The 575540-nt window shown below is 36.7% G+C and overlaps 6 protein-coding genes and 1 long non-coding RNA gene across 20 annotated transcripts; 5 read left to right on the top strand and 2 right to left on the bottom strand.

The window, feature by feature from the left end:
• Positions 1-2288: 2288 nt before the first annotated feature.
• On the bottom strand, positions 2289-5158 carry mc3r (melanocortin 3 receptor). The gene has a single exon (XM_058784715.1). It carries the CDS (start codon positions 5156-5158, stop codon positions 4181-4183), a length of 978 nt encoding a protein of 325 aa, XP_058640698.1. The 3' UTR covers positions 2289-4180.
• A 10233-nt stretch (positions 5159-15391) lies between these two features.
• slc13a3 (solute carrier family 13 member 3) lies at positions 15392-34176 on the top strand. Its single transcript, XM_058784714.1, has 13 exons — positions 15392-15849; positions 16714-16979; positions 17374-17537; positions 18088-18151; positions 18466-18645; positions 25034-25159; positions 26965-27057; positions 27147-27251; positions 30381-30478; positions 32295-32407; positions 32626-32787; positions 33460-33597; positions 33685-34176. The coding sequence occupies exons 1-13, from the start codon at positions 15742-15744 to the stop codon at positions 33859-33861; spliced, it is 1794 nt and encodes a 597-aa protein (XP_058640697.1). The 5' UTR covers positions 15392-15741; the 3' UTR covers positions 33862-34176.
• A 751-nt stretch (positions 34177-34927) lies between these two features.
• Positions 34928-38232, top strand: ocstamp (osteoclast stimulatory transmembrane protein). Its single transcript, XM_058785426.1, has 3 exons — positions 34928-34968; positions 35855-36854; positions 37401-38232. The coding sequence occupies exons 1-3, from the start codon at positions 34928-34930 to the stop codon at positions 37779-37781; spliced, it is 1422 nt and encodes a 473-aa protein (XP_058641409.1). The 3' UTR covers positions 37782-38232.
• Positions 38233-41547: 3315 nt separating this feature from the next.
• Positions 41548-42217, bottom strand: LOC131546298 (uncharacterized). Its single transcript, XR_009272641.1, has 3 exons — positions 42151-42217; positions 41882-41982; positions 41548-41692 (listed from the first exon to the last, which is right to left on the bottom strand). It is a non-coding gene; the product is annotated as an uncharacterized LOC131546298 (long non-coding RNA).
• A 7015-nt stretch (positions 42218-49232) lies between these two features.
• ccser1 (coiled-coil serine-rich protein 1) lies at positions 49233-132872 on the top strand. 8 transcript variants are annotated; one of them, XR_009272527.1, is made up of 13 exons: positions 49233-49424; positions 51496-52650; positions 57620-57804; positions 66983-67073; positions 67587-67655; positions 67784-67898; positions 80246-80387; positions 85590-85667; positions 90584-90667; positions 93181-93258; positions 96469-96652; positions 97886-98032; positions 98128-98146. XR_009272527.1 is itself a non-coding variant. In XM_058785149.1 (13 exons), exons 2-13 carry the CDS (start codon positions 51522-51524, stop codon positions 128136-128138), a joined length of 2160 nt encoding a protein of 719 aa, XP_058641132.1. In that variant the 5' UTR covers positions 49233-49424; positions 51496-51521; the 3' UTR covers positions 128139-128279. The 8 variants fall into 8 exon arrangements, 7 of the variants coding, with proteins under 7 accessions (XP_058641132.1, XP_058641133.1, XP_058641134.1 ...); XM_058785149.1 differs by lacking the exons at positions 96469-96652; positions 97886-98032; positions 98128-98146 and adding exons at positions 98304-98340; positions 103923-103958; positions 128023-128279; XM_058785150.1 differs by lacking the exons at positions 96469-96652; positions 97886-98032; positions 98128-98146 and adding exons at positions 98304-98340; positions 128023-128279.
• Positions 132873-143146: 10274 nt separating this feature from the next.
• grid2 (glutamate receptor, ionotropic, delta 2) lies at positions 143147-562458 on the top strand. Of its 7 annotated transcripts, none has more exons than XR_009272479.1 (17): positions 143151-143907; positions 196791-196946; positions 390464-390748; positions 402102-402307; positions 422092-422145; positions 430501-430674; positions 434305-434466; positions 439093-439212; positions 463161-463262; positions 476483-476680; positions 481024-481336; positions 511023-511161; positions 517624-517819; positions 539556-539722; positions 552836-553076; positions 557393-557472; positions 557665-557780. XR_009272479.1 is itself a non-coding variant. In XM_058784733.1 (17 exons), exons 1-16 carry the CDS (start codon positions 143820-143822, stop codon positions 557845-557847), a joined length of 2784 nt encoding a protein of 927 aa, XP_058640716.1. In that variant the 5' UTR covers positions 143151-143819; the 3' UTR covers positions 557848-557886; positions 560104-560243. The 7 variants fall into 7 exon arrangements, 6 of the variants coding, with proteins under 6 accessions (XP_058640719.1, XP_058640716.1, XP_058640718.1 ...); XM_058784733.1 differs by lacking the exon at positions 557393-557472 and adding an exon at positions 560104-560243 and having other exon boundaries at positions 557665-557886; XM_058784735.1 differs by lacking the exon at positions 557665-557780 and having other exon boundaries at positions 557393-557658.
• A 2906-nt stretch (positions 562459-565364) lies between these two features.
• Positions 565365-566964, top strand: atoh1a (atonal bHLH transcription factor 1a). The gene has a single exon (XM_058785366.1). The coding sequence runs from the start codon at positions 565543-565545 to the stop codon at positions 566434-566436; it is 894 nt and encodes a 297-aa protein (XP_058641349.1). The 5' UTR covers positions 565365-565542; the 3' UTR covers positions 566437-566964.
• The last annotated feature ends 8576 nt before the right edge of the window (positions 566965-575540 follow it).

Below are 575540 nucleotides of genomic sequence, written 5' to 3'. Positions count from 1 at the left end.
ATCTCCGCTGAAACAGTGGTGTTGCCTAACGCACTTCACCTCAGTATTTCACGTTAGTTCGCTGTTAAGGTTAAGTAACGACTCGCTAGATTAGTTAACTTGCATTAAAGGGCAGCAGAATGTACAAACGTGTTTCTCAGTTTAACTAAGGTTTGTTTCGACTAGTATAGGTGACCTTAACTTACTCACCAGTCGACGTTATCACCGTTACGACGTCGTTAATCCGGCCATCAGTCAGAAAAAAAGGCTCCAACTCCAGACATGAAAAAACGACACAATGAATAATGTTAGTTAACTGTTAACAAGTGAAAACATCTTAAAATATCTCAGTTTTGCATAAAACAGAAATAATATACTAACCTTTTCATCCAGTTAATGGAACAACATTTCTCTTATGTCCTTTTACGGTCATGTCCATGCACCAAACAGTGAAGAAAACAGTGGTTCTTCCTTGCCATTGGTCAGTTTTTCGCGGGCAAGGTCACTACTGTAAATTTACAGCAGTTTACTGTAAATGGATTTAGAAATACAGTAGTGACCGTATATTTCCCATAATCCTTTGCAGTTCAGTAAAATACTGTATACATATTTTACAGTAACTTACTGTACATATTACAGTAAAATACTGTTCAAATTACAAAAATCGTTTACAGTGTAGCTTTGTAAAATTGCTATTGAACCACTAATGGCAGATGGACTATTTTGACGATGTCTTTCATACTTTTCTGTCTGTGCCTTGACAGTGTTAATTGTTTGGCAGTCAATGGGACAGTCACAAGCCTCCCAGTTCTCATCCAAAATATCTTAAATTGCATTCCGAAGACGAATGAAGCTTTTAAAGGTTTGGAAAGGGTAAGTGATTAATGACAACATTTTCATGTTGGGGTGGAGTAACCCTTTAACAAACTCACATTCAAGGAATAGTTTAGCCTACCTAAAAATGTAAATTCTCATCAGTTACTCACCTTTAAGTTCTAAATATATGACTTTCTTCTGCAGAGCACAAAATAATGTATTTAACCAAACCACTTTGAGTGACACATTGTGGACGTTGGACTGATGTTTTTCCAGGTACTTTGTAAATGACTGATCACATAATGAGATTTTCTCCTTAACGCGATTCTTTCATTAAGCAGCAGAGGGCCCCAAAGCACACAACAATGAGTCATTCATATGCGTTCTCCGATATTTCTTTCCTGGTGAGAAGCTTTCAGATCACTGCCATAGGATTTCTGCCAACTCTCATGTACTCTGTAACATAGCTGATGTGTGTATAGGTACCCAGTGACCTTCCCCCTGCAATGCAATGGAGGTGTTGCTGTTGTGCGTTAAAGGCAAGAATATGCAGAACAAAAAGTCCAGCATTTTGTGTCATTATTGACCCCTGTGGTTATCAGTCATACATTTGCTTTGGGGTTTGCATCAGCATAAAGGATGCCAATTACACATACTAAACTCCAAGACATCATGTGAGTGAATCACTGGATGCAGCCCGCTCTGGCTTCAGGTCTACAACAATTAAGGTCTCGAAAGTGTGAAGGCAAGATCATTAACGTCATTAGCTACTGACCTCATTGATAAGTGATAAACATTACTTACTTGTTTTCCCCTCCAGCTTTGTTATTGATGGATTGTCTCTTTCTGTTGGTACTGTATGTACAGTAGCAGCCTTGAGGCTCGTTCTACTCTCTAGTGTTTCTGTAGCTCGACTGGTAGAGCTCAGCACAAGGGTTTGACTGATGAAAGCCAAATGTAAGTTCACAGCCAGTTCATTCTATTTATTTGCTATATTTTAAAAACATATGCTTCAATGGATCCATAACAGGCTGAATTATGGTATGTATCATTCATAAATTTCACATGATTTCATAGTTTACTTGTTTCTATACGCTAGAGAAGGACAGATTTGTGCTCATTGCACAGTTTATCATAAGATCCAATGTTTTATGAATTCTACTGTATGCTGCATACAGGTAACCATTAACGGATCATTATGGAAGGATTTGAGCAACATTTTTGAGCAACACAGAAGTGTTTATTCAGGACAATAGAGTTTATCTGACATTTACTAAGACAACAAACAAGTAACTCCACTGGGAGAATAATAAACAAATATTGACATTTAAAGCTTATGTAGGCAGATACACATATAAAGATTGCTTGCAATGACTGAGGATGGTCTTGGATTTCTTTTATCTTTGTTCATCGCACTGTTAACCTTACAGTTCAAGTTAAATGTCAATATGATAACAGAACAGCACTTTGCATTAAAAGCATTTGTGGTGAGAATGAGAAGGAAACATCCACGCATGCACACACACAAACTTTTTTAGAGACACAAACTGGCATTCATGTATCCCACATGAAGGAACAGAGAACACATGGCGTGATAAAACTAAACCCTTTTATTTTACATGTTTTTTGGCAGACATTTGCTGGAGTTTGTGGCCACAGATACAAGTCAAGTGCTAAAGCTCATGCGCTAAAATAGTTCATAGAGTGGCAAGCACAGTCCCAATAACATTGCAGTGAGATTCAATACAAGTCAGCTAAGCAGAATATCAAACTTAAACCACTAGACACCCATAAAAAGTTAAACTGTGTTGCTGTCTAATGGAATAAGAGGGATAATTAGTCAGAGCCAACATGTGGTTAGTGCTCTGACACACAGTGAAGTTGTGCTTTGGGTGTCCTGAGTTTGAATCCTGGTTTGTGGTCTTTTCCACTTCTGAATAAAAGGCAAAACCCCCCAAATGAGATCTATTTGGTGTTGGAACTGACATGTTTAGTTGCGTACTGCTGTCTTAAGTCTCTGACTAAAAATAAATGGTGAGACCTCAGTTACATTCCACCACTGAAAGGCAAAATTAGAAACATTTGTGACTTTGACATGCAGCAAAATGATCCACACATGCGGACTCAATGCTGCAGCAGTTGGATTGAGTTTGACAGCATATTGTTGATAATCGGAGACAGTCCAAGCTGAATCTGATTCTAACAACTATGAGAAGCAACAAAGTTAGTGACACCTCAAAAAGACAGACAGACACCTAGGAAGTGCCCTGATGTTTTTGATGTCAGCAAGCACGTTTCACCGCAGACTGTTTCTACTTCAGCAGCTTTGAACAGAGGCATTTACACACCAAAAATGCTTGAACGCGGTCACAGTCACAGATACCTAAAATATACTATATACACATTTTGAACATAAGGTACCTGTGGGGTCCAAAAGTGTGACACCACTAGTGAAAATGTTTTTCTATTTTTGCATTTTAAATTAGCGGCTTGATCATTTGAGTGGAAAAGATCAAATGGAAAATCAACATGATTTTCAAAATCTCTTATTATATGGTTTGTTCTCTATTTGATTTAATGACATCAACATTTGAGCTTGCATGAACTCCACAATTGAACTCCAATTGTGGAGAACTCTATATCATATGATCCAGCATAAATTGAGATGATCCAAATATCTAGATTTTTTTTTACAATTTGTTGGTACGAAAACGTATGATTTTTTAGAAAAATAGTAAGCATAAAGATCCATACTTGAACTTAACCATCAGTGGGGCGTAAGCAGATCATACGAAAATGCACAAATGAGATCATACAAATTCACCACCAATTCACCAAAGTGTAAAGCAGTTACAAAGTGCTATGAGATTGTCTAGGCTTCACCGAAAAAACACAGTCAAATGATCAATGTCACAATCATTTGAATCGTTACCTAGAAACAATACAGAATTTAAAATATTTCATATTAATGTCAATCATAGTGTCTTTTAAAAATTTTGTTAAATCCTAAAACTGTTTTTCAGGGTTTTAATAGGAATTTAAATTCTAGATTTTCAGTGTAGTTTCAGACTGTCAGACCCCACTGCATAATGAATACACATAATAGACACAACTAACACATAATTGATCTGCCCTTTAAGCAAGCGATAGGTCACATTCGATCTACCCCCCAGTTCTCTGATTTTCTTGCAGCTCCTGAGCTTTCCAAATCCTTGATAGTGCTTGACAAATTTCCAGTCCTTTTTTCTGAATTTTTATGTCTGCTTTTGTCCATATACTTATCTCTCAATAACATCATTATGCCACCACACTTTGGCATCTTATCAAGGTAAGCTTTTTCTTTGTACATTCAGTCTCCTTTCAAATCAGACTAAAGTCAAATCATCTAAAGTGGGGGCTGACAGCCAAAACAGCACAGTATCTCCTTAAAGGTCTTCCTCATTTCCAGGCTGCGGCAGGCGTAGATGAGGGGGTCAATCACAGAGTTGCACATAATAAGGACCAGGTACGTGGTGAAGTGTGACATGTAGCAGAGGCAGAGTGGATGGTGTGGACAGGACACCAGCAGAATGAGGTGGAGGAAAAACGGTGCCCAGCAGCACACAAACACGCCGAGGAGGATGGAGATGGTCACGGCTCCCTTCATACAGCTGCGTTGACGTGGGGCCTGGTTGCCAGTGGCTGCTGGGGGTAATGCTGCAATTCTCTGGACGTGAAGTCTGGCGAGAAGAAACATGTGTACATAGAGAGTGGCCATGAGCACCAGCATGGCAAAGAACATTGTGATCAGACAAACAATCACAGTCTTGCTCTCCGAGTACACTATGAAGACGATCCCACAAACCACGCACACCAACCAGATTGCAGCGATGGCCACCAGCGCTCTGCGTACGGTCACTATGCTGTGGTAGCGTAAGGCGTAGAAAATCGTGACGTAGCGGTCGATGGCAATCGCCAAGAGGTTGCAGATTGATGCCACGAGAGAAATGCAGATCATTGAATCAAACACATTGTCCATCAAACGCACAAAATGGTCACTGGCCACCAAAAGGCGACTGCTTAGTACGGCAATGACAATGGTCTCCAAAGAGTTCGAAACACTCACCAACATGTCCGCAGCAGCCAGGCTGCATAGGAAAAAATACATCGGAGAGTGAAGGTTCTTGTTTTTGACCACGGCCAAGATGACAAGGATGTTCTCCAGAAGACTCACAATACCCAAGGTGAGAAAAACCTCCGCCTGGATCTGAACTTGCTCGCACAGCGCACCTGCCGGAGGATCAACGGTGCTGCCATTAGGAGGCAAAGACGTGCTGTTTGCAGGTTTCTGCCCTTTAAGAAACTGTAGGTATGAGTCGTTCATCAGGATTTTTTAAGATAAATAGATGGGGAAGAACAGATAGCAGATTAGGGATGGAAATTACAGAGGAAACAAAAAAATTAAAGCAGACAAAATTATAAAGAGTAAAAAAACAGATTCAGATAATGGAATAAATAAGAATAAACTGCAGGTGTAGTTAACAAATGTTGCAGTTCTACAGATGTTGGCTTCAAAAATCCCCTGCTGCTCTTCCGTTTGTTGGAGATGCTTCTGTAGAGATGCTGTGTGATTCAGAGGCTCGGAGCAAACGGACTCTCTCTCACAGCCACTGGCTGTACGTCAGCAGATGCAGCCTCCGCCTGCTCTTTGTGTGTTTGCTCAAGATTTTAAATGAAAGATGTGGGTACGTACACACACATTCATAGTGCATGGCAACAGGCAGGTGTGTATATTTTTGATCCAAATTAATAAGTAATTTATTTAATATATTTTTCCAAAGCTATAGTTTTATTATTGTTATTAATTTATATTAACCTTCTAATGCCATATACACTATGGTGCATATAGATGAGTCATGTTTATACGTCATTGTGTTGGTTGGCATAATAAAAATATGGTGTTCATGTGCAAAACATCTCGCAAGGGTCAAATACATAGGCTATGTCTAAAGCATGTTTAAGTATTAAAACATGCTACATTTAAAAATGCTGCGCTGATGAATGGAAAAGGAAAGCAGAGTCTCAAAAAGCGATTTTAAAGACTGAAATTCTTTTGACATGCAATTTAAAAACTCAAACACACCAGTTTAGCATGTTTACACAGAAAAAAGCTTCGCAGTTAACCGTGAAAACATGTTAGGTGCAAACCGCACTTAATTCATATTCTGCAAATCGGAATAGTTCAAAATGAAAAGTTTCAATTTGTTGAATACTCACCCTCAGGCCATCCACTTTGTTTTTTTAGTCATCAGAACAACACCAATGGATCCTCTGCAGTGAATGGGTGCCGTCAGAATGAAAGTTCAAATAGCAGATAAAAACATGACAATAATCCACAAGTAATCCACACAACTCCAGTCTATCTATTAACATCATGTGATCTGAAAAGCTGCATGTTTGTAATAACCATTTTTTATTAGAACGGCTTCATCTGTGGCTATTTTTAAGTCTAAATTAAAAACCTATCTGGTCGATAAGGCTTTTAATTCTGGTTGAAGCACTCTTTATCTTTGTCCTATGTTTTTGTTGCAAGTTATGATGTATTTTTTTTCTCCTTCCTCTTGGTTTTACAGTTTTTATTTTTCATTGTGTTGTTGCTGTTTTTAGTTATTCTATTGTAAAGCATATTGGTCAACTCTGGTTGTAGTAAATAGTGCTATATTAATAAAATTGCCATTGCCATTGCCATGTTTGTAATAAATAAATCTATCATTGAAATGTTCTTAACTTCAAACTGCTGCTTCGATCTGGCTAATACGAGTTTATCATATTGCCTTCTCCATTGAAAAGTCATCTAGTCTAAATCAGGAGAGAAATCAAGCACGGTTTAAAGATAAAATGCCTTAATGATGGACTTGTTTATAACAAACATACAGCTTTTGCTTCAGAAGATGTAAATTTATGAACTGAAGTTGTGTCGATTATGGATTACTGTGATCTTTTTATCAGCTGTTTGGACTCTAATTCTGGTGGCACCCATTCACCGCAGAGGATCCATTGGTGAGCAAGTAATGTAATGCTAAATTTCTCTAAATCTGTTCCAAATCGGGGGGGGGTTTAATAATTTATACACCAGATGGTTTTGTGTTAATAACAAAGTAAATAATTTTGTTTGAGCTCTTTCACGGAAGTGATTTTACACAGGCTTGCAGTGATAAAGACATGTCCTTGCAGAACTGTAGTCATTTTCTGATCTTGAGATAGAAAAATATCTGTTCTCTCATTCCATTCAGTATCCAGGGTAACTTGTATATATATTTTTTTGACACAAATCTTTAATTGTGAAAGCTTGAGGAGAGAAACGTGTTACAATGCATGAAACGCCACAAGAAAAAAACTGAAATTTATATGAAGTGAATAATTGAGTTTGAGGGTATATTCCTGTGGGTGTGCGTATGTGTGAATGTGAGAAGGATTTTAGTGTGGGTCCGTGTGATGAGTGTATTCCCACAGGATATTAATTGATTTTTTTCACACCTCATCACCTGCTTCAGTGACTTCATGAAAAGTTCTAGACCAGACTGTTTCACATCGTGCTTGGTTCACACTCCAGCAGACAATCATTTATCAATACATCTGACTCCATTTGGTGCCTTCTCAGGAAACCCAGGGAAAAAACAAGAGCTAAATTTATCAGTTAACCTAACAGTACTGTATTGCTGATAAGAGAGATGAAGCATGTTAAATTGAAGTGAGTAAATGAACCTGACCATCAAACCAATACACATTGATTCAGTCAGAATGAATGGAGCTTTGGCATAAGAAATTAATTAGTTTTTTGGACATTTTGATTATCTGCATCTTTCCACTGGATAAATCAAGGACATAGCCTACCAGCCTCAGGAACACTTGAATATGTAAACGGATTATGTAACTAACTGGAGGTCCAAGAGTACGGCAGGGTCATGGTTAAAGAATACTGATGGTGTTTAAACAGTTTTTATAAAACGGTTAGTTCCATTCCTCGATTCTGATTGGTCGGCAGCTGCGTTTTATTCAGGACACAGCACGGCTATGACCGATTCACCAAACCGTTCTGTGTATCACTGAGCAACACCCTTAGCAACATAAACAATCAATAGCATCAAAACTGTTTAATGTATTATGCATTTCGGCAGAATTAACTGTCTGTTATTTATTTAATGAAGCATGAGTGACCCCTGCTGGCCTTATGTTGCATCTTTCATCTTTAATTTTGAGAACCCGCCCGTCTAAATAAACGCTTCTCATGCGGAGATGTGTGTGCGGCGCGCGTCTGAGTGAAAGACTGCAGTTTCCGAAGTGAGGAGGGAATATTACTTAATTTATTAGTTTTCTGTTTCAGGTATGATTCTGTGTGTCCATCAGTTTACACTGTAATGACGCTTGCAAACTCGCGCTGTGCCGCGAATCGGTCTGTTTTAAAATTAAAAGACGGAAAACAGAAGTTTTCTCAAGATGAGAGATAAGCAGATGTATGTGTGTGAGAAAATATCATATATGGTGTTTAAAAAAATAAATGACAGCAGATGATAAGAGCTCTGTTTTTATTTAAGCTCCATTAGAGGAGAGGCAGGTTCGGAACATTCTCTTGCTGTTTACTGTTGCTGTCAGGAACTATTTTTTAGCGGAAGGACAGCATTTAACGAACTTACTTCAAAAAAAGTAACATTTCAATACATACATTTTGGGTTTTAATATTTTTTATTGTGTGGTAACCATTTTATAAAAGCAATAAGGTACGAGAGGCCGTGCTGTATTGGCTGAAGGGGTTGCAGGCACGGCCTCTGGTATTATTGCTTACATATTTCACAGGCAATGTACTTCAACATAGTGCACATTGGAGTAAGTTCACTACATTGCCTGCGGAATACAAATTTAGATTCAAACTACAATTAATCTCAGTGCTCGCCCCCTTGGATGCAACCCAACAAATGGGGTGGCGAATCTCATAAGGTGTCCAGGTCACATTTTACCCCAAAAATAGAGGGGGGGGGGGATAAAATAATAACTTTTATTAAAAGCAATAAAATAATAACTTTTATTGCTTTCAGGACAATTAAGCTAATTTACACCCAAATTCTCATGTAATGCAAAATACAGTCATTACTGAAACAAGATTTTTATTTATTTATTTATTAAATCAATGCAATACACTAAATATGTGACGAAAATCAATTAAAAAGACCAAAGTACTTTCTCGCAACACCGAAAACACCATCTTTACATCAAGAATGCCTAGACGCTCTTTGTTTCTTTCAGTTCCCATCACACCCAGAGTTTCCATGTGTTTCCTTTAATAATAATGCTGTTTTGAAACCTCAGACTTCAGAGTTCACAGAAAACCAGTTTTCAGTTTCTTATGTTTCACTATTGAATGGTGGAAGAGTGACAGGAGACAGGGGTGTCAAAAATCACCTTGACATTAAACGCAAAAAAGGCATATACTGTAATTCTCAGCCATGTAAATTCCTGGGGAGGAATCTAACCTTTGCTCAGGAGTCCGTTCGTGTCTTAATCAAACCCCCCTGACTTGCACCTCTCTCTGACTCATAGAGTGTACAGTACTGCTTTTGTCTCCTGGGGACATGGAATAGTTCATGGACAGGACTCCTTTGGGGATTTACTTATGCACACAGTGCCATACTGTAAAACAATATAGCCTATTCACTCTCTATGCTTGATTTTGTAACTGCTGTACTTTGGATGTACAACTAAGTTTTAGAGTTAAAGGGACAGTTTACCCAAAAATTTTAATTTGCTGAAAATTTCCTCAACCTCAGGAGTTCCAAAATATAGATGAGTTTGTTTCTTTATCGGACCACATTTGGAGAAATTTAGCATTACATCACTTGCTCACCAATGGTTTGTCTGCAGTGAATGGGTGCCATCAGAAGGAGAGTTTCAAAAGCTGATAAAAACATGATAATTATCCATAAGTAATCCACACCTAGTCCAGCAGTTAACATTTAGAAGTGAAAAACAAGTGTTTGTAATAAACAAATCCATCATTAAGATGTTTTTAACTTTAAACAGTTGCTTTCGGCCAAAATACTAGCCCTCTATACTGCTTTCTTCAATGAAAAAAGTCATCTTGTCTGAATCAGGAGAGAAATATGCACAGATTAAGCACCATTTACAAGTGAAAACAGGCCAAAACAGTTCTACACAAATATTGCAATGTTTTTATCAGCCGTTTGATCTCTCATTCTGGCACCCATTCACTGCAGAGGATCCATTTGTGAGCAAGAGTGTAATGCTAAATTTTTCCAAATCTGTTCAGAAGAAGAAACAAACTCATCTACATTTCGAATGGCCAGAGGAAGAGTATACATTTGAAATAAATTTTCATTTTTGTGTGAACTATTCCTGTGGCTTATTTTTGTTCTATCATTGAGTGTTTTTGTTTTCATACACTCTTGCACTGTGTAAGCTAATGAGAATTACTGCACCATTTCATAGAGGATGGATTTCACTAAGATTCTTCTGACATTACCCATATTACACAATTTCACAATATTAATGCGCTCTGACAGCTGTCACATCATTTCATAAGAGGATTAGCTGTGGCTGTTTACCTGCAATGTCTGCATCATTTTAATCATATTTACTTTGTGTAATAAAACAGCAAATATTTAATATTAAAAGTATTAAAAATGCTTCCTTAAATAAAAAATTGTTTGGCAAAATGAACACTTGTATGTTTGTAAGTGTCAATAAATAAAACGATGTAAGGTGTTGCTGTGTGTTAAAACAGTGCCACAGTTTTCAAACCCGGTAACACTGACTTTACAAAGCTTTTTGCATAAAGTCTCAAATACATGTGGGTGTATTTAACAGTCTCTACGCATTATTAGTTAGTTCCATGACCCTTGCCCTGCTGTGCCCACACACAAACCTGCAAAAATACAGATCCAGAAAGACTTTGCTAAATGTTCTTTGTGAATTAAAGCCGCTTGAGACATTGTTCTCAAACAAATCGCCTTTTCTTTAAAAGACATTTAAGTAGTTTAAGCTGCAGTGCATGTGCTTTATTTCAATTATTGTTATGAACTATCCAACAATGAAATATGCAATAATTTTCATGTTGTACTCATCCTAACACAACCTTACATTTTAGCCATTTGGGTCAAATTTCTCAAGCGGTTTTATTTTAATGAGTACGTAACACTGATGGGAGATCAGACAGTGTTGATCATTTGTCCACTAGAGGGTGTAAGTGCAGTACATGGGGCAAATGAGCATTTGTCATTGTCATTGGTTCACTCTAACCATTCATTTTAAAGACCAGTGTTATTTTATTATCATTGATATACAATAATAGTTTTTTTGTTCATATTTTGAATGAGATTTTATTTTCATTTTCATTTCAATTGTAGTTAAAGTTTTGTCATTTTCCCCTGTTTTTTAATGTCTAAATATCTAGTTGTCATTACTTTTTTTAATTAATTTTTTTTTAGTTTTAGTTATTTTACTAATTCAACAACAAACTAAAAATAACAAATGTTACCTTGGCAACTGGCTGAAATAAAAGTTGATTTTAGTTCATGCGTATTTTCTATCAAGTAACGATTTTTGTGGTTTTAGTGTAACGATAATAACAGACCACAAATGTAATGGCAAACAAGTTGCAGACCACATACATTTTCCAGGTACTATCATAATAACACTTGAGGATGCATAACCTGATATGACCTATTTTTATATAGTCATTGTCATATGTGTCCTTGAGAGCAAAATAGATGTTGATCTGTGTAAATATGAAGAGAGCCGTGACAGTGACATTTAAAGAAAAGGGAATGGAATTATATTACTCCTCTTCTCATCTGTTTTTCTTCAGCAATCAGTAGAACATTTTTTATTCTTAATCAAACAAATGACACTGGCTAGAAGGGTCTTTGTAGTCTAATAAGAGAAGATTATGATGGTAAAATGGGGGTCTATAATCAAAAATTCAGCACATCCTTTCCACCAAGGTCTTTCTTGGAGCACATGTGCTTATAAGAGCTACTAATGTTTCTTTTTTTCTTTCGCACTCAATATCAATTTACTGTCAGCTTCAGTTCATTCAGGTCTAAACACAGGACACTCACTAGTTGTGTAAGCAATGAATGTACTCATATGTGCACCTTATATGATGTTTTGCACTGTCTGTCATTTAGCTGTGTGTTTGTTGTTGCTTCTGTTTTGCTACCAAAGGATGAGATGCGCAATATTAGATTAAAGCAATAAGATTTTGCTATCTGGAAAAAAACATTTCTCGTAATTCCAAACAACATTTATTATTAATTTAGTAATCATATACCAAGAGACTATTCAATACAATTAAAAAGAAATAGTCAGACAAAGCCTTGAGGCTCAGCAGATATCAAAATGCTTGAGAACTCACTCTGCAATTGTTGGGCAGTTTGAGAAATTGATATTGGGTTAAGAACATGGGAGGGCAAGGTTTGTGTAAAAGCCTTAAAGCTGATTATTTTCCCATGTAAAATAATGAATTCAGCTTATTACACTGTTAGACATTTCTGTAATTTCTGCAGTTATTTACTGTATATCACCCAGTATAATACTGCAAATCCCCTTTACAGTAAATAAATGTAATACCCTTTGCATCATGGGGATTTTCTGTGACGTTAGACCCGACATACAGAGACTTACTGTATTTTTTCCCGGGGATGAACCCGCGAGAGTGGAAGAGCTCCGGAGAACATCTGCGCTGTGTATCGATGCACCTTACGAGAGAATAAGACCAGCAAGCAAGGTAAAAATATATGTACGTTTGTCTGTGTGTTTGTGTCAGATTTTTGCACACCAGTTTAACCTAACGTTAGTAACATTTACCCGTCAACATGGCGGTAACAAACTTTACTATGGTAAACTGCACTGTCATTTCAAACGACATTTGTCAGCTTATTGAATTAAGTTACCGAATTACAACATTAGGTTAACTAATGTGAAATTTTGTTCAGGTGTTAGTAGTTAATGTTGGCCAGTAGCCTGAGAAAATAAAATCCTATGTTAGCTGCCTTTTCTATTTTTGGAATTAGTTTGTTATAGTTTTTAATGGAATTTAAGATTTACTGCATTTTTTTGTATTTGTGTTTTAAAGGCAACTGCAATGAAACATCAAGAAAGACATGAGCAGGCCAGCCAACCTGAGACCGACAATTCATGGTAAGAGAACAACTATGGTTTTGAGAGATTTGTGTATTCTATATGGGGTTTGCCTTTTAAAAGTGTGTCATTTCTACTTCTTGTTTTTTAGAGAAGACATTTCTGTCACTAACAAAGTGGAGGGTGAGCAAAGGTGGTGGCCACGTTTTGGAGCAGCACCTGGGTTTGCAGATCGCTATGTATTCTTTGGCTGTTTGTCTTTTTCCCCATTATATTTCTGTTGACTTAAGATTCTTTGTGAGGATGAATCCAGAAGACACAACATAATGCACTGCAAAACGTCCTAAGACAGGAGAAATGGTTAAGTTGCACTGTTCCAGCATTGGAAGACTGTATTTTTAAGTTTTATACATGCAATGTTTTAAATAAAGCATTTTATATTTTGTAATTATTGTGTCTGTTTTAATTGAATGCCAGTAGTACCCATGTAGAGTAAAAATAAAATGAATTCTATATAAAAATGAATGAATTACAGTAGTATACTGACTAAATTGGATTTTTTTCCAGTAATTTACTGTAAAACAGTACAATTTGCAACTGTAAATCAAATACAGTTTGCTACTGTAAATCTTAATTACAGTACCTTACTGGCAACAGTGTTGTCAAACCCTGTAAAAACCCTTTGAAATGTCTAACAGTGTATGCACAGATCAACTATCTGTAGGTTGATTCCTTAAAAAGAGCAAAGCACTGTATTATAATATATTCTAAAATATTTTGAAATGTAATCATTCCCATGGCAAAGCGAATTTTCAGCAGCCATTATTTAGTCGTCAGTGTTACATGATCTACCAGAAATCATTCTAATATGCTGATTTGATGCTCAAGAAACAATTCTATCAATGTTAAAAGCAGTTGGGCAGCTTACTATTTTTGAGAAAATTGTGATAGATTATTTTCAGGATTCTCTGATGAATAGAAAGTACTACTTTTATTGGCAACACTACAAAAATAACTACACAAAAAGCTGAGGCATTAAGAGGATTTTCCCATCAGTTAATCACTGAGGGTTTAAAGCATACTCCACCAGACGGTTACTGATATATTCCCAGGGAAGGACAACCTTTTTAGCTAATAAATACTTCTATAGTCAATAATCTATGTAGCAACAGAGAAAATCAGTAATCAATTATGTATTTAGTTAATTGTAACCCATCTGAGCTTGAAACACCTGCCACAGCCCTTTAAGCAGCATTAAGCAGAGAATATCTGTGCTGCACAGGAGTAGACATGACACAAAAAGACTGAATCTTCTTTATGCAAAACTGCTGCTAACAGGAGCTGCGTCAGCCGAAATAAGCATTTTGATCAATTATAGGGTCAGACAGTTTATTTGTTCATGTACTGCTGGGGGCAGGATGCAGTGGGCACACAGCTACAGCCATTTTACCATGCAAAGTAAACTAAATAAAAAAATGTGTGTATTCTGGTACCCATTATCAGAATGTGAGAGCCCAGAGGTTTGGGTCAGCGTGTTTCCAGGGAACGAGTATTAAATTAAGATTTGTACATTCACTGATAAAAATGAATGAGGTATGGTGATATTTGTCTAAACTTCTTCCTCTCTGCAGGCTTGGACAGCATCGTGGCTTTTATCATTAATAAGAAGTCGTCACAAAAATTAAAGCCTTAAGTAATCAAAAAAAATGTTTTTGCTAGCAAAAAGAACAATAAATTACTAAATTCCAGCTGCACTTAATGTGCTCCAAAACGAAGAAAACAAAATAGACATAGTTCACAGAAGTCCTTGTGCATTTTATCATGCTCTATTTAAATAGTTATATCGTTTTATATAGGACTTTATGTTGTTCAGTTAACGTTTACTGAATTCTTTTAGCTTTGTGTGCTTTTTTGTAATTGCACTGCTTATACAATATACAAATGTAATTCAGTTTAGGTTTAGATTACTTATGATGAACTTTGATTCATCGTGTGGCAGTTTTAAAGCACCTGCATTGTTATGAGAGTTATTATCAGTATATTTTAAGGTCCAAAACAGATTAAGTAGGTTAGTGTACTCATTTTATTGTTGCATAGCCTGTATAGTATAAAGTTTAATGAAATACATCCACTAAAATGCCATCTCATAGTGTCTGAAAAGCTGTGAGCATTTATTTAAAATTCATGGCAACTACAGCTGGCAACCTTACCTTTTATCTTAAAATGTTTTTTTTTTTTTTCTCTCTTCTCCTCAGTGTTGAAAAAGCAAAGCAAACTAGATGAAAATATCAGAGGCCAGTTAGGGATTGAGTATAACAAACCTTCTAAATCCAAAACTAATAGTAAACTAAATGTAGTCAAGTTAAAACTATGAGCCTAATATTATAACTAAGTGGAAACCAAATACACAATTATACTGATATCACTATAATAATGACTCTGCACTCAAGAAAATTGAAGTCAATATCATCAGCAGCACGAGGGACCTACTAACCGTTGAACTGTCACACATTATTTTCGCTTTGCTAACACTTCTTTGATTAACAGAGTATACTTTTAATGCTTACTCGTTCTGTGTAGTCTGTGTGAAGCAGAACACTTTGCTCTTCATCTTTGCTGGCGCTGTAGACCGACTCACGTTGAAGGCTAAAGTCGAGGGGTCTTTAAAGGAGTTAACGAGTAAGCCAACAGTTAATCTTCTCCCGCTGTGCTAAAAAATAATAAAGCAAAAGTAAGAAAGTTGGAGACCAAGCGCCAGAGCCGCAGCCTGTCCCGGTGCAAAGACAAAGGGAAGGAAACTGGTTTTATGTCGCTATGGACCCTGCAAAGTTTTCCAGGAAGCTCTGGAGCGCGCGCAAACAGCTCATCCTGATTCTCGCTCCATTACTGCTGCTCCCGCTGCTCTTCGTTGTGCCACCAAAGGTAAAACGTTGTTGTTAAACTTAGCCACCTGCTGCTTTGGCCTTTTGAATCCAGAGGATGGATAAATATGCGTTAAAGCAGTCTAATTGTGCCACCCAGTTGATTAAAATAATGTAAACGTATGCAGATATTGACCTATTCCAGAATACAATTGTTTTTTTTGTTTTTTGTTTTTAGTAAGAGCATTAGCACGTGTTTCTTAAAGCGACAGTTCACCCTAAAATTACATTTCTGTCATCATTTACTTAACTTTATGTCGTTCCAAAACTGTACTACTCACTTTAAGGAATAAAGAATAAGATATAACCAAATAGTTTTGGTATTGACTTAAAACAATACTGAGATCAATCAAAATCCAGAGGCCCCCCAAAAACATTTTTTCAAACACAGGCATACATGTTCACATGTTTAAATGGCTTTGCTTTTGGCAAAATGTGACATTTATTTGTAAGAAAGACAGCACAGAGGCACCTTTGAAGCAGAAAATTTGCTTACGAGGTTAAACAGATATTGTCCAAAAAGAAGAAAAAACTTTCTTTCTGTCATACTTTTTTGAATATGTTCATAGTTAAAATGATTATTAATACTGCACTCTCATACATCCACTAAGGACGATCTGGTTAATAATGAAGATAGAATGAGTTAGTTAAAAGTAACTGGAAAATGGCTCAGAAAATTTGTGAAAAAAGGCCAGCTTCATTTATTTACAAATGCAATATTTTATGGTGCCTTCCATAGATTTCTGAAAATTTATGTGACATGTCATTAAAACAATGGAGGACTTGTAAAATGAAATAATTATACTTGATTTGTCATATTTTATATTCTTCCCTGCATCTACACATCCACCCGTTTCTTTTTCAGGAGGGCAAATGTTTGTATGTGGTGCTGCTGATGGCGGTGTACTGGTGTACCGAAGCGCTCCCGCTGGCGGTGACTGCCATGCTTCCCGTGTGCCTCTTCCCCACCATGGGAATCCTGCCTTCTAAGAAGGTCTGTCCGCAGTACTTCCTTGAGACTAACTTCCTGTTCCTGAGTGGTTTAGTGATGGCATCTGCTATAGAGGAGTGGGGTCTCCATCGCCGAATAGCCCTTAAGGTGCTGAAGATTGTCGGAGTGAAACCTGCCTGGTAAGAAAGAATCTGCGTTGAAATTAGGAGATCTCTAGTACTAAGTTTTAGCAATTGTAGAAGGTAAACACAAGGACAATTTTTGCTGAGATGTGCACACCTGACCTATTGTAAACACTATACAAGGTGTCTGAAGGTATGTGCTGGTGCAAAAAGTGCAACGAAAGTATAGTTATTTACTCAAATAATTTGTAAATTTTTTTACTGAATGTGTTTCTAAACGTTTAAACTTCAACATTTGACACAGATTTAGCACTGATTTTCATTGTTCTCTGCTTTACGATGTACAATACAGTGTGTGTACTATATATATGGTCACATTTTATTGGACTAGTTATTGTAGGAATGTTGCGTAATAGTTTATTGGCTCTACTTGTCTTTCTTTCCTCTCCAGGCTGATTTTAGGCATGATGATCACTTCCTCTTTCCTGTCAATGTGGTTGAGTAATACAGCCACAACAGCCATGATGCTGCCCATTGCTAATGCCATACTGGAAAGCCTTTTTGGGAATCTGGAGACTCTAAAAGAGAACTGCAAGGACAAGAGTGATCCAGAGGGTGGGTGGGGAAAAATTCATATTGTGTGTGTTACAAGCTAATTAGGAAATTTTTAACGTTTTTATTGAATGTGTGGGTGTTCGTGCAATTACATGAGTGGAGACGACATGCGAGCTGGATGCTGAAGCCGTGAACTGGCTAACTTTATTTTCCCAACAACCCACTAGACAAAAACTGTGTTCTCTTAAAGGGGAAAACACGCACTGCTGCCAACTAACATTCTTAAAGGGGAAATCCTTACAAACACTGTATGTGAATTCTGTCAAATCTTTAAACATAAGTCGCCACACATGCAATCATGACATCAGCATACTATCAATGATTTATTTGGTTTGAGGATTTGTTTGTGTGTGAAATCGACCTGCACACATGGAAATATAATATACAACGTGTACGGAGAACTTTGAGCTGAATTTTTGTTGTCTGTTAAGAATTCTTTAATGTACAAAGAGAGTGAGAATGCTTCTTTTTATTTTTTATGTTTTTATTCTGAAATTCATTTCATATTAGAGAGGTATTTGTAATTAAAAAAGTAAACATTCCATTGCAGGTGATTCTCAGGTGAAGATGCATGTGCTTCCTTGTGAAAAACAGGTGCTGACCACAGAGAACACGTAAGTGAGAATAATTCATCTGTGACTTTCTTTGAACAAGCAAAGATCAAACACAATGAGCTTGAAGATTTGATATAAATTTTTACTATTAAAAGTCAAACATCATCTCTAGAATTTGCAGTTATTGCAGCGACAAATATAGCGTAATAATATTAGTAATTATCTGGACTCCATTGTGGGATAGCTGTATTTTCTGAGCCAAATGCCACGTGGACAACCTTATGAATGTTCTTATGAAAAGATCATCTTTTCATATTCTTAAACAATAAAGTCTGAATTATTAATAGATTCTATCCCTCTCTGTAACCTCACAGACCGGATTGGACAGACAGATCAGAGCAAAAGAATCTGAAAGAAGTCAGAAGAGAGGCTGAATACCAAATTAAGGTGTGGAAAGGTTTTCTGATTTGTATACCTTATGCTGCAAGCATCGGAGGAACTGCAACCCTCACTGGCACCGCCCCTAATCTGATCCTGGTGGGTCAGCTCAAGAGGTATACTATTTTTCCATGGTTGCCATTGTAAATCACCATACCAGTGTTTTTTTTGCATTCATTCTTTTATTCAACTACAGGTGCTGGTCATATAATTAGAATATCATCAAAAAGTTGATTTATTTCACTAATTCCATTCAAAAAGTGAAACTTGTATATTATATTCATTCATTACACACAGACTGATATATTTCAAATGTTTATTTCTTTTCATTTTGATGATTACAGCTTACAGCTCATGAAAGTCAAAAATCGGTATGTCAAAATATTAGAATATTTACATTTGAGTTTGAATAAATGACCATCCCTACAGTATAAATTCTGGATATCTCTTGTTCTTTGAAACCACAATAATGGGGAAGACTGCTGACTTGGCAATGATCCAGAAGACGAACATTGACACCCTCCACAAAGAGGGTAAGTCACAGAAGATCATTACTGAAAGGTGTGGCTGTTTACAGAGTGCTGTATCAAAGCATATTAAATACCAGTACCAGAGTCTGGAGGAAGAGTGGAGAGGCACAGAATCCATGTTGCTTGAAGTCCAGTGTGAAGTTTCCACAGTCAGTGATGATTTGGGCTGCCATGTCATCTGCTGGTGTTGGTCCACTGTGTTTTCTGATGTCCACAGTCAACGCAGCCATCTACCAGGAAATTTTAGAGCACTTCATGCTTCCTTCTGTTGACAAGCTTTATGGAGATGCTGATTTCATTTTCCAGCAGGACTTGGCACCTGCCCACACTGCCAAAGGTACCAAAAGCTGGTTCAATGACCATAGTGTTACTGTGCTTGATTGGCCAGCAAACTCGCCTGACCTGAACCCCATAGAGAATCTATGGGGTATTGTCAAGAGGAAGATGAGAGACACCAGACCCAACAATGCAGATGAGCTGAAGGCCACTATCAGAGCAACCTGGGCTCTCATAACACCTGAGCAGTGCCACAGACTGATCGACTCCATGCCACGCCGCATTGCTGCAGTAATTCAGGCAAAAGGAGCCCCAACTAAGTATCTAGTGTTGTACATGCTCATACTTTTCATTTTCATACTTTTCAGTTGGCCAAGATTTCTAAAAATCCTTTCTTTGTATTGGTCTTAAGTAATATTCTAATATTTTGAGATATTGATTTTTGACTTTCATGAGCTGTAAGCTCTAATCATCAAAATGAAAAGAAATAAACATTTGAAATATATCAGTCTGTGTGTAATGAATGAATATAATATACAAGTTTCACTTTTTGAATGGAATTAGTGAAATAAATCAACTTTTTGATGATATTCTAATTATATGACCAGCACCTGTACATTCATTTACAAAATGCTTTTATCTAAAGTAACTTCCTTCTCAGAAATACAATGTAAGTGACTTATCTTAAGGAGACAATAACATGAAAAGTGCTGCAATACAAAGTTCCAAATTGCTCTGAAGAGTACAGGCTAGACATTTAAGTAAGGCACAGTGAATTACGGAAGAGATGTTATCTGTAATAAATATACCATTTTCCACTTATGCTTACCTCTAAAATATTTAATTGGCAAGATTGACAGTGAAATGTCTATTATATTATTAAAAAAATTATCATTCAGTAATAAAGCATAAATAGAAAAGTAATGGAAATTCATGTATTTTAAAAGAGAGTGTACTACTGTACAGGCAGCGTTAGCATTATATCATGTCAAAATCAGTGCTGGATGACACCATGTTGCTGTCATCTGCAGTCTGCAGTCAAGAGGAGAGTTTGTATTCAGATCAGGCTTCAATTGACACATTTAAAGCTAATGCAATCTTAATGAGTGCATTAGCTTTAATTAACATGAATAACATTTCATTTCTCGTTACCACTGGATGGATTTAATTAGTCTTTGTGCTACTGAAAGGTGTAGTATAAAGGTCTATTCATTGCTCATTTTTACTCTAATGTATGTATTGTTGTAGTCTACCTTTATACATGAGCTTTACTATGTGCAGACAGTCCTGCTCTTAGGTAAAAACAGTGTTGAACAATCATCTGGCAGTTGAACTGATTGTGCTTGTAACATATACTCCCCTGTTTCATCTAATGCATGCTAACAAGAATTTTGGATGGCACAGGCTTTTGAAAAAGCCGTTTAGTAATTAGGTCACCAAGAACAAGCCAAAATATAACCTAGTTTGATTTCCTAGTTTGCGTGCCACAGATGCCCCAAATCCCATCTACATTAAAACAGGTTTCCCAGGCAAGGCAAATGTTTTAAACGTCCAAAATTATCGACTTTTAGTAATTAATAATAAACATGAAGCAAAGACATTGCATGAGATTTGACATTATCAGCTTTGTAGAACAAATTGAGAATTTTAATGCACAAGTTTATGGTCTTTTCACAAAATTCTAAACATTAAATTACATTAAATTAATAATGAAAAATCATTTTAAGATCAAGTCTACAATGATCAAGGAAGAATCTATAGGCCCTGTCCCAAATCGCACCCTAAACCCTTGCAGACGTAATGCCGTAATGCAAAGGGGGCATTCGTAAGCACCCTTCTGAAAGCTAAAATGACAAATGGGACACCCTACAGTCACGTGGACTTAACAGACACAGGTATGCCGCGGCCATTGTAAGACTGCAACACATGAAGTGTGCCATTTGGGACCGGGCCCTAGTTGGGTCAAGTGAAAGTGCTTATATTTAGCAATTTTCTAATTAGATACAAAATGCTGGCATGGTCTTCAAAAGTTCATGCAAACCCTAATGATCCATGTTACTTATTATGATTTTAGAATGGTCCAAAGAACATCTTTTGTGCTTTAGTTTTGACCTTTTGTTCAAAGGAGTTCACATGATCAGTGTAACAAGTTTACTTATTTGATTAGTAACTTGAGAAAGAATACAGCATTTTCTTGTTCTTCCTCATTATGCCATAACATTTCTTTTAAAATAATTATATCTATTCAAATAGGTTTTAAGGAATAAAATCCAGATTTTGGGCCCCCTGTATCTGCATAAAATGTAGCTGAGTGTCTAACTGTGCTGGCATCGGGAAAAAGATTGAGCACATATGGGTCTGAATAGCATCTGCTGTGTGAAAAGCTTGAAGAACACATTTAATGGATGTAGTTTATTGCAGCTTGAGCTTGTTTGTTCATGACTTGCATGTAAATGATGTTTTGTAAGTCAAAAATGTCTTGAATTAAATTATACAAATAAAGACAGAGATAAACACAAAAGCAATTAACCTTATTATATTATAGATATTTATCTTGCTTTAACTCATTGGCTGGATAAGCCAACACAATCTCATGGCAGCAACTATTTTGAGTTTTGGCGAATTGGTAGCTAATTCGTTTAAATTTGTACACTCTCATTCATACATTTTCATACGATCTGCTTATGCCCCTGTGACGTTATGTTTAGGGGTGGGGTTGAACATGAACCCTCCAGAAGACGTCAGAATGAACTGATTGTCCTTAAGTTTAGCTTACACATGTAATTCATAAATGCCATAAAGTGAGAGATCAAAGGTGTGTATTGGTTTGTTGAAATCAACACAATGCAGTGTTGTGGTTCAACCTTTAACATTTTAGAGGTTGATTCTCTGTGAAAAAGCCAGGTGAGCTGCACATCTCAAATGGAAACTTACTCACTGAGATATTCATGCAGTCTACTGTACATTTGTTTTAGTTTCTTGCATACTTCAGATGCAATGAAATTAAGCTTTGTGAATGTAATCTGAATGTGTTTCCACCATCAGTTTGGGAAACATTTCCTTCAGTAACTCATTCAGATACAGGCTCCAATCATTTACCATAATTCATCACTGATGTTTAATCGGCTTAGAACATCTTGTCTCATAATGACTAGACAAAAAAGGAGAGACAAAAGCAGAGCTGAAGTTAAACAAAATATGCATTACAGCTGATATGATCACCAGTAAAGTTTTTAATTAGGCTATGTCTTGGCCTTTAAATTAAAAATATATTACAGTAGAATGAATTAAAAAGTGTAATTTAAATAAAAATGTAAATAATAATTAATCTGGTTCTTTGAGAAAAGATAGATCAAGGCAGCCTCACTCAGCTGACACTCAATTATTACTCATTAGTTTCTGAAGAGGAAATATGAATATCTAATTAAAACTCTTATGTTTTCATGTTCTCTGGACAGCCTTATCTTAAAGTTGTGACAATAAGGATATAAGCAAAGCAAAATTATATATATATATATACATGTTTGTATATGTATGTATGTATGTATGTATGTATTAGTGATGCGCGGATGAGCTAAAAGGTCACCCGAATCCGCAGCTTCAAATAAATTATACACCCGCCAACACCTATATTTTTGTCTGATTAGATGAGTAAATAAATCCACACAAACCATCAGATCAAATCAGTCCCTTGAAAACAGCGTGAGTGATTCAGCTGTAATGCGTCCTCTCTCTTTGACCTTCTCATCGGCGCATCTAGAGCTGCACGCTGTGATAAAAGACTTTAGCTCACGTTTCGGTACAGTTGACAGAATTGTCAATTTCCTAATCAGTCATCAAAAATGGATTATTTTCACGTCTTTTTAAGCCATTTGGCACTCGCACTCTCCAGAGGCGCTTTTCTGTGCTCTCACAGTCGCATCCAAAGCGCACTGTGAGTACCAAATTGAGTTTGCACTTTGCAAGCAAATCTTGTTGCCAAATACACAAATACACAGAAAATGACATCAAAATGGTCATCCTGGCGAGTATCCTCATAAGCACTGTCGGTTTTGTCTTAAGTTAATGTAAACAGTTGCGAAAGAAAACGCATGTGTATAAGTATTGGATCCGTGAAATAGGTCTTGTGACAGCAGCCTAATAAAGCTTATTACCGTATTAATGTTAATGTGTGTGTGTGTGTGTAGGCCTACAGTATACAGTCATGGCCAAAGGTATTGGCACCCTTGGTAAATATGATCAAAGAAGGCTCTGAAAATAAACCTGCATTATTAATCCTTTTATTTAAAAAAAAAAAAAATCACAAAAATCTAACCTTTCATTGAACTAAAACAATTGAAAATAGGGGAAAATCTCGTTATGAAATTAATGTTTTTCTCAAATACAGGTTGGACACAATTATTTGTACCTCTAGAAATTCTTATAAGTAAAATATCTCTGAAGTATATTCCCATTCATATTTACAATTTTGAGCAATCCAGTGTAATTATGAACATGAAATTATCCAGCCATGGCTACCTGTTTCACAGCAACATAAATAGGAGGAAAAACAAAGGCCAAATTCCCTTATTCATCCATCACAATGAGCTAAACCAAAGAATGTAGTTTTGGTGTGCAGCAAAAGATAATTCAGCTTCACAAATTAGTGAAGTGGCTTCAAGAAAAGAGCTAGAGCAGTGAAAATTCCCATTTCCACCATCAGGGCAATAATTAAGAATTTCCAATCAACATAAAATGTTACGAAACTGCCTGGAAGAGGACATGTGTCTGTATTGTCCTAATGCACGGTGAGAAGGAGAGTTTGAGTGGCTAAAGAATCTCCAAGGACCACAGTTGGAGAATTGCAGAAAATAGTTGAGTCTCGGGGTCAGAAAACCTTAAAAAAAAAGAAAAAAAAGAAAGTCAAACAGCCCCTTCATCACCACATGTTGTCCTGGAGGGTTTCAAGAAAAATTCTCCTCACTCATCCAAAAACAAACTCTATGGCCATTCCAGTCCTCGGACCTGAACCCTGCAGAAAATGAGTGGGGTGAACTGAAAAGGAGAAGCACCGTCATGGAGCTGGGAATCTAAAGGGTCTGGAGTGATTCTGGATGAAAAATCCTGATCTCTTGTCAGGTGTTTTCTAACCTCATCAGGCATTATAGGAGAAAATTTAGAGCCGTTAAACTTGCAATTGGGGGTTTCAAAAAGTATTGAATAAAAGGGTACCGTTAATTGTTGCCAATGTGTATTAGAGAAAAACATTTCATAATGATATTTCCCCCATTTAAAATTCTTATTCTCCAATGAAAGGTTAGATTTTTGTGAATTTTTTAAATAAAAGATTAAAAGGATTAACAATGCAGATTAATTTTCACAGCCTTCTTTGATCATATTTACCAAGGGTGCCAATACCTTTGGCCATGACTGTGTATATATATATATATATATATATATATATATATATATATATATATATATATAAAATCAGTAACAGTTTCTGCTGGTTACATTGGTATGCCAGTAGGTGGCAACAAGTTAGAGCCTTTATGAGTGAGTTATTTACTAAAATTAGTTTGAATTCAGTTTGATTAGTTTTTATTTAGGAACAAAACACCTGCATGTCTCTTGAATACTTGCGATATTTAACTGTTTTTGTTGGTGGAGCAAAAACAATAAAAACTACTTTCAATGTCTTGCATGTTTGTGTCTGTAGCTACTTCCCTGAATGTGACCTCATAAACTTCGGCTCATGGTTTGTCTTTGCCTTCCCGCTGATGCTTCTTTTCCTTATTCTGGGCTGGATCTGGATTGCTTTTCTCTATGGTGGACTCAATACACGGTAAATATGCAGTCTAAATGCATATGCAGAAAATGAGGTGTGCTATATCAGGGGTTTTCTATCTTTTCTATCCCATAGAACCAAAAGTATGATCAACCTCTTGGGTCTCTACTTCTAAAAATTTAAAAGGCAGCTATATACAGTTATGTCTATATATATATTTGGATGCTGACACAATTTTCATAATTTTGGCTCTTTATGCCACCAGAATAGAATATAAAATGAAACAATCAAGATGAAATTGAAGTGCAGATTTTAAGCTTTAATTCAAGGGGTTGAACAAAAATATAACATAAAACGCTTAGGAATTACAACCATTTTTATACATAGTCCCCCCATTTTCAGGGGCTCAAATGTAATTGGACAAATATAATCATAAATAAAATGTTATTTTTTTATATTTTGTTGAGAATCCTTTGCAATGACTGCCTTAAGTCTGGAACTCATGGACATCACCAAAGACTGGGTTTCCTCCTTTGTGATGCTTTGCCAGGCCTTTACTGCAGCTGACTTCAGTTGTTGTTTGTTGTGGGTCTGCCTTTAGTTTTGTCTTTAGCAAGTAAAGTGCAAGCTCAATCAGGTTGAGATCAGGAGATTGATTTGGCCATTGCAGAATATTCCACTTTCTTACCTTCAAAAACTCCTGGGTGGCTTTTGCTGTATGTTTTGGGTCATTGTCCACTTGTACTATGAAGTGCCATCCAATCAACTTTGCTGCATTTGGCTGAATCTGAGCAGAGAGTATATCCCTATACACTTCAGAATTCTTCCGGCAGCTTCTGTCTTCTGTCACGTCATCAATAAACACCAGTAACCCATTGCTACTGGAAGCCATGCATGTTCATGCCATCAAACTACTCCACCTTGTTTCACAGATGATGTTGCATGCTTTGGATCATGAGCTGTTCCAAGCCTTCTCCATACTTTTTTCTTCCTGTCATTCTGATACAGGTTGATCTTAATTTCAGCTATCCACTTTTCCAGAAGTGGTCTGGCTTTTTTAGATGTTTTTTGGCAAAGTCTAAATCCGGCCTTGTTTACACCTTGTGGTGAACACACTGTATGTGCTCTTGTGAAGTCTTCTCTTGATTGTAGACTTTCACAGTGACACATCTACCTCCTGGAGAGTGTTCTTCTCTTGGGTGGATGTTGTGAAAGGGTTTTTCTTTACCATGGAGAGGATACTATGATCATCCACCACTGTTGTCTTCTGTGGACATCCAGGCCTTTTTATGTTGCTGAGCTCACCAGTGCATTCTTTTTTTTCTCAGAATGTACCAAACTGTTGATTTGGCAACTCTGAATGTTCCTGCTATCTCTCTGATGGATTTGTTTTGATTTTGAAGCATAACAATTGTCTGTTTCACCTGCATGGAGAGCTCCTTTGACCACATGATGTGGGTTCATATGAAAGAACTGTAATTCCTTTCCTCCAATTCTGATGTGAATACCCTCAAATTAAAGATCAGAGTGTGCACTTTAAACCCATATTCATTATATAACTGTAACTTGAATATGTTTTGGTCAGCAACTAAAATAATAAAAATTGTGCCTGTGTCCAAATATATTTGGACCTGTATGCATATGTATAATATATAATCCCAGTTTCAGTATTAACTTTCTATTATTCTACTTAGTTTATACTTTTTTATTATTTAATTATTTAATTATAAATTCATTTTTAGTAATTTTAATAAATGCATAATTCAATTTATTAAAATTTTTGCAGTTTTCACAACTTTTTTCTTAGACCCCAGTTTGAAAACCCCTGTACTATATCACAAATGTGTAACTGTTTTACACAGGCTTTGTATTAGCAAACATGATGAACGGGCAGCTGCAGAAGCAAAAGCAAATGCTGTTATTGATGAAGACTACAAGAAACTTGGTCCAATAAAGTAAGTCACGGAGCATTTCGACATATCTTAAACACTTTCTGCTTCCCTCTGTTTCAGACATGAGTTAAAATATATTTTTTTGCTCCTAGATTTGCAGAAGGATCTATCACTTTCTTCTTCATTATTTTTGCTATCCTTCTGTTTACACGAGATCCGAAATTTGTAACAGGATGGTCGGTTTTCTTCACCAAAGGGTAAGACGCACAGTGACAAGCAGGTATTGAAAAATCATGTAGGTGTTTCAAGTGACATATTTTCACACGAATATTCATGTAAGATGAATAAAATATCAAAAGTGTCATATTCTGACAGAGCGTTTTGTTAGTCTAATCTTTATGTTTAGGTTTTTAGAATAGCAGATTATAGGGTGTTGATTCGTTAAGATTAGGTTGACCATTAAATATACACAATTTTTGTGAATCTCTAAAAGGTAAATGTAAAATTTTATTTTTAAACAAACAACTTTATAAAACATTCTTTTAACAACTTCATTATTCACCTAACTAATAATCAGTATAATTTGTCTTCTGTCACAACAATGAAGACAATGTTTGAATGCTGGCTGTCATAATTTAATATCTAAAACATTTCAGACAAACACATTGGCACTATATTTATACATTTAAGTAAAAGTCAAACACTTTTCATATGTGCTACAATAAACCTGCCATCAGGATTTGATTTATTCTTCATATTGAAAAATGTATGCAATTAGGATTTACTTTAATTAGTTACTTAATTAGTACTTAGAAAATTAGATTGAAAGTAAAATTAGTTTTTTTAATAATAATTATATATATATATATATATATATAATATATTATGTTTAAGTTTAAACAGGTTCCACTTAGAAGGAAGGAAATTAGTAATTAGAAATTAGTGCATTTGTAAATAATTGCATCCAGAAATAAAGTCTTTCTCCTCTCCTTTGTTTTTTCGTGGTCCATCACACTAATGCACTTAGACAGAGAGGTTCAAAAATATGGACTAGTTGATCTGCTCCCTCCACAGAGCTGACCTTTCTCTATCTGCAGGATTTCAGTTCACCTCGAGTCACCCAAGATACCAAGATAAACCCACAACTTAAAGACAAATAGAAACAGAGAGAGAACAGAATAATGTGTGCATTGGGTAGACGCACATGGTGATTCAATACCTGTAGATGAGAGGCCTATGTTTGAAAGCACATTGTTTCTGAACATGACATGATGAATAGGTTAGCACTTAGCAGGGTTATGGCAAGTACATTGATTCAGTGGTTCATAGTATCGTGCTGAGATGAGAAATCAGGATTACTGCTTGCATTAATGCCTTGTCTGCACAATTGTTTTGACATTTTCTTTCACACAACATATCTTATTTGCAGTTGTATAGGCTATTATTTAATGGCTGAGTAAATGAGTTTTCTATTTTAAAGTACTTACAGCTACTTACAGCTTACAGCTATAAGACATTTGTTGGTGATCATCCTCATTATGTTTGTCCATCATGAATTTTCAGTAAACATTTTGTTTGATTGCTTTTTCCAAAAATGTTTCACAAAATCATCTTTCTTTCAGACTGCTAATTCTCGCTCATTCTTTGGCCCCTAAAATATTTAGATTGTCCGACCAATGGAAGACTGAGACAGGAGTTCTCAATTAACTTTTTTGGAAAACAGCCTTTTTTGTAATTTGGTGATTTCACTTAAAGCTGCAGTCCGTAAATTTTGCCTCTTTGTTGCCATCTCTCTTTGAAAACCTGGAATTGCAGCTGTGTGCGGAATTATCTTCCTTGCGTGGGTTGTGAGTCGGCACAGCTCCAGCGGCGGATGAATCTAATGTTTTGAGGAGTATGTGTGGCAGTCAGTCACCGCACCGGTGTGGATATTTACTGTACTTCACAATCACAGATTCTAGCCTACGTCTTGGAATATATGACCAAAATAAGAATTTTCCCCGGATATTGTCATCTGAACAAGTAACAAGTCTGCCACGTTTGTTCAGACCAACTGAAGAAAAAAGCATTACAAGAAATCGCGCTACCAATGGTGATTTAATCTAAAGATTGGTTAGCTCATATCAAACCATGCAAATTATTATTATTGTTATACTTTATTCTCAAATTATAAATTTTTAACAACATCAGCATTGCGTGCCTATAAGTATAGTGTGTATTAGCGTGTACTGTAGATTTAAATTTCTGCACAGTCTAATATCTAATTGTCATACCATTCGAATTTCATATTAAGAAATTCTTTTAACCCAAAAAGCAAAGTATGCTCCCTTCGAACTGGTTTTCTTTAAAATACAAATCTTGTGTAATCCCAGGCTATCTGTAATCAGAAGCACATTTAAAACTGGAATATAATTTCATTTCATTCACATGTGTTTCATAAACACATAATCCTTTCTGGATTACAATCCGCCATCAAAATGATAAATGTAATTATTCCAGCTGCTGTGAGAAAAGGCTATAAACGATCCGCCACCTGCAGGATCCTCACATGCGATATAGCCTAGTAGCTGGGATAACTTCTTTATGTTTACAGACGTGACGTTATGACACGGCAGCATTTCCCACGAAAACCTACCCGTACCACTCAAATTAGAAAACATTATTATAAGCTAACCGTTGTGAATCGGGCTAAAGTAGTAAGGCGATAGTTTTGAACACTGGCTGGTGATGTACTTGCTCAAATATTGATTTTGGATTATTTTTAACCAAAAAAGATATGGACTGCAGCTTTAATTAAACAATTAAACAATTCAGAAATGAAGTGACAATTATTTCAACTGTAAATTCATTAAAAGGATCTGATAACTAGTCAACCAAATAACAACCATCTCCCAGCAATTCAACCATGGCTGTGTCCAAAATAACATTGTGGCTGTTAAAAGAAAAGTTCTGTTCACAAATCCTCTCACATGGTCTTATGGGATGGTAAAGTGTCCATTAAATGCACACCTCAGAATCGCAAAGAAAGTATCAAATCCGGGTATGTTTTATGAACACTATGAATTCGGACATAGCATACTGTTTCTTGCCTACTAAATACAGTAGTAGCAAGGTCCAGGAAGTATGCATATTTGGATGCAGCCAATAGAAAGCTATGGTTCATACAGTAAGTATTCATCCTTATAGCATCAGTGGTCTTGGACTCTATACTTATGAATTCTCAGCTCAACAATTTAAAACAGCAGAACAGCTTTTCTATCCACCATGTGAAGGTCGCACTGAATAACTTCACTTTGCCCCCAATGTTGCTAATTGGAGCCTGAAAAAGCAACACTGAAGATAACACTAGCAGCACTTCACATGTTTCTGTGTTTATCTCCTTTCAGCTACGTTTCTGATGCAGTAACTGGAGTCATCATCATCTCCATCCTCTTTTTCTTTCCATCCCAGCGTCCATCTCTCCGCTGGTGGTTTGATTCAAGAGGTCAGTGGGTGGTTTATTGATTTTCTGTCTGGCATTACAACAGCTGAGAGCTATGAAATTATAAATTTTAATTTGGAGAAAACCAACAATCATTCAATATTATTAATTTTATATAATAAATCAGGGCCCTAAGACATAATAGGCTTATATTAGGCTTGATTTAGGTAAATTGGGACACTGAATGCATTGTGAGTTTTTGGCAGGGCAAATGTTGTCGCTGCATTGGTTACCACAGTAATTTTCCAGTAGCGCAGTTCATTCTGGCATTCAAAGAGGTTTCCAGAGTACATGTGAGTGTGGTTCATATTGAATAAGACGAGGAATGTTAATGATTCAGATTAGTGTGTCTAAGAGAGATCCAGCAGAGAACTGTGTGCAGAGAGATTATAATAATCTCTAACAAATCTCTCCACCTATCACAGTTTCTTTTAAATCTGTCTGCTAATTTTTAATAATCTACTCTGCAAAAGTCTCTTTGATTAAAAATATTTAGTCACTGGTTGTAAACTTCTGTTTGAGTTCTGTAAAATAGTGATAATACTACACTCTTAATAATGGTTCTTTATTGGCATCTAAAGTTCCATGAAGAACCTTACACATCTATAGAACCTTTTCTTTTCACTAAAGGTACTTTATAGTGGAAAAAGGTTCTTCATGGCATTGTTTAGACCAGTTGAGCATCAGAAAAAAACTGTAACACTATTATTGTCACCAACTTTGCTGAGATGTCTTCTACGTGGCTTTCTGTTCATTTGGCATCAGAAGAATGAATTGGTAAAATGATTTGTAGCATTGTATTTTTGGCTCAGTACATTTATGTTTGGCAAATATAGATTTTTGTGCTGAACTTTAGAGGTTGATTCATCGTAGGTATAATAATGAAGGGAATATTGATTGATAAATCCCATTTTGTGAAACCATTTTGTTTTTCAGTGTTATGTTGTGAATACTTTCTTCATATTTGTTTGATATTTTTAACGGTGCACAACAAGTTATTAATTCTATATCACATGTAAAACATGAATGTTGTGAAAATAGTATTTTCTGTGTGTTAATGGCTAAATTACATTTACATTTTACATTTAGCAGACGCTTTTATCCAAAGCGACTTACATTGCATTCAAGTTACAGTTTTTACATTTTATCAGCTCTTGCTTTCCCTGGGAACCAAACCAATGATCTTGGCGTTGCTAGCGCCATGCTCTACTATTTGAGCTACAGGAAAGATGTTAAATATGCTGACTAATTTGTACTTGTAAAATATAAATCCTTCTGTTCATCACGGATGGTATTTTATAGCGAAGGCTGTGAAAAGTGGCAGCATCAGACATTGCGGAGTCCACATTTAGCATCTTTAGTAGCAATCAAATGAAGTAAAGATATACATTTCATCTCCTGTCAGATGCATTTTGTTCTCTATCAGTTCCAAATCAATTTTTTTTCCTTGTGCAGTTCAAAAGATGTAATCAAATTCAGATGTCAAATACACAGTATTTCCTGTAGATGTTTTGTGCAACAACATGAATGTTGAGTGAGCTGTAGATTAGAACTGCCTTAAACTTGGTGTGGTTTTATATATGTTTATGAATCTTTTATATATTTGTGTATTTACACAGGATCATTCAGGTTAATGGTTAATCAATATGCGCCTTTCAATAATCTTTATTTTATTTTATAAATAAACCTTGACCCCCTCCAAACTGAATATCTGTTTACATCCTACTATTAAATCTTTCTTTAACATATAATTTGTACTTGAGATGGTCAGTCAGCTTGAGGTCATAATTATTTTTTATTTCTATCTTTATCTCTCCAGCCTCAAATACACCATATGTGCCCCTGTTGTCATGGAGAAAAGCTCAAGAGTGCGTCCCATGGAATATTATTTTGCTACTGGGTGGTGGATTTGCAATGGCCAAAGGCTGTGAGGTACCTCAGTATCTGCTTTTCACTTTTTGGACTGAAGTACAAGCTGGAACTTGCCATTACATGGCTGAAAATTCAAATTGTAATTAATACATAAAAGGTTCTGATTCAGTCACCCTGTTGATAATTCACTGGAAGGCATTGTGTAAACCTTATGACCCTCACGTTTTTTGTAAAACCTATGACCCATGAAGATTTTTTAAAACATTTTTTGCCAATAGGAGTCAGGGTTAGCAGTATGGATAGGAAATCACCTGCAACCTCTAGCCCAGGTCCCTCCTGCTGTTGCAGTCATGCTCATCACTGCCTTCATTGCTTGCTTCACTGAATTCGCCAGTAACACAGCCACCATCATCATCTTCCTCCCTGTCATTGCTGAACTGGTATGGACAAATGTACCGCATACAATTTGTGTGTTAGTGTGTGTGTGTGTGTGTGTGTACAGTATGTATGCATGTATATGTGTGTGTGTGTGTGTGTGTGTGTGTGTGTGTATAGATAGATAGAATTTACATGATACAGTGAATAGTTATATTGCTAGTTGTAAATATTAAAATATTATTACAATTTGAAATAAGTGCTTTCTAGTCTAATATATTTCAAAATGTTTTTTTTTTCCTGTGATATTTTGATAAATAGAATGTTTATACTGTCACTTTTAATCAATGAATCCTTACTAAATAACACACCATACCATCAAATAAAGTGACATTTATTTTAAATACTTTTTTATTTAAGAATTTTATATTTAGAATTTTTTTTTTAATTAATCTTTACTAAGAAATAACCATCGGGCAAGTTAAAAAAAAAAATAAAATAAAATAAAAAATTGCTTAAAATGGCAAAAATTGCTTTAAAAGCTTTTATCATCATTTATTTAAAGATGGCCCCTAATTTGATGTTTTATCTAATGTGATTATATTCATACAAGTGTGCCTTAATTTTCCCAATATTAAGCATATATGATTTTATGTTTGCATAGTTTATAAAATGAAAACAAAATCATATGTAGCATTGCATTGTGACATTATATCCACCAAATACTTTATTTTTAGGCCATCCGTGTGAACGTCAACCCACTGTACTTCATGATCCCAGCAACAACTGGTTGCTCTTACGCTTTCATGCTTCCTGTGTCCACACCTCCCAACTCAATCGCTTTTGCCTCCGGACACCTGATGGTCAAAGATATGGTGAGAAAACAACTCCAAAAACACATTACATCACAGGACACACGTTGTTTTCAGTTTCCGAATAAGATGCTTGTGTGATGTTCACAGGTGAAAACGGGGTTCGTGATGAACATCCTGGGAATTCTTTGTGTGTCTCTGGCCATGAACACATGGGGTCTTCATATGTTCAATCTACACATATACCCTGATTGGGCGAGGCCTTTAAATGCATCCTCAGTAACTGTGGCTACACATACCATAGCAGCTATGAATATGACAGGTTAGAGAACAACTATAGAGACGAATACGAACGCACATTCAGGCCAGATTCTGTATATACTGTAGATATAAGACTAGAAATGGAAGAATTGCTTAACTGAGGGATTCCCACTGTTGATGGATCAAGACTATCATGACCTCACTTCCTGCTTAGCACTGCCCTCTTGTGCCTTGATGGCACTTCACCAATTTGGGGCAGGAAATTTAAAAATGTTGCATAAAAACATGTAATGTTTATACATGTAGATTTAAACTGTTAAATTCAAGATGTTCAAAATCTTTTATGCAAATCTCAACATTTTTAATAAAGTATCATCTGCATCTGTTTTTTTTTTTTTAGATGGTAAATTTGTTGTTTTAATGTCATTTTTATTAATGTTGTAAATTTGTTGTATTTATGCAGTGATTATTAATTATGTAACATTTCTATTTTCTGTTGTTGTGATCTTGTGTTCATTATACACATGTCCCAATTAAAGCATTGATTCATCAAAATTATGTAGCGTTATTGGCGAACCACTAAACGGGCACAGTGACCGATTTAACACTTAAATCCATATTAATAAATCCATAGAAAGAAAATATGACCACTACAGGTACAGAACAGAAGAAAATACAGTGTGGGATTATGTGAAATGCTAACATAAGAGCACAGAAGACCAAAACAGTACATGTTTTATGAAAACCACTTGAAACCAGCAAGCAGAATATTTGACTTCCCTTTTAAACTGTTTTTGTATACTGTATCTTCCTTTTAAGGTTCAAGAAAATAGCAGTTTTGTTTTTTCTGCCATGTCATGTGGTGTTGTGTAAGTCACCCGGTTAGAGGATGTGCAGTGTGTGACCAGTGTTTGGGTTTCATGTGAATCTGAGCAACTGAATGAGTCAGTGTGCATGTGTGTTCAGCAACCAGCTCAGAGTCATAGGATTTAGTGTACGCTATATATGTATGTGTGTATTCAGTGCCCAGCTCAATATGAAGCTGGCCAGTTCTGCTATGATGATGACCGACCTTTTAATATTGAGATAAATCCATGATCTTATTCAAGCCTTCATTTAACAAACAGCAACTATGCCTTTAAGAAACTACCATCTCTCTATTTTGTCCCTCAGGTATGTCAATAATTCTGCAATTATAAAAGACGTATGCCTCCTAATAGAGACATTTATTGATTAGCACCATAATTGAGAAAGAAGCAAATGGAAGTGGACAAATTGGAAATAGGCTGTATTGCTTAGTTTAGCGGTAACATTGTGTTCTCATGTAAATACTGAGAAATATTATTGCATTATATTTATGAAATGTGTAGTTGTTGATTTTGCTATTGCTGTTACTATAGCAATTCATTACAATACCATGTAATATAACACGCTGTGAAATAAAGTTCAATGGGTTTAGTAATCAAATCTTTTTTGTCAGCTGATATTTCAGATGAACATCTTCAATAGGATATTCCCCCACAAAATTATGCTTACACATCCTCATGTCTTTTGAAATCTGTTTGACTTTCTTTCTTCTGTGGAAAACAAAAGATGTTTTCTAGAATGTCAAAGCTATTCTGTTATACAGTGAAAACTGATGGGGACCAGTGGCTGTCAAGCTCCAAAAAGACAAACAATGTAACCATAAACCATTAATGTATTATAATTGTTCATGTACTTGGCAGGCTATGTTATTCATAGAAAATTTTGAATGTCAATCATTTGGTTTCATTGAAAAAGCAGACTGGAATTTTAATAGTAAATACTTCCTTTCTGTTCCACTAAAGAAATAAAGTTAAATGGGTTTCGAAAGACATGCAGGTGAGTAAATGATGTGATTATTTCCCTTTAGTGATTTAAATGGTTTATTTTCTATTAAAACTGCTGTAAGCGATATAAGCCAATAAAGATTCATTCGGTTATCCTATAGAGATAAACATTTTCCTTTCATCTGATTTCTAACTCTTTATATACTAATTGATCATGTCTTCTCTATTTATGTGTTTGTGTGTGTTAGAGCCTCAGTGAGGAGCAGTGTGGAGGCGCTGTGGTTGTGTTACTCTTCTCCGACTCCTCAGAGTGCAAGTCACCTGCTTGCCCTATTTGTTGTCTGTCTCTCATTGGCTGCTGTAACTGCTTCACTACTTTTCCACTGGCTCATAGACCTTCTAAAATATGACATCCAGACAGCATTGGTTGCAGTTGGTATCTATGCCACAGCTGTGTTTATCCTGTCATCTCTCATCCATCCATTCCGATGTGCCTTCACGCTAATCTTCCCGACGTTGTTCACCCGACAGGGCCGTAAACTGCTCTTGTCCGTATCCGTGATGATCGTAGTGCTGTATGTCCTACCCAACATGGCCGCCAACATCGCAACTCTCACACACGTGGTGAAATGTGCATCAGAAAAACTCTCTCAAAGCCTCCTAAGCAGCTCAGACCTCATCAACACCATTAAAGACAATATCGTCAGAAGAGCCGAGGAGAGCGTGGAAGGGAGTTTAGTCCAAACACTGCGTGATTTTGATCACACCACACATATTAATGTCTCAGAAGTGAAGGGACGGTTGCATGTGTTGAGTCAGCGAGTGCAGGAGGATTTCTCTGAAGTTAAAAGTCATGTACAGGACCTAAAACTGCTATTCAGTAGAATTTTTGCTGCTGTTTTTGTTTTGTATTTGTTCAGTGAATCTGTCATGTATCTGCGGTCTTATCTGACGTCTGTAAGATTTGACAACACGTATATCACAGGTGGGCTCAGGAGGAAAGGAGCTGAAAAAGGGATTGTGGTTGAAGCAAAGGATGTGAAAAATGGAGTAAACTCCACCAGTTTCAGAATAACTAAAAAGGAACTTTTCAAATGTCTGGCTCCAGCAATGGTGATCACTCTGTATCTGCTAATGACAGTCTTTTTGATAGTGCTGGACCATTTCTTGTATTGCTTGGTGAAAACAGGTGGGCCTTGGATTTTAAACATGCCGTCAACCAACATCAGCATCGGTGTCAACTTCAAGGTAATTCGCTCTTTTACAGATAACAGATATTGATGAAATATAACTCCAAGAAATTAGTCTTTGAGCAGTTGTTATTGTTCCTCATTTGTAATTTGCTTTAGATAAAAGCCTCTTCTAAATGCATAAATGTAAATGTAGAGTAAGCATTGCTTTTAAATTTATCTAATGTACAAAAGTAATTAAGTAAATGATAAAAAGTCAAAGTAAACTGGAAGTCAAAGTCAAACAGACTTCATTGACTTCCATGTAATTTTTTTCTTTCCATACTATGGAAGTCAATGGCTACTGTCAACTATTTGGTTACCAACATTCTTCAAAATATCATCTTTTGTGTTAAACAGAAGAAAGTAATTCTTACAGGTTTGAAACAACTTGACAAGTAAATGATGACAGAATTTTCATGTTTGGGTGAACTATCCCTTTAAGTTAAAATATAAGTTTCCAAAATGAAAACACTCAGATAAAGTAAATAGGCCAGTTACTGTTCACCATTGTGAAAATAATAATTCTCTCTTCTCTTCCCCTCTATCTTTCTAATCATCTTAGGTTGGAACAGAAGTGGCCATTTGTCAGATCTTTAGGTCAGACTGTCAGATGGAATTGTTCAACTTCAACAGAACTTACACAGCCCTCATTCACTCTGATCCAAATGTGTGTGAGGCCCAATCCAGTAAGCTGAACCCAAGTGTTGTGACAGCGCTGGTGTTCCTCTATCTGTTCAGCTACACCCTACTGCCGCTGGAGGTCTACGCTCGACGCCTTCGGAGGAAAGTAGCAGCTTCTTTCTTCCAGCAGCAGGAGGACAGAAGAGTTGAGTTCCTTATTAAAAAAATTCAAACTAAACAAAAAGAAAGACAAAATGAAGTTTTCTTTATAGAAACCAAGCATCAAGATAAAGAAGTCTCTGGGATGATAGATCAGCTATAACTAGGCTGTATGTTATACATGTTTACGGAATTGTAAATACTGTACTCAGTTAGTGTACATATTCAAATTTAAATGTTTTTAATCCATATATACGTATTCCTTGTTTATTTATAGTGCAGTGAAGTGGCATGTGTCTGACCTATGACGCTATGAAAGGAAAAAATACAGCAGTGTTTAACAGAGTGAAAACAGCTTTCTGCTTTTACCTTACAGTTCACGATCCATTAAGGGACCGTGTTAGTGATATACTGTACACAGCATAGTGCCTGATCTGCAGGGACTGGATGATGGAAACATGACACTAATGGACAGGAAATCAAAGGGTCTTACATCACAGCAAGAAGGAACTGTAATGTTTATGGGGCTGCAGTGGTTATTATATATGTGTATATTATACTGTATGTGCATATTACACAAACTGAATTCAGAAAGAAGAGTTAGATACTATGCATCATTATTAATGGTTTATTATATGACTAACTGGTTGAGGAATTATATAAAAGCAATCTATTTTTCCTTCTCTTTTGTGAGAATGATCTCATGTCTTACTGACGTCAAAGTGAACAGGTAGATCTGAATATGTGAACCCACAATGAGGTTTATTTTTAATAAGGTCTCTGATGATGTTTTCATGTGTTTTTGGCACATAAATCATGTGTTGGCATTAGTTTCATAATTCACATCAAATGACTCATATTACATAACAATTCCTACCTGCATCTGTTTTGTAGGGTTCACATACACAGCTTAAAGGGATAGTTGAATATATTTGAAAGTATTTTGAAAAATGTCTCCAATGTCCATCCAATGAAAGGTTTCAAGTATTGTTTTCGAATCAACTGACTTTCAATGTGTGAGCAAAAAGGATAAATAAGGGCCAGTCGTGGTCTAATGGATAGAGAGTTGGACTTGTAACCTGAAGGTTGCGGGTTTGAGTCTTAGGTCCAGCAGGAATTGTCGCCGCTGCAAACTGCTCAGGGTGTGTGTTCATGGTGTGTGTGTGCACTTGGGTTAAATGCAGAGCACAAATTCTGAGTATGGGTTGCCACACGTTACTTCACTTTCACCAAATAAAAAAAGTTTAGTAAGGATAAATAATTGATGACAGAATTGAAAACAATGACACCTATGAAATTTTGTCATCACACATTTAAGCAACGTCAGATCCTTTTCTGTGACTCACAGCAACTCTGCGTACTGTCTGACTCGAATGACATTTTTAAATTACTTTCATGAATGCATGCAAAGACTTAAACAAGCTCAGAAATAGAGAGCAAGTGTCAAGGTGTCCAAAGAATGATGCTTTGCTTGACATCACAAATCTGTCAGATGACTGATTTTTTTATTTTATTTTCTCATTCAATGTTTCTTTTGGAGCCTGATAACAATCGATATTACTCTTATGTCTGACGGAAACTTGATAGCCTCAGAGGTGAAATATTCTTTTTCTTGTGTGTCTGAGGAGGTGGAATAGTTGCCATAAAGAGTTATGGCTACACTGGCTGACGCTTTATCTAGACTTTTTTCAAGTCCATCAAAGAGTGCATATGGGAGAGGAATAAAGACACCTTACTTTGTAGCTTTGACCAACTCCGTCAGGGGTAAGATCGTGCTCACTTTCATGAGCGCCACATTATTCTTGCCTCTGTCACAGCACACTTACCAAGCTCTGCTGCAGTGCTGCTATGGCCTGTCTCATAGCAACTGCCTCTTTAAGCTGTCCGCATCGCCATGACATTTTAAAGCTAATACACTGATAAAACCATTTCTAGGGAAAGAAACGGCAAGCATTAGTCAGAGAAACAACAGAAAGACATTCAAAGACACATCTTGAAAAGGTAATCATTAGCATTAAAATGTTTTAGAGAAAAGCCAGCGAAAGCCCTTCAATAATGGATGATAATGGAAATATGAAGAGTCTCAGACCCAAAACAAGAAATGAAAGGCAGAAAATGAAGACTCCCACAGAAGATGGTGATTATGAGGATGAGGTCATGAAGAAAAGTTGAATGAAGCTGATTCTGAAAATAATACTTTCAGGGCAAAATACTAGAGCAGTGATTTTCAATCCTGTTCCTCGGGACCCACTACTCTGCACATTTTGCATGTCTCCCTTCATGGAGCTCTTTCCTAATGAGCTGATGATCTGAATCATGCAAAATGTGCAGAGCTGTGGGTTTCCAGCAACAAGTTTGAAATCCACTGTACTAGAGAGTGTTACCCAATAATGAAAATCCAAAAATATAAAACTACCATTATGATACCAAATTATGATAAGTGTTGTTACTGTAAGTTACAGAACAACTTTGAAATTTAAGTTATTAACTTAAAATCTTCTCATGTGCTCTTGTATTCATGAGAAAAGTAGATTCGGAGATTCAAATGGTAAGTTTCAGTCTGTTCCTGCCGTAGTGCTTCTGGAGACTTGAAGCAAAGCATATATTGGAGCACTATTATGCTAATTTTATCATGCTTTTGCATGTTTTAGAAAGCTTGAAAGCTCCAGTTCCCATTCAGTGAAACCGAATAAAAAAACAGTACATTCTAATTATTTTTTTCTTATGTTCATTAGAAAGAAATTTGACATCAAGTAGCCTACATAATTTCATTTTTGAGTGAACTGTTCCTAATATTTTAACATATTTCAGCTTAACTATGTAAATCTAAGTAAAATCTCTAAATGTTATAGTATATATTTTTCTGATAATGTAAAATAAACTATACGCACATCAATCCTGCACTTTACTTTTTTGTCATTTTTGTTTTTTATTGTTTCTGAGAGCCAGCCTTTTCTGGGTAATATAGATGATAAATTCATTTCCTTGAACAATACACCCCAACATGCTTACCTTCAAATAGCATATAATTCTGTCAGAAATGCATTAAATATATACAAAACAAAAACATTATTAGATTTCTTTGATATGATGACAAAATGGAATTAGTTATAATGCACTTTTGGAGTGCAATTGAATGAATCAGCCCTCGGACACACACAAGCTGAGTTGATTCAGAATGGGTTTATTAGTGCTGCTATGAGTGACACAGGTAGTGACGCAGTTTGATGATACTTTTTAGATAACATTCAGAAATACTCACTATTCAGGACACTTTAATATGAACTTCATAAAAAAATCTGAGCAGATTTTTAATGGCATTTCTTGAATCTAGATGTTTATAACATCTAGACACTTTATTTATTAGAGTCTGTATTTATCAATAGCTGTCTCAGTTTTGTACCCAGCAAGCAATTTTGCATTTAAAAGACATCTATTATAGCCGTTCAAACACAGCCCAGATGTCTAGGCTAAAACAAGGCAAAATTTGGGCTGTCAGTGAAAATTTAATAGACGTCTAATCGTAGCTCAAGAATAGACTAGTCATCAAATAGACAGCTAATGAATGGCTACATATATACATCTAATAGACAACAAAATGACAATCCATCCAAACAAATTAAATATACAGCTTTTATTAAGAAAAATAACATTTTTAACAACTTAGACAACTTAAGACAATATAAAAAAAAGATTAAAATACTAAAGAATTAATGACAAAATAAAATATTATAAATACAATACAACTAAATATAAATATTATGATAAAATATGGAATTTTTAACAACTTAAGATAATAAAAATAAAAAATAAAATATTTTAAATAACTTAAAAGACAAAAGAGCATGTTATCACACTTAACATTAAAACATTATGGATAAATGACAACATAAAAAAAAAATAATAAAAAAGATTAACCCTTTTGTTGGTTTACTTATTTGAACAAATAAAACAACCAACAGTGAACTTAAAGGAAATTATTCATTATTGGTTTTATTTCTTGCTTAAAATGCTTCCCACCTGCATTCCTCAAGTCCAACTCTGTTGCTGCCGGGAAGTTGGTCATCACAGCATCTGGCAAATAAGAAAAAAAAAATTAGCATAAGAAAAGCTTTTTTGGCATAATTATTACTTAATTACACTAGTTGTGACAGGGAGTCATTCTCTTTTGCTTGGATGCCTACTAAAAACAAAAACAAGATATATATTGTGCATCACCTGAAGCTCTCTGATAAATGTGTTTTGTGTGTTGTATATACATACCTCTAATGACCGAAAACAGTGCAGTCTTTTCAAATGCCTCTTTCTGCAGCGGTCCACCCCCCTTCATGTTGAATATGGACATGAGGGAATTTATTAAAACCCTAAAATACGGTATTATAGATTGAGGTGGTTAACAATTGCGGACAAAGTTTGACATTTCAAAATGACCAGTAAAGGAATTATTTTTTTAAATTTCTGATTTGCGTTGTAACTTACTGAGTATTGACACCACAATGTTTGATTAATGTGGCATGTTTTGAAGGCTTTACCTGTTCAGCATCCTTCTGGCACTGTCTTTGAGGTTCCTTCCTTCAATCCTGCTCAACTTTGACACCTGAATAACACATGCAAATGTCAGACGGGTAGTATTATATGCATCAGTGTACAAGTGTTTACCAACCTTAAACACTGATGCCATTGACCTGCAAGTTTTCCGTCACTAACCCTTTAAAACTCTTTATGCCAGCAGTTTAAGTTTTGTCCACAGACAAATTTCAATTCAGATTAATAGTCCACTACCCCAGGGTGTCACTCAACCACATTCAAGACGATCTGATGTTCAATTACATAATAAAAGCCCTTGAAAATGGTTGAGTGACACCCTGGGGTAGTGGACTATTAATCTGAATTGAAACTGGTCTGTGGAAACAAGTTATCCAAAATCACAGGCAGAATATGAGTTTTCGGAGGGCTCTTATTATGTAATGCAACATCAGACCGTCCTGAAACTGGTTGAGTGATACACTGGGGTAGAGGACTGTCAATCTGAATTGAAACTGGTGTGTGGAAACAGGGAGTTTTCTTTTTATAACTATGTGAATTTACAGATAAATGTGGTTATATGCAAGTTTATGAAAGGCTTTTATTTTGTTATTTCTCATCAGACACTTATTTCCGACTAGTAAACTCGCATTTACGATCATTCATATAGCACGTGAATGCAGCATTAGTGCTCTCGTGTAAAAACAAAATTCAAAATAACAGTGATCTCTACTAACTTTCACGTCTCGCGTTGCCTCATGTCTCTGTAGGGCCATCTAGCGGCTGGGAATTGTAATTGCATTTTTATTTATAAAATGAAAGACAGTCGAATAATATCAATAGTATCGTGTAATGTGTATGAATGTTACATTTAACAGCTTGTGGGATGACATCATATTATCAAACACAAGTAAACTTTTGAAACATTTAAATTATTTTTTGCATAATAAATAATGCTATATTTAATAACGCAGTAAAATAATTAAAAAATGTATGCTAATTTAAATGTTTCAAAAGTTCACTTGCATTTGATAAGAAGCTGCTTGGGCGAAAATTACATGTAAACAATTTTAAGGCTATTTTGGCTATGCTCATTGTTGGTCTGATATAGGCAAACCGTTCAAATTAGACCACTGATTGTCACGATTTCACCGGGTGGGCTAAAAGCAGACTACAGTAACACTTTACAATAACAGTAAATGAATTATCATGTACTAATACCTTAATTAATAATTACTTGACTATGAACTAATGAAGAGTTAAGACATGTATTAATCAAGAACTAATGAAGAACTAACTTAACTATGACATGAGTCATATGAATTACCGCATGAATAACACCACCTTAATTACATGTTAATGTATTAATTAACACTTTGGGGTAAACTAAATCAAACATGCTCTAGAAGAAAGATTCATGAAAATGGCACACTGCAAAATTGTTTATAAATTTTCCACCTGCAGCTATGTCACAAACATCAGTGAATGACAGTGGATTTCTTGCAATATTTACGTTTAACCTAACTCATCCAACGCACAATGATGCTGTAATATATTATTTTATAAGATATACACAATCGTAAATCTACCCCTAGAGTCATCCTTGTGTCTTCCCTCTGTACTTGAAAATGTGGTTGATCTAGTGACTGAAAAGACTATACCATGATTCCTTGTTTATTTTACATGAGTTACTATATTATGCTACTTAGACCCAATGATTACTCAATATTCCTAGGAACCAGGTTTAATTGCAATAAAGAAAGTAGTATTTGGGTGTAATACAACTTTTAAAAACTCTAAAATTCTAATGTAGTTAAAACTGGGTGGAAATACTGCTTTAGTGCCTTTTTTCAGTCCTCCAAAACTAGGGTCCTGGAAATGCGTTCCTGGGACTGCGGTTCTCCGGCTCGGTAGGTGGCGCTGTCACAAAAAAAACTAGGGTCCTAGAAGTGCGGTCCTACAACTGCGGTCCTGAAAGTGCGGCCTCCGGTATTGCAGACGGATAATATTGACCATAAACAGCAAAGCCCGCGCTGACTGACGGGTTCGTTACAAATTCAAATGTTGCAGCTTCAAACCACAGGTTTTACGGCAGGATAATCGAACGCTCATTGGCTCTCGCCTGCCTTCGTCACAGATTGCGACATGCCGTGTTTCTGGTGAGGTGTTTATTTGAATCATAGACATAATAAAAACTAATTTGTTCATGACCTGAACCACATAGAAAGAACTTCATGGACAACGTCTTCACTGACTCCTAAGAGAGAGAAAGAGAGAGAAGTGAATGAAATAAGGAACATTTAGTTGAACATGTTCTACTCTCTAATTTTAAATGTCATATTTAAAATATCTTAGTTACCACAGAGCGCACACACATATACGATCCAAAAATAATTATATCAATCTTCATACCATTTAATGTTCATAATACTATTATTGCATAGCTACTGTTCAAAGATTTGGAAATTTTTTATTTTGATGTTGTGGGAACAAAGGTTCTTGAAACATTCATGTCAATAAAGCCCATCTTAACTGAGAAAAAAAATAATAGAGAGAGATGCAAGAAATCTGAATAGAAATAACATATTATTGACATGACTTTAAATATTTAAAGCACACGTTGTGATGTATGCAGCAGCACTACCTACCACCTGGATGCTCTCCCCTCTTTTCTTGTTTCTCTAGCACCCTATTCAATTCTTCCACTTCACTGAAATAGTAAATGGAGAACATAATCACTGCTAGGTTAACAGAAATACTGTTAACGCTTAAAAAAAGGATACATTGGACATTGTGTAGAAACAGTTCCAATACTTGACCAATTTATTTATTTATCTTTTGTCATACTATTGCCTGCCCTGAGCTGTGTCCTTGAAAGCACTTCATATAGAGTACAGTACACAGTAAATGACACAATTTAGCACGTGGTATTTTAACAGTCAATTATTATGATGGCCTCTCTGTTATGTCTGACTATTAAAATGTCATATGTCTCAACCAACATTATAAAACCATGTCAAAATGAAGAGATGTACTCATAACATGTATTGTGGGGTAATGTTAAACATGCTGAATGAGCACATGACAGTTAAAACATTAAGATTATTTTAACTTAATTAAAATGGAAAAACAATGAGTAATTAACAAGCTTTCACAACGAACGTGCTACAGTTTATTCAACACAGGCTTATCATGCTAACAATTCATTTTACAGCATTAGAGGCTAATATATGATGGCTATGCATTCAAGACTATTTAGCAAATCACGATCACTTCGGATACGTTAACTTTCCAATTAAATGCATCACAATTGTTTTTAATGTTAAACAAATAAAAATGTATTCACATTTGATACTCACACTCTGATTGTCATCCATCTTCGCTGGTCCTCTAATTCGGTAGGTGGCGCTGTCACTAAAAACCTAGGGTCCTAGAAATGCGGTCCTAGAAATGCGGTCCTAGGACTGCGGTCCTGAAAATGCAGCCTCCGGTTTTGCAGGCAGATGCTACTCTTTATGGTCGCTGCTCGAGATGGAGATGAAGATCGTCGAATAAAGGCTTGGATTTGGGTCTGTTCCTCGCAGTCGTGTGGATTCTGAAGATCTGGATTACAGCGCACGAATAAAATAGTTTCATTTCGTAATTATGTTGCGGTTTTGGTGTTTTTTTTTTTTTTATAGTTCTATTGTCAGTCACAGCATGTTGGAGAAAACGCCTTTTGTGGCCCATGGCAAACAAAGTAAACATTTCATGACAAGTAAAGGTTAAACGATTTCAAATGTTATTTATTTTAAGGTTTAAAGTTAAGTCTTGTTTAACTTGTAGGCCTATTATTGGAAACGAGCCGGCAGCAGAAATCACACAATAAAACGAAATGTTATCATTTCATATAAAGTAAACGAGTAAACAATTTAATGATGCAATTGGAAACAAGGTAATTGATATGACAACTAATAATAAAATTAATTCCGCGATTTCAATGTTCATAAGGATTCATTTTTGTCAATACGCAAGTATTTGTACATTTAGATGCTGAAAATACGTTAGTATTGTACGTTTAGTGCCTGTAAAACGTAAGTAAATGTCGTTTTATAGAACCACAATTTACGTAAAATACATATGAATTATCATGAGATCACGCTGGACTTTACTTGACTGTACACATTATTAATAAATCATTAACAACTCAGACTAACTAACATGAACTCATGCCTTGTTAATGTATCATAATGTCATGACTTTACTTGGGGGGGGGGGCACAATATTACTAACTCATCATTAACTTAACATTAATTCATGACTTGTTAATGTATCATAATGTCATGACTTTACTTGGGGGGGGGGGGGCACAATATCATTAACTCATCATTAATTACTTATCACTTAACATGAATTCATGAGTTGTCAATGTATCATGTCATGACTTGTCTTGGAGTAGCACATCTTTAAAAAGTTATAAATTACACATGTTTTATACATATTCAGCTCATCTAAATCAGATATTTGGTGTTTTTTGGTGGTTTGTAAAAAAGTGGAAGAGCAGAGGTCACGTGACTGCATTTGGATGGAGAAGGAACTGAACGGTAGGAGGAAGGTTAACATTTTGAAGGGGCAATAGTGGCCCAAAAGAAGAGCAAGAACTCAAGACAAACGTCTGATTTCAGTGCATTATTATTATATAAAGACAGTAAACCAATCCATAACATAACCATCATCTCTATGCTAACACTGATTTTAATTTGGAAAATTGCATCTGCGTAATGAATACATTATTGTAGGAGGGCAGCAGTGGAATCACTCAAAACAGGATGAGATGAAGTTGTTTTTAATTATGAATGCATCATTGTGCGTTGGATGAGTTGGTTAAACGTAAATATTGCAAGAAATCCACTGTCATTCACTGATGTTTGTGACATAGCTGCAGGTGGAAAATTTATAAACAATTTTGCAGTGTGCCATTTTCATGAATCTTTCTTCTAGAGCATGTTTGATTTAGTTTACCCCAAAGTGTTAATTAATACATTAACTAACATGCAGGAACTAACATGTAATTAAGGTGGTGTTATTCATGCGGTAATTCATATGACTCATGTCGTAGTTAAGTTAGTTCTTCATTAGTTCTTGATTAATACATGTCTTAACTCTTCAAACACCTTGCAAACGCTGTTGACTTTGCTTACATGATGGAATATCATACATCTCAAGCTATTTTGCCAAAAAACGACATGTAACCAAATTCAAGGTTATTTGGGCTAGAAGTGGGTTACACATAGCCGGACTATGTAGGGTCTGTAGTCAACCGAGACGGTGAAATGACGGCTATTGCTTGCTGGGTACACTGCCTACGCTGTTTATGACAAACATATTCATGCAAAAGAAAAAAAAGAAAAAGAAAAGATATATCACTTTTCTGAGCACAAGCCTTTGCACTCATTAGCTACGTCACGCTTACGCGCGTATTACACGGCTTACACAGAACAAACAATGATTAACCTAGTTGCTTATGCAAGAATTGAGATTCAGATTAATTGCATTTTATTTCTATACAATGACACCGAATGGTAACTGGGCATGTCATTCTGCCTAAAAACGATGAAATAACTTTCATTTCTGGCTGAACTATTACTTTTAGACTCAACGTTATCATAAATTAATAGGCTTATAACCAGCGATGTCTCAAATGCCATGAACAATAGCTGCTTCTCAAATGTAACTTGTTTACTGATCCAGAAACATGCATTGTAAGAAGCATAATTTTGTAGCAACAGGGACACCACGTGGAATTCAAAAGAATTGCAGGAGGCTATGGAGGAATTTTGGCTCAGCGATGTTATGGGATTGGGAACGATGTAAAGCGTAACATTTTACAGGAGTGATTTAACTCATGCACTTTTGTATTTCCTGGCTCGATCAGCTAATGAGTTAGATATTAGGCCTACAGTAGGTATTAGTAGGACCATTTTAATTTTATTTAAAAATACTTAACTAGGCTATATTTTACTGCTTTCTTACAGAAAGAAATCACGTGACAGAAAAATAAACTAACACGAGTAATTAACGAAGCAAATAAAATCATCGGCCAGAGACAGAGTACAATGCAAGATCTGTTTTCACAATTTATATAGAGAAAGGCAATTGCAGTGTACTCTGACCAGACTCATCCCCTCCATTCCTGCTTTGAGGCCTTCTCTTCGGGTCGCAGGCTGCGTACACCACTGGCTAAAAAGACCATAAAAGGTCATTTATTCCATTGGTGGTGACCAAAATCTTAATTGAGGCATATTTTGTGGGTGCATAGGCATATGCATACCATATTGTGCCTTGTTTCACATGCTTTTTATTAGGGTGTGTTTTATGTGTTTTAGAGATATGTAACTGTAGGCTATGTATAGCCTATTGTTTATTGTACTTTTTATGCCAATGTCAAATATGAATTTCTGTCCAGAACATCTGTACAGACAATAAAGTAAAGTAAAGTAAATCGACAATGAAAACAGGAGACTGTAATATAATTAAAAGTCTAGATTTCTATATAATTAGAAATAAAATTTAGTAGCCTAATTTAATTTAAGTCTAGATTTGTTCAAAGTGCCCATTTTCCTTCCAAACAACTGATCGACATTTACTATGCGTTAATGTTACATATCAACATCATAAATACATCAGTAAACAACGACCGCCTCACTTGCACCTGAAAAATGTTTCTGTGGTGTCCTTAAAAATAAAATAAAAATGAAATAAACTGATTATACATGCATATTAACATAAACAACACCAAAATGCATGTTTTTTTTTCATAATAAACATTAACAAATCTCAATAAACAGCATGTTACAGCCTACTTTATGCAAAAAATAAAAGTACAATTAAATGGTACCAGAGTATAATAACAAAGAGAAAAGGCTTATTTTACAAAAAATCTGCAACAATGCGAAAAGCTATCTTTGAAAGTATTGTTTCAATAATGACTACTGATAACTGTATAATTACACTCTTTTCTTTTACTACCCCAACCCAGGGCCACTGCACCTGTGTGCCGTCTTTAAATGACGCTCACGCAGGTGCTCGCGTCATGCGCAGAGGCGGAACGCGGAAGCAAAGCGCGAGCATATTCCACGTCACTTGAGGTGGATTTAGCGCGAGCTATCAGGGGTTGTGACATGAGAATTTAGCGCTTTGACGTGAAACTCGCCGGATGTGATGCCACGAGCATTGCGGCTTCACGCTCAAACTGACAGCGAAGGGAATCTCAGCGGGTTGTAAACACAGGTTTCATCTCAAGGTAATGTTTGTGTGCGGAGCTGTACTGCGGGGCAGAGCGCTTGCAGCAGGCGGCTGCTGTTTCTCGCTGTTTTATTGCTTATTCCGTGTTTCCTGACGCTGTGTGTCCATCACTGCAGATGATATGATGGATATATATATATATATATATATATATATATAAATAATAATAGGTCTGTATTGCGCAATTGCGTTGTCTCAAATCATAGCGACATACATATAATTTTTGGGCTCTGTAGCAGTGCTACGATTCCTAAATATAATGTACGCTCTTATGATGCCCAAACATGCTGTTTAGACAGGCAGATCCCACCAGCTTCTAGGTTATGGGCCTTTTTGCTTTGATTCGTCGGTTATCATAACACTTAATGGATATTCTTGCTTGTTGTAGTTTCTCCTTAGATTTTATGCCAGTTAAATTATTTATAACATTATTTTTGCTGGCGTATAATGCCACTGAATGTTCGTTATGTCAAATCTAATGTTTCCCACAAAACCCTTATTATTATAGCTTGTGTGCCATCATTTTTGACTTGGCATAAAAGTTTCATGAGTTGGTCTGTTGTTTATTACATTGGCATTGTTATTATCAATAGCCTATTTTGAAATGTGTACTGTAGTTTGCCATTACCTATTAAAACATGTCAGGCAAGTTAAGTAATGCAGTCAAGGGTGTATCTTCAACCGTCACAACAATGTTATGGGGTGTGTACATGTTTTGTAAATTTGTCAGGGAACACCTTCATATCACCTTTACTGTTTTGCTTTGATTTTAGTGCAGTATGTATTGGCTGAAGGTCAGCACAGTATGCTTAATGTGCTGTAATTAATTGTGCTCAGCAAACAGTAATGCAGCTCTCCTGGATTTTTTCCCTTGTGAATCTGTATTGTCTATGGTGGGTAATTAAATTTTAGACATTAGTATTAGACATGAGAATGTGGAATTTTTCCAGCCTTTTACATTTTTTACCAGACAATTCATTAGTAAATTCATACAGTATTTTAATTCACATTTTCCCCACACTTGAGGACCCCTGAGGACACTGTGGCTGACAAGTGGAATCTGAACTCTTTAAAATAATAGGTCTGTGTCTGCTGTTTTTTTTTGGGAACCCATTTTAGACTACCTCTAAAGGTGTTGTACTATTTTCTTTTCTTTTCCCACTAAAATACTAAGAATAGTGCAAGAACAGTGATTAGTGAGAATATAACAAATTAAAATTGTAAAAGCGACAACCAAATTAAACTTTCTTTCTTTCTTATCTATTTTTGACAAATATTTAAAAATATTTGGAATTGTGCAAATGTCAAAATCAAGTGAACATGCTGTGTTTTTATATTTGTAGGTTTTTTTTGCTTACCTCGGATGCTACTTGGGATCACATTTTATATATATATATGTATATATGTGTGTATGTGTGTGCGTGTGTGCATGAAAATTGTAAGAAAAGTTTAATATTTGTTTTAATTATAAAAATGCATAATTTGTTAAATAAACAGATTTACACTTTAGATATAAACTTCTTGATTCTGTTATCAATCATAGTATTTTTTTGCAGATTTATTTTAAATAAATTATGTAGTGTTCTTAAAGAAATTGTTAACAAGTATAAAAAGGAAGGAAACACTGTAACCAACTGTAATCTATTAATCCTGTGCTCACTGGGAATCATATTTTCTTCAATAAAGACCCGGTAGTGCTCATTTTACATACAGTATACAGTGTATCTGACATCAATATTTTGTAGTGGCAAACTGGATATAGAGCAGCATAGTTTGGAAGATGAAAATTATTATAGCATTTGTCTTTTTGTTATTAGACAGAACTGTTAAACAAAGACAGTAAACTAATGAAGGCTCCTATGCGTCTTGCCAACTTTACCCTCGCCTGTTTATCAAACTATTAACAAATTGGTTTGTTTTTGTTTCTGAACAACAGAATTTCTTGTCAGATGTGAGACGTTGCCTAAATTACCACAACTATTTGCCTGGTGGTCATTTCCAATCTTGATTGTGTCTCTTTGTTTAGGCCGTCATGCTAATTCTGAGTTTGTCTTTTTACCTGTTTGCAGAGCATCTGATCTGGTGCTCGATTTAAATGGGCGAATCAGGGACACGCCGCTCCACCCTGGTCTCCAGGCTTCCCATCTTTAGACGTAGCGTGCGAAAGAGGCAGGACTCGCTCCCCTCCTCGCCCTCCTCCGGTGGTGTCGGCAATGGCGTCCACACTTCCTCTCCCTCCAGCACCAATTCCAGCTCCAGCAGCACGAGCAAACGCCGCAGCCTCTTCCGCACACCGTCCCTCAGCTTCCACAGTAAAAGAAACAGCGACCCGATCCAGCTCAGCCTGGACAATCGCAGCCAGGGATCTGAAGCCACTTTTCGAGACTGTTCCATCTCAAAGACGCGGCATTCATTCGGATTTGGCGGACACAAGAAGAAGATCACCCGATCTCACACGGAAGACCTCGAGAAAGCGCCCACAAGTCGCAATGTGTTTATTAACTGCATCAGCTCAGGGACCAATGAGGGAGATGATTCAGGGTTCCTCGATGATGTGAGCAGCAAGAGGTCTTCCAAACACAAGAAGCAGCTGCTGCCCAAGTCCTTATCAGCTCACCAACGGTTTTCTAAGAACTTGTCCAATGTCCCAGACCAGGGTAAAGGGCAGGATGGTGTGGAAGATCCTCCTAAAACTGGTACCCCAGGTTCCTGGCCTGGAGAACTGGCTGAGAGTTCTCTACAGTCACCCATGATCTCAGAAGACCGCACCACGGCAATAACACCATCTGATTTTGTTCATGTTACCGAAGATTCTGTTTCGGAAGTGGACGCTTTGCCAGCCCCTAGTCCAGTTGCTCCAACCGAAAACTTCAGCCAAGCTGTTTCTACCTCGCCGGTGTCTTTCACCCCAGCCCAGGCCAGCACGGAAAAGCACTTACTGCCAGATACCAGCCACACAGCTAACACGCAGTGTGACAGCACCACTGCCCATACCGAACCTGTAACGCTGCAAACAGTGAAAGAGCTGAACCCTAACACTAACCCTGACCAGCCAGAGGCCAGTGAGAATGAGCAAGCTCCAGAACTGAGCGAGGACAGCAGCTCCAATCCAAACGCCTGTGAGAGGCGGTCCAGGAACACTGTGCTCATCCAGCAGGCAGCAAGATCATCAGGCCTGAGCAAACTGGAGACCAGGCCAAGTCACCTGAGAAAGCCGCACACAGGTAATGAACTCAGTTGCTGTTTTGTTTGTTTATATAGAGGCTGTTCTGTTTCTGTTTTTTAGATGAGCAAGTTTTGAAGGAAATTATTCACATATTTGCTCCATGACAGAAACATGTTAATCTTTGATCTTTAAACCAGTTTCACTAATCTTTCACTGAGATTTCATTTCTAGCTCTCATGACTTCAGAGCTTCCTAGATAACTTTCTGCTTCCACCAAGATAATGAACTGCTGTTTTGATGGACTCTTTAATATTACATGAGGCCACAGGTGCTGAAGTTTCAAAATTTGGGGGGGAAAACTGTATGGGTACTACCGTACTACAGTTATTCATGAAGTAATTTTTTTTTCTGGTTAAACTGATTGTAAAAGCGACAACCAAATTAATTGTCTTCATGATTGTTTTTAGTACATCATAAAGCAAAATGATGTGACTAGCTATCTGCACGTGTTCCTGCTTATTAATATTTCAGGCCAATTTTATTTAATATGACTTGAAATGTAGTAGCACAGCACAGCTATATGAAGAAACTTTTTGTGGCAACAACAGTCAGTTATACTGTGTAGTGAGTCAGAATACAAAATATTAAAATGCAGAATGCTGTGATTGACTAATCAGCATGTAGTATTCTAGTGAGACATGTAATATGCTAATTGAGAAGCCGGTTACCGCTGGAGGGATTGTCAGACATCAGATACTATTAATGCCACATCATTTATTATTTGTGTTGAATTAATCTATCACATAGTTAATTATGATATTTGTGGTTTTAAAAATGGCATTGAAGCCCTCATTTAATAATAACCTATAAAAGCTCTTCATAACTTGTAGCCTTAAACTGAATGTGAAACTGATCTTCACAGCTCTGGAGCTGCTGAAAGCTGAAACTAGTATTTTTGTACACACAAACAAAAACTGGGAACTTTATTTAAAAAAAAACATCCCCACCTCCCTCTGGAAACAATGCTTTGTGCTCCAGTTTGGCTGTAGTTTTCTTATAACATGTGATTTCCCTTCTGTAAATTATACTTTTGCCTTATAAGTGCTTTCACTCCAGAATGCCTGTGGCTTAGAGGTTTATGGGAAACTAACCAGCTCTGCTGTATTGAATTTCGTTTAGTTGTGACCTGATATTGGCTTTACTACGGATCCTGTTGCAGGAGAGAGTGAACTCTACACTCCCTGGTTTCATTTACAATTATAGGCTTGGGGTCATTCATTAGTATTCATGTAAATGATTAAACTCTTTTTAAGGATATTAAGATGTTTTTAGTCATACTCTATTATCTTTAGATAGGAGGAAATATGTCTGGATGCAGTCAAGTCTGTTTTTTACCATGTTGGCAGCAGATTATTTTGGCAAAACAAGTTTTCCAGAAATCCTTTTTGTTTAATTTAATTTAGATATGCTGGAAATTTGAGCCAGTTTATGTTTTGCATGTTTTTATTTTCTTGTGAATTTTAATAATTTTCTGCAGTTTTTCTTGTGTATGTGTAGGTTTTGGGCTGTCACTGAATATCAGTAGCCTATATTTTCTTTGCAGTGCTTGTGTGTATTTGTGTCAGTAGGATTTAGGATTAAATCATTTATGATGATAGTACTGTACTGAAACAATTAATTTGTTAGGCTGTTATTCATGTTGTTTAGATTTTAATATCTAGTTTAAGAGAGAAACTAAATTTAGTTTATGCAGATCTGATGCAGTGAGTGAGTTGTAGTTTGTGCCCTAGGCTTAACACTTCTTCTTTGTGTATTTAATGTCTTTCCTACGTGTCTTACATTTGCTTCAGATTGTGACCTACAGCCTAATTTAGAGTCCAGTGAGATCTGACTCTGTACATACAGCAAGATACTGTAGAAATGTTAATCATTCAGTTAAAGGGAGGAAACATTTGATAACAAGGTGGTTTCCATATTTATTTTTTCCTCTGCATTTGAATATTGTTTTCCATAGAAGTGCAATTCACAGTTGCAGTTTAAAGGCATTCATGTGTATTTTCCATAACCTTTTATATATAAAGTGTATGTCTTGGATATATATGTTCATATGTCTTATGTACACTACCATTCAGATGTCATGTTTGTACATACGAATATTTATTAATTACTAATATTTTAGTAAATATTTTACAGATATTTTTTTTTTTAAATACTGATGCTAAATATGTATTTATGATCATATTTGTAAATATATAAAAATATTTTATATACAGTGCAGTTCAAAAGTTTGGGATAAGTAACATTTTTAACGTTAACACATTAATTGATTAACGCCGATTAATGATTATTTTATCGTACAATAACACAGTTTTTTTTTTTTTATTGTTATGAAAGTCCGTTGCTCACTGGCTCTGAATACACTTACAGACAAACCATGGGTCACAGGAGGGGTGGGATGTTGATCAGTACTGGCTTGGGATGGGCGTCATCACGTGTCTTGTAGAAGATTTTCATGAATCTTCAATTAATATAATACATAGAATTATGCCTATTTGTATCTACCATTATCTAGTTTGATTGTGTGAAGCAACTGTGTGTAAAGGGCTGCAGTGAACCTAGAATAGAGTGAACGATTTGGGGCTGGAGAGTCACTCATATATGGAAAGAATCTGATCAGGACCTAGAAATGCATATATGACAGTGATTGATCATACTTCAAGAAGTCATATATGGTAAAAGATACCTGTCCAAAAATACAGCGGTGCATATATGGAATGCTGTGAAAACTTTAGGATGTATATATGCGAGTTTGAGACAAGATTCAGGAGTGCTGTTCGAACATCTACTCGGCCTTTTGTCAACTTGTTAATAAAGCTCTATCTGAATTCAAAACCTCCTTAGTGCGATTTATTTTGAACAAGAAAATCCACAACAGTCTCAACCAATGAGAGCATTTGGGGTGGGCCTAAAGACTGCAGCAGTGCTCACATGAAGAGCTCATGACTTCACAAGTGGTAAATAGAAGAGAAGCACTCTCGCTCAGCACAGTGGAGTGCATCGTTTTGTTAACTTTGTGGTTTATTATTTTGAGTCGTTTGGGACACGTTAACACACAGCTCTGTCACAATATATTGCTTTACAGATCTATCACTTTAGCCTCTCATAAATGTTCACGCAATCATGCTGCACGAATCAGAAGTTAAGCGCTCCGACACTAAATGCGTACCGTGCTCTGGTCCACTTCTTCAAACCAAGCCAGGAATGGCTAAATGAACACTAGTTAGTTAACAAACTAATAAAGTGCTGGACAACGATTAAATTTTTTTTTATCACGATTAATCACATGATTTCCTGCGATTAATCTCATTGTGTGTGTATGTGTATATATATATATAGAATCCGAATTCCGGAAATGTTGGGACGTTTTTTAAATTTTAATAAAATGAAAACTAAAAGAATTTCAAATCACATGAGCCAATATTTTATTCACAATAGAGCACAGATGACATAAATGTTTAAACTGAGAATTTTATGCACAAAATGAGCTCATTTCAAATTTGATGTCTGCTACAGGTCTCAAAATAGTTGGGACGGGGGCATGTTTACCATGGTGTAGCATCTCCTCTTCTTTTCAAAACTGTTTGAAGACGTCTGGGCATTGAGGTTATGAGTTTTGGTGTTCGAATTTGGTCCCATTCTTGCCAGAGTTTGTGGTCGTCTTTGATGTATTTTTCGTTTAATGATGCGCCAAATGTTCTCTATAGGTGAAAGATCTGCAACAGTCAATTTTAAATGAGCCTTGGCCCAAAGGACACGACAGCGCTTCTGGACCATGTTCACATATGGCTTCCTTTTTACATGATAGAGCTTTAGTTGGCATCTGCAGATGGCACGGCGGATTGTGTTTACTTGGAGTGATTTCTGGAAGTATTCCTGGGCCCATTTAGTAATGTCAATGATATAATCATGCTGATGTTTGATGCAGTGTCGTCTGAGGGCCTGAAGACCATGGACATCCAACAAAGGTCTTTAGCCTTGTCCCTTTACGCACAGTTTCTCTGAATCTTTTGATGATGTTATGCACTGTAGATGATGAGATTTGCAAAGCCTTTGCTATTTGACCTTGAGGAATGTTGTTTTTAAAGTATTCCACAATCTTTTTACACACTCTTTCACAGATTGGAGAACCTTTGCCCATCTTTACTTCTGAGAGTAAACCTTCTTTACTTTCTTTTATAGCTAATCATGTTACAGACCTGATGTCAGTTAACTTAATTAGTTGCTAGATGTTCTCCCAGCAGAATCTTTTCAAAATTTCTTGCTTTTTCAGTCCTTTGTTGCCCCCGTGTCAACTTTTTTTGAGACCTGTAGCAGGCATCAAATTTGAAATGAGCACATTTAGTGGATAAGTGTAAAATTTCTCAGTTTAAACATTTATGTTCTCTATGTTCTATTGTGAATAAAATATTGGCTCATCTGATTTGAAAGTCTTTTCGTTTTCATTTTATTCAAATTTAAAATACGTCCCAACATTTCCGGAATTGAGGTCCCCATGGGTACAAAAGTTTATAAATCATACAGAATGAGTTTTTTTTTTTTTTTGAGAAAGTAGAAATGCACAAAGTTTCCTGTAAGGGGTAGATTTAGGGGTTGGGTGATAGAAAATACGGTTTGTACAGTATAAAAACCATTACGCCTATGGAGAGTCCCTTCAAGGATAGCTGGCCAGACGTGTTTGTGTGTGTGTCTGTGTGTGTGTGTATGTATGTCCAACTGTGTCCAACATTGATAATAATAAAGCATATTAGCCTAATTTCTGCTGCATTACAGAAATAAATTAGATTTTAAAGTGTATTAAAATGTTTCACAATATTATTGCTTTTGTGATTGAGAGCAAATGAATGCAGCCTTGATGAACATAAGACACTTCTTAAAAACCATAAAACATTTTTACTGATCCCAAACTTTTGAACGGTTCTTTGCTTCGAGGGATATGATTCTCTTATCTATGTTTGTATGCTTCACAGTGTCCATGTGCAGCAGCGTGAGCCCATACCATGAGGTGATGCGCATGGAGAGACGTCTGCGGTCGGCCTCTGAGGGTGCAGGAGGACCTATACTTCACCTCAACCTCAGGGATCCTCACTGCATGGAGGGCAACAATTTATCCAAGCAGAGAACCAGTTCCTCATCTTCCAAACTAGGCAGCCTGGTAAGTATAATACAATTCCACTGCTCAAGCTCACATTTTGACAAAAATCAGTCATAGATGAATTGGTCTATTTGGTTTAAATGCATGACTGTCTTGTAAAACCATTGATGTAGGCTCTCAATGCTTCTTTCCGAGGGATTAAATTCCCACCCAGGGATATTATCGCAGTGCTTAATTAAATAGACAAATCCTCTCACACTATTTTACCCAGCAGGTCCAGTATCCATGGATCACTTTCCCTCTGTAGAAAATTCCAGTGCCTGAATATGTAGAGTGCCTATTATTTTTTTATTAAACCCAAATGCTGTTTTGCAAAATTTAATCTTTAAAGGGATGGTTGAAATTTCGTTATTAGTCGTTATTTGCTCATCCTCATTTCACTCCAAACCTGTATGACTTTTTATTTCTATGGAACACAAGCCAGAGTTATTATAGAGGAAACTATTTGAAATATGAATAAAAACTGTAATAGTGTCTAAATTATAATACAATAACTGACACAAACAAAATATTTTTTGAATCATGTACTGGTTGCTTGTTTTGATACAATTACAGTGAAAGGGGACTGAAGCTTTCAAGCTTCATAAAGACACAAAAGGATATGAACACAAATAACTATTGTATAACTTCAGAATTCTTGTAATATATTGTAAATATACTGTTAAATGCATGTATATGTGTATTGTAATGAGCCCAAGTTAGCCCTGAAGAAAAAAGGACTATCGAATCAACTCTGAAATGTAATTGAAAAGCCCAAAGCAGGTGAAAGATATAAGAACATTTCCAAGTCATTGAATATGCTGTGGAGTGCAGTTAAATCAATAATTACGAAATGGAAAAGTGTGGCACTGCTGTGAATCTATCCAGAGCAGACTGTCCTGAGCTACTTTGCGAGAAGCAGTCTTTTGTGATGCTTCATTGTATCCTAATCACTGGGTCTCATGGATTCTCATTCACAAGTTCAGTTTTGTTAGAAATACTGTGATTTGTGAAATATCTACTTCACAACAAAAAACAGCCTTTTTGTACTGCAAGTATTTATTAAAGCCACCATCTGTTTATTAAAAGCAGACTCCAGAAAAATATTGTCCTTTAATCTTTTCACAAGACCTCACAATAAACCTGTGGATTATGGGTAATAACAGGAGCACTGTTCACAGCAGGCCATTTGAAGTCCAACAGTGATTGTGTTGAAGTTTGTTCAAGGTGGTGGAGCACAAGCAGTTCTTTAATTCCTGTAGTGGTGTTTTCAGTAAGAACAAATATATGTACAGTGCTAACTGTTAGCATGCTAAAGTACTACCAAAGACTTTAGATATACAAAGGCGGTGCACTTAAATTATTTAAATTATTATTAATAATGAAACTTGCATTATTATGGTGGATTAAGTCCCGCCTTCTAAATAAGAGAGCCAGTTAAAGTCATCGCATCTCTCCAGCTGCCATTAGAAACTAGGGTTGCTAACTTCGTCTTCTTGTCAACTACACCCCTCACATTTTTGTAAATATTTTATGTCTTTTCATGTGACAACACTGAGGAAATGACACTTTGCTACAATGTAAAGTAGTGAGTGTACAGCTTGTATAACAGTGTAAATTTGCTGTCCCCTCAAAATAACTCAACACACAGCCATTAATGTCTAAACTGCTGGCCACAAAAGTGAGTACACCCCTAAGTGAAAATGTCCAAATTGGGCCCAATTAGCCATTTTCTCTCCCCGGTGTCATGTGACTCGTTAGTGTTACAAGGTCTCAGGTGTGAATGGGGAGCAGGTGTGTTAAATTTGGTGTTATCGCTCTCTCTCATACTGGTCACTGGAAGTTCAACATGGCACCTCATGGCAAAGAACTCTCTGAGGATCTGAAAAAAATAATTGTTGCTCTACATAAACATGGCGTAGGCTATAAGAAGATTGCCAAGACCCTGAAACTGAGCTGCAGCACGGTGGCCAAGACCATACAGCGGTTTAACAGGACAGGTTCCACTCAGAACAGGCCTCGCCATGGTCGACCAAAGAAGTTGAGTGCACATGCTCAACGTCATATCCAGAGGTTGTGTTTGGGAAATAGACGTATGAGTGCTGCCAGCATTGCTGCAGAGGTTGAAGGGGTGGGGGGTCAGCCTGTCAGTGCTCAGACCATACGCCGCACACTGCATCACATTGGTCTGCATGGCTGTCGTCCCAGAAGGAAGCCTCTTCTAAAGATGATGCACAAGAAAGCCCTCAAACAGTTTGCTGAAGACAAGCAGACTGAGGACATGGATCCAACATGATAACGACCCCAAACACTTGCTAAAGAAGCTGAGGGTACAAAATATTAACACTTTGGGCCCAATTTGGACATTTTCATACTCCCTTTTGTGACCAGTGGTTTAGACATCAATGGCTGTGTGTTGAGTTATTTTGAGGGGACAGCAAATTTACAGTTATACAAGCTGTACACTCACTACTTCACATTGTAGCAAAGTATATATACACACGCACACACACACGCGTTCGTTTTTGTGAAAAGTGGGGACATCCCATAGGCGTAATGGTTTTTATACTGTACTTACTGTATGTGCTATTGCCCTACACCAACCCTACACCTAAACCTACCCCTTACAGGAAACTGTGCATTTCAACTTTCCCCAAAAAAACCTCACTCTGTATGATTTAGAAGCGTTTTGAAAAGTGGGGACATCTATGTCCTGACTTTTCACAAAAACACACACACACACGCACACATAAAACTTGACACTTTTTTTAGTGGTCATTTTGTGTTTCAAGAACAAGGTCTAAGGTTAAGAATATGCTAGTTACTTAAAGCTGCAGTCGTAAGTTTTGCCTCTTTGTCTCCATCTCTGTTTGAAAACCTGGAATTGCAGCTGTGTGCGGAATTATTTTGCTTGCGTGGGCTGTGCTCCGGCACGGCTTCAGCGCAGATGAATCTAATGTTTTGAGGTGAATGTGTAGCTGTCAGTCACGTGTGGATGTTTACTGTACTTCACAATCACAGATTCTAGCCTATGTCTTGGAATACATGACCCAAATAAGAATTTTCACCATATATTGCCATCTGAACAAGTAAGTAACAAGTCTGTCATGTTTGTTCTGCCCAATTGAGGATAAAAAGCATTACCATAAATCGCGCTTCCAATGGTGATTTAATCTAAAAATCGGTTAGCTCATATCACGTCAAACCATGCAAAGTATTATTATTGTTATACTTTCTTCTCAAATTATTAATGTTAACAACATCAGCATTGCGTGACTGAGTATAGTGTATATTAGCATGTAGATTTCAATTTCTGTACAGTCTAATATCTAATTGTCATACCATTCGAATTTCAAATTAAGAAATTCTTTTAACCCAAAAAGCAAATTATGCTCCCTTCGAACTGGTTTTCTTTTAAAATACAAATCTTGTGTTATCCCAGGCTATCTGTAATCAGAAGCACATTTAAAACTGGAATATAATTTAATTTTATTCACGTGTTTCATAAACACACAATCCTTTCTGGATCACAATCCGCCATTAAAATTATACATTTAATTATTCTAGTTGCTGTGAGAAAAGGCTAAACGATCCGCCACCTAAAGGATCCTCACATGCCATAGCCTAGTAGCCGGGACAACTTCTTTATGTTTGCAGACGTGATGTAATGACGCAGTGCCATGCTCGAATTTTCCGCGGAAACCTACCTGTACCACTCAAATTAGAAAGCATTATTATAAGCTTACCATTGTGAATTGGGCTAAAGTAAGGCGATAGTTTTGAACACTGGCTGGTTATGTACTTGCTCAAATATTGATTTTGGATAATTTTTAACCAAAAAAAAAGTTACGGACTGCAGCTTTAAATGTAAAATATTTTTTCTCTATTTTACAACATTACAATAGTGAAAGACGGCTTCCCTTATTGATCACGTCTCATGTAGATTGCATGTTTTCTTGTGCGGCTGGATGTTGGACTCATGAAAAATAATCACGTTGTTTGTATTTGCCAAAACTGATTTACTGAAGTCAAACCATGGACGGAATTGTGCGTTAGCACGAGCACTGCTTGCTGTAAGGCGGGAGCGACCAGCCATCAGAGGATTACGCAGCCTTTCTCGAACAGTTATGTTCTCGACTTCTGATTTACTTAACTTGTACTGTGTGAGGGTGGCTACTGGATGATGATAGGTGTCGGTGATCATTCTCAAGTGATCAGCATTCAGCACTGCTGCTGTTCAGTTAGTGGTTAGCAGTGGTCAAATGGTCATTGTCCTGAGAACCGTGCTTAGGACTGATGGCACGTGCGCATTGGATGGGCCAGCTTGAAATATGAGCTTTTTCTCATGTTATTTGAACAAAAAAAAAAGTTTTCCATCAGATTTTGTTGATTTTGAAATATGTGATGTGGCAAGCAGTGTTTGAGATTTCCAGATTTCCCCATTCAAGTAGTTACGACTTGGCCTTGGACACCCGAAATAGCTGCCTGAAGGAGTTGCAAATATCGTTGCTAAGTGAACAGACTTTCCTTGAAAGGGACATTGTTACTGCACACTTTCAACATGCTAAAACTCAAATACTTAAAAATTGTGTCTCTATTTAAATGCACCAGTGCTGAAAATATTAATAAGTAGTTATTAGATGCATAACAGGAGAGTCAACCATACTAACACATCTCTATTGACTAGGAGCTTGCTGCTTGAAAATTTACACTATTGCTTCTTGAAAATAAATGTACACTATTACTCAAATATTTGGGGTTGGTAAGATTTTGTAATGGTTTTGAAAGAAGTCTCTTATGCACACCAAAACTGCATTTATTTGATTAAAAATACAGAAAAACAACAATATTGTGAAATATTATTGCAATATTTAAATAGAACAGTTATTTTAAATATTTTAAAGTGCAATTTATTCCTGTGATGGCAAAGCTGAATTTTCAATAGCCATTATTCCAGACTTCAGCATCACTTGCGTTCTAATATTTGAATTTGGAGATGAAGAAATGTTCCTTATATTACCAAAGCAGTTGTGCTGCTTTATATTTTGTGGAAACGGTAATACAAGATTCTTTGATGAATGGAAATTTCAAAAGAACAGCTTTTATTTGAAATAGAATTCTTTTGGAACATTATAAATAAATGTCACTTTTGTATCATTTAATGCGCTCTTGCTGAATAAAACTAATTTCCTTCAAGAAAACAAAAAAACAAACAAAACACAAAAACCTTACTGACCCCAAACTTTTGAATGGTTAAAAAATGTTAGTGGTGACTATTTTTAGCTGGTGCCGGTCATTGGTGATAGATAAAGAATTAAGCTTGAGTGAGATTTTAGACAAACCCCTTATAGGAAAACATTTTTTTTAATTAGTAATGTAAAACAATGGCTCATACTTTTGGCTAGTTCCTACAAAGTTATAAAGGCTTTGTTTTGTTTGTGAATAATGTAGCCCGCACCTGCACAGCTTGAGGCCAAAGTAATTGCTCTTGTTTTCCAGCGTAGCGGAGGAAAACGCCACATCCTGTGCTATTGTTCTTTAATGCTTGCTAAAGTGCCAGTGCTAATTTGTCATCAAGTCATGTGCCGTGCAAAATTTGTGAGTGAGGGTTACCTTTACTCTGGCTGGGCTGACCTGGCCTTTCCATTTACATTATCCTGTTTGGCAGTTGTTCTTGGATGAGGCTACATCCTGAAGGCAGCGTGTCTGATCAGGTTTGTCAACAGAAATCGGAAATCTTAGGAAACCTATGCATGTTTTGGGTGACTTTGAGGATCCAGATTCTTGTATTATCGAAGCTGTGCCAGATAAAGATAAATGGCTATGTGAGCCTACGTTTTAATTGACGGATGAAACGGATTTGTTGAAGGAAAATCCTCGTCCACGGTGCTGTCAAGTTCAGAGAAAGGGCAGCTTTTTGCGTTGTGCAAGCTGCACGGAACAATGAACATTGTTATCTGTGATGTCCGATTTGCGAATGAAAGAGTCGGCTCTTAATGAATCAGTCTCAAACATGTCCCAAACTCACAAGTTGTTTGTTTGAATTGGTCTAATAACTGACTCGCCCACTGAAGCGTGAGTCATTTTCAAAATGAACTTAAGCATGAATAACAGTGATATTTATTTATATAAAAAAAACATCATTTGTTTTCTGAATGTTCCATTATGAAAGCCAGTTGCTACCTACACAGTTTTATTTTAAGCCCTCTTAAAAAAAGAAAGAATTTTTGTGTTTGTGTTCTGTTTTAAAGTCTTTTTTGTAGATTTTTCTAAGCTGACGCTGTAATCGCCAAAGAATGTAAATGCTCATTAACATACTTTTTATGGGACTGACTCGCATAACTTTTTATGTGAACACAAAGACAGGCAGGAAAAGGGAAGTATTCCATTGTCATAGCGAGAAATTGTGGTTATGCTCACTGCTCTCAAGGGAAGCATGCCAGTTACTGCTCTCTGTGTTCTTCAAACATTAACATTTGAGGAACTACAGTAGGTTCCCATTTCTGTAATCTTTGGCCAACACGCTTGTAAATCACATAAGTGTTGCTCGGTAATTTGGCTTTGCCTTTTGCAGCTTCATTTGCATCAAGATGGTTCTTGTTTGATACAGCCTAATTGTTTTTAGCTTGCAATCAACCTTTATATTGTAGAGCTGGAGACTTTGGTCTTGCTGATGAATGAAACGTTTGTCAGCAGCCAGTGCTGGTTTGCTGAATGTGCCTGAAGGGCCTTAGTTTCACTTGTGAGAAAACTGCCTAATTGAATCAAGCCTTATTTTGCTCAATACGTTGTGGCCTAGACTTGAAATTCGATGATATTTGTTTAATTGAGGTGGTCTCTGCAATGTTATAGATATAACACCAACTAAAAATAATCACTACTGACTAAAAGGGTTAGTTCACCCAAAAATAAAAATTGTCATTAATTACTCACCTTCATGTTGTTACAAACCCGTAAGATATTTTTGATGAAATCCAAGAGCTTTCTGACCCTCCATGGACTGCAAGGCCCAGAAAGGTAGTAGGGACATCATTAAAATAGTCCGTGGTTCAACCTTAATTTTATGAAGCTATGAAAATACTTCTTGTGTGCAAAGAAAATAAAAATATTGACTTTTATTTAACAATTTCTTCTCTTCCGTGTCGGTCTTCGACACGCGTTCTTGACAGTACCACGACCGTTTGAATCATGTCTCATTCTCCCTACAATTACTTCAATATCTCACTACTGTACCAAGAGGCACGTGTTTTTAACACGTCTTGTAGTGGATCATAAGTGCGGGCACCCCGAGTTCAGCTCGGGTCATTTCCAAATCCCTAGGATATATTTGTGCAAATGTTTTCTGACTCCTTAAGAATTTCTGGTAGCAGCACAGATTTCTGGTTCTGAATGTGTCTTAGGGTGTATCCTTACATAACCTGCTAAAGTGAAATCTGTGAGATTACCTCTTAAAATAGTGTTTCAGTGTTTATTTTCTCACAGGGATATTTTTTTAAAGCGATTTCTGAAATGCGAAGGGAGGAAAAGCTGTTTACATTGCCATTGAACTGTTTTGGCCTTTTTGTCAAGGGCCGCAGGATATTTCGTTAATAAGTAAAGCATGTTTTCTACTGACACTGACATGAAAAGATCAGAAAAATCAATCTGAACATCGGGAGATGGAGAGTGAGTCACACCAAATGTCAGCTCTCTGTCACCACCTCAATCCCTCAGAAATAAACGCTTGAGAAAAAAAAAAGACTATCTTTTCATCACCTCTTTTTCTTTCACGCAGACATTTTTATCGAGCACTGGCAGTTTTTGTCCTTTGTGCTTCTGTTGTCAATATCTTTGATTAGTGACCTTGTTAATTGAGACAGTTTGTATGCATATGCACATAAACAACCTGTGTTCGGCCGTTTATGTTCACAAGGACATTTATGAACCATGACACTGTTCCTCTTTAATATATCTAAATAAGCTGTCTGAATAGGTCACTGAATAAGGCCATTCACTTCATCAATATTACGTTCTTACAGAGATTACAACAGTAGTGATGCATTATGTTCATTTTGTCATTTGGCATCGTAATATTTCACAGAGGTAAAGGCCAGGCCTTTTCATATCCTGAGAGTCTTAATTAGGTGCCCAGCGACCCTTTAATTTCTAGCAAAGTCAAAGTTAAGGCACTTTTCTGTTCTGATGCACTATCCAGTACTTTGCTCTGTCCTGCTTAATTAGCCACAGAGCTGCTCTTTTCCACTTTAATAAGACATAATAGCTGCTCTTTTGCCTTTTTGTCTCTTACATGCACTTTTAAATAAGATTAGCTTGAAATACTCCATACAGAGCTTCGCTGAGTCCGGCTTGTGTGTTCGAATAAACAACCCTGTTTTAGTGTTATTTTTCTTGCCTTTAGCTTTCAATCCTAAGGTGTTTTTTACATGTGGGGCACAAGATGGCAGTGTGACACTTTGAAAAGCATTACCCAGATGCCCGCTTTGGTTTGAGCTATATACAGGTTTTCTGCTTCTTGAGTGCACAGTGGAATTTTTTGCGCTGTTTATTCAGATGTGTGGAAAGGTTGCTGTGGAGGCGTCTTTAAATCAAATTAAATCCTCTTTTGTCATCTTGCTTTAACAAAGAGTCCATGACACGCAGCTGGAGGTTTGAGCTTAATTTAAGAAAGTCATTAGTCACTCTAACTGCAAAGTAGAGACATTAAAATGTATTCTAAATATGTCATTACTACTAAAATATTAATCTTGTATGGATACAAGGTCTCAACAGTAAGAACCTTTTTTTTTCCTATTGGCCTTGTCATATAATTTTACTATTTTTACAGTGAGTATGTATTTAAAAAAATAATAATTATATATGCACGCACGCATATACATATGTCATTAAAAACATTTATATTTTTTTTACTAAATTATGTACTTTAAAAATATTAAAATATATAATGTCTTCATATCATTTTAAGTTTTGATTTGTAAATCTAAATTTATAAAAAATATGTAGTTTTTTTGCAGTAAGAGCTGGAGATAATACATACCAATAATGTATATTTACTATATTATTTTAAGTATAAATTCATTAATTATGTGCAACTACGTAACACCATTTGTTGGTGAATTATGGCATTCAATGTAAAAATGAACCATACTCACGGAGCTCTCCCTAGCAAAAATGTTTTATTTTGACCTTTGCTCTTTTCCAGGATGTTTTGAATAACCTTGGCTCATCTGAGTTGGATGAGGATGACCTGATGCTGGATCTTGACCTCTCTGATGACCAGCGAAATCACCATGGTATGTTTTTAACAGACTCCAGTTTGCTCTCTCCTTTTTGCTTCAGACTCTCAAACATGCATTATGGCGTTTATCTCTCATTCATATTCATGCTGTTAAATCTCTGAATATCTTGTTATAGTAATTACACATTCTTATAATAGCTGCATCGCTTGAAGAAATGATTTTTCCCATAGATAAAAAGATGAGACCTTATCCCCCCCTAGCTTTAGCTGAAGAAGACTTCCGATTTTAATACCTTGTAAAATATTACACCATAAAGTTATGCACTCATACAGTTATGAATTAGTCATGTCGTCATCTTAATTTTCCAAATGTTCTGATATTTCGGGAGGAGTTACATCAGCACATGTGACGCTACACGTTAACATGCACCACAGGCGAAGCCTCTACACAGATAAACACTGCAAATGTCATTGCTGATATTTACTAAAGCAGTTTTTTTTTTTTTGCAAGAGAAGTAAATATCGCAGTGCCTATGCATGAAATCATTTTGGCATGAACTTCCCCTAGATCAGTGGTTCTCTGCTGGTTTTGCTTCAGGACCCAGATTACACATTGGACAAGTGGCGACCCAACAAAGTACAAAATTTTGTTTGTTGTACAAAAATGTCTTAAAAATATAAATAAATCCCTTATTTCAGGCAAATAAAGTTGAAGCTTATTTTCACCCAGAAGCTTTTTTTTTCTTTTTTAATTTGCTATTACAGCCTCACGGGAGGATTCCAGCCATTCCCTTGCATCATGCCTCAACCTGCTGCCTTCACCCCTGGAGGCCTCCACCGACCGGACCCCTGGAAGAGATCCTAAGGAGCCCCCCCTCAGGTACCTTTTCCTCACTGCAGCTTCTACTCTTAATTTCACAGATGCACTGTGAACATGAATGGTTTGACAGGGGGGATAATGTTACATGCCCACTTTAATGATTCTGTAATGGTTTTTACCTCGTTCCAAACCACAAAAAGATCATCCAATTGTTTCATGAACATGAACTGATTTGCAAAGCTCAACAATAAGGATTTTTCTTCTGCTGGTCCAATCAGATTTGTAGTTCAGATTGTTACTTGCCTGCCAATATTTTCACCGGCACTACAAGAAAATGCATATTAGAAATAGATTTTGTTTTTGTTTTTTTTAAAGAAATTAGTACTTTTATTCAGTAAGGATGCAGTACATTCATCAAAAGTGACCGTAAAGGAATTTACAATGTTACAAAATATATTTCAAATAAATGCTGTGTTTTTTTTTTTTTTTTTTTACTTTGTATTCATCAAAAAAGTATCACTGCTTCCACAAAAATATTAAGCAGCATAATTGATTTCATTATTGATAATAATAAGACATTTTTCTTGAGCACAAGATCAGCATATTAGAATGATTTATGAAGGATCATGTGACACTGAAGACTAAAATAAAGGCTACTGAAAATTCAGCTTTGCTATTAAAGGAATAAATTACATTTTAAAAATATTTCAAATAGGAAACAATTATTTAAAATTGTAATAACATTTCACAATACTAGTATTTTTATTGTATTTTTGATCAAATAAATGCAGTCTTTGTGGGCATATGAGAATTCTTTCAAAAACAATTCAAAACAATTGAAAATCTTCAAAAATGAGTCACCCCTGCAGCGCAGAAATATTATTAAATTCATATTTGTTCTAAGTCAGCTCTTTTATAAAAATATTTCAGTGCTTACTGTTTATAGTTCCTTAGAGGGAAAGTTCAACCACAAATGAACATTCTTTCATCCTTTACTCCCTCTCATGTTGTCTCAACCATCAATGACTTGTTCTTTTGTGAAACAAAAAAGATAATAATTTCTAAATCACCTTCTCATTTGTTTTGGTCCATACACCAAATATCATCTTTTGTGTTCTACATAAGAATGTCATTCAAGTCATCTGTGCTTAATTTGAATAAACTCATAAACATTTTAATAACATTTAAAATAGCATTTAATGTATAAAACTGGAACTTTTGGCTGAAAGTTTTAAAAGAAACGAACATTTAGTAACAGAATCTTTGCTGCATACAAAAAAGCAGCAAGCATGTCAAATGATCCATCATCATAAATCATGTAAATAAAGATGGATGATATACTGATGGAAAGAAGCCATTGCTTACAGAGGTTTGCACCCTTTCTGTATGTGTGGTATAATATATTGTGCTATTCTGAGAATTTTCATTTTGGCGCATCAGTACTCATTTGGGGATTGTCCTGCTATGTGAAACAGAAGCACAGCTTTAGCCAGATTTTGATGAAGTGAATTTGCAGAGTACTAAGTAAACTACAGCGATCGCTAACTAGCATGCCAAGAAATACAGTCATGACAATGTTGACGTGAGAATAAAATAATTTATAGAGTTGTGTTCTCAGTGGAAGCGAGTCCTACTTCATCCACTGCTTTGCATCTTGTTCCCTAAACTATCAAACTTTCTCTGATGTATTGACATGGGCATTGACTGCGTCGACAGTTTGTGTGATTTGATAATGTTCTCTCAAACTCTGTCTACTCTGACTGGCAGTTTCATCCTCATGCGTAATGACATGAGTCATTTCAGAGCCGGATGAATCCCATGTGGACACAGAGCAAATTATATTAGCATGGAAATTAGCCTAGAAAATTGAATACATTTCCTGACCTTATAATTATAATTATTTGTACAGTTTTTAGAGCATGCCCTTAAAATAGAAGGGGTTTATTTTGAAATTATTACAGAACGTACCCGAACTACTACATGTCAACTACTTGTAATAAGTCCTGTATTTGTTTTTTGTATACGTAGAAGGTTTAATATTTAAATGCAACACCGCTGTTCCAGATATTACCTTATATTGCTGAAAGGTTATGAGAAGTACTTTTCCAAACCTACACTGTTATATGACATTTTATAGTATATTTGAGCTAGCGAATGCCTCATAAAAGCCTTGCTGCTTCTAGAAAGCGTATTTTCGCCTTGTCAGCAGGTGGTGATTGAATGACCTTGTCTTGATATCTTTGACACGGTTTTGAATGAGATTTCTTATCGAGTAGCCCTGCAAGCTACTTTTTTGGGTTATTGTTACATTTGAGGTAGTTCTGTATTTATTTTATAAATTTATGGTTCCCCAGGACTGTTCTGTTCTTATCATGTTAAAGATCTTACAATTTGTGCTATGATTGTCTGACCCTGTTATTGACAACGTTTAAGCTTTTTCATCGTCAGCCAAGCTATTGCTATTCATGCTGGGCTAGCTAATTTTATTAGTAATTATTTGCGGCATGTTATAATCTATTAACAGTGTTTAAAGAGCATTTAAAGGATAGCTCACAAAAAAATAAAATAAATTGAAAATATCTTTATTTACTTAGGCCTATGCAATTTTAAGCATGCTGTTACTTTTTTTTAAGAAAAACAAAAGCAATATCTTATGTTCAGTATCTTGTAGTTTTTTTTTTTTTTTTTTTCTTTTGGTAATATACAACAGTTCATAGTGTTCTTAAAGGGGTCATCGGATGCAAAATGCACTTTTACATGTTGTTTGAACATAAATATTTGTTGACACTGTGTGTATACACAACCACCTTATAATGATAAAAATCCACCCAGTGTTTTTTTTTTTTAAATCTACAAAAATCATTACCCCTTTCTAAAATCAAGCCGTTCTCAGCTTCTTGCCTGTGTGACATCACAGAGACCCAGGCCCTCCCACGATTGTTTGATTGACTGTAACGTTTCAGCACAGACTGAACTGGTGTCTTGCCTTAGACCTGCCCTGATTGAGCCGTCATCAGTCTGCTATTGTTTCGAGGCCGGATCAGATGTAGACAAGAATGACTCCTAAGCGATTGAAGTGTTTTGTTGTTGGATGTAATAATGAACATAGCAGTCGTCATTTACTCCCGACATCTGAGCCACTGAAGACACAGTGGATTACGTTTGTTTTTGAAGGGAATGCCCCCACGATCTACCTACATACGTCTTTGTTCGTTCAAATCATTCGTGATCCAGCTTCACCTCAAGGAGTATACGTTTTTTTTTTTTTTTTTTTATGAATCTTTGCAAATCGGCTTTCCTAATAACGTGCTAGTTAGCAAATTTCACGATGAATGCGGCTAATGTTTACCATCAGAGAGCGGCTTGGAAGTGAGGGGCGGGGTAAACGGAGCTCATTTGCATTTAAAGCAGCATGCAAGAAAACCGCTTGCTCTGAAAAGAGCTGTTTTTGACAGGGTAAAAAGGGTGTTGTTTTACACTACCATTGAGAAATTTTAACCAAAGTATGTTATAGACTTTTCATTAAGACCCTAAAGAATCATATCAACTTGTGTAAAATGGGCATCCGATGACCCCTTTAAACCAAAAGGACAGAAAAACACCATAAAACAATGACAGAAGTAGTCTATATGACTTCTACAAAATTCTTTGAGTCTTCTGAAGCTGAATGATATCTTTGTGTAAGAAAAATACAAAAATGTAGGTTGTGTTTTACTGAGGAATGTTCCCTCCACTGCGTCTCTTAAATATCATTCCACATACAGTACATACAGAGTCGGTAAGACACATCTTTATTTATTTATTTGATATATTACATTCATCAAAAGTTACATCTTTTGTGAATTTATAGATTGTCTTTACTTCACGATTTCCACAAATTTATTTAGCAACAAAACTGTTTTCAAAATTGATGATAATAATAATTGTTTCTTGACTACCATCTCAGAATATTAGAATAATTTCTGAAGGATCATGTGACACTAATGACTGGAGTAAATGTAATGGTAAATTACATTTGAAAAATATTTTGCTATAGAAAACTGTTCTTTTTAAATTGCAATAATATTTAAAAGTATTACAATGTTTTTTATTCAATAATTGCAGGGAGCATATAAGGTTTCTTTTTTGAAAACATAAAATCTTCCCAGCTTTTTCAACAGTAGTGTATTTAGATGCATCACATTGGGATATGACACACATCTGAACGTGTGAATAATGAGGTAAATTTCAATCGGTTTCTTACACAAAGCTTCTGAAGAATATAGCTCACCAGTCATGGATTTTTCATTTATTTACTGGAGCTCTGCCTGCCATAATCACTGTGAACTATTGTTGTATGGAAAAAGAATGCGTTCCATAAAGGCTGCATGCTACTTTGGAACAACACAAGGATGAGTAAATAAACTTTCGTTTTTGGGTGAACTATCCTTTTTGTTGCTTTTAGTGTCTTATAATTCACCCAGCATTGAAAACAGTGAAACTCAAAAAGAAGTAAAGTAGTTGGCTTTTTCTCATGTTTGTCAAATTCATCATTTGGAAGACTGGAGAGAAATGGCTTGAAAGATGCTTGAGATTGCGGTATAGTGTCATTATGGTGGTGAGGTGTCAGCTAGTATAGATGTCTTTAATGGACAGTGGCTGGGAGGCCTGTTTTCTGCTGTGAGTCAGCTCAGCTAGAGTTGAGGATGCACTGTTTGATGGGCTATAATCCTACACCCTGACTAAGTGACAAGATATATTATCCCAAGGCGAAATCTGGGCTGTTGGTGTGGAAAACGCATCAGCCGTCAGCGAGACTGATGCACAGCAGCTCGTGTTATGTTTTTCTCGCTCAGCGACGCAGCGCTAGCCCATTTTACAGCTCTGAAGAGAGGCAGAAGGAAGTGTTTTGCTCTGTGAAGGGAGGCAGAAAGATGAAGCTATAGGAAGAGATGGCAAAAAGAGTTCAGTCCATCTTAGCAGTACTGCCAAAGACAGTGTAAAGGTTTATGATTGGTTTTCTCTTATACAGCTTTCATACAGAGAGAGTCACAGTTTAAATGAAAGGAAACTGAAATCCTCAACCGTATCATTTTTCTCTCCCCCCCCCCATTTTGTGAGGAACAAAATGACCAAGTCTTTATTGCGGTTTGATCTGATTTAGTTATACTATCAGCAAGGTCGTCTAGGAGGAAAAAAATCTAATTGTTCATAAGATCCATTCAGTTTCCTTGTATGCTTTCTCTAAATCATATTTTGTTCGTCTTTTCTTTAGAGGTGCACTCAGTCATTTTTTCCTCATTAAAAGTTTCACGTAAAGAAATGAATAACTTTTATTTTTTTATTTATTTTTTTTTATATATAAATATGACTTGACTTCAGTAAGACTTAGAAATTTTGTTGTAACCTACAAGTAGACCCTTCCTGGTGACTTCCATGAACAGCCATGTTTGCTATACTGTAACGCTGGACTGCCATGAAGTTGATCTGTAGGTCAAACCTGAAAGTGCATTAGTTTTAAGTTCCCAACAGAATTCATAATGAGTTAGAATAGCTATTTTTGATTAATATGTAAAATAAGGATTACTTACCATAAGGATGCAAGTTTGATTCACTGAACATATAAACAACCGTGTGTAATTCATGTTGTAGAACTAATCCCATAAGGACGCAAGTTTGATTCACTGAACATATAAACAACCGTTTGTAATGTGTAATTCATGTTGTAGAACTAAATCCGAGCATCTCTTCAAGTCACGTATATCACAGATATTACTCGTAAATTAAAACCGTATTTCTTAAAACCCATTAACAATCCCTGAGGGAACTCAGGAATTAGAGAACATCATCCTAATTGTCTACCGGGTTTAAGACTAAACTGAACAGCTCTTTATTAACACACTTCCACTGCTACCATTTCAATTTATCTTATGATTTGTCATTATAAATAAATAATTTATTTATATGGTTAAATATAATTATAATTAAATTCTAATCAGAGTGTTAAATTATAATGAAAATTACATCAACTTATTATTATTATTATTATTATTATTATTATTATTGTTATTATTATTACATGTTATTTGTAAAGCACAATCTCTGGAATCTCTGGAGCTCTGGAAAACCTCTAAATAATGTAATCGGGATTGTCATTAATAGTGATATTAATATTTAACAGTAACAAAAAACAACTACTACTAAAATAATATTAATAATAATATTTCATGTCAATAATGATGACAATAAATAATAATTCAAACAACAGCAAAAATGTTTTGTTATATGTTAGTAGTAGTGTTGGTGTTGATGTTAAAATAAATATTGATAATCATGTTTACATTATATAGAGGTCTTACAGAGCACAAGGTGTTTCATAATGCGCAAACATAAAAGTACGCCGAGATGAAGAGCCTGCAAAATGTAAACAACTTACTGAGTGCACCTTTAGCCCAGAGACAGAGAAAGCAGTGAAATGCTGAGACGCAAAGCTCACGACCAGCTGGGTTCTCTCTCTCTCTTCCTCGTGTCCTTCAGGAGCAGGTTTGCTTCAGCAGGGGGCAGACTCCTCAGCTCTCCGCAAGCTGTGGTCCTCCACAACAGAAGGCAGCATGTCTGGCCTTGTGCTACTTTCCCCAGTCTCCTTACCTAAGTCTGTCAAGGTGATTCAAAGAAAGAGAGCGAGAGGGGACTTTCAAGGAAACTCAGGTGTGACTAAAGGAGCGCTAGACTTTTAGTTTGAGCATAACTAATTACTGAGATCCAGTCAGTTGTGTGTTTTTTTTTCTGAAGCATGGAGTTGGGGGTGTGATTATTCCTAACCTTTGATCATGCTCTCAGTTGTGGCGTCATGTTGATTTCTCCACAGTCTGTGTGTGTGAGCGCGAGCTGGCTTGTAGGAAAGTCTCCTGGGGGTCTAGCTGAGTTACAGCGGCAGAATCCATTGTTGTCACATGTAGCAAGGAAGCTTGTGACATCACTGATTGGACACACAGTCTTTGTGAGGCGGACGCCTTCTCGCCTGATGTGCATACACAAACCATGAAATGTTGAAACACAAGTGGTTCTTAGTCATAAATGGCAGAAGGATTTTTTGAGACCTTTATGACATATTGACTGTACAGTAATTTTCCTCTACAGTAAGAATCATTACCTTCTAGAAAGCGAAAATCTCTTAAAGCTTGAGCTGTTAATATTTTTGAGGGGAGAAACAAAGATTTTACGTTAAATTTCCATTGAATTTGTCAATTTTAAATGAAGCTCATTCATGTAAGACTTTCAACAAATGAATCTTCTAAAGGCATAAATATTTGATCAACCAGAAACATTGCTTTAATGTCAACAAACCGCCTGCAACCACTACCGCGTCCGCTCTGACATCATCACTTAATTCCCTGCTAGAAATAAATAAACCACAATTAAGCCACAAGGGACGTCACGTAATGAGCAGAATCAACACATTTAAGCTTTTCAGATGTTTGGGGTTGAAAAGTTCAGAATAAACAAACAAACAGAGATGATGTCATCGCCAAGGTTGCTGATCCCGGCCTGAAGCTAGTCGTCGTAATGAAAATGAGTCAAAGCTCAAAAATTTGAGTTTGAGGGAGATGGTTGATGGCAGTGTGAAAACTGTTGACTTCTAGTATTGCTGCCAGAAATCCTTGCATTCATAGGACTTGACCAATTTGTTGCAGTCTGTTGTGTTTGTCAAAATGTCTTGCTTGGATAAACTAAATGGCCAGTAGCATGAAGAAATGAGTGGTCTGTGAACGTTAGTTGTCAAACAATGTGTTTTTTTTTTTTTTTTTTAAGGGCTTATACCCTTATATTTTTTTAAAATACTTTTATTCAACAAGGATGCTTAAATTGATCAAAAGTGACTGAAAAAATCTGTAAAAAAATAAATAAATGCTGTTCTTTTCAAATTATCCAGAAAAAGTATGGTTTTCACAGAAATATTTGCACAAATAAATGTAGCTGTTCAAATGTTTTTAAGCATTAATAATAATAATAATAATAATAATAATGTTTCCATAAATTACATAAAAAATAATAACTTGTAAAATAAAATAAAACAGAAAACTGTTAGTTTAAATTGTAATACTATTTTACAATATTATTTTTACTGTATTTTTTTTTTAATCTAAGAAATATAGCCTTGGTGCAAGACTTCTTTCAAAAACATAAGAAAAAAAATCTTACTGGCCCGCAAATCAAAGGTAGTATATGAGAATTTTGGGTTATTTCTAGTAAAAAATAACTATATTGTGAAGGATACTGTTACCATGATATAAAATTACTCATACTGTGATAAAAGATTTTGGTCATACCGCCCACACCTAGTGTGAAAATTTGTCTCTGGCTGGTAGGGAAGATCATTTAAATTCATTTTAATACCACTTTTCACTCTTTTTTTTCCTTCTTTTTTTTTTTTTTCTTTTCTTTAATTTTTTTCTTTTTTTTTTTTTTTATCTCTCTCTCATGCTCACAATCAAAGATGACTGCATCTTGTGGGCGCTCTCGATGTTTACAGCAGTCCATCTCCATATCTTGTTTGCCAGCAGAAAAAGGGCACAAGTTTTTGGATCTCTCCCCTTACAATAATTACATTACTAGCATTGGACTGTGAGCATTTCTCTGATCTGAACACTGCTTCTGGAAGCCATCATTCAGATTACTGGTTTCCAAACACATTTATTTGCATCTATGAACATAGGCGGGACTTTGCTCCTGTAGTGCAATGTTAAAATGTGATTAAAAGAACCAGGCTTGCCTAATGTTAATGAGGATGCTAATGGCCTGATGAGAAAATGGTGCAAATAGGTGTAACACAGAACACCGACTCACCTGAGGGAGTCTTTTACATCTGACAGATGCCAGTACAGAACTCCAGTGCTCTGTCCCTCAACTACTTTCAATAACAAACAGCCTCTAAATGAGAGCTCACGCAGAGGGGGGTTGTCAACCTGCTAAGCAGAGGTCATATGCATAAAAGATCAGACTTGGTTGACACTGTTTGCATTGGCATAATCAGATTATGGCCAGAAGTGAGGTGATAATGGATATTATGTAGTGGGGTGATGCAGGTGACTGAATAATTAAAGTGAAATATGTAGGTGTTACTGTTGGTGTAAACGTTGAGACAAAGCTGCAACTGAAGCATAATGAAAACACCCTGAGGTCAGCAGCTTTTAGGTGCGTCTCGGAGCAAAGTGTATCCCAAGACCTGATTAATAGCAGCATCGCCTCAACTAAATGTAAATGGATCATTTTATAGCATAAATAATATACAGGCTTTGTTCCAAAACTTAGTGAGCTGCCTACGTAGGCAGCATTTTAGAGGCTACATAGGCTTTATTATTATAAATTAACATGATGGACCACTCATAAATAGATGAATGGAAGAAATCATAACACTAAGGCCCAATCCCAGTTCTATTTTATACCCCTCCCCTTCCCCTTCTCCTTCCCCTTCCCCTACCCCTCTGCCTACCCCTTCCCCTTGTCCCTTGAAGTGTCAAGGGGTAGGGGTGAAAATATTCCCCTAAGAATTGGGACGCCGCTACTATGCCGCTACACGTCATCATACATCATCTAGCTCCTACAATACACACACCTATACTGGTGTGCATTAAAGCCTTACCGTTAGAGCCTTAGCGCTGCTTACTGACACACATATATCTGAGATCGCACAGCTCTCACATCCAGGAGCAAAGAAACTTGTCAGCGCTGCCCCACGACTTTTATTAATAAAATTTTAAATACTGAATTGCTACATTTATATTTTCCAGCAAATATTTTCTCTCTCTCTCTCTCTCTCTCTCGAGATTTGGCAATATTTGATGAGGATTTGTAATTATTATTGGGGGACTAGCCCCCCTCATTGTCTAATGGTGGTTATCGCCCTGATCAGACACGAAAATATTTTGTGGCACTATTTGCAATGATATGACGTTAGCAACTTTAGCGAATTTATTAATTTTTTTTTGCAGACATTTCTTTGAATAATATGACCGTAAATATGAACTCACGATTGAATGTAACATAAAACAAATGATTACTTTTCATTAAAATCTTTACTAATTTTTGTTCGCTTGGGCAGCCATGTTGGCGCTGTAGCCTGTTTACGCTGAGATAATTAATACCCCTTTCGTTTGAAGTGTGGTCCTGACAAATCTTCGTTTGAAGGGCTATCTGGCCCTTCCCCTTACCCCTACCCCTCCAACCAAAAGAGAATCGAGGGGAAAGGGGAAGGGCTAAGGGGTAGAAATGGGATTGGGCCTAAGTATGGCAGCTAAACTCCTGCCTTGCATATTCATATAGGATTGGAAGGCTTCATTTTTGTTAGCATGTTTATAGGCAAAGTGTTGTCGCAGTGAGATTTACCTCACAACTTTAAATTACTCTAGTTATTGTAGGAATCACATTGCTTGTTAAGCCGAATCATAGAGGCCTTGACATCTAAGATTGTAATTAATGATTGAATCAAAATAATTACCTGATGCACAGAGCTTCTTTCAAGTAAATAACGTCCTCTTGCAGACAGAATAATAACTCTGACAGTTGTGTTTAGGAGGTGCCATTTAACACCAGGTCTATGCTTTTAATGTGTTTGGAAATTGCTTGAAAGTGGCAAAATTGAGAGTCCTGTTTTTTTCTGAAAACATTTCAGAATGGTGTTAAACGCCTCAGGCGTCAGAACTAAAGGAAATCGAGAATTGTTAAGGCACAATATACAATCACTTCTGCAGTGCTCACTCTGATTTCCTTTTTAAGTAATAAACATTGTGGTTCCATACTTTTGCTTTTATAATTCATGTGTGCAGTGATCGATTTTCCATGCCATGCTTTGACAAATACATCAGTTGACTCTGTGTCACAGTAAAATACAATATTAGAGGAATCTGTTAGGTGCTGTAGTCAGTTCTCACAGGAAAAAACAAAGAATGAACCGTGCTTTTGCTGCTGGCTTTCTGTGCAGACACTGAGTTATACAGGCTCTAATATTTTAATGAGTATGTTGAATAAGAACGCCTTCTCCTATGCCGTGTCTCAGCGCGAGGATCATGAATAAGTCAGTATTCTGTCTATGCTTTCTCAGGCATTTAGCAACCAAAGCCGTTTATGAAATCTTTTGTAAATTCGCAAAAACAGAAACAATTGATATATCCTTCAGGATGGATAGTATGTTTTTACCGGTCGATGCTGCGGATTGAGAAACAAGAAAACATATTCCCATTTTTCAGAGAGGATGTTTCAGAAGGTGATATTAATTGACAAGTGTGAGATGGAAAGCTTGTAACCTGCCATGGAGTAGCAAAGTGAAATTTCGCTTTCTTCTTGCAGCTCCAAGGACACTCACCACAAAAGCCTTGAAATAAAAACGACAACAAAAGTGTCAGACGTTTGTTTGGAAGACTGACTGTGTTTACAGACTCTGCGACTCTCTCGTTGGAGGGGTTCCCAGGAATCGATGCTTGATTCTAATCAAAATCTCCGAGGTTCCTTTTGATCTTCTGTTATCGGTGTACTTTTAAAAAGCATAAATACTTAATTATATCTGAAGCACCTTCGATCTGAAACCCAGAAACGTATAAAGACAAGTCTGGAGCTGCAGTGTGATCCTTCTGTTGAGCAGAATCAGATTCGTAATTAGCAAGAGGTCTCTTTCTTCGTGTTTTTTGTGGAACTCTCAAATAAGAGATTTCTATCAGTCCACATACCCTGTGCTTCCTTTGAAGATATCTTTGATATACGCCATTGATATACGTTGGGCTTTTGTTCTTTCAAAAATGAAGAACGAAAGAGATTTTGTCTCGAAAAAGATATTGCCTTACTTTTGGGTGTTAAGTCTTTTGATTTTGTGTACATCATCCTTGGAATACACAATTTTTTCCCCCTTCATATAATTCCCCTGATATTGATGCTGTGTCATTCAGTCAAGATCTCAGTAGACTGGAGAAAGTAATGTTTTGTAACCTCTTAATGGTCTAATTGTCTGAGTTTATATATAGATTAGACCCAATGAAAGGCCTGATGAAGAGGGTATGACTGTTCCTCTCGAGTGTCTCTCGAGGGTCTTTTCTGCACTCTGAACCTTTGTCTTTGTCGTTTTCAAGAAGCGCTTCTAATCAAGTTTAATTTGATCCCATTCTCTGCATGAATGATTGGTCTGTTCATTTGCGCAGAAATCTGCACAATGCAAACAATGAGGCAAAAATGAGGTTATTTACATTTCATTCTAGTTTAAATCACAATCAGTGGAGAACAGGATTGAAATTGATATGGTTATTGCATAAAATACTGTTACATTGCATTCATTTGCAAATATATGTTGGAAATCCACTTTCTGTGAAATTTCTGGTATCGTGCCCTAAATCTCTGACTGTTTCTTGCTCACAGAAATTGTTTTCTTTTGCTCCTTCCAGGGAGCAGCGGCCGATGTCCCTCTGTCTGTCTCGTGATGATGAACCTTTGCCCGGGCTGGAAGCACTACCGTTCAGGCTGATGCAGCAGGACTGCACAGCGGTAAAGACTCTTCTGCTGCGGCTACGCAGGACCCTGCAGGAGGTAATGTTCCACCCTGACAGTTGATTCATGAAGCTGCTATGGCCTTCATCACGGGTGCATTAGAACAGGTAGAAGAGCTCTCCGTGCCCTGCCAGTTTCATGCCTCATCATTCAGGGCGAACACCAGGAGAATCTCACACTCAGAAGAGACGTATTCAGTCAGAATGTAGACCTTGGTTAGGGTAGAAACTACACGAATGAAAAGGCTGTGAGAGGAAGAAAAGCATGTCAGAGTGTTGATTTGATCAGCCAGTAAAATCTTACAGCAAGACTACTACAGTACAGGTACATTATTTGTTAGCAGACTTTTTTTGACTAAAGTATCCGATACTTTTTGGATGCACTTTATATTTTTGTATATATTGTACGCTTTTCGTAGAGATTTATTTATGCCGTATTTGTTACAGATGTGTATTATATTTATATTTGATGACGTTCGTTGATATTTTATAATTAATTGTGCATTTTCCTTTTTTTACATTTAGATTACCTATGCAGTTCACTCCTATTTAATTTTTACATTTTTAATATTTTTTTAAATTATAAAAACACTAATAATATGACACTTCAGTGTAATTTTTTAGCAAATCTCAAAATTAATATTAATTTTACATGTTGTGATGCCTGAATTAACTCATAGAATTTAATTTGAACTTATTGAGACGAAATTGTATAGAACTTTAATATTGCATTCCTAATTTTTCTGAACATTAATGGAATGTCTGTTGTGTTAGTAATGTGGGATTTTATTTGAATGCTCTTTGAAGTCACTACAGTATTAAAAAAATCTTGGTTTTATCCCTTACAGCTAATAATGCTAACCCAAATTGATTTATTGACCAGAACACACTTATTTCCATTCCACATTTCTCAGAGCAGTAGCTGCATGAACTCTGTTTTACATTCCTTCACAATAACAATCACTTTCCTCAGTGAAGGTCCAAAGAACAGCGCACAACAGAGGAACATGAATATTGAAGAGGAAGTTATTTGGCCTCTTTACTGACTCTTCTCATTAACATGTAAATTAGCCATCTTCCTTCAGCATTTGTAAACTACAGTGTAAGAAGAATCACAATGACTTGTGCAGTTCTGCTGTGGGTTTTATTTGCTTGACCAGTGATTTTACGCACAGCCTGTTCTTTAATTCTTCGTGTGTCTTTTGTGCTTTCGGTCTTTTGATACCTTGTTCCAGATTAATTTAGGGCAGCGCAGTGAGAATGTCGGTTCAAAATGTTCAGAGAGGTTTTGATTTAGCCAAATGTTAAGTAGTAAATATGTGAAAGGGGCATAGATTGTCTGCTCACACTTAGTTACTATAATAGGAAAGCAATAGACTGGTTTCAGAGCCTGAATCAAGAGCGTTTAACCTCTCAGACATTCGGTTTGTTTTTTGTTTGAATGTTACATAGGCTTGAATTGAATAGCTCTTATATCTTTGAACATTATGTACTGTAGTGCCTGTTGGCATTCAGAACCTGGCACAGCATCCTTCGTGGATTAAACTGGCTTTTTTTTTTATTTTTTGTGTGTGCGTCCTGCCTGTTTCATTTACATAACTATTGCATTTCCCACCTGCTAAAACAGTTCAGATGTAGCCATGTGCACATATAACCATTCTGATAATTACTTCGTATTTTGAGCAGAGATTTAAGTTTTAATATTGAACAGGGTAAATTCTTAAATGACTGTTTTGCATTTTTCAGCAAATAATTTTGACTCTACTCTGTTTTGTCATTTGGCGGTTTTTGTTTGAAAGCATTGGGAAGAATCTGCATTAGTGAAACGTTTGACTGCTTTTGCTTTCATACCTTCTTTGATTACCTCAATATGTTTGCACTTTTCATTACAGTTTTCTTGTCCTCTCCTTGTACTTAAAATGCAGGCATAGAAAACACATTAATCAAAGCAGCACATGCTGGATCAGTCTTGAATCCTTTAATAATTATGCAGTCTGAAATGCTGCTTAAAATTCATTCACGTTTGCTGTGAAACATTTACCAAAATGACATTGTAATGGTTGTGATATTGTACCTTGTTTGAAATTTATAGACCCATTGAAACTACTTGATTATAGTCACCTCATTTTCCTGGTATTTATTTTATTTCTCTTGCCTTGCTGCCGGTGGAATAACTGAATGGCATGGTGGGCCCCTCCACACACACCCACAAATAGTGGGTAGCTTTAAAAAAAGAAAGCATTACCTCAGAGACTTTATCTTATTTTTTATTTTATTGCTTTAAGTTATATTTTTGTTTTATGTTTAATGCTGCTTTAAAAAAGAAAGATTTGATATGCAGATGCACGTCATAGAGAACTGGTACAGACCTGGTTGAAATACGTTAGTAGTGTATTGTCGCCATGTCCAAGAGACACCGTTTCACAATTCTCATATACTCATACACAGGGCCTAAAATTACCACTCGCCAAGCGCCAAATTTGAGTAAAAAGCAGCGTTGGCGAGTATATGTATCAGTTTCAGTCGCCAGTTGGCAGGTAAAACGTTTACGAAATATAACAATACAATGTAGTGAGAACAACAGCCAGTTTTTAAAGAGATTCGCTGTTTCTGACGTAAGCGAATAAAATAATATTTTCCAAAGACAAGGTCATCGTGATTAACTGTTCTGTCATAAGCGACAAGAGCGAATCAAATAATAGGATACAAACGGGCTAATAAGGTCAGAGCAGTGTGATGGCCAGCTTGTCCTTAGACACAGTTCTAATAACTTTTACCTGAGAAGATATTGCTGCTTCATTTCGGAAGATTAACTAACTTTTCCCTTCTTTATTCTTCATAACCCGAGAATGTGGCTACACATACCTGCGGTTACGCTGCAGAAATGGTGCAGTGAAGTAGGCTAAGTTCGGCTGTACAATATGCTGAGCTGCTAAGACGGCGCACCAGTAGCACTTCAACGGACGAAAACGCACACAATTATGTCAAAATATGCGGTTTTGGCGAGTTACCTTGTAAACGTAGTCTTAAATGACTGTAAATAGTTTGGAGAAAATAGGGTATGTGTCATGTGCATCAGGTTTTAAAGTAAAACCTGCTGAAGTCTATCATTGATGTAAATCAAAGAACAAACGAAAAAGAGAAATCACTCGACTGCTCTAGTCGCTGATTAACTTTTGTAGCTTGAATAAAGATTAATCTGCATAGTTTATGCATATATAGTTTATGTGAAGATTGTTTTAAAATCACTTAATATTTCAGAGCCTATTAAATGTCAAAAATAATGGCTTTCAATTATACTGTAAATGTTTAATGGCTATAATCACTAGGTAAAATTGAGGGAAAATGCATTTAATAGAGACACCAGTAGCAGTATTGGTTATCAATACTTCATTAATAATAAGCTACTTAGTAAATGGATGCCATTTAAAAGCACATTTTAAAATATGCTGTCTTTGCTGTTTCTACATTAATTTGGAGGTTCAATGTGAAATTATGACAATATAAATATGCAATTAATCATGATTAATTACAGAAAAATGTGTGATTAATTATTTTTTAATCGATTGACAGACAGCACTAATGTTAACCATTTTAGATTTCAATTTAATGTCTAATTTTATGGGTCCCCCCAGAAAGAGATCGGGACGGGGACGGCCCTGATCCCTTTGGTCCCCTACAAATTTTCTGTTCAATAATCTGGCCCTCAAATGAAGCTAACTGAATAGCCCTGGTCTAATCCGTTAACATGGGTGCGGGGGGGAAAAATACGCACCACATACGGAGTTTGTTAAAAAAAAAGATAAATCAATAAATCTGTTTGTTGTTTTTTAGTAAAGTAAAGGACAAATTAAAAACATTGTAAATATGTTTAGTCATTGTAATGGTAATAACTGCCTGTTTTTGTAAAAAGAGTTTCATGGCCAGTAAAAAAAAATGTTTTGGCTGGTAAATTTCATCACGTCACCGGCCATTGGCAGGTGTGGCAAAAAGTTAGTTTTAGTCCCTGCATGCATCGGTTTATGTTTGCAGACATAGCCGACTGTGTGTGAACTTTGTGTGTTTTTGATACAACCTTGACATGAAAGAGCCAGCTTTCTGCGAGTGCGCTTTTTGTGCGTGCAGTCAAAAAAAAAAATCATATATCAAAAGTTCAAACTGACAAAACTTTTTAAATTCATATAAAGAATAAACTTTTCGTGCTGACGAAGAACTACAACGTCATGTGAGCACGAGTGCAACAGAGATGATAATCAAAACCAAACCAATGTTTTGTTTATTGTTGCTGTAGTAACCGAGGCACAAGCTGTGAAAGCACAGACCTTTTCTGAAAGGGTCATTTGCATTAAAAGAGACTCACGAAAACAAGGTATTTTTGCTTCTGTTGTGTATTTTAAACTGAAGCTTCGGACACATTCTGGGCACACCTGAAACTTACATCTTGTAAATAGGGCATAATAGGAGCCATTTAAGTTAATTTTGTTTTCTTTTGGTTATGTTTTGTTTTTTTATTTTGCTCAAAATTTGAAGTAAATACTTATTTATTTTATTTTTTTATCGTTCTCTTTAGCAGTGCAGCATTTTTTCTTTTCTTTTTTCTTTCCTTTTTTTTTTTTTTTTTTTACAAAAGTGTCTGACATTAATATTATCGCTCAATATTTTGTCTGTTTGCCGCTCTACTCAGACTAAAGTGTTCTGCATCTCTGACAGTGTCACTGCGTCTGTAGCTCTCTTCCTCACATTAATATGGGGGAGAGGCAGCAGTAGCGTGATGAAGGAGAGAAGCGTTTGAGGCTACAGCCCAGAGAGGACAGGGCTGTCTGCTCCCCTGTTTGGATGGTATAATTACATAATATGTACAACATGAGCTAATTTCCCAGTGTGTTTCGTTATTGAGTTTTAGAGTAATAACAGTGTTGCTTAATTTATGCCTTTCTTTTGAAGCATTTATTGAGCTTGATTTAAAATGAATTTCTACATGTTTTTAAGTTGGTGAAACAATAGTAAGTGCAAATTATATTTTGAAGGCTTATTAGAATGTTCTTAAGATGTTCTTGTTGTCTTTGACTGTGTGTGGGTCAGATAGTTAAAAACAAACTTTATAATATTGCCAAGCATAGTAACCTCAGAGGCAACTAGTTCAGAGTGAGATGAGCAGAATATTATTTACAGTCTTTTTTAAATAGTTATTTTCTTTTCATGTGCTCATTAAATATTAAGATGTCTGATCTTTGCCTTTCAGAGCGCTGAGATCAGTCCTGCTAGCAGCCTTCACTCTCTACCCATAAGCCCCTGCAGTGAGAAATCACTCCCATTTAAGGTAATTGTCCACATTCAGTGTTGTCAAAATGTGTTTCTTTTCTATTAGTATCGTGGATGAACACTTTCTTTGCTGCTAAGGTATCATTGTCGGGTCACACTTTGATTTAAAAAGCTCGCTTTCATTTTTTTTCCTCCCTGAAGATTTCAAAGCCTGTAGATCAAACATAACGATGGCGCTAAATGACTGCATTGAGACAGAGGTCTCTCTATTTTTATGTAGTTAATTTTCTAACTCCATTGTGCCTCTCCTAAACTCACTCTGCTCTTTTCATTCAGGCTTCTCTCTCTGATAGGGTTTGAGTAACATTTTTCTCCACCGTCCACTATCTTGATGAGATTATTTGGTTCTGTGCCCTAATCTTGCTTGGACTGTCATCGGGAAAGGTTTATGATTTTTGTATGGGGGGTTTTGCTTGGTAGAAGAGGATTTCGTTTTTCATCAGGACTTTTTTTTTTTTCCGGCTCAAAAATACTGCGAAGTGGAAACGAGGTCTGCGTCTTTCTCTGTCCTCCTTACTGACCTACATGGAGTGCTAACAGAAGCGACGGTTGCGGCAGCGAATCACGTGACATTCCGGCTCATCCGTAGCCTAGCGCCACGCAGCGGGAGAGGGAGATGCTTAGAATAGGACCCCATGCATTCTGACATTGTGTTCAACTGACAGGAGAGGGGTGGGACTTGTCCTGATTCATTCTGTTAAAAAAAAAGGAAAATATTCCCGATTTTAAAAATAAAGCCCTAGAACCCACCTGAGACGGAACCGTGTCACTTCACGTCCTACTTTTAACAGAAAACTTCTCTCACCAAACATTTGTTATCTCCACCTTCTTAATAATTAGAGCCTGCGGAAAGCGTTTTCCTGCGGCGAGAGCGTGGCGTCGGTTAGGGGAATAATGGAGCCTCTTGCTCTGTACCCTGGGAATGAGCTTGGACTGGGGTTCCAAAGTCAATCGTCCAGGTGTCCCTGTCAACTGTGCATTAATAACTTCTTGTTAAGTGGGTGTAGTTGCGCCTGCCATTCTGAGGGTGTCCTGTTTGAAGTTTATAACATCACAAACCTCCTTATACAGGAATAACTGAGGACATTTATCACGTTTACTCCCTTTTATGCCTACCTTCAAAGTACATCAGTGAAATACTCTGCACTTCTCTAATCTTGTACCATTCTTGGTAATGAAACTGCCAGGTAGGGCTGAGCGATATGGCAAAAAAAATATCCCTTGTATTTTTTTATTTTTTTATTTTTTATTTTTCTCTTTTTATTCAGCTTTTTGATGACATAAATATATAATGACATACACTACCATTCAAAAGTTTGGGGCCAGTAAGATATTTTTTTTTTTTTTTTTTTTTTTTTTAATTTTGAAAGAAACCTCACTAAGGCTCCATTTAGTTGAACTTATACAGTACAAATGGTAATATTGTGAAAAATTATTACAATTTAAGATAAGTCTTATCTATTTTAATAGATTTTAAAATATAATTTATTGCTGTGATGGCAAAGCTGAATTTTGGAAAATGGATTGTCAGATAGACAACAATATTTTTTTTACTAAAGCATTTAATTTGAATTGAATTAAATTGATTCACAGTAATGATTTGAACATAGAGTAGGAGCTCTAACATAGTTCTGCCACTGAAGTTTAAGTTAGACGCTATTGAAATATCTCTGTCTCTGGAAAGGATTGCAAAACTAACCTTTATGATGTGGTCTTTAGGAGAGCGAATATTCAATATATATCACCCAGACTCACCACTAGGATATTTGTGGCATTAAAGGAGACTGATAAACAGAATGCTCACCGCATTCTTGGTGACAAAGCATTATTTCTTTGACTGCATCGATTTCTGCAATGTTAAGTGTTGCCTTTTATGATCAGGGCTCTGTGATAGTAGGACATTCTCATTTATTAGGTCCTTCGTCCTCTTCTTGCCTCAAGTATTTAATCTAGGACAGACAGATGGAGGAGCCACTCAAATGCAGCTTTACAGCACGGGGTAGAGACCCAGCTCTCTGTCCTGTGTGTTGTGTATCCGTGTGTGCGTATGCAACTGTGACCAAACGCCTCTCTAGAGGTCCTTCATTGCACTGCACAGATAAAGTGCCTCTTGTTAAACCTCTATAATTAAGATATAATTAAATATTCCCCACAGGCAGGGATTTGTAGGAGGTTACATTCTGCCTGTTTGCTGCATACATTGCTCAGGACATGACCTTTTTTTTTTAAATTATGAATAATTAATTTTTAAATACTTTATTGTTTTATGTACGCTACAACGTTTGATGTCAGTAATTTTTTAAAATTTATTAATTAATTTTTTTAATAAATAATATGAATTTAATCATGTATTTTAATATTTAAAAAAGAAAAGAAAACGTATTTAAATATTTCACAATATTTGCTGTATTTTTGATAAACCTAGGCTGGGTGAGCATAAGAACTTTCAAAAACAAAACATAAAAAAATCTTATCGACCCTAAACTTTTGATTGGAAGTGTATATTCATAGAGTACAGTTCAAATGTTTGGCATCATAAAGACATTTTTGTGTTGCTGAAAGAAACTAATGCTTCTGTTCAGCCAATGAAGCATTTAATCATCATAAATGCAGTCTAAAGAACATTTTTGTATTTGAGACACAGTTGCAAATGTTTGTGCTGCTTAATGAAGTGTGGAAATTGCACAGTATCTTTCCTGCAAGTGTACAATATCTCAAAAGTATACTCTTGCAAGTCAAATGTTGGTTTTAAAATGCCTAAACAAAACTATCGGTAGATTTCATGCACTGCTGTCTCAACAGAAGAAAACGGACTGTATCTAACCAGAACAAAGATAGAAGGGAATGGCCCTTTTCACAACAAGACAAGTAGATCTGAGTCTCTAGTTTGGAAAACAAACCCCTCCCTGGTGCTCAGCTGGATGCTTCATTGAACAGTGCACACCAAACACCAGCTTCAATAGTAACAGCGAATACAAGACTTTTAGATGCTACTGGCCTTTAGGCAGAGTTTCAAAGAAAAAAATCTGAAACTGGCAAATAAGAAGAAGAAAGTAGATTGGGCAACAGATAAAAATATAATAGTAAACAGTTAGAAAAGTTCTGCTGGGAGAAAGAATGTTATGAAACCTCACCTGAATCTCCGACTGTTAGAAGACTGAAGTTCTGTTTTTGCAGCAAGTGGAAGATCCTTTGAAGACCAGAGGCTAGATTCACGAAACATTCCTGAAGTGATAGTTCACCCAAAAATGAAAACTGAATGAAAGGACAGAAGGGTTGCTGAGTACAGAAAAAACATATTTTGAGGAATGTTGGTAATGAAGCAGTTGACAGTAGCCATTAACTTACATAGAATGAAAAAAAAACAAGAAAAAAAACTGTGAAAGTCAATGGCTACTGTCAGCTGTTTAGCTTCTTCAAAATATCTTCTGTGCTCAGCAGAAGAAAAAAAAAAAACTTATACAGGTTTGGAACAACTTGAGGGTGAGCAAATGATGACAGAATTGTCATTTTTGGGTGAACTATCTCTAAGAATAAATTTAATTTCAATTTCATTAACTGTTATTTTCTTCCTATTTTTTTAACTTGGGAATAAAGTTAAGGAAATTTGTATTCCCAAAACACTTAAGAATGTTCTTATCTTTTTTTTCTTAAGATTTTAATTTGGAAATGTTTGACACATTAAAAAAGTGCTGAACTCCGGTCAAGTCAGTTGCAATGAAAAGTATGTGTTTATTATAGTTATTACGATCATCTGCAGGCAGCGCAAAAAGACAGCCTTTGAGTCGTTTTCATTGAATTTATTAGAGAAACTTCAGCAAGTTCAGCCATGTTTTTAAGAAAATATTTGAGAAGTGCAATTCTTGAAAAATTCTTTAGTAACTTCTTAAGAAGACATTCATGAAATTATAAGTGTCTTTAATTTTTAATCAATTTAATGCATCCTTGACAAATAAAAGCATAAATTACAAAAAGATTTTCATAGCGATTTGAAACCTTTGAATGGTAGCAAACTTGGTGAGTGTGTTTTTCACCCACGATAATGATTGTTTTTAGTTCAAAAGTGACTCATTGTAATAATGGCCATTTTAATGGTATTGTAATCATATTAATGATAATTAATGGCCATTATTATACAGCTAAGTGAAATCTAGTATTTGAGTTCAAAGGAACACATTTCGGTTTGGTAACGATGAAGAGCTACTTGAGCATTGCTGATGGGTTTGTAGCGGTTCATAAAAAATAACAAAAGTGTAGGTACTGTCTGATTCTAGTTTAGTCGCTGTGTATTTCATCATCATCTCCAGGCAGAAATTAGCTTCCTTTAGAGTGAAGCAAAGATTGACAACAGCTCCCTTGAGATGTTTATGTAATGTCAACAAAAGGAGCGCATTCAAGCCAAAGCCAGAGAGCTTTGAACAACGATGTCTCCAAGTACGTGACATTGAAGCTCATAATCCCCTTCCCTGATCTCTCATGAAGGGCTCCCGACTCATGCATATTGTGTCCGGCTACCTCATGCCAGCGCTGTCTAATCTCTACTGGGCGCTTCTTTTAGAGGAGAAATGTCGTTTTTGGGGGCGGCGGTTCTTTTCGGCCGTTCGTGGAGGCCGTATTCTGCTTCTGGGCCTTTCGGTCCTCCTCTGCTGCCCTTGAAGCTTCAGTCCCGCCCTCCCCTCCCCCAGTCTCACATAATGGATGCTGACAGCACAAGGTCGTGGGAAAGTGCCTGATAGTTCAGGTGAAGTTTATGGAGGAGAGTGAAACCACGGCACAGAAAGCACACCTCCACCTCTCAACCGCGGCAGTTTTACGCCCACACACGAGTCTGCAGATTCAAACTGGGGGCGATGGCTTGAATAACGCAGACTGACTTTTTTTTTCAATCCGTGTTTGTGTGTGCTTTGTGTGCAGGATCCTGGGAGAGAAGAGAACCAGATCCTGCAGCAGCAGCTGAAGGAGAAAGACGAGCTCATTTTACGACTTCAGACTGAGTTGGTGAGAAAACTCGACGAGTTCAATGTAACATTTCATAACCGCAAGTTTCATAACCACCTTCAGAAAGCCTTACGATTGCAAAAACTGGTTCCTTTGCTCCATTGTCATTGGGATACCCTAATTTCATGCATTTATTTGACAGTTCGAGTTAACATCCTGTTGGTTTCTTGTCCTTTCCAAGGCTCGCATTATGAAGTTATGGAGATGCCGCTCGGCAGTTTCCTTTGAACTGGGGCGATATTTGATAGACTCACTTAACGTGCAGTAAACAGCTCGTCGTGTGCTTTACATGCACTGTGAGACACATAATGTTCCCAGTCCTGGCAGCTAGGGCAGAGACGAGTGAAGGAGAAATATGACAGGTCCATCTCAGATTTATAGAGTAGTGGTCTTGAAAAGAGGGATGGGATGAGATGGCGTGAGGAGGGGGTGGGACAAATAAAAACAATAGAGGGCAGTAAAGAGGCTGTAAAAGCAAAAGGACAAACAAAGCACATGATATTTCAAACAATTCATGACTAATTTTTATGTCTCGTCTAGCATTTAGTGACTTCTTATTGGACGAGAGGAATGAGTGGTTAAGATTCACCCAAAAATGTAAATTGTGTAATTTTATTTTCCCGTATGACATTTTAAATGTCTTCCTGCTTGCTTTTTTTCAGTGGTCACTGATGCTTTTTAAAAAGTTTGCAAAAGCATCATAAATGTATCATAAGACTCATTTATAAGCGTCATATGCCATATTCCGTGTTCCAAATGCCACACTTTTGATGACTCCCATTTGTAGTCATGCATCTCAAAGTCGAACTTTGGTAAATCGCCAACTCACATTTGAAAATGAATGACTTCTGGAAACCTTGGTGCTGCAAATCTTTAACATTTAGTGTCTTCTGATTGGAAAAGAGGAATTAGTGGAAGAGATTCACCCAGAAATGCACTTTACTGTATGAGATATTGAATGTCGTCCTGCTTGCTCTTTTTCATGTATTTACATGCTTTTTTACATTTTTGAAAGCACCACTCACCATTAAAAGCATCATAACAGCATTTCATAAGACCTGTACATTATACTCCATGTCCCAAAGTCTTTCCTAAAACCTATCAATGCTTACGATGACTCCCATTTGTAGTCAACATTCAAGCTCTAGAAATCGCCAACTCTCAATGAAAACTAATGACTTCAGGACGCTGTGGTGCAGCATGAGATTGTGTGAATGAATGCACTTTTATTCTTCAGCAGCAGCACTGCATTACTAGTTTAAACGCTCTCCATACTTGCTGATCGCTGTCTAGGTGTTCAATGAAAAGATTGCAAGTTTGACTTTCGCTCAGTCTGTAGAGGTTTGAATTGATGTTGCCCTTATCTGTCTTCTCTTCGAGAACTGAATTCAGAAATGTGCTCCCAATAGCGTTAAGCACGTCTCTGAAGGTCACAGTCTTTTTCTCTGAGAAAACGGTCTGTTGGTAAATACCACAGTGCTTACTGCAGTTTCTCTGCTCCATAAGAGCCCAATGACTCAAACTCTGTGTGGTGTGTGGGTTTCGACCCGAGATCTGCAGTGGCTTTTTGTCTCTAGTAAAGCATGCATACTGAACACATGTAAACACGTATGCATAATGTGGCATCCTGCTGACGACATTGGAATCAACAGAAGAGTCGGTCATTGACATCATCGCTTTGCAGATTCTTTCGCCCAGAGACCTCCGCTCTATTTTTAGTGGGAAAAGAACCTGCGGCCACAATGGCTTAATAAATCATGGCAAAAGCTCGTAAAATAATACTCACTGGTGAAACTGGCAGCCTGCTGGCTAGGCTCGTCTTTGTCAATTTTTACTGTCTTTATTGAATGTCATTAATGAAGTATGGCTGCCCTAAATTTTGCTGCACCATATTTCTTGTTTTATTAGTCTGCCGTTCTGCTGCTTTCGAGAGAGGTATTAAGGCTGCTTGATATTCCAAGTCAAGACTCAACATTTTTTTCTGATCATAGCCGATATGAATGTACAATCAGAGGGTCATTATCAAGACCCTATATATATATATATATGTGTGTATGTATGCGTGTGTGTGTGTGTGTATATTTCATCCACACATACAGTTTTATGGAGGTCTAGGAGTGCCTTTTAAAAATAAAATCAATTGTCAATATGTTAATTCAAAAATCTAAAATAAATATTTGCTTTTCAAATTGACTGATAAACACACCTTTTTAGAATGTAATAATTATCACATTTAGAAATAAATTATCGGTGTATTCTCTTGTTACGGTTTTAAATGTTAAAAGTTGTTTAAACATTTTGTCCCCTCATTTTTATTTTTAAGTGGCACTTGTAGTCCATACAATTTAGCCAATATGTCAATATACGCCATTATATGGCTATATGATGATTATATGACCACAAGATGTTGAGGTTGACAAGTCAGAATCAAGTATTCCAGAGAACTGTTTTATGTCATAAAACTTGTGTTAATGCTATGCCACCCTTTTCTGATACATATGTCTTTTTAACAGGAATCCACCCGTGCTGCTCTGAAATCTCTTTGCCAAAAAGCTGACAAAAGCACTCAGACAGATTTCTTACTCTCAGAGGTGAGTACCCATTAAAGCACCGTACGAAGGCTCCTGACGATGCTGCTAATGTTCCGAGGTCATTGAGCTGTGTCTGGTTTTTCTAATTGAATACAGGTCCCCACATCTGTCTTTTTCATTTCACTGACTTTTAATGGTAAAGGGCACTGAAAGTTGATTTTCAATTTGAGAAGGAATCTATATAGCGAAATTGTGGTTTCTGATTTCAACAACACTTTTGTTAACCCTCTTGTCCGCTGGCCTTTCGATAGTTTGACTGCCCTCCTTTCCTCCCACCTGTTCAATAATTCCCATCCTCCTTTTTATTTGTTTTTGTTATGAATTTTGGCCGAAATCTAGGTGCTTTCTCGTTCCCACAGGCGGCTTTTTAATGGCTCACACACAACAAATGATGATGTTATATTGCAGTGAGTCAGCAAACTGTGTTCAAGTGCTTCAAACTTTAAATGACTCATTAACAGAGATTAATGCAACAGATATTAAAGCATCAGAGACAAACCCAGCCTTTAAATCGTCTTCTCTCTTTCGTTTGCAACACTTACTCAAATGAAGACCAAATGATGTTTGATAGTTTGATTAAAAGCTATTTGCACATTTTTGAGAGATGTCCTTCTAGTTATAAATCTGTTTGTGGATTTTCAGCATTTGTGATGAGCATATTATCTCTCACTGATGGTTAAGAAGAACGATCGAGATTTTCTTTAAAGATTTCTGTCGTATATTCCATGCCCTCGCAGTGCCCGCATCAGTATGCCTTTAGTCCCTTTACACTGAAATAGCTTTCAGTTGGACTCCCGTGGAGACATGGTCCATTTTCCCTCTGGCATTTAACATCTCTGCAGACTTTGTGCTTTGTATTACTGCTAATATGCGTATGTGATGTGAATTCGGATGGCTTTTTCAAATTGCTTGACAATCCATTCCACGGCTATCGCGGAGCTAATGCGTCGCCGCTCCATCAGACCTCGGCGTTGATGAAAAGTGCTGTAAAAAGCTGAAATATTAGAAAGAGTGCTCATTATGGAGCTGTGGCATTAGATAAGCGACATTTTCGCAGTAAGCCGGCGTCTTTTTTGCTGCGGTGCCAAAAAACAGCCAGCGTGGAAATGGTCGCGTGGGAGGATGTGGGAGAATCTTCTTCCTGTCTACCTCAGATGTGCCGGCAATGGATGAGAGCGGAGAGGAACTGCACATGCACGAGCACGAGACCCTCAGGCTTTCTGAACGCAATGCACACCATCATTCTTTCCCCTCCGCTCAGCCAGAGATGAGTTCTGCATTTCCACCCTACCCTATGTAGACTACACCACTATATGGGTTACTGCATTGAGGACACGCAAATATCCGAAAGTGTGTCTACAAGTGGGTCAGCTATTTCGAAGGCTGCTTCAACTGGAGGAGGTCATCTGTTTCCTTTTTTTACCCTCGTTCTTTCTCTCTTTTTTTTTTCTGGAGCACCCTGCTTCTCTCTCCAGCTGAGCTAATTAGTTGAAAGGGAGAGGAAGAGAGGCTTTGGTGCCCTCTGTTGAGTCACAGTGCACCGGGGGCCAGACTGGCCTCTTTCGGAAGCACCGGACAACAATCCTACACGGTTCTCACAGCCACCGACTTCTCAAAGTCTTCTCCGTCTCTGTCGGCCAGATGCGCAGCAGGAAGGGGCAGGTTCGTGCTGAGGGGCTCCTGTCAGGACAAAGAGATATGGCTAGATGGACAGGGGCCAACCTGCTCACCTGTCCAAAGAGAATGAGAAATTATGTGTAGTATGGCAGAGTGATGTATAATACTCAGATGAAGCACATCTTCCATGTGCCATGGCTGGGAATCATGTATATATGGAGCACTGTCGGCCACACATGACTCTAAAATCGTGACACTAAAATATGCACATTTTAAATAAAATAAAATATACATTTAATTTAAATAACATTTTAAAGAAAAAATTACTTTTTCCTCTAGATGTACTTTTTCTCAGAAACTTGAACTGTTACTGTTGTCTTTTTTTATTCCCATACTTTTTATTTTAATTCCAAACTCTTATGACTTTCTTCTGTAATTCTCTGCTGTATGGAGGCCCTAAAGGGACATGGTGGTGAAATAAATTTGGGGGGTGGGGTGGAAGGAAAAATTATTTTTCAAACTTTTTGTTCTCTCACAAAAATTGTGTCCCTCAAGTATCCTTTGCAAAGATATTTGCGTTCCCTCTAAAAAAGTATATTTTAGAATATCCCAAAACCGTGCCTTGAACTACAAGCACTGACTGTATTTCTTTATAGTTGAGTCCAAGTTTAAAATAAAACTCTATGAACTGCTACATTGTGAACATACGGAGCTGTATGAACCACTGCAAGCTGTAAAGTAAACAGGAAGTGCTTGTCCGAACTCAACAGGTTTTACGCGAGAGTGCAAAAGTGTCTTGAGGAAACAAAAAATTTGTAAAATAATTTTTCCACCCACCGAAAAATTTTTCCACCACAATGTCCCTTTACAGGCTCCGTACTGCTACCCATCACCATTAATGTCACATTTTCCATGTATAATTTTCCATATTTCCATATTTATATATATATTTATATAAGGTTTGAAGGCAACACTTTTTTTGTAGTTTATAAGCGAGTGTCGTTGTCGCATCTAAACCTGATGAAAGGCCTGTTCTTTTCCCTTCTGTACGAAGCCTGACTGCCGTTGTCTGTTTATTTTGCTTTATTATGCCAGTCTAAGCCTGTTAATATTAAGCTCTGCCCTCCACACTGCCGTTCAGCCATTTAAATGAAAAAGCACTTAAGAGCTCATTTACTCTGGCATTCCTCCCTTCCGTAGCCGAGATATGAAGTTTTATGGATTAGCTTCTGTTTTGTGTTATTTCCCTTCCAGTCATAAATCTTTTTTATAGAAGTGACAGTTCTTATTAAAATGCTTGAATATTTAGCCAAATGGAAACCCCTTCCAGCCAGAATAAGTCGTTTTTGATGCTTGCCCAAACAGTTGGATCTATACCAGTGAGGGAGATTGATCAGTGGTCAGGTCCGGATAGCTGGAGGACACCTGTTAATGGAACATACTGGACATCTCCCACTGCTCTGTTTTTCAGCTCTCCAGCCAACCCTGCTGAGAGGCTTTTTGCATTTCAAGCCTGTTTCACAAGCACCAAAAATCATTTCAGGCATCTCTTTATTTTTTCCAATTCATTTTGGTGCTTATTTATTTATTTAGATTCATTTGCACATGAGGGGGTCGCCCAGTCTCATAGAGTCGTGCTGTGGCCCATCTGATCACTCCGTGTGGGGGACCTGTTATGCTAAACTCCCAACTTCATTGCGCAAGCCTGCTTGCTTTTCTCTCTGCATGGGTCAGAGTGTGAGCAGTGAGCCTCTCAGAATGACACGCCTGCTGAGCGGTAATCATTTCCCTTCTTTTGTATGTGAACAAGGAGTTCAATGAGATTTTGTTTGCCATTTTGTAGTTCTTGTTTTTTTTTTTTTTTTTGGTTTAAATTAGGGCTGTCAATTTTAACATTTTAATTTAGTGTGATTGATTATAGAAAAAAAATAAGGCACTAAAACAATTAACACAATTAATCATGTCGCCTGACTGCTGTGTAAATTAAATTAAAAGGAAATTGTCCGATAATTGGAGCAACACTTACTCTTCTGAGCCAGTCTGTTTAATGAATCATTAAAAAATGCTCAATTATTGAAATATTATTACAAATACTGAATTATTATAACAAATAAAGAACAACTTAACTGCATAATTTGGGTCCTGACCTGTTGTTAATTTGCAAAATAATATTTGAAATTATTATTGTGTATAATTTTATTACTGTGAAAAAGTCAATAATGTATATAATAATATTTTACAGTATAGTATTTTATATTTTACATTTTTAAATAACATTTTACAGCAATAGATGCGAAGGAATTTCTTTATGCAAGCAATATGGACAATGTAGTTTAAATATACCATGTTTTTATCCAGTTGCCGTGTTTTTAACCAGTAAACTGCTCTGTATGCTTTCATCTCGCTTGTGACTTTTTTGATGTTTGAGAGTGTGCAGACTTTCATCAAGCTCTTTAATTTAAATATACCCAAATGAATAAAATCAAATCGATTTGGATCAAAACATCAGCTTGTGAATCAGGTCTGTTATTCTTAAATTAAACCATTTAAGTTTAATGTTGCCTTGGCAATTACCTGAAATAAAATGCTAAAACAAGTAAAACTAAATAAACTATATAGACATATTTAAAAAAAAAAAAAAGCAAAAACTAATAAAAATGGTAAACACCACAAAATTACTAAAACTTTAGCTAAAATTGAAATGAAAATATAAAATATAATTCAAAATACGAACAAAAACTATTGTAGTATATGCAGTGATACTAAAATAACACCCTCATGACTATATCAGCCCTAATCTACATCCCTTTTTTTAGACATTGAATGAAGAAACCCTTAATTGCTTAAACTTTTTTTTTTTAAACCATTCTATCTTCCTTTTCACGTTTTGATGCAGTGCTCACCTGTGTGACTTTTATTTTTCCCTCTATCCGTTTTTTTTTTTTTTTGTGTGAAGGCCATTTCAATCCATGCTTAGCTGCGTGAAATATCTTCCACTTCCACCCTGCAGCTCTTATCCATAACTCTGCCTGAAGTAGTGCCAGCGGTCGGGAACAGGACGGTGATGGCTGAGGCCCCATACAGTGTGATGTAACTCGAGCCGTAGGAACCCTGCAGTCTGGGCCTGCCCTCATCTCTCTGGGTGGAAACAGCCTGGGTGATTAGACTTCCGAATAGTGCAAGTCATCCTTCATGATGGTTCTACCTTGACCTGTCAACTTTTACCACCTTATCTGTCTCTGATTTTGTCAGAGTTGTAAAGCATATGCAGTGTATTTAGTGACCTGGTGAGGAGTTAGATAAACCGATAAACTCAGTGCCAGTGCATTAATGAGACACGGTAAGTAGGTGAGCTGAATTAATGATCCCAGATAGAAGTTTCCTGTCGTCCCTGTGCATGTTTTCAAAGATATATGCTTTGCTTTCAGGGCCACGCTCGAGTCAGCGCCTCTTGCAGGAGACCATGTGAGTTTTCTCACCGTGTGTTGTGGTTGTTTGTGGTGTTTCCACCGAAGCATGGCATGCTGTTCTGCCACCCAGGGTTTGAGCTACTGGTCCTCCTTTTCCATGAATCTGCAACCAGCCGCTTTCTCCCTTTGTTTTATCCCCTTCTTGTCTGTTTATCTTGGTTCCTTTTCTTCCAAAAAATTCAACACAGGTTATCACTGCGCACGGCTGGATTCTCTACTCTTGGAAGTACACCAACAGTCCCTTTTGGATGGCCATGCTCACAAATGCCACTTGAAAATTCCTTTGAAACACCATCTGTACAACCGACACTTGTTTTGCATATTATCTCTTTGTGTTTTTTAGTTAGAGCTCTCTAACTGTCCATCACGCATTACTCATCTCCGGCCTCAGCCAGCGCCAGCACTTCAAATCCAACCTATTGTGTCTGCCTGTTCGATATCCATAACTTATTAAATGGCAAAGCTTTAAAGTAACAGTTGAGGAAGCACGCAGAGCGTACGTGGACTGTGTGTGCAGCATTGTAATCCACCCAGACAGTGGAAAGAACGGTACCCAGTACTCCGTGTGCCCAGGGCGACCGGAATGGGAAGATGAAAGCTCTGTGTTTACTCAGGTGGAGAAGCTTTCTGCAGAGAAGCAGTGAGCCTCTGACGCTTTGATCCTCTTTGTCTGTTTATATTGATGTGTACAATTGTGTCTGTCGTACAGAGCCAAAAAAAAGGCACCAGAAGAGAGTATCTGTTCTGCATTACCAGGCAATATTGACCTATTTGTTAACAGGAATGGGAACTCCTGGGATACGGTTGACGCTGTTCCAGCAAACGCAGGCTGTGTGGGATCCGCAGGCCATGGAACGAGTCGTTTCATGCTATTGTTCTGGCGTTAGTGTTTAATTAGCAGAACACTGTCCCTTACCAGTTTGGTCTTTTATGTTTTTGCCAGAACCCCTCCCTTGTTTGTTCGTTTCTTTTATTTACAAGTTCAGCGTGCTTTTGCTTGCGTTGGCCATTACCCGGACCGGCATCTGAAGTGCATTGCGTCTAGACCGATGCGTAGTAGTTTCCTTTCAGTGATGAACACCCCTGGGAGTCTGCATGCCTGCGATGGCAGGCGAGCCTTTGAAGCGCACTTCGGCTCGTAATTAAGTGCCGCTCTGTGGCGTTACGCACAGGATGAGATTGAGATAAGTGAGCTGGACAGAGGCCAGGATGTAGTCAGGTGGTCCGAGGTCCCACCTCTCGTTCTCTACAGGTTTTTGTACAGACTAATGAGATCTCATCCTTCAGAAGGATGCACAGGCTCAGGAGGCTTTGTTGCTAGTCACATCATGTTGCTGCTGCCTCACGGCTGTATCCAGACCCGACTCACCTGCAGGGAGAACAATGGGAATTGGGAATTGGGAAATGGGAATTCAGCAGGGAAGGGGAGACTAGGAATGGGAACTGTAAGGGATTTAATGGTTCTGGTTCTAGTTCAGATTCCATGACAGTTCTTTAACTATATACTGCTATACTGTAAGTTAGATTTCATTATACAGTGCTGTATAAAAGATATTGTAAAAGTTTTTTATTAATGTTAATAGATGAGAGAAAGTGTAATTTAACAAATGCTACCTGAAATGTACATTTTCTTCAGCTTAAATATATAAAAAAGCCGCCCATGTATTGTGTAAAAAGGTAGTACACCCTCTAACTTTTATCACTCATACTACATAGGAGAGTACTTTTTTTTTTTTTTTCTGTAGACATGTTTGATTGAAAAATCTCAAATTTCCATTTTTATTAGTTAAATTATATAACTTTTGCTCCTCAGTACTGTCCAAATAAAGTAACAATATGTTTTTAAAAAAGACACTTTTCATGGAGTGCGTTTACATTTTCACATCATTATATTATACACTGTACTAAACCAAACAATACCACTTTAAGTACCATTTATTGCAACAACATTCTGTTGCTAATTTGCTTATTAAATGTACTGTGTGTCCTTAAGACTCATTATTACATGAACAACCAGTTCACCCAAAAAAGTACATTTTGTCATTTTATTTACCCTCAAGATATTTTAAACCTGTATGAATTTCTCTCTTCTATGGAGTTTAAAATTAGATGTTAGGCAGAATGACTGCTCACCTTTCAATTTTATTTTATGGAAAAAATATACAGTGAAAATAGCGACTTGGGCTTATCTCATTTTGGTTTCCACAGAAAACGGTTTGTAACATTATAAAGGCTGATTAAATGATAACAGATTTTTTCTTAATGTTTGAGTCTCCTATCTTTTTAAGTCTCGTAAACATTAAGTACAACATGAGAAGTTACATTTTCCTGGATGTTGAATTCAGTAGAGTTGTTGAGTCAGATGTTACTGAAAGTCGATTAACTAAAAATAATGGATTTGAGTCATTTATTCATGCATATATATATATATATATATATAAGTTGCACTGAATAAGAACCACTTCTTGATTCTCAGCTCAAGAGTTCCCATAGTCACAGAGGAATCGTGTGAAAAAGAAAGAGATGGGGGAAGGGATAGTGTGGGAGCAAGAGACTTGCGCTTGAAAGTCAGCCAAAAAGAGAATAGATTAGGTGTAACACAAAAGGGATATATAGATTAAGAGTTCTTCTAAGGTTAATAGACAGATAGCAACACATGCCAGTCATTAGAATGGCTCTCCATCTGGGCTTTCTGTTGAAGAAGCATCAGGTGGAGTGCGAGTGTGTGGGAGCTGCTGTGGCGTGAGAACATTCACCAGCAGGAAGTAGTTGGAGCTCCAAACCGTTAAAAATTTAAGTGATATCTGGAGGTAAGAGAGCATCAAGGCAAGTCTGAATAGCGTGACGTGTTTTACATGTGTCATTCTTATTCTCAAACTTGTTCTCATTAGATTCCTGTAGAAAGGAGGCCACCTTTCCTGTCCTTTCTGCTTTTTTTAAAGCATGGTCCTCTTTGGTTGTTGTTTTTTGCTCCGCTGGCCTGTATAAACATGTCCATGATAACTTTGTCAAGGTAAAAACTCTGATCCTAAGCCCTGACAGAAGGTCTGAGTCCCTGTGGACAGTGCCGACTGGAGACTGCCCGCAGGGTGTTCTCCGCCATTAGCAGAAGGTGAATGCAGGTCCAGCCCCCTTCAGGGTCACTATAATGGAATGCACACGCAACACCTCGCTGTGGACAGATGGCCGGGTGAGGTTGGAACGTTGCACCACAATAAAGAAGTTAATAAATAATTATATAAACGGTGACATTCAGCGGAAATGGGGATCAGAAACACACATTTATTTTTATCGAAGTTGCTCTCCAACCATGCCGTTGAATCGGCTGTCAGAGGCAGAAAAGTCACATTCCTCAGCTCTGGCTGCCCAGGAAACAGATTTGATTTTGCATGAATCCCCTTCAGAATATTTATGAGTCCCTGGTTATGTGTCCAAGCCTTTGCAATATGAATATGACACAGCTGATTTGCAGTCTCTCCATTGTGTGCTGATTTGAGGATCTATTTAGGGCAGCAGCTAACAACTATTTTGATCACATTGAGAGAAAAATTCACAGTTTGAAAGCAGAATAACTCTTACGGGTAACTGAAGTTATCAAATCTCAACCACTGGGGGGGTTTAATTGTACGACTTGATTTAAGGAGTCAATTATGATGGCTTTAAAACCGAAATTTGATATTGTTTTGATAATTGCACTCGGAGTACTTGCAATTTAAGGATGACAGCGGCATTTCAAAGGATAGTTCATCCCAGAATGAACATTTTTGGCATCATTAACTCACCCTCATGTCATTCCATACTTCCTTCACAAAAATAAAATTTATTTACTATCCATTGGGATATCCTGTTGTTTTAATGGCACTGGATGTTGTAGGACAGCCATGGAGGACATGATTTTACCATAAAAGTGCTTCAATATTGGATTGTTTTTCACCAAATTGGCCTTTGCTGTGAAATATATTGAATTGAAACCGACTGGAGCACTTGGAAAATTATCAGTAAACTGCATGCACTTTTTGCTGACACACTCGGGCCTTTTAAACATTAAAGTGAGTCATAGTGCACTGCCAATGAATTTACCAAATGAGATATTAATTCATTTATCTGCTTTTGTGTTCCAAAGAACAAAAAAAGTCATACAGGTTTAGAGCTACATAAGGGTGAGTAAATGATGACAGGAATTTCATTTTTGGATTTCTTTGATCACTCACTTTCTGCTAGGATGTGCAACGTGAGTGATGGTATTTATAAGAATTTAACAATAAAATGTTAGCGTTTGTGTCTAATAGAAATGCTACTATGTAGTAGTTCACCACACAGCACAAATACTCAACCAATTGACAGTGAACTGCACCGCCAGTAATTGTCATTGTTTATTACCGACTTTAACGGTTTAATTGTTGTAGCCCTGAATCAGTTACACCCTCAATTAGTTCTTCTGCACGCATGTTGAGTTCAGCATATATTATTGTTTAAGGGAGGACACTCAGTCTTGCCCTGCATTGCTGCAATACAGGCCTTTACCGTTGCCTACAGACTCCAGAAATCAATGAATATATTAATTTACTGGAGTAGCAGGGTTCACACCGTCTTCATCTGGATTTCATGCGATAGGACGGGAAATAATTTATGGACCAGCCTCACCTCTGTGTTCTTTTATTAAAGCTCGGGGCAGATTACCATTTTTGCAGTTGTTTCAAGTTCCCTTGTTATTCTTGGCAGTGATATTTTCCCTCAAGTTTCTCGCGTTCTCCATCCACGCCACAATGTGACACAGTCACCCACCCACGGCCTCTCTAGCATCTCCTGCCTCACTTCCCATCCTCTCCATCTCGCTGTCAGACTCCTGAAACACGTTTTCACACACGTTCCCAAACTCCTGCTTTGCTCATTACTATTTTATTAACCTGTAAAACAATCTAGATAACAGGATGAACAAATGTAGGAATGATGAATTTTATTTCTCTCTGCCTCTTCGTGCTCTCTCGCTCTCATATATATTTAAATATAATTTGCTCTCTGTAGCATGTAATTAGGTCTACGAAAATTGGTAAATTGCATTTGCCTTTGTTTAGTGCAGATTAGTGCTGTTGGAGCCCCCTTTTAAAATATTTGCCATTTCATATTATCATAATTCAATTCCAAATCTCAATACCTTTTAGTGTTGCAGATATCTTATCGGGAATTACTGCATGGTTGTTGAAAATTGCTCAAGCCTGTTTTTGTTGACCCCTTGTACCTGACATTTTGTTCAGTGTTTAAATGAAATGCACTGAGAGACAGCGCGACCGAATTATATCCATTCCAGCCTTTTTGCTCTCGTCCCTCTCCCGCTGTCTGCCATCACGGTCTAATTTTTATCCAAATAATGTCTTCATCTTCAGTTTATATCTATGTAAGCGCTAATGCATCGTATCTGCAAACCGCCACAAGCCATTGTTTTGTGTTAGCATGTAAAGCTTTTGATTTTTCACTTCACTTCACTGAATTTCCTTTCTGTCATTTGTACACATCATGTTCATCTGTCTCCATGTTGTTTTGTTCTCCCCTCTCCCCTTTCTCTTCCCATGGGTGCAGTAAACAGAAGCAGCCCGCGCCGGCAGCACAATGCAGGTAGGGTGTATTTCTGTGTAGAGCAGCTCTGTCTCTAATCAAAGGCAGGCAGCTTCATCCACCAATCCTCACCTTGGCTAATTGAGGGAAACCGCGGAGCTTTTAAATTGCATCAACAAATAATCACACGCAAATGTCTTAATTGCCGTGGAGCTGTATATGAAATTACGGTGATTGTTGCGTGCTAATCTTATCAGCTCTGTCCTAATCGTCTCTGTTGGGGACATGTTGATTGCTTGCTTTATTTTAATCCACACTTGCAAAATCATCTGTCTTTTCTCCCCAAATCAGGTGGTGTTTTTGTGGGAACTGCTTTTGCCATGACTGCGCCGACGCTTTTGTTGAGATTGTCAAAAAAAAAATGCAAATCACAAACCTGCAGTGTAAGCGTGACATTGAGCGTTGCGGTAAAACATGACAGATAGAAAAACGGCGGATGCGAATATCCACCGAAGGAGACGTCGGACAGTCATTTAAACCCCAGATTTGTGTGGGATACGGGTGAAATCGAGGAAGACTTGCATATACATATTTTTAGAGCAAACCTCCAACGCTGTTGCAGGAAAAAATGTCAATGAGCTGCAAATCACACCTATATTTATTTATGCCTGCTATATCTGCATCATGTAGTGGGTGCACAGGAGGTGCAGGAAAAAGTCAGACCTGTCGGCTTTGCTTTTGCATTTCTCTAATGTGTGGTTTTAGCTGTTAATGGTAGTCAGAGAAAATATGAACATTTTGTCTCCGTAATACAATCGAGCTAATGGCGGAATGTGCTTTGTGGTACCAGTAAAGTGCATAAATCTGCTGTCAGTGTTGTTTTGGTGAGATATGAAGTGTCACTGGATGGAAAGATGTATTGTAAAGTTCGCTTGAAGGTATGTAGGACCTGTTCCATAAATTCAGGAAGTCTTTTAAGGAGAGATGCCAAGATTTTGCCTGTATTGATCCACTGCATGTCACCCTCTCCACGGGTAAAATACCAAACTGGTGAAATTAGTGCTCCTTAAAATACTTTACGATCTTTGGACACTTACGATACTCCCACTGTCAAAGCTCAAGGGCACGTGTAATGGAATTATGCTTATGATATCCAAAACTTGGCATTTGGTTTTAAATATTGGGCAGAAAGGGTTGAGAAGCAAAAAGAGAAGCTGTGATCTCGAGCAGTTGTGTTGCATGGTATTTCCGAGATTTGCCCCACTGAAGATGACTGACAGAGTTTGCCAACCCAAGTGAAAGCATGACAAATATGGTTGTGGCATTGATATAATAGCTGACTTAAAGGGAGAAAAGTGACTCGCAGTCTTGCGTAATGAATATTTAAAAGAGTTTGGACAGAAGTGAAGTATGAATGCCTGTTTGTTGAGTCTAATGGTATCAGATACCATTATATCAAACATCATGTGTCAGTCAGCTTAGATAATAGCTTCTTTTTCAGTGTGATCATGTATTCTGAAATATTAGTGTCAGATGTGTGCTGAATAGCAATATTATGATGTCACCAGAGGCCTGTTTCATAAAACAAGTTTACCAAATAAGCCAGGTTTATTTCAGTTAGTCTGATGTAAACTTGTTTTATGAAACAGGCCCCGGTATAAACACTAGATTTTTCTATTTGACTTCTTATAAAGGCCAGTATTGTGTGTGTATGTATGTATGTATGTATGTATGTATGTATGTATGTATGTATGTATGTATGTGTATTTTATTTTTATTTTTTTTTATTATTTTAAAATCTGTGAAATAGTAATAATAAAGAATAGCTAGGTGACTAGAATGGCTAGGTCCAAACACTTGATTGGTACTAGAAAAATAATCAGTTATAATAATAAAAATAATTCATCTTTTCCACCAGCACTTCTATGTTTATTGGGCAGCTGCTGTTGGAAGAATTAAAGTGGATATTATCATTAAATTTAAACTAAGCAAGTGACAGATGGGTTTCTATACTCTACGCACCATTGTAGATATGGTCTTTTACCAGGGAAATTACTTTTAATAACCCTCAATTGAAGCGTCAAGGGCCGCTGTGGTTGCTGTAGTAAAACTGGATTTATTTTTTTATTATTATTATTAAAGTGTTTCTGTGTAGTTTCTTTTTCAAGGGAAGGAAATTAAATCCCCTGCATAAATCATTCAAAGGATGGCTATAGATGTAATTGATTTCATGTTGGTTGTTTTAGATTAAGTCCATAACAGTCTAGTGAGATGGACAGTGTGAAATGAGCCTTTTTGTCTGGGACATTTGTCATATATAAAGCTTATCTTAACATCTCTTTTGGTTAAAAAGTGAGCTGAATAGAAAAGATCTCCCTAAAATAAAAATGACGCTAATATTTGCATGAAAAAAATAACAGGAGCAACATAAGGGTGAATACATACTGATAGAATTGTAATATTTAGCCGAACTACTGTATGCATTTAACTTCACAAGAAGTAGAAAAATTACTCACTGATGATCCCTGAAATTGCTTGTGCAATCACATGCGTGTGAATCAAACCAGGTACATTGAGTTATTAGTCTCTGTCCTTGTGCAATCCTTGTGCAAAACTTTATAATGCTGCTTTTTTATGAGTTCAGCATTTTCTGCACTGTTTTATCATTATTTTTAAATTGCCAAGACCACCTTGTAGGTCCCTCGTGTAGCTCATTTATTTATCAGTGAGGTTATGGTCGAAATCACGCAGCCATGTTTTTCTTTTTAATCCCCTTGCATCTTTCTAATTTCCTAGGCCATATTAACACTGCCTAAAGAAAAAAAAAAAAACAAGCCTTTCCATCCGCTCCATCTCTCTCTTTCACTTGCTAGTCCGTCAAAAACCCAAGTGCATTCTTGCCCACAGTTGTAGTGTGCATCTCCGATTTTTAAACAAACGGCTGTGCTGGATACCTGTCTCCATATGGATCCTATTAAAACCTCACGCAGCCATCTGTAGCCTAACCATGCTGTGATATCTCCAAACCGCTTCCCTCAGCTCTGCTCTAGCTTGGCAGCCGAGCTCCGCCGTGATCCCTTCGCAGTTTAGATAGTAACAAGCAGCACCTCTCTGCATACAATCGCAACACTTCTGTGTCCCGTATGAATTTTGATTAGCTTAGGAAGGAACTGTACATTTACATGTCAGGTTTAAAGGATTATGGCGGGTGCTTGGTTCCTGCCTTCAACCATAATCTAGTTTTGCCATTTATAGAACATGACCTGCTGCTCGCTCCATACTGCTCTTAATGCTTGCCAGTATCTTACGAGAGCAGTCATGTATGAAGCACTGCTGATACGGACATGCCGTTTTTCTCTCTGTGCATCTGTGTGTATTTTTGTTTATATATTTATTTATTTATTTTTGAGCCTAAAGGCCAATACTGTACATGTCAAAGTGTATTGAAACGCCATTGGTTGCAGTTCGAGACAGAGCGCCCCCTGATGGTGGTTTATTTGTGTAACCTAAAGTCTATTCATATGCCCAGATGTGCTTTGAAAAAATTTGGGGACCGAAGTGTCTTGTAACGTTTTGTTTCAACATCTGCAACTCTTTTGTCTGCATACCTTAGTCTTTGATATAGTAAAATATCAAAAGTTTGGCTTGAATCGAAAGTTTTTGTTTACTAAAGCTGTATGTATTTGATCTAAAATACAGTAAAATATTTTGAAATATTATTAGAATAAAACATTTTTAAAATTTGTAGTTTATTCCTGTGATGGCAAAGCCGAATTTTCAGCAGCCGTTACCCCAGTCTTCAGTGTCGCATGATCCTTCAGAAATCATTCTAATATGCTGATTTGGTGGTCAAGAAACATTTCTTTTTGTTATCTATGTTAAAACAAATTTTCTGCTTAATACTTTTGTGGAAACCATCTTTTTAGTATTATTAAATTGTTTAAAATAACAACACTTAACTGTATTTAAAGTACAAGTTTTTAGCAACAATGTAGAAGCCTTTACTCTCACTTTTGAGATAGATGCCTGCTTAAATTAATATATATATGTGTGTGTATATGCTGTCAAACGATTAATCGCAATTAAATCACATCCAAAATAAGTTTTTGTTTACATAATATATATGTGTACTGTGTTTAGTTATGTATATATAAATACACACACATGCATGTATACATTTCAGAAAAATGTTATATTTATATATAATATAAATTATATGAATATAAATATGGACATGTAAATATTTTCAAAATGTATACTTTATGTGTGTGTGTTTTATATACATAATAAATATACACAGTACACACACATACAGTGAGGAAAATAAGTATTTGAACACCCTGCTATTTTGCAAGTTCTCCCACTTAGAAATCATGGAGGGGTCTGAAATTGTCATCGAGGTGCATGTCCACTGTGAGAGACATAATCTAAAAAAAAATCCAGAAATCACAATGTATGATTTTTAACTATTTATTTGTATGATACAGCTGCAAATAAGTATTTGAACACCTGAGAAAATCAATGTTAATATTTGGTACAGTAGCCTTTGTTTGCAATTACAGAGGTCAAACGCTTCCTGTAGTTTTTCACCAGGTTTGCACACACTGCAGGAGGGATTTTGGCCCACCTCCACACAGATCTTCTCTAGATCAGTCAGGTTTCTGGCCTGTCGCTGAGAAACACGGAGTTTGAGCTCCTCCAAAGATTCTCTATTGGGTTTAGGTCTGAGACTGGCTAGGCCACGCCAGAACCTTGATATGCTTCTTACAGAGCCACTCCTTGGTTATCCTGGCTGTGTGCTTCGGGTCATTGTCATGTTGGAAGACCCAGCCTCGACCCATCTTCAATGCTCTAACTGAGGGAAGGAGGTTGTTCCCCAAAATCTCGCAATACATGGCCCCGGTCATCCTCTCCTTAATACAGTGCAGTCGCCTGTCCCATGTGCAGAAAAACACCCCAAAGCATGATGCTACCACCCCATGCTTCACAGTAGGGATGGTGTTCTTGGATGGTACTCATCATTCTTCTTCCTCCAAACACGTTTAGTGGAATTATGACCAAAAGTTCTATTTTGGTCTCATCTGACCACATGACTTTCTCCCATGACTCCTCTGGATCATCCAAATGGTCATTGGCAAATTTAAGTCGGGCCTGGTTTAAGCAGGGGAACCTTCCGTGCCATGCATGATTTCAAACCATGACGCCTTAGTGTATTACCAACAGTAACCTTGGAAACGGTGGTCCCAGCTCTTTTCAGGTCATTGACCAGCTCCTCCCGTGTAGTTCTGGGCTGATTTCTCACCTTTCTTAGGATCATTGAGACCCCACGAGGTGAGATCTTGCATGGAGCCCCAGTCCGAGGGAGATTGACAGTCATGTTTAGCTTCTTCCATGTTGTGATATCTCCAAACCGCTTCCTCAGCTCTGCTCTAGCTTGGCAGCCGAGCTCCGCCGTGATCCCTTCGCAGTTTAGATAGTAACAAGCAGCACCTCTCTGCATACAATCGCAACACTTCTGTGTCCCGTATGAATTTTGATTAGCTTAGGAAGGAACTGTACATTTACATGTCAGGTTTAAAGGATTATGGCGGGTGCTTGGTTCCTGCCTTCAACCATAATCTAGTTTTGCCATTTATAGAACATGACCTGCTGCTCGCTCCATACTGCTCTTAATGCTTGCCAGTATCTTACGAGAGCAGTCATGTATGAAGCACTGCTGATACGGACATGCCGTTTTCTCTGTGCATCTGTGTGTATTTTTGTTTATATATTTATTTATTTATTTTTGAGCCTAAAGGCCAATACTGTACATGTCAAAGTGTATTGAAACGCCATTGGTTGCAGTTCGAGACAGAGCGCCCTGATGGTGGTTTATTTGTGTAACCTAAAGTCTATTCATATGCCCAGATGTGCTTTGAAAAATTTGGGGACCGAAGTGTCTTGTAACGTTTTGTTTCAACATCTGCAACTCTTTTGTCTGCATACCTTAGTCTTTGATATAGTAAAATATCAAAAGTTTGGCTTGAATCGAAAGTTTTTGTTTACTAAAGCTGTATGTATTTGATCTAAAATACAGTAAAATATTTTGAAATATTATTAGAATAAAACATTTTAAAATTTGTAGTTTATTCCTGTGATGGCAAAGCCGAATTTTCAGCAGCCGTTACCCCAGTCTTCAGTGTCGCATGATCCTTCAGAAATCATTCTAATATGCTGATTTGGTGGTCAAGAAACATTTCTTTTTGTTATCTATGTTAAAACAAATTTTCTGCTTAATACTTTTTGTGGAAACCATCTTTTTAGTATTATTAAATTGTTTAAAATAACAACACTTAACTGTATTTAAAGTACAAGTTTTAGCAACAATGTAGAAGCCTTTACTCTCACTTTTGAGATAGATGCCTGCTTAAATTAATATATATATGTGTGTATATGCTGTCAAACGATTAATCGCATACAAAAGTTTTTGTTTACATAATATATATGTGTACTGTGTTTAGTTATGTATATATAAATACACACACATGCATGTATACATTTCAGAAAAATGTTATGTTTATATATTAAGTATATTTATATATAATATAAATTATATGAATATAAATATGGACATGTAAATATTTTCAAAATGTATACTTTATGTGTGTGTGTTTTATATACATAATAAATATACACAGTACACACACATATATTATGTAAACAAAAACTTATTTTGGATGTGATTTAATTGCGATTAATCATTTGACAGCACTTGCGTGCGTGTGTGTGTGTGTGTGTGTGTGTGTATGCACTCTGTTGTTAATTTGTAATTGGTAAAACTAATTGGTAAAGGTTATGCTCTCCCCTACATTACAATAGTGCATAGCCTTTTAAACAAATCTTAATATCTGTGTACTTTTGTATGTTCTCAGAAACCACTTGGTTTGTTTCCTCACAAACTTGTCTAAAGTAGATTATTTCAGTTTTTTTGCACCATAGCATTGAAATGTTGGAATGAAATAGGAAAACATCAAATTTCTTGTTGTTTCCTATTAAATATTCAATTAATGACTGTTATTTATAGCTTAGGGAATCAAGAACTCATTAGTTCAAATCAGAAATGTGGAACAAAGTTGTCGTACAGTACTTACGTGCCGATTAACTGACGACAATGCGTTGATGATGGGTTTTTTTTGAGGATCATAATTGAAAACCACTGCAATCGGCACATTCATCAAAAGCGAGATTTTAGGTTTGTTCATCTCTGAGAATAGGCTGGATTTAGAAATTAATTAGCACTCTATTATTTTCTGGACTGCAGACTGCAGTGAGACAAGAGCAAAGAAAAGCTCTGTGGCTGAATCTCATGCATGAGAGAGAGAGAGAGAGACAGACACGGGGAGAGAGAGAGAGAGAGAGAGAGAGACTGGGGTCCAGGGCTTGAAGCAGACTATAATTGTGGCCGAATTGTGTGTCTCTGTGAGAGCTCTGCTTTTACTGGCCCGTCCAGGCCATTGCAGTAGGCTTTATCTGTAGGCGCTCTGAACACTTTGGGCTGGAGAAAAAGATTTACAGCTGTGGATAACACCTTGAGCGTTTTCTGCTTTTGCTTTGTGCTTGGCCTAGTTACCTTTGAGTTGGCTTAGATTGTATTGTAGAGAATGTGCAGAGAACTCGGCTATAAATGTATTTAACTGTTAAAACAATTCAGATGGTTGTTCTACACAAAGTGTGCCTTAGTTAATTATTGGCTTCATTTTAAACAGCAGTTGTTCAGAACATTCAATGTTAACAACTTCATTTTCTTAGTCAATTTATATCTTTTGAAACTGCATAATTTGTCTTTACTGTAAACACAAAAATTGAATTAAAAAGCAATTTTGCCAAAAGTTAGTTTAATTGCAAATTAAGTTAGGTAAGAATTGTTTTATTAAATTTACTTGGATTTAGCCCAATCCTGTCTAAATCTGTTTGTAACTAAAAATAGATATTTACTGGCAGAATACTTATTCTGACTTGTTTGAAAATCGAATGATTTTCCACCACAAGCAGCATTTTAAAGCATCATGTATGTATACGTGTGTGTGTATGTGTATGTATATATGTATACTGTGTATACATATGTATACTGTACATACACACACACATATACACATACACACACACGTGTGTATATATATATATATATATATATATATATATATATAAAAACACCAATTCACTATCTCAACAAATTAGAATATGGTGACATGCCAATCAGCTAATCAACTCAAAACACCTGCAAAGGTTTCCTGAGCCTTCAAAATGGTCTCTCAGTTTGGTTCACTAGGCTACACAATCATGGGGAAGACTGCTGATCTGACAGTTGTCCAGAAGACAATCATTGACACCCTTCACAAGGAGGGTAAGCCACAAAAATTCATTGCCAAAGAAGCTGGCTATTCACAGAGTGCTGTATCCAAGCATGTTAACAGAAAGTTGAATGGAAGGAAAACGTGTGGAAGAAAAAGATGCACAACCAACCGAGAGAACCGCAGCCTTATGAGGATTGTCAAGCAAAATCGATTCAAGAATTTGGGTGAACTTTACAAGGAATGGACTGAGGCTGGGGTCAAGGCATCAAGAGCCACCACACACAGACGTGTCAAGGAATTTGGCTACAGTTGTCGTATTCCTCTTGTTAAGCCACTCATGAACCACAGACAACGTCAGAGGCGTCTTACCTGGGATAAGGAGAAGAAGAACTGGACTGTTGCCCAGTGGTCCAAAGTCCTCTTTTCAGATGAGAGCAAGTTTTGTATTTCATTTGGAAACCAAGGTCCTAGAGTCTGGAGGACGGGTGGAGAAGCTCATAGCCCAAGTTGCTTGAAGTCCAGTGTTAAGTTTCCACAGTCTGTGATGATTTGGGGTGCAATGTCATCTGCTGATGTTGGTCCATTGTGTTTTTTGAAAACCAAAGTCACTGCACCCGTTTACCAAGAAATTTTGGAGCACTTCATGCTTCCTTCTGCTGACCAGCTTTTTAAAGATGCTGATTTCATTTTCCAGCAGGATTTGGCACCTGCCCACGCTGCCAAAAGCACCAAAAGTTGGTTAAATGACCATGGTGTTGGTGTGCTTGACTGGCCAGCAAACTCACCAGACCTGAACCCCATAGAGAATCTATGTCTAGTCTTATGAAGTATTCTAATTTGTTGAGATAGTGAATTGGTGGGTTTTTGTTAAATGTGAGCCAAAATCATCACAATTAAAAGAACCAAGGACTTAAACTACTTCAGTCTGTGTGCATTGAATTTATTTAATACACGAGTTTCACAATTTGAGTTAAATTACTGAAATAAATTTAACATTAGTGATGCGCGGATGGTGGTTGTATCCGTGGGTAATCTGCGGGTCGAGTGGGTCATGTAATAAAAAAAATACATTCTAATTAATTGCGGGTGGGTCGCGAGTGGATGAGATAAATCATTAGTGATGCAAATATTCTCTAAAATATGAACGTGTTTTAAATTCATTTTTTCATCAGGCAGACAGACACACAGATTTCGTTTTTGTGTGTGTTCGCCTGTTCGGTAAGTTGCAGTGACAGATACAGTGGCATTCCAGATAAAGTTTGAATGGAGTAAAGCGTGTGTTTATGCTATTAAGAAAGGGTAGACTATAATCTGACCAAAGAAGAACTTTTGTTTTTTAATTAAATGTTCATTTAAAAGCAGCCTATTATCATTGTATTAGCCTGTTACCGTTACCCCTTACGTCTCGGACGACGTTTTGTTCCATCCTCCACGTGGTGCCGAATTGCACCAGGAGCGAAGCAACTGGATTTGCGAGACCACGAGATTCTGGGTTGCTTCTGAAATGTGCCGCGGCGTGGCTGGTATAATATACATATCTATGGGTATAAACACAAGCATTGACTTGACTAGAGCGACCGTGATTAGCTCCGGTGGCCGCATCGGAGCCATAATGCGCGGCAGACATGATGCGCAGATCAGCTCTCACATCACTGAATCTGCTGTTAAAAATGAACTATCCATTCATCATATCATCGTACAAAACAAAGAATTATTCTAATTAGAATCATTGTAATGTGACGATCGGGTCGGGTCGGTTATCTAAATCAGAGAAAAATATGATGAAATAATGTCTATTTGAGAAAAACACTTATTTCATAATGATATTTCCCCCCCCATTTTAAATTCTTATTATCCAATGAAAAGTTAGATTTTTGTGAATTTTTTAAATAAAAGATCAAAAGGATTAACAATGCAGATTAATTGGTCATATTTACCAAGGCTGCCGATATTTTTGGCCATGACTGTATATGTGTATATGTATATATGTATATGTAAGGGATAATTCACGGTTTGCCGTGCATTAAATGATTTTAAATGCACGATGTGGAGGCCAAGAACCACCTGACGCGAAGTGCATGTTAAATCCTTTAATGCATGGCAAGCTGTTGACTTTCCCGCTTTTTCCATGGTCATTTGCCAAGTTATAGACAAGTTAAAACTAGTATTGCTCTTTGCAGCACTTTATTTGACTGGAAGGGTAAAAATGACAGTTATTTTCGTCAGTTACGGTTCGTTAGCTTCAAATCAGACACCGAGATTAAATAGTGCGGTAAGATCACATTTATTTGAATGAATTATAGCATTTATTTCAATTAATTATCGATCCATCAAGAGAGAGAGAGATGACAGTTGTGTGTGCGTTACCTGCGTCTGCGCGTCTCTCTACAAACAATTAATTACTTCAAAAACAGTGATTTTTACCACCTCGTTGTTGAAGAAAATAATGTAGCGATCTAGTATTTAGCTTATTTTATTAATAAAAATCATGGGGAAGCGTTGACAACAAGTTTACAACGTAAACGCAATCTGTAATCTCCGACCCCTCTCTCTCTCTGTGTGTGTGTTTGTGTGCATCAATTAAAGCTGTGCATTAATATGGAACGGTGATTAAACTGACTTGGAACTAGGCTACCTGTGCATTAAACGGTTTTTATGCATACCTGCCAGCCAATCTGAATCCAGTATTCAGACAGACCATGGAATAAATATGTATAAGAATTCAATAGTCAGAGTTACATGCTATATAGTTTGTTTCATATCAGTCACTTTTGAGGTTCCATTTCAGTTATGATAATCTCAATGTAGGCAGTGAGATTACCTCCTAGGATTTGAAACATAGCCATGATATATCCCATAAAACACAAATCTAATGTACTTAAAAGCCATTAAAGTATTGTGGGTCTATATCTAAATAAAGCAAATACATTTATCCTGGAGACATCATGGTAGTTATGTTAGATATGCGATAAGAACAGATTAAGAAGCATCACAGAATACACACAAGTAGTATGGAAGATGGAAAATCTGATTCCTGATCATCATTTAATGGAATGTATGTTCATGAGAGATTATGTCAGGGGATACACGATGATGGATGGTTTATATCTGCACCATCCTACACTGTCTTTAATCACTGCATACAAGAAGGTCTCAACGCTCATTGAAACTTAAATGTTTGTGCATTTCCTCCCAGCATCGTTCTCCAACTGCTCAGGGCATATTTTCATCTGGACTATATTAGATACACTCTTCCTCTAATTATGTTTCAAGTAAAAAAAATAAAAAAAATAACATAGAGATTTGGATTTATTTCTTCACTGAGAGTTGCTTATTAAGTTCACATTATAGACGCATGAAGAAGGTAAATGAATGTGTGAAGTTTTATTGCGTCAGTATTTTATTCATTGTCCTCGAGCACATCATTAGCACAATATATCACTGCAGAACACTGTGTTTGTCGAAGTGGGCAAAGCTGCTGAGGAACTTATTTCCCCCAGAATGCCTCTGCTGCGCACTGTCGAAAATGACAGAACATTTACTCTATAGAATGGGCAAGGGTGGATTATACAAGGTCCTGTAAGGGTCTGGAGCACAAGCTTCACTGGAGGCCTTGTTTTAAATTGGTTTTAAATTGCTACATTTTTTGTAAGAATATTTCTGCCTGAAATATTCAGAACAGTCAATTATGTTGATTTGTCACTCACCGTTTTATTCTCAAACAAAGATTTGCTTTCAGTTAGTTCAATTTGGACCCGACTATGCTAAACAATGGCCGATAATATTTAAAATAAATATTTTGATGTTTGTTTGTTAAAACAAATTGTTGCATTTTTAATCACAGCCTTCTTTAATAACCACATAAGTATTTTTTTTTTTGTAGCTAAAACAAACAAAAAAAACATCTGCAGAATATTTGAAAATAACACTTTCAGTAAAATCTTTAACTTTGTTTATTTTGTGTTTTCTTTTTTTTACTCACATTAAAAATATGTAGGAAGTTTTTATCATAACTGTACAAAATATGTACAAAAAGGAGTTGATCGGCATAAATTTCCCTTTCAACCAATTCAGCATTACATTTGTACCTCACTATTCTAAACAATTATTTAAAAATATGTATTTTTAATATTTTAATCATATTTTAATGTTGTTTTAACAATGCACTTATTTTATACATTTATTTGTTTTGCATTTGTAGTCACATTTTACATAATGTAAGTCTGAAGCCCTCTGTAATGACAAAATAATGAGCAATTACATAGCAAATATGAAAAATAAAGATGCAGTTGCACAATAATACAAATAATGAAATAAAGTTGAAATTACTTTAGTGTACCATGACCAATATAAGACATTAAAGCTTAAACGGGGTGTTCAGAAGGTGTTAATGGTGCAGTGGAGTGAGGAACATTTCTCATTTCTTCATTTATTTCACATTCTGCCAACAGTCACCGGGACACGTTTGAGCGCTGTTCGTCTATCTATCTCAATTTTACATCTGTAGTGGCTTGTTTCTGCATTTATCTCAGCTTGAAGCCCGCTGGCAGTCAGAGGCCCCATCGGCCCAGTCCATAATCTGTCCTTGAGAACCAGCCGAGGGCCTCTGAGGGAATGAAGGAAATGAAGGCAATCATTTGAAATTTGAAAAGAATGTCCCCCTTTGATACAACATGATTTGATCAACTTTGCATATTCCCATCATGGGAAATGAAGCTGCCGGCACGCTTCCAAGAACACTACTCTCATGACAAGAAGGGCGCCCGTGTGCTGCCTTCCTATAGTTAGATCCGTGGTCATCCCCCACTCAGCACTGCTAATTGATGCAGCATCCTGCTTACCTGACCGTGAGTGTGTGTGTGTGTGTGTGTTCACATGTGTCCAGGCTCGGCCTGGCTCTGTGCCCAGAGATGAGACTGCATATCCATCACTACTCTATAGTGAGCGGCTGTGGCCAGCTGAGAGACCAGCTCTGCACCTCTCCTCCCCTCCCCCTCCAGCCTGTGGACAGATTCAGGACACCTCAGGTTCATTAGTCATACCAAAGTAGGGCAGGTGCAGTGCGAGTTGCCTCTCCTGGATCTATCAGAGGCTCAGGGTGAGGCGTGACGCACTCATACACCACAAGGACCACTTCTGTATAGGCCAGGGTCTTTCCTGCTCTCTAGCTTAATGCGATGGGACCCCGCTAGATAAGCATTGGGGTTCTTCTGCCGCGTGCTGCGTGAATATATCAGTTCTTAGATACTGAGGGCCAAAGCCCTCTGAATCTCATACAACAATTTACTGCAGTGTTAATGAAAATAGCTAAAGCATAAATATTAATGAACAAGTCCTTTGCAATCTGCACATTCACAAATGCCTCGAGGTGCATAGTTGCAATGTTTTGCCGACAAATACAGAGAATTTATATGCAGAACAGGAAAATCTGATAAGAATAAATTGTCTTTGTTTTTAATGTGGAGTGTCTTTAATGGGACAAGCCACCCACACACTTTCACATAAAAATAAAAAAAAACACTTACTACACTGAATAGTCCGGTGTGAATCTTTGGGTTGACAGCGATTTATTTTTTGTAAATTTAGAATGATTCAATATAATTAATTACTATACTGCCGTGCAAAGGCAAAAGACCGTAACTTTGATTTTGGTCAAAAATTAGTTATTGATATTTTTGGGGCATTCAAGACATTATTTATCATGTGCATCAGTATCTTGAGTCAATTTCGTTGTTTTTCCAAGAAAATAATGGGTGGTCTCAACCGTAACTTCAAAAATCCCCGGAGAAACCAAGGCAGAACACCGCAGAACACCAGTTACGGCTCTTTCACTTTGTTTGGAATGCTCAAATTGAGTTACGGCGTTCTGCCTTTGTTTAACTGCGCGTCAAAATGAAGTTACGGTTACAGCTTGGAGTTATACGGTGTTCGGCCTTTTTTTCACTGTTCATTAAAGTCTGCCGCATTTAAATTACGGTGTAGACAAACGAATTAGATCGCGATTTACCAAACAGCTCCATATAACAAAGTGCTGTAAAGACTAGATACCTTGGCAGCAATACGTAATCGTGAATAACCTTTAAAGATTTTTTCTTTTTCCTTTTTATAATGCAGATTATTCATTAGGCTGCCGCTTCTAGTTGGCCGTGTGGACTCGAATGCCGTAGCATGTAGCATGATAAATCATAAAATCAGTAGCCTACTAACAGTTCGCAATTAAATCCATATCCTACCTTTTCTTGTAACCAGAAAAAATCAATCCATGGCGATGAACGTCGTCGGAGATGTTTAATCTACAAGCACTCTGAGCATTATTCCTGCTTGCTGGCGTTCACATCAATCCACAAGTCATACTTTTAGGTTCGACTATTTCATTCAAGTCAATATAAAAGCAATTATGCTATATCTAGCATTCTTTTATGTTACTGAGCATAGCAAACAAATTGGTTGCAAAATGGTCACGCTTTACTTTTAGTCTGCTTGTTACAGTCAAAAAAACATGCAACAAAAAAAGCATTAATAGTCACATTACTATATGTGAGAGTCCACGATCACTAGATTTTATACAGGTGTTACTGTAACGATTTTGTAAATGGTGATAATATTGATAATGTGGAAGTTACTGCCTTTTGCCTTGGTGTGACTTCTCACTTTTTGCAGACAATGCAAAAGCAGAGCACAGTAACTTCAAAATAGGGGTAAAAATCTAGATTCTATAGATTTTTACAGAGCAGTATTAATTCAAATACATAAATTAAAATAACAGTGCATTTAAATTTTCTAAGGTTTATTAGTTTCATGTGGTATTATCCTACGTATTTGTATTGCTTATGAATTTGAATGTATTCTTACATATGAAGTGTTTTTTACTGGCTGTTGTTGAATTTAGTTTATAATTTTAACCCAGTATAACAATGACTTTATAATATTTTCTATTATAATGTATTTTCGGTAACACTTTAGTATGGGACCAGTTCTCACTATTAATAGTTGCTTATTAGCATGCCAATTATTAGCATATTGGCTGTTTATTAGTACTTATAAAGCACACATTCTGCATGATCATATTCTACATCCCTAATCTTACCCAATACCTAAACTTAATGACTACCTTACTAACTATTAATAAACAGCAAATAAACAATTTACTGAGGCAAAAGTCATAGTTAAGGGTTTGTTAATAGCAAGAATCGGACCTTAGAAAATGGTAGAAAATATGGTCACACTTTATTTTATTTCATGCTTTCTATTAAAAACTTTTGGCCTTTTCTAACACACATTGTCAGTGAAGTTTTAAATTAAATTTGAATATATTTTTCAGTAAGAGGTCTATATTTAAAAGCAATTTGCAATTTTTTTCCTCCCACTTAATTTAATTTTATTTCTTTGTTTTTTTGTTGAGATTTTCAGTGGAATCACTTTTAATTAATGTCGCTGCTGCAGTTAGGTAGTAGTACTGTTCTTTTATATTTATATTATATATTTTGTCTTTTGTAACGAGACGGTGCAGAAATTTCTTTACATAAAATAGTCTCATCAACAACAACAACAAAAAAGGATTGGATACTGGAATCAGATCAGCTGAACCCCTAAATTGAGGTAACGCGAAACAGTAGGATCAGTGTATTCGTGGCGAAGTACATGCAGATGCAAGAGGGACACCTGTCCTCATTTCTTTTTCACTCTCCTGCACCTCTCAATGGTCTGTCAGTAGATACAGATGAGGTAATTAATAAGGGCTGTGTGTTAAGGCGAACTGACGTGTGTGAGTAGCCGGTGGCAGGGGCCCTGACTGTAGAGCCCTCCAAGGTGAGTTAGATATTAGACGGGCGTCCACAGGGCCAGCCTTCTCTTCACTCACACAGTCATCTGACGGCAATTGACGTTTGACAACTTTGCTCAGGAGAGCTGCAAAGGACAGAGTGTTCTGTTCTCTGCTTTCCTATACTGAGCTGATTATAGAGCATTTGGCACCATGCAAAAGCTTGATGATTTGAAATGTTATTATTGGCAGTGAATTATTTTTTTCCAGATTTTGTCGATATTGCACTATTGCGTGTTATGTTGCTTAATGGAAACTTTATACCAACTCTTTGGTATTTTTTTTAATGAAAATAATTTAATAAAATGTTCTTAAAAACTAATTTGGCTGAAGTTGTTTGAGCTCATTGAATACCATAATGATAGTTAAAACTGCAAAAATGAAATCTGGAAACCTTTCAAAATGTTTCCCCATTGCAGCTGAACAGGAAGGAGAACTTCCTTCAGAACTGCCACAAGAAGAGTAAACAATCCCAGAGAGTCTGAGTTAAGGGTGGATTTTAAAGATGCATTTTCGTCCAGTCAGTGTAGGCTTTGTGATAGCCCCAAGGCCCTTAAAGAGAGAGAAAGAGCGAATGAGTGTGTGTCTGACGCGGATGTAGGATGTACTGGTGTGAGAAATGAGGTGCTGTGAAGTAGGCAAGCCCTCCAGCAGTCCGTGTACTACTGATAAGAGATGAGGGCCTCAGGGAAATGTAGTGGGTCAGACAACAGTTTTCACAGGTGTTTTAGGGGAGAAAAGCACAAGCCCACACTCCAGTAATGCTCGCCATCAAGAGGCTTTTATTCAATCCCATATCCAAACACAGCACTCATCCAAAAAACATTGGTAAATAGAGATGGTACTGAGAACATTTATCTTTCTTCATGAAATATTCAGATTTCAATTGCCTCATTAAAAAATAATTACAGTTGCCTGCTTTGGCAAACTTGAAAAACTTCCACTTTGAGGAAGAAGATTTGAAGAGTAAAGGCTGATGATGTTGTGAAACTTTCAATTAGGCAGTATCACACCAGCGAGCTGTTGCATTCAATACCTCAATACACTTTGATATTCAATACTTAATATGAATGTTTTTTTGCAAATTTCTGAACCAAAGGATTGGCTTGGAATTTGAGTGTGAATTTGAACTGAACTGGCTTGCTGGGAAGTTGAATTGGAATGACATTAAAAGGAATTGTCTGAATAGAGTGAATCAGTGGCCAGACATTTCCATTTATTTCCATTTATTTTTCCCATAGGGGTTAAAAAAATTATAAGCCATGAGCTAAACCAACCAGCTATGAGGTAAATCGCAACATTGCAAACTTTGATTTGAAACAAACAACAACAAAAAAAGTAAAAATCTGTCAAAAACACAAAGGTGCAAGTAATTGCTTCATGAGGAAAAAATACAACAATCTGATGAAGCAGTGTGAAATAAAAATGAAATGAATGGATTAATATAAAAATATTGATTTAAACATGCTGATTCTCTGATTGGTCAGATTTCTTTGCAGAAAGATGCTGTTGAACACAATTATTTAAGAAATAAGTTGAAAAGGCTTAAAAAAAAAACATATACCATTGATTAAGAACCTGTTGTTATAAGTTATCATTAAAAATGAATTCCCTGTGAAAAAAAAGAATGGTATTTTTACTTTTGGAACCCAGCAGTTGCACCATTGTAATTCAAAGAAAGTCATCACAGGTAATGTATTCCAGGAAATAGTGTTTTTCCACCCTGTCCACAAAAATTATGATGAAATATATAAACAAAATACAATTTTTTTTTTTTTTTATAGTAGATATTTGAACTTTAAGTTTTAAAAAAATGAGAGTGCTATCATTTAAGGCATTCTCAATTCAGCTCTGCAGCATAACTCTGGGTTTGATGTGTGTGAATGTGAAACTTATATACAGTTCAGTAAACAAGAAGTTATTACTGAATCATTTGCATTTCAGACAAAATTGGCCAATTAGTTGGTATACTCCACTCTGCTTCCACTCTCGGTGAATGGGAATAATGCAAACAGTGAAATCTCCCAGTGCTATTGGTCTAAACATCAGCACTTTTGAAATACTGTTCTGCCAATCAAATTAGAGGAACCATAACTGTTCTCTAATTTGCAGTTTAGTCATGCAAATATTGTTTTTGCTGCACATCTTAATTGAAATTCTCAGTTTTCTCTATGGATTCTTCTCACTTAGGCCCAGATGTTGGATTAAGTTAGTGTTAGTGTTAGTGTGATACAACTTCCTCTGCCGTGTCAGCGCAGGTGACTTATTTGGCTTGAGGAGGAGTGTCCTCGTATACTTTTCACACCTGACATAAAAGTCTGGGACTGGGCCACTGCAGAACAGGTCATCACATCGATTTTAGCTCGGGTCCTCAGCCCAGCTCAGCATTAGCAGCCATGAGAGGATGACAGTTCACCTCTCCACAGAGTGACACCGGAGCAAATGGATGCCAGTGGAAGAGATACAGAAAACAATACAGCCCGAGGGCTCTCAGACCTTTGGCACCGTGAATCATGTTCAGCCTCCACGCCACCATCGCCCCAGATGGAGTGAAAATTATGCATCATGCCAGGTTGCTTATGGACTACTCGGCTCAGAAAGCCTTACAAAGAGTGTTATTTTTGTCCATTGCACTCAGGGACTGCAAATCTCTGTGAATGTTTTGGTGCGGAGAGGCTGCTTGAGTAGAACCAACTGAAGCATGAAGTGCTGGTAGGTTTCTTCCATTGCTTTGTGTGTTTCGTCATGTTGATTCAAAGTCCGCTCATGACACTTAAGTTGTGTGAAACATGTTGTTGTGGAAAGCCACACACAAACTTACTTCATGGAGCTGACGGTCCTTAAACAGGCAGCTGCAACAATCTCATCAGCTTTAGAAGACATCTGCCACCTTATCTGATAGAAACTCAATTTATGAATTTTTTTTTGTCTCCTTCCTCCCTTCATCTCTTTCGCTCTCACTTGGATTTTTTTCTTCCGCATCTTGATATATTTCCCGTTATTGTTTATCCAAGTCCTGTGCTGTCAGAGAGAACAAGACAAGGACTGTAAAGAATCTTATCTTCCCTAAAGCTGACAGCTGTTGGAGGGGCTCAATAGGGGGGAAAGCCTTTGAAGTGTGTTGAGTTACTCCACACATCAAATCCAGCCTCCATCATGCCTCATCATCTAGAAACAAGGCTCACACGAAACCCGCTGAACGGAGCGCCCCACCCCGCGCACCCGCTCTTACGTTGTCTTTCAACTGCTCTTGTTTCTCCTTCACATCTTCACTGTCTCTGTTTTTTTTTTTCTTCTTCTTCTCTGTGCCGCCATCCATTTTGTTTTTATATTTTTCAGGAGTCTCTTGAGCAGGCCTCAAATATCGATCAGTCTTTCTCAATCGATCACTGTTTCAGCACACATAAACTGTGTGGTCTCTTTCTGTAGCTGACATTTTCTTTCTCTTTATCCCCCCGCAGAGGATCAGTGCTGTACGGGTTGCTCTGCTAATCATCTGCCGAACGAATTAGTCGGTTAGTGAGTTCAACTAGGTTATCTAGATTTTCTTGTTTGTTTTTTGGGGGTTTTTTTGGCAAGGGGATGAGCAAGGATTCGCAACTTCTCAGAGGGGAAGTTTAGCATGCTGAGAGCGCCTTATGCTTTAATGTGCTGTCAAAAGGCCTATCAAAAAGCTTATGTAACAAATCTATTTACTTGAACAATAACTTTCAGGGCAGTTACTGTCGGAATTCAGATCATCTGCTGTATTTGTGCTATTGTGCATAAGCTGTAGGTCTTAATTTTTTTTTTTTTTGTATGAATGTTGATGGTTTTGTATTCCAAGGTTGTGTTTAGTCTCTATTATCTGTCAATACTTGCAATTTTCAGATTCAGACTGCTCTGTTTGTATTGGAGTTTATCACAACCATATTGATTAATGGCTGATAATATGTATGTGCAGCTCATTTCCTGGAATTTTTACATTTACATTGCATTTGCTGTTATCTAATGCTCGCTTAAATTTAATCTAAAAAAAAAAAACAATTATTCAATAACATTTATATTTTGGATTATATCAAACAATGTAATCTTTAATAAATCTCAAAAAAAATATCCATTTAAGTTTTTGTATCAGTATGTATCAGTTTGTCAATATTCACTTGAATTTTAATTTTTAGTTTAAATTTTTAATTGTTAGTCCATATACACTGTTCAAAAGTTTGGGGTCAGTAAGATGCTTTTCTTTTCTTTTTTAATTCATGCATTCATTCAAATTAAAATTTCTAATTTATTTATTCAAAGCCATAAATACATTTATGATGTGACAGAAAATTTATGTTTTAAATAAATGCTTTTGAAATTCACATTCATCAAAGAATCCTGAAAATTTGAATATTTAGCAGCACACCTGTTTTCAAGATAGATACTAAGAAAAAAATGTTTCTTGATCCCCAAATCAGCATATTATAATTATTTTGGAAGGATCACGTGACACTGAATACTGGAGTAATGGCTGCTGAGAATTCAATAAATTAAAATTCAACATTTTAAGATATATTAAAATAAACCACATTTAAAATTTAATGCCATTTCAATATATACTGTTTTTACTAAAGTAGATGCAACCTTAGTGAGCCTGAGACTTTTTTTTTTTTTTTAGTTAGTTAAATATATTACGGACCTGAAAATTTTGAGTGTTAGTGTACACTTTCCGATGGATATTTATGGATGTTGTTGTGTCTAATATAAAAAAAGATGCTGCATTCATCCTGGAAACCAATATATTAACGCTATTACTTTTCACTTCAACACTCTTCTACTACAACATCAAATCACAACTAGATCATGTAGACAGCTCCACTGACTTTAATAATTCATTTGTTTTAAATGATGAAAATATGTCTTTTTTGCACATCCGTACAGAGCTCATATGTCAAAGCATGGCACAAGGTGCTGAGGCAGAATGGCAGTTGTGGTAGCCCATGAGCCCATTAAAAGTATTCAGGGGCGGTTTGTAATCAGCCGCTGGCGAGGAGGACAGCCATTTGTCTTTAAGCACCCTCAGACTGTGGCACTTCATCCTCTCTCGCTTTCTCTTTCTCTCTCTCTTTCTGAAAGCCACTCTTCATCATCTTAACTTAGGTTCAGACGGATGGAGTTTCAGGAAGTGCAGGCAGGCAACATGCTTCTCTGCCGCTCATTGCCTGAATATAGAGCCTAGCATCTGGGAGACAGAGACAAAAGATAGCAGCACGCTGTGCTCCCAAATGCGCTTAATTGTTTACCCTCGCTTTGTTGTTGTCTGATTACAAAGGTGCGTTACGGTATACTTAACGCGAGTTTTGTTTGGAAAGATGAATAGTTGAGCGTGCTCTTCTAAATACGGTGTCGCCACACAAAAAGTTGAAACTCGTGTTCCTTTTTTGTCATGTTTATTTGAGAAAACCTCTGCGTCTGTGAAGCAAGAGATTCATATTGTCTATTTATTTTACATGATTCCAGAGGAAAAAAATAAACAACAAAGAAATACATTCTTGTCTGTCGAGACTCTGACGAGAAGTGCCGCAGAATTGTTTTCCCACCCCAAACATATTATTTTTTTCTGAGAAATGAAAGTGAGCCGTGCTTGCTTGAGTGGATTTTTTTTATGTAATACATAACCAGATATCTGTACGCTGCTCTCAGTTATCAGTCCAGTACTAAACATAATACACAAGGATTACTGTCCATTGCCTACGGCTCAGACAGCGTGCCTCTTCGCAACAGTTGCTTGTTGCGCACGCGTGCGTGAGCGTGTATGTGTGTGTTTGTAGGTGTGTTGAAGTGTGGAAAATGAGTAGGCTGAATCCTGCTACTTCCAGCCTACTGCATATAATCAGCCGGAGGGCTTTTAACAGAAGCGTGCCATTAGCATAGGACCAGCTTCTTCACAAGCTAATAAAGACCCAAATGGATTACGACCGTTAAATCAGTCTGATTTACTCTGGTTGCTGTTTTTCCACCAGATGACTCTGTAGTTGTGTGTGTGTGTGTGTGTGTGTGTGTGTGTGTGTGTGTGTGCACATTTCTGGCCTTTTTCCAGTGCAGGTACCAAACTTCTCCCTCTCTCTGTCAACATCTGATGCATTTATGTCTGCTAGCGCCTGAATTTGCACTGTGAATGCCGCAGAGCGCGTACTTGAGAGGACACAGACATTGTAAATCTGAGCTGCGGTCCCCAAACACCCGCTGCTTAGCATGGTATCTGTGAAGAGAGGCCCAGCGGATGAATGCTTAAAATGACAGGTTATGTGAAAAGGTGTGTGTGTGTGTGTGTGTGTGTGTTTTTTTTTTTTTTTTTTTGGTGCAAGTATGTAGATCTGAATATTGAAATAAGTGAATAAACAGAACTACAAAATAGTCATTTATTTGTAAATCTCAAGTGCTGTTCAATAATAGAAAAAATCTAAACTATAAATAAAATAAGCAAGTAGTGAGACACAGATGTAATCACAATAATTCTTTGTTTATTTATATTAATAAATATAAAGAAGTAGTGATAAGTTATAAAAAAAATTACATCAATGCCAAGGACAAAAACAAAAAAGCACAATATTAATGAACTATTTATTTAATTATTTTAAAAATATAAATAAATAATAATAGTTAACTTTACAATATCCACGTTAAGGCCAAAAAATAAAAAGGCCCAATTTTGTTCATAGTTCAAACGTGAAATGGATCAATATGTGACCCTGGACAACAAAACCAGTTATAAGTAGCATGGGTGTAATTATATGGGTAAAGATTATTAGAAGTAAAAAGATCATGTTCCATGAAGATGTTTTGTAAATTTCCTACTATAAACATATCAAAACTTAATTTTTGATTAGTAATATGCATTGCTAAGGACTACATTTGGACCACTTTAAAGACTCTTTTCACAGTATTTTTTTTTATTTTAATTTTTTTATTGCACCCTCATATTCCAGATTTTCAAATAGTTGTTTCTCGGCTAAATAGTGTCCTATCCTAACTAACCATACATCAATGGAAAGCTTATTAATTCCATCATTTCAATTCCCAAAATGTGACCCTAATGACTGGTTTTGTGTTCCAGGATCACATATGATCTATAACTGAAAGAATACCTACCAGTTAACATTAAGGAAAATGTCCTGTTGTTATATAATTCCATGGTCTAACAATAGAAAGTTTGTAGTTTGACTCTTGCTGTAAAAACCAGTTTGAACCAGTTATTGGGTTTGGTTGTGCTGTGTTTTTGAACTAGAACTGCAGAATGGATTGTTTCTGAACTTATTTTAAGAAATAATCTTGCATCCTGGCATTACTTGCAAGTGTAAGGTAGTACAAAAAACATTTCACACAGTAAATGATAAAATAGGTTTAGCACACATGAGATGCATGTCTCTCTTCTCACCTACACTGGCATGTGCGTTTCTCAACTCCTTGCACGGATTCTTCCCCATAATGTACGAATTCAATTACAGCCTCTATTTTAAATTCAATTTCACGTCACAGCTGAAGTTCCCACATTAGCCACATCACACTTAATTAGGTTTCCTCACTTTGTGAAATGCCGATTAGCATCAAGTATTACTTTCTGGCTGCCAGCTCAGTCTGAGTTACACGTCGAGTTATAGCACGAATCAAACAACCGCTCTTTAGTTTGCAGCTAATTTCTTTTTCATGCACAATATTTCCCCTGCACTCATTCAGCAGTGTGAGTAATAGAGGGCCGGTTATGTAAGGAGGAGGCAGTGTTGTGTGCAAAATGAACAGGTGGCTCAAGCTCCTCAGCACAGACTTTTTCTCGTGCCACCTCCCCACAATGTGTGCCTTTGGCCTCCTCTTCCTTAAAAGGCAAAGTTCCAGTTGGTCTGGAAACAATTAGAAAAGGTTCTAGACCGCCAAGGAATCTTTGTCACAATGTCAGCAAATTAAGTGGCTTAATTTTCTCTCACTTTCCCATCTTTTGTTTCAACAGGCAATCCATCCAAGTCGACCCACAGGCCAAAACAGCAACATTCCCAGCAGCAGCCTCTCAAGGGAGCGAAGGCCGGCACGAACGTCCGCTTCGGACCAGCACAGTCGGCCTTGTGAAGAGAGGGCTTGCAGCAATGGTGGAGTAGGATTGCGGGAGCCGCTACGGAGAGCTGAAGGTGGGCAGTTCGTGTCTGAGGTATCCGGGCCCCGGAAGACGGAGCAACCGGGGCCGTCTCAGATCCCTCGTGCCATGGCAGGCAGCAGCGTGAGCCTTCCCAGCAAAGCCAGTCCCTCACGCAGCCTGTCCTCAGACAGCGAACGGGGGCCACGGAGCGAGCGATGCCCTATTCCCAGGCTTCAGTCCTCCTTTACTGGCCGTCTGGGTCAACCGCCCCGTGGGCCTCTGTCTTTACACATGTACAGCCGAAAGAACGTCTTCCTACAGCATTCGCTCCATACAGCCGAACTGCAGGCTCTCGCTCAGCAGGACGGTTGAAAGCACACACACCGAACACTGACACATGCCTCAGATGGATACGAGTTCCTGCGTGACCGCGAGTACCTTCAGACCCACATGTACTCAGTTACATTTAAGGCTATATTACCTCTCAAACCTCAACCACACACCGAGACTCTTCTTATCCTTCGTGGAGCTAAAGTAATCATCTATATTAAGTGTCAAAACCAATCCGTCGTCTGCACTACTTAAGCCTTTTGAAGAAATAGTATATGCTGCTCCAATAAGTACTTTAGATTGACGGCCCATTAAGGTGAGAGATTCACTCGCTACACCATCACATTGTACAGTTCTGCTGAAATGCTAGAGGATGTCGACATTTTGCATCCCATTATATCATTAAAAGAAATACAGGGTCCAACATTAACACTTGCCAAGACTCAAATTCAAGTAAAAAATTTGTTTTGGCAAGTTGATTTAAGTATTTGCCCAGTAACTCTATTAGGAACTCTAACATTATGTGGTTTATATTGAATCTGACCTTTCCTGCTGTAAGCGATCAATTAAATTACAGACATAAGAATGGTCTATTAAAACCAAAAGTTTCTTTTGTTCTCCAAATCTCCATTTGGTGACAAATTACCATTCAAATGTTTGGGGTCAGGACCATTTTTTCAATGTTTCTGGTTGCTTATGCTCACCAAGGCTTTTTATGTAAGTAAGAGTATGATAAATAGTAATAATTTAAAATAACTTTAATATATTTTAAAAAGTAATTTATTCTTGTGATGGCAAAACTGAATTTTCAGCAGCCATTAATCCAGGTCACACGATCCTTCAAAAAAAAAAAATAATAATAATATGCTGATTTGCTGCTCTAGTAAAATTTATTCTTATTTTCAAGGTTGAAAAGTGTTGTGTTGCCTAATATTTTTCGTGGAAACCGTGGTATTATTATTATTATTATTATTATTTTATTTTATTTTATTTTTTTCAGAATTGTTTTTAATGAATTGAAAATTTGGAAGAACAACATTTAGTTGAAATAGAAATCCTTTGTAATATTATAAACGTGTGTATTGTCACTTTTGAATGAATCAACTGAATGCATCCTTGCTGAATAAAAAATAATCTCTTTTTAAAAAAACATACTGTCCCAAACATTTGAATGGTATATGTATTTGATAATGTTACTCATATTAAGCATTAAGCATTGTGAACAAAATTATGTTTTTGTGGAAGATGCGAGAAACTGGCACATGTGAAAAAAGACTAATTTTGTACTGGTCATAAAAATACAGCTTCAAGACGAGTACCAAAAATGTTTGGCTGGTTTCTCAATTCACCCAAATCACCCACTTTTTGTGCCAAAAAGTTAATTTTGGACCCTGTAGAACCTTTATTAAAGTCTTCAAAACTTTTTTAACTCCAAGTCTTAGCCTAGACTCGCAACTATAGACTTCCTTATTAGATTAAGCCCAATCAATAGTGATATTTATAATAGTAGGTCACACAAATAGTCTGGCATGTGGTTTTGCACCAGGAAACATGACACTGAAGAACCACGCATATATTGCCAAATCAATCCTCAGTCGAAGAGAGGGCATTGAAACTCTTGCTGCCGGTAAGAATTACCCACGTGTTGTCAGACCCCTTTTAGGGAGTTTAACATGCATTAGCCTCTTCTAATCGCAAGCTACCCTTTCTTTTCTTTTTTTTTCCTTTTGCTGCAAACAAAAATAAAAGCTTTTTTCGCACAGAATCTAAGCTAAAATAGGTTTGACAGCCCTTGTGGAAGGACTGAGTGAGAGCCTTGAGTCGTAAACACTTAAGACAGACCTCAAGGCAGCTGAACTTCAAGAAAGAAATGCCCTTCATTAATCAAAGAAGTAGAACCCTCTTTGCAGAGAAATACATTATTACATTTGACATAGGTGAGACTTTGAATTTTCATTAAAAAACGATGGCAAATAAATTTAATTAAACATGTCAGTAACTTCAGTAAGTTTAAAACTGCCATAGACAGCCTCACACAGTGCACACTCTTAAGACAGGCGGTTTAAACGAGGAATGGCCTCATTTTGGCAGCGTTGGGAGAACGTTGGCGTAACGTTGGGACAGTGATGACCCGGCTTTGCGGATCAGGAGCTCAAGCAAGGACGCATGGAGGAGAAGGAAACCCTGAAGAAACGCAGTCCCATCCATCCAGCAGGTCTGCTCCCTGAGGTCCAGTGCTCCAATTTCAGCAATCTGTTGGGAGCACCATCGCTTCCTCTCTCTCTATCTCCTTCTCCCTCCCAGACCTACTTCCAGCTCTCTGTGTGATCAGGCTCAGGGAGAGAAAGGCTTTAGCACCGTCTCACCACTACATGCTCCGATACTGAAATCACACTCCCTAAACTGGAACGTGTTTGTCTTGTTATGGGTCCAAAATCAAAATTTGTTAAGAGTCCAAAATTAACATTTGGTAAACAAATGTTAAATATGAGTAAAATTGGCTTTGATATGTTCAGTAAATAAAATTATTGGAAACTGGTTATTAAGGTTGGGCTTCCGAAATCAAAATTTGAATAAAAAACTATATAGTTATTATAATCTAATAAATGTTTAGGGCCAGATTTACTAAACAGGGCTAATTAGCATGAGAGGACAATTCCAAAACAGCGCCAAAGGGTGTGGAAATTTCTGCTGGTGATTTACTGACAACGCACAAATTGAAGAATGCAGACACAATATCTCATTTACATATCGACCATCACAATATACCAGGCGCAGCGCAAATTAGCGCAGTTGCAGATAAGCAGAGCCGCAAATGTTAGTAAATCACGTTGCATGATTCATTTGAATACATATACATTTAAATAAATATGCATTAAATGCATATTCAGTTAGATCAGGCGCAAAAATAACTGTCCACGCCTTTTCAGCGCTAATTATTCACTGTGCATCTTTAGTAAATCCTGACTACTATTTTAACGCCAAAAGACGGTTTGCGCTGACGCAAGCTGTTAGTAAATCTGGCCCTTAATGTATACATTTTAAATTACTGTTGATTTAATTCATGCTATTATTAATATTTTTAAAGTATACTTTGCACATTGTTTTATACATATACAAATAATATACAACTGTTTTTATTTAAAAAAATAATAAATATACTCCATAAAACCATGGTCAGATTTATTGACCATTTTTACTATTTCTTTTTCCATTTTTAAATCTGTTTAATTCATGCATCCATCAAGTGTAAGACAAACGGTTCATTTTGGAGCCTGCTTACGGTATTTCAGAATGACCTCAGGAGAGCAGACTGCTGTTAGTCAGCCAATTTGAGACAATTCAGCCCTCGATAACTGCGGTCAGCAATACTGTTTAAATTCTGTGTGGGTGCCAGTTTGTGACTGGTGAATGCTAAATGCGTGTTCCCAGAGGCAGGAATTGTCCTTGTTCCTTCCTGAGCCTCCCTTGTGTCTTTGACACATGACTTTAAACCACACGTTTGAGCCATGACACTTGAAGGACGGACATTTAAACAGACTTGAATATGCGGGATCATGGGTAGAATCCGTGCAAGAGCGGGAACTCTTGGATCTCGAGTGACTCAATCATTAACATGACTAATATGTGCAGTCACATTTCTGACTTCAGAATTCTTTATCGTTGAATAGATATTTATTTGGCCTTATTTATTATGTAATATTGTAAAATGACTATCAACTTAGGCTTTTATTTGTTTGTATCAATGCATATAAAATTGTCTTCGTTGCAGATGCTGTTGCTATGCTGAAATCATCTCTTACATCATTTTGATTTTTTTTTTTTTTTTTTTTACATTTCTGTCAGTATGTACAGGGTTTGCATAACAATGGCACTTTTAAAAGATTTCAACCCTAATGAGATTTGAAATAACCTTTATCTGTATCTTTTCTCTCACTGGTGGTTTTCATTATGGTGTTCTGATTTTCACTGAATGTAATATATTCATTCATTAAAGACTGATATTCAAAAAAGAAATGGTTTTGATACATGCAAACCCTTGTTTTTGTTATTAATAGGATGGTTTCCACATTTAAGCTTTCCATTAACTGTTTTTCCAGCACTGCTCCATCAGTACACCTGCTCCTTGATGTTTGACATTATTTTTAATGTTCGAGGAGGGTGCACTGTAAGCAGTGTTACTGTTTACAATCATCATCTCTGGAAACTAGGCAGGAAAATGCTATTGCTTTGATGGCCTGCAGCGGTCTAAAGTAAGCCTTTCCTCTGGCCTGCCCTTGCTTCTTGGTGAAAAGGTAAAATGGATGTCATCCTTCTCGAAACGTCCTCTGGAAATTGCTTATTGTGTTTCCTTTAGTGTATTGCATCAGACTATAAGGCTCAAAAGCTTGTGTGAACTTCACATGGTCCCTGTCTAAATCACTCTTTCTCTCTGATTTCTGTTCAGGCTTCACAGTCCACTTCAACTGTCCAGGTTTCACAGCACATACCGTTGCTACTCTTAGTCATCCATAACAAGTTTTCTCCAGCTAAAAGGAGGGCAGAGGGAGACCGTCAACTTCTGGGCAAAAGTAATTGCACTTCTCCGCAGGGAGGAAAACCGGTACCGTAGAACTCTGGGAATGACAAGTGTTTGTTGTCTTGATGTGGCGGTGGGCTGACTTTGATGCACAGAGGTGTATTTCTCTGTCGCTGCTCATCTGTGTCTTCATAAATTCGATGTGGTTATGTATGACATCTGCGTGAGAAATTCTCAAGAATCTTCTCCAAAATTGTTTGTTTCCACTGTTGCTAGGGCTGATTTTCCAGTTTCTTTTTGAATTTCTTTTTAAAGTAATGTGTGGTCATTCAATCTTCATCTCTATATGGTGTGACTTTGTGATATTTCATGTCATCATTTAGAGTGTTTTCATACCTTGGAGCATTGATGGGGAAACTGGTGTTTTTTTGTATAGGTGTGTATGAAGTCAGCAGTCAAATTTAGGTCAGCACCAGAACAAACATATAAACTCTGGAAAGGATATTACTCAAGAACCATCCAGTATCCCTTCCGATAAGGCTGAAGTGATAAATGATATATACTGTTGACAACCATAAGTATATAAGCAAACATGCCTCTTCTTTTAATGAATCTCCTGAAAAATGTGCTCATCAATGCTATATTTTGTGATATATATATATATATATATATATATATGTGTATATATATGTATATGTGTGTATATATATGTATATATATGTGTATATATATGTATATATATGTATATATATATATGTATATGTATATATGTATATGTGTGTATATATATATATATATATATATATATATATATATATATATATATTATAATAATAATAATAGATATATATAATTTTTTTTTTTTTTAATAATCTGTTTAGTATTGGCAAGCTTGTTTTCCCAGAAGATTTATTAAAAGAAGAGGTTTTCATTATGAATTACAGTGATATGCAAACCCACACAACACTACTGCTCAAAACACTGGGGTTGTTTAAGATTTTGTAATATTTTTGAAAGAAGCCTCTTGATCAGCTCTCTCACCAGAGTTGATCAAGAATACAGTAAAAATGGTAATACTGTTAAATATTGTTATAATTAAAAAAAAAAAAATTGTTTTCTATTTTAATATTCTTAAACACGTAATATATTCCTGTGATGGTAAAGCTGAATTTTCAGCAGCCATTAATCTAGTCTTTAGTGTCATATGATCCTTCAGAAATCATTCTCATATGCTGATTTGGTTCTCAAGAGACATTTATTATTAGTAGTAGTATTATTATTAATGTTGAAAACAGTTGTGCTGCCTAATATTGTGTAAACCAATTTTTTTTTTTTTCAGGATTTCTTTTTGATGGGCATAAAATCCAAAAGAACAGAATTTGAAATAGAAATCTTTTGTAACATTGTATGTCCCTAGTGTAAATTTTAAACAATTTAATGCATCCTTGCTGAATAAAAGTATTCATTTGCTTTATAAAAAAAATCTTACCGAACTTTTAAATGGAAGTTTTATATGGTCTAATCTATGAGCTATGTACGCAAACTGAACTAAGAGAAAATGCAGTTTTATAACGGCAAACAACAGGTCTGAAAATGTCCTTACTCAACCTATATACTTTCTTTTATGAAACTCAAAAAGGATGTACTGAAAACAATATAGTGGTCATATTTTTTTCATGTCATGAAAGTGAAAGGGTCTTAAAAAATGTTTAATTTGTCCCTCACTGTCTGTATCTATCCGAACTTGTCAGTTTGTCACCGATGCAGTTTGTCACGTTCATTCTGTGGAAAAGAGCGACCTACATTTCTTGCGATTTCTCCTTTTGTATTCAACGCAAGAAAGAACATCATTCGGGTTGGGAACAACCAGATGCTACTTCTGATATCGCTGAACTTGTCTATGTCCAAAATGCTCGGGGCCTGTGGCCTGCCAATGAGAGTACCCATGCTGAGTTGATGCCCCCCAAACTCACGGAAGGTCGCAGTGGGCCAACAACTGTGACTGCTGCCCGCTGCACCCCACTGGCATGCCCATCTCCCCATGGTGCCCGGAGCGATGCCCTCTACTCTCACCCTGCCCAGACACGCTGGCATGCTGAGCCATTCTTGGAAGCAAGAAGAGACAGGCTTGCCAGCTTACTTTTCCCACAGGGTGTTGCTTTCTCTCCAACAACTGTGGAATGAAACAAAGCAGTGGGAGATGAGCGAGAGCAGCCCACACAGCTCCTGGGTGGTAAAGGCAGTAGCGTTTCTACGGTATGTTGCCATGGTTGGCGAGCAGCTTTTCAATCATTATTAGCATCATCTGCTATGACACATCATGTAGCTTGTTGATCAAACGACGTCTCTTTTTCTTTCCTTTTCTCAGTAACCTCCGCTGGATCTACAATCCCTCAATCGCTCCATGTTCCAACAGCTCTCTGCACAGACTCATCCAAAACAAATGGAGGGTGCCGGTAATGACAGATAAATGTGGTTATTATTCCTTTCCTTGCCGGATGAGGCAAAGAGAGCAACCGAAGATTCTTGTTATCGTCAGCTTCTTCCTCTAACAGGAATTCAGTGATTTTCATGGGGGTACGGCGTGTAATATTGACTCGCTTTGATAGCGTGCTTTTTAAATTGGAAATGACCCAGGGATATAAGAAATAATCAGACGTGGAGCACCGGCACAGCCGCCACTGTTCCGTCATGGGAGGACAGCGGGGACTTGGGGCTCATTTGCTCTCAGCGATTATCAGCAGGTTTCTCATAGCAAGCAAGAGAGTCAAATGACTCTCATTCTCTCTATCTGTCTTTCACTCCCTCCCCGATGCGCAGCCGCTGTTTTTTTCCCCCCATTCGCCCCCATTAATTTACTTCGTGTTTATCAATTTTGCGGTCCAGGGCCTTGTCAGGCTGAGATGCTAAAGCATTCTCGTATCAGATAACGACACAGGCGAAGCACATTGAGCGGTGATTTCAATAACTCGGAAAGTATGAGCGTACTTATGCGTAGAGGTGCATGTTGGGATACATTCGTGAGTTGTTTTCCCACCCATGGTGCAAAATTCATTTGCATCTTCCATCAGCAACATGGTTCAGCTGTGAATATGCCTTTCTTGGTTTTGCTCACATTGAGGACTCATAAAGCCAGTGCCTGCAGCAACACCAACACAGTGAGTCGGCAACCTCCTTAACACCTGCAAAGCTGCATTACATATTGCCCAAAACTGCAGACCGCAGGGCACTGTGGTGTTATTGCGGGAGATTCGGGTTGATGGATCAATTGAGGCAATTTTACAACATTTTGGTCTGAAATGGCAGCAAATTTTAGCCAATGAAAAGAACTTTTAGTTGACACAATCAAACCAAATATTCAAACTTTTACAGAATATTAAATATGTACAAATATTTAACAAAACTGTGTGAAAACGGTACTCTGAAATAACATTACAATGAATACATTATATTTTTAATGCATTAGTTTGTGTTTTAGTGTGTTCTTACGCAGCAGTAATACAGAACATATCTCTCTGACTAGCATTTTACATTTTACTAGCATTTCACTCATTCATTCATTTTGTGCAAATGTGCACTATTTTTCAAAAGTTTGGGGTCAGTAGGTGTTTTTTTTTTATTATTCTTTGATTAATAAGAGCATCACGTCTTCCACAAAAATATTAAGCAGTACAACCATTTTCAACAATGATAATAAGAAATATTTCTTAAGCATCAAATCGGTATATGAGAATGATTTCTGAAGGATCATGTGACACTGAAGACTGGAATGGATGCTGAAAATTCAACGTTGCCATCAACAGTAATAAATTCATTTTTAAAATATAATAAAATACAAAGCAGTTATTATAAATTGTAATAATATTTCACCATATTACTATTTGTACTGTATTTTTATTGATAAATGCAGACTTGGTGAGCACAAAATTCATCTTTCAAAAACATTAAAAATTCTTACCGAGCCAAAAGTTTTGAACAACAGTTTAAGTTTAATATTAATATAATGTAATATTATGTTTGTTGTGTAGGATGTGTACTGGGTCAATTAATTAAGAGCTAGCAAAGCCCCTCAGTTCACTTTCCAGCTCATACAGCTCAAACAGTGCAATCCCTGACATTATTGACTGATTCAGTTTTTTGAAAGTCACAATCTTTCTAGATTTTCATATATATATATATATATATATATATATATGTATGTATATATGTTAGTACAGTGTTGTTGTTGTTTTTCTCATTTCCATCATTTCCATCAGTGCTATTTGTGCAGCACAGCGGCTCTCAGGTGCCATGTGGTTGCACTAGTTTCCAGAGAGACATTAACGGCAGAGAGCACCTGTGCATTTTGGTGATAGCGATGACCCATGGACTCTTGTGTTTACTTGTAATCTGCATCACTGCGATATTACAAAGCAAATGGCATCACGCTGGTGCCCACCTGCTTCAATTAAGTCCCTACTGCTAATCATTTCCCAGAGAGGTCCCTCAGCCTCTTCTCTTAAACTTGTTTCTTCCAGTAGCCTTGCAAATAAAACTAACTCTCTCACCCTCTCTTCCAGCCTCACGGCAGCAGAAAACTTCCGAGAGTTTGGTGAATCCATCCTCTTTCTTCTCTGCCATCCTCACAGTACCAGAGGCCTTCTGGAAGCCTGGAGACTCCAAACTCTTTCTTCCCATTTCAGGCCCCTTTCTCTCTTCCTTGCTCTGCTGTCTCACTGCAATCCTCCATGGACATTTTGTCCATGCAAATGGCTCTTATCAACTCTCGAGTACTCAGCATTTCAATCCATCCACCCCCAGACAGTTCACTTCATTTCAACTCACTTTTTTTCTGTGTTTTCAGGGTCAGTCAGCCAGAAAACCAATTATTCAGCCTCCCTTTATCACCTGAATGAAAGGGAGAGGGGTTAAGGCCTGCAGTGATACTATAGTCTCACTCCAGCAACCCTAGAGTCCTTTTTGGTAACACAGCATCAGACCTCACCTCCTGCAATGGCCCATTACCGTAGAATCGCTGTATCGCTTACTGTCTTCATCTTGTTGAAGAGCCAAAATAAATTATCATGGTATTTGCGTCTTTATCCCTCAAAAAGTGCAGCAAATTCAGGATACGTGAATGTGTGACCCAATTTCTCCAAGTACTCTGTCACCCTGCTGAAGGGGAGGGTGAAATGGTTTGACTGTGAGAGACACAGCGACAAGACACAATTCACGAACGAATTTGGAGAAAACAGCTCAGCGAAAACGCCTGCCTCAGCTCCAAGATCACAGGAGGATTGATGGATTTATACACTCACAGGCAGAATAGTCAATTATTCTCACGGGTGAAATGGAAATTGGACGTTGTGACTTTACCTCCCGCATCTCCGACATGAAAGGAAATAGCCATCTTTTGCTTGTTGCCAGTTTGATAATGTAGTTTCTTTTGGGTTTTCCGAGTCTGGCCAGCTCGATTATGCCAGGCTTCCGCAACAGACATGCGAGATTAGTTGGTTCTTCCACACCAAGTCGGAGCCTAACTCCAGGCAGCAGACCGGAGACGTCCATGTGCAGTGTGCTCCATTAATCATACAACGCAAACTCCACACTGAAGGGCAGTGCCAAGGAGGTGGATTGTGTCTATTGGCCCCCTTTGGCCCGGCGGTTGGTGAACCCCATGGGGGAGACAAGTCTGTCACAAAGGGGGCACGTTTTGTCCTAGCTCAGCACTTAAACACACTTCTTGGTGCCCTTGAAAAATGCAAGCCAACTTTGTGACAGGAAAAATTTGGTTTAATAAATGGTGGGAAGAGTAACCCTCAGAGCTTAGATTGATTATGCGCTTGAGGAGACTAAACCAGTGCTGTTGTTTCCACTAAAACAAACGTCTTTGCTCTTGTGTCAGAGGCCATAACTTATCATTGGCTCGCGCAGATTATTTTCTTGACCTGAGGATATGTGCCTGCTCGTGTGGGATGGGGGCAGAATAGTTAGACGCCGAAGCCGCCACGGCATTGTGTGATTGGGGTCTTTCTCTCTCGTTCTCTGAGGACAGAGAGTGATTGATCTAAAGAGTGTCTTGAGTCCTGGTGCGGTAACTGTAAATAACCTGAAACTCATCTTTATTCAGACCTCTCCACCTACGTATTGACCCAAGCACTGGCACTGCACAAAATCAAGCACTGCAACACCGTCCCTTTATGGACATAACACAGTCCCCGTATGAACAGACCTGTCAATATTTTAGTAATGACATTATAATCTAAAATTGTGACCTCTCTTCCTGTGGGGCAAGTCAATTACGAGGGAGTCATATCTGTTTGAACGGTATGCTTTTATGTTTAGAGCAATCGTTTTTTTTTTTTTTTTTTTCAAATCAACAAATCAAAGCGTTGCATCCTGAAAGTCTCATTACTTTCCTTTTCCCCAGCAAATCTTCAGTTACTTCAAAGCCTTCTTTTATAGAAGTGAAATGTCAGGCAGCTCAAATAGAAGGGAGCCCTCTGCTGTTTGTCAAGAGGTACTGTTTTACCACCTACTAGTTTTCTCTTGCACGCAAGACAGCTACAATTAGTCAGTTTCAGCTATACACTTAAGTGTCAGTTATCACTTTAAAAATGGATATATGATTCAGCAAACGCAGGGCTTGGCCAAAGCACTGACTTTTAACATGCTACACCATCTAAACTGACTTCCTGGAATTCAGCACCACCATAAAGTGAACAGCTCCCTGAGTCGTGTGCACTCTCTTTGAGCTGCCCTCCCCTCATTGCAGAGGACAGCTCCTTTACCACTGTGAGTGAATAGGCTCTTATTTATAGAGCACAGCTACTTTATGATGTCTTTTGAAACACTTGTCATCGTAGTCCAGCAAAGACCAGGCTCTGGCTTGCAGGTTTTGTCAATGGAATCACATTTTCTGGAGGGAGTGGATAGCTAAAAATTGATCCACCAACTTTTATGCCCAGGCAGCAAATTACACATAACAGCCACAAATCACAAAGCTATTTCGCTCCATTTATGAGCAGTTAATGCTATTTAGTAATGGGAGCGAATTTCAGCCAAGTGTGCAGAAAAAAAGTTGCAATTGTGTGTTTTATTTCTTGGCCTTTATTTGAGCCAGTGATCAGCTATTAAGCAGCCTGACGGCTCGCAGGGTTTCGCTCACAGGTGATGCTATAAATAATACATAGACTGTAACATATAGAAGCTGAAGTGCTCTCTCTTCATTCTGACACAGTGGCTTTTGAAACTGATTTTTATGCAGTCTATCAAACTTGAAGGTCTCAACTTAATGTTACAATAATCTGTTTCTAAATTAGTATTCATAGTGCATGCTAGCCAGCTCTGTCTGGGTTTCAGTTCAAATATTAAAGTCTGTTGCACTTATTATGAATGGCAAAGTAAATCTACCAACTTCAAAACTTGCTTTTCTAATAGCTATTGCCACAAAGCAAGTGTTTAAAGTAACTATCATATTTAATCATCTCCGCAATTTACACCGTTCCCACCTTATTCGCCTGGGCTGTTGTTTTGCATCTATTTCGGAAGTCCCCCGGAGCTTTGCGATATTTTCAAGTTAAAAGGTGTTTTATTATTAATGAAACTTTGGAAACTTCTCTTTGGAAAGTCTCTTCTCTTACGCACAAATCTAAAAATGAACCCTCTGATGCCAGAAGACCTATAAATATTTTGGTGAGGATATCAGGACAGCTGCAGTTGCCAAAACAAGCTCCATAACATCTTCTAAAGCACCCCACATCCGACTTCCAACCCCAACTTTGCTCAGTCAATCTCAGGCCGTGACATTGTGCGCAGATAACCCTGTGCCCATTCTGTTTGCTTGCTAATACATAATTCATTTTCAGAAAACACTGTGTTGGTGAGCTATGAATGGCTGCATGAGCTGTGTTTCAGAAATGAGCCCAGGTGGAAAATCTAAAAGAATGGAAATTGGGGTTTTTTTTTTTGCATGAATGAAGACACATTTTGTGGTGGGTGAAGAAAGAGTAGTGCATCTGTTTTGAGTAAGGGTGACGATGTAGCCTTCATGTGACCATTTTATTCCCATGCAGTTTACGTGGCATTCATTAAGTGGCTTATCAATATTTATACATGTCTGGAGCTAAAAGAAGAGAGGACGGGGAGACAGAGGTGAATCGAACCCCATCAAGTAGAATCCCACATGCCTTTACATGCATCTCTAATGGACAACTTTGGTGCCTTAGTATGAATTAAGTAAATGGCATATCAAGTGGCAGACTGCTTGTATCTGTTGTGCCGTTTTAGACTGAAGCCTTGCTATTATTGACCTCTGTACTGTTCTTCTGGGATACATTGATATTCTGCTCCTCCCATTTTGTCACATGCCTGATCCAATCTGTGTGTTTAATGAGCTATTGCTCTCGCTCTCTGGATTTGATCTAAGTGTACAGACAATGGCTGTGTTCCTGTCTGACATAATCCTTTTGGTTCCCTGTGTCACACCAAAATCAACAATGCCATTGAATGGTTAAACAGGTCATTGGAGTCAAACTACACAAAGTTGCCATTTGTTTTTTAGGTCGCAAGATGTGACTGAATGACAAAGTGTCAAACTTTACCTGATAAAACAATCCTTTAAGATGCTGACTTTGCATTAGGCAGCATTGTTTGTCTACTCTCAGTGTGATCTTTGCTTTATCTTCAGGACTGCAAGCTCATGGAAGTCTCTTCAAGGTAGAACAGTCAGCACATCACCTGAAGGTCATGGATAAATAAACAAGAGGACTTAATGTGGCGAGTACAAGTACAAATTGAACTCTGAACTACTTTGTTTTATCTTGCAAAGTGGAGACGGCCCATGACACAGTGCTATTAAGCAGACACAAATTATCCCAGTGGAGCAGGGAGCGTTTGATGGATATGGAGGGTAGTCTTTATACTTCTGTGCTCAATGAGCAGTGCAAATCCAGTTTGTGACTGTCATCAGGGCCGATTCTAGGATTTCAGCCTTTGGGGGGCCCAACCACGAATCCAAATGTGAGCTGCTGCAGCTCAGAGGAATGTCTCTTGCTTTGAGAGGTTGTAAGTCTCAATCTCGCTTGACTAAGAATGTTGAATGTAACAAATGTTTTAGGTACTGGCAAGGACAGGATTTCATAGTGAAGCTTCACACGAAAAGATCACACAGAGCTCCACTAAATGGTCACAGCTGCAGCAAAAAGTAAAGATGTGTGACAGCAATTTACATTCTTGTCAGGAACGATGCCATTTTCTTAGAGAGCATCAGTGTTTCTTTCACTCAAGAACAAACAGCGCAAGCCATGATGTCCGATTCACAGAAAATGATGCCAATGAAATGATTCTTTTTAATAAGCTCATTTAAAAAAATAAAATCAGCTTCAATACGTGAATCATTCAGAGCCATTACTGACTGATTCCTCAATGAACTCAAAATATTTTTGGGTTACAGTATGTCTGATTCAAAATGGACCTGGAACTGTTACTGTGATAAGCATACTTTAATATATATGGTTATATGTCTGTTTAGATTACATGAAGCAGCCATAAAACAACATTTTACCTTTTTCCACCCAAACAGGTGAAAATATGGTGGTGTTTTTTTTTTTTTTACAAAATGTTTTATTGATTTGATTGATTGGTTTATCTATTTATTAAATTTGTATTTATCTACTCTACCCTATACAAAATAGGGTGACATTTATATAGCGCAAATACAGTTATCACTTTTAATATTTAAAACAGATTTAATACAGCTAGTACAAAAATTTTTATAAACTGACATAACTGAATCTACTAAATATACTAAATCTCCCTTTTATTCATTTTATTTTATTTTTTTTAATTTTTTGTCTGGTGCCCTGTTACATAATCATAGATTTTTAAGGGGGCTTACAGATTGATTGCAGATTTTTAAGAGGACTGAGATGAAATTGAGGTCTAGAAATCTAATCAAAACTCTTATTATAACAGAACAACAACAACAAACATGCCGTTATCAGTAAGGTACTAAACCAAAAACGGTTTTCTTTCCTTTCTATTTTTTTATAGAAAACTGGTAGTTGCAGACTAAATGATTGGCAGTTGCTGGACAAGGGAGGAGCCACCGTCTCACAGATGAGTCCTCTCCATTATCATAAACTACCTCCGCCCACCCCACTGTAGATCTCTCTCTAGCTCGCTCGCTCGCTCTCTCTCTCTCTCTCTCTCTCTCTCTCTCTCCTCGTCTCTCTTTCCACTGTTAATTCAGTTCTGGACAGCGCCGGGTACTGATGCTGCTGCCCGTGTAGTCGCATCTATCCTGGGGGCCTCCTCCCACTCATCACAGCTCGAGAATCCGCATGTAGAGCCGTTCGGTCTCTGTCGCAGAAAAGTCTCCGCAGTACTGCATCGGAATAAGGGCTCAGTGCACAATTCTTCTTCTCAACTGTATTCGTGGTTGTGAGTGTGGCGCTTTTCTGCATCAGCGCAAAGGAAGTTCTGTTCAGTCGTGCGGTGGGTGATGCTCTAAGATGCGTCGTGTTTAGCGCGCGGAACCCCGATTTATTCGCCTAGACGGGAGAATAGAAAACCCAACAGTGTATGAGGCACATTTTAACTTTGTCTGATATCGATTCGGATTTGCTTGGGAGATCTTGAGCATCAGGATGTTTTGACGGGCGCTCTCCAAACGGGTTACTGAAGATTTCGCATCCAGCAGAAGCGCATCCGAGGCAAAAAAAAAAAAAAGCATCGGCTGACAGTTTGAAAGGAGGACAAGCAGCCTCTCTGCAAGGGATTTAAAACTACCGTCGCTTCGGCATCTTTCTGAACCTAAGGAGGATAGATTTTAACAGAGGGAGAGATGAAAGTTTTTCCGGCAGTATTGTTTCTCATCACATTTTGGAGTCTGGAGTGGGAGCCTGTGCTTCCCGATTCAATTATTCACATTGGTAAGTTCAGATCTCGGATGCACCATCAGTGACTGATTCCCCAGTATTCTCGTTTTCACGTTGAGAAGATCTGTGCATTGTCGTGCAATTTATTAAGATGTTGCGGTCCAATTAACGCGCATTTATCGAGTTTCGCGTTGAAGCGGATGCATAGATGCCTTTAAATAAGGTTGTGACTGTAATATCGGGTTAGAGGGATGAAGATCGCCATCTGTCCTCATCAATGCGTCCATTATCTAGTCTATACGGTGGGTGAGAACAGGTGGTTTGACTGGAAGCGGTTCCTCGCAACGCCGCATTGTATGCGCGCCACGTTATGACATCGTTAAAAAAAACACAAACTTGGATTTGCAGAGCTCAAGAGTGTTGGTAATACTCTTTGTAAAAGGGCTGAACGAGCGCGCACGTGCGCGTGCATGCTTTAGCTATGGGTACGAGGATTGACACTGCGCGCGAGATCGGATAGGGTCCATAAGAGGTCTTAAATCAGAGCTGTAGAAAGAGAGGGTTCCTCCGAGGGGCCACTGTGGAGGTGGAGGTGGAGGCCGGGGTGCTGGGGATTTGGCAGAAGTCAATTTGGCGTGGGAGCACGCGCGTGTTTAATTTAATTAAGGCTTGATGCACTAAACAAATAAATATTGTAGCGTATGTGTTTCTGGCTAGGTGACGTTTTCATGGCTGAAAGTTGGTTAAATAAGTCAAGCGTTATGCAGGCATGAATAAAACATTCCCCAAATGATCCATTTAGGCTGTATATGATTCTCAAGAGTGGAAATGGCCAATGTCTGTGAAATTATGTGGCTAACATTATGAGTTTGGGTGTACCGGTATGTCGGGGGGAAAAAAAAATATTATATTGGCCTGTAAAATATATAGGCTATATGAACAAGGCAGTACGTCGTTTTACATTACAACTTTTGAGTAAACAGTTTGAATTGGCTTATAATTTGTGGAGTGTGGTTCGTTTATTTACAAAAGTTGTTTTCTTTTTTTATTCAATGTTATTTAGTTAATGTTACACCTTTGTTTTAGTGTTATTTGTGTTTGTATGAGTAGCGCTATGCTCTATTTGTTGATTGGTCACAGTTGATGCAAAGGCCAGTTGCAATGATCTTTAAGTCATCATGTGACCTTATATTGTACCACCTGTAACCACTCGTAACAGACATTTAAAGAGTTTAAGTAGGCCTATTGGTTGATATATTAAACTTATTTTGTTAAATGATATATACTTGCAGTTAAGACATGTAACCCATTCAATAAAAACATGTAACGTGCCTATATGGTAATACGTGTAACTGTATTTTTATTTATCTAGTAGCCTATTATTAGCATAATAACGGCAAAGATCTGGTAAACACAGCTGCCAGTTTTTACTTGTTTATTTAACATTTTCTATACCATGTAGCCTAGTGCCATCTTAACCATCTGATCGATGCACGTTGTAATAATTTCATGAAAAAACGATTTTTACTAGTGCATATCTACCAAAGCAAACAGGTGGATATTCAAGACATTCTGGATATTTTATCTTAATCCAGAATTGTCACATTTGGTTCTTTGCACAGCCCTCTACCTTTATGGGGAACAATAGATACAGAAGTAGATGAATATACGTTCATGCCTTCTCTTATACACCGTACAATGCTTTTGCGTGTTTCAGAGGGACTCAAGACATGCCTTGAGAATAGACCGTTTTGCCTGTCATTAGTAATGCCCTCCTAATCTTTTCTCTGCAATAGCTTGGTGAAAACGTGACGTCATTTGAATGCGAAAACGGCATCGTTTCTATTCGGAGAGACGACTGATGAAGACATTTTATCACACGCGCTTTACCTGATTGCAGAGGAGCCTTCTAATGATGTGCACACCAAGAGAAGTATCTCGGGCGCCGTGCGCTGCATCGCAATGCTGCAGCTCCTTTAGGAGCCCATTGAGAAAGTCACAGTGATTTATGTGTGTGGAAAGCCCAGAGTGTCCAGCAGTATGCGGGTGCACCTCCAAATGCGCCCTTTAGTACCGACCAAGAAGTGTCAGGAGACGGCATAGGCCAGCTTTGAAGTTGGGTCCAACCTAGAGATTGATGATTAGGTAATTATCACAACATTAGTACAGACGTTTGGTTTGCTTTGGCCACTAGTCCTTGAGGAATTTTGATCAAGGTTCCCATCTCGCCGCCTAGCGGCTGCGATGCTCTCCCCAAACTTATACTGCTGGGGTATTAAACTTTTTCAGGTTGAAGTACCTTGGTAGATCGAGAGAACCATTATTACATATATTCTTGAAATATTATTTATAAATAAATTGGGTAATATGACAATTATTGTTTGATCTAATATTTTTTTGTGAAGTAAATGGATAATACATTTATTTACAATCATACATATATTTACTTCACAAAAACTATTTTGAGATCAAACAATAATTGGCAGACCCCCTGCCGCGCCAACTGCAGACCTCCTGTTGTAGACCCCTGCTCTTTGCACATCTAAGAATGCTTTTTGAAGGATATTTGCATTCTTCATCTTGCGTTTTAGCCATATAGTGATGCCTTCAAAGATACACCATGTAATATTAATTTTTTTTCCTCAGATGCACATTTTCAGACGTCTAATTGGTTGGGAGCTTGTGATATAAATCTTGCAGTACCGGTTTCATTCGAATGCAGTCTACTCACCACCGCCTATGTTCACAATAGATGTAGAGTGTGGACTAGATTTTGTCTGTGACAGTTTTAATGGTGTGGATCGCCTTCATTCTCAGGAAGATTTGACATATTGAGAGCACGTCTGGGGCTCTTAGGGGATATCACAACACTCTCCACTGACAGTATGTGTTTTCGGTCTGGCTGAAGCTTCTTTGTAATGTAGGTTGCGTGTATGTCATTTATTGCACAACTGAAGAGAATAGACAGAGGGGGGAAACAATATCAAAGCTGGTCAGGGAATCAAATCATTATCCCTTTCCTCAGCACAGTCATGGTTAGTTGCATGTTAAACTCTAAAGCCAGAGGAAATTGTAGAATATAATCCTGAGCATTGCATTGTAGGTGGGACAGATGGGTAGTGCCATTTCGTTGGACTATTTCTGGACCAAAGTGCCGTGGCCCCCTTCCCAAGAACATGGTGATAATGAGATGTGCTAGCCTGCAGACTATCCTTCATAGTGATGCTTAAGAGCTCTCTCTCTCTGTCCTTCTTTGTAGTCCTACAATATAAAATAGAGGTAATGAGGAGCGATGCTTGTAAAGGTCTTGTAATTACAAGCCGTGCATTGAAATGTGTTTGTTTTGATTGGATGGCTGTATTGTGCCTGCTCAGGTGTTGTAACAGATAATGAAAAGTTGAAACGCTAGATATAGGAGGCTTCTGAAGATGATTAGGTGATTAGTTTTAGGCTGGGGTTATTACTGTGGCATTAGCAGAGTAAATCCTTATGTTTCAGTGGAAATGTTCTCAATTAACTGGCACGTTGTGCAACATTCTGAGTTTCGGATGTAGTTAGAAGCATAATTTCTGTAATTGGTGTCTCCTTAAGATGCCTGATATTGTACATAAGTACAAGAACAAAAAATAAATAAAAATGCACCTTTCATTCCCATTGGACTCAAGAAGTTACATTATTTCATGTAAGGGCATGGGTAATTAAGCTGACATGGCCCTACTTTTGTTTCTTTCGACTGATGAAAGGAGTAATTGTATTGAAAGCAAAGAGAAGGTGTAACAAAATAAAGGCTGTCCTCTAGGGGTGCCGCTTGCAACATTTGCACTTCTTACTCTGGAATTTGTCCCAGACCCATTAGGGAACTCTTGATCTTTTATGCTTCTAAATCACTAAACTGTGGTTTATTGAAACCCTGCAAAGATCATTTGAATTTTTGGATGAATTGTAGGGAATGATATTGGCACTTTTTCAGTTTCCCTCTCATAGTTTGTAACTTTGAATTGTCTGTTATTTCAAAGATTATCACATAATGTCATGTGCATCATGGGCAATACTCACAATTTAAGTCAAAAATACAAATAAATAAATAAATAAAAATAGCATTTACTATCAAAATTGCTTTATCTGAAAGAACTAGTGTGAATAATCTTGTCATGCTCTAAGAACCATCTTTATAATATTCTCATTCTTTAAAATATCTATCTATCTATAGGGGTCTGTAATTTTTATTTATTTTTTAAATGTTTTTGGACAACGTTTCTTTTTCTCACTGAAGCTTCATTTATTTGATCAAAAATACAGTTAAAACAGCAATATTGTGAAATAATATTACCATTTAAAATAATTTTCTGATTATCCTTCAGAAATCATTCTAATATGCTAAAATGGTGCTAAAACAGCATTTATTTTAAATAGAAATCTTTTGTAGCATTAATAAAGTCTTTACTGTCACTTTTGATCAATTTAATTTAGGCTAATTTTGCTGAATAAAAGTATTAATTTCTTTTTAAAATATTAAAATAAAAAATTCTAGGTTTATTCATGTTTTTAAACTTATAGAGTATTTAAAATCCTAGCATAATGATATTAAACTTTGAGGATGTGTAATGAATTTTATTTACAGTTGATTTTTTTGCTTTTCAGTTCTCATAACATAAGATTATGAAAAGTAACCTGATCTTCAGTGTATTTTTAAGATTAGAGCATTGAATTTTCTCAAGCCCCAAACAGAACATGAGGGCTAATGGGGAGTTATTGTGTTAGCAGAACACATGAGGAGAAAGTTTGCTTGAATGCGTCTGTCTTTGTGTGCTCTCGTTTGTTTCAATCTTCCACATCACTTTGAAGTTTCGGGAGGATCTACACGCTGTCATGAAATTTTGAGAGCGTGAGGGACGTGTTTTTCCTCTTTTGTCTCATTGAATTCATGACACCAAGACGTTGAGTGATTTCCTGTGTGTTTAGCACAGAGGCTCCCAGTCGATTGCAATGCCGCGCTACGCTGAACACGTCAATCAAGCCTTGCTGCAGGCGTTATGGTTTGTTACAGTGTTGCAATTACAATACATGCGCTTGAAAAGAGTGTTTCGCCTCACTAACCGCTACTCGATCGTCCATAATATCCTCATGCAAATGCGAGGCTTGTATTGTAATAATGTCAGCTGAACACAAAAACAACGCAAAAGTATGGGTGGTTCCTGACTAACAAATGCTGTTACTCGAAGAAAAATGTTTCATCTGTTGTAAGATTTATAAAACTCCTCGAATCTGTGCAGATGAAGTGAGACATCAGTCTTCCTGTAAACAAGCATACTGTAATACCGTGTAGCCACCTTTCAAGCACCGCTCTAAAGGGAGCGAGTCCCCTTTGAGAACTTGTGTCTCTGATCATTGCTCGCTCTTGCACAGGGAGCCTTGGGCCTCCTCCTTTGACTTTCCTCTCTCTCTGTAGCTTTCTATTTCTCTTTCTTCCCACCTGCTCGCTTGGTCCCCTTCAATAGCTTTCTGCTCTGATCTGCTTCGAAAGCACACAAGTTTTGGGGGGTTGCATTTTTTACATTTCTTATGTAGTCAGTTCCCTGTAGGGGGCAGTAGCGAGGCTGGATGTGTGAAATACAGTGCTGTCATATGCTTGTTTACTGTCATCTCATTGTGAATCGCAGTCATTTGCAGGCAGCCGGTTGCTGAGGAAGAAAACGCTTCATCTGTACTGCAGAGAATATATTTTTTCTTTTCTCACACATTTGATTTTATTGCTTTCTCGTGACAAACTTTGTTTTGTTCTATCTTTCACCATCTCTCTTGCTCGCACACGCACCCTGATTAAAATGGTGCACTTCTCCTTATGCATCTAAAAAAAGCTGTCTTCTCATTTGCATAGAATGCTTTTTGCTTTTTTCTCTCTGTGTTAGAAACCTGTTTTTGCCTCACTGTAAAAAAATGTAATATCGCATTTATGTGATATGAAAACTTGTCTGTGTGGAATTAAGTCTCAACTGTGAGATATAAAGTCCCAGTTATGAGAAATAAAGTCATAATTATAGGAAATGATTACAGGTGCTGGTCATATAATTAGAATATCATCAAAAAGTTGATTTATTTCACTAATTCCATTCAAAAAGTGAAACTTGTATATTATATTCATTCATTACACACAGACTGATATATTTCAAATGTTTATTTCTTTTAATTTTGATGATTAGAGCTTACAGCTCATGAAAGTCAAAAATCAGTATCTCAAAATATTAGAATATTACTTAAGACCAATACAAAGAAAGGAAAATGAAAATGAAAAGTATGAGCATGTACATCACTCAATACTTAGTTGGGGCTCCTTTTGCCTGAATTACTGCAGCAATGCGGCGTGGCATGGAGTCGATCAGTCTGTGGCACTGCTCAGGTGTTATGAGAGCCCAGGTTGCTCTGATAGTGGCCTTCAGCTCATCTGCATTGTTGGGTCTGGTGTCTCTCATCTTCCTCTTGACAATACCCCATAGATTCTCTATGGGGTTCAGGTCAGGCGAGTTTGCTGGCCAATCAAGCACAGTAACACTATGGTCATTGAACCAGCTTTTGGTACCTTTGGCAGTGTGTGCAGGTGCCAAGTCCTGCTGGAAAATGAAATCAGCATCTCCATAAAGCTTGTCAACAGAAGGAAGCATGAAGTGCTCTAAAATTTCCTGGTAGATGGCTGCGTTGACTGTGGACTTCAGAAAACACAGTGGACCAACACCAGCAGATGACATGGCAGCCCAAATCATCACTGACTGTGGAAACTTCACACTGGACTTCAAGCAACATGGATTCTGTGCCTCTCCACTCTTCCTCCAGACTCTGGTACTGGTATTTAATATGCTTTGATATAGCACTCTGTAAACAGCCACACCTTTCAGTAATGATCTTCTGTGACTTACCCTCTTTGTGGAGGGTGTCAATGTTCGTCTTCTGGATCATTGCCAAGTCAGCAGTCTTCCCCATTATTGTGGTTTCAAAGAACAAGAGATACCCAGAATTTATACTGTAGGGATGGTCATTTATTCAAACTCAAATATAAATATTCTAATATTTTGAGATACTGATTTTTGACTTTCATGAGATGTAAGCTCTAATCATCAAAATTAAAAGAAATAAACATTTGAAATATATCAGTCTGTGTGTAATGAATGAATATAATATACAAGTTTCACTTTTTTAATGGAATTAGTGAAATAAATCAACTTTTTGATGATATTCTAATTATATGACCAGCACCTGTATAATTGTGAGATATAAAAATGCAAATGTGAGGTATAAATTCTCAACTGTGAGATATCAACTCCTAATTGTTATAAATAAAGTCTCATTTGTGAGATACAAATTCCTAATTATTAAAAATATGACAATTAATAGTCACAATTATGAGAAATGGTCACAATGAGATATAAAAATGCAATTCTGAGATGTAAATTCTTTGCGGTATCAAGACTCATTTGTGAGACAAATGTCAAATAATTTCATATAGTCACTATTATGAGAAATGGTGACAACTGAGATTTAAAAGTATAATTGTGAGGTTTAAAGTCTCAGTTGTGAGTTATGTAGTCACTATTATGAGAAATATAGTCACAATTGTGAGATTTACAAATGTAATTGTGAGGTGTAGTCTCAGTTGTGAGATATAAATTCCCAATTATTCAAAATGAAGGCAAAATAGTATAAATAGTATAATAATAAAATGTAGTTGTGAGGTATAAAGTCTTTTATATATATATAAAATGTCTTTTAGGTATAAAATTGTGAGATATGAATTCTAATTATTCAAAATTAAGTCACAATTATGAGAAATGGTCACAATTATGAGATATTAAATGCAATTCTAAGATATAAAGTTTTGAGGTATCAAGGGTCAATTGTGAGGCAAATTTCAAATTATTTCAAATAGTCACAATTATGAGAAATGGTCGCAATTATGATAAATGGTTACAGTTGTGAGATTTATAATTGTGAGGTTTAAAGTCTCAATTGTGAGGTATGTAGTCACAATTATGAGAAATATAGTCACAATTGCGAGATTTACAGATGTAATTGTGAGGCATAAAGTCTTAGTTGTGAGTTATAAAGAAATGGTGAGAATTGTGATATATTAAAATGTAATTATAAGCAATAAAATATCAGCTTTGAGTTGCAAGAAATAAATTTGCAATTACCTTTTCTATTTCATTTCTTTGAGTTGGAAACAGGGTTCATAGTGTTCTGATGGTATCACATGGTAGATATAAATATATTTATACATGTTAAATAAAAAAAAAAAAGTTTTGAATTGTGCTGCAATACTTATGCAAATGCCTTATTCAATTACTCTGTTCTAAGCATAAGTCTTGTAAATCTTAAAAAGTTAATCTTTAAATCCTCTTTGGAAAAAGCCTGCTCTAAATCATGTGGATATTGTTGTTTAGTCTCACTAATTCCTCTGATTTTTCCTGACCCTGAAATGAGGCATCTGCCTTTGTTCTCCGTAAAAGTCAATTCCCTACTTATGCCACTGTAGACCCTTGCCTCATTATTTTTGAGACCTCTCCTTAGGTCAATAAAGGTAACAAAATGACAGCACATACACACATAATGCCATTTTAATGATTGGACGCAATAGCAGCTCCGAGGTAACTGCATATAGAGCGGGCCAAATAAGACAGAGAGATGCAATTTAGTTATGAGGATGTGTTTGTTTCTTTCCGGTATTAAATCAGGTGTGTTTATCCGACGCAAACAGGAAATGAAAATCAGGATGTAGAGCAACAACAACAACAACAACAGAGAATGGAGTTGTTTAAAAGTGTAGTTGTTTTCTGCAGCGATGTCCTGTGTGTTTCTATAGTACCAAAGGCAGTGAAACCACTGTACATTCATGCTGAGAAAATGGAAGTCAGTGGGACGTTACTTCTAGACACTGCTGCTGGATAATAGGGCTTTGTTCCAATAGGCAAGACTGCATCAGCTTCAAGGCTCGGATCCCAGCCAGGGAAGTGCAGGGCTAAAACACTGATCTCAGGCTCTTGCTAGAGATTCTGCATTTTTGTTGCTTTGTAATGTTGCTCTTGGGACAACCTCCATTTCGATTTAATGCACCATGAAAAGAGGATAAACCCTTCCCTTCAGGGTAGGAGAGAGGAGGAAAAGTCGGTTGTGTTGTTTACTTTGAGGCGACAGTGTGGTAACATGATTCACGAGACTCAAACTCGGTACCAAACTGCATCTGCTTTAATGTACTTATTGGCAACTTTAAGCTTCCTGTAACTTGTGTCAAACAGGGTTCCTCACGAGCGGGATGTTGCTTGGGCAAAAGCTAGACAATCTGACTTACGCTCTTACGGGATCTGTTTTAGGCAGCTTCGAAATAAATGCACAGTCGCTATCAGAAAAGCTAAGGCTGATTATTTTATTGCAAATACTACTATTAATTCAAATAATCCCAAGATATTTTGGCAGAATATAAAGTTGTTAACAGGTAGTCAAAACACTTCTAGCTTCCCTTCATGTATAAATGTGGATTCCACTAGCATATCAGAAAAAGAACAAATGCTCAATTGCTTTAATAAGCATTTTGTTGCTTCTGGGTTTTTATTTGAATCACAAAATTTTACATGTTCTGATTCTGATTTTATTAATGCAGAAATTCGTTCGAAAAAGGAGGAGTTTCGAAAATCAAGAGTTCTGATGTTTATAAAGCATTCAGATTGCTTGACATAAACAAATCACCAGGCCCTGATCGTGTGGAACCTGTCTATTTGAAATTAGCAGCAGACATGATCACATCCCCTTTAACTTATATTTTTAATCTTTCATTAAATACTGGTGTCATTCTGGAAATTTGGAAATCAGCTTTTGTTGTTCCTCTGTTAAAAGAGGGAGATCCTACTATATTAGATAATTACAGACCAATTTCAAAGCTCTGTGTTTTATCAAGGATCTTAGAAAGCCTTATCAATGAACAGTTGACATGTTATTTGAATGTAAACAAAGTGTTGTCTATTGATCAATCTGGGTTTCGCAAAAAACATAGTACTACAACAGCTGTTCTGAAAGTTCTAAATTATATTGTGGGATCGATTGATAAGGGTGATTTTTGTGCTTCCCTTTTTATTGATTTATCAAAGGCTTTCGACACAGTGGATCATGAAATATTGCTGCATAGATTGAAGAGCATTGGTTTATCAAGTCATGTTATTCCTTGGTTTAAAAATTATTTAAGTGGAAGAACTCAATTTGTATAAACTATCGGATTCATTGGAGATTGCCAAAGGCGTTCCCCAAGGATCTGTGCTGGGCCCATTTTATTTACCATTTATTTAAACAGTCTTGATTATGACATTCAGGATGCCAACTTTAATTTTTATGCAGATGACACTGTTATGTATTGTAGTGCTTCTTCTGGGCAGCAAGCCCTGTATAAGCTTCAGTCAGCCTTCGAAAAACCAAGTATATGTTATTTTCAGGCTCGAAAAAACTTGAAAATATTGTAATCTCTCTTCAAACCCTACAAGGTACCGTGATTGAATTAGTAAAAGAGTACAAATATCTTGGCATCATTATTGACGATGTCCTATCTTTTGGCTCTCATATTACTCAACTGAAGAAAAAGCGTAAAATTAAGCTTGGGTTTTATTTTAGGAACAAGTTTTGTTTTTCATTTAATGCAAGAAAGAAATTAGTTTCTGCTACTTTTTTATCTGTACTAGATTATGGTGATGTAGTGTATCAGTTTGCACCTTCATGTCTTTCAATTTTAGATGCTGTTTATCATGGTGCTCTAAGATTTATATCAGATTGTAAACCCTCAACTCATCATTGTACCTTGTATAACAGATTAGGTTGGCCGCCTTTGTCTATTAGGAGAAAAATGCATTGGTATGTAATTATTTATAAAGCCATCTTGGGGATGTTGCCTTCATATCTTTGTCTGTCTTATACAACAGATAATTGTCGAGAAATATTTCCTTCGTTCGCAAAATTGTTATACTCTCTCTGTTCCTTTTGTTCGATCTGAACTATATAAGAAGGCTTTTATGTATGCAGCTCTGTCTGACTGGAATCTTCTTCAATCGAAATTGAAATTGCAAAATTTGCTGTCTTTGGATCATTTTAAAACAGTTATTCGGCAAATGGAAGATGACTCTGTGATATGTAATTGTTTTAAGTGTTTTTAGTTTGTTTGTGTTGTGTAAATCTGCGTTGAAACTTTTTGTATTGCTGCCCATTTTGGCCAGGACACTTCTGTGAATGAGATTTTTGATCTCAGAGAGTCTTTTCTGGTTAAATAAAGGTTAAATAAAATTTAAAAAAAAAATGTAAAATCACCATCTGCTGGATAAAATGGTGTATTGGAGGGATGGCTATTTGTGAGTACTTAACACTGGATGCAATTTAAGACTGCACTCAAACGCTGACAACAACCAATCAGATTCCATTTTGCTTTTTGCAAGAATTGGACTGAAATTGATGACTGCATTACCGATGGAGGAGTGATGAATGATTTGATGATTTGCTCCAAAAGAAGTTTTTTAAGAATACAGAAGCATCCAAAATGAGATGCGCTGGTTTTTTCTCCTTTCAGCTTCTCCACAGTAAAAGCATTTTTCCATGCATGATTTTAAAATAACACCATACTTATGGTTGCATATTTTATTTGATGATTATAGTGTGAGGCAAGAATGAAGCTTTACTTCAATGTTGAATCAGATGACTTATGAAAGGTAGTACAAACAAAACGCATTTCATGTTAAGCACGCAAAATAATAACCCACTTAGTCATGCATTGTAGTATACTGTGATAATGCTACGTGAGTGTTTACACTGTACACTACTGTTCAGCAATTACTGATTACTAATTAAAAGGTGGTAAAATCAGTTAGATATTATTTTAATTTAAAAATAACTGTATTTAATTTAAAATAACGTTTTTTATTTTTCTATTTATTTATTTATTTGACTGTTTTCTGTTTTTTAAAATGTACATGTAATTTATTCCTGTGACGATAAATCTGAATTTTCAGCATAGCCTTAAAAAAAGCTGATGAAGAAAGATTATTTGAAAAAGATGTCAAACTGATCCCAAACTTTTAAACAGTAATTTATATTTAATTGTGTTGTTTGGGTCAGTGTACCAAACCCACACCATAATGTAAGCCAATCTGGCTGGTTTTGATTTAAAAATGTGGTAAAATCAGTAAGATATTACATTTGAAATTATATTTATTTTATATATTTTTATAAAAAATATTTGAATGCATTTTAAAATGTAATTTATTCCTGTGATGATAAATCTGAATTTTCATTACTCCAGTCTTCAGTGTCACACGATCCTTAAGAAATCATTCTAATATGCTGATTTGATGATCAATAAATATTTATAATTATGAATGTTGAAAACAATTGTGCTGCTTCATATTTTTTGGTGGTTTTGGGGATTCTAATGGATAGAAAAAATAAATAAATAAAAGAAAATTAAATAGAAAGTTCAAAATAACAGCCTTTATTTGAAATAGATTTCGAACTGATCCCAAAACAGTTTTGAACAGTAATGTATATTTGTTGTTTGGGCCAGTGTACCAAACTCACGAACTCCATTATCTGAGCCAATCTTACTGTTTATTTCTTTAAAACAGAGCCATATATAGTACCACATAAATAGAATCTACACTTTCTGGGAACTCAACCTACAGGTTGCTTAATTATAGTTATCTCTGCATATTGAACTAATAAAAAAATGCCTGCTTTACCTTCAAACAGGCCCTTGCTCTTCTGTAACTTGCTCTATATTTCTGTCAGCAACTGTAAGGTGCAATTATCTTTTTGGATCTTTACCTTTAGCAGCTTTCTCACACTTTGACTCTCAGCTCTGTGTTTGAGCTCATCTGACTTTCCTTTGCTGCTCTCAGTTTGATTACTTCATAAGCCTTAGCCATTTCCAAATGACCCCCTCTGTAACCTCTGCTCCCAGCCCAGTTTCACAGCTTCAAACGGCCCCTTTGACCTACTCCATCATCCCCTTCTCATCCTCCTGGAGCCTTGAGCATCACTCTCATTTGCACTGTTTAATGCTGTGTGACCACCCAGTCAGACCATCGGTGCTTTGGCTGGCTAGTTTTGATCTCAAGTTGATTTCCCATTGGTTTCCTTCATAACTGTGCATGTTCCTTCATCTCTATATGCTTCTTTAAGTCCTGTGATCTTTGATCTATATGAAAATTCAGTGTCCTTAGACGTTCTCCTTACACTTGGCTGGCAACCGACAAACAGTTGTGTTGTGACTAAGCACTGCTGTGTTTATGTAATTCACACATGCAAAGTGTTGCTTGTGAAGCACTTGGATGACGTGGCGTCGACAATGCCATATGGGCAATAAAGCATAATGACCTAAATACATTTGCAATATTAATTTGTGTCCATATTGAATATTTAAGCTACTCAGACATTTCACAACACCACACTTTTTCACCCGAGCTAAAAATGTCTCCAAGTAATTGTGCTGGTAAAAAGGAAAAATACAACGTCCCTACAGAGTTCAGGTCTATAAACCGTTTTTTCCCATCGTGTTATGTCTGATAATTGGCTTGCGCCACCAAACCGGTGCTATTATAAGGGCAATTTGAGAGCTGGGTGGACAAATCTAATTGAAGAGGAAGTGTTAGGAGAGAAGGGCCTAAAATGGGCAAACGGGGACAGAATGATGCATTGCGTGTCTCTTGGAGAGAAATTAGCTGTGTTTTGTGGATTGTTTGATCTGCTTGCAGCGGCCTGTCAGTCTGTCACACAGCCAGTCCGCTGTGCAATTTGCCACCATCTACTCAGCTCTCATTTAGAGAGTTTCCCCATTCTGCTCACATGCATGTCATCTAACAGGGAAATTGCTTTTCTTGTTATCAGATATCGCTCTTCACATGAAGCTCGGCATAGACGCTCATACTTAAAGAAATAAGCATTTAGAGAAAATCCAGTGTGTTTATCATAACGGGCTTTGAGATTACACTGGGGATATTATTAGAACTGTATGTTACAATTATAGCGGCCAGAGGCAAAAAATGGAACACTTTGTGTTATCATTGTACAGCTTATATGATTTTGGGCTTCATTTGAGATTATAGCATTCTTTCATGAATCTCCATCACTCATATTATGGATATGCATACAAATGATTATGTAAAAGCTGTTCATGAAATATTTTCAAAGCTATTCTCTTGCTAGAACTCATGCTGTTTATACCTGGGGGTCAAGGTTTTGCTGGTTAGCATGGCCTCATTAGCTCCAGCTTCTGTAACTATACCATCTGGTTAGAAAAATCTTTCTCCATTTACGGTCATTCAAAGGCAACAGCGTATTCTGATAGAAATAACTTACATATATATATATATATATATATCATTAATATTTTTTTATAGTGTAGTAGATGTATCTAGTAATTAGTCACTTGGTATTTATGGCTCAGGTGATTGGTAGTTCTGTTGTTCCCATGATAAAAGATGGTAGATTTTTCAGAAGGCACATTTATGATAGGTCCTGCACCATCCAAGTAAGTGTCACTGTGAATAAAAGGGGATGCTAATGGATAGCGTTCTCCAGATTTTGTAGATCTCCTTGTTTTCTATCAGCAATAATATACATTTTGAAAACAGACATCTTAAATATTGTCTCTACCAACTGTTGCACGTCAATGGCCTGCAGGAGAATGTGGGCGTAATGTAATTTCCATATGGAATCGCAAGGGGAAAACAACAGATTGGAGACTGTCGCTGTTAGCGGTTGTTGCCCTTTCCAAAGCGTTGGCATTTTCGTCGGTCAGTTTGTCCCTTGTTTCCTCTGGTCAGTTCAAATTGTGCTAGTTGTGTTTTTCTGTCCAGCTGGGAGGACACTGATGTGGTCTGAAGTCCCTTGAGAGAGTCTGATCACAGGCCTTAAAATTGCTTTAGAGGAATCAAATAAAGCTGCTTCCTCATAGCAAAATGCACTGTCTGCTTCGCCTTTATTGGGTAGTCAAAGTTTGCAGTCTCACCTCTTCACACGATGACTCGTAATATCACACGATGACTTGTTGAGTCACTAGCTAATCGGAATTTGAATATAAGTTAATTTGCATTGATTGCTGAATGCAGAGTTTTTGTCTGAGACTTTAAGCAGGGAAACCCATTGGCTGATGTAAAGCCTCGAAATACACTTTTTATTCTCCGTCTGCTTCATAGTAGTTCCCCACCCCTTTGCCGTGCTCTCTGGCCACCCATCTTTCTGCTGATAATTGGATGCTGGAAAAAGCTCAGCGAGAAACTATTTTACATAGCTTTCTAAATCAGAACATGGGATTCCAGTGCGCTTCAATATTGCATTTCAACACAGTGTGAGTGGATGAAATATTCATACCTCCAAAATGACTTTAATATGGGGATCTTTCTAGAAGTGTGAGAGTACAATTTGACCTAATCTGGCTTTCATTTCATATCTAATGCCATTTCAATGTATCTGTTCATCTAACCGACATCTGAGCTAAAATGACATATGCTAAGTTTAGATCTGTGGACACCGTAGTTTAATAGTTCAAACATTTTGATAGATCTTAACTGTATTTATATCCGCCTTTTATTCAAACATGAAAAACATCAACTAGTTCATGCTGTGTAGAGAGTAAAAGCACAGGATGCTAATAAGATTAGAAGCTAGCTTTGTCAAGACTGCAGCAGTTGCATGGTTAATGCCTCGTAAATCCCTTAGTAGTGGAAATGGAAACTTGGAATTTTCTAGTAGTTCTAAGATCAAAAGATTGAGTCGTTCCAGTTCTGCACTATCCAAATTCTGCTAAATGAATACTGTAGATGAAATATTATCAAGACAATATTGCAGTAGAGCTACTTATTAGCAAATCAAAATAAGCTACAGTGTTGGCGTGTAGGTAATAAAAAGTAGCAGCATTACTACCTTAAAAACACTTTCATTACCGTGACAGTAGCTCAGCTTTTCCAATTACAAGCTACCTTATTTAAGAAGCAGCAATGTAGCAAGACAACATGGTATATTGCTGCTATATGTCTCATTGAGTGTTGAGGCAAACATCCTCTCTTTCATACAGCATGTCAAGTTTGAAAGTGTTTTTTGCAACACAGGCTAATTGGGGGGGAGTGAAGCATGTAAAAAAAAATCACTTCGTTTATGTTCATGATGCTAAAGGAGCTTTCATTTTTTTCTGAAACAAATAAACTTTAATCTTTAATTTACATTGTTTGTTGTGCATATTGCCTAAATGTAATGTCCAGTGAGTGATGCTAAAAGTTTAATTCTTTATTGAATTTTAAATTAGCATACCACCTACACTTAAAGGGATAGTTCACCCAAAAATGAAAATTCTGTCAGAACACTGTGCATGGTTTGCGGGTTGTTTGCAAAGAGAGGAATGCACAACTATGTGCCGTGGTACTGCCATGAACATTAATTAAATTCTGATACTGAAGAGAAGAAATTGTTAAAGTCTTTATTTTTGTTTTCTTTATACACAAAAATTATTCTTGTTGCTTCATAAAATAAAGGTTGAACCACTGATGTCACATGGACTATTTTAACGATGTCTTCCTTATACCTTTCTGGGCCTTGAATGTAGTAGCTGAGTTGCTGTCTATGCAGGGTCAGAAAGCTCTTGGATTTCATCAAAAATATCTTAATTTGTGTTAAGATAAACAAAGGTCTTAGGAGTTTTAGCGACATGAGAGTAATTAATGACAGAATTTTCTATCTTGAGTGAACTAACCCTTTTACTCTCCCCCAAGCTAGAGCCCTGCGCGGTACTGTTTTCTTAAACCCACTCCCACAACCTGCGTGTTCTACTCCCGCCCGCGCCCGCAATGTTTGTGTCCACTCCCACCCGCTCCCGTGGACTTTCTCTCAGAGCTTTCATTTTTCGTTTTTTCAAAAAAATGAAAAAACAAGAAATCGCCTTGATTTTCCGTTTTTACATTCAGGGTTAGAAAATAGATAAACAGCTTGAATGTTCGAGGTCCACGTGTGGGAGGGAATTAAACGCCCCTTTTCACTGATTGGTCATACCAAAAATGAAACGGTGAAGTCATGATGTCGTCTTCAGTACTGTGTAACAGAATAAGAGTCCCCCGCTGTTAAAGCGTTTATTGCAACTCCTGCATGTCGTCTCTCTCTCATCAAACAACCAGATTAAGAAATGAATGAGGTTTACTTCTGTGTAGGCGTAGATTCTCTATGGCAATTATTAGGTGCTTATTGCAGAAGTATGTACCTTGGATCTGCAGCCACGTTACCCTTTTAGTCTATTTCTTTGGCGCACCGCACATTTTATTTAGCTGTCCAGTTATCAAAATCTGTGTGGCAATGCTGCCTGACGCACTGGACAACACGGGGCGAATGCATTTACATTATAGTGAAGTGCAGAGCAGTATTGATTTTAGTATATCCAGCAGTCATAAATTTTATTTTAGACAGTACAGTTTCATTAATAATGAGTATAAATTTCATTTTAGACACAAAACAGTCTGTTTTATTTGACTTAAAACACAGGCGTTTCATTCTTGAATGAATCCGAGTCTTTGAATGAATCTTTTGAGTGAGTGGTTCAATGAACCATTTGCTTTTTGAACGGAACCGTTGAATTGGTGACTCTGACTCATTCATCAACACAATGACTTGCCGCCACCTACTGGCGATGTAACCTTCATAATTCAAGTATCCAGTTGTTCCATTTTGTCACTCATTTCATATTTCTGTAGGCTATTCAAAATGTTTTTGTTTAAAACATTAATCTCATTCCATGATGAAATTGCTGTTAATGCATTTACTGCTGTCTGAGCAGCATTAATTGTGTAAATACATTAACTTAAGATGCAGCTTCTGTGCTACAGTGCAAAGATGGCTTTGGCTGGTACTGATTTAATTGATGACACCTATAATGTCATATTTTTCAAATATTGACTAAGTTCAGGAATTTAATATTAAAGGTGACCGACATATTTTATAAAGTTAGAAAAATGCCCTTTTCTATAAAAATAGCATGCATTATATAGCCTACTTGTGTAACATGGCGTCGGATAATGACAGTCTCATATAAACTTCTCTATGAAAAAAAAAAAAAAACCTCAATAATAATCAAAACGGTAAGATAGCTTTATATTCACACTAAAATCGGTACTGGTCTGCACTTCACTATGATGTAAATGTCACGCAGCTTTGCCACACAGATTTTGATAACTGGACAGCTAAATAAAATGTGCAAGAAATAGACGTAGGGGGTCCCTACAATGTCAGAACTGTTGTGTCTTACATAGATTGGAAACATGCACTAAATTTTCATTATTACAATTTCAACATTTTATACATTTAGCCTACATTTAATCATTTAGCAGACACTTTTATCCAAAAATTTTGCAAAAACTTTTATTTACAAATGAGTGCTGTGACAAGTCTGTAATTAATTAATTAATCGAATTCGATTATCATGCGCATCTCGTCAGTAAAGCCGGTTTAGTGATTAGCAATAAATCGCCATCACCTGCTTTCAGATGGAGTGGCAGTTAATACACAGAGCCGTAGTTCACTGACAAGCTAGGCAATATCGCGTTCATAATTGAAGACGAATCGCCTTTGATTATGAACACGGTTTAGCGTAGCTTGTCAGTGAACTACTGCTCTGTGTATTAACTGCCGCTCCATCTGAAAGCAGGTGATGGCGATTTACTGCTAATCAAGAAACCGGCTTTACTGACGAGATGTGCATGATAATCGAATACGATTAATTGCACAGCCCTAATTTTATTCATCTATAATCTGCCTCTGTAATCATAATTTGTGTGAAAAATAATAAAAGTTGTTTCTGTTTTACTACCACTAGGGTTTATTTTAGTTCTGGAAACTGCAGTTGACTGTATGTATAGGCACCTTCTTGGAGTTTTGCAAAAATTGTAAATAGAGGCATGTTTTTTCCAATTACTCTGTTGCAAATTAGTTGCAGACTGCCATATATTTTAAAGACTGGTTTTAAAAAAAGTTGTTTGAGTGTAGTTACTGTAGTAAATGTTTATTAGTAGCTTAGCCAGCAAATTTTCCAAAGCAGTAGCTTAACTGTAACTGATACTTTAAATTGTGAGTAGCTTGTAGCTCGGCAAGATGCAGTTTTAAAGTAGCTTGAAAATAATTTGCTTTACCAGCCTTCATAGTGCTCGTCTCCTGGTCTCCACACAGGGTGAAGATTTACAGCAATCAAAATTCAATTAAAAAGATTGTCACACAGTGATTTTGATGTTGTCAGATTTAGTGATTTCTGAAGGAAATGTGTCACGAGAGATATCTCTTTCTCTGATGTGCTGCTGTGCATTTCGGTGTTGATGCTGAGTTTACAGGTACACTGTTTGATTTCCATACAAGGTGAGTGTTGGTCTGTAGGAGCGCAATATGTGGTGCATTTTATAATGGAGCAGCAGTAAAAATGATTGTGCATGTGCTCTGTTTGCAGGTATGCCTGGCTGCACTGCTCATCTTTCTTATTCCAGCTTTGAAATTGTGCTTGTTGACCAAGTAAATAAGGCCCAGTTGTAGACCATCTTTTTCCAGCTACCTTCAAAGATGATCGAGTGGTTGGTCGAATAGTCATTAACCTTTGTGGTTGTAACAAGTCTTAATTATCTCAGATGTTATGTTCTCATAAAGAAAACACCATGAAGCTTTTGCAAATCACCTGAGCTTAATGGTGCTATTATTACAGTAACAATAAATTACTTTGATTTGTGTTCTGTCCTTTGAAAATGAAGTGAAATTAAATTAATATTTAAAAAAAACAAAACAAAAAAAACAAAAATAATCTGCTCTCTGAACAGCAGGAGCATGAATCACTCTGTCACTGCTCTGATATAGATAAGCTTGGGAAGCCATGTATATTTTGAGAAGCTATAATATTATATTTAAAAAAATTAAAATATTATTTTTGAAGTAAAATGTAAAACTAAAAAAAGAAAAAAAAAAAAGAAAAAGTCAAATATATTATATATAAAGTATATGTAATGTATGTAGTATATTGTTATAGGAAGTCTCTTAATAAAAAAAAAAAAAAAAGCTATAACAGTAATATGACAAAATGTTAATATTTGTGGGGCTTAATATTTTTCTGGAAAGTCTTTGGATAATAGAAAAATAACTGCATTTGTTTTAGTCACTTTTGATCAATTTAATGCATCAGTGTACATCATCCTTGCTAAATAAAACAGTTAACCACATTATTTTAGAAAGCTAAGTTAAATTTCACCAGCCAAACCCAGGCCTGATGACTGCTAGACAAAGTGAAGCATGCTTAAAGAGCAACACATCATGCCGCAATCTAAAGAAATTCAACTGCAGGCCTCACTTACCTCAATTGCCTCAATTAAGGTCAGTGTTCATGATTCAACAATAAGAAAGAGACTGGGCAAAAACAGCATCCATGGGAGATTTCCAAGGCAAAAGCTGACCAAAAAGACCACAAAGGCTCGTCTCACATTTGCCAAAAAAATATCTTTGACTTTCCCCAAGACTCTTGGGCAAATATTCTGTGGACTGATGCGTCAAAATTTGAACTTTTTGGAAGGTGTGTGTCCCTTTACATCTGGCATAAATCCAACACAGGATTTCATAAAAAGAACATCATACCAACAGTCAAACATGGTGGTGGTAGTGTGTTGGTCTGAGGTTGCTTTGCAGCTTCAGGACCTGGACGACTTGCCATAATTGATGGAACCATGAATTCTGCACTCTATCAGAAAATCCTGAAGGAGAATGTCCAGCCATCAGTTTGTGACCTCAAGCTCAAGCGCACTTGGGTTATGCAGCAGGACAATGATCCCAAACACACCAGCAAGTCCACCTCTGAATGGGTCAAGAAAAACAAAATTATGATTTTTGAGTGGCCAAATCAAAGTCCGGACTTAAATCTGATTGAGATGCTGTGGCGTGACCTTAAACAGTCCATTCATGCCGAAAAACCCTCCAATGTGGCTGAATTAAAACAATTCTGCAAAGAGTGGGCCAAAATTCATTCACAGCGTAAAATTTGTTTGATGATCTGAATCATTCAAGTGTGACAAATATGCAAAAAACAAAACAAAACAAAAAAAAAAACAGGAAGGGGACAGTGGTGTTTTTGATATATTTGTATGCATGTATATATGTATGTGTATGTATGTATGTATGTATGTATATGTATGTATGTGTGTGTATATATATATATATATATATATATATATATATATATATATATATATATATATATATATATATATATATATATATATATATATATGTATGTGTGTATATATATATATATATATATATATATATATATATATATATATATATATATATATATATATATATATATATATATATATATATATATATATATATATATATATATATATATATATAAATAATATACACGTGTGTGTGTGTGTGGATCAATCCCATTATAATAAGCGAAACTGTCTGCACTGGAAGAGCTCAGTTGATGAAAACTATAACAGCTACTCACCACTTTATTTTTCTCATCTGATTGCAGCAAAATTATTTTGTTTACAAATGCTGTGTGTGTATTGATTACAAAGTATTTTTTATTCTTTATATAGTTTGTGATGTTTCCTGTCTCTTAATGAGATTACTTACCTGATCTACAAGTACAAACCTGCAGTTCTCAAGGAAACAATCTCAGGCGTCGTTACTTCTCTAAGCACGCACAACAACATGCTATATATGAGGGTAAGATGAATAGCTCAACTTAAAAAAAAAATCTGTCTCTGCATCAATAAGTGTATAAATCATAGTTGTAATGGTTAGCTAATTTGAGTCGATTCTAGGATTTCAGTCTTGACGGGCTCCTACCTGAGTATGAAGAAATGCTTCTTTCTTCCTTCAAAGAATAAAGTTAATCAGGAAGACATAGACAGGGTTTGATAAATGGAGAGAGCTTGAACGTAAACACAAGTCGAGCCATTTGTTTTTCTTCCCCAAATCAATTTCAGAAATGCCAAATGGGCAGCTTTAGCAGGCCTCGGCTCTGAGACGCATCTCAAAAAAATATGAAAACAATACAGTCTGATGGAGCACAGAGAAAAAGCAAACAGACTGATTTAATTATGACATCGCCTGTGGTATCTGAGGGATGACGAGCACTAATGGCTGAGCCTGGCCTCGCACGACGTGTAATCTGGGACTTGTTTGTTTATCTTTTTCCCTACTGAGGTGACGATCTACAGTAAGCAGAGCACAGATTAATGAGATGTCATCTGATGAGATTGCCATGAGAAACCACCGGAGAGATCTGGATCTACAGTAGAGTGCATGTGTTGAGTCAGTATTCGCTGTGATTTAGTTTCTGTGCCTTGAATTCTGACTGCTTTAGGGACCATGACAGGATGATGGGCTGAGGTCTTGTTCTTTGTATTGAGTGTCGAATATGTTGAGTGTTATAAGGAACCGAACGCATTTATATGGCTATGTGAACAACAGTATATTTATTTACAGGCTGTAGTACATAAGAATACAGCACTAAATACACAAATATGTATTACTTCTTAAAAGCGTTTTTGTGTTAAGTCTTTGCCACGCATGAAACAATTGATGATTTTAATTATGGGAAAATACCTGTACATGTTGTCTGTAATGATATTCATGTCATATTTACAGTGTTAGCACAGAGACATCAACTCAAATCAGGACTAAATCCAATTGATATTTTTAGCTGTTAACATTTTTTCATCAAGGGATTTAACACATTAAAACATATTTGCCTGCTGTTATTTTTTTTTTTTACACTAAATATCACTCAATTCAATTTAATCCTTTTTGCTGTTTTCACAAGAACAGCCTGTTCTGTCACAGTGATCTGTAAATAATAAGTGCCTATTTAGGTTAAGTTAATTATTCATCATCGAATGTGCAGAGAACAGAGTCTTGCCATGGAAACTTGCATTTTTAGATTTTTTTTTTTTCTGTAGTGCAGATATTCTTACCAATAAAATTAGCATATACAGTAATATACAACTTTATGACACCTAATGAGTGGGTGTGTGTGAAATTGATGCAACCTGTCAACACCTATGATATGAAGTTAATGAAAGTTAGAAGTGAGTTTTAGAGTTTGTGAAAACAGGTCTCTTTACTGTCAACAGAAAATAAAATGCGTAGTTGCTTCTAATGACTTTTCCAGATGTTTATCTTGCATTTGCTGAAAATAAGGAAAAACTGAATAAATGCGTTGCAGATGAAAGCATATCATTCTCAGTGACAGATTAGTGACATTATGTTACAAGTAACTGACTTGAAATTCTTGTCTTTGCCATCAATGTTTATTTACAATCAAAGACAATTTCTTCTCATCTGAATGATGTATCAGGCATGGGAATGAAGGGTTGAATGACTCATGTTGTTTGTAAGAAAAGAGAAAGTGCTTTTGATTTTCATGGACAAGCTTTTTTTTTTTTTTTTTTTTTTCAAAAACACAAGAAAGGACAAAGTTTCTACAATTTAAATGTAAAATGTAAAAAATATTTTAAATATATTTTAACATGCAATTTATTCCTCTGATGGCACAAGCTGAATTTTATCAGCTATTACTCCAGTGAGTCTTCAGTACCACATCATCCTTCAGAAATCCATCTAATATGTTTTTATGTTGATCTTGCACTCAAGAAGCATTTTTTGAAGATAGTTATGCTGCTTCCATGTTTTTTTTGTGGAGACTGTGATACATTTTTACAGAATTCTTTGCTGAATAGAAAGTGCAGAAGAACAGCATTTATTTGAAATCGAAAACTTTTGTAACATCATATAAGTGCCTTTACTGTCACTTTCATAAATTTAATGAATCCATGCTAACAAAAAAAGCTCTTACTGACTCCTGTTTGATTGTTTTATTTTATTTTGTTTTATTATTTATTATTATTTTATTATTGTTTTGTTTTATTTTACCACAACTTGTCACAACCCAGGCTCATTCAAAATACGTGCCTCTAAATACATTTCTGCAGCACCGTTATTACGTACCTTACTGCACGTTTCGCACCAGTTTCAAAGTGAAACGTGGCGCTAAAACGCGGGTTCAGTATGTGACCCTGGCATGTTTTTGTTACGTTGATATAGGCACGTATTGCTGTGTTTGTATTACGTTGCTTCAGGTACATATTGCGGTGGTTCATAATTCAAATATAAAGTTAATGCTGTATCGTGTTGGAAATATCCCCTACACCAAACCCAATGCTAAACCTACCCGACAGTGTCAACAAATGCAAAAGTGATATAAAAATACATTTGTTGATGCAGCCATGCTATTGTAACTTCCTTATGCAGATATGAGCTATTTTGTTAAACCATAGTTTCACGGGGTTCGTACCGAAGCTCTTCACCTGCAATGCCGTATCGCGTGAGCTATACCGAGCAAACCTACTGAATTAGAATACTCATGCATATGAAGCTGGATATGTGATGCTAACCTTCAAATGCATCAGTTTTCAAATCTCGCAGCATGTTAAAATAGTTTTGAATTCATAACATGTTCCTCAAGTAATTATGCGAAAATTAGGCTTTATTAATCGAAACCTGTGAACCTGCAAATCATACTTTGTGTGAAAAGGAATAAAAGTTGTGGGAGTTTTACTGCCTCTAGTGTTTATTTCAACTGGAAACTGCAGTGATTCGTATGTATAAGTAAGTTTTTTTTGAGTTTTGTGGAAATGTAAGTACGTATTTCCAATGAGCCTATGTTGCAACCTTGTCACATTTCAAAACCTAAGACGTGCAGAAATCACAATTTATCCTTCACAGACTGACGGTAAACTGAAACATACAAGCTTTGGCAAAGACTATTACCGCCGCATCAGATGAGATTTCCACCATAAGATGTGCGTATATGTGCGTTGAGCTGATTCAGAGAGAAACAAAACTCTGGTGATTATCTCGCAGCTGTCACCCAGAGGGCTCACCTCAGCCCCCATGCGCCTGCGTGAAGCTCAGGTCCGGCTCTCTCGGCCTCATGTACTTTGATTCACCCGAGATGCCGGTGAGACGTGACCTCTAGCGTGCTCTCTGTCGCTCACTGCTGCCCTACAGCAAAGCTACACGAGGACCGCAGATTTACACCAGCGCTGTGCCAGTCTAGCTCTGCTTCATTTGATTAAAGTCTTGGCATAGGAACAAAAGGAGAGCAGATTACTCTATTGATCCAGAGAATCTCAACTGCTTTGTGAAGTAGCATAGAATACAATAGCATAGTTCGGATAACTAGTTCGAAAACTATAGACTTTGTATTCATGTGTAATTGATTTGCATTATGTGAAAAGTAAATTAAATTAAGAATGATATGTAGTGCTTAATATCACATCTGCATACATGTTTATTTAACCCTCCCGTATTTTTCTCTCTCTCTGCTTTTCCTTCCCACCCTGAGTAGGTGCCGAAAGCTTGGTGGAATTGTATTGAATTCTATTCTGGTCAGAGGAACGCAAGGACATTGTTGTGGCATGAGCAATGCTGATGTGGATTGAGTGTTGGCGTGTAGGTGGCAGTGCATCGGCTGCGAGCCCCAGCCACGGGGAATGATTTCTCTGTGCTTTCTTTCACTCATCATAAGGAGGATGGCGCTTAGATCCTCTCCTTTTGTGATGCAAATGCAGTTTTGTCTGAAAATATGCTGCTTATAGTGTCCTTGAGCACCTCGGAAGGTCTTTTGTGAAGGAATTGCTTTGGAGCACGACCTTGATATTAATGAAAATCACAACTCCTTAAATGCCATCCTATTTTGAATGATTCAGGTGGACGCACAGATGCATTAGAATGCGTTTCATAAGACATTTTCTCAACTAGTTTTGTTGCAGCCATCCTCGTTTATTTGTTTTCATGACCGAAATATCATCACAGTGTTGATGTATAATTAGGGATTTTATTGTCGGATGCCCGGGACTGTAGTTAATGACATTTATGCTTGTAGATTTTTGCATTTAGTTCTTTATTTACTGCAGTTGTAAAATGGCAGTTATCTGTGGCACTGCAGTAAATCCAATATCATAAACGGTTGACTTTACAACAGTCGCTTATTGGTTTGTCACAGTGGAATGTTAATTTGTTGGGCGTAGTTCTTTAATTGTTCTCATGTTTTGCCGCTCTTGTCTGGCCGGCAATGACTGGTCGTCGTATTTGGTTTGATTTAAATCCCGACTGCTGAATGAATAATGAGTTTCTCTTGGAGAGCCTCTGAAGGTCAAGTGATCATAAGTTTAACGTGTTTTCAGGGTTAATTAGAATATTCATGTTGAAAACTAGGAAATGGAGAATGAGTCATGATGTGAAATGTAATTCCAAAGGTCTTTGCATGTTTGTTTCCTAGACTTGCTGTTATGAAGATCTGCTCATCGCATTTCACATCGCAACACTGATTGAAAATCACTTGGAGGGTGAAATTAAAGTGCCATGTGTCGAATATACCTGCGAGTAGAGCAGTGGAGGAACAGGAAGTCCCTTTGAAGAGTTTCTCCCGGGGTCTTTCGGTTCTCTAGAGTAGCCGTGTTGTAAATGACAGGTGTGAAATTGCTGTGCCGTGGCTGAGGACTTTCCCCACACTTCCTTTAAAACAGTGTAGCGCCATCCTACTGTCCTCTGACTTCATTTACATATCTTATAGAAAACATATAAAAAAGATTCACTGCCTGCCACACCATCATAAAAAGCAATTTCAGCCAAGTAGCTGAACCAAAATGGATATTCTTGACTTCCTCCCAAGAAGTCGGCGCATATAGAGCAATATGCCTTTGAAGGGAAGAGACAGAATGTTTATGTAGGTACTGTATTTTATAGGTTGCAATATAAAGAGGCATGTGATTGTGCACAGTGTTTTATTTTTAGGTATGCATACAGAGCCCGTGCATATTGATATACGTTATATAATCCAAGCGGAGAGGAAAACTGTAGTCGAGATTGAATAATCACAGAAGAGAGCAGTGAATTCTAATTTAAAGCCATGAAAATGGTTGCCTTTTAATATTGTGAGAGTCTGGTCTTTCACGTAAATTACATTGCATATTCTTGTGCAAAAACAATCATATTCTTTTCTTGTTTTCCAGAACAGCATCTAAACATTCTTTTCAAACCTTACTTAATTTAGTGAGGATTATGCTTGAAACATGGAAAAATTAAACAAGATGCACTTGATCATCTTCCATTTTTCCGTGTGTTTCAAGCTCTATATGTTTTCATTTTGCAGTTTTGCTTCTCAAGTGAATTTGTCTTTGTAATATATATCTTTTTGATAAGATACACGCACACGCGCACACACACACACACACACACACACATACAAAATGTCCCCACAAAGATGGCAATATCCAAAATACTTGTCCTTGTGTGGACATTTTTTGGTCCCCAAGTTTTTTGAAAATCTAAAAATGCACTTTTTCCTATAAGGTGTAGGGCAATAGGATATACAGTTTGTACAGTATAAAAACCATTACGCCTATGAAATGTCCCAATAAAACTTGGAAACCCAACGTGTGCACTCTTAAAAATAAAGGTGCTTCATGATGCCATATAGAAGAACCTTTTTGTCTAAATGGTTCCATAAACAACCTTTAACATCTGAAGAACCTTTCTGTATCACAAAAGGTCCTTTGTGGTGAAAGAAGGTTCATCAGATTATAAAAAGGCAAGAAAGAGATGGTTCTTTAAAGAACCTTTGACTGAATGATTCTTCTATGGCATCGCTGTGAAAAACCTTTTGAAGCACATTTATTTTTAAGTGTGTGTGTAATATAATATCTGTGTATTAGTCTGAAACTGAACTCAAAGTTTAATTGGCATGACAGGAAGAGGAATTGAAATTCAAAGAAATACATCCAGATAACGTATTCTGGGAAATTAAGTGTTATTTTGTCAATGTTTTTTAAAAACTTTAAAACAATGTTTTGTCAATCCAACATTCCTACTTTTTATTGACAAACCTTGCTTTTCTATTTAAAAATTGATGTTAATTTCATTTAATGTTAATTCATTTGCATTATTAAAAGCAAGCTACAATTCTGCAACCCGTTTACCTCAAATTCAAATGAAGGAATTCAGAATTTAAATGGCATTCTTAATTCAATTCTGAATGGTGCGCAACCCTGATATATTATATATGTATGTGTGTTCTCGTCTTCTCTTGGATTAACATATCTCATAATACTACAAAAGGCTGTACCTACGGTCCCTGCTCATATTTGCTTCTCCCTGTGGAATGATTTCCTGTTGTCCTCCCCCATGCCCACCTCATATCTCATTGGTGTGAAAGCCACGACTTTCATAAATGAAAAATGAGAAAACATGTAATACCTCAACATCAGAGGCGGTGTTTTCATATATGAGCTTTGGTGGAGAGTTTTTCATTTTTCTTATTTGGCTGTTAGGCCAAACAGAGCCCTCCGACAGAGGTTACAGCGTGGGATTGTAAAATGACAAACAGGAGGGGGTGGAAGACACCTGGGTCGCACTCTTGAGAGGACTTAAATCCAGCCACATTGAAAACATTTTCCTGCCCTCGAGATATGCTCCCTCGGATGGAAATACGCGTTTGAGTGCCTCGATGGTGACCTCGCTGAATCTCATTGGTCTTTTCTTCTAACCTCAGGAAAAGGATATTCATGTCCTGCTCGAGATGTTGAAAATGCTTATTTATTTATCACAAACGTCTTGACTTCTGATGCCCATGTTGTATTAAGACCTTGGTCTGTGACCGATTCTGTTATATCTCTTCAAAAACCCAATCAGTCAGTTTTGGGAGATTTCCTCAGCATTCGTCTGATCTCGCTCCTCAGAGTGTATAAGAGCTGTTGAAGGTTAATGAGGAGCACTGGGGCGAAGAGTTTTCCAGCGGCTGTAGCCAGCAGTTTCCCAGCAGCAGATGCTCTCTTCTCAGCCTTGGCGACATGGTGAGAGGCTCCAGGCGTGGAAATCTCACTGTCCTACATAATGCATGACGAGAGATTTTTCGAGTAAACGGGTAGTGAATTTTTTATCACAGACCAATCGTACCGGCCTCTGTCTTTCTGAAGCAACAAACGATGGTCAAGTGGCTGAAGAGTTTTAAGGATTAGCTCCTCGTATCGCAGGTCCTGAAGCTCCAGAGGTTGCTGCATAATTGAAAAGCGGTTTGTGCTCGCTGTCTAACGGCAAAACTGTGTTGTATTGACAAGCGTCCAGATAGGGGGAAGATTAAGCACCGGTATCAGGAGAGATCAGATCTCTGCAAACCGCTGATATTTGTTGAATATCTCTATTATACTCAAACTCTGCTTTTCATGGGTTGTCACACAGAGAGTCTGCGCAGTGATAAAACACACAAATACACAGACTAAATCCCACCTTATATTTGTATTACCCAGTAATACCAATTGCTCAGATCCCTTTTGATCGTGGATTACTCGCAAAATCTCCTCTTCTCTATGAATCAAAGAATGCTGCAGATCAAAACAGATATTAGAGAGACTGCATCTTTGACCTTTTCTTGGGAATGTGGTGTACATGAAATGAAATGTGATCACAGCATAATCACGTCCTGGTTTAAACATCATTCTCTTCTCTTAAAAGGCACAGATGTACCCTTCGGTAGTGCTGTTTGATTGGTCTGGCTTTTTAATCACGTGACAACTTTGAATGATTCTTGCTCTCCAGATTAACTCAATAAATTCTAACTGAAAGATTGAACTGTCTTCAAAACAAGAATGTTAAAAATGTCTTAAGAATATGTATATATGAAAAGCCTATACTGAAAATAGCTGTTGCAGGCTCTATTAAACACATAAAGTGATAACTTAAGGGAACCAAAAATTAAACTTCTGCCATCACTTAAACCAAACCTGTGCGACCTGCTTTCTTCTGTGAAACACATATAAGGTATTTTGAGAAATGTGTCAGTGTTGGTTGGTTAAAATCATTCTTCAAAATATATTCTTTTGTGTTCTAGAAGAAAGTTAGTCATACAAGTTTGGAATGACACGAAAGTGAGTAAATGACAACAGAATTGTCATTTCTTAGTGAACTGCTGTATCTGTTTAACCCATATAATGTGACAACATGCCCCATTATTTAACAGCATTTCTTTCCCCTAGGCAACAACTTTCGGTTGCTCATACTGAAATTGCCTTACAAATATCTCAAAGGTATTCATTTGAGTAAAAGTCACAACTTGCTCCCACTAGTTTCACAGCATATTTGAAATCTCAGTTGATTAACTTTTATAGATTCTTTTTGTTTTGTTTCTACTCCTCTTGATATTCCATTTCAACCATTAAATGCATTCATTACTACTTAGCAGTCCAGTCAACACTCCTCAGATCATGTAAAATTCAAGTACACATGCACTCACAAAATGTGTTATATTTCAGACACAAAAATATATCCATTAACCTACGCCACATTTAAAAATTGCGTATGTTTTCACATTTGGCTCATTTTGTTCAGTCTGACCGTACCTAGAATAACCCCGTCATGGGGTAGAAACACCCACCTGATTCCTGCAGGGTTGTGTGGGGAAAATGTGAGACGTTTATATCTACCTGACCTTCACACTCTCAGTGGGAGCCAAACTGCAAATGATAAGGGTCCTCATTGTAAGAACAAGGAGAGGAAATGGAAGGAGTAAGAGGGAAGAATGAAGAGAGCACACAGTGGGGAATCGGACATGGACGGGGGTTATGAGAGGTGCTAGAAGGAAGGTTGAGTGTTGGGAGGGGGGATTCACACCAGGCGTTTTGTCACAATATTAGAAATGAACAGCCTTTTGAATTTTCTTAGGTACCTTTCCTGAATCCCAAGTTCTTAAAGGGATAGCGACCCCTAAAATGATAAATTCTGTCATCCTTACTCACATTTATGATGTTCCAAACCTGTATGACGTTCTTCTGTGGAACACAATAGAAGATATTAACTTTCATTAAGAAGGTAACTAATGTAGAAGTTAAAAAAACTGTAAAAGAAGAAGGAATGTCAGTTTAAGAACTAGCTACAAAGTGTTGGTCTTGGTTGTTACAAAAAAGCACTTCTGGATGTTTGTTGATTTGCTAGTGACCGTCTCTTTAGAGACAGACCACTTTAGGTACATTTTCAGTGACACTTTAATGTGTTCTGCCATATGTTTTTATGAGGATCTACCCAAGGCTAGGTGATAAACACTCTGTCTCAAGGACATCCGGACTCAAGACACAATAAGTAATAGCATCTAGGTGGAGTACTCTTTGTTGTGCGGTCTCGCCTTGCTTTAACATGTTATTATGCCGGCTATTTCAGCCCCAAAAAGAAGTCATGGAGTTTGATCTATGGCAGTAACTCATACGCAGCTGGTGAGGCTGATACGAGAAGCTCTTCACCGTAAGTAATGACAACATAAAGGAAATTTACCACCCTGCCACTCAGCCCTGGAGTAGGGCTCTGATATACGGACAACATGCCAATGCTATTCTGTCCAAATGCGGGAGCTCGTGAATCACAGAGAAACAGTGGGAGCGGAAGGGGTCGAGCAGTTTGATTTGGGGAAGAATCAACGGGCTTGGGCTCAGAGGTCAAGGGGAAGCATTGTGCTGGGTTTAGATTTTGTGGACACGTCCATATGTTGTTTTGCATTGCTATTAAGAGCATGTCTGAAGGGCAAAGTTTTTGTTTTTTGACAATGATGGATTTTGGCTCTTATCTACTTGTAAGGTTGCAAACTTTGCAATGTTTCTTTTTCATGAAGTCGTCTGTGTTAATCTTCCAGGGTCAATGGAGACATAAAGACAGCAGTTACCTGCTCAGGCCATGTGAATGATCCTGGCGGTGATAATTGGATGTAATGTGTTGCTAGGTGTAATAGGGAAGCTGCATTTTACAGAAATCAAATGGTGGTCTTCTCTCTGCTCTCCACTGTGATAATGGTGACTGACAACAGTGCCTCAAAATTGCAACACCTTTTGGTTGTAGAAAATGTAGTAAGATGATGTCGTGATGACCCAAGACATGAACAGTTTATGGTGAATTTTCATTCAGCTACTTATTTATTTATTCTTTACTTTTTCAAGTTTTGATAATGATTTAAATGCAGTTTAAATTTGTAGTTTAGAATTTCCTTTTTTTTTTTTTTTTTTGTCTTTTCAGTTGTTTAGTTTTCATTTATTGTCCAATCATTGCCATTTTCTTTTTTTTTCTTCAGAGTTTTATTTTCGGGTTTATACATTATTAGTTTATTTAATTTTTAGTTTAGTTTCTCATAACTACAGAAGTTAATGTGCAAACTGGTATGTTTAATGGCATTACAGTTCTCTGCAAGGTCTAGTGTTATTGCTATGTTTATTGCAGACAAGTTGTAGATGTTTTAAGTTGCCATGTATCAATAAGTAAAACTAAAGTTAATTTAGTTTGTTTTCTCCAGGTATTTATTTATTTGAAGTTCAGTGCAAGGGATCCATGTCTAGTTGCTATTTGTATGGCAGAATTTTAATCATATTTATGAAATTCTGAGTGTGTGTACTATTGTGTAATATTATTATTATAGGGCACTTTTTGCTGTTAATTGCTGTTTATTTCATTTTTGCTGGAAAAAAAAGTTTAACTGTAACTTTAGTGTTCTGAGTTCTGAGTCACTCTATTCCCGCTCCTCCATGTGGTGGTGTTTATTTAATATTGCACTGCTGTAGGCTCTTGATCGTCTGCAGCCAGAGGGAGCGTCAATAGAATGTTCAATGGTAAACATCCCTCTGCTCACATTACCAATTAATAGGATGTGATCTGCTTGGACCTTGATTAAGACCTCGTCTTGAGGATAGAATGAGATGTACAACGGGTAGATTTAGCTCATACAAGCCTACTGTGCGAGATGTTAATAATTGAGAAGGCATCTGTTCCAATTAATATGCCCCTTCATATCAAATCCCCATTTAAATATCCAAAACTGGGTCACAGTTTCTATAGCATGATGGGATGAAATGAATCGCCTTCTTTATATCATTACATTTTAACGTCGGAGAATCTTGCTCATTCCTCCACAGGCTTAAGGAAGGTGTCCCCTGGGTATTCGGCACTACCGCATTTAAAGTTGCTAGCTTGGATATCAGAATGCAGCTCTACACACTGGCTTGCTTTGAATGATGAGGCAGATATTTATAATGTCTTTGGAATACAGGAACCTCATTAACCTCATATTACATTGATAGATGCTTTAACAGATCCTTAGCACTGTTTAGAATGCGGGAAATTGGGCTTGATTTGTAAAATTCCTCTGTGGAGCGCATTTCTCACGCGGAATAATAAGTTGCGAGATTCTTCCACATTCTTCCCTCTCAATTGCCTCCTCCAGGCCAAAGCATGTGCAATTCCCTGTAGTAGCGACGGAGGCATCAGCGTTTTCTGAATCTGACATTACACGTGCTATATATCACATGTCTGGTTGGGCAGGCTTATGCAACTCGGTGAACATGTTTGCACTTAACAAAGCAGTGCAAATACATTCAGTGCCAGGGAGAGATATAGGAATCATTTCCGAGTATTAGTTACTCTAATGAGGATCATGTTTGGTCCTGACGCTTTGCCAGTGCTTTACAGTGAGACTTAGTTGCTGCGATCCATGTGCACCATTTGATCTCGGGCTGGATATGATTAAAGCGAGTTGGGAGGCCTCAAAGAGGAAGACTGAGAGACCAAGGGCGGTCTGGCTCCATCTGTTTCATAGAGAATCTTTAAGGAGCGCTGCACCGTATGTGTAAATCTCACCATGCTAACAGTGTCGGATAAAAGGCGTGAGCCGACACCATTTGGAGGTGAGACACTCAGCAGTATTCTATCACGCCTGTCAATGGCAGATAGAGCTTTTATTCGTAGGTTTGGCAATTCACTCCCACCTGAGCTGAGAACAAACCAGCTCCGGTGGGTTTTGCTTTCAGAGGAGCACAAAACTCTCCAACTTCCTTTTATCCTCCCTCGTTTTTTCCGAACGACATGACATTTCCCATATATCTCGGATGTATTGCGCCACAGATATGTGCTTCGCTGCAAAACACGTCAACTTGTTATTGAAACTCGGAAAAGGGTGTTTAAAGGTGGGCGGGAGCTTGATGATTTGATTATCGTGTTTTTATTTGTTTATTCTTAGATGCGCATCAAAATATAACCCCGTCTGCGAGCGGCCTGACTGACATTTTGCGGAGATGGAAATAGAGAGCGGTAAAGACTAAAATGTGGTGCTACAACCCAAAGTGTGTTCATTATTGAACACTTCTGGCATGCGGCTTTCAGGCATTTCCGTGGAAGGATGAACTCTGCCCTGATAGCTCACTTCAGCACAAACAGCCTCAGGAGCCTTGGGCAAAGTCAGAGCTTTAAGCTTTTTGTGTATGTTCATAGGGTCTGACACCTGAAACTCAAACTGCAAGATATGTGTTTTGTGGTTTGTGTGCTGTAATTTTTCTCTTGTGGGCACTTTTGCACATCTTGTTCAATCCAAAAAAAAAGCGAGGAAACCAAACCAACCAACCAACAAGTTAAAAAACATACTGTGTAATTTGTATTTCGCAGTGTACTAAACTACTTTAGTAACTTTACTACGTTTTTTCAGTAGTGTAAATTCTTTTAAAATAGTTTTTCTATTAACAAGCTACACTTTTTCAAAGTAACCACATGGTATATCTGTTTTCCGCATGCAGCTTCACCTCAAATGTAACGCTGAAATGTCAGACTGATTCTTGCGAGTTGATTCATTCTAAACTATCCTCTTTTTCAAATGAAGAATAAGTGATCAGTAAATCAGTTTGCTCTAAATAACCCTTTCACATGTGGTGTTGGAAAATCTAGTTAATTCTAGAGAGTGTTCTAGTCCTAACCAGCTCTATCTCTTATACGTAGCTCCCAAAAGTCCTATTGATTCTAGGAAATTAGTTTGTTCTTAACAGTCCTCCTCAAATTTAATGTTGAAAAGTCTGTTTATTGTAGTGAATCGGTTTATACAGCCCTCTTCATTCTCCTATGTAATGATTAAAAAGCGAATTATTCTGTAAATCAGTTTGTCCTACACAACCCTTTCATTTAGTGCTGGGATGTCTGGTTTATTCTAGAAAATTGGTTTGTCCTAAATGTCTCTCTTTCTTATACAAAACTCTGAAAAGTTCTGTACAGTGCTCTCTCTCTCTCTCTCGCTCTCTCTCTCTATATATATGGTTGGCTACTCTTTTCCAACACTGATCTATCCGTATTTTTATTGGGATGTGCAACCTGCTAGCCAAGTTTTGTTTTTATTTCTTTGAATCGATGTTGTTCATAAAAGTTTATTTTGTCGCACTGTGCTATTCCATAGATAGAAGAATGAACTCGTTTCTCATTAGATGGTGTGCATGCCAAAGAAAAACAACAACAACAACAAACAAACAAACGTTTGAAACAGATGGCATTTTTATCTTGTAATAGTGTTGGAAAACTGGGACCTCTCAGACAAGCCCAGATTCAGGTTTCCTGACAGCTCGGGGGAAACAGTACAATAGTACAACACACTGTATGGATACATCAGTGCTCAAGATGAGAGCATGCTTATCCCTCCTCTTACAAAAGCCTCTCCCCCCCATTAACGTCTTTGTTATTGAAGCTCATGACGGTATTTTAATCATTCAAGGATTACATGTTCTTCTTCAAAGGGATAACCAGCCTGCATACGTTTGCACAAATTTTGCTCGGAAGGCATTCGTTGCACACACAAGAGATTTTCACAGCATCATCTGTTGACACATGTACCACCTAATAATAATCATTTTTTTAAAAAGCTGCAGGAAGGTGAACTTGTGACTGGATTAAATAATGAACAAGTGTGAGATGTCACGCTATTAAAGTTGTGATTTACACTGTTTTGTAAGTTGGATTATTAATATGTGCATGGAGAATTTTCTGGACGAATGTAACTATGAAGTCTGTAACCATAGAAATCCTTATTACAGTTACATTTTAAAAAGAGTTTGGAGTAAATGTGTAAATAAGTTTTTAAAAGGTTATAGACATTGACAATTGGCAGTCAGTCAATTAAAACTTATGTGGGTGATTAACATTCTTATGTACTGTAAGATAATGAACATTAAATTGCTCTGATAGTGGGAAAATTCTTTAATTTGCGATTTATATACAGGTCAAGAGACGAGCTTAACTGTTATGGTTTTTTTAAATCATGATACAAAATAAATTAGGATGTTAAATTGGCACTTCTGCTAAAAATATTTTACTAATTTAATAATATTTTCTGAAACAAATGGAGTGCAGTACTCTCTGCTCCATTGATCATTTAGCCATAATTAGGCTAAATCAATTCCGCAGATTTCCCCCCACAAAAAGTACAGAAAACTTTGTATTTTAGTAGTGTAGGCTCTATAAATTATTTAATAAAAATACGAAACCAGCATTTTGTGTACAGTACTTGCAATAGTTGTAAAGTATTGCAAGTATTATGCAATACTTATCACTTTTTATGCTTATACGGTGACGCAGTGGTTTTCAAACATGTTTGGTCATGCCCTCCTTTAAAACAAAAAACCTGGTGTGCCATTTCCCACATCAAAATGTAGTCCAGAAGTTTCCAAACTTCATGTCAATTCTTTGATCTCAGTATATCAGTCCAAGAAGTATTATTTCAGCATGGCTCATTCAAAACTAATATTGCATTGGCAGGGATTCATCTTTTTTCTTCGAACTGACAATGTCATTTCTCATCACAACGATGTTTTTGTTCCTTGTTTACACAGAAATAGCCTCGTACAGAAGCAGTATGTGCTTATGTAAATGCTTGACTTTTGTTATGCTAAGCACTCTGTCCCTTTCATCATTTTTTCCAGCTCTTGGCTGGCTGCTAAAGCAACCTCACCTGAATGTGTGCGTTCGTTGTTAACAGGACAGTATATGTTCAGTGCGACTTGAATTTTGCCTTTGTGTTTAAAAAGAATTGTTGCTGGCTGCAATGAGGAAAGCTTCCACAGGCACGAATAAAATTCTCTTGGATAAAAGGAAAGTATGTAAATGGACCTATAAACAGATGGAGAAAAGGACATTTAAAGAGTATGCTGACCTTTACCAAAGATATAAGGCTGAACAAAAATTCTGCATCTATATTTGATCCTTTAATTAAATATTACATTTTTCCCCTTTCACTTTGTTTATCATAATAAGGCAAGTAATTAATTTCTCTCTGTATTTTGGTACAAGTGTGTTTATCTGAGGATACTTATCAAATGGAAGTAGCAAATTCATTGCATGCTGTGGACGAACAAGTGATTAACGTTTCAGATTACAATTTCACATGCAATTTGAACCGCTAATACATAATGATTACTTGTGAAATATGCAATCTGAAATGGATTGAGCTGTTCGTTTTTTCCAGTGATGTTTTGTTGAGGAAAGCTGAGAAGACCAAGATCATACCCTCAGTTGAGTAACATGAAATCATTCTCACTTTAGATGTGACCAAGAGCATTTGATCTGATTTAGCTTTCTGTTAAATTGTCAAAGTGCTCTTCTATGAGAGTAAGCTTCTTCAGTGTGTCAACAAATGCTTCTGAAGGGTGTCGGGCCCATTAAGTAGTAATTTGAGAGGGTGGAGAGTCTTAAATCAACTTTAGTTATTTTGTTGTGTTTTACAGTAAGTAAACTGAAGTAAACACACACACACACACACACACACACACACACACACATATATATATATATATATATATATATATATATATATATATATGTATGTGTGTGTCCATTATATATAATATCCATCATTAAAATAAGATACATTTCCAGTCATCTTCGTTTGCTTTTCAGTATTAATAAAATTGCTGAAAATTTGGCTTCCCTAGCACAGGAATAAACTATATTTTTAAATATATTTATATAGAAAACATATAAAATATTAGTTATTTTAAGTTGTAATTATATTCTAAAATATTCTTGCTTTACCGTATACTTGATCAAATAAACACAGCCTTGGTGAGCATAGAAGACATAAGAGACAAAAACATGCAAAAAATCTTTTTGATCAGTAGAGTATATATGAAGTTTATCTATCTTCCTCTCTTAGCAAAATGAATATTTCAGTGTATATTTATATAATAATGAATTTTGTGATTTGTGTTTCATTTTCATCTCCAAAATGTTTTTTACACCGCCCCCTTGTTTGTCCACTATAAATTTGACCTCAATTCCAGCGGATTGCTCTGAATATTATATGTGGAGCTGCAAAGCTGTAAGACTGTGGGCGAGTGGAGAACTTGAGGCTTGCATAGAGCCTGCTGGCTGGGAGAACTTGCTTTTTCATCTCCTCTGCTCCCCCACTCTCTTGTCCTCCAGGCCACCCACTTCTACTGCAGTGATGAATAAAACAAGAGACGCGGGTTTGTTACGTTTGTGCTGACTCTCTGTGTTTTAAATGAAGCAGCAGACAAGCGCGGCTACGCTTACAAGTAGCGCCTTGGTTGGCAACACACATACTCACACGCAGGTCACCAGGGGAAGGTCAAATGGCTTTTGAATACTTTGCTCAATTGAATAGCGTCCATGCTGTAAATGGACCCTCTATACAAGAGAAGGAAGTAAACTGGGCCTTGAGTTCTGAGGTACGTGGTCGGGGGAAGAAGAGAGAGCGAAAGAGAATCCCATATTGGGCGGGTGGATGCTGTCGGTGGACCTTTTAAGTTTGATCCCATTTCTGCTCATGCCTGATGTGCTCGGTGATGATGGATGATGAGCCTGGGCGCATTGTGTTAGATCTTGCATATCTTCAGCCAAGCTTGTCAGGAGCTGACCAACCTGCTTTTAAATTAATCCATCCCATCTCACTCTCCTCCTCCTCGTCCTGGTGGTGCAAGGCTGTGTCTTCTCATGCAGAATTTTTCACTGAATTACATCAGTGTCAAGCAGGCGAACGCTTCCAGATAATTTACCTCTCAGCCGAGATGGATTTGCATTATAAATAAGGGAATATTGCCAGTCTGTGATGCTGCCTTATTCAAAATAGCCTTAAGAACTGTTAAAGATGCCTAACTGAGCACAGACACCTACTTAAATTGTCACGATCCTTGTTTATCATCACCTGCCTAAGTTTCAGAGAGTGTGGCTATCTGCTTGAAAATGTCACAACAAGCTAAATGCACTTGCGTAGTGAAAGCTTGTGCTTAGCAACTCTGCTTGAGAATCACTGAGAGGGTTGTCTAGGTTTAGAGAGGATGTCAGAGTCTTCTAACCTGTAATTCTTGTTGATTTTCACACAGACCTAGAAACATTCACCCACATGCACTTTATGTATCTTAATAGATTGGTCTCTTCAATGGTAGGAATCGGGGCTCATGTTGGGATTCACTTGAAAATGTCAGTATTTAGAGCTACAGTTTATAAACAACATTTCTACCTCATTACTGAGACCACCTGTGCATTTTCACACACTGGATGTGTCTGAATGCTGAAAAACACTGCCTTCTTAACGGTAGGAAGGCAACAAGGCGCATCCAAATGCGTCATAGTCTGTCTACCAAAATGCCTTTATCTGGCTTATGTTTGAAAGCAGCAAACCACACACAGCAAAAATTATTTTCTTACTTAATATTTTTGTCTTGTTTTCCAGTACAAAAATCTAAACATTCTTAAATCAAGACACATTTTGATGTCAGATCAGATGTAAAAATGTATCAAAATGAAGTGAGTTTACGCTTAAAACAAGAAATATTATGTGCAAATAGGGTAAGAAAAAAAATCTTGTTTTCCCTTTGAATTTGATTGATTTTTCTTGTCCCACTGACAGATTTTGTTATAAGTATAAAGTCATTTTGCTTTTTAAGTAAATGTATTGTGATTTAGGACTGTTTAGATGTTTGTACTGGAAAACAAGACAAAAATAGTAAGTAAGAAAATCATTTTTGCAGTGTATCGCGCAGTCATGGCATGCAAAAATGAAAATGACGTCTGATTAGTAGTGTTTATCTGCCCATATTGACATATACAAGATTATACTGTCTAAATATCTGAATTTGAATTTAGTGATATAATTATCTTTGGTATTGATGCTATTTCTATGTATTTTATATATACAACAATTAGATACAATAATTATTACCAATCCTTTATTATTTAAAAAAAAAAGAAGAAAAAAAAACGTGTCACGTGATCCTTCAGGATCCAAATGGAGTGACTTCTGTGTCACATGATTTTCCTTCAGAAATAATTCTAATATGCTGATTTGGGGCTCAAGAAATTTATTATTATCAATGTTGAAAACAGTTGTGTTTTTAGGATTCTTACATCAGTAGAAAATTAAAATTAAAACCTTTTATTTGAAATAGATATGTTTTTTTAATGTTTTAATGTTTTTCTATTTTAATCAATTTACTGCAATAATATAATATATTGGCCTTGTTCATCTGTATCTAAAATTGGGTCAGTTTACAAAAAATCGAAGTATTGAAGAAAATACAGTTTGTACATTTGTTACTGTACTCTCTCTCTCTCTCTATTTCCTCAATTCTTCGACTGTGTGTCATCCTCAATAGATTTTGCATTGCAGTGTTTTGCATTTACCACCATAGAACAGAATAGAGTAGACAGGAAGCCATGTGGGAAAGAGAGAGGGGGACGGGATTGCAAAGTAGGTTCAAACTTGGGTCACCTTAAGCACAAAAACATGTCAGAGTGCTGCTGATGAGGGCATGATGGTTCTGACCCCAGTAGTCATATTTAGCCCAACCCTTAATATGCCAAAGAAAATCCATCCGGAAATGGGCAGAAGGTGCAGTATGACCCGGTCTGGCTGAGTCATCTGTATTGTTCCATATGTCAAGTTCAGCTGTCCATAAAAAGACTGGAATGTAAAAAAATATTCAAACTTTGCATTTTTACAGACTGTTAGACTGCGTATGAAGGCTCGTGGTATATTTAATGCACCCTTGAATGTAATGAACAAACAGCTCCTTAGTGGCAATGACGCTACAGATAGGGATGTGTTAAAGAAGCATGCCACCATTTAAGACAGACTGAAAAGCATCAATATGTAACTGGATTTAGCCTCGTCACACTGCAGCTCTGATGAATGCTGAATATTGACATTTTGGACCAATGGGAAAATATGCATTAATAAATGGGGAATCAGCATCCAAACGAGGCTCACGATCAATTTCCATTATAAAACAGCAAAAGCTACTCTAAATATGTGAAACCCACAATGCCACTGCACTTGATGGAGTAGTTAAGTAAATTAAATTTAAATGTACAGTTTTTTCAACTTGACTCCATTTCAGCTCAGAGATAGGCATTATAGTCATTAAATATTTGGCTGGTAATGTCTAAAGCTCTCTTGAATTTGTTCTAGATCATTAAGCATGCATTATGGTGCCTTGAAGCTCGTCAGAAACCAGTTTCCTTAGGGAAGGCATGTAAAATCACTGGCGGTTAAGACTTTGACTTACAGATCCTCTTAGGTTTTGGACCTCAGAGCCGTGAACTCACTTTCCTGATTCAGGTGCAGGAACTTTCCAGCCCCTTGGGAATTTTTTTTTATGTGAGCTCAGCTTCTCGCTTCACGACAAACACAGACGACGAGGACGCTACGGGGAGAAGTACGCAGAGGTGAAAATAACTCTTGATCTGTCCCACTTTCCCCGGCTTCTCCTCTCATTTCTTCCGCGCCTTTCCGTCTGGTGGACAGCGTGACTCATTGTTGGACTGTCACTCTCTTAATGATGTCAAAGGGTCCTTCTCTAACAGGAGTCATGTCTTCACGTGCCCATCTGTCTGAGGACTCAGCAGCCCCATTTAAGCCGGGTTTGATTAAATGCCAGAAGATGTGTGCAAAAGGAAAAGGTGAAGGACAGCAATGCAGGATGGAAATTACTTTTGAGGGGCAGGGGAAGCTGGCTCAATGCATTAATGATGAAGGGAAATTAATTTACATTGTAATAATGAAAGTGCGTCGGAGCCTGAGGGAGGGAAGCATGCACCGTATTTTGCTGAAGAAATGCCGTCTTTGGGAATATTTTTCAAATTACTCTCAAAAAGGGTAATGCACAGCAGGTGTCTCATTGCACACACAGGTCATGTCAAGCTGACAATTGGGAAAGCTTTAACTGATGTGTTTTTTTTTTTCTGCCAAATTCCTTTAATATGGCCGTTACAGTCGCCTGAATGGGAATGGGCCCTGGTGTAAAGCTGAATACAACCCGAATTCTGGAAATGTTGGGACATTTTTTAAATTTGAATAAAATTAAAACTAATAGACTTTCAAATCACATGAGCCAATATTTTATTCACAATAGAACATAGAGAACATAACAAATGTTTGAACGGAGAAATTTGACACTTTTATCGGTAACACTTTATTTTAAGGTGCCATAATCAAGATACAATCTTGATACACTTTATTTTAAGTAGCTTATGCCTGTGTAATATTCTGTAATTGTAATGTAATTAGAAAGGTATTACATGTATTTAAGCTGTGTACTAGTGGGTTAAATCAAACTAAGGTGCAGCTGGATAAGGTGTACAGTATAGATACACATGAAGTACACTTAAGTACAATCTTAATACACTATTTTAAGTAGCTTATGTCTGTGTACTTAAATTTATAATTACGTTGTATAAAGTCTGCAACACATATGTAACAATCTTTTGCTTACATAAGTAGCTGTGTAACAGACTCGGTCTGTTACATATGTGTAACAGTAGCTGCCTATTACATGAACATAATTACAAACTGTAATTACAGGCTATTCCATAACTTAGTTACATGGTAAGTACATTTTATTTCATGTAAGTACAACAGCTACTACTAAGTACTTAACCAGGTAATTACTCTGTATTATGGACACCTTAAAATAAAGTGTTACCCTTTTATCCACTAAATGAGCTCATTTCAAATTTGATGCTTGCTACAGGTCTCAAAAAAGTTGGCACGGAGGCAACAAAGGGCTGAAAAAGCAAGAAATTTTGAAAAGATTCAGCTGGGAGAACATCTAGCAACTAGGCCTAATTAAGTTAACTGACATCAGGTCGTGTCCTGTGGGCCAAGGCTGTGTTAAAATGGACTGTTTCAAAGTGGAAAAGTGTTCTATGGTCAGACGAGTCCAAATTTGACATTCTTGTTGGAAATCGCGGATGCCGTGTCCTCCGGGCTAAAGAGGAGGGAGACCTTCCAGCATGTTATCAGCGTTCAGTTCAAAAGCCAGCATCTCTGATGGTATGGGGGTGCATAAGTGGATACGGTATGGGCAGCTTGCATGCTTTGGAAGGCACTATGAATGCTGAAAGGTATATAAAGGTTTTAGAGCAACATATGCTACCCTCCAAATGACGTGTATTTCAGCAGGACAATGTAAAACCACATATTGCAGCTATTACAACAGCATGGCTTCGTAGTAGAAGAGTCCGGGTGCTGAATTGGCCTGCCTGCAGTCCAGATCTTTCACCTATAGAGAACATTTGGCGCATCATTAAACGAAAAATACGTCAAAGACGACCACAAACTCTTCAGCAGCTGGAAACCTATATCAGGCAAGAATGGGACCAAATTCCAACACCAAAACTCCAGAAACGAATAACCTCGATGCCCAGATCTTCAAACTGCTTTGAAAAGAAGAGGAGATGCTACACCATGGTAAACATGCCCCCGTCCCAACTATTTTGAGACCTGTAGCAGGCATCAAATTTGAAATGAGCTCATTTTGTGTATAAAGTTGTAAAATTTCTCTTTTTAAACACTTATGTTCTCTATGTTCTATTGTGAATAAAATATTCAGGGTAGGAGATGAGCCAGATCTACCCATTGTAATTCTCAGTATACCAGCTTAAAAGAGCCAATTGTTTGCTCTAATGTGTGCATTACAAAAAATAAAATAAAATAAATAATAATAATAAAAAAAAATCATATTCTTAATGAGTTTTCAGTTGTTTTATTTTCCAGTTAAAATAACTCAAATTCTTTGAAACAAGATTAATTTACATGAGAAGCAGCAGTGCATAAGATATTAGGATTATTAGTCCTGTTATCAAGTTAGAACGGAAAGTTAACAAGCAAGAAAATATCAAAATATGCTTTAAAATTTAGACACAATATATGAAAACAAGTCTTAATAACTTATGTGGTCTTGCTTCCCAAATAAAATGATATCTTTTGAGAGATTTCAAATATTTTTACTGAAAACATTTAAAATGTATTTTTAGAGTGCACATTAAGATAATAGTTCACCCAAAAATGAACATTTTGTCATCATTTACTCACCCTCATGTCGTTCCAAACCTGTATGAGCAGAGGTGTAAATTATTGGAGTAAATGTAACTAATTACTGTACTTGAGTATCTTTTCAGATACTTTGTAGTTTTACTGAGTATCAAAGATATTAGCAACTTTTACTCTCTACTTCACTACATTTTTGACTGAGTATCTGTACTCTTTACTCCACTACATTTGAAATCAGTGTTGCAGTTACACATTACATTTAGCATGGCACCTAGCTTTCTGCACTTTATTTCTGCTACAAAATCGCCAACTTAAAGAAATTTTGTGTGTTTTGCCCTTACTCACCCAAACTTGTCAACAAGGCAACTTTACATGGATGCAAGCTCCTTAGCAAGTAGTTGTGATTGTGAATCACAGGTGTTTTATATATGTGACCCTGAAGCACAAAACCAGTCTTAAGTAGCACTAGTATATTTGTAGCAATAGCCAAAAATACATTGTATGGGTCAAAATTTTCGATTATTCTTTTATGCCAAAAATCATTAGTATATTAAGTAAAGATCATGTTCCACAAAGATATTTTTTTAATTTCCTATCATAAATATGTCAAAACTTAATTTTTGTTTATTAATATGCATTGCTAAGAACTTAATTTGGACAACTTTCAAGGTGATTTTCTCAGTATTTAGATTTTTTGCACCCTCTGATTACAGATTTTATATTTGTATCTCGGCCAAATATTATCCTATCCTAACAAACCATACATCAATGGAAAGCTTATTTATTCATTTTCAGATGATGCATAAATCTCAATTTCAAAAAATTGACCCTTATGACTGGTTTAGTGGTCCAGGACATGACTGCAACTGGCAATGAGGCTGAAACCAGCACATCTAGTGTAAGAAGACTTTGACTTCTTGAATTTGATTTTTTTATTTTATTTATTTATATTTTATTTATTTATTTGCAATTTTGAGGTGTTCAGTTTTATTTTGGTTTTAGAAAATAAACGTGATTGCTTTCCTCACAAATCAACTCTTTCTTGTTTGTGTTACATTTTCTCTGTGCCTTGTCTTGGACTTTTATGTCACTTCCTGTCTCCCATGGGTTTTTATAGTCAGTTTGTATCTTATCTTGTTCAGCTTGTTAGCCCCCTTTATATATATATAGCCCTAGTGTTTCTTTAGTTCTTTGTGAGTTGTTGAATGTAATGGTTGTCTGTTTGCCCGTCATTCTGTTGTTCCATTTGGTTTTTGGCTTATTGTTTGTTCTAGTTTTTCCATGAAATATCTGCACATAGATCCTTGCCTCTGCCTGTTTTCCCCAGCGTTACAGTTTTTCACTGGCATGTCTCTTTGACTAGTGCATCTTTGAGCTTATAGTTAGTAGAAGTAAAATACTTAAGTACTGTTAAAATCAGATACTCTAAGACTTTTATTCAAGTTGTTTTGGAATTGGTGACCTTGTAACTTGTAGTGGAGTAATTTTTGCTGTAAGGTATCTGTTTTACTCAAGTATGGTTTTCAGGTACTCTTTACACCTCTGTGTATGAGTTTCTTTCTTATGTTGAACACAAAAGAAGATATTTTGAAGAATTTTGAAGAACCAAACAGTTGTTGGTCCCCTTTGACTTCCATAGTAGGGAAAGAAATACTATGGAAGTCAGTGGGGACCATCAACTGTTTGATTACCAGCATTCTTCAAAATATCTTCTTTTATGTTCAACATAAGAAAGAAACAGATACAGGTTTGGAAAGACATGAAGGTGAGTAAATGATGACAACATTTTTTGGGTGAACTATCCCTTGAACTGGGCTTGCCTTAATTTTCAGAAGTTTCAGAAGCACAATACATTGTTATACCATTGTCAGATTTTATTCTTGATTTGAAATATATTATTGAAGCACAATTTCAACAAGCAACAGCGATTTTAGTCTTTCCCCATTCAAGTTGATATGCCCCAGGGGTGTTACAAATATGGCTTCAGAGTGGATTGATTTGCCTTAAAGGAACTTCATCACTCATGCTTGGCAAAAACCAATCAGCTTCTCACACAGAACTGTCAAGCCATTGTTAAGCTCGGATCTGATCCAAGCCTTTTTTTCAGCAAAGGCAAGTGCACATATCACAAATACAGTTGTTATGGTCATTGTGTAAACAAGCGTTTTTCAGAGGTCTTAAAACTGCATGAGAAATAATTTAAGAAAACGGGGACAGAACAGTCTGCGTTTATTGAATGTAAATCATTTATATGTTTTTGCCTCAACGCAGTCTCTCTGGTTAAGCTAGTTAAGCAGCATGGTTGGGACACCTGCACACCAGCATCCCATGTGGGAGTCAGCATCCAAAACACAGCATATTGATGCAGGTCTTTCCAGCAGGGGTGTCATCATTGTTTTAATATGGTGATGATGGGCTTTGTTAAAAATAACTGCAAATAACCACAGCAGGTTGCCAGTCGTTCATGACAGTTTAATTAAATTTCACCCACGGCCCAATAAATGCAGGCACAGGCTTGAGGGTAGACCACCATACATCCTCAAACAAAAGCCAGAACATTACCGTTTGTTTGCATGCTGGCAGACGACAAGAGGTCCACACGACTGCAAAGCAAAAATTGAGAGTTATTAATGGCTGACAGTGCGTGGCGGGCCACTGCCAGTATGATAAACAGTGCTCGGTGTTGCTGTTTTTATATCACATATTATATCAGGCCATTACTGCACTCAGTGGTCTGCAAAGCTCATTAATCCGCCTTGTCTCAGAGGTGTCACCGCAAACCGGCCGTTCTTTTTAGAGACGCGCCCCTGTGGCCGTAAATCTGCGCCTAAGATGTGGAATCCTCATGCCATCGCAATCTAATGCATCATGATCATCAGGGCTTGCCAATGGCTGAGCTGTCTTCATCATCACTGAAGGCCACAAGGGGGAATCGGGGTTGCGCAGTACTTTATCCTTGTGAATTTTATCCTAACTGGCGTACTGAAGAGTATATTGATCTGATTGACCTAAAAGGTCAAACGTTGGCCGGTTAGTATGGTCTAATTTGGCCTCTCTGATCTTTCTCTGTTGATGGTCATACAAAGATCAACAAGTCTGCATTTATTTAAAAAAAAAAAAAAAAATTATATTGTGAAATATTGTTAATTATTGAAATAAAATACATTTAAAAGAACTGTTTTCTATTTTAATATATTGATAAATGTTATTTGTTCCTGTGATGGGATGGCAAAGCTGAATTCAGCAGCCATTAATTCAGCAGCCATTAGTGTCACATGATCCTTCAGAAATCATTCTAATATGCCGATTTATTATTAGTGTTGAAACTGTTGGGCTGCTTAATATTTTTTTGGAACCTGTGATACTTTTTTCTTTGATTCTTTGATGAATAAAAAGTTAAAAAGAACAGCATTTATTCAAAATATAAATATTTTCTAACAATATAAATGTTTATCCATTTAACACATCCTTGCTGAATAAAAGTATTAATTTCTTTAAAAAAAAAGAAAGAAAAAAAAACTTTTGAATAGTAGTGTATATTGTAACACAAAATGTATATTTTAAATAAAAAAATAAAAAAATATACATTTCTTATTTTGTTTAAAGCCATTCAAATGTTGGGGGTAAGTTTCTGGGAAACAAAATATTTCAAATAAATTTTTCAATTCATGAGAGAATCCTGAAAAAAAAAAAAAAATGTATTGCAAGCATAGCAGCAATAACCATATTCAAAAATAATAAGCTAGTACCAAAAACAATGATAATAACTGAGCACCAAATCAGCATATTATAAAGATTTCTGAAGAAGACTGGAGAAATGGCTTCTGAAAATTTAGTTTTGCTATAACAGGAATAAACAGTTTTAAAATATATTAAAATGAAAAACTAGTAGTCATAATATTTCACAATCTTACTGTTTTTGCAGTATTTTTAATCTAATTAATGCAGCTTTGGTGAGCATAAGAAACCTCTTTCAAAAACATTAAAAATCTTAATCATTCAGAATCTTTGGCCTGTAGTGTATGTTTTTTTCCCAGTCTGCTGCTTTTGACATCACAGCTGCAGATAGTCGCCAGTAAAGTGTTTGGAATGCAGTGCCCATGAGAAAAGTTCGTATTGCAGGCTTCCAGGGGGTCCCACATTATTTGAGCAATGCCTTTAAGATGAATGCTTACAGATACCTCTCTCCAGGTATTACAGACCTCCCAAGACTCACCAAAGAGAGTTTTCAAATAGCAATTTGTTTGCAAATGCAACATGTGCCTTAGCTCCATTACACTGCCACCCTACTTGCTAGGGTTTGCAAGACAGAGTGAACTGCAGAGACTTTTCACCCAGCTGTGGTCCTCTCAAACTGTCTAACAGTGACAGGCTTGACAGTGTGCACCAATATAGAGCCTCTAGCTGCTCTGACTGAAGTGTAGGAGGGAAGAAGTCGTCTTTCATTTTCTTCAGGTCGTGGCAGTTCGCTGAGAGAGAACACATTGTAATACCCGCTTAAGGCCAATTATCCAAGCTCTTCCTCCAATGAATTTGACATTGTTTGAGAAGATCAGTGTGTTATTGTCATCAGTGTGACAGAATTATTGCTGCATTGTTCCATGTTCATAATCTTTTCTTTTCTTTTTTTTTTAGCATCAGTTGAATCTCAAAGATTTTTGCCTTTTGATTGTCCTGTGAATTTAACATTTTATTACAAATTACTATTACTTGATCAGTGGCATGTCCAGACTAGCTTTACTAGAGGATACACTGGTAACACTTTATTATAGGGACCAATTCTCACTATTAACTAGTTGCTTATTATCATGCCTATTAATAATGTATTGACTGTTTATTAGTACTTATAAAGCACATATTCTGCATGACCATATTCTACGTCCCTAATCCTACCCAATACCTAAATTCAACAACTATCTTACTAACTATTAATAAACAACTTGTTTTCTGTTTGACATAAGATTATATTTCTTACCCCATTGGCAGATTATTTAGCTTGTTTCAAGCAAAAACTCACTTAATTTTGACATGTTTTTTCTGAAAACAAGACAATAATTTTTACTTTTCTAGAAAATCCGTCTTGATTTAAGAATTTTTAGATATTTTGGCTGGAAACCAGACTAAAAATATAAGTAAGAAAAGCATTTTTTGCAGTGTGCTTTGTGTTGCACACTGGTATTTATCATGTTATTTTAATTTAAGATTAATTTACTGTTCTATTCTTTACGTATTCATAAACACATTAAATTGTAATGCAAATAGTTTTAGCTTTGCTATTCTTCTAGTTATTTACCTGTAGTGGTTAGCATCAACTAAAAAATAAGCTCATTTTATCACACCAGGTACGAGAATTTGTTATTTGCAGATTATAATAAACTAATGCAATCGAACCAAAACTGGTTACTAGTAGATAACTGTATAAGTAAGTTGCTCGGGTGGCAAGAAGTTGCATGAGGGGCAACTTGATGCAAATTGCTAATTGTTGGCTAGTCAGTTAGTGTTCTTATATTTTTATTTATCAGATTTTCTCACAGGTCTCTTCTCTTGGGAAATGGCTAGTTAAAATTGGACCACGTGGTTAGGACCACCCATGTTACTGTGACCTGATGTTGTTATATAGTGACACAGAACTCTATGAGTCCAGATGCCCTTGGTGTGTCTGCTTGAGCCAGACAGAGTGCTATTTCTTTGCTCTTTGATTTATTTGATGAAGTTGTCTTTTGCCTCACAACTCAATTGCCCAAGACCTGCTGCCTCTCTGCCTGTTTAGAGCTGCAATCCAGCAGCTTGTAAATCAGAATTCGCAACTACCCTCTCATACTTGCGCACTTACACTCTCTCACTCATCCGAAGAAGAGAAGCCCCCACGGGATAGGGAGTAGGCCTGATTAAGACAGGCAAGAATTTGATTCCTGTTGCTTTATTCCTCTTGAGAGTGGCTGCAGGATATTAATCTGGCCAGTGTTGCTTATGAGGACTTGCTACAGGCACTTGAGCACTTTATTGTGGAATTACGTTTTGTTCTCAATCACGCTACCTAAGTGCTTGAGGAAGTCTTTGCCACAATTTGAACAAGCATCTGTGTCCTTTCAACATTTAATTTTTTATTTTTCATTTTCAAGCGTCCTGAGCCGTCTGTATTTTCTGTTTTTAAACATAATGAAACATGACAACAAGGTGCTTGCTATTGACATGCAAGTTCTTAGCAAAAATAATTTTCTTGAGTATTTTTGTCTTGTTTTCCATTAAAAATGTAAACATCCTTATAATAAGGTGTTTACTTGAGAAAAAAAGTAAAGATATTGAAGGCTTGTTTTCAAAGAATGTATTTTGAATTGAAAAAAAAAAAAAATCAGCATTTTTTCATAATATCTTATGCTATTCAGTTTTTCCCGTCAAATAAATGTATCTAGTTTTAAGGATGTTTTAGTATTATTACAAATTTACTCATTTAGAAAGTAGTTTTTGCAGTTACAGCAGATTCTCTGTCCAACCTAAATGCATTTTGAAATATAGATGGTTTTATTAGTTGGCAAAACAAATCAAAGCTGATGCGCATGGACTTGAGCATAATACCCCCATCTACAGCATTCCCCATCACTACGAATGAAATATGCGGCTTTAGAAGCTTCCACCTTGAGTTTTGTTTCTATGGCAACTCTATTCTGTCCTCAGATAAAAGACCCATTATGATGTTTTGCAGAGGATCGGAGACAAAGTGAGTGTTTTTCTGAGATTTTTCTTGTTAAAGGCCTGACAGTGTTCACAGTGTCCTGCAGGTAGTGTCTTGACTTGGCCTGTTCACAGCTGACCACAGACTCTAATGTGATATGGGCATATTGACTATCTCCTGTGTGCCACTCATCGAAAGAGCACCAATTTGTCCCCATGTACTGTGAAAATACTCTGCTTCAGCCTACTTCCCACGTACCGCTGAGGGTTGACAATTTTTTGACGTAGCTCTCATGTATACAGGTCGACAAGATTCAATTTCCTTGTACATAGATATACAAGATTCAATCTTAGGCCCTGAAATACTGTTTTCTATTGCAGCTGGATCTATAGAGACCAACAAGTATAGATGAAATTGCTTAGAGAAACATTTCCACTCTGTGTGTGCTTTTAGATACCTGACGTGCACATATTGTATGTTTAGATCATTGTGTGTTTTAGGGGTGTCCCCGCCTAAGGATTTTCATAGTCGAATCATAATTTTCGAATCTTGCCGATAGTCGACTGATAGTCGAATCATATGTTTGGGGGCGGGGCAAAATACATTACCAAGAGTCAAGTCAGACATTCAACAGTCATAAATACTGACGTTAAAACACAGGGAAAATGTGTAATGGACGCCTCGCAGATACAAACGGAGTGAATAATGTTTTATGTTTCGATTAAAAGATGTATGAACTTGTCTGCGCGGCTCTGAACTCCTTTTGTGGACGCGTTCTTGACGCAACAACGTGCAGAAACACGGGAACTAAACTAAAAATTCACAGCATTTTATTATAATAGTGTTCTCATTATAAGTCATAGTCATTAATATTCTGCATAGTTGTTTGTCCTGCTCGCGATGCGCACTGAAGAGATAATCACTGTTCAATAAAGCGCTGTACTGCAGCGACTCAACCAAATACATACGAGATATATAATATATACACAATATAAATAAGCCGGTTGAAATGTGTTGAAATCACATGTTTTGATAGTGACTTTTTTTACCTGATCGAAAAAAATCCAGTCTTTCACTCTGGGTCAGTTTGAGTCTTGTTAAAGTTTTAAATCCTTACCGCCAAGATGCTCCTCTGTCGGTCACGGATTATGGAAAGTGAAACTTAAATTTATAGGGGTGGTTGGATTTATTCACGCACATTAAAATATTTATTTAAAGCTTTTTTTTTTCTTTTCAGATGCTTATTTACAGCATTATCATAATAGGCTGTATATTAACTTATTGGGAGAAAACTAGTAGTTCTATGTGAAATCAGACATTTGAGCTCCCTCATATAGCCAAAATGGCATGATCATAACATCCCGCGAATATTCGACTGTGAGATTGGGAGTCGAATCAGGCTCCTCGAATCGAAGCATCGAATCGTCGACTATTCGGGGACACCCCTAGTGTGTTTATTTATATGCATGTTTTAAAACTTTGTCTGAAGTTCAAATAATTGTCAGTCTACAAATATCTCTTTACCTAAAAGCTGGTATATATTCTTTTACCTCATCCAGGATTCATTTATTGAATTAATAAAGTAAGGTGCTGAATGAAGCCAGACAGAGTAGTAATAATAAAGCATTGATTTTTGGCACAGCTCTGCTGTCTGGAACTCATTTTATGTTGTATATAATGATGATGTTTGTGCTTTGCTAGGCTTTTCTAACTTTTTTTTTTGTTCAGTATGTAAATAGTCATTTATCATTTTTGCTACTAAGGCATTTTGATAACAGTTTTGTTTTTCATATTTATATATCCTTTTATTTGCATTACATTATCATCTTAGCTGTGTTTGTTACAGTTTACAACACAGGATATATGTTCTCTAAAAATTAAAATAAATAACATTTTGAGAGCTTCTCTCACATGAGAATTCACTTTGGTCAGGATTTAGATAAAAGTGTTAAGGAGCAATTTAGATTCTGCTTAAGTTCATTTCGAATTTCTGTTTCTGTGTTCTGTTGTCAACCATATGATAAATCTCCTTAAATCCTCTTGTTTTAGGGGCCATTTTTGATGAGTCTGCCAAAAAGGATGATGAGGTGTTCCGCATGGCGGTGGCAGATCTCAACCTCAACAACGAGATCCTGGAGACAGAGAAGATCACTGTGTCCGTGGAGTTTGTAGATGGAAACAACCCTTTCCAAGCAGTGCAGGAAGGTACGTCATTTGAGTATTTAAATCTGTTTTCAGAGCATACTCATGCACATTTCTGGGCTCATCCCTTTTATATGTGAGGCTCATATGAGAAGTAATTACAAAAAAATACCATTAATCTAATACAGTATGTGCCTCCTCAGTTCAAGTTAAACAATAGTTAAAAGGGAACAAGACAAATTCGGTGGCTGGATGGACAGACGGATAGATGAATAGATCAGTGGGTAGATATCTACATTAAATTAAATAATCAGTGGATAGGTAGATTGGTTGACAGATTAGTAGTAGGTAGGTAGATAGATATGTACTGTAGGTTAGACAAATCAGTGAGTGGCTAGATAAGTTAGACAAGTTAGATAAATTGGTGGATGCATAGATACATAGGTAAGATAAACTGGTGGGTGAGTGAGTAGATAGATAGTATAGATAGGTGAGTGGGTAGATAGGTTAGATAAACTGGTGAGTGAGTAGATAGATAGTATAGATAGGTGAGTGGGTAGATAGGTTAGATAAACTGGTGGGTGAGTGAGTAGATAGATAGTATAGATAGGTGAGTGGGTAGATAGGTTAGATAAACTGGTGGGTGAGTGAGTAGATAGATAGTATAGATAGGTGGGTGGGTAGATAGATAGGTTAGATAAACTGGTGGATGAGTGGTGAGATAGGTGGTTGGGTAGATAGATATGTACTGTAGGTTACATTGATCGATGGGAGGGTGGGTAGATGGATAGGTTGCATAGATAAACATCTACTGTAGTTTGGTGAGTGGGTAGATAGGTTAGACAGATCAGGTGTCCGTATCTAGATAGGTTAGAGAGGTGGCTGAGTAGATAGTATAGACAGGTGGGTGGGTAGATAGATAGGTAAAATAAACTGGAGGGTGAGTGAGTAGATAAATAGTATAGATAGGCAGATGGGTAGATAGATAGATTAGATAAATTGGTGGTTAGATAGGAGCGTTGGTAGATAGATAAGTTTAATAAACTGGCGGGTGAGTGGTTAGATAGGTAGGTGGGTGGGTGGGTGGGTAGATAGGCTACAAAAATCAGGTGGGTGGGTTTCTAGATAGGTTAGATAAATTGGTGGATGGATAGATAGGTTAGATAAACTGGTGGGTGAGTAAGTAGATAGATAGTTTAGAGAGGCAGCTGAGTAGATAGACTGATCAGATAGATTGGTATGTCAGTGGGTAGATAGGGTAGATTGGTGGGTGAGTAGATAGATACGTACTGTAGGTTACCTCAGTCGGTCGGTAAATAGGTAGACAGATAGGTTACATAGATAGGTATGTACATTAGGTTAGATAGATCAATGAGTTGGGTATATAGATAGGTTAGGTGGGTAGATAGATAGGTGGATAGATACTGTACAGTACATACAGTGACTGCAGTGCAACATATACAAAAATACATCTCACACATTAACTTGTGGGTACTAAATGTTATAAACAGAGCAAATGTAAAGCAGTTGTTGAGACAAACAGTTGTAGGCAGGGGAGTCAAAACAAGTCAATGTTTCATGCACACAGCGGAAGAATCGTGGAGTCTTATGGCAGTAGGCAGGAATGACCTTCAGTGGCACCCTCTGTTACACCGTGAACGGATCATTCTGTTGGTGAATGCACTCTTCATTTCAGCAAACATGCCTTGGAGAGGGTGGGAGACGTGACGTTCATTAAGTCAGACACCATTCTGCTCTGAGCCATTACCTCCAGAGAGTCAAATAATGTTTGCATAAGACAAAAGACATGAATAGCCCGCATTTGTTTACTTGCTGTTAAAAATATATGTATTATGATGTAAATAGCTTGGTTAAACCTATGAGGGAACTTAAAGGGTAAGTATGGCTAAATTATGTGCCTCTTTTAATCATGAGAATAAAGTCTCCACTTTATATGCTCGCTCGGCCTGACCTGTCTGGATCCAACACTTTCATAGCATTCAGAAGTCAGCATTATCTCAGCCTCTAATATTTGATTTAAGATCAGTGGAATGATCTAATAATACCATGATGCTGTGGTTTCCACAAATTAGTGCTGTTAGCTCTTGGAGCAGGGCCATTTTCTGTTATTCTGCAAGAAAGGAGGACAGGTACAAGGCCTTTGGAACGCCGCCATTCATGCATCAGCAGGTTCACTGTGCTCCATACAATCGCAGAGTTCAGTTAACTAGCACTTAATCTAACTTTGGCATCTTCCTGTGTTTCTCCCTCTATCTTATAAGAAAGTTTTATATGCTTGTTCTTATTTGTTCCAAGGTTTTTGCCAACCTGTTTCACTATATTTAACAAAGGAGCAATAACGGATTGATCTGCTAAATTGTTTCAAACAGACCAGAAACTGAACTGTGTGACAATGTGTGATACTTTACACAGGGGGGAATTGCTAAATAGGGATTATGGTGGTATGTTGTTTATTTGCATACACTGTCTGCGTTGTTTTGGCACAAGATTCACTAAAGGATAGATAATAGCACAAAAAGCCTAAAAATTTGTGCTCATCAGTGCTATTTGTGTAGCACGGTTCTCCATCATACAGGTTGCTTCTAAGTACCAGGTTGTGGAGGATCTAAATAGCACCATTAAAATGTGCTCGACTACACCGTGCATGGATTTATGTCTCATCGTCATCTTTATCTCCATTATTTGATCATCATTTTGATGAATTACTGCCGCCACGATCAACAGAAAATATGCACAAACACCTCTTTTCAATAAAAGTCTGTTTACCGGCTGCTTAGCAAGGCGGTAATAGCACAACAATAATTGGACTAGGCAAATGGCACTGACTGAGGCATGTTTGTGCTGAGAAGAATGACAATGGCAATATAAATAGAGGCTAGTTAAGTTGGACTGCGGGTGGTTAGTTTGTTAGATGTAGGTTTATGAGCTAAAATGCCGCACACTACATGACGCAGCTGTTTTGTAAGTGACTATTGTTGAATATTGATATTGTTATCTTTTTTATTGGGCAAATCATCTCACATTTAATGATACAGGGCTTTGATTTCAAAAATAGTACATAAAGAGTACATGGCTGCTAGACTCATGCTCATTATACTGCAAAAAATGGCTTATCTTAGTATTTTTGTCTTGTTTCTAGTCAAAATATCTAAATTTTTTTAAATCAAGGTACTTTTACTAGATAAGCAAAATGACTTAAGATATATAGTCTTGTTTCCAGGGGGGAAAAAAACTAAATTAAGTGCATTTTGCTTAAAACAAGTAAAATTATCTGCCAGTGGGGTAAGTAAAATACTCGTTTTAAGTTAAAAAAAAGTACCTTGATTTAAGAATTTTTAGATATTTTGACTAGAAACAAGACAAAAATACTAAGTAAGATAAGCCATTTTTTGCAGTGTAGGTAACATCCCCTGTTTAGATATGTTAATGTAAACACGCCTGACATTTTTCTGACTCGCATTCCTCTCATTTAATTGTCTGTGATACTGTTACGCCGGTCGGCAAGCATCTCAGCTTTTTGTTCTCCTCCGCATCTGAGTGTGGATGAATTTAGCGGCGCCATCATCCTTTTAGCCGCATGGAGTCTTAGAGGTGAAAGGGAGAGTAGGACATGTTGTAGTTGACCCCTGTTATCTAATGGAGAGGCCTGCATTAGGTAACTACACCCTCTGCTCTTGATGGTTCTTCTCGCTCACAGAGAGCACTCCTCTTCTCTGTTTGTGTGCTTTGCCATCCTTTCTCTTGTTTATTTGAAGATACTGAGTGAGGGAGCCTAATTACAGGTGCACATGTGTTATGGTTCAGCATGAGCGCAGACGATTCTGCTTCTTATGGATGTATGATTCTGGACCTCGTTATGTATACCTCATTTGTTTAAACATCTGTTTATCTTCTCAAAGTCAGCTTCCTGCTATGTGATTAGATGAAACACATCCAGAAAAGCTTGTCTCTCATGTGCAATCTGTTCTAGCTTGGAAGATCTTAACAGGCCAAGAGATAAAATAACAACTTTTGTCGTAGAATAATCCCAAGATTTGACAGATTTAATAGACTCTCTAATGCGTAGCTCAAACTCATAGTGCGTCTGTTTCCTATAGCTCTTGATTAATAGATGTAAATGAGGCAGAATTCTAAGAATTCACATTAATGAAGATTAGCATTCACACATGCTGCTACTTGCAGGGACTGTTGCAAAAGTTTGCAGCTTCCGGTGAATGCTATAGAGTTTATGCAAATGAGAAGAAACAACAAATGGGAGTGCAGTCAGAGGTCTACAATAGTAGCAAACAACAGTAGACTGAATTGGCAGCCGCAGACTGGTTTTAAGAAGTTCTGTTAGTGGTGATACATTTTTTTTATTCAAAAAGAAAGTTTTTCCCCTTAATTTATTTTACATATATTAATACAAAATAGAGAATAATTAAAAAAAATAAAGAATAATTTAATTATACAAGGCATAATTTTATGGAACTGACAAATGGAATTACCTCTAAGAATTTATTTTTTATTTATTTTTTAGTTTTGACACACTTATCTGTTTATTGATATAGTTCTGATTTAAGCATATATGCAATTAATTATGCAAGATATATTTGCTATTTAAAATGGTCTTTTACTTTGTTTTGTTTTTTCCACCTTCTTTTTAATCTAAATCTTAGCAAAAGATACAGATAATACAGACACGTACAGATAATGACTTCGCTACACACTCCTATTATGTGTCTTGGTGGAAAAAAGGCTAAAGTGAGTGATTTACACATAAAAAAAAAAAATAAATAAATAATAAAAAAAAGTAACCTTGTTTTTAACCTGAGTAGCAGAGTGAGAAATTCCTGTCTTCTAATCTTTAGGACTACACTGTCAAGGTTCATCCAGCCCTAAGGAATTGAAGGGAGTGAGAATTATTTATTTATCATTTATTTTTAAGAGCCTGTATTCATTGTGTACATGTCTTTGCCACTGGCCAGATTGGACTCTCTCTTTCCCAACTACTTGCTCTGTCTGTCTGTCTGTCTGTCTGTATTTGTATGTATGTGTTTGTCCGTGCACATTGAGTGCTTTGTTTGTGTAGTTTCCTGGGTTCTGTGGGTTTTTTAACCATCAGCGGCTTCTCTGATCTGCCAACTAAGACTGGCAGCTTCTTTTGAACTCACATCAGTAATTACAGTATGCTCTTACATAGATGTATCTTGTTTTGTCTTTTTCTATGAAGCATCATCTGGTTCACTGGAGAGTATGTCTGTATGAAAGGTCAGAAGCACTGAAGGATGACTGGTGAATTGACAGGCCCTTCACATATTTAGTTTCTAAGAAAACATCCAAGTGCTTGATGCAGTATAGATTTGTTTTTATTTATTTATTTATTTCAAAGGCCAATCACCATAAACCAATGCTAATATGTGCATTGTGGACCCACCAGAACCTTTCATTTTGAAGAACACACACAAAACAGGACTGTAACCACTGTAGACACTGTGACAGGCACGTCCTCATTTAGTAGTCGATCAATATGGGTTAGCATTGACAGATTCTTTTTAATATTGGTGGTAAAATTTGTCCTCTGAAAGAAAGTACACTGTAAAAAGTGATAAGTTGACTTAACTTAATCACTGTAAAAAGTGATATGTTAACTTAACTTAAAAAAATTGAGGAAACCCGTTGCCTTAAAATTAAGTAAAAAAAGTAAATGTTCAAGTTCACTTAACTTTTTTTTTTTTTTTTATTATTATTATTTACTTAATCATTTTAAGGCAACGGGTTTCCTCAATTTTTTTTAAGTCAAGTCAACTTATCACTTTTTACAGTGAAGTTTGCATACTTTGCATACATCTCTGATGTTTTTCTCAGAAATTTCAAGGATTACATTTCGTAATTCCATTTTTTTCCCCCACAACAGAATAAAAAAAAAATAAAAAAGGTAATTGTAATTTTGAGATTTTTTATTGCAAATATGAGTTTGTATCTGACAATTCTGAGTTTGTCATGCAAACCTGACTTTATATATCACAATTCTGAAAAAAAGAGTCCAAAATGTGAGATGTAAGCTCAGAATTGAGAGAAAAAGGCACATTTACCTTTTTATTTTATTTTTAAAGTGTGGTGGAAACAGGCTTGTACAGAATGATGTATGTGTTGTGAGCTTAAATTCTGTCACTATGGACACTACGGAGCTGTGAAAACACCTTTCCTGGAAGCGTTACATTGTGTCAGTCAGAAGACCTCCATATAATATTTTTATAAAACTGTGTACTGAAGCTGCCTGGCATCATGACATTGCTGTTAAAATACAATCTGGTCCTTTGTGATAAAACTGATGTTTTTACAATATTCTGCTGGTTTCTTACAGTATGTCATGGGTTTGACATTGTGATGAAGTGTGCTGCATTGTGGGAGATTTTACTTTTCTTTATGAACAATGGTGACAATGACATCTATAATGCAGGGTCAGGTTATAAATATAAATATACTCTCAAGAGAAAGATAAAGGGACTGATTATAATTATGAGTGAAGATCTGAAGCTATTTAAATGCAGCTGAACATGCATTTCAGACATTTTACATGTAAACATTTATTTCTTATAATGAGGGGAATTCTGAAGCAGAATAGGAAAATTGGTAAATGGATTTTAACAACCTAAAAAGGTGATGTCTGGTGTTATGAATTTTTCAGAGATAGGTAAAGTTGTCCCAGACGACTCATCATCACTGTTTTTGTTTGCATTGGCTCTCTAAATTTAGCTGAGTCACATTTTAAAAACAGTCTATCAATTATTAATTTCGTTGGATTTGATACTAAATCTCTGTTGAATTGAAGCTTTTCATTATTGATGAAGGATAGCAAGGTAAGCTTACTTTCAGGCTGGTCATCCTCTGCCGTTGGGAGCCGCTGCAAATTTGTTTTTATTTATTTAGTTTACTTAACTTTTTTTTTGCATTTACTCCATAAATCAAGTAGGTTGATAGCACTTTTGGGAGTTACAGCTGTTAAACTCTGCCTTAGGCTATTTCAAATGACTTTTACAAAAAAGCATTTAGTTTTGAAAGACTACTAATATCTCAAACTACAAGAGAGGGATTCTGGCTTTGGCAGGTTTTTCAAAGAAAGCCTCAAGCGTCATAAGTGCATGCCGAACACAAACTGAAATTACTGTCAGCTCCTAAAACAATACAGTAATAATGTGTGACTTAAAAACATGCCAGATTATTGTTGAACTCGTACCCGCAAAAACAGTAAATATATTTTTAGCCTTCTACTTTTTATTTATTTATTTTTTATAAAATAGTTATATATTAAAATCTGTATTATTTGATGATAACTTATTCATTTGAGTTAATTAATTAGTTTTTCTTGTTTAATAATTTAGAATGCAATGTTCTTAACCAGAGTTTTCTTTAAGCACATGCCCTCACCTTTTATTGTTGTTCTTCTCATCCGGTTCTTCTAAAAGCACATCCTGATATTGCCTTTCATGGTCTTCACCCTCTAAATGCCCCCAGCCAGTGTTTCTGAGGATGAGCCACAATCCAATTATCCAGGCTCTAATCAATGGGGGGTGTTTCCAGCAGCGAGTCTGACATTTGTAATAAAGCGATGATATGATGGCATTCTACAGCTGACAGCTGGGTAAAACCCAGCCACTGTGTTTTGGTAGCATCTCAGAGGAACTTGGCCTTCCAAATGTGAAGTTTGGCACTTCTTCAATGGGCAAACTGGCACTTTCAAAGTTTCCCATGAATGATGGAGGGACATTTCTTTGCGCTTTCGGAAAATGGGAAAACAGCAGCTGGCGGAATGTCTCTATTGGACATCGCAGGAGGGGTAGCCGGCTTCCTACTCCTGCTGAGAGCAGACCGTCTGAGCTGTGAGTGTGAATTTGGCTCGACTGATGGAAATGATTATTGCGCAGATTATTGTGAGAGGAGTCAAGCACTTGATGGTCTCAAACACCAGTGTTATGCAAGTTAATTGGTTTTCAGATTTAATTGGGACAAAAATGAGGGGTTTCAGAAATACATATGAGGAAATTACACTTATAAAATCAAGACCAAGGCAATGAATGTGTATAGCAGGGCTGCACACAACGAAAAGAAAAAACGAAAATTCTGTCATCATTTACTTGCCCCCCAAAACTGCATGACTTTCTTCTGTGGACCACAAAGAAGATATTTTGACTGTTTTTGTCTATACAATGACAGTCATTGATTTTCATTGTGTGAACAAAATATAAGGCATTCTTCAAAATATCTTCTTTTGTGTTCCACAGAAGACGAGAAAGAAAGGAGGGAAAATCAATATAAAGTAAAAGTTTAATAAAGTAAAAGTCTGCAATTTTGAGAAGTAACGTTATTCGTACTGTTGGCATCATCCTGACTTGTCTGTCTGTCTGTCTGTCTGTCTGTGTGTGTGTGTGTGTGTGTGTGTGTGTGCGTGCACTAACTCTCCCATGCTGTGATTGTCCAAAGCGTAGACACAGCTTTCAGTCGTCTGAAAAGAGAGGTCCAATCACCCTGGGGCTAAAGCGGTTGCCTCTTGCTTCACTAACCAGCCTGCCTCCTTCCATCTCTTTTTTTTCCCTTTCTGTCTTTCTCTCCATACACAGCTATAGCAGAAATAATAACTCTCATTTATTTCACAGATTTCCTTCTCAACCTCAATCGCACTCTTTTCAAATCATTCCATTGGATTCTGTCACTGTAATGACACTTCTCATGCCTGATCCCCCTGAGCCGTTGTGAGAGAGAGAATTAGGTTCTCCTGACCAGACCGCCTTCACTCTGCTGGGAACCTGATTGTGCAAACTGCCGACTGGCCTTCCTTCCCCCTCCAGCACAGAAACGGAATACAAATAAGCCTGTAGTTCCCTTCATAGTGATTTGAATCACTCGGAGAATTATAATGACCTGGGCCTTATGAAAGGTTGTATTGATTCATTAGTGCAAGTCATGCATCTTTCCACCATGACGGCTCATGTCTTGGCTTTCAGGCACACGTTCTTATTCCTCATTCTTTGAACCAGTTTTGGACTGGTTGAGTACCTTTCAGTAACAGGTGGAGATTGCTAAATAGTTTTAGTATTTTATTTATTTATTTTATCCAATATCTGTTCACATTTTGTTTATTGTCATTCTCCACCTGAAATATACGACATTAGTTTTTTTGTGTGTGATATTATTTTAAAGTAATAATTTTTTTTTTTTTGGAAATTGTATAATTGGCTTTTACGTTGTCATTTTGCTTAGTCAAATTATAAAAATATAATCTGGAAAATATTTAATTTGTATTAAGGAAAATTTAGTTGAAAGCTATTGCTTGTTATTATTCATGTTAAACTTGGTAATACACATTTTAAAATCAGTTAAAAAGTTTGTGTAACACAATAAATATGATTGTGGTTGTGATCTTGTGATTTTCGAACATTTTGTTATTTCTATAATTTAAATGCATTATTGTGTTGGTGATATTTAGTAATAAAATTAATATCATAATATTAACCTACAAACTTCGGCATCCCTAAAAAATTAGGAGGTTAATATAGCTTAATACAACTACTTGATATATTGCCATTCAACTGAACTGGCCAAATGTTCCACAACAAAAAAGTTCACATCAGATTGTACTGCATTGTTATAAGGTTAAGCATCACTCAATGAATCTCCCATTGATTTGTCCACCTCCGGAGGTCAGACATTGTCTTCAGAAGTCATGGCTGACCTTAGTTCTTTTACTTTACTGTGTTTCTATTGATCTCCACTGTCAAGAGTTCCTCAGACAAGGGAAGGAGGTTTGCAAGGTTTCTGTAGGCCTCGATCCTTTTACAATCCTCTAGCAGCATGCACTGTACTCAAGAATTTACAGCTCCTTTATTCAAAGGCTTCGGATTTAAGTCTCATTTGAGCATTTGGATGTCAGTGGATGATCCTGGGATGATCTGGGTTTTGTGCTGAAATGTGACACCATGTGTTGTCACCAACAGCTATTCCGTGTAGATCCAGGAGGAAGACGCACTCTTATCCCTACACTGTCCCTCATGTAATCTTCACGTCTCCCCACCTCTATTGGCAGCTGTAAGGCCCTGTTTGCCAACACAAAAGTGTCGTTCATCACTCTGCCAGTGATTAGAATCCCCAGCTGTTGGCATCTGGGATAGGCTGTCAGTCAGCTGACTGAGTCAGTGATCTTCTCAGACACTGGTGGTATAAATCAGGACCTCAATAATTAATCAGAGAATGAATTCTGCATAGTTTCAGTCTTTATCTTTATAATTACTGCCCACTAGGCCTCAAGGTAAAGGGATGAGTCAGAAGTCTACAGCCAGCAGAAAATAATTCAAGGAGACTTGATTGTGAATGAGGACATGTCTTTCGGATATGTTTAGGGAAGTGAATCTATCTATCTATCTATCTATCTATCTATCTATCTATCTATCTATCTATCTATCTATCTATCTATCTATATCTATCTATATCTATCTATCTATCTATCTATCTATCTATCTATCTATCTATCTATCTATCTCAGACAAAATCTACTTTTGTAAATAACAGTATATTAAAGCAAAAGGCATTTCCAAATGCTCAAGATTCCAGGCCTTTTGTCAGAGCTTACTTTACTTTTTTAGTCATTTCTTTAATGACTTTTTGGACCCGATAGTCTTAAATTTTTAACAGTATTTTTAATATACTGTATAATTTAAAATCATATTGTTTTGCTTGAATATACTGTATCTTGTGCTATCCTTTTTTAAATTAATGCAATTTGGTTTGACATTTTAATACCTATCCATGCATTAAGTGTCTAAAACTTTGTAAGGCCACTGAACAATGCTTAGTATGTCAACATATATTGGTCAATTGAAAGGTCTTTTTTCCCCTCTGAGAGAACATAAATTAACATGCAGCTATTAAACCACACCAGTCTTTAGAAGGCTATTTAAAATGCTGAACCTCAGATCGTGAACTTTCATATTCATCATTGCTTAATGGCAGCGAAGGCAACTTGCATTATTGTAAGTCCTCTGATAAGCGCTTAGCTCACTGTTGAAGGTTAAGAGATGTGAAATTGGAGGTTAGACAAGAGGCTGAGGCATTAAAAGACAAGGTTAAGCACATTATTGAAATGTCCTTTTGTGAGAAATAGTAGTTATATTGTGTACAGCCTCGTACTTATTTCATTGTTAGTCTGTGAATTCAGTATACAATGATGCTAAAAAATGGAGCACAGTGTGACATGCACACAGTAGGTGATTCTTCACTGTCTATCTGCGACTACAATCTAAAAAAAAGGGGCTTCTGAGATTATTTCACTCTGAATCCTCCCCCTAGCAGTCACTGTACAATTGTAAAGTTCATTATATTTTGTATTATCCACCTCTCAGTGGCAGGCCAAGGGCAGAGATGTTCTCTAGGGCAGCAGAGGCGGGACAGATCCTGCCCCCATCTGTCACTCATCAGCAGCCAGTGCTCCGTTCCACTTGAATTTCAAACCTTTTGGAATATATATACATGTTTTAATATACAGTATGGTGCTTTATACAATACAGATTGTTTCAAAGCAGCTCAGTAATAAACTAACAATAAAATAACCGATTCTTCGTGTTCTTCAAATTTTGCTGTAAAGCAGCTCTAAAAAGGACAATAGTGTCATTATTCAGATCAAGTCTGCTTAGTGATGATTCAGTTCAGTTCAGTTCAGTAATTACATAAAGGATGTCAATTGTGAAGCAAGTACAGTTTAAATCTGTACTTTTGTACATATACTAAAATCTATTTTTGAATGAACCTGGTTAATGATATACACCCACTAACAATTTCTTTGAATGGTTTATTAAAAAAAAAAAAAAAGAAGTATATATATATATATATATATATATGTCAAACAATTTCGAACCCACAATTTCTCACACTGTAGGGTAGAAGTATTCTGTCTTTCTAGACTAGTGCAACTCTTGTAAAGGGCTCAAGCCCCTAAGGCTAAAATCCCACAATCGCCCCTGGCCACATGTACCACACCAAAACACCTCTGTAAAATGTAGTCTTTGCCACAGTTTAGGGTATACGGTTTGTGTCATGTCTGTGTGAAACCCTGCACCGAACCAAAAATAAATTGCATTTGTCATAGATGACATCCTCATGATGATCTGCACTGAACCTGTTTATTCAAACGCTTTGACGCAGTGTTTTTATTTGTACTGAGGCTTCAGGTGGTCTGTAATCTCAAATTTGACTCAGAAATGTGCTCTTGCGGTCTGAAGTACTGTTACTCATTCTTTTGGCCTGCCGTTTGATGACTTGGTTCCATGATTGCCCGTATCTATTTTTTCATTACACTTCCTCTTGGCATATCCTTCTACTATGACACAGATGCAGTGACCTTTGACCATTTTTCTCTTTCATCCAACCTTCTGGCACCATACATGTCAGGCACCGTTCATTCCTAGAAGCCCGTCAGTTCTTTTACTACTCAAAATTGACTCTATATATAGCACTCACACAGTTAAGGCCTTCAAATGTGAATAGCAAGTGAACACAGGTATGGCAACCATTAAAAATACTCCTAACCGCTACCGTCTACTCTTCCATCTTATCTCAATTGATTCCAGGCTGCGTAAAGTGTTTATAATCAGGCTCTACCTCAGTCCTGCCTCTTCCTGCTGAAACTAATGAGGTGACTTTTCAAAACGGAGCATATCAACCCAGCCTGAGTTTATTTAATTAAAAATGCTCCAGCACTGCTCACGCCACAGCAGCGGTGGAGGACTCTAAATGCCAGGGCCTGTGTTACTGGCTCTCTACTTCTCAGGAGAGTGTCTCAGGAGAGAGATGATTGCTTTGTTGAGTTTTAATGTCAGGATGTTTTTTTATATTATAGGAGATGCAGTCCAGAGGCTTCCTTGGCTTTTGTTAGATGCGATAAATAGCTCCCTGGGCTTGGACCATAAAAAAACTCTTTCACGTCTCTTAATTGAATTAACTTCTCTCCATGTGACAGCCAGGAGAGGGATAGTGCCAGTATGAAGTGCCTGTGATGGAACATGGCAGGAAAAGAAAACGTATGACAATCTGCTCTGTGTCTTGCTGAGATGGATAAAATGTTGACCTGGATCTTTATGTAATCAAATGTGGGCTATTTCAATTCTGAATTCAAATTTCATTTAAAGGGGACCTATTATGCCCCTTTTTACAAGATGTAAAATAAGTCTCTGATGTCCCCAGAGCGTATATGTGAAATTTTAGCTCAGAATACCCCACAGATAGATTTTATAGCTTGTTAAAATTGCCACTTTTAGGGTATGAAAAGAAGAAGAGGGCGGAGCTTCAAGAGCTCAAGCTCCGGCATTAGCAGTGCTAGCCTTTGCAAATAAACATTTCACTATTAGTACAAGCCTGTTATCTTTACAGAAAACATACTCTGTTTGTCAGTCATCTGATTATACTGTGCATAATAAATTTGCGTTTATGAATTACACAGACGGGGAGCACGGCGGGATAAAAATAACAACATAGCTGTTCTCATGCTATCACAAACTTTATAAGTCCCACTTCTGATTATGAGCTCAACAACTTCAAGCGATCGACTCACATTGCTTTCATATGCAACTTTTAACTACCACATTCCTATTCACGATAATTCTGATAGTACTTGAAGGCAGCATCAGTGAAAACAGGCAGAGACAATGATAGCTTTAGCAATTAGCCTAACAGAGTGCCATGAAGCTGTTTCAGAAAGGCAATAGGGCCCTAGTCTCAGCCTCAAACGTCACGCCCACGGAACGTTGGCTGAACGTCTGATGCATATGGCACACAAAAGTGGAAACACTTCAGGAGTTTCGAAGTCGTCGTCGGATTGGTTGAATTATACAGGATTTCCGGGAGACATGTGTGTCGCGTTCTTTAACGTTACGCCTGGAAACACATATGCCGTGAAGCCAAACCCCCTCACGAAAGAAGAAAGCCGTTGTGTTTACAACTGTGACGACAAACGCTTATCAGGATCAAATAAACGCTGGATTTTCAAAATTATGTGAAATATTTAAAGTTCACGGAGTAGAATCTTTAAAATACGTCCGAGAGTTTTACACACCTGTTATTATGGCGACATTTCCACGCCCCGAAATGTGATGCTGAACGAAACAAATTGTGATTGGTTGTTTGACATGACAGTCAAACGGCCTCATGGGCAGGCCTTGGCCAATGAAAGCTACCATAGATTCCAGAGATTTGAAAACTGATGCTTTTGAATGTTAGCATCACACATATCCAGCTTCATATCTATGGGTTTTCATAGACAGTAGGTTTGTTCAGTAGCTCACAGAGTACGGAGACATGCTTGAGAGGTGAGGAGCTCCGGTTTGAATCCTGTGTAACTACGGTTCGACAGTTCAAATCTGCATATAAGGAAATTCAAATAGCATGGTTGCATCAACAAATGAGTTTTTATATCAGTTTTGCATTTGTCAACACTATCGGGTAGGTTTAGGGTTGGGTTTGGTGTAGGGCATATTTCCAACACGATAGAGCATTCATTTTTAGCGACGGTCCCCGTATATTTGAATTCTGAACCGCCACAATACATACCTGAAGCAACGTAATAAAAGCACAGCAATACGTAACTATATCAACGTAATAAAAACGTGCCAGGGTTTACGCATTGAACCCGTGTTTTAGCGGTAATCAACATTAAGTCACAAATGCTGTTGACTGAATTTAACTTGTAGTGAACCCAGAATATTCTTTTAATTGCATTGTGTTAGACTAAATATTTTGGAGAGTTATCTGTCAGTCTCCCGTTCGACTCGGCACAGCAGCAGGAAGTAGAGTGTGACCCAGCGACTTTGTTTCCCATAAGGTCTCCATCACTTGAAAATGCTGTCCAGGTTATTCAAAGCTCTCACTCCACTGCTGCAGGAGACCCTAGGATTATGTTGCCATGGCAATGTCATCATCATTGTGTCACTGTCGCTAGGCGCTGATTTTGGCGTGGTTTGCAGTTGGTACGTGGGCAGAGACTTCCTGCGAGCTAATCGATTTCTGCATGTGGCGATTGTGTGTGGGTGAATGTGCATGTGTGTTTTCAGAAAGCTATTACACATGAGAAGCAGACTGTGTGTGTGTGTGTGTGTGTGTGTTGTTACACACCGCACAGAGGTCAGTAATGAGATTGCTATCTGCCAGCATTCATTCTTGTGCCATTTTGAAAATATGAGATTTAGAGAGGGTCAGGAATCACATCGCGCTGAGGTTTTGCTGACAGCAGCCACCGAACATTGTAGCCCCTCTTCTGCTGGGGAGATATTCTCATTTTTCTGGCCCTCGTGTGTGTGACAGGTATAAATATTACATCCATCCACAGTGAAAGCGAAAAAACAGTCTCTGCAGACAAGTAATAAAAGCGAAATGAAATAAGAGAAAGGAGTTTGATGAAATGTAAGTGACGAGAGGTTATAAAAGAACTGTTTTTGATCACATTATGTAGCAATGCCACGCTCTCCTCAATCTCCCTGCATCTCGCTTTCCGTCTTTCTTCTCTCTCTCCGCTCCTTCCTCCTCACGTTGCTGATGGAGTCCTGCTCACCTCGGTTCTGCTGCTCTACATTGTAATGAGAGGTTCTCTCTCTCTTTTTCTCTCTCAGGCCCCGCACAAATGCAGCCATTAAAGTGCATTAAAGCACAAAAAGATCCTCTGTCTCTTTGTGAGAGAGGAAAAATGTCTGCCTACAGCCAGAGTTTTGGCTAATACAAGTGTCCACCTGGTTCTCCTCAAAATGGAGTCCATGTATCTGTGCCTTTTATCTAAAAAAAGGAAGCCGATGGGTCTTGTAAAACAACAGACTACACGCTCTATGACAAAAGCAATACAGTTGTGCATTCATATTTATAATTGACTCAGTGAAAGAGAATGTGCATCAGAGTCATCAAAGAAATCCCACTATTTACTGCACCTGGGTCCTTTTTACTCTGAGATCCCCTGCTGAGACGTAACAATCTCCCCAGAATCGCACAAAACTTAACTTGACGTGGGTCTTTTTTTTTCTCTTCAACATTTAGATCTTGTTTCTCCCAAATCTAGGGTTGGGAACTGACAATCTTTTTCTTTTCTTTTTTTTTAAGGAAGCGAGTGGTTTCATTAATGGTTTTCACAATCACATTTTTCCACTGATGCAAATGAAGCACTGTTCTAAAATACTCTGAAAGATTTTCCCACACTTCTTATCAGCAATGCCGCGACATCACTACTGAAACTATCACATGAAACAGACCAGTGCGACCAGTGAAGTCCAAATCCCCAGCGAATGAATCTTATGAACTGATTCTTTTAATTTATCAAAAGGATACAGCGCAAGACCGATTTTATAATAAATGACTTATGTGACTTTATTCTTTTTTTTTAGTGAATAAAACGCACGTAGCTCAGCCATTGCAGTCCACAATGATTCTAATGAATACAGCACAGTGTATTCCAAAATCCCAAACAAATGACTCTTATGAGACTGAATATCAGAATATCAAATACAGTCACTTCCTAAATGAATGATTCCGGGTTTTTTTGTAGTGAATCAAATACAGCGCAGTGCAGTCTGACTCCCTAAAGCTGATGAGCCAATTATTTTTCATGAATCAAACAGAGGTCCATATGTGAAACAAAGAAATACAGCACAGCTACTGACTGGTTGTTCAAATGACAGCTTGTGATTAAAGCTGCACTTTATGAGTTTTGTCAATAGTACTTTATGAATGTTAGTCAGTTTTAGTTAGGCCAAGTATTGAATTGCATTTATGCTGCCAATGGTGAAAAATTATTAAAAACTCCTTTTGAAAGAATCATTTTATTGCTTAAATTATCTAATCATTTGACACTGAATTGCATTTCTTTTTTCAGATATTTGTTCATTGATAAAATAAATGGAACCCTTAAAGTCATGATGAAACAGAAGTAGCGATAAATCTTTTGTATTGTGAGGTACATCTGAGTATAACAGATTGTAACGTTGCTTCTATGAATTGGCTGTTCATTGGATTTTTAAATGTGGCAGTGGCACTCAAAAATGGAGGCAGATGAACACAAGCTTGCAGAGGCGGATTTAGCGGGCTAAACGATTGGAGAAACCTTGCATACATTACCAGAGAAAAGTCTGCCATTTTAACCAGAAGATCCAGTTGACATTGATTTAAAATTAGGAGTTATTTATTTGTTTATTAAATATGAAACATACACACAGATTAACTGTTCACAGTAAGATCTACACAAGCACATATAAATAAAAAATTGGTCGAATTTTCATTTCATGTTGACTGTTGAATCGTGCCACATGAGGCCTTAGGCGTTCAACTACATCTAACAACAATTTCAAGCCAAAATAAGCAAGTGTTAGCAAAAATGACTAGCCTGAGTATTCCCCTCCCCAGGCAGATCTGATGGCGTTGCACAAGCTGCAGCAGCAGTAGGTCGATGTGAGCTGGGTGGCATCCTGACCTTCAGCTCCAAAGGGAACACTTTAGCACAGAGCAATAAACAATACTCCAGAGACGCAACAGAGCTCACCATCGCAATAATAGGAGTGACCTTTATTTTGTAATTAAAATCATGCTACTTCCGGCTAAGTTAAGCTTATAGGTTACTATAAATTGAAATGAATGTGACTTAAGAAGTGTTAAAGCAAGCATGCTAGCCTTAATTACTATGGAGGCATGCAAGTGTGCACTTAATGTACTTTAAGCAGGATTTAATGGAAAATAAAGTGAAAAAGTGTGAATTGAATATAGTTGTTTTCAATCTTTGTCTCCTTAAAGCACTTTGCAGTAATGGTTCGTATGCTTCAGATGGCAGATTGATGTTGAAGGCACAGTTGGAGCACATCCCTCCATGCCGGTCTTGAGCCTATTGATTTCGCTGCCTCCAGAATTACTATTGACTCCATTTATTTAAGCGAGGTCCCTAACGACACTTGAGATCAACATGATTTCTGTCAGACTGACTGAACAGAGCATGGTCTACTGGTCTTGGTACAGTCGCCTGATTGCCACCCACGCCCATGGAAGACTCAGATGCTCCATCTTGTCTCTGTCTGGGTGCACTCTGACAATCCAGTCAGTTTTACATGCAGGGGTGGAGATTGGAGTCCCTGAGGGGGCCTGGCCCCTTAATCCTCAATGAGTACCAGACTCGGGATCTTGACCTGAATTAGCATAACCATCACATTTCGCACCTTTGCCCCACCTGAGGCGAAAAACACCACAATTGAGCTCATTATCAACCGCCCCTGAGTCATCAAGCATCCAACACATGCTGACAACATCAGTTGCTGCTAATGGCCGTTTGGTCTTAACCTCAAAGCAGAAAACTGAAGCGGAGGTTATCCAAGGAAAAGCTATTTGTGCAACATATAGCTTTTCAGAGGTTGTAGACACATTCTGCAAGAACTGTTTTGTGCTGTGTATTTTTCATGGTGCCTGCTAGCGACAGTAATAGAAAATTCCGGAAATGTTAAAATTGCTCTATTTACTCATCAGCGGGAGTTCAGTATTACTAATAGTCCCAAAAAGATTAGGTCTTTAAAGGGCATTTTAAAGTGAGTATTACCGCTGCGGGAATAGTGTTGTTGTGTTCTCACAAGTAAAAAGTTAAAAGTCAGATCTGTGGTGTTAGCACACTTGGAGATTCTGGCCTGTGTTGTGTTGTGATTTCCTGTGTCCTTTTGTACGGCTTCTGTGCAAAGAGGGGAAAATACTCATACATACTGTTGTTGTATCTTACATTGTTTCTTATGTAAGTTAATTTGTACCCCCTCTTTTAAAATGTTTAATGAAGTGCTGTTTCCAGAAATGTTCCATTTAATTAATTTTAGAGGATAGCAATAATGAATGTCTATATACAGTACATATTTATTTTTGTAAATTCAATTTAAAATTGATTTCTATTTATATTATGATGTTTATTAATATACACTACTACTTTTTTTTCTCTGTTTCATAATTCTAAATCCAAATGTATATTATATTATATTATATTATATTATATTATATTATATTAATACATATTCCTTTATATTTTTATTCTATAGAATATATTTTTCTTTTCTTTCCTGACATTATTCCCAGTTAGTAGATCGTTGCCTACAAATTGTCCATCGTTGATTTCACACATAGCCGCCACTTGTTGATGGCGTACATTTGCTATCAATTTGTATCTAATAGATGGTTTGCAATTACCAGAGAGTCTAAAACAGATGCAATTAGATCAGTATTAAAGAGATGTGCGCTAATGAATTTTGTCCTAATTAATTACTGAAATTGTTCTCTAGAGTTTGACAACTAGGCAATACTTTAGCGTATTGATGCCAGGGCAACAAAGATGAGTAGGCAAATGCACCTGGTCGGTACACCTAGGCAGGAAATATAGAAAAAAGCTAGATATGTCACCAGATGGAGCTCTGGTAGGATGGATTCATGACAAAATGGGATTCTGTATCTCCTCAGCAGATGGAGATGCACCTGCTTTCCCCCATAGTCTCCTGTCTCAGCCCCAGGGACAGTAGAGACACCACAGGCTTGAGAGGTGAGCCAAAAGATACAGAAAATATTCATCCCGGTCCTAGGAGATGTCCTGGGGCTTTAGAGGATATTGCTTTCGTACACTATCAGACTGCAATAGGAAACAAGCCTCTGCTTGACCAGGGTCAGTTCATCCAGCAGTGTGGAATTAGTTTGACATCAGCAGGTGTCTTCCATCAACCCTGCTACCTTTTGGGTGCTAATTATTTACAGTTTCACAAGAATAGCTGCAGATCTTCATCAATTAGCCTTCACCTGCCACATCCTTATCTGTCGCCCAGTCAGAAGGAGCAGAAAATGTTCCCGTCTCATTCTTAGCACCCCTGTAGTGAGTGATGGTACTGTCAAGTCCAGAGATTGTTAGATTGTGTGTGCGCTTGTGGAAAAAGATGCCTGTTGATGAGGGAGGGGAAAAAATGTACTGTACATCCTTGTGGATGAAATATTCAGGACATACTAATTTCGACAGCTTACACATATACAAAATGTTCAGATTTTATAGTAAGAGTTGATCATTGATTCAGCACAGATCTATCAGGTTACCAAATGCTAAAGAAAATCCTGATCCACTACTGGAATATCAAAAGATTTGCACTGTCTTTGCCAAAGCACCTTGAATATTAGTATTTTTAGTCTTTATGCATTATTTCTCTGTGTATGGGCCAAAGAGCTCAGATACTTTAGCCCAGTGATAGTAAGTGATAGGGGTGTGCAGCGGAGCCATTATTTGTATCTGTATCTGTATCTGTTACAATCTCAAAATTATTTGTATCTGTATTCGGATAGAACCGGAAGTGGGCGTGGCTTAAACCGGAAGTTCATCAAATTACATGAAAATACCATTTTAAATGCAAATCTGTTCGATTAATTAAATGTAATGCCATTCACGAAAAGGGCTAATGTAATGCGTTTTTAAAGTTGGATTTCTAAAAGGTTTGAAGTTGAGACTGTTTTAGGATATTTTTGAGTTATAACTCCAGACAAAGCTTTGATTTCTGAGAGACCGGCATAGACCCCAACGCAACTATTGATTTGCTCTCATTTCATTCATATAGGCTATATTTACACTCATTCACTTTACACATCCAGGCCCATAGCCAGCTATGAGATCCAGACCTTCGTAAATGTTTCATGTTCAAAAATAAAATTTGAAAACATATGAAAAATTATTTAAAATCATGTCCCTGAATAAATTCATGTGGCTGACTCGCAGCAGCTGCGAAACGCAGGAGTGAAGGAGCTTGGCGGAAGTGCAACCTCCTCTCCGCTCTGCCATGTTGCCAGATCTAGTTATTATAAGCTCCCTTGACTTGTTTTAATACTTAATGTAACAGCGTTAATAAAGTAATTAGGGAATTAATAAAGTGGGAAGATGAAGGTTGAGGTTAGAGATTATGCTTTCCTATTTGCAAAATACACGTTTTAGACTTATTTTGGTGAATTTTACAGGAGTTTGATCATGCCTGTTTTTTGTAGCAATATCTGGCAACACTGCTTCGCCAGCACTGACAGGCAGCAATCAAAAAAGAAAAGGAGCGCGCGGATAGTTTATTGCTGAGGAGACCGCTTTCGTTAGACAAACGCTATAATCACCATGATATTATCTGTACGAAACAGTGTCAAACGCTATCAAAGCAGTACTAGCCATTATTATTGCACAAATCTTAACAACCGCAGACCTCACTAATGTAGTGCTGTTCCAGCAAACATGTGATTGTGTCTGCCGAAGATTTTTTTTTCTGTTATTCGTATAAATCCGTTATTCGTTTTGAAGCCATTATCCGTGCCTTTCCGAATAAGGTATTCGGCTTCGGGCACATCCCTAGTAAGTGAAATGAAATGATTGAGATAAACGACTTCATTATTGTTAAAAACATTTCTTCAATATTTAGCCGTGGTCCATTCTGGGGTTATACATGTGGCTCTTTGCCATGTAATGAGAAAGAAGCTCTTAGTAGTCATTCAGTAGGTGCTTTTAGCAAAATAAAAAATAAAAATACCACTGAGCAAACTGTGGTTAAGTGCTTTGCTCAAGGCCCTGAGCTTTAGCCACTACACCATCACAAAAAAAGCTGGGATAGACAGACAACAGATGCAGGGTTGCAATTTTGATAGCCATATAATAAAGATAAGTATTTCTGTTTTGACTTTAAAAACCATATGGAATATATCCAAAGGCACCCTTTGTTCAACTGAGAAGTTCATATTTCTCACAAAACTTCACTCCTACAGTCAATATCAAATTAAAGTTTATGAGTGTGGGATGCCACACTTGTATTAGAACAGCCTCTCTCTTTCTTATAAAACAGTTGACACAAACAGTCTAAAATATGCTGTAATGGAAAGAAACTTGGAACATCTCCAATTCAAGTTCAAACACCTATAGAAGAATATAATTATCTGCCAGAATCTGTCTAGATGTTTTGAAATGGAAACAACAAGGACTGACACAATGCAATATATATGCACTGTTTATTAACATTATTATTATTGTTGTTGTTGTTTATCAATTAAATATGTTAATTCACTTGTTTAATATAATTATATATATTGCAGTAAAATAATATAGTTGACAATATAGCTAGTTGACTACTGGACAGAGGGAAATAACATACAATTGTGACATCTTTCAATGTGATACTGTGTGACAGTATGCAATTTTGAACATATTGTGCACTTAAGGTAAAATAATGTGCCTGAAGGACTTTTAGGATGTAGAAATGATGGGATTTCATACTGTGCCTTTTCCATTTCATATCTGAGTCACAGGAGGCAGATGAGCTTTGACAGGTCCCTTTTTTTTTCTTTTTCTTTTTTTTTTTTTTTTAAGAATTTTTTTTTTTTAGAAATGCAGCTTGTTTGTTTTCCATTATGGCTTGTTCAATTGGATCACTGACTGCCTAGAGCAAAATTGGACAAGGAAGTGAACCACAAATACAAAGTTGGATTCACTAGACCTAAATGTCCTCTAAAAACTCTCCCAGCTAAAAATGTTAACCTTCACCTCTAGTAAAGAGCAGAAAAACAACGAGGATGAGAGAAACAAATGGCATAGCTTTCCTTTCTGTTTAGAGTGTGATGATTCGCCTCCTGCCCTCCTGTCAATGTGGTAGAATCAGATGACATACGGCAATGTGTCATGTTGCATTTTATGATCTAAAACCAAAACAATGTGAGCAATATCCATCCTAAAACACAATATGTTAGTCTTGCTTACTTGTGCTCTAGCAATACCTGGCAAATTTAAAATGTCAACAACACAGATAAATTCTCACTCATGCTCAGTGTTTGGAATCTCAGAGGAGTGCATTGCTGCACAACCCATCTGGCCCTAAGCATGTTTCTGACATGAATATCATTATGTTTGGTGGTCTCTCTCATGCAACCGCTCCCCCAGTATACATGCATAAAAGATCATTCGATTTTAAATAGAGTTTGCTGATGCCTATCAACTAGTGGATAGATAACAGAAGCATTTATCGTGCATGACAGAATTACATTGATTGCCAATAAGGATAAAGTGGTCTCAGAAAAGGCTTATGCAGGCCATTTTTCCTCCCATAGGAGCGGTTTTATGAACTAAACAGTACAATACAAATTCAGTCTTTCTCCTCATCTGTCGTGGGTCATGCTGCTTTGTTTTTTTTTCAACTCAATTAGCTGCCTTTCTTTTGTTTGATAGATGTGCTTGTGTGATAGCAGTGTGGTCTCCCACATGAATTCTTGCAGACTTATGACAGCCATTAAGTAATTCCCAGATCGATGGCTACAAGGCGCTTCACCCACTGGATTTGGTTCGCAAGGATTTTTGGAAATGAGTCTGAATATTGATCATCATATTTCAAGGAACGTCTGACATCTGGAGTCCCTCCGGGTTGATTTGTCATTCCTCCCCCACCTCCATTTGCATATTCCCCCTGTGTTTAATTCCCTTTTTAAACAGAGGCTTAATTAGTTGGAGTCACTGGAGCAGTCTTGGATTATGCCTTTCAGAGAAACAAAACATTTGATCTCATTTAGAGCAGTTAAAGAAAGCAGTGAGGCTCACTGACCATTAGCTACGCACCGAACCAGAGCCTCAGGCACATTTGTAGAGAGCAAAGCCCTGAGCTACACTCTAAGGACCTTCAAAATATATGCAGATTCAGATTCTCCTTGTGTAATTTCAATCAGCCTCTAAAGGTGAGGGAAAGCGCTGGGTAGTAAGTGACACTTTCCATAAATGTGGCACACTTTGGTGTCCCATGATAAAAAATTAAAATAAAAAAAACCTTAGAGACAGAATGCCTCTATTTCAGTGCTTATCAGATATTTAGATAGTGATGTCATAATTTTTCATTTCTTCTTTATTTCTTTTCAAATCCATTATTTTCTGTTTGTTTATTTGAAGACTTCAGATGCAAGTCTGTCTGATTATTATTTTTTTTAAATGAGCATTTTTATCAGGCTCCTGTGTTTAGGTTCAGTAATTTCATTTTAATGGCAAAGAAAGGGTTATTAGTCAGTTATTTAAAGCCTTTTATATTTTAAAAATGTCCAATTATATTTTCACAGAAGCCTGACGAAAAACTAATTTGAAGGAAAAATCTCAGGCGGACTTAGAGGTTTGTGCATCTGAAGTCTTCATTTATTTATTTAGATTATACCAAAGACATGATATTTGTCTTTTTTCCAAAATTGTGCGTGTTAGCATAAGATTTTCCCTCTTTACGGATTTTAAAAGTCTATTCATTCATTCATTCATTCATATGATCAATTTTGTGTATTTAAATTTTGATTTTCTTAGTGTGAAGAACATTTGAATAATCTGAGGAGCATTTTTCCACTATAATGAAACTTTTGTGCAATGGAAATATTTCATGAATGTTAAAGTTTCTTCTCTATGGCACTAAAAAACTTTATTTTTAAGAGTGTAGTATTTCAAAAAAAAAAAAAAAATCACAAACGAAATATTTATATTCATGGAAAATTAATGAATACATATAGTTATTTATAATTTTTAGTTTGACATTCTTAGATTGATGATCAACAATGAGCACCTCAAGAACCTTTTTTCACTGACCATTTGTTTAAATCCTTTAAAAATGTCAGGCCCCCTTTTGTACCCTATTTGTAGAAAAAATGCCAAGTACAGTATCCTTAATTGTGTTTAACTGTGTCTACATATTATGTGGATAGAGAGAAGAGCTAACCCTGATATCTATTGACAAAAACAGGAGGCTCATCAGCTATAATACTAACGCTGATCAATAGATATGTTGAGTGGAGATTCTCTTTAACAAATGTATTTACTACATCCTGGTAGTTCATGCCGGTGCAGATTTGTAGTATGGCTTTACCATTCTCTGGGGCATTAATGCTTGACGTAGCGTGACGATAATACCATAGGTGACTTAATCTAGTGACCCTCTTGGGCATAGAGAGCACATTGTGGTGCTCGTCAGCCTTCACTCCAGCCTATGATTGTGACACACAGGTTTCCAAGGGAACGGAGCCTGTAGAGCATCGTCCAGCAGAGACATGCCGACTCATTCAGGCCCAGCAGTACCAGTGTTTCATCCACTATGCCCCGGCTTCCTCTCTCAGTCTCAGCATTCAGCGAGCCTTTGTCACGGTGGCTCAGCTCCACGCAGTCAGACAGGAGATGAGCAAAAGGAAACCAAGAACAAATGTCTCATGACTCACGCCATTCATCCTGTCTTCTATTCTCTCTGCCTCTCTCCTTTCACTCAAAAGCAGAAAGAAAGAGACAAAAATCACTGTGGGAAGCGTCTTGAAAAATTAGTGGAACAAAAAGAACTGCACTTCTTTTGACTTTTCTATTCATTTCTAAGCAGTATTCTTTACTTTTATTTTATTTTTCCTGCAGTAATTACATTCCCCAGGTGTGTAGAGACATTTTTAAAAGCATTTCTTGTATTTTATGACAGGGATTTAGTTGTGAATGTAAAAGGGAAAAAGTGTATGTGTTGGTGCTTTGAGGTTTTATTTTTATATTTTATATAATTTTACATAATTTAACATTTAAGATGCCACATTAAAAGTACGAATAGCTTATATGCTGCCGTTCAAAAGTTTGGACTCGTTGAGATATATTTTTAAAGAAATTAATACTTGCATTCAGATGCAATAAATTGATCAAAGATGACAGTAAACTTTTTTAAATTGTTACAAAATGATCTGTTTCAAAATAAATGCTATACTTTTGAACTTTATATTCATCAAACAATCCTGAAAAATGTATCAGTTTCAACAAAAATCCATTCATTTTATCCAAAAGAATAATTTTTAACATTGATAATGACAAGAAATGTTTCTTACGCAGCAAATCAGCATATTGGAATGATTTCTGAAGGCTCATGTCACTGAAGACTGGAGTAATGGCTGCTGAAAATTCAGCTTTGCATCACAGGAACACTAAAAAATATACTAAAATATAAAACTTATATTTTAAATTGTAATACTATTTCACAATATAACCATTTTTACTGTATTTTTGATCTAATAATAGCATAAGAACATTGAAAAATCAAGACAATTCGAGACGTGTCTGATGTTTTTTCTTAACCGATCTTCCAGTTCCAGTCATCCTGAACTCGTAATGCATTGTTAGGTTCATGATGGTTCCTGTGACGGGCAGTACTCGCTATGAAAGAATGAGGTTAATTGATTATTTGAAGGGAAGTATCCATAAATTACCCTTAAATGAATAATGGCTTTGGCTGTTAGTCCTAAATTGCTTTGGCAACATGCACAGACAACCACATGCTTCCACACATTCATATACACACAGACTCCCACTCCTCACCCCCTCCGATTGGAGCTGTCCGACGGGCTGACACACCCAGAATCCATTCGTTTGTCAATTAAAGGCAACATTGTGTTTATGAAGTGTCAGAATGATGAACAGGCCTGCGCTGTCAGACCTGCATCTCAGTAAACGTCCAGCAGGCATGGAGGCATCAGTGCTTATGTAGGCTATTAAGTCAGGCAGCCATGCATCTCAATAGCAGAACACACAGCCATGGGTTGGAGAGAGACAGACAGCATATGAGCTCAGTATATTGGCCTGCTGTCTGCCAAGGCGACTGCAAATGATTGTTTGGCAGCTTTAAAGTCCACTCGCTCCGACTCAAATTCCTTTATTTGATTTCTCCTTCTGGCGTGGATACGCTGGAGGGCTGGGTGGGGAGGATAGGGACCGTAATACTTAGCTCTTTTATTGGATTGGACTCTTTGCTAGATGTGCTGTCAAGTGGCCGGTCACTTAAGCCTGTGTAGTAGACTTCCCAACACTGACAGTATTATTTAGCAAATTCACTTTTGTACCCCACCCAGCTGATTTTTGTTATGGTATGTAAATGGAGGAGGTTTATTTTTTCTACTCCACATCATAATGTGCCAACACTGAGAGAGAGAGAGAATTAATTAAAAAAGGACATTTATGGCTGTAGTATGAATTATACAAGTAGCAGTTAATGTGTAGTTGATCAAAAAAAGTAAACATTTGTAAACCTCCTTCTCTTCATTTAAGCTATATCCTTATTATTTATTTAATATTTATGTATTTATTCATTCATGCATTTGTTTATTTTATTTTTGAAAATATGACTGGTGTGTTTTTTGTATCTTTGACACAATCTATGGAGTCTTTGAGATATACATGATGTAGAGGACATTTTATGAGATTGAATTTTGTTTATAATCGGTTCTCATCTGATTAGGGAAAATCATGAAGTATCAACCTGATATGTAAATGTTAAGTATGTATTTTTGTGCTATTAATATGACCATGCATTCTCTAAGACCCCAAAAAGAACATGAATATTAAGTTGTAAAATGATCTACTGTCACATCTGCTTTCCATACGGACCAGTTTATTTTATTTTATTTTATTTTTTTTACTTTATTCACATATACATTACAATAAGTTTCAAATCATTATCTTCAGTTATCTAATCTAATCTTTAGGTATCATGAACTAACAATGAACCATAATTTCACAGCATGTATTATTCCAGATTAATGTTAATAACAGCATATAATAATACATTATACGTAATTTACATTGAACAATAGCATAAAATAAACATCCAAGTTAAGGCTGCTCCAAATTCAGTATGAAGCCTATTCAAACTCATCTAAGCCTCTAGTGTTAAAGTATACAGTTGCAAATGCAGTGTAAATATAACGGGGCTGACGAGACGTGAGACGTGCGGATCCAAGTGCAAGCTTTTATTTACAGGCATAGTCATAAATACAGGCAGGGTCGAGCCATGGCAAACAGGTATGGCAGGGACAAGACAAAGAGTAATCCTAGGGCAAGCGAAGGTCGACGATGGGCGAACAGTATCCAAAAGGGCAAGGCAGAGAGATAATCCAGGTACACAGGCTATAATCCAGGCAAGGGAATAAACAGAGTCCAAACAGTGAGACAGGGGTAAATACAGGGAACACAGACTAGAAAGTAACAAACGTTCCGTAAAGCAGCTGACACTAGGGAAGTGAAAAACGCAGGACAATACAGGAACTGAACAGAAACACGGAATGGCACGGAAAGGGTTAATCCAGGAAACACGGGCTAGAATATGAACACAGGAAAACAGGCAAGGCAATACTAGGATAACTAACAAGGGCTCCGTAGAGTAGCTATCGCTAGGAGAGGGATATGTGCATACAATACTCGGCAGAAAGGGAAAGAAAGTCCAGGGTTTAAATAGGGCATGTAATCAGACCTAGGATCAGGAGTATTTGTGATTAGTGCCATCAGCTGTGTGTGTCGTCAGTGCAATGGATGATGGGTAATGTAGTCCGTGGGTGCCGTGCAACAGTAGTGTAGTGCAGCAGACAATGTGGTGAGCGAGTGACCTCTGGTGGTGGGTGAACGGAAGTTCATAGGCCGGATTCGTGACAGTAAATGCATTCATGCCACTTCTGAGCAGCATTAAACAATCCATATAAAGATACCTAAATGCCACTTCAGAAGTATTTCTGTGCCACCTTTGCAGTGTAAATTTGGCACTAGACTAATAAATGCTTTAGTAAAAAGAATAAGTAATTGTTAGTTCATGATGTTTAATGCATTAGCTAATGTTTACTAATTGTAAAGTATTTTCATTAAACAATACATTCTATATATAATAGTGTGCAACAGATGTATAACTGTAAACTTGCAGACACACAGGTAGAAAACATCTCCAGGGATCCACTCCAAAGTAATTGTCCATGGCCGGGTCATTGTACCTACTACATATATCATTGTGCCTTTGAGTGCTTACAGTTGAGAGTACTGTTGTCCGCATGAGTTTTCCTTTGTGAATCCATTGTAATAGTATCAGACTTGCTGCTCTGGCTTTTCTCCCAGAACCTCAGCGTTTAAGAACATTTAGAACACCAGTGGGGAAGTGTAGCTACGCTAATAACATCAGCTCCTTTCTTCCTGGTGATCCATTTTGTTTTTATGACATTTTTAATGAGTCTTTGAGTCTTTGTTTATAGATGTTTTTGCATAGCCACTCCTGTCATATAAAGAACAGATTATTTTATTCTAATATAATTTATAATTAAACCATTTTAAATATTTTATATGGTGTTGTAAAGCAGTGCACTTCCAAGTACAGCATATGTGGACTGCTACGTATAAATCTGGCTCATGTTTTTATGTGCCTAAGGATCAAGTGCTCGTTCTTTTCTGAGGCGAATGGCCAAACTAATTCATACAGTGGGAGCAAGCCAAAGTCAAGGACAAAAATTTCTTCCTGAGCCAGACGTCTTACCGTTAAGCCTACCTGGATTTCTGCTCAAATTTCTGCCGTTCTCATGGTGGTCGTCAGTATGCTTGCTTTTCTTTATTTTGGTCAATCTTTGTAATTCCCTCACTGGACTTAAAGGACATGGTAACCAAGGTAACCAGGGCTTATTTATGTGTATTGTTAAGTGATGATGAATTGTTAGATAACAATTGGCTGTCATTGAATCTAAGAAAAGGTCACTGAGACATACTGAAGGCATATGCAGATTTGATTATGTTCCTTGTGAAAGGCAGTTTTATTTGCAGAGAAATTGAAGGTAAAAAAATCTGTTTTTAGATTTTTTATTCATAATAACCTCAAAGCTTTCTGGTTGGGAAATGGGATGGGAAAAATTTGACTGAGCTGGGGACCTGGGGACTGCTTAAAAGGAATATTTCACCCAAAAATGAAAACTCTGTCATCATTTACTCACCATCATGTAGTTCTAAAACCATATGATTTTCTTTCCTCCATGGAACACAAAATAAAAAAAGTTCTCATAAGTTTCCATGCAATTAGTCCCCATAAGGACTGAGGCATTCTTTATAAAAGCAGCTCAAAAAACGGTCCATATGACTTGTGCACTATATTCAGTCTTTTGAAGCAATTCATTAGTTTTGAGTGAGATTTAAAAATAAGTCATTTATTGTAATTACATGGAAAAGAACCTGCACAATTCTTTTAGTTTTATTCTTTTGTGTTCAATGCAAAAGTTGAGTTAATGATGACAGAATTTTCTGTTTAAGGAGAAATATTCCTTTTTCTATGGCATTGATGCAGCTAAAGCAGTTTCAGGGTTTACTTGAGGTAAATAATCAATAAAAGGAGTCCTCTGTGTTATGTGATCATATAATTTATAATTTGCCTTTCTTTTGTGTGCTATTGATTTGTAGTGACCCCTTCCAGAGTGTAATAGAGAAGCGTGGAGGCGTTTTTGACTGGCATGACATCTCTCTTGTCTCTCGACACTCGTCTTGCTCGCTCCCTCAAACTCGAACTCTCTCTTTGACTCACTTCCACCATCCTTCTTTCATTCTACAGTAACTTTGCCCATACCCAACTGAGAAATTAAAGGACTGAAGATCACTTGGCTTCAGGATCTGCACAGTTCAACGAACAAAGTGCCATTTAGAGTTACGGGGTTAGTAATTCCGATAAAAGAAATAGCTGCGTGATTTTTATGAAGTTGTAAAAACCAATGAGGCAGCAATTCCTCAGTTGGATGGAAAGCATGCTGTGAAATTAATATAGTGTATACACTGTAAGGCCAGAGCTAAATAAGAGCTAAAAATACTGTTTTCTTAGTTTGACCTGCCGCAACAAAACACTTTTCAATAGGCTCTATTAGAAAATATCACATTTACACCCCTTTGGTGATGATAGAAAACCTTCATTCAGATCAAATCATGTTGACAGATGAAATCATGTTTTATTTTCACTTTGAATTGTATGTATTTTATACTTCTGTAGCCAAACGCAGCACCTTTTTTATTTAGTTAGTTAAATGACTCATTCTTCTCACATTTAGAAACACATTCATGCTTAAATTGCTGCCCACATTCTCGCCATATGGGGAATTACCTGAAACATGACTTTAACATGCCTCAAACTTGAAATTAATCATCATTAAAAACAAGAATTTAATTAATTTTGTTCATTTATATTTTGTAGTGTTGTGATGGGTCCTGCTCAACACTGTTTATCTGTTATTGACTTTGAATTTACCTTCTGATGATTATACAGTGTTGTGCGAAGTAAAAAAAAAAAATATTCCAGCTTCACAGTATGGATTTTGAGATCCTTTTTGCAGTAATTACTTTCTTTTCAACAGCATGAAAACAGGAAAGATGTTGGACTGATATAACAAAAGGTGTGAACAGAATTGAACTATACAACATCTAATTCAGTATACTGACAAAAACTCTTAATCTATTATATTTTGTTTTCTTAGATTTTATGTCTGAAGAAAGCAGTATTTTTGGTCAGTTCGATAAAGATGTTTGAATCTATAAGCAGATGATGCTCAATAAGGACTAACATTATTCTAAAAGCCACATTTTTGTAACAGCTATTTTTTAAATAATTAACCATGGCCCATTTCCAAAGATGTACTATGCCAAACTATTAATGATGCTTTTATTATAGTAATTACGCTGTGTCAGAGGACAAGAAATACCTGAAGTATCTACTGGAATGGCAAAATTATCCACTTTAGCCGATAGTAAGATATTCACTATGGCTGTATTTCGTCCCAAAGAATGATGGCCAAGGCTATGAATTATGCTTGAGCACTTTTTAAATACAATTTCATTGAGAGCGTAATGCTCCATTGATGACCACTTATTTTTTTATTTAAAAAAAAAAACTACTTATTGTGAAATGGACGTTTCCCCCGGTCTGCTGCCTTTGACGTCACAGCTCAGAGTAGTCATTAGAAATCAGTTTGTCACCTTTTGTGTTCTTGCATTTCCATCTGCCAATCAGCATTGATGTGACATAATTTTGCACTTCTGAGTGATTAGTCACATGGCATTTATGACTAAATGCTTTTGTGTTTGTTTCTAGATTGGCTTTTCAGTTTTAAATTCTTTTTTTTCTCAAAGAAACAGTATTTTCTCAGTATTTTCTGTTTTTGTTTGCTGTACGTTATGATTTGTGAGTCATAACAGGATTCTCGGGAGAGCTGGAAGAGCTGTGGACATTTCTACTTCTCTACAAACAGACATCTTAAATTTGTATTCCAGAGAAACCGTCCTGCAACCAGGTTTTCCTTTGAGCTCTGTGTAAGAAAAGTCATGTTCTGTGTTTCAAAGTGTCCGACAAACTGACATTGACATTGGGCTGGAATGATTTATGGGAGGAAGACAAAGGAATGAAGTTTTTCTTCAGGGAGAGGAATTCTCATGGAGGTTATTACGAACCTACAGCCTCCACCTCTTGTAGTCCTTGTCCAGTTTGCTTCACTGTCCTTCTCGGGTACGAAAAATCACAAATATATTCAGTTGAGACAAACAGCTGATTTTCTACCTTGCCTGAGCACCACCAAGTTCCACCAGTTCCACCAAAGCTGCCTTATGCATTTTAAAGAGTGTTACAGATGCATGCTGGGAAGGAATTTGATGGATTGGCCTGTCCTGTTATATGGTGGCACGTTTTCGCTGGATCATTCCTTGACATAGACTCATTGTTTGCATTAACCAGGCAAGTCAGCTATTAGACACGGATGACTGATTAAAACATCACGTATAAGACAAAATGCCCAAGTGCACATCAGAACCAAGTCATCTGATGGAAGCTGATTGGTGAGAATGCATTCTTTGTTTGTTTTTGGAGGACAATGAACTGATCACCATGATTTAGTATGGAGCTTTTTTAACATGAGCTTCTGGTTCAATTTTCATGTTTCCATTATTAACATATTGCCAGCATACAAAGACTGGAAGCTGTTTTTTTAATGTATGGGCAACTTTTAGGTTCATAGGTTTATTTTATTGTTTTTAATCAATTACATTAAATATAGTCGATCTCCTACATTTATTTACAGTAACGTATTTACCTAATTTGACAGTATCACTGATTTGATTCTGTCCTGTGTGCATGATTTCTGGTGCTGTATTCAACCCGTTCAGAAGTATTACATTTCTTTACTCAAGACTCAAACTTAAAAAAAAAAAAAAAACGTTAATTCTGGCATCATTTAATCATTACTTAATCATAAATATATATATATATATATATATATATATATATATGTATGTATCTATGTATGTGTATATATATATGTGTGTGTGTGTGTGTGTGTGTGTGTATATATATATATATATATATATATATATATATGAAGAGTTCAGATGCAAAAGCATTTTTACACACCAAATTAAAACAGTAATATTGTGTTTTTGCAATTTAAATTGGTACTGTTGTATAAAATTATATTATTTATCATTATTTATAATATTTTAAAATGTGATTTATTTCTGTGATTGCCAAGCTAAATTTTCACCATTACTCCAGGCTTCAGTGTTATATGAGCCATCAGAAATTGATATGCTGATTTGGTGCAGAAAATCATTTCTTATAATTATAATGTATCTCTGCTGAATACATGATTTATTTATAAAAAAAAAATAAAATAAAAAATAAAAAAAAACACATAAAGCCTATATCCAAATGTACAAATTTGACTGGGGTTCACTGTAAGATATTTCTCACTACTTCCCTACATCTTCAGCCAAAGATATGGCACAAACAACAACAACAATAAACAATAGCAAAAACTAAGCTTAAAAAGAAACATGCTTAGATCACCAATGGACCATGAAACAAATCTTGTCATTGAAACAAATCTTTCCTCTGAGCCGAAATTCAGACACAGAAATCACTTTTCATCTGTCATATAACTCCGAAAGACAAGAGAGCAGAGTTTCTGTTAGTGAGGCGCTTTGAATGCTCTAATAAATGTTTTGAGCAAGTGAGGAACAGAGACTTAACAGATTAGCAGGAAAATAAAAATTGAGAGAAAATAAAAGCACTTGCTCCGCATGAACGTGTAACAGTGCAGTAGAAACTGGATTGGAGGATTGAACGGGAAGTAAAAGGGTCACTGCCGCCAACAAGAACATCCATTCTACTTTGTTTTTCCCCCTCTCCCTATTCAATTTCCTGTCCAAGCAGCTTCGGGAAAGACAACAAACGAGAATAGCTTCATAGTGGAGACAAGCTGGCCGGCTCTCTGCCATTTCAATGAGCATACATTCCCACTGATTTTAAGGTTGTTCTATGATATTGATCTCAACATGTGGAAATCATGGATGGCGCTTTTGTGATCCATGTAACTGAGCTGATAGCAATGATTTTGAAATGCATGTGGTAAACATACCTACTTCAGCTTCCCTGAGGAAATCCCTTCCTCGGCTGGTCTGGTGGAAAAGATATTGATTTGCTTCAAGTGTGCGATCCATTTAGAGTCCAACAGCTCATTAGGCCCTCAGAGCCACAACATCAACTAATCACTACTTTAACCCCCCTTACATTACGGCTGGTCCGCCTGTGTGGCCGCTTTTGTTGTGGGGATATGGACATATAAGGAGGAATCCCACCTGAATTGAGCCTTTCCTCTGTGTTGCTTTCTGATGAATGGAGCAAGCAGAGTTCACTCACTTTCACTGAATAAAAGATACGGCGTAAGCTCTCATGGGATAATACGCTGCCTACCCCTCCCAGCGCTTCCCTCTCACTTTCCACTGCAAACGCAGGCTCACATTTCAGGTGCCTGTATTCTCTAAGCTTAAAGTTCTAACTAAAGGGAAGTGCTGTGCTGGTGTGCTCCCCAGCTGGCTCAAAAGATTCACCAGGTGAAGGTAATGAAAGAGCAACCAAATGAGATGATATTATACTAGCGTTATTGAATGTTGAAGGGTTTGAGCTCTTTGGCATGATCGCAAAACGAGTGCTGGTTTGAGCATATATTGCAGTGAGGATGGCCAAATTGTAACTACTTATATATAAAGGATACATTTTACTATATTTTAATGTTCAGTTTTAATATTTTATATATATTACAGTTGACAAAAAGGTGGAAAATGTATTTTGAAGGATGCTTCAGCTGTTTTTGTCCATACAGTGAAAGTCCATAGAGTTCCAAATAACATTGGACTTCCATTTTATTGACAAAAACAGTCTTTTTTATTTTTGGGCAAGCATTCTTTAAGAGCAAACAGTCTTTTGTTTTCATTTGTTACCATTTTGTCTACTGTAATAGAGATTTAATTTAACCATTAACAAATGATGCTACCAAAATCCTCAGTGTGAATTTTTGTCCCAATCTAAGTAAGGCTGGTGCAAACATATCCAGATCGACCCTTCTCCACTGATAGATCTCTCTGCTGCAGTATGATTTATGGTTTCAGAGTTGTGAGTGAAGACCATAGCTGTTGTGATGGGAAAGGTCAATATGTCAGACTGTCGTGCAGAACATGTTCAAACTCCAGAAATGAACAGCAGAACCAAAATGGACTTTGTCAGTCAAAAGAGTAAAAAAAGAAACTCCAGCTGCCTATGCACGTACATATTTTCCACTTCCCCATCAGGGTCTGACGTTTCTCTTTCTCCTCTCCCAAAGTCTATATCAGCATTTTTCCGCCACTTACTACTTTTTTTCTGGTGTTGTTTGTACTTTTCTGCTTTGTGGCACTTGTTTATTCAAGCTTTTTAGGAAGAAGAGATCCCGAGAGACAGGGTGCCTTGCCTATAGCCATATTCTGGCACAGTCAACATCTCCTCATTGAACTTTGCACAGGAGTCAGCTTCAGCATTTGAACCAACATTTATAAAGCTAGCACCAACCTGACAGGCTGTGGCTTTGCTCAGCTAATTCAGATGACTGGTTAAGATTAAAGCTGGTAATACTGCAGATTTGTGGAAGGGATCTTTTGTTATTTAGGTGATTTGTGGAGATGCTCTGGTAGGGTTGTTAAAGCAGCGGCGAGTTTATGTGCGACAGTGCGACTAACAAATTAATCCAAATAATTGTTGGGAAGGCAAATGGCACGTTGCAGAGGAGCCGTTGCTTTTACTGAGTGATTATTATTGCTGGTGCTGCCTGTGATTGTGCAGTGCTGACCTGAGTGTATCCCAGAGGTAATTTCTTCATTAGCAGGCACCCTCATGCACTCCCTGGTTCTTTGGCTGAAGGCAGGGTGTCAGACTCGCTGTCTCCCAGTCTCAGCACTTGCAGATAAATCAGCATAAAGATTTTCAAAGTGTGATAAAGTCTTCCAGTGGGAATGCTGTGGTGCTCATTTTTATTCTGCAGCCTGCACTAAAACCATATTATGATGCTAAACAAGTTCCCGTGTAGCATTTTTTGGCCCATTTGTGCCTTTTGTCTTTATTATAGAAGAAAGTACGGTGTAGAAAGGAAAGTTGGGGGGAGATAGAGAATGTGATCAGGATATGACCCAGGTCAGACTCGAACCATAAGGAGGAGTCCCTATAGCCAACAGCCCACACAGTCTAGTTTAAAAAAACATGAGTGCCGTTCTTATTGTATTCATATTGGTTTCACATGGTTTTGAAACCTTTTAAACCCTCTTCAAGGAAGCTTTACATTTAATCAGTCTAAAAATGCCCATTGAGTAAAACCATCGAGTAAGTATTAATAATGTATTTTCATTATGCAAGTGCATGTGGGTTGGTATTTGTGGTTAACGGGGACACAAGTGTGTTTAATGACATGGGTATGACAGAGGTATTACAATTTGAAAATGGTTTATGAGGACACTGCCTATGTCCCCGTAATTCAAAAGGCTTAAAAAACATAGTAAATGGTGTTTTTTTAAAAAGTTTCCTGTAAGGTGTAGGGCAATAGCACAGAGTTTGTACGGTATAAAAACCATTACGTCTATGGAGAGTCCCCGTAAACCACAAATACCAATATGTGTGTGTGTGTGTGTGTATCAAAATATATTGACATTTTACAACCTGAACAACCCTAAAAAGAAAATATCAAACTTACCTTCGTGAATCATCAGGAATCATAAGTTGAACTGTCAATTTAAAACATAGTTTTGTTATTTGTTAATTTGTTTTATTCCAGTCAAAAATATTATCCAGCATCACTGAGTTAACTTAAATAATAACAATTAAGTTATACCAATAAAACATTTTTTTATTAAATCAGGTAGAAATAGCTTTTTAAAAGTAACCACTTTGCAGGTTACCACTTTTTTCAAACTTTTTAGCTGTGTTTTCGACCGTAACATCATGCAATCTGGTTTCGTTTATGAACAGAACTGAGGGTTTGAGTTTATCTGGAGAACATTCTGGAACATCTCAACCCCTGAGGAGCTAAAGCTGGACCTACCTGCTGTTCCTGGGATACTTGCTTGAGGAAATTCTAGTGTCTTGCTTTATTCATCACTGAGAATCTGGCTATTTGGTTTATTGCAAAAAGAAAAGTCTTTTAACTTAATAATCCATATGGTTCGATCAATTTTTTACAGCTTTATCCTGAAAAATTTAGGATGAGTTGCTAGTAAATGTTCCTTTCCCTGCAAGTTTTCCTGTTAACAAAAGTTAATTTTCAAAAATCAAACAGTTAATATTGGACAAGGTTTCTGGAATATATATGGCATTAGTAACTGGCTCACTTGAGCTGCATTTATTATAGCATGTAAATAATCATCGGTCTGAATATTAGCCTACCGTATAGCAACTTGTATATTCCTGTGAACACTACTGTACTCCTCTGCCCTCAAGGCTCAAGGTCTCTGGAAATGAATGTCAACTCGACTGTAGTGCTGCTCGTTGTGAATCATCATAACAATAGTTTATTCACATCCATGTGACAATGTGACATTAGTGTTGGTGACTCAGGCCGGAGCCGATAACTGCTTTAATCAATGACTCAATTTAGCATCTGTGATTGGCTGTTAAGATGTGTCAGAGGCCACAGGGTTATGACATCACTCTCCAGCACCTTCTTCTCTTAAGAGCAGGAATCTATATTTCAATAGCTCAGATGCACAGAGACACATGAAAATGGAGGCCGTGTTTAATATTCATCCATATTTCTGGAGATTGTAAATTGGATATGTTTTATTCAGAATGGGCGGTTTTGGTGCACATAAGGCCAATGCAAATGAAAGATTAGCTACATAAAATGGCAAGCATAAATCAAAGAGAGTGACAAGAGCGGGCTCGATCATTTTGCCGTGTCACAGTTTTGTAAATGCTTCCCATCAGTCAACATTAAAGACTGGAATAACACACAAGTCACTCAAAAATATGAATGGTTTGGATTCCTGTTAAATAGCATGAGGTTGCTCTGGGTAATTTTGTCAGTCCCTTGCATTATCATCTTGTTATTATTTTGTGTGCATTCAGTGTTGGGAAGGATAATTTAAGAACAAATTGTTTAAATTGAATCTATTTAAGGTGGAAATATCTTTGAAGATACAAAACAATGAGATTATTAAATTTTTAATTAAAACAGAGAAATTAAAATATATCTCAAGTTATCTTGACTCAGCTTAAAAATATGTGCTCAACCACAGTATGGTACACTGCTTGCTATAGAAAGAGCTAGTTGAAAACAGCTGAGCTTTTGTCACTCTTAAAAATATTAGCAACATCACTGCTATTAGTTACAGATGCATGAGGTTGATAAATGGCTGCTAGTCGGTTAGGTTCAGCTGTGCAAAGAGGAACTGTCAATTTATACACCATATGTTTAGACATAAAAACACTTTTTGATAAATGAAGATCAATTTGTACTTGTCTAGCAAGCCAACATTTGCATGCAACCATTGATTTTCAGAGGCCATAAATAAACATTCAGCCAGTCACCCTCAAATTGGCCCTGTGCAGAAAGCATGCATAATCCATATGATTTTAAAATATGTATGTCTAAAGAAATTTCATAAAGCCCAGTGCCTGTACATTTGTCTCTTTGCAAATATGAATGATGGATGTGTTAATATTTGATGCAGATTTAATACAATTAAAAGTAGCTACATATGGTATTTTACTTTTATTTACCTCATGTTGATTATATATTTGCATACAAATGAACATATCCATCAGCTGTTTCATATTCATGACTGTTTTATATTTGTGCTGTAAAACTGTGTGGTTTACTAATTAGTTTAATTCCTGAAATCGCTGTATATTGTTGTATTTTGGGTCTACTGTACATCATAATATGGCAGACAGTTAAGCATTTAAGCTGTCATTACGCACATTTAAGTAAAAATAACTTCCTTGTTTAGCCATGTTCAGCTGTTTTCTAGAATTACGTCTCAGAGAATAGTGCAGCGAGCTCTTTATGGTCACGTATTCTATAGATTTACTGGCTTGGGGCTGCATGGTACGGCTTTATAACCCCTGTATATGACATTGTAAAGATGCCATTTCAGCTTTATTAGTTAATGCTGTTTGTTAAAACCCTGAGCTTTGAAGCAAAGATTTCCCAGCTGAATGGTCAAACTGTTCCCTACTGTACTGTAGTTGAGGCTATTTAATACTTTAGTTTTGTTCTTGCCGGGGTTCAAACTCAGGCCTTTAGGAATGACAAATGGGGGAATCTCAACGAGTGACAAGTTGTCTGGTCGTAATGAAAGCTTTGACTCCAAAGACAAACTCTACGGAATAAATGTCCCATTACAGACAAACATAATACAATTACAGCTGTCACAATAGGTAAATATATGGTGAGACTATAGTATTTAATGTCTGTTTTGATGCCGCCAGCTTCCACGGGACACTAATTGCCATCTTGTTTCTCAGCAGGCGACATTAGTGCAGGCTTTCTTAGCTGCGGCAGTTCTAGTTAACTAGCTCTAGCAATGCTTACTATCCTCTCATCCGTACATCAGTACATATGTTCGGTCCGAATGCAGAGATTATTATCAGTTTAATGCAGTGCTGCTGGAAGTTACCAGGGAGTGGTGACTAATGTCGGTGTGACAGAGGCAACGTTTAAAGTCCTGAAATGTGAGTGTAATCTTCCCACTTTTACATCACATGTTAATTAAAGACATCAATCACACTCCAGGCTCCATCACATCCTTGAAAGGACTCCAATGTGAGGGCTTGCTGAATGACACACAGTTGTCATTCATCTGGCAAAGATAGATGGCATTGACAGATACAGTGGCTTTGACACACGTATATGTATATAAAAATCTTTTAGCATGATTACAGATTGGTTTGTAGTAACCTGTATTGTGATACAGGGTTGAGTAAGTGACTTTTACATTGTATGAATATATTTTGCAGTTTCATTAGGGTTACCGTTCCGACAGGTTGAGATAAATGGCAAAATCTGTACTGAATTAATTCTTCTCCCTTTTAATAAAGACTGAGAAGAACGTCAACCCTGAATAATTCATATAAATTCTGAACCATGCAGGCAATACATGGGCCTCTTTTATACCAGATATTATTATTATTATTACTGAATAACAATCAGACAGCACTTGGAAAAATGTAATGTAATGTTTAATTTTATCATTTAAATGTTTACAAATTATGTTATTGTATTATATTATATATAAGTAAATGCATAATTATAAGTAAATAAATTAGCTAGTAAGTAATATAATATATAGAATATAACATTTATGTTATATATATATATATATATATATATATATATATATATATATAAATAAATGTAAAATATATATTAAAAAGCACTTGATATGAAAAATTTTGCAAAATGTAAATTAAATGGTTTAATTGTTTATATTATATTATATTTAAAATTATATATTACATTTTTTACATTTTTCTTATTTGAGAAAGTGCACCTTCATAACAAGATCTGTTGTAAAGTCAGTGAAAATGTAATGGTGAGTTTTTTTTTTGTTTGTTGTTATTATTAATTTGATTATTTTTAATATTCTTATTCCTATTATTATTCGTTTGTTTGTTTGTTTGTTTGTAATATGTTAGAGGTTGCATTACATTGCATAAACATTGGGACTGAAATTTTCTGCTCTATTTTATCCTCCTGTAAGTTACTTTAACACTTGGCATTTTGAATGTGACATTGATATCACAAGAAATTCTTTGGCTAGGGTTTTTTAGTCTCTCTTGCATTTTTCTTTTTATTCTGTGGCAATGTGAAAAACGCAACAGACGCTGCAGTCATGCGATCTGGTCACCCGATTTAATGAACAATATCTCATGAATTATTCCACTGGACTACTCTTAAAATTTCTCTTTTCTTTCCCCAAATCCTTACTCACATCTCTCTCTCTCAGTCTATTTCCACGGGGGCACTTTAAAACTTTATTTTCTCCCCTTTTCTTCACTTCTAATCCTTATTAGCATCCTTTACTGTGGAAATGTTTCTAAAGCAGGCAAATGCAACAGACCGGGTCCTTTTTTTTTATCTATCAAAATGATAAAACGTATCTTGGATTATCCGTCTGTTTTTTTTTCTTCTGTAAATAATGCAAATTTTTAGTTTAATGCAACCTCTGATGTACAACATTTCAGCGTAAGCTCTTGAGTGAACTGGATCTGGCTGGATATATTGGGCCATTTCTGGTCATTGAGTTGAGATGACGCAGCGAGAATTAACTTTGGGTTGTTGACATATCCGGCAGCATACTTGCGGTGTTGTTGTGCGTCTCCTCTGCGCGTCACTCAAGATTATATATGCTTTGAAATAACTTTCTCTAAAAAATGTCACCAGCCTCATATTAACAACTGAGTCACAGTCCTTCCTGTTGGGTCACAGAGGTAAAGATGGGACATCCTCCCCGTAGCTACATTATCTTAATGTGCAGTCATAGATGGTCACCGAGCGGAGTTGAAATTCCCAGCACAACCTCTTAAAGTCTGACTCAGAAAGCATCATTTCTCTCCTGTCAGGTTATATTGAAAAAGAGTGGCCTCAAATTCCATAGCAGACATTTTCTTATCCCTGTTTCCTAAATGGATTCCTCATGTCTGAATGCTTAGCTTCCCCAAATCACCAATTTTTTTGTGAACATCTCAGATTGTCATTGGATATGATGAGACGTGTAGGTATATGGCTGTACTATGTAGATTTCGGATGAGAGAAATAGATTTGAGTGTAATAGATGTTACAGAATCACAAGCAGCCTGCATGTTTCATCAGACAGATATTGACCTACACCGTGGCTTTGAACACAGAAACGTCCGGTGCGTTAAACAACACAAATGTGACGCTTGTATTTTTATTTTATAATTTATTGTTTTTTTTTGTTAAAGCACTTTGAATTATTCAGTGATAAAGTGTTTATTATTTAATCTCTAAATCTCTTAAACTGGGACTGGGACATTCCTCACACACAGTACCTTCTGAGCTCTGTAGCTTTAAAAAATAAATATGCTTGTGTTGTAATTCAAGGAAGACTTTCTATAAAAGGATTTACCAGACTCAAGATCAGACACTGTATTAATTATAAATTGATTATTTACACAATGGCAAGAAAATTAACAGGATGCCTAACAGGATGGAGTCTAACAGGATGTAAATAAAGATCTAAAGTTAACCACTGCACAGTGAGGGATTGTAAATTAGATTACATTGAATATTACATTAATATTCAAGAAATATTACAAAAGGATGGAAAGTGACATTAAGGATATATAAAAACTATAACATAATTAGCAGTTGAAAACATTCTTGTTTTTACTGTAAAAAAAGCATATTTGGTTACGTTGTAGTAATCATAATTTGTTTAAAAAAAGGGGGGGGGGGTGCTGTTTTACTGCAACTATGTTAAAGATAAGGTATGTAAAGTTTTTCATAAATATTTTTTTATTACACTGGTTGAAAGTCTCTCCACGGCCTGAAAGCAATCAATAATTAAAGTGGTCTATTTATATATATTTTGTAAAAAGCGCAGGACTATAATATTCAGTCCGGATGCAATGATAGGATGTCCTACCTGCCTGTCAACCAATGTATTTGTTGCAGCCAATTATAGCGAGAGGTTGGGGCGTGGCTAATGCAGCAGGCAGGCTGAGCCTGAGGGTGATTTTAGACGGTGTGGAAAAAGAAATTCAGATTCTGTTATAGAAGAGCAAACCAAAAGTTTAAAGACATCTTAAAATACACAGAGACAAGTCAACGGGGTAAAACAAGGGTAAACACAGGCAGTGCTCTTACAAGATGGAGGGACTTGATGGAAGGTTTGAGTTTCAAACGATACGACGAACTTGCAGAGATTCTTAGCAGGTGAGCTAAACATCAAGTTAAAAGTATTCCTAATATGTTGGACGCTTAATTAAAAGTAGTCTAATTTTACTTGTTGAGACCGGGTGTGTCTCACTCGTCCTTAAAAGTTAATCTGCGAGCTCTTTGATCGCCCCCTGGTGGCTGGCTGCAGTACAGGTCATAAACCCCGCCCTCTCCATGTAGCTGAATGGGACTTCAGTCAAAATAAAAAACATAAATTACACTTCCAATACAATCTTTCTTTTTTTACAGTCTATGGTTGAGACATGCCTTCACTTTTTAGACCCATAAGTATGTGATGATTGGTGATGGGAGAAGCGTGAAAAGTGCGTTTGTGAAGGTTGTTTGAAACATGCCCTTATATTTGTAACGTTTGATGACACTTTTAGCTCCAAAACTGCGTACTCCATCTTTAATGTCAGTTAGAAACTGATGGTAAATGTATGTATGTGTACCTTTTGCAAAATAATTAGATAGAAGCGCTTTTTTTCCTTTTCAAGATGCAACAGAGCTCTGAGCACCAGAACGACCAGACACAGAAACAGTTCTTCCCCCAAGCAATCCATCTCATGAACACTTAAAATTAAACATGGAACATGCAACACTATTATACATTATTTATTCACCACCAGGGGCGTGGCAGCCATTTTAAAAGTGTGTGTGGGGGTGGGGGTGGATGGGGGGGCAGCTGTCAGGTGATGTGACCCTCAAAGGAAAATAAATTATGTACATAATGTACAAAGTGAGTACATTCATGTTCATAAAATAAATTCTAAATAGAATACCAATTGGCGTTTTAGAGCATAGTTGCAATTTTGGGAACGTGCCATGCTTACAGGAACCTATTTTGTGATTATCATACTCAAATTTGAAAAATAACTAAAGGACTTGGGACTTTAAGACCACTGTGAACATCTATATTTGAGCCCACTGTGGACATCTATATTTTCTGATGAAGTAAAAATATAGTTTTTGTGAAATAAATATATTTTATGGACAATATTTCAATTACACTACACTTGAACAATAACATTTATCTTAATTCTTAACACTTGGACTTGGGAAAGGATAATTCTACTTTAAAAAATTTAGGAGCACAGTCAAAAATTTAGGAGCACCTTCTAATCAATAATCAACACTTCTGATCAAAAATGAACCTTCCCATTATGAGGCAATATTTGAATCCTTAAAGTGATTTACAGGGAATTTTGTTTTTAGCTTTGTAATGGCATTTTTGTAACTTTATTGAAAGTATGTCATCTTTTGTCAAAAAAAAAAAAAAAAAATGTGTATATATATATATATATAAATATAAATAAAAGCTTTTTAACATTTCTAATTAAAACAACAGAATAAAAACAAGAAGAATAAGAAATAGATTAAGAACAAGTTACCAATCAAATGAAATCAGTATTTAAGAAATAAATTTGTACTACAGAAGTGGCACAGAAGGACACACAAGTGCCTTTTCAGACGATTAATGAGGCTCAGAGATTTTGAATTTAGATTTCGATTTTAAAATGTTTGAATATAGAAATATTAAATGATTTAAATAACAGAAAGAACTACTTTAAAAATTAAAATAAAACTGCCAGTAGGTGGAGGCAAGTCACTGATTTGATCACGGAATCATTCATTCAATTGATTCTTTTGAACAGCTGATTCATTCAGGAACAAAGTACGTGACTGTCTTTATGAATGGGTAATTGAATCATTGACTCACTAGAATCGTTTAAAAACGCAGTTCATTCATAAACGAAACAGAAAAACTTCTTGTTTAATTAACTGTTGTATTAAATCAGTATCACATTTGCAAACACCCTTAATAATCATTAAAAGCTGTCACTCATCTTAGTTCATCGCAATCCTTACACTGCACAATGAATCTATTTACACCCTGTCTACACTTTTTGTTATAATGAGAGGATACGTCTGTCTGTGATACATTACTCGACTGCAAAAGCAACTAAGTTAGAAACCTTTACTCCCTCAGCGCAAACACAAATATGCTGATCGGGTCAGTTGCACAGGTGCTCCTAAATATTGTTTCATAGTCGACTTGCACGTAGTAGTTTTCAGTGGCAAATGTGACTGAAATGGTCGCACTGTAGAGCCCTGATTTGCAGTGTTACAGTAGGCCTAAGTTAAATCATAACATGGAAATTTGATCGCGTGAATCGTGTCATCGCGACATAACACTGTGTGTTTGGGGAAAAAAAGGACGTAACCGTCCTCTGCTTTTTTCTGGGGTGTATTTTACCCCAGACCGCCAAAGAGCAAAGAACTGAATGAATGAAACCGCGAGAGCAACAGGAGATTTGAAGCTCATGGCAGATGCGCCCAAGAGATTTCGCCTTGTGATTGGCTGAATGTTAGTTCACTCAAATCGAAGTAACAAATCGGAGAACGTGGGTGGAAATATTGGCGGTGGGTCAAAAAATTGCAGGGGACAGAATCACCTGTTTCTAATAGTGTGGGGGACGTGTCCCCCCCCGGTTGCTACGCCCCTGTTCACCACACATACTTATTTTTTTCATATCAAATTTGCACATATCAGACATTATTGTCTATATTATATATAGTTTTTTTTTGCTATTTTGTACACTGCCTATTTGTATATTATTCTATTATTTTATCTGTGTCCTATCCTATTGCTGTCTTTCTGTTGCACTGTAGAGCAGTGGCTTTCAAACTTTTTTTCAGAGCGACCCTATTTTTTTCTTTTTAAATTGTCGCGACCCATATATAGATAGATAGATAGATAGATAGATAGATAGATAGAAGGAAGGAAGGAAAGACAACTGCACTACAGACCGGTCTCGAGTCCCATCGTAGAGCTCCGGAAGGATGCTCTGTTCCAAAATCAAATCACTGTCGGTCCTTCTGAAATTAGCGAGGGTGCTTGCCTTCATGCACATCTATTCTGACATTACATATATTTTGTCCAGCCCATAGTTATGATTATCACAATGTCACTGCAATTTCGAGAGAATATGCGGATGTCACTTCCGAACATTTGCTGCAAGTACATATTGGTCCTCTTAGCAGCATGAAAAACGAAACTTTTATTAAAATTCTGAATGGAGAATAGGCTATATACAGCAAAGAAAGCGTGCAAAGTGCGCTTCCTTAAAAAGCTGTCACTCATTTCAGTTTATTGCAATCTCTAATTCCGCTATTATCAATCTGTCAACACAGCACAATTAATCTCTTATTTACATCACCTACACTTTGTTCATTATAATCATTCGCATCGCAAATACACATTTGATTCTGACCTGAGGCGGCTGCCTGTTACTTTCGTTTTGTTGTTTATGTTATTTAGTTGCTTCTTTACTGAGTCTTGAACTTGGTTACATAAGTTTTCCTTAAATCTTCCTGGCGACCCATTTTTTAAGTCTGGGTCGCGACCAAGGGTTTGAAAACCACTGCTGTAGAGCTTCTGTCACTATAACAAATTCCTCGTATGTGTAAAAATACATGGCCAATAAAGCTCATTCTCTCATTCTCATAGTAAGGCTGTGTGGATATCTAGCACAGGTGCTAGCAATAGTTGTATTTAAAGTACTTTTAACTGACAATACTTAAAAACTATCAGTTTTTAAAGTAGTGCAGGTGACTTAATGTACTGTTTGAAAATTCACTTCTATTTCCTATTAGTGCTGGACTATGAGATATTTCTCTTCTATGTTTCCTTTTTTAACATCTGGCCATTGGCTTGCTACAAGGTCATAACATCAAAATAAGTTATTTTTACAGTCGCTAGGGGCTGCAGCTAGTTTATTATAAACAAGACATGATTGAGGCTCATGCTCTGGTGTTGACTGATTAAACTTTGTTGGCCAGGACAAGTGAAAATCACATGGCGAGCATCTCCTCTCTGAAAGCGGCGAGTGGGAGGCAGAGTGGAAAGTGTCATGGGAGATGTACCTCAAATGTAATCTGTAGGTACACATTTTGCTGTTATTGCTATTTCTGAACGTACCACTGGAGAATATCACAGCTATTTGGCACCCACTTAAAGCGGTCTTTAATATCCGTGTTTAGTTGAGCAAATTACAGATTCCAAAGATCAGTCTGTTTTGATTTTGTCCTGGCATTTATGTGATCCGGCTGTCCTCCTGTTTTTCATCATCTTTTAGCATGTGTAGGTGTGTATAACATATATTCACGAATGCTAAAAAAGACTGTTTAGAATCCTGAGATGCCAGACTTGCATAAAAAGTAGGGCTGTGAATCTTTGAGTAGACAGCAAATCATTTAGATTCACGATTCATAGGTTTTCGATTCAATTCATGAATGATTTTTATAAATTCAGAACGATTTGATTCGAGACGATTCCCAATTAAATTAAATTTGATTCGATTAATGATTCGATTCTGCATTCTTTAAGTGCATTCACAGGATTATTTAAATGCTCCCCTAAATTCTTTAAATGCTTAGTCAGGGGGCAAATTACACAGCAGCATTCATGGAGTCAGAAAAAAAAAACACTTTTGTCCGTTGTTAGATATTAGTTTAATGATACTATGGCATGACATTTAACTTTTCCTCTTCATCGGTGAATGATGATTCCGAAAGAAACCGCATCCGATGTCTGTTTGCTATAGCAACGAACGCTACTTTCACACTACCTCGCGCTCTTATTTCAAGGTTGTTGTTAATGCTGTGGTTATTTTAACAGTTTCCTTCGTACATTCAGTTCAACGACATTGTTAAAACACATCTATCATTCAGTGGAACTGTGCGTATGCTTTAGACACTTACATTTTTGCTCCGTCCATGCAATAAATGCGCAGCCTTCAACTGCTCAGGTAATGATGACGTTATGACCGAGAGCCATTGAAAAACTACAGAAAAGTAAAACTACTTTACTTTAGCATTATTGGCCATGTGTACTAAGGAGAGATCACACATTGGCTGCTCAAAAAATGTGTCCGTGAGATGAACGGAGTGCAAGCGCAATCCTGTGACAGGTGGTACAGTGGAGCATGTGAAGGACAGATGTGAGGCACGTACAATGCTGTTCAAGGTCTCCATTAATTCATGCTTGTAGTAATTTAATGTCTATATACACTCTTAAAAATAAAGGTGCTTCAAAAGGTTCTTCAAGCGATGCCATAGAAGAACCGTTTTTGGTTCCACAAAGAACCATTCAGTCAAAGGTTCTTTAAAGAACCATCTCTTCCTTACCTTTTTATAATGTGAAGAACCTTCTTTCACCACAAAGAACCTTTTGTGAAACAGAAAGGTTGTTCAGATGTTAAAGGTTCTTTATGGAACCATTTAGACAAAAAGGTTCTTCTATGGCATCGTGAAGCACCTTTATTTTTAAGAGTGTATTTTGAAAGCATTGAATCACTATAGAAATCGCGATCGCGTTTTAAATCGATTACTGTCCAAAATCAACGATTCATGATTCAAAAATCCTTGTTTCAAGATCGATGCATATGCATCGTCAGGGTTTGTATCGAGAAAACGAGTGATTCGTAACACCCCTAATAAAAAGTCATCAGAAAAACTTTCATGGCCTTACAGCTTCACCATGTCGACCTTCTCTTTGCTATAATCACCTTCCTTTCTGTTTTTTCTGCTCCCTTGACCCTGAGTGAAACGCTTTCACTCTTACCAGTGAACTTTGGTCATCGCTTCTGTAATCTTCTTTCTATTAGCATCACAAAGGTACAGTTTCCTCCTTCCTTTCTCCTGCTATTGATACTGAGCAGGAGCACATCATAACCCAGAGGTCTGCATGAATACTGATTGCGCCCTGAGCCGACACCGTACAGCCTCACTCAACTGCAAAAGCTTCTAGTAAGTAAGAGAAACGGCTTGACATTAGCATTCTCTGCAGATCAGGAAATGGAATTCTATGCAAATTACACTGACAGTAAATTGTTGTCATAAATCCCCCCCCTCCCTGCTTTTTCACAGTACAGTAAGAACTGTTAACTCGGCCAAGAAATTGACCTTGCAATAAATTTAATTAAGCAGGGATTGACTTTTGACATATATAAATGTTTTGTATTTACAGGGCTTAGCCAACAGGTCTATAATGCTGTTGGCTTTGGCCTGTTAAAGATCAAGGTGTGTGTGAATGTGAGCTGCAGGACTGTGCGTGTGTGTGTGCGCGTGTGTGTGTGCGCGCGTGTGTGTGCGCGTGCGCGCTTGTTTGTCTATATTTATGAACTTTAGAATGTCCTCACTAGTCAAAAATGTAGTCAACCAACAGACTTATGTTCCGGACCTTACATGAGGTTTAGGACATTTTTTTAAATAAATAATTAAAGATTAACGTAATAATAAAAATAAAATATACATATTTAAAACTTTGAAGAGTTTATTTGCAAAAGCAGATAACTCTGTTTTTATTAATTTTCTTAAATCATTAATTAAAAATTAATTTAATTTTTTTTATTGTGTTATGTTTTTGTTGTGTTTTATTGTGCTAGTTAGCTGTATTTTTTTTTTGTTATTATTATTATTTAATCAAAACAACCCAATTGCAGTTTGATATTAATTGGAATGCAGGACAAAAAAAAAAAAACATGATTTTTTTAAAACATTTTTGAAAACGTTATCTGTTTTGTTATCTGTTTAATTTTATTTATCTATTTATTTATATTATATATAATGTTATATACATATGGGGTCAGTTTTTTTAAGAAAAGTAATTACTTTTTAATGAAATTAAAACTTTTATCCACTAAGGATACATTAAATGAATCAAAGACCGAAAGTGCTGTTCTTTTGAACATCCAATATTCATTCTATTCATATAAATGTATGCATGCATGTGTGTGTGTCTACAGAATATGTACACTCACATACCTTTTTTCACCATATATTATTCAATGATCAAATGTCATACCATCATATGAAATTTGTGAATTTGTTATATTTAGTGGGCAATTCAGGACATCTCATAGACTGATAGCTACAAACAGGATACAATGGAAGTCCTCAAAGAAAGTCTTTGCTGTGATAGAAAAAGAAGCATGTGTACTGTATGTGTGAGCATAGAGTGAAATATGTGACCGGTGTGTGAGTTCAAAAGTTGAAATAGAATTGCAGGTGAAGTGGGTCACCTCATGTGTGGCAAGCTCTGAGCACTTGTGTGTATGTGTGTGCACGCATGTCTGTGCATGTGTTTGACGGGTAGCCAGGTACATTTGGTCAGAACTAAGGCCAGAGTAGAGCAGCTCAGCTCCAGAGAACTCCTGTCAAACAGCAGCTGGTTTAGTCACTGATGGGGTCCGTCATGCAGAAAAACACAACACCATATGATGCCCTAGCTTAGCTCAAATGGAGATTGCTTAAAAAAAAGCAAAGTACCCATGTAACCCTAAAACACTCTAGGGAACTTAACTCATAGCGTTATCCTGTAGCTGTAAATAAAGTCTGTAACCATAGTGACATCACTGTCATTTGTCATTTCAAAGATGGCAACTTCCATAACACTGGAAAGTCTTATCACAATTGACACAACGTGATTTAATAAATGCATCCTTTCAAGACATGAGTTCATCCGTCAAATCTTTATGACCGTGGAGAACCTTCAGAGGTACATTCATATAATTAATTGATTCATATATTAATTTGTATAATTCCCTCAGCACTCTTTCAAAACCTCCCAGCTTTTCCACCCTATTTTCACTCAAAACGAAACTACTCTGTTGCTGTGCGCACGGGAGACTGTTACTTAAAACTGTGCTTTATGTTGGACAGTATTTATTTATCGTGAGTTGTTCAGATCGCGGTAATCGAATACGGTTTTAATGATAATTCAAATATGAAACGGTAATACTAACCGTGGGGAATTTTATCATGATTTATCGTCAAACCGGTAATCGTTACATCGTTACAAGAAAAAAAATACTTCTTTTAAGAACGGTTCACTGAAAGGTTCTTTGAGGAACCCAAAAGTGGTTATTCTGTGGCATCACTAAAGAAAAACCCTTTTATTTTCAAGAGTGTGGCTCTGGTGTTTCAGGGCTCTACAGTGCGACCATTTCAGTCTGAAACCTACTGGAAACAAAATTCCTTGTAAATCACTTTAAGGAGAATTTTTTATCCGAATTCTTAATTACTGATTAGAAGGTGCTCCTAATTTTTTTAAATTAGGAGCACAAGCGTTCCTAAAAAGAAAAGTAAGCGTAGAACCCTGTGTTGTTTAATTCACTACAAAGAACCAGCTCATTAGAACCATTTGTTTATGAATTGGACTACAGTGGTTGCAACTCAGCAGAAATCGTTTTCTTGCTAGTATTTCATTTTGCAGTGTCTGTTTATCTAATCACGTTTAATTCAAACTGCGAACTGACATTCACAACTCGGGTAGAATATTTTTTTGTGCCATTTTGGATTTGTGCAGTATTTAGCACTTTAAAACAGGGCTGACAACCTTATGCTGTTACTTTGTGAACATAAACTGTGTGCGTTATCAAAATCAGCTAGAGATGATTTAGCTCTACACATTAAGTCTTGAAAAATGTCCAGTACATTGAGGTAAAAAAAGAGAATATATTAGACCATAAAGTCAAAATGAGAGTTTGACTTGATATAAAGTTTAAAGAGCCTTTGGATTAAGTGAATTTATAGTGAGAAATTTGTTCTAGTTTCTGCGATAAGAGAACTTAATTACCTGTCAGAAAAGAGCTGACTCATGTACTGGACTAAAGGGGAATACTTGGATCAGGTCTGAGATAACTATAATAAAACTAATATCTTCTCTGCTTTGCTCAGTTATTTACTCAGTATTTGGCCAAAAACTGAACAAGTAAATAAGCAAAAATGATGACCCACACGGCTTGTAAAAAATAAAGTATCGGTCTGTGCCCAGAATCAAATTGTGGGATAAAACAAACTGTGCATAGACATTATTTTTTATGTACTTTGGTAGGTCTGCAATGAATTGTTTACACTGATCAAATATGTACATAAAGCAGAGCTGTTGTTTAAATTCGCAAGGCTGGGTGTCATATCCCTGTCCTCCATAAAGTTCAATAGGCTGAGACAACTTATTTATGAGTACTTTCTGTAGTACATAGATCATTTGGACGTAAGAAAATCATTCATTCTACCCTTTCATTTACTCTACCAGAGGGTCATTTCCTGTGTGCATTTCCCTACTTGGACAGGTTGTGTGGGCAGTGATTCACATCATGTCCTGGTGTTTAGATGTGAACCTGCCGTGCTTTACTCACGGCAGCCAGGAGCCTGCCCCAAACTTTACCGGTGTGTGGTCCGTCTCTGCTCTAGGTTCCTTGGTGGGTAAAGAGTCCACATTGAACATTCCCAACTGTGCTGTGTCCACTCATTCAACCTGCATTTTTCTCCAGTGTGGCAGGTAGCGAGGACAGACACAGCGGGAAATATGGTGTCACACCCCAGAGGCTTAGTACATATAAAATGACCGAAATGACATGCTCATAGGTGGGTGAATTGAAGGTCAGGTTGTGCAGAGGTCCACAGAGCAGCATTGGTATATTTCTGTTGATATTTATATAAAATAAATAGAAATAACATATTAAAATTAAATAAAAAGTAAATAATTTGGATTTCATTACTATGCAAACAGAATTAAATGTTTCTTTTTTGAGTTATATATATATATATATATCAGTGTTTCCCACAGATTTGGACTCTATTTGTGGCGGCATATATGCAAATTCATTCTCTGCCAGCAGGAGGCGCTTTTAGAGTGTGGAGAAATAGCAGTTTCCCTGGTAACGCTGTACACAAAGCAGCGCTCCACTCACAAAGGCTGCTTTATCAGACATTACATGCAAGATGAAATGAAAATGACATCCAAAGTTTTCTGAAGACAGTCGGTTTCCTTCCGAAATACAGTGATATAAACACCCGCACGTGTTTCGATTTTGAAACGTGCAGTGCTCATTTATTCAACGAAGTCAAAATCTATTTGTGGCGGTCTGTTTTGATATTGTGGCGGACCGCCACAAATAAATCAATGTATGGGAAACACACACACACACACACACATGCTTGTTTTTGTGAAAAGTAGGGACATTCCATAGGCGTAATGGTTTTTATAGTGTACTTACTGTATGTGCTATTGTCCTACACCAACCCTACACCTAAACCTACCCCTTACAGGAGACTGTGCATGTCAACTTTCCCCCAAAAAAACTCATTCTGAGTGATTTATAAGCGTTTTGAAAAGTGGGGACATGGGTCAATGTCCTGAGATGTCACCTTCACCTTGTAATACCTATGTCATACCTTTGTCATTATACAAATCTATGTCCTGACTTTTCACAAAAAGCACACACACACACACACACACACACACACACACCCCAAATTCCGGAAATGTTGGGAAGTTTTTGCATGATAGAGTTTTGCAGATGGCACGGCGGATTGTGTTTACTGACAGTGGCTTCTGGAAGTATTCCTGGGCCCATTTAGTAATGTCAATGACAGAATCATGCTGATGTTTGATGCAGTGTCGTCTGAGGGCCAACAAAGGTCTTCGGCCTTGTCCCTTACGCACAGAGATTTCTCCAGTTTCTCTGAATCTTTTGATGGTTATGCACTGTAGATGATGAAGTTTGCAAAGCCTTTGTTATTTGACGTTGAGGAACGTTGTTTTTAAAGTATTCCACAATCTTTTTACGCACTTTTTCACAGATTGGAGAGCCTCTGCCCATCTTTACTTCTGAGAGACTCTGCCTCTCTAAGACATCCATTTTATAGCTAATCATGTTACAGACCTGATGTCAATTAACTTAATTAGTTGCTAGATGTTCTCCCAGCTCAATCTTTAAAAAATACTTGCTTTTTCAGCCCTTTGTTGCCCCCGTGGCAACTTTTTTTAAGACCTGTAGCAGGCATCAAATTTGAAATGAGCACATTTAGTGGATAAAATATTGGCTCATATGATTTTGAAAGTCTTTTAGTGTTCTTTTTATTCAAATTTAAAAACGTCCCTACATTTCCGGAATTCATGTTGTACACAGTGTATGTATGTGTGTGTGTCTGTGTGTATATATATATATATATATATATATATGTATGTATGTGTGTGTATACAGATATTTCAGTTTTTCTTTTTTAATCTGCAAAAATGTCAACAATTCTGTGTTTTTCTGTCAATATGTGGTGCTGTGTGTACATTAATGAGGAAAAAAAACATGAACTTAAATGATTTTAGCAAATGGCTGCAATATAACAAAGAGTGAAAAATTTAAGGGCGTCTGAATACTTTCCGTACCCACAGTATGTATATAGTATCTCACAAAAGTGAGTACACCCCTCACATTCCAGTAAACATTTTAGTATATCTTCTCAAGGGACAATACTACACAAATTAAACTTGAATATATTTTAGAGTAGTCAATGTGCAGCTTGTATAGAAGTGCAAATTTACTGTCCTCTAAATATAACTCAACATATAGCCATTATTGTCCAAATAACTGGCAACAAAAATGAGTACACCCTAAGTGAACATGTCAAAACTGTGTCCAAAGTGTCAATATTTTGTAGGGCACCATTGTTATCTAGCACCGCCTTAATACTCCTGGGCATAGAATTCACCAGAGCTGCACAGGTTGTTGCTGGCATCCTCGTCCACTCCTCCATAATGACATCACAGAACTGCTGGATGTTAGACACGTGGTGCTTCTCCACCTTCCACTTGAGGATGCCCCACAGGTGTTCAATAGGGTTCAGGTCTAGAGACATACTTGGCCACTCTATCACCTTCAGCTTCATCAGCAAGGCAGTTGTCATCTTGGCGGTGTGTTTGGGGTTGTTATTTTGGAAAACTGCCATTCGGCCCAGTTTCTGAAGGGAGGGCATCATCTTTTGCTTCAGAATGTCACAGTACATGTTGGAATCCATGTTTCCCTCAATGAACCGCAGCTCCCCAGTACCAGCAGCACTCATGCAGCCCCAGACCATTATGCTACCACCACCATGCTTGACTGTAGGCAAGATACAATTTTCTTGGTACTCCTAACCAGGGCGTCACCGCACATGCTGGACACCATCTGAGCCAAACAAGTTTACCTTAGACTCATCAGACCACAGGAGATGGCTCCAGTAATTCATGCTCTTGGCCAGGTTGTTTTCAGCCAACTGTTTGCAGGCTTTTTTGTGAGCCAGCTTCAGAAGAGGCTTCCTTCTTGGACGACGGCCATGCAAACCGACTTGTTGCAGTGTGCGGCGTATGGTCTGAGCACTGACAAGCTGACCTTCCACTTCTGCAACCTGTAAAGCAATACTGGCAGCACTCATGCGTCTGTTTTTTGAAGCCAGCTTCTGCACCTGACGCACAGCACAAGGACTCAACTTCTTTGATTGACCCTTGCGAGGCCTGTTCCGTGTGAAACCCGTCTTGGAAAACCTCTGTATGACACTGGCCACTTTACTGTAACTCAGTTTTAGGTTGTTACTGATCTTCTTATAGCCTAGGCCATCTTTGTGGAGAGCAACAATTCTAATTCTCAAATCCTCAAAGAGTTCTTTGCCATGAGGTGCCATGCTGAACATCCAGTGGTCAGTATGAGAGAATTGTACTCAAAGCACCAAATTTTAACTGCTCTAAAACAAGATACACAAATTGGTATAGTCCTGTCAAGCAGACAAAAACATAAACATGATGAATAGGACATGTGGCTTTGCATGGTTAAACGACATATAGCTGTTTTCACGTAGGGTGTACTCACTTTTGTTGCCAGCTTTTTTGACAATAATGGCTGTATGTTGAGTTATTTTCAGAGGACAGTAAATCTGTACTGCAATACAAGTTGCACATTGACTACTCTAAAATATATCCAAGTTTCATTTCTATAGAATTGTCCCTTGAAAAGATATACTAAAATGATTGCCGAAATGTGAGGGGTGTACTCGTTTTTATGAGATAATGTGTGTGTGTGTGTGTGTGTGTGTGTGCGCACGTTTTTGTGAAAAGTCAGGACATAGATTTGTATAATCACACAGGTATGACATAGGTATTACAAAGTGAAAGTGACTTTTCAGGACATTGACCCATGTCCCCACTTTTCAAAACGCTTATAAATCATACAGAGTGAGGTTTTTTTGGGGAAAGTTGAAATGCACAGTCTCCTGTAAGGGGTAGGTTTAGGTGTTGGATTGGTGTAGGGCAATAGCACAAACAGTAAGTACAGTATAAAAACCATTACGCCTATGGAATGTCCCCACTTTTCACAAAAACGAACGTGTGTGTGTATGTGTATATATATATACAGTTGAAGACAAAATTATTAGCCCCCTATAAAATATTTCATTCTTTTTTTAATAATTCCCTAGTGCTGTTTAACAGAGAGAAGATTTTTTTCAACACAGCATTTCTAAACATAATAGTTTATTTAGGAAGGTTGGAATGTTTGTAATACAAATAGAAACAAAATTATAACCAAGAATAAAAAAGTCTACAGGTCAAAATGATTAGCCCTCTGATGTTAAGCGTCAATAGTGAATCCATTTTGCTTGATAACAGCCTTCAGTTGTTTGTTGTAGTTCTCAACAAGTCTTCTGAGGAGTTGCAGCCCATTCTTCCTTAGCAAATCTCTCAAGCTCCTCCAGATTTGTTGGTCTCCTGGCATGGGCTCTGGTCTTCAGTGTGCCCTACAGATTTTCTATTGGATTCAAGTCTGGGCTTTGTGCAGGCCAGTCAAGGATGTTCACTTTGCTCATTTGGAGGTAGTTCTTCACCAGAAATGAGGTATGCTTTGAGTCGCTATCATGCTAGAAGACAAAACGTTGACCCAAACCATCTTTTGTTGCAGACTGTCTGAGGTTGTCTTTCAAAATCTTCTCGTAATCTTTTGTTTTCATGATTCCTTTGACCCTGACGAGATTCCCAGTTCCAAACGCACTAAAACATTCCCACAGCATTATACTCCCACCTCCATGTTTCACTCTGGAGATGGTGTTCTTTGGGTTGAGCACCTGTCCCTTCTTTCTCCAAACATAGGCAACATCTCTATGGCCAAAGAGCTCTACTTTTGTCTCATCTGACCAAAGGACATGTTTCTAGTATGCAGTTTTTCTCCAGGTTGTCCTTCAAACTTTAGTCTAGATTGGAGGTGAGTTTCTTGGTCAGCAACCTCACAGTCCATTCCTGTCCGGGCCTCTAGTGTCCGTCTTCGTTGAGATGTCAATCCCAGACTTGACTAAATCATTCACTAGTGTCTTAACAGTTGTTATTGGGTCTTTAGAAACCTCTCTTAATAGTTTTCTTTACAAATTTTGTGAAATCTTTCACTTCCTGCCGCTGTTCTCCACTGTGTGGGTCTCTTCAAACTTCTTGATAATACTTCTCATGGCTGTTCTTGACACTTGAAAATGCTTTGATAAACCTGTAAATGCTTGTCCTTCTTTGTGAGCATTAACAATTATTTTTCTCAAGTCTAAACAAATTTTTTTTGTCTTTGCCATGATGACAGTACATATTATTTTACTAGTTCTTTTGAAAGCTACTAATCCTCAGTCTACAGTGTAATTTAAAGGCTTAGATGATTAATTAGGTTAATTAGGCAAGTTAGGTTAGTTAGGCAAGTCATTGAACAACAGTGGTTTGTTCTGTAGACAATCAAACAGATCATTTCTTAAGAGGGCTAATAATATTGAACTTAGCAATTTTTATTTTTTAAATAATTTGTTTATTCCAGGACAATTTAAATAAATAAGGCTTTCTCCAGATTAAAAATATAATAAGAAATACGGTGTTAAAATTCCCTTGCTCATTTAAACATCACTTTGGAAATGTCTGAACAGAAATTTCATAGGGGGGCTAATAATTTTGTCTTCAACTGTGTGTGTGTGTGTATGTGTGTATATATATATATATATATATATGTGTGTATGTGTATGTGTGTATGTATATATGTGTGTGTGTGTGTGTGTGTGTGTGTAATCCTTTAAAGGAGCATGTGGTTGCCAACACAGTGCTCTGTATGTAGTTACAGTAAATAGTAGGGATGCACCGAAATGAATTCTGGGCCGAAACCGAGAATTCTGGATGTGCTTGGTCGAAACCGAAAATGAAAATGCTTTGTAATAATTATTTATTTTATTAAATAATATAAAGCAATTTTGTAAGACTTTTTAATTTTAACTAAATTTTAATGACACGGAATTTAAAAAACACAAGCCAATAAAATAACCACACTTTTATTGAAAGAAAATTGGACAGAAAATATATTAATATTAAATATCAATGTATTATTTTTATTCAGTTCTATGCAACAGAATCAGACATAACTGTTGTTGTTGTTTTTGCCTAATTATCCAAATAATGTATAGTCCTGCAAACAGGGTTTTTCCTTTCTCAAAATGCAGCGGAGGTGGTACCATCCTGATCATGTGTACACAATGTACCCACCGTTCAAGTGGCTGAAACAAACACTTTTTACACACAACACATGTTAGGTGTTACAATAATTTTAGCTATGATTAAAGAAAATGACAATTATAATGTTTTATTTTCTCTCACCTAATGTTATATTGTTATTTATTCTTAAAATAGCCTTATGAAATGTTTTCTTATTCCTCAGAAATTCTGTGTTACCAAATGAAGGCATAAAACATTAATTTAATTTATCTTTAAATTATTGAACATTTTTGGCAAACAAAGGGGATTTACTATTCAAATTAAAACATAGAAGAAATGTGTGATCATTCCTTAAAAAATAAAGTATTCATAATTTTAGTAGGCTAGTAGTACATTCTGCTGAACAATAGTAATGTATTTCTGCTGCAATGTCTTCAAATTAAACTTTTAGACTTTTATTTTGACGGATTGCCGTGAATACCTTAAAATTTCTGTGTATATGATATGACGGTAGTTTTACTCAAATGAAACGTTAAAACGCTCATGAAGAGACTGTCAGAGCAGTTGTTGTTGTTGAGATGTTGTTCGTGTGTCCTCATTGAGCGTCAATCACCGCGAGCGTCACGAAAACACGCGTCTCTGCCATTAATTTATACAGAGATATGATCGTGTAATATGAGTTTAACTCAGTGGGAAATGAATAGAAATGATGATTCTGTGTAAAGAAATATCAAGTAAACATGTATAAATATATAAAAACCCTGCCAAAGCTATTATCATCAGCGCATGTGAGCAGAGCGTAGCGGGGAGCAGATCAGTGAAGGAGATTTTACCAGCGTTGCCCAGTACAGCTGTACTACAGCATGTCACAGTAACGCTACTGCAAACAGGAACAAGTATACTACATAGAACTGTCTTGTCGGTGCGTTATTTGAGCGGACTTAGATTTTCCAGTGAGCATGAGCGGTAATTGATAGAGTGGAATATTGAACGGAGCAACACACCTCCAGCCGTCATCAGTGATGACGAACACTGCTGGGCGGTGCGGTGCGGCGCGGCATGTATTTTCGGCGGCTGAAAATTCAGTGCATCCCTAGTAAATGGACTGAATGATTCCTTGAAGCACATAATTTGCCTCGATGATTTTTTTGTATTCGAGTTACTCAAAGAATCGTTTCAGCCCTAATAAATTAAAAAATTAATTAAAAAAAAATTAATTATATATATATATATATATATGTACTATATTTTAATTCTATATTTATTTGTTTATATAAGGATGATATTTAATTTGAATTTGAATGGTTACAGATAAACCAATTAAAACAACTCTGTTAGTTGTCTATGTCTAGTATTATCTGCAGACAGTGAATTATTTTTAGACCAAAGCAATACAGTTTGCTGAAATACTAATCCTTGACCTGAGAAATCTGGATAATCCTTTAAAACGCTATAAAGCTGGCTCATAATTCAACAAAACAAAGCTTCACATCCTTCTCCAAAAGGAAAAAATAAAATTCTGTGTTCAAAGGAGCTGTTGTGTGACTCAAGAAGACAATGTGTCTAATAAAAGCCAAAAAAGAGAAAACGGGGCCAGGTGAGCAGTGCACCTGGACACTGATTCTCTTATCTCCTAATAAAGAGGCCATACCCTCTTCTCTCTAGCACTGCCCCTCTTCCCTGAAGCCTCGGCTTCACACACTCATACACAGCAACCATTAAACAGCTTGTCAGAAGCGGCGTTAATATTGTCAGCGACAATAATTAATAAACAGATTAATCATGTTGATGGCATGTGTGTGTGAAGATGGCCCTTCAGGTCTGAGTGAAAATGAGTGGGACCTCTATGAGAGAAATATGAAAAGAGGGAGGGCACCCCTGTGAGGACAATAGCTGTGATTTACTTCTTGTACTCATTAGTGCAGTCGTGTGATGGGTCTCGCCCAGTCTGCCCTCTCCCTTGGCAGGCAGGCACAATTAAAGACCATTAAAAGGAGCCACCAGCCCTGGGGGTCCAGATCCACAGCTGCTGCTTCTCTTTTCCGTCTGCTTATGTTCTTCAAAATGGAGTGCAAGGCATGTGTTTTATCATACACCATTCCAGCATGATTCAAATGATTAGTTTAACCAAGGAGGTTTATGATATCTGAAAGCTATCATTCCCATTTCCATTTTGAGCCAATCACCTGAGCCACAGGAAATTAGCAGCTTCACTAGTGACTATCCTGAGCTGTGTCGTGAGAGGTACCAGATGGGTGGAAAAAATGTCCATTTCACACTTTTAAAAGCCCTTTAAAAATCAGTCAGTTGGGTGTTTCTTCCACTTTTGGCACTTTTATATCCCTGGGGTTAATTTTTATTAGAGCTAGCAGATTTCAACTTTTTTCTTTTTAGAATTGTCTTGGAAACTTATTAGCATGCCTTTATTATATATTTTTTCTACTATTCAAATGCATCTTATATAGAGATTTTAATTTACCTCTGTTCCAAACATAGACTTTCAATCATAAAGCATGGAAATCCATTATATAAACAAAGTTTTATGCACAAAACTGTGATTATTTTAAACAAATAGTGAATATAATAAACACAAATCATTGTAATATTTATTGTGTGACAATTAAATGCAAATAAGTAATGATTTATACAGTTTTAAATTTTTTTTAATTCATATCTACCACGTTGTGTGTGTATACACATTTTGCATTTATTAAGCATAAATTCTGATCAAGCTATAATTTTGTCAAATAAGGAGAAATAGTGTGAAAGTGTGAGAGTCCACAGGAGCAAAAGTGCCCATAGCTGAAGAAACACCCAGTTACAAACCTCTGAGCAGGGATAACTATGCTAACCATCTGAACCTGACCCCTTGGCTTGAGTTAAAACCTCTGGGTATTAATAATGTAATCCTCGTGTCTATACAGAAAGACTGTTCCAGTGTTCCTGGAGCTCCCTGTGCCGTCAGCACACACACAAGGATGCCAAGTCTCGAAACTACTGTCTGCGATGCAGAAGATACTCTGTGGAGTAATGATAGAGTATCACATCTGCGGATCTCAGCTGATCTCTTGAGCCTGCTGGGCTGAGATCTCACACCTCTCCAGCGCTGAATGGTATTTCTTTTGCTGCAGCAATGGCAATACCAGAAACCAGTGGGACAAGTCACTTTATTCTTCAGATAAGCGTTCTGACATTGAGTACCGCCTTAGGTTAGGGCCTGACCAACATTTCGGCACCCTTGCTCAGAGTCGTTTGCTTTTGCTTGATGATATGTAAACCCAAACTGACAGTGCAAAGACTAACAATGTCAGCGCTTGCATTAAATAAGCGCTGCTCATTCCTTCTATGTAGCGGTGCTGAACAACATTGCTTTGAGTGTTTCGCATGTACGCTTAACCGGAGACTAATGGGCTCCCTGCGTCGCAAAATGTCATAGATCTTATTCCATGTCGTTTGCATTAATGTACACTCTGTGCGGCCAAAGATTTGTTGGGAAATCATGTCGGCTTAGTGACACTTTCCACGTTTGGCACCCTGCTGTGGTTCACACCAACATAACACCTTTATATCCGCTTAAAGGGTAATACATCGTGTCATCATCTTGAAAAATGGCATCAGCTGATGGCCATGACCGCATGCAGCATTCCAACACAACACAGGGCCTTGAAATGAATATAATTCCTGGCTAATCTCACTTTTTAACCCCTCTGCAAAGCCTCATGCGCATTAAGACTGCTAATTGGTCTATTTGCACAGATTTATTAATACACGTATAACCAGCACCAACAGCAACATCAGATGGTTGGATATCCCTTGTGAAAAAGAAGTATGCTTAATTAATATACTTGTAGTGTATTTTAAATCAGTGTTATTTTAGTATCATTCAGATACTGTTAAAGCTATTATTAATATTTTTATATTTTCCATTTTCCTTTAAATTTTAGTTTTAGTCATTTTGTTGTTTGACATTTTTAATAGTTTTTGATTTTTTGATATATGTTTGTCTATAGTTTCTTTTCTTTTCAGTTATTTTAGTACATCAAGTTAGACTAAAAATGAGAAATGTTGCCTTGGAAACTTTTTTTAATTATTTTATTTCATTTCAATTAGTTTATTTCAGTGTGTTTTATTGCAAGTAAAATGTTTTTAATGGTATTATATAATATAATATAATATAATATAATATAGTATTATATAATATAATAACCTTGCTTCAAATCTTAAATATAAATATATATATATATGATTATGATGATTATGATATATTATGATTACAAGCATAATTTTAAATGTGGTTTATTAAATGTCACGTTTAAAGTTGATATATTTTTAAATGTACTAAATTGCAACTTCAGCTTTATAAATGGGCATTTACAAATATTTTATTTAAATGTAGTTTCAATCGAAATTACATTTAAATATCTTCGTTACAATACACTAAGTGCTTGTCAGTACATACGGCAGTGAACTTTAAGCATATTTCAAAGAGAACAGATGTAATTATGAAATTACATAAAGAAATGATGTACTTAAGTGGGTCAAAAAAAGCACTAAGTTCAGTTTTACATTTCGCATTTTGATTTAATGCGTGTAAGTGCCCAAAAGCATTGCATTCAGTTCGCACTTAAGTATATTCTTGTAAAGTTGATTATTTCCATAGTGAGTAGTTTTCTTGAAAGTATGCTAGTGTGTACTTCCTTTCCACAAGGGATGCCCCTGTGCACCCACACACGCCAGCAGTTTGCTATGTGGGGCACGGACAAGAATGGATCAATCACAAGGAATCATAGCTCAACTTTCTCATCGCCTCTGACATGCATTCAGAGTTTAAACGCTAGCCCGCGGCGCAGCGCTAAATATAAACATTATAGCCAGCTGTCAACACAGACAGGCCTGTTGTAGTACAGGTCTTCTAGGTTAGCGCCGTCCTTTTGCTTCAGGGAAAGAAAGGTGCATCTGTTTTTGGAGGAATCCGTCTATTTTCAGAGGAAGCTAATGCTGAGTCTTCATTTATGATTTATAGGTTAGCATCCCCAGCAAACACTCATGTAATGCTCAGTGGTCTGAACTAAGCATCCTGGCTCTGGAAGAAGTGTTTGAACTGAGAATAGAAAGATTTACTTTTTAACAGCTCTGAGGGTGCAATACCCCTCGCATCCAGATGTTATGGACTGCTTATCGCCTCAGGCCTCTTAGCCTAAGAGGTTAGCGCTTGTCAAGTGTTATGGGTGTCGAGACCGCTTTCTTTAGCTAACGCTAGTCTGTGCTTTTCTAACTGAGAAATGACTTTAGACATACAACCTCTCATTGATTCTTCAATGAAACAGTAAGTGTTTTGTGAATCGAAAGACATGTGGTGTCAGACGCAATGTTTGTAAAGAGAATTTCCATAATCCTCAGAGATATGTCAGGGCCTGCAGATCTTGGCAGCTTTAGCAGTCATCTGTTCGAAAGTCATGAAGGATGATGTGCTTGAGCTGTAAGAACTAGGTCATGTGTCCATTTGATTTCATTATGAATGTTTGTGATTATAAATATCCTTGTGCCAGAGGTGAGCGGCAACATCTGTAGGCTTGTGCAGAGAACTCAATAAAGCAAGCGAAGGAATTCTTCCAGGAACTGAAAATACGCTGGAGGGTGAGCACTAACATTGTTAGCATGTGGAATATAGTGTGTGCTTGGTGAAATATTATCGTGTGACAGCTCCGTTGAATGTGATTAATTTTGAATCTCATTGTGTGGTCAAAAGTGCATGCGGGTTATTTTAAAGGGATAGTTCACCCAAAAATGAAAATCATCATTTTTGAAAGTCATCATTTGCTTACCCTCATGTCGTTCCAAACCTGTATGAGGTTTTTTCTTATGTTGAACATAAAAGAAGATATTTTGAATGAAGAATGCTGTTAATTAAACACACGATGAAAAATATTTCTTTCCCTACTATGGAAGTCAATGGGGACCAACAACTGGTTCTTCAAAATTCTTAAAAATATCAGTATAAGAAAGAAACTTATACAGGTTTGAAACAAAATAAGGGTGAGTAAATCATGACAACAAAGCCAAAGCAAATTATTTCAATATTATCTATAAAGCCTTTACTTTTTATTGATTTATATAGAGTTATACTATACTTTATTGGAGTGATGTTTGATGAATAAACTTGAAAAAGTTTTGCAGTTTAACTTTATTTGTATTGCACTTTTCACAACAAATATATTTTTGGCCAGTTTTACAGAGAATAGTGCCTTATAAACCCCAGTGAACAAGATTCAGATAACAATGGCAAGGCAAAACTCAAATAAAATTATATTATATTATATTATATTATATTATGTTATGTTATGTTATGTTATATGTTATGTTATGTTATGTTATGTTATGTTATATTATGTTAGATTAGACAACATTTATATTATATTAGACAACATTTATATTATTTCACAAAATCTCAAAATTAGATACAGTTTTTCTGTTTATTTGCTAGTTACAAGCATTTAATAGGATAAAATAATCATGATTAATCTCATGAACCCTGGTTTAAATACCCCTACTCTACTCTTGTTGTGTAACACTTCGTGTGTCATTGTGCTGTTCATTGCATTTTAACAGTCATTATTTTCTTTTCTAAACAGAAATGCCCAGCAGAATGGCTGAAATTCAACATTGACTGTACCGCTCTTTTGAGGCATGAGCAGTTCTTGCACCAGCAACACTTCTTTTTAAGAGAGCAGTCTATATGATACGATAGCAATCTATCATTTCTTCTTTGGGGGAAGAAAAGGAACAAATATTATCCAACTATACCCTGCAAAGCGAGGCGTTTAGCGTGTGGAAGTTCACCGTAATGGTATCACTCAATTGCAGAGGTTCAAATGTCTGTGTTGCTTGTGGGCAGATAAGGAGCAGGTTGATTGAATGTGTAGGCCTCTATTGACCGCAAACAGTCACATGTGCAAAGCTCCCTGTAAAACCTTCTTTCACTCGTACTTTATTTGGTTTTCTTATCCCTTTCTTGCAAAGAAAATGCTCACAAAAAATGCATTTTGGTCTCTGTAGCCTTTAAACTTTTATGGCAAACAAGTTTCACAAAAACATTTCGTTTGTATATTCCACAACTCGCCAACAAAAAGGATTCCCTTTGATCGACAGAATGAATAAATCATTAGACTCACTGACCATATAAGATTAAGCGTCTGGATGACGTCTGGAACAAAAGAGCTGACTATTTAAAAGCCTTGTCGTTTTCTTAACACAGATCCACAATTCCTCAGAGTTGGCCTGCTTTCAAATACAGGCAGCTGAAGCAACTGCAATTGTCCTGGGATTCTCTCGAAAACGCTTTGTGCACATGGATGCCTGTGATTTCTGGCCGCGCTTCAAATAGCTCTCCTCCTAATGCCGTCTGCGGACATGGTTGTGCTCAAGCGTCAGATGCTACATATACTGCATTCGAGGGGCTGGCAGTTGAGAGCAGCTCATTAAAAAACACCCATGGTCATCGTAAAAACACCTCAACTGCACCCCGACCGCAGTGCTTGGCGGTGGACGAAGGTTATCGACCCATATCAAGTCGTCGGAGCCCATATGTTAAGGGGTTTTCGGCTGTCTGTGCTGAGGAAACCCTGTGTACCCATTATTTTTCAGTCGTGCTGTTCCTTATCAGAGTCTATAGGTGTCACTGTTTAATATATCAGGCTGATCTGGCCACGGCCAGGCAGCAGTGATGAATGTGGCAAACATTCATGGCTCTGCACAGTTCAAGCCATTATCATCCATGGCAGAGGCCTGACGGGGTCTAAATCCTAATTATCTGTCTGTGAAAGGGAGCCGTTCTAGCACTGCGATCACCCCTCCTCTCGCGCGTCAATCATTACCGCCCTTTTTTAAGCCCAAATAAGGATGCCACAGCATGTCAAGTAGCAGTGCTCTTTAAATGCCTCTGCTCAGGAGCCACAATGGCGTGTCATTTCATTATGAGCTTTAATAACACAAAGGTAGATGGCTGCGTAGCCGTCTCTTTTTTATTTATTTTTTTACTTTTTTAAAGTGCGGTCTCGTTTTCAAAGGGTCTTTTGATCTCCCCCTTCCAAACTCGAAAAAGCTGATCTGTCCCACATTAATGAATCACTATCTGCTCTTATACAACCGCCGGCGCATCTCAGGCAGATCAGGGAATATTTACCAACATTTAATGGAGGTGGGGGAAGAGGAAAGGAGGAGTGTGTGCAGATATGCAGTCAGTCAGTCAGAAGGGGCTCCGAACTAATAAGGATCTGCAAAACTGCACATTTGCATAATCAACTAGTCTATCTGAAGGAAAATGTTTATAATTAGGGTGGTTAGGATCATGTTCACTATACATGCATTTAATGGGGGATGTGTTCTTGAGTTCAAAAACAGGGTATGGAACTAAACATAAGTGTTTCAAGCATGGATGCATGGTACCGGTACCAGTTTCAGTTCATGACCATAATAGAATAAAATAATTTATTTAAAAACATTTATTTATTTATGAAAGATTTATTCATTAATTTTTATTAAACATTTAATTCATATAATTTAGAACATTAACCTTGGTAACCCTATAAATACATTTTGTGGTTTTTCTTTTTCTTTTTTTTTGCGGACCCCTCTTATTTTACATATAGATTACATTTGCTGTAATGTAAAGCTCACCTAAAGTTAACTGACAAAAACAAATAATTTACAACTGCAAAATGTAATCTTTAATGAATCTCTTAAATAAATATCCATTTTGCATACATATCATGTGACCCTGAAGACTGGAGTAACGGCTGTTGAAAATTCAGCTTTGCCATCACAGGAATATTAGATTTTAATATTAATATAGAAAAATACTTATTTTAGCTAATGATATTTGGAAAACTTAAATAGTATTTTTTTTTAAAACCTTTAATAGTAGTATATAAATACAAATTTGAGCACTTAAACATGAGTGGATAAGAATGTAGAGGTCGACCGATGTATCGGTTTTGCCGAATAATCGGCACCGATAGTTGATTGCCAGAACTATCGGCTATTTGCAAAAATGCATGCTGATAGTTTTCTGGGTTGCGTCTGTTTCTAAAGTGGCTGAAAAGGTCAGCTGTCATTAGACAGAGCAGCCTTTAGAGGTGGAAATCACTTACACTTCACCCTGTATGCTTTGACATGTAACACTGTGTGTTGCACAGAGTGGGACAATTGTCCCGACAACGAAATGGTGTGTATATAGTATATTACAGTGCATGTTTTCATACCATTACTATGTAGGCCCTAATTAATGTGTTGACTAGATGTTGAATCAGTAGAGAAAGATCAGCAGTTTGCTTTCAAGGCTGAGAGGACGTGAACATTAGTATTACCAAGCAGTTAAATCAATGTGACCAAAACACACGCAAATCCGACCCAAATGTTTAATGTCACGATTGTTGACATGTATTCGCATTAGTTTATAATATCCAGCTGGTCACATTAATGCATTTGTTAGGTTGCAGATTTAAAGCTGAGACACGAAAAAGCAATATTCAGCCAACAGAAATCCTGCCGCACCACAGAGCACCATTCACACTGCTTTCCATTTAAATTGCACTATATTTGTCCTAAATCATTGTTAATGTTTTAGTGTATGCTTCATATAGAGAGCTATAATATAGATTGTGCTTTCTCTTTCTCTTTCCGTTTTACTGTTTTTTTTTTTTTTTTTGTTTTTTTTTTAACACCAAACTTTAAGAATGTTCAGTACTGTTTTTTTAAAAGATAGTAGAAAGCACTATTTTTTTTTTTTTCCAGTATCAATTTTAAAAACTGTTGGTTGATTATTTGGTATTGGCCAGTGTGGTCCTACTTAGCTATTGGTAAAATCCACTATTGGTGGACCTCAACACCTCACTGTTCAACAAGACAGTTAGTGGTCTCCTAGTCAACTTGTTGACCATCTATCCCATCCCTATCATCAGTCCCTACCCCCAAACAATCCTGTAAACAGGCCAATGAGGTGTTTCAATTATAGACGTCAGCATTGTTATTCTCCTATGAGCTTATTGTTTGCAACCTTGCGACCCTCAGAAACATTAAAGGCCAAAAAAGAGTTGAGCTATCAGAGGAGCCAGTGAAGGAGATCAGTGGGCCAGCACATCTGTGTGATGCTGCTGAGCACTAATGATGTTTTCTCAGTCCGGAGGCTGCTCTCATCTTGTCCGCTCTAATGGGCTACCCATGATTATTATGGTACGGAAACTGCGATGAGTCATCTACTATTATGGCAGTCTGTGCTAAAAGTCAACTGGAACCAACAATCAGACCCTGTTTTATCAGATACACGTCTTGCCATGCTTTTAACATGAACAGAGCTTTCTCGATATGTCAGCTCCGTGCCATGATGCATAAGTCAGGTGTGTTCAAAGGGAGGGAACGGTGGGTCGGAGGAAATAGAGAGAGAAAAGATAGCAGAGGTATTGATCCTTGTCCTCTTTCAGGAGACGCAGTGTGCATACTTAATCCCATCGCAAGTGTGCAATGGAGCGTGCAGCCTCACACATACAGGGTGGTGACTATTGCATAGTGATGAAAAGCCCGTGTTAACATGGTGGGAAGAATCTCTTGTGGAATATGAATCATTTTAACATAGATTTGATTTGGGTCAGACTCCCAAGGAGTGGCAAATGTCCAGGGATGTTTTTTTTTTTCATGTACCCTCGATGCATGGCAAAATACATTCCGTATCATGTCAAATGAAAAACACTGGACCTGAGACAGAAATCTACAAACCTCAGGTTCAAATTAAATGTGCCAAGACCTGGGGGTCACTTGTCCGCTTTTGTTAAAGTCTCTATAGTCTGGCTTTCTTTTATTTATTTATTTATTTATTTCTGCTCTGCATTTGTGTGCATTTCTGTGCTCAAGGACAAATGTAGCAGGGCTTGTTTCCTCATAGCCTGGCTACATCTCAAACCGTGAATGAAGATTAATAGTGGTGCACAGTGGCAGGATGTTGCACTGTCATGGTTAGATGTTTGCCTTGTTTTTGCGGTACTCATTTGACTTGTTTTTTGTGTGTTTGGCTGCAGTATTTGTTTGCCGATACATCCTTTTAGCTCATTATTTATAAATCTCACTCCCATAGAACACCGTAGTTACCTGCTTCAGCACCCAAATAGCATCCAATTAACTCCAATTCTTTGCGTCTTTTTCCATAGTGACATGAAAGGCCTTTTCAAACCTGTGAATCAAACAAGTACTCTGCCACAGTCCTCCTAATGAGGCTGTAACACTCGGAAAAGATCTTAGAGACTGGAAAGATCTGCAAATGTTCTGCTGAAGAAAAACTTTAAAACACTCCACATGACATGCAGAGAGCCCATATGACCTACATCGTTTTATTAGCAAGTACATGCGGTCATGATCTGAATTTATTTTAAATGGCCAAGTATAAAGTGATCATTTTTCATATCGACCATGCGCATGATCACATGTTCCTTAAATCTTTCTAATTTACTGATTTGATGCTCAAGAAACACATCTTATTATTATCGATGTTGTGCTGCTTAATATTTTTGTGTGGGAAGATATACTTTTTTGTTTTCGGTATTGTTTTATAAATAGAATGTTCAAAAGAACACCATTTAGTTAATGCGTCCTTGCTAAATAAATAAGTAAAGTTAATTTCTGACCCAAAACATTTGAACAGTAGTGTATCTGACTAAAAATAATGCAGAATCAAAATTGTATCTCACCCCTGCTGAAGTGTTCATGTCAAGTTCTGTCATAGTGCTGTTCAGTGAGACGGAAGGACACCTGCTGCCTCCCACCATGAATCCACACCTCTGTGTGATGTGAAATGTGCAGAATAATGCAATTATGTCAGTGAGAAAAATGGATGGAAATGACATGCTGAGGGTTTAGGACTTCCTTATTGTAAGATTATTAGCCACTTATTATGGTCAACAATTGCCATTTGTTTTCATTTTGATTAAAAGCTTTAAATATTGTTGTAGCTTTAAATATAAATATATTATTATTATTATTATTAGATTGTTGTACATTTGCAGATTTTCAGACATATTTTGCTCATTCACTCTTCTTTTTCATGGCACATTTTTGAACGGTGGTTATAATCCAGTTCACATGGAATTCTGTCTTTTGCCCCTTGACTGTACATTTTTAAAAATATTTGATGGTTTATGGTTTCAGCTACCAAAGAGCTACTCAGCTCTGTTTAACACATTTTACCATGTTTGAGTCCGTTTCACAGAGTTCCACAGAATTCCACAGAATTTCCCTCCAAATCAGTGACGCAAATGCGAAAGAAAAAAGGAAACATTATGGACTTATAATGAGGAAGATATTTTCATATGAAGGCCAAACCTCCATCTTCCATTTTATTATGAACCTTCAACATGTATTTCTCTCTGTTAATTAACCTTTATTGACTTCCTGTTAGGTATTAAAATCCTGCTTTATCTCCTGACATTTAAATGACACGTATAAAGTCAATGCGAAGTGTTGGCTGACGCTACATACACACGACAGCTGCTGATGGCTTAGTCCTTCTATCTTTTTGTCAACTCTCGGGGGGCTATTAGATACGGGGTCTTTAATGACTGATTTCAGCGATAAATCCTTTTAAGGTGTTGTTGAGTGAACAGAAGATGGCTTGTTGTGCCACTTAAGGGTATTATGCCCACTGTCAGTCAAGAATTCAAGACACCCAAATTGAACCTTTCTGACTTATTGCCATTGTTTAAACATTAATCTGACTGATAAATCTATCAAAACTAGATGTGGAAATCATGTAGGAAATGTAATGATTCCGTGTCCGTTTTTGTGAATGATTCTTTTGATGAAGAAATATTGGGAAAAAGAAATGCTATTCTGTTTCCAAATTATAGAATAATTTCAATAACTCTTAAAAGCACAAAATGTGGTGATATATTTCATACATTATGTTGATTCAGGCACGGCGAGATTAAATACTGTTAGCTTGGGAATTGGACTCCAACAGTTGTGCTATATGGTTTCGATTCATTAAAAAGAACCAGCTCAAAAGAATCTATTAGTTTGGTTGTCAGACTTCAGCAGTCATGCTACATGGTTTCGATTCACTAAAAAGAACCTACTGTCAATAATATACTAGCTTGGTAGTCAGACTTTAACGGTTGCACTGTATGTTTTAGATTCACTAAAAAGAACTGGCTCATTAAAGTCTTATTAGTTTAAAAATGAGTCTCCAAAAGTCATGCTGTATGGTTTTGATTCACTAAAAAGAGTCATTCACTCAAATCAGACTTCATTAGTTTCCCTGTATGTTTTCAACCCTAAGAAAAACCAGCTTGTAAGATCCTTTTTTTTTTTTTTTTTAATGGAACTGGTTCTCAGATCCCAGCTCTAATCAAAATTAATGAGCAGAGGGCACAACATTGCCTTCTACACACTCAACATCACCTTAAGAGGATTTATCACTTAAATCAGTCATTAAAGACTATTTTGTTTGTGTGTTTTGTTTTCTGAAAGGTTATATGGTCAGCAGGATAGTGCCTGGCTTGTCTAAACTCATAAATTTTCTTTAGGAGGAGGAATTGCCTGTGTATTCTCTGGAGTTTCTAGTGATCCGAACAGTAAGAGCAAAAATACTAAAGCAGCCTGCGATGACATGAATCACTTTGCATGCCCTCTAAATGAAAGCAGAAAAGAAAGGGAGCAGGAGGGATATAATATTGGTTATGCAGATGAAGCGGTGCCAAAATCATAGAGTGCGCAAAGGCATTGTGGGGAATAATTTGCAGAGTTTCTCTGGGATTGTTTATGCTTAGCAGTAGGCGGCGAGAGGGGGTGGAAGGCAAATGAGGACCCTATGTGGGAATGTCTGGTAGGCAGCCAGATATTAGCTCGAGCCCCATGGGGCTGTGCGATGCTACTCCCGTGGGTTCATAGGTTTAGGGGCCTCGTCCGGATGACTGATTGGCTTGTGATAGCATGCCTTTACCAGGTCACCAGTTTTCTTCCAGCCACTGTGTGAATGCCTCATTGCTCTCCAAATGTTAAGCCAATAAGGCATAAAATGAGAGGGCTATTTCTGATGAAGTCATGATATGATGAAAAAAACGAGCGGGTATTAGGGAAATTGAAGCACGGAATTCAAATACGTTCTCGTTTCCATTAGGGCTGTGACGGTCGCTGTGACAACTGCGCTGTTTGTCTATTGCCACCGGCGGTAGTGCACGTGACATCACACACTCTTTAACAAGCATAATACAAAGTTTTGTATACAAGTGTAATAATAGTAACAGTTGCAAATTGTTTTATTTAGACTATAAATCTATGCTAATTCACAAATTACCTCAAATGCCATACATGGCGTTTCCTTTAGATTGGCAGGATTGAGCGCAGGAAAATACATTTTATTCTGCATCCAGCAAATTTATTTCCATTCATGTCACCCATCCGTGTTTGTACAAGTGTCTTCAAGTTCACGTGATTGCAAACGCCCAGCTGGTCAGGTTTGTATTGGTGAGGCTTTCTCCAAACTGGCCAAATACGAACGAGACACAGCTGTAAATGGAAGATGCTAACAAGAAATGTTAATGCACCCGCTTGCTTGGTGGCGGAACAGTGAACTGTGTCTAAACCGGATGCCGCGTCACAACGCAACAGGTTGAGTTTGTCTACAAAGGACATTTGAACTTTGTGTCAGTACGTCATAAATAGGATGAGGCAGTTTACTGTGAGGGATTTGTCGTGTCGTATCGCGCCAAAGTATCGTATCCAGTGAAGACAGCATCACTAATTATAATGTGTTGTGTAGTATTTTGTCTTGTCTCGCCGTGCCGCTCGCATCCGGTAGACAGGGTGTATTTAACTTTATTTAAGGCTACTTTCCTATTTAACTGTATTATTTCTTTGATATTTTTTTTGTATTTTTTTTGCGTTTCAAAATTTTATTATACAGGGTGTGATTTGTGAAAAAAGCAGAGGGGGGGATGCTTTTGAAAACTTTTTTTCTCTCTCCATAGGTGGAAGGTAAGGGTACGGCTATAGCCTAAGTAACCTAATGTAATCTGTTAATAACGCACATCATAAACCCATCTTTTGGGTTTGCATAAACCAGAGGGGGGGAAATGTCACATGGACTGTTTCACCGATGTATTTACTACATTTCTGGACCTGGGAACATTTCAGTTGCGTTGCTGTCTATGGAGGGACAGATAGCTCTCAGATTTCATCAAAAATATCTTAATTTGTGTTCCGAAGATGAACAAAGGTCTTATGGGTTTGGAGCGACATGAGGGTGAGTTATTAATGACATAATTTGAATTTGAATTTTTTGAATTTCTTTTAAAAAATGACAAAATTTGAACACTGAGACTTTGTTTCATACTAAAAGTAACCAGCTCTGTCATGTCTGTCAGTGTCCTCTTTGTTCCGTAATGTATTTTTCAATGTGTGAGAACATGATGTGTGGCATAAAAGTGCCATGGTTTATTGGACTTGGCAACAGTAACTAAAGGGGGTGGGTCTTTGCAAAAGGTCAATTTAGAGTAGGGGGAGGTTGCTGGCTCAGGTTTTGAGATGACAGCATGAACATCTTTCTTATAGTAGAAAATGACTTCTGGAGTTTGTGCTAGATTGCAGGGTCAGAATTAACATGCTGCCTATGGTGAGCGTTTATTTTAATTTGCTTGGCAGTATAATATGGTAGAATAGATTAAAATAGTTAATAAATAATAAATTACTAATAAATGCATAATTGCCAAACTAAAATTACATGCTCTGAGTTATTATAATTTTTTGTGTATTTTTTCTCATATTGTACAAAGATTAAACAAACAGTCTGAAATGAACCAAATTGCATAAAAATATATTCCAAATTATACTAAAATAAAGTGTTTTATGCATATAAACATCAATTGAATATAAAAGCAGAAAGAAAAAAAAAACCCTGCCATTCTGGGACATACAGTATATCTATAATGGAAAACACTCTGCAGTGGTTGCACCACATGATATTTTCAAATTCAATCAAAATTTACAAGCACAGAATTGGTCACCTAAACAAAACAAGCTAGCTTCCCACAAAAGGTCACTATGAAATTTATAATGAAAATAAATAATTGCAGAAATAACTTTTAAAAATGACAAAATTTGAACACTGAGACTTTGTTTCATACTAAAAGTAACCAGCTCTGTCATGTCTGTCAGTGTCCTCTTTGTTCCGTAATGTATTTTTCAATGTGTGAGAACATGATGTGTGGCATAAAAGTGCCATGGTTTATTGGACTTGGCAACAGTAACTAAAGGGGGTGGGTCTTTGCAAAAGGTCAATTTAGAGTAGGGGGAGGTTGCTGGCTCAGGTTTTGAGATGACAGCATGAACATCTTTCTTATAGTAGAAAATGACTTCTGGAGTTTGTGCTAGATTGCAGGGTCAGAATTAACATGCTGCCTATGGTGAGCGTTTATTTTAATTTGCTTGGCAGTATAATATGGTAGAATAGATTAAAATAGTTAATAAATAATAAATTACTAATAAATGCATAATTGCCAAACTAAAATTACATGCTCTGAGTTATTATAATTTTTTGTGTATTTTTTTCTCATATTGTACAAAGATTAAACAAACAGTCTGAAATGAACCAAATTGCATAAAAATATATTCCAAATTATACTAAAATAAAGTGTTTTATGCATATAAACATCAATTGAATATAAAAGCAGAAAGAAAAAAAAAACCCTGCCATTCTGGGACATACAGTATATCTATAATGGAAAACACTCTGCAGTGGTTGCACCACATGATATTTTCAAATTCAATCAAAATTTACAAGCACAGAATTGGTCACCTAAACAAAACAAGCTAGCTTCCCACAAAAGGTCACTATGAAATTTATAATGAAAATAAATAATTGCAGAAATAACTTTTACAATTATTCATTGTTTGTTTGAGGTCATACCACATGATATCCAAATGTGATAACTACATACCAGCCGTTAAAAAGATTATTTTTTTCCAAGTTTGAAAGAGACTTACAAACCTGCCTGACGCTTCCATGGGTTCCATATTTTGAGACTTTGAATAACAGAAAAATTACAAATAACTAATGTTTTTTGAAAAGTTGTTTATACAAAAGTGAGTTCATACATGGCAGAGGCCCTTCATATATATGGCAAACCAATTTTTAACTGAGAAAATGCAATCGAACAGAAAATTTAGGCGTCACGTCATTGACCCATATATATATATATATATATAATATTTTAGTGGTGTCAAAATTAGCGTGATAACGCAGGCGATTAATTTTTTTCAGTTTAACGCGTTAAAAATATTTAACGCAATTAACGCAGGGCGGAGCTAGAGTTGGCACCCCACTCACAACTGCTGTTTCTGTCACTTTTTCTCTTGACAAGAAGTGCATTTATTCCATCGCAGAACATCTTTATCACCACATCAAACGGGAGACATTTCAGACGCGGGCTCCACTTCACTTCAGCGGCAGGCACGAGTCAAACGAGCATGGAAATGGTACTGTGCTCGCAGCGCGTGCTCAGTTGCACACACAAAGGTGCCGGCGCGTGCTGTAGCCTGTATCATTTCATATCAAAGCGCGAAATAATCTACGTGCATGCAATGTCGTAGTCAGTTAAGTCATGATGTTACCAAAAAGGCGATTAACTGCCTTAAAACTGTGCATGCATGTAATATTAGTAACATTTAAGAAATGGTTTTCACGAGTTTCTAACACACTCGATTCAACTCGTCAGCTCATTAATAGAGACTTTATGACCTGAAGTGTGTCAGAAATGGTAAAAAGAGTTGAGAGAAAATGCGATGCGTGTCAGATCTGCATCACTTTCAGCAGCGGCAGCTCTTAAAGAAATAACAGCCAAAACAAACTAATAACCAGCTGCTGTGTTGTCTAATCAAATGACAAAGAAAAAAAGAGAGGAAAAAATAACTTTTATTGCTTTAAAGATTCATTTATATTTAGTTTAGTGTTTGATAACTTCAATTTCGATTTCTGTATATTTCTGCTGAAGGGCACAGGTAAATGACATTTATTATAGTGGGTTTATGTGAAGACTGTTTTAAGTTCACTTAAATTAAAAGTTATTTTTTAAAAGTCTAATAAATGTTAAAGAGGTGGTTGATTGCAATTTAACTTTTTTAACGTTAGTTAGTGTGTAATGTTGCTGCTTGAGCATAAACAATATCTGCAAAGTTGCAGCGCTGAAAGTTCAATGCAAACAGAGATATCATCTTTTAAAATTATGGAAGTTTAATGCCTACAAAAACGGCTGGTAGGGACTACAACAAACTACTTCCCGGGTCTGATACGTCACGGACCCAGATAAACCCCGCCCTCGGGAACATGTAAGGAAGGGGGCGAGGCCATGCTGCGCTGCTTTAGAGAAGAGAAAGAGAAAACTAGGGGTGCACATAAAAATCTATTCATATATGAATCGCGATTCTGTCTTCTAACAATTCTAATGGATTCACAAGTTTCAAAATCAATGTTCTAAAACAGCCGTTCTTAATACTGTTCCTCGCATCGCCCTGCTCTGCATCGCTCTCTCTCTCTCTCTCTCTCATTCAGATCGTCAGATCAGCTCCAACAAACTGTTCCAATTATACATTTTCACATAGCAATGAGAAGCATTATACATGGACACGTGTGCGGTTGCCGTACTGTATTAAAGCTTTAATCAGAATAAAACTGTATATAAAAAGCTAACATAAGCAGTAGCATAATAACAGCGTATCTAAAAGTATGAGACAACAAACAAACAAACATACCATTAAGAGCCGTGCTTGCACAGGTTCTGCGCGATCCTCTTCACTAATATCCTCTGCGTCTCAATTGGGCTCAAATTGATAAGCAATATAGACGATGCCATTGTTTACAATACAACCGGAGCACATGCCGCTGAGCTGAGGGGCGGGACATTTAGACACACGCTCGGCGGTTTAGTGAATCACAACACACTGAGCCAGCTAACCAATCAGAGCCCATTACGTATTTCTGAGGGAGGGGCTTCATAAAAACAGGAAATAATCGAGGCGTTTGTCAGAGAAGGGACAGAGAGGTGTGGAATAAAGGTAAATTATATGAATAATGCGATTAAAAAAAAACTAAGCATGAACACATGTTAGACTGCACCCCATAAACACAATCAAGCCTAGAAAAAAAACAGTAAACCACCCCTTTAAAACTGATATCTCTAATATACTGTAATGTTGAATGGCTATAGTCAATAGGTAAATATTGGGGGGGAAGGGGCAATTTTATAGAGAAATACTGTCCTTCAGTCATAAAAAAAAAAAAAGATGCATTTAAACAAATATGAAAAAATATACTGTCTTTATTAGGGATGGGATGATACACCTACCTCCCGATTCGATACTATCACGATACTTGGGTGCCGATGCGATATGTATTGCGAATTTGTTTTTAAAGAATTTCAAATCTACAAGTATTGCGATTCGATATTGATATGTTGCGATTTTTGTTTTTAACTCTAGACCATGGGAAAAAGTTGAATGATACACTTAATATACAGACCGTCACAATTAAAAAGCACTCATCTTAGCAGTTACTATTGCGATTCGATATTACAATTTATTGTGATTTTTGTTTGCTTATTAAAGACTAGACAATGGGAAATATTTGTTATAGCCTACCCTTAAAAGAGACTGTATATGTATATATTAACAAAAACAATGCATCACATCTTTCTAAACTTTTATTTCAGTAGCATACACATACACAGTGTATATTTAAAGTACCTTGAACCATGAAACTTTAAAGTACCTTATACGTTAAAAGTACGTTAAAGAACTTGCACATGAATATAATAGTCAAATGTTCAACAAAATGAGCAGAAAAAATACTTTCTGAAATAAAATAAAGTGCTATGTTACTTTGCATACCGTTTCAGTCACATTTAGTCATGTTTTCAAAACGTGAATGTGCAGAAAGAATTCTGGAAGGGGTTTGATCCTCTGCCTCCGTCATGGTTTTGCTTTCTCGCGCCGGCTTGAAACGTATATATGACATCATCTAATGCAGCTGCACTGTGCACTCAGAACGATCGCTGTATGACATCAAAGCACCGCGAGAGCTACAGAGAACAGATGCTCTGCATTCTTTCGAATCGCTCTCGCGGTACTTTGATGTCATGCGCTGATTGTCTCCACGGTGCTGCTCCATGTCGAACACACCAATACATTTCGCCCTCTGTTGGAATTACAAAGTGCTAAGTTCTCCCCACCACCTCTTAGGAAAAATAAAATAAGGGAAAAAAAATCGATTCTGACGTAAACCAATTGATTTTTAAATAGGTTTTAAAAGAATCGCGATAGTTAGGTGAATCGTTTTTTTCTCCCACCCCTAGTCTTTAGGTTGTTTGTACATTCATTTGAAGATTTAATGTGAAATTATTTCAGTATAAAAGTATATTTAAAAAATTAAATAGTTTGGTGGGATTAATCACAATTAATTTCAGAAAAATGTGTGATAAATTAGTTTTTTTTTTTTATCGATTGACGGCACTAATATATATAAATGTATCATTCACTAATATATATAAATGTATCATTCATTCATTCATTCAATATATATATCTCACAACACCGCGCCACCAGCGGTAGCTGGTCCATTACCACCGCGGTGGTAAAAATCTGCCACCGTCACAGCCCTAGTTTCCATAGCAGAGTGACTCAAGAGTAGGGGTGGGACAATAAATTGATATGGCAATATATTGCGATCCTTCTCCATGCGATCGATATCTGGCGCCAAATATCGATATTTGAATTAATACAATAAGGTGCTCTAAATAGATTTCCCTGTTCACAGCGTCTAAAAATGTGTGGAAATTGCGGCCACACCATTTCCAGCTTTCCAAAAGCGCTCGACTCTGAGCAAGTTCCAGGAACTGCGTTCTCTATGAAGATGGGGAAGCACGAGGAACCGAAGGATAAACAGATTTCCAGCCACTGTATTAGCTTTACTGCTATATATGTTTATGGAGATGAAAACTAAAAAACTGCCCCGGAATAGCTATCAGCGTGGACCATAGGCACCGATCACGTTATTATTGCAGAGCGCATATTCAGTTCATGAGTAGCCTAACCTCTCCACTTGGATCGCGGGTGGATTTCCCTCACTATATGAGTGAGAGAGAGCGCCGACAGTGCGTCCAGTTTTATGTGAACAAAACTGGATACTCTCCCTCTCTCTCGCAGTGTGAACAGTGGGCACCGACCGGCAGAAACATGAATCTGCACCTATGGCATGGAGGACGAAACAAAACCTTGTCAGAGCCACAATGCGGCGCAGAAGTGTGCAGTGTGTGTGCTTGCCACGCATTTACATTTGAAATAACGAACCTGAACCAAAAGACGCGATGTGAACAGCTATTTCTTCATGTGGGGCTCCGTTTTTATAATGAGAGGAGTAGAAAAATTGAGAAAGCACTCCAGGTAATTTTTGAATTATTATGAAATTTATTATTATAAATCTATCTAGTTCTTTTTTCTTTTCTTTTTTTCTGTTTGATAAGCAGTTAAATGTGTTTGTTTACACACAGAGAAACAGAAAAGTGTAAGCTTTTAATAAGTCCAAGAATAAAATGATTAATTTAGCTTACTCAACATGTTAAAATTGACTTACATAACTTTTTTTTTTTTTTTGCTGTTTTCTAACAGTTTGGACTTGAATAAAGAAAGAAAACTTGTACTTAACCTTTTCACAGGTATTTTGTTTAGACAGATATTGTGATGTATCATCATAGGATTTTCTAGAAATATATAGATTATCACAGAATTGCTGTATCGTGATGATATCGTTATCGTGAGCCACGTTTCGTGATTATATCGTATCGTGATGTACCCTGCGATTCCCACCCCTACTCGAGCACAATGAAAGCAGTGCAGTTGCTACGCTGTTAGTTGCCATGAAAAGATTAGCTTGTGTATTGGAATAGCCAAGTGCATAGATCTGCCAAACACATTTAATTGAATGGAAATACTAGTAAATAAACACAACGATTAAAGTGGAAAAAAGATTGCAAGAGCATGTGGTTTAGCTGGTTTAAAGTGTACTATTGTTTGAGAAATGTTTGTTATATGCGATACGTACAAAGTAATTACTTGTAGAAAATATGGCGACAAAACACAGAATTGAGGGAGTTCTCGTAGCGGCAGAAGGTGAGAAAACAACAGCTGTGAAAAAGAAAGGGATGAAATGATTCTGTTAGTATGGGGGAGGATTTGCATCCATTTTCAAACCATCAGTTTTAGGGGAAATGCATTTATTCATTTGGAAATGGTGGATGATTTTTTTTCATCTCGCAATGTAGCAAATATTTATAGTGGTTTTGCATTACTCATCCAGCACTCATTGGGTGCTAAAAGCATTGGTCTGAAATGTGATTGCTAATATTCCAAGGTAAGACAGGAGCTGAATCTCCTCGCTCTTCATTTCAATAGCAAATTAGACTTTTTCATTTCCTCTGTCTGTTTTCTGAGAGGTATTTTTGTTCCATGGCTCCACAGAGATCCATTAATGCACAATACATGTTCTCCATCAAATGCTCCACAATCCTGGCTGACAACTGAATGGTCCTGCGTTTCCTCATTGCTAGATTTTTTTTTTCTTAATTCGCCTGTGATCCTGGACTCCTTGTTTCTTCCGGCTGAATTTGTTTTATTCTTATTACCTCCCACTCTTGTTTTATCGCCTACCATCTCATTCGGCTGATTACGTTTAACATTTAATCTATTTTTCTCAAAACAGTTTTCTCAGGTGTTGCGGTCAACATGTTGACAACAACAGTTTTCAGCTCTATTTTCAGCAGTGATCTGCTCATGGTCCAATAATGTTTTGTTATTATGGAAATGTTTAGTGCTTTTATTTGGAGAACATCCGTAGAAAAAAAGTGGCAAAAAAATATGACAACATTATAAATTTATAAGCAAGATACAGACGGATTATTCAAATTAGATGATAATTTTAGCAGTCAAAGTGAACCCCACAGTGCCAAGCAATTCTTCATAGTTCTTTAACTCTAGGAGTGTTTATATCCTTAGAAAAAGTGAAAGTTTTGTCTGGAACTACAAGGCCATATGAGGTCATATGTGCAAATGTTAAAGGGATAGTTCAGCTGAAAATTCTGTCACCATTTACTCACCCTCATATCATTTCAAACCCTGATTTTCTTTCTTCTGAATGATATTTTGAAGGAAATTATATATATATATATATATATATATATATATGTCCATGCAATGAAAGTCAATCTGTATCAGAGTTATTACACTATTATAGGTTTTATTAGTATATTTTGAATTAGCTTAGTATTTATTTGTATTTCAGTTTTATTAATTTAAGTACCTCAACTTAAACTTGTCAGTTAGTTACCAGGCCAACATTTCTGATTTAATTTTCATCTAATATTTATATGTGACCCTGGACCACAAAACCAGTCTTAAGTCGCTGGGGGTATATTTGTAGCAATAGTTACATTGTATGGGTCAAAATGATAAATTTTTCTTTTATGCCAAAATCATTAGGATATTAAGTAAAGATCATGTTCCATGAAGATATTTTGTAAATTTCTTACTGTAAATGTATAAAAACTTCTTTTTGATTAGTAATATGCATTGCTAAGAACTTCATTTTGACAACTTTAATGGCGATTTTTTTTAGTTGTATCTCGGTCAAATATTGTCCGATCCTAACAAACCATACATCAATGGGAAGCTTATTTATACAGCTTTCAGGTGATTTATAAATCTCAATGACACTTAAGACTGCTTTTGTGGTCCAGGGTCACATATTTTATTGTATTTCAGCCTTTTCAATTAGTTTGAAATGACGTGATGATGAGTAAATAACAGAATTTTACTTTGGTACTTGATTGCAGTACTTGATAACAAATAATTTGTAATATTGGAAATAAAAAGCATTCAAACAATCAACTGAAAACAATCAATTGTCCTTCTAAACAATTTTGCAGATTTCATAATGTGGTTAAAAATGAAAGACACAAAAAATTATTTTATGATTCATGTATTTGATTCATTGCAGACACAACTAACTAAAAGAGTACAAAGTGTATTTTGAGAGTTTGTTTGTAAAATTTCACAGGGCCAAAAGTGTCCAGAGTTGGAAGAATCATCCACAAATGGCCTGAGTCCAAATTCAAGTTTCCAAGTTGTACTCGAAGTTGTACTTGTTTCTTTTTCTTGTTCTTGTTCTGTCCAAATGACAAGCTCAGTCCAGTCCAGCCTGGCTTCACCAGCTACAATTAGACTCATACAGTCTCCTAGGGAGTTAAATCCCAAGAATAGGCTGGTACCATAATGGATAGCAGTGTTTGTCTGAGCACACTGGGCTTCAAGAATGATGGCTGCTTAGAAAACAATAATGCAACCACTTCGCCCTGAGCCTTTCTGTGAAGCTTCTAATGGTGATGGATTGCACTTACTGTCTATTGAACCTTTCATTGAGGAATCCATGGGCACTTCATATTGTCTCAGGGTAACTAACTTCAAAGGGGCCACCTACATGTAGCGGTCGCCTACACACAGATGACTCAACTTAAAACAGCAGCGGATTGCTGGTGTTCAGTTGCTACAGTGCTAATTCTGCCTGACTTAACCAGGATAATTAAACAGCAGTTATTTTGAGATTAGATTTGTGGCAGATTAGGATTTTATCCGGAACCGTGCTTCATAATGCTCTTGTCCTAATTTGAGATGTCTTGTAAAGTCATTAGCATCTAAATGCATTGAATTAATGCTGTCATATGCGAGATGTCACATTTATGAGAATCACTTTGATGGTGAAAAATGACTTGTGGTTCTTTTTTAATGTCAAGCATCTGTCCATAATGTGGTCCATAGACGTAAACGTTGAATGAATATTCTCTCTATTGTCTTTGGGTGTGAAAAATAGTTAAGAATCTTTCCAATAGGCTTTCCTCTGATGGCATGAATTACAAATGGCTTTAATAACCTCTCTGAGACTGTACTACTGTTTTTCATTGGCAGGCACTGCAGCATCTCATATGTTGCCAGACTTTTATGTGCAATTAATGGAATCTGCTCCTGTGCAGAAAGGGGTCAGCATTACTCATACAGGCTAATAGCTACAGTACATGATACTGTACATTTAATATGAACATTACTGAGAAAAATTACCCCGTTAGGTGAAATATTCACAATACCGTAATGTTCCCAGACCAACATCAGCAGGGAAACTGATCATTAAATGCATATAAAAGTGTTATTTCATCCTTACAATGCAAGAACAATGGAAGAGATGTATCGGATGCTATGGTATACAGGTGCTGGTCATATAATTAGAATATCATCAAAAAGTTGATTTATTTCACTAATTCCATTCAAAAAGTGAAACTTGTATATTATATTCATTCATTACACACAGACTGATATATTTCAAATGTTTATTTCTTTTAATTTTGATGATTAGAGCTTACAGCTCATGAAAGTCAAAAATCAGTATCTCAGAAAATTAGAATATTACTTAAGACCAATACAAAGAAAGGATTTTTAGAAATCTTGGCCAACTGAAAAGTATGAAAATGAAAAGTATGAGCATGTACAGCACTCAATACTTAGTTGGGGCTCCTTTTGCCTGAATTACTGCAGCAATGCGGCGTGGCATGGAGTCGATCAGTCTGTGGCACTGCTCAGGTGTTATGAGAGCCCAGGTTGCTCTGATAGTGGCCTTCAGCTCATCTGCATTGTTGGGTCTGGTGTCTCTCATCTTCCTCTTGACAATACCCCATAGATTCTCTATGGGGTTCAGGTCAGGCGAGTTTGCTGGCCAATCAAGCACAGTAACACTATGGTCATTGAACCAGCTTTTGGTACCTTTGGCAGTGTGGGCAGGTGCCAAGTCCTGCTGGAAAATGAAATCAGCATCTCCATAAAGCTTGTCAACAGAAGGAAGCAGGAAGTGCTCTAAAATTTCCTGGTAGATGGCTGCGTTGACTGTGGACTTCAGAAAACACAGTGGACCAACACCAGCAGATGACATGGCAGCCCAAATCATCACTGACTGTGGAAACTTCACACTGGACTTCAAGCAACATGGATTCTGTGCCTCTCCACTCTTCCTTCAGACTCTGGGACCTTGATTTCCAAATGAAATGTAAAATTTACTTTCATCTGAAAAGAGGACTTTGGACCACTGAGCAACAGTCCAGTTCTTTTTCCACAGCCCAGTTAAGATGCTTCTGACGTTGTCTCTGGTTCAGAAGTGGCTTGGTAGCCCTTTTCCTGAAGACGTCTGAGCGTGGTGACTCTTGATGCACTGAATCCAGCTTCAGTTCTCTCCTTGTGAAGCTCTCCCAAGTGTTTGAATCGGCTTTGCTTGACTGTAATCTCAAGCTTGCGGTCATCCCTGTTGCTTGTGCACCTTTTCCTACCCAAATTCTTCCTTCCAGTCAACTTTGCATTTAATATGTTTTGATACAGCACTCTGTAAACAGCCACACCTTTCAGTAATGACCTTCTGTGACTTACCCTCTTTGTGGAGGGTGTCAATGTTCGTCTTCTGGATCATTGCCAAGTCAGCAGTCTTCCCCATTATTGTGGTTTCAAAGAACAAGAGATACCCAGAATTTATACTGTAGGGATGGTCATTTATTCAAACTCAAATGTAAATATTCTAATATACTGAGATACTGATCTTTCATGAGCTGTAAGCTCTAATCATCAAAATTAAAAGAAATAAACATTTGAAATATATCAGTCTGTGTGTAATGAATGAATATAATATACAAGTTTCACTTTTTGAATGGAATTAGTGAAATAAATCAACTTTTTGATGATATTCTAATTATATGACCAGCACCTATATACATTGATTTTTATATTCATATGCGTATATTTATGTTCATATGATTGTATTTGACGGTTTTTGACTGTTTTTCTTTATTTAGTGTGTAAGAGATAAAGTACTTTAGCAAATCTTTAACAAACAATACAAGGTTGATCAGGACTTAAAGGCCCAAAGGGGTTCATTTTGTATAATAAATACTGTTGGACTATACGTTATCCCGCCTTTTACCCTGCCAGTTACCAAATAAATAAATAAAATTGTGATTTGACCTTACAATTTGTTGTATTACCTCACTTTTACAGACCATGAAGAAATAGAACACAATAGTCACAGCTATGAACTGTAAGAAACCAATAGAGTAACAATAGAGTGCAACAGCTGGGTTCTGGAAGTAAACTTCCCATTTTCTTCACAGGGGAATTGCTTTTGAATGATAAACCGTTAAAGACAGACCTGCTGTGAGCTACAAGGTTGTTAATTGATGGTATATACAGTACTTTTCATTTTTTTTAAAAATTGTGTTCAACAGCAGAATTCCTGGTGAAAAACTACATAACCCATGATTCTGCAAAGAAATAAAAACAAGCAAATTGTGGGGGGAAAAATTAGCACCCACCCAATTCCCTGAACAACTACAAATGACATAATGGAGTTAATTTCCTTGCACTCTCAAACTACTTTTTTATTTGTATGCATACTTTGTATATTTTGCAATAATGATGTATAATATAGATATTTGAATCAATAGATTTTCATTTCTCCAATGTTTTTGATTATATAATTCACATTGCTTCATGGGATTCTAGTTTTTTTCTACTTTTTTTGTAGAAAGTTTGTAATGTTGTGATTGACTTTGTAGCTGGTTGGTTTGGTTCATGGCTCATAACTCTTTAAGACATTTTAAAAATCCTATGGGAAAAATGAATGAGAAATACTTCTATAAAAAGTGTTTGGGAGCTGTTGTGCTCTTTATTCACAACCATCCATTAGCAGCACTGCTCCTCCAATTGATCAATCAGAATCCAGAGCACTAAAAGATAGTATATTCTTCCCAAACGTGTGACTTGATATCTCCCCACATCATAATAACATCCACAGACCATACAAACCCCTAGGCCCAACAGTGTTGTAAACTACATCCCTTTTACTATATTTTTCTGTCCCATACTATCTCATAGCAGTTTTTCTCAGCTGATTCGTGTTTGGTTCCCCATAGAGGCTCATATGTCAGGTTATGTGTGCTTTGCTGTGTAACTGTAATGCAGTGAAACCGGGGAAAAACAAGGCCCAATCACACTCAATCTCCCCCAGCTTGGTCTGCTGAGGTCTGATTGGAAATTGGAGCTCTCTGTGATACCGAAATAGAAATGTCCTGTGGGTTGCAACAAAAAAGGCCTTATTTTTAGGTTTCAGCACCGCTGACAATGCACCTCCCTTCCCCCGCTCATGTACTTAGCTGTTTTTTTTGTTGGCTGCTACCAGGGGTTCAGTTAAGATATAAATGAATAATTGTGTACATGGAAAATTAATAGCTAATTAAGTCACTGTCAGCCTGATGATCTCACACAGAGAGTGGCTTGCTGGTATGGGGTGTTACAGAAAATAGACGCCTCGGTTGAGTAAGACGGTACCTAAGAGGGGAGGAAACGAGGGGGGAAGGGAGAGCGTTTACGGTTTGGCCTCTAGGTAGTGCCATAAATAAATGCAGTCATTAATACGGAACTGCATGCTTCAGACCGTGACATTTACTTGTTGTCTAGAGCTCAGTGTAATAATTGTTCATTTAAATCTGATTAAGACAAATCGATAATGTACCCTGCAACCACATGAACAGTCAATAGAAGGGTGAGCAATGGGTTGAGGCAGACCCTGTGTCTGTACTGCGTGTTTATATGTGAGCCAATAAGGATTGTTGTGTTGTCCCTCTGAACTTATCGCGGGGTGCGGAGGGCGGCAGGGTCGCCACGCGGCTGCAGCTTTCTCATGTGTTGGGAGCTTTTTGTGCAGTTGGGGCAGTGCTCGTGTTGAAAATCCAAGTTTAAAGGTTCTGAGAATGTTCAACATCTGTAGTTTTTTAAAATTGTTTTACAATTGTTTTGTTTTCTTTAGGAATCCTGCAAGCACTTTATTTTTCATTGATATTAAGCAGATGTAATTTTTTGTTCAGATCAAAATGTTACGACATTGCATGTCACAATTGTAAACTTAAACTCTGAACCTTTAAAAGCAAGGTCTAAAATATGTATATGTGTGTATATATATATGTATATATATATATATATATATATATATATATATATATATATATATATATATGGTCTTTTCATAAAATACATTTTATACATGTACATTTAACTAAAGAATCCTGCAAGCACAGTTTACTCGTACTGCACAAAAAGTGGTTCAATAACGTTGAATGTTACAGGGACTGATTATTGTAAATGCAGATCCTAATGTGTTCTGGTTAAACAATTTTTATTTATTTATTTTTTGCTAAGATTTGCATATGGTGGTGTGTTCTTAATGACAGCTTTCCTAAAAATATATCATATTCCTAAAATAAGAAATATCCCAATATATCGCCTTTCTTACAGTATCACAATATATCGTATCGCAACCCCTGTATCGTGATACGTATCGTATCGCCAGATTCTTGCCAATACACAGCCCTACTTGTAACCCCAGGCAACTTTGTGTTCCAGACCGAAACCTCAAACTCCTTCACCGTCTGCTTCATTATTCAGCATTTTCTTGTTATTCACCACAGAGAGGCTTCTGCCTAGCCGGCGAGTCACTAGATATAACTGTGACAGTAAAATCGATAGGGCCACGGATGGTAGTAAATGCGCATATACACGCCAACATAAAGCACGCACCCACACATGCCACCCAAAGGAACAGTGCAACGACTCTCACATAAAGATAAAACTGTCTCGTACCACATTAAGTTCATGGTTTGTATATTTAAGGACTTTCAGGCTTGGTTGGGAATTGAAAGATTTGGCTCTGTCGCTTGCTGTAGCTATTGACCATACAATTTGCTTGCCACAAAGTTATCCATAAGCATCAGTCATGGGCTGCTAAATTTGTCGATAGCATAGATTCCAAAGACTTTGACACCATGAGAGGTTCTTTTTAAGCTTTCGAGTAAGGTTTTTGGCTTTCTTCTTAGATGCTGTAAAATCGTTCTGTCATGACTGTGATCATTCCAATTTTTTATATAATTATTATGATAAAGAGTTCAGTACAATTAATTTTTGCAATGTGCGCTCTCTGTCTTTGTGTCCCATCTCATACTATAAGAATTAGCAATTAAAATCTCTGTCTTTAATTACACCTTCAAGGGATAATTCACCCAAAAATTAAAATTACCCCATGATTTACTCACCCTCAAACCATCCTAGGTGGAAGCTAGAGATTACGGTTTATACATTTGTAAATATGGATATTTTTCCTATACAAATGCATCGCTTCACTTCGGGAGGCCTTATACCCTCCATAGCCATGTGGAGGACTTTTTTGTGATGGATGGATGCACTTTATTTTGCTTAAAAATCAGGACCCCCGTTCACTGCCATTATTAAGCTTGGAAGAACCAGGACATTTAAAAAATATATATATAACTCTGTTTGTATTCATCTAAAAGAAGAAAGTCATAAACACCTAAGATGGCTTGAGGGTAGCAAACCATGGGGTAGGCCTAATTTTCATTTTTGGGTGAACTATCTCTAAGAATGGAAACCAGTATATGATATAATGTACATAACAATATATTTATTTCATTTTCACTTAATTGAATTGTATTATTTTTTGAACATACCCCGTTAGCACAGCAGCAAATCTTTTTTTGTGTCACAAACACATGCACTATCTACTGCAGCACTTCATTTAGCTCTAAAAGATACTTGGACCATGATCTCACCTGTTCAAAATCTGGTCCTTGTATCATTTAGACTCTCAGCAGGAAACTGTATCTTATATCATTAGGACAGTTTCTAAAATATCACGGTTAACCTCCTAATAGCTTTGCTAATTACTGCTGGCTGCTAGACTGCATCTTCAGCTTAAACTTTAAACTTTGAGCCTATTTTGGTCTTAAAACAAGAGTGATGTGAATGTAAAACAGATTTCTATTTGGGCCAGAAAGTCTCCCCATCATGCCTTCATTAAAGCAGCCTATTTGTTCCGTTTCTGTTAATGCATGTTATTCATCTCTCAGTCGCTGTCTCCCACTCTACCTTTTTCTTTTTGAAAGCTGTATTTTTATAAAACCATTATACTGGTTCTTTAGGCACAAAGGCTGCTCATGTATTTGTTTACTAGCTCATGTAATTACCGATTTCAGTATTCGCTTTTACAAAAGAGACTAGATGTTACTCTCTCAGGTGAGAAAGGAGAGCGGTAGCAAGCTAATCACATCGGCTCAGAGGCAGCATATAGCATGTGACATTTCTCAAAGTTGTTTTCTATATACAATAGCGGGGGATGATGGTTCATCTTTATTTACAGGCTCAGTAATAGATGTGATATTTTTGTAAGCCTATGATATATATATATATATATATATATATATGCTTTACTGTGTATATGCGCTACCGTTGAAAAGTTTTTTTTTTTTTTTTTTTTTTAAGAAATTAATGCTTTTATTCAGCAAAAGATGCATTAGATTGATATAGTTAAAGGCATTTGGGTTGTTACAAAAATTTATATTACGAATAAATGCTATTCCTTTTGAACTTTCTATTCCTCAAAGAATCCTGAAAAGAAAGTACATCACTGTTTCCTCAAAAATATTAAGCAGCACAACTGTTTCAACATTTATGATATAAAGAATTGTTTACTGAGCCTCAAATCTGCATATTAGAATGATTTCTGAAGGATCATGTGACACCGAAGACTAAAGTAATCGCTGCTGAAAATTCAGCCTTGCCATCACAGGAATAAATTAGCTGCAATTAATAATATGCATACATATACACATACACATACACATACACATACACATACAGATATACATATATATATATATATATATATATATATATATATATAAAGCCTATGATGAATCAGTACACTAGATGAGGTAAAATAAACCATGCATGAGTCCACATTGAGTTGTGCTCGTGGTGGAGCATCCATGAGGCACATTTCCCCAAATTTGCAAAATTAGCTAAGAAATACCTGTGTTCCAGCGACTAGCTCCTCATCTGAGAGGGCTTTTAGTGCCAGTGGGAACATAGTTTCATGCCACATTCTCTTAAATCAGAGACCGTTGACAGACTTGTGTTCTTAGCTAAAAACTTGTAAAATAAATACTTATCCCAGTTTAATTATTTCCCCCAGTTGCACAGTGTAAATTGTGAATTGCATGCACTAAAAACTTTGACAGAATGCACTTTCTGTACTTGTTTTACACTACTTCAATTACATATACATGTGTTCATTTAATCACTTGGTCTAGATTTTTTTAACTGCTTAAATTTGCACTAAACATTTTGTATTTACTCTGTAACAATAGCTGTTCTATCTAAATTGTTTTTTTTTTTTAATGGGGGCAAAAGAAAATCATGTTTTTTTTTATTATTTAAAAGCAAATGCAAACATATCAAGATATATATCGAATATCGTAAAAATTGACAATATCGAGAGATACATTTTTTTTTTATATATCGCCTAGCTGCAATAGAAAGCAATTATAAAAAAAAGAAAAAATCTTATCGACCCTGAACTTTTGAATGATTATCTAATTTACATACTACACAGACTTAATGTTTTTAATGAAGTCCAGGGTTTTCATTTTTTCTTTATTTTTTCACTATTCTCCAGGCTCTGTGTCTTTCTGTCTTCGAGGCGCACATCCTGATTCACTATTCATGTTAAAGTCTGACCGTCATGTTTCTCACTTTATTTTTTCAAGCTCTACTTATGCAATATTCATATCAGTCTTACCCCATGAATAAAGGATTATTTTGTAGCATTCATCCTGTTAAACAGCAGACCTACGATTGCCTCGCACGACCTTCTTTATCGTCTTCCTTGCAGAGATGGTTTGGGAGAAGGTTGGCCTGAGGATGCATAAATGAAGAATAGAGCACGGCCTCTTAAGACATTACTCTGTGGATATATGCTCTTAATGGAACAGCATAATTCAAGGCGGCGCACTGAATGTCCTGCAACATGCAACGGAGAGGGTAATGCATTGCCATGGGTGTAATGTACTGTGTAGCTAATAAACAGCAATGTCAGCCTCTAATTAAAAAGAAAGCTCGAAATGAGCATTCTGCCTCGATTTCCTCTTTCGTCTCACTTAGTGCCCACGCCAAAGTGAAATTTTTGCCAGAGATCAAAGGACTACTACTTCTTTAATGCGACCTGATGGGCTCGAGGTTCACTGCCTGCCAGGAAGTGAGGTCATCGGCCGGGAATCCGATGCGGTTGTTTAGAAATATGATTTTGTAGGCACATAGCTATGGATTACTGAAAGAAAATTACATTACTTGTGATGTAGTGCCCATAAGTCAGTGTGTGTGCTTTGCGCTGGGCGTCTTCGTGAATATCTTAGCCGAATTTGATGTGGAAAACAAATAGTGGCACAAACAGCCAGACAAAAAATAAAATCCAATAAATAAAACAGCAAGAGGAGTCTGTTGAAATCTTGCTGCAATGGGGACCTGTCTGCTTACAGAGCCTTCTCTTCGGTTTAAAAACACAAAGCTATGTTGCTTTGCAGTTTTTTTTTTCTCAGTATATAAGGTCTAACGCTCCCCCCACCCCCCGTTTTCTGTTACAGTATAATGCCGTCAAGCTATTTCAGACGTATTTAACTGGCTATTTTATATGCTGTTGAAAACACCTCTGAAGTTTATCTCAGCCGACTGTAATTGCTGGTTATGGGTTGAGCATATAGATTTTGAAGGATTAACTTTACTGCAAAGAAGGTACAGATAAGCATGAGGTGATGGGTAATCCTCTCACCGAAAGCTGTGTAAACCATTTGTGCCAAGGGACATCACAATGCTATAAAGCTTTGAGCTTTTTGAAAGGGTATTTTCTTTTGCCGTCTCTTTCTGCTATCGTTTCATCAGTTCCTCCCCACAGAAATCTGCTAGACTGAAGGATGCGAGCTGTTCGTGCAACTTTGTTTGGACTGGTGATGGGCAAGAGTCTGCTGGCTCTCTCCAGAGTGTTTGTCAGAGTAATTTGCGAGCCAGCAAAGTTCTCCCACTACCTCTGTATATCATTCCAACTCTCAGTCTGTGGTCAGGCGCACTGACCTCACATCACGCTGTTAGCCAAAGATAGAATCACTCACTCCAGCTCGATCTGATCTATTTTGGTTCTGAGTCTCTTAGGGATATACTCGATTACGGCTGGTTCTAAAGGCCCAATCGGCCTATGTAAATCCTAGTTTCAGCATCAGACAGCACTCTTGCGGACTGCCTAATGCATATTTCACAAAAAACTAGAAAGCACTCGATTGAACTGCCAAGCTCTAATCTGATTGGCGGGCTTTTCGAGTTTATTTTTTTTATTTTTATTTTTTTTAAGTTTAGTTTACAAAGTGCTGGGTTGATACAATGAGCACTTTTAGGAAGAAATAACAGGATTTGCCAGGGTAGCCATCAAAACTTTTGAGAGATAATCAAGAATTTAGTTTGAAGCAAGTTAGCCAGATATTTTTATGATAACTATATGTTCTGATTTATAGAGTAATTAACTGATTTTGACTGTCTTTTACTGAACAGATTCAAAACATTCAAGCATGAAACAAGGGACTGATTTTATAAGCGAATGATTGAACCATTTACTCAACCTATTTTTTCACAACCACAGATTGATTCAGGAACAAAACATGTGACTGTCTGTCTGTGAGTCATTGAATCATTTATTCAAACAGTTCTAGGGCCCTATGAAATCCATTTAATTTACCCCCCCAAATTCCATTTGAATTTTTCTGGATTCAATTTTTTCCATTTTAATTTTTTCTCGACTCTGTTTTAATGGTTGAATATAATTTATGAAATTTTAATTGAAATGATGAAAATTACAATATTTAACAGCAATTTATTAAAAGTTTAACACAAATTGAATTTTAAGGTCCTATGTAATATTTTTATTTTTTTTAAATGTTCTCCAAATATTTTTACCAAATTGGTTACATTAATTTTCTGGATTCCATTTTAATGGTTTCATTAGATTTTAATAATCAAAAGCATCTCTAATTATTTTCTTAATTTTTTTTTTTTTTTTCAGAAATACTGTTGTGTTTACATTTTTCTGCTCAAATTCCAGTAAATAATTTTTGTTGTAAATATTCATTCATACATAATGTTTTAATACAAATTTTATTATTATTAGTAGTAGTACTATCATTACATTAAGAAATATATTTCTGTCACAGTTTTTTCACTAAACTTTTATTTTGACGGGTTGCTGTAAAGACCTTTGTATTTGTTTGTATATGATATGACGGTAAAATGTGTTTAGTATGTATATAGTAAATGAAACTGCGCGTCTGTGCCATTCATTCACACAGTGACATGCATATTTAAATAGTATTTTGCAGCTTAACATTCACAGACACCAGTCCATGTTGCGTTTTGATTTAAGTATACTGACCTACTTTTCATTTATCCATCCAAAATTTGGCAAATTCCGTGACATTTCATGTTATACAGTAAATTACATTTTTATGACTGGATTCTGCGATTCCGTCTGAGTTTTCCACATTGCAGGAAACCATAGGGCCCTACGATTCATTCAGAAACGCTGATTTATTCACAAACAAAACAAGTGACTGTTGTTGAACTCTTAACTATTTTTACAATTTTTTGCTATGGTAGGGATAGTAAGAGTAGTGTGCTAGTATGCAGTTCTGAATTCACAGTGTATGAGGGGTTGAATCATTCATTCAACCTATTTGTTAAAAAAAATAAAATATATTTTTTTTCCCAAGAGCAAAACATTACCATGTGTTGCTAGTAGACATGCAACAGATAATCAACTTTGGCTTTGTTTGAAACTATTTTCATTGGCACATTGAAAATTGACAAAGTAGCATATTTTTATCTAAAATGTCCCTCAATATAAATTTGTTTACTGAACTGTTGTATAAAAGCAAAATCACATGCAATCATGCTGTATGGTCCAACCAGTTAACTTCTAGTGTAAACCAGCTTTGTGTAAATCCTTGAAATGTATATCAAATTTATTTAAACCTCATATAGTCAGATGTTAATGTATCATTATTACAAAATGAGCAAAGGAAACCGCCTTGTGTCCTGGCAGCAGTCGCACTACCAAAGCACTAGTCGACATAACGTCCACATACAGCATTACTCATTCGTTTTTAAAACTGCATGCTCTACATTCTTCTCAGCTTCCCAGACTTTCTTCTGTCAAGGGGCCAATATCCTTGTAGACACTTCATGCATAGAAAACAACACAAAGACAGCTTGCATGTGTGTCACAGCACAAACGCTAGATGATGTTATCAGCTGGCAATGGCATGGAGGCAGCCATCACAAAACAGATAGAAACACACTAGCATTGAAAGAGAATTTCTTCCACTCACTTGTATAGGTGGAGGAAAGTACAGTTTTATTGGTTGGCCAGATTGAGCCAGCGTTGATGCCCCTGGCCGTGTCTCATCTCACTGTTTGTACACCGCTATACCTCAGCGCAGTCTGTTTATGAAGAAAACATGATTTATTTCTCACCAAACACACACTGTTTGAGACTCGCCTGGTCAGAAGAACTGAAACCACTACTGATGGTTTAATACTGTGTGACTAACATTACTGATGAGCTGTCTCAGTGGAAAGCTTCCTTGCCTGCAGATGTGGTGTTACCATGGGGATGAGACTGCCAAGCTTATACTTGGCTAAAGCAGATGTATTTTTTTCTTTTTGTGCCTTTTTTTACCTTTTTAAATTGCAAGGGCACGTAGAGATTTGAGGTTGAAAAACATTCATCAGAATGAACATATCAGTACAGAGCTGGTAAACATCTTCATCTGGGACTGTCTACATAGGACCTTGTTTCCTATTCAAGACCTCCATGCTTTCACATTGCCATATTTTATGATTAGGCCAGTCAAGACAGAAATAGTGTCTTTTGTTTAAGGCAAGGACTACCTGTTGCTAGGATGTTGACTTGTCTGTGGAGAGGCACGTCTATGAGTATTGATTTTGTTATTTGTCATTGATACATTTTGTTTGACGTAAAACTGACACAATTTGACAAATCCATCTAGAGGTTAGAAAATGGCACTTTTAGATGACATTTACCTGACAAGTAAACCAGATATTTTGATTTAAAAAAAAAAATTAAATATATATATATTACAAATGTTTTTGTAAATAGCAATGACAGTTATTGATTCATTTAGGTTTAAAAGCTTTTCAAGGCAATGCAAAAGTTTAGATTACTGTTGCAGTGCTTTTTTGAATTGCATTGAATTGGGTATCTCTGTAATGAACATTAACAATTGATTTTACATAATGTAAGTCCTTTAAATATTTTGGGGAACAAAAGAGTTGTATTCTCTAGCTATTTTAATCTATTTTGGGGTTGAAACTCTTTATAATGTTTCTAGATTTTGAAAACTAGGAGACACACACAAGAAAATAATAATCTAAATGCTGCAATGTCACACCCAGTAGTTTTATGCCTCAACCAGCTGACCAATCCTGACCCCTCTTATCAGCCATTATAGTGGGATTGAGTCAGCACAAGGACACTGAGGCAACCAAAGCCCTCTGAACAGCTATTATATCTGTGCAGCAACATAGCACCTTGGTGGAGTAACACCTTTAGATGTAGCTGTCACCTCCATTTCAGGAAAGTCACTTGTATGAAGTGTTGTATTACTTATATTAGTGTTACATTTTGATTGTCCGTTTGCTTTCAATCATTTTGGAATTTTCCCCCCACAAAGAAAACCATGCAAGATATTCTCTGATCATTTTCCCAGTATATTCCCTAACAGTATAGTATAGTTCAGTCTAATATGTTTGGTCAAGCATTATTATTTAGTTTAGCCTGACAGACTGTCAGTCTGTGTATTAGTGTGGTAGTTACAATACGTGACAAACGACTGCCTTTATGAGGGAAGAATTGGATCAGTATGAAAGCAAAACACTAAATTATTCAGGAGCGATGAGTAAGTCGTTGAATCTCTCACTCAGTCGATTTGTTCACAACACTGATTCATTCAGGAATGCAATGCCACTAATGTGTTTTTTCCCCTCTGAGACGCAAACAATGGTTTTACTGTGGCTTTGTTTGGACATAGCGAAAGTAGACAAAGAAACTGGTAACATCATGCCTGTAATGCAAGTTGTTTGATATAAAATTTGTACTTATTGAACTGTTGTATAAAAGCAATACCACAAAAGTAGTGTTGAATTTTCAGAACAATAGCAGTCTTGGTTTTGTGCCAGAACTGATTTTGTTTGTCAATAGGAATGTTGTTCAGCCGTGTTACAGTTCTTAAGACTGTCCAGACTGTTTCTTCTGCTTCTTGAGAGTTTATCTTTGTGCGGGCTTAAAAGGTGAAAGTAAACAATCATGGGTCTGTTGAGGGAGTAGCATAGGTGATGGGAAGGAAATAAGGAGGCAAAGATAATTTGAAGCATCGGGACTTTTGTTATATACAGGAGATAATACATTATGTGTGTTTATTTGTGTTTGTCTTGTGTATGCTGGGTGGAAACTGTGTTTAAATGTGTAAATATAGTATATTTGTTTACTCAGAAGCATGCTGCTTTCTGCTTTCCTGGTGGTTTTATGCATGCAGTGCTCTGGGTGTGCAGTGTGCACTTCCAACAAAGAAAAACATGTAAGATATTCTCTCTCATCATTTTTCCTGTAAATATTGTTCAGCAACAAAACAATGATAACCCTTAGAATAGTTTTGTTTCCCAAAAATATGCTATATTTTCTGCTCCCAGCGGCTCCATACACCAGTTATTCTTTTTGTATGTCATATTTTTTACAGTCTTCCCTCAGTTAGAAGACAAATATAGCCTGCCCTGCTATTCTTTATGCCAATCTCTGTTTTTTATTTTTATTTTTTTATTGATGTCTATAAACTGTTGAACCTATAAAATTTGTCAATATGTGTGTGTGCGTGTTTATACACACAAAAGTTTGTTCAAAACTTTGGGGTCGGATTTGTTTTTTGTTTTTTAATGTTTTTAAAACAAGTCCCTCATGCTCACCAAGGTAATATTGTGAGAAATTATTACAATTTACTGTTAATATAATAATATTAAATTGAATAAAAGTATTACTTTTTTGATTATATATCCCAAACTTGTGAAAGGTAGTGTGTGTGTGCCTGCGTGTATAAACATCATATTTTCATTTCAACATTTTGAAAATGTTGAATGTGTGTGCCCTTCTTTTGCGAAGGCAGCTCCTCATGAATATTAAAATATGGTGCCATGGCGATGTCCACAAATAGAACTTGGTCTGGCTGTGTAAATCATTTGGACTGAGTTGTCAAATGTGATTTCCCTACATAATGTGTCTGCCCAGCAGAAGATGAAAAGTTTGCAGAATGTTGGTAGAATCTGAGATGCATTAAAATACTGACTGATCTGCTTCTTTTTATCGTCAATGAAACCCAAGACTCCAAACTTCACTTTTTACCAGTTTCCGCCCCTAGCTACATATTTTCATGATGAAATTAACTTCCAAGGTTCAATATCCAGTGCTGACTGAAGAAATATAGTATATCTGGCCCATGAAGTTTTATATTTTTCCCTTAAGGCGTTATCATAACAGGTGCTAAACACAGTTAAAATAATTATGTAACTTTGGCTCCCACTACATAATAACAGCACATTGTGTGTGATTTTCTCTTAAAAATCATACACCCTCACAGCCTACAGTGGTTTATAAACAGGCTGTGACTGATTAGAAGCTTCTCGAGTGAATTTAATGGTGCCTTTTGGAGTCTTAAGCCATCAAATGTGTTTAATGGGTGTTTCTTATTGGGAATAAATCGATGTGACACTACAATAACATAGTTTCTCCCCAGCATGATGGAATTTGTTCTCTGCTCAAAATAATTCCAGTGGGGGGAAGCTATTGTGTGAAATCTGGGCCAGAGTTCTCCCTTACCAGTGAAAGGATTATCTATCCCTCATCACATCTCAGCTATCCTAATACCCACAGATCTGCTTTGACACATGGATAATATCACCACTGAAACTGGACCAAATGAGAGTCTGTGCCCCCACCCCACCCCCAACCTATGTCTGAACTCTAAGTCTTACTCTGTTTTGGCAGTTTCGATCTGATGAGTTGCCAGGAGCGTCCACCTCCACATTAAGCATGCGTTTAGCACAGGTCAGAGGCATTTCAAAGAGGTCTGGCACGGCCACAACGCTTCACCACACCAAATCAGTTATCTGAAGGCTCAAAACCAAAGCTCAAAACAATTTCCTTTTATCTGCGTCTTGGTTTCTTCCCTTTGCGTTTTTTTTTTTATCAGAGCAAGGCCACATATTTTTGATCAGATAACTTTGTTTTGAAAGTGACAAACGCATCCAGCCTTGAAAATTGTTTTATGTGGCGTAACATAATTGTGGCTGAAAACAATAGTTTTCTTGGCTATTGAGGTTGTACAGGAGTCCCTGTTGGAGGATGGCATGATAACACAGACTGTTTTCGTTATATCTGCTATTGTAAAGACCACACAGACGCAAAGAGGCACCTGTGGGAAAGTTCTGTACCGCTGACCCTGTCAGCCATGCATCTTAAAGGAATAGTTAATCTGAAAATGAAAATTTGCTGGAACTTTACTCAACCTCATGCCATCCAAGATGTAGTTGAGTTTGTCTCTTCATCGGAGCGGAATTGGATAAATTTAGCATTACATGACTTGCTCACTAGTGGATGCTCTGCAGTGAATGGGTGCCGGCAAAATGAGAGTTCCACAAGAATCCACAAGTAATCCACATTCCTCTAGTTGATCAGGTAACTTCTTTTGAAATGAAAAGCTGCATGTTTGTAGGAAAGGAATCCATCATTAAGGTGTTTTAACTTTAAATCGTCGCTTCTGGCCAAAATACCAGTCCAAATTCACAATAAAACTTTTTCTAGTAAAAAGTCCATCCCCAGATAGTCCTCTCGCAACAATATCCACTGACTTAAAGTATTTGTTTAAGACCATTTTAGACTATTTTCACTTATAAATGGTTCTTGATCTGTACATATTTTTCTTCTGATTCAGACGAGATTAATTTTTAATGGTAGAAAGCCATATTATGGATACAAATGTTTTTTTGAATGCTTCGCAAGACATTAATCAGGGCTTAAAGTTCTCCGCCAATGTGCCGGATCTCCAGCGTGCAGCGCTTGGCTGTGGAAAAAAATAATCATACATTTAAAAAAATAAAAATAAATAAATAACTTGTTGATATCACTTTCGAGTCCATGAGTTCGCCTATCAATTGTTTGAGAGGAGCACAGCTTTCACTCTCAACTAAACTAACATTACTAGCCAATCAGATTTTTTTTGCTCTTATAAACACTAGATGCGCATAATAGTATCCAATGTATTCAATAGATGCAATGGTCAAAGATGTCCATCTAGCGCATATTTTTACATGGAAAAACTAATTAAAAAGCAGCGGAGCTTTGTAAACAGCTCAGAGTAATCACGTCATCTCCGTAAGAACGATATGATTGCCAGAACAAATTTACCGGGATTTTTGAAAAGGTCCTGTTCACACATGATCTCTTGTTGGTATTTTACCAGTAAAAAGTATGTGTGAAAGGAGCTAAACTCTTCCTCTGCATATGCTGTGAATTTGAATCGCTTGACGTTCGTCTGGGAAAACAGTGTGCATTATCTCACTAGATTTGTAACGTAAATAATTTATAAACCTTTGCCAACACAGGAGAATACATCAACCTATTTCTAAATATGCCATTTATTGTACATAGCGATTTTAAAATAGAAGTTTCTGGGTTGCATGTGGCCAAATATTAAAATTTAATGGAAATCACGCTGTAAAGTGAAACGTCACCAGTCCGTTGGTGCCCTCTGCAGGTATTTGTTATAATACATAATGTACTTAAGTAGGTTATGTTCATATCATGTATAGGCATATTGCATTATGTATTTTAACAGTGTTGTTCAATAAAACCATTTAATTACTTGGTTTTGATATTTTATTTGAGCCAATTAGTATTGCCTCATCATTAGTTTATATATAAATAGTCATACTAAAGCCTGGTTTTCACTTTAGGTCTATTTGTGTTCCTAAAAATATCAGATTACTCAGTTGTCAAAATAATCATTAGTTACAGCCCTAGATTAGTTAAAATATTTCAAAATACAACTGCATTGTTTTACTTTTTGTAATTAAAAGACAAATATTTTGTCATTGAAAATTCCTTAAAAATAGTATTAAAATATTGTCTCGTTCTAGTGAACCAAGTAACTGTATTTTGTCTTATCTCGTGAGCTAAGTGTATTGTCACACCCCTAGTGTTGATAAGCAGTGATATAGCTCATCATTTTCCAAGTGTATGATATAGCTTTCATTCGCTTTCATGAACCATATATTCATGAAAAAAAAAAAAAAAAGAATCAGTTTGAATAAGGAAAACAATAACTTTGCCATAGTATCCTTTCAAATGTTAAAGTTGCCACAGTCATTGCGTGCTTTGCATATGCTGCCCCGTCCAACGGCCCGCCCTGCCCCGTCCCTGGCTCAGGATTTTTTGCTTTAACCCCTGATTAATTGATTGACTGGAGTCATGTGGATTTCTTGTGAATTGTTTTTTTTATCGGCTCATTCAATGGAACCCATTAACTGCAATGCTAAATTTCCCCAACTCTGTTCTAATGGGGAGAAAAAAAGTTCATACTTTATTTTAATGTCCAAGTCTCGCTATTAACAAACCATTTACTACAACTTTTCCCTCAAACTTCAAATTTTTTTGCCTGTTAATAGTAAGGTACTTGTTAAGTTTAGGTATTGGGTAGGATTAGGGATGTAGGATATGGCCATGCAGGATATGTGCTTTATAAGTACTAATAAACTAAGGTGACCAGATGTGCCACTTCCCAGGGACACTTTCAGCTCAGGATTTCTAAATTGCCTAAAATAACCAGGTGTTGGTTGTTTGCGCTTCTCAAAAGTATCAAAGTACTTTGATGTCATACAACGATCGATTGGCACAATGCAAACCGCTAACACCTGGTTATTTTAGGCAATATAGAAATTCTGAGCTGAACGTGTCCCCGGGAAGTGGCACGTCTGGTCACCTTATAATAAAAAGCCAGTATTTTAATTTTAAGCTAATAAGCAACTAGTTAATAGTGAGAATTGGTCCATTTTTGGCAAATTTTCACTTTTAAGATGTGCTGGAAAAAATGGCATGATATAAAATAATTGAAAAATAATAAAACCTACTTTGTATTGAAAAAAAGTAATAGTAATAAAGACAAATGCATGATAAATATTCTAGTATTAATTTATTTACTGTCAAAGCATGGCATTTAAAATTAGAAGAAAATTAACATGATGTTATTTTAAAAACAATCATTTAACAACTAATAGATTTGTTTATATTAATTAGCCTTTAATGTGCTTAATGTTGCTGTTAATTACAAGTGAGCTTATAGTTTCACACTGGCAACCTTTGTGCAACATTTAAAGGTCTTTTCATGCATCACATGACGTTTATGATTCTCATAACATGCACCGTGCTTGATGCAAAAATAAGCATTATTCTCCGTTATTATTTTCAGCATTACCTTTATGATTAGTTGTGGTTATGTTATTACTTAGGCATGCAACAGCTCACTTCTGAATTTAATGCTTCTGTCAATATCATTAAAATGTATTCCACCATTCCAATTTTTGTTCATTATTCTTGGGCCAGGATTCCTTCGCTCTACCACCATGCATGAATTTCCTATTTACTCAACACCCATACTTTATAGCTGTTTGATGACTTTACGACAGGCTTGTGTGAGAAAAGACATTATGAAAGAGACAGGTCATGAATGTTGACTAAAAATGGGTTCGCCAATGCGTACCAGCCACTAAATGTACAAACAGAGTGAGAGAGAGAGTCTGGGTAATTTTCTTTGATGTGCTCTCTGTCAACTTACAGCCCCATATCTTTGGCTTAAGGACAGTAAAAGCATTAGCGTGGTTATGGTACCATGATATTAATGCAGTTGCAACACAAGTAGATACAAGGAGAGTGAGTTTAAAATGCCCAATATAATCACATTTTACCACACAGCCATTATTTGTTTTTAAAACAAATGCATAACATAGCACAACATGACCCCCCAATTTACGACACTTTCTCATTATAAATTTTATTATGAGCAAAATAATTGAACAATTGATTTCTTATAACAATTTTAAAAATCCTAAAACATTTCAAAATTTAAATTAGATTTTGAATTCCAGATTTGTATTTGTGAATGTACTAAGCCATTCCTTCCATTTAAACAAAAGTAGTTCAAATATAAAGAGAAGAAATTATGCTGTGGGCTGCTTTTTGACCCAGCACACGATTGTTCTCTCAGAAGTCCCATTAAGTGTTTTTTTGTTATTCATTTTTTTGCATGTCAGCGTCCCATGCTGAAACCTCAAAGATCAATGGTGTTTATTAGCACCACAAAAGGCATTTGTACTTCCTGTAATGAACCCTTGAGAGTGGCTGACAGCGAACAGAGTAATGGCCTTAGCTAGCACCCCAAACATTTTCGTTCCAGCTTAAGGCTGTTTGGATTGGCCTAATGAGCGTTACGAATGGGAGGACGATGCTTGCACGCTACTGGGATAGTGGGAAAGCTGTGGGGTCTAAAGGTGAGCCGACCTCATAAGCTTCAACAGGAGACGCACTCCGGAGGCTTGCTAATGGTGTGCTTCACTTTACTTTCAAACTCATTACCTTTCTCCAATAAAAATGGGATAATTACTTAATTAAACGAAACAACAACATAAATAGAACCTGACTTGAATATTACCAATGGCATCCCACCCTCACGTACCTTGTTCTAGTCGACGTCTCCCTTAGCAAAGCCGTGGAGAGATTTAATTTTGATTGAAGGAGGGCGTCGAATGCATGTAGATGCAATTTGCTTTGCTTGTGCATGCAGAATTAGAACCCGGCTGTGTTGCTGAGCTTTGCTCTGATTTTCATTTACCTCTAATTAAGAAGATTCATATACAAGAACATGGTTGTGGTCACACTATTGGTAGCAGATAAAATATTCTTTGCGTGGTGTTTTCTCGTATCTGATCACCAGATGAAAAGCAATCATTCTAGATATAAGGAGACTGTAATTTTTTCAACTATAAGTAAACCATTTTTTTAGAATGACTTCCCTGAGCAGTGTAAACATACACTACTGTTCAAATGTTTGGAGTTGGAAAGATATTTACTTTTTTTTTTTTTTAAACGTATATGCAGTAAATACAGTAATATTGTTAAATCCTTCAGAAATCTTATGAATATGTGGATTTGGTTCTCACGTATAATTTATTATTATTATCAACACTATAAGCAGTAAATGATTTTTCAGTAAATTATTTTACTGTCACTTTTGATCAGTTTGATGCATCCTTGCTAAAAAGAATTCCTAAAAAAGAAAGACAGTTTGGGGTGTGAATATCTGTTTGCCAAGGATATATAAATGGGATATTAAGAATAGTTTATTAGGCTAAAAATGATGTTAAGTCTAAGCATTGGAATTAAACCTCTGAAAAAAAAAAAAGTTTATTCTAGATGTGCATTGTATTTCAAGTATTCGTTCATGTTGTAACATTAGCAATTTCCTCTTGACAGTGATCTAAACCTGACCTTATTTGCCTAATTAAACATTTACTACATTGCTGTGCATTGGAGGAACACTCTAGATTTTGTCAACTGAAATTTTGCAGGATGTGAGGAAAGATTTGAGAGAGAGAATGAGAGAAAGCTCAGCAGCACTTCCTTTGTGCTCGATTTTAAAATTAAAGCTGAAACACGTCATTGCTGTTTATTTGACGAAATAATGCAAAAATAATTACTTTTTTTTTCTTTTTTTCAAGAAGAACAATCTCCATGTCTTCCTATGGTGATAGTCCCACACCACGTTAACTCTATTGGTTGAGCCAGTGTTACTGTTTCGGGCTAATTTGGATGGTAAAATAAACAGAGCAATGTTTTGATGGTGTTAAACATTGATATGAGAAAGTATTTTAATATAATAAGTGCATGCTTCATCTTTAAGTCTGATTAAGCAAGAGGAAATAAGCTATGATTGCTTTTAACAATTTTTTATTTTGAGTGTGTTCATAAATAATTTCATGGTGTGACTTTAGACCAATTAATTACTTGAAAGTGAACAGAGAAAAACAACAAAATAATGCCAGTCTGTCTACAACAGACCATGTAGACATAAAAATTTAACACTTCACCTTATTTCTTTTAAACATTACATATTATTTTTTGGTCAATTTTAGCTTTCATCAGGGTTCATTAATTCAATCAAGCACTTGTTTTTGATAACCTCTATGGCGGGTTATTCAGTTGTGTTTTATCATGGTTACAGGCAACGTTTACCCTGTCAATTAAATGTTTCGCTTTGCCAGGAACAAAATACATGTACCTCAGTTTTACTGGCGTTTGGCTGGAAGCCATTCTCTATTGTCTGAGTGACAGTCTGGAGATTGATTACAACACAGCCTCTTTTTATTATTTGAGTGGCACATGCTAAGTTAACCCCTTAGCTGTATTAATCCCTGTCATTCAAATGAGTTAACTTCACAATTATTGCCTTCTGCTGAGCGAATGTGAAACAATATGTCAGTGTCTGACTGAAGGCCTGCTGTTTATCACACTAGATCATATTATTCATATCTTGCAGTACAGCCGCACAATTTGAAGACTGTTGACAGTTTTCCCACATCTGTATTACAATCTTTGTGTTTGCATGATAGAAAAATTGGTTCTGAAGTACTGTTTGATTTGACTTAAACTTGTCTATAACTTTTGTACTTTTTCCTTTCCTTTCCTTTCCTTTCCTTTCCTTTCCTTTCTCTATTCATTTACTCATTCTTTTTCTCTCATTTATATATTTTTGATGTGTATAAGTCGGGGTGCTGGTGCTGTGGTATCTGTGATTACCAAAGTTTTAGCCTGCTCTCCCAAAATTAGTTGACTGATTTTAGATATATGGTACCTATGTTGTATAGACTATAATTCACTAGTATTTTAGCTTCTGAAAATATTTCAAACAAGTAAAAGTGCTTTTTTTTTTTTTAAACATACACTATAAAAAAAGCAGTTCCTAAGAATTTATCATTAGACCTACTAAATTTCCAGAGTATACAGTCAGTCCAGAGATGAACATTGATCTTGTATTTGAGTTTGTGTTTCCTGACAGGTATATTCAAGAAGTCCGCAAAAAAATGCCCATTTGTGCTTATGAACTGAGAGAACAAATGCAAATCGCTGGTTTCAGGAGATCAAACTTACATTTATGATGAGAAATAGCCATTAAATTAGCGATTGAGAGTTATAATTTTATCACAGTTACAACTGATTTTCTACACTACTTAAAAATTTGGGGTCGTTAAGATTTTTAATGGTTTTTAAAAGAAGTCTAAAGAATGCTCACCCAGGATGCTTTTATTTTAATTGATCAATTATTATTTATTTGCATTTATTATTCAAAAACACTGTGGTATTGTCAAATATTGTTGCAATTCAACTGTTTTCTGTTTTAATATATTTTAAAATGTAATTTATTCCAGTGATGGCAAAGCTGTTTCATGAGCATTAACATATGTATAAAATAATATTAAAAAAGTAATGGAGGGCTCGACATTAAGCCTTGACATGTGCTTGTAATAATAATATAAATAAAACATTTATTTGTACGGGGGAAAAAAAAAAAAAAAGAAGCCTTTTTTTTTTTTTGGTGTAAATTGAATCCATTCTGAATCAGAAGTCTCATCGCTGGTATATGAGGTCTTACTTTAATCAGCATATTTGTGATATTTGCCTTAAATTGATTTCTAGGACACTTTTTAACTTCATGAAGGGCAATATTTTCCTAACCTCACTAAATGTACGTGTCATTACGTCAAATTTTTACATTTTATCAATATATTCAGTTAGAATAATTAGGCTCTGTATGGTTGTTACCATTCAAATGAAATCAGTATCAACAAACTCCATCTTTCCACTGCAGAGGAAACACTGAAGCTGCATCGAAAGTGCCATTTAGATGTATTTACTTAGACTGTTTAATGAAGATAAGAGGTTCCATGAATGCATTTACACAGTAAAATTGCAAATGCATAAATAATGTTTTAAGATTAATGTTTTACTTTTTTAACACATAAATATGAAATGTTGGAAAAAGGCAATGACACTTTTAAATATGAAACCAAACCACCAGTAGGTGGCGGAAAGTCACTGTCTTAATAAGTGAGTCACTGATTCAACCAATTCCTTCAAATGGCATTCAATAAATAAAGCAAGTGGCTCACTGAATCATTGACTCACCTCATTCGTTCAAAAATGCTGAATCATTCAGTAACGGAACACTGCTGTATGTTGCTCGGAGATGTGCGGCTGTTCTGCTGTGGCTTTTAGAACGATTTCGTTAGCAAAAACGGTAAAAAAAATTTCTAAAATGTAAGTCAGTTAATATTAACTACTTGTTTATTGAACTACTGTTGTATAAAATCAATGTCACATTTGCAGTTGTGCTGGTGCTTGGTCGTGTGATGTTGCTTAACTATATCATATGTTTATCTTTTTTTCTACCGCAGTATGTTTGTTCATGTTTGTTTCTTTGTGTGTGCTCTTGCACCTATTTTTTTTTTGTTTGTTTGTTTGTTTTTCCATGAGTCAGATGACAACCTTGATACTGTCAGTACATTATCCGTTATCAGTCACCGTTTACACTGACAGTAATAAAATCATAATCATTCTCACCAAAGTTTCGGTGCTGCCTTAGTTATTGTTTGTTATTGATGTTTTAATCAGGTTACTTGTCCGGTCGGGCAAGTAAAATTCTTTCAACCATTAATGTCGAGCCCTGTAATGTGAAATGTATTAGCAAATATAAAACTGGCTTGATAGTGGCTCAAGAATATTCATCGAACATGATGTATTTTAGCAACAGGGTAGCACACACACAAAATATTAATATTAATGAGCTCAACCTTCTCCCACCTTAAACTTTCATTTCTTTATTTCTCTCTTTCTTTCTCTCTCTTTCTTTCTTTCTCTCTCTCTCTCTCACACAGAACGTTGTGCTGAGCGTTTGTCATTTAACATAGTAAGATTTGGGGTCACTGTAATTACCCTCAAGGATATTGATTCCTCAAAGCTTATCTCACACTCTAAGATAGCTGGTTGATTTGACCATCTTTCTTTAATGGAGGTGAGAGACAGTGTGTCAAATGCGTTTTGACAAAGATATGATTCTTCTGACAGTTTCTAAAAGCTCCGCTTACGAACAACATGCTGCAGAAGAAAACCTGGCGTGTAACAGTACAATATTGGCATTGATGCACTAGAAAAGACGATTAGGGTGCTTTCACACCTGCCTCATTTAGTTCGGTTGAATCGTACTAGAGTTCGTTTTCCCTCTTGGTGCGGTTCGTTTGGGCAGGTGAGAATGCAGCAATCGCACTCTGGTGCGCACCAAAAGCGGACCAAACAAGCGTACCGACCCAGCTGAAGAGGTGGTCTCGGTCCGCTTCCAAATGAACTCTGGTACGGTTCGTTTAAGGTGTGAATATGAATCGGCCTTGATCCGATCCAATTGCAGAAAGCACGCTCAGAAAACACACAGCTCGCGCATATAGTGCTGTTGTTTGCATTTCAATCGCTTAAATCACTTGTTTTCAAACCGCAATGCTGAAAAACGCGTGCAAATTATGAGTTTTCGTGACCATAGCGCACTAAATAGGCTAAAGCTTGCCGCAAAGCCCCAGCAAAAGTTACAATGAATGTGTCTGGGGGAAATAGTAAGGAGATATTTTAATTATTTATTAATAAACTAGTGTTTTCTGAGTCAGTGTCACAAAGATGAAGTTAAAAATCCTGACTCGCCATCTCCTCATTGGACGCGCCTTTAGAAAGAAATGCATCTTTACGGATTATAATGAAAGAGTTTTTGTTTTGGATATGATTTATTTCATTTGTAGTAATTCAAAGCTTTCTATAGATATATTCATCATGTCTGTAAGGAAAACATTCACTGAGTTATGGTTCATTTTTGACGGGAAGCTCATCCTATTAGTTTTCTTTATTTTAGAAAAGCACATTTTCTTGATATTGTGAGTGCACACAAATAAAAATATACCCTTTATAGTTCCGAACAATGTATTATTATTACCTTTATGAGCAACAATTGCGGCGTATTTGTATGATGTTCTGAAGCACGCTTCAGCTTCCACTCTCCGCACAAATGATTGGATATGCGCCTAGCACACATTTATCTAGGTTAAATGTTTAAACTAACATTTTGATATGCTTTGAGTATTTCATATCTATAGATTTTATTTTTGGCAAATCGTTATTACAACATTGTATGACATTGTCTCATATATGATGCGCATCAGTTTCTTCATATTGCGTTTTTATCTGACAGCAAATCAGTAAAAGAATAAAAATTGCACTACGAAAGATCTCCATGATTAGCCTGTTTTTGCACTTCCTGTTTTTCCCTGCTTGAGAATTTCTGTCCAATGAACGGATGACCTTAGCACACGTCTGTTTGTGTTTACAATTTCTGGTTCACTTGCAAAAAGGGCAGTGTGAAAGCAAAGCGCACCAAACAAACAAAAAAAGCATTCTATTTGGTCCGGACCAAAGCAAGTGAACTATCGGACTTTCCTGGTATGAATAAACAGTAAGATTGCAGTTGCTTGTTTCTTTGAGACCAATGCACGTTTTACAACTTTAGAATGTCCTATTTAGAAAGACAATTAGAATGGCTTTCTAAGGCTGAAGGCTCACGTCACTTTCGAGGCATTCATAATCTGAGCACGCAAACTGATTAGTTAACATGTTGTACTTATTTGAATGGGGTTCAGCCTTCAGTTACACAGCATAATTAAATAAATGTCAATGAAAGTAACATGCGTATCCTTCATGAAAATTTGCCATGCAGCACTAGAGCAAATATTAGATTTGGTTATTATTATTATTATTATTATTTTTATTTTATTTTTTTATTTTTTTAAAGCACCAGAAATGCATGAGTATGCACTATTAGAGCAAACAATTTTATAGTAGATCCTTAAAGTATTTTATTAACACAGCCTTGCTGCAGTTTTTGATTTTATAGAATATGGTACAGCGTTAACCCTCATGATGGCATGACTCACCATATAAAAATTCAAGGTTCAGCTTTTTATCTAGATTAAATGAAGTAGCTTTCCTGTATATCAAAGAGAACTAAAGTTTATATGTCTCTTTCCTCTGCTGTAGACGAAATCTGCACAGAAATTAATTTCATGCAGCATTCCTTTGGATATTGCAAATTATGGAAATAATCTAGGTTTTATTCGCTCCTCCAAATGGGAAAATCATCAGACTGTGGCATTTTCTTCAAAACATTATTTTAATACTAGGTGAATTCTGGAGTGCATCATGCACAAACAAGGTACTGTCTCCGGCCCGACTATTGTTACTGCAGTGTAAGTTTTCGGCCTTTAAAAACATTCATAGAATATGAATTCCCTGCTGAAAAGCACCTGAAACCATCCCAAAGTGGTTAGCTGGTCCAAACAGATCTGGTTTGGTGGTTTTAGAGGGGTTTTGGGCAGCAGATTGATCAGTTAAAACCCAGCTTGATAGCTAAGACCACCTCGTATAAGCTATTTTTAAATCTGTTCAAAGACTGACTGCAGTGCTTTTTGTTGGTCTGACATTTCAAAACACCTGCAAAGACACACCTCCCTTTTACTTAGTCAATCAATGTACGCCGTCTTTGAAGAAAACACACCTTTTCACTGAAGGACTTTCAAGAACATGCTTTGTAATTGTGCTGTTGTTTGAAGTGGCGTCTTCCAGTTAAATCAGCCCTTATCTCATTCTCAACAGTTCCATGCGATGTTGCTCTACAAAGTGGTAGCTTCAAAGATGAGTACTTTATGAAACTAAAAAAAGCTACTATCAACTGACCCTTTCATACTGCACCCAAGTGTGCTGTCATCAAGGTTAATTTGCCATAATTTTGTTAGTTAATAGAAAACCAAACTGCTCTGTACTGTAGATTTTTGATCATCTGTGAATACTTTAAAAAAGACAGGAAATCTTCATCCAAAAGAAGTCTGACTGTCTTTATACTTTACAAATAAGCAGTGTGTGTATGTACTGTAAAACGGGTGATGAGGGGATTTTTAAAGTGCTTTTTTATTTTAAATATTACATATTTCAAGTAATTTTTAAGTGCTAATTAAACGCATTGCTAAATTTATTCATTTCAACACAACTGTTTGTTCTGTCTATATATGTAAATATATATCTATATATGATTATTATTTGAATGGAGTATGTCATAAAAGAAGAAAAATATGACGGTAAAGAACACACATTCAGAGCTTCAGTGTTTTATTGTGAATAATGATTTTCATCAAAATGTGCAAATTTGCTAAAATTCAATTCAAGTTTATTTGTATAGCACTTTTCACGATGCAAGAATTAATAAACAATTCTTTGTGACTGTATATTTCAAGTTGGAAAACACATTTAGTTTAAGTGAACCTTAGTTCCCAGGTCTTCTACAAGATGGATTAAAATGCTGATAAAGTCAAGAAAAGAGTAGACAAACACATGACTGTATGATTGAAATGTCAAAATGTTAAAAAAACAAATAAATAAAACACTTTTATTCTGTGGCACCTAAAAAAATTATTTGGCGCCTAAGTTTTTTCTTATAGGAGCCAATGGCTCCTTACTCTATTTTTTTGTCTGTAGCCCTGATATGGAAGAAATGTACGGTAAAAATCAAGCAGTTAGTTAATGTCATGTGATCAAACAGATGGTAAACACTATTAACAGCAATGATTATATGTTGCGATCAAAAATAACCGCATACACTTTATTGCCAAAAGTATTGGGTCACCCCCTTCTAATGAACAGATTTGACTACTTTAGTAATTTCCATGAGTACAAATCTTAATGTTTAAGCATATAATGATATTCTAGGGAATTGTGTGCTTCTAATTTTAAAGCAACAGTTTGGACAGGACCCTTTTCTATTCTAACATGACAATTCCTCTGTGTATAAGGCAAGGTTCAATGATTGATTTAGTCAGTGTGGAAGAACTTGACTGGTCTGCAGAAAGCCAAGTCCTAATCCAAGCTGAACACCTCTGGTGTGACTTTAAATGCAGATCTTGAGCCAAAAACTCTTTACCAAACGCCAATGACTTGTACATACACTATATGGACAAACGTATTGGGACACCCCCTTCTTTAGAACAGAAAAAGGCACTTCCAAAACTGTGGCAACAAAGATGGAAACACAATTTATGTATTTAAAAATTGTATTTCCATCTCTGTTGCAACATTTTTGGAAGTGTCTAAAATGACTGTACCCATATGTACAAGTCATTGGTGTTATACACAGAGGCATTGTCATGTTAGAATAGAAAAGGGTCCTGTCCAAACTGTTGCTTTAAAATTAGAAACACACAATTCCCTAGAATATCATTATATGCTTAAACATTAAGATTTGTACTCATGGAAATTACTAAAGTAGTCAAACCTGTTCATTAGAAGGGGGTGACCCAATACTTTTGGCAATGTACACTACATGAGGATGACGTGGCACTTATTTTCTAGAATGACTTGTGTACTTGTTTCCGATGGGTTATTGTGGATTTTTTAAAAAGTTTATATTCTAACAGTTTCCTTTTTCTTTCTCTTGCTTTCTCGGGTTGCTGCGCCGCCAACATCTGAAAACAGGTAAGAGAGCAATTTACTTGTTTGCTGCTCATCCCACACCTAGTTCAGATGAAATCAGGTCTGTTTCATAGAAAAGCAACATGCTGAATGATGTTTAAGCAGTTTCTTTTCTATGCTGGAGGACAAAAATGAAGTGTGTTCTGGTGAGCTCCAGACTGCTGATTTATTTTGGACGCCCAAACTCGCCTCGTCAGCTCATGGAAACATTATGAGATTTGCACATTTCATTTATGTCAATGAAATCGCTGGGAAACTTTATGGGCTACTGTTATTTTGACCATTGGCACTGCAGGAGCAGCCCTTTAAAAACGCTCACAAGGTTAACTTGCTGTTGCTACATATTATAGCTTGAACCAAATGTGAGTAGAAGTGAAAAACTCCTGCTGGGTTCATTGGAGAGTTCTGCTCTGGCGTCTGGTGGAATGCAGGGATGTAGTCATGTATAAACAGATGGATAAGTACAAGATGGGGTGTGAGTGAGTCATCAGCCGGGTGAGAAGAAGTGAGACTCATCAGCAGAGAGTTTGGAGTAAAGACTTGACAACACTTCCAGCTTTATATCAATCAGTGCTGGTGGTCTTATCACTCACACCCTTATAGTTGAGACTCTGTATTCTCATCTTCACTTGCGTAAGGACTGTTCAGTGGATATGCTGGGTTGGTGTTAAGTATTAGCCTATTTTTCAGTATTTAACTTTCATTTAATCTTTATTATTTAAGCATAATTTATTTTTAAGTTTTAGTTTGAGTAGTTTTAGTACTTTTTATTTTCGATGTCAATGTATAATTTCCATTTTTCTTTTTTTTTCTTTTTTCATCTAATACTTATATTTTATTTCATTTCAGATTTATTCAAATTAATGAAAGCTTTTTTAATGCTGGAATACATGTTATAACTTTTTTTTTTTTTTCTTCATTGGCATAAATGACTTTAGATAACTTTAGATAAGTCGTAGTCTCCCATTTACATTACATTTATGTATTTAGCAGTTGTTTTATCCAAAGTAAGTAGTATTTATTTGCCATAGTCTTAGATGGGAAAATGGTAAATAAATAAATAAAAGTACTGTAGTAATGGTATCAGATGGTAATGTCATGGTACTCTACTATCAATATTTATATGATCTTTCTACCTAGGTATTACTGTGGTACATGTCAAAAACAGTTTTTATTGATGTTTTTAGATGTTGTTTTCATGACCAGGTCCAGGTGTAGTATTTAAGCTATTTTTGCATTTGATTTTGTGGTCAAATCTGCAGAATATTGCATAAGTTGATTTAAATATGCTACAGTATGTTAGACTAATTCTGTGATATCATCTAGTTGTAGCAATCTCAACACAAATTTGCTAAAAATGTAACGAGCACAAGTTTTGTTGTGTGTGTGTGTTGAATCTTGGGAATATTTCCATTCTGAAGGAATCTGCAGAGCTTTCCTTTACATTCTCCATGTGGATCCAGTCATGATGTTACATCTGGACATGTACAATCCTTGATACTTAAAGCTGTTTATTGTTGTAGACAAACATATCTCTATTCTTTCATTCTGGTGTCCTTGTACAAGTAGCCTAACACAGTTTTAAGTCACCAACAATATTGTGTTGCTGTTGTAGTTTTTTTTTTTTTTAATGTGATCTGCATAATCACTGACTGGTGTTTGCCTCGTGGCTCCAGCTCTTGCTAACAGCAACAATGCTAATTGTTTAGCAGCTCGTCCCTGTTGGACCCCTAAACCTAGTGCTGAATTCTGAAGGATGGCTAGCATAGCGCATCCCTGGGCTGTTGCCTGAATGAACAATGCACACTTTGAATATACACTGCCATTTGTTTCCCTTAACAAACCGTTTTGTCCCCCAGACTCCTCTGCGATGAAATGCTTATGAAGTTTTGAGAGCCAAGAAGGATGTTGCTAATCAAGAGCATAGTCTCAAGTTAAAATCCCACCACACTAACAGAGCTCACTGCCAAGGACGTACTTTGAAAGGCAGATAGTGAAAGAGTGAGACATTAGAGTATATGCAGTCCACTTGAGAGAATATAGGCTGTAGCTCTTTTCATTTCTTGTACGAAATGGGATTTCAGCGTGTTAGTTTGTGTTATTCTCTGGTATCAGGACCCTATGAGACATGTGACCAACATGAAGTCCTTCTCACTTAAAACTGCTAAAAAGCTGCATACCTATAGTGTACGGCAATGATACAGGGGATTCATCTCTTGAGCCCTTGCTAGCTGTCAATCAAGGTATTTTTTTAAACTGTATGCGTTCTCAGCAAAGACTGTGAACTTGATTAACATGTTGCTGTATGAAGTGAAGAATGATGGCTGCATTCATTTTGAATTAAAGACATACAGTTACCATACATATAGTATTTAAAAAGTTTTCCATGCTGTAGTTCTTCTTATAGTTGGCTATCTTCTGTCTATATTCTGTCATTTACTCACAAATCTATATGCTAGGGGACCAACCAATGTTAAATGATCTAATCAATTTTTATTTTTAGTTTATAGTAAAAGACAGCATAAAACACTGTAATATACCATAAACATTGTTCATATGACTCATGCTTTAAGTTCCAAGTCTTCAGAAGCCGTATATTTGTGTGATAAATTGACTGAATGAATCACCCATGACGTTTGATGTTGCTGACATTCAAACCACGCAATGGGCATCGTATTTGATTTGAGAGCTGCAGCAAAGGTGAAAATGATATGAATCTGTAAAAAATAACTCCGTTCAGTTTAAAAGAATGAATCGTATGGCTTCTGAAGACTTGCAATATAGTTGTAAGATTTTGTAATTTATGTGGTGTAGTCATAAGTCATATCTTTTATTTACAACTTGAATAAGTGCATACAAAAAAAAAAACATTTTTCAAAGTAAAATATATTTAAACAAATGTTATTAATAAATTCATCAATACAATCATTACATTACCCAAAAAAGGGGGGAAATGGTAGAAGATGTGTATTCAAGTCATTTTATATTTAATTTGGATTTTTTTAAATAAATTAATAGATTGGACAATAATGAATGTCACATCATTGACCTATGGACTTTTTTTGTCCTTTTTTGAAGCGTAATTTAGTAAGTGTGTGTGTTTTGCAAAATAAATAACGAAACACAAGTTTGGAATGGCACAAGGGAAAGTAGCCTAAATAATGACAAAAATGTTTTTTTCTTTATTTTCGCTTTATTCATGTTGCACCCGTGTTGGCGCCTTCGCTCACCCATGCATGGTTCATCTGTGTGCAAAAACAACACAACACACTACCTCCCAGTGGGTGCGGACTAGCTGTCCCCAGCTCTACTGCTGCCTGTCAGGTGCATCCAGATGTGTTTCAGCTAAGTGTGCCCATTCCCCAGCTGGGTGCCATGCAGTCTGTAAGATGTGGTTTCCTGGCAACACACATCCAAGAGCTTTCCGCAGTCCGTGGCAAGAGACAGTGAGCACGAGGGGCTTTTACAGTTCTCTCATGTGTTGTTAATGGAGCAGGCTATCTAAGCTGAGGAGAGGGCTCTCTGCCACACCACATTTAGCCTGGCTCAGCCTCCTGTGGTTTGAGCTCATCCCCGTCTGGCACTTCCCAGGCAGACGCCCCTGGACCGGCCTCAGACTCGGTGGAAAGTAGTTCTACATGTGAAAGAGATGAAAGGCAGCGGAGCAAACATGAAATGTCTGGAACGGGAACACGAGCAGAGCTTTTTGTGTCCTGTATCACTGAGGCACATGGCTGAAAATTGCTTGGTGAACTGGCTAATGCGATCATTTTAAAGACAGACCAGAGATGAGCGCCCTGCAGCACGCCGAACAGTGCCAGTCATGTGAACCAGCTTTGAAATAGAAAGAAAAGGCAGTGAGAGGAAAGTTGGCTATCCTGTTATGTTAGTTAGGTAGAGCTCTAGTTTATTTAAAGTCGACATGAAGCCTAAACTGACCCTGTTTACTTTCTTAATGTGCAGTCTAGGGCTACTCGATTATGACAAAAATCATAATCACTATTATTTTGGTCAATATTGAAATCACGATTATTGAACACGGTTATCAGTGGGCCATATAACCAAAACTTTTTTAATGCAAGTCTAAAGTATTCAGTTAACAGCCTACTACAGAAATTGAATAATAATGGTTCTCAATTCCAGTCCTGGGGACCCCCTGCTCTGCACATTTTGCATGTGTCCCTTATTTAAAAGGGGTCCTATTATGCTCTCTTAAAAAGTCTTGATTTTGTTTTGGGTGTGTACTAGAACATGCTCTCATGATTGGTGGTTCGAAAAACGCATTATTTTTCACATAATTTACATTATTACAATACCTTTCTCCCCAGTCTGACACAAATGGCTCGATTAGTTCCGGGTTTGATGAAGGCCCACCTTTCAAAAAAACTAAATGTGTTGTGATTGGTTAGCTGCTCCAGTGCGTTGTGATTGGAACAGCTTAGACGGCGTTTCAGTACTGCCCTGCCCCTTGCCAAAGCAGCAAGTTCTGGATGGCGTCAATATTGCCATATCAATTTGATCTGGATTCAGATCCCGAGAATATTGAACAAGAGGATCGCGCAGAACCTTTGCACGCACGGATATTGCAAGACATATTAGAGTGGTAACATTATTGTTTTTTTTTGGCAAAATCACGTCTTAGATATGATGTCAACAACCGCTTAAAATAACTGCATTTACTATGTACAGATAAGTGCAACGGTAATATGTATTATGTTTATTGTTCTTTAATTCTAACATTATAACATGAATTGCAGTGAAACTGTTATACAGTTGAATTTATTTATACCATAGTCCAGTGTTTCCCACAGACACTCTATTTGTGGCGGCATATATGCAAATTCATTCTCTGCCATCAGGAGGCGCTGTTGGAGTGGTAGAGATCGAGGTTTCCCTGGTAACGCTGTACACAAAGCAGCACTCAGCTCATAAAAGCTGCTTTATCAGACATTACATGCAAGATGAAATGAAAATGACATCCAAAATTTTCTGAAGACAGTCAGTTTCCTTTAGAAATACAGTGATATAAAAACACTCGCACCAGGTTTCGATTTTGAAACGTGCAGTGCTCATGTTTATTCAACGAAGTCAAACCCTTTTGGAAAATCTATTTGTGGCGGTCAGTTTTGATATTGTGGCGGGTGCCACAAATAAATCAATGTATGGGAAACACTGTCTAAGTCTCATAATTGAAGTGTAAATTCTGCAGATTACATCATTGTCCAGTATTGTACTGTCAGCAGTTTATAAAAAAACGTTTTCATAATTGTAACATATTTACATAATTATTCAGGTGCATGTGTAATAACTTGCAAAAACTTGACGCTACAGCACCACTTCTTCGTCGTCGTCTTGTCTGATGCACTCAACCAAGCGTTCTAACCACGACCTCGCCCCTCCCCACCCCCCAGCCATTCGAATTTGTGTAGGTGGGAATTATTTTAATGATATTCGAATGGACCGCTTTGTGATGTCACAAACACCGGAAGTCAACTTTGTAGTCCAAACGAGCCGTTCGTTGTAGCTCTTGAAAAGGGATTTTTTCTCCCTTTGGAATGGACTTTGAGATTTGTAACTTTGTAGATCTTTTTTATGCCCAAAAATACACACTACCAAGTGTGCAAACTTGTCACCTTTTGGCGAAATTCGCCGATTTAACATTGAAATAGGTCATTCATGTGAATTGTGAAGATCTGTAAAAAAATAAATAAAAAGTTGGGGGGGTCGTATCTGCGAGTCATCTGTCACGTCACCTGTAGAGTTTTTTTCCCCTGTTGGCAAAGGAATGGACCCACCCTACTCTGCCTCTGATTGGCTTACCTTAATGTTCTTTCCCTCATCCAACCAATCTCACTCCTGAAGCCTAACTTTTAGATGCTGCAGGCAACTGTCCATATTTCCAGAGGCTACCTAAAAAGTGAAGGAACAAGCTAACGGCAAGCAACTTATTTTTGAAGTAATTGGGCTATGTTGGTGGTTAGATTAGCCTGTTTGTAGCTAGCTAAATTAAGTTTGCTGTAGAGCAGGACGGAATGCATTTGTATCTGCTGTAATTTGTGCTCCAGTATAAATGGTGATTACCGCGTGAGGCTGCTGTTTTGTATTTTTTTTACCTTAACATTTCTCACACATCAGTAAGCTATTACTCTGACATGAAGTCGATTTGAGAACTGTTCGACCTACAAGTAAAGCATAGCGTTTAATGTAGAGTAATATTTAGTATTTTGATTTGTCACTTTTTTCACCCCTGACGAGTTTGCATCCCTACACTACACACTGACTAAAATTCTAAAAGTGAAAAAGCATAATAGGACCCCTTTATTTAATACACCTGATTGAGATCATCAGCTCGTTGGTTTAGTTCATGGATCTCTCTCCTAACAAGCTGATGATCTCAATCAGGTGTGTTAAGGGACACATGCAAAATGTGGAGAGCAGGGGGTCCCCAGGACTGGAATGGAATTGAGAACCACTGATCTAATGTACAATAAAACAGCATAGTATTCATTGTAAGAATTAAACTTCCTTTGTTTCTTATTAAAGCTAAAAAAGCCCTTCTGTCAAGAGCATTGAGTGATTTTGTCTTTGTCTGTTGGTGTTTGATTAATATTAATCACACAGTCAGCAGCAGGAATATAGATCAATGTCACTTTAAGAGCCACACTGATCCAATTTACTGTTACACACACATTTTCATTCTTGACTGTTTACTTCATTTATTACATAACCGACGAGGGTTTACATGTATAATCACTAAGCTCTGCATTTTGACACATTTTTGCATGTATTTGACCATTTAGGCGCGCACCTTGAACTAAAAGATGACTTTACATGTCCGTGTTCGGTTCCGTCTCGGAGCCCATACACAGAAATCCTCCTTAGGAACGGCGCAAGTTCTCTTTTGCACTTTTAAAAACACAAATATATCTAATCAATGTTAATAAATCAAGCATGTCCCATTTTGTAAAAGTCACGTTACGTGACTTTACTGACTTGCACGTGAAATTGGGCTTTTATGGAGGAGCGAAAGCGCACCGCTGGAAGGTAGGGAATGGGGCTCAATAATCGTTTTATCTTGATTATTGTATTTTCATAATCGTTGGAGGCCGAAATCGAAACTGAATTTCGATTAATTGCACAGCCCTAGTGCAGTCCTGTTCATATTGTACATGATTCCTCAGGGCACATTATTCGCATGTGCTTGCTTCCGCATCTTGTAAACGGCACATGTAAGCAGCGTAAGTAGCGGCACCATGTGCATGCGATGTGGAAGCAAGCACATGCATCGTGATACTTTCTCCGTAATTGCAGTGCACCACAGCAGACGGGATGAGGAGAAGAGTTGTTGAATAAAGTCGCTATATACTCATAGCTTCGTAACTTTACGGTTGAACCCCTGATGTCACATGGACTATTTTACCGATGTCCTTGCTACGTTTCTGGACCTGGGAACAATATAGTTGTGTTGCTGTCTATGAAGGGTCAGAAAGCTCTCGGATTGCATCAAAAATATCTTAATTTGTGTTCTGAAGATGAACAAAGGTTTGGAACGACATGAGGGTGAGTAATTAATGACAGAATATTCATTTTTGGATGAACTATCCCTTTAATGTATTTGGTCTTGGCGGACTAGATCTACAACACGCTGCTACTGCGGCAGAGCAAGTATGGACTAGCTACTGCCAATAGATACACAGACACATGACACAAATCCTGTTGCAGATCTAGACATGTGGAGCTGGGGAGGTGGAGGGTTTCAGATGAACTCTCACTACAGGACCAGTTTACAGTGAACACTGAACCAGGCTGTTTAAATGTTGAGTAAGCAAGCTCGTTGGCTACAGAATTAGCAGAGGCATGTGCTGTGAAGGAAATTGTGTGATTGCTAGCGGATTGCATTTAAAGTACCTATTACTGCGATATCTTAGTTTCAGTTAAAGGTGCCATAGAATGGAAAACATGGCATAGTTAAATAATAACAGTTCTGTACATGGAAATGACATACCGTGAGCATCAAACACCATAGTTTCCGAACCTACACAGCCGAATCATCAGAAGTTCTGCAGGTATTGTGAAGAAACAAGTGAGGACAACAGTGAAAATGGCAGATCATGGAAATAAATGTTATGTTCCAGGCTGTGCAGGGGGTGTGAAGTGCAGGGATGGGTTGGTGTCTGTATTCAGAAAGGCACGGAAAGCAAATAACGCGTTCTAATAAAATAACGTGAGCCACTAAAGGGACATGGTTAGCTTGTTAGCAGTAGTCTGTTGCATTACAGCACATAAGATTTCACTTACCACATAAACAGAGTAAGGAGAGATGACTGAGAATGATGGTGAAAGATTTACAGATCTTGAGCACCACTGACAAGCATCTGATCTTGTAAAATGTGTGGTAAGTACTGCTGCTCCATAGTATAAACAGAGTACGTGCAATCGCGAATCTCGAAAGTGAAACTATAACACGATCGACCGATTGTTCAAAAGCAGTTTCAATGCCCCGCGTATTAATAGCGGCTCCCTGATGCCTGCATTTTATATACAGTGTTATTACCCGATATAACTGCGAGAGGAAGTATTCAAATATATATTTTCCTCCCTGTGTTTCGTTCCTGCTATGAGCTACTGAAATGAGCCACACTGTGAAACAGCCAATCAGAGCAGAGCTCAACATTGAGCCGCACTGAGAAACAGCCAATCAGAGCAGAGCTCATTATTATTCATGACCCTTCCAAATAAGCCAATAACAGACCGTTTCATTCTAGGGTGTTACTAATAACAGAAATCAAACTCTATTATACTTTTTCATAGAACTTTTAAACAAAGTTAGCAAAGGGTATATGTAATTTATTAGAATTGTTAAACTGAGACTAATCTAATGAAGATGGGAGCTCTGTGCACTCTGGTGCTGGTGTTGTCGGTGCTGTAAAAATAACAGTGGTACACAATTTCAAAATAAAAACCCTGCTTTTGACATCGGCCAAACAGAAATGAAAAATATTGGCTTATATTGATTGACCATTAATCTTTAGTGTGTAGTGTCACTAGTCGTAGATAGACTGCACACACTGCACATAGTGCCCCTTTTTGGATAGAAGACTCATCCTTGCCTCTAGAAGGGATAAAAACTGATCTGTCTACTTACTGATTTTGTGTGAGTGAAGCTGAAATGAGGGGCACCGTACGGCTCTCCTGGGCATGTTTGATGTGCACATTCAAATTCAGATCTCTTGTGTCTGCTGACATGAATAGAGAGGACTCCACTTCCTGAGCTTTGACAAGATGAGCAGAGGAATTGTATTTGCCCTTCAAGCAGCACTGATGCAAGAAGAAGTGGAGAGGATGGATATTTTGCACTATAACCTGTACTTATGGGTTGGCCTGCCCATTATATTTGACTGTGGATTTTTACAGAAAACCCAGCAGATTACCCCAGAATTCCGATGTTCCTCATTCAGCATACACAAACATTTTTTTATAATTAATATTTATAAATTTATAATTGTATTTATAAATAATATATGATATGTAATATTTTAATATTTGTTTAAAACATAAAGATAAGCATTTTACGATATTTAAAATTGTCAGTAAAGTTCATTTAATATGGCTTGCAGCTAGAGTAAAACATTTTTCATATTTAAATTTATTCCACAGAAAATTTAGTGCCGGATCTTAGAAGCACATTGATTCATGATGCATTTTTCATCTAATTTTTGGTATTCTGCATGAAGATTACGGCCGGTCTGATGTCAAGGTCAAACGATTCTGATCTGGTGCCTTCCTGAATATTTCTCATCTCATAGTGCAGAATCCTGACCTGGATACAGCAGCTCCTTGTTATGTTACTTAGAACGGACTAGAGCATAGTTTAATTTGTATTACTCATGCCCTTGTACAGTGATGACTAGCATTTTAGTCAACGGGTGAAAGTTAGAAGCATGACTAGACCCTGGCCATTGGGCTAAATAGGGTATTTTGAAATCTGTTTTATTTTACCCAAATTCTGGATTTCATTTCAATGTTTTGATTTAATTTTAATAATCAAAAAGCATGTCATCAATTGAATTCATAAAACATTATTTTAACAATAATAGTACCCTAAGAAATGACCCCCCCCCCCCCCCCCCCAATTCAGTATTTTTCTACACTAGTCAACATCTGAAGTGGATCAAAACTTTTAATCAAAGTTGTACTAAAACCTAAAACCAAAATGCGTTCTTGTCTTAGGACAACTTTGATTAACTTTTTTTTTATCCACTTCAAATGTTGTCTACTAAAGTCTGTTTTATGATTACATACAAATACAAATTTGTCTTCAAAAACTATAGAAATAAATTGAATTCATTAAACTTTAACAATTAAATCAATATTTTAAAATGCAGTTAAATGGAAATACAGCAGTTTCTAGTAACACTTTATTTTAAGGTCTCTTAACTAGTTGCTAATTAGCATGCATATTACTAGAATATTAGCCATTTATTAGTAGTAATTAAGCACATATTAATGCCTTATTCTACATGACCTTATTCTACATCCCTAATCCTACCCAATACCTAAACTTAACAACTACCTTACTAACTATTAATAAGCAGCAAATTAGGAATTTATTGAGGGAAAAGTTGTAGTTAATAGTTAATAAGTGTTCCCTATTCTAAAGTGTTACCCAATTTCTTTACAACTGCTCCGAAAGGTAGCCCTGTACCAAACACACAACATTTGTTTGAGTCAGTGTTGTCATCTCAGTCTGGTTAGGAAGCTTGAACAAACAAATGAAAACGTTCCAGCTGAACTGAAGATGATACACTTCTGATGTCTAAAATAGCCAGTGGTTTCAGACCCTGATGTTGGCAGAGTTTACTCACGCCTCTGGTGATAGACTGGGAATGAGGGCTAGAGAAAATGACAGACAATGCCACACACCTGCCCAGGGACTTGGAAGGGCAGGGGCTGGCAAAGAGCCCTCAGCACCTGTCAGGACCAATCAATGTGGGCGGTGGGCTGGAGTCTGCCATTTAGCAGTGAGGAGGGGGCTCACGGGGGCCAACCCATTATAGCCCTCCGCTTGCTTGATAAATCACCGTTGACAACAGGCAGGAAGTTGAGAAGCGGGAGGTGGGAAGACAGGACATAGGGCGAGAGCACATTGAGACGCCTCTCGTTTGGACCGTGTTGCTTACTGGTGATGTCAAGGGGAGTGTTGATTTGAGCAAAAAAGATGAAAAGCCCCACAGTGAAAACATGGCACTCCATCACTCTGTTCACCACACACAATTGTGACTGTGCTTGTTAAGCCGTCTGTTGTCGTTATGATGTTTCAAGGCTTTTCAGCTCTGCTGAAAGTCTAGATCAGCGCTTCCCATCTAGGATCTTGTGTAAGTTCCAAGAGTTAAGTTGCTTAACCTGTTCAATAGAACAAATCAAAATTTTAAATAACTAATTAGCATACATTTAATTGTCTTTATCCAAGAAAGGAGAAAAAAATAAAACAGTTTCTACAATGCCATTCAAAAATTTAGGGGGTGGTAAGATTTATAAATGTCTTTGAAACTACAGTATATGCTCACCAATGTTGCATTTATTTAATCAAAAATAAAGTAAAAACAGTAATATTCTAAAACAGTATTACAGTTTAATAACACTATTTATATATATTTGATGGCAAAACTGAATTTTCAGCATAACTCCATTTTTCAGTGTCACATGATCCTTCAGAAATCATACTAATATGCTGATTTGTTGCTCAAGAAACATTTCTTATTATTATCAATGTTGAAAATAGTTGTTCAGCTTAATTTTTGTGGAACGTGTTAATACCCTTTTTCAGGATCCAAAAATATAGCATTTTAACTTTTGTAACATTATAACATTATAAAAATTATGGTTACGCTTTTTTAAGGTCCAATTCTCGCTATTGACAAAAAAATTAACTACAACTTTTGGCTCAATTAACTCCTAATTTACTGCTTAGTAGTAGTACTGTAGGTAGTTAAGTTTAGGTATTGGGTAGGATTAGGGATGTAGACTATGGTCATGAAGAATATGTGCTTTATAAGTACTAATAAACAGCCAATATGTTAATAACAGGCATGCTAATAAGAAACTAGTTAATAGTGAGAATTGATCCCTATACTAAACTGTTACCAGCATTATAAAAAACAAAAATTTCTTCACTTTTGGCCCGTTTAATCTGACTGACCCCAAAGATAGATCTACTGTATATATATAAAAAATAAATAAAAAGAATTGTATTATAATAATTATAATAAATGTATTACATTTAATTTATTAAATATTTTAACATATAGTTTAAATGATTACTATTTCAATATATTAGTGATATAATTTAGTTTAAGCTATTTTGTAAAATTCTATTTACCGTAATTAAAATGATTTTGTTTGGAGAGAGAGACAGACAGTATTCAAATTCATAGAACAATTAGATTTTTTTTTTTTTTGGTTTGGTGCTGATGAATGGGCACTTGAGTCTTATTGATAGGTTTTGAGGTTATGTAGGACAAAAAAGGTTGGAAAACACTGGCTTAGATGAATAGGAAATGAATGAATGCTTAAACAAGTTACCAATATTCGTGCTAATTCACATTCATGAGGCTTTGAAATGATTTTCATTCATGGGCTGTTCAAGGTCCCTTGTTTCCTAGTACGAGTTCAAAACGTGTGTGAAGGGAGTGCATAGGGAGCAGTCTGCCTCAGTTTTAGTAATCGCTTGCTTCCTGAAGTCCTCAGATATTGGCCTCAATCCTATTTGAGGCTTCAAATCGACACATCGTTTTTTGGTTTTCACTTATTTATTTTTTTATGTACTCCCCGCTGCACTTTTAACTCGGTTCAATATCAACAGCCGTTTCTGCAGTTCCTCCAGCTTTAAAAGAGCTTACATAAATAATTAATTGACCATGAAATAATTAATAAGACAATTTTCTTCTGCATTTGATAATGAGGAGCTGGAAACTCAGAGGAGAAGAGCTGCTTGGACGGTCCGTTCAGCCCCTCATGAACGCATACAGTCTGCATATACTAACATAGCCGTATCGCTGTCAGACTGACATTTGCGCGCGTTGCTCATTTTCATCCACAAGGGCTCACACAGCCCTGCACATGTACACCTGCAAATTACATGTATAGAACAGAAGATATAGCACTCACATCTGCACCTGCAACATATGAGTGTCTTTTTCTTCCCACCAGCACACACAAATCCATTAATTCACTCTCGACCTCGTAGCATTCGCTCTGTATTTCAAGACCGATCACCGATTGCGATTTTCATTCTCTTTGCATGCACATACAGCAGAGTGAAGGGTCTTGAGATGTCGAGTCGTGACTTGTGCCTTTTTTCTTTTCATTGGAGAAGAAGTGTTCAAAGTAAGTCGGTAAGTCTAGACTCAATGTACTGTAACAGGAGACATACAGCCCTCTACTGGCATGTTACCACTCACACACATCATATGCATACTGAACACTCAAGCTGGCATCTCCCAGTGTGCTCGTGGGTAACCACGCAGGACCACGCACATGTAGTCTCCTTAGGGCAATTGTCAGTCCACGTTGTGTTCTAGGTGGTCTGTGGTTTGACAGTGACTGATATAGGAGTGGCAGGCTCTGTCAGTGTACATCTGTGCATTGTTTCTAGGGAGTTTAATGGGGTGACCTTCTTACGAGGTGTCTTTTTGTCTTCTACCTAGCTTGTGAGCATCTCACGCCTTCGCAGATGCTGTTTCGTGACTTTTGATGTGATGCTTGCTGTCATTTATCTGAAGTTTGAATTTTTTAAAGAGATAATTCACTCGAAAATGAATTGTATTTGCTCTCCCTCATGTCATTCCAAACTTGTATACTGTTATTTTTTTCTGTAGAAACTGTTCATGGTGATAAAAGGCTGTCAGTCTCCAAGAAGTGCACACAAACACCTTAAAAGTAGTCCAGTACAACTCAAGCACTATATTTGAAGTCTCCTGAAGCTGTATGAGTGAGACACTGACTGAAATATAAGATGTTTGCTGAAGCTTATGTCTGAGTTAAAAACTCCACTGACACCAGTGATTGCAAAATTGCGTTGGTTCTTCTTCCATTAGTGAATTTACTAAAATTTTACTCCGTTCCACACAAAGTTATCATAAGGCTTCAGAAGACTTCAGATGTAGCACATCAGTCCTGTGGTTTTTAAACACAGCGGGTGTTTGGCGCTCCTTGGACAAATTTTAATTTTTTTTTTACTTTGTGGTTTTAGTGCATTCAAAGTTAACTTGTGAATTTAAGATATTAAGGATGTTTAATACAATCATTTTTAAAACTTTTCTTGCTTTTGAAATTAATGTTTTGGTTTTTTGACTGGTCAGAAGAGTGATCAAAAATCATGAGATTAATCGCAAATATTTCATAATGTTGACAGCCCTAGTCTTTAGAGTAGGTAATAAAAACTTAAAACCCTATTTAATAAACAAAATCAAAATATAATTTTCATTTCTTAAGCATTTTTTAGTCATGAGTGGGGAAAGAAAGATCACTGTCAACTGAAGTAAATACTTTCTGCGTAATATTATATTAATTTGCTTTGGTGTAAGTATTTAATTCTGAAAACAACACATTTAATATTTATCTCACATTGTATAAGAGGGTCCCACACAAGGCATAATCATATGCCTGGCAGTCAAAATCAATAATATGAACTGTGGTTATGGTATTTTTATGATGTTTTGTTCCCTAGTCACTAATGTTTCTTTAAATCTTTGCTTTTCAGTTCAGCAAAGAAAATAGCAGCATACAGGTTTTTAATCGACATAAGTACATACTGCTAAAATGTAGATCTGTGGCTATATAATATGTCTATCCTCTATTCTTTGGATATTGCCTCTCTGTTGCACCTTGGCTATGTGTTCATTTCTAACAGGGTAGCAAGAGAGCATTTGCTATATAGGACCTCGTCTTCCCACGAGATGCTCATAATGGGACGAAACCAGCTGGAAACACTTGTGGTTAGGCAAACTAGCTTGTCTGATGCAGTTGTTGAGTTCAGATTGAGACAGATGGTGGACACAAGAGGTGACATCTTCAAGCATGTATGCACTATTATAGCACTAAAAATATTCAGACAGGATCTGTTTTCAAGGCAGTCCATGTGATTTAAAGCCTGGAACGTGATCCGTTATGGTCAGAGTTTATAGTTTGGCTATTTTAGGCATTTGCTACCTGTGTCCACAGAGTACAAATGATTGCAGGTTGAGAAACAGCCCCATGTGGTACAAGTCTTATATATAAGCAATAAAGCAACCCCAGGGGGTTTTGCAGAAGGGTTTATTGCCCGAGGCAAAGGCACACGGTTATTTCCAGGTGTATTAAATGGCGACTTCAGCTCTCGGCCCACCCAACTGTTTTATGCTTTGTGAAATATGATTTAATGGTTGAAAATGTAGTAAAATCTCCATATTGTACATGGTAATTAGGTTGATTTAAAATGTACTGTGCTAAAGTACAGAAGCTACCGGAGCTGACGGAAAGCGTAATCCATCATGGATAGTAGTCACGGTGCTGAAGAAGGGAACAAATACACATTCTTTTTTTTTTCTTTTCATTTCTCTGTTTTCCGTTTCCTCTTGAAAAACCACACCCTCATTGCTGTCTGCAGAGACAGAAAGTGAGTGTTCGATGATGAACGTTCATCCAAATGAAACATCTCTTTAGTCCTTGGGCGCTGTATGTGTGCTCAGGGTGAGGCAAGAATAAATATGCAGCAGGCACTGAGAAACTACCGCTGTACCGCTCGTCTGACTGTGGCTTTTATCATATTTCATTATTCATATTATTTATATGATGCATTAGTGGGTCTCCCTTTGTATTATAGCCGCATTCGCCAACCGCCCCCTTCCCTGAATCCCTCCGGAGGCTTTGGGTGCAGGGGTGTGAAAGCCTGCAGCGTTTTCAAGTGTGATTTTCAACAGTGCCCCGGGTCAGGAAGATAGAGGGGAAAAAGTGAGATGAAATGTAAAGCACCGCTGAGTTCTGTTCCTCCTGTGCTCCAGTTTTGTTTGGTGTCTGGCTGTTTTCTTTCTTTTTCTATTTGTGGCGTGTGCCGAAGCTATTTTACCGAATCTGCTGTGGGTCATGAGGTTATGACTTTGAAAACCCGAAGCAATTTTGTTTTTGTTTTGTTTTTATTATATATAAATATATTTAATATATAAACATAGCATATTTTTATTAAATATGTACATGCATGTGTGTGTGTTTTTATATGTATATAGGAGATTACAAAGATAAAAACATTAAAACAAACTTTTAATATAAAAAAAAAAAAAAAAACATACTTTCAATTAACTTTAATTTTGTAAGTTACCTGTATTTGTTTAAGCTATTATTCCTTAATCAAAACAACCCAACTGCAGTTTGATTGATATTACTTGGAATATAAAATATATGTATATATATTTGTGGTTAACAGTACAATAGTTAAAAGATCGAGGGTCATGCTTAAAATTCCATTAAAAATACATTCATTCCTCCTTTCCAGATGGAAATAAGATTAACTTGAAAATTCTGCCGGCTGAAATAAATGCTTTTGTAGTTGAATAGCTTGCAAAATGAGCCAGTCATTTACTGTGACCTCATCTCATTAACAGCGTGTCACAATGTAAGACTTATTTTGTGATCTAGATTAGACTTGCAGGCTGAAAGTTCTCAACCGACTTTCACATTTCAACTCTTTGAAGCAAATGTATTTATTAGATTGTTTGCTTGTTTAATCACCAGCAACTCTGGTAGTTGAGAATGTAACACCTACAAATAGTGAGAAAATGTGAAGCTTCATTTTTTTGCAACAGAGAAATTTTCATTTTCTTTCCTTTCTTTTATTATTTTTTTAATCCTGCTTTGCATGTGTTGTGGCCAGGGGCCGACTAATGGGGGTGTGATGAGGCAGAGAGTGAGGTGCTCGTTAAAGAGTCCACAGGGGGGTCTGCACGTCTGCATATGTGTGCGTGCGTGTGGGCTAAGACCCCCCGGGAGATGTATAATCATTCCCATTATTAATGGCATGGACTGCTAGGCCAGAGGGTGGAGACTGGGGTGAGAGTGAGATGTAGCTTTATTCTGCTCGTGTGCCTTCTGTGAGAAATAATTTACATTGCACGATGATGGCATCAGACAAACTAATCAAAAACTAAAGTATAGACAACTGAGTGAGGGAGAAAAAACAAAACCTAGAGGAATAGTGTCTACAAAAATTATAATTTGGTCATCATTTTGTCAACCTGCAAAACTTACCTTCGTATGTGAAAGACAAAAGTGGATGTTTGGCAGAATGTCTGAGCTGCTCCTCCATAAACCTTAATCAAGTTAGACGCCATATTGAATTTAACAGTTTTTTTCAGAAAGACATTTTATCAGCTGAACAGTACAATCCCTTGAACCAGGGTCGTCCTTTGGGTGGTGCAACTGGTGCGGTCGCACCGGGCCCAGCGCTGCACCATCCCACGCATTCGGTTTGCTGCCCGTGTGCTTGGACTCACAGAGCACCTGAGCCGGTGCGGGCGCGCCCGGCAGGCCCCAACGGCAGGCCTCCCTAGCCTGGAGAGATGACTCTTGACCACAAAGAGTCTAATACCACTGGAGTTCATCTTCACTCAACCCTGGAATTCACCATCATGGAAATGCCCTCGCTCACACATTTTCTCTCTCCTTGCTCCCGGCAGTCTCTGCATCTTCATCTCTGGATTGCGGCCTGCAGTTCCACTGCAGCCCACAGGGCCAGCAGGCCCCATTTTACACCCAGCCATGTGCTTACTTAGGAGAGAGGACTCTCTCAACCCCAACAGAGTCAAGAACAACCTCAGAGTTTCAAGAGATTGCAACTTCAGCCATCGAACGGAACCATCCAGACCCTCTTCAGAGGCTTCACACAATATTATCTTTCAGGACCACAGTTGTAGGACTACATTTCTAGGACCCTAGTTTTTTGTGACAGCGCCACCTACCGAGTCGGAGAACCGCAGTCCCAGGAACACATTTCCAGGACCCTAATTTTGGAGGACCTAAAAAAGTGCCACCAAGGCAGTATTTCCACCCAGTTTTAACTACATTTAGAGTTTTAGAGTTTTTTAAAAGTTTTATTACACCCAAATACTACTTTCTTTATTGCAATTAAACCTGGTTCCTAGAAATGTTGAGTAATCATTGGGTCTCAGTAGCATATTATAATAACTCAAGTAAAATAAACAAGGAATCATGGTATAGTCTTTTCAGTCACTAGATCAACCACATTTTCAAGTACAGAGGGAAGACACAAGGATGACTCTGGGGGTAGATTTAAGATTGTGTATATTTTATAAAATAATATATTACAACAGTTGAACTTGAACACACACAAAAACTAATTTGTTCATGACGTGAACCACATAGAAAGAACTTCATGGACAACGTCTTCACTGACTCGAAAGAGAGAGAAGTGAATGAAATAAGGAACATTTAGTTGAACATGTTCTACTCTCTAATTTTAAATTTCATATTTAAAAGATCTTAGTTACCACAGAGCGCACACACATATACGATACAAAAATAATTATATCAATCTTCATACCATTTAATGTTCATAATACTATTATTGCATACTGTTCAAAGATTTGTAAAAAAATTATTTTGATGAAAATTTATTTTTGATGAACAAAGGTTCTTGAAACATTCATGTCAATAAAGTCAATCTGAACGGAGAAAAAAATAATAGAGAGAGAAATCTGAATAGAAATAACATATTATTGACATGACTTTTTCTGACCTTTAAATATTTAAAGCACACATTGTGATGTATGCAGCAGCACTACAGTGGGGCAAAAAAGTATTTAGTCAGCCACCAACTGTGCAAGTTCTCCCACTTAAAAAGATGAGAGAGGCCTGTAATTTTCATCATAGGTATACCTCAACTATGAGAGACAAAATGAGAAAAAAAAATCCAGAAAATCACATTGTAGGATTTTTAAAGAATTAATTGGTAAATTCCTCGGTAAAATAAGTTTTTGGTCACCTACAAACAAGCAAGATTTCTGGCTCTCACAGACCTGTAACTTCTTCTTTAAGAGGCTCCTCTGTCCTCCACTCGTTACCTGTATTAATGGCATCTGTTTGAACTCGTTATCAGTATAAAAGACACCTGTCCCCAACCTCAAACAGTCCAACTCCAAACTCCACCATGGCCAAGACCAAAGAGCTGTCAAAGGACACCAGAAACAAAATTGTAGACCTGCACCAGGCTGGGAAGACTGAATCTGCAATAGGTAAGCAGCTCGGTGTGAAGAAATCAACTGAGGGAGCAATTATTAGAAAATGGAAGACATACAAGACCACTGATAATCTCCCTCGATCTGGGGCTCCACGCAAGATCTCACCCCGTGGGGTTAAAATGATCACAAGAACTGTGAGCAAAAATCCCAGAACCACACGGGGGGACCTAGTGAATGACCTGCAGAGAGCTGGGACCAAAGTAACAAAGGCTACCATCAGTAACACACTGCGCCGCCAGGGACTCAAATCCTGCAGTGCCAGATGTGTCCCCCTGCTTAAGCCAATACATGTCCGGGCCCATCTGAAGTTTGCTAGAGAGCATTTGGATGATCCAGAAGAGGATTGGGAGAATGTCACCTGGTCAGATGAAACCAAAATAGAACTTTTTGGTAAAAACTCAACTTGTCGTGTTTGGAGGAGAAAGAATGCTGAGTTGCATCCAAAGAACACCATACCTGCTGTGAAGCATGGGGGTGGAAACATCATGCTTTGGGGCTGTTTTTCTGCAAAGGGACCAGGACGACTGATCTGTGTAAACGAAAGAATGAATGGGGCCATGTATCGTGAGATTTTGAGTGAAAACCTCCTTCCATCAGCAAGGGCACTGAAGATGAAACGTGGCTGGGTCTTTCAGCATGACAATGATCCCAAACACACCGCCCGGGCAACGAAGGAGTGGCTTCGTAAGAAGCATTTCAAGGTCCTGGAGCGGCCTAGCCAGTCTACAGATCTCAACCCCATCGAAAATCTTTGGAGGGAGTTGAAAGTCCGTGTTGCCCAGCGACAGCCCCAAAACATTACTGCTCTAGAGGAGATCTGCATGGAGGAATGGGCCGAAATACCAGCAACAGTGTGTGAAAACCTTGTGAAGACTTACAGAAAACGTTTGACCTCTGTCATTGCCAACAAAGGGTATATAATAAAGTATTGAGATGAAATTTTGTTATATAAAAAAATACTTATTTTACACCATAATTTGCAAATAAATTCTTTAAAAATCCTACAATGTGATTTTCTGGATTTTTTTCTTCTCATTTTGTCTCTCATAGTTGAGGTATACCTATGATGAAAATTACAGGACTCTCTCATCTTTTTAAGTGGGAGAACTTGCACAATTGGTGGCTGACTAAATACTTTTTTGCCCCACTGTACATTATATTGTTATGCATACCTCTGGAAATAGAACACCACAGATTAACTGCACTTCATCCGTGAAGCTCAGTTGCGTAGGTGTTTTATGTAGTACTGACTTCAGAAAAGCAAAAAGGTTGTCCTGTTGTTCTTCACTGTCAAGGTAGACAGGCACCTGGCGAAAGGACTTCAGAGGATACCACTTTGAAGTCTTCCCGTTGGGTACGTCCTACAGGCAAATTATTTTGCCACAATTATTACAATTATTTTGTGGTAATAGGATTTTTAAGTGTATTGTGTGATAGTTGTTAGTGAAGGAACAACTGACTTTAAAGCTAGAATAGAATAAAGCCTAAGCCTAGTACTTGACCAATTTATTTATTTATCTTTTGTCATACTATTGCCTGCCCTGAGCTGTGTCCTTGAAAGCACTTCATATAGAGTACAGTACACAGTAAATGACACAATCTAGCACGTGGTATTTTAACAGTCAATTATTATGATGGCCTCTCTGTTATGTCTGACTATTAAAATGTCATACGTCTCGACCAACATTATAAAACCATGTCAAAATGAAGAGATGTACTCATAACATGTATTGTGGGGTAATGTTAAACAGGCTGACTGTGAACACGTGACAGTTAAAACATTAAGATTATTTTAACTTAATTAAAATGGAAAAACAATGAGTAATTAACAAGCTTTCACAACGAACGTGCTAGTTAATTGTGCTGTCAATAAGTCAACAAAGGCTTATCATGCAACAGTTTCGTTAAATGAATGTGCTAACAATTCATTTTACAGCATTAGAGGCTAATATATGATGGCTATGCATTCAAGACTATTTAGCAAATCACGATCACTTTGGCTACGTTAACTTTCCAATGAAATGCATCACAATTGTTTTTAATGTTAAACAAATAAAAAATTGACTCACATTTGATACTTGCACTCTGATTGTCATCCATCTTCGCTGGTCCTCTAATTCGGTAGGCAGCGTTGTCACTAAAAACCTAGGGTCCTAGGACTGCGTTCCTGAAAATGCAGCCTCCGGTTTTGCAGGCAGATGCTACTCGCTTCACGAAACTCTCGTTCCACAGCCAAGTCAAATGCAAGTATCATTCCTTTCACCACACAGAGGTTTGTTGTAAGCTATCGTATACTGTGCTTTGAGTTAGAGACTGATGGTTCTTTCAGATGGTCAACTCATTTGCCCTGTTTCATTCATCCAGTCTCACTTACACTTCCCATGTACCATGTATGTGTGATTTGTGTGTGTGTGTATGTGTATATATATATATATATATATATATATGTATGTATGTATGTATGTATGTATGTATATGTGTTTGTTTAGTCTAGTTATGTGTTTGTGATTTAGTTAATAAAACTTTGTGCACAATACATATGAGTATTTGTTTCTGATTCCCTGCTTGCAACAAAGTCAATTTAACAATTTTGATCTTGTTACATGCTCTGAGTAGTACTGTACCTTAAAAAGGGTATTTATCTTACCCTGGAAATTAAGATTTCTTTGAATTCATAAATAATCAATACTGACCGTTCGCTAGACGACCTGGTCAATTGATTGTACTGTAAATTCTGCTTTATCGAGCAAATTCTATTAACGTATCCAAATATTATAATTAATTATACAAGTTATGATTAATTATTAATATTCCCCTTTGAGCTAATTTACTACACTGTCAAAAATTAAATATAGAGCTAACTGACTAAGGTCTATGCTGCACTTTTTAGCTAGCACAGTCTGAGCCCCTGGTTAAATTTACTCTGCACACTCAGAAGAATGGTACAAAATCGGTCACTGGGGCAGCACCCTTTCAAAAGGTAACAATATGTACAATTTAGTGGTAAATATGGTACAAAGATGTACCTCTTGCAAAGGTACTGCCGCAGTGACAGCTTTTGTAGCTTTTTTTTCTTCCTTTGAGAATTCATAGAATTTGCTGTGCGTGTACACAGAGACACAAAGAAAATGTGTTTACACTGATTCACAGTTACGGCAGACAGATGCCGTGATCACATGCAAAAGTTGATTGTGGGTTCACAGACAGCGGACAAAAAATAAGACTCTCACTGATTGTCATGACAGAGCTGCTGTTGTTCATCAGTGTAAAGATGCTTTAGGGGCACATTTGCCAAGAAAACAGCTCTCTTGTGGAACTGAACTTTTGCTGCAGAATTGCTTTCCTCTCATTCACGTCACAGTCAAATGTTTGCTGATAGTTTCCAAATTTAAATCTCCAGGGCCCAGACTGGATTTAGTGCATTAAATTCACACCTTATAAATGGCAGGAACTAGACTGAAATTATTAAATTATATAAATAGATTTCAGAACAAAAAAGCAGAACAAAGACAAAAAAAAAAAAAAAAAACAGGAGAAAAAGGCTAAATTACTCAAAATAACATCAACAAGTCTGAATATACTATACTGTACTACTAGGGATTGGCGATATACTGGTAGACACGATTAACCAGTAGAAATTTGTCAACCGGTAGAGATTTTGTACGGTTACACAGTCACATGACATCGCTGTTCTACGTGGTCACAAAAACTTATCATTTGCGCAATTATTGCGATTTAAAAACAAGTGATTTTTAGCTGTTGAACTGCAATCAGCAGCGAAAGAGGACTCATTTCGCTATATGTCAGAGAGGCGTGCGCACGTAAAGGCATTGCTCAAAGAACATGGGTTATAATTATCGTTACCTCTTTATAGGTCTTAAACGGTTAAATACACACACTTTTATGTGTCAAAATGCCCGTCTTTGCAAGTATCCTTGTAAAAAAAGTAGGTGTACTTGAAAGTAAACAGCTGAGAAAGAAAACGTGCAACAGTATATTTGATCTGGGCAGCTCTTAAAGTGATAGCTGTCTAAAATTCCTGTTGTCTGTCATTCATGTTAATCATACAATAAAAGAGAGAAAATCTCTCACTGCTCATGACTAAATTACTTTGGTAACTTTAATAAGATGAAAAATATAGTTAATTTACCCAGAGAAGAATATGCAGTGTTTTCATACTTTCAATTACTTTATACAATGTATGTAGCATTTCTTATTTGTTATACTGTAGTTTTTTTGTCCTATTGCTTGTAATTAGTTTCTCATTCCTATTTAATCGCTGACTGTATGCTTGTCTTCCGTGAGCTTGAGTTTGTTTTTTGTTTTTATTTTTTTTTAATGTAGGCTAGTGTTTTTTTGTGATATTGACACTGGTGACAAGAATTTCTATGGTATCAAAAATTTTGATATCATAAAGACCTTATTTTAAAGCAAAAACAACTACTATGATATATATTGTTACTGTGAAATAAAATGACTCGTATCGTGATAAAAGATTTTGGTCATATTGCCCACCCCTATATACTACCCATTTGTGTATATATATATATATATATATATATATATATATATATATATATATATATATATATATATATATATATATATATATATATATATAAATCACAATATTATTTTACTGAATTTTGATCCAATAAATGCAGTGTTGACCCACATAATAGACTTCTTCCAAAAACATGATGACAATCTTACCAACCTCAAATTTTAGAATGGTATTGCATAAGTTGCAGGGACTTTACTTATTTACTGAAGAAAGTCCTACAGGTTTGGAGTAACCTGAAGATAAGTAAAATATGACAAACTTTTCATTTTTTCCCCCCACTATTCTTTTAACTGAAAGAAAAACTTTTGTTTTTAAAATGCCCTTTGGTTGCCATAGCAAGAGAAACCACAGTCTCCATCTGATAGCACTTAGCTTTCTAAAGCGTTATTCTGCCCTGGTGTACGGTATTTGTGTATACCCGCTGTTTGACAAATAATAGTGTTTTCTTTGTAGTCTCAAAATGCTACCTTGTACTTAATCCTCTGTATAATATTTTGACAGTATTCCGTGCTGTTGCAGCTTTAGGTAGACATCAAAGACCGCTGAGCGGAGACACTTGAAAGTGCCTGTGTTATTTACAGACTAATTACTGTACATTATGTTTATTTATCCAGTGGCAGAGTACAAAGTCCACTAGATATAGCTATCTAGTTTTCCTTCGTGAGACAGTATCCGACTTCACCCGAATCTATCTTCCGTGGCATATTTCCATAAATATGTAGACGTTCACATCAGAAGGCGGTTGTCGTTGAACATGTATTCCCTTTGTGTCTATGATGTCGGAGTAAAGCTTAGATCCTTTTCCGGCAAGACGACAAATAGGGATTAGTCACAGTAAGAGTAAATTGAACCCAAAGCGAAATGCCTGCCTCACAAAAGCCGTAATAATAAATGAATTCAACAATTTTCAGCACAAATTATTTCCCTCTCTTTTTGTTTTGGCACGAGGCATCTTTCTGATGAGTCCCGTTCTTTTTGTGGTTCTAATGATCGGAGCGGTCCGCAGAGATTAGCAATAGTAGGGAGACGTCGACTCGCTGTGTCGAGATGACACTCTGTTTTGAAGCTCTTGCGCTTCTCGCCAACTCATTAGTTTAATTAAGTAATTAACGAGTGAGGTGGTGTGCTAGCTGGCAAATTCTCAAAGGGATGATTTTTGTGTTATTCCAAGTCTGGGGCCTGGCATGGACGACGCTGCGAAACCAGTAGTCAGATCTGGCAGATAAAAGGAGCCATTGCTTTGGAGCCGGAATGAGTCATACCTAAAACAGGACTTCCTCAACCCAGCATCTCCTGTGGATGAAAGGCCTCGCGAAAGCATCACAGATGCCGTAAAGATTCTGGACTGCTATTAGTGGAGTAATTATGAGTAAGAGGAGGAACTCTTTGAGTGTACCATCAACACACAGTCACATCTTGTCTACTATTATCGACTGTGTGCTAGTATTAAAGACTATTATTTTCTGATCTACCGCAGCTTTAAATGGATGCAGATGTTTTCGTGGCACTGAAATATATGGCTTTATAGGCTTTAATTGTGTTACTTGATAAAGTGTTCTTTTACTGTGAACGTATTTCACAGGGGAAAATATGAAGTGGGTGGTTAAAGGGAGAGTTCAAGCTAAAAAATGAATATTCTGTCATTATTTACTCTCCTTCATATCATTTCAAACCTCTATGGCTCTCTCTCTTCAGAAGTAATTTTCATACAAATGCAATGAATGGGCAATGAGGCTTTCAAGCTTGAAATAAAATATAATTTATTGACCCATTTTTCAAATCTTCATGACTGAATCGAGTCAGTGAGTTAAATCAGTTTTGAGTTAGTCTGATTCATTTGCGAATCAGGGATTGAAATGCTGAATCTGTGAACTGAATCAACTGAAAAGATCCTAAATCAAAACAGCAATTCCTTAATTAATCATACATCACTACCTCTCTCATGAGCGCGCTGAGGAGAAATCAATTTTCTTACTTAAAAATATTGAATGGCTTCAGAAGACTTTTATATTTTATATTGTATTTTAGCACACAAGCCGTAATGATCATGATATTTTTGAAACTTGAAAGATTCAGTCCTCCATTATACTGTAATTGCGTGGAAAAGAAGGATGAGCACAGTCTTCATAATTTCTCTGCAGACTTACAGAATGAAACCCATACAGCTTCAAAACAACATGAGGGTGAATAAATGATGACAGATTTTTTTTATTTTTTAGGCGCACTATTCCTTTTAAATATACATTTAATGTGACTAAAACAGTTAAGGATTTTCGTGAGCACATTTTTAGTGTGACATAACTTCCTGTGCAGGAAAAGGAGGCAGAAGAGGAGATAAAGAGACAAAAAGCAATAGAGAGAAAAGCAGACGGGTGATAAACGATGTAGGAGTGGGAGCAGTGTGCCTTAGCTTAGAATGGTAATGATGACAGCCATAAGAAGAAAAATAAAAGTGCAGTTTCATGTCACTGCACTGATTTATGAATCCTAGAGCACAGGAGGAAAGAGAAGAACTGCCAGCATGTTTCATATAGAGATACACACACACACACACACACACACACACACACAGACAGAGATATTGAAATTCATTGCTTGTGACCAGTCAGGGCCTGGTGCTTCTTCAAATAAACATCTACAAGAATTTGAATATTAAACTGAACTTGCCATAAGTAAGTTATTATCGCAATACCAAATCTTTGTTTTATGAAACAAGTACCAAGGAGAATGTCTCAGTGTTCTATGGACCATTCGAAAAGCCCATATTGTCAGATTTGATAGTAACAACAATGGCTGCAGCATTTCATTTATTTTACTGTCAGAGCTCCTAGTTCTACATGTAAGACGCACCATTTTAGAATTAAACCTAAATGTGCATTGCTTTTGAGCCACTTTATAAAAATGCAACTTGTATCACCTCTTTAAGGATGAATTCTTTACCAAACACCAAAGGTTAAAGTTTAAGCTCACTATAATAAATTGTAAGTTTTATAAGTTGTAAAGTAAAAAAAAAAAAAGATGGATCAGAGTATGTTTAACAAGAAAATAGTATTTCAGTCTTATACTTCAAAATTTCACATTTAATTCACTTGCAGTTTCTGTTATTATTTATGACATTTGATAGCAATTTCTGAGTGAAAACTGTTTCAAGTAACTGGGATAGTCAAGTAAATTCTACACCATTTTTTTTTTAATTTTTTTTTTATCATGGCTGTTTAGCATAACCCCTTTAACTTTTAAAGGTAGAAAAAGCACCTTTCTTAATTGGCAACCATTCAATATTAATTCAACGTTCATCTGGCAAAAGCAAGCAACATGATGACTTATATTTCATTATAGTTTAGTGGAATCCTTACTTGCGTTTGCATGATGGACAGACAGACAGATAGATAGATAGATAGATAGATCTCATATTTAGAGATTTGTTTTTTAGTAATTGCAAATTCATATCCAGAAGTGAGGCTTTATATGTAGCAATTCACAATTTAGTTTCTTGTACTTACAAAAAATAAATAATAATTCCATTACACTCTTAAAAATAAAGGTGCTTAAAAGGTTCCTCACAGCAATGTCATAGAAGAACCATTTTTGGTTCCACAAAGAACCATTCAGTCAAAGAAATCTCTTTCTTACCTTTTTATAACCTTTTGTGACACAGAAAGGTTCTGCAGATGTTAGAGGTTCTTTATGGTACCATTTAGACAGAAAAAAAAGGTTCTTCTATGGCATCGTGAATCACCTTTATTTTTAAGAGTGTAGCTTACAAATTGAGGTCCTGAATGAATGGAAACCGATGGGTTTCTTCAATACTGTAGCTTGTTGCCACCAGATAAAACATTCACAACATACTATTTTAGCATGTTAGAGGAGGAGCTGAATATTAAAGATGATCGTGTAACCATTGTGATTTGTTTTCTTCCTGAGTAGAAGTAGTAAAGTGATAATGCTACTATCTGCCCATTGCTATTATCCATTTAGGTGTCAGTACAACACAGTATTCCCTGTAGTGTTTTCCCCTACACTTTACCTCCAGCACCTCTGCTGAATCTAAATCCTAGCTATTGACAGAAAACCCATGAAAGTCACTTGTCATTGTGTCATTTGCTTTTGTCCAACAATCCACAAGGTACCACCATCCTTTCGTTTAGCTGGTGCTGTATTGGCACAAAGGAAAGAATAGTCCCTCTCTGTACACATCCTTTGTTGTCTTTTAACAATACTTCTGCCCACACGGCTATTTTCTGCCCAGCTGGGGAAGAGTAGCTGTAATGCTGGGGTACAGCAGGCCACCAACGTCGATAGGGTAATTATATTGATGAAGATAATTATGACTTATTGTTACATGCAAAAATACTCTCACAGATCATTTCCCTCCTTTTTCTGGTGAATAATCTAATCAGGACCATTTGATTCTTCATAAGAGGTGGTGAATCACATCATACAGTGTTTTTCAAAGTGTAATTCAGTCTTTTTTTTTATGAAAGAAGGATTACTTTGCACTGTGTATGAATGACTGATACGTAAATATGGAGTTGTTCATCACTTTCCTGTTTACAGATTGATTTTATCAAAATAAATGACCCTACAACAGACTATCAACTCTCCATTGATATAGTCTCATAGAAAATCATTGACATCCCAGGCACATTACAGTAATGGATATGTTTAGCCACTTAATTATCGTTCAGCAAAGGTCAGAATAAATTAAACCCAATTAGGTGATCTTGACGGTCTAATATGGATCAAACTGCTGTAAATATAAAGATAATGATTAATCAATAACACTGATATGTATCAGACTCAGGGGTGCAGTAATTCTCTCATAAACTGTTGAGGTATGTGAATCCCTGCGCTTGAGAAAACAAAGGAGAACCATGTGGCTTTATATTCATATGTAGATTTCTATAGCATTTGTCAGATGCCATTTAGAACCAAAGGTTTTTTTGTGTTTTTGTCTGATCATGGACATCCCACCTCCTATTTCTCAGATACCTTCCAATGTGCTGGCCTTGTCTACACTGTTGGCTATGTATTTAATTAGTCACCTGCAGATAGCAAGCCTCTTGGCCATGGAAGTATGTCTGAGCAAATTTGAACTAGCTGAAAACACCTGGTCCGCCACTATTGCCAGCTGTTGAAAAAATCCTCCATTTTCCTGCCACGACACGACTATATGCATTATTCCAGCATGCTTTGCTTCGTGAACTGGCAGCGGAGTTTATCATTGTGTGTGGATACCTTACGTTTGATCATGCTCCTCCTCAGTTGGCGTCTGTTAAGTGTTTGTAAATGTAAGAACGTGATTACAAATAACAGGATTTTCCACATTGTAATGCGGAGCACCCTGCTGAACTTCCTGCCTTCACCATCTGTTTTCAGTTTGTTTTGCACTATTTAATCTGTGGAAATCTCTCTAATCTTTCCTTTGCCTGTTTGGAGAGTTGGTTTTACATGATTAATCTTTGCTAAAACTGTGTTTTGGATATTATCCAACTTTTATTAATTGGAGTATATTGTATGTGTAATGTTATATTTTCTGTCCTTTCTAATGTGCAGTCCCCCCCCCCACACACACACGTTTTTGGTTAATTTCAAACACAGGTTTTCTTTACATAATCTGGGTCTTTAAATGTGCTAATGCAAATTTTATAACCCACAGTGGTCAGTGACATGATGCTCATTATTTTGTCGTACTACTTTATTCAAAAATACGTAAAAATGAAATTTATTGGGTTAAAAAATCTGGAAAAGAAACCCTTAAGAAGATATTGCCTGCAAATTCAAAGTAATGTCAAGCAGAAAAAGAAAAACATAAAACAGGAAATTATATCATAGCGAGGACCTTCATGACTTTGTGTCTTGATCAATAAGTCTCTTAAAATATAAAATAATTTGACCTTTTTTATGACAAGGCACTCTTAAATGTCATTGATCCATTCCCATTTCCTAAACCATTCCCCCCTAGTCATTCTGCTTTGTGTTGACTGTTGATATTTATATTCCTGTCCTTTTTATGGTATTGTTGTTCTAGTTTTCTTTATCAGATTACCCTGAAGATTGTGTCAACAGTACAATTAGCAGTGCTGCATTAGAACTGCTGTTCTTAATGAATGAAAAGCCCTTGAGTTTAGTGAGAGACGTGTGTGTAAAAGCTTTACATACAGGAGGCGAGAGAGTGCGTTTCTGTCTGCCACACCACCTGATATAACCAAGTCCCGCTGGACGATCTGGTCTGACACATCCTCATAACAAGGAAAGAGTTCCCCCTCTGGGGCACCTGTTGGCAGGGTTCGAAATGAAGCGAATGTTATGATCGATGGCTGTTTATTTCCTTCCTCATTTCAGGAAGCGAGCTGATGGTTTATTCCCCCTTTAATATTTGCAGCACCTTTCAGTCCTCTTCTCTTGATAAATATCTGTCTTGACATTTGTTGAACCTTTTACAAATCTGCTTTTCCCTGAACACACCAACTTTGGAGATTAGGCCGACAAACTGAGATACTGCTCCCAAATGACAAGAGGAGCTCATTGAATTTGTAACTGAAGAGTAATTTGGCTCATGTTCAAATAAGATCAGAGAGTAATTACAGATGTTGTTTGTTTAAGTGATTACAATGAGCAGTGTGGAGATGAAACCCATTAGAGTCATGGCTATCGTCTTGAAGCGTGTATGGGCTTGCTTTACATTAGCCCTGTATTCACATTATCCTGACCCTGCATATTGATTGCCTTAAGTAGATGCAAATGCACTTCCTGTGACTTTGAGCAAGAAACTCATCTGGCAGGCTGTGGCATATGCTCTTATTGGCCTGAGTACAGAATTTGGTTTGAGCAAACTTCTGACAATTCCTCATAGTGATTATACGACTCGTTAATTATTAAATGAGCAGAGATCTTCACCTTACCCAATTATTTTAATTTGTCTGGTCACACATGCCTCTAAATAGACCTGAATTCATTATGCATCAGCTTAAAAGAAAATTCAGAGAGAGACAGGGATGGATGGATGGATTAATGGATGGATAGATACAGAGACAGAGAGAAAACATTTGCCAAATATAAGTACAAATTGGCTTTGGCAAGTAAATAAAACACTGCCAATGGCCAGAAACTTATTAAGATCTGCAGCATAAATCAAATTGTAAGAGCAATAGTAAAGATATAATATTGCTCGCATTAAGCAACAAGAATGAAAACACAAGCAACAAAATAATTTTGCGTTTTTGTGACTGAAAGAATTTTACAGAGAGAAGTTAATTAATTTCAAGGAACGAAGTACGAACAGCTAAATAATTCCATTGTCATAACGGGAAAAAACTTATATTTATTAGTTTCAGTCTCAATTATCAATCCGTTTTGATTTTCTGAGCAGTATGATGTCATACTGCTCGGGCCCCGCCTACAAGCGCTGATGGACTGTCTCGTATTTGCATATTTATGTCCTTAGCCAATTGTACACGTCATTTTCACACCATTTTCTCCGTGTTCGAGCAGATGTAGCAACAACAATGTCTCGACAAGCAATGAAGGTGTTTTGTAGCTGGGTGTAAAAGTGAACATGAGTCTTCATTCGTGAGGACAGTGAATCAGTTTATTTGATATAGCGCCCTTCTACAAACTCAAGGTTGCTTTACAATAATTGCACGTTCAATACAGTAATTCCACATTCACATGATGGCAAAATAAAGGCATATGTAAGAGAAAAACACATACAGATCAGGAGACAGGAAGATTAGAATCACACAAAGTGAAAAAATATGTTTTCAGCTGGGTTTTGAAATCCTATAATGAAGAGAGATTTAGAATATGCGACTGTTGCTTTAAAGCGACATGCACCGAAACAGGTCACTGTGAACAGAGCTGTTTTTAACAAAGTAAAAATGGTTGTATTTTACATGACCATTGAAGAATTTTAACCAAAGTATTTTTGCAGACATTTCATGGAGACCCTAAAGAATCATATCAACTTGTGGAAAATAGGCATTCGATGTCCCCTTTAAAATGTTAACAAAACTGAAACATTTTTGAGCATTTATAATTGTAATAATAATTAATACAAAGTTTTGTGGTATGAATTTTCTCAGTTCACTTGCCCTAGCAGGTGTGACACAAAGTGAATTTTGATGTTTGTGCAGCAGCACGACAGATCAGTACTTGGCTTTCGTTCCACACAGAAACTCTCCGAGGGACTGAATTGAGGCTGCTCGAAATCCACAATTAACAACATGCTTTTTGCTGTCAAGGTGTCTGAAAGCTCACCTCAATTTCAAGCCCTTCCTTAAACAAGGCTGTGTTCATTACCCTATCATCCACAGCAGACTTGTGTCTGCTTTATCTCTCTGATGCAGTGTCTCTGGATGCCCTCCAAGGGATCTTCCTCCACGCTGAGAGATACTGTTGCCTTTACAGTACCTCTAAAGTCTGAGCTGCCTTTCACACCAAGTATGTTTTTTTTATGGTGACTATATTGAGGTTTTATATAATGACTATCCCAGGCGTAAACAGAGGCAGGATTCATCGGGGCTGTAGGTTTGCGTTCTCGACAGGGACATTGTGATAATCTCTGGACTCAGCGTCCATGCCGCCGCCATTCATTCGACCGTGAGAAGATCTTATCGATGTGCTTTTTTTAATCTCGCAAACCCCGATAACTACAATACTGATGAAGCAGCGACCCCCCCGGCGTAAGAGGAACAGGCACGCTGGATTCAGTCAAACATGGATGTCTTTTAGCCATCGATTTTCTGCTCCTTTGCTCCCTGGCTCTCTCTGGAGGGACGGAAATGGGGCCCCATGACCAGGTCCTAACTGAAGCTTTCACCCTCCACTCCGTTTCATGCCTCTCTTGCTTTGAAAGACTCAACTTGCTGAAGATTGAAGAACACATTGCAGAAAAACAATATTGTGTGATTTAAAAAAGAAATAGCCAAGATGTTTTTGTTAAAGAAATAGCTCACCCTACTCCTGTGGTGTGTGTGTGTGTGTGTATGTAAACACTGTGGTATGAAATGTTCTCACATGTTCTTTTTTGTTACACTGTTTATTTAAGTTTAAATTGTTATAATGTTTTTCTTCTATTATTTTGATCTTTTCATTGTTACTGTATTTCTCCACATATATTTCAAGCTTTGGCAATATTGTATTTTTACAGTCATGCCAATAAAGCAATATTGAATTGAATTGAATTGTGTGTGTATGTATATGTGTGTATGTATGTGTATATATATATATATATATATATATATATATATATATATATATATATATATTATTGAAAGAAAAGTAGCCCCCAAAAAAAAAACTTACTGACCCTAAACTTTTGAACATTGTGTATGATATATATATATATATATATATATATATATATATATATATATATATATATATATGTGTGTGTATCTATAATTATATAATATAAAGTTACATTTTATTATTATTTATCATTGTTTATCATTATTATCAATTTTCGTTTAATTTTCCTTAATTTGCACAATATACAAACACTGGTTTCAGCTGCTTTTTCTGTTGCTGTGCTAAATTTAAAAAGTAAAAATACAAACCATAAAAAACAAACAAAACTCTTTACTCAAGGTTAACTCTTTCTCAAGGTTAACGATACTCTATATGCCCAGTTGACCATTGGCTATTTTTCATCAATTTAGTCCTATTTGTAGAGTGTCAAGTACTTTTGATTTTTATTACTAGCACTTCACAATTCCTCCTAGTTGGTTTTACCACAGTAGAATTTTACCACAGTACTAATATATAATATAATTTGTGACTGTGTGTGTGTGTGTTTACATATACAGGTGCTGGTCATATAATTAGAATATCATCAAAAAGTTGATTTATTTCACTAATTCCATTCAAAAAGTGAAACTTGTATATTATATTCATTCATTACACACAGACTGATATATTTCAAATGTTTATTTCTTTTAATTTTGATGATTAGCGCTTACAGCTCATGAAAGTCAAAAATCAGTATCTCAAAATATTAGAACATTACTTAAGACCAATACAAAGAAAGGATTTTTAGAGATCTTGGCCAACTGAAAAGTATGAAAATGAAAAGTATGAGCATGTACAGCACTCAATACTTAGTTGGGGCTCCTTTTGCCTGAATTACTGCAGCAATGCGGCGTGGCATGGAGTCGATCAGTCTGTGGCACTGCTCAGGTGTTATGAGAGCCCAGGTTGCTCTGACAGTGGCCTTCAGCTCATCTGCATTGTTGGGTCTGGTGTCTCTCATCTTCCTCTTGACAATACCCCATAGATTCTCTGTGGGGTTCAGGTCAGGCGAGTTCGCTGGCCAATCAAGCACAGTAACACTATGGTCATTGAACCAGCTTTTGGTACCTTTGGCAGTGTGGGCAGGTGCCAAGTCCTGCTGGAAAATGAAATCAGCATCTCCATAAAGCTTGTCAACAGAAGGAAGCATGAAGTGCTCTAAAATTTCCTGGTAGATGGCTGCGTTGACTGTGGACTTCAGAAAACACAGTGGACCAACACCAGCAGATGACATGGCAGCCCAAATCATCACTGACTGTGGAAACTTCACACTGGACTTCAAGCAACATGGATTCTGTGCCTCTCCACTCTTCCTTCAGACTCTGGGACCTTGATTTCCAAATGAAATGTAAAATTTACTTTCATCTGAAAAGAGGACTTTGGACCACTGAGCAACAGTCCAGTTATTTTTCTCCACAGCCCAGGTAAGATGCTTCTGACGTTGTCTCTGGTTCAGAAGTGGCTTGGTAGCCCTTTTCCTGAAGACGTCTGAGCGTGGTGACTCTTGATGCACTGACTCCAGCTTCAGTTCTCTCCTTGTGAAGCTCTCCCAAGTGTTTGAATCGGCTTTGCTTGACTGTATTCTCAAGCTTGCGGTCATCCCTGTTGCTTGTGCACCTTTTCCTACCCAAATTCTTCCTTCCAGTCAACTTTGCATTTAATATGCTTTGATACAGCACTCTGTAAACAGCCACACCTTTCAGTAATGACCTTCTGTGACTTACCCTCTTTGTGGAGGGTGTCAATGTTCGTCTTCTGGATCATTGCCAAATCAGCAGTCTTCCCCATTACTGTGGTTTCAAAGAACAAGAGATACCCAGAATTCATACTGTAGGGATGGTCATTTATTCAAACTCAAATGTAAATATTCTAATATTTTGAGATACTGATTTTTGACTTTCATGAGCTGTAAGCTCTAATCATCAAAATTAAAAGAAATAAACATTTGAAATATATCAGTCTGTGTGTAATAAATGAATATAATATACAAGTTTCACTTTTTGAATGGAATTAGTGAAATAAATCAACTTTTTGATGATATTCTAATTATATGACCAGCACCTGTATATTCGTTTTAAAGTCACTCATTGTTTGAAAAGTTTAAAAGTGAGTGGGCGGCATGTGGATTTAGCGCTGACGACATGCTCAGCTCACCTAAGGCTGATGTTAATACCAAGTTTAAACTTTGCGATTGTGATATGATATGTGAATATATTTATGCTAAAACATTTTAATTAGACTTCCAAATTCATGGACCGCCAGGCACAGAGACAGAATATGTAATCAAATAAATTCATGAAGTCACGGGACTAATTTATGGAAATTACTGTTCACAGACAATTGAGAGAGGTACCATGTAATTACCCAGAGGCAGGTGATCAGTATTTGCCAACAGATGATCCAATAAAGAAGAAATCACTGTTCATGTACAGTACAATGGTCGCTGAAGGTGCGAGTCTCCAAAGCTTGTCTTCGAGTCTTTGTTTGCGAATGAAACAGTCTATTCTTTCTGTATTGACAGTGTGTAGGAGACAGGAAAAATGTGAATGTGTCTTGCCAGCTCCCAAACCAGCCATAAAACGTATTGTTTTAGGTAATAATCAGCACCGCACTTTAGCACCTGCAATTTCCATAAAGCACAATGAGCGGCTCTGACGTGCCCGAGTACAAATAGAATCTACTTGATTGGGCTTGACTGATCGAGCGCAATATGGGAATAAATCTCAGAGACGATGTCTCAAACCCCACTGTGGGAGGCCTGCGAGAGTTGTGCTGTCAGCGTCTCTGAGTGATGCGGCCTGAAACGGAGAGATTTATATGGCTGGATTCCATTAAGAATGTTTCGAGAGCCCCACAAACACTTTACAGTGACACTAGTCGGCATTCAACAACAGATGAATTATCAATTACATCCCTAGACATTTGACATGGGAATGCTGCTTGATATTCCAGAGAGAGCCGTTTAAAATGTTTACATGTTTTCTTCAGAGAAGTCCATTTAGGCTGAACTTGATGTTTTCACAAGGGGTTTGTTGTTTATCTTGTAGCTGAAGCGTTTTAAGGTGAATTTTTTTTTTAAAGGACAATTCTCCTTGAGCAACCTGGAATAAAGTGCTTTACTGGAGGCCACAATGGTAAGAGCACACTAAGATTTGAAGAGACAACCTTTGTTCCTTGAAGGTGAAGTGTTTATTTATTTTTTTTAGAACAGCTCATATTCTGTCATATTTTAACAAAAGGAATTGGAAACATCTTTGAAAATAATCAATATTTTTGCAGTTGCATTTGGTGCTACTAGAGGTGCAGAAATTACACACGTGTAGCAATAATAATAATAATAACAATAAAACAATACCAAAATATGGAATGAAAAAAGATTATTATTATGATTATAAAAATAAATATCTAAACTTATTCCACAATCAAACTTTACTTAAGAAGCAAAATGACACCAGTATTGTTTATGAAAAACTGATCAAAATTAAATGAGCTTTTTGCTTAAAACAAGACAAAAAATATTTTTTCCTTTGAGTTGTTTATTTTTATTTTCCCATTTTCCAGATTTTTTGCTTTTTGCTTTTCAATATACCTTGAATTTTAATGATTAGATGTTTGTATAGAAAAACAAGGGGGAAAAAATCATACAAATAAGTGAGAAAATAATTGTTTGCATTTCATCTTTGACCACTATATTAATATTACTACTCCACATTAGCAATCCACAGTTTTATACTAACACACAAAACCTGTGACTATCAACACAAGATGTAAAATGTGAACAAAGAACATCTGCATTCGCATGCTATAGTTCATTATGGTCTATCAAGCATTTATAAACTCACTTTCTCTGTTACTGATGTTGTATGCAAGTGTTTGATGCAATTAAGGAGCATTTTATTTCTAGCTCATAGAAACGAGGCGCACAAGGCAAGAAAGTGTCTATCAGTGTCTATCGATTGCTATCTATTCTCAATCAAAATTTTGTACTAGCCAATAAAGGAATAAAGTGACACTCTACTAACAAATCAACGGAACAGGTCACTTTCTCCTTTACCTTTACTACTGTTCACCTTCATGTCATACCAAACCTGTGTGACTTTTTTGCGGAAAACAGAATTATTGTTTATTTACTTTAACTCGATGGTGCCCAGTTACTGTTTAGACTTTCACTATATAATTAAAATTATGAGTAAACAATTGACCATATTTTCATTTTGGGATGAGCTGTCCCTTTAAGATTTAGATTGTGACGCTTCCATGTTAAGAATCAGCAAAGCTAATGTATCTTCAGCACCAGTGATATAACATAGGTTCCCTCAAGGGATTGAAAAAACGTATCAAGTAATATGACAATTTTTCATTTCCTTGACATCTAAACAAGTGTGCAGTGATATTAGGGATATTAAATGTGCTGTAAGCAATATTTTGCTAACTTCTGCCAGGTATAGCCACACACTGTTTTTTGCTGTTTACACAGCCTAGGGTTATCGCAGAGACACCTATATCCGTGAAATATGTCAGGGAGGTTTCCTGGGTGATATTTTATAGAAAAAAAAAATCCTGTTTAACTTTGATTTTACAGGTCTTTCTCTCTGTTCCTGCATCCAGTCGAGATAAATGATGGAGAATGTAACATCTTAGCTCTGAATTGAATCATTAGAAGTTGCTAGAAGGAGAAACAATACTAATTGTAGGGTGGGAATTCCACTTACGTCAGTACAGTTGACTTGTAACAAATTATTATAATTTTCTTGCCAGTGAAGTAGCTCTAATAGTTTTTTTTAGTTTGTTTGTTTTCCTGGGTCTTGTATGATATTTAACCATATGTTTGAAAGATGTTTAAAATCTATAATGAAAAAGCTGACATGAACAAATGTCCTAAGTCAGAGGGATCAAATGGGCAATAGTTTTTGCATAGTTCATGCAAATTTATATTGTCGTGCTGTTGTCAGTGTAGGCCGGAACTCATTTTACCACCTCTAGCACCTCCGTTCTTTTTTCATTTCATCTCTATATATCTTTATATCTCTCCTTATTCTCATCTTCCTGTTCTTCTCTCTCAGGGTCCCGACTGGTACACTTCTATTTAATGGTTCAGGAAATCAGATTGCAGAGGCCTTAGACCTGTAATCTTTCACCTCTGGCCCCATAAAAATGCCACCTATCTCAGCATCTTTCTACTGCACCGTCTCGCTCCTCATCAGCCCATAAAATAGCCCATAGTAGGGGTGTGCGATATTGACAAAAAATAAAATCTCAATACAATATGTTCTGGGATTTTATCGATAACGATAATTAGACGATATTTTGCTGTTTGTTATTGTGCTGGACTGTCGTGGACAGCTGACTCCTAAAGTTTTTGATATTCTTCATATTCTGTGTGGTGGTCAGTTCACACTGATAGAAATTAATCTTTTCCAATAAGTTTAAACAGATTTTTACATTTTTATGGGCATTTTTACCTTTATAAAGCCATTTTTTTCTAAAAGTGTCCATTATCTTTGAGTCAAATTCTTACATTTAATCAGTGAATTAGAATAATAAGACTTTTGGGCTGTTATCAAGAAAATGAAATCAGTATCAACAAAATTAATCTTTGCAATGCAGAGAAAACCCAGAAGCTGCATCTGAAGTGGCATTTAGACGCTGTTTAATGCAAGACAATGAATGCATTTAACCTGAAATTACAAATGCATGAATCATGTTTTGATATATTAAACATAAACCGATATTTGAAATTATTTAAATAATAAAAGATACTTTAAATGTGAAATTAAAACCGCCAGTAGGTGGCAGCAAGTCACTGTAAATAAGTGAGTCATTGCGATTGAACCGAATCATTTAAACAGTTGATTCATTCAGGAACGAAACCCCGTCATGTTGCTCAGAGACGCAAAACAGTGCTGTGTTTGGTGTGATTTTTGTTGTCGAAAAGCAAAAACAGGAAATATTGTGTCTAAAACGTAAGTCTCTTAATTAACTTCTTGTTTATTGAATTATTGTAAAAATAAATATCACATTTTTAATCATGGTAATTTTTGGAGTGTTATTTTTCTTTGTGTGAAATTGATTAACTAGGCTATATGAAGTGGTATAAATAGCCATTATGCCATGGTTTGTCTGAATACTCGATTCTGATTGGCTGGCAGGTGTGCAAATGACCATGGCATAAACGGGATAATCAACAACTAGCTGTGCATTAAACGATTTGAATGCACTTCGCGGAGGCACTTCCGCTGCACATCGGGTGGTTCTTCGCCTCCACGTCGTGCATTCAAATCGTTTAATGCACAGCTAGCCGTTGATTATATATTATATATATATTTTCTGCCTCCATGTCTTTAATTGTGTGATCATTCTAAATGTAGTGAAAGTGCAGTGAAAGAACACACTCTACACACGTGCACTAGTCTAGACTTCACGTAATGAATGTGTGCACTCTTGTGTGTTTTGAATGGTTTTTGCAAAATACTTGATAATGTCAAATCACAAATCATTAAAACAACAATTACGATATTACCGTAGACGATATATATATCACACACTCCTAGCCCATAGACTGTGCTTCGTTGATTTATGACACACTGAAATCCTCCATTTGATTTTTGTAGAATAATAAAAATACAATGATAAGGGCACAATAAATGGTAGTTGGGGTTTAAAGGCTTCGCTGAGAAGGCTAGTGACAGCAATGGGAAAGGGTTGGTGAATGTTGATTTCCAGAATAACTGCTACTTCAAAGTCAATTGAGACCAATATATAAAGTTCTCTCTTTTATAGTCATATACTCTTAACTCTTGAATCAGCACAACCAAAACAAACTAAATACATAATGTTTCTTTGAAGTTCATTTGGGACTAGATTAGATTCCCATTAATGATACAACTTTAAATAAAATGTTCTCATACTGCAATTTTCTTTATTAAATATGTTTGTATTTTATGTAAGATATTATATATATATATATATATATATTTGAAAATAAATAAATATATATATATATATATATATTTGAAAAATATATACACTAATGTTTAGGGTCTAAGTTTTTTTTCTCCTTTTTTTGTGAATATTTTTTTTTATTTTTGAAAGATTGAAAGATGCCTCTTATGCTCACCAAGGCTGCATTATTCAAACATACAATAATGTTGTGGAATACAATATGATTATACAGTAATTTAAAAATAATTGTTTCAATATATTTTTAAATATAATTTATTCCTGTGATGGCAAAGCTGAATTTTCAGCAGCCATTATTCCCAGTGCTGGGTAGTAACAATTACATGTAATCTGGATTACGTAATCAGATTCCAAAAATTGGTTACACTTTATTTTAAGGTGTCCTTGTTACAGTTTATATATACATTTAAGTACTGAGTAATATTAATTAATTACATGTACTTACTATATGGTTAGGGCTAGGACGAGGGTTTGATTTAGGGTTAGTTGCATGCTATTATGCATAATTGTTATTATAATAGTAAGCACATATAACATGTGTAACAAGGACACCTTAAAATAAAGTGTTACCCAAAAATTAAGTACTTGTCTTTAGAGTGCATTACATTGTAAAATATTCATAATTAGATTAGTTACATTTTTATGAATTGAAAATTTTTTATCTTTAATAAATCCTATTGTGTTATACCATTTAGCTTTGACTATTTTCACAAATGTTGTATGAATACATTTGCAAAACCATATATTTGCAAAAGAATATATTTATAAAAAATGCAATACCCAGTGATCAACCACTTTTTTGTTTCAATCTTTTGTTTCCCTCTGAAACTATACTGTCTTAGAATATAGCTACTTGTGGCTGAAGCACAGGAATGCAGTGATTAGTATTTATTTGTTTGTTTGCTATTTGTGCTTAACATACAGCACCCAAGTGGTAGACAATAAGGTTGCAATGAGTGCAAGAAAAAAGCTCTCAAAAAGATATCACGACACAAAATGTGCTCTACCAAATGGCCGAGAGGCCCATTAAAGGGTTAATTATGCCATTAATCTTGTTTATGTGAAAATGATAATCGTTTAATGACTCTGTATTTGGCTTCTGCTCTGACCACCTTCGCATCACAACATTTCAATACACACAAAAGAGAAAGATGGCAAGAAAGTAAAGGAGAGAGAAAAATTGTGTTTCTGTGTGCAGGGATAAAGCGTACTCCAGATTGCTTTGAGGACAGCTAAGAAAAACAGCCATTTTGTTAAGAGAGGAGCATTTTTGAGAGATAGAACAGAATTGATTGAGAAGTGTAAAATGTTGCTCTTCGAAAAAGAAACACTCTGTAGTGTCGCCAGATTGCGGGTTAACGTGTCGCATGCAAGTGCAGCTCGTACTGCAGAGGCATTTGCAACTGTAATAATCAAGCAGCGCTAAAGCGCGCCACTGTATTCGTCTGGCCCTTCCTCCGCCTGCTGTTTGTAAATTCTGCCATGGCAAGCAGTGGTCACATTTGCATGAAATTGACTTGTTTAAATAACCATAAAACATTCATGCAAAAAAAACAGCAACGCTTCTGTTGTATCTGTACCATCACTCTCGTATTCGTCTTGGAAGTCCATTAAAAATATCACATTATTCCTTCTGTGGGCGCGTTGAGCGTGGCAGCGGTTGCAGATGATCTGAGGGATGAATATAAATCACTGAGGAATGGAGACGGACGGAGATGAAGAGTTCATTCCACCGTCCGTTTTGCCGCATCTCTTTCCATAGCCGCTTCTGCCAATTTTCGACATCTTTCTAATGGCATTAGACCCATCTGTGTACCAGCCATTTTCAGCCACAGAGGACGTTTTTGTGTGCTTTTGAAAGCAAGAACTGCCTTAAAACAGCTTCAAATTCAGTTTAAACGGGTATAGATGGAGGTTATATTGAGTAGAGAATCGACTCCTGTCTAGTTGGAACTGTTAAATACATTTAAAGTGAATAGGCCCAGCATGGGAGGACCCATTTCTTTACTTTTTGTGTGTACATTTAGCGTACATTTAGCTTGTGTTGTTGAAGGCCAGCCAGGTATTACCATGTGCAGCTGTGCTTTAATCAATCGAGAATAAAAGCTCAAGCTACTTGAAGTAAAAAATGCTCCTTATGGAGTATTAAAGTAGCTGGATCTTTGACTAGTCCATGCTGCAGATAGTGAAGAACCGCCCAGGAAGAGCCATCTGAATGGCATGTAAAGTGATTAATCACAGTTTGTATTGTTCATGTTGTTTAGAAGAGGAGCAGTCTGAGATAGATTGTTACAATAATAGACACAATATGACATAGATTCATATGTAAAGTGTTGAATTTAGCAATGTTCCCATTATTATTCACTACTAAAAAAAAAAAGAAAAAAAAAGCATGTTATGATCACCAAGGTCGCATTTATTTGATTAAATTATTAATAATAAATAATAATAAATACAGTAAAAACAGAGATATTGTAAAATATTATTGCAATTAAAAATAACTGTTTTGTATTTGCATATATTTTAAAATGTTATTTATTCCTGTGATGGCAAAGCAGAATTTTCAGCAGTTAGGCTATTACCTCAGTCTTCGTTGTCACATGATCCTTCAGAAATACAATTCTTATTATCAATGTTGAAAACAGTTGTGTTGCCTCATATTTTTGTTGAAACTATTTAGGATTCTTTGATGAATAGAAAGTTTAAAAGAACAGCATCAGATTTTTTTGTAATGTTTTATTTTGTTTACAATGTAAATGTGTTTACTGCCACCTTTGATCAGTTTGTGTCTTTGCTGAATAAAAGTATTAGTTTATTTTTAAAAAATGAACTTAAAAAACGGTAGTATACATAAGATTAGGTAAGAAAATACTTTAATTTCCACAAAGAAATTTGTTAATTACAGTTGGCAAACTTATAAAATACAACCCGAATTTCGGAAATGTTGGGACATCTTTTAAATTTGAATAAAATGAAAACTAAAAGAATTTCAAATCACATGAGCCAATATTTTATTCACAATAGAACATAGATAACATAATTTCAAATTTGATGCCTGCTACAGATCTCAAAATAGTTGGGACAGGGGCATGTTTACCATGGTGTAGCATCTCCTCCTCTTTTCAAAACAGTTTGTGGACGTCTCGAGGTTATGAGTTTCTGGAGTTTTGGTGTTGGAATTTGGTCCCATTCTTGCCTGATATAGGTTTCCAGCTGCTGAAGAGTTCATTGTCGTCTTTGACGTATTTTTCGCTTAAAGCTGCAGTCTGTAACTTTTTTGGGTTAAAAATGGAGCATTAAGTAATGTCAATTAGGGATGCACGATATATCGGCTACCATATCGGTATCAGCCGATAAATGTAAATTTTTCTGTTATCATTATCGAACCGATAAGAACATTTGGCCGATATATTAAAGCCGATAAATAATGCATTTTTTTTCCTGCAGCGGCACTTCTGGAATGGAATCTTTGTGCCGTGTTTTAGCGTGTTGTTACAGGAAGAGCGTTCATGACTAGCACAGTTAAGTTCGCTTGTTCATTTTCAGCCTTTTGTGCAATTGTGGGTTGTAATATTGTGCTTATTTTATGCATATACTGTATATATATATATATATATATATATATGATTTATCTCATAGGCCTATAGAATTCATTTGGTTAAGCTAATAGAGCGTTAATGGATCACTTCTGTGATCATCTTTAGCTCAGCGCATGCAGCTCAAACAGCAAAGCACAACATTAATAACTATATGATTGGGAATGTCATATATATATTATTATTAAACACTATTATTATAAAACGTTGTGAATTCTTTGGTTTAATGTGTCGCGTTTCAGCGCGTTGTTGCGGCAAGAGCGCATCCACAACAGAAGTTACACATTCTGGTTAGCACGTAACTTAGTTCGAGTTCACTTGTGCATTTGCGTCTTTTTGTACATATATAGGGTAAATTGTAATCTTATGTTTATGTTGTATAAATAGCTGATTAATCTCATATATGATTAGTTTCCTTGAGTTAAATAAGCTGCCAGCAAACTTCAGTTTACCAGTGTTCATTCAGCTCTTAAGTTTCAGCGCATGCAGCTCGAACAGCAATGCACTATATCATAATATAGAACACTATTATAATAAAACATTGTGAATTCTTTGGTTTAATTTGTCGTGTTTCAGTGCGTTGTTGCGGGATAAGCCGAGAGCACGTCACATCTTATTAGCGCATAACTTAGTTCAAGATCTTGCGCATTTGCGTCTTTCTTTGCATATATAAGTTATAATATTATGTTTGTTGTATAAATAATAAGTGCTTCAGTTTACCGGTGTTCATTCAGCTCTTCAGCAGCGCTAAAACTGCATGCTGCTGTTTGAAATAGTGGTATTAATTTAACATACTACTTTTTCAAAATCATTGATATATGAATAATAACCACCACTTTTATTTTTATCTTATTATTTTCATCAATACTGTGGTTTAATTAAAATAATTTAATTGTCGGTGCGGAGGCTATTCCGTTTAATTTATCCATGGCACATAGATTTTTTTTTTTTTTTTACATGTAATGTTAAGTAATGTTGTCCAGTGACTTGTTTGCATTATTTAAACATTGTTTTATTTATTTGTAAGGCTGCTTTGTTTGATTTATGTTGAAGTGTTTAATGGCTTTTAATGGTGAGACTTTTTGTAATCAGGCTCTCAAAAACTATACATAAAATTGGATTTAGATTTATCGGCCAACATGTCGATTATCGGCTTTCATGTATAAAGAATTATCGGTATCGGCCCAAAATTTTCATATCGATGCAGTGTCATCTGAGGGCCCAAAGACCACAGGCATCCAACAAAGGTCTTCGGGCTTGTCCCTTACGCACAGAGATTTCTCCAGTTTCTCTGAAAGTTTTGATGATGTTATACACTGTAGATGATGAGATTTGCAAAGCCTTTGCAATTTGACATTGAGGAACGTTGTTTTTAAAGTATTCCACAGTCTTTTTACGCACTCTTTCACAGATTGGAGAGCCTCTGCCCATCTTTACTTCTGAGAGACTCTGCCTCTCTAAGACATCCCTTTTATAGCTAATCATGTTACAGACCTGATGTCAATTAACTTAATTAGTTGCTAGATGTTCTCCCAGCAGAATCTTTTCAAAATTTCTTGCATTTTCAGCCCTTTGTTACCCCTGTGCCAACTTTTTTGAAACCTGTAGCAGGCATCAAATTTGAAATGAGCTTATTTATTGAATAAAAGTGTAAAATTTCTCAGTTTAAACATTTAAGTTCTCTGTTCTATTGTGAATAAAATATTGGCTCATGTGATTTGAAAGTCTTTTAGTTTTCATTTTATTCTAATTTTTAAAAACGTTTCTGGAATTCAGGTTGTACAAAAATTGCAAAATATTATGAAAAAAGAAAGACTAAACTTACCATACAAATGCAAAAGTTGGATTATCTAGTTAACCCAGTATCTTGTTAAGCAATGTGAAGGTCCTCATTTTTGTGATGACTAGTTTTATGCCGTGAATCATGGCTATTTGGTCTAATGCGTTGAAAATCTCTCAATTGCCCTTTTGGAGGACTGTGTAGCTTGCTGTTAAGCAAAGAGAACATCTTGGAAACTTAGAAAATGTGAAAGGTGGTATTTCAGAGGCATGTCGGGCATGTACATAGCCTCGACATGTGTCCTCTTCACAGAAAAAAAGACAAATTCCTGTAGGCCGTATCCAACAAGGCAGTGATGAAGACCCTGGTGTATCCTTTTTTTTTTTTTTTAAACAGTAGTGAAGTATTGCACCCTGTTTTTGTCTGACAGAAGAAAGGCAAAGTTTGCTCTGTCTAGAAAAAAATATCTCTATATAAAGAAGAGGAGAGAAGCTAAAGTCAAGGTCTGCAGATCTGATTTGAGTGTGACATTGAAGTCAAACAAAGGTATATTGAGAGAGGGGACATGAATGTGTCAGGCTTTGACTGCTGGGAAGTCTCTCCAGGACGGGTTTGAAGTCTAATTCACCTCCCTGCACCAAAGTGGGATGAGAGATTGGGGTGTTATTCCAAAACTCTGGACAAACCACTCACATATGCTGAGATACGAAAAGTATCTTAGATTTGGTCTCATTCATTAATAATTGTGTACAAGTTGTATACAGAAAAGGTTCTCACAGAAAATTTCCACCCTCATTCTAATGTTGATAAATCCATATTATTCTAAACGAGGGCACACATGCCCGCAGGTAGTTAGTATTACACGCCCAAACCATATGCACGCAAGGACTTTCCACTCAACTGCTCCTATACAGCCATTTGTCACTCTGTGCAAATGTGTCCTTGTGTTCTTGACCGAGATATTTGAGCAAGGCCAAGTCAAGTATGCCATTCTCAAAACCATATAACACTTTATCAACATACGCAGGCCTATGGGTTTTTAAACGTTTTGATGTCAAGGTCATTCCCTCCTTAGCCCTCTGGGGTCTGAGGAGATTTTGGGGCCCTTGAGATGTTTTCACATGCCCTGACATTTGTGCTTATTTCAGCTACTTATAACATACTATTGGCCAACATGTATTTTTTTTGTGTGTTCAGCACAAACTGTGCTACAATAATATGTGAGCAAGATTGATGTATATGTTTGCGTTTTTTAGAAAAAAAAGATTATGCGTGGTTAGTAAGTTTTGGGGGGAAAATGTAGCTGAAATAAGGCCATAAAACACATACTGAATAGTTCTGAATAAGACTTTTGAGTAATCAGTCCTGTAGGCTAGAATATTTACTTCAAAATTATGTGAAAATCATCTTGCTTACTCCATCACAGAAAACAATATATTGATTTAAATTTTTAAAGACATGTTTTGTGATCGAAAGCCTATATGAGAGGGAGTGGCAATGGCCTTGAATATAAAGTGATTCTCACCTGAGAGACAAAGGACCGCCCCCCTAAAGGCCCCTAATGGCCCATCAGTGTGACTGTGACTTTGAGGCAGGTAAGAGAGAATGTGAGGAGATTGAAATTTTTTTTTTTTTAATTATTTGTATTTTATTTACAACACAGTATAATCAAAGCATACATAATGAAGGTCAAAGACACAATCAGTACACTGATCTAACCTAGCCGTCGCCGGGGTTTAGACAAATCATACAAAATCGTACAAGTGAGGTCTTACGAATTTGTACGAATTAGCCACCTCATAAAATACGTACGAATTGGTCGTGAGATAGCGTTGTTTTTAACAATTAAGTTATTGATTTATTTATTGTTTATTATAAATGTATTTTTAATAATAATAAAGATAATAATGAATAAAGCTGTTGACCTTTTATATATAAATATTAGACTTCAAATTTTTACATAATATTAATCTAAATACTTACTATTGCACTCTGAAGACTCGTTAACACACGATTTGAGAACACCATTTACTGTTGGAAATGGGAAATGCATCCTGTCTGACCAGAAGTGACCGGAAGACGTGCTTTTGATATCAAACGCTGAGGCAGGGGAAAAACCTCGTCCCCATTCAAGTGCAGAATTTGTATTAATGTGATATATGTGAATAGTCATGGTAAGGTCTCTTGGTTAGTCAATTTGTGACAAAAATACAAATAATTAAGTAATTTGGCTTAAAGCTGCAGTCCGTAAGTTTTGCCTCTTTGTCGCCATCTCTGTTTGAAAACCTGGAATTGCAGCTTTTTGCGGAATTATCTTCCTTGCGTGGGTTGTGAGTCGGCACAGCTCCAGCGGCGGATGAATCTAATGTTTTGAGGAGTATGTGTGGCAGTCAGTCACCGCACCGGTGTGGATATTTACTATACTTCGCAATCACAGATTCTAGCCTATGTCTTGGAATATGTGACCCAAATAAGAATTTTCACCATATATTGTCATCTGAGCAAGTAACAATTCTGCCACGTTTGTTCTGCCCAACTGAGGAAAAAAGCATTACCATAAATCGCGCTACCAATGGTGATTTAATCTAAAGATTGGTTTGCTTATATCACATCAAACTGTGCAAATTATTATTATTGTTATACTTTATTCTCAAATTATTAATGTTAACAACATCAGCATTGCGTGACTGATTATGGTGTGTATTAGCATGTAGATTTCAACTTCTGTACAGTCTAATCTAATTGTCATGCCATTCAAATTTCATATTAAGAAATTCTTTTAACCCTAAAAGCAAATTATGCTCCCTTCGAACTGGTTTTCTTTAAAATACAAATCTTGTGTAATCCCAGGCTATCTGTAATCAGAAGGACATTTAAAACTGGAATATAATTTAATTTCATTCACATGTGTTTCATAAACACTCAATCCTTTCTGGATCACAGTCCGACATCAAAATGATGCATTTAATTATTCTAGCTGCTTTGAGAAAAGACTATAAACGATCCGCCACCTGCAGGATCCTCACATGCTATAGCCTGCTAGACGGGACAACTTCTTTATGTTTACAGACGTGACATAATGACGCAGTGCCATGCTCGAATTTCCTGTGAAAACCTACCCATACCACTCAAATTAGAAAACATTGTTATAAGCTTACCGTTGTGAATCGGGCTAAAATAAGGCGATAGTTTTGAACACTGGCTGGTTATGTACTTGCTCAGATATAGATTTTTTATTCATTTCTAACCAAAAAAAAAGTTACGGACTGCGGATTCTTTAAATAATTTCAAGGTCATGAAGAATGAATCTGCAGATTTATCGATGAATTATGATTTCTTTGTGAAATGGTTCCACTCAGATTTTGTGCTTGAATTAGTGTGCACACTTATTGATTGAGACCTGTTTTATGTACAGTATATGAGGAAGCAGAATAAGGTTTTCTGGTAACACTTTATTTTAGTGTCTCTTAAGTAGTTGCTTATTAGCATGCATGTTACTAGAATATTAGCCATTTATTAGTAGTAATTAAGCACATATTAATGCCTTATTCTACAAGACCTTATTCTACATTCCTAATCCTACCCAATACCTAAACTTAACAACTACCTTACTAACTATTAATAAGCAGCAAATTAGGAATTTATTGAGGGAAAAGTCGTAGTTAATAGTGAATAAGTGTTCCCTATTCTAAAGTGTTACCTGTTTTCTTGCTCTGCACTCCTAGTTGTACACCTCTGTCAGTATATGCTGGTGTAATAATGGAGTATGATAGAACAGCTGTCAAATGCCTTAATTATAGCATTTTCTAAACGGCTAGAGGCAGCTATATATAAAGCTCTCATTTTCAATAATGAGGATAAACTTAGACCGAGTGTACATCATCAGATCTCAGCCTCTGACAAGCTCTGTCCATCATTCCTCTGAGAATAAAGCAAATTCCTGTGCACCTGCCATCTAAATCTCATATTTTATGCTTTGAATGGTGATTTTCTTACGTTTTTTTCAAGACTCAAGGACAAACCTAATTATAGGTGTAAAAAGTCACATTAGTAAAATTGGCTGCGTAATTAGAATTTATTTTTTGCTCTGTGTATGCTCTAAACCTATCAAACATCTCTTTGATACACAGAATGCAGAATTGTTGGGCAGATTCCATTCATCTTTTGCTGTCATTGCTGTACAGCACATTATTCTTTAAAGGTCCCATGACATGCTGCTTTTTGGATGCTTTTATATAGGCCTAAGTGGTCCCTAGTACTGTATCTGATGTCTCTTTCCCGAAATTCAGCCTTGGTGCAGAATTTCAGCCACTATGAGCCAGTCCCACAATGAGCTTTCCTTAGGACGTGCCATTTCTGTGTCTGTAGCTTTAAATGCTAATGAGGAGGAGAGAGGCGGGGCAAGGTGGAGGGTGGGTGTGTGGCCTAAACCAGCTTGCGCTACCATGTGCTAATGTTGCCAGTGGATGTATCACAATGGCTCGTAGACACGCAGTCCTTCAAGCTTTTCAGTTTGACCCAGAATCTGATCCGGATGGAGAAGCACCAGATCAAGAAGTTGCATCTCAGTGGCTACAGCAGGACGTCTCCGAATGGTTAGTTTAAAATATTGTGTCTGGATACGGTACTTTAGTTGGTTTGTTTATGTATGCTGTTACAGTTATTATCATGTAGCTAATGCTAGCCATAGGCTCGGATGAAGGAACTAAAAAAATACTTCGGTGTTCATTTGTACATCCAAACACTGAGCAACTGCCATGCTTCGCTCGTTTACAAGCCATGATGTCTCTCGAGGAAAAATAAATATTGCGCTCGCCTCGCACGGTAGTAGCTCATTTTCTCATGGGCGGGCAAAGCAGAGAAAGGGGAGGTAACCTTTCCCCGTATGACGACATAAAGGGAAGATTCCAGATTGGGCCATCTGAGCTTTCATTTTCTCAAAGGCGAAGCAAGATACCCAGGGCTCGGTTTACACCTATCGCCATTTCTAGCCACTGGGGGGCCATAGGCAGGCAAGGGGAACTCATATTAATTTTAAAAAACCTCATAAAGTGAAATTTTCATGCCATGGGACCTTTAAGGTCAAGAGGTAAAAATATTTATATAAATATTTGGTAACACTTTATTTTAATGTCTCTTAACTAGTTGCTAATTAGCATGCATATTACTAGAATATTAGCCATTTATTAGTAGTAATTAAGAACATATTAATGCCTTATTCTACATGACCTTATTCTACATCCCTAATCCTACCCAATACCTAAACTTAACAACTACCTTACTAACTATTAATAAGCAGCAAATTAGGAATTTATTGAGGGAAAAGTCATAGTTAATAGTTAATAAGTGTTCCCTATTCTAAAGTGTTACCAAATATTTTAGTTTCTTTTTGTATGTATCAGTGTAAAAAATTACCACAAGCCATTCTTCCATGTTGTTTGGTTGTCAAGAAAGGATCATGGCTACAATCAAAAAGGCTGAGAGAGTCTTGTAGCATGTGCTTGAAATAAAGGTCATAATTATAAGGGAAAAGTTATGACAAAAAAGGAAATTATGACATAAGTAGGGCCCTGTGAAATCTGTTTTATTTTTCCCAAATTCCATTTTATTTATTTATTTATTTGTCAAAATTTCATTTATTTCCTTTTTTTCTGGATTCCATTTTTTCCTGTTTTAATTTTTTCTAGACTATGTTTTAATGGTTACATTTATTTTTATTACTCAAAAAGCATGTGTAATTAATTGATACTTATATTAAACATCACTTTATTAAAAGTTTAACAAATTACATTTTTAAGGCCCTGTGAAATGTTTTATTTTTCTGGCAAATATCCCTTTAAAAATAATGTTTTAATTATAATTGTATTATTAGTAGTAGTACCATCATTACATTAAGCGATATTTCTGACACAGTTAATTCAAGTTATACCGAACTTTTATTTTGACAGGTTGCTGTGAAGTCCTTTAGGTTTTTGTGTTTATATGATATAACGATAGTTTTACTCAAAAATTATTGGTAAAAGGCTCATGAAGTGAGACTCAGAGCAGTTCTTCAGATTGTTTGTGATTGTTTGTTGAAATCACTGTGAACTTGACGTGTTCTTTAACTGCGCGTCTGCGCCATTCATTCACACAGAGACACGCAGAACATGCAGGATTCATATTTAAATAGTATTTTTGCGGCTTAATATTCACAGACACTAGTCCATATCGCATTTTTATTTAAGTGTACTGATCTACTTTTGATGTATTCATCCATAATTTGGAAAATTCTGTGACATTCTGTGTTATACAGTAAATTCCGTTTTATGACTGGATTCCGCAATTCCGTCCACATTTTCTGCATCACGGAAATCATAGGGCCCTACATAAGACTTTTTATCGTTTAGTTATCACTTTGTATCTCATAATTTTGACTTTGTTTCTCAGCATTATGTATGTAACTTTGACTTTTAATGTCATGCCTCATAATTTTGACTTGAACCCCGTTTGTAGCAGGAACTGATTGCACAAGCATACTTTTCAAGTTAATTCTGTTTCAAAAATAGATAAATAATTAGGTACACGTAATAGTCTCAAAAAAAAAAAAAAAAAGCATGGTATTTGTGTAGCTCTAATGCAGTAAAATGGTACTGTGCTTGACGAGAAAGACTAAACTAATGATGGATTTTATGTATGGTTAGTGTTTTTCATATTTACTCAGGATGCAAAATTAGACTCTCATTATGCCCAGTAGTTATTTGTGCTGTAATTACAGTTTTTGCTTTTGTATTTAGAGAGACCTGTTGAAGGCCATTACTAAGAGGGTCTCACCATGATGTACTGCTTTAACACTGCAGCACTGCAAGTACCTGACAGGAAAAAAATAAAAATAATTGAGAGGAAAAAAAGAATCACACATCATATAAAACTGACGAAAAAATGACAAGGCCAAGAAAGGACCACTTGTGAAATGGAGGGGAAAAGGACCCTTGCGTAGTTCTTTTCTTTCTCCTGTTTTATTCACTCTGCATGACATTTTCGTTGTTAGAAATTGTGGCAAAGTCATGATGTCCTTTGATAAACACAGAGCAGAAGCATATGAAATTGTGCAGTAGGAGACATCTCCCTCCCTGTGCAGTCGGCATTTGGTTCCGGAGTTTTCCACACCGCATCCCCTTCAGCCCAAATGAAGGATAGGTACGCAGTCAGATGCCACCGAATGAGGAGGGGGGGGATTTATCAGCTTGATTGTGGAGAGTGATGGAGAGGTTGCGCTGTGGCAATCTTTAACTGCACAATTACTCAAGCGGATTTGCCATCACTAGCCTTATCTTCAAACAAGCAGCTTTGATCGATCATCTTGCAGATAGAAATGAGAAAAAATAAATATTTCCCTCCGGCGGGCGGAGAAAGCGCCATTTGTAAATCGCCCTGCCACAGGTTAGCCGAGGTGACGGCGCACAGCTGCAGCACGAGATATCGACGCTTGCACGTGCAAAATCAGAGTATACTGTGTGTATGTAAATAAAACCTGCTTGCGTAATGCTCTCCTTTGCCCTTTTTCCTCCGACTTCTGGCTTGAAAAGCAAGTGTCAAATGTAGTTTGCGGGGAATTTACATGGATCACACAAATTGGACATGATCTGGAAAGAGAGCTGCTAAACCAGCAGAGGAGGATTTTGGCAGTAGAGCCGGTTTAGCAGGTTTGAGAAAGCTGTGTGATTTCATTTGACAAATTAGCTCTTTCCCACAACAAGAAACATTCCCAAGCCCTTGCATCCCTCACGTACCCACTATCGATCTGAAACCTTTTAGGACCATAATTAGTCTTGGATTAAAACCTGCCCTGGTGCAACTTGGGGGCCGCATGTGTTAGCGGCCCGCCTATAACTCGCCATACAACTTTCCCTAGATATTTACAATCATCATTACTCATTTGCTTTCATTAGTGCTTTAGAATGAGGGTACAGGTTTAAAATAAAATGAATACAAACACACAGCAAAGGCTAATAGAAACTAGCACCCTTTCTGAAGCTCCCACCTAATCTGATACTTTCGCCCACACCAACCTGGCTCTCTTCTGTTCTTCAACCGTTGGGAGAGGACTTTGATTTCCATCCAGTTGAATAAAAGGATCAAGGTCAATGTTTCATTGTAATAGCGAATTTCAGCACACCTCGCTAAACAGCCTGGAGGGCATCTGTTGATGGCAGCATGTGTTCGGCTGGGAGAAGTAATTTTGCTAGGCCAATTTATGTTCTGCTTTGCTGTTAGAAATGGCCAGTGGAAGGTGGGATCAGTCTGATCTTGAGATGAATGATTAGACGGGGAAATGGTCCTTCCTGCTCATTCATCAGTTGATCATTATGTTCTCATCTAATCTAATTGGTCGAGTTCCAAGAACACTGATATACAATCCAGCATCACTGAGTCATTTCACTGTTTGTTTCATTTCACTTGTCTGTTAGTGTATTAGGGAATAACATTATTACTTCCTATTTATGCTTTTCATTCAAAACAATGATTTATATCTTAAATTAAACATGCGATTTGTTGAATTTGCTTACTATTATTTTATCTTTTATTTGTGTTTCTTTATATGTCAGAAATTGAAAGAGTATATGCTAGTATGCAATTCCAATTTCAGTAGTTGTTTTTATGAGTAAGTTATTAAATGATTCATTCAAAACACTGATTTAATTAATGAATTAAACAAGTGAATTCAGAACCGAATACTAGCATACAACTCTTATTATTTTTACTTTATGCCATGGTCTGTCTGAATACTCGATTCTGATTGGCTGGCAGGTGTTGATTAAATTCATTGAACTGCACAGGTAGTTCCAGGTCAGTTTAATCACGTTCTATATTAATGCGCTTCCTATAAACATTGGTAACCATAGTAACATACAGTTACAGTTGAATAGTAATACAGATGAAAATAACCGTCATGTTTATCGTTCCGGTCAAATATTGCAGCGCAAATATTATTAACATCTTTAATATGTGAATGCTGGGAAATGACCATGGCATAAACGGGATAATCAACGGATAGCTGTGCATTAAACGATTTGAATGCACGACGTGGAGGTGAAGAACCACCCGACGCGCAGCCTCTGCAAAATGCATTCAAATCGTTTAATGCACTGCTAGCCGTTGATTATCCCTTACATATTTTAAATATGGAATAAATTGAAAGAGCATTACGTTAGTTTGCCGTTCTGAATTCAGCAACACTCATGAAATTCTTCATTTAAATGGGTAGTTAAAGCAATTACTGTCTGTTTTTATGAATGAATCTGAAATTGTTTGTTCAGAGCACTGATGCAGTTCTAGAGGTTGAACTTATGAGTGAGTCATTGAATCATTCATTCAGCTAACTGGTTAAAAAACATGGTCATGCTTTAATTTAATGTCCAGTTCTCACTATTAACAAACCATTAACTACAACTTTAAAACTCCTAATTTGCTGCTTATTAATAGTTAGTAGGTAGTAGTCTCGTGTAGCCAGACCTTCAGACTGACGGCTGAATGTCTGGAATCCATGGCAGCTTTCGTTGGCCAAGGCCCGCCCATGAGGCCATTTGACCGAAATGTCAAACAACCAATCACAGTTCGTTTCGTTCAGCGTCATGTTTCAGGGCGTGGAAATGTCGCCACAATAACAGACCGGTGTGTAAAACTCTCAGACGTATTTTAAAGATTCTATACCGTGAATTTTAAATATTTCACATACTTCTGAAAATCCAGCGTTTATTTGATCCTGATAAGCGTTTGTCGTCACAGTTGTAAACACGACGGCTTTCTTCTTTCATGAGGGGGTTTGGCGTCACGGCATCCTTGTTTCCAGGCGGAACGTTAAAGAACGCGACACGCCCGTCTCCCGGAAATCCTGTACAATTCAACCAATCCGACGACGACTTCGAAACTCCTGAAGTGTTTCCACTTTACTGCGACATATGCATCAGACGTTCAGACAGCAGTCCGTGGGCGTGACGTCTGAGGCTGAGACTAGCTGTTGAGTAGGATTAGGGATGTAGAATATGGCCATGTAGAATAAATGCTTTGAGTACTAATAAACAGTCAATATGTTAATAATAGGCATGCTAATAATTCATGGTTTTTCAATATTAACTTGTCTTCTGAATACACCTTTTTGTATAAAAGCAGTACCACCACAAGCATCTGTGGATTAATCACATTTACGTTATAACAGGGTCCAATCAACAGTCTAGTCACTTCAAAGGCAACAAAAAACCTTCACATTCTAAGCAAGAGAACAGAAAAATGGAAAGCAGTGTCACCATGAAACTCTCTCTTTCTCTGCCTCTTTTTCTCCACAAGTCTCTCAGCAACTCTCTTTCTGCTTCACTCATTACATCCCATTTACTCCTGTCTTTCTCTCCTCTCTGCCTCTGATGTCTGTTATTTCTCATTTTCCTTGTCTTAATATTTGCCTCCACTGAGAACAGATGGTTTTTTGTTCCAGATGAAAAGACAGGAGAGACTCATTCCTCGTTTTTCTACTCGCTCGATGCGAAGATCCGTCAGAGAAAAATGTAGGGAATGAATAACACTATAAGAATGAGAGAGAAAATAGCAGAATTATGGTGAAGGATTTGAGTTTTACCTGTATCTTTCTGAAGTTGTCATGGTTATGCCTGAGGTATTGGCCATCATATTAAGGCTTGAAATATACACTACATGGGCCAAAAGTATGTGGACGTTTTTTAATTAACAGATTTGGCTATTTCAGCTACACTATTACTAACAGATGCATAACATTAAGTATTCAGCCATGTAATTTTCAAAGCCAAAACGTTAAAACTAGAATTCATTTCAAATAAATGCTGTTTTTTGTTATTCATCAAATCAGGTTTTCTAAAAAAAAAAAAATAGTTGTCAACATGATTTATTTATTTTTTTGAGCACCAAATCAGCATATCAGAATGATCTCTAAAGGATCATGTTTATATCAATTAAGTAAAAGTGAACTTTTTTTATATAAACTGTTTGAATTTTCACTTTTTGAAATTATTTAAAATACTTTCTGTGAGGCTTTTTGTCACAAATAGAGAGAGGAAACTTGAACAAGATATTTTATTTCACATGTTTCATAATTTAAAGGAAGTCATAAGCTCTCCAAGAATACATGTTGCATAATTGAATGCTAAAGTTTCCCCTCTCGAACTGAATGCTGTTGAATTGAAAATAGGAATCCAAGCTGTCTGCTAAAATGTACTGTTTATTAAAGCATAGCTTTTTAAATGAATAATAGTGAGCAAAATGACCCCCCAAAGGTCATTTAGTAATTTGCACCCTGCACGCTCTTCACCAAAACAATATTGTTAAGAATTTTTCTGCAATTTGAATACTGCATGTTATTTTCTTTTCTTAAAACTTTTATCAGCCTGTTTAATGAACCATTGAGGGCACCTCAAAATTACTCCTGTCTGCGCAGCGAGAATTCCAATTTTTATGTTCTTCCATGAGCAAATATCACGATGGATGTTTAAATTAACGAGCACAAGTAAAGGGAGGAACCGTCAGAGTCTGGAATGATTAGACGTGAGCGCCATCAGCACAACGGCATCAAGCAAGCAAGCCATTTGTTTTTCATGCCTGTGAGAAACAGAGAAGTCAAAGTGATAAGGAGTTGTCTTTTTTCCCAACCTCTAGCCTTGGAATTGAATTAGCATTTCCATGGAAACCACAGCAGTCTCTCTCTCTCTCTCCTCCCTCCCTCCCTCCTTCCCTCATTCCCTCATGCTCTCATCCTTTCTCTCTCCAGCGTAAATTCCTTGAATTTTCCTCTCTCCTATTTGTTTAGATGCTCCTTTTGTTCAACAAAGTGGGTTCTGATGCTTTAGCATTCTAACAGGATGAGCGGTGAAAGGGAATGAGGGTGAACGGCGATTGCCAGTACAGAATCGGGTTGCCATTTGTCACCGCTGAGAGCAGAGGGTGACATTCTTTATGATGTGGAAAAAGACACATTCCCCATGACCACAATGTCTCCAGCGCTGCCCTGAGGTCCTGTCATATAGTCCTTGACGTTTCATTATTGATAAAAGCAAAAGGCAAAAACAACATCTGCTTCCATATACCGCAAAATTATTCATTATACCATGTTTTGTCATAAATCTGCACGCTGTCGGCCAAGTATAAGCCTTAGCTGCTGCACAATAGCCAAATGTATGTGGCAATCTGCTCTGATGTCTGTTTAGTGTTGTGTTGAGTTAAATTATTTCTAAAAGAAAAAAGGTCTCACTCTCTCCCTTCCATCTCGCTCCTTCAGACAAGCATGTAAATCGGCTCTAGCTGCGAGTTTCATCAGAATATCGTCAGGGAATGATCTGCTCTTCATTTTAGCAATAATGTAAGCGGCTCTCAGAGCTGCCCAAACCACCGGGACAGATACGGACGATTATACTGGCTGAAATTCTGCCTGACGGCGTCAGAATGAGCAACGCTGACAGTTTTTCCATTCTTGATTACGACCCATGACCAAAGCTACTGTAGTCTCATTCCGTGTCAGTTGAATATATAATGCACGAGGCTGTGCGCATAAATCCACACAAATGTGTCCGGGTTTTGTTTTGTTGTCTGCTCTGATTGTGTTGTTGTTCTGCTGTTTGTCACGGTGGAGATTCCATTTTGGTAACAGTGGGACACCCATTTTCTCATCAATAATTCAGTCTTTTCCCATTAAAATCACGTTGTCTCTTGTTTTTTTTCAGGGAAACTTTTGCAGTTTGACACTAGAAAGCCGGTTTAGGTTGGGCGAAAACATGCGTTTTATGTTCTTAAGTGCTTAAATTGTACTACGATAATCATTCCTGCTTCGCCCTCCAAGAAATACCCTCTGCTTCGTCTCGCAGTTAACACAGATGTGTAATTTTTGCCTTAAGTGTTTTTCTTTCTATTCTCGATTGGCTGCACGCTGGCTTTGGCTGACATGGACATCTTTAGGGAGCTCGGGGGAGGAAGGCAACCAGGGCCGAATAATGAAGAGAAAACATTAGAAACTCCAGAGACTTGTGTATTTAGTATTTTATATTATATATAGATATCTCCAGTCGTACTCTTCTGCCGTGAATGTAAATCGGAGCACTGTAGTCTCTTTTTCATCCTAATTGCTACTTAATTAAATACTAGCACTCGTGTGCCCGGGAGGCCTTAGCGGAAGCCTAGCTCATACAGTCGGCTCTCCAAGCATGGGCACTGGGAAGTTGCCAGTCGCCAAATTGGATCACAGACTCTTTTTAAATTGGAATCGGTGTTGAAGTATCAGAGAGATTGGATTGCTGACAGTGAGCAGAATTAAGGCATTAAACATAGCATCTGTCCGGGTTCAAGATGGAGCATGGTGGACGTTGAGAGGTCTGTCCCTGAAGTAGAAAGAGCGAGAAAGGGCTAAGTGGCATGTTTCTACACAGTCCGAACTCTCTTTGTTGTGTTCATGTGCAAGAACTGGCTTGGCGCACCAGAGCAATACTAAACATATCTGCAGGTTTGAAGAATGAAGAGACCAGTTCACTTTATTCATTCTACATGAGCAGAACAGAATTGGTGTGCAAATCTAAAAACCATTCTTACGTAAATTGTCTCATTCAATTCGATGTGCCAATTTACAAAAGAATGCTTTCACAGATGATTTACATACAGATTTGTTCTGCTTGTGTTTTATGAATGAGGCCCAAGTCGAGACTTTAATTCCTTACATTATATAACAGCTGGTCACAATTACAATCATTATAACCTAGATCAGCGGCTTTCAAAGTTTCACAAAAATGATATCCTAAAAAATATAGAGGCAGCTTTGTATTTTCATATTATAAAGCAAACATTTTTCCTAAACTAAATAACTGGCTTTTATATTGTCATTGTATTAAGCAGATAGAAAATATTATCTGGAGAATAATCTATTTAAAATAACAAAAATAGGTTATATGTATAATTGAAAATATTTTTACATTATTAATATTACATTTTATACAATACAGTTGCTTATACAAAATTCACCATAATATTACAACCTACGCCGGATATAGCGTCTTATTGCATCATTCCGCCTGTATTTCATTTTTCTTTCTTCTCTACATCCAAATAAAATGATAAAAATAGCCTTAGATAATAATGCAATCAACAGCACATAACAGCAGTGTAGGAATCCGCTTGAATCCATCAATCCATGACTCACAGTCTAAAACCAGCCAGATCCATCCCACACTCAAAAAAACTGATTATTTCTGTCTTACATAATCATTAAGAACATCTTTCATGTGCACTTGATAGGTTAAGATATGTTGTGGGGTAAAGACTTGTCCCTGATCAGCCCCGGCGGTAGATTAGAGGAGCTTTAGGGGGATGATATGGTGGTTGTGAGGGGTAATGTGGAATAGAGATTAAACAATGTGGACCTTTATCTTCTATTATACCATGTAGGACTTTTATAGTGCCTGGAAGGCCATCCATGGCCTTTTCTGAAGGTAATAGAAGCATTAAGCTTCTAATATCCAGTCTTACCAAATATCATCCAGTCATGTCCTATAAAAGAGGTTTAAAATATAAAATATACATGTCTGAAATTAAATTAAGAGGATAATTCACCCACAAATGAAAATTGTCATCATTTACGCATGTAGTTTCAAAACTACAGAACTTTCTCTTTTTTTCTCTCTCTTTCTGTGGAACACCAAGGAAGATGTCTTGAAATAATCGTATTTTGTGTTCCGCAGAAGAAAGAACATCAGGTTCGTCTGCTGGAGAATTTTTCTCCACTGACGGCCATTTATACCTCACCAGGTACATCTAATGGGGACAATTTTGGTGTCACGTTAACTCAAAGTATGGTTAAGAGACCATTTTGTTCGAAGGGACCATTTTGTCCCTCTTTAGAGTGGCCTATTTTTTGTTAAGAGAGACTTCGCTCTGGCTTGTTAAGTCTTTTTGCTGTTCAGCTGATATTGAGTGTTTGAACAAGGTTGTACGCGAAGGTGGCTTGTGCAAATTTTCAGCTGTTCAGAGAGCTACTATCTGTGCATGACAAAAATTTCTGTTTGTTTATGGCTTAAAACTTGTTATTTAGTAGTTAGAATCCAAGTATCCAAATAGAAGAGGCCTGTTTTGTTTTTATTCTGACAGCATCACTTAAACATTACATGTCTTGTTCACTCTTCGCATGGACTTAGCAGTTTGAGAGAGTGCTGTGTGTGTGTGTGTGTGTGTTATGATTACAGTCTACGGTGTTGCTAGAGGTTTCAGAGTCTTGTTCTGAGGCTCAGATTAGTTGTCAGTCTGGAGCTGTATAACCCTTCCCATCCTCCACTGGGAGTTAGCCCTGTCTGCACTGTCCTTAGTCACTTCGTGATCACAAGCCGCAATCGAATAGCTCACAGGAGAGTCAGAAAAGATCGTTAAAACTAGGACTGTAAGAGAAATGTGTGGAAAAACAGAGAAAAGACCATTGGGAGCAGAAGATTCTGAGCCCAGTTCTTTTTCATAATGGAAAGAATTGTCTGGGATGCAGTGGTGTTTTTTGTAGTTAATTACCTATGGCTTAGACAATTAATGAGCAGCAATCAATGCCAATAGGAAGCGGTCTCTGCTCACTGTACCTGAATCAGTGCCCTGAACACTTTGTGGCTTGTAAAAAAAAAGAAGACAAAGCAATCTAACGCATCGATCCGACTACAGGAGATGTGCCAAACCTACCTTTAACAACTTTAAAGTGGTGGAACGGAAGGAAAAATACAGTTTCAGTGTAGACAGTGTTTTCCACACAAGCGTTTCTTGGAATAAAATGTGGAATTGAGACGTTAAAGCTGAACAATTGATGCATCTTTGACATTCTGGTGGAATAAGGGTAAAAGAGCTGTAGCATGAACTGTAGTGCAAATCAATACTGGAACAGGTGCAGCTAGTCAGAATGTCATACAGAATGTCATCTGGCTCAGATTTTTGTGCTGTAGTGGATTTTAAATGCAACTTCAAATAAATAAAAAGTTGGACAATTAGAAGGAAGCCTTTTAGCCTCAGAGTTAAATAAGTAATATCTATCTGTCTGTCTCTGTTTGTTTAATCAATACAACATCATATAAATACAAGGTGTAAACGGGAGCTATATTTCTTAATATTTATATTTTATATTAATATTTTCTTTAATTGAACTATTAGTAGTAGTAGAAGTAGTAGTGTATAGAATATTTATTAATGACTGACCAGTTGTGATTAGATCCCTAAAAAAAATGCATCTTAATACGAGGAGGTCAATGCCACTTAATATTTCAAATTTGTGCATTTTGCATATTGTGTATTTTCTGTGAAATTGTATATTTCACTATGAGACTCTCTATCACACAGTTATGACTATTTCTTATGGTTGACTTTATATCATTATCTACCCATGTTGCTTTGAGTGTCATTTGAGTATCAAAGCCTCTTACAATGAAAAAGCATGATGGACGCTGGCTGCCACTTTTGTTGTCCACGTGCCATTGTCCTTGATTTTCAAATCCCAATTTTTCACATTGTGTTTGCGTTTACTCTCAACCTCAGTGGCTAGCGATGCCATTGCCTTCCCGAGGGCCGTTTTACCGTGCATGCATGAGCATGTGTTGAAGCGTGTGTGTTTGTGCGTGTACACATGCTTGAGTGCCTGTGTAAGGAAGAGATTTGTTTATTACTTGGCTTAACACATGGCCTTGAGTACACTTTATACTGTGTGTATGATTCCCAGTAGCATTCGGCAGGGTAGAGTCATAAGATCATCTCATTCTCTCCAAATAACTTTTGTAAGCCATTGTTTGCTCATGAATGCCTCTGTGTGATTCATAGAGTTAGGAAAGCCTAAGTCTCACATAACCAGACTTTCTATCAACTTTGCAACAAGTCTAGTGCCAATACTTTGGATTTTTTTCTTCAGTGTTTTTAACGGCTTGTACGTAAGTACAATTGAAAACTGTATCAAAATGACATCAAAGGTTTCCGAGACTTCTGCAAGCATAGCACCTGCCAGTCAGAACGGAGCTACCGGTTTTGTGGGCGATCTGTAGGCTGCGGTTCAGGCTAGAAGAGCCTAAACAAAAGAAAACAGTAAAACTGCCAAATATTTGTGAGAGAAGAGGATCATGTGATGTTTGGAGGTCATGAGGGGAAAAACAAGACAGCTGCAGGAACAGTAGAGAAGAGCTGATGACAGTAGAAAGCCAATGGGTCAAGGTTCTAAGTATTTGGTGAGATGTTCGAGCTTTCATTCAGCTCACCATAACCCGCTGACCTCTTTGGAAATCTTGGACGATGTCTCAGACTGTCTCTCAAACACTCAGGATTCTCTTTCTTTTGGTCCGACACACACACTCAACAGTCACATCTGCACACATGCCCCTTGTGCATCTCAAGAACACTCCGATGTGTTGGAGGAGTGGGCTGAATGCTCAGCGGCATTGAGGTGCACAATAAGCTGCAGCTCATTCTCCAGAGAACATCACATTCTGAGAAACAGAGAGAGAGAGGGCCAAAGCAGAAAATGAGAGCGTCGCTGTCCTCACATCAACCCGGCCTCACAGTTGCCCTGTTCCAGTGATCATAGTAATTTCTACAGTGAAGGTAATGGAAACATGGGTTGATAGTGCATGATCACAGCACTGCTGAGTTTATTAGAGAGTAAACAGGACAACGGTTGCTTTCTCCAGAAGATGAAACGGAGGTTTGATGGTTGCTTTCAGCTTGATATGATGAGAGGGACATCATTCCCAACCGCTTCCTTTTCTTTCATTCCTCAGCGGCCGACCATCTGTCGCGGACACACCATGGTGCAATCGCTCATTTTCGACTCCCTATCAGCATTTCTTTCTTCACCTTTCTCCTTTCCTTCTGCTCTTTCCAACGTTGCTCATCCTCTCTGAATCCTTCTCTTTTTTCTGTCACATCCTCCTTTCAAGCGTTCTGCTTTCTGTATTTGTCCTTCACACACATGCACACACACAGACACATGCACATTCACATCTTTCCAACTGAGTCTGGCTGCAGACCTGTGCTCTCAGCTCACATGCACCTTTGTTATGTCAAATAAGCTCTCGGCCAGGAATGGGGAAAATACGGAGTGATTATTTGCACTGAGTGTAAATAGCACCGGCCACACAGCATGGTTATTTGCACCCCAGTAGCCTGGTGGAACCAGACAAAACCATGAAAAATGCTATTTAGATTTCCGAGAAGTGGCCTGGAGGGTGCAGCATGCATTGGTGGTTTTACATAGATGACCTGCGGTTCGAATGCGGCTTGTGACATTTTCCAAGCAGAGACTCTTTACACCATTGTTTCCTGTCTCTGCTCTCTGTATCTTTGTACAAAAAAGTAAATAGCTCAGAAGTAAAATAGAAGAATACAAAAACGCTTTGCTATCATTCTATTATAATATTAAATATTAATGTAACCTACTATAATATGCTATATCACATAATATATTATCCCACAAACAATAGCGCTGTTGTTCCCTATATTGGTGCTATTCATACACTATGAAGATATTGTTTTTATACAACAACAGTTTAATAAACAAGAAATTAACATTGAGAAGAAGCCTACATTTTAGACATTGTAATGCCAGTTGCTTTGCAAGTTTTTGCCCTGTCGCATATCCAAGCCATACACATTATTGAATAAAAATTAATAATAATAATAATAATATATATATATATATATATATATATATATATATATATATATATATATATGTGTATATATATGTGTGTGTGTGTATATATATGTAAGGTGTAAATCGGATGGTTCGTTACGATACGATATCGATTCTCATACCCAGCAATACGATATTTGCCGATACCTCAAAAAATTCTACGATACGATTACGATTCGATTCGATACAGGAGTCTATTAATCGATATTTTAATAATTATGATAAAATCAATTTATCAGAGCTCCATTGAGAGCATCCTCACGTACTGTATATGTGCATGGTACAGTAGCTGTACAGTAGCACAGAGGAAATCACTTCAGAGGGTTATTAAAACTGCTCAGAAGATCGTTGGCTGCCCTCTCACTACTCTGGAAGAATTACACAGTTCTCGCTGCCTTAAAAAAGCCAAGAACGTTATAAAGGACACTTCACACCCTGGACGTTCACTCTTTGAATTGTTGCTGTCAGGTAGACGGTACAGAGCAATTAAAACAAGGATTAATAGATTTAAGAACAGTTTTTATCCTACAGCAGTTACCATACTCAATGCTGCTAAAACATAATTTGATGTGCAATAAGAGATTGGGGCAGTAACGATGTATGCTGTATGTTGTATGTGTGTTTTATTATATAATTGGTTTTACTTTTTATATATATATATATATATATATATATATATATATATATATATATATATATATATATATATATATATATATATATATGTTTTTTGTTGTTGTTGTTGATCATGAGTGATGCACTGATTGGATGGCACTTTAATTTCGTTGTACATGTTACAATGACAATAAAGATTTAAACTTGAACTTGAACTTGAAAATATATACCTGTTTTAAACAACCATCTACATTTTTATTACCTCACAAATGCAACCAAAATATACTTTATAACATGAACATTTATCAGAAATTTTGACATCCTGTACCTCAATTGGGACATTCACAAAAAAAAAAAAAAAAAAAAAAATAGGCCTATACACTCTTTTCTTCCTTTCTTTTTTTTTTTTTTTTTAAAAACACGTCTGGCTGCTAGTATGGGCTCAGTGCTAAAAGTCTTTTCTACAGATAAGCAAATAGCAAGCAATAGCAGAAAATAAATACAATAGAACAAAGACACAAGTTCAATAAACAGTACTTTTCAGGTTTTTTCAGAGTCTAAAATAAATTTTCAGGTAGGCCTACGCTACAGAAATATAATAATCAAATGTAAAATAACTGCATAGTCTTCACTGTATAAATTAAATATAGATTAATAATTTTTGATGTTACAAAGGTTATTTAGTCAGGAGCAGTGAGCACTTGTATTTTTCTTTGACAGCATTAGGTTTATTATTAGTTTTCTTTCACTATAAGAATGAAAGCACAGATTTAATATACTGATACACATGCATTTTCTTTCTCAACTGTTAAAGACATATGCCTAACCGACTGTGGTTACTTGGATATTCGCCAAAACGTGCATTTTGATGTAATGTTATCTGTATTTATTCATCCATACACAAAAAATCAGAAGAGAGCTCAATTTAGTATTCGCGCGGTGTAGATGCGGCTGTCTGTGTGCTCGCACTTCAGATGTGTGCACAGAAAACTTCTCACACAGCGCTCGACTGTTCCGCCAACAATCCCGAGCATCTGTTATGCTCACCTTGTGCCTTCGGGCAGTCCTTATATCGAGTCCTGATACGTGAGTTTGAACGAGAATGCACACGTTGGCGGTAACGCAACATGTATATACATATATATGTCTATGTGTGTGTGTGTGTGTGTGTGTATATATATATATATATATATATATATATATATATACACACACATTATATTACATTAGTGCCGTTTGAAATTTTCTTCTAAAAAAAGAGTATTTTTTTATCAGGCTCCTATGTGCAGGTTCAGTAATTTCACTTTAATGGCAATGAACAGGTTCTTTTCATTGCTATTTAAGTGAAATAACTGAACATAAACATGTGGAGCCTGATAAAAATGCTCATTTAAGAAGAAAATTTATATATATAATAAATATTTATATAATATTTATGCCATGGTCTGTCTGAATACTCGATTCTGATTGGCTGGCAGGTGTTGATTAAATTCGTTGAACTGCACAGGTAGTTCCAGGACAGTTTAATCACGTTCTATATTAATGCGCTTCCTATAAACATTGGTAACCATAGTAACATACAGTTACAGTTGAATAGTACTACAGACGAAAATAACCGTCATTTTTATCGTTCCGGTCAAATATTGCAGCACAAATATTGTTAACATCTTTAATATGTGAATGCTGGGAAATGACCATGGCATAAACGCTGCGCGTCGGGCGGTTCTTCGCCTCCACGTCGTGCATTCAAATCGTTTAATGCACAGCTAGCCGTTGATTATCCCTTACATATATTAGGGATGTGACGAGATCTCGCGAGATCTGATGTGATATTTTGCGACTGCAAAATATTTTGCAATGTTTACATTAGAGCTGCACCATTAATCATTAAAAATTGCGTTTGCGATCTTGATTCAAACACTCATGCGATCTTATTCCTGAATGACAATGATTCAGTTATGTCTATTAAGACTGTTTCACATCGCAGTGTGACCGTGGAGTGTGAGATGTTGATGAATCAGAGGGTCGACCATCATCACGCTTCCGATGTGAACGCTGTCAGACTAAACACGCGCTGCTCACGCTCCACTGACGCTTGCGATGTGAAACAGGTGTTAAAGACAATCAAATCTGCATTCATGCTGCTGCTAATCTAGAAAGAGCAACACAAACCATCTTTTCAACCACACTCATTATTTCTGTGTTACAGACATTTAAATAACAGAAGTACTGGGATAAAAGTTTATAGTTTTGTATAAACACGTACTGTCAACAGTAGCGACCAAAACGAAAGTATATTAACGCTTGTATTGTAACGCTTATCATCTTCCGCCAGGAGGTGGCGACAACCCGTTTAAAAAATTTATTTGACATTGAATCATTCATTCAGGACATTCCAATAGTGAAAGTCTTTGTGAAGTGAGACACTAACTCCTTCATTTATTTATTTATTTATTTATTTTTGTTCAAATGAATATATATATATATATATATATATAAGACAACTAGTAAATTACATTATTTTGTGAGAGAATACGGGTTATGCGCAACAGACTTCCGTATTCTGCTAACCAGGTCTCGTTGCTTCTGGTTCACGCGTTTTGCAAGTGCCCGTTAAATATGAAGCTTTTTTACTCAAGATGCCTTCAAAGTAGACACTAAAGATAAATATAAACAATGTCCATCACATATGTGGACTGATGTATAAAAGTTTTATTTTTTAAATTTTTTTTCAATAACATTTATATATAAAAGTCAAATCATCTCCGTCTTTCGGATGAGACGTTAAACCGAGGTCCTGACTCTCTGTGGTCATTAAAAATCCCATGACACTCATCGTAAAGAGTAGGGGTGTAACCCTGGTGTCCTGGCCAAATTCCCTCCACTGGCCCTTGTGAATCATGGCTTCCCAATAATCCCCATCCACTTGATTGGCTCTATGACACTCTCTCCTCTCCACCTGTAGCTGGTGTGTGGTGAGCGCACTGGCACCGTTGTCCTGTGGCTGCCGTCGCATCATCCAAGTGGATGCTGCACACTGGTGGTGGGTGAGGAGAGACCCCCCCACACACACACACACACACACGATTGTAAAGCGCTTTGGGTGTATTGCAATACACAATAAAGCGCTATATAAATGCCTCATTCATTCATTCATTCATAAAACGTCAACAATAAAAACAGCTAGCTGATTTAACTGATTACCTTAAAAGTCCATTGATATCGCCATTTTTTAATACTGCTATTAATACGTTCTCCGACAAGCGGAAGCGATGAGACCTGTTTTCCGGGTTTGGTTAGGTGACGTTCGACATATACCCAATCGTGATCTCAATTTATCCAGAATCGTGCAGCTCTAGTTTACATGTTGTTTATTACTGCATATAATTCATTAAAATAGAAGTTTAATTTCATAAAGTATAAAGTTGATTTCAAAATGCACCTACATTTTTTGCATTTTGTGTTTTTCAATTGAATAAAAGAGTAATAAAAAAAAAAAAAGTCTAAAAATCTTGTCTCGTCTCGTCTCGTTCTCATGAACCCAGTCTCATGTCTCGTCTCGTGGGATAAGTGTCTCATCACACCCCTTATATATATATATATATATATATATATATATATATATATAGTATGTATATGTGTGTGTCTATATATATGTATGTGTGAGTGAATATATATATATATATATATATATATATATATATATATATACATACATACATATATAGACACACACTGTAGTAACACCTTTGTTCTATTTAATTTTTAGCAAATAAAAATGTGTGTATATACAAAGTATTAGGCAGTATATATATATATATATATATATATATATATATTATTTGTTAGTATAATATTATTTGAACAGTATTTTATAATATACATGTCATTGTGTGTATTACAAGACAAAATGTAAATATATATTTATAGTTACTCTACAATATAAATAGAATCTTCCACAGTTTTGCATAATTTATGTAATGCGATTTTATGTCTTTTAGTATGCTGTATATAACATTCTCTCCTTTATAAAGGATAAAAAATGCAGAGCGATAGCTTCAGAGCTGCTTGCAGTGAGTAGCTCTCACTTTGCGGGGTTGAGACCCATGTGTGAGGGTAATGGACTAATAGACTTAGATCAGATGGTGCTTTGATGAGTGCTGTGGTGGACAGAGTGGTGATGTCACCTCCTGCTTTGTGTCGGCGATAGACATGCTGTAGAGGTTTCAGACGAATCAGCACTGAGCTGCAGGATGGCATGCTGCCAGAGAGAAAACACAACTCCACATCCATATTTATGACAAAGATGTCCTTACACACACTCACACCTGCACTTTTGATTAAAACACACACACACACAAATGCTCTGCCCTTTCAATGTTTAAAATCAGTGAGCAAATATGTCCCTTGGAACCATTGCTCTGTTTGAAGAGAGGTTGCTTTTTTCTTGTATGAATTTAGCCCTCAGCCAAATCTGTTCAAAGCATCTCTTTTCTCTCTTCTTCAGCAAAGGTGCACTTCTCATAACCTCATTTAAGTTAAGTCAAAGTCTTTTGGCCCCATAAATTATCTTCCACACTTACTCTTCCATAGCAGCTGCTGGAATTGAATACCTATAAGCAAAGTATAATGAAACATTGCATAACCTCAGTCAAAATAGGTACATTTTTTGTTATTATATTCAGAAAGGGTGTGTATGCCAACAACATTCGTCTGAATGAGAAGTTGACTTGGTTCTATCATGAACAAGGTTTTGCAGTGTTATTATTATTATAATTATTATTATATTTTTGAATTTATTTTTCCTCTATTACTTAGAAATAAGCATCATAAACATAAAAACATAGGCTACTTCACAAATGTGGTCCGGTCAAGATCAGATCGTTTTGATTTGTAACTGGTTATGAGAATCAACAGATTCTTTGAAAAGATCTTGCTTTGGCCATTCTCTACAGATCTGCAGATCTCTAGATCTCACCTTCTCGTATGCCATGATTGGTCGATTATGTTCAATTCATGCATGCTATTGGTCACACTACTTTTCAGCAAGCATGAACACAGTAGGAAACCAAAGCCAGAACCCGGATATTTTAGGCAATTCAGAAGTCTCAGCCACGACATGTCTGTGAAAAAGGCATATCTCATCACTCCGTAAACTGAACGTTACTTTTTTTTTTTTTTTTTTTACCGTTTTAATCATCTATTTGCCTTTTACTATACCATTTAAATTAATCTGCAGTGCCCTCAATTAAGATGAGGTTATAATAATTGCGTGCATTGCAATTATAAATAAATAGAAAATGTATTCTAATATAGTTTTAGATGGAATATAGCATGTGTGGGATGTTTCAATATATTACATGATTTTTCCACATTGTTGCCAACAGTAGCCTGCCATATGCTGCATCCACAAAATTATTAAATCTCTAAACTATATTATGCTTAACAATGCTGAAAATCACTTTTTCTATTATGTCACGTCGCAGAAAATGTGCAGGAAGCAGTTCCACATAAAGACAGTTCCTCTTAAACATTATGATTTTAATGACTGTCTTTGTTCATCTAGTTAATTATTTTATGATTTATTTTTAAATATTACAAGTTAAATGACAGCAAATTACATTTTACATCAATAGTTCTTTTACAAACTACTTTGGACTCTTATTAAAAATTGTATCTGTATTTTAGAGTTGTTACTTTCTTTTATCTTTTATCTCTGTACTATTATTTTCTGTCTTATTTCATAAAGATAATTATCTCTTTTAATTATATTTTCATTGGCTGTACAGAATTATGATTTTTACTTAGCTGAAATACACAAGTCCAGTGTTCTTTTAAGTACTGCATTTTGAAATAGACTCACAACATTTGAACTTTATACATGTCTGAGTTTAGATGGACCTTTTTAGTTTCACTTAAAAATGACATTTCAACATTTATTGTAAAATACACTGTACCAATACTTCTAAAATAATAATAATAATATTAAAAGCTAGACTAAGCTCTGAATATTCATTCTTAGAACTGCAGACCTTAGAATTGCCCTTTAGAATGGCAATTTTGTAAAATAGATTTTTAAAATGTTTATTTATTTATTTGGCAAGGACCCATACAACTTGAAAAGATCCTTTTATACACAAAATTCTCTGCTGTTCAAACTAACGAGAAAAACCTATGAGAAAATGATGGCCTTTTTGTTTGAATATACAGTAAAATTGCATCATGTCAAATCCCTAGTTGATGAATCCCAAAGGAGGAGGGATTTGCATATTTTCTTCACATAGACCAGATCTGTGGCATCTGGTGCTTTGCTTTAATTTAGAAATCCCAGATTTCTTCCCTTTCTTTGTTTTATATCTCTCCTTCAATCACCGCAGAGGGGCTTTGTTCAGAGACCAGCCCTTAGAGGAGATAAGAGGCGGCAGGTAAGTACGGAGACTTGCAGGGGAAAGAGAGAGAGTGAGAGTTAAAGAAGATGAATGGAGTTAGATGAAAGAGAAGGAGGAGAGGGAGGATGGATGCCGAGGAGATTTCTAATGAGTCACAGGTTGATTCAGTCCGTGTTAGCATGTGGAGAATCACTCGTGATGAATGACTCCTTCAGTGCTTCAATTAGGGGTGAAACTTTGCAGATCTGGTCAGTCATATTGGAGAACACACAGGTACAGGCTCACAAAAAATGGATAAGAAACCGTCTAAACCAGCCAGATCTTATTAGCAGGTCTGGTTTGCTGGTTTTTGCCACTTGTCAGCTTGGTAAACCAGCTGAACACCAACTAGCCCAGCCTGCACCAGCTCAGGCTGTTATTTTCAGCAGGGAGCACACACAAGAACACCCTTTCAAAATAGGAACCCGCTCGGTTTAACCGCAGGGATTTGGGAGTTCAGAGTAGTTTCCCTCAGCTCTTTTTTCACTTCGTCCCTCCTTGACTCTTGCTTTGGCTGTGGTTGCTTTTCTTATACCTATCTTTTAAGTGTGCAGCACCAGGTGTGCCTGCAGCACCGCATTGATTTGATCCTCTCGTATGCAGCCAGCTGGCGTGCTAACCTGCGCACGCGTCTTCATTACACAAACAGGCATAGCGAAACAGATCCCGTCAATGCCGTGAGACCGTCCCTTCATCAAACACTTACATCCTGACATTTGGAGACTCTCCCACCTGGGACTGTTTGACTCGTTTTCCCTTACTGCGCAGCACATTTCTAAACAGCTCCCGCAGAGCGCGCTGGCAAACATCTGCCGCGCAGGAAGCGTGCTGAGGTTGTAGCAGAGATGGTTATTGGCATTTGGATCTGTTTTCTTTGGGTGGAGAAATCTGGTTGAAAATATGGGATACAACCTGTTAAAACGAGAAAACAGCAACTTCATTTACTAATCTACTGATATCTGACATGAAATACATTTATCTTGGATTCATAATGTAAAGTTAGAAGCTTCAGAATTACCAAACAAATGTTCAATGTTATCTTTCTCTTACAATGAAACATTACACAATTAAATAATGAACTAAATAATAAAGTGTGATAATACTATTATATTTGAAAATAAAAAGTTAGTATTAAATACAAATACAATTATTTTATAGTAAACATAAAAATAAAATGCTAATATTTACTTTTTCATATATATGAATTTTCATCATTGTCATACATCAATTAGTATAATAAGACATTTGGGCTGTTACCAAACAAATGAAATCATTATCAAAAAAATTCATCTTTGCAATGCAGAGGAAACACAAAAGCTGCATCTGAAGTGGAATATATATATTTACCCACTGTTAATGCAGCTCTGAGGGACATGGAATGCTTTAACCTGCAGTTACAAATGAATTAATAATGTTTTGATTCATAAAACGTTGAATACTGATATTTGAAATTATAAAAAAAATACTGTAAATGTGAAATTAAAACCGCCAGTAGGTGGCATCAAGTCACTGTTAATAAACGAGTCATTGCGATTGAACCGAATCATTTAAACGGTTGATTCATTCAGGAACGAAACACCGTCATGTTGCTCAGAGACGCAAAACAGTGCTGTGGCTGTGTTTGGAGTTATTTTTGTTGGTGAAATATGGTGTCTAAAGCGTAAGTCTCTTAATGTTAACTTCTTGTTTACTGAACTGTTATCACATTTGTAATCATGATGATTTTTGAAGCAAGAAAAACGGTGCTCGATCTTCGTGTGATTATTGTTTAACTATATGAAATGATATAAATGTATAAATTTTCTACCCCCATATCTTGAATTTTCTGATCATTCTTCTGCATCTGAAACATGCAGTGAAAGAACGCACTCGCACTTGCGCTAGTCTAACCTACGTTACTAGACTTCTTTACGTAATGTATTGTTAGCGCTCTGTATGTATGTTTTGTTTGATTCTTGCAATATACTCGTTAAAACAACAATTACGAAATTATCGCAAACAATATATATATATACAGGTGCATACATGTCGTGAAAAAGTTAATTTTTTCTTGTAACATTTCAAAAAGTGAAACTTTCATATTTTAGATTCATTACATGTAAAGTAAAACATTTCAAACGTTTTTTTTGTTTGTTTTTATTTTTGATGATTAGAGCTTACAGCTCATGAAAGTCAAAAATCAGTATCTCAAAATATTAGAATATTTACATTTGAGTTTCAATAAATGACCATCCATACAGTATAAATTCTGGATATCTCTTGTTCTTTGACACCACAATAATGGGGAAGACTGCTGACTTGGCAATGATCCAGAAGACGAACATTGACACCCTCCACAAAGAGGATAAGTCACAGAAGGTCATTACTGAAATTTTCTGTTTACAGAGTGCTGTATCAAAGCATATTAAATGCAAAGTTGACTAGAAGGAAGAATTTGGGTAGGAAAAGGTTCACAAGCAACAGGGATAACCGCAAGCTTGAGAATACAGTCAAGCAAAGCCGATTCAAACACTTGGGAGAGCTTCACAAGGAGAGAACTGAAGCTGGAGTCAGTGCATCAAGAGTCACCACGCTCAGATGAAGGAAAAGGGCTACCAAGCCACTTCTGAAACAGAAACAACGTCAGAAGCATCTTACCTGGGCTGTGGAGAAAAAGAACTGGACTGTTGCTCAGTGGTCCAAAGTCCTCTTTTCAGATGAAAGTAAATTTTGCATTTCATTTGGAAATCAAGGTCCCAGAGTCTGGAGGAAGAGTGGAGAGGCACAGAATCCATGTTGCTTGAAGTCCAGTGTGAAGTTTCCACAGTCTGTGATTATTTGGGCTGCCATGTCATCTGCTGGTGTTGGTCCACTGTTTTCTGAAGTCCACAGTTAGCACAGCCATCTACCAGGAAGTTTTAGAGCACTTCATGCTTCCTTCTGCTGACAAGCTTTATGGAGATGCTGATTTCATTTTCCAGCAGGACTTGGCACCTGCCCACACTGCCAAAGGTACCAAAAGCTGGTTCAATGACCATAGTGTTACTGTGCTTGATTGGCCGGCAAACTCACCAGACCTGAACCCCACAGAGAATCTATGGGGTATTGTCAAGAGGAAGATGAGAAACACCAGACCCAACAATGCAGATGACCTGAAGGCCACTGTCAAGGAAACCTGGGCTTCCATACCACCTCAGCAGTGCCACAAACTGATCACCTCCATGCCACGCCGAATTGAGGCAGTAATTAAAGCAAAAGGAGCCCCTACCAAGTATTGAGTACATGTACAGTAAATGAACATAATTTCCAGAAGGCCAACAATTCACTAAAAATGTTTTTTTTTATTGGTCTTATGAAGTATTCTAATTTGTTGAGATAGTGAATTGGTGGGTTTTTGTTAAATGTGAGCCTAAATCATCACAATTAAAAGAACCAAAGACTTAAACTACTTCAGTCTGTGTGCACTGAATTTATTTAATACACGAGTTTCACAGTTAGAGTTGAATTACTGAAATACATTAACTTTTCCACGACATTCTAATTTATTGAGATGCACCTGTATATCGCACACCCCTATAACAAAGGCTATAACACAAATAAAGGCAGTTATTATTGTTTTTGGTATTGACTTTTTCAAGTTACTTGTCCGATTGGGCAAGTAAATTTCTCTTTCACTTGCCCGTCCAAAACATTCACTTGTCGCGGACAAGCGTTAATGTCGAGCCCTGAAATATAATGTATATACAATAGGCCTGTAGTGCATAAACTTGTTTGCGCATTCCAGACAGACCATTGTTACACCATTAGGGGACAGTAAGTTTGTTAGTGAGCCATCATTGAATCATTTGCTCAACCGATTTGTTCATAAGCATTGATTCATGTCTTTATGAGAGTCATTGAATTTTTCATTTAACCAATTCGTTCAAAACACTCAAAAAAGTATCTTAATGAGGGAATCAGTAAATCATTCATTAAACGTGGTTTGATTTTATCCATACTGGACTATTATTGAACTCCACATGAAATGGAAGGTCACCCTAATTCTTATATTTTCTAAATACATTTTAATTAAATTATTTTTAACTATTGCATGCATATGTTTTATTAATTTATTTTATTTGTATATTTTTTGCTCTCGTAAAGTTTAATGAAAATATTATCAATACTAAATCTTACAGTGAAATGACAGGCTTCTCTCTGGTGACATATGGCAGATTTCATCAATCGGTCGCATTTTTAAAAAATAAAAAAATAAATAAATAGCAATTTGGAGTAACATGCACCAATTAGCCTCTCACAATAACACCAAAAAATGTCAATTTTGATTCCATGTTCTCTTTAAGTGTGTAACTTGCTGAAAAATAAATAAATTGTACAATATTACACCATGAGGGAGATATCGCTAACAAATTCTCAGTCCTCTCCAAAATGGTTTCACGCTCACTGGGTAATTAGAGAACAATGTCCAGCACTTCTATCTCTAATTAAACAACTGATAAGTATCTAATTCCCATAGAAGCAATTGAAAACATTACAATATTAGCTGAAGACAAATCTAAAGATATCTAATATCTGTTTGCTCTAAGCCAGCACTGTGGCCAATTCCTTCCGATGATAAGAATGAAACACCTTTCAGTGGCAAAGCTAAGCTAGAGAGAGAGAGAGGGAGGGAGGAAGGATGAGTTGCGGATCTTCCTCATAAAAATGACAGCAGCAAAAGCCTCCACTATAAAAAGAAAAGCCAGTGCTCTCCTGAGACAAATTTATCTGGAGTACTCAACAGTGTTAGATTTTCAGGGGAGAGAAGGGTCTTTGTGTGTGTGTGTGTGTGTGTGTGTGTGTGTGTGTGTGTGTGTGTGTGTTTGTGTGTGTGTGTCTAAGTGGTGACAAGAAACGTTAAGGACTCCTGAAATAGACCGGTGTGAGAGGCCACAAGCTACGTGCTAAACCAGATCTCTCAACATTTGTTTCCCTGTGTTTCTTTGTCTTCAGCTTCATCTCTCCTGCTTTTGCATGCATTTATAAATCCGAAAAGGTCTATTTATTCAAACTAGAAGTGAACAAATACACCCACAGGTATGAGCAAGGGAGGAGGTGAGCATGTTGGGAGAAAAAAGGAGTGCGAGCATGACAGCAGCAGCTGAGATTTACATTAGGTTTCGCTCATGTTGATCTGTCAGGAGTCAGATGGGATTTGTGTGTTGCACTCTGGACTTGCTAAGACTTGCACATCCTTATGTTACTGGGAACTCAGGACTACATGTGAGATCCAGAAATAAAGATTTTGATGCAGTCATGTCCAATGCACATATGAATTATGCTGTATGTTGTTGTTGTTGTTTTTTTTATGAATTGGCTCATTGATTTGATTGAGTTGAACTTTAGTTATTAACTTTAATTTGCTTGTTTATAAGATCTGAATATGGACAAATAATATATAAAATGATCATTCTTAGACTGTTCAACTACTTCTCCATACCAAGTTTCCATTTATTTGATTAGAAGTATAAAAAACATAGTAATGTTTAATATTATTGCAATATTAAGTTTTATTTCAAATACCCATTTTTCTGTTTTCTATTTTAATATATTTTAGATGTTTATTATTTTTATAATATACAATATAATATTATTGTAACACAGTTCGTAGATCGGGAAGAAGGAGGCGGGAACCGGCGAACATTTAAACAAAGTTTTTAATAAAATAAACAAACATCAAAGTAAAGCGGCAGCCCCTCACGGACGACTGCCGCACATAAAATACAAAATAAAATAAATAAGTATGTATTAACATACTATTAATTGTATTATTATTATTTAATTTAAAAGCAACATTTTCAGCAGCCATTACTCCAGTCTTTAGTGTCACATGACCCTTCAGAAATCATACTAATGTATTAATTTGGTGATCAAGAAATGTACCTTATATTGTCAATGTTGAAAACAAGTTTTGCTACTTAATATTATTGCAGAAACGGTAATACTGTTTTCTTTATTCTTTGATTTAAAGATCAAAAGAAAAGCATTTATTTTAAATAATTATAATGTTACGAATGTCTTTACTATCCCTTTTGAGCAATTCAATGTAGCATTGCTTAATAAAATTAGTAATTAGTACATTTCTTTAAAAATAAAACATTTACTTTAAATTGTATTAGAAATACCAAAATTGTATTCATGTAAAATATGAAAAGTATTTGTTTTGATGTTTATGAGAGTAATGAATAAAGATGAATTGTTTAGAATCTCCCAGATGAAATATTTTTTGTTGTTAAAGGGAAACTTTAATGTTTGTGCATCAGTTGTATGTGCAGGGTACTTCAGGTACTGATGTGGGAGATATGTCAGAGACTTAAACACTGTTTGTCTGCTTTGTATTTTTAATGAAAAGGAAATGAACAGTGCATAACTTATTTATAATCAACACAATCACAATTAGGTTGGGAAGAAACATACTGAACATGAATTACTTATGCTAAATTACACTAATTAACAGTAAACGTCCTAATTGAGTCAATTTCAAAAACACAGTGATAGAAAGCACTCTCTAAGTACGTTCTTTTTACCCTTAAAAAGCTTTTTTTTAACTAATCCAACATACTGTAGATAAGCAATTCTCTCTGAAATAAATCAGGCTTTCTAATGCTGTGACTGAGAGAATAAAGTCAATGCCCTTAAATGGAATACCACTGTTTACTTTCAAAGAAAAATAAGCCTTTATTTTTATTTTTATTTTAATTTTAATGCAACATTATTGCAATGTTTTGAAAGTGTAAGGGAATAATGCAGTCCCTGGTGTGAATTTGTGCAAATATGAATGCTTGTGTTTTTAACTATTCAAGACTTAACGGGCCATGCCAAGACTTGATGGGATCATATGTAATCAAACAAATGGATAAATTATAAAACTTCATTTGTAATGATTGATCAACGCTGCCTTTCGCTAACATAGTTAGCAAGACCTAAGAGGAATGTGGATCACTGACAGATCATAGCACTAATTCACAGAAGTGCTTTAATAAGTAAGGATTAGCCAGCCTTTCCATTTTCAGTCAGTCCAATCCATAACGGGGGGGCAGTGCAAAATGCTCTACCTCATTAAACAAGATCTTATTAACTGGAGCTCGGCTTATTCAGCTTAAAACTTGTGCATTTAATCAATTAAGTTGCATGCGTTAAGTTAATCATTATAATTCCACACATTTTGTGGGATCAAATGTCAAGGTTTCATTATGGTGTATTTTTAGAATGATTGGCAGTTCCTTTTGTTTTGCAGAAGTTAAATGGACTGTTTTAAAAGAAGCAGTCTGTCTGTCTGTCTGTCTGTCTATCTATCTGGTTGATCCACAGATCACTTTCATTCTCAAATGTTGCTAGCATTTTGTCGAGGCCTTAAATGTATAGTCCATCCAAAAATTATGATTTTGTAATGATGTCCTAGCTGTTATTTTGTTCCCAACCTGAATTTCTTTCTACTGTGGAAAATAAAAGAAAATATTTTAAAGAATGTTGGTAACTGAACAATTTTTGTTTAAGTGACTTCTGTGGACAAAACTTACAGTGGAAGTTAACTGGTACTGAAACTTTGATTATTAACATTCAGCAGAAAAAAAAAGATGCATACAGATTTGATATATGACATGACATGAGGGTGAGTAAATGATCTTAAGCAAATGATTTTAATTTTTGGGTGCACTATCCCTTTAAGTCAAGTAGTGTTTTTTTTCAGATCAAAAGTAAAATAATTTTAAATATTCAACATTTACACAAAGATTACTTTGATACCAGATATGCCCAACATCAAAGCTTCAAAAAGCTAGTATCGACATTTCTGAAAAATATCATGTTGCTTCTTATATATTTCATGACATTTTCAAAGTGAAAATAATGTACCACCTACCCTAAACCTAACAGTGTTAACCAAAACAAATGTAAGAGAAAGGCCATTCTATTTTAGCTTGATTTTACTAGACTCTGATCTCCTTTGATGTTGATCTGGGTTCATGAAAGCGCTCTGCATTGCAAGTGTAGTGCTGTACCAGGTGAGCTACCAAGCAAGTTTACTTTGTCAGAAAAGCCACACATACAGTATGGAGCTGGTTTACAAATTACACTCTATGGTAAAAGTGTTTTGAGGTCATAACATAGTATAATGCAAGGAATTGTGCAAAAGTAGGTCTTTATTAATCAATAATCTGACACTGTAAGCATCAGTTATGTGAAAAATGAATTCAATTTACTGGTACTGCCACTACAGTTAATTTCAGCTAGAAAATGCATTGAATTGTATAGTTTTTAAAAAATGTACAGTAGGTAGAGGCACATTTTTTCCAATGAACCTCAATTGTCCATTTCATCTCGCAGTTTCAGCTTTTTCAGCACTATTGTTTGCGTCTTCCCTTCCTTTCGTTCTGCCCCTGGTTGACACTTTCATTTCTTTTTTTTCTTATTTTGCCGGAGTTGGCAAAATTACACTGCTCCATGGCCCACTTCGACATACTGCATTTTACTTTCCCCAACTTCACTTACACTAAATAAAATGAGTCAAGTGAGATGAATGTTCATGTCTGACATCAGCTTTACTGCACATCCGGGAGCCACAAACTGAACAAGGGCAAAAAGGGTGAGGTTATTCGTGGGAGGGACTTTCATTTCTTTGGAAATAGATTTGTGCTTCATTATAAAATGGAGTTGTGCATTAGGATGTGGAGTATAATTATAGAAATAACTGCAGCAACTCAATCAGAATAGTCAAGCATTAAAGCATTTATGCAGCAAAAAAAAAAAAAAAATGAAGTAACCAATCAGTCCTCTTAAAGCTGCATCTGTGATGATGAGCATCTGTTTTTGCAAACCGTATAAGTGCTTATGAATGGAATGTTTATCAAATTAAAATTTCTAAACTAAGTATTTACTGAAGTACGCTGGTTTCCTCGTATGTTTTTCCATAAACACCCTAGCCTGTGTGATAGACTCCCAAATGTTTTTTGTCTGATGGTATTCAGATGGGAGAGTCTCTTAAAGTGCTGAATTGTTAATGAAACTCTAAGTGGATGGGAAATAATCATATTTGCACAGTTGTAATTAAAGCCATTGGTAAAGACATATTGATCACCACCACCTTTGGCTGCCAGCCCGTGATTATGCTCAGGGATTGAGCCATAAAATATATTTCTCCAAGATGGCAAGCCACATGGGTACTTGACTGAACAAAATGGAACTTGACTGGTGTCATAGAAATATGAAGAACTAGAGAACTATGTTCTTACCTTATGTAGAGATAAGTCACAATAGTAAAGTAGCCTATCTGCAACCTGTCTACATTGTTTGTTTTCATTTTTTTTTAATGTATTTAATGCTGTTGGCTTAATTAGCTTGCTAACAGTGTGTGGGGTTTTAGCTGTTAAACAGTTTGAATGATTAAACTCTCTCAGAAAGTTGCATCTTTTATTTAATCTGCTTCATCTGCTGAAGAAACCTGCTTAAAACACACACAGACATTTCTCAAAATGATGAGAGGATTTTGTTTAGTTTTTGGGCAAACTGCCCTTTTAAGCTAGTCTAGTGTTTATGGTTTAGCCAGGTGGCAGCTGGTCTTCATGAACAACTGATAACCAACCAACAGACTAGACTGACCCGGTTTGACAACTATAAGGTTTTAATAATTGTTCTAATTACATGACAATAGGTGGGTCCACAACACAACAATTATAACACAGAGAAACAGTACTGTTGGAATCACTTTTAGAACATTTTTGTCCAGCTGATAAGCAATAAAAACACTTAACAGCCAATCAGAATCCACTCAAGTTTAAAGACCTTGAACATTTAATGCGATGCATGACAACTGCAGCATTCACTTAAAATTAACAGAACATTATCATCCCTTGGTGGACACTAATTTAGTTATCTTTATAATTACTGCTCCTGGTGTGAATGTGCCTCAAAACCAGCAAACCAATATAAAAAAAAAAATAAATCAATAATTATAAAGTTTCTCACATTCTCTATTCGCATTTTAAACTGTTTGTCAGAGACGATAGTACACATGTGTTTTAATAGTATGATTTTGTTACTAAGAGTGTCACCTAATGTTTATAATTTTGTGAAGTTCTGAAAAGCTAAATCAGAATCTCTCTCTCTCTCTGTCGCCCACAGCCTGCGAGTTGATGAACAGAGGTATCTTAGCCTTGGTCAGCTCTATCAGCTGTATGTCCGCAGGGTCGCTGCAGTCTTTATCTGATGCAATGCACATCCCGCACCTCTTCATCCAGAGGTCACCCACGGGCACTCCTCGCTCTAGCTGCCCACCCACCAGTCACGCCCAACCAGACGACTACACTCTCTTCGTCCGGCCTCCCGTCTACCTAAATGATGTCATCTTCAAAGTGGTGATGGAGTACACCTGGCAGAAGTTCATTATCTTCTATGACACTGACTATGGTGAGTAGTTTCAATTTACTGATGGCAGTAGTAAACGGCTGTAAGGAGCTCTCTCACAGTGTGTCCAATCAGTGACCCCACATTAACACCCCCTTATTATCACCACCGAGAGGAAATTATACAGCATTATTACCTCCATTGCTCATTATGTGTTTAAGGCAATTTTGCTGAATGTGTTTGAGAGAAAAGAGCATGACTGTGAGTCAGGAAAAAAGATTCTGGGCATTCACGGATTAACCACAGAGCTGACTGGGCTGTTGCCCACAGGCCTTTAAGTCCAAGAGGCCTCAAGATCTTATTCATTTATTTATTTATTTTCAGCAAACATCTTCCCTTGAGCTTTTACCCATTGCATTTCATAACGCTCCTCTTGGCCTTGCAGTGAATTTCACTTACTGAGCAAACTGGGTAAACAAGTTAAACATTTCTTGATATGGCAGGTTTTGATGGGAGCAGAGTAGATGAGGGTGAGGATTTATCCACGGGTGCAGTTAGTCGGGCAGTTACCCAGCTACCAGATTAAAGCCATTCTCATTGATCAAGGTGCCTGCCTGATATTTTCCACAGTCTTAAAACTAATTACCCACATCAGCTGGGGAAAGATTGATGGGAGGTAAAACAAAGCATGTTTTAAAATGGATGTTGTAGTCATAAAAAAAAAAAAAAAAATACTAAAATGTATTTGAAATACATTTATTTTGTATAAATATTTACATGTTTATGTGCTTAATAATAAAAATGCACTGCAATTGTATTTTTAGTATACTAAACTGCTATACTTAAAGTCTGCTAAATTGGAATAACTACTGTAATTTTGTGCTTAATGCACTTTAATTGTGCAGAAGTAGTTCTGAAGTCCAACTACTGAAGTATATTTGATTGTGCTAAAGTGGAACTACTGCAAGTATACATCAGGTACACTTTAAATATCTTGCATTTATAGTCTGATAATATACAGAAATCCTTATTGCGATATTAAAACACATTTTAGACATATTAAGAATGTGCATTGTACAATAAAGAAATACTCCAAATAAAGTTTAATTATAATTTTATATCCAAAAGTCTTAAGTGATATATCAATAAACATGTTAATGGATTTGTAGAATACTTAGTGTGAAATGAATGTAATTGAAATAAATTATGATGGGATTTTTTTTTTTTTTACTAGGTTACAGTGTTCAATCAACACGAAAGAATAGTCATTTATTGTGAATTTTATTTGTTGTGTTTAAATGTTTATATATTGAGAAAATACTGTCGGTTTTGACCATTTGAATCAATCTGAATTGAATCACACTCAAAATACAACTGTAGGGAGGTGGAAAGAGTTTGTAAGCATAACTGTACAAAAGCACACAAAAAGAATGTACAGTCGCTTGCCCCTTCCTTTATCCTTTTTCATGGAATCCAAAAACTTCCCACACTGGCAAGCAAACTATTTTAGGTGCTGACCGAGAGTCTGATTTTTGTTAGTCACCTCCTCCAACATAATTCTTTTTCTTTTCTCTTTTTCAGTTTTATTATAGGTAGAAACCGAGTTGAATGGGCAATACTGCCACCTTTTATCAACTAGATACTGACGCTCAAGTACTTATCATATGTGTAGTATAAACATGATATTCAGTATAGTAAATGAAAAACAATATGCAAACAGAGTCGTGTGTTCAAATTCATAAAACGGTAGATTATGAATTATGGACACTTTGATAGACACTATACTATCCCATGAAGCCAAGGGGAGGATTTGTGAATGACAGTGAAGTGACACAAGTGACACTGGTAGGTCACGACAACGACAACATAACAATTGTAGTACATCTGGTTTAGATTCATACACACATTCACACTATATAGAATACGCTTTTATAACAGCTGCAAAGTTATTAAAAGAACTACCTGCAATTTTGGATGCAGCCATGCAATGCTAAAACAAAGTATCTTAGCAGGCAGCATAATTAAAATGTCTGCTTTCTGGAAGACATAAGATGCCTTAAAATCCTGCCTGTGTAGATAGTTAACTACATTTTGGAACAGAGCATTTGTGTTTGTCAGTGGGTTAAATAGAAAAAGGAAGTGCGATATAAGATGGTGGAATAGAGTGTAGTTGTGTGTGAAAAGAACTCCATGGTTGATGGTCCCTCTGGAGGGCACGCTCCGCTGCAGCAGGTTAAGGCGCGGATGAATAAGTACCTGTCCCCAAAGACAAACGGATATGATTTCAGCCAATGTCCGGAGGACCATGTGCCCTGGGCAGCTATATAGTAATGAAGCCTTAGAGATCCTCTCCCTCCTCCCTGCATTAAGTGTGTGGAGAGCTTGACCAGTGACTTCAAAGATAGAGTCTTCGGACATTTGATTAGCTGGTCCATGAGCAAGAGATCTTTCAGAGAGAACAAAGTGTTCCTAAATTGCTTTGGCTTTTTAAGATGACTTGGACAAAAGAGAGTTCACTGGTAAACTGATTGTGCCTTCTTGGTATCTCTTATTTTTCAGGACTAGTGGTGCTGGCAGAAGAAAAAAAAAAAAAGATAAATCAATTTGCAATCTGAGGTTTCCCTCTCTATGTTAAGTATCCTCTGCCGTAACTGAAGTTATTCTTGGCGACTTCATAAATTGAAGTGATTTTGAAATAAATTGAAGAGTTTTTAGAGCTAAGTGGTTTTTAGAGCTAACTGCAACTTCACAAAAAATTATATGCATCGTTAATGATTAATTTGGGTTGTCCTTTTTTCTTGCTAAATATATACATGTAATATACTACTGTTTTAAAGTCTGGGGTCACAGATTTTTTTAAGAAATAAATTGATACTGTTATTCATAATAATGCATTAAATGTATCAAATGGATTATTTTTAACTCTCACTATTCATCAAAGAATCCTGAAAAAAAGACACTGTATTGAGGTTTCCACACAAAATTGAGCAGAACAACCATTTTCAGCTTTTTGGTATTTTTGGTATAAAGGTAATTTTGAGCAACAAATTAGCATATTAAATTGATTCTGAAGGAAAAAAAAAAAATATATATATATATATATATATATATATATATATATATATATATATTATCATATATTCACAGATTAAAATGAATATAAAGTAAAAAAAAGTAAATATTTGTGGATTGTAGAAAATGTATATAATGTATACTGTTGGTGTATGGTAGTCCTGGATGCTGATTGGTCAATCTGTGTAACTTTCAAAGGGTCTGATTTGATAGCATTTTTCTGCTATCCATGATTCTTTGCAATCACTTTACATCTTTGTAGAAGGTATTTCAAAATGCACACTTCTAGCTGACATTCATCTGCAGGGTTGGCTCATCTACTACAGCATAGGTGCGCACTGCTAAAACAATTTGGTGTAGAAACAATTTTCACTCAGAAATTGCCAGTAAATTTTCACAAATAATTACAAAGAAACGGCTCGTAACAATGAATTAAACATGTGATTTTGAAGTTTGAATTTTGAAGACTGAAATAGTATTATTTTCATAAAATACAGTAATCTCCGATAATCTTTTATTTACAGCTGAAGACATCTAAATGTAAGAGAAATGGAGAGAAAATACAACCCATTGTTAATTACTAAGATAAAAAAATAGTGGTTCAGAGAAAATGTAAATGATTTTTATATATAATATCAAGTTCTAATTTGAATTCCTGTTCTGAATGTAAATTATGCAAGTAGGTAATAGAGACATGTGTTCAACATAATGTGTTGTCTCACTGCTTAAGGTGAAGTCTGTGACCTCTAATACGATTACCACCTTCCATAAATTCAGTCTGAATAGCTATGGTGTAGCGCTTATAATATTAGAATAGTACTTTGCCAGACCAGGATAAGGTTAATTTAATGTGCAGCAAGTCCAAATGAGATGATTTCATGGTTAACAGACACATGGATGAAAAAGATAAAGGAAATTGAGTCCCTCTTTTGAAGAGATAATTAATAATGATTTAGGCCAATGACCCTATTATCCTCTCACGATAACCAGTCACCCTCTGTATTGTGGGGTGGGTCAGAAGTAAGAATATATTAAATTGTACATTTCCTCTTTTCCTTATTGACGGCAAACATTCCTTAATGTAGTTTTCAAAATATACAGCCGTCTTGAAGCAACATGCTGGTCCAAGCTGGTCTTTTCATCAGGGGGACATCCTCTATCACTCTGTCTCTGTCTGCCCGTTTCTCTCTCAGCAAGACGAACTGTGACATGAAGATTTGTTTTTAGCCCCCATTGTCACTCGCTAGTGTCGTAAAGCCTAGTGGAAACATTAAACACAGTAGAGAGGATGCAGCTAGTGGGAGATTCACAGCGTGAGAGCTCACTCAATCAACGCTCAGCTGCAGGCCTCAGATCCGGTCCTTTGGATTCTGCTCACAGTTCCTACTGGGCCACATATGACTGTGTCACTCAGAGCATCTATCTAGCTCTGGAATTTGATTTAAAGAACTCCCATCAGACAAAAATAGTGCCGGTTCCCTCTAATCAGTAATCAGTAGACCGAACCGGAAACTGGCATGTATTGACTCGTGTCAAGCTTTTGAGTGACTTAAGTCTTAGGCAGGGGTGGACGTATGCTAATCAAGCCCAGCACCAATTGATTTATCTGTTAGATAAACGGAGGTAGGAGTAAACCGAAGACTTTAGAGGAGTAGTTTGAAATTTTATTACCCCTCTTCACTGTTCCCAGTTAGGAGAGGCTTTCATACTTCTTGATGCCAAGGACCTCCAAATATGTTGATCTCCTTGCGATCCTATTTGCTAAAATATATAACGGCAGCTGTGTATTTTTCCTATTAAAGGAAGAAACATTTATACTGTGTGTGTGGAAAAATATTAAGGGTTATATTATAAAGACAATGTCTGCAAAATTAATTAACTGGCTTTTGTATTATTTGTGTTTATCATATCAAAGCCAAAATCTGGGAAATATTATTTTCTGTACTGTTAGATGAATAAACTAGAAGAGAAGATAAAACCAATATGTTTTGTTGTAATTTGTAACATGCTGTGTTCTTGAACATTGCATATTGCAAGAGATTGAGAGATTTACTAACACATTAATACACACATGGTCAGAATTGTTGGTACCCTTGGTAAATATGATCAAAGAAGGTTGTGAAAATAAATGCGCATTAATGTGCATTTAAAAAAAAAAAAAAATCTAAGCTTTCATTGGAGAATAAGAATTTTAAATGGGGGAAATATCATTATGAAATAAATGTTATGCTTCTTTTGAAGCAAAGAAATTTGATATTATTTAACAATTGTTAATTTTGAAAAATTGTTTTGATACTTCTACCATTTCTTTTGGTATAGATTGTTCAGTGAATATAAGGTGGAGGTTTAGGGTCTTTTTTTTTTTTTGCATATTTCATAATTTTCTATTTTTATTGTATGTGAATACATGGATGTATATTTGTGTATGTATAGACGGATGTATATGTATGTGTGTGCATATGTATATTTTTTATTATTATTTGTGGTGTAGTATTATTGAATATGTTTTGAACATTTGTTTTTCTATTTCTCAAGTATTTTGTATTTACTGTATGTTTTTCTTGCAGTTTTATCTTTCAGTGTACTTTCTGCTAGGGCTGCTCGATTATGGCAAAAATCATAATCGAGATTATTTTGGTCAATATTGTAATCACGATTATTTAAAATGATTATGAGTGGGCCATATGACCAAAACTTGATATGAGTAATACATATCAAATATAAATTCAAATATATATTTCCTGTAAATAAGGTTGCTATGCACATAGTATTATGTAACTATTAGTAACAAACAAACAAACAAAAACTCAAAATAATTCAACTGTCGGTAATAAAAAAAAAAAAGAAGCAACGGACGAAAAGCTGCTGAAAATTCACAGGAATAAATTACATTTTAAAACACATTAAAATAGAAATCACTTATTTAAAATTGTAATAATATTTCACAATATTACTGTTTTTACTGTATTTTGATCAAATAAATACAGCCTTGGTGAGAATAAGAGACTTTTAAAAAAAATCTTACAGACCTCAGGCTTTTGTATGGTAGGGGATATGCAGATTTACACATTCATTTTCATTTTTACTGTTAAAAATTAGGATTATCTTTTAGAATAATCATTATTATTCTCTAACAGTTGTCAACCAGTCTTCAGAAAACAGAACAACTTTTCAGTTTGAAATCATGGCGTCAAAGTTTAGCTAGTTAGTATAGGTTCAGTTCATAGATGACAGTTAAAATATATACCTCACATACATTGTAAATTGAATTAAATCATCTGCCAAATGAGTAGTTTAACCGTAATTTTCCACAAGATGATGCAGAGCTATTAATCAGTGTTTTGTGTGAAAGTTATTATTTTAAAGTAGAGCACAGTAGCATATGCTGGTAATGCTTAGAGTTCAAACTGAGATTCTCTGACAGGGAAAGTGAGGGCAGAGCCTGTAATAATAATGGAGACACTAATGCTGATTATAATTACATGTGTTTTTTTTTGACAGATGAAAAGGGCCTCATTGGCGCGTTACCGCTGTGCTGTGTGTCTGTTTGTATTAGTTTCCCTCGCTATAACCTCTCCTGTTAAGACAGAAGTAATAAAGCCAAGCACGCTCCTCATCTTTGAATGGGAGCTCTGTAATGTCCTGACTTCATAGAGTCGTAACTGAGAAATAACAAGCAGTGTACATTAACACACCATTGCCTTCTGCAGCCCCATCCTGCAATGCCGTAGCTGTGTAACGTGCCATAAACAGCTCCTACCCAGATGCCACTCCAGCACAGGGACCGTATCGGGTCCCCCTATGTGTCCTCCGCTATAAACACAAGCTGCTGTCTGCTGGAGCCCTGCCCTCCGCACTAGCAGGGGAACCCAAAAAGAGATTTCCAGCAGAACCGCAGCCGTAGATTTGCTTTAAATTGGATCCAGTGCACAGATGGAGGCACCGGTGCTTTTGACCCTCCTCCGCCGTGCTGTGGATGTTGTCCTCGTCTTCCCTTTTTAGCTGCATCGAGTGACAGAGTTTCAGTAGAGGTGCAGGCGGCGATGACCCTGCTAATTAAGCCAAGAGCCAAACCACTCTGATTCGAGTTTTCTTGCATCCTGAAAGTTAAAAACAATAGATTTCTGTTAAATGGCACTTCAAAGGAGAATTTTACAGCAGTGTTGGGAGGTAATTAACTTGGAGTAGTGACACTATACTAACTTGACTATATTTTTCAGCAGTGTGATAGCAGTTCGTTATTTTCTTAACAGTGTAGCTTTTCCAGTAACAAGGTACTTTATCCAGTGATTACCGGTGTAGCACTCTACCTTTTTAATGTCTGACCTGAGGAAATAATATCACAGTCCCTATACTATGCAGTATGTTTTTTATGTAAGTGAGGTGTTTTATTTAGTATACATTTATCTGTTCAAGTTTTATTTTAATTGGCATTATTTTTTAATTAAAATCCCCTGATTTAAATTATATATAGGGCAGTTTTAAATTTTTTACATTGTGTTTTTAATTTTTAAAACATTTCCTGTTTGACTTCAGTGTGGATAGCTACTGTTTGTTAGTAGTTTGTAATGTAACTTACTACTTTTTCAAAACATTTGGTTTAAGTTTTGAATGAACATTATTTTAAATGAATTAGCTTAAAATGCATAACACAAGTTTTACATAAATGCGTGTATGGTTCGGTAAAAGTTCATAAATGCACTATTTTAAGTTAATAGACCTAAAATCCATAGGCATTTTAAGTTTTCGATAAATGCATGTATAGTTTGAAAAGTTGGACACACTCTCAGAAATAAAGGTCCAAAAGCCATCACTGGGGCGGTACCTTTTCAAAAGGTACACTTTTGTACTTATTAGGTTCAAATATGTACACTTTAAGTACTAATATGTACCTTTAAGGTACCAAAATGGACCCTTTAGGTACAAACATGTACCTTTTGAAAAGGTACCGCACCAGTGACATCTTTTGTACCTTTATTTCTGAGAGTGCGTGTGTGTGTGTGTGTGTGTGTGTGTGTGTATACAGTATATACTGTATATATGGGTAGTTGACAAATAAAAATTGGACTGTGTCCTACGGTGTGACATAGCGAAAATGCAGGGGAAAAAAACTTATTTAATTATTATTATTATTATAAAATATGAAATATTATTACTATTATTTTTTAAGGTGATACATTTAAAATGCATAATTTTTCCATAAAAGAATTTATAGTTAAACTAAAACTTAAAACACAATAAGTGTACATAAACACTTGACTGTAGTTTACGTAATTCAAATTGTGATTGGTTTGTAGCTTCCCCAATGCTACTATAACCCATATTTTGCAACATGTATAATTTGATATGTAATGCAATATTGATTTTGCAATTAGGAAATATCAAGTTCTGTAGCCTGACGATTAAATCTGAAAATATGTGATGTTTTATCAGACGTATTTTGGAAATTAACAGTTTGTACCCTTCTGAAAAATCTTGTTTGAAATAATAGGTGTGTTTAGTTGTTTTCTAGCTCTTTAGCTGATCCAAGCTGGTCATAGATCTTACCATGTTCCAAATAGCAGCCATATTGACCATCTGGTATCTGTTTTTGCAGATGCAAGATGATCTACTGTGGCTAATGACTAGGGTAGGCTAGCTAATGCTTAAGATGGATTTTCTAGTCATTTCATGTTGTTTTTCTGTTTCAGTTATGTATCTAAAATATAAGCATGATATTAAGTCTTCTTTTAGCGGCTCGTGACTGAAGGGCTACCTACAGTAAAGGCGTTTTCATTCGATGCTTTTCCTGAAAATCTCTGTCACACAGTCAGTCTCACCTTCAACACCCCCCACCTTAATTCTCCCCGGTTCCCTCGCCCCAGTCCCATCTTTCAGGGACGCTTTGATCCTGCGTTCTCAACGCCTCCCCGCTCCGGTGGAAACGGTTTGATGTAGGGAAAGGCCGCCTGCGCAGAGGGATGAGTGTGCAGCAACTCTTCCTCTGTGAAATACATCTTTTATTTAGCGCAGCCCTGAGACAGCACTTCTGCCTCGCCACACCACAGTGATAAATGTTCTACACAGGTTTCTGCTGCCGCCCACTCCTGAGCGCTGTTAGCACACATGCTAATGCGTTCCTGTGCTACACAGTCGTCACAGTAATGGTGAAGGTGAAAACAAAATGGTTGATATTGTCTGATACGTAGTACTATTGCTAATATTGATTTCATTTATGATATTTCTTAATAAATTAAATTATTTTGTGGTGTTTTTTTTTGTTTGTTTTAAGGTAAAATGGGTTGTCATTATAACTGAACATTTAATGGGCTCTTAAATTATTTGTTTGTTTATCATAACTGCAGCAGTTATGGAACATGATCCATCTTTAAACAACTTTAAATGAATTTACAAGTGTCACACAACTCATTTTAATAAATGTCACATTTGGCTTGATCATTGTTTAGTGTGAAATAACTCTCTCTAATCTCTCTTGTCATGACCTCTGGCAAACACCACTGTCTGTTTGAATGAGCGCTGTGATTGAATGCTTTGTAACTGCTTGTGTCCTTTTAGCATTTCTGCTCAGGTTCAGTTGAGCAGCAGGAGAAATAGCTCTTATCTTACATGACTATTTGCTAGCAAGGTTTGTTTGCTTCAAAGGTTGTGTTATGCATTAATTTGCACTAATTTTCATGCTAAAGAAATAATAAATCACTTTTATTGATTTGTACTTTTTCTTTTAGTTTACATTTTAGTAAATTACTTTTAGGTAAATGATGGACACTTGCATTTAAACGGTGCACTAAGTAATTTCAAAAGAAATCTTACCGATACCAAACTTTTATTTTTTACCTGTTGATATCCTTTTGTAAAACTTTCTATGTTTTTGAAAGAAATATTGTTTAGTATAGTGTTATCCATGATTTTATAACCTCCAGATTGGACTATTGTAACTCCTTATTGTTATGCCCCTGGACTGTTTTGTTGTGTTTTGCTCCCCATGTGTTCCGTGTGACCCAGTTTCTGTCTCCCAGTCTAATTATTAATTTGATTCCAGGTGTGCCTCCTTAGTTCCCTTGTTATCCTGAGTTTAAAAGCCTGTCCTTTCAGTTAGTGTTTGTTGGTCCTTGAATGTCTTCCCTGCTTGTGATGTGTTATTTTGATTAAAAGACTCTCATTGTGAAGATTTCCTCGTCTCCCCGTTCCTTATTCCCGTGAACCGTGACACTTATACAACGGCTTACCTGCCAAGGTTATTAATCGCCTCCAAATGGTACAAAACTCTGCTGTAAATTTTGTAAATAACTCATTTACCTCCCTGCTTCTCTGTTTTCCGACTTTTGTTTGTATGTTACATGACTTTTATAGTTATTGGACCACCTTCTTGACAAAATTGATGTTCATCATCTGATTGCATGACCTCTTGTTGTTAATTATCTGTAGATATTTGTTGTCAACACTTGTTTATTTGAATGTCCCCTCTGATTGGCTGGTGTATTTTGTTTGCTAATTGCTTGCATTAATTTGTGAAGTGTCCTTGGGTTCCTGAAAGATGCTATAAAAATAAAACATCATTATTATTATTATTATAGTACAGAGTATAGGGACCAATTCTCACTATTAACTAACTATTAATAAGCAGCACATTAGAGGCTTATTGAGGCAAAACTCATAGTTAATGGTTTGTTAATAGAATTAAAAATAGAAATAGAAAGTAAATTGTGACCGAAATACCTTATGCTCACCAAGGCTTCATTTATTTGATTGAAAAGTACATTAGTAAAAACAGTAATTTTGTGAAATATAATTACAATTTAAAATAACTAAGCAAAGCTATATTTTCAGCAGCCATTACTGCAGTCTTCAGTGTGACATGATCCTTCAGAAATCATGCTGATTTGGTGCTGGTTTATTTTTCTTCTTTCTTCTTATCATTATTATTAATGTTGAAAACAGTTGATTAATTTAGTGTGTCCTGGCTGATTAAGAGTAAAAATCTTACTGACTCCAAACTTGTGAACTGTAATGTATGTTTAAAATCATACCCACATGACATGAAGACTTTAGTAAAATCAGTTGCCTAGAAGTTGTTTCATTTCACATGGAGCAGGTCCCCTCATGGCGGCAGCCATGTTGAGGTCACATGACCAGCCATGACCACTACTTGCTTATTCAGTAACCTGCAGATTAAATAATCTTAATATTGCATTTCTACAATTGCATCAGTAAATAAAAATGTTCTGTAAGCATGTGTATAAATCCAAAACAATCACAAAAATGTACGTTCTGTGCCTTTAAGAAACTTTGTAACAGGTCACAAAAAATGAATGTAGTTTGAATTATATTGTCTGTTGTTGTTCAGATATCCGGGGCATAGAGAACTTCCTGGACCAGACGTCTCAGCAGGGCATGGATGTGTCTCTCCAGAAGGTGGAATCCAATATTAACATGATGATCACTGGAATGTTCCGCACCATGAGGGTGGAAGAGCTGCATCGCTACAGGGACACACTGAGGCGTGCTGTGCTGTTCATGAGCCCCGCCACAGCAAAGGCCTTCATTACCGAGGTACATTCTCACACACACACACACACAAGGATGTATAAATACATATCCCACACCAGCGCCATAAATGTTCACACTTACATTTCATTCAAATGGCTGCCGTTACACTAATAGATTTCTTTGCACTGCACAGATGCAAGTAGTGGCCCTCAAATCCAGCCAGCGGGCTTTTAACGCAAGGCCTTCAATCTGTCAGTCCAACCAGCATTTAACTAGTTCACATTATGTTGATCTGTGAGGCTCACAGCTCCAGGCAGGATATGATGTCATGGTAAATTGAATATTTTCAGTGCTTTTATGGCAGATTAAATATAGCATGTGTCAATACATTCAATCTGACACAGGGACTTTTTTACTATAATGCAAAGCTTTGGCTTTTTCCATTTTAGCCTGAGTCCCTTTCTTCCTATGGGTCATAGTAATTCATTCTGATTGAAAAATGTCACTTGTTTTAATTGGCAGTATTTGTAAGGAAGCCATTAAATGGCTTTGCTCTCTCTCTGATAACTCTCTCTGGGAATTAAACCATGAAGTATTGCTTAATCTCACATGCTATTCTCATTCGCCTTTAATTAAAAATATCCTGTGAAAAGCAATCAAAATCCAATTTTGGTTGAACGTGGAATAGGACAGGAACCATCAGTAGTGGTTGAGACTGCAGGCAGCTGTAATGACTCTTGGGTCTGGGGATGATAAGTTGATCAGGGGGAGCTCAGAGTCTTAAAGATACACACTTCAGCCAGGGAATCATCGCAGAAAATTTAAAGCAGCTTATTGTTTTTATTATTGGATTTGACTGGGAAAACGTTATTCTCACGGTACACTTGGCTACCCTTTGGGAACAAATTATTTTGCAGGAATACATTGGGAACCATGTGTTGCTCAGACATGTATTTTGAAAGGAGTCCACTCAGACATCACACCAATTTCCATCGTATTAGAATCTAAACCTGAATTGATAATTGGTAAGTGAGCTGTTTTTGGCGACCTCTCAGCTGGCTTAAATTAATGTCTGAGTCCTTTATGACACCCACAGAGTTTACGAAGGATATGCTGTTAAATAGTTTGTAGTGTAGCTACATAGCGTTCGTGAGCATCGGAGACTTCTTTATAAACATTTATAGTGCTATATATACTGTATATGCTCAGCAAAAAAAAAAAAAAAAACACTGAATATCACATATCGTCTAACATCACATATCCTTCATAAGCTTTGTGGGTGCCATTAATTTAAGCCAGTTTAGAGGTCATGTTTATTTGATCAGAAATACAGTGAAGAGTATTACAAATTTAAATAATTTCTTTTTATTTTATTATATTTTAAAATGTTATTTATTATTGTGATGGCTAAACTGAATTCAACAGCCATGACCCCAGTCTTTAGTATCACATGATCCATCAGAAATATAACATGTTGATTTGATGCTCAGAAAACCCTGAATGATGGTATGTATTGACCTTATGCATCAGACAAACAAGTTGTCAGCCGTCTGTTTTTTTAAATATAAATAAATAAATAAATCAGTAGCCATTTGTAGCCTCATTCCTGGGCTTTGATTGCATGCAGTGAGTGTGTTCAGGTTTTCCAGCAACACAGCAGGGAAGACTATTAAACATCTGTTGTGAGCGTTCATTACCGGTTCTTGGAACTAAAGCTGCAGTGTTCTGTTTTGTTCAGGAACTGTCACATAAAAGCAGCGTATCTGGCTTATCTAAGTCTTTTGTCTGCACTATAAAGCTGATTTAAAGGCCAGTTCATTGTTCAAGAGACATTCTGTGTATAGTTAGAGACAAATTGCTCCTATTAGAAGACATGTTTCAGCATGCAGCTGCTTCTCAGGTGTTTTATGGTCAATTGTGAACATATTTTACTATAGGGCTGGTATATAATAATGACAAAATAAAGAATCACATTAGTTGCGGGACTGCGCTTTACCAAATGTGGTTTGTTTGAAACAACCTACAGAAGTTTCTCAAAAAAAAAAAAAAAAAAACATCTGAAAAGGCTTTGTCTTTATTGTGTAAGTCTCCAGTGTGCAATGCTAGAGTTTGACGAGTCACATTTATTGAAATAATTGATGCTCTCTTATTCTTATTGTTGAAGTCTAACAGAGTCTTTTACAAGCTCAGACAAACTTTACTGTGTGTGAATCTGTGCAACGGATTCTGTGCACGACCCATAGAGCCCCATTAAGCAGTCGATGGTAGATACACATGTCAAGATTAATGTTCACTGATGGCTCTAAACACGTCATTTTGGGTCCTGCTCACACACTTTATGAAAGCATCATGAGCTGTGTTTGCATTTGGGAAACATTTGATTGTTTATTGGACATTGGATAATTATGTGCTAGCAATAATGTATGTAATTTACCATCAACCTTCAAGCATCTATTCAACGAGTGGACAAGCATAGCAAATAATTTCTGGATCCTTTCCAGCATCGACAAAGACAAAGCTCAAATGTATTCAGTAGTGTGTGTGCTACCTGTCAGAGGAAGTCTGGGATTGAAGTGATGAAGTCAGATTACGAATGGTCTTTCTTGGGTGAAGGGTCCCAGGCCAGGCATTTAACAGGAGGAGATCAGCCTCACTGTGGACGGACAGAAGACACGATGGAGCGTGTCAGTGAGGCGAGAGGTGAGGACATGGTTCGACCAGCCGCCTGTCTGTGTGATGTGTGTTTGGTGAACAGTCAAAGACACATGTCCATCACACTTGCGCTGACAAGCTGTCAAACTATGGAGGGAAACCATCCACTCCAATGGACAATTAAGGTGTAGTGTTTTGAGGAAACATGATGGGTTTGAGTAGCTTTGTCTATCAATTAGGGTCACAATGGTTGACAACCAACTAGTTTTAACTAGATGTTGATAACCAAGTAGTTTAACTAGATTTTGAATCACCTATTTATTTTTAGACTTTTATTTATTCTAGACATTAAACTAATAAAAAGGATATACAATTAAAATGAAAATAAAATATCAAATTTTCATTTTCTATATTTATTTAATTTTACATCCTTTCTATATTTTTTATTATTTCTATAATATTTTTCTAAATAGTTTTCATTTGTTTTTTTGTTTTGTTTTGTTTTTAAGTTTTACTTTTTAGTTTTAGTTTTCAGTTAGTAGCTTTCGTACATCAACAGTTAAACATTTTTCATTTATTTCAGTTGGTTATCAAGACAGTGTTTCAAATGGTTTATTCAATGTAATGTTTTGTATTTTATTTTATGGATTATTTAGCCTTTTACTAGTTCAATTATATATACGACCCATTTGGCATTTTCTTCAGTGCGGAAGTAAGCCTATGGGCGAGACTTCCAGTTCATTAGCCGCTATAGGTAAATAATTAGAAGAATAACAACATGCAGTAAACGGTAAAACTGTTTGTACTACAAACCAGTGTGTTCATAATTAAGATTATACATTAAAATAACATGGTAAGACACACCAATTTTCAATATCAAGCAGCAAAACGAACTGTTTTGTACAGCTAAAAATAGCTGGACGCGGATGAGACCGGAAACAGACCCATAGACCCATTTTTACGGCAAGAAAAAGGTGGATAGACAAAACTCATTTATTAAAACTCTTACGGCTCTTTGTGCCAGGCGCCAAAGATAAAAAAATATATATTTTTATCTTTTTGTAAGCGGCAGGCACATTGGCTTTAACCAATTACCAGGCAGATTAAAAACCAAAAGAACATTGCACTGAGCTCATCATGTCGGAGTGTTGAAAACATAATGAAGATCATTTAAAATGTAATGGAATTCCTAGTGTTATATGATCCATAAAAAATCTTTTACAGAGATACAAGTTGGCTTGCCAGGTAAAAATACAACTAAGCTACGTGTAAAATGTCATAGTTATGTGTCTGACATGAAAACTACTAGTCATAGTCATAAAGCCATAAAATGATAAATTGCAAACAACACATATACTAGCCTATTTTGTTTATTTAGTTTTTGGTAAAATCAAATGTGACCTTGTTGTTTGCAACTTTGGCAACGTCGTCGCGAACACAGCCTCGACTGCACAAAACACTTCCACTACGAGAGATTCCACTCCTTGCTGTGTCCCGTGTGGCCTTTACACGGTACACGGCCTTACACAGATAGAGCATGAACACAAGCACGTGACCTTTTGAAAGCAGCTGCCTATCAGCGTATACCAGATTGAGTCCAAATAGCAAATGCCCGTACCTGTCACCTGTCCGACCCACAAATATTATTCCACCCGTTGCGCCAATTTTAGCAGTTCACCCATCGGGTACCCGCCCGCGTGCAAGACTCTGCCTAAGAACTAGTTCATCATCAACATTTGCAAACATTGTCATAATCAGCCACCAGAAAATAGTCTTGCATACAGACACTAGTCTGACGCGTGCAATATTTCAGCATAACCAGCTTTGTCAGATCATTTTCAGTTTACTTTCAGAAATGAATATTAAAGTACCGTTGTACCATGTAGCTCTGACAAAAATCAGCACATTAGTTCCACATTCCTTCCTCTCGCTACCACAGCAAAATATTTATTCATTTATTTACATTCAAAGCTGTCAGGACAAGGCAGCTGCTGTTTCTCATCAGCCGGTGGACTGTGTGTGATTCACAGGCCTCACTAACTCGTTAACGTCTGTGGTCACTCCGGCTCAAGGTTACAGTGGTGACTGATGGCCCTGTCCTCACACACTCATACACAAACATGCACAGGCACACGCAAAACACACATGCAGACGTGTTTAGACAAGCCTCTCTAACTACCACCCAAGGTCACGCTCACAGAAGCAGACAAACACAGCGGGTGAACTCCGTCGGCACTCGCTGTGACCTTAAGAGCTCTGATTGGATAAGAGGTAAACACTGCAAATGGAAAATTGGAGCATCTGTGTGATCCGCACTGGAAAAAAGTAGCAAAATAAAGAATAAAGAAAGACGTTACAGAAGCGTGGCAAGATAACACATGACTAAAAGGGTGATATTCATATCTGCTTTGAAGGTTAAACAGACAAGAGGCAATGATTGCTTCTTCTTCAACAGAGTCGCTTATGATAAAGTTACGACAAACGGAATTTGCGAGGTAGTTATGTCATTAAAATTCTTTTTTCCCCATTTACATGAGAGTTTATATTTGAGGTGTTCATTCAAGGTGACAATTTGGATGTGTGCACTCCGCTGAGCTCTTATGCTGATTGACGTATGAAAAACTTTTCTGCTGCTCAGACAAATCCTTTCCACAGCAGCAGGAAACGGAGAGGCCTTTTCAAATACATTATTTAAAATGGAGGACAGGAGATGATGACTGCTCAGATTCATTGTATGTTTTATAGCGGGCCTGACATCATTGGTGCCTGTGCGGTGGTGACAGACAAGGAGAGTCTTACCTGGTACAAAGAGTCTTTGTGATGAATAGTAATGAGCAGCGCTGCCCTTTTGCCATAAAAATTAACGAAGATTTAATGCATGAGACAGCATGGTTTTCTAAATCCATAAATTCATATGTGACAATATAATTATGAGATTCCCCATAGGAAAGGAAAATCTCTTTAGGATCTCACTTGTTTTATTTGGACAGCAAGGAGATTGAATGGAGAACAGAATAGAAGCTTCTTGAAGTTTCCTGCTTCTTTCTTTCTCTCTCTCTCTCTCTCTCAAAGAAAATGCAAAGAAATTCATTCAACTCAAGTTTTCTTTGTCTTAACACATTTTTTCTATGTATTCTTTGAGTGTTCTGAAAAAGTCATCATATTTAATATATTAATTTTTGTCAGTGAGAGTAAAATAACTTAATTTGCCAGAATGCATTACCTTTGTTGAATTTCTGTCATAAAGTGGTTTAGGGATGACAACCTGAAATTGAACATCACCCTGGTTCTATCGACAAAAAGCCAATATTATTTTTCTATTACCATTTGTGTCATTGCAAAAAATAAACTTTGTGACCAACAAACATTTACACTTTTTTTCATGTTAATATAAAATACAATCACCAGTGGTAAAAAGCCAAAGTTAGGCTATAAACGAACTACACCACAGTCGTTCAGACTTTAGCATCACAACTGTTGGTCTTTTGATGACTCTTTCAGTCTTAAATTCAAATCTACAAGTTAGAAAGTTCGAGTTGGAATAATTTGCCAGAGCATGGTTATAAACACAGCAAGGCTGTAGAAGCAGACCAGTGAGTAGATGAGTTTTCCTTTTCTGCATGATTATGTTTAATGTCCCCAACAACCTCTTTAGTCCCATTTAGCCACTTTTTAGCAATCACCTTTTCCATAAATTGGGACACATACTGCAAGATTATCAGGTTGATTTTCAGACGAATTCTCCCCTTCTGACAATCCTAGGTAAAATCCTGATTTTCTTGTTGGTTCTACAGATTATCTTATCTGATTTTCCTGTGGTGTGGGGTGTGTTAAGAACAATTGATCTGCTCGGAAGAACGTCAGGGCCACACTGATCGTAAACATCCAACATGTTGAATATTTCCGATCAGAAATTCTGTTGTGTGTGTGGGAATCCCTGAGATCAAGCGTGCATGCAAGCTGTAGATTGCGGAATGAAACAATTCTCAATCAGCAAGCAAATTGACAGAAGCATTACTCACCTCCAGCTTGCGCTGTAATATGTAAAGTCCATGTTCATGCCGTCAGGGGTGTCATGCACTCATTATTTTTGAGGGGGTGTGTGTGTGTGTGTGGCTGGGGGTTGTCATGTGACACACAGCAGCCACAACAGCACTTATGTTTTTTCCTTTTTATTCAAAACATTCCCAAACGCATTAACTATATCATGAAATATCTCGATTGTCACCTAGATTATGATTGTCAAAGTAGCCTAATAATGTGGTCTATTAACTATGCATAAAAATCTGTCTGTTTGCTTAAGTAAAAGATATGGGTGTCAAGCCATAACATATTTTTAATAAGACTGACTTTATATTTAATGTGAATATTAAAAACATTGTAAGTTAGGCTACTTATCATAACACTTTCATTGTACAGAAAGAGAGAAAATAACATTTACATTATCAAAGAACATTTTCACTGACAGTCTAGAGTTCAAGCACTCTCAAAAACTCCCATTAAAATCACTGAAGCTGTTTACACTGTGAAGTGAATATCTTACCTACAGATTCATACACACATCTGCACTTTGTTTCTAACAAGAGAATTCGCCAGAAAGAGGTATTCAGTCAGCGAACGAGTGAAGAAAACGCCGGCATTTTAGCGATGACTCATCTGAACACCTCTGATTGGTCATTGCATTCATAAGCTCAACAGAATCGTGTGTGATTGGTTATAATGCAGCGCTGTACAAACGCATCTGTTTCTGGCTCAGCACCAGCCAGCAAACGCAAATTTGAATTTAGCAGCTGATGATATGATGCTCGAACGATTTAATTATGCTGGTGTGATTGTATCAAATATAGAAAATATTATTTTGTCTTTTGGAAGCTGCATTCAAAATCCACTTGGCTCAGAAATCTGAGGGGGCACGTGCCCCCTCACTTTGAATGGGCATGACGCCTCTGCATGCCGTCTTTACGACTCCATCCAAACTCCATCCCTTTTTTTCTGCAATTTTTGGTAAAAGAGAAATGCAAATACAGTTATCCCCATTTCTTCTTGCCCATCGTCTGCCATTATTTACTGTAAACACACGTTTGACCGCACAAGATTTCCCGTGTTCACAGTTGGGACTCTGGTGTTCTGTCTTGGTCACATTGTGGCATTCCACACACTATAGAAACAAAACTGTTAAATCTATGATTTTTTATTATGTGTGTGGGCTCTCACATTATGAAAATCTGATAAGAGACCAGCCTTAAGCCAGAGTGGGGTATAACTGATTTTATGTACTGTACTGTATTTTATGTTAAAACATGAAAAAATTTTGAGCATGACCTTACTTCAGGCATTTAACCCAAAACTCATTCAAAAAAAAAAAAAAAAAAAAAACACTGACTTCTGGACTGACTTGTTTCTGGGTATTAGGACTCATTTCTGCAGCACTCTTATTTCAATTCAGTACATTCCTCTTCCTGTCATTTGCAATTCAAATGCCAATCAATTTTAATATGAGCATTTCTGTCCTCTTACAGGCTTTATGTTTGTATATCAATGATTAGCTTGTTTCTTTTTATTAGGAACTGTAGCAGAAACGTCTACAACAAAGTTGATTTTACTAGTCAGGATGCTCAGAAAGAGCAATGTTTGAAAGCATAATGTTTACACATTTTGGAGAAATCAGTCTACAAACATTACTCTGCTTATTAAGCTAGGAGAGGAAAAGGTATATTAACATTAAGAAAAATGACACACTTTAGCTTAATTGAAACATAATTGAGAACTCTGAATCTTCTGAGCCATGAAAGCGCAGCCAATAAGTACTAAAATTTTCATCATCATCATCATGTCTATCAAAGACCCTGTTTATTTAACACATTTATTTGCTTTGTTGTCTTGCATAAAAAGACTTCCTTTACATAATGCTGAAACATCAGTAAATCATCCAGTGCTGTGTGAGCAAAGGCTTGTGTTTATAGCGCAAGGGCCGGCAGCCGCATCTTCGCGTGATCACCGGGCCACAGTTACGAGCGGAGATGATTCTTGGAGATGGGTTGGAGGCTCTGACTGACGTGTCAGCTTTTTTATCGGGGTGGATGGCCACGGCTGTCAGCTGGAGAGCGTTTCAGCCCGCATGATGGATTATTTACAACTCTTGTGCCACCGCCCCTCGCCACATCCTCCGAGTCGCTCCCGTACATTACATGGCCAATTACACCATGCTGGCCATTTTCTCATCTCAATCAAATTATCTGTACGTTGTGTTTAATTTCAGTCGCAAAGAGCTCAGCCGTTTTTTACATGGGTCTGTGGAAACAATATATCACCCTGGGAGTCCTGTTGAATGGGCAAACAGGCTGCCATAAAGAAGTCTTTGGAAAATAGATAACACAGCTAGTGCTGGCTTTTTCGATTAAAGTGGAATGAAGGATGAAGAATGAAATTACTTGCACTAGTATTTCTCCTTAATTCATGCACTTTACTTAAATGGGAAGCTTGCTACTAAGACGTCTGCAACGGTGAGAGGAGAAGTGCATTGTAAATTCATAAATTTTCCCTTGACGTAGATGGAACCGCCGCAGACCGTTTTCCGACAGAATGACGAAAGATGTATTTACATTTATTTAGGTACATATTTATTTTTGCATGGGCAACAGCATCTGGAATGTCATTGATTGTTATTGATTCACAGGGATGTTATGGATTAATGAAATTGTAACGATTATTACCACCATCAGCAACTTTTCAATTCACAGACGGAAAGCCTGTGCTCCTTCAAACCGAAAAATTTCCTGTCTCATTTGGAATTTGCATTGGATTTACTTGTAGTTTTGTGCCGGTTGCCTCGGGACAGTCTTATTTCAATGCCATGTATTTTCATTTATTTCTTTGCTATTAATGCCGCAAGTCTCCCAAAGAGGAGCTTGATGAATAGTGACACAAACATGGTATGTGCTGATAAGCTTACAGTGGCTGGATTACTCCCATAATCCTCTTCCTGCTCGTGGTCCCATTACCCACTGCACAAAGACCCATGCAGGGGTCACACACCAGGTCACGATTGCATTGTCACCACCCATCACACTTTGCTTCTGCCACCGTCGGCCAGGTTCAGACAGCACTCTGTTGGAGTGTTAGATGATATCTGGGGACCTTCCTCTTGTGGCAGATTGCTGGATGTTGGATTAATGCGGTTTTGTCGGGAGGAGAGGGGCGACACGCTGGCACCGAGTGCTCTGCCGTGAGACCACAGGGACCGGACTGAACTATTGCACTTATAAAGGGAGCTCTTGATTATTCAAAGTGCTGTTTTTGAGTGGTGCAAGTGTACTTGGTTGTTACACTGGGAATAATGAAACAGAACCAACATCTGATGATTTTATGGGATGTGGAATGACTGAGAGTGAACTGCTTTTGGACCCTAATGAGAAACTGAGCCCTGAGTGAATGGGGGCTTGTGGACACTTCTACATTTTGCAGGGTTGCATATTGTTCTCTCTCTCTCTCATAAATGCCTGTTCTTTCACTCTTGTAAAAATTAATGTTCCAAAAGAGGTGTTTTGCAGCAATTCCATACAGTAGAGTTAACCTTTATGGGTTCCCTGAAGAGACTTTAATTGAACAGTTCTTTTAAAGAACCATTTTTACTTAGTGTGAAGAACATTTGAATAATCTGAGGAGCCCTTTTCCACTTATGGATGTTAAAGGTACTTCATGGAATCATAGATGGCAATAAATAACCTTTATTTTTAAAAGTGTTGAGAACAAACATCCATTATAGCAACATTCAGGCTCATAAAACTTTAAAGTAATAGCACAATTCTGACAGGGACATTGATAGAGGTGAGTTGAGACAATGTTCAGATGTTTCTCTAAACTTCCCCTGTGAGTTATCTTCTCTCAAAAGCCCTATTCGGATGGTAATTGTTTCTCATGGGGACGTAGCCTAAGTGATTTTCACCATTTACTGGGGGTAGTTGGTTATTTCATTGCCGTCCAAATCCAGAATGTCGGTGTTTATCTCTCACCACCCCTGTAAAAATCCCCGGCCGGATTACCTACTGTTTTTTGACAAACACCAAGGTCGTGTGGTCATTTAATTGCCGTCAGAATCCACATCTCTGAGTTTGCGAGAAGAAATCGATTCAAAATTCAGTTTTTAAACTCTTTATGAGCACTCCCGAACACCGTACGGTAACTGTTGTACTTTGGTGTAATTTGCATAAATATTTATTTCTGAAATTCTGGAAATATTTAAAAGAACAATACTTCATAATTGCTCCACCACAGCGAGTGAGAGCAGAAAGAGAAGAAAAGCACATAAACATTTGAAATGGGTCTTTATTATAGCAGCAGCAGGTATGCAGTACAATTTTTAAATGTGTATTATAAACAGATATATAGATAACTATATTGCGTATAATTATATACGACTATAGCGCATCTATTTTCCTATTTTTAAACAGGAGATTTAAATAATCAAATAATAAATAGGATTATATATTATAAAATATGCATGGAATAATAAGAATACATTTTACATAAGTATTTTTAAATACATTTTACACAATAATAAGAATAAATTTGTAAATAAAATTAATTTTATTAGCAGACAATCATGTGACTGGCCACGTGAGCAGTGTGTTCCCGGGTTCGTAGGATCACAGAACTCGCTTCTCCACTGTGAATAAATCGCTATCCGAATCCATGAGTTTTATCACTGAGGTGAAATGTAAATTTATTTTTACAGACGTCCATATGAGAAACAATTACCGTCCGAATCGGGCTAGAGAGTGAAATTACAGCCCAGGCCCGGATTAACAAAGTGTAGTGCCCTAGGGTGACCACATTTGAATCACTGACTCACTAGATTCATTTAAAAACGCAGGTTCATTCATAAATGAAACACTGCTGTGTTTGAATGGAGATGCGCAGAGGCTCAGCTGTGACTGTTTGAAACTATTTTCCTTGATTAAATAGAGCAAAATATTGTTAAAGTCATACAATGTACATCACTTTATATTAACTTATTGTTCATTGAACTGTTGTAATATCACATTTACAAACTCCCTTAACAATCTTTAAAAGCTGTCACTCACTTCAGTTCATCGCAATCACAAAGCTCCATTATAATCAATCAAGCTCTCTACACTGCACAACGAATCTCTTATTTACACCGTCTACGCTTTGTTTGTTATGGAGAGGATTTGTAAGCTTGCATAACTCAGCAATGAACAAAAGTATTTTGAGCAGTGAGTGGATTCTGATTAACATTGCATTCAAGGAATCAACATATGTCTGCGATACATTACTCACCGCTGCACAAACACGCAAGTAGAAATCTTTGAAGCTCCTCTCAGCGCAAACACAAATAGCCTATGCTGATCGGGTTAGTCGCACAGGTGCTCCTAAATATTTTTTGATAGTCGCACGCAGTACTTTTCAGTCGCACTGTATAGCCCTGGCTAAGTGTCGTGATATTTTCTCTTTTTTAAAATTTATGTTTCGCACAACCGCCAAATTGGTGCTGCCAACTATGCTCGACTCTGACTGGGGGGGAGGGGGCAAATACACTGTGACCTGACCCAATCGCAATTCTTTATATACGTGCATATATTTGATATTCTCTCTGTATATATTGTATCATTAACTGTTCATTTTCTATGCATCTGTATCTCTTCCAGCAAAATAATATATACAAAACATGAAAAATATTTTAAAGGTCTTGTCATTATCTAATCACTTGGTGTCCCCCTATTGGCTGGTGCCCCAGGGCACTCGCCCAATTCCATCTATGGATAATCCGGCCCTGTTACAGCCATAGCGCCTCTATTGGGGCTGTACTGCACAAATTTTGTGTAGAGAAAGAGAAAAGGTTACTTGTAAGTCAACTTTTTGTTTACAACAGCATATTAGTGCCATGTTAAAATAAAATAAAAAAGTGAAAAAAATTAATCGATAGGCCTACATTTTTTTTATACACGTGTATGAGAAAAATTGTTCCATTCTAGACCTTTTACGAGAACAAAATCATAGTTTTAAAAATAAAGCCATTGCAAAAATAAAATATAAATTTTTTAGGTTACTTTTAGTCTCATTGCAGGTTTAGTCCCATAATGTTGTTGAAATGTTATAATTTTGACTATTCTCGAAATATATCAACTTTCTCAAAATATATCAACAATCTCAAAATTATATTTTCTTTTATTCTTATCCTGTTGGAAGATTATTCTCAAAACTAATTTGCATGTATGTATGCAAGCGTGTATGTACGTATGCGTGTATGTCATATAATATACTAAAAAGCTGTCTACTTGTTTGAGGACATACCCTGATTTAAAAAAAAAAAAAAAAGTAATAAAGAACCAGCTCTGACCTTTTCATAAATTCAATGTAGGTGTTCAGAGTAAAAATAAAAAATTTGTATTTATCTACTGCCGTCGTACTTGTTCCACACTTTGCTCAGTGTGGATCAAACATGGTAATGGAGAGAAATTACTTCCATGTTGCCCGTTACAGCTTCTTGCCTCTGCTGTCAACACATGAGCCTGCGAGGCAATTATTTGACTGCATTATAATTATTTCATGTTAGGAGCTGCAAAGATGACTGCTCAGGGAAAGGAACATGGGAAATCCTGTCACTTAAACTAAGCAAGACTCAGCAAAGACAGGCTTGCTGTTTCAGCTGATTTGTCAAGAGTGCAGAAGCTTGATTATACTGTATTAATCTATTAAAACACGAGTGATCAATAGCTCTGTAAGGTTGCTCTTTGTCGTGACACCCTGATGCTTGTCATGTGTTTGCTCTGGCTCGCCCTTGAGGCCAGAGCGCTGGTTTATAGCCACAGTAAATCAGCTGCATATTTACAATGAGATCAGGACGGAATTATACAGGCAGTTCAGGGTAATTAAGCTTAAGGGGGATGCGAGAAGGATAAAGCCATTGTCCTCGCAAATAAGAGGTTTCTGACCTGTTTCCATATAGGAACATACTTTGCTCTGTTTGTGTTATACCGATATGAATTGCATTAGTAGTACCAGACTGAAGTTCGAGCAGGTTTCCCTGTCTTCTGTTGGAACCCCAAAAAGCCTTTGCTTTAGCTAATGCCACTAAAGGCCTGTTCAAGGACGATAACTATAAAGATAACAATAAAGATATAGTAAAAAAAAATAGCAGAGTCCACACCACAGCTATAATGATAAAGGCACAGAGAAACAATTTTGTTGGAATCACTTTCAGAACGATTTTTTTTCCAGCCGATGAATGATAAAAACATTGACACTCAGTCAGAATCCATCCTGCTATAACGAGCTCGAGAATTTAAAGCGTCAGACGAGCATGTGCTGAGAATCGACAGATGATATATATATATATATATATATATATATATATATATATAAATTATTATTTATTTATTTTAAGTTTCTGCAAGTTACTGTGTATGTGGTCAGATCAGATTTCTTTTGTGTTGAAACCGCAGTCACTTTCATTCAAACCTTTGTGGTTCAGACTTTAGCAATAGATATTTTGCCATTTATTTTTTTAATGGATTTTTTAATATGTATTTTGAATGAGGGCAGTGTCCAAATCTGAACACATTGCACAGCAAAATGGTGAGGGGAGAAAAAAAATCTGATTTATACACACACACCAAGAGGCATTATCAATAATCAGATTTGAATTATTTCAAACCGACTTTTTCCTCCTGTAATCTAATGTATTTGCCAAGTAAAACTGATTATTCAACAAGGGGGAAAAAACTGTCAGGAATGGAGCCAGATCATAGAGTAAGTTTGATATAATGATGCCTAAATAGCTATTTGGCTATGGCTGAACATTACTCAGAAAAAGAAGAGCAAGTTATTAGATTTTGACTGAAGATTATGAAAATAATTTTTGTCTTTGGAATAACATGCACCAACGAATCATTCACATTAAGACCTTAATGTACATTAAGAAAGTAAACGGGGTCCATTTTGTGTTGACTTTATAAAGACTTTAATATAATTCTGATGATGTTTTGAAACCTCTTGAAACCTCTTGTCATGACTATAGCTGTTTAAAGCTTGGATTGTTTTGTATTTCTTTTTTTTCTTTTCTCCATGATTATGTGATTATGATTTCACAGCATACCCACATCCAATTTAGACTGTCCCTGTGTTATCAGAGACACAAGTGGCATAATTACGAAGCGTGAACAAGTTTGAGTGTTTCTGTATGTGCCTATTTGTGTGTTGACGTGTACATTCACCATCCGATCCTCCGCTACGGGAGACGCAGTGCTGCACCCTCAGAGATGATGGCATGATAAGTGTGTGTCAGTGGTGGTGTGTGTTGTAAAAAGTCACACTACAGCAGTGAGATGGGCCACCCTCCTGACAGACTCCACACAGTGGATGAATTATACATGACTGAAGCCGCAGCTAACAGCGAGGCTGGCTGACATTAAAGCAAAATGGCAATTGTGACACATAACAGTTTTGATGTATTTAAAGCACTCATGCTCGAGCAAGTGTGAGCTAAGTACATAACATGCTGGAATTCACTCTGAAGAATAATGTGCCATTTGAGGAATTAATCAGCGCAGAAAACTACCAGATCTCTTTTGCTGTCACATATGGCGTTCGTGGTTAGTAGTACAGACTGTTTTGTCTACGAGATCTTGTATTGTCAGCTTTGCCAAGAGCAAAAATGGCATTTTTTTCACAACTCATAGTACTCTCATAATCCATAATAATATGCTAAATGATAAATGCACAGGAAACAAAAGTATTGTTTTGTAGTTATTAAGCTGTTACCATGAGAGAGCTATTTGCAAAACTTTTTCATATTTTGTGTAAGAGTTCATTAGATTGAATCATCAATCAAGATACTCCAACGTTTAAAATGGGTCATTTGAATGAAAATAGTTTTTATATTAACAGTTTAATATTCTTAAAATTCGTTTGGGGTTGGTAACATTTTTGAAAGTTTTTGAAAGAAGCCAAGGCTGCATTTAAGTTAATCAGAAACATAGCTAAAACAGTAACATTGTGAAATATTTCTTACAATTTAAAATAAAATAATTATTTTAATATATTTTATATATGTACATTTATTCATGTGATGGCAAAGCTGAATTTTCAGTGTCATGATCCTCAGAAATCATTGTAATATTCTGATTTGATGCTCAACAAACAATATTATCAATATTTTAGTTGATATATTTTTCAGGATTATTTGATGAATGGAAATCTTGTGTAATATTTAGATATTTAATGCATCCTTCCTAAATAAAAGTATTGTTTCAAAATTAATAATACTAATAAAGCTTATGGCATTCACACACTGTAAACTGTTTAAGCATAAACCATAAACTGTTGTACAGAAATAGTGTCAAGTTTTTTTTTTTTTTTTAAAGATATGCTAAATGGTATGCTGTAAGTAGATGGGTTAAGGATCCACTTTGTTGAAAACTCTGTTAAATGATAAATATTTAATCTAAATTTCATTTAACATGATATTAGAGCTGTTTTTATCATTACTTTTACATTACATTTAGTATAATTATAAATCAGTTAATCCATTTTCCCTGCAAATACATTTCTAAGATTAATATGAAGTTTAAAATATTCGTTCTCAACATAGAAGGTAAAACTTCTTGGCAAAGTTTTAAGTTTTCATTTGGATCCGTTGGGTCACTTATGAGGTAAAATGAGGTGGTGCGGAGGCATCTTTGTGCGGTTGGTGGATGTCAAAGTTCACGTCTAATTCTGGTCATCTCTCCCTTTGGCTCTCTTTAATGAATACACGCCATCTCACCTTCCACTTCCAGGGCTCAGGCAGGTGGAAAATATGAGATAATAACAATAATCATCATTCTGTGAAAGCACCTGGTTGAAGGACATTGCTTTCACCGTATAATTTAAACAACTGCTTGTATTTGAAAGTGGATAGAACTTGAACGTGTCTCCTTGAAGAGGTGTTTTTTTTTTTTCTAATTTGTGAATTGTTAAAGGCATGCGCAACCACTCGGGCTCATTAGAAAGCAAAGAAAAGGAATAATAGGAAGGAAATGAAAGAGATGTGTGATTGTGGTTAACAGTAGCTGCTTATTCTTCCCTGGGTTTTCACATTAATGCCGGTGGAGACCTCTAGTACTGAGGTGATGGCTCTCTCAATGGGGAACTCAAAACCACAATCTGGATGTAAATTCACATGGCCTCCTAATTTTCGGCAGATTTACAGCTGACAGCACTTCGGAAGAGTGTGCGTCTGAGAGTGATTACAGGCTTTGATCTCGCAGGCATAAGACGTTACGTCAACCCACTGTCATTCAGGGTTGTCATTGCTGCTCAACAGCTAGTCAGACCAGATTCCCAGATTCCCAGATATTCGTAATCATACTGAAATGACCAATTATGCTTCTTTGTGGTCCTTAAAGGCATAATTTACTCAAAAATTAATGTTTTGTCATTATTTTGTCATGTCTCTTTTAGGAGACACATGAGGTAATATTTGAAGAATATACTTACCACATTGTCCATATAACAAAAATGAATGGGGTGTCTGTGAAAGTGTCCAATACTCAAAAAAGGATCAAAAATCAGAAATGTATCATAGAAGAAGTTGTGCATTGTATTCCAAGTGTTCTGAAGCCATACAACAGCTTTGTGCTAAGGAGCATCTCAAAATATCTGAAGCCCGTTGTCTATTCTCAATAGTGTAGTGATAAGTGCAGCTCAGAAGTCACTTTCAAACAAACAAATTTCTGATGGTCAATGCGGCAAATTCACATGACCAACTTGAACTTGAGTGAAATCCTCATGGAGTTCCAGAATCCTTGGATTCCAATGATATTCAATTATGATCTTCCCATTTAAAGTTGTAGAAGCTGAATGAACACAGAATATAATTTGATGCTTTTGATACCAAGCCCCATTGGTTCTCGTTGTTTCATTTCATGAAGTCAGTGATATCAAAACTGACATAAAATAGCCTAATTGTGCAATTTATAGTGTGAATAAAAACTGAACTTTGGAACTTTGGATTTGTTCCTCACATTAAGCTATAAAATGGCTTCAGAATTCTTTGGAATGTAGCGCTTTAGTTGGATGCTATTATGGTACTTTTATACTATTTATGTGGTTATTTTTCATCTTGGCAGTCCATTTTCTATTCACAGTACATTCTTTAAGGTTTTTTGTGTTTAATAAAAGAAAGTAAGTAAGGCATGCAGGTTTGTAATGACATGGGGGAGTCAAAATTGTGAACTATGCCTTTAAGGAACATCAGACATGTAGATCTGTTTGCTAATTTCCTGAGCTTGATTCTGCCCAGGGGATGACTCTGTTTAACTTGGACAGATCTTTTGCTTGAGGATTTTCCTAGATTTCTGTGTGAGCATCTCAATCTCGTCTGTGCAAACTTTCAGCTCACTGCCAGAATCAATACCTTCCTCTTTGGCAATAGACGGCATACCCCTCACCATCAACTTTAATTGCATATTTAACAGGAAAAAGCAGCATGGATGCAGCCACTCAAATATTTAGCCTTTTACCATGTCTAATATAGAGGCATATTTGTTTGGGTCAAGCGCACTCTAACAACCTTGAACTTTTTCTTGGCATTAAGACAAGCCTTAGAGGTTCATCTTGGTCTAGTAGAAGTTAAGCCAGTGCTTTAATTAAGCTCAGCCATCTGCCTCAAAACTTTTGACTGTACTGTATATACAGAACTGCTTTGAGCCATGCACTCTTTTCATGAGCCACTTTAATGACCTCACAAAGCCTAAGACATCAAAATGATTGGACCATGTAATTAATAACAGTGGCCACTTTGTCTACTCCTGTTTCGGTGTCAAGAGGTTGTGATGTACTTTTTTCCCCTTGATCTTGCTAACATATCAAGCTGATCTTAGCATTTTCAAAGGAAACTTCAATATCACTTACTGAGCTAATGATTACACATGGTATTTAGTACAGATGAGACTGGAGAGTGCTGTAACACTTCCAGTTTAATTTAATTATAAGTTGGCTATAGGCAGAGGTGACAGTAAAAGTTGCATAAAATCATCTGTCTGTCCGTCCGTCCATCCGTCTGTCCATCTATCTATCTATCTATCTATCTATCTATCTATCTATCTATCTATCTATCTATCTATCTATCTATCTATCTATCTATCTATCTATCTATCTATCTATCTATCTATCTATCTATCTATCTATGTCTCTGTCATTTCTCTGTCTGTCTTATAGAAAAAATAAAAACTAATACATTTGTCTAGATTTTCTTCTTGTTAAATTTGCAGGACATTTATAGAGTTTATCACTTTGAATTAAATATTTATGAAATGAAATGGGATCAATGGTGGTGATTAGGAATGGCTTAGTTTTATTTTTTCTTTTCTTTAAAAAGTAAATGTATTATTACAATTAATTATTTTGGGTTACCACCCACGCTTGCACTTGACACTAATTAACATATTCTTAATTAATTTGTTGCAGATAAATATGGTAATTTTATATTAAAAATAATAACAACAAAAAGGCAAAATGTTACAACACTCCCCAGTCTCTCCTATTTAACAATAAGTGATGAAGACCCCCGGCATAAAGCCCGCTGAGCTCTGTTTGCCAAATACTGCCATCTTGTACCAGTTGATGAAAATTTTATGCCTCTTGTCTCTTTTGTAATTATAAAGTTTTATTAGGTGTTTGTGGAAGATTAAAACACTATTAGCGCTTCAGCTGTCAGATTCTCCAGCTGTTCCTTTTGTTTATGACCAAAATGTTTTATGACACCCACATTTAGTCACCTACACAATTATGGTTAATGAAATGCAGTGCTGGTACAGTGGGCAGGAGAAACATTGTTGAAGGGTACTATGTTTTTTGTTGTGTTGGTGTGGAGAGAGAGAACCAAAAATGGGACACAATGGGAGGAAGAGTGTGTAGTTTAAGATGCATATAGAGACAGACAGAGTTTACAACATACAGGCTCTAATACTGTTTGGATATTTAAGTGTCTCTGTTATAGATGTCAAATTTCATAAACCTTCGACTTGTCCACTATTAAACCTTTGATGAGCAATCATTAAGTTCAGCAGAAACCCTGCAGCTGTCATTGCTTTCTATAATAAATTAATCACATGAAAAAGAGACAGTTCACCTTACACTCTTCCAAACTATTCAGTTTCTAATTGGCTAAATGTTTCTTTCTTTCTCTCTAGGTGGTGGAAACAAATCTTGTGGCTTTTGACTGTCACTGGATCATCATAAATGAGGTGGGTTCTTTTGCTATTTTGTGAGAAATCTAGTTTATTCTTTCTGTAAGCACATTTGAATATATTTGCATCGTTATATCTTTATTGTCTAAGTGAGAGGCGGACAAGGGCTCATTTGGAGCCTGATGAAGGTGGCCAGATAAGGACAAATTACAGCTCAATGATTTAAATTAGATTTGGCAAGCATGGGAGTAGCACTCTAAAAAAATTCAGCGCTTTCCTTAACGAATAAAGCATTTTTCCAAAATGATCCTGCGACAAGAAGACAATGAAGATACAGACCTTGAGCCCATCTGCCTGAATTATAGCTATTTCAATAACTTAAAAGTCACTCTCTGTGGTAACCTCTATTAATATCTCTGGTTTTATTTAAAATGGTCATATAAATCAGTTTGGTCTTTTTGAATAATAGAGTTCAGTGCACTATGAAATTGTACTGTGACAAATTCACTCCCCAGTCCAAAAAGACCATATTGGATCTCGATTCAAAAACTTTACAACATTTTGAAGTCAGCTAGATTTGATGGTCAGAAACTAGGTTTACCCAGTCATGTTTAGGTAGTAAGGAGGACTTTTTTTATAGATTCTGTTATTTCTATGACTAGAAGGACTAACTTGGTGTACAATTTGGGAAAGTCCATTAAACATTTGCTGTTCCTGTCTGTGTGCTGCACCAGCTGCTCTGCACATATTTACAAAGTTAGGAAAAAGTGGCTAAAATAAATTTTAGGGCTGTCACGATTCCTGATTCAATTCGAGTACTCGATTTTAAAAAATCCTCAATTGGATTTTGGACATGTCGAGTAACCGCCAAAAAACTGGAAGTGGCGCTTTCCACAGATGAGAATCCATGAAACGCACAATTAAACTGTTTTCCAAGACTGCATGATATATTAGACCCATTTTAAAGTCATAATAAAGAATAATGCTATTGTGAATTCACAAACGCTACGATCCAGTTACATATATGCGATGCAGCTTTAATTATTTACATGCATGTAGGCTATGTACGTGTGTGTCAGAGCGGCTCCATTCACAGTAAATAAATACTGCTCCACACAAACTGTTATCATTTACATGTGTGTAGAGTCTCAAACTCCATCTCTGCATATTGTTGTGAGTCTGGGTTTATTATAACGTTCATCTGGGAACACAACGTTTGCTATTTCATCAGATTTGTAAGGTAAATAATTTATAAACCTAAGCAAACACAGGAGAATATGACGTCTGCATTTGAAAGCTCTAAAATGCTGCCTTCGGAGGCATCAAGGCACGTCCGAATACAAATTCTGCTTCAATTCCTGTCTCCGGAGGTACCTTCTTCTGATCGAATTTTGAAGGCAGCATAGGGTTAAGGCTAGAAGAGATATGTATGGCGCTACTGAGCATGCGCACATCAATACAGCGTAATTTTTGTCACACTGTACAACAATATTTACTATTTTTTTCATTATTGTAAGGGGTAGGTTTAGGGTTGGGGTAGGTGTAGACGTTAATAAAACTAAAATTAATTTCATTGTTTGTTTCCGGTCGGAGCTGTATCCTTTCTAGCCACAACCGCAGCATTGATGTATCCTTCGCTGCCTTTGATATCCCACAATCCTGTGTGTTCCATTCCGTGACGGTTGCGTTTGGTGGTCAGTTTAGTGTGTAAATATATATTTCTGACTAACTTTTTACACTTTTTTTTCTAGCGCGAAATCAGTATTATAGTAATTAAATATTCTTTTAGTTATCACCAAAACTCGTTCTATTTTGTTGTAGATCATTAAACCGTTACGCTGCCTCAGAAGCCTGTCCAAAATCAGTTTTATGAGGTGCCTTCATGCAAAAACGCTGCTTGCAAAGTCATTGCCTTATAAGGCATTGAGGCAGGAAGTCAGCTGCCTAGGCTATAGTCTTTGACACAGCCATCAACATCTCTCTCAATAGAGTGGGGGAACTATGACGTCACTTTGTATGCGGATCGGCTGTTAGCATCGCACTGGTTCCCTCAACAAAAAGCCAATAGGATTTTTCCATTTTGGATTATCGCAAAAAATAAGCTCTGTGTTCAATCATAGTTCATGAAATTTACACGTTTTGTCCATCACGATAATCTTCACAAAAATATATAAGTTTTATGAATTTTGAAGCCTAAATAAAAGTGCCAGAACTGAAAAGATAAACTTAGGCTGTAAACGAACTACACCACCATGGTCGCTCGCCTTCAGCGTCTCCACCACCATGCTCCCAACAACTTTTTCAAACTTATTTTTAACGTGTTCAGTGAAAAGGATTTACTCTGTATATGAATTTTAATCCACGCTACATGCACCTTTTCATATAAACTGGAATAAATTAGTGCTGTCAATCGATTAAAAAACAACAACAACTAATTAATCGCAATCTTTTTTCTGAAATTAATCGCGATTAATCCCACCTAACATTTAAAGTTTTTAAATATACTTTTATATTGCATTAATTTCACATTCAATCTTCAAATTAATAGACAAACAACATATTTTTAATATTTGTTTAATGGCATCTTTTTTATGACTGGAGGCAAAGTACAATGTTACAACATGATTACAAAATCTAAAATAAAAAAAACCCAGTTTAAATAAATAGAAAGTTACATAACTAATATATACAGTTTAAAACAATCATTTTTTCCTAGTATTCACAATGAGAACTGCTAACTAATTATTACCTATTATTATTATTATTATCACTGATACCAAGTAATACTGATTTCCGTATAAAAAATGTATCCTAATATTTAACCATTGACTATAGCCATTAAACATTACATTATAATTAAGAGCTATCAATTTTAACATTTATTAGACTTTAAAAATAACTTCTAATTTAAGTGAACTTAAAACAATCTTCACATTATAATACATTTTATAGGCTACCTGTGCCCCTCAGCAGAAATATACAGAAATTGAATAAAGTTACCAAACACTAAATTCTAAACTAAATACAGATACTTACAGCCAGTGTTGGGGGTAATGCATTACAAGTAACGCAAGTTACGTAATCAGAATACTTTTTCAAGTAACTAGCAAAGTAACACATTACTTTTTCATTTACAAGAAAATTAGTTACTTTTTCAAATAAGCAATGCCAGTTGCTTTTTTCCCATTTATTGATTGACAGCTCTTCTGTCCCCATGTTGAGAGAAATCAGGAGTAAGATGTTACTGTATTTCTAGAATAAATGCGAACATGCATTAATTAATCTCACTTACAAAAAAAAAAAAAACACATTTAGCATTCCTCAAAATGAATAAAAACGGTAAAATGCAACTCAGAATATGACGCAAACCTGCAATAATTAAATGTTATATAACACAAATATCCTTAATCCCATTTTACTAACCAGTGTCTTTGCTGCTGACCTTCAGTGATCCAATTCAACCATACTAATAAGCAAAAATTACTCTAGATAAACATTTGTGCTTCTTTTTTTTTTTTTTATTGCTGAAGTGTGTTGAACTTACTTCTACATTCTATTGTACAGACATGAATTCACTTTCCCTTCAGCCTGAGGCGTATTCATTTCACTTTTGGTGTGAAAGGGCTTTTCCGTTTGCCAAAAAAATTAACTTTTTTTATATTCAGAACAAACAAGCAAGCCCTGCCCAGATTTAAAAAGTAACGCAAAAGTAAGGTAACACATTACTTTCCATAAAAAGTAACTAAGTAACATAATTAGTTACTTTTTTAGGGAGTAAGGCGATATTGTAATGCATTACTTTTAAAAGTAACTTTCCCCAACACTGCTTACAGCTATATAAAAGTTATTGATTTCCTCTTTTTTCTTTTGTTCTTGAGCAGACATCACAGCAGCTGGTTATTAGGTTGTTTTTGGCTGATATTTCTTTAAGAGCTGTCGCTGCTGTACGTGACTAGGATCTGACACGCATCGTTTTTTCTCTTAACTCTCTTTACCTTTTCTGACCCATTTCAGTCTCTACTAATAAACTGACGAGTTGAATCGGGTGTGTTAGATGAGGGAGACAGTGCAGGGCTCCAGGATAGTTTTGAAAACCATTTCAGAGACACATGTTCTTAATGTAACTCATATATAACACATTACATGCACGCACAGTTTTAAGGCAGCTTTAATCGCCTTTTTGGTAACTTCATGCCTTAACTCACCACAACATTGCATGCACGTAGTTTATATCGAGCTTTGATAAGAATTGATACAGGCTACAGCGCCATACCTGTCAACCCTCCTGTTTTTCCCGGGATTCTCCGTATTTTACCATTCTATCCCGCTATCATCCCGTATAAATATTTTCCTGTATTTTTAATCTTGCTATAAAAAAAATCCCACTGGGCGTATTTTATGTTTGCTACATTCACCTCTGGTAAAACTGCCGTAATTTGTATGGCCCAAACCTCATTATATGAATAATCACGTCAATATATTCCGAGGTTGTCCGGTTGGCAGATCTTGTATGAAATGCATCTTTTCACACAATCGACACAAACAAATTTCAACCCATTTGTCCCCTCAACTTGGCAACTTTACAACCTAGTGATGCTGTTGATGTCTGCGCAGTGATGCACGGATGGTGGTTATACACGCGGGCGCTGTGGATAATCGGGTCGGGTAATAAAAAAATGCATTATGATTATTTGCGGGTGGATAAGATAAATCATTAATGATGCAAATATTAGCTACATTTTCTAAAATATGAACATGTTTTAAATATATATTTTATATATTTAATATATAATATATATATATTTAGTATAAAATATATATTTTATATATATATCAGGCATACGATTTCGTTTGTGTGTGTGTGTGTTCGCCTGTTTGGGATGTTGCAGTGACAGAAACGGTTCACTGGTAGAAATGGGAGGAGAAGACTCTAGGGGTGCTTCGGTAAAAAAAACAAAACAAACAAAAACCTATACATGTAAATTGAGATATAGCTCACACTTTGCGATCGCAAAATCAAATATATACAATAAATATACAATATATTAAAAACTAGAGCCAAACTAAAACTGAAATGAGACATTAGTAATAAATAGTATAGTGAATAAATGAAATCATAAGTGTTTTAGCTGAAAACGCCAGGCGCTCTGCTAAAAACGCTGGGCTGTTTTTTTTTCCGTTTAGGCGCTGCGGTTGCTGTGATACGGAATATCCGCTGAAGAAATGGCAGAGACATCGCGAATGACATGTTTCTCCAAACATTATATTTCATAACAATATTATGGTAGTCCGGCAATTCGATTTAGTAAAGAAATAAATACTTGGAGACAAGCAATATTAACTTCTCCATTGTTGTTCAGCCGTAGTACAGTCGGTAGTCCCGCCCCTCCTCCACTCTGATTGGTTGGCTGATTAGAAAGTGACAGTGATGAGCGCAGCGTTTTATTCAAAGTTGAACATTCTTCAACTCTCGAGTTTGAAGAAAACTAATTTGAATTAAATGTTGTTTAGTCAATATTAAATAAGGATTAGATCGCACAGTAAAGTGTAAAACAATCGTCAGGCCGGTGGCGCCCCCTGCAGGCATTTGTTATAATTCATAATATACATTAGCTTTTTAAAATACAGTACATTATGGAATTAACAGTTTTGTTCAATAAAACCATATGATTAAGTGATTTTGATACTTTATTTGAACTAATTATTATTGCCTTGTTGCTATTATATATGTATTGCAAGTCATTTTAAAGGCTGTTGTTCGGTAAGGTCTATTTTTCTTACTACACAAAAAACAAAAAAACATTAGAATTATAAAACATTATAATTACTTGATTAATTGTCAGAATAATCGACTGATTACTCGATTATCCTTCCTAACTAATTTATTTATTTTCATTTTCATTTTAATAGTTTTAATAATTTAAATTTTATTATAATGTCCGACTCCACAATACTAAGCAGCTTTCATTGAAGAATGGAGCACAGGCAACAGCCCACTCAGCAGATGCCTGTATCTCATTTCACATGCAAACAGGGCATTGACAGCTGCTATTTAAAGGCATAACAGCAAAATAAATAAATAATTCAAAGGGTCATAGGGATAGTCATGAAAATTTTAATTATGACCATTTCTGGCACAAAATAAGCTGTCTAACATTATAAAAGGACTGTGGCAAAACAAAACAAACAAAAAAATAAAAAGTCTGATTTATGAAAGATTATTCAAATGCCACATTATCTGATCGTATACATTTTTTGGGATAAACTTTTAATGTTGTCAGCTTTCTAGAACTCACCATTTTAGGCAGGTGGAGCATTTAGTGCATCTGAGGAAAGTTTTATGTCCTCGTATATTAAACACAAAGGCACATGACATTACCTTGACATGTCTCTCTATATACACGCATTGCTCTTGGTTGGCCTTACATGACAGCACTCATAGGGGACAAAACAAGCAGCTGCCAAAACCTGAACCCTAAAATTGGGCCATAACCCTGTAGGCTCATATTTGTGTCATTCTAATTTAGCGCTCCTAATTAAGCATCAAGGGCCTTTGCATTTGTCATCCGGGGGTAGAATAAGCCACTCAGTGCTGGTATTTTCAGGTCTGTAAAAACGTGATGTCCTCTCTGCTCTTGAAAATTGTGCAGCACACTATAAAGGCCTCACGTGCCCTCTCGTGATGCCTCCTACATTATCCTCCGTCATTCTTACCATGTTAATTAACAGCGGCACAAACATCATTTGACAGTGTTCAACTTGGCGTCAGGCAATATTTGGATTTGTCTGATCAGAAACCTTAAAATTACCTTTCAGAGAGCAGGTTGCATTGTAGACAACTTTAATTTTAATCTTACTGAAGGATGAACAGCTTCGACATTCTAAGTAAGTTCCTCGCCGGCGTGCCACAAGTTCAGATTTAATGACATACTTCATGAGAGCCAGTCACCAGCAATCACAGCTTTGCAGGTGAGAATGAAACTCAAAAGTGAAGGCTGTCAGAGGGAACAGCTTGGCCGCTCTGAAGTCTACCTTCACTGAGGGACGTTCCCTGTCCATTCTCATCACATCATTCCCAGCTCACTCACTTCATTCTGCCCGTCTGTGGAAAAGATGGCTTCGGGCTAAAATTAGCAATCATTCCTCCCAAGGCTGCGCAAGGACACTCGAGCGCACGCGGTCATGTCTTTCTGCCTTTTGGCAGCACTCTGAATACCCATTCATGAGAATAATTGTAATACTAATGATGATTTTTATGTAGTTATGTTTCTTGTATTTAAATTGGGCCCATTTTTAGCTAACTGGAGAGTGGAGAATTTGACCTTGACTTGATGAAAGAGGAAAACTTAACCATGTGTGAAGATAGTTTAGTTTGTGTGTCAGTACTGGTGTCAGGACTCAACGATTATAATGAAGGAGCATTATTTGTTTAACTGGAACTAATTTTCTTTTCTTTTCTTTTCTTTCTTTCTTTAACCTCGGTGAGCTTTTTTAACCAGATAAAAACATTGTCGTCCATTTCACTTAATTTCAATCATTTTATTCAAATTAATTTTTAATTTGAACAAACACTGTTCTAACATTTTTTAAAATATTATTTTTGATTGTACTATATAATCTGTGATAAATCCATTTCTAGATTTACAGTTTTTTTTTTTTTACAAAATATAATTATTTCATTACATTCATGTTTTTAATATCTAGGGCATTTTTTCATACATTTGGTGGCATTTTTTGCCCTGCATTATTCCGTGACCCTGGTCAGTGCTGTTCCTTTTTAAATATTTTGAGATATAATGTTTAAGAAAGTTAACCAATTACTGTATATACTTACTATTTTAAACATATCATTAATTGTTAATGAATTTAAGGTTTTCTCTTGTTGGCTAACCTTTAATCGTTTTTTGTATGGTCCATGCTAAATAAACATTTTGCGTTTAAAATTCTCCCAGTATAGAATCTTAATGTCTACAATTATGATATTTGTTACAGTTATGTACAGTTACCTGTACAGTATGTCAGAAGAAAAGAAAGGTATATATTATAGAGCTGGTAGGAATGTTCTGGTTGTTACATGATTCATGTAGACATATTTGGAAGATGATAAAACACTTAAGTAATGGAACCTAAAAAGATAACATTGTGTTCCTTATTTAATCTAAATCTTTTTCTTTCTCTCAACCCGAATTTGAGACAAAGTTATAGTTGGTTATTTACTAAATTGAAAATCATGATTTTTTTTTTTTTTCTTGGACCTACTTCTGCTGTTTCTTTTCCAGTCAAGTGTGAAAAAAAAGCTCTTCTCAGCAAGATGTTTTTTATCTTTGTAGCCTATTTTCACTGCAAATGGAAAATCCCTTTTCTTCTGACATTATTCTCTTTCTCTGTGCTTTTTCCTCTCATGTGTTGCAGGAGATTTCAGACATGGATGTGCAGGAGCTGGTGATGAAGTCTATAGGTCGCCTGACCCTGGTGAGACAGACCTTCCCTTTCCCGCAGAACAGCAGCCAGCGCTGCGTCCGGAGCAACCACCGCATCAACACGTCCCTCTGCGACCCCAAAGACCCAAAGGCACAGACGTTAGAGGTGTGATTCATTCCCCCATACTCATAACTCATGCATTCAAGTTAATCATAAATCATTTGCCTTCATTTCCTTTTTTGATTGTGTCCATTAACTGTCATCATTAGCCTTTGAGCTAACTTCCTTAGAAAACTAGAAAATGTCAATGTGAAAATTAGCAATCTTGTTTTGCTGGGTTTTCAGTTCTTTCTCTGTGCCTGTGGGGTGCCATTCCTGTTTTCTACTATTTATCCAACTGAATGTATTTTCCCACATGTAAATTTACACAAATGACAACATAAATTAACAGATGTGTTGTGTATTGAGCCGCATGCATGGTATATCAATACACATTTTTTTTCAAAACCCCTACTTTATATTAATGTGGGTATATTGGCAAATATATATTTTCAGCAGGGCCAGGAGATATTTTTGATATTCACAAAACAGGACGATGGTTTTAATACCTTTTTTATTTGGTCATTAAGTTGCCAAAATAATGTGTCATTACAGTTTCACAATTCCTTCTTGTCTGAGATAGTGCTCAACAGAGATATTTTAATAATCTCTATGATTTAAAATTGAGTAGCAAAAATGGCATTAAAGTTGAAAAGATTGCGTTATCACTTTACGGAGGTCTCTGCATGGTTTTAATAAAAAACATACAGTATATAGTATTTAAATACTGATGTTTATTGCCTTATATGTTGGTATCCATAAATTAAAATGATTAAATAATCTGAATAATATATGTAGTAAAAACACTTTCACGTGTAAAACATGCCTTGAAGATATTTTTTTTACAATATATATGCTTTGCTACAATGGCTGCTTGGTTGAGATTGTGTTGAAAAATGTTTTTAAAACCTTTTTCATGGAAAAATCTTATAAATATTGATATTTCTTAGAATATTAATCCACATGGCATGTGCAAACTAATTAGGCCAGATCTCAAAATTCACTTGTAAGTGAATAATTGTTGTTATTTTGAACTTTGTTTGTTTGTTTGTATGCACATACATTTTTGGGGCCACTATACAGTATGTATTGAATTTCATCAAAAGGTAGAAAAATATTAAGTTGTAATTCAGCCATTATTTTCAGTATGTGGTATATATGAGGGAACAGGTGCTCTTCTCCATGAAAATTGAATGCATAAAAGCGGCTCATGTTTGATGTTAAGGATTCAGTTTTGCTCAGTATTCAGGAGTCCAACCCTATTTTACCCTGCACTGAAGCGTATCACATCCCTCTTTCTCGACATATATCCCACCCTCCCTTTGGAATACTCCTTTGCACCTCCCGTTCCCTTTAGACCACCGATCACTCATCTTCCCTGGAGAGACCCACTAACTCCTGCACTTCAAACAGACTTAATGGATTTCCCTGGTCAGCCGATCTTCTCCCCCCTGAATTTAACCCTGTCTTTGTCTGTTTACCCCCTTGGCAGTGGCAGCTTTGTTGCTTCGGTGGTCTCGACTCCTCCTGCAAATGCTATATCTTGAAATAGCCTTCCCGAAAAACAGCCCACCCAAAAAAAAATGGCACTTTGTGCCCAAGACATGAAACATAAATCAATAAGTAAGCCCTTTATGTTTTTGTTCTTGAAGATGAAAAATGCAGCGAATGGGGAAAAGCCACACAGCTCGACGCTGTTGCTTGGTAGTCTTGTGGATCCCTGTCAAGTCTGCTTCTTTGGGTCATAGCTCTTTTTGTACGCCCATTCTCTCGGTATACGATGAGTTGTTTTATGGGAGTCAGGAAAAGTAAACACAAGCAGTGTCTCCGCTCTGTGTTAGGATGGCGAAGCCCATTCCCTTTAAAACTGGAGGATAAAACTCGAGAAACATAAGACGAGAGCGTCGTCTTCCCTATCAACCCCATCATCTTATTCTCCAGTCTACTTTGAAGTCGATGTACATATATACTGCGTAATTGGCAGTTAGTTTGTCAGCTCTCAAAGCCATTACAGCCTCATACCTGCAAATGCCTGTTGATGGAGCCAACCGAGCGTGACTCCTAACATAATTAGAATAGCCTTTCCTTTTGTGCTTCTATGTTTACTGGTGAAGATTTTTGTCAAGGCTATGGCCGTATGCGAATAGATTACCTGAACGGATTGCGTTCTTGACAATTATGGCAAACCAAAGTTGATAGCGAGAGGTTTTCTCAGCTATTTGTCAACATGGTTGGGATTACTCAGACACTCGATACAGTGTCAAGTATGCGGGAGCAGCGCAGGTTAATAAACAATGCTGGAAACCTAATGACCGCTTCACTCTATTTATTACCTTCTCATTAAAATGGAGACAACATTCAGGCTAGATCAGAGCCGTGCAATCGATCAGAGCGGAATTAACTTTCTCCTTTGTGCCAACATCACACGAAGTGTTAGAGCTTGTGTATGAGTGAAGTTGCCAATTGTCCTGTATAATGCGGAACCGTAACTAAGGTAACAGTGTTGTGTTCTATTTGAATACATTTGGCCTTTAATTTCTTCAATTTAAAAAAAAAAAAAAACATTTTCCACTGCCAATCAAAAGTTTCAGGTTTATATTATGAAAAAAGTTTGTTATTCTCACCAAGGCTACATTTATTTGATCAAAATTACAGTAAAAAATAGTAATAATATGAAATATTTTTTTGTAATTTAATATATATTAAAAGCTCATTTATTCCTGTGATGCAAAGCTGAATTTTTAGCAAACATTGCTCCAGTCTTCAGTGTCACATAATCTTTCAGGAATCATTCTAATATGCTGATTTAGTGCTCAAGAAATATTTATAATTAATATTATTAATGTATGTGGAAACAATGATACATTTTTTTCCACGATTCTTTGAATAGAAAGTTCAACAGAACATTTATTTGAAATAGATTTTTTTAACATTATAAATGTCTTTACTGTCAAGTTTAATCAATGTAATGTGTCCAGTATATATATATATATACATATATATATATATATATAGTACAGTATTGAATATTCATTTAAAAAAAAAAAAAACTGTCCTCATACTTTTGAACAGAGTGTACATACTTTTTGTTTAAAATGTCATTTGTCACGCATATTTTGCTTAGATTTCAGATGGAGATTAAGAGTATCCTATATTTAACTTGAAGAAACTTAGTGTGTCTCATTTTCCCACAATAGCAACACAGCAGTATGCATTTATGTTAAAAACCTCAATACACAGACTCCATATATTGATATCTTGACACAAAGCCATTTTTGGCCTTGCCTGTTTACATTTACTCGAGACAAAATTGACTGTTTACTTTAAAACCATGCCAAGATGACCAAACAAAAAACGTATTATGTGGTTACAATTGATGTCCCAAGTCAGACAAGAACACTAAAGCCTGTATGCATATACAAGCGTATCATGATGGAAATGACAGGTATTAAGTGTGTGTGGGGTTTTTTTTCTGTTGCTTATTAAACTCCATTGTCTTCCAGGGCTCGTTCAATGTGTGCAGCCTGTTGTCATTTCCACTGTAGAGACCTTTCATCCCAGCTGTATCCACTCAGACATAAATCTTTTTCTTGTAAGAGAATATTAATCTGGTGTCTCTGACTCTCCGTGCTCACGTTGTCTGTTCCTTTTCTTTTTGTGTCTTTGTTTCCCTGCTGCTTTTGGTCGTCTTGTCAGATCACCAACCGCTACATCTACGACACGGTGCTGCTGCTGGCCAACACCTTCCACAGGAAGCTGGAGGACAGGAAATGGCACAGCATGGCGAGTCTTTCGTGCATCCGCAAGGGCTCCAAACCCTGGCAGGGTGGCAAGTCTATGCTGGATACCGTGAAGAAGGTACAGTACTGTACAGGGCTTTACGATAAACGTGACCTGCTGGCTCAAGGCCAGTATCAGACTACTCGACAGAACTGTGCCTTGCAAACTTAAACTTTTGGTTTTCTGTGAAGTATTGAATATTGATGTTGTAAAATCTACTGTTTTAAACTTATTACCAAGTAGGGGTGTGCAATATGGCGATTTGAGCATGGACGATATAAATGTCTCCATGATCAGCTTTTGAAGAAATATCGTAGTATCGTGTTACAGCGCACATTCTATCAGCTGCAATTCTGGCGCCGCCGTATCAATATACTGTACAACGCCACATACATTCACATCAGTGTTAACTCAGCGGTAGAGTTACACTCACAGGACACTGCACTTAATCACAATTACAAAAGTACATTATTTGCATGTGCTTAAAGCCTTACTGGTTAAACGTTTCATTTGAGTGCGCTTTTTCTGAGCATGTACACCCGAAGTGCGCGCACTAAAAAACCTGTTAAACATCGTCTGATCACTGAACTAAGTTATCTTTAGTGCTAATACTGTCAAAACACACAAGGTTTATGTAAAGGCGCAGTTGGTTATGTCTAAAATGAAAGTAAACAGTTGAGAGAGAAACAGATACGTGCCTGTTTATTAGACGCGTGCAGGTCTTAAAGGGACAGAACTAAACATGCTGTCGACTGTCATTAAAGAGAGAGTTCACCCTAAAATGAAATTTCTGCCATTATTTACTCACTCACATGTTGTCCCAAATCTGTATTAATTTCTTTCTTGTGCTGATCACAAAAGAAGATATTTTGAAGAATGTGGGTAACCAAACATTTGCTGGTCCACATTGAATTTGATAGAAGGAAAAAATACTATGGAAGTCACTGTGTACCAGCAACTGTTTGGTTTTCCACATTCTTCAAAATAGCATTTATTTTCAGCAGAAAAAAAAGAAACTCATTCAGGTTTTAAAAACAGCTTTTGAGTGAGTAAATGATGGCATAAACACTATTTTTATTTTTGGGTGAATTATTCCTTTAATGATGCAAAATGATGCAAAAGCCTCTAAATGCCATCTGAAATTTTCTTCTAAAATGAGCATTTTTATCAGGCTCCTATATTTATGTTCAGTTATTTCACTTTAATTGCATAGAAAAGGAGCTATACATTGCCATTAGAGTAAAATTACTGAACCTAAACGTGGCAGCCTGATAAAAATGCTCATTTTAGATGAAGATTTCAACTGGCACTTCATTTTGTTTCCTTGAAAGGCTTTCTCTATTATCTTTATAATAGCGGAATTAGTTTGGCTGTGATGCTCAAACAACTTGCAAAATAGAAAAAAAAAAACAACATGACAAAGAATCGTGATATTTCTAAAAAAAAAAAAAAAACATCTGAGTAGTCATAGTCTTGAAAGCATACTAAAAGCTATTACTATTCATAATGTGCATTGTAATGCATTATATCTTGTAAATAATTATAACTGAATTTAAACGGCATAGTATAACAATGAATTGATAAGATGTGGTTACAATTATTCATGAGATGGTACATTACAAGGCATAATTAATGCATTAAAACTACTTTTATAATGCATCATACATAAAGGCTTTAAGTAAAGTGTTACAGAATGTTTTAATTTTTAAATAATAATTATAGAAATAATCATTTATAGCGGTCAACATTTATTTGTATTAGTGTTTTATATTTCATTATTACTTTTACTTTTATTGACAGTATTATTGTAAGTAACAAAAACAATTGTTAATATTTTATTTGTATTAATATTTTTCAATTTTATTAATAGTATTATTGTATGTAAAAACAAAATTGCAGTACGGTCAGGATAAAAAAAAATAAGTATATGGTTATTGATCAATTTATTTATTTATTAGAATATTTTTGAATGTATGATAATTTAAATGTATTTTTGCATTTAATTCTTTTATTTGTAAAGAAAACATTTTCTTATAGGATTAGAATGTAAAAATCAGTCATCATCCAAGTGGAAAATAGCAGGTTTGGTGAAGTGGATCTTGATATGAATTGTTCATGATCAGGTATCACTACTTCTCTCATGAACTGCAGCCAGATCTAAGGCAAATGCCAAGATTTTTTTGTGAATAATGACTTCATTTTTGGTCTGTTTGTCACGCACAATTATCATATTGGCTTGAGAAGACTTGGAATATAGTGCACAAGTCACACGTACTACTTTTATACAGTTTTTACCTTCCATTTTATAGATTTAGAGCACCAGTCTCAATCACTTTCATTATATGTGAAAAGTGTTCCACAGAAGAAAGTAAGTAATACAGGTTTGGAACACGTGAATAATGACAGAATGTTCATTTTTGGGCAAACTAACTATCCTTAACATTTAATGGCATGGCATTCAGGCACATACATACATTGTTAAAACTATAAAGGCCTGTGAAAATGTTGGCAGTATGGAGCAAAACTTGACCAGGCCAACAGAAAAGGTCCTAACTCTGAGCCCTGCTGTGATTAAATAAATGTGTTTGAGTGGGAGTTTGACCTTGGATGCATTTGCTTTGGAAACCGTATGACTGTTTGGTTTTGAGGACCGTAATGAGTTTGTATCTGCGTGCTGGTTGGGGAGAGGGGGAATGTTGTGGAACAGTGATACTTTCCTCCCTTCTGTCTGTCTGGTGTACAGCAGGGCCACAGAAATGGCTCACTGCCTGGGGTGAGATGACAATCGATGTTACAGGGCTAGTGACTGAGTGCTGGTTTAACACCGTGCTTGGTGGGGAACAGCTTTACCACCTAAGGGATGTACTGTTCCTCCTGTATCCACATGTATCTGATCCTCCCTGCCATCCCACAGTAGAGATATCACCTCTCGGCCGGCTCTCACCTCCACACCGCTGCCTGTTTGACAGTGGTATTAAAGCAGTATGGGGTGATTTATTCAGACACTGGGTGACCGCAAGAACACGCTGGCTCGTACCACCTTGGAATCTGCCTAGATTTTAACAACCTCGTTTCGAAGGGATATCTGGGAGTGCAGGCATGCAATATATAAATATATTGAAATGGTACGGAGTGTTACACACTTATTTTACTGTACATCAGCTGCATAATGGCCTTGTATTCAATTCCCACAGGACTGTTTGGACTGGAACATTGCTTTACAGCTTAATTAGGGGAAGTTTGTGTGTATCGGCTTTACAAAGCAGCAGTTGGTGAACTCATTTGGAAAGCGCTCATCAGCTTTTATAATTGGCTGTCTAATTCGTTCTGTCAGCACTGGTATTGGTAGAGTGAATTTACAACAATTATCTGTCTGTTCATGTGGGTTGTAGCTGGGCAGGACATGTTTTGGATGTGGTTTAGGGCTGGGGATTTTCGTAGGTTGGAATGATGCTGTGGCATTATTTTGGAGTTCAAATTAAGGGTGCTGACGAAAAAACGGAAGGACAAGAGCGAGGCTTTTTGCTCATAGAGACAGTAGAGAGAGGAGGAAAAAATGGTAGGGACAAGAGGGGCATAATCAGCAAATTTCATAAGTTGGACTCAAACACTCTCAACTGTAATATGTTGGAACATGTGCACAAACCACTGTGCCATGCTCTGATTAAAGGCATTAAATGGATTGTCTCCCCCTTTATGACATAACATTTGCACCCCAAGGGGGCAAGGTTATTAAATACAGACTGTTTATTTATTTATAATTAAATAAATAAATAATTCTTTATTTCTTGCTTATAAACTACTGGTCAAAAGTTTGGCTTCAGTAAGATTTGCATTTATTTATTTATTTATAATTTTTTTAATTAATTAATTTATTTTGAAGTCTTTTTAAAATGTGTTTGAAAGTCTTTTATGTTTACCAAGGCTGTGTTTATTTGATAAAAATACAGTAAAAACAGTTATTTTTAATGTAATTTTGTAATGTAATATATTTCTAATGGCAAAGCTGAATTTTTATCAGCCGTTATTCCACTCTTCTCTCAGAAAACATTCTATTTTGTTTATATGCTGATTTGATCTCAAAAACATTTCTTATTATTATTAATTTGAAAACAGCTATGCTGCTTAATATTTTATAAATCGGAAATGGGATTTTCAGGATTGTTTGATAACTAGAAAGTAAAAAAAAAAAAAGGTTTATTTGAAGCGGAAATTTTTGATTCATTGTTATTACCTTTTATCATCACTTTTAATCAATTTAATGCATACTTTCTGAATAAAAGTATATTTATATAAAAAAAAAAAAACACTTCCTGACCCCATACTTTGTTTATTATTATTATTGGATATTAAAACAAAGAATAGCACACAAAGCATAAATGCTATAATATTAACACATTAAAAGACCTCCCTGTTGGCATCATTCTGTCCATTTTGTTTGGGCGGTCTGACTGGGTTGACACAACAACATTGACTCAACCAATGATGTGGCTTAGGGGCGGGACTTTCTAGCTGATGACAGGAGTGTGTTAAAGCCCTAATTTGCAGTTCTCTGTGGTGCCACTTGTGGGGTGATAATTACACACATGCAGTATATAATTTGTAAGCGCTTAATGAGACATTTTTATCCACATGGTTTTCATTAGATGGCAGCCATGTCAAACACATGTCAATCTGATTTATACATCACTTTGTTTTTTGCAGGGAGGTGTAAGCGGTCTGACCAGCTTGCTGGAGTTTAATGATAACGGCACTAACCCCAACATCTACTTTGAGATCCTGGGCACCAACTACGGAGAGGACCGCGGCCGTGGAGTCAGCCGGGTGAGATACATCCCACTCAAACCCACAATATCGGTTTCGACATTTCCAGACACACAATTGTCTTAATTCGAAGAGCTTTTGGATTTTAATTGATAATCACAGAAGCCTAATGAATTCCATCAGCCTCCCTCAGAGAGCACAGTGCATCAGCACGCATTGTTTATCAGTTTTTCTGTTGTTTGCTCGTCTGTTCGTCTCAGCTTTGGTGGAGTGAGGAGGTAGTTAAGCAGCAGTAACATAAGAGTCGTCCCCCAGTGATCTGCAAGATAATTAATCTGTTCTTTCCATTCGCTTGTCGTTAATTACTTTAGTCATATTTATGTGTATTTGCTCATTCAAATATTGGTCCTAATCTGTCTCTGTCTTCCCCACGGAATGTGGATCAATTGCTCATGACAGAACGGCAGCTTTGGAGCTGAATAATGTGTGGTTCAGGCTATGCTCTCGGATGGGGATACCCCAGTCTCCACTCGTCTGGAGAAATAAGTTGGACTTGTTTATTTAACTGGAATAAATGAAATAATTGATTCGTGTCAGCTGCTGATCAGGAAGTCATTTATACGTTCCTTGTGGTTACACAAAAGCACTCTGTCGCACTTTTTGGCATTTAGGCTGCAAACATCTGAGATTTCACTTTCCTTTATACAATTTTGAAACAATCAATGAAAAGGTTATTTATTATGCAGTAGTTAAAAACACAAATTAAATTGAAAGCCACTTTCTGGTACACTAGTTTTACAGCACAGTTTATCAGAGCAGAAAACGAATGAACCTACAGTAGCTAGTGGAGTTGGTGTAAACACGGTCCGAAATAAACAATCTGTAAATGACTTGGTTGAGTAAATAGAATTGTTATTTGCATGCTAATCAGTCACTTTATGAACGGCAACATTATTTATTTATTCTTTTTTGAAGGCATAGTTCACCCAAAATTAAGAACAGCTGTGTAAATTTTCATTCTGACGGCACCCATTCGCTGCAGAGGATACACTGGTGAGCAAGTTATGTAATTCTAGATTTCTCCAAATCTTTTCAGATGAAGAAACAAACTCTTGGATGGCCTGAGGGTAAAAGCTTCAGCAAACTTTCATTTTTGGGTACACTATTCCTTTAAAGATCTGACCCATACCAGTGTAAGCGAATCAAGCAATGTGTGCAATTCAAACTGTATACTAAAGACAGCTTCTGACTCAATAATCTTATAATGAAGTGGAAAATTTGCCATCAGAAGTTTGTATATTTGTGACCTGTAGTACACGGCAAGTGAAAAATAGCTGAAAGCTGGTAAAGAAAACAAACCAAAAAAAAGTCTCATGACTATAAATATTAGTATATTTTGATACGTTTTTCAGGTCACTCACTGAACTTCCGTACAGTAAGTGATTGTTGTTGCCTGATGCTGACTCTTTCCTGTGCTTTTGAAATGACAAATGCAAAGTTTTTACGTGCACTAAAATATTTTGTAAATCAGACGTGCCAAACGTGCTGTTATAGTGCCGATCATGGGTCTGAAGTGACTTGGATCTGATACGAGATGTTAATCAGAGGGTCAGTGATTGTCCTTGAGGACTCTGGTGTGCCAAAGTCCACAGACAACCATCAGACAACAAGCTAGAGTCCTTTAATAATGCCACTTCCTCTCATCCACTGGAACTCACTGCAACCTCACTGCCATCATGCACAAATTAAATTGTCAGATTTCATTAAAGATAATGGTCTTTGACACAAACAAGATCTGTGCTGCACTTCCAAAAGATGAAATGAATCTTTTAAGTACAAAGTAATTACATTAAGCAAGTTTCTTTAATCAGAGTGGATAATTGCTTCAGAAGGAAGGCTTGTTATACTGGCCTCTGCTCAATACTGTTGAGAAAGCTCATGAAGAAATGGTAAGTTTGAGATTGCAGTAAAGAGGCCACCTGTTTTCAGTACAGTTCCTTACCCTTGTTTTTGATTGTTAATTTAAATATTTTGGATAAAGACTTTTAGATGTTCATAAAATATATAAAATTATAAAATAAATGTATAAATTCACCCCCCCAAAAAATAAAAATTACATCATTACTTACTCAACCTCATGTTGTTCCAAACCTCTAAGACCTTCGTTCAACTTCGGAACACAAATTAAGATATTTTTGATGAAATCAGAGAGTTTTCTTACCCTGCATAGACAGAAATGCATCTACCATGTTCAAGGCTCAGAAAGGTAGTTAGGACATTGTTAAAATAGTCCTTGTGACATAAGTGGTTCATCCTGGGGCTTTCTGGGGCTTGAACGTGTCAGTTGCATTGATGTCTATGGAGGGTCAGAAAGCTTTTGAATTTCATCCAAAATATCTTAATTTGTGTTCAGAAGATGAACAAAGGTCTTACAGGTTTGGAACGACATGAGAGTGAGTAAATATTGACAGAATTTTCATTTTTGGCTAAACTATGCCTTTAAGATGACCCTTGAGGTGTCCTTGAAGCAAAATTGCGTCAAAAAGACTTTTTTTTTTATATAAAATGTATATTGAGTTAAGGTAATTTTTCTTACTTTGTTAGTTATAATAAAAAAAAAAAATTAAACAAGAAACTTGGCCACTCAATTTAAGTACATTTATTTTGTTTTAATGAAGTTTAAATATTTCATGAACTAATTAAGAACGGATTTGTGCTATTTCAGCTCCTCTTTATAAAATATCTTGTTTGTTTCTTTTGCAGCGAGCAATCTATATTTACACTGGCTTGATAATTTGCAAACAAATGGTACAGATAATCAGAATGGCAGTTTTTCACAAGTGTTGTGCATATGTTGAAGCCACTTGTGTTTTAAACATCTCTCCAATTAACTGCTGTGTTTCCAGACATACACAATATGTTTCCACACTTGTTGACATTGACCAGAAAACAAAACCTGTTTAATGTGACCTCGTGCTAACACATTAGCAGTAGTTATCTCAGCTTCCTCCTGTGAGGGGGATGTTTTTCCAGCCTGCTGAAAAACTCTGCAAACACTCTTTCTGAAAGAATATTTGTAGTCACTCCACATTTTATTAGTGTCTCAAGAGATCTCTTTTCATATGGTCAATTGTCCAGAACATTATCAGCAACCTCTGAACAGGCTTTTTAATGGCTTTTGTTCCTAACATAGACTGGTTGGTGGGGTAATTGGTGTGAAGGTGACTCCAGGGTAATGAGTGATGGTCATGTTTCAGCATCCTGCTTTACATCCTTCCACTGACCACCATCTCCAGCTCAGAGATTCAAATGGTGGCTGGTAGATTTGATTTGATAAAAATTATATTATATACACTGCAATTTGAGTGAAAAGTTGAAAATAAAAATAAAAAATGCAATAAGGTTTTATAATCTTTGTTTTGCACAAAATACTAAAATTTAGTTTATATCCAGCTGTAATTTAGATTTTGAATCGCTTTTTTTGGGCCCCCTGTGTATACACCACTATGGAGATATGTAGATATGTACTTTGTCCATATTTCCATTATAATGGTTCAAAGCAATCTGTCATAATTAGTTTTACCAGCATGCACGAATTAGTTTTCCACATCATTAAATCCATTGGCTACATTCTGCTCACCTCTCTATATATCAAAACATCTAAAAGCTTTACTGTGGTGTAATTGCTCGATTAGCCATTTTGGCTAATCATCCCTGCTGGGATACTAAATATTCTTTTGTTTTTGCCTTCATTGAAAACGTATTAGAGCGCAGGTCGAGCAATCAGTAGGGAATATGTGATGGAGTTTGCGCTAATGTGAAAGTCCACTGAGCCGAAAGAGGTGGGGAAATGTGCATAGAAAAAGAAGAGGCTAGGTAGACGTCACTGGTAATAGAGAGAGAGGAAAGTCTAGCCAGCTTAACGTCCCATCAGCATCAGCCACTCATTAACTATGTATGACCGTCAGCAAGCACCAAGGTAGTTAAAACTTACATATAGAGTTTCTAACATCTGCTACATCATTAGCTTCGAAAGATATATTACAGATGAAAAGTTTGGCGTTGGTAAGATTTTTGCTCTTATGCTCACCTAAGCTGTGTTTATTTGATCAAAAATACAGTAGAACAGTAATATTGTGAAAAATATTATTATAGCTTATTATATTTTAAAATGTAATTCGTTCCTGTGATACAAAGCTGAATTTTTAGCAGCCATTACTCCAGTCTTCAGTGTCACATGATCCTTCAGAAATCATTCTAATATGCCAAACTGGTGCTTAAGAAAGATTTATTGTTAATGTTGAAACAGTTTTGCTGTTTTTGTGGAAACGGTGATACCTTGTTTTCAGGATTCTTTGCTAAAAAGTTAAGAATCACAATGCAAATATAAATCAATTGTAAAATGATAATGTCTTTACTGTCACTTTTGACCATTTTAATGCATCCTTGCTGAATAAAGATATTAATTTCAGTAAAAATCTGACTTTTTAGACATTTGAACAGTAGTGTAGTTTGCACAAGTATGCAATTCTGGGCTCTCTATCGCCATCTGTGGTTGAATTTACTTCCGATGGAAAATATTTATTTTGCGCAGATGAATCTGATGGTTTAAGCTCACCATCAAATATGTGTGCCATCAGTTCGGATGTTGTGTTGCTGGCTAATTAAACCATGCCAGCTTTAGCTAACGGATTTAACAAGATTATCTTTCTTCATGACAGTAGTTGACCTGAACTAGAAAACTGACCTCAGAAAACAGCGTATGCTTGCAGCAGCTCATACTTGCATATGAATTGTGGTTTGACAGATTTCAGAGTCACAAAACTGAGCTTGCGCAGCTACAAGTGCCTGCATTCGCACACTTAGATCATTCTCAACAGTGAGCTACAAAACATTTAAGACCTGAAACAAACTCGGTTTTGTGACTAGGTAAAGGCAGCCCTCAGGGTATGGCCAGAGTAGTACAGCATGACTTTGAGTGTGTTATATTAATATTCGTAAATGGCCCTGGCACCTTTACGACAGGGTGATGTGCATTAATGTGTTCGCCGATGCGCATGGCAAGGTTGTAGAAGCGCCTGTGTTAAATATGTGAAAACTGTACAGTGGGGAAAGATATCCCCTCGGGTCTGACTCCCCATTTCCCCCAATTTTCCATTCCATTAGGTAGATTCAGATGTTCTTTTAGAGGAGCTGTCTAGGCCTGTAGGATTGGAGGTAGAGAGAGAGAGAGTGGACGAGCAAGGCTATCATTGATTTGTGCTGCTTTAGAGCTGTGCACTTTTTTTGGCACATTTTGTCTAGACATCTCCCTGTAGATTGCCAATGTGTTAAATGCCTTGGGTTTCTCTTTTTAACAGCAGCCCCTCTTCAATTTTCCAAGAGTAGAAAAGATATTTTCCTCCGTATGTGTGACACGAATTGTATTATCATATTGTTAAAGGAGGAAGTGATTGAATAGATATGGAAGAAGAGCTGGGCATAGCTGCGCTTTTGTTCGCTGCTGTCCCATATTTACTTCTTTGTTCCACACCACTCCTCACTTCCACTTTGTAGACTTATACAGAGATCTGTTACCTTTTTTTTTTCTTTTTTCCTGAAGGCGAATATGTATTTTTTTCTATTGAGCCAAAGCTCTTGTTCGGGTATAGAATTTTGCTAGGAAAGTTTTCTTTTAAGACCATCTCTTAAATATAATATTATAGATATTTCAGATCACAATCCTGGTAGTGTTAATGATTTTAGGTTATAATGTGAATAATTTCAGGTTAAACCTCTTTTGACGTTTAAAAAATAATAGGTAACACTTTAGAATACTATTCCATCATTAATGAATAACTACACAAGAACACACGAGTAATGCAATATTAGCACTCTAGTAACTACTAGTAACTAACAAGCAACTCTGATTAATGAATTAGTAAGCAATAGTGCTTAGTCGAATGTGGTAGTTCACTATTAGCTAATCAGTAACTATTATTGTTTCATACCTCCCCAAGAACTACTAAGAACTACTGTATACAGGTTGATAATTAATATGAATAATACATAATGTATAATTCATTCTAAACTAAAGGTCATGGTAACCCACTAGTAATGACTCAAGTATTACCAAATTCTTCAGAAGGAATTACTGACTATTTGGATCAGTATTCTAAAGTGAAGATCATGATAACTCCCCAGTAATGACTGAAATCATTGTAAGCTTTGAGGTTTTTGTGAATTATTGAATAGTAATTATTCAGGTGTTACTACATCCTTCTAAAGGAATTAGTAATTTTTGGATCAGTATTCTAAAGTGAAGATCGTGATAACTCCCTAGTTATTACTGAAGTCATTGTAAACTTCTGAGGTTTTTGTGAGGTTTTGGTTAGTAATCCATTTTGCTATATTTGGTAACACTTAAATCATTACTAGTGGGTTACCGTGATCTTCACTTTAGAATACTGATCCAAAAAATTACTAATTCCTTCAGAAGGATGTAGTAACACTTGAGTCATTACTATCCAAAACCTTACATATATCTCAAAAGCTCACAATGACATCAGTCAATATTAGCAATATGATGAGTTTCACTTTAGAATACTGATCAAAGTAATTAGTAGTTCATTTAGAAGGATTTGATAATACTTGAGTCATTACTAGTGGGTTACCATGATCTTCATTTTAGAATGAATTATTCATTATGCATATGCAATGAACCTGTATAAAGTAGTTCTTAGGAGTTCTCAGGATATATGAAAAAAAAAAAATAGTACTTATTGGTTAGCTAATAGTGAACTACCAGTTTCAACTGAGCACAATTACTTAATAAATCGTTAATCAGAGTTTCTTGTTAGTTAATAGTAGTTACTACAATGTTAATAGTACATTAGCCATTTGTTCCTGTGTAGTTATTCATTAACGACAGAACAGTATTCTAAAGTGTTACCAAATAATCTTTTACTTGAACTGCCAGTATAATATTTTTTGGTCACTTTACTTACACTCTCAGAAAAAAAGTACAAAAGCTGTCACTTGAGCTGTACCTTTTCAAAAGGTATGCATCTGTACCTTATTTACCTTTTAAAGATTCACACAGGTACCTTAAATGTACATATTAGTACCTAAATTGTACATATTAGAATCTAATAAGGATTCTGCCCCAGTGACAGCTTTTTTACCTTTTTTTTACCGCAAAACGTAAAAGATTTCCCCATGTGAATTCCACTACGGGTTCTGGTTGGTCATGTGGCTTTGCCATGTTGACCAGCAGAAAGATACTTGGTTTATCGTGACGTCTCTGCGAGATGTACTCTATACATTGCTACACTTTTAACAATAGATGGGTTTTTTTGGCAGTGAAATTTCGCTAATGTGAATGCACCCAAAGTTCCCCTGCAGTCACTAATTTTATCCCTTAAATTGTATCTTTGATAGTCAAAACGACATAGTTTTTGCCCATCTTGCCTAAAGATCATTTTAATATAACCCCTCACCCTTCAGCCACACCACTCAATCAGACCAGCTTGGACCTGCTCCACTTTTACTTAGTTAACAGAAGTATGGAACGCTACACAAAAGCAAGTGCCAATATTGGATTCATTTCACCATTTATGTTTGAACCAGAAACTGAAGAAAAGGAAGAGCGAGTTTTACAGGGCCGTCTATAAGTCAATGTCTTAGAATGATAATGCATTTTATGTATTACTCTCTACAACATCAAACACATAACGGTAATTGATATCATTAGCCTTTGGATTGACAACATTATCAAACAGTTAACAATGTGTTGCTATTGATATACAAAGCATGTTACCATTTGCCATCTCAGATACCTACCTTTTAAAAAATCAACATCTTTAGATAGGAACACTTTACTAATGATATGAAAAGCCCCATCCCACAAGTTGATGATAGGAAACAGGTCATATAGATATAGAAAAACTTGATTTTCACCACAGGGGGTTGGTGACTTGGTAGCTCTTTAAGGCTTGGTGGTTCATTTTCGTGAATACCTGCAATACAATGTGAGGTGTATAATTTTTCTCTCTCCCTCATTTCCATATGTACAAAATGTGGCTTAGATGTTTACATGGAAATCCAAACAAGCAATTTTTCTTTTTTTCCAGCCTATGATCGCGCTGTCGTCTCCATAACACATTTTTCTGTAATGTGATCTCATGTTCTTCGCATATTCTTCTGCAATGTTTCAATCTGAAATCTTCCCTTTTTGTTCATTATTTATTTATGGCTGTGTATTTAGTGTTTGTATTGTGGCTGCACGCTGTGAATAGTGATAGAGATAAACATCTCTTGCTCTCCCACAGGATGAATGTCCCTCAGTATAGAGAAGCGTAGTCCTCAAAGCAGAGGTGCTTGTCAAAGCCTCGACTTTGCTGGAACAAATATCTGTTTTGGCACTGGGAAACATCTTAAGACTTGTAGTGAGCGAAACATCCATTCTATTTGGAGGAGGAATTACAGGGTACCGAACAAAGTACCCTGTGATTGTTATTTATTTATGATGCTGTTTTGCCAAGAATTTTGCCAAAAAAAGAGAAAACACTGGGTTAAACAGCATTCTTTACAGACTGGTGTTAGATAGATAGATAGATAGATGGATGGATGGATAGATAGAGAACAGATATGTACCCTCTTTAATTGGTCTACAAAAGGTCTTAAATTTACCTTCATAAAACTTAAAGTAACCTTGTTCATTAGTAGAGGGTGTATTGAACACTCTGGTCGTAGGTGGGGGTTTTAGATCAGACCCCCAGTGTGCCCTCCTGCCGTCTTCCAGTAGAATTACAGCATGTAAACCAGAGGATTACTGCAGACAGTGCCGTTTAGACTCTCCATGCCTCTGTGGATCAGCACATTCCCATGTTCCTGCTCCAGCCGGATTAACACAAGCCGGCGAGTCTATAGTGTCCTCACCTCTCCATACCTCAGTGCCTAGACCTGCCAGTTGTTTCTCTCCCTTTCTTTCTCTCATTTTTTCCCCTTTCTTGAGTGTCTGAGGCTTTGATCACCGCAGGCTCCTCTGCTGCCTGCTGGTAATTGCCAGGTGCTGATGAAGCCGTCAGAAAAAACCTAGTGTGCCACAGGTGCTTTGTCTACTTTTCTAAAGGTCAAGCAAAGGTGTGAAAGCGCCAAGTGTTTTTATCACAAAAGCTAAGAGTACGGTTGATTCAATGTCAACTCTGAAACTCAGACATGAAAAGTTTTGTATGTCAGAAGGATTCATAAAAGAGAAACTTGGATGTTCGCTTCCCCATTCTTCAATGTAATGCCCAAGGCTATTGTCTGTGCTGGACAAAAAGGCAAGAATCATGTGTCCTTTTTTTCTTTTCTTTTTTTCCATCGGATCATAATAATATATATAATTAATAATACATAATAATATAATACATAACAGCAATGTAATAATACATACATAATAATAATATAATTTGACATTTTTATGACAAGGCAAGATAAGTAAAATGCCATTGTGTGCAACTCCCCAAAAATGTAATGATACTTGAACTTTTACTCGATAGTTACACCACATGACATTTAGAGGAGATTGAAGCTTGAAATTGAATAAAATAAAATATTTCGAAACCATATGAAATGAACTTGAATATAAAGAGTACATTTCTAGCCTGCCACATGTGTTTGAAAGTTTTAAAAGATTTTACATTTCATTTGTCATGGATGCCCGTTTACTGTACTTTGGGCATGTTTTTCCAAACCCATATGACTTTCTATCTTCTGCTTAATTTCGGAAGAATCTCCTGGCTGCTTTTTTCCATATAATGAAAGTCAATGAAAACTGGCCCTGTCAAGCTTCAAAAAAGGATGCAAAATCACCATAAAAGTGGTTCCATAAGTCATATGTGGTTTTCGTTTTACATCACATGCATCTTTAATCGTTACTTTCTTAATACTCCTCATGCTTGCAATTTTATTCATGAGTGTAAAGAAGAGAAAACATTCCCTGTCCATCCCTGTAGTGAGTCTAATTAAAGAGCATCTTACTATAAGGGTCAGTGCTCTTTCCAGGTGTTTCCTCCGGGGAGAGATGGAGCATCACGCCACAGTTAGACAGCAAAAGCACACGACAGCATTCCCCCGTAACAATCCACAACCTGAAATATTCAACAGGGCCATATCATTATCTGCTGGCAGGAAGTGAGGCTACGTCACACAGGCTTTATGATGTGGGCTAATCCCATATACAGAATTTTTCCTCATGACTGAATTAGAGCGTCCCCGAAGCTCACCGCCTCAGGCCTCGAGCAGCGGATAAACAGAGGATGCAGGGATCCGGGGTCAGGATCCCGCAAGTCTTTTGGACTTTCCCGTTCAGCCGCCTCATAATGCTGTTTTTGGGCAGGACTTAAGGGCAGCATCAACTTTAAAACTGCTTTAAATATGAAGGAGAGGGGCATTCACAGTCGTTTCTGTCTTCTCTCTGTTTGTCGGTCTCTCGCTCGCTCCCTCGCTTTCCCTGGGAGGCATGTTGTTGGAGAAGGTTGAGTCAGTCCACACTCTGTCAATGTCTTAATAGGATGAGGAGGAAGTATTTCACAGTTGCCCTAGATATTGCTGAAGGGGATGATAGTTTGTAACCAGCTCTAATTTTTAACGTGGCGACAAAGAAGGAAGTACACTCCGTTAAGAGTCCTTGCTTTTGTCAGGAGCAAAGTTATATCAGATCTGTATTGATTTAAACATCATATGGATGCAGTCATGTATGCAAATGTGCATGTACAGGCAGAATTAGAGAAGATATCAAAATTTCAACAAAACATATTTATTTTTCATTTTGCTCTGTTCATTCTCTTTATGAACATTCTAATCATAATTCATTGATTCTGTTTTTTTTAATTATTCAATATTTTTTTGTAGATATCTTTATTTTTCTGCATCAAATATTGGCATTCATTACTTGCTTTGGGCAAAAAGATTCAAATAAATCATAAAACAATATTAAAATTATTATAAATGAGTTCAACTTTAAATATAAATGTTTAAAATAAAACATTTAATATAACTCCTAATGCTATATAAACTTTGAAGAAGTATAGATTATATTAGTAGAGATTACCACAGTATATGCCATATACTGTACATCTGTTTGTGTGCATTTATTTAAAGTTTACAGAATGCTGTGTCTCGGTTAGAAACAATATAATTTAGATCTGGCATATTACAAACAGATAGTGTTTTGGCCTAGACAGTGAATAGAGATTTGTCTTTATTTTATTACAAACATTATTTTTTCTCCGATAATGAAATTTCTAAGGAATAATTATGAATTATGCTTGCTTGTAAGCTCAAACATGGCCTTTCTGGGAACTTCAAAAACTAATTAGTGAACACAGTGAATACTTCAGGTGATGAATCTTTGACTTTAGTGCATTTATACTGAAAAACATGGGCTCACAATTTTTCAGTCTCAATTTAGAATTGTTTTTAATCTTTTGTATGAACTAATTGGCTAATTTCACAAAGCTTTATTAAAATGGCTCACATGTTCACCTCTCTGAAGCCCGGTGCTGTGTCTGAAGATTAAATATTAAATAGATTGGCTTTAGTCCAGCATTACAGTCAAATTCATTATTGTTTATCCAATCATTAGTTCAAATGAATATTTCATTTGAACTGATAATTGTATTTACAAAACTCTTTTAATTGGAAACATACTTTCATTTTTTTCCCCCCACTTTGTAATTGTTTTACAGATGTGTTTGCAAGCATCAATAATTGTCAATCTGAATTTATGTACAGCACTTTTACTCTTCATGGTTCAATTATAATGCATCTCAGGTAAGGCAGAGTAACATCTGACATAACCATATCCTAATTCAATTAACAAAAGAAAGTCTGTTTGTCTGTAGGAAAACAGCTACAGTCAGATAAAAACAGCAGTTTATAATTACTCTTACCCAAATTATAGCAAAACAACTACACAAACATTAAGACATGCTAGATGTCTGTACAGGAAACCTGAATAAAAAATTAGGTTATTTGGCAACTTTTTAGTTTGGGGACCAATTCTCACTATTAACTAACTCTTAACTATGACTTCTTCCTCGATTGCTGCTTATTAATAGTTAGTAAGGTAGTTGTTAATTAAGGGCTCTAACATATGCAATGCAGAAAAAGACATTAATGTGTGCTTTATAAATACTAATAAACAGCCATTATGCTAGTAATATTTTTTTGTACACTCACATGTATTCAAGATTTTAATGTTATGAACTTTTACTTGATAGTTATACCACATGACATTTAGAGTCAGCTAAAGCTATTTTTAATAAAATAAAATTTTTCAAAACCATATGAAATTAACTTGAATATAAAGAGTACATTTCTAGTTCGAAAAATACATTAATATGTGCTTTAGAAATTCTAATAAACGGCCATTATGCTAGTGATATGCATGCCAATAAGAGGTCTAAAGTGTTATTGGTTATTTTTGCAGCTGTTTGGTGACCTTGTAATATGTAGTTTTTGCTTCCAACTACATTTTATGTAAAAACATTATCTTACATAATTTTGCTTCTCAAGCATCTTATTTGAATGATGTTTAACTGAAAGTGTTTGCCTGATGAAGGTCTTTGAACGAAACATTGCCACTTTTAAATTTTTTTGAATAAAGGGAGATTGACAATGTGCAGATTTTTTTTTTTTTCTATTATTTGATGATACCTTTTGATCTTGCACCTGGCCAAGACATTTTTATATGTGCGTACTTTGACCCTTCTCTTAAATATTTTTACTCGACAACAAGAAAAATACTCATTAAGAAAAAGCGTTTTTGCAATGCGGATGCAGTGCAGGTGCCAATAGGTCGGTTGTATGGAGGGACGGAGCTCAATAGTTCAGTCCATTTGTGTTTGATTTTATTCCATTCACACAGGATCTGCCCAGCTAAGAGTACAGACTGAACTTTGATGTACAGCCTGGAGCTCCTCTTCCTTTCAGCAGTCCCTAGCGTGCAGTGTCACAACCCTGCAGTCTCCCAGCCTTAATTCTGCTTTAGTTTAGCTCACACAGAGAGAAAATGTTACTTTATTGAACATTTGTACATGTCTTGTACTTATTTTCCATGGGGGCGGTTGTGGTACACCTCACTGTGGTTTCTCTTGAACGAAACAGAATAGACTGGAAGCCCTGAAGGGACTTTGCCTTAGCTGAATCTTTTTTCTCTCATTAGACAAGCTCATTATCAGACATTGATTTGTGTTTGTGGGTAAAATCAATTCATACCATTGATAGGAACCAACAGACCGCCTGGTAGTTCAGATGTCAGCTGTGTCAGAGGTAGAGCGGAGACATCTGCTACGTTCAGCCTTTAATGGATTCTACTACTACTCGGAAAGTCAGTTCTTCTGTTATATAAAATATTCCATTTACATTATGATATTTATAATATATTCAGAATATTATTATACAATTTAAGAAACTCTTTTGTTTATTTTTTTATATTTCCGTATTTTATAATCATTTTAATAATGTTATGAATGTTATAATTGAAATGGTAACAGTAAAAAATACGTAAAAAATATTTGTATTTAATATAACTTAAATATAAAAAGCAATTTGTATACATACAGTACCCTCCATAAGTATTGGGACAGTAGTGACCAAATTTCCTTGTTGCTGTGGAGTCAAGACATCTGTAAATATGATTAAAAGATGAATATGAGACAAAACTACAGAATGTCACATTTTATTATTTGCTGTTTCAACACACACGTTTTACCAAACAAAAAGGACAGCACTTTTAGAGTTCAACCCACTATTTGATGTGAGTATTGGAACAGCTGAACTTAAGGCAGATGTAAAAGATTAAAAGCTATTATTTAGTTGCAGATCCCTTGCGTACAATCACAGCAGTGAGTCTGTGATCCATAGACATCACCAGACTCTTGGTCTCATCCTTTGAAATGCTTTTCCCAGCCTTTAATGCATGCAATTCCAACTGTTGCTTGTTTTGGGGAATTTCTGCCTCATCTAGAGTTTTAGTCTCATCTTCAGCTGGTGAAATTCATGTTCAATCAGATTTAAATCTGGAGATTGACTTGGGCAATCTAAGACTTTACATTTCTCTGCCCTGATAAACTCCTTGACTGAACTGGCAGGGTGTTTTGGCTCATTGTCCTGTTGCAATATGAAGGGCTTTCTGATGAGTCTGGTGGCATTTTCTTGAATATTGGTAGCCAAGATGGTTTTACCCTCCCAAATTCATTCTTCTACTGTCATCATACATTAAGTCATCAGTAAAGTTGAGAGGGCCTGTTCCAGAGGAAGCCATGCATGCCCATGCCATGACACCACCTCCACCATGCTTTACAGATGAGGCTGTATGCTTGGGATCACTGCAGTTCCTTTTTTTCTCCACACTTTTGCTTTCCCAACACTTCGATAAAGGTTCATCTTTGTCTCATCGGTCCATAAACACAGTTCCAAAACTCTTCTGGCTCACCTTTGTGCTTTTTTTCTTGCCTTTCTATTTTTGGAGCTGGTCAGAGGTTTGTATCTTGCTGTGTAGCATCTTTAATTCTGTGTCAAAGTCACCTGAGGACAGTAGATTGTCAGAGCATCACCCCAGCTTTCTGGAGATTGTTGGTGATTTTACAGACACATATTTTAGGGTTCATTTTCACAGCTTTTATGATTTGTCTGTCATTATCTACTGTTGTTTTTCTCAGCCGAACAGGTCATTGTTGGTTGCTAATGTAGCCGGTGGTTTCCAAACTCTTGGTTTCTCCATAACCTTTGTTTTTGCTATAGCTCTAATTGCCTTCCTCTATTATTTTAGCATCCAAATTGCTTGCTTTTCTCTCAAAGTCAGCTCCCTCATCTTCATCCTGATTTGTGTGTGTCATCATCGAATGCAAGACTCAGAATGCAGAAGCAATGGACATAACCGATACGATACATTCCCTGCTTTTAATATCTGAACAATTAATGGAACAGAACACAGTTGATCATTAAGAAAGACCTGTGAGGCAACTGTTCCAATACTTATGCTCACATCAGACAAGGGGATGAAACTCTAAACGTGCTGAACTTCTTAGCTGGTAAAACATCTATGTGGTAAATCACCCAATAATACAATGCTGCAACTGCTTTCTATATATATAGAATTATTCTTATATATAAAATCACACTATTAATAAATATTAAAAATCATTCTTCAAATTTTAAAACCTAAACCTCATTTGACTCTTGAAGGACTTTGAGCATAATTGTAAGTTTGCTGCAAGCCCACTCATCTATATTTGATGGCAAAACCACACGTCAGCCAGCATATTGAGGTGTTTTTGAAATATGCATGCTGCTGAGATGCTTGGGATGACTTTGATTTAAGACGACTGTCGTGATGATGCTTAAATAAGCCTGTGTGGGCAGTCATGCTTTGGCCATTTGCATGACAGGTGCTGCTTTGCATTGTCAGCATTTTGTTTCTGTCGATTGCTTTCCAAACTACTTGTGAGGTTCTCATTTACAAATTGCCTGAGGCAGGGATCTATTGATATGACCCTGCCTGCAATATGTTAGTATAGCGATACGTCCCATAACGTCCCAGTGGAGGGTCCTGGCGTGGGAGGGCATAACTGTTCAAATTAATTGCAAGACACAGTTGCTAATCCTGTGAACAAGGATGCAGTGAGGTGGAGAACTCAATAGAGGTGTAGGTCAGTATAGGCAGTATGTTAATTGCTTGGATGGTGTGATTTTAATTGAAAACAGAAAACAGGCCTCAAAAGTGGGATATTTTTTCCCTGCTGGCGCTGTCAGACCAGTTATTCTTGTTTAGATTTGCACTGATAATAATTTATTGGCATCTCTCCTAAATCTATGCAAGTAATTTTAGTTTACAAAAAAAGTTCAAACTAATTTACATGCACTACCTCTTTAAACTTTGGGGTCTGTAACACCATTTCCTAACTGCACGCGACGCGACAAGATTCCAGTGACAAGCAATTTGGGTGTCCACACACTAGACGTGATGCGACGTGACATAATCAATCAAATATCACAGCCAATCAGAAGCGTGCGTGGGCGGGCTCTCTCTGAATGTGCTCTGCACTCACATCAAAATGGACAAGTTTATATTCTAATTCATAAATGTTAAACCTTTTTAACATTATTAAATGTACATACTGAGTGACTGATACAGTACCATCTTTATGGAACACGCTTGTTGGTTCGCAGTGAGTTCACAGTTTTAACGTACATCTTTGCTTTTATTTATTTTGAAGATCTGAGGTAAACTATCTGTTGTTGCTTTCAGTATGGCTATAAATGCAACGCAATATGATATTCAAACTCACATTAGACACGTTTAGCTTTTAATAAAGCACATAATCAGTACCTGAGAGATGATCACTGTCATATAGTTTGTGTGATGCTGTTCCAGCCGCGATGTCGCAGAAATAGAAACGGTTTCTAAAAAGTTTGCGTGTCTCCGTCGCAGCTAGTTAGGACAAAAACTCAGATTAACATGGAAAAGATACCTTTTATGCATGTCGCAGCGTTGCATCGCGTGTAGTTATGACACGGTGTAAAGCCCTATTCGGACTGGATTAGTTTCACAAGGGTAGATGGAGTAATGTTAATTTACTACATAACGTCTGTGATATTAATGGCTAATTCGCACTGGATAAGAAATCTCAGTAAAACCACCAGAAGTGGGAGGAGTAACTCGATTTACGCACTGCCGTCACCTCCTGTCTTCATGTGCGTGCTACATCGATCGATTTACTAATTAAATTAATTAAATTATGATTGAATTCTGTTTGCAATAGGCACTTACCTAAAACTAACAGAAGTGTCGTGCCTCTAACAAGTGCTTTCAACCTTCTTTTGATCTGAATGGTATGCATTGTCAAATGCAGGAAACATTCGAGGTTTGCCACAGAATTGTCCCACCACCTAGAACGCAACTGAATGCTTTTTCAAGCGTGAAAAAAACAAACAAAAAAAAAAAACACGCGGAAAACTAATTTTAAATAGGAAATTACAGAATCTTTCCTACATAGTTACAGCTATTCGCACAGGATTAGAATTACCTGAGGTAATTCTTCCGGACCTTTTTACAGAAGGTAAAAGTCGCCGTAATCTTTACTGGCATCGTCCGTAATGATCACTGAGATGTCACATTCGGACGGGACTAAAATCACTGAGAAGCTCTGGCAAAAACCACTTTACCCCACCTCTCCATGTAAAAGTAATCCTGTCCGAATAGGGCTTAAGATGTTTTTGAAACATCTCATGTTCACCAAGGCTGTATTTATTACAAATTACATTAATTTAAAATAAAATAAAATCTATTTTCATACATTGTAAAATGTTTTTTTTTTTTTGTAATGTCAAAGCTGAATTTTGTGACATGATCCTCTTGATATAATTCTACTGTGCTGATTTTTAATATTTATTATTATTATCAATGTTGAAAACAGTTATGCTGCTTAATATTTTTTTGTAGTAAACTAACTTTTTTTAGGATTGTTTGTTGAATAAAAGACAGCATTTATTTGAAATAAAAATAGTATATTATAAATTCTTTACTGTCAGTTTTGATCAATTTAATATTGCAGAATAAATTATTTTAGTAATTTCTGTAAAAATAGTATCTGACTTGAATCTTAATCTAGGTGTTTAATTTTCAATAATAAAAGCAACAATTTAATAATAAGTGGTTTACATGGGAATTTGTAGTGGTTTGTATTTTTTCTTTTACTCATTTTTCATTTATTTTTTATTATATTATATTGTGTTTTTGTTTTATTTTGAGAGCATGGTGTGTCTGGTGATGCATGGTGATGGTTTTAAAGGGATAGTTCACCTAAAAATGATAATTCTGTGATTTACTCATCCCCATGTTGTTCCAAACCCATATGACTTTAATCTTTTCTATTCAGTGGAAGCAAGAAAATAATACATGTTTTGAACGACATGAGAGGGAGTAAATGATAAAGAACTTTTTTTGGGGTGAACTATTCCTTTAAGAGCTTAAAAAAAAATGTGTCACTAGTCACATATGCAGGTGGTTAATAGTAGGAGCAATAGGACTACAGCAAGCTTACTGGTGATGGTCTTGGCTTTGACTTTCCTCTGCCTTGCACTACCACAAAGTGTCCCATCATCATCATCCCGAGAGGTTATCGAAACCCTGGCATTACCAGCTGCGAGGTTACTCACATCCACGCATCACCTTTGAAACTATCTTCTAACTCCAGCTCTGCCGCAGAGTGGCGGCAATCGCATCTGATAAAGGTGAACAGATCCATGCATGAAGTGCAGAAACGGCGAGAGCAGTCGGTGATACGCCCGCACACAAAATGGGAATGTGCAGAATAGAGCGAGGCATTATGGGATGCTAATGGTGTCATTCTCTTGCCAGAGAGCCCGGAGAGGCCCGCTTGTTTCTATTCCGCAGTGGGAAATGAGCTCTTATCTGTCCCTCTGAAGATAAGAGGCAGACCTCTCTCTGTTTCTCTCTCTCTCTCTCTCTCTCTCTCTCCCTTTTCTGCTTCTGTTTTTTTTAGACTTGAAATTTACAGTACTGTCTCTTGAGAAGACGCAGCTCACCCCAACTGTTAGAGGATGACAAACATTCCACCGCTGGTTTGAAATTCAGCATGCAAAACAAATTTTATATGACAGAAGCACTTCCTGTCACGCCATGGCCTCAGAAATCCCCCTGCTGAAGCTCTTGAAACTATACACTAAACAACCAAAGAATGACAGTTGTGCTCCAGCGATTGTGACGATGGAACCGCCTAGAATGCTCTGCTTTGAACGTTACCAAGTCGGCCTCGTGTGTTTCTCACCCTTCTCAGAAGTCAGTACGATGAGCAACGAGTCCAAAAGTCGATGGATGTGTCGATTCATGCTGACGCAGTCAGAGGCAGCAATTCAGCAATATGGCTACATGTTTTCCCACGGTGGATAATATTTTATCGATTAGACCAGGTTTGAAATTTCTCACAGGCATTTAGCATGCCTCGCTTGCTGTAAATATAGCTGTTATGAGTTTACGTAGACGTGCTCAAGAAGACCTTTATCGGATATTGCGGGTTTGGCCTCCATGGACAGTGCTGGGGTTTTATATTACATTGTTTCGCGATCAAAACATAATTACCGATTTTTAGACTCACATTTGCTTTGGATCTGCTTTCCAGGGCTGCTCTTCAAACCCGACCTGTTCCTCGAGATCAATACGGAGACACTTAAAAGCATAGCAGTGTCCTTACCCACAAAAAGGTTCGTTTTAATTAATGGAGCTTTGCGAATCAATCAATCATACATCATAAAATCATTCCACCTGCTCCCGCAGGATAGGAAATGGACTGATTATAAATGTTTAATGGCTGAAAGTGAAGGTTGATTGTCTATTGAATTATGCCATTTTATAAATGCATCTGGGTAAAAGAGATGGAAACAGCATTCTTTCTCTTTCTCTTTATTTGCGCCAAATGCCGATCTATATGGAAGATCAAGACCAGACATAGAGTGTCATGTTTTAGATATATAGACATACAGATCAAGTGAATCAATTTTGCATGGTTTCAGCTTGAATTTATGATCATGAGTCTTACTCGTCCTTCTTCACCTTTAATTATTTGAACAGATCTGTTTGAATTGTGTAGACAGAAAGTTCCCATTTATGCTTTCAAGTGTCTGTCAGCTTAGAACTCTAGCTCTGTTGCAAACCCTGAACTGTGTCTGTAGGAAACCTTTTAAGGCATCATAGGCAGTGTTGGGGAGTAACTATAACAGAAATACATCATTTAATTACAAAATAAATGTAACTGTTACAGTTACTGGGGGGGGAAAGTTACTTATGAAAATGTTAAAGATTACAAAGGGGTTACATCTGAATATTTTCTCGTACAGATTTGATTGATTTCTTTCCCAAATTGCATTGACTGCTTTAAAATATGAGACATCAATGTTTCAGGAGTTCAGGACACAGAATGACACATGCTTATTTGATAACCGTTTTATATTCCTGTTTGGGTTTGTGTGAATGCTTTATTTTTTTAAGATTACCATTTTTTCCCAAAGCATTGTTAAGTGCCAGTGTTTCCTGTTTTCCATGAAAAGATCTGATTTCAAAAACAGTATCATAACTATTAAACTGTGTTTAACCTCAGAATGATCTCAAAGTAAAGATGTGCTAAAGTCTGATTTTGTGGTGGCTGTGCATTGAAATTAAATTATTATAATCTTAATTCAAGTAAAGAAGGATTTTGAAAGTCTGGCAGTAATCAGCGTTGAGTACTACTGTAAGGTTAACCCTTACTAAATGATTAACAGTTGAAAACATTTGTTAGAAAAGTAATTAAAAAGTTATGAAATGTAATTAGTTACAGTACTTTAATAAAATAATTGAAATAGTTACACTACTTATTACATAAAAAATAGGGTAAATCTGTAACCTATTATATTTACAAAGTAACTTTACCAACACTGATCATAGGCTGGTCCAAAACACAAGCAATATTTTTATTCTGCCTTCTAAAATACAGGGATTAAAGTTCTCCAGATTAAACGTCTGAAAATGAAAGCCACTTTTGTGTTCTTCTGTGTCACCACTGTAATACAAATTCATTTTTTATTAATACTAATTTCATATGATTGGTAACTTATTTGTCTTATTCTATACTTCTTATTATATTGTTTTAAATAGAAATTGTAAACATACATTTTTGAATTTGACGTAGATGAAAATGATGCCATTGCAAAGGTAAAAAGAAAATACCCCTGTAAGTCACTTTAAGGAGTCAAATGTCACCTCAGAATTTTGATCAGAATTTTTGATTATTGATCAGAAGTTGCTCCTAATTTTTTTTTTTAATTAGGAGGACAAGTGCTCCTAAAAAGAAAAGTAAGCATAGAGCCATGTGTAACATATTAGATCCGTGCATGAGGTCTTAAAGAGACAGCAGCCTAAATAAACATTCTGCTGTCTTTCATTATACAGTGAAGACTATCCAGTGTTATTTTACAGTTGAACAGATTATAGTTAGACCTCACTGAAAAAATTGAAGTACTGATAATTCAATTTTTATCTTTTTGTTTTTGTTTGTGCTATTGATTGTCATTCATTTATTTGTTCTTATTTTATTATTTACTTGTCTTTTATAGTTCAAATAAATCAATTCTGAGTGCAGGTGATTCTTGGGTGGGGAGGGGGCGTGGTCCAGGGGAAATATTCCTGTCACTACAGCTGGAAAAAATCCTAGAGGAAACACTGCATACATTTAATAAAAATAGAAAAATGCATTTACAAAGGTAAAAAGAAAATGCACCTGTAAATCACAGAGTCAAATATCACCTCGTATTAAGAAGGCTAATTTTTGAACTGGGTGTGTGCCAGGTATGGCTGTGGAATGGGGTTTGGCCGTTTTTTTATTTAATTTTTTTTGCTTTAACCCCTGAAGATACCTTCTTCAATCATATATTGTTATTATATATCACAAATCTTTCGTATATATATCCTTCCTAATCCCAAAATGCATTGCAACAAGCTCAATAAAATTAATTCCAACATGGTGAATGATGTGTAGTATGTCTATATCATATGTCTATATATACATCATATATACATCTGAAATGTTTGGTTCTGATACGGTATATGATATATCAGTTGTTGAGTTGTCAGTGTTCTCTCCTGTGAGGATGTTCCAAATCAGTCACTTATGAGGTTTTACTGTATTTCAGTTAGGTTGCCTTAGCAAGCCTGCTTTACTAGGTTTCAGAACTGCGCTTTTGGCTCTGGGTGTATTGAATTTGTGTATTTATATTCTGAACTGACATGACCACCTGGCTGAATTGATGATAAACAACTAAGAGCAGAATACCTACGATAGGAATGAATAAACAGTCTCAAAGGTTAGCATACAAACTGTTTTCTACACACAACTTTTGGCTCTTCGATGCAGCTTGATATTAAACAATATTGATTCTCGAGTCACGTCAAGGAAAATACACACACATTCACACACAAGCACCCCTTCCAGCCCATTAATATTTTAGATGATTTGATTACATAATGATAGTAGACTGGTACTTCAGACAGATTTGATAAGAATGAACTTAAAATGGCTGCCTTGGATGAAAAAAAGCCCACAGCGCCTCTGAAGTGGATAGTTATGTAAAGGCTCTGTCATCCCAGCCTCCATGGGATGGCGTGTACCCTGTCTAATCCCAGTCTAAATAATATGCTAATGACTAGCCGGAGCCCGCGATAATACGACTCCTAGTGTGCAGTGATATGTTGAGTTGGCGTGTTTCAGACCCCTCTTGTTTGTGAAGGTGAGCTTCATTTCCTCCAAGATCCAAAGAGGGGATTTTTTTTTTTGAAGGTTGTGTTGGTGCCATGTTTATGAATGCATAAAGGGTGACATTTGTATTGCACGGACAAAGCGTGACATTTGTATTGCTCCAAAGCTGGCCATGCAAGTGTATATGGCAGTTTATTATTCCACATATTTTTGTTGCAGTTTGTATTCTGTCATAAGAGTACTTTCATGGGAAACTTCAAAAGCATCAAAGTCTTTTACATTCCCACCCTCCGATCCCCTTCATATCATGTTTTGATTGAGCAGGAAAATCATTTTCCAACACTCTCTTACAGGGGACTGGGAAATTTTGATCTCTGTGGAGTTTTTTTTATTTTTATTTTTCTCACAGGTACAGTAGCTTGACGCACTTCAGGAAGTATTGCTTTTTCTCTCAACGCTGTTGTTTTATTGGGCAAATAAATCAATAGTTGTTTTCTGTTGCTATCCGACTCGAGAGGAAAAATGAGCACAGTAGGGCAACGAATTGTTTGTTTATGCGGCACACATTAGCTAAGTGTAATTAGAGTTTGGTGAACAGATTTGTGTTTGGGTATTAAAGCATAGCCCTAAATTACTTGTCTAAATCATGATTGTTTGCTCCTTGCTGTGTTCCTATGTAAAAACTTGTTTTTTGTTGCTTGTTTGTGTGTGTGCTCCTGTTGCATTGTATTAGTAATTGATTTTCACATTGTTTTTTTTTTGTTTTTGTTTTTTTAAACTGATGTTTACTTAACATTAAAATATGAGATATTCAGCAAATTTGGTGTTTCATATTCTGATTGCAACTTGCTGTGGTTTAAAAATAGCCAGAACCACAAGTTTGTGTGTGTCTGACAATATGAGCTGTGTTGCAAAAGCCAAACATTGTTACGCTGAAATGTGGCATGGCTTTTCAGAATAAACATTAACAATAACACCACATGGAAAGGCCAAAAGATAAATCTATCAGCTCACTGACTGTATTCCAATCGGGGCAGCTGGTCTCATTAAATTCAGATGCAATTGGATGAGAAAATGGTTGCATCTTTGCATTGAATCCGGAGAGGATTGAGTTCTAAGAGGACAGCGTATGTGTCGCAAATTTAACTAGCTATCAAACGGCACCAACCAAACACATCAGAGATCTCTGTCACATGAAAGGAATAAAATGAATATGTTGCATCTGTTCAAATCAAGTAACTAGTTTTCACAAAGACAACAAAGATTAATTCATTAATTCCCAGAGGAATATTTGAATGCTCAGAAGTTACTCTGTAAAATTATCTGAATTATTGGGGATAAAAGAAAAGTGGTGGGGTTGGTAAGATTTAGGTTTTTTTTATATTTTTGAAAAACAATTCTTATGATCACCAAGGCTGCATTTATTTGATTTTTTTTTAAAAAGTAAAAAAATAAAATAAAATAAAAAAGTCCAAGTCCGAGATCCATTTATTGTAATTGAAGTATATGGGAAACTGATATTAACAGTTCACATTTATTATCTATTATCTATTTTTCTCCTTCTTTTCAGTAGATGAATGTGAAAACAAAAAAAGACATTAGAAAGAATCTCGCTATGCTTGTGTTCTGAAATAAAGTCATTTACGTGTAAAAATCTATAGCCTGTTAGTGTAATCATTACTACTTTATGTGCACACCACTTACTGTGACCTTTCTGCATTTCTTCAGCTCGCCACTTGGGACCCCATCCACGGACTGAACGGGACACTGACAGATCGAAAGCTGGAGAACAACATGCGCGGAGTGGTCCTGCGGGTGGTCACTGTACTGGTACGTACCGTTACAGCTAGGGCTGGGCGATATATACAAAAAATGTATATCTCGATATTGTTTTTACGATATTCAATATATATCTCGATGTGTTTGCATTTGCTTTTAAATAATAAAAAAACATAATTTTATTTTGCCCCCATTAAAAAAACAACAAAAAAACAACAAAAAAAAACAGTTTAGATAGAACAGCTACTGTTACAAAGTAAATACAAAACGTTTAGTGCAAATTTAAGCAGTTAAAAAAAATCTAGACCAAGTGATCACTTGCTTTTTATCATGCTTTTTATTAAATTAACACATGTATAGCCTATGCAACTGAAGTAGTGCAAAACAAGTACAGAAAGTGCATTCTGTCAAAGTTTTTAGTGCATGCAATTCACAATTTACACTGTGCAACTGTTAAACTGGGATAAGCATTTATTTTACAAATTTTTAGCTAAGAACACAAGTCTGTCTCTGGTTTAAGAGAAGCTCTGTGGCGTGAAACTATGTTCCCAGTGGCAATAAAAACCCTCTCAGATGGGGAGCTAGTTGCTGGAACACAGGTATTTAGCTAATTTTGCAAATTTGGGGAAATGTGCCTCATGGATGCTCCACCACGAGCACAAATCAATAGAATGTGGACTCATACATGGTTTATTTTACCTCATCTAGTGTACTGATTCATTATAGGCTTATATAAATATATATATATATAAGACTTATGCACTCTGTCTATATTATGAAAACTGGTAAAACAAATGAAAATATTATAACAGTGAAATTCCTAATAGTAATTCCAAATTGCAATAGCCTATGTTTCTCTATTCAAACAACAGCGGTTCATTCAGCGTTCACAATCGCAAACAATGAAGTCGATATCTCATGACAGAGCACAGACTGGCTGAATAACACTTTCATTTAGATCGCTTAACTCCAGCTTGTTTGTCGGTGTTTTCAGATCATCGTCGGCGGCGCTTCCACAATGAGGAGCGAGTGCGTGCGCATGGTTGCCAGATTGCTTAAAATAAGCAAAACGCCAGGTAGAAAATGTATCCTTTTAACAGCGAAGCTCTGATTTGGGGATTTCAACTATTGATATTTGGCAACCGCACTCATGAAAGCTCGCGTAGTAGAGGCGTGTAGAGCAGTCCGCAATAACATTTTATCTCCTTTTTTCTTTTTGAAATACAGAGTGTTTTTCGTTTTTTTAATTTTTCTGAATACATTTTAGTCTCGTCTTTTTCCGTCAACGAAATTGCATGTTGATATAGTCATAGTTTTCGTTTATTGACTTTATTGTCGTCTCGTCTTCGTTTCGTCTTAGTCATAGGAAAAAAAGCCCGTCAACGAACATTTTTCATAATATTTTTTATTAACGAAATGAACACTAGTCTCCATTTTGCTAATGTGTAAAAATAAAAAACCCTCCCCCACCTCACGTCTCTTCGGAACCATGTTCGGCACATTTTTTCGGGAAAGTATGCTTGAATTTAAAATATTCGATATTCATGATATTTTCAAATTTTACATCGTCGTCAAAATTATTGCGATATTATCGCTAATGTTCGATATATCGCCCAGCCCTAGTTATAGCTAGTAATGTCAAGTCAAGGGCTTCATACGTCATCTTGCAGCTACAATAGTCCTCATAACTACAAAGTTTTACAAGATGTCAGTGCTCTATTATTCACCGTTGCTCAAAGATGTCTTTCCCTTTGCCTCTCTAATATAAATGACATCAAACTGACTTAATTAGGACTTCCCATGTCTCGGAGTTCCTCTGTTTGACTGGACCTCATAAGGTTGAAGTAACCCCAGAGTAATCCATATTCATTCCAGTGAGCTCCAGAGGTCTGTTCACATCAAGTCACCCGTCTCTAAGTTCATTAAGAGTGAATTTTGGGGTGCGATGAACGTAGACCAGGGGAGCAGGGTTATATTGAGATTTGAGTTTTGCTATCTACCCTCCAGCGCTGATTTGAGTGAGTCCCTGGAGTTCTTTAAAGATTCAGAGGTTTAAATTCTTCATATCCCTGCTTTGAAGTCGGTCGGTGAAGAAAGCGATGATGCTGCTTCTCTGTGTCTTTCCTTTCACTCTCCTTTACCCCTCTTTTTTCCTTTATTCTGTGATTTCTCGCCGTGACAGAATGCTCTATGAATAACTTGCGTCCACAATCGCTAACAGTGAGCAATCGGCAGAGGCTGTCGCGTTAATGCACCCCCTCTAGTGGCAGATAAGGTACAACTGAATGCACGCATGCGCATTTTGGCAAACTGTAGATCCTGGAGGACAGTAAGTGGGTATCACAGTTTAAATTGAGAGCTGAAACATTGTGTGGCCCAGACAGTATCTGGAGACTTCTGTAAATATGGTAAAATGTGTATCGTCTTACTGGTCACTGACTGCATAATCACATTACAGCAGTGGCGGGCCGTGCATTTCACACCTAGACCTTCAGTGGCGTCCTACATGAATTAATCCACCTCTTAATACCATCAAAATTATGCCACGGCTATAGAAACCATAAATATTACACAGAAATGCAGTATAACAGGGCATTGCATCACAGACAGGTATCTTATGTAGCTTAGAATGAATGCTATTACTAAAGCTAGAAACCCAATTAGCACAATTCAGCATGTTGCCACACCTGTGCAACGCACATCATCTTTAGCTGAGGCATTAACCGCACGAAATGACACAAATATAGTCCACCCAATGTTCTTACAGATATTTATTAACTCAAACGTATTTATACTAGAGGTCGACCGATTCATCGGTTTTGCCGATTCATCGGCACGGATAGTTGATTGCCACAACTATCGGTTATCGGCAAAAATCCATGCCGATAGTTTTCCGGTTTGCAACCGTTGCTGGAGTGGCTGAGAAGGGTCCGCTGGCATTATACAGTACGAGAGCGGCCTCTAGAGGCGGAAATCACTGACAGCACGTGTTGTTTATTTTGACACGTGACACTGCGCGCTGCACAGAGCAGGAAACTCCAGACTAGCATTTAAATACAGCCGACAGAAAAGCCTGCCACGGAACAGAGCGCCATTCACATAGTTTTCTATTAAATTACATTATATTTGTCCCAAATCGTTGTGAATGTACATAATGACTTCACCCTAGGCTATAAATTATGTATTGTGCATTTTTCAGCAAAACGTTTGTCTTTCTGTGGCTCAAATAAAGTCTGTATGCTTCATATAGAGAGCTGTAATACAGATCGCACTCTCTCTTTCCGCTTGCTCTGTTTTTTTAAACACCGAACTTCAAACTCATTTATGCCACATTGTTCATTCTTGAAGCAAACTTATGTCCGTTTGGTGATTAAATAAATTGTTTTAGACCGGTACTTGATTTGAACGCAAAGCATCTGGCGTGTGTGTGTGATACCGCTGAGTTCTCCTAGACGCAGCGCTGCGCTTTTGCCCGGTGTGTGACTAACTTTTTTTTTTGATTAGATAATTATCAAGTGTTAAAAAATAAAAGCAAATAAAGTGTTTGAGTACACATACAATATGCATATGTATGTAATTTTAATTCTATGGCCTTGTGTAGAGCATGGCTGTTGAAATTAAATGGTAAATAAGAGTCCATTCGTAGCATTAATGAAAACTGTAGAAGTATTGTTCCTTGTTAGAGTTTGTTCATTTCAACATTCACTATTAGCTACTAATAGGCTACATTTTTAAATTTTAAAGTGTCTTCTTTTATCATTAGCAAACTATGAAATAACTTTAATAATCAATATAGTAAATAATATTAATATTTTTTATTCATTTACAAAGTATGGTTCAGTACTGTTGCTGCTTTTTTTTTTTTTTTTTTTTTAAATAGTAAAGCACTACCTCTCTTTCAGTATCCATTTTGAAAACTATCAGTTGATTAATCAGTATCGGCCAGTGGTCCAACCTAGCTATCGGTATCGGTAAAATCCACTATCGGTCGACCTCTAATTTATACCTTACAGATAACATTGATATAAAACAAATAAGGCGATTACATGTGGTTTAAAGTTGACCTAACAATTTAACAAACTCTTACTGCTTTTCGTCACGAGTCCGCTCTGCCCGCGCGCTGTGGGAGGAAAATACTAGTTAGCACAGCTTTACCGGGAAAGTGAGCAAGAAACATTAAAATAATTCATACAAGATGATGAAGAAAAGCGTATACATGTGTTTTAACGTAGCTCTGTGACTCTCATCTTCACGCCGAGTCTCCCATCGGTCTGCGTCTCTGCTAGCGGCCGGAGGAAAAGTCCAGTTAATACAGCTCGACTCGGAAACTGAGACATTCTTACGGAAACTTAAACCTGGCTTTATATCTTGCAAATAACACCAGAATACAACGCATAAAGCAATAAAAAATTCAAAAATGAAATCTAATCTACCATAGTGGTTTTTCATCTTCACTAGTCTTTCACAGAGCCGGTATTTAGATTTACAGAAGGCAAATATTTTTCAGAATGCACTGAAAATCTACTATAACGCACTGTACACAGCATATACAGTAAGAAACCTGAGAAACATTAATAATACTGTGAAAACAAAAATGATTTATAGCGATTTACTAGCTTTGACTAGTAGGCGCTCTCTGACCATGCAATCAAAGGGGAGAAAATGCTGACGTTATCGTAAGCCAGCTAGATGGCTCTGGTGCTGCCAACTCGAAATCTGATTGGTTAAAGCAACGGTTTCATTGCCATTGATTTTAAGCTACAGACATCTGCACTGTTGATTCTGAAGGCCTTAGGCAGATTTATTTTACCCTGGCAACACGATTGCTGAAATATGATTGGATAAAAGCTCTAATAAAAACATACACTACTGAAAGCAACCAAGTGAAAAGCTATGAAATGAAGAGATTAGACTATTGGAAATAATTTAATACACATTCATGGAAAAATATATTAAAACTTAAGTCAGTGATTCTGATAGTGTTTAGACCAGCAGAGAAGGCTCTCCACAGATCCATAAAAGATGAGTGATGCAATTTTTATCAAGTCTAAATAAGTTTCTTAGCTCCAGTAGAATTTGCAGACAGTGAACCAATTGAACTCGAATTAAGTAACAACAGTCTTGTGACTGAAGAATAGGGTTTTTTCTGTTACAGTACTTTGTTGTTATTTTTCACATTATTATTAACTAAAATGTTATTTTTGTTGAAACAAAATACAGTAATACAATTTTTTTATTTAATGGAGGAAGAAGTAATAGTAAAAAATGTTATTTAAAAAAAAATACTATATTACTTAAGTCTTCTTTCATTTTTCTGTTTTTCAGAACAATAAGTATTTCCAACAAATATGTGACCCTGGACCACAAAACCAGTCATAAGGGTAAATTTTTTGAAATTGAGATTTATATATCATCTAAAGGCTGAATAAATAAGATTTCCATTGATGTATGGTTTGTTAGGATCGGACAATATTTGGTTGAGATATTTGGTTGAAAATCTGGAATCTGAGGGTGCAAAAAAATCTAAATATTGAGAAATTCGGCTTTAAAGTTGCCCAAATGAAGTTCTTAGCAATGCATATTACTTATCAAAAATTAAGTTTTGATATATTTACGGTAGGAAATGTACAAATCTTTACAAATTTACAATCTTTATTTAATATCCTAATGACTTTTGGCATAAAAGAAAAATTTATCATTTTGATTTATCAATATTTGATTATCAAACATAGCCAACAATACAATGTATTTGTATTTCTACAAATATACCCGTGCTACTTATGACTGGTTTTGTGGTCCAGGGTCACATATCATGAACTATTAAATATAATTAGATTTAATAACCTTGTCTTGTCAGAAAAAGTTTTTTTTTTTTTTTTGCCAATATCAGATTTGAGTATGTTCGTGGTCCCTAACTGACATAGGGACTTAAACGTGGAGGACACTGAAATCAGTGCTTAAGTTCATTTATAAGCCGATGTGCTACAGAAGCCTGTGAATTCATGCACAGACAATAGGGAGGAGGAAGATGAGAAAGAGGAGAGGAAAGTTCTACTTTTCATAGTTTTCAGATGCAAAATCAGATTCTTTTGGTTTGTGCTGTTCACATTGTTATGAAAAAGCAGATCTGAGTCACATGAGCACAAAAAAAAAAAAAGACGATTTGGGCCACTTTTGCTTGGAGTCTGAACATAGCATTATCAATTATTATTATAGTGCTATCATGTCAATATTCTGTATCTGTTAAGAATGAAACAGAGTTTGTCTTATCTGTACCACTGGCACTGAATGTTCTGCTCAAAGACCCCGGGATAATAAGATGATGACTTTTATTTGCAGTTCACAGGTTTTCCAGCCAGGCATTTATTTACAGTCTTTACATAGAGACTAATTGAAGCTGTGATTTCCTAGAGTGCGAAATTGTAATTTCTAGTTCAAACATTGTATTAAAATCAGGATGAATCGTTCCTCAGAAATGAAAGAAAAAACTAAGAAAGATAGAGTGCCAGTGCAGTACCATAAAGCCTTGTGGTGAAACATATGGTTAGGGAGGCGGGGAGCTTGGAACCATGGGATATGTTGTCGTTTGTAAAGTAAACCTTCAGGTGTATGGGGAAGGCGCATGCTCCCTGCTGGTGGCTGATGGAGCGCTCCCTTTGGTCTTACAGCTAGTCGGTAGCGGCCCGCCGGATCCTTGCAACTTAAACTCCTCACTGCTCCCAGCTGCCCCAGTGGCAGGCGTGTCAGGATATGCGACGTGCCAGCTCTGACAGCTCTTCACCAGTCTGAGAAATGCTGGTGCTGTTCCAAACACTAAAACTGACTGAGAACACACACACACATCTGCCGTGAAACCTTGCAGTCTCAATGCACCATGACACATGTTTTTGATTCACTCACCAGTGGATCATAGCTGCATGCATGAGAGAATCTTCAAAACATCTGAAGACAATGGAAACAGACTGAAGTTGTATAGTATATTCGTATGAATTAATAATGAAGTTATATGAATTTTTAATCCATTATATGAATTAATATGAATTATTAATGAATACATATATAGACAAACAATAATGAATATTGTTTTAATTCATTCATAATCTTTATTGCATTGTTTGGTATTATCACATGAGATTTTACAACCTAAACTAGCCTTGTCATAAAAATTTTAAATAATCTTTTTTAGATTTGAAATGATGTTTAAAGAGACTTATTGATCTTGACAGGAGCCTGCGGGGATCCTCTCTATGATATCATTTCCTGTTCTGTGTTCCTGCACTGTATGATTTGACATATTTTTTTTCTAAGAAAAAATAGTAAAAAGTATATCATGATTTTAACTATATTTTTGTTTTCTTTATCATGATTTCAGGACATTTGCGTAATCTAGAAATGCTTGGTTTTATGCTCCCAGTATCAATATAAATTTTAATGCAAAAATTAATTGTATGTTCGAATTGCATTTTAGGTAGTTTCGAATATATTAATGGATTAGTTTACCCAAAAATGAAAATTTGCTGAAGATGTACTCAACCTCAGGCCATTTGAGATGTAGATGAGTTTGTTTCTTCATTGGAACAGATTTGGAGAAATGTGCGATTACATCACTTGCTCATCAATGGATCCTCTGTAGTGAATGGGTGCCGTCAGAATGAGAGTACAAAAAAAAAAAAACATCACAATAATTCACATGACTCCAGTAAATCAATTAATGTCCTGTGAAGTGAAAAGCTGTGACTTTGTAAAAAACAAATCCACAATTAAGGCATTTTAACTTTAAACTATCTCTTCTGGAGTCCATAATCCAAAATAATGCTTTCTGTAGTGGAAAAGTCCTTCCCCTTTTAATTATAAATTCCCAGTCCCATAAATTCCCATAAATGCATTTATTGCAAACAGCACTTTGCTTCACAAGATGTTAATTAATGGACTGGAGTCATGTGGATTACTTCTGAATTACTGTGATGTTTTTATCGGCTATTTGTACTCTCATTCTGACGGCACCCATTCACTGCAGAGGATCCATTGGGGAGCAAGTGATGTAATGCTAAATTACTCCAAATCTGTTCCTCTGTAGAAAAAAACTCGTCTCTCTTAAATAGCCTGAGCGTGAGTACATTTTCACTTCTAGATGACCAATTCCCTTAACAAATAGTGTCACAACATCAACCTACATACATACACCCAGCAACAGTACTTATAGAATGATGTTGGTTAGCAACATGCATCACCATAGCCCGTGCTGATCCATGCCTGCTATTGATTTCCATAGTAGCGGCAGAGATTGTCCACAAGATCCGTGTGTATTTGAATCACTGCACATGTAGTCGTGTGGAAGAGATGGCCGTATAATGAGAGGGGGAATCGATGCAACATGGGTTGAACACGGGTGTGGGGAGCGCACCCCTTCTGGGCCGGTTCAATAAGCGCAAGGCTACATCTCAATGTAGATAAAAAACGACACTGGAGGAATCCTGTTAAAAGGGTCATTGTCGCTGTGATTTTGCCCCCAGTCTAAGTGCTACAGATATTCTTCAGATCGTGCTGATGGCCAATTGGGCCGGGAGAATCCGGCAGGGGTCTCGCACAGGCCCCTCAGAGGGAAGTCTGATAGATGGCACCTCTTGGCTATAGTGCGAGTTGGCATGCATATCCTCACTTCCTCTAATAGCTTATTGAGCGAGGGGGGTCTGGTGAGGATTAGAAAGCGCTGGCTTAATGTGCAGGCTGCATGCAGTCAATAACGCTCCTTCCATGATAAATCTGCCTGACATATTCCCAGAAACACTTCAGACATCAATAGGGATTTGTTTAAGAGAATATGAAAAATAAACAGCGGGCTATTATTTTCACTGCGCTACGCTAGCGTGGTATTGGTTTGCGATGGTACGTATGTGGAGCTGTTGGAGACTCTGGAAGGAGATGTTTGCTGGTCACATGATGGTTGGTCATTGGCCTTTAGAGAGCAGCTGTGTGTTGAATATAGCCACTCAGGCCTGTGAAAGCTCCTTGCTAAGTTCAGCTCAGACATCCAACTTTGCAAGTTTTTCAGTGCAGATAAACACGGGTATGTAATTCGCTGGTGTTGTCAAGTGATTGGATATTATGCTAGAGTGATTTCTAATGGACTTCAACAAAAAGTTCTAGTTTGTGACGTTCAGTAAACTAGGAATTCAACTAGATTCAAACTTCATGATGGTAAAGGGAAAGGAAAGAGTTCCAGATGGTCTGAGGTTTATTTTTTTATTTCTTTATTTTGCATTTAGACTAAAATATATAAGCCGTTATTCACTGATAAGGGAAGGGAGGGAGGTTTTTCACAAAATAAGGACCTGTTCCTCACACAGATTATATGGCTTCAGAAGACTTTGTACTTTTTTACACTTTTGGAGTTTTCAGAGTTGAAGGGAACAGTGGTTCTATAGAAAAAGGAACATTTAATTTCTGTAAAATCCCTCCTTTTGTGTCCGATAGAAATGTTAACATCATACAAGTTTGAAATTACATGAAACTCTCTGTTTAATTTGACAGTTTTTCTTCTGGTTCTGTTTGGAATGTTGCACCCAGAATACAGTGATTCTTTGTAGCTTTTAAGATGTGAAGAGCTTGAAAGTCTTGAGTCTGAAAAAATGTGGAATAAATGTTTGTGATATGTTGAATGAATATGGCTTTTGAGTGGTATATTTTGAGTGTGTTAAGAAAAATAAGAAGAGGGGCTAGATGAACCATATTTGCCCACTGTGATACTTTAATCTGGTTCTGAAGACTTTCTTTCATTGCTCTTCAGATCCTAGTGTTGTGGCCTCCAAGTTAGTCTTGGACAGTCCTTCTTTTAGAAGCCTCATGATTTTCAGAAACCCCCCTCGATATATATTTTCATTCTTCCCTCCCAGACGTTCAGCTGATAGGATTGTGAGAGAATAGTGCAAATGTACATACATCTCTGTCGTACTTCCACAGTTTTGGGAACTTGCCTGTCCTTGAGTGTTTTCTTTTCAGCATTACTGAAGACATTTCCACTGCTCACACAGAGTTCTCGCTAAACTTCCTCCTTATAAAAAAAAAAAAAAGCATTTTCTCTGTGTGACCTTCAGAAACTCTCCAGAGCCAGTTTGGCAGTGTATGACAATGTTTGTAGACTTTTATGAAACACCAGTAGGCCCAAGGCTCAGACTAAATCCAAATCGCATCATATCCACCTCCACAATAGTCTGCCAAGCTGGTTTTGGAGATCCAAGGAGACTCCGCTCATCTTTATCAGTGGAGAACGACTAATCAATTCAAATGGCGGCCTGTCTCGCTGCTTCAGAAGAACGGTTTCTTCAGCCATAGGCAGAGCTAATGCTTGTATGATCAGTGAGAATCCGGGTATATATTTTTCATTTAAAATCCTTTTCGAAAAGACTTAATTTCTTTGATGTGAGCACAGTAAAACCTTAAATCCCTAATTGAGCATTAGGGATCTTATGAGTCAGTCAGAACCCACTATGAATAATGTATGACTGACAAGCACCATCAAGTTAAGTAATGTGTTGATAAATGTGAATCTTTGTATTGAATTGAGAGAGAGAATGGTTTGTTCTGACCCCTTTCTTACTGAACTTGACGTTTTTGTTATTATTTCAGAGTATTCATGCCTTCATTTTCATTCCAGGAAATTATGAACTAACCTGTTTGATGTGAACCATGTAAATGTCTGGAGAAACTCCTCTTTCACTACTTTTAGTATGATAATGTTGGAACGCTAATAATTTAGCATGTCACTAAGGCCGATCTGCCCTGGTGTGACAATGAGACAGTTTCCTCTTTGAAATGAATCAGAGATCATCACTAGATGTTCTGGTAACACTTTATAATAACTGCACGCTATGAATCATAAAGTAAGCATTAGTAAATAGTCAGTTCATCCTTTATAAAGCATTGTTCCAACATTAATAGTCATTAGTAAGCAGTTTATAAATACAGCTATAAATGCCTTGTTCTTGATTTATAAACATATCTATTACAAAGCAGATTTAAAGGCTCATTTATCTTCCTAACAGAAAAAAATAAACAAACACAACACAGAGGTGATACAGAACTCAGAAATATTTATTTCAAGATGAAAAAAAAAATGAAACTGTCCAACTGTACACTTTAATTTTTCTTTTTAGTTGTACAGTTGTACAGTTTCCTTTTTGCATCATGAAAAAATATTTCTGTGTTCTGTATCCCTCTGTGTTGTGTTTGTTTAACTTGTCTGTTTGGAAGATAAATGAGCCTTTGTAAATGCTTTACGAGGTATGAATAGTCCTCACTTTAGATGAGCTCACAAAAATAGATGGCTGGCAACTACTAAATGTTTTATAACTACCTGACTTAATCATGAATTACAGCAGGAATATGTGTTAATAAAGCATTTATTAACACACTGAGCAACTATTATCATGTGTCTAAATAATAAGATTCATAAATGTACATTTAAATAGTTTATTAATCATTTACTTACACTTTCTAAATGATCTTATGAACCACTGACAACTCCTAAATAACTGGTTTGTAAATAACGTAATAATTTAGAAAGTGTAAACTGATCATTAATAAAGTATGAAAATACAATTATTAAAGATTATTGATATGCTCAAGAACAAAACATTTATAGCTGTATTTATAAACTGCTTACTAATGCCTATTAATGTTGGAACAATGTTTTATAAATGATGAATTGACTATTTATAATGATTAACTAATGATTCATAGTGTGCAGTTATTAAAAAGTGTTACCGATGTTCGTTACCCAAATATGCCATTTCATTTGATTTGTTTCCTATTTATTTGATCAAAATGACATTATCATATAAATAATTTATAGATTTTATGTATTAAATATATACAAATATGTGACCCTGGACCACAAAACCAGTCTTAAGTCGCTGGGGTATATTTGTAGCTACAGCCAAAAATACATTGTATGGGTCAAAATTATATAAAAAAAAAAACATTTATGCCAAAAATCATTAGGATATTAAGTAAAGATCATGTTCCATGAAGATATTTTGTAAATTTCTTACCGTAAATGTATAAAAACTTCATTTTTGATTAGTAATATGCATCGCTAAGAACTTAATTTGGACGACTTTAAAGGCGATTTTCTCAATATTTAGATTTTTTTGCACCCTCAGATTCCAGATTTTCAAATAGTTATATCTCGGCCAAATATTGTCCGATCCTAACAAACCATACATCAATGGAAAGCTTATTTATTATTATTTATTTATTATTTTATTTATGTATTATTTCGAAAAATTGACACTTAAGACTGGTTTTGTGGTCCAGGGTCACATATATTAAAACAGGAAAAAACAGAAAAATAAATATGCATATATTAAAGAATAAATTATGCAGTCTTGACATAATTTTAATTTTAAAAAATATACATCTACACTTTTCTATTCGTTGTCCTTCTGTTTTTCAAGAGAACACTGTTATCTTATATTTATGAAAATATTTATAAAATTAAGCTTTAATTTTTTTATATAAATAAGAACTACTACTATGTACGTTGTATTGCCATTTTCTTTCTTTTTTTTAGTTTATTTTCTGTTACAGTCTTGATAAGTTAATAGTATCAAAGATTATCTGAGTTTTTTTTTTTTTTAAGGCCTGCTGTGTCATATACTGTATATCCTTTTCCAGGGTTCCTTTAGTTCCTCTCTGGCTGGAGTTCAAACCAGTAGTCTTTGTGAGATCAGCCCAGATCCTCCTGTATTCTCTGTAAAATTCACTCAAATACCCTAACAACAAAGCTATACATATTTACTTTCCTCACATTACTCTTGATTGGATATGACGTGCCACTAATTCCCCTCTGACTTTTTTCTTGGAATTTTTCCACAGCTCATAAGAGGAGGTTAAAGCCAAGTGACATTAAGCTTTAGCCCATATACAGCAGCATTGCCTCCTGCTGAAAATAAAATCAAATTATGAGCATTAGCTAAGCTGCTGTAGGAGCTTATGCGTCTGCTTCAGGTAAACACTTGTGTCAGCTCCAGGAACAGATCTGCCACCCTCAGAATCATGAACGTCAAGCTGTGTTCTCAGTAGACTATTTATGATACCCTGCTGACTCTAAAACCGGTGCCCTCACTTACCTCAATGTCCGTAGGCATTACCGTTGGACTGTTTTTGTATGTGTCTCTTAATACTCTGTGACTGTTTTTGTTGCTTTTAGCTCAATGATTTAGTCCCTTTATATGCTGATATAATGATTTCTCTGCTATTGCTCTTTCCAGGAAGAACCATTTGTGATGGTCTCAGAAAATGTGCTTGGCAAACCTAAGAAGTACCAGGGTTTCTCAATCGATGTACTGGACGCTCTGGCCAACTACCTTGGCTTCAAATATGAGATCTACGTGGCCCCTGATCACAAATATGGCAGCCAGCAGGCTGATGGAACCTGGAATGGTCTTATAGGAGAAATGGTTTTTAAGGTAAGACACAATGTCTATCTGGGATGTGCAAAATCTTGAATTGGGGAGCGTGAATTTAAATTGAATAAACTACTGGTTTAAACCCTCAGGAAGTCGGATTTGAATGACAGAAGAAAAATGTAATCGTTGCATTCTGGGAATGATGGTATTTCCACCCTAAGCCCCAAAAGTCTTCAAAATCAATCAATCGTGCAATCCGTCTGTGTGTCTATCTATCTATCTGTCTGACTTCAAACTTCACCCTTGTGTAACTGACATGTTTAAAATTCAGTTTTAAATGCTGCAAAACTCTGCTCATTTATGTACATATACATTACATGGTCAAAACTATTATATGTGAAAACCCCTTATAATAATGAGTTGGCTAGATGAAATACAAGAGCTCTCTGACCCTCCATAGACAGCAACACAACTGACACATTCAACTAACTGAACTAACCCTTTAAGTGTTAATGCTTATTTAAAGCTGAAAGTACCATTTCAAACTATTTTAATGATGCAGAATTATTTTGGGCAGTCAGCACTGCTTTTGATTTTACCATAATACAGTCTGGCTGAATGCAGCAGACTTGTGTGCTTTGCATTGGCTATCTTGGGCTTTTCAATTTCCCTAGTATTCCCAAACAGTCTGCACTGCTTTGATAAAGAAGAGTGCAGATTTCTTACATGTGAATGAGGGAAAACCTCATACTGAAATGTTGTCCGCTGGCAGATAAACAAAAGGCAAATCATGCAGCAGCGAGAGGTCAGATACACATTTTCAGGGCCATTACTCCAAAACTCCCGCTGTTTTCCATTCCACAGCTTTTTCAGTTCTGTGACACACCTCCATCCCTACTGCTTCCTGCGCTAAGAATATTTCTCACCACTGTTCGGTCAGAGGAACAGAAACACGAGCCACAGTGTACTGCTGCTTATCTTCATTTCCAGAGAGATAGACCAAAATGCAAGGAAAATATTAAGGAGCACTAATCCCATTGTTACGGTCTCTGTTGACACATTGTTTTCCAGCAACTTCACATCTGTGTGCTTTCATGATACACAAGGCCCTTGATGTTTTATTGCAATTCGGTATTTCAGCAAAAGAGGTTTTGATTTTTCGTTTGCTTTTTGTGTTCTAATCTTGTAAAAACTGTTTTAAAAGGCTGTTATGACATGATACAACAGGCCAGGGCATTACAGAGGGGTAAAAATGTTTCTTTAAACTACAAATGTTTGGGGTCAATACGATTTATTTATTTATTTTTGAAGAAATTCATATTTTTATTCAGCAAGTGTGCATTAAAAATGGATGACTGTAGTGACAATGCAGGCTTACGTTGTTACAAAAAAAAAAAAATGCTGTTCTTTTTAAAACAGTACAGTTTTTGAAGGATCATGTGACAAGTGAGTCAATGGCTGCTGAAAATTCAGCTTTATCATCAACGGATTAAATTGTATTTTATAATGTATTAAAATAGAAAACAGTTATTTTAAGATGTAATAATATTTCACAATATTAATGTTTTACTGTATTTTAAAACAAGTAAATGCATTCTGGGTAATCATGAGAGACTTACATAAAGCATCAAATCTTACACACTTTTGAACTTCAGTGTATATTTATATATACTGCAATATTTACACTTAAACACTTGTGTAGATGCTCACACAAAATAATATTCTTTTGTGCCAAGTTTTACTTGGAATATCATTATCAACTTGTATACCCATACAGTAGATTAATTTTGCAGTATTTAACCATTCTGCTTTTCTAAGCATTTTTTACTTGACAGACCATGAAATTAGCAGACTTAGTCAGCTGTGAGTTAATTGTGTGTGTGTGTGTGTGTGTGTGTGTGTGTGTGTGTGTGTGTGCGGTGGCAAAAAATGACATCAGGACATAGTGCTTACTTTATGTACATGACTTTTTTTCTTCTTACACAACTGTAGGAGACAGTTCATATCAATATGTATTTGAAGTTATTGCTGGCTGGCTAGAATCCTGTCAGCTAAGCTCAATTAGAAAAAATAATAATAATAAAAAATAAAAATGTTGAACTGTTTCAATTTACACTTAGATGTTTTATAAAGCCAGCACATTTGTGCATTTTTTGTACTATTTTCACAAGTAAGTGGTGAATATTTCAAAGCTCTTAGTACTCTCCTAACAACTCATCAAAAGGTCATTTAAAAAAAATAAAAATATTACAGCATATTTGCAATTGACTTGGAACAATAGACAAAATCACCAAGCATCACATAAACGTAGTGTTTCATCAATACATAGCTGTCATTCATTTAATCGTACTCATAATGTATTTAACGTTGAATAAATATCACAGGTATTATGGATTTGATGTCTATTTGTTCTTCAAATGATGGCTCTGCATTACAAAACAGTAAAAAAAAAAATAATAATAATAATTCAGTCCCTCTAAGGGGCAGTTTGAAACATGAATTTTGTATTATTTGCTGTTGAATTAACTACTGAACTACTATTACTAAACTGAAAGAAAAAGAACAAAACATTTTTTTGCTGCTTAGATCATGAAGAGCACTTTTGAACAAGAGTTTTGAGATGTATTAGTGTCAAATGAATACTATCAAGCCATTTTATCTTAAAATTTTATCTCGTTTTAATTTGATTCTTCTCATATTTAATTTAAGTCAAAATTCAACAAAAAGTTAGTTCAGTAGCTTTGTATTAGGTGTACCACTTACATAAAGTCAGTTAATCCGGTCCTCATTATTCTCTCTATTCTGAAAGTGTTGTTTGTCAGGCCCTTGTTATAAAGTAGGCAGTCTGGAACTACCAAGTTTCAGGGTCGAGACAATCAGAGAGGCACTTGTTGTGTGGATTAACATTTGAGAAGTGATCCGGGCGCCGGATGCTTCTCTAACCCTGCTCAAACACAGAGGTCCTGTGGCGGTCCCTGATCTCTGAAGGTGGCCAGACGGGTTAATGGGAGTCAGACAGGTGACACTGGCTCTCGGCCTATGATAATGACATGCCTTTGTTCTGCCGATGGTAATGTCTCTTGACAGGAACTCTCTCAGGCTGCAGAGGTCTCATCTAATCTCACCGCTGCAGTGCACACCTAGTCACAATAATTTCCAGAACTGCCAAACAAGAAAGAAAACACAAATTAGATGTTGTTTAGCATTTAAAAGCCATAGAAACCATTTTAGTTTTGGCAGCAGACAGTGTTACCACAGTATTCACTGGAGGAAGATGTGGATATTTTTATTTATTTGTAATGTGATTGGGGACAATGAGGAGTGCTGAGTATTTGCACGTTTACCGATTGAACATAATGGAAATGATCATTTATCATTAAGCTGATTTCCTTTTCAAGATGAGATAGCAAATGGAAATTGATTTTTACATATCAATATGTTTGTATCCTAGTATTGAAGATGAATTTACCATTTCTTCATATACACACAAGGAATAATGATATTTTAAATGATTTTTTTAATCAAGATTAACTTGTATTGGTTTGGTATAATATGCATTTTTATCAGTTCATTCCCTGAACCCAGGAGTTGAACCTGACCTTGATGTTGCAAGCGCTATGCTCTACTGCTACTGGAGAAATATTTACCAGTGTATAATAAATAAATATAATACAATCAAAATTAATAAAATATTATGATAAAGTTCTCAACCTATTATAATAATTAAAACATTAAAAAAGGCATTTATTTTATATAAAAAATATATATAGATTACAAAACAGTTTTATTTTAATAAATGTTTCAGGAACATGATTTAATGAATCGAATGAATCAAACTATTTTTGTTACTGAAATTTAAACCCGAGGCAATGTTAAAGTGCTTATGTCATAAGGAATCATATTTTCCTTGATTATGTGATAAAAGTATTTTATTATGTGCTTAACTTAGGGATCTCAAAACATTCTTCATAAAGAGATTAATTGACACTAACTTGCAAAAACATCACAAAAGGTAATTTCTCATTTAAAGAGTGCATTTACACAAGTCTGTAAATTTACACAAGTCTGTTACACAAGGCACAGTAGCAAAAAACGCCCTGCTTTTTTTTTTTTTTTTTCCTTTTTTTTGCAGCCAATTTGTTTACTGTTCACTGGAAACTTTCATCCATTTTTATCAAATACTTTTTTATGCAAATAAAATTTTTAAAAATATTTAAATAATGTTATATTTGTAGAATTTAATATGATTGTTAATATGTGTTTTCTGTGAAATTCTGCTCTCATTTGCACTTTCTTAGTGTTTGGACTGGCCCAATATTTGTCTTGTTTTATGCTGCAAGTGTGATGCACATATAAATCTGTTCTTTGTGTGATCTGGTTTTAAATGTCTTTTTGTTGGGCAGAGAGCAGATGTAGGCCTGTCAGCCCTGACCATCACTCCTGAGCGGGAGAGCGTGGTAGACTTCACCACTCGCTACATGGACTACTCCGTCGGTGTGTTGCTGAGGAAGGCGGAGAGGACGGTGGATATGTTTGCATGCCTGGCCCCTTTCGACCTGTCTCTGTGGGCTTGTATAGCCGGCACAGTGCTGCTGGTGGGCACTCTGGTGTATCTCCTCAACTGGTTGAACCCTCCCAGACTGCCGATGGGCTCGGTCTCCTCCACGACCCTCTACAACTCCATGTGGTTTGTCTACGGCTCCTTCGTTCAGCAGGGTGAGTTTGTGCGTGAGCGTATGATATGCTTTCTGTTGAAAGAAGAAAGGAGATTCAAGAGTGAGAAAAAAGTCGAGATATAGAGAACAGCAGGGCAGAGAGATAATTTTAAGTGCTCACTTTCTGTTTAAAGTGTGTCTGTGTGTAATGGTAGATGTGTGTGAGTGTTTTGTGCACCAAAGATTATATATGACAAAAGGAGAAAAATACAGAGATAGAAGGAGTCAAGGGAATGGTGAAATTATACGCAAATCATATCTGCGCTTTCTGGTTTTCTTTCAAATTCTTAAAGGGTCAAAAGCTGTTTTTTGGACAAAGATGGAAAAATCGAAGAGTGGGAAAGGGGAGGGGCAATCTTTAGAAAAGGGAAACAAGAGAAAATAAAGAAAGATGAGGGAAACTGCGTCAGTGGCTGTCAGGGTTTTGTATCCTCAACATGCTGAGCGAACATCCATTGATGTCATTAATTACCAACAATATTTTGGCACGTTTTGCTTGTGGAAGCTCTAAGGCCAATTCCAATGTTATGGATGTGACATTTGCAGTCACGATGTGAAATGGAGTTTCTGAGAGAAAGTACTAATTATAGCAAATCATGTGTGTGCATTTTTCTAAACCCCTGCAGATCTCGGCATTTCGCTGTAGATTTTCTTTCTCATTTTAGAGAGATTAACTTACTATATGGACAAAAATGAACATTTATTGTTTATATGTACCCTATGACTTCCAGAATCCAATAACAACAATGCCTACAGAACAGAATGAAAGTTTGGCTCTCCTGTGTTTGTGATGATTATTGTGTTTTTAGGGAGATATGGACATTATTAGTTATAAAAGCCTCTAATGGGCTGTTTAATCGGGAGGTGTTCTCAATATGTGCTTTTATTTAAGATTCATATGTGCCAGACAGATGTCCTTGACATCTATACACTACACAAGTATAATGAACATGTTTGATATTTTGAGGTGTTTTCATTTGTCATGCATCTCCTAGCAATAAGGCTCATAGTTTTGCATAAATTTGCTGTGTTCTGAATGAATTGAAAGTCTGATATTGTGTGATCTTCAATTGTTTAGTGTATATTGCCCAAAATTTTTCTTTCTAATCATTTAAAAAAAAATATCAAATGTACAATGTCTAGTGTTTTTACATCTGTTCTGATTTTGAAAGTTGTGTAGTGTATTCCAGACTTTAGTTTTACAACAAGGAACCAATTAGATATGGACAAAATAAGCATTTTGAGCATTACATGTAACATAAATAAATTACAAGTGGTGTATAGGAGAAAATGTGCCTATACGTGTGCCTTCGGTTCAGTTTCATTTCATTTTCTATTGATATTTTTAAACGCGAGAATGTGTCCTCTGAAAAAGCTCATGTAGGTGGTGTGTAAACATCCCTAGTAAAAATATCTGTTTTTTATTATGGTTACACACCTTGTGTTGGGGGTAAACAATAAAATTCCCTTTGATAATTCCATTAGAAAGCATTAATACAGTAAAATTGAGACCTAGATGAGGTTGCGTTCTTTGGGTAAACACTCCATTATCCAATGGAAAGGTTGACATTTGCATGGAGTTGTACTTAACCAAAAATCAGTAAATTTACATGAGCTGGTATAATGATGATGATTATAATAAGACAGCCTAATTGCTCCCTTGTATCTGAGTCCATTTCTGTTCTAATTGCAATCTATGCTTCTTTTTGAAACACGCTCATTATGGTGAGAAATCAGTTTATTAATACGCTTTCATCAGACCACTGAACCGAGTTCGGTATCTTTTTAGTATGAAATTGTGTAAATGGAGCTGATTACATGCTGTGGAATAGGCTACGGCACCAGAATCAAATAAGGATGCAAACGTATACGAACAATTGTGCTGTGTGCTCACATGCATTCCCCCAACCACTTAAAACATCACTATCATCCTTTGTCTTGCAGCCCTGTTTGATGTTTTGCAGAGAGCTGGTTGTACAAATACACCCAGTCTCTAAAACAAGAGAGAAGGGAACGGGGAGAGAAGGGACATAGCTGGAATGACATAGCTAGAGTCGCTCTCTTTGAAGAGTCACTTTCATCTGCCTCACAAAGACCTCTGCCTCTCTCTTCTGATGCGTCTTGACTTTTTGTTTTATATATCCCCCTTAAATAAATTTCATTTTCATATTAATTTCTGTGCTGCTTCTTTCTGTATGTCTTGTACAGAGAGAATTAATTACATGTGAGCTAATTCATGTTGTTGGACCTTTGTGGTTCATAGTAATATTAAAGGAATATTCTCAGTTCAAAGTCGACTGCGCTTGTGGCATAATGTAGATTACTACAAAAATTGTACTGTTTAATAATAAAATAGTCAGTCAGTTTTCGCAAATCTACTTTTTTGTTGCCATGACAGCGTAGAACTGTAAAACCTAAAATCACAGTGAAATCGATGAGACCTTTCACACATCAAATGTTTTAATTAATTCATTATAATAATTTTATATTTTATTAATTTTATAATTATTTTTTAAATGATATATAACAATAAAATGTTGTTATTGTTGTTATTATTAGTTTTTCAGTGGTATTTTATTAGTTCAGTGTATTGATCCCAATGCCTTTTTTAAGAACCTGAAACAAAACCAACTAAGAATCATATAGCATTAAATTTATTGCATTGCATTAAATATATATATATATATATATATATATATATATATATATATATATATATATATATATATATATATATATGTATGTATGTATGTATGTGTGTGTATATATATATATATATATATATATATTCTTTTTTTTTATCTGGTCTCTAACTGTTGCAAATAATTGTAAAGCCTGCGACAAAGCCCTCAGTTGGTTTTGAATGGTTTTGAATTAAATGCAGTTATTGTAACTTCTTTTAAATCCCAGAAGATCTTCCAAAAATGTTTCTTTATCTGTGTGCGTTTGTAAGTAAAATGTGTCGATTTGTAATTAATGCCAAGCTCCCTGATGTCTTAAGCCTACTAAAGGAGTCACGTTAATTAACTGAGAAAAAGCAATTGTGCTATAAGATCTTTGAAGCCAACCACTGATCACTCCGCAACCTTTCTTGCGTGTACTGTAGGTTTGTAATGAACTGTAATTCACATTTTCCCTTTATAATGCCCCGCAGTCCTGATAAGCACTTTTTACTGTACTGTATCACTATAGATACTGCAACACATAACAGATGTGCAAAAAAACCTGTGCAAATTCCAACATTGCATCAGTATGTTTTATTTTAGCATCTTGTTTTTCTTTATTAAATTCATATACAGAATGGGCATGGGGAGCTACGGGAGGGCTTCCGAGGCTTAAGCCCCAAATGTTTTTAGTTAAGCCCTGAATGTGTTGTTTTTGTTTTTTTTAATTGCCTTGTGTTTCTTAGTTCTAAGTTTTTAAGCCCAGTTACATATAAAATCATTCAAAGCTGCATATTTGTAATTGTAGTTTATTCTGAAAGAAAAAATGAAAGCTCATTTAAATTACTGCTGAAGCCTTCTATTGTGTCGACATCCCTAAAGAAATGTGTAGTATTTTGCAAAACCTGCAATCTTTATTTATGTCTCCAGCATCCATTTTAACAGCCTGCTACCTTTGTCATACTGTATATACAGCTCAGACTATAAAAGTTTATAATATTAGATAAATAATATTATAACTTTTTTATAAATTTTTTTTTTACTTTATTCATATAACATATCTAGGAAAGGCAACAAGGCAACATTTCTAATTTTTAGTTTTTAAGAAGAAAAATATTTTATTTTATTTTATTTCAGGTTGATTTAAACCTAAAATGACAAAACTAAAGCATATCCGCACTGTAAGTCGAAGTTCTATCCACAAGGCTGTCAGCTTTGACTACACTGTAAAAAAAAAAAAAGTTGAGCCAACTTAAAATTTTAAGGCAACCAGCTTCAGCAGATTTGTGAGTTTTCTCAACTTGTCGTTTCAAGTTTATACAAAGTCATATACACAATTTGAGAATCTCCCACAAAAATAAGTTGAGCAAACTCAAAAATCTGCTGAAGCTGGTAAAAAAAATTTTTTTAAGTTCGCTCAACTTTTTCTTTTTTTTTTACAGTGTAGGTGCAACGCTGTTAACATTTACTAGTAATATATACCATATTTCAGTATTTCATTAAAGAATAGTCCCATAAGCATCCGAAGACATCTGGGCTAAGTTCCAAATATCCTCTGACCCTTGAGCATCCCTGAGGTTGGTTAGGATTTGTACAACTAATTGGAAGTGGTTTCTAAGGCATATATTTTGTTAGTGTTTGGGCACATACATTTTCTTCAGAAAATATAAAAATCTAGTATTCTTCCACATAAAGTTTATCCACTGAAACAGGAAAGTCATGGTTATGTTTGATAGTATATCTCAAGGGTGTTTTCCCTTGCGGTTCACAAGTCGTCACAGAGATGGGTTAATTCGAAGTGCTTCAAGAGTGAAGTGAAACAAACTACAGGGAGGTGGAAAAAATAGAAAGAGGTATAGGTGACAGGTTCAGTCATCCTACCTTTCAAGTGTCTTGCAATTAGATGAGTTTCTGTGGCATGCCAATGCAAAACACAGTTCGATATGTTCTCAGAAACAAACACACACACATAAACATTCAGTTCTTTCTCCATTCCCCCCCAAGTTGTGTTCACACATCTATTTAACTCGACCCCCGCTCCTCAAAGCAACCCTTACATGCATACACACACTAAAAAGTGTAGCGTCACAATGAATATGAGGGCCACAGGCCCCTATCAGCGCTTTCATCTCGGCTTTTCTCTCTTATTCCTTTCATCTTCGTTCTGACTGAGCTCCCCCTCGTTCCACCATCAAGTCTGAAATATGAAAAGCGCATACTCCAACGTTGCAGATTTCGCTCTCTTTTTTTCAGCCGTGTCATACGTCAGTCTGGAGAGAGACATTATAATGGATTTGAAGAACCCTGTTTTTGTCTGGCACTTAGAGAGGAGAACAGAACAAGCTATTTTTTTCTTTTTCGTCTTTTTATTTCCCCATACCACATGTCCTTTGCCTTATCGCTGACACACAGAGACCCAGTGCTGGGTTCCTCAGCACGGCGCAGGATTTGCTCTGACTACCATTAGCTTTAATCTGTACAAACATGGGCAAACCAGCACACAAACACCCTCAATGGCTTGTGGGTCTTCGTCATTCCAACATTTGAGCTTACAGGCGGGTGCTCACAGACATGTACAGGAAAAGTCAAACCCCAGATGACCCTTCAGTCAAAAATTAGACAAACCGAGAAGACATACATTGCAGGAAGTGCATGAAATCCTGTCGCAAATATCACCCTAGAGCGGCTGCAATCTTTGAAATGTTTCACAGGGGTTTTTTTTGGGGGGGGGGGATGTTAATCCAGGGGTCTTTTTGCAGGCCAAGGGCCCCCTGCTGGGTAATGCTTAAAGTGGGAGTTGCGTTTTAACCCTGGCCTAATAACATTAATTTAGCTCCATATTAATGTATTACCATCAATTTTTATGAAGTTTGCATTCCAAATCCATTGAAATAATCATTATTATATACTTATATTTATTATATTTTTTTAACTAATGTATTTTTAATCTGTACACTGGCACACATTGCGGAAAGTTTAAATGAAACAGAATTACTTAATTAACATTAAGTATTATGAACTAACAATTAGCATTTTTACATTTATTAAACTGTTAATGTGCTATTCGTTGTCGATTTGTGTTCATTCATAATACATTCAAAATATTTTATCCAACTTGGAATGTGAAATGTATTAGAAAATGTAGAAATTATCATTATCCAAGTTTAATGAAGTCAGTATTTTTCTTTGTTAGATCATGATGCTTAATACATTAACTAATGTGAATTGATACACTATGAACACTATGAGGGACAATGAATTAATTAACATTTTACAAAAAGGTGCTATTTGTTAACATTAATGCATAACTAACATTAACTAAATCTGAGCAATACATTTGTATTAATTAATCTGTTAATATTAGTAAATGAAATAAAAATCAGCTGTTCATGTTAGTCCGTTAAGTAATATTAAACCGATGCAACTTTTATTTTGTTTTTAGCAAATGTTGAAATTAACATTTAACTAAGATTAATAAATGATTCAGAATTATTTTCCATTGCACGTTCAGCTTAACAAATGTAGTAAAATTAACAAAAAGTGTCATACAGTGTTAAAATTTAGCTGTCTTAAACCTTTTGGTAAAAACATATTTTCATCTAGAAGACAAAAATTAGTTTCAGATCAAACAATAATTGGCAGACCTCCTGGGGCACCACTGCAGACCCGCTGTTGGAGACCCCGGTCATTGAGCAACACATCGCCTCCACTGACCTTCCTCTTTCCTGCACATGGAACTGATTTCATCATCCTCCAACCCTACTGTGCATAAAGAGGAGATGTAATGCATGCAATATTGGAGCATAACTCAGCACTATATGATTCATCGTGAATGTGTAAGAGAGATTAGTGTATAATTTCAAACCTTACTGCGAATCGCCACTGGGATCCGAGATGTAAGCTACCGCACAGCAGTGCTTCCACAGTACACAGCTCCACACACTATAAGCATAAATATGCTTCCACACAAACAGAATCTGTGCGCGCACACACACTGTCTGATATAGAACACTCATGAGACACAAACTAAAAGCTGCTTTACATGATATGTGTGAGTTCTCACCTTATTTTTTTCAATAATGTTACAGTAACCACATGGTTTTTGTTGTGTGTTTCTTTTTTCTTTTTATTTATTAATTTATTTTGGTAGCAATAGATGCTGTTTACACTGTGAAAATAGCATATTTTCTTAGTGATGGATTCTATTTACATTAGGTGCAAATAGCAATGGATTCTATTTACACTAAGTGCAAATAGCTTTAGATTCTATTTACACTGTTAAAATAGCAGGAATTTCTGCTATTTATACTACTTAATTCAAATAATGGCAATTATCTGCACCTCAGTATTGTAGTACATTATAAAACAGTATGCAGTAATAACGTATTGAGTGTAAATGATCATTTTAATTTAAATTATTAAATGGATGCCACCTTATTGGGACAATAAAGCCATCCCTACACCAACCCTAACCCTACCCGATACTTTATTTTCAACTTTTGATTATTTATTGATTATTTAAAAATAAAGTTTTTAAAAAGGAGGAAAAAAAGTTCAGCAAAAAGCGGGTTTGAACCTGGGTTGATCACGTCAGAAAGACTGCGGCACACACTTTACCATCTACGCAACTTGAGCTGATGTTTGAAAGCCATCTTTTGTAATGTTGACTACCCCAATCTCACGTTGGTGGGCGGAGTTAGTGTAAATAGCCTCTACCAACAATACGGGCTATTTTCACTTAGTGTAAATAGGTGCTCTGTTTATTTTTTGCTAGCATTTTTTGAGCTGAGAAGTAGTTGATATCACTTGTACTTCTATATGAACCATCCAAGCAAATCGATTCAGTAGAACGAAGCAGACTTTCCAGCTCTACACATGAGAGCAGGAGCGGTTAGTTGTGTCAAGACAATTAAAAATGGCATTTAAGCACACTACACAATACAGCTTGTTACTAGAAAAGCTACTTCTAATTACTTGGAAAACATCTGAATTGCTTTCAGTTCTGCTAAAAAATTAAGGTAAGTGTTGCAACTTTTTGTTTTTCATCAGCATTGGTTAGGACACAAAATCATTGCATATACAGTAACAGCACACACACAAACCTGCGGTTCTCTTCACTCCCAGTAGAGTCTCTTGTCAGGGCTGTTTCTTTTATAATTGGGGCAGATCTATTTCAAGTGGATACTGTTACACAGCTATGAGAGAATACAGTGGTGAGAACAAAGATGAAAAGTGGAGAGCAGTTGACTGAAGCTGTTTGAGGGAGGCGAGACTCGTCCTCACTCATTCTCGGCTCTCGCAGGGAGCCCCACGCAGCCCATGCGAAAGATTACTCATTTCCAGCCTCACCTCACTTTTCTCCTTTCATTAGTCTGGCCTGTTTAGACAGCCCGAGAGGTGCCGGGGCCCACGGCTGCGTGGAGTCGTAATTATTACTGACACGCTCAGCCTGCCCCGCCTCCCCGCTGACCTCATCCAGAGGAGTGTGGTGGGGACACACTTTATGACCGTAAACCCATCTCAGTGCTGACATCTTATTTGTTTCACCTAATCAGACGGTGGGTGGCACTTCACAAAAGGTGGCACATGGGGAGCAAGGGGGCATAATTAGTTATTTCGCCTTCCCCTCCTGACAAAGAGACTGTTGTCAGGTAGAAGGGACACTTCTAATTCATCAGTGTTCAGAACTCGTTGTTTTCTGGCTTTAAAGCCTACACAGCAGTTTTTAGAATGTTAGCGTTTCATTCTCAAAAAGTTACCAGAATAGACGTCCTGACATTCTCTGACCTGTCTAGTGACAGTTTGTTGTTGTTGCTGTTGTTTTTTCCTGAAGAGGGTGAAGGGAAGGGAAAACTTGTTGTTTTGTTGTTTTCTAGCCTTAAAAGGCTATTCACTTTACTTCACAAGTTCAATTTCCCAGAATATGCATTTTAGCATTCTCTGCTGAATTAAAAAAAGTTGTAAATAGACATTATTGGGGTATGTTTTACTACAGAGTGCTATTGCAGTGCTGTTTCTTTGTAATTCTTTGTGAAATGTACTAGCAGTCTCTAAGTGAAAATTGTTTCAAAGTACCGTATTGTCCCGAATATAAGATGACCCTGATTATAAGACGACCCCCCTTTTTCCAGATGTACATTTTGGAAAAAAAGCTTTTTGAAAACCAAATTGCATATTTTTCCAATTTTAATTTTTGTTTTGAAAGTATGGTAAATACTGGTAAAATGTACCAACAATGACATTGAAAAATATACACTTTTTGATATACCATAAAAATAACAGGTAGCCCATCTGCATTATATAACATTTAGGCTATCAATCTCATAGTAGCCTACCAAAATTGTATTAACAGTAGAAGTGAAATCTTATTGTAGTCTTCAAATCTGGGTACTGTCTTATGTTTTAAAATCACTTACAGAGGAAGTTTGTTCCCATCAGGCTAACATGACAGTCACGACTCATCCCGCTGTATGCTTTTCTTTTTCTTTTGTTTTCACTCGCGATCTTTACAACACACATTACATTACATATTTCATGGCACACTCGTTTTATGCGTTTTTGGCGCCACCTATCGTTGTGGGTGTATTACTGACTTGTCAAAGTCTAGACCCCGAATATAAGACGACCGCGGTTTTTCAGATGTATTTCCAAGAAAAAAACATTGTCTTATATTCGGGTCAGTAAGGTAAATCCTGCACCACCTTTTCTTTCTGTGTAACTATTTTTGATTCCCAGAACATTCTGGAAATGTTCGTTTTTGGTTCTCGGAAGGTTCCCAAAATTTGGATCACGTGTCCCTTAATAACCAATCACATTACAGCCTTGACGTCACTGAATTTCGGTCAGAGCTGTGCGACACTCATTCGCCGTTTACGGATCCCATAGGAATGAATGAGAAGTGCCGTAAACTGAATCCCACCTGACGCAAAAGTCATTGACTTCTCTTATAAAACAGCATTTTTTTCATTGTAAACTCTAAAAATAGTTTAATCCAAAAGTATTGTTTAGTGTATAACATGTTGAAGATTAGCAGATAGGCTGTCAACTCAATAAATGATGAGCTGTTTCCTCTAAAAAGCTGTTTATTCAGCGTAGTGAAGCCTCTCATCCATTGACATCCATTCAAAAAATACGGCCTCTGGTCTCCATTCCCACGTACTGCCAGACCGGAAGCGTTAGCTTTAGCCGTTATGCTTTTTCGGCTAATGGTTGCAGGCTTGCCTTCTAGTGGCTTTTTCTTAATGTAATGGTTAGCCAGGAAAGCTTTCTCTATATAAATAGAATGTTAAATATAGGTTTTTAGAATATTCTTCAAAAGTCCACAAAGAGTACATAAATAGCAAATAATTATTTATAAATTTTATCCAAGTAAATAGGATGTTCCATTTAGATTAGTAATTTTTTTTAATCTTAAAAAAAATATATATATTTTTTTTTTTACAAATTTAAGGTTATTAAAAACAATGTACCATTGTAAAACCAGCCTGTTCATGTGTTCTACATTTTATCCAGCCTGCCTCCAAGCACTTAACATGAATACTAAGAGGGCCTACACAATCTTAATTAAATTTCCCCATACTGTATGTACAATTATGCAGTTCTTCTTAATGTAATATTTGAAACTCGGGCTCTCTTTAGGGTAACCTCTGTTTTTAATATAATTGATTTTTCTTAAATTATGCTTATAGCTGTGTAACATTGATTTATTTTTACTGCAGTTTGAAATATCCATTACACTTGTGCCATGTCTGCATTATACTCCTGCCTTTAGTAACAAGCCATGCTCCAAAAGCCACATAGATATGTAACAATGATATAGTTGAGAGTCACTGTACATTATACTATGCTAGATGGATGACACCTACCTACAGTAGTCAATTTACTCAACCTTCCTGACACCCACCTGAAATCGAAACTAACTTTACTGCATGTCTTTGAGAAACAGAGAAAACGCTCAGCTTTCTGACTCCGAGTATCTTCAAAGTGTGTAAATTATATATGTATGATGTTCATGTACAGTACCAATCAGAAGTTTGGGCACAAACTTTTACATTTTTAAGTTTAATTAAAAATTTTTTAAAAGTTAATAAAAATTGTATATAGAACTTTTTTTTTTTTTAATGTATGCTAAGTTATTACACCATTTAAGTTTAGGGATGGTACGATTTAGTTTTTTTTTTTAAGAAGACTATTACACTCACCAAGGCTGCATTTACTTTTTTTTTTTTATTAAATTGATCTTGTGAAATATTATTATTATTTAAATATAATATATTTGAATATACTTTAAGCTATAATTTATTCCTGTGATGGCAAAGCTGAATTTTCAGCATCATTACTCCAGTCTTCTGTGTCACATGATTCTTCAGAAATCATTCTAATATGCTAAGTTGCTGCTCAAGGAATATTGCTCATTATTATCAATGTTGAAAACAGTTGTGCTGCTTCATATTTTTGTAGAAACTTTAATTCAATTTTGAATAGAATAGAAAGTTCAAAAGATCAGCATTTATTTATTATTATTTTTGGTAACATTTTGAATGTTCTTACTGTCACTCTTGACACTCTTGATAAAAGCATTAATTTTGTTTTAGAAATGACCGATTCCCCAAAGAGTTCACCTGGTCATCTGTTCATAGTCTTGATACATATACCAAATGTTTAATCTGCCTGACCCTTTTAAAGTTCAGAGTCAGACCTCGGATGTGTAAGTGTACTATGTGTAAGTGTTTCTGTCACAAACCATGAATTATTCACTGTATTTTATTTTAGTTGAAAGTGTACGCCATTGGCAAAACTGGCTCTTGATGAATTCTGTCACATCAGCACTGTGTGACTAAGTGAATTAGATCCAAACACCATCCAGGAAGATTGAAAATGGTCAGTGACAGCTGGCCTTTCTAGATAGATAATTTATCTGTCAATCATCTCTGCAATTATACTAGCATTCACTCAGATGTGGGAGTATAGAGTCAGATGAACTCTGCGCCTCCTTCTGAAAGAATCGTAAGCCCACCTCCACCGAGGGAGGACAGGGGCCTTTGTTTCATTCACGCTTCGCTTCACACAGCTTTTCTCAGGCTTGGCGCTTGCATGAAGAGCTGGGCGTGGTTGCTGTAACCTTGGCCTTTTGAGTTCATAATTCATTCTGCCCAGCCAGAACATGAATGACACAAATGACTCATCATGATGAAATAATCAGACACTCTAAATGAAAACCCTTTTGAAATTAATTCATGAGGCCCTGCATCCCCTGCCCTCCAGTTTCTGATTAAATAAAATGAGAAAAATTGACAGTGACAACGAGAGGATTAAATATTAACCGCACACCGACTGACAGCACAGACGCCTCGAACTTAAGGACGCTGATTTGCACTGCCTTCTTAGGGGGAAAGCCCAAATAAGAATGTTGCTGGAATCTTTTGATATGACAACTTCCACCATTCTCTTCAATAGATACTTTAAGGTCTCAAATAATTGGCTACAATTCATCCAGTACAGATCATTTATCTTTTATGGGGTCAGTCAGTGCAAGATCACTTTGGAGGTTTTTATGGCAGTGTTTTATCTACCTTTTTAATGCCTTAAGCGATAAGTTCACCCATTTCAAACTTATGACTTATTATACTTTAATCTGTAATGTTTTGAAAAGAATTTTTTTTTTCATACATTGAACGTCAGTGTTGTTCAGTGCTATTTAAGCTTTTTTTTGTTTGTTTATATATGTTAGATAAAAAAATAAATAAAAAAAAACATAAATTGCACTAAACTAAATTACAGGCACATGTGAAATGAACTGGGTGTGCCTTACCAACACCTAACAAGCAGAAACTGTGTTGAATTGAATTTGATGTCCAAGTAAAAAGGGATCTGTACTAAAGGGGTTTTTTTTTCCTCAGGAAAGGATGCAAATGTAAGAACTGAAAGTGAACAGAAAAAGAAGTGTTTAGAATCTCCTGTGAAAGTGGAGAAAAGAAATTCGAAAAAAGAGATTCCATGGCCAGTGGAATAACTTATGAAATATTGTTGAATTTATTTGAATCCACATTTTTCAGTGATTGCAATGTAACATTTAGGGCCTGTTTACACCATTCACTTCATGAATTTTCTCTGATTGGATAGCTATCGATCGGTTCCATTTGCACATAAATGTATCTCTGCAAAACAGATACAGTATCTCACAGAAGTGAGTACACCCCTCACATTTTTGTAAATATTTTATTATATCTTTTCATGTGACAACACTGAAGAAATGACACTTTGCTACAATGTAAAGCAGTGAGTGTACAGCTTGTATAACAGTGTAAATTTGCTGTCCCCTCAAAATAACTCGACACACAGCCATTAATGTCTAAACTGCTGGCCACAAAAGTGAGTACACCCCTAAGTGAAAATGTCCAAATTTGGCCCAAAGTGTCAATATTTTGTGTGGCCTTCATTATTTTAAAGCACTGCCTTAACCCTCTTGGGCATGGAGTTCACCAGAGCTTCACAGGTTGCCACTGGAGTCCTCTTCCACTCCTCCATGACGACATCACGGAGCTGGTGGATGTTAGAGACCTTGCACTCCTCCACCTTCCATTTGAGGATGCCCCACAGATGCTCAATAGGGTTTAGGTCTGGAGACATGCTTGGCCAGTCCATCACCTTTACCCTCAGCTTCTTTAGCAAGGCAGTGGTCGTCTTGGAGGTGTGTTTGGGGTCGTTATCATGTTGGAATACTGCCCAGTCTCCAAAGGGAGGGGATCATCACTGGGGTTCCAGTAATCCATGTCCTTAGTCTGCTTGTCTTCAGCAAACTGTTCGCGGGCTTTCTTGTGCATCATCTTTAGAAGAGGTTTCCTTCTGGGACGACAGCCATGCAGACCAATTTGATGCAGTGTGCGGCATATGGTCTGAGCACTGACAGGCTGACCCCCCACCCCTTCAACCTCTGCAGCAATGCTGGCAGCACTCATACGTCTATTTCCCAAACACAACCTCTGGATATGACGCTGAGCACGTGCACTCAACTTCTTTGGTTGACCATGGCAAGGCTTGTTCTGAGTGGAACCTGTCCTGTTAAACCGCTGTATGGTCTTGGCCATCGTGCTGCCGCTCAGTTTCAGGATCTTGGCAATCTTCTTATAGCCTACGCCATCTTTATGTAGAGCAACAATTCTTTTTTTCAGATCCTCAGAGAGTTCTTTGCCATGAGGTGCCATGTTGAACTTGCAGTGACCAGTATGAGAGAGTGAGAGCGATAACACTAAATTTAACACACCTGCTCCCCATTCACACCTAAGACCTTGTAACACTAACGCGTCACATGACACCGGGGAGAGAAAATGGCTAATTGGGCCCAATTTGGACATTTTCACTTAGGGGTGTACTTACTTTTGTGGCCAACGGTTTAGACATTACTGACTGTGTGTTGAGTTATTTTGAGGGGACAGCAAATTGACACTGTTATACAAGCTGTACACTCACTACTTTACATCAAAGTGTCATTTCTTCAGTGTTGTCACATGAAAAGTCAGATAAATATAATAAAATATTTACAAAAATGTGAGGGGTGTACTCACTTCTGTGAGATACTGTAAATATGATTTTCAATTCCCGCACTATATGCAAATTTAACTGAGTTCACATCAACGAAAAGCAACAGATATGCATTTATTGATCATCAGCTTATTTCAAGATGAAAGACTGCAACAGGAGATTACAATGATTGGGTGTTGAGCATCTGCGACTTACTTTCAGTTTAATTTGCAGCAGTTTACGTGTTGGCTTGCTGAAGAGATACTCAGCTACTACCCAGAGATACTCATCCGCGGCGAAGCGTGTTGCATAGTGCTGTCATATCTGGCTATAATATGTCATATAGCCTATAACACGCTCTCACACGTTTATTATTTTAACATCTAGGGAGGAGTAAAATTTACATATGTGGTTTCAACAACCACATGCATTTACACTTGTCCAGTTTCGTCTGGAATGCATCACAGACCACCTCCTGAAGTGGTCTGAGCTAATGGATTTAAATCCGTCTCGAAAGCATTTCGAAGTGCGTTTACTCCAGGTCTTTTCATGATTGGATAGCTGTCCGATCAATGAAAACGCATGAAGTGGCCAGGTGACCCTTAAAAGCTAAACTATTGTTTCTTTCTAAACTAAGCTTTGTTCTAAACTTGTGTTGTAATATTGATCTAAAAAAATGTAGGCCCCACTTTATATTAGGTGGCCTCAACTACTATGTGCATATGTAAAAAAAAAAAAAAACCTTCTGTTGAGGTGGGATACGGGTAAGGTTATGGACAGGTTTTTTGGTATGGGTAGGTTTACATTACAAAAACATGTATGTACACAATATTGCATTGTATCAAGTGATTAATTTAAATGTAAGTACATAGTAGTTAAAGCCACCTAATATAAAGTGGGACCAAAATGGGCTATACTACCATATGTGATACTTGGGCAGTTGTCAAGTTGACCGGCACAATATATAAAAATGAATAAATAAATACATAGCAGCTGTGTTAATGATATGTTTGTCACAGACTGTGTGACTTCTCTACATCCAATTTGGTCAACTAAGCCTTTTCTCACTGACTTTTAGGGGGCAGCCCTATATATATATATATATATATATATATATATATATATATCATATTTTATGTTCCACAAAAGGCAAGCGAGTAAAAGATGACATAATTATTTGGGGGTGAACTGTTTGCAATTTCTTTACTACTAGCAGCACTAAATGCAATTGCAAAAATAACGACTCTCCAAACAGTTGTCTTCCATACTTTGGACAAACATTTAGTCCCACCTTACTTAAAGTTACCTCTGCACATTAAACTAGAACAGGAGTACATATTCTAGAGAAAATATTCATCACCCTGAAACTTTAAAGATGTGTTGGTCAGCTTGTTATATATGCTAAAGATCTTTCAAGGTGCCTGAGGAACTGTGAGATCCAGCTTTACAGCAGTGCATGAAGCTATCAGCTTTTGTTGGCATGCCATTTTTCCAGTGGACTGCTTGTTTTCCCAGTCACAGGTCTCTGCCAGAGCTGACTGTAATGCTCTTGGAAACTGAGCAATGTTGAAAGCACCACAGAGCCACAGTGTTTACACTTTTCAGGGAAATCAGCCTACTAATGACTTACTTAATGTCTCTGCACATTAGACTCCGATAGGAAGTATTTTAACATCGAAAATATAAAGCAGCAGTTTTAAAGGAACTTTGCAGAGTTTTTCCTAGTTTATATTTATGTCCTACTTTTGCACCAAGTTTTTTATGTGACATTGACAGGTGGTCGTTTTTTATGCCGTTTCGAGCTGGTGAAAAGTACCGCATCATTTGCCAAAGGTACACTCAAGCGTAGAATTGTGCAATGACAGCAAAGGATGGTGAGAGGAGCACGGGCATGCCCAAAATCCAGGCCGTCTCTGTGTTTATTTAGAGCATATATATATCACAAGATAGGAGAGAATTAATGCTGGGCTTTTATATGGGTCCCTGTGGACTAGTATAGAGAAAATGGCCCTAAAAAACTGAAATGATAAAGAAAATAAACACACAGCTTGGCTGATGGGATTTGTGGCCTTTTCAGCATACATTAACACCTTTCCATCTGTATTAAGCACAATAACCAATGTTTCTCCTCAAGTGGGAAAATGAAGTAATTTTTCTTGTCGGTATGGACTCTCAAATTATATCACGTTTATTGATTCTGAAAATGAGAAACAAACCAGTGGAAGTAGAGTATCTGCTGAATCAGTCATTCTTTCCTTAAAAGGTTTTTTTTTTTTCTTCATTTCGCTGAAGTCATCAAAAAGTGAAAGTAAATTAGTGGGGTTTTCTCCAAATTTCAGATATTTGTATGCAGCCTCTGAGTAAACTGAAGTCTTCTACATCTTTTTTTAGAGAACTTCGATGACTTTTGATGAAAAGCAAGAGTGAGAGCATTCGTCCGTAATGTAATCCACAGTCAATGCTCTCAACCGTGCTTTTTAAAGACAAAGCTCCAGATGACACGTCTCACGTCCTCACGTCAGACATGTGCATTGTATCACACTAGATTATCTGGTGTGTTGTAGGCATGCATAATGTATTGCATCTGTTTCCTGAGTACCCACTACATGCATTGAAAGAGATCTCTTTCTGTGAAAGCTCACTTGTTTTTCCATGCATTTCAATATCTGCTTCTGTTAAGTGCCTATGCCTTTATATCACAGCATCCCTTTATTCTCACAGTCACATAATTCCAGGCAAAGACAGAAATTCTGAAATTGCCATTGCATGACAATATGAATTTAATGAGAGAAAAAGCTTAATGAGAAAAACAACTTTAATCTCTACTGGAATGCACACATCTCAATATATATATAGGCTAAATATACATATATATATGTGTGTGTGTGTGTGTGTGTATATATTAGGGCTGGACCAGAATATTCGATTATTCGAATATTAATTTGGTAGGTTGGCGTTCGATTTTCAATTTTGAGATTCGAATATTCTTTCTTTCTTTCTTTTTTAACCCCTGGCATCCGCTGTGAAACGTTCTCATTCGCGCTTGAATATGAATCGCCCCTGAGTGAATGTCATGAATGTCATGATTCAGTTCATCTGGAAGAGAAGACCAAAATGCAGAAGACCTCAGCTGTGTACCAGAATAGTGTACATAAGAAAAAAAAACCTTTCTTAACTACATTAGTGACTGAAAAGTATGGGCATGTTCTACATATTCTAAGGCGCATTAATAGTAATGAAGATGTTCCTTGACATAATTGTCTTTGCTGCAGAATTAGAAACTGCTGTTTAACATGCTTAAATATGAAATTCTTGTCCTTTGAAGTGTTAGTCTACTGTTGTAACTGAGCTGGATGACTATATCACTCCTGACAGCTTGCGTGGGTTAGCAGGTCAGCCATGTGTTTAGTAAACAGCCATGTCTAGATGTGAATGCTGTAACCTAACCATGAAGGGATTCTTACTTGAATAAGGTCACATTTGGACTTGTCATCATATTAAATACAGCCTTGAACGCATTTAATTACAGTCTAAGCTCATTACAAAGTCTGTAACGGCACTTATAGCCACACAGTGATGACTCAGTAATTATGCAAACACTTTCAAATAGCCAAACCACGTATAAAGGGTATGTTTGGACACTTGCTGTGCATTTTATCTATCAAAGGGGCAACAGAAGGCAAACAACCCACAAGTTGCCCTCTACTGTGTGAAGTACGTCATGATACACTCCTACAATACAATGGAATTAAATCACATTATGAGCACTCATATGGGATTACATATGGATTACTCAAGAAAATGTGCAGTGGATTCAAGTCGTCAATTTATAGACAGGCATCTCTGTGGGAAGTTTCATTTGCATAGTTCCAGGCTGAGGCAGTGTCTCACTGGAGATTCTGTTTTAAAGCTTCATTTTCCATTTTACTACATATATTTAGAAGAAAGGGAGGTGATTTTATTATTTTGTGTCTGTGTGTGTGTGTGTGAGAGAGAGAGAGTCAAAGAAGAACATTTATATCTGTCTGGCTCATTTCAGTATCTTTTTACTTGAATATTTTGAAATTTGTTCAAAATTGAACTCATCACATGCTGCGTTTTTCATTCCATAGAGTACCATCATAATTACAATGCCTCCTAGCAAATCATGCGGATTTACTGGGTTTGTGGGTGTACATACATATTTCATGTTATATGTGTGCGTACATCTGTGTGCCTGTATATATGACCTTAGGTCAGCATTTAACTGGAAGCAAAGTGGAAGGTCGTAGCCTTTCGAAAGCAAGCCAACATGGCGTAGTAAAGACCTCTGAATCCTATTTCTGAAGTAGATATGATATTTAAGAAAGTTTTGGGTTGATTTTAGTTTTTTGTTTTGATCCCAAAGTTTTTTCAGTCCAAAAAGGAGTCATACAGAAAGTCGTGACAATGTGTCCTCACACCATTGTAGTGTAAAAAATATGACAGCCAGATATGATATGACAAGATAAAAAAAAAAAAGTGGCCACTTTTAGAGAATGTTTGGGTGGATAAGGGATCATGGAAAGTTGTGTGTTTGTGTGTAGCATTCTGGCTCTTCTGACACATTTATCAGACAACAGCATTTCTAAAGCACTTTCTCTCATTCTGACATGCATCGTGAACACCTCCGTCCATTCGGGGTTCTCCACGCTTCACTTGGCACAAAGCCATTTATTTATATCAAAATGAAATTTGAAGCATCAGATAAAGCATTTAAAACGGTGAGCTGTAGTAATACACATGTATTTTGATTGGGAAAACATTTTTGCATTCATGTTTCTACTCTGTTTGTATTCATATGGAAATATGCTATCGAGTAGTTCACACCAAGAGCTATAACAAAAAAGATAGTTGTAAAAATCGTTCTCAAAATTAAAGAATAGCAGAATCCACACCACAACTATAATGATATATAATGATATATGAAGACACAGAGAAACGATATCGTTTGAATTGCTTTCAGAACAATTTTTTTCCAGCTGATGAACGATAAAAATATTGACAGCCAATCAGAATCAATCCTGCTGTCACAAGCTCGAGAATTTAAAGAGGTAGACGACCATGTGCTGAGAATTAACAGACAATATCGTCCGCTGGAGTGGACGCTAATATAGTTATCTTTATAGTTATCGTTCTTATAGCCCTTAATCCTTTCTTAAACCGTCTTTGTGAATAGTGTTTCAGTTAAAACATATCCTAAATACATCTGTGCGTACATCTGTGTGCCTGTATATATGACCTTAGGTCAGCATTTAACTGGAAGCAAAGTGGAAGGTTGTAGCCTTTCGAAAGCAAGCCAAAATTTACATGGCGTAGTAAAGACTTCTGTATCCTATTTCTGAAGTAGATATGATATTTAAGAAAGTTTTGGTTTGATTTAGTTTTTTGTTTTGAGCCCAAAGTTTAGTTTTTTTCAGCCCAAAAAGGAGTCATACAGAAAGTCGTGACAATGTGTCCTCACACCATTGTAGTGTAAAATATTTGATATGACAAGATAAAAAAATATATATATAGGCCTTATAGGCCTTAATCCTTTCTTAAACAGTCTTTGTGACTAGTGTTTCAGTTAAAACATATCCTAAAATATTATATATATATAACAATATCATATACTGTATATTAATAAAAGTCTATATATAAAGTTTTTTTTCTTTTTCTTCTTTTTTTTTGTAGTGAAAAGAAAGCCAGTGGGGTAAAAATAAATATTGCTGGAAAACAATAAAAAAATCAAATAAAATCCTGTTTGATTAGCAAGTACCGCTGTAGGCAAGATGCCGTTGAGATGGTACATGTTGGCAAGTTTTCTCTGAAAATATTGTTCCATTGGGGGGCGTAAGCTGTCCCTCTTTGCCCCTTTATCTTCTACCCCTGTGAGTATATGTTTCTTGCACCATATGCCTGAACCCAGCATGCTAGCTTTGCTATCTCGTAAGCTGTGACTAAAGAGATGTGTTCAGAGGTACACCTTGTGGTTTATTTACTTTTATTTTGATGATTTACAACGTTGAAAGTTCCAGAGTGGCTGCGTGCTGCGATAGCGCCTCGGCACTCAGGGTCGTGCTTCAGAGCGTTAAACTGTATGCAAATTGATGGAAATATTTGCCAGCGAGCCTCATAATGGGATAGTTGATGGCTTAAATAAATAGCAGTCATATACTGTACACACGCACATATATATATATATATATACACACACTCAAACCTGGCAGGTCTGGTGTGGTGAAAGGGAAATAAAGGTGACATGCTGCAAGGAGGCGCGCTCCAGCGAAACGAGTAACATGTTTTTCCTTAAGTTATTTATCGCCAGAGTGCTTTTGGAAAGAAAGAAAATAAATAAATAAAACTAACAGCACTCATCAGAAGCTACAATCTCCAGCTCTCAAGGTGCTGCAGAGATTTAAGGCTTTACAAGGTAGCAATGTATAAACCTTTGAATGTTCAGCACCAGTGGTTTCAAAGGGCTTATTTGAAGTTGCTTTAACTGCTGAGAAACGACGAACTGGAGAGGTAAATTTTCAGGTGGCTCTGAAGAAGACCGAGTTTTCAAAACAGGAGAGGAAAAAATAAAAAATAAAAGAATTTTTAACAACCTTATTTCACCCTTTTTTTCAAGAACATTTCAGACCAAAGACGTTTTTGTCTTTTGAACTTTTTTGTTGTGTATAAACCATGAAAAGACTACAGAGATTTACATCTTATCAACAACAACATAAATCTGGGGCTGCTAATTTGGTAAAATGTTTTTTTTTTTCTCTCTCTTCTCAATTAAAGATCATGTGTGTAGTTTCTGTGGTACAAGCAAGATTAAACAAAACTGCAAAAACAAAACAAAAAATCAAGTCTTTATTAACATTAGCTTTTATTTTTAAATTTTGCATTTTAATTTTAGTTTCAGTTGTAATAATTTGAATTGCTCATTTTTATTTTCTATATTTCTATATACAGGTGCATCTCAATAAATTAGAATGTCATGGAAAAGTTCATTTATTTCAGTAATTTAACTCAAATTGTGAAACTCGTGTATTAAAGGGGTCATATAATGCCATTTTTGTACAAGCTAATATGATTCTTTAGGGTCTAAATTGAAAGTTTGTAATATACTTTAATTAAAAATTCTCATTAGTATTGTAAGAAAACACTCATTTTGCCTGCTCAAAAACAGCTCTGTTTTCAGCACACCGTTTTAGTGCGTGTGTTTTTAAATGCTAATGAGCTTTGCTCGCCCGCCCTCTGTCCTGTGGGGCGTTTTGACCTAACACACGTGGAGTGTTGCCTTGACAACAGTTGAGGGTATATTTTGAAGAATGGCAGCGGGAGTCTCTGAGGATACTGTGCAACCGTATCAATTCGAACCGGAGTCGGACCCGGAACAGGATGACGGCCCCGAAGAAGTTCGACAATTAAGGCTCGAACGGGACGTTTCTGAATGGTTGGTTAACGTAATGTCACTTTTATCTATTTTTGTGTGTACTGTCAGGTAGAGTAGTGAGATACGAACGCTATGTGTTTACTGATACGTTAGTTCATTGACAGATTGATGTTACAGCTAATGATCATGAAAAATAAATTCGGTAAATGTAGGCTTGTCAGTGATGCGTAACGTTATCTATGCAGTGTTAGGTACAACTCTCAGGGCGGAAACCATTAATTTTCATGCAGTTATAACTGTTTTTTATTTATTAAAATTTTTTACATTACTTCTTAACAGACACCGTTATAAACCATCTACAAAAGTAAGCTTAGTGTAGTGTTATCATGTTAACTTTAATACCTGCGTACACAGTTTGTAATAACACAATAACCATAACGTTTTGTTCATTATAAACGTGGGATTATTAATTATATTGAGAACATCGTAAATAGAAAACATGCATGTACCCTGAATGTAAACATTAGCCACATACATCGTGAAGCGTGCTAGCGATTTGCAAAGATTAATATAAAGATGAATATAAAGGTTAATTAAACGTTACACTCACTTCTTCTGGAGGTTCAGCAGGAACACGAATAGTTGGTACCGATTCTTTTTTCAGGAGCAGCTTCTTAGCAAAACCAGCTTTATACTGACCTTCATTTATAAAGCAGTCTGGTGAAAAATGATTCGCGCAAACATGAAAACATTGACGTTGCTCGTGGGGAATATTCCCTTCAAAAGCAAAACTCAGCCACTGTGTCTTCAGCGGTTCGGACTTAGGAACATCAAAATGACTGCTGTGTTCATTATTGCACCCGAGAACAGAACACCACAATCGCTTAGACGCCATTCTGCTCATAGACAGCTCCAGCGTATATCAACAATGACGCGGACTATGATTGACAGCTCGCTCACGAGCAAGGCGGGTCTGTGTTGAAACACTGCTGTCAATCAACCATCGTGGGAGGGGCGTCCGACCGTGTGGCGTCACACGGTCGAACGGCTTGATTTGAGACAGGGTAAAACAAATAAGGAGATTAAAAAAAAAACACTGGATGGATTTTTATCATTTTATGATGGTTGTGTACAGGCACTGCTAACACACATTTCAGTACAATCAACTTGTAAAAGTGCATGTACCATTATATGACCCCTTTAAATAAATTCAGTGCACACAGACTGAAGTAGTTTAAGTCTTTGGTTCTTTTAATTGTGATGATTTTGGCTCACATTTAACAAAAACCCACCAATTCACTATCTCAACAAATTAGAATACTTCATAAGACCAATAAAAAAACATTTTTAGTGAATTGTTGGCCTTCTGGAAAGTATGTTGATTTACTGTATATGTACTCAGTACTTGGCAGGGGCTCCTTTTGATTTAATTACTGCCTCAATTCAGCGTGGCATGGAGGTGATCAGTTTGTGGCACTGCTGAGGTGGTATGGAAGCCCAGGTTTCCTTGACAGTGGCCTTCAGCTCATCTGCATTGTTGGGTCTGGTGTCTCTCATCTTCCTCTTGACAATACCTCATAGATTCTCTGTGGGGTTCAGGTCTGATGAGTTTGCTGGCCAATCAAGCACAGTAACACCATGGTCATTGAACCAGCTTTTGGTACCTTTGGCAGTGTGGGCAGGTGCCAAGTCCTGCTGGAAAATGAAATCAGCATCTCCATAAAGCTTGTCAACAGAAGGAAGCATGAAGTGCTCTAAAATTTCCTGGTAGATGGCTGTGTTGACTGTGGACTTCAGAAAACACAGTGGAGCAACACCAGCAGATGACATGGCAGCCCAAATCATCACAGACTGTGGAAACTTCACACTGGACTTCAAGCAACATGGATTCTGTGCCTCTCCACTCTTCCTTCAGACTCTGGGACCTTGATTTCCAAATGAAATGCAAAATTTACTTTCATCTGAAAAGAGGACTTTGGACCACTGAGCAACAGTCCAGTTCTTTTTCTCCACAGCCCAGTTAAGATGCTTCTGACGTTGTCTCTGCTTCAGAAGTGGCTTGATACAGCACTCTGCAAACAGCCACACCTTTCAGTAATGACCTTCTGTGACTTACCCTCTTTGTGGAGGGTGTTAATGTTCATCTTCTGGATCATTGCCAAGTCAGCAGTCTTCTCCATTATTGTGGTCTCAAAGAACAAGAGATACCCAGAATTCATACTGTAGGGATGGTCATTTATTGAAACTCAAATGTAAATATTCTAATATTTTGAGATACTGATTTTTGACTTTCATGAGCTGTAAGCTCTAATCATCAAAATTAAAACAAAAAAACTTTAAATTTTTTTTTACTTTACATGCAATGAATCTAAAATATATGAAAGTTTCATTTTTTGAAATTACTTAAAAGAAAAAAATTACTTTTTCACAACATTCTAATTTATTGAGATGCACCTGTATAGGTAATTAGTTATTTTAATACTTTCCAATGCAATATTTACCATTTTCATAAGTTTTTCATTCAATAGTTATACTTTATTTCAGTTTATTTTTAATTTCTGAAAGCAATTTTTGAATAATTTTGGTTTTAATTTAACAATATCAGCACTTCCAGGAGCATTTTCTTAACATGTAATAATATTAATGATGTAGTGATTATATATGAATTCATCCAATGATTAATGTTCGTATGCTTATTGTGATCATAACATCTTAATACTAGGATATGTTCAGTGTTAAGAAGTAAAAGTCAGCAGGCAAGTGCTTCGTATCCCATCAGTCAAGATGTTTGAAAAGAAACCCTGTGACCTTCTTGGCCTTCTTCAACCTCTCTAGTAGAGTGTGTTGACGAGATGTGTATGCACTCATCCTCAGCTATATTTACAAGGCTTCTAACAGCCATGAAGGGCTCTTGACTGTTTCATGGCAACTTGTGCCACTTGGGAATCCACTTAATTCGGAGTGTCCTGGTTGCTCAGGTCCTGCTACTGGGAATCAGAGTCCAAGCACACACCAAAGTTATTTGTCACTTTAAACATCTACAATACCTTGAACATATGACATTTTCATGCAATTTCAGTTGAATAACAAACTAAACGTAGTTAACTTAAATATAAAACTTGTATATAACTTAAATATAGAACAGTAAAAAAAAAAAAATCTTTCATGCACAAACATCTCAGTCACTACCAAGAGTCACATTCCTTCTTTACAAGCTTTTTTGTCTCTGTCATCCACGCATTGTCTCTGTTTCTGTCTCTCAGTAGGTGCTAGCTCACAGCGAGGGGTTGAGAGGAGTGTGTAGCCCCTGGCCTGCTGCTGAATCAAAAGCAAGCAGTGAGAAACCTACTGGAAATGGGGCTTGCTGATTTGATGTGCGTGGCAGGGTGGCTTTGAACCCCAGTTGCTGGGTGTGCAGATAAAAGCTACATTACCGTCCTGCTCATTTTCTAAAGATCAACATCCTGCAGCCACAGAGAATGGTGTGCAATCAGCCCGCGCTAAAGCACCGACATGCCTCGATTCTATACTCATTGCCAATCATATCTGATAACAGTAGCCTGTTCTCTGGCAGCCCTACCTCCTATTAATGTTCTGCTTACTGCCGGTCACATTTCACCGCAGATCATTACCAGTGCAGGACTGAACATTTTTCATCAACATGGCCTATGGCAGGGATTCCTAAACTTTTTAACCGCTTTGACCTAAAATATTTACTTTAAAAAAATCCCCTAAGGTTTTCAGTTAATATTTCAATAATTCAGCATCACATGTGGATGTGCAAGGCCCCAATGTAGGTTAGTGTTCATAAGACATGCATGCAGACAAATAAAAAATGTCATCTTCATTTATTTAATTATTTATTTAATTATCCTCCTTATGATTTAATTAGTCAGCTTTTCATCAACTTATGAACCCTCTGCTGTTCCCTCGCAAACCTGTTATACAACTTATTATATAATAAAATTTATTGAAAAGTTTGCTCTGGTACAAGCATCATTGGAGGTATAATTTTAAAAAGTCGTTTGTAACAGTCAGTTGTATACTTCTCATTGAGACCAAAACGATTTTAAAAATAAGGCTTCAAAGTTTATCAAATTAATAATAAAGATTATCACAAAGGCGAAATGAACTATTTAGCACGCTGACTACTGGACTTTATTTAGATCTGCTTTTCCCACATCCTTGTTGTGTACATGAATGCCAATCAGAACTGTTTAATTTAGGTTATAATTTAATGCATTTGTTAATTTAATTACATTTTATAATTTATATATTATAATCAGTGATTACAACTAGTCCAAATCAGCATCTAATTCCCAAATTATTTAAGTTTCATGTTTTAAGCTTTGGTTTGCAGTGGCACTGAATAAATGTCACCTGACATTCTAAAAGAAGCTTTAGAATCCAAATGAAATACAATTTGGAATTATTTTATAGTTGTAATATGATACTGCATGCTTATAATGTAGATGGTGGAACACCCAATAAACACTGCAATTGACTGACCTGAGAAATAGAGAACGCTATGATCAACAGGATGTTGACATGGTGTAAATGGAGGTTTATTCTGCTTTGTTGATTATAACGAGAGTTCAGAAGTCAGGGCTCAATAGTTGCTCTATGAACTTACAGCGTCAGTGATAATGCCATTCACATTGCTTGCTTTTGGTGTATGATTTATTCAATAAGAGGGCCAATGTGAAATTGACTGTTTAGGCACTGTTTTGATTTGCAGTTGCATAAAATGGCAAAAGTAATTCAGGATCACAGTTTTCAACTTGTTTTAGATGTGGCCAGAGAATACAACATGCAGTTTTTCTTTATTTCTGTTATAACTGTACAGTCCTACTCTGAGTCAATCTAGTATTTGTATTTGAAATAGTCATATAATCAAGCTCTGCTATGCTGCATCGTGAACAGAAACACATTTTTGGGTTTGTATCTTTACACACCAGCACATAATCTCTTGGGCGGTTGGTTGTAGTTGACTTTTCCAGCTGGCTTCAGCTCATAGTATTATTTTAGCATAAAATGTTCTGATTAATCCTTAACAGCACAGTATTTTTGACACTTTTGCTTTTCCCTTTCTGCAGCTTAGCATTGCTCACATATCCATACAAGTGTGAGATTGGGCTCTTTATAACTTTTAGATTCTTATTTTTTATATATCATTACAGTAATATTTCCCTAAGCGGTAACTCCAAACTTCAAATTGAGAGGGCCTCCTGTAGCTGTGTTCTGTCTAATTTATATAAAGTTTCAAACTCATTATTTTGTACATTCTTTTGCTTTAGCAGGCTCCAGGCCAGAGTTTCTGCACCAGTATGAGACCTCAACTAATTTTTTTTTTTCTTCTAAACTATAGTTAGAGTTTATAGAGTTCCCTCAATGAATTCCTAATTTGCTGCTTATTAATAGTTAGTAACAGTAGTTGTTAAGTTTAGGAGTTGGGTAGGATTAGAGATGTAGAATAAGGCATTAATATGTGCTTAATTACTACTAATAAATAGCTAATATTCTAGTAATATGCATGCTAATAAGCAGCTAGTTAAGAGACCCTAAAATAAAGTGTTACCAAAAATTCTGCCTGAAGGATGCATGTACTTTTTATGTAAAGACTAAAATCTCATAGACTTTTAAGTGTGTGCTGTCTGATACCAGGCTGCCAAGCCACAAAAAGCGTTTGTCAACTGTAAATATTTTCTATATATTATGTTGTTTTATAGTGTCATTGAGTTCCTTGAAAGGGCTGATAAATAAAATATATATTTTATGATGATGATTCATAGGTGTTCATTCTGTGGTTAACAAAACACATACATATGGTACATTTGGACAATGGACATCTTGCAGAATGCCACTCTTGACCAAAAAGATCATATGTAGAAGGCCGAGCTCAAATTTATTTGGATATACCTGTGGATCTCTGGAAGAATGTTTTATGGAGTGATGTGACCAAATTGGAACTTTTTGGACTCTCAGATCAGTGGTATGTCTGGTGATTTAGAAAAAGGCATAGCTTATGAGCAGATGGACACTATCTCCATGGTCAAACGTGGAGGTGGACCTGTCTTGTTATGGGGGTGTTTTGCTGTTACATGAAGTGGAAATCTTGACTGTATGAAGGACTTCATGGAGTCTTTGAAGTATCAGGCCATTTTGGCAAAGATTGTGATGCCTTCGGTGCAGAAACTGAAGCTTGATGATCAATGGACTTTCCTGCAGGACATCCATCCCAGAGTATACATCCAAATCTACTGAAGTTTGGTTCAGGGATCAGTCATGAAATGTTCTTGAATGGCCTGTTCAGTCTTCAAATTTAAATCTCACTGAAAATATTTGGTAGAATTTAAATAAAATAGTGACAACATAAAAAAAAGAAAAAAAGAAAAAAGGATTATCAGTAATCTGGAAGCTTTTTCAAGTGAGGAATTGGCAACGATTGCAGTAAAGAGGTGACAGAAGCTTCTAAGCACTTACAGGCAGTGTTTAATAAAGTGTAAAAGATTCTGCACAAAATGTGACTTTTAGGGGTTGAATAATTTTGTACATGAATGTTTAGAGCCAATAATATTTATTTACTTTATCCATTTTCAACAACTTTACATTCTCAGACTCACTCAAGTGTGTATTAATAAACTTTCTATAGTAGTTTACTGATGTCTTTGTTGAATTGTTTTCATAAAACTTTGATTGATAGACAGACAGAGAGAGAGATTTAGTGATTTATTCTTAGCGAATTACTGGTATATAGTCGGCTGAAAGAAGCTTGTTGAGTATTCACTGACATTTGCTTAAACTGAAGTCCAAAATCTCTGAGGTTTACATAGCAGATGAAGGAAGGAAGCAGTGCCCTTTAAATAGGACACTCCCTAACCTTAAATTCTGATAACCCAAGAATTTTGATTATTAAAAAAAAAAAAAAAAAAAAAATGAGTGGGCCAACTTGCTCTCGTGGAGTTGTTTGCTGAAATTAAAATTGCAAAAAAGTTTGTGTGGAGCAGAGAGTACACAGCCTGCGGGACGTATGTATGTGAGTCATCTAAAAACTTTCTTTAATAAGACAGCTCATCTCAGCGGACCCCCTACAGAAATAGAGTTGTCAGATACCTTATTGAGTGCTGAAATGCTTGGCACTTACCACACAAGGCTGGAATGATACGGGAAGCCACGAGGATAGATGGGACTAATTTTTTTAACAGTTTTCAGTGTTGCTGCAAGCCTTGAATTGTGCAGATCCATCATTATTGTGGTGTGCGGTACTTTTAGAGGAGCTGCTGTTTTTTCTAGCTGGTGAATTAGCAGGGATCTGAAATGCAGAATAAACAGACGTGCTTTTGCTCTAACTGTGGGGACTGGGGAAATGTAGATTTGACATTACAATTGATGGCCTTTTTTGTCTGACTCAAATGGAGTTTTTTCCATCGTTAAAGTCTCAGTTGTTTGGATCTTGCACACTCGGATACCTCCATTTGTTTCCAGTCTGTCAGAGTACTGCACTACTAAAGATGAAGCCCTTTTTATTCAAACTACATAGAGAAATATAACGATGCATTTAACAATACAAATAGCTGGGGACAACCATGACATATTATTTATTATTATTTCACTGAGGAGATGCTCACAGTCTTTACAATGCAAAAAAAAAAAAATTTAATTAAATAAAAATAATAATAATCAGTGTCCTGTTTGTCCTGTTTTACAGGGGGACAAAATCTAAATGTCCTAAATGTTTATATGAATATTTCTGATATATTTTCTGTGTATACTGTGTATATAGAGAGTGAGAGCACAGAGAACATGGATATGGTTGTAATACAGATTATGTATGATGTCTTATCAAATTTTAAACATTTGGACATATTAAATATATATTATCTCATTAAATATACAAACATAATTAGAGAATATATCTTGAATTAAGTTTTGAATCATAATTTACTTCAAATTTTGACTCTTTTGATCCATCATTTGATGAACTAAACTAGATTTGGCTGCCAGATTGGTCTTTATTTAAAAGATATTTTGAAAGCTCACATGTCTGATGTAATTTCAAAGATGGCACAATCATCAGCCTTTTTTGTTTGCTCTTTTCTCCTGTTTCTCTACAGGTGGTGAGGTGCCCTACACGACTTTGGCTACAAGGATGATGATGGGGGTTTGGTGGCTCTTTGCTCTGATAGTCATATCCTCCTACACGGCAAATCTGGCTGCTTTCCTCACCATCTCCCGCATAGAGAACTCCATTCAGTGAGTGCACACATTTATTCAAAGTGTCACTCTTGCAGCTAGCATCAAACACTGTAATCATCCGCACAATAACAAAACAACAAACAACTTTCTTTAGCTTTCCATCTTCATCTCAGTTAAATATGTTGTTGTGTAGTTTAAGCATCATCACTAACAAAGACAGGATTTTCTGGCTTTTATTGTGTTTGGATAGGAATGGTATTAATTGAGCAGCATTCTTCCAGTGAAAATGTCCTGTTCTTTTTCTGCTACAAAAATGTGTCTAATGTAGTCCAGACACAAACGGGGTTTCAGGTTTCATGGTGCTCCTGCTTAGGGATGTGCGCTACGACTAATTTGACAGTCGTTTAAACGGAAGTTTTGTATCCGACTAGTCGACTAGTCTAAAAGCTAGAAACTCCCCAAAAAATGGCAAAGGAAAAAAAACTGTGCGTGTATAACAGCCTACACTTGAAATACTTAATCTTTGCATCACACGGTCAAATCCCTCAATGAAATCTGCTAAAAACAGGTCACGATTATGCCGTATGCTTGCCTCACGTTATCATCATTTAATTTTAGGCGGTCGTTAAACAGAAAATAAGGAAGAGCATAACTCAACATAAACCAGTGCATAGCTTATTTATTCAGATCAGCTGGAGAAATGCAGAAATGGAAAATAGACTGACAGAATTATTCATTTTCATATAACGTTAGCCAACATATTAAAACACAAGTAAAAAATTTTAAAAAAGGAACGTTTATCAAGGAATAGCATTAAAACGGCTTTTAAAATTGGCTATATTGTCTAAAAACAAAACAATGCTCGTTTTACTTACTCAGACCATGCGCATTTGTTCAGTTAATTTAACATGTTAACGTGGTCTGGTGAAAGACGGGAACTGAAGTCACAGGCACGCAGAGAGATAACTACAAGCAAGCAGACCGTTTCGACAAGAGCCTGGAAATCCCGCACCACCACCGAAGTGGGTTTTAGAGGAATAGACGGCGCGGATGGGATCGCGGACCTCAGCGGCGGGTTGTAGTGTATGACATGATTGACATTTGCTGGCTTTGTCTTCAAGCTAACGCATACGTGCCTGTATTGAATATGATTACGCATCGCTCCAGTAGAGTTATTTTAAGCCAATTTGACATTACACAGTTTACACAAAACTTTTCCGTTTCCTTCTAATTCAAAATAATCCCACACCTTGCTGGTTCTTCGCTGGTCATTTTTGATCTCGACGCAACTGACGAGAAGAAAAGGCATGCGACGTCTGAGGTAAAAATATAGTTTCCGCCCAGATACGCTTTTAAAAATATTTAAATATTTTGATATTTATTGTTTTTCAAAAGTTTTATTTTAGCTTGTTGTTAAAATGTTTTAAATGTAACATTAAAATTATGGGGGTTTTTTTTCTCTCTCGTTTAATCGACTATTGATTTCACTGTCGACTAGCAGGAGCTGAACCGTTTAGTCGACTAGTCCCGCACATCCCTACTCCTGCTTCACAAATCAGTTAACTTGCATGTGTGTGTGTATGTGTGTGTGTGTGCGCCTACATTACCAGTTTTTGGGGGGCAAATTTGTACCCAGAAGCGAGTTAAAACTGACATTGTGTGTGTGTGTTTGTGTGTGTGTGTGTGTGTGTGTGTGTTTGTGTGTGTACTTGTTTTTCTATTCAGGTGGGGACTTAAACCTGAATACACACAGACTCATGGGGACTCGTGTCACGGTGGGGACCTAAATTGAGGTCCCCACGGGCAAACAAGCTAATAAATCACACAGAATGAAGTTTTTTGAAAATCTAAAAATGCAGAAAGTCTCCTGTAAGGGGTAGGTTTAGGTGTAGGGTTGGTGTAAGGCAATAGCACATACAGTAAGTACAGTATAAAAACCATTACGCCTATGAATGTCCCCACAAGGATAGTGAAACAAGTGTGTGTGTGTGTGTGTGTGTGTGTGTGTAGAAGATCTCCTGGGGGCATGCAAACTCCCTGTTTTAATTTCCTGTGGCACAAATTAGATCTATCATTCCAGTGAAAATGACGTCAGACGTCTCTGCACCAGTGATTCATTTAACCGCCTGGTTGAGTGCACAGAGACAAACAGAAAACGCTGCTTTTTCCATTTTGAAAAGGTGATTTTTGAAGTAAATTTCATTAATGATGAGTTGGTACATTTTAAACCAGAGCGGCTGCTGCTCTTCCTGTTATAAAGATCACGGCCTTCTATTATTGGCATTCAGAAGTCAGGAATATGTCATTTCTATAAATACTAGTAAAAACAAGTGATGGGTGGATGTATAATTGGTGACGAATCTTGTCAAGCATCAAAAAACAACAATTCTGAATGTTATATGAGAGTATAACTTTTGAATAATTGAAACAGACTGAAATGGTGTCACTTCCTATTAGTTTGAGGTGGTGGTTGTTTAAGTGTGCATCAGAATCAGAACACAGAATCCTGTTTTGATTTAAATTTTTTTGTTTTTTAATTATTTATTATTATTTGTATTATTTTAATTTTTTAACTAGCTATATCGTTTAATTAATTTTACCCTGTGAAACCTGTCAAATGTAACAATAGTCAAAAACCTTTATATGGGCAAAAACTAAAATGAAGTTCTTTACTGTAGGTAATATGTTTCATTTATGTTTAATGATCAAAGCTCTGTAGTTTTTATTGTGGGGGCAAAACATAAAATACAATTGAGGGGTGTACAAATAAATGTTCCTCAAAACTAAATTCGTTACAAAAATTATGTATGGATAATCAAGCAAACCTAAGTTGATTCAGTCCAGTAAGTGTTCTTACATTTACTTTATTAATTTTTAAAAAATAAAAATTAAATAAAGATTTTACAGCAGAAAGTTGTGACAACCTGAAAGTGGAGATTTTTAGAATTATACTACGAGACCTTTTACTTTATTTTTTTTTATTTTTTTTTATCCTTTCCAGTCACTGCCTTGACTCTGCCCACTATGAGATGTCACTAATCAAGTGCAGTAATTAGACTAATCAGACAGTGCCCAGCAGTCATAGAGTTAACTGTGTTTTGTAATAACATGTACTCTGTGATTTCTAATATCTCACATGTGGTTAATCTAATTCAACGATGACTAGCAGTGATAGAGTTAATTGTGCTTGTAACAATCCTCGTCTCCATCATATAACCATGTAGGCGATTTGCGGAGGGGGGCGTTACTAGGGAAAATGAGAGTATTTAGTATTTATTTTTTCCGAGATCTCAGTTTGTTTATTTTTCTTTGCATTAGATTATCATTAATGAGCTTGTGCTTAGATCGCTTGATTCTAGCTCTATGCACCTAATTAGGATTTCCATAAATTTAAATGTATTATCTTTTAATGTGTAGACGATGGCAGGGTCATTACAGAAATAATTACAGCCTAAACTCCGCACCCAGGGGTCTGTTGTATTTAAAATACACAATTCAGTCAGGATGAGCTGAAAGATTTATGAGACCAACTGGGTGTTGGGGTGAGTTCACAATTACCCAGTTTTGTCTTGAGAGGAGATTCATTTCTTAATAGATTTAAAGTCGGTACTGTTTGTTTAGTATCATATTCTTTTGTTGCTGTGAGAATTTTAAGCCAGATGGATAGGGGACCGGAAGGAGGAGCGTTAGTTCATCAGTCTCTTTTTATCGACTTTACTGATCCTAACCCAGTGTTAATTAAATCAGGGCGACATCAACTTATCGACAATTCTCACTTACCCCACATTGCTCTCAACCAGTAAACACAAAATCTATGCATTCACTCGTTTAATTCATCAGGCTGGTCCTCGAGGAATTCATACGAACGCTTTGTACTTATTTGATATCGAATGCGTTTATGTGGAACTTTTTCAGCGCATCTGAATTCTGAGGTAAGTATCAAAAACACAAATCAATACCCCGCAGAGTGAAATTTAACTGTAGAAACTGTTTTTTTTTTTTTTTTTTTTACATCATGCACATTCTGGCACCGTGATGGCACAGATTCAGCTGTAGACGTTTAGAGAAAGGATTTATCATCTTGTGACTGAGGAAAACACTTTAGATGGATGTTGTTTGTGCTGATTGCCATTGTTTTGAATGATTTGCAAAACTGTGCCACTGATTTGCTGGATGTAATACAGCTTAGCAAAAAAAGAAACATGTCACTGATGTTCAGTTTTATCCCAAAACAGAATGAAAATGCCATCCAATTTGCCTTTTTAACAGAGAAAAGTACTAAAGACTGTACTGCAGCCTTAATGTTTAAATCTGCATTACAATGTGCCCTTGTGAGGAAGCATGTTTGAATATTCATGCATATTGTTAAATCAGTTTAGAAGTATAAAAATGGTTTAAGAAACAGATTGTACAATGCGGATCCATACGTGTCGGTTTTCAACATGGCTGTGAGATGCATCCATCTGTGAAGGTGAAGGAGGGCCAGGCTACAGGCTTCTCGAGAATTTTTTTTGTTTGCCAGCCATGCCAGTTTGCCTGCGGTCTGGCTAGTCACAGTCACTCTGTGCCATAGATGACAGTTTTCCTGGGCAAAGCAAAGGGATCAGCTAAGCGGCCATAGCATTTGAATGCCGCCAGATGGTCACCTATAAAGGGTGTGAAAAAGCGTATACACAGATAGATTGCTATTCTTGAGGCTAACTGAATTTTGCAGTAACAAGAACACATTGCTGCATTGCAAATGTTCCACTAGTATTAAAATTTACCGAGATGGATTTAACTGCAGTCAGCTGAATCTATAAATATTGCAATCTAGGGCAAATCTACAACAGTTCGTCTACTTGTTCAACCCTGACCCTGTTTGAAGACCTCATTTTCTGGCTTTTAGTGCATGTTATTTAACTGTGAGGACATCTATATGCTAGTGTACTCATAAACTTAGATGGATGCTTTTAAAATATTAAATTTCTAAAATAGACTCATCCTGCACTACACAGATTTTCTCTAGAATGCTAAAAAAAAAAAAAAAAAAAAAGGAAATAGTAATTTGTTGCTATGTTGGCTCCAGTCGTTACTCCAGTCTTCAGTGCTGAATGATCCTTCAAAAGTCATTCTAATATGCTGATTTGCTGCTCGAGAAACATTTCTTCTTATTCTTTGATTAACAAAATATAAAAGAATATAAACATGTAACATTGTAAATGTCTTTACTGTTACTTTTGATCAGTTGAATGCATCCTTGCTGAATAAAATAATTAATTTCTTAACAAATAAAGTCTGACCCCAAACGTTTAAATGGTAGTATATATATTTTATTACAAATCTTATTATAATATATATTATCTATTGCAATATATACTGTATATCTATTATCCATTCTCTAAACTGTATTATCAGTGTCTTATGATTTGTTATTTATAACAGAATTTAGAAGTTTAAGAAATTGAGTAGTATGAGGTGGCTGACTATAACAAGTAGCAAATCATCAGTTATGATTGTGACATAAAAGCCTGTTGGCTACTTTAAAAAAGGGGAAGGGGCAAGTCCTTCTGTATGTTTCGCTCAAACTTTCTATTTTAATAAGAAATATGTCAACACAAGTGTGAAAACTGCTTTTAGTGCTTCTATATTTAGATGCACACAGTGACCCACAGAGTAGAACGCAAAGACAAAGAACTTACATTAGCATTGAAAGCAAAATTTCACAGAACGGACCAGCGTTTTTCAGTACTCCATTTATATAGCAATTCACCATGCAAATGACACCCGCCACATAACCACAATTCTTAGGGAGGGGCGGGGATTAAGTGCCGAGATTAATTGGGAGCAATAAAAGATTAACATTTGTGGGCAAGTTCATTAAACCTTCAAAGGGTGCTAGCGGAGTTAAGTACTAGAAGAAGACGACAGCTGTCTGATGTAATAATATTTGATAAATTAGAGGTCAGTCCAACTATCTGCTGGAATCTCAGTGGTGCCAACCCACGCCTTCGGCTGTCATTGACATGATGCTCAAATGTGTAGAAATATTACTGTAGAGTTAATCATGTTGAATATTAACACATTACGAAAGCACTAATTTGTATCATTATCAGTTTTCTAAATGAAGTGAGACTTAATGAAATGCTTTGATGAACTGCAGTATTTTGATCATGGCGTGAGGGGAAACAGAAAGTCTTCATCTTTATTGTGTTTTCCAATTATTTGCTTAATATAAATATTACTGCGGGGAATTACTGTCCCTTGGTTGGCTAACTTTTAATTAGATGCACGATATTACCACACATTGCTGAATAAACAGTATTCGACATAATATAAGTGGGTGAGTGTCTGCGCAACTGGATTTATACTCACTTGCACTGGTACAATTAAGCTGAAACGTGTGGGTATTCATGCATCCACATTGTAGATTTTGCAAATAATGTTTTCATCGTTAAATTATTACGCCCTCGGGCATCAACCCAATAATGTTGTTTCTCAAAATTTCAGATTGTAATATGTTTCAATGTTCCCCTCCAGGTCTCTGCAGGATTTGGCTAAGCAGACAGACTTGCCGTACGGCACGGTTCTGGACTCGGCCGTCTACGACCAGGTCCGCAGCAAAGGCATGAACCCTTTCGAGAGGGACCCGATGTACTCGCAGATGTGGAGGATGATCAACCGGACAGGAGGAGCTGAAAACAATGTGGAGGAATCGAAAGAAGGCATCCGGAAGGTAGGGTGCTCCGGGCACTATGACTGCCGCAACCATTTATCTAATTACGGTGCTTAACTAAGCAACGGTTTGTGAAGATAGCGCTAATGTTCTCTGAATAGAGATATCAAAGCGAAAATGCGCTAATGTGGCTTAATGGTGCTTGAGTTATGAGTGATTTAACTCTGAAAATTCCCCCATCGAATTCCCATACTAATTAGGTACGGGTTAATGCCTTATTTGTTAACCCACGATTTTTTATTCCTCTCTTCCAAGCGTGTTTTCATTTGGAATTTTAAACGAGCTTGAGCGTTGCAATTAAAAAAGCTGGTAGGCGAGTGAAGTATGAAGGCAGAGGGTCTGCGCCCGCCTTCAGATCTTGTGAGAATACTAAAGAGTAAATGGCTGACTAGAGTGTTTTGTTAATGTGATATCATCTCACAGGTGTTCAGTTAAATATTGTATGACAAGGTGACACCTCTGTCTTGCCAGACACGTCACCCTCCTTTAGCCTCTCCTTCCTTTGCCTCTTCTGTCTCGCCTGCCTGTCTTCCTCTGTGGCATGTAGGCTTCGGAGCGCCCCCTTGTGACTGACTCCTTGAGTTTGTCTCAGTATTTATGACCACAACGTGATTTACATTTCAGTCATATAACTGAAAGCGATTTTATAAGAAATGCTTCTGTGTTTTTGCTAGCAATTGTGCACCAAAATGTATAATCATTAAATAATTTGACTGTTTGTGAAAAAAAATATTTTAAAATGCTAATGTTTAAACTGGCCTTATTTTTTAAGTGTTCACTTTTGGTAATCCTTCAGTTGATATCATTAAAGCAATATTAAAGAAATAGTCGACCCTCTGAAGAAGATATTTTGAAGAATGTTGGTACCCAAACTGTTTTGGTTCCAATTGACTTCCATAGTATGAACAAAATTGCAATGGATGTCAATAGGAATGAAATGGTTCTTCAAAATATCTTTGTATCGTCAGCCATACAGGTTTAGAATGACATGAGGGCAAGTACATGATAACAGAATTTTTGGGGTGAACCATATCTTTAAGCCTCCAACAGCATTTCAAATTTTGTATAACTCTGTAGAGGTGAAACAGTTATGTGTGCAATTATTTGTGTTGTTAAATGCAATATTGACTTTAAACTAATTCTGTTCCGAGTAGAGACAATGTTGACTTTTTGGCACACTTTTTATGTGCAAAAAAAAAAAAAAAACGATGATCTTAAAATAAATCACAAACTGACTTTTGGCAAATATATGCACATATTGTACTCTGCGACAATAAAGTGTTTAAGAATAAACAACAAATAACAAATGGAGAAAAGTGTAAAATTCTTAGTGCAACAGAAGGCTTTCTGACATTTTCTCTTCTCATTTATTATTACATAAATAGCCTTGCAGACTCTTTTTAAGCACAGGCAAATGTTCTTCTTTAAATTTTCAGCCAAAAAGTAAGTTCTGTCACCATTTACTCATTGACTTTCTTCCATGGAACAACAAAGGATACATTTAGCAGAATGTCTGAGCTTTTATTGTATAGAGTGAAAGTGAAAGGGGGACAGGTGCTTTCAAGCTTAATAATTACCATAAAATAGCTCCTATAACTTACTTGAAGTCTTCTGAAATCATACAGTATATTTTTGTTTTGGTCACTTGAAAGTATGGTCTTGAAAATATTGCTTAAAAATACAAAAAATGCTTTGAAAAAAATAGCATTTTCATCATTCACTTTCATTAGAGCTGCTTGGACATTATTGTGTAGATAAGACCCTTTGTGTTCTACAGGTAAAAAAAAGGTTTTGGAACCACATGACAGTAAGTAAATGATGATGAATTTCATTTTTGGGTGAACTATCCCTTTAACTAATCAAAGAACAGCCGCAGAATTCATTGTGTAACAGCAGGACTTGTCGCAGCTTGTGAGATCCATAATAAAGGAGTATCTGGTACACTGGACAAACATCTGCTCTGATTTCCCCAGCAAATATTTACGATGTTTATTCTCAATTGTATTCATCTCTTCTCTGAGCTAGTCATGTGCTAATGCTGAGAGCCCCTGTTTGTCTCATTTTTCAATAATAGGAACAGACTGGGAATTTCATTTCACTGCTAAGGAAGATGCTTTCATAATTCATGAGCGGAGCATACAAGATTTCTATTTTTATGGCACATTTTCACCCACATTGCAAAACATTAATACTTTAACTCAAGATGAATGTGTGTCATGAATTTTCATAGGTCTTATAAAGTGAAAAAAATGAGGTGTCCCTAGAACTGAAGTTGACAAAAGACGGCAACAGTTAGTATGTTTTTATCCCCTCTTTGAATTTAATTGATGTCCTTAACTATTTTAAATAAATGGATAAACTTAGAATATCAAGTTGCCATGAATGTCATCTTGGTAAAAAGTTTTTTTTTTTTTATAAGTAACTATGGGAGATGGAAAAAAAATACTACTTTTATAACACATTATACTCTTATTACATTAAATTAACTTTTTGCATTGTTTTAATTTGGGGAATTTCCAGAGAATTTCCTTTTTTTAGTGTACTATTACCTTTCTGAATATTTTCCAATGATATTGCATCCTTTTCTTTGAATGATTTGATCTTAAGCAAAGTCATATTACAACAGTCTGTGTTTTCCTGTCCACGACTAGTAAATCATCTCCAGCAAACGTAGATGTATAAAGGAGGCTTTCGTCTGGAAACTAGAACTCACAGAAGGACATGAGAAGGTCTGCATCCTAGAAATACATTTTTCAGGTCATGAGATGAGATATTCCCATTATGTCTAGCTCAGTACCCACCGGAGGAGAATTTTGTACATAGACCATTAGTTGACATCAAAACATGATGGAAAGAGGGGAGCGGGAGGGGTGTGGAGAAGGAGAGAGAGAGGTGCCTTTGACTGCAAACGAGAGTCGATATAAGCCAGCACTAAAAGGATTTCAATCATATTTCACCATACACAGACTTCATTATCCAAGGCTTATATGGCCAGCATGTCCATCGCCCAAGAGAGAAAGGAAGAAGCAACTGAGGGCAAGACGCAGCTGAGAGAGTAAAGAAGACTCAGGCACAGAGGGAGGTGGAAGAAAGGAGGTAGATGTGAAGAAAGACAGATTACGCAAAAATCAAAGTGCTGTCATTATTTATGCACCATCATGCCATTCCAAACTTTTATGCCTTCTCTTACTTGTTGCTCTTCTCTGTTGACTTACAATGAACTACTAATCGAATGTTTGAGGTCAGTATAATTGTTTTTGAAAGATACCTAGTGTTTATCAAGGCTGCATTTCTTTGATTAAATATACAGTTAAAACAGTCTTCATCCTAGCATGTCTCTCATTCCGTTGTTTGCACGCCTTTCGCCACTTGGCTCAGTCCAGGGCATCGTCAGGGCAATATTGACTGTGCGCAATGTCCTCCGCCTGATGATCGAGCCACTGCTTCTTCTATCATCGCTACTTCTGATGGGAATGGAGTTGGGCTTCGTGCATCTTGTCGCCTATGTGCACCACTCCCATGCGCCTTCAGACATCTTCGTTCGTAATGCGGTCGAGTTGCATGAGGGCCGAGGGACCAGCGAAGCATCTTCATCTCCATACCGCGGAGGGTCTGCTCATGCTTAGTGGTTGCTGGCCAGGACGCAGAACCGTACAGTGCGACTGGGCATACAACAGTTTTGTAGATCTTGCCCTTGAGTTGTATGGGCATTTGGCATAGAGGTCTTCACGGGTCCACTTGAACCCGAAAACCCGAGGTCCTCGGGTACTTTAAAATAAATGTCCTTTTTACCAAATGGACCCGATAAGATATAAGTAATTCATGCATTTGTCATTTCTCGTTTGGACAATTGTAATTCACTTTATTATGGGATTAACCCTTTCACACGTGAGTTTAGAATATAGGGTACAACAGGGCTAAAGGCCCACCTGAAGAAATAATGTGCTATTCACTGCGCCTAAAATGTATAATTGCAGAAAAAATCTATACGTTGTATTGAACATTAATGGAGCAACAGATTTTGTGTGAAAATAAATCAGTCAAGTTGTTTATTTTGTTTAAAAATCTTATAAATGTATGAGGTGGCAAGAGGGGCCTTTTACCCCACACACAGGGTAACAGGCCCACCAGCATGGGGTACTTTTTACCCCAAATACCATACTTTTACATATTCTTTTGTTATTTAAAAACTTTTGCTTTAATTACCTTAAACAAAACTGAAAATCATAAAGAAGACCTTTGTCTCAAAATGTGCATTAATTTTAGCTTTTCTCATTTGCTACTTAAATCTACAACATTTTAAAAAACATAAAATATTAGATCAAGTAAGCACAAATCAACTTTGCGCTGCTGCTGCACGATCGCGTCAAAGATCGGATATACACATGCATATTGAAAAGCTAATGTTTTGGAAAGTGCTAAGTCATGTTTTTGTGTCATCTAGTGGTTTAGATGAAAATAATATCAAAGGTGTTTTTTAGGCGACCTTTATTTTAGAATGTATAGCCTTATTGTTTCCATGGCGACATGTCATGCTTGTCATGTGACTCAACGCAGCCACAATCGCGCTGTATGACACATGGATCGCTTTTATTTCGTTTTTTATTATTAATATTCAAAAACATACTCAGTATATTATGAAATATCTGATATTCCGATTCTGAAATATGTGCAAGTAAATGTATTTGGTAGTTTAAACACTTTTATAACGACCGTGATCTATACCGGGTGATGGGCGCCGCAGTTCGTGCTGAATCCGAGCTGTGGGATTAACAACACTTAAATTCATCCTCTCCTCCCGAAACACGTTAAAGTAAGTCTCTGGTAAAATGAGAGAAGAGCAGAGTAAACTTTAAAGTTTATCTACACAATTTGTATATGATAACCATAAAACATTGTCATATTATATTTGGAAGGATCGTTATTGCTGCTTCCATAGACAGCAGCGCATATTTTACAAACTATAAATGTATGGTTTTGCTAGCACTTATGTATATTTAAATGTCTGAAACCTAAAATAAGCATCATATGGTTGAAAACACTGAATAGTTGTGATAATATGACAAGCACTCAGCGCATCTGATCTGGCTCTGCGCCAGCCAACGTTCGAAAGCAGATTTAAATTCAGGAGTTGATGACATGACGCACTGAACGTTCTAATCACACCGGTGTGATCGTATGCTTCAGGGACCAGCCAAGACTGATCACACCAGTGTGATCGTATGCGTCAAAGGGTTAACTCCTCATCTATGGAGTGTTTACAATTTGTCCAAAATGCAGCAGCCAGGCTTTTGACTGGAACTCGTAAATTTCAGCACATCTCTCCTATCTTGGTTTATCTTCAGTGGTTGCCTGTAAAATTGAGAGCTGGATTTAAAATATTAATTTTGGTTTTTAAATCGCTCAATAATCTTGCACCGGTTTATCTCACTGAGTTGTTTTATCGGGTCTGTCTCGGATCAGGTTTTTCTTTTGAAAAATGTATTTATGCATGTCGGATTCGGGTAAGAAGTGATTTGGGTCGATCCGGGTCAGGTATGGATTTTAGGACCGGAGAAGTCCTCTAAATTGGCGGTCACAGAGAATGCCCGTAACCACCCCGTGTTGACACAGGCATTGTGGAGGGAGTTGCTGTCACTCAAAGAGCAATGCGAGATATCTGAATTTGGTGACCTTGTTCAGTGGCTGCCCTCTAACTCTGATCATCCTGTCAGTCTGGGGCCCACACTTCATGTTCTCAGTCTTCTTGATGTTGAGGCACAATCCATGCATGTCCAGCCACTTGCTCCAGTCTTGCACTTGACGTTCAAGCCCACAATGGGTTTCGTCAGCTTGGAAGATAACATCAGTGAATTGATTGACAAGGGTTGAGATGCCTGAATATCCACCATGGTCGTGTCCATGCAAAAGATAAACAGAAGCGGGGAGAGGACAGATCCCTGTTGTACGCCGACGGTGATTTGGGACAGTTTGGACAGGCCGGTGGTGCATAGGAAAACACTGGTGATGTTGGCGTAGAGGAATTGGTTCCACTATACCTACACTCTGGGGGTGCAGTGAGAGTGGAGGGAATGCCAGATGAGGTCCCGGGGCAAGCGATCGAATTCCTTCTCAAGAAAGGCCATGTGTACTGGGTGGTTCTTCTCCTGGTGCCTCTCCAGCAGCAGCATGATGGTGTGGATCGCATCAAATCCACACTGATTGGGACTGATGGAGACAATCTTCCAGAGACTGGCGTCGATTGCATGCTCAAATATCTTCATGGCGTGGCGGATTGGGAAATAAGTGTCATATTTACAGACATTGCCTTTGCCTTTCCAGATCAGGGACATATCGCTGGTGGCCCACACTGACAGAGTGGCGCCCTCATCAATAAAATTGTTGAGCAGTCGAGGAAAACCTTTGCCAATCTACATCCGTGTAACTTCCTTTGTTGTTGTTGTTTTCTACAGAAGAAAGAAGGTCATATAGATTTCAAACGACTAGAGGGCAAGTCAATGATGACAAAATATTCACATTTGGGTGAAATTGTTTTTTTTAAGTGAATTCTCATTATAGAGGGAAACTAATGATCTTTCCTTCGTTCGTTCTTCCCTCCTCAGATTCACACAAACGCTATACAAAGAGCCGCTCTCCTCTCATTACACAAACACTTATTTATCATTTCATTCTCAGCTTGCTCATTAGCGTGTTGTCACACCAAACAGCACAAAACAGTGCAGTGCATGTGGGAAGTCGGACAGTGATTGTTTAGAAAGCATAATGATGAGATTTGAGTCATCACCAGCTGAGGCAACGTGAACGCATGAGGAGGCCTGCTCTATGGGAAAGATTAAAACTCTTTAACACCTGCTTGGCGCGTTTGAGAAATTTCGATGAAGATCAAAAAGAGCTGCTGTGTTTGCATAGAACTGTGTTTAGAGTCACTCCGCTCATCATGTGCACCTGCTCACCACTTATCACAAGAAATTGCTGTTGTTGATTTGCGGATATTTAGACCTTTGGGTAATGGCAGTGTGAATGTGTTTGTGTTAATCTGATTTTTATAAGAAACTGAGAGTGTTTTATTAGCTGCATTAAACTCTAATTTAGATCCAAAACACAGTACTGTGCAGTAAGAGAATGTTTAGTGGTTATTTGTTAAAGAGGCTTTCAAACTGACAGTGATTAAATTGATGCAAATTAATCGACAGTGAGTAAAAAGGTCACCACAGCTCTGTGCTGTTGGTAACATGTCAGGTGTCAGATCTCTAAATGTGTTTGAAAATTTTGATTTCAGTTGGACTTAAACAATATTTTTTTTAAAACCCTTTTGTCCAACTATCATTGCTAAAATCAAGTTGTTCCAAATCTGTTTCTTTCTTCTGTTGAACACAAAAGAAAATATTTTTGAAGAATGCATGTAACCAAACAGTTGATTGACCCCACTGACTTCCATATGGACATAAAATACTGTGAACTGTTTGGTTACACACATTCTTCAAAATATCTTGCAGTAAAACAGTAATGTTGTGAATAAATTTTCATCAGCCATTACAACAGTCTCGGTGTCACATGATCCTTCAGAAATCATTCTAATATGCTGATTTTTTTCTAACTTTATATATAATATTAAAACTTTTTTTCCGGGTATGAATAAGACATTTAAATGAACAGCATTTATTTGAAGTAGAAATATTTTGTAACACTCTAAAGATACTCTCACTGTTGATCAATTTGATGTGTCTTTGCTGAATAAAAGTAGCAATTTGTTTAAAGAACGAACAAAATTTGAATGACCCTAAACAAGTATAGCTTTATATATAAACTCTTCTTTGCTTCTTTGATGTAATAAAGCACCTTGTAAATATTCTTTATATTAGTCCTTTTATACTACAGCAAATCTCTGACACCTTCTCCACTCACAACACTCAGAAAGAGAGAGAGAAATCTAAAGAGAGTACAGAAAAGAGAGCTTCGGACACCAAATAGGAAGTGAGAGAGATGATAGTGTAGGAAATGTGGAAGGGAGGATAATTGAGACTGGACATCACAGGTAAGATACAAATAGAGGAGGAGGAAGGTGAGAATGAAAGTGCTGCTTTAACGGGAATTAGGCGAGACTTATCTCCTTCCTCCTGATAGATTTAGTGGAACATTGTTGCTAGGCATCTGACGGAATGAGCTGGTGTTATAGCTTCAAGAGAAGGGGCGGACCGGGGAGAGACACAGAAGAACCCAAAGAGAGAGGATAAGTGTTTAGAAAAGATAAGAGGATTGCAAAAAAAAAAAAAAAAAAAAGGAGAGAAGAGGTGGTGCTAATTGTGAAGCTGTATTTAAGGGGTCTGATATGTATATGACTTCTCTGTGTACCCGTATCCATATACAGCAATTTGATGAGTGAAACTGAAAAAAAAAAAAAAAAAGAGCAACTTGAAGAGGGTTGATCTAAAAGGAAATTAGGCCCCATTATCTGTCTCAATATGGGGAAAGGAACTAAACTCAGAGTGTTGAATCCACTTGGCAGGACATCTGTCTGCATGGAGAAGATCTTTTATAAAACTCCTCACGTCATATTTCAGTCTCTCTTCTCTCCCTGTGCGTCTGTCGTTCTGCGAGGAAACTTGCTAAATGCTGTTAGCGATAACAAAACAGACTCTGCTGAGGAACCTCATGGGTATGCGGTGCTGATGTCATGCAGTCAACAGATTTTTTCGGAGCTTTGGCGTGTCCTTAAATGTTCCATATGGCACTGACAGAATGCTGCAAATTGAATGAAAGTCATGTCAGGTATATGCCGGCTAAGTGCACATCAACAGGAATTCACTGAATTGCAATGCAATGCAAAGAAGTTCAACTCAGGTAATTGATTCTGGGAAATGAAGAATTATTTTACCTTGGTCTATAAAAGTTATTTTAATATGATGAAACGTAGTAACTAAATACAAATGTCTGTCTCTGTCTGTAAGGCCTATAAGCCTTCAGATTTGAAGGCTTTTTAAAATGTTAAAAGTCAGGGCAATTTATGTAGTCAATGTAGTTTCTCTGATGAAGAAAGATCATTCAGCGTGCTGCAAAATTCAGGACACTTTTTCCATCTTTTTGACTTTTAGTGTGCAGTAATAGTTTAAATTGCTATAATCAAAAGATTTGTGTCTGACATACAAATGGAGGTGTCTGTAAATTGATTTAAAAATATTAATGGCATAATCATGAACAACTAGAATAGTCTTGGAAATAAGTACGATTTTTTGGAGTCCTGACCAATAGAGTGAAAAGTAAAGACTCTTGAGACTGAAACTAATTTTATATTGATCGTAATTAGTGTCTGTGCTATTGTATTTGTAATATTAATAAAGAATAAGTTTTTTTTTTTTTTTTTGAGGCAATGCTCTACATTTCCCATCATTCTTTGTGGGAACACAAGAAGGATATAATTCTTTCATCATTATGCATATTTTCCTCTTCAATATGTTGTACTGGCACTAAAGCTACTTTCTGTCAGAAAGCTAGCGAGAGAGACATTGCCCAACATTTTATTACATCCAAAATCCCCTGTATGCACATAAAATCAGAATTACGAACCCGTAAGTAGCAACTTCCCAGGAGGACTTGGAAGGCAGCGCTACATCTGAGCTCTCTTTTTCCTGGTGTGACACTCCAAAAAAAAAAAAAAAAGAGGGGGATTATGACAGGGTTGAATTGTTGCGAAAGCTGAAATTTCCTTTTCAAAGTAGAAACGACTGACTTAAAAGTAAATTCTGGGGCTCACATTGCCATTTCTCTGAGCGATGTTTCTCCTTCACGCAGATAAACATTCTCAATCAGACTCTTAACGAGTCACTCCGGTGAATCTTAATGACAAATGTGCTATATTACTAGGGAAATGGAAAGCTGGTTAGAAGCCCACACAGCAGCACTTCCACACGGGGAAAAAAAAAAAAAATTAAATAAATAAGGGGAACGTTACTAATGCAGAGGGCATAAATTTGCAGGGAGGAACATCAGTGTGAGAAACAGCAAAAGACAAACAGCCTCTAAAGGATGAGTTTAATCTCCAGCTCAACAACCCTCCGGTCTGCCAGCAAGATGACCCAAATTGGATCATTAAATTTCACTTCTGTATTCCTGCAAAGACGTGAGAAGGAGAATGGCCCCTCCACCCGTCATTCTATTCGGTTTGTTTTTAGGAGACAAAGTTCAATTATTGAATTGTAAATGAATTAAAAGGACGGGGCGGCATTATCTAGGTGTTAGAAGCCGCATTCATTTTGCAGCAACTATGTGTTTGCAGAGCACGAGGTTGAGAGTGTGTGTGTATTTTTCGATGTAAACTCCAGTGATGCCCTGCTCATTCTCATTCTGTTTGTCCCTGCACCCCTCCACCACATCTTTATCTTTGTCTGCGGGAGACAAGATGGCCCACCGCCAGGCCTTAATGGACTTTTGGAAAGCAAAGAAAATAATACATCACAGGTCGAGAAAGGAGAGGTAGAAAAGGGGTAGTGATCCTAAATATTTCTGTCTTGCCAGCACATATCTTAGAAAATGACCTCGGCTATTCATAGAAATACTACATGAGACTCACCCAGACTCCCATGCACATGAATACATACAAGCCATTTGTTATTACCTAGAAAACATGCGTATTCTTGTGTGTATCAACGGTTATGAAAAAAATGACAGTAATGTCATGGCTTGAATCGTGAATGACACTGTGAAACCTTTTCCCACTGTCTCATATTGTGAATACTGGTGTGTTATGCACCTTATTGCTTTTTTCTGTCATAGTTCTGGTCGGATCTCATTTTTCCAAATCCGACATCTATGACTTGAGTTACTTGTGCAACATGCTTATGCACTTCATGATTTAGAGTTGTTTAATTCAGTTTTTATGAGATCAGATGACTCGAACAGGATGAATTTCTTTGCAAATCTCCGGAGCTCGGTTCCAATAATGTTTGATGTCATGTTGCTAAGCTGAAAGCGCAGTCTAGTAAGCATGAAATTATTGCACATGCATTATGGCACTCTTTTTTAAATTATTATTTTTTGAATGAAATGTACATTTGTAACTGTCATTTCTCTCACCTCATCCACCATATTGGATTTATGAATTTACTGAGCTTGTTGTAATGCATTACATGGAGGATGTGTACTGCTTTATGCACCATGTGCCATCCAATATGGTGGATGATGTGACAGAATTTATTACTATAAATAAACACATTTAATATATTTAATTATTAGCAAAAAATGATCAGAGGTATTATTTTACCCATTTTTGGTCTTAAGGCCCTTTCACACGTTGAGCGATAACTATAAATGACTGTAACATTAGATAACTATGTAAATATTGTGACGGGAGGAGCCAACGACAGACACAGTGGGTGTGGCGTCAGGCCTCGGAGAGGCTTTTATTAAACAAAAATCAATAAAATAAAGTGTCCAGGGGGAAGAAGTGTCCAAACGAAACAGGGAATCTGGTGTCCTCGTTGTGCTGCGGGGCTCGTGAAGGAGGGCAGTGTTCTGGAAGGGAAGGGTCCAGGCAAGGGGCGGAGTCTGGTGGCCGCACGCGCTCCCGCTCTGGTCCGGGGCACGAGGGGCGGCGGCTTCTCTTGAGCGGCGGCTCTTCCTCTTCCTTCCGCAGCCTTTGGCGGGAGTTTGGACGGCCCGGCCTCCTGGCCCGTCGGCCGTAATACGGGTGCGGTTCTCACGCTGACTCTGGAGGTTCCGCGACTTACATCCTCGGTGGCGCGACGTCCCTCAACGCACCCTTCCTGGACCCACGAGAACACCAGCGTGCATGCACGGGGTAAGAGACCGGTCTTTTGAGGAGAGGCGCGCTCGGCATTTAACAGCGGCGGTGATGAGGCTTCATTCAGTCCAGCTGTGCCTCATCACACGCCGCCAGCCCGCGTTGATTCTACGCCCCTCCTCTCTTACACACCCACTCCCGTCGGGAGTCTGGTGAAGGGCGGCGAATAAGGGACGGGGTGGTGATGATAATGAGGGGGAGGGCCACCGACTCGTCACGTCATGTATTTCTTTCCACACCAGTAGACAATTATTATAAATGTATGCCGCAGTTATCATCTGCATATTTAAATGCTAGAGCTCTTTCAATTTGGGTGGATTCTGATTGTCAGTGTTTTTATTGTTAATCTGTAAAAATAAAATAAAATAAATCATTCTGAAAGTGATTCCAACAATATTGTCCATCTGTGTTTTTATCATTATAGTTGTGCTGCAAACTTCCCTATTCTCATGGAATTAGAACAATTACCAAAACTTTATGGTTATAGTTTCATCCTTGGTTTGAATAGCCCTTTACACCAATAAATCCAAGAACACATAAAGGATAATATAAATGAGGCTTATAAATTAAACTCACAGTATATTTGATTAAAAACTAAAGAGGAATGAAAATATAATTCATTATAATGAAAAAAATATTATTTTACCCAATCTTTTGTGTTATATTTATTTAGCACCACACTGCTAAGGTGTGATCACGTTTACCGTTATTCAGTGAATTTTCAACCAACAGAAAGCTGCTTGGTTTGAAAGTGACTTCTGTGTGAGCTGTGCTTCATGCATCTATACACTATTGACAATATACAATAGACCTTTTTTGCACAAATTGTGAAATTTTGCTAATGTTCCTGTTGGGGAAAAAAAACAGCATTTGCTGGTTAGGCATGTTTTGAAGCTTGGCGGCTGGTTTGGACCAGCTTAACGCAGCTCATGACCAACCATGGTCCAGATTACACCAGCTCAAACTAGCTACCATGCTTTAAAACAAGCCTAACCAGCTGTTTTTTTTTTTCAACAGGGTTGATCACACCTTTAACTTAGCGACATGCTAACAGCCTTCATATCTGGTGTATGCCTGTTATACCTTTAAACACTGTCTATGGAGGAAGCTTCCTCTGTTTTGGAACAGAGCCAGAGTGTGCGACCCTAAATTATTCTGAAGTCGGAAGAAAGTGTGCTGTCAGTTGAGAGGACAGGCTTGCTGGGGCTCTATATCTTTGTCATCTCAGCATGAGTAAAAAGCGTAAAATGTCACATCACAGGCACTCCTGATGCAGAGGACAGGGGCTTCAAGTGTGTATGTCGCAACTGTGAGGAGAACCAGAGATGGTGCGCTGCGGATGACAGCCGCATGAGCGATGGGGAGCACTCTGATTATACAGCAGGGTGTGTGAGCATGCATGCATTCAAAGACGTACATGTGTGCACTCATATCAGTGAGTGCTAAGAATGTCAGGATGTCTTTGTCCTAGGGACTTTTGACAGCTTTTTCTTGCATCTTTGCAGGGATTTAGTGAAGCCTGTATTTTCCTGCTCTATGGACAAGATGCATCCACTGATCCATGCTGTCATCACAAATAGACTAAGAGAATCTAAAGTAGACCTGGAGCACTGTTACATTCTGGACTAGAACAGTAACCTTTAACATCACAGACAAAAAATGACCTGTGGTCCAAATCTTGGCAGGTAGAGCTTGTACTCCGGTGTGTGGCATGGTGGAGGGTGACCCAACTTTGAATCTAGCTTGATTTCACTCCCTTCCTTCTCCCTATTGTCTTTGACTGGTTTATGCAAGGAGTTAAAGGGGTAGTTCACCCAAAAATCTAAATTCTGTCATTTTATTACCCTCATGTCATTCCAAACTCATTAAATTTTGGTTAATCTTCAAAACAGAACTGATTTAATGGTGAACACAGAAGTTTATGCTAATGCCACATTCTAAGGGGTTCTTGTGTGCTGTATGTTTATGTGTCGATCACTGCTTATATGTGACCCTGGACCACAAAGCCAGTCGTAAGTCACACGGGTATATTTGTAGCAATAGCCAACAATACATTGTGTGGGTCAAAATTACAGATTTTTCTTTTATGCGAAAAATCATTAGGATATCAAGTAAAGATCATGTTTCATGAAGATATTTTTACATGTTTTTGATTAGTGTTACGCCCCGCGCCTAGGGATAGTAGAAATAGACTCTAAACAGGGCATAATAAAACTGGGTTGTAGTGATGGAATCCCAGATATTCAAATCACTCCGGTCGATAATCAAACAAGTACACAGTATTAATCAGAGAAGGTGATTAGGTAAAAAAAAAAACAACAACAACAGCAAGTGAAAATAGAGAGCATCTCTTTGGAGTGTCCAAAGGCCAAAATAACAAACAAAACCAATCTAGAACTAAAAGGAAGGAACGATTAAATAACCTAATTGAACAACAAAATAAAAATGCATTTTACTTCCCTAACTACCTAACGAAAAAACAAAACCCAAACGAGCTAGCTAAAATAAATTGGCAGGACACCCCTTCGCTCCACGTTCTTAAAACATAATGTTTTAGATCAAATGAATGTAGTCAACAGGTGTTACACTTGAGTTTAACAAATTTGATCATCGGCCGGAGGAGGAATCCTCTCTCAACCCAAATGCGACCGAACCAACAATGAGCTCACCGTTGAATGCCAGCGACGTCCTTATAAAGATCACACCTCGTCTGAACCGCCAATGTCAATCGTACACCCCATCATTGGACAACCTATCAGAGACCAGAAAGAACACACAACACAACACAGCAAATACCAAAGACACAGACCGTAACACTATGCAATGCTAAGGAGTTCATTTGGAAAACTTTAACAGCCATTTTCTCAATATTTCGTTTTTTTTTTGCACCCTCAGATTCCAGATTTTCAAATAGTTGCATCTCGGCCAAATATTGTCCTATCCTAACAAACCATACATCAATGGAAAGCTTATTTATTCAGTATTATTCAGTGTTATTTATTTCAATTTCAAAAAATTGTGACTGGTTTTGTGGTCCAGGGTCACACATGTAAATTAAAGCCTACATTAAATCTGTTTATAATATAAAGTGATCACATCTTTTCACAAGACTTTGATTAAAGTGGTTGATTCCAATGGATTTATTTTATGATTTAGGATTTATCTTCTAAGTTTTGATTAGCTGGACTTTCAGCAGGACACTGGTTTTAAAAATGATTAGCTTACAAAAACTGTGCAAAGTGGTCCTTAAAACTGAATGATTGCTAAAGTAATGTTAAATATTTGTTTTATGAGGAGAAGAAAAGTGTTGCTGCAGAGAGGTTAGATGACTTTCTTTGCAATCAATCTCTACATTCTCTGAGGCTAAACTTGCAGTCTCATGGCTGTCTTAGTTGCTTTATCTTTCGCCCTTTGTGTGGGAAGCTCAAAAGGATATGCGCAGACCCTCTTTTCTTTTCTTTTCTTTTGAAGGCTGTGTCTAACCCTGGTGTGTTTGAGTAAATGATCAAAAGCACAGTTCAGCTTATACATAGCCTCAAAGTTAAATTAACCATTGCATTGTATTTTAGTTTTGTATGCAAACATTCAGAGACTTGGAGAGATGGAACCTTGCTGTAGGAATCTGTTTGGTTGAGCAGTGTTCAAAATAATGCAGAAAATGCAATCTGTCTAGTGGTTGAGATGTTTTAGTGATTCGTTCTACAGGTTACATTGTTGCCCCTGTGGGTGATGACAAGAGACATTGAATCATACATCCGAACAATTTGTTCAAAGCATACTGATTCATTCAGGAGACGGACGATGGTTGATTTAACTGTGTTTTATTTGGAATTATTTCTGTTGGTAGAGCGAACAGAAACATTAGTGGCAGTATTTTAACTAAAATGTAAGTTGCTCAAAATTGACTAGCCATTTCACCCAATCTTCCCAGAATGTAAACAACTTTATGTAAAAACGATCTTCTTGTCAGTGCAGCGTTGACACAAATGTGTGAGTAAAGAGATCTGAAATGATATGATGAGAAATGAAAGTGTGTATTGCCAGATTTTTATTACTTCCATTGTCATTAACCGTGTAAAACAGTCGTGTCCCTCTCACTTATACTTCCTGTCAGCCACCGAGCAACGTTTGAGTAATTTGAGAGCTGCAAGAATTTTAGCTTGTATCTGAACATCTCAGATGTCTTATTATGTGCTTTATTTTGCCATTGTAGTTTAAACAAAACTAATGTCATGCAGATACACATTTGTGAATGAACAGGTTTCCGCTTACTGTCACCATGTATCAAGCAAGCACAAATAAAGTAATTTGATCCACGGCTAGCCGTCAAATCCGAACACCCAGACTAGTGTCAAAACTTATCGATTAGTCAATACAGTCAGGAAAGACAGTCAGAGTGAAATCAGTGTTAAATGGAAAGGGAATTGGGTGACAGTGATGAGATTTGGCATACAATACTGGTCGGATTCAGCGTGGGTGACTCCTGTCAAGGAACCAGCGCTTCTACCAGCCCTGGTTAAATATGGGCCTTCATTTCTTTCTTTTTTTATTATTGTTATTATTTTTCCCAAGGAGAGCAATTTTCTATGAGAGTCAATGCTTTTCATACAAAATGAGAATTACACTTCTTTCTGTGGTTCACCACTCCCACTAAATGTCAGAGGCATAATTCATCTGTTTTAGCAATCAATAGCCTACACGTCATATTCTCTCTCAAATGTTCACTCCCTGCTGAGCGCACTGCTGTTTGCCATTTTCATGTTGGAGCATTATGGAAAATTGACAAGTATATGACTGCAAAATGTTACAACTGTGACTTTAACATAATGAGCTTTTTTCACGTTTGGGAAAAAATATGGGAAGCTGTTATATTTACTGAATGGTGCTTCCTACTTTTTGAAAGGATCTATTATGCAATAGTTTTATAAAGGGATAGTTTGTTCAAAAATAAAAACAGTTCCTTTCTTCTGGAGAACACAGAAAAAGATATTATGAAGAATGTCTCAGTGTTTCTTCAAAAAGGTTCGAAATTACATGAGGGTGAGTAAATGATGCTGGAAGTATAGTTTTTGGGTGAACTATCCCTTTAAGAAATAATAATTGACATCAGGTGATCTTACAAGCTTGTTTTGGTTTGGTTTACAAAGCAAGATCTCTTCAGCCTACAGAGACCGCTCTATAAACTGTCTTTAAAGCCCGAATTTTTGCAAATATCCCTCATTATTCTTCACATTAGATCAGTCTTTAAGGAGTTAAGGACCATGTTTGTAAAATTGCAAAACAACAGATTGAAAAAGAGGAGTGAAAAAATAAAAATTCATGCCATATCCCATTAGCAACAGTATTTCAGTTCTAGCTCAGTGAGCTGTCCTGGACTGTTTCTCAAACATCTGTGCCTAATTATTCCTCTCTCCCTTATAGATCCTGTCTTTGGGAAGAGGTACATCCTTTTGCATATGGTCTGTGATGGACTATTAATTGCTTTTCCTTCATTTTCTGTAGGATAGAGAGTACTAATGACAGCTCAAAGCCAATTAGAGAGGAGAGGAAACACGGGAGAGGAAGTTGTCACATATTGGTGTCTCTCCATGTTGTCTCCATCGAGTGCACATTCGAGCACAGGCCACCTGGGTGTGCGCTTTCAGTGTACCCTACGTAAGAGCCGGTGAAGACCATTGCTCAGCTGTCCCTCTCTGAAAACTGCTAATTAATGATACTCCTCAATGCTCTCTGTATATAAAATTCATTTCACTGGTTCTCTGTTGCATGCAGATTTGGACATTTATATTGCCTCAGAGGCACAGCGAGAGAGAGATCAAATGATATATTGTGTATATATGAATTAAATGAATATTATATATTCATTTTTGTCCATGCAATGAAAGTCATTGTTTTGAACCCCATTAACGCTGTATAGGCAAAAATAGATTCAACATTCTTCAAAATATCTTCTTCAAATGATGACAGAATTTTCATTTTTCAGTGAACTGTCCTTTTAAGCAGCACATCGGTTAAAGCAGACCCTAAAATGACTGCTAACCACTTTGCATCTCTAAAGGAAGGCAAAGTATAATTTAAAGTATAAATTTAAATATAATTTTCTCTTTTTTTTATCCTTTTGACAGCGAGTTCAGCTCAGTTAAAGTTTGAATTGATTCATTTTGGCTGCTTTTTCTATATAAGCAACATCAGTTGAGGCAAGTAGCAATTATACAAACATTTTTATTTTAGATCCGTTTGAAAATGCATGGCTGTTTCGGTAAAGGCTGTAATCATGGGTTAAAAAAAATAATCTGAGAGAATATGGATCTTTTAAACATAAATGGATCTAATGAAAAAGTGCCTTGGATTGAAAGGAAGAGAGCCCACTTTATCGCTGGGGACCAATTCTCAAAACAGAACGAAGCCGACCTTAATGGAGGTCAGGCTGTTCTGTACAAAGTCTTGCGGATGGCAAGATGGCCTCTGGGACCTTGAGCCCAGGCCTTTTGAAGAAGTCTCAGCAGGAAAGCTGAGGACAAAGCTGATTGGCTCTCAGTAATGTCGTCCTGGGAGATGATCACTCAGCAGGAATGTCCTCCTTCATCAAATGAAGCAGACCTCTCTCCACACTTCCTCGGGTTCTCTAGAGCAGGGTTTCTGAAGCCTCTTATGCTTTTGACCTTTTAGAGTCAGAACCTGATAAAAGGGTTTTAAACTAAGAACTGAAATGGAAAATAGAGAAGGTTTTTTTTTTTTCCTTTTAAAATAAATGGAAAAATCAGTAAGACTACATGTGCATAAACAAAATTAAATATAACTGGTCATGTTCCTATATGAAACAGTAAGAGAAAGATTTTTCCATTTATTCTAAAAGAAAAGTTGCCCTGCAACTCAAAACCAGTCTGATGAATGCTACAAATTAAAGGATCGCTGTGTTTTCATCCATGTTAAGGCAGCATTTCCATGCCATGTGTTCAAGAAAACGAGATAGTAAGACTTTTTCGATGTGCATCTAGAAGGTAAATCCATCATCTTTCCATTGTTTATGCGCATGTAGTCTTACTGATTAAAAAGTTTTTCTGCACATATTGGAAATTGTATCCACATCTTGGTGTTTCTATCCAGCACTTTTAATATGATCTCAAAATTCACATAAAATAAATGTGGCTGGAAACCCAGGATATGATGACTAGCAGGCAAACGCATTTGGAAAATATCTGAAGTTACGCCCACTACACTTACACCTTAACAAACGTGGGTGAAAGAAGTAAAACTATGCTGCATTTTGGGAAATATGTGTCGTGCCTTAGATAATGTTGGAGCAATATCTATATATCCTTTTAGCACTCACATTTACTGCTGTTCTGGGGAAGATATAATATTTCTTCGAGCTGTTCTTTCCAAATTAAATATGTGTCCACAATAAAGGTGAAGCAGTATTAGTGTGTACATTATTCACTTGGATAACTTCGAATGAACTAGGTTTTTAAAAAGAGAGGGAAAAAAACAACCTCTGTACCTCGTCAAAATATGCAGCTGTGTCCTTTTGGAAGTTATTGATTTCATAAAAGCTTTGATTCGTTTCATACTATAGGGCTTACTTCTCACCAAACATCAGAGGAAACCTGCTGTTTTTATAGAGTGTTGTCATTTTCCCAAGCCATTGAAACCATGAGAGCGTTGCGAGCACCACATTTCCAATACAATCGCATCCAGTGTGTTCCTTTAACTTTAACTCAGTGGCCTGTTGTTAGGAGGAAACGTTGAATATGTATGGGTGAATATGAATTTAATGAGGGCATGTGCTTGATGCCTCCTTTAAAAACAATGTACTGATTAGGATGCACCGAGCATTGTTTGTTTTAGGGAAAATGGCCTGAAATAATTACCTTGGCACAATTAAAATCACAGCCCCTTTGATTGCTATGGCTGCAGGGCTGCAGGACTCTGAGACATGCTTCACTTTCCTGTCTGTAATGTGCTCCAGGTCAAGAAGTTTTTCTCTTTCGCTCACCTTTTGTGACACTTGTCCATTATAATGCAGTTGTGGCAATTTTACCAACTGCAATTGTACCACAGGCGGTTTTTCCTCTGCTGTCTGAGTTCAATTGAATTAGAATCAATAGAAAAGGCCTCCGGTATAACAGAACAGTCTTCATTCAGCTTCTCAATTTAATGTTCTTATGTTGTGGTGAGATCTTTTGTGATTTTTTTTCTTGTCTGTGTAAAAAAAAAAAAAAACGCATAAAATGAATACATACTACTACAGGGATGTAGCACACAGAGTGCACAATTTAAATATATATTTAATGTATTTTTCATCTACATGTTCATTCAGTTAGATATTTAACCAGTTTTTTATAATTATTTTCATGGTTTTAAATTCAATACTATATTTAGCATTTTAAATGCTACATGTAAATTTAGGTTTCACATTATTAATGTTATTTAGTGTTTTTAAAAAAACTTTGAGTGAGATTATGGCAAATTGAGGAATGGGCTACACAATTAAATATCTAATATCAAACAATAAATACAAAAAAAAAAAAAAGATATATCTAATATTGGACAAAAGCTAATATAGTACTGATATATTATGCATCATAAAACATACATCAGAGTGTCTCATGAATATTAATTAGGTTATGTAACATATAGCCAGTACCTGATCTGCTTAAAAGCAGGTAAATGGGTGCTAGCCATATTAGCACATCCTTTCATTTTGCAGCAAGCAAAATACATTTCTTAATATTTATATAGTGCATATAACTGAAAATTGCAATTGGCACATTTGTAAAGCTCTGCATTCTAGTATAAAACAAGCACCCAAGCATTTTGAACACCTTTTGAAAGGACTCAGAATGAGGTGGAGATTTATCGGTTGAAGCCTGCGGTGCAGCTTCATATCTGTAAGCAGTGAAGTTGCATCTGCATTCGTTGCAGTGAAATGACTGCTGCTCTTATCAAAATAAGCTCTCGATGTGAGAATATTCTCAGTGTTTTCTGAAGCCAGGAGCCACTCGAAGCCCATTTTAGTGCTTTGCCAGACTGACCTGTAGTCACACGCTATGTCTGGTAAGCCGTTTGGAGTAAATAAGATGTTTACTCATTTAATAGCGATTTTCTCTGAAGGCAGTCTCTCTGATCTAGCTCTGTCCTGTTGCAGACTGTTTTGAAATGCCTGAAAATTTCATGAGCAGGCTATTAAAATGCCTAAAAAGTCAGATTCGTCTACCACCAAAATACCCACACAAATGTGTGTACATATTTTACATGAACAGTTTACCATATCTGAGAATGAGGTCGCTATAAAATATATCCTTGGATGTTGAACTGCAGATTGACTTGAGTTGGTTGACTCTCTGGTTTTCATTAAAAGCACATTGATTTTTTTATGCAAGGCTTTTGTAACCTTGAAATGTTCTCTCAGAGGATAGAGACCATCTTTCACTTGACTTGTTCAAGGATATCTGTTTTGTCTGTAGTTGTGAATAAACATAGGCTTAAGATAAAAGTCTCGAGTTGTTGAAATGTTCATTTTCACTCAAAGAGGAAATATTGCAAGTATTTAGAGATCTATGTTGTAGCAAGGGTCTTTTCTGCTAACCTTGTTAGAAGTCAAATTTAGAAACAGTGACTCTGCAGACAAAGTTTAAAGATGTAAAACGTCCTTCTGCATCACTTCTCAGCTGTACTTAATGAACGTTTAATGGTAAAAGAGTAGTGAGGGCCTTCTGGGATGTTATTTAATTCAGGCTTTATATGGACTAGCCACTTTTGCTAATATGTCCAGCACCTGGTCGCATTATTTATGGACAGTTTGTTCCCACCTGATTTGGTTTTGAATTCGCCCTCATGTGCCTCTCTGTTTTTCTTTGAGCGTGATTTCAATCACGTCTCTCAAAACTCTCCTGTTCTTTTGTGTACATACGTGTGTCTTTTTTCTCACCCTCTTAGGTGAAGTACGGACGTTTTGCATTTGTGTGGGATGCAGCTGTACTGGAGTATGTGGCCATTAACGACGAGGACTGCTCGCTCTACACCGTGAGCAACAATGTGGCTGACAGGGGCTACGGCATCGCGATGCAGCATGGCAGTCCCTACAGGGACATCTTCTCTCAGAGGTACTGTATGATGAGACTCCTGTTATCCATATGTAGTCAGTCATCTCTGGGGCACTTCTGTTATACAAGAAGGAATTTTCAATTTAAATTTGGCATTTAAAGTCTTTTTAAAGAGTTTGTGATTTCTCAAATAGGGTAGACCAGGGATGGATGTAACACGGGCTGAATTAAGTCATTTTAACCTCTTAGAAAGTAGATGTAGGAATGAAATCATTATTATTATACACGAGTTACAATAGATGGTAACCAAAGTTCAAAGTAAGTCCAAAAAAAAAAGTACAGGACCAAAAAATATTCATGAATATTTTGAGGTAGAATTCGGTCAGCTTAATATTAAAGGACAGAATTGATATCTTCTGATTCTCTTATTTGATTTAAAATTTCACACTTATTTAAAACTTTCATCTAAATGTAAAAGCAAAACTAGAATTATCATTCCTAAGCAGACAGAAAGGGTTTTGGCATTGCTTTCTTCATTTAATTCTACCGGACGTATAAGGATGGAACAAAATAGGACAGTGTGTTTCAAGTAGGACAAATGTTTCATGTGTTGTTCATTAATATTTTTCTACCAGTTTGTTTTCTTTTTCATTTTTATTAAAAAGAAAATCTTTTTTAATTGTCTTTTTTATTGTTTGCTTATAAATAAAATGGGTTGGAGTTGCGGGAAAGTTGTTGATTTTTTAATTTTTTTATTTATTTTTTTTATTTTAGTATAAACATATAATATATACATTTTAAAAAGTTAATTTGTTTACAATAAATGCATATGAAAAACTTTATTTTCTATTAGTGTTAAAACCCACCCAATTTAAAAAAAAATATATAATAATAATAATAATTTGTAGCAGACAAGTATGAGAAAATTATGCCAAAGTGTGAGATAAATTTCACAAAAAAACGACGTAAAAAGTGTTACAACTATTCATGGTCTCCCCTGTTAGAATTCACTAATGATAGGTCTGGCATCTGTGATTTTAAAAACACTTCCCTGTTGGGCCTCACAATTTCTTTTTATTTATTTCCATCTATGTGCTGAGCAGTGTGTTGCCTGAAATCCACTAAAGGTGTGCGGTCCTTATTAACGTAAACAGGCTGTTAATTGACATGCACATTTTATTTTCCCCCCGTCATTGTTGTGGCCTTGGACAGCCATCAACTTTAATTTTAATAGAGCAATTTAAAAAGTTTCCTATGGATTCTGAAACAATGGAGAGGAAATTGCTTAGCAGAATTATATGAGAGTGTTTTATAATAGGCTTTCAAATTTAGCCAGTCAATTGAGCTCAATTCTTCAAGTGAAAAGACAAATTCTTTTCCTCACCTAAGAGGCAGTGCTTCTGCACAGTAAATATAGCACCAGTGGAGATCAAACGTATCAACATATGATTCTTAATGGCAGGAACATGCTTTTCCGCTCCGCTGCTACAATACGGGGAGCTGAATAGAGATCCACGCCATGTTAAATCGCTTACTCTGAGTGAAATTGCTATATTGAAATACCAGTATAGTGACAGACTGAGAAAATATGATAGCATGGTGTGATGGACCCATTGTTGGTGTAAAAGTCGATACATACTCTGCGTTTACTCATCGCCAGGAGTCTGAAGAGAGAACATGCTAGTGCAGTAGCTGAACACATCTTCGATAGTGCATAAGTAAAGTAGCCCACAGAGGGAAGAGAAAGAGAGGAATACTTGACTAAACGCTGAAATGGTAATAAGGTGCCAAAAGGAATATGCATAGAAACCGTACTATAGTGAAAGTGCACCTTAATCACTTACATTGTCCTTTAGGTGCAATTGTTCTTTGTAAAATTCAGTGGATTTTGAAGAGCTTTTACCGTTCCAAACCACAGATCACCATCTTCCATCTGTTATTTCCGTGGGACTAAATGCATGTGTTTTTGTCAGGATACTGTTCAGGAAGCACAGATGCACCTGAAATCTCATAAAAACTCTTGACAACTTGTCAAATGATCTATATGTGAATAATATGTGTGTAAATTATATATAATTCTCTGAACATTTCACTTTTAGTAAGAAAAAAACGACATATTTAATGGAATCTGCTTTGTAGAATTCTGTAGACGTCCAGCCCATAGAGTCCCACTGATTTTGTTCTTCAGCTGGAGTTATGGCAGCCACCTGAACCATAGATTTAATTGAGGAAAGATTGATGTTGATTGATCAAAAGGCTCTAGACGCAGCATTTTAGGGGGTTCAGCCTGGACGCTGTGCTTTAGTGGAGGTCTGTGAGAGCAGGATGAGTGTTATTTGTATTGGATAAACTACAGTTTGTATTGGGGCTGCACGATATATCGAAATAAAATCGATATCGCAATATGGCTCATAATACGGTGTTCAGCGTATCACGGCAGCTCAGTTCATTTACTCTGAACCAAGCCACTTTGAGTCACAGAAACACTGTATCTTCATAGATGAACACAAATGTATTTATTTGCCAGAAAGCCACCGAAATAAAAGCTTGATGGCTTAATGTTTAAAAAAAGGAAGACATTTAGACAAAATTTGATATATGTATATATTTGTATATTTTTAAATATTTACATATTTTATATTTACATTTTAATTTTTTTTTATTTTACTGTATTATTAGTGTTTTTTTATTTAACAGTAATCACAAAAATACATGATTATTATTTTATAGTCATATTTAATGGGCCAAAAAAAAATCATTCAGGCTTAAAAGGATGCTTTACAAAAAATAAATGAATAATCAGCTTTTTAAAATTCTTTTTATTTTACTGATTCTCTCCCCTACAAATTTACCCCATTCATTCTAGAATGATTCATTATTTTTAAATAGAGCTGTTCATGTCATTTAGTAATCATTTCAGTATTTTGTCATATCTCTATATATTTCACAGATAAATATTGCAATGAAATTTATCATTTATCAGGCCAAATTTATATGGCATGTCAATACCACAACAGTTTTTGAGCACTGTATTTTTTGCTTAGGGAGGGAGAAGTGCATCAGAAGTAGTAACACATTTAGTGTAGCATTTATAATGGGTTTTTTTTTCCCCTTGCATATTTCTATTTGTAAATATTGTAGAAACACATTTCTGACCTTGGTCAAATATTTTTAAGTTGTTTACTTAGTGGTATTTTGAGAAGCGGCATTTAAGCTTCTTTATTTAAACACATTTAAACGTTATGCTGTTTGATAAATGACATTTGTGTTTCCCCCTTCTTGAAAATCACCAGTAACCACTGGTCTGTGTATGAACGTGTTTTTGTGTGTAAATGTATAGATTAATGTACCAATCCAAAAATATCAGGGAGTTTATTGTTTGAGTACATGTGGTTTATAATCTGACATGTATGGGCAATTTCAAAATCATTACTTCTTAGATTGAGCTCTAAATTACACATTATTGATTGGTGTGTTGGTTTACACTGGAGTCATGGGAAAGAGAGAGAAAAAGGGTGTGAAATAAAGAGCGACAGGGGGGGTATTTTAGGTGTTTTGAACGAAAGCTTAGCATTTAGAGTAAGGAGAGTGCTTTCTTTCAGGTTGTATTTGATATATCTTGAGATGTTTAAACAGTCGCCATCTTTATCTGGAAACAGTGTTGTTTTTTATTTTACAACAAATTTTAAAATTAATATTTATTTATTTATTTTGGATTATATGGTAATCGCTATTATTAATGCTCATACATAGATTTTTAAGGATCTGAACAATTTTGGTTGAAGAAATAGGTGGAAAATATTCCATATAGGAATCAAAATATCATAGACTTGAAATTTTGATTAAGACTGTTTTGTTTTGAACCCGTTACCCTAGCAATGCCATAGCAATGTGCTTAAGACCACTCAGAATACCTTAGCAACAACATAACCGCATGGCAACCATGCCTGACACCTTAGCATCATGGCAGTGCATTTTGTGCAGGCTACCACTACTCGCATATCCTTCATAAACCGTAAAAATCTAGTTGCATCTTGTTGTTTTCATCAGCAGGGTTATTAGAGGAGTGAAGACCAAGAATGAAGACCAATTACCCTATTAAAAATGGCAGACTCTAGAGCGATCGCCACTTATACCTGACATTTGCAGCCCACAGTGCCAGTCAATTTCCAGGACAGATGTGAGCTTGCTTATACTCCTCAGGGCAGATACCCATGTCAGCTTGGTTATGGCCACATGTCGCCTGTTTACACAAAGTCAGTCCCTTAGCAAATGGTGCTGGGAACACATGACATTTTGGACTCATTGTCCAGCTGATAGAAATCATTAGAACAGAGCTGCACTACACTTTTGCCGTTGAAAGCGCTGAGCTTGGTAAATAAATACAATGTTAACACTGCAGATTTCTACCGCATGAGCGGTTCAACATAAACAGAGCCGGGGGAATAGAACATGTCCCATATCGCATACTATTACACCTTTAATTATCCTAATTATCGACTAATTGAAGTGGATTTTCCTTAAGCTTAAAATAATATTCTGGGTTCAGTACCAGTTAAGCTCAATTGACAACATTTGTGGCATAATGTTGAAAAAAAACAAACAAACAAAAAAAACCTTGTCCATAGTTTTCTTGCAATAGAAGTGAATGAAGATTTATTGTTTAGAAGATTTTACTGCCTTTTTTATTATTTAGTACTGTTCTCTGTTGTCCACTTATAATGTTATCAAGATTTTTACATCAAAAAACATAATTTAGAAGTAATAGGCTATTTTCTGTCCCGTTATGGCTCCCTTATCTGAACGCTCTGTTTGTATAGGCGTGGCGGATTGTAGACTCGGAAGTAAACACCCACTGCTATGATTGGCTAACACTTGTGTAACACTTGTGTATGTCATAAATGGAGGCTGCTGTTATTTAGGTTAAAAACGCATAAATACTCAGTACATATAAAACGATCTGTAATACCAAACAAAGCAATAGTGATCACATAATAAAAACAGTTACTCGCATTTGCAACATTACTGCCACATCCAATATAGTCGGCACAGCATCGTCTTTTACTTTCAATCTTTCTGAAAATCCCGCGTCGAATTGTGCTTTGTTTGTAAACAAATCTGCGGGAAATTGAAGTGTACGAAGGACGCAGTCTGGAACTTAATTAAAAATAAAATTAATCAATTTTTTCCTAATGTTAGGATCAGAAGGAGGGCAATGCAAAGATTGTGTTTTTCTGCACAGCGTCTTGTCTTCGAATCTTTATCATTTGGGTTTTGCGTAGACCTACATTTGCCTCTCTTGTTTTTTTACACTACATGCGTGAATCGGTGGGTGGGGCTAAATAGGCAGGGATGTAGAAGCAGGCGTTGATCTTCTGCGGAGGCGGTGTTTATCCTCACTGTTACATCATAAAGTCATACATTCCACAAGCTGTCATTTTAACAGATTGACTTCAGTATAAGCTGTTTTTAGACTAATGCAAAAGTTTTGAGTTCTGAAACTTACAGGATATTTTTACAGTACAGTGACCCCTCATATTCCAAAAGATCAAGGGAATTTTGTTTTCTTAGTTCATGACCCCTTTAAAAGAAGAAATGTGAAGTTAATTAAAGCACTTCCATTAATTCTTTTGTTGCAAGTTTTTGTATTATTTGAGCTGTAATTTAAGCAGTTTAAATCATAATTTGAATGATTTTTTTATGGCTTTATGATATAATGTTGTCTTGGAAACTAAGATATAACTTTACACAGAAAAGGTTAGCAAGGGATTTGTTTCACACTAAAATCATGTTAACATGCGTATTGTTTTTGTCTTGTGGCTGTACTGTTGAAACAGTGAGTATTTTGACATTTACAGATTGGCCCCATTCACTTCCATTGTAAGTGCATTACTGTAAACTAGATTTTTGCTGCCTTTTTTTATACAGAGAATAAGGGACGAGTAATCAGCATTATGACACAAATGAACTTGCACTGCAATCCAGAATGTTCCCTCACTGAATGTAGAAACTTAGAATTATTAAAGCATCTTCAATTTTTCTTTAATGAATATATATAGTATAGATATGTTCAGCATAGAGGGATTAAAATCAAACCAGTGGCTATTATACTGATATTTGTCTTTCTCAATCTTTTGAGATGTCTAGCATCCCTCAGATGTTCTGATTCATATTGATAAGCTGAGAAGAAATTCCCTCTGTATTTCCAAGGCAAAAAAAACTGCTTGCCTTTGTCTTTTCGTTCCTTTTCTCATCGTGTTTTCCCAGTTCTTATCAAGTAGTTTGTCTCCCCGCAGTCAGAGACATCTAATAACGTGATCATTTCTGCCGCAGCTGGTTGCCATAGCAACAGCTCCAGCAGTCCACACTCGAATCAGTGCGCAGGGCCCGAGAGGCGAGCGAGGAGACTACATGATAGACAGACCTGAGGAGAGAACCGCAAATCCCCACCCGCATTATCCCCCGAAGAACAGAAAAATGAGTTTGAAGCGCTACCGCAACCCGGCACACCAAGAGACAGAGAATCAAGCTCAGTGTCATACTGAGGTCTTAAATAAAAGCTTGTTGCAGTTACCAGATCACCCAGTTGTCATGGAGAATCAGGTTGATCTGGACTTGGGCTGTTAACAGGGCCAAGTGTTTGTGTTTAGCCCCCGATATTGAACATGGACCGCAGCCAGCTGAACTCTCTTGACTGTGGCTGGTCAGTGATATGGCAGTTCAAAGACAAAAACACAGGTGAATTTGTTACTTGCGTTTTGCCCTGGCTTGTCAGTCGAGCACAACTTGTTCAGCACGCACAACGCTTATCTCCCTCTCCTCGTCCTCACTCACCTTTCCCTCCATTCATCACTCCGTTTTGGGAGGAGAGGGAATAAAGAACAAATAAAATGTCTGCTGTTGCGAAGCTGTCGTTTCTTTGTGAGAGCCTGCAGGGAGAGCATCAGATTTTTAAGTGGTAAAAGGGCACATTTTTGAAGCTCTCATGAAATCAAAATTTGAATTTTAGGTAGCGTATAAAGTTAATCTTTATGCTAGGGCAGAGATTTTCACCTTTTTTAATGTCAAGGAATCCCTGTGTAAATAGATTTAAACTAATCGGAAAAATAATGTGATGATATTAAAAAAAAGTTTAAAATTGCCTTTTTTGATGTCATTGGACTAAAGCCAAAAGAAATATCTGTAGAATTATGTTATTATTTATTTTATTTATTTTTTTATATTTTTTTAGTAGGACTGCCCTCGACTAAAGATTTTTCTAGTCGACTAGTAGTTATTAATTTGAAGCGATTAGTTGAAGCGCATGTTTATATTAATAAACCATATAAATGTTTAATACGCCTTTAATTACCTATAGCCTATCAGCACTCAAGCGCACACATACAGCTTGCCACAGCGCACCCCAGAAGTAATGATTATGAATGTCAGGAAAAAACAGCAAGAAGACTGCCTTAACATTATCATAATTAATTGATAAGTGTTTTCTGTATTTTCAGCTGCAGTGACGAAGTTGACGACACTGACTTGTTATCTCCACAGTGGACATGCACATTTCATACGGATTACATAATCTAAAAATATCAGTTTTCCATTTGAATTGGTTCATTTAAAAGCAGACATTTCGCTTTCTGTGGATATATTTTTCATGTCTGTGGGGCAAACAGTTTTTTTTTTTTTTGATGCACTCAAGTTCACAAAGACTTAAATGGTAGAAAGCGCACCCTGTTTGCATTCATTATTTTACAAAGGCACAACGTTTTGTTATTCTGAGTGCACACAAATAAAAGTAGACTTTCTCAGTTTCGAAAGATATATTACTCTTATCTGTATGAGTTAAAATGACAGCGTATTTTAAGTTAAATGCAAATGGTCGCACTGGCGCCTCCAAGTTAACTGTCATACAGCAAGCGCACTACTGTTCAGCTTCCATACTCCACACAAACACGTTAGTGCACATTCAATAGTGCACATTTGTCTAGGTTAATGTTGGAGCGAGCAGTCATGTAATGTTGCTGATACTTACATTTTTCAGATGATAAGCCACATTTTCAGTCAATGATCGAAACAAACCTTTGGATGTCCTGACCAATGTACTGTAATTACAACACAGACCTTTCATAGTTTGTCTAGTTTTAGTCGACGAAAAGTTTTTCGTCACCTTTTAGTCATTACTTTTAGCCAAACTGCAGTTACCAACATTTATTTTGGTAGCCATTGTATATGTAGTCTTCAAACAAAAATAGTCAGTAATTCTTCTCTCTTTAAATCAATTAAGCTTATGAGAAATTTGAATCAAGGATTGAATTTGGGAAAACTGGAATAAATATTCATTTTTTGGTAGATAGACAAATTAAACTAATTTTTCAGATACAGTAGTTTTACTTAAGTATACATTTATTTAACATCTTTTGTTCGTTAACATTAATGACACAGATAGGTATTTAGGAATGCTGTCCATTTAAGACGGATGCATGTAATACTGACACACATTCAGTTTTCACCCACCTGTTTATGTTCACTTAAGCCATAAACGACTGTATTTACCTGAGATACTCTACACGATAGACATAGACTGCTGTGTGTGTATTTGAGCGCCGAGAACTGATTGCGCACTGTATATGAGAACTGAATAAGTGGAGCGTGCGCGAGAGAGAGCGCTTCTATCAGCGCGATTCCACCTATCTAACTTCACTAACTTTAAGTTAATCGACAACGAATTGTGACTCCCGGGAAAAACGGGACGTCTGGTCACCCTATCCCTAACTCTTCAGGTGCTCAGGCCATTGTTTCAGATTGCTAGTTCGCGTTTTGATAGCCTATCCATCCACTGCGGCTGCCATACTGAGACTAGATATGCGAACGCACTTCATCTGATTGTAATCCAATGACAGGGACGCACATTTTGAAAGACAAGACAGTTAACTTAGCCTATAGGATGTATTTTGAATGTCCGGTAGTCCTCAAATAACATTCTAGTCCTGTTTCGTCTTGTTAACGAAGACCTGGCATAAATTTCATCATAGTTTTTATCATCAGATATTAATTTTAGCTCTTCTGCGTCTTGTCTTAGTCACAGAAAAAAGGTTTGTTAACGAATATTTTTCGCCGTCGTCTTCATTGACGAAATTAACACTGCTATTAGGGAGCAGCCCTATTTTTTAGTAAGTCAGTTTATTTGTAAAGTGCTTTTCAGATTAAATATTTGGCTACTTAAATAAAATATTTTAATACAAATCAAAAGCCCAAACTTCCTGTTTCAGTAGGAAATGCATCAACGCAAAAAAGAAGTTCATCAGTTTATTTGTTTTCATGGGTTTTTGAAGAATATTTGATGTTTTGATCAAACTTTTCTATAGAAGTTTAGCAAAAATGAGCATGCTAAAAAAAAAAAAAAAAAACAACAACTTTCTTTCAGCATATGGCCATCAATGAGCTTATCTTCTCAACAAACAAGGTAAAATCTGGTCCCCTCTGAGATGTCTACTGTCATGTCTCTCCTGAGACTCCTGAAGACAAACATGTGGCGTATCCTCAAGGGCAAAACTGGACAGTTGATTCTCGTAGGAAAAGAGCCTGGTGTTAATTCCTGTGGATCGCACCGCTCCTCATTTGTTAAAAACACCAGGGTGTTAATTCATTAAAGCACCGAGACTGTTAATTTGCCAAGGACCAGCTGCCGGAAAACCACAAGGTCAGAAACAAGCTTTCTAGTAGGAGTCCTTGAAGGCTGAGACTTATTTTAGACTCGGGTTGAAAGATGTCACAGAAAGAGTAGAACAGAATAAAATGTCTGCTTAAGAATGGTTACTCAAGGCATTCTTTTACATTCATGCTTGATTCTTCCTTGTCATCCCATCAGTGTGATCAGATGTAACCTATTGTCTGAGCTCTGAAGCAGCACATGGCTTGTTGATCCACCGAGAGTTGCCACATCCATCATAGCAACACTCATAAATGCCACAGACTAATTTTTCAAGGGTAGGCCGATCCATATGCCTGTGATAGGAGTTGTTCTGTGGTGACCTCCAGTGGAAATGAGGTCTTAAAAGAATGGCTGTTACTGAAGACCAAGACATCTCATCTCAGAACTCATTCATCACAGTAGTTTAATACCATGGAAAATGAAAACATGAATTGGAATATGCACCAAATGTACATATCTATCACCACCATGAGGAAACTTTTATCTAATCTTGCTCAAAATCAGTGGTTGTGTTGTCAATGATAACGAACTATTAAAAATTGTGTGTGGTAATTGAAATAATGTTGAAATAAAATAAAAGATAAATATTAGATATTAGAACATTTGAAATGTTGCCTTGACAAATAACTGAAATAAAATGTTGAAGTACTTAAATGACTAAATAATGATAAAAAATAATAATTAAATAAATTAAAAATAAATTAAAAATGACAAGCACAACAAAATTTTAACTAAAGTTAAAATGAAAACTTGAAAAATATATAATAATAAAAGCGAATTCTGAAAAAGCTTATATTAATTAATAGTATAATAGTTTTGAAATAATACACACCACCTGCATCCATCCTACAATAGAACAAAAGCTGTAGAGGAGGTCTTTCAACTTCAAAATTCCATGTTTACTTTAATGTGTTACTTACAAATTGTTTGTAATTAATTGGAAATTACTCTCAATTTCTGAGTGAAAAATAGTTTCTACACATTTTTTCAGTGTATTACACCAATCTCATGCTGAGTTATCATTAAATCAGTCACGGCCAACTTGTTTGTAATTCTTTTAATGTTCTTTGAGGCTCACTTATAATGTTAGTTTATTTTCACAAACTATATTATAGAATATTAACATCATGAAGGTAATGTATGGCTTCTTGAGACCTGAATGCAGTATGCATTTGTCATGCTGTTTGTGGTAACACTTTACAGTAAGGTGTCATTTGTTAACATTACTTAATGTATTAACTAACATGAACAAACAATGAACAATGCATTTATTACACTATTTATTAATCTTAGTTAATACAGTTGTTCATTGTTTGTTCATGTTAGTTCACAGTGCATTAGCTAATGATAACAAACACAACTTGTGATTTTATAATGCATTAGTAAATGCTGAAATTAACTAAGATTAATAAATGCTGTAGAAGTATTGTTCATTCTTAGTTCATGTTGACTAATGTTGTTAACTACTGTTAACTAACTGACCTTACTGTAAAGTGTTACCCTGTTTTTTGACATGAGGGTGACATGAGGGTGAGTTAATACTCTGACATGAGGGTGAGTAAATAATAGAACTTTCATTTTTGAGCGAACTGATTCTTTCATTTTCGATAATGCCCTGTAAAGATAAGTGGGACATTGATTACATCTTTGCTTACTCAGTCACAGTACTTGGCAGTGTAATGGCACTGGATCACAGCTCCCCTGGTATGTTTTGTGCTGTTCTCTTGAATTGTCCTCATTGTGCTTTCAGGTCCCTGCTATCACACTCTGAAACCTCTGAAGCAACATATGTGGGCAGTGTTGCATGGCTAAATGTTGTTGGCACATTTAAAAAGTGGTCTATAAAGTAAATCTCTCAACATTGGCCCACCTTGTTGTGAGTCCTGTGAGCTGTGTCCATAGCAGAATGTGGAAGGGTCATTCTCCATCTGTTGAATGCAATAGGACATTTTTTACTCCTGCATTATGTTATGAGACAGGGATAAGGGTATAAAAATGAAGGATAGCTTTCTGAATAAATGTCGAACAGGGTTTTAGATAGCCCAGTCCTGTGTGTTACTGTGAATACTGAACATTTTCATTGCGTGCGTGGATGTTTGGGTAAGTGTTTGCAGCAGCTGCAGTTTGGATGTGAATATGGGCTCTTGGAAGCTCGCTAGTCTCCTCCTCGGGGGATGAAACTGTGCAGTGACTCCTGACTGCAGACAATCAGGCTAGAGAGAGACCGGCACGCAATACAGATCAGCCAATCAATGAGGCAAATTCTCCTAAACCTTTGTGTCCTGTATTCATTATCATTCAATTGCAGCCGCTGGACTGGCATTAGTACAAACTGCCATCACTACATCAGAACACGCTCGCTCTATATGGTGAGCTAGACGCTGCAGCCTGCCATTATTGCTGAGTAGACACTGCCCCCTGGTGTTGCGAAAAGAAGTCTGTCACTGTAGCAACAGATGCCACTGAACAGACTGGGACCATTCTGAGTTATTTATAGGTTGTTACACAGATCTCAGTGGCTCAATTAATGTGTAAGAATGAAGCAATCTGATATTAAATTTCGATCCATAACACAGTCCATTTCTGTAATGCGACACAATAAAACTGTGCATAATCGTGCATATATTTAGGCTGGTAGTAAATGTCCAGGCATGGAGTGCAGCACCTCAGTTATCTAATGAAGCTTCATATTTGTCTTACTTTAGCTGACTTGATGCAGCTAAGTTATTTCTGAGCAAATGGATGATTCTTCATTTCTGTCTGCTGTAGTTTTGAAGAAAAATACTCTAGTTTTAGCTGGTGGGTTATAATGGATTTTATGATGTCTCTTACTCTTACTTTTTTTTCTTCTTCTTCTTCTTCTTTTTAAATGTGCAGAAATTGCCAGGATTTTGTCTGTCTAGACTTTTTAACTCCACGCTGTATAAAAAGTTCTATAAAATTCAGCTTTGCACACGTTCATGAAAATCCTGTTTTAATCAGTTTATTTTAATATGCATTTTCAAGGGTTATTGTTTTTAATTAAATACTGACCTCAGATATTTAATGAATTGCTGCCATTAAGCATTTGAAATTGAAAAGTTATTGAGGTTAAATGTAAATTCATATATTTATATCAGTGATTCTCAACCTTCTTGACTCATAGGCCCCCGTTGTCCAAGACAATATTCACTATTCAGTCCATTACTTTAGTGGATATATAAAATATTTTTGTTATTTATGCTGTAATTATGATTTACTTTTATTAAAAGAAACTGGGAGTACTGATATATCAAATTAATTAACCGTGATTCATTTTGTATTTTTAGAGATTTCAAAAACCAAATAGTTCTCAATAAGAACAATATTTAAGTTAGTTGTGAGTAAGGGCAATAAATAAATAAATGTTATAACGTAGATGTTTGAAGTAGTCTAAGAAGTGCCCCTAACTAGAAAGAATCATCTAAATGTTTGTCCATGTCCATGTCCAGGATCCTGGAGCTTCAGCAGAATGGAGACATGGACATCTTGAAGCTGAAGTGGTGGCCGCGGGACAGTCCGTGTGACCTGTACTCTCCTGTGGGCACTCGAAAGAGTGCCAGCGCCTTGGACATCCACAGCTTTGCTGGGGTCTTCTTTGTACTAGCAGCCGGTGTGGTGCTCTCCTGTCTTATTGCCACTGTGGAGACCTGGTGGACGCGAAGGAAGGGCTCCAGAGTGCCGTCGAAGGAGGTGAGAGTCTTCACAGTTGATGTAGGGATGTGGATGATCATAAACCTGTATCATTAACATAAGAGTGTGGGAGATTTTCCAAATGCCTGAGAACAGATGGGATCCAGTTGTTATTGAAATTCAAGTTCAACAACATCCCTCTTAACTTTCCACTTAATAGAGGGACAATAAGGAAAAAAAGGCAAAAAAAAGGAGCAGAGTGATAATATGAGTTTATATCAAGTAAACTGTTGCTTTTATTTATATATATATATATATATATATATATATATAATATAAATGAAAATATATAAAAATAATTAACAATTACATCAAATAAATATAAAATATACATTTTAATATTAATTACTGTTATATTACCCATATGGCTATACTAATTTTTGGATAATGCAATGGAATTTATAGTCACAAATTAAAGATACTTAATCTTATTTCATCATTTTCTCTTTTATATGGTTCTTTATGGTATGATAATAAGAAAATTGCCACATTTGAAACTGTTGTAAAATAGCTGTTATAAACACCTGTGACCTCAAATCAGTCTATAAAATTGAGTTGCAAAGTTGTTCGGCCACTGTAACCAATATAAAAGGCACAACTTAATAAGTTTCTTGATCGTTTTTAATTGTAAATAACATAAATCCGGATAGCCACACAGATGTAATGGTTAAGCAGAAATCTCTGCTGGTCATATATCATCATACCACCCAGCCTTGGGAAGATATTAGTAACATCAACAAAAAAGACAAGAGATTAAAATGAGAAATAGTCAGCATTACAAACAGCAGACGAAGCACTTTTTCAACAAATTAATTTTTCTGATAGCGCACTTAAACAAGCGACCCTCTCCAAAAAGAACACAGTGTTGTTCAATTGCCTGCCAAGCACATTAACTGTAATAGAGCCCTGCTGAGAAAAAATAAATAAGCAGGTGCTAGAAAATATATGTGCTGATATAAGCTGCATATGTCTGGAAAATTATTTAAAGACAAGGCTCTAATTTTTCTTTAATATCCCATCCTTCAGTTTGTGAAGATCAGTTTAGATTGTGTTTGCACAACTGTTTGCCTATGGTTCTTTGGCATCCAGTTAACGATAATTTACAAATGAGCCCACACTCTGCAGTTAAACGCTTGCATTTTACATGAAAACACTTGGTAACAGTGACAACACATTCATATGGCTGCGAATGAACCTTTGTGATGTTGCTCTTGACGCATTTCTTTGATTTGATGAGTTTATAGCTCCTTGTTATCTTCTGCAGCTGTCACATTGTGGGTGTTTCCTTTCCTGATATCACATCCCCATCTCCCTCATTACTCCAACCGAGTCCCATCACCCCCAACATACACACCTGACCTCTCCTCACACCCCTCCGGTCTGAGTCATCAGACTCTCCACAGGCCAGAAAACACAGCATTTCATCTCCAGTGTTCCACCTGAAAAACAATCTCTGTAGTGCTTTTGATCAGTGGTCAGGGGCCTTTTCTTGTCTTCCGTCCTCCCGCCATGAAGCAGCTTTTATCTGTCAGGGGCAGCAGCAGGCCGCTCATGACCCCACTGAGAGAGCCCCTCTCCTTCATCCCTGTTCCTCTGAAGGCCGTTGTCCACTCCGCTGGTCTTCATAATGCTCTGACATTAGTGTAACTCATCTGTTTCTTCCAGAAATGGCAGATGAGCATATTTAATCCTGTTGGTTTAACAGGATTCAATATAGTGTTAGTTTTTGTTTTATTACAGCATGCCACAAATAGCAGATTTAAGTCTTATAAGAATTTGAATGACTCATTTTTACTCGCATATGAACAAGGTCCAACTTAACACTGAATTAAAATGGCTGGGGGAATTGTGACATTACATCTTGCAATAATGATAGTCTGACCTATTTTTTGTATGTAAAATATTTGCTATCAGGGCATTTTTATATAAGATATCTTAACTTTATGTCATTAAATGATACCCTACCATTTAAAAGTTTGTTGTCTGTAAGAATTTTCAAAAAAAAAAAAAAAAAGCATCTCTTATGAACACAATTGCTGCATTTATTTAAACAAAACTACAGTAAAAAAAAAAAAAAAACCATTAATATTGTGAAATATTGTTACAATTTAAAATAGCTGTTTTCTATGTGAATATATTTTAAAATTGAATTTATTCCTGTCTGGAAAAGCTGAATATGCTGCAGCCATTACTTTAGTCTTCAGTGTCACATCAACTGTCAGAAATCATTCTAATATGCTAATTTGATGTTTAAGAAACATTTATAATTATTATCAAAGTAAAAAAAATGTGCTGCTTAATATTTTTGTGGAAAGCATAATTTTTTCAGGGTTCATTGATGTATAGAAAGTTCAAAAGAACAGCATTTATTAAATAGAATATAAATAAATAGAGATATTTTGTAACATTATAAATATTTTGATTGCCACTCTTGATGAATTTAATACATCTTAGCTGATTAAAATGAATAATTTCTTTAAAAAAATCATTTCGACCTCTAACATTTGAATGGTACTGTATAATGTGCATAATATTGCATATTCTTTTTCTATGATGCTGTACAATACATTACACTTTGTCACAAATATACAATGCGTAGGATGAAAAAACAAATATATATATATATATATATATATTTAAATAATGCTAAATAAAATCACTTATATCATAAATATTTATAACCTGTAAATTCACCTGCCATTGGCCTTTGTTCCAGAGAGTTAACATTGGACCTTGTACTGTATATACTGTAAGCATGTTTAGTCATTAATTACAGCTAACATAGTGGTGTAGTTGAAGATATAAGACTGAGCACAGAGATGATTCTCTCTGAGGATTTTTCAAGTAGGGTGGAGCGCTTTGGCTCTGATCACACTTGAACCCGCTCCTTTCTGCCCCAGTGGTTGGATCATGCTGAGTTGGGCTCATTCCTCGGAGCACTCTTCCAGACGGTTCCATCAGAGTAGAAGCTTGGCAAAGCTTTGCACAAATATTCACACTGACATGCTGATAAGCACGCATTTTAACACGCACGGTTCAGCGAGCGACAAGTGTTAATGCCAAAAGCGACCGAGACAAAACAAACACTAAAAATTAGCACATATCACACTCATGTCACAGATGTTTTCGGTTCTACAATTAAAGGTCTTTAGCTTGTAGATGTCAGAGTTTTATCCACGTTCCTTTACTGCAAAAAAAAGACAGTATTTTTGTTTAAATTTTTCCAGTAAAATTATCTATGTATTCAGAAAATAATTAAATAACAAGTTATTATATAAGTTAATGAAAAATTGTCTTATTTTAAGGATATTTGGATCAATTTAACTGGAAAACACTGCAAAAATACAAATTTTTGTTGTACTTGTCATTTTGTCTTTTCTAATTGCACATCCTTAAAAACCATTCTTTCATCTTTCAGCATGACGCAACTTTCTGTTTGGTGTGTCCTAGTGTCTTGGTACATCCTTAATTCTTCCTGACTGCTTCCTCTTTTCTTTGTAATATTTCTTGACACCTGGCTAACACTGAGTTCATTGCACATCAGAACAATAGAATGACTTTGTGCTTGTGTCTCTGTGTCTGACACACACACACACACACACGTTGCATATGCCATGGTGTTAGTTTGTCCCTGTTTCCTCCGTTTCTCTGTGATCTCGCTGTTACGGCTCCTTCTGTGGTGTTGCAATTGATCTGAAATAATTCGATACGACAAGTCGTCAAAACGAGTTCAAACTCATAGTGATGAATTACGTATTGCCACCCAAGTTTTTATAGCGCACCACCTGTCAATCCAAAGAGGACGAGCAGGAGGTCCAGAGAAGCGGAGGTTTTGCTGTGTGAATAAGTCATTTCACATGCCAAGCTTTGTGTCCTAATCATTCCTGAAAAACTAAATGATGAAAAGTTCTTCACCTCAGATGTCTGCTGTGTCATTGATATTGTGGCTGTCTGGAGTCCTGCGGTGCCTCTTCTTTTCTAGGCCACAGTATGAGGTCTGCATTCAAATACCCGACTTTTTTTTCAATCTTAAAAACAAGAAAAAAGGAATAAAATATACGATGCCGTCTTTTAATCCTATACAAAGGATAAAATGTATTAAAATTATATTCACAGTGGTTTTAATAGTGAGTATTTGAAAGTCAGACCTCATGCAGCCGCATAATTAACCGAGGCCGCCGAACACCAAACAGCGTTTTGTGTCAGTCATTACTTTGAAAATGTTTGATTATTTTTCAGAAAAGACCAAAAAGTCATGTTATTCTTCTTCTGTCAAAGCCTGAAACAACTTTTATTTTGTTGATTTTGTTTTATAGATAAGTACTCTGTGTTGAGGGGTTAAAGCGGGCGTGGGAGAGAAATGCAAAATGCCATTTTTACCATCTCACACTTCCAGGTATCTGGCTCCTTGGACATAAAAAAAGAAAAAAAAAAAAACAACGTCTGTGTGCTGACTGTTTGTTTGTTGTCTTTTTCTACTCATTCCCCCACCTCTCTGAAAACAACCTCTTCCCCATCCTCTCATCTGCCTGCCTCATCTGTTCGCGCATACCTCTGACCTTTCACACGCGCTCACACACGCACACAGACACAAGCAGACGGACCGTCTGTGAGGCAAGACGAGCCGTGTCATGAGCCGCAGACTGACATCATGCTCACGCTCAGGCCTTCCTCCAATCACCTGTCACCTGCATGCTGCGCCACACCCCTCGACTCCAAGCTGAGGCACACGTTCGCCATCCCGTCGCGAACTGTCTTCTGCCAGCACTGAGCTACACTCTTTCCACACTTCTCCAAGCCTCGAGCCCACGTAGGTTATGAAATCGGCCCCGGCACCAAATGCGCTACAATACGTTTTGTACGGACTTGAGCAGTCGCACATTTGCTGCCGAGTGAGAATCCGGCAGGGTGCTACAAAGAAGGTCGTTACCATTTATTTCCAGAAACCTTGAGATTTGCAATTACTTTGCTCAGGAATGCAATAATTCGGCTATTTTCAATACCAATCTTCATTTTTGATCTGAAACCCACATTAGTGCTAAGCTGCATAGAGACTAGGGAAAATTGGCTAAAAGAATACAGAAATGACAGCGCAGACAGTTAGCTTTGGAGTGGAGCAACCCATATAAATAGCTTTTGCCCAGAAAGCTGGCGTTTGCAAAACTTGTTCAATATTTAGATTGGTCTTGCATAGCCAGACTAAGTGCCTAATTCAGTATTCAATCCCAGAATCCCAATACAGTCGATGCAACAGGTAAGATGTTGTTTAAAGCAGTGGTTCTCAATCAGGGGGGCCACTAGGGGGCCTCAGTAAACTTCAAATAAAGCGTTTATATTTGTTAATAATACAATTTCTAAGATGTCTATATTTAAAATTTTAAGATTTAGAATCAAATCTTGTACTTACCTTCCAATAGGGCAGAAAAATCAGTATATTTTAATATATAAATATATTTTAAAGACAAATATGAGGACATTTTCTGCATACAGAGTTCTTATAATTAATAATTAATGTATTGAAAGACTTAGTTTCCAAACAAGCACATTTGATATTTCAAAGGATATAGTCACAATAAGTGTTTACATGCAGCTTTAGTCAAACTAGAGCAATAATTAGACTTTTTAAAATGTAATGTAAACCGAAATCATACCTCTCAGGCCTTTGTGAAGTCTAAGAGATCTAGACTAGTAGATCTCAATAATGTAGCCTAATTGTAGTTTTAGACAACAATTGGTCTTTGCGTTGTGTGCGTGCTTCAGAAGACAAAGGTGATACATGTGTACCTAATCCGTCAGATATTCAGTTTCACATTGTGTCACATAAAGTTGGACAGATGCCGAATGTAGCTCCATTATAACTGTGCTGAAAAGGTTGAGAACCACTGGTTTAAAGGTTTCGCATTAGTGTCACATCCATATCTCTGGTTTAGAGTTGTATTTGGAGCAATCTTACCCTGCCCCACAAACAAAAACGCAAATGGTATTTATTATCTTCAAAACACACCAAAGTATTCAGAAAACCACATGGTCCCTCGTTAGTTCCAGAAAACAACACAAATGTGTCCTGTCATGTGACAGCCTTCCCACAATCCCTGTTCCCTTCACTCCTACACCCCTTTTATACTGCCTTCCTCCACTGTGGTGGTAGGACAGGTACCTATGAGCTGCCCCCTTCGGCCCGACCAGGTTTCCCCTCCGTCCCTCTTTACTCAGGGCCACGCTGCCTGCCGCTGGTGGCTGCAATCAACAAAGTGCTTTATGCTGGTCCAAGCCAGAGGCCATTTATCTCACTGCAGCCACAATGTCAGCCCACATTACCCCGTGAGTTTGTTTTTTGTTTTAAGAATCCACATATTTTAGTGGCTATGTTAGTTAAACATAATATACAGTAGATTGACCGTGGTTTCAGATGGCTTGAATGTGGAAAGGTTTTGTAGACTGTATCTACATATCCAAAGATCCATGTGTCACGCAATGGCATTAATGTTGTTGATAGTTCTCGATAAGTCCAAGGACAGTACTAGTTAAGACTGATGTGTTTTCATTACCATAGCTCAGTATGTTTCCCTTTTTGTACCTTCCTCCCCCCTCTTTTTCTGTCTTGCTAACCATGCAAACGCTAAAACCTCATCGGGCCTGCTAAATCTCCATTGAAACCCACCCTCAACCTTCTTCTAAATATTCTCGATGTTTCCATCCATTCCCAACCGCATCCAAACACTTCCTTCCCATCTCACTGGCTCACCACCTCCTTCCTTGTCTCGCCTTTCTTTGCCTGCGTTTCCTCTTCCTCCTCTTCCACCGCCCATCCGTTTCCCTATTAACCACTTCACGCCGTCCCGCTTCACTAACCCATCCCGCTGTATCTGCTCTTACGATTACACACCCCTTCTCTTCACTTTACACCTCTTTTCTCCTCTGATCCTGTAACAACCTTCGCTCCTCCTCCTGTTCTTCTCTCCTTCCTTATTTTCTTCCCGCACCCCTCCCCACTCCACTTTCCTCCTCCCGTTCTCCCCTCCTCTAGGACGATAAGGAGATCGACCTGGAGCACCTTCATCACCGGGTTAACAGCTTGTGCACGGAGGATGAGAGCCCCCACAAACAGTTCTCCACCTCCTCCATCGACCTGACGCCCCTGGACATGGACTCCCTCCCGGCCGCCCGGCAGGCCCTGGAGCAGATCAGCGACTTCCGCAACACGCACATCACCACCACCACCTTCATCCCCGAGCAGATCCAGACTCTCAGCCGCAGCCTGTCGGCCAAAGCGGCAGCTGGCTTCGCCTTCGGGGCCGTGCAGGACCACCGGACTGGGGGGCCCTTCCGGCAGCGGGCCCCCAACGGCGGCTTCTTTCGCAGCCCCGTCAAGACAATGTCTAGCATCCCGTATCAGCCCACCCCGGCCCCCAACTTCAGCTACGGCAACGACCCGGACAGGGGCACCTCCATATAGACTGCAGGGGTTCCTGGGCCTGTGAGTTGAAAACAAAAAAGAGATATATGTAAATACAAATGTTCCTTTTCGGTTGTCGTTTTCTCTTGGCTTTGCTCCTCACGATGGAGCTCGTTCGTCCCAACCGAACTCGCTGACTGGACGAGGGTGGAATAAAATGATCATTATTGTCGTTGTGGTTTGTCGAGAGATTTTCTCTGTGAACTAAATGAATTTGCCTTTTGTTTGCCACATTCGATTTCGTGGGGAGAAAAAAAAAACTCAAATGTCGCAATGATAGTTTGTTTACCATTTTTTGGGATTTTTTTTTTTTTTTTTTTCAGGGAAGAAAAAAACAAAAGAATCTGCCAAGTGTTTCCCAGATCTGCAATAACTCAGTTTGGAAGAATCTTGTCAACTCATCGACTGAATTTTGCTTCATCTCAGCGCTCGGTTAACGTTCAGTACTCCCTCTAGCTGACGCATTCAACATGGCGCTGCTAAACTCCTGAACAACCTGCTTTTCTCTGAAGCTTCACAGTGAGTGACTGTGTTTCTAAAGACCTCTCATCATCTCTGCCATCTCCCTGAAGTTGAGATCTACTTTGAGTCTTTAAACGGACACTCTGTGGAAAAGACTCTAATGAACTTTAAAATAAAAAAAACATAAAATAAAAAAGTTATTATACTGTGGGGTGGGGGGGGGGAACAAATGCTACTAAATGTCTCTTACTGACTTTAAGTATAACGAATCTTTAATGCGTGGAATGTGTCTGGTCAGAGAGTTTTAACAACAAAAAAAGTGTTCAGAGCTGTCTGTAGTTTGTTTTCTCTTTTTTTAATGATTAGTTTTGAAATTGATTCAGTGCCATCGTCTTACATTGATTTGCATCATTAAGAGTTTGTATTCACTTCTGTTGTCGTACTCCAGGAATCGACAAAAACATTGTGTAGAATAGCTTCATTGTATATGCCACAATCTCGCGGCTGTGCATCATAGATTTTGGAAATCAAAGCGTGAGAGAGTTTTTAAGCGAATTCTTAACACGAGCCTTAGGAGACAGGGCTTTTTTTTACTTTTCAAGTGTTGGTCCTCAACCTGTTACTATCTGAAAATGCTGATACGGTGGCAACTTTTGAGGGGTTATCTGAAATATATTTCTATTTAATTTCGTAAATGTTAAGGGGTACTATTTATCTAACTTTTTTTTTAAAGTGCTAATTGTTTAAACAAGGCCATCGAGGTGTGGTGAGAGTTTTAAAAAAACACGTTTTGAGGACAGAAAACAAACCAATCCTTTTCACTAACATAAACTGTATTAATATTTACTAATGTTAGTTGTTTAGAATGAGCTTTCAGTTTGTTATCCTCTGACTAATTCGCAAATGTTGTGTGTAGAGAACAGCAACAGTGTTTTGACGCAAGCATTCTAGATGTACTTTTCTTAAGATACGATTACTGAAAGACTATAGGAGCAATTTTATTTAGTATCAGTTTAAAGATTTTTATTTAGAGTAAATGAAGAGACGTTAAAGTGTATATTTTACATGCAGATAATTTTTTGTTGGATTTAAAGATATAGAGTATAATATCTGAGTCTGTAAAGCTCAGTTAGCCACTATCACATTACAAGAAGTTCTCCACGGTTTCTGACAGTAAGGCATTCTCATTCGACTTCATTTTAATTTTCAAATCTGTCAAAAAGGAAGCAAGGTTTTTTTCCGTAAAAGAAGCATGCAAAACCTGCTATGCCTGTAACATTTTTAATTTCATACATAGAATTGTACAGGATTACATCATTTTCAACTGATTATAATGTACAGTATTTAATATAGGCCTATTTTGTTGTATGTGTTGCATATTATTCAAATGGAACAAACTGAGGCCTCTGTTACAAGTGGCAAAGCTTTCTGTGTATAATTTGTCTAATAAACATGTTTTCTACAGTGGTTTTTGTTGTGTTGTCTGTATCCTCAAAAATGGCATACAGACACAATAATGTCCCGAATGGTACAGTGGTATATGTGAAGAGTAACGCGTTCTGTTTCGCCCCTTCCACCTCAGGATGAGCTCATCGACATGAAGTTCTCTGAACACAATGAAGCTTGTGGTCAAAGGTTAGCCACTGTTAGCTTTTGACTTTGTGAACCAGATTCATGCTCTACAGGTCAAAGTGAAAGGCACCACAGCATTTCAAGTCATGCTCTAGTGATTGAAGAGTTTGTCGCCACAAGTCTAACCCTGAACCTGTCATGTTCCACGTGTATTAGGCCAAGTTCTTGTACGCGCGAGTCTGTTTATGCTATTATTGTATGTAATGTTTTAGACATGGGTTGTAATGTTGCCTGCTACGCTTTTTACCAAATCCTGATGCACCAGAATTTTTTTTCTTCCCATTTTAAACTTTAAAAAGCTTAATCACCCATGAATGCTGAGATGCACACAGTTGCTATCTGTAGCTCTTCAAGGACTAATAGACCTATACACTTCCATGTTAAATGGCAGACATTTTCTGCATGAAAACAGAGGATAACTTGTTTAGACTTTCTCTCCGATTAAAGTTGGCGATTTTTTATTGGACGACGAACTGTAGCGAAACGGCTGTTTGTATTTTGATAACTGAGGCTGAAATTCTCAAGTTCTGAAGAAAATCTACGGTAAGTGCGTTGCAAGTCCACTAGATGTCGCCTTTGTGGCTTTTTCAGTTTCCCACAGCTGTAAAGAGATGCATATTAAAGTGTGCACCTGTTCTGATATTTAGAAAATCAGAGATCTTATTTGTTTCAGGTTTCATGTATTATGAAAAACATTACATCAAATTAAACGCTTGTGAATACACAAGCTCGCTTTAAACTGTAAGATTAGCAGATTTATGAACTGGATAATGAAAAAAAAATGAAATATAAATTATTCAATTTACGGTAATATAAATTATTACTTTTATCTTTGTAAATATTTGTTACATGGATAAAAAAAAATGTTATTTATCATATATTTAATGAACGGAGTAGCTGTGAAATTCATTATTAGGCTACTAATAATACTACTACGTGTGTTGAGGAGCCCTGTGATGTGTTTTATCGACTTTTATCAAGCACGCGATATCTCTGGGTTTCCCGGGAGACAGGAATGAAGAAAGTAGCACGCAGACTCGATCGCGCTGGAAGCCCCCATCGAGACGCATTTTGTGCCCCTTTTCCAAAGAGTTCTTCAGGCGTGTCGAATGGAACATTGAGTCTCTATTGTCCCTGGGACACTTTAATAATCGACGGCAGCAATCCCAACCTGTTGTTTGCTTTAGGACCTATTCCAAGACACACAAGCCGCCTGGATGAGGCTCCAGTTGGGGTGAGCTCAGGCGCCAGTCCGCAAGCCTCTGCGCTCTATGAATTCATGAATAAATGTAAAAAGATTCATGTGAAGTTTTTAATGCCAGAAAACAGGAATTAAGGTCCTGTGCATCACTGCCTTACAATAAATAATACTTGTTTCAGTGACTAACCAGGGAACGCAACTGCAGCTCGTGTCAAAAAGTTATACACACTTTGCTGTCTGCACATTGTCCACGTTATAACTAATTAGGTTCTAATAGTGTCTTTTCTTAGTTTCACCCCTAGGTTTATACGCCTAGCTAATTACATTTACTTTCAATTATATATATATATATATATATATATATATATATATAATATTATTTATGTTTTTATTTTATTTATTTACGGTAAAATTAAAGTGTCATCAGCAATCCTATTAAAAGGGCGTCATCATCAACATTATTATTAGTAGTAGTAGGCTATTATTATTATTATTATTATTATTCATTATTATCTCACTGCCCTTTTTGCACTTGCTCTCTTTCTAAAGCTCGAGACAGCAAGGGACTGTCGCGCCTCCAGATCAAGTTTCTGATCTTTGGGAAGCTCTTTTGCTGAAAGGGCGTTCCTTAAATCGGATCAAAAGGTTTTGAACTTGTTCAAAAAGAAAACGAAACTCAATCTGGTATTAACACTCATTTTTGAATGTGTTTAACTAAAACACTATCAATAAAAGAATGAATTGTTGCTATTTATTTAATGTCCATGTGTTGCGCAACTGAGATTTTTTCAATAGAGAATTATTTTGTATATTATTTATAAGTGTTTTGTTTTACTATATTAGACTATATGTACGATTTTGTAAGATTATATTATATAGCTATGTACGATTACGTAAACTAAGAAATAAATGATAAATGCCTAAATTAATAAAAACGTGTTTATAAATAACTAGCCTATTAAATTTCGTTGACAAATAGAAACCAAAAAGAAAGGGTAAATTTCATGCAGCTGTACGCATGATGACAAAATGCCTAAAAACAATGTAGCTAATTGTTTTCTTTCTCCTTCAAAAGGTAGAACAAAAGGGTTAGGCTACTTTAAGAAAATGGGGCTAAATTCAGCTGAATATGGTCACGAGCATTTAATAGAGACAAGCAGATTCAAAACACGGTGTTCTCAAATAAACAGTTTTGATAACCCATTTCACTTCATTTGAGACTGTCGAGACAAGTTTTTTTTTTTTCTTCTTCTTCTTTTCTGTTGCACTTTATAGACTGGATCTAATTTCCTAAACATAGCGTGTGAGGAGGCTCGCCACATAACTTTATTCAGTCTCTAAGTTTCTGAGTGTGTCCTGTGGGACGACCCATTGTGATCATAATTCTCTAGTTAAACAGGTTTGAAGCGCGACATTACCAAAAAAAAAAAAAAAAAAGTTTGGGCATAATAACCTCTCTCGGGTTTACTACGACTTCTCATTGGTCGCCTACACGCGCCTGCCCCGCGTGCTCTTATTGGTCAAAGCGCCACGCGACCAGCTTGAGAAGGGGGGCTCCCCGGCGCGTGCCGCTTTTAAAACCGACGAGTCGCCCTGAGACATCAGTAAAGAAATCCCCTTCACCACAGGTGTAAGAAGAGAAATCCTCCACGGCAAAAATCCCGCTCCCTTATCCATAGCCACCCACTTTCCTCCAAAAAGCACAAAACAACAACATGGATGGAATGAACGTGGACGGCGTAAGCACGGATACAAGGGAGGTGGTTGAACTCGACGTCCAGCATCCGAGCCTGGGGCGGGGGGAGCAGCGCGAGTACCCACCAGCTTTGGCACTCATGGCCAGCAGTGACCCACGCGCCTGGCTGGCTCCCGTGCAGGCTGGCACCTGCGCGGCACACGCCGAATACCTGCTGCACTCGCCCGGCTCGAGCGCGGAAGGCGTGTCCTCTGCCTCCAACTTCAGGAAGAGCAGCAAGAGTCCTGTCAAAGTACGCGAGCTCTGCCGGCTTAAAGGAGCTGTGGCTGCAGATGAGGGCAGACAGCGGGCCCCATCCAGCAAAGCGACCAACGTCGTGCAGAAACAGAGGCGCGTGGCTGCCAATGCCCGGGAGAGGCGAAGGATGCACGGATTGAACCACGCTTTCGACGAGCTGCGCAGCGTCATCCCAGCCTTGGACAATGACAAGAAGCTCTCCAAATACGAAACCCTACAGATGGCCCAGATCTACATCAACGCTCTGTCCGACTTGCTTCAGGGCCCCGGTGCTAAAGCCGATCCGCCAAACTGCGACCTGCTGCCTGCCAACGTGTTCGAGGAGGACCGCTCTTCCAGAGGATCGCCGAGCGTCTGCCGGAGAGGCGCGGGCGCGGGTTACCCGTACCAGTACGAGGACGCAACTTTCGCTTCTTTCATGGAGCAAGACCTCCAGTCGCCCTCTGGAACGAGCAAGTCCGGTTCGGAGGCCAGCAAGGACTCGCCTCGGTCGAACCGGAGCGACGGAGAGTTTTCCCCTCACTCGCACTTCAGTGACTCGGACGAAACGCACTTGGAGATGCAGAGTGAGGACGAGCTGTCGGAACTGAAACTGCCCAAGCACCGCGCTTTTTAGAAAACACACCAACCGGACTGTCCATCAATCGTGTCAATCGCATATTTGGGCTTTGTAATGGGTTGCTTTATTTATCCATTTGTTGTATGATCTTTTGACAATGATGTTGCTGTTGTGTCTGACGCCAATAGATTTAGTTGCCTTCTCGTGACATTGACCAGACCCCTACGCCATGTGAACTGCCGCGTGCAGCAGTGCCATGGGCTCGAATGTCATGCATAAAACTGTCTTCCGTGAACTGTTTTGACACGTGATTGTCATGGGCCTATTTTCATAGATACGATTGATTTTGAACCCTGTAAGAATTTGCAACTTCTAAAGTTTACGTGCACTTTAAAAACGGGCCATAGGCTTGAGAAACACTCTTTTGTCATGGAACAAGAAATTTTGTGTTTATGTAGAAGTAATGCCAATTTGATGAATATATTTAATATAGCCATTAGATTTTGTACATCCGTTCGTTTTTAATATTTGATTTCAATGCAAAGAAGTTGTGTTCTGCTTCTGTAGCTGAAGTAAGCTATTTATTTCCGTTTGTCTTGTCAATTTTTTTTTTTGCGTTATTGAAAATGAGCAGTTTTGCTACTCGTAAGTTTTGTTTTATTGTAGAAATAAAAAAGGAAAATTAACATTGTCTCATGTCTCTGTGTGATTGTCGTTATCAGTTTTTAATTACGATTTTATCTAATAGAAAAATTTCTATTCTAACTTATTTATTTCTTTATTTTTATAAAGTAAATCCTAATATATGGGCACCAGCTTTATCTAATGTCATTTAGCCTAATTTTAATTAGCTAGTTTTAGCCCTTAACGAGTACTTGTAGGTGGGAAACAGTTTATGGTTGTAAATGATGTGTGACATGATCGAACATTAATAATTTATTAATAATAAATTAATAATAAAATTTTTACCGTACTGTAGCCTATACAATTTTGTATCAAAACAACCTAACAAGCATTTTTTTAAGTGTGAACTATAGTCAAGTACAGTTTTTTTTTCTTTTTTTGCAGCACCGTAAAAAAATTAATAATAATAATAATAATAATAATAATTCCAAATGGAGTTTTCTTATATGCCATAGAAGAACATTTTTGGGTTCCGCAAAGAATCTTTCAATGAACAGTTCCTAGAAAAAAAACTTTTTTCTTAATGTGAAGAATATTTGTATAATCTAAAAAAATACCTTTTTTCCCACTATAAACCTTTTGTGGAATGAAAAGTTTCCATGGATATTAAAGGATATTCATGGAGCCATCAATACCAATAAAGAACCTTTTTAACCATCTTCTTATTAGAAACACTTTCTTAAATTGGTTATTTGGTTCAAAATGTTCTTAATTTAAAATGATAGGCTCCTCGGATCAGTGTATGTTTTCTGGTTATTTTATATACATGTTTTTTTTCTTCTTCTATAATTAGAGATTAAAGTTCTTTTTGGAAGATTCTATGGCAGCAGACTGCAACACAATGTTAGCTAGGCTATAATAAAAACATTTAATTTGATTTTATATTTTATTTTATTTACACAAAAATCAGGTCAATGAAGCAATGCCCTAAGAACACAGTATACAGCGACACATTGAATTAAAAAAAACAAACACATTGATTCAACCCGCCGTCACCCAAAGTAGCTACATAATATCAGTTCATCATATTTCTATTTAGCCTGATCATTCTGAGGCTGTTTTAAAAACTTAGCTTTCTCTTTTGAAGTTTTACTTATAGTTGTCAAACAGCCTACTGTAAACTGTTATTTAGACTATAACCTATAGGCTAAATAATATTTCTCGTGTTTCACAGGTTTAAAACCAACCCGATCTCATGAATAAAACGTAACGAGGTGACGGTTTCGTACGAATGTCTTGATTTGAATCTTATAAGCGAAAAGCCTTCACAATTTTAGAAGTAGACGCAGAAAACTTCATTTAGGCTAGCTGTTCGTTCTACAGTTGTCTTAAAATGTGAACTTTAAGTCAGATCTAATCTCTAATCTTTTCATTTAGTCAGAGTTTGGAAGCACTTCTCTAAAGGCGTTTAGCGCATACGTTAAGGTTTTGTTCATGTGGTTCATATGCATGCTGGTATGCTGCCAACTGCCCCCGTGCCAACTGTCAGCTTCTCTACCCTCGAGCCATGACAAACATCATGAATTATTTCATTTTGCGTATGAATGGGTTTTAATAGTTTTCTTATCTATAAGCAGCCTCGGAATTGTTTTAACTGTAATTGAAGCGTTTATTAACTTTTACAAAATTGTTGGCCGACCCGTGGCAAGGGGTGTTGGGTGTCCTCCTGGAAGCACGCGCTGTCAGCTGGTGAGCGCAACGAGTGGAGTCCCACAGGACCTGACTCGAGAGACTATACACTCGCTCTGTGAGTCTGCCACACACGCGCACACACGCCCGCCAGCACGCACCAAAGTACACATGCTGATGTACACACACAAACACGCGCACTCGTATGTCTTAAAGACTAAAAGGGGGCTTACAAATAGCCTTCCTTTGTTTTTGTTTTTGTTGTTGTTGTTAAAATAAAACTGAAATAACTAAAGACCTCTAAAATACATGTTTTGCAAAAACATTTGAACCACTTTTCTTTTTCAGAAACTCCCCAAAAATTAGGTTTAATCATTTTAAAACCTCATTTACCGTGGTAAATTATTATGCATAAAAAAAGCGTTGAGATGTTCTTTTTAATAGAGTAGTTACATTATATTTGTTTATTCTTTAAACACTTTTCAACAATGATAAAGGCTACAGAGAGAGTTCCCTTTAGGAATAGAAGGGATAGGTAATTTTCCAAAACTTTTTTGTCCGCTCCCTTCAAAGACTTCACTGGAATTGCTCAGAAATTATTAATGAAAGTGAGCGCTGTGTACCTGCTTTTTTGTGTCTCCACCCCTGCGTTTAACCAATCACTTGAGCCGTGCGTCTGCGATCCCTATCCAGATTAACATCGAGAATAATAGACAATATCATGCACACGCTCAGCACGCTAAATTATTCACAACCTTATCCATAATACCTTTATCTTCCAGTGAACCGCGCGACCATCTGTGCCGTCCTGTTACATGCGACCCTCAAACGACAAACGCGCTCAAGTTTCGCGACCACGCGCCTGTAAATGGGGTGTAGCGACACCAAACTGTTAACTAGCTGAAAGGTGTAGTGTGATTATTCTTAAACTGTGTTTTCCTATGTTTGTATCTCTCGCCTTATAATGTTTTGTGTTATTTTACAACGGAGACTGCCTGTTTCCGGTTATTAAGGGCATCATCAGGTCCAGTCGTGCTGAGCTAATGCCAGTGCTTTGACCGATAAATCCAGTTTATCTCCTCAACACAAAAATAGCGTGGAAAATGCTACCAAACATGGAAAACATTCGTCATTTTGTCTATGAGTTTAAAATCAGAAATCTTTTTAAAGGGCTCTTCAGTTATTTTCTTAGTTGTGCTCCTTTTAGCCTAAGAAACACAGTAGGCTAGTGCACTTGCAACATTTGAAATATTCAACATAGGCAATTTAATTTTTGTATCTGGCAAAGTTCATGGTCCAATTTTCTCTTTCATCTCATTTTGATCATTTCTTTGGTTTTGCTTTGGTGGGAAAAATATTTACGTGCGACTTGCGTTATGCGGAAAGCCCTTCTATATGTGAATCGAATCTCATTAAAATATAGAAAACTATTTTACTCTAATTTTTATTGAATTTTATGTAATTCTGGAATATTTATTTTTAAGCTATAGAAGCTGGGACAGAAGTTTCATCTTTTTCTTGGATTTGTTTTTCGGATTTGTGATTCGAATTAGGCTAGTCTACATCAACAATACCCTATGGTGCTTTAAAAGAGAACGATGATTTTTATGCATTGATTTTATGGTGTCCGAGGTCTAAATATTGCTTGATTTAATACAAAAACATTTAATAAAATAAAAAATGTAGGTTCTATTAGGCTACAGAGACGAGAAAGAAAGAAAAAAAAACGTTTTTAAAAATTATTTGCCATTTTTATTTTTCGTGTTTTAAGTGGATACTTGGCTATACCTGCTATATAACTGTCAGTTGACACCCGCCGTGCCCTTATATTACCGCATCAGGGGCGACTGATATCAACCTGTGGCCACATGGTCTTTTTTTTTTTTTTCGTTTTACTCATAAAGTATTCCTGACAACAGCTGGAAGGCTGCCTGAGTTGAGGTTACACATCTCATTAAATATTGAGGTAGAGCGTTGAAGGAAAAACATAAACAAATACCCCTCCCTTAAGCAATGCGCGGGCTTGTAGAATCTGAGAGGCTCGTGCGCAATGGTGCTATCGTGTTGCTTTTCAACTTCATGCTAACCTTTAGGCCTATATAACTTACAAATCCAACATATGTGTTCAGTGAAGATTCCGAAACAGTTATGGTATGTTAACATAATTTGTCTCATTTAATACCTTTATTAATATGTTGTATACACAGAAAAAGTTTGATCTTTCCCAAATTCACACTATTGGCTCAAACCTGAAGTTTAGACATTCCACTGTTTTTGTTTGACAGTGACAAAATAGAACAATAGATCAGTTTTGTATGCATTCCAATGCTGTGAAATATTTTTTTTTTCTCTCTCTCTCCATTTTTTCCTGGTGTGTTTGTGTTTGAAGTGGTGGGGAATTGTTTGCTTTTACTGTCCTAGTTCCTCAACCATTTTTCAACATGGACAGGTCATGAAAAACCACCACCATGAAGATCAACCCAACCTCCACCTCATTCAGTACTGGACAAACTTGCATCCATAGCCTACTGAACAGGTAAAGTGTTATAAGTGAGTAAACAATGTAAACTGCCCGCAGAGCACATGCTCATTCCTATGCTTAGTTGAAAAGTGAGGTTCCTAAACTTCATTGAAGATAAGGGGAGTGGGAGGAGCCAAGGAAAGGGCTCGGACTCTCTGGGGATGTTGGAACAAAAGCTAAAACTGGGCCGTACTCTCCATCTGCTTCGAGACTGTAGCAACAACCATAGAGCAAGACAGAAAAAGAGAGAGAGGGCATGAGGGGGTGAGGTGTACAGGGCATTCAAAAGAGAGGAAAAAAGAAGTGCAGAAATGGATGATAACTGGAGAAAAAATCCACTGTTATAGTGCAGACAGAGAATCATTCTCAACTATGTAAGCACTGATCTGAAAGACTTGTGCCAGGTAACTGTTACCCATCCAGCTATTGTCAAAAGAGCATTTGGATGTCAGCTTATGGAGTCAACGCTATGAAATATTAATGTCAAGTAATGTATAAGAGGCCTTTGTTGACACATACGCATACACCTGTGCATGTAGCACAACTACATGGTTAAAAAAAAGCTTTGTGGCATTTTAAAAAAGATTGTTATCTAAGCAAGGGAGGAAAATAATAGAAAACGTCACATGATCTTCTGAATAAGAGGTATGAATAATGCATAGGCTTCCTGTGAACACTAGTCTGCAGTCTCTGATGATGCGTATCAATGTAACCAAGATATCCAGGATTATTCTTGTAAAATCATAGATAATGTTATCCATGAATGCTCTTAACTTGCAAAACAGTTTAGAAAAAAGTTTTTTGGAACACTGAAGTATCTGTTGAACATAATGCAACAGGTATTGATGCACTTAAAGGAATATTCCAGGTTCAATACAAGTTAAACTCACTCACCAGCAGGGGCGTAGCCATCATTTCAGAAGTGAGGGGGACAGAAATGTTATACACACAGGTGCATATCAAAAAATTTGAATGTCGTGAAAAAGTTCATTTTTTTATTGTAACATTTCAAAAAGTGAAACTTTCATATATTCTAGATTCATTATATGTAAAGTAAAACATTTCAAAAGTTTTTTTTGTTTGTTTTAATTTTGATGATTAGAGCTTACAGCTCATGAAAGTAAAAAATCCAGTATCTCAAAATATTAGAATATTTACATTTGAGCTTCATTAAATGACCATACCTACAGTATAAATTCAGGATATCTCTTGTTCTTTGAAACCACAATAATGGGGAAGACTGTTGACTTGGCAATGGTCCAGAAGACAATCATTGACACCCTCCACAAAGAGGGTGAGTCACAGAAGGTCATTACTGAAAGGGGTGGCTGTTCACAGAGTGCTGTATCAAAGCATATTAAACGCAAAATTAAAAGTTGAACTGAAGGAAGAAACTGGGTAGGAAAAGGTGCACAAGCAACAGGGATGACCGCAAGCTTGAGAAACTGTCAAGCAAAGCCGATTCAGACACTTGGGAGAGCTTCACAAGGAGTGGACTGAAGCTGGAGTCAGTGTCACAGTGTCATCAAGAGTCACCACGCTCAGACGTCTTCAGGAAAAGGGCTACCAGGCCACTTCTGAAACAGAAACAATGTCAGAAGCATCTTATCTGGGCTACGGAGAAAAAAGGGCTGGACTGTTGCTCAGTGGTCCAAAGTCCTCTTTTCAAATAAAAGTAAATTTTGCATTTCGTTTGGAAATCAAGGTCTGGAGTCTGGAGGAAGAGTGGAGAGGCACAGAATCCAAGCTGCTTGAAGTCCAGTGTGAAGTTTCCAAAGTCAGTGATGATTTGGGGTGCTGTGACGTCTGCTGGTGTTGGTCTATTGTGTTTTATCAAGTCCAAAGTCAATGCAGCTGTCTACCAGGAGATTTTGGAGCACTTTATGCTTCCATCTGCTGACAAGCTTTATGGAGATGCTGACTTCATTTTCCAGCGGGACTTTAGCACCTGCCCACAGTGCCAAAACCACTTCCAAGTGGTTTGCTGACCATGATATTACTGTGCTTGATTGGCCAGCCAACATGCCTGACCTGAACCCCATATGGAATCTATGGGATATTTTCAAGAGAAAGATGAGAAACAGTTGATCCAACAATCCAGACGAGCTGAAGACTCAATAGTGCCTCAGCTGTACCACAGGCTGATCGCTTCCATGCCACACCACACTGATGCTGGAATTTTTGTGCTAAAGCAGCCCCGACCAAATATTGAGTGCATAAATTAACATAATTTAAAGAACTTGAACTTTTCTGTTTGGCAAATCCTTTTTTTTTTTTTTTTTTTTTTTTTTTGATTGATTTAAAATATTCTAATATTTTGAGATACTGGATTTTTGACTTTCATGAGCTGTAAGCTCTCATCATAAAAATTAAAACAAAAAATGTTTTAATGCACCTGTATATAACATTACAATACAGCCTAACATTTCTGTAATATATATAGGCTAACCTACCAGTCAAAAGTTTTTGAACAGTAAGTGCCCCTATTATGGGTAATGAAAGGTTCATATTTTGGTTTTGGGAGTGCCCAACAATGCCTGATAAAACAGCATTTGTGAGCGCAGTGCTGCTTTGTGTACAGCGTTACCGGGGAAACCGTTAATTTACTGCTGCAAAAGCAGCACCTAGTGGCAAAGAATGAATTTGCATTTTCATTCAGACCAATGCGAAAAGGCCAACAAGTGGGCGGACAATATGCTAATGTTTCATCTTGAGGTCAACATGAAATGGCTTGGGATTCGTTTTAAAAACGACTCGTTTCAATGATTCAGAGTCAACTCTTTCTTTTGAGAAACAATAACTTTATACACTTTCAGATTTAAAACATTGCAGGATGTTTTCATTCACTTAGAGCTGTGTTGCACACTGCATGGTAGATAATTTTCAAAAATCCATAATAGGGGCACTTTAAAGAAGTCTCTTGTTCACCAAGCCTGCATTTATTTGATCCAAAGTACAGCAAAAGCAGTAATGTTGTGAAATATTTTTACTATTTAAAATGACTGTTTTCTATTTGAATTTATTTTAAAATGTAATTTATTCCAGTGATCAAAGCTAAATACTATACCATTAATAGCTATGGTAAACCAAAATAGTTATTCCATTCAAAAGCTTAGAGTCAGTATATAGCCTATATATATACAGTGGGTAAAATAAGTATATATATTTCTAAAGGTGCTGTTAACATGAAAATTTCACCAGATGTCAGTAACAACCCAAGTAATCATACAAATAAAATTAAGTTATGTGTGAATGACACAGGGGAAAAGTATTGAACGCATGAAGAAAGGGAGGTGCAAAAAGGCATGGAAAGTCAAGACACCAGCTGAAATCTATCAGTAATTAGAAAACGATCCTGCCCTAGTCGGTGGAAATTAATACCGTAATAGCTGGTTCAGTCCCAACACCTACAGTACCAGGATTATGAAGATGAAACAAGGAGGACATTTCAGCAAGACAATGATCCCAAACACAGCCAAGGAAACTCTCAATTGGTTTCAGAAAAAGAAAATAAAGCTGCTAGAATGGCCAGCCAATCACCCGACTTGAATCCAATAAAAAAATAAGAACTAAAGATCAGAATTCATAGAAGAGGCCCACAGAACATTCAAGATTTGAAGACTCTGTGGAAGAATGGGCCAAATTCACACCTGAGCAATGCATGCGACTAGTTTCTCCATACAGGAGGCGTCTTGAAGCTGTCATCACCAACAAAGGCTTTTGTACAAAGTATTAAATAAATTTCAGTAGTTCAATACTTTTTCCCCTGTGTCATTCCATTTTATTACACGCAACTTAATTTCTGAAATTATTTGTTTTGTTTAATTTGTATGTATGGACTACTTTGATGGCTACCGACATCTGGTGAAAATTTTATATGAACAGCACTTTTAGAAACATATTTACTGGGAAAAATGGTGACATGCTCAATACTTATTTTACCCACTGTGTGTATGTGTGTGTGTGTGTGTATATATATATATATATATATATATATATTGGAAAAGAAATTATAAATATTAATACTTTTATTTAGCAAGGATGCTTTAAATTGATCAAAAGTGATGATAAAGACATTTATATTGTTACAAAATATTTATATTTCAGATAAATGCTGTTCTTCTGAACTTTCATCAAAGAAACCTGAAAATATATACTCAGCTGTTTTCAATATCAACATAATAATAAATGTTTTTTTGTTGTTGTTGTTTTTTTAGCAGCAAATCAGAATAATGATTTCTGAGGGATAATGTAACTAATGATGCTAAAAATTTTGCTTTGAAATCAAAGGAATAAATTACATTTTAAAATATATTCAAATAGAAAA

This window comes from Onychostoma macrolepis, chromosome 08 (assembly GCF_012432095.1).
Source record: "Onychostoma macrolepis isolate SWU-2019 chromosome 08, ASM1243209v1, whole genome shotgun sequence".
In the NCBI taxonomy this organism is placed as follows: Eukaryota; Metazoa; Chordata; class Actinopteri; order Cypriniformes; family Cyprinidae; genus Onychostoma; species Onychostoma macrolepis.
Note: the sequence above shows the minus strand (reverse complement) of the source record. Positions and strands in the feature narration are given on the sequence as shown.

Bases quoted from the DNA above. Each gene is read 5' to 3' on its own strand.
- grid2 (XM_058784731.1), top strand. From the start codon at position 143,820: ATGAAAGTTTTTCCGGCAGTATTGTTTCTCATCACATTTTGGAGTCTG. The intron at 143,908-196,790 runs GTAAGTTCAGAT...CTCTTGTTTTAG, and splicing joins CGATTCAATTATTCACATTG to GGGCCATTTTTGATGAGTCT. The intron at 196,947-390,463 runs GTACGTCATTTG...TGTCGCCCACAG, and splicing joins TTTCCAAGCAGTGCAGGAAG to CCTGCGAGTTGATGAACAGA.
- ocstamp (XM_058785426.1), top strand. From the start codon at position 34,928: ATGCCTTTAAGAAACTACCATCTCTCTATTTTGTCCCTCAG. The intron at 34,969-35,854 runs GTATGTCAATAA...TGTGTGTGTTAG, and splicing joins CTCTCTATTTTGTCCCTCAG to AGCCTCAGTGAGGAGCAGTG. The intron at 36,855-37,400 runs GTAATTCGCTCT...TAATCATCTTAG, and splicing joins GCATCGGTGTCAACTTCAAG to GTTGGAACAGAAGTGGCCAT.
- mc3r (XM_058784715.1), bottom strand. From the start codon at position 5,158: ATGAACGACTCATACCTACAGTTTCTTAAAGGGCAGAAACCTGCAAAC.
- slc13a3 (XM_058784714.1), top strand. From the start codon at position 15,742: ATGGACCCTGCAAAGTTTTCCAGGAAGCTCTGGAGCGCGCGCAAACAG. The intron at 15,850-16,713 runs GTAAAACGTTGT...TTTCTTTTTCAG, and splicing joins TCTTCGTTGTGCCACCAAAG to GAGGGCAAATGTTTGTATGT. The intron at 27,252-30,380 runs GTAAGACGCACA...ATCTCCTTTCAG, and splicing joins TCGGTTTTCTTCACCAAAGG to CTACGTTTCTGATGCAGTAA.
- ccser1 (XM_058785146.1), top strand. From the start codon at position 51,522: ATGGGCGAATCAGGGACACGCCGCTCCACCCTGGTCTCCAGGCTTCCC. The intron at 67,899-80,245 runs GTACCTTTTCCT...TGCTCCTTCCAG, and splicing joins CCTAAGGAGCCCCCCCTCAG to GGAGCAGCGGCCGATGTCCC. The intron at 93,259-128,022 runs GTGAGTACCCAT...TTGTTTCAACAG, and splicing joins CAGATTTCTTACTCTCAGAG to GCAATCCATCCAAGTCGACC.
- atoh1a (XM_058785366.1), top strand. From the start codon at position 565,543: ATGGATGGAATGAACGTGGACGGCGTAAGCACGGATACAAGGGAGGTG.